The sequence below is a fragment of the Acinonyx jubatus genome, chromosome E3, assembly GCF_027475565.1.
Source record: "Acinonyx jubatus isolate Ajub_Pintada_27869175 chromosome E3, VMU_Ajub_asm_v1.0, whole genome shotgun sequence".
NCBI classification, from domain to species: Eukaryota; Metazoa; Chordata; class Mammalia; order Carnivora; family Felidae; genus Acinonyx; species Acinonyx jubatus.
Genome location: NC_069398.1, coordinates 31,219,246 through 31,730,515, shown reverse-complemented (window position 1 = coordinate 31,730,515; position 511,270 = coordinate 31,219,246). Strand labels below are relative to the sequence as shown.

The 511,270-nt window shown below is 47.5% G+C and overlaps 12 protein-coding genes, 3 long non-coding RNA genes and 1 other non-coding gene across 35 annotated transcripts; 8 read left to right on the top strand and 8 right to left on the bottom strand.

The window, feature by feature from the left end:
- Nucleotides 1-12,775: 12,775 nt before the first annotated feature.
- Nucleotides 12,776-19,743, bottom strand: ZNF853 (zinc finger protein 853). Of its 3 annotated transcripts, XM_053213862.1 has the most exons (4): nt 19,360-19,743; nt 18,506-18,623; nt 15,475-16,040; nt 12,776-15,417 (listed from the first exon to the last, which is right to left on the bottom strand). In XM_053213862.1, the coding sequence occupies exons 1-4, from the start codon at nt 19,369-19,371 to the stop codon at nt 14,194-14,196; spliced, it is 1,920 nt and encodes a 639-aa protein (XP_053069837.1). In that variant the 5' UTR covers nt 19,372-19,743; the 3' UTR covers nt 12,776-14,193. The 3 variants fall into 3 exon arrangements, with proteins under 3 accessions (XP_053069837.1, XP_026898069.2, XP_026898072.2); XM_027042268.2 differs by having other exon boundaries at nt 12,776-16,040; XM_027042271.2 differs by having other exon boundaries at nt 12,776-16,040; nt 18,506-18,628; nt 19,360-19,742.
- A 14,245-nt stretch (nt 19,744-33,988) lies between these two features.
- On the bottom strand, nt 33,989-48,160 carry INTS15 (integrator complex subunit 15). Of its 2 annotated transcripts, none has more exons than XM_027042266.2 (6): nt 47,722-48,160; nt 46,969-47,190; nt 44,705-44,870; nt 39,595-40,119; nt 38,557-38,596; nt 33,989-34,737 (listed from the first exon to the last, which is right to left on the bottom strand). In XM_027042266.2, the coding sequence occupies exons 1-6, from the start codon at nt 47,881-47,883 to the stop codon at nt 34,536-34,538; spliced, it is 1,317 nt and encodes a 438-aa protein (XP_026898067.1). In that variant the 5' UTR covers nt 47,884-48,160; the 3' UTR covers nt 33,989-34,535. The 2 variants fall into 2 exon arrangements, with proteins under 2 accessions (XP_026898067.1, XP_026898066.1); XM_027042265.2 differs by having other exon boundaries at nt 47,692-48,159.
- Nucleotides 48,161-49,599: 1,439 nt separating this feature from the next.
- On the bottom strand, nt 49,600-64,123 carry ZDHHC4 (zinc finger DHHC-type palmitoyltransferase 4). Of its 3 annotated transcripts, none has more exons than XM_015080794.3 (8): nt 63,763-64,123; nt 63,470-63,655; nt 62,772-62,895; nt 61,905-61,978; nt 61,256-61,434; nt 59,082-59,207; nt 57,294-57,511; nt 49,600-49,938 (listed from the first exon to the last, which is right to left on the bottom strand). In XM_015080794.3, exons 3-8 carry the CDS (start codon nt 62,886-62,888, stop codon nt 49,648-49,650), a joined length of 1,005 nt encoding a protein of 334 aa, XP_014936280.1. In that variant the 5' UTR covers nt 62,889-62,895; nt 63,470-63,655; nt 63,763-64,123; the 3' UTR covers nt 49,600-49,647. The 3 variants fall into 3 exon arrangements, with proteins under 3 accessions (XP_014936280.1, XP_014936279.1, XP_014936281.1); XM_015080793.3 differs by having other exon boundaries at nt 57,267-57,511; nt 63,763-64,122; XM_015080795.3 differs by lacking the exons at nt 62,772-62,895; nt 63,470-63,655; nt 63,763-64,123 and adding an exon at nt 62,386-62,540 and having other exon boundaries at nt 57,267-57,511.
- Nucleotides 64,124-86,297: 22,174 nt separating this feature from the next.
- On the top strand, nt 86,298-123,822 carry GRID2IP (Grid2 interacting protein). 2 transcript variants are annotated; one of them, XM_027042264.2, is made up of 22 exons: nt 86,298-88,372; nt 96,203-96,357; nt 104,278-104,526; nt 104,764-104,849; nt 107,444-107,513; nt 108,002-108,096; nt 108,410-108,593; nt 111,010-111,164; nt 112,204-112,353; nt 112,616-112,713; nt 112,889-113,006; nt 113,751-114,106; nt 114,464-114,880; nt 115,400-115,487; nt 116,302-116,379; nt 116,909-117,105; nt 117,447-117,602; nt 117,741-117,827; nt 118,723-118,852; nt 118,934-119,052; nt 119,667-119,831; nt 120,060-123,822. In XM_027042264.2, the coding sequence occupies exons 1-22, from the start codon at nt 87,959-87,961 to the stop codon at nt 120,129-120,131; spliced, it is 3,639 nt and encodes a 1,212-aa protein (XP_026898065.1). In that variant the 5' UTR covers nt 86,298-87,958; the 3' UTR covers nt 120,132-123,822. The 2 variants fall into 2 exon arrangements, with proteins under 2 accessions (XP_026898065.1, XP_053069246.1); XM_053213271.1 differs by lacking the exons at nt 86,298-88,372; nt 96,203-96,357; nt 104,278-104,526; nt 104,764-104,849 and adding an exon at nt 115,973-116,026 and having other exon boundaries at nt 105,593-107,513; nt 108,002-108,593.
- On the bottom strand, nt 117,103-120,478 carry LOC128313634 (uncharacterized). 2 transcript variants are annotated; one of them, XR_008294602.1, is made up of 3 exons: nt 120,236-120,478; nt 118,103-118,239; nt 117,103-117,503 (listed from the first exon to the last, which is right to left on the bottom strand). It is a non-coding gene; the product is annotated as an uncharacterized LOC128313634 (long non-coding RNA). The 2 variants fall into 2 exon arrangements; XR_008294601.1 differs by lacking the exon at nt 120,236-120,478 and adding an exon at nt 119,175-119,643.
- Nucleotides 123,823-138,239: 14,417 nt separating the features above from the next.
- On the top strand, nt 138,240-156,328 carry KDELR2 (KDEL endoplasmic reticulum protein retention receptor 2). Its single transcript, XM_027042261.2, has 5 exons — nt 138,240-138,454; nt 147,737-147,837; nt 151,601-151,759; nt 152,834-153,086; nt 154,262-156,328. The coding sequence occupies exons 1-5, from the start codon at nt 138,364-138,366 to the stop codon at nt 154,294-154,296; spliced, it is 639 nt and encodes a 212-aa protein (XP_026898062.1). The 5' UTR covers nt 138,240-138,363; the 3' UTR covers nt 154,297-156,328.
- A 4,262-nt stretch (nt 156,329-160,590) lies between these two features.
- On the top strand, nt 160,591-197,265 carry DAGLB (diacylglycerol lipase beta). Of its 3 annotated transcripts, none has more exons than XM_027042256.2 (16): nt 160,591-160,790; nt 162,500-162,651; nt 170,155-170,326; nt 171,532-171,790; nt 173,440-173,562; nt 174,141-174,268; nt 175,731-175,857; nt 176,630-176,713; nt 178,170-178,247; nt 180,886-180,966; nt 181,057-181,184; nt 191,240-191,308; nt 191,391-191,463; nt 193,071-193,321; nt 193,411-193,602; nt 196,470-197,265. In XM_027042256.2, exons 1-16 carry the CDS (start codon nt 160,696-160,698, stop codon nt 196,480-196,482), a joined length of 2,025 nt encoding a protein of 674 aa, XP_026898057.2. In that variant the 5' UTR covers nt 160,591-160,695; the 3' UTR covers nt 196,483-197,265. The 3 variants fall into 3 exon arrangements, with proteins under 3 accessions (XP_026898057.2, XP_026898056.2, XP_026898058.2); XM_027042255.2 differs by lacking the exon at nt 196,470-197,265 and adding an exon at nt 193,987-194,232; XM_027042257.2 differs by lacking the exons at nt 160,591-160,790; nt 162,500-162,651; nt 196,470-197,265 and adding an exon at nt 193,987-194,232 and having other exon boundaries at nt 170,161-170,326; nt 171,532-171,758.
- On the bottom strand, nt 196,741-220,375 carry RAC1 (Rac family small GTPase 1). Of its 2 annotated transcripts, XM_027042262.2 has the most exons (7): nt 220,119-220,375; nt 210,116-210,187; nt 207,335-207,452; nt 201,080-201,136; nt 199,540-199,602; nt 198,611-198,770; nt 196,741-198,358 (listed from the first exon to the last, which is right to left on the bottom strand). In XM_027042262.2, exons 1-7 carry the CDS (start codon nt 220,151-220,153, stop codon nt 198,228-198,230), a joined length of 636 nt encoding a protein of 211 aa, XP_026898063.1. In that variant the 5' UTR covers nt 220,154-220,375; the 3' UTR covers nt 196,741-198,227. The 2 variants fall into 2 exon arrangements, with proteins under 2 accessions (XP_026898063.1, XP_026898064.1); XM_027042263.2 differs by lacking the exon at nt 201,080-201,136 and having other exon boundaries at nt 220,119-220,369.
- An 868-nt stretch (nt 220,376-221,243) lies between these two features.
- On the bottom strand, nt 221,244-249,741 carry LOC128313576 (uncharacterized). Of its 2 annotated transcripts, XR_008294476.1 has the most exons (4): nt 249,129-249,741; nt 237,682-237,761; nt 232,952-233,044; nt 225,369-226,999 (listed from the first exon to the last, which is right to left on the bottom strand). It is a non-coding gene; the product is annotated as an uncharacterized LOC128313576 (long non-coding RNA). The 2 variants fall into 2 exon arrangements; XR_008294475.1 differs by lacking the exons at nt 225,369-226,999; nt 232,952-233,044 and adding an exon at nt 221,244-221,745.
- LOC128310989 (uncharacterized) lies at nt 249,272-404,173 on the top strand. Its single transcript, XM_053212911.1, has 6 exons — nt 249,272-249,725; nt 304,878-304,921; nt 305,117-305,205; nt 313,705-313,816; nt 402,087-402,169; nt 404,155-404,173. Exons 1-4 carry the CDS (start codon nt 249,540-249,542, stop codon nt 313,788-313,790), a joined length of 405 nt encoding a protein of 134 aa, XP_053068886.1. The 5' UTR covers nt 249,272-249,539; the 3' UTR covers nt 313,791-313,816; nt 402,087-402,169; nt 404,155-404,173.
- On the top strand, nt 249,587-269,215 carry FAM220A (family with sequence similarity 220 member A). Its single transcript, XM_027041871.2, has 2 exons — nt 249,587-249,725; nt 267,440-269,215. The coding sequence occupies exon 2, from the start codon at nt 267,521-267,523 to the stop codon at nt 268,298-268,300; it is 780 nt and encodes a 259-aa protein (XP_026897672.2). The 5' UTR covers nt 249,587-249,725; nt 267,440-267,520; the 3' UTR covers nt 268,301-269,215.
- On the top strand, nt 309,723-309,807 carry TRNAQ-UUG (transfer RNA glutamine (anticodon UUG)). Its single transcript has one exon. It is a non-coding gene; the product is annotated as a tRNA-Gln (tRNA).
- LOC128313575 (uncharacterized) lies at nt 311,024-312,232 on the bottom strand. The gene is made up of 2 exons (XR_008294474.1): nt 311,881-312,232; nt 311,024-311,764 (listed from the first exon to the last, which is right to left on the bottom strand). It is a non-coding gene; the product is annotated as an uncharacterized LOC128313575 (long non-coding RNA).
- On the top strand, nt 323,586-429,703 carry CYTH3 (cytohesin 3). 5 transcript variants are annotated; one of them, XM_053212907.1, is made up of 14 exons: nt 331,147-331,582; nt 331,766-331,847; nt 402,087-402,169; nt 404,155-404,219; nt 404,848-404,914; nt 413,314-413,432; nt 419,265-419,345; nt 420,188-420,300; nt 420,403-420,551; nt 420,708-420,819; nt 425,033-425,109; nt 425,200-425,271; nt 425,351-425,505; nt 425,785-429,703. In XM_053212907.1, exons 1-14 carry the CDS (start codon nt 331,511-331,513, stop codon nt 425,855-425,857), a joined length of 1,320 nt encoding a protein of 439 aa, XP_053068882.1. In that variant the 5' UTR covers nt 331,147-331,510; the 3' UTR covers nt 425,858-429,703. The 5 variants fall into 5 exon arrangements, with proteins under 5 accessions (XP_026898059.2, XP_053068883.1, XP_053068881.1 ...); XM_027042258.2 differs by lacking the exons at nt 331,147-331,582; nt 331,766-331,847 and adding an exon at nt 323,586-324,120; XM_053212908.1 differs by lacking the exons at nt 331,147-331,582; nt 331,766-331,847 and adding an exon at nt 330,452-331,098.
- On the bottom strand, nt 428,814-503,268 carry USP42 (ubiquitin specific peptidase 42). Of its 5 annotated transcripts, XM_053212905.1 has the most exons (18): nt 477,472-477,625; nt 472,854-473,103; nt 469,914-470,114; nt 448,222-448,332; nt 446,511-446,613; nt 445,302-445,369; nt 444,288-444,358; nt 443,368-443,450; nt 442,241-442,352; nt 441,322-441,462; nt 441,046-441,146; nt 439,553-439,706; nt 437,432-438,145; nt 437,205-437,299; nt 434,195-435,673; nt 432,871-433,172; nt 430,910-430,953; nt 428,814-429,823 (listed from the first exon to the last, which is right to left on the bottom strand). In XM_053212905.1, exons 2-17 carry the CDS (start codon nt 473,092-473,094, stop codon nt 430,946-430,948), a joined length of 3,984 nt encoding a protein of 1,327 aa, XP_053068880.1. In that variant the 5' UTR covers nt 473,095-473,103; nt 477,472-477,625; the 3' UTR covers nt 428,814-429,823; nt 430,910-430,945. The 5 variants fall into 5 exon arrangements, 4 of the variants coding, with proteins under 4 accessions (XP_053068880.1, XP_053068879.1, XP_053068877.1 ...); XR_008294473.1 differs by having other exon boundaries at nt 430,910-433,172; XM_053212904.1 differs by lacking the exon at nt 477,472-477,625 and adding exons at nt 499,607-499,762; nt 503,157-503,268 and having other exon boundaries at nt 428,814-433,172.
- Nucleotides 475,192-483,493, top strand: LOC128313706 (collagen alpha-1(I) chain-like). The gene is made up of 4 exons (XM_053213836.1): nt 475,192-475,213; nt 477,185-478,229; nt 480,144-480,259; nt 480,660-483,493. Exons 1-2 carry the CDS (start codon nt 475,192-475,194, stop codon nt 478,135-478,137), a joined length of 975 nt encoding a protein of 324 aa, XP_053069811.1. The 3' UTR covers nt 478,138-478,229; nt 480,144-480,259; nt 480,660-483,493.
- Nucleotides 503,269-511,270: the final 8,002 nt, after the last annotated feature.

Below are 511,270 nucleotides of genomic sequence, written 5' to 3'. Positions count from 1 at the left end.
GGGTTTTATGAACTCACAGTCCTGGTCAAGTCCTGGTCCCTGCCCTTCTCTGGCCACCTCTTCCTGTGGGTTCTCAGGTCCTCCATGGCACCCCCGCTCTGAGGCCAACGGTTTTTCCACCCCTGCTTTTCTCTTATTCTCAGCGGGGATTCCTGATGGGGTATTCCCTCACACACCCGCACACGGCTGAGTGCAGGGCCCAGTGCTCATGCCTGTTCTCTGAAGCACTCAGGTGGTGGGGAGGGCAAGGAGACGGAGCCTTCACTCGGGCCCCTGGTTCAACAGGCCCCAAGAGTTAGGGCCTCGGATTGAGCCGTGAAAGCTGATGGGAGGTGCCAGGGCTGAGTGGGGAGAGATGAGCAGGGGTGGGGGTCAGCAAGAGCTTAAAGCGTGCCTGGACTCCGCTAAGGGGCTGTCCCCACCCACTCGGAGAAGCCAGTTAGGTCCATTTGCATTTACTGCTGGGGTTCTCAAAACTCGGAATTGCAATCCTGCCTGGGAGCGACAGAGAACCCTCACGAACAAGTATAAATGTAAACAAGGCGTCACTATTCCATACCAGAGGTAATTGGGAACCGAGAGAGACTTGGTGTCATTTTTGACAAGATGGGCTGGGGTCTACACGTGCCCAAGTCCTGCGAGTTGTCTGAGAGGGGCAGCTGACGGGAAATAGAAGGAACCTCCGAGGAAGGAACCCAGTTCCGCTAAAGGCCTCTGCCAGCGTGAGTCAGCCTGCAGAGGTACGGGGATCGGGAGAGCAAGCAGGCCTGCATCAGGGGCCGGTCCACCCTCCACCCAGCTGCTTATAAAGCCGGAAGGAAAGAGGGGAGAGGTGGCTGGCAGTACGTCCCGGGGTAAGGCCTGCCTAGGCCTGTGCACCTACACCCGGGAAGAGTAGGAAGCAGCAAGAACAGAGCAGCAGAGACCCAAATTGGACGTTGCCACTCAGCCCAACCAGCGGCTGACCTACTGTCACTGGGAAGGGGCTGGTGGAGGTGAGCTGGGCACAGGGAAGCAGCAGCCCCTCCCAGACACGTCAGGCTACCCTCCGCTTGAGCTTCTCCGGAACCATGCCACCTGCACTGGTCTCCAGGACAGAGGTAAGGGACACAGAGTCTCCAGGCGCAGAGGAGAGCAAGTCACAACTATGAGATGCAGCCTGCGAGCCACAGGCCAGGTGCTGGGGGAAGCGGAGGTGGGACAGGTGGCATTTCAGCCAAGCTTGGAAGGCGGCCAGAAGCCGGGAGGCAGTGGGGCAGGCGAGACCTGACCCGAGCAAGAGGAGGTGGGGAGTTTGGGGCCAGTGGGGGGATGGGGGCCGTCCTGTGGCTGGAGACTCATACCTCGGTAGGGCCTGCATGGAGGTGAGCAGCCACCAAAGGCAGCAGGCGGAGGTGGGTGATGACTTACCAGGACGGATGCGGGGCCACGGCAGGGGTCCACAAAGTGTCTTAGTCTACTTGAGCTCTTCTAACAAAGATACGACAGGCCAGGGGGCTGAAACAACATTTATTTCTCACAGTTCTGGGAGCTGGAAGTTCAAGATCAAGGCGTTGGCAGAGTCAGTGTCTGGTGAGAACCTGCTTCCTAGTTCATAGCCGGTACCCTGGCTGTGTCCTTCTTCAGTGGAAGGGGCAAGGAAGGTCTCTGAGGACCCTTTTATAAGGGCACTAATCCAGGGGCGCCTGGGTGGCACAGTCAGTTAAGCATCTGACTTTGGCTCAGGTCATGACCTCGAGGTTCGTGGGTTCAAGCCCCGCATCGGGCTCTGTGCTGACAGCTCAGAGCCTGGAGCCTGTTTTGGATTCTGTGTCTCCCTCTCTCTCCGCCCCTCCCCCACTTGTGCTCTGTCCCTCTCTCTCTCAAAATAAATATTTTTTTTAGTTTATTTATTTATTCTGAGAGAGAGGAGGAGAGAGAGAATTCCAAGCAGGCTCCGCACTGTCAGTGCAGAGCTCAGTGCAGGGCTTGAACTCACAAACCGAGTGATCATGACCTGAGCCAAAATCAGAGTCAGATGCTTAACCAACTGAGCCACCCAGGCACCCTTCAAAAATAAATAAACATTAAAAAAATTTTTTTTAAATAAGGGCACTAATCCTGTTAGGGCCCCACCCGTAAGACCTAGTTACCGCCCAAAGGCCCTGCCTCCTAATGTCATCACATTGGGGATTAGGTTTCAACATATGAGTCGAGGCGGGGGTGGGGGGGGTGTTGAGGTGGGGGACACAAATGTTTATTTAGTTCATAGCACAAGGTGATAGAGTCCAGCCGTGGAAATAGGGATTTCTGCTGTGTGGGAGGAAGCCCATCATTCTGGGAACATTCCCTGGTTCTTTGATGATCCTTGACACCAACTATAAAGGACTCTGCCCATCATCCTTCCAGAGGGAGCCCCTCCCCACCCCAGCTCCAACCCCCACCCCAGATGCCACTCCTGCCCAGTCGGTCCTCTGAGTCCCTTCTAGCCTCCCACCTAGAGAGTGCTGAGGCCAGCCGGGAGGGCAGGAAGGGGGAGCAGGCAGAGAAGACAAGAGTGTCCACTTAACAGGGGCAAAGGGTTGAATCCAGGCCCCTGCAACAGAGCAGAAAGGAACAGGCAAGGGTGGGGTCTAGACCGCAGACAGACAGGGCAGAGGGGGGTGACAGATGCTTTCCTTGACCAAACTTTTAGTGGGAGTTCAGCTCAGGCCCTGACTTCCAGCTTCCGTGTCTGTCTGTGTCACCCAGTTTTAGAAAAATCCGGTCACATCAGTTTAGCCAGAATCCTCACCCTTGATGTTTCTTCCGTCTTCGTAAATTTCCGCCCACCAGCTTCCCCCTAGCCCCTCCTTGGCTGTGAAGTCTTCCCTCCTCCTTGCTAAAACCAGATTCTGGTCCAGTGCTGTTCTGAGGTCTCTTTTCCCCTATTGCATTGGGCCCTGAATAAAAGCTGGTTTTACTGCTTTCACTGTCGTCTGGCTCTGGTTCTTTTTAGTGGTGGCACTTGTGCTCTCTCCCCACACTGGGCATGTGGGGGTTGGGTGGGAACTTTGGTCAGCACCCCTCTGTTCCAGGCTCCTTGCCAGGAGGAACCCAGGAGGGCTTCCCGCAGGGGGAGACACTTGGGCATGTCCTGAGAGCCCAGTGGGAGTGAACTCTGCCCAGACAAGTCCCTGAAGGCAGTGGCATGCATATAGATGGGTCTGTTCAGAGGTGGCACTTGCCCCAAGCGCCTGTGGACCTCACAGAATTCCAGATGCACCCGCATGCCTGTGCCCCTGCTGGTGAGCCACAGGAAGGCTGACACGCAGAACAAGTCTCATGACAATCACTGGGGGTGCTGACAGCCTCCTCAAGGCCATCATCCCCTTGGAGGGCCGCTGGTAAACTGGATTTCATGACTACATCTTTCCAGGCACCCAAACTGTCACAGATGCGTAACAGTGACACGGAAGCTGTATTAATGCCAAAGTCTATATGATTTGAGGGACACCACTTGATTTCTTGCATTTTTTATGTGTTTTTAAGGGAATGACTTCTGGGGCGCCTGGGTGGCGTCCAACTTCGGCTCAGGTCATGATCTCACAGTCTGTGAGTTCGAGCCCTGCGTCAGGCTCTGTGCTGACAGCTTGGAGCCTGGAGCCTGCTTCGGATTCTGTCTCCCTCTCTCTGCCCCTCCCCCGCTCATGCGCGCGCGCGCGCGCGCGCGCGCGCGCGCGCGCTCTCTCTCTCTTTTTAAATAAATTAGTTACTTCTCCAGGGGGATTGGGGAAATCTGTCTGAGATTTTGTTCAGCCACGAGTAACAGGAAAGCCCACCAAAGCAACAGTGTATGCAAACCAAGGTGTTACTGTCCTCGGGTCCAGGGCTCCTCCAGCAGCTCCCCAAGGCCGTGGACAGCCCACACCCTCACCACGCCCACACCCACCCGTTCCTCCCCTCCCCTGCCCTGACCGAGCCACCCAGCAGCCTCTGAAGCCACGCTGCTGGGGCAAGAGGCAGAAACCATCAGTGCACAGGTTACACGGCGTTGTTCAAATTTGATTTGTCTTTACATGTTTATTTATTGCACCACTGATCGTTTACGTATTCCTAAAACACGAAGATAAGTTGAGAGTAAACTGGGAAGGTAAGTTAAGTTTTAGGGCCTGGCCGAATGTGGTAGAAAGAAGCCTTAAAGATTTTTTTAAAAGGCCAAAGAGAATGTGAAAAGCCTTTTGTTCTGAGGTAAGGGATTCACATGGCTCCTGTAGGTCACGTGGGACGGAGGTGGTTTAAGGGGGTGCTGGGGAAGGACCTCCTGTAACTGCGCATCCGTTCTGGGCAGTTGTTACCTGGTGGCTCTTCCCATGGCTTCGGCTTCTCCTCCGCGCTCTGATGGCATCGAGAAGTTCTCTCTGCGGGCTGCAGGCCTCCAACACGGATCCCGCACTTGCCGCCCTTTCAACAAGGACAGAGCAGGCCTCGCGTTCAGAGCTTCCGCCGGGCACCGGGGTCTCCCCTGAAGGTGACAACACTGTTTATGTTGACAGCTGCTTTCCACTGGTGTCAAACTGACGAGGCTTTCAGCCTGCAGTGTTCATCTTTTTAAAATACACTACCCGCACTTCCGGGTTCCGGGCCAGCCTGTAAGGGGCTTGCAGGCCGCTGCTCCGTCCTCACAAGAAAAAAAGTGGAAATCAACGATCCGTCTCAGATCCTTCAGAGAATCAAGGTCACAGCTCAAACTGCTGCCCTAAAATCAGAGAGACAGAGGGCAGACACAGAAAATCTCAGCTTCCAGGAGCAGAAACGGCCCTGGAGCCAGCGCCTGGACAGGGAGACTTAAACTCTTCGTGATCAATGGCTAGAAGCTCAAGAGGGCTCAGCTGATGCTTAAAACCTCCCCCCGGGGGACGGGGGTGGAAGGGGGGTGGTGGTGGTCCTCTTAGAAGATAAGCTTTGGGGCGCCTGGGTAGCTCAGTCGGTTAAGCGTCCGACTTCAGCTCAAGTCATGATCTCACGGTCCGGGAGTTCGAGCCCCGCGTCGGGCTCTGTGCTGACGCTCAGAGCCTGGAGCCTGTTTCAGATTCTGTGTCTCCCTATCTCTCTGACTCTCCCCCGTTCATGCTCTGTCTCTCTCTGTCTCAAAAATAAATAAACGTTTAAAAAAAAATAAAAAATAAAATAAAAAAGAAGATAAGCTTTACCTCCTGGAGCCCGAGCAGGTTCTCACAGTGAAGATCAAAGAAACATCTCAGATTCCCAGCAGGGGGAGGGGAGATGGCGCCATGTTTATTTATGTATTTACTTATTCTCACTTTATTTAGTCTTACTTTTTTTCTTTCAGAGAGGGAGAGGGAGTGGGGGAGAGGGGCAGGAGACAGAGAATCTCAAGCAGGCTCCAGGCTCAGCGAGGAACCCGAGGCAGGGCTGGATCCCACGACCCTGGGATCATGACCTGAGCCGAAATCAAGAGTTGGACTCTCAATGAGCTGACCCACCTGGAGCTGTGGAGATGTTTTTAAATACATCCAGAGCACCCTGTTTTGTTGTTGTTGTTGTTTGTTTGTTTTGGTTTTTTTAGGGTTTTTCTGACAGTGAGAGAGCACAGAAGGGACAGAGAGAGAGGGAAGGAGAGAGAATCCCAAGCAGGTTCTGTACTATCAGCGCGGAGCCTAATGTGGGGCTTGAACTCACAAACTGTGAGATCATGACCTGAGCCGAAGTCAGGTGCCTAACTGACAGAGCCATGCATGTGCCTTGCACTGTGTTCTTCTTAACAGAGTCTGCTCTTGAGGGAAACTATTTTACTAGAGCCTAAGCAAACAAGTGGAAGAGGAAAATACCCAACTCCAGCCTCCTCTAGCCTTTGTATTCCAGGAGAGGGAACCTGAGAGAGGTTTGTCAAGTTCACAGCCCACAGGCACAGGTTCACTACAAGCCTGCGACCTAATGGTCAGGATATAGAACACTTCCTCTCCCTGACACCGCACCTTCACATCAGTAGAGATTCTCTATGATAACTTGGGAACACAACGGAGAACCACATGTCTCAGACCTTATTCTAAAAGAAGTCTCTAGGGGGCACTTGGGTGGCTCAGTCGGCTGAGTGTCCAACTTAGGGTCAGGTCATGATCTCACGGTTTGTGAGTTCGAGCCCCGTGTCGGGCTCTGTGCTGACAGCTCAGAGCCTGGAGCCTGTTTCGGATTCTGTGTCTCCCTGTCTCTCTGCCCCTCCCCTGCTCATGCTCTGTCTCTCCCTCTCTCTCAAAAATAAATAAACATTAAAAAAATTAAAAGAAGTTTCTAGGGGGTGCCTGGGTGGCTCAATCAGTTGAGCATCAGGTTCAGATCATGATCTCACAGTTCGGTTCCTTGGGTTCCAGTCCCACATCGGGCTCTGTGCTAACAGCTCAGAGCCTGGAGCCTGCTTCAGATTCTGTGTCTCCCTCTCTTTCTGCCCCTCCCCTGCTCACGATCTATCTCTCTATCTCTCAAAAATGAATAAATGTTCAAAAAAAATTTTTAGTAAGTAAGTAAGTAAGTAAATAAATAAATAAATAAATAAATAAATAAATGAAGTCTCCAGAAAAATCCAAAGACAACAGGGGAGACAAAACAAGGAGACCAGAGGAAATTTTCTCCTCTAATGCCTACAGCAATGGCAACAGTAAAAAAAGCCTGGCTCCTAGCCAGCTAAGCATAAAGCCTCACACCAAAGACCTACTTAGCTCAGTTCCTTTTACCTAGGACATCATGTTCACTTCTTAACAACAACAGCAAAATTACAAGGCGTACTACAAGACAAAAGCACAGTTTGAAGAAGCAGATCCAAATACAGTAGAGAGGTTAGAATAATCAGGATAGAAATTTAAGACAACTATGGTGAATATGTTAAGGACAATAATGGAAAAAGTAGCCAACATTAAAAAACAGATGAGTAATGTCAGCAGACAGATGGAAACTAAGAAAGTATCAAAAGGAGGGGCACCTGAATGGCTCAGTCGGTTAAGCGTCTGATTCCAGCTCAGTTCATGATCTTACCGTTTGTGAGTTCAAGCCCCACATTGGGCTCTGTGCTGACAGCTTAGAGCCTGGCACCTGCTTCGGACTCTGTGTCTTCCTCTCTCTCTGCCCCATCCCATGGCTTGTGCTCTGCCCCTCTCTCACTAAAATAAATAAACATTAAAAAATATGTTAAAAAAAGAAAATAGACCTGGATGGGCCTATATTGTAAAGTCAGGGCACCCATTAAAATTTTTTAAAGTATATTTGATATACCAAAAGAGGAGAAATAATGAAATAACACAAAATGCTTAAGTAACACCAGTGAGTGAAGAAAAAGAGTGGAAAACAAAAAAATTTAAAGAACAAAGGCAAAACATAGAAAACAGTAGTGAATGTAGTAGCTATTAATCCAACGATATCAATAGTCACTTTAAAATAAATTTATTTTGGGGCACGTGGGTGGCTCAGTCAGTTATGCCTTCGACTCTTGGTTTCTGCTCAGGTCATGATCTCACAGTTCGTGAGTTCAAGCCCCACATCAGGCTCTGTGCTGACAGTGTGGAGCCTACTTGGGATTCTCTCTCTCTCCTTCTCTCTGCCTCTCCTAAATAAACAAACAAACAAACAAACAAACAAACTTTAAAATAAAATAAAATAAATTTATTTCAGCTAAAAAGAGACCAGATTTGGGATTCCTAGCTGGCTCAGTTGGTAGAGAATGCAACTCTTGATCTTGGGGTTGTGAGTTCAAGCCCCACATTGGGTGTAGAGATTACTTAAAAATAACATCTTTAAATAAGTAGTGATCAGATTTAAAGAAAATTGCTAAGTAATTGGTAGTACATGTGGTAGGTCCATATGGCAAACATGTGTCACAAAGCACTGGTCCAGGGGCCACAGACCGGGCTTAACCAGAGGGGGAAACATTGGATTAGCATTTTAGGACCATCGTCACAACAATGTTTGAGAAGATGGATTGGAAGGGGCCAGAAGCTGAAGGCAGGTATGTCCGATTGAACACAGGGAACTGACGTCATGCATTTATAACATTTCCCTCCCAGAATGCCCCTGAAGAGGGGGAAAGGATAGACATCCGCAAGGACAAAGACAACCAGGAGGAACCATCAGTGGATGAGCAGTTCCAGCACATGGGTGGCAGACAGAGGTAAGAAGGGTGGCCTGACCCACCGGAGCGGCCGTGGGACAGGGACCCCAGATACCCACAGAGAAGCAGAGGCCTGTGGTTATTGCTTTTAGCACAACCAAAAATGATTCTTGAATACTGAAGAAGCCAGGAAGGAGTTGGGATGAAAATTGGGGCCTTAATTTCAAAGCAAAACTTGGTGCACAATTAAACAAGTGTATGGGAGATAAAAGATGGCTGGAAATTGTTTGCAGCCCTTCCCATGGTGCAGCAGGACCTATTTCCTTCCCCTTGACCTGGGCGGGGATTGAGACTTGGTCTGATGAGTGGTATCTGCAATAAATAACATTGCACAACTTCTAAGCTCCATCATAAGAAGCCTAGTAGATCTCAAGCTCTGGTCTCTTGGGACCCAGACCCTCTGCTGAGAAACACCAGGTCACATGGAGAGGTTATGTGTAGGTGCTCCAGGGGACAGCCCCACTGAGCTCCCAGCTGATCACCAGTATCAACCACCAGCCTCATGATGAACCTGTGCCTCAGCCCCACTGGGCCATCAGATGTCATCATACAGAACAGAAGAGGCACCCAGCTGAGCCCAGGCAACCTGTGAACTGTGAGAAATAACAAAGCATCTTTTGTTTTTAGCCACTGTTTCGGGGTGGAATATTGCACAATAGTTAACTGAAACAAAGGGCATTAGGAAAAGCAAGGGGCATCTAGAAGGGCTCCTGGGTTTGTGTCTCAATGCCTCCAGGTAGTTGGTGCTCCAAATCTCGGAGACCAATGGGTTCTCAGGTCTGAGAGAGATGCCTACATGGGGACTAATGTTATAGGCTGCGATGGAGTTGGCTGGGACCCTACCACATCCCACCTGCAGGGAAGGATCCTAAGGGCATAACTAGGCCCTTCTACCATCTGGGGGCCTCACAATCTTTATTTCTACAATGTCTAAATTTTTTAACATTGAAATATTAGAAAGCCTTATCTCACAGAACGTCCAACCAGAGAAGAGCTTGCATTCAAATCTTCCTTGCTTTATTTTATTTTTTTTAATTAATGTTTATTTATTTTTGAGAGACAGAGACAGAGACAGAGAGCGAGCAGGGGAGGGGAAGAGAGAGAGAGAGAGAACGACACAGAATCCAAAACAGACTCCAGGCTCTGAGCTGTCAGCACAGAGTTCGACACAGGGCTTGAACTCCTGAACCATAAGATCATGACCTGAGCTGAAGCCAGACTGAGCCACCCAGATGCCCCAAATCTTCCTTGCTTTAGATGCAACATATTCCAGGGGCCTAACATGCACTGCGCCTGTTTGCACATATTATCTCGCCTATTGTATTGGACACACAATAGCTCAGAACCATAGACACTCTGGCTCTCATCTTACAGGCAAGGAAAGTTGTCACATAGCAATTGGTGGCCGGAATTCCAATCCCCAAGTCCTCCCTGGAGGAACATCACTATTTCGTAAAAGATGCCTGACTCAAAGGAGGCAAAGACTGAGAATCAGCATCAGGCTCTGTTCTGTTTTATACATTTGATTTTATCATATTCCCTGGAGATTTTCCATTTTAGGGACTTCTGGGCTTAGAATTCTCTTTCCAGCTCTTGATATAGCACAGATATAGCCCAAGGGTCAGTCCAAAGGAGATACTTACCTAATTGCTAAAAACGCAAAATGACACCCTGCTGTACTGTTGTGATTGTGACTAACACATCACAAAGGGACAGGAAGGATTTTACACCAGGGTCCCTCTGTCTAGCAATAGTCCGTAAAATACAGGAGACAAGGAGCCCTCTACTGACTCCCTCACAAAAACAACCTGATCCCTACCTTTTGCAAACCCTTGCAGATAAGGTCATTATATGAAAAATTAAAACTAGTCGTATTCTTGATAATCTTGTGAGGTTTTATTTTATTTATTTATTTATTTTTAAATTCACATTGTGTTTTTTCACTTGATAGGCCAGCCTTGAGTCTGGACCCCTTTACAAGATTCCCATGCATTAAGAAATTTCTTTTTGTTTTTAAGTTTATTTATTTATTTTGAGAGAAAGAGAGAGGGAGACAGCACAATGGGGAGGGGCAAAGAGAGAGAGAGAGAGAGAGGGAGAAAGAGAATCCCAAGCAGGCTCCATGCTGTCAGCGCAGAGCCTAACTCCGGGCTCGATTTCACAAACCGTGAGATCATGACCTGAGCTGAAATCAAGAATCAGAGGCTTAACCGACGGAGCCACCCAGGTGCCCCAAGAAATTTCTTTTCTTAACGGTCATGTCTCTGCATTTTCCTTTCACGTCTCCCAACACAAGTGACTTAGGCCTACCTGGTTGCCAGCACAGAAGGGAAGAAGAGTGATCTCAACACTGAAAAGCAGCCTCCCACAGTGAGTGAGGGCACAGCTAAAGTGAATATGGCGACCACTGACTCAAGTCAAAGAACCAATGGACATGGCAGAAATAACAGGTAGCAGGTGGAGGGGAGCCCTTGCCAGGGCCGAGGAGATGAGCCTCCCTCCCTGCTACATACAGCCCTGGGCCCTGGCGTATCATGTGTCTCTGCAACTGGGACCCCCCCCCCCCCACTCCTGACGCAGGAATCCAACTGTGGGACGCAGCCCTGGGAGCTGTGAATGGGGATGAGCTGAGGGTGGCTTCCTAGCTCCACAGACAGGGGCTCAGGATGTGGGGACGCTGGAGTGGGCGTGGCAGCCAGGGGCCCTAGGAATTCTGGGTAGGGCGGGTGGGTGGACAGCGCCGCTTCCGGACCAGGCCAGCCCATGGCTCCCACCGAGGATCTGCGCATGACATTTGTTTTAGGTAAAAGTACAGGGGTGAGAGACGGCTCAGGCGCCATGGCTCCTGTCCCCCTGGGGCGTTGAGGAGGGTGTCTATTCCTTTCGCTGCTGCTCAGACTGCTGGTAGGGGTGGAGGCGGGCGGTAGCAAGGACTGGGGACCAGGCTGGCTTGTGGTTAGGTGGCAAAAGCAAGGTGGGGGAGAGCCGGGTGATGAGGGCAGGGATTGGGGTGGGCAGGCCTCCCGGGGGACAGGGCCTGACTCATGGGGCTTTCCAGGAGCTATATTTGGCTGGGCTTAGACGCCTGTTGGAATGGACAAGTCAGGTAGAGGTGACAGAGGTGCTGAAAAGCTCTGGGGAGAAGTCAAGGCTGTACATAGGAAGAATCTGGGAGTCTGGGGCCAATGGATTCCACAAAATCCGGTCCCTAAGCTCTCCCTCTCATTCCACCACCTGTCTCCGTAGCACCTACCTCCCAGCGATTCCCAGACTCACTGTTCCTAATCACACCAGGTCCCCTCTGGCTCTGATCTATCGCGCAGTGTGACTTCCATCCTGACCACCTCCCCGTCTAGTGTCTCCAGGCCTCACCTCCAGGCAGATGCCTGCTGACTCAGCAAGACTTCTGGGAGGCCACTTGGCTCCCCATGTTGGAGTCCATTGCTCTGTCCCCTCACCCCCCATGTGTGACCATTTAGGTGTGTGTCCCTCTCCTACTGGGCTGTGAGCTCTTCAGCAATGCCTCTCAACACCTGGGGCCTGCCTGTCCTGCACTCCGACCAGGCCCCTCCCAAGACATGGCCTCCGCCTACCAACAGGCTTGGCCTGTCTTCCCACACGGGCCCCGGTCTTCCGTTCCCCAGAGGCGACTGCAGAAGAGCAGGTATGTGCCAGTGGTCACTCAAGGAGAGGGCCGGGGGAGGCCGGTGGCGGGCGAGCAGCACAGGAGGGGGGTGGAAGGAGAGGTCTCAGGCAAAGCCCCGCAGAGGCGAGGAAGCTTCCACCTCCCCCTGGGGCTCCAGCGTTGTCCAAATGTGAGGAAGGGAGCGGGGCTTCCACAAGTCTTCTGAGTCGGCTTAGGGGACACTTCACCTTCTCTGAGACAGTGGATGATGGGAGAGCCACTGGCGCTTGTGGGGGAAGCCAGCCAGCCAGGATGGCAGGAGCCCACACGTCTGTAGAACCATCTGCCTAAGGACAGGTGGGCAGAGAATCAACATCCGCCCAGGCCTCTCCCTGCCTCACACAGATCCACTCACCCCCCACGTGGATTCTACTCGGCGAAGAACACGGATGACAGAGACCTGGGGGTATCACCTATCACCCCTGATGCTGCGGTTGGGTTTGAGGCCCTAGCTTATGCCTCTTATCCGCAGATCCCTTGCCTTCAGCATCTCTGCTGGTCGAGGGGGCCCATCTGACAGGATGACTCAGACCTTCACCCCAGAGGGGTCAGAGCCCCAGTTGAAAGATCTAATGCCCCATCCCCTCAGCGAATGGTTACTCGGGAAATGGGTCTGTCGGTGTAAAGACAGAGGAAATCACTCACTGTAAACAGAGGCGGAGCGAGGGGAGACGGGCCACTTCTGAATTGATTTAAAGCTTGTCCTTAGGAGATGCCAAAACTGGCCTCCCCGAGCGTCTGTCCTCTGGCCCCCATCCCTCCCAGCAAGGTTATATGGAATCAGCAACTCCGAGGCCAAGGGGTTCAGGTTAGAAAGAAGAGTCTGGGGTGAGGGCGCTGAGCATGGGACTTAATAAGCCGTCCCTTGCTCCAGAGCAACCAGGAAAATGCTTTGTAGAGATGAAACGGGGGGCCAGACGCAAAATCCAGCAGGGAAAACAGAGACGAGACAATGCATTTCTTCATTTTAATTTATTTTTCAATTTTTGTTTCTCACTTACCAACACATTCGTAAAATGTAGCAGGCTGTGTTAGTAAAGGAGAAGCAGGGAGCAAAGAGAGGGGCGGGATCTAAGCAGCTGCACACGGGGGTGGGGGTAGGGGGTGGGGAAGGTGGTGGTCAAGAGCAGGAAGCACTTGGGGGCAGAAGGGGCGGAGCGCCCCCACCGTCCGCCTTCCCGCAGGCGTGGGCATAGCCGATGCTCTTACAGACCCCCAGATGGTTTTGTAAACGTTGTAGAGAGCACTTCTGTTGCTTCCAAACTTCGTCCCCCAACTTCTCCCTCTGACTCCCCCTGCCCCCACCCCCGCAGCCATCCCCACCACTGCAGCCAGGAGGCAGGGGCTTCCCGAGCCAGCCCCCTGCAGAGCCGGGCCCAGGAAAACCCTGCCCCTGGGTCTCAGGGCCCCAACCCCATAGCCTCAGTCCCTGGGCCAGCATCTGAGAAGCCTAAAGCGGCTGGATCCCAGGGAGGTCAGGGTGGGGCTACCTTGGAGCTCCTTCCCCAAGGGGAACACTCCCCTGGACCTTGGAGAGCATTCCCAGAATGCCCTCTGCTTCAGCCGCGGGCTCCTATTCAAGAGGTCACTGACAGGCCACCGTGGGCACGGGGACTTGGCAGCATGGAGGGCTGCCACTTGCTGGAACCCTGGGTTAACCTGGAGGGAGGTTTTACCTTCCGCCCAGAGAAGGGCTTCCTGGCATTTGTGCACTAACCCAGTGGACACTCTGACCCTGTGCTTATGAACACAAACATTTTAATCAGGATTACATCCACCCTGATGAGTTTTCATTCTAGAAAGTACTTTCAAGGCAAACGCCATTGAGGACAATCTAATGCCTTGATGGTTTTCTACAAAGTGCAGATAACTTTCCTTTCTCCCCCATTTCTTTTCCTCGAAGTCATTTTCACCAGGATCAAATCCTATTCGTGTGCGTTTCGCCACAGGTATCCGACTCCCGGGTTAGTGTTCGATGCGTGTCAAATGTCACCAACTGTCACACGTGTCACTGGCAGTTTTTTTCCTGTGGCTGTCACTTCAAGAAAGTCCAGTTTTCTGGGGGAAGGGCTCTAGCGGACTCCTCACGGACCGGTACCCAACAACGAATTTGTGCGGCGTGCTGTCTGTCCTGGTGTGCCACACCTGTGCCTTTTGGCCCCAGCGGCTTTTCTCGAGGAGCCTTTCCGAGGGTCCGTGCGTAACCATGGCCTACCCTCAGCTAACCAGGGACACAGCCGGGAGCCCTACAGCAGCCGGCTTCCAGGAGGTGCGCGCACACCACAGGACAGGGCGGGAGGAACCTGTGCCCTCACCGACCCCGGCTCCCCGCCCCCCCCCCCGTCACCCACCCCCTCCCCGCCGGCCACGGTCACGGCGCCTTGTCCGCGGCCCCCGCCGCCTGCTCGGGGCGCGCGGGGCCGCCGGTGGCCGCGCGCGTGCTGCGGAGCAGGCCCAGGCCCCGCGATCGGCCGGCGCCGTGCAGCTGGCGCTCGTGGCGGCGGATCTGCACCTTGTGCCGGAAGCGCTCGCCGCAGTCCTCGCAGACGTAGGGCCGCTCGCCCGAGTGCGTGCGGCGGTGGCGCAGCAGGTTGGACGAGACGCTGAAGCGCTTGCCGCAGTCGCCGCAGGCGTAGGGCCGCTCGCCCGTGTGCGTGCGCTGGTGCTGCACGAGCGCCGAGCTCTCGCTGAAGCGCTTGGCGCAGTAGGAGCAGGCGTAGGGCTTCTCGCCCGTGTGGATGCGCTGGTGCGTCACCAGGTTGGAGTGCTGCGAGAAGCCCTTCCCGCACTCGCCGCAGCGGTGCGGCCGCTCGCCCGTGTGCGTGGCCTGGTGCCGCACCAGGTCCGTGCTGCGGCTGAAGCCCTTGCCGCACTCCCCGCAGATGGTCGGCCGGTCCCGGGCGCGCCGCCGCCGCCGCTGCCTGGCCGGGGTCAGGGCGGCGCTGCCCGCGGGGCCCGGGATGGCCACCACCGCCGGCGCGGCCACGGCCGGCAGCACCATGAGCTCCTGCAGCACCACGTAGCCCGGGGGGGCCACCACGACGGCGGCTGGAGCCCCCGGGGCCGAAGCCCCGCCGCCCCCTGCGGCGGGCACCAGCTCCAGCTGCAGCTCCGGCTGCACGGGGGTCAGCTCCAGCCGCACCTCCTGCTGCTGGGCTCCCAGCTCCACGGGGGTCAGCTCCAGCCGCACCTCCTGCTGCTGCTCCAGCTGCTGCTGCTGCTGCTCCAGCTGCTGCTCCAGCTGCTGCAGCTGCTCCTGCAGTTTGAGCTGCAGCTGCCGCTGTTCCTGTTGTCTCTCCAGCTCCTGCCGCTGCCTCTCCAGTTCCTGATCCGACCCCAGGTCAACTGGCATGAGCTCCAGCTCTACCTCTTCCTCCTCGTCTGGCTCCAGCAGAGGGGGCTGCTGCTGCTGTTGTAGCTGTTCCTGTTGCTGCAGCTGTTGCGGCTGCTGCTGCAACAGCTGCTGCTGTAACAGTTCCTGCTGCTGCTGCTGTAACTGTTGCTGCTGCAGGTGCTGCTGTTGTAACAGTTCCTGCTGCTGTTGCTGCTGCTGCTGCTGTAACTGTTCCTGCTGCTGTAACTGTTGCTGCTGCAGGTGCTGCTGCTGTAACTGTTCCGCCTTCTGCTGATGCTGTAACTGTTGCTGCTGCAGGTGCTGCTGTTGTAACAGTTCCTGCTGCTGCTGCTGCTGTTGCTGGAATTGTTCCTCCTCCTGCTGCTGCCCTGACTGTCCCTGCTGCTGCTGCTCCTGCTGCCACGGTTCCTGCTGCCTTAACTGCTTCTGTGGCTGCTGCTTCTGTAACTGTTGGTGCTGTGGTAACGGTTTCTGCTGTGGCTGCAACAGGTGTTGCTCTGGCACTTGCTGCTCCTCTGATTGTTCCTGCGGCGGCATCGGCGGCAGCTGTGGTTTCAGCTGCTGAGGTGGCACAGGTGGGGGGTTTTCCTGCAGGTGCTTCTCTTGTCGAGGCAGCCATTCTCGGTCAGCTTGCCGCTGTTGCTGCGGTCCTGGGGATCTGCTTTGTGGTCGCCGCTCCTGCCGTGGCTGTTGTTGCAGCGCTGGTTGCTGTTGTGACTGTTGTGGTTGCAACTCCGGCTGCCCCTGCTGTGCTTCCTCAGCCATTTCACTGGCCCCCGTCGGGGCTGAGCTTGCTGGCCGCGGTGGGCTGCCATTCTCCTGAGCCTCTTCTTCCTCCTGACTCTCACTCCCACCGCTGCCACCTGTAGTGGAAATGGCAGGAAGCCAGGAGAGAAAAATCTACGGGCAGCTCTCAGGTGCAGACCCCCTGGACCTCCCCGCTCACCCGGCCCCATGGACAGCCACGCTAGGACACACTGTGAGCTCCCATCAGGGACCCAAAAGCACCGGCTCGGTTGACAATGGCAGTGTGGCAGGAACTGAATTGCCCAGAGGTGTGGGGTTGGCTTAGAAATGCGCCCGCAGGACTGCTGGTCACGTCACTCTGCACCCTGGCTGTTCCACCTCTCCCCCGCACCTCCCTCCACACAGGCTCCACGCTTAGATCTTGGCAGTGACAAGAGCCTGGGTGCCTGGGGCTCCCCAGCACCGTTCCCTGAGAAGTCTCTCGTGCTTCACCGCCATCCAGTGGGAATCCGCGTACAAGCCGTTCGGACAGCTAAGCCACAAGCCCGTGCTGAACTCTGACCTCAGTTAGGGTCACACCTCACAGAAGGAAAACTTGCCTTCTCCGTAAATAATAACGCCTGGAAGTATCACCACTAGCGGTCCTAAAAGTCACCGAAGTGTCAGAGACAGCACAAAGTTTCCAGCGGGAAGTCCTCCGTTCAGGCCCTAACTCTATCGCTTAGTAGCCGTTGACCTCCCGCACCACGGAGCCCTCCTTGTCAGTGACAGCTTCGGGATACCCACACTTCCAGCTTCACGGGCAAAGCCAGAAGGGCCCCGCCATCGCCTCTAGAACCTGGTGGGTGCTTGAAAAATCCCTCTCCCTGTGAGTTAGAAAATGAGTTTGCAAACTAACAAACACTTTAGCAGTACCAAGGATACAACTAGCTCCGTTTGAAACAGCCTGAAGACTGGAAGTGTCTGAGACTATTACTCAGGAATGGAAAGGACTAATTCCATAGCCCCAAGTCAACATGGTGACTGGCCAGTTACGTCACCTCTGGGAACCTGAATTTCCCTGTCTGGAAAAAGGAGATAAACCCTTCCCAGGGACATAGCGAGAATGCCAGGGGGGAAACGTCTGGCCCAGGGTTGTGCAGGTGTAGAGGAAGCCCCACTACGTAAGAGTCGCTCCACTGTCACATTTCACTTTCCTGCACAATATCCACGTGTCTGTCTCTCATTTTGAGCATTCAGGCTGTGTTCACGGAAAATCCGAAGAGGCTCTCTCCATTTCCGAGTCTGATTTCCACGTCTGTTCTTCCTACAGCTTCGTATTTTCAGTTTTGTAACAGAAAGCAGAGGTTCGATGTTATAAAATTTTGCTTTCCGGCCACTTTGCCAGGATTGTATTGATTTCATAAAACCAAGGGATATCTATATGAAAATAACTTCCTTTCAGAAAACTAGTCCTAATAACCTTTGCTTAGGCTAATGGACAAGTGAATGCATTTCTCATAAACACACACCAGTCGGGAGTATGCGTGTGGTGAGCGAAGACAGCCATGAAAACTTGTTCCCCCAGCAATGTCAAGGTCTGAGACACTCCAGCCTCCTGCCACCCCTCAAGGCAGCAAGGAGCACCGTGCTTCTGTGTGAGTCCTCACGTTTCTAGCACAGCACTTGGCTGTGTGTCCAGTCCTGGCTTCTTACAGCAACACCAGCATTTTAAACAACGATGTTTTTAGTAAACATATTATTAAGTGTCACCTGATGTGCGTGCCCTCGCAAGACTTTTTCCAGTTAAATATTTGAGCCAGGAGAGTCATTTAGCCACACATCCCAACACAGCCCCTCTAATTGCCTTGGTCCTTTTCATGCTGTTCAACCCTGGCCCAGCCCTCAGTCAGTGCCCTCAAAGCACAGAGAAGGAAAGTGGCCCCCAGGAGCATGACCACCATAGAAAGTTTCCCCAGACCGTGTCCCAGAGGGAGAAGGCATCTTGAAAGGTTCTGCAGGGCCATATTTGCCTCTGGGCAAAAGGGGAGGAAGATGGATTGAAGCAGAGGTCAGGAAAAGTGGACAAGGAGAGAGAAGGCTACAGAGAAAAGAGAAGCAAGGGGTCCAATGCCTCAGGTACAAGGGGCAGTGGGAGAGAGCCCCTGAATTCAATCTTGAGAACTTGAGTCTGGAGCCAGGGACAGGTTGGGGAACAGTGGAGGCCTCCTGACCACTGGGGAAATAGCAGCAGCTCCCAGCCAGCACATACCCAGGGTCCAGGCATGGCCTGAGAATATCTGCATCGTCAGGGAGCCCGTCACAGGCACAACCACAGCCAGATACAGCCGCCTCGGAAAACCCTGAGGGGAACCTACCAGTGTCACTCCAGGCAGCTGAACTCGGCCGCTGTGAGCGGCTGCAGCCTGCCCCAGCCCCGCACCCCGAAACCGCAGGTGAGCGCCCTTGCAGACAGCAGGCTGCCCACCACCCTGCAGCCCCCTCTCGCCTGCAGCAGGCCGGGCTCTGTCAGAACGTCCTCCGCGGGGCCTGAGGACTGTCTCCTGCTTTAGGTCAGAGCCACCTCCCTCTAGTCCCTCACCTGAGAGGGTGCCAGGCCCAGGGCCCCCATCTTCGAGACACCGAAGCTCCAGCATGAAGGTCTCAGTCGCTGGCCCCAGCTCCATCCTAGCGCTCAGACCAAGACCCCGGGGAGCCAGCTGTGCTGAGAGGAAGGAAGGAAGCTGTTCAGGTGGGCAGGAGTGCTGTGAGCCCCCAGCCCCGTGGCACTGACTGCCACAGAGCCCTCCACCTCAGCCTCGGGCCTCCAGAGCCAGGGGCCCCACCCTGGCTGGAAAGGAGGACAGTTGGAGCCACAGCTGGGGAAGGGAGGCGCAGGGCAGCCCGGAGCTCTGCTCCCAGGGCCCGTTCAGCCCCCCGCAGGGAGGCAGTTCCTCCATTCCTGAATTCTGGGATTCTGTGGGGCCCACACTCAGCCCCAGCCTTAGGGGGCAGCCGGTGCCACTGCTCCACTAGGATGGGGAGCTGGAGACCCAGCACGGACAGTTGAGGAAGTTTGCAGAGAAAACGGAGAAACCTCACGTTCCACTGCCCCCCCTACAAAGCCCCGCCAAGCCTGTTCACCTCCCTGGTCTCTGGCCTCCTAGGCTGCTCTTGGGGTTCGGCCAGCGTTCCTAGGCCAGAGCACCAGCAACCCACAGAACCAGCCCTGGCCCAGGGGCTCCTGAAGTCGGGAGGGTTCCCCACCTCTCTCCTGCATCCCCCCTCCACTGGCCTTCCCGCCCCACGCCCCACCCCCGGCCCCTGCAGAGGTGTCCCCGCATCCAGCCGGCCTCCCCTCTTAACAGGACAGCTCCAGGTCTCTGTGGGGGTCCAGTCGAAAAGACTGGAAGCGCCCCGAAGGTTCGCCGAGCCGTCCCGCCCAACGGGCCTCACCTGGCGCAGCATTTCCTGCCCCTCACCGCGGCCTCTGCACTAGGGGAGGTGTGTTCATGGTCAGCAGGGGCTGGGCAGCCAAGGCCAAATCGTCAGCCGGCTCCTTCCTGAGGCGCCTCCATCCAGAAAGAGCCGGGGAGGCGCCGGGCCACCCGGGGGCCTTTCTGGGCACTGCGGCGGCGGGCCTGTCGCTGTCAGGGCTGCCGAGGTCGCCCTGGGCCAAGAAAGGGGCAGAACGGAGTTCGCGAGCAGAAGTTGGTGTCGGGCACCCGTCCCGGGGGAAGGGGGCGGGGAGGAGGCTGGGCGCCGGGGGTCCGGTCCGAGGTCGGCAGGGGCCGGGCGACACCGGCCTCGGGTGGGCCGGGGGCAGCCCGGGTCCGGCCGGGTTCGGCCGGCGGCCACAGGTGCCCGGCGCCGGGGGGCGGGGGGCAGGGGGGCGGCCCGCGCGGGGGTCCGGTTCGCTCGCCCGCCACCCCCCCGAGCGTGCGTCCGGCCGGCAGCGGGCGGCGGGCGGCGGGCCGGACCGGGGGCGGGGGCGGCGGGGCCGGCACAGGAAGTCCCCCCGGCATCCGCATCCTGTCCCCCGCCCGCCACCCGCGCGCCCCGCGCCCCGGCCCCCGCGCCGCCGCCGCCGCCGCCGCTCTAGGCCGCGGCGAGCTCGGTGGGCTTAACCCTTCCGGGCCCGGCCGCGCACCCGCGGGGGTGGCGAGACTGTCGCTGCCCCGAGGGGGGCGGGGCGGCTCCAGGCTCCAGCTCACCCCCCCCCTCCCACCCCCCCCCCCCCGCGCCACCGTGGAGACGCGTGCGGTCTCAGGGCGCCCCTGGCCGGGCTGCTAGTTGTGGTTCATTAGCGCTCAATTAGATGACACTCACCTGATGGGGAGGCCCCATTCCGCCCCCAGCGGACCCCAAAGAGGCCTCCCCCTCCGCACCTTGAACCCCTCCTCCTGGAGCCCCGGATGGCAAAGGCAGGCCTGCGGGGGGCGTGGTGTTTGTGCCCGCTTGGACAGTGGGTCGGGACCCCCCAGGACCAGACCTTGTTAACTGAAGGGTAAGCCCGGCTCGCTCCCTCTGTGCACAAGGCAGGTGACCAAGCCCCCTCCGCCGCCCCCAACCTCTGTCCTCCCCAGGCCCCCACCCCAGTAGCGCTGTGCAGAGGCCTCTCTGGACGTGCCAAGCTGACCCCTGCCTGGGGAGGCCTTACCTGACCATCTCCATATCCTATCAGCTTTGCCGCACTGTCCTAACCTGGAGAGTTCATATGAGAATCGGGATACTCCAATCCTCTTGAAAAACCCAAAGACCTGGTCTTGGAGAGCTGTTCCTGGGGTAGAGTCTGGGAATAGCCTCACTGGAGGGGGACACAGATGTCTTCCCTCCCTACCGTCTCCATGCTCACCTGGCCCCCCCTTGTTCCATTTTGGATACTTTCTGGCCCCACAGGCAGTGGAGTTTGGGGCTTCTCCTCCAGGCCTCTGAAAAGCTCCTCTCTCTGGGAGCTTGCCCCCAGACTGGGTGCTCCAGAGGACAGAGGGCCACCTCTGCCTCTTCGGGGGAACAAGTGCAACAGGAGCCCATCTTTGGAGGCAGAAAATTCTGGATTCACCATGGCCTCTTCCAGTTGGGTAACGAGGCAAATTATTACCTAGCATGTGTGGGACAGGGACCGCATGCTGCATGTCAGGAGTTGAAGGGTAAGTAAGCATCCCCCCTCTGGCCCGGCAGGTGTGCACCTTCACCTCCCCTGGGAGGGCTGAGCTGTCTCTGCCTCCTCCTTCCTCCCGGGAGACCTCACACCCAGACCAACCAGATGATCCACTCACTCCTTAAATCTTGAACTTCTCTCTCTCCGCTGGCTTCTTGCCAAGAGCGTTTGTTCATCCTTACGGCTCTCCCGTCTTAAAAACCAGGCAGCCCCTTCTCTCTCCTGCCCCCATGGCAGAACTTCCTGGAAAGATGCCCCATTGCAATCTGTCCATATCTCCGTCTACCTATCCCTCCTTCCCCCTCTCCAGCTTGGCCTGGGCCCCATCACTCTACCTGGATAGCTCCCTCTCATGTCACCAGTGAAGTGACCTCCCTGTCACTAAATCTCTCATGCTATCCCACCTCTGGGAGGCTTTGGACACTTCTCCGGTGGCTGCTGAGAGGGACCACCCTTGGTTCCCACTTCCTCTGGGTCTGCCTCCTCTCTGATTCCTCCACAGACTCTGCTTCCTTTATATAATCAAAACCTGCATAAGTTGTCTTCCCACATCAACAGCTCCATCTGGAAGAGTCTTTCTCCTGTCCATGACTGAACACCTCACAAACAGTGGCCACCCTTTTTCTTCCTCTTTGTCCCTTTAACTTTGATCCAGGTAATACACAAAGCGAATTGAGTCAGTCAAATTGTTCTAGGAGGGTTTAGCAACAACAAAAATCTTTTCATTTCCAAGTCCACTTTCTTCTGATATTTTTTGCCATTGTTTTTTAAGTTTAAAAACGTTTATTTATAGGAGAACCTGGGTGGCTCAGTTGGTTGAGCGTCCAACTTCAGCTCAGGTCATGATCTCATGGCTTATGAGTTCAAGCCCCGCATCCGGCTCTGTGCTGACAGCTCAGAGCCTGGAGCCTGCTTTGGATTCTGTGTCTCCCTCTTTCTCTGCCCCTAACTCACTCACATTCTGTCTCTTTTTCTCTCAAAAATTATTTCTCTGCCCCTAACTCACTCACATTCTGTCTCTTTCTCTCTCAAAAAATTATTTATTTTTGAGAGAGCGAGCGAGAGAGGGGCAGAGAGAGAAGGAGACACAGAATTGGAAGCAGGCTCCAGGCTCTGAGCTGTCGGCACAGAGCCTGACACGGGGCTCGAACTCACGAACTGCGAGATCATGACCTGAGCTGAAGTCAGATGCTTAACCAACTGAGCCACCCAGGCGCCCTTTGCCATATTTCTAAATACCATGCTCATAGTGCTATTACTTGGTTTTTCCATTTTAGGTAGTATCTATGGACAGCCTACTTTGGAGGAGGATGCAGATTTAACTCTTTAAGCCACACATACATATGTCCATGTCCTGCCCACAATAATTTGTCTGGTCTTTATCCAGTTTTCTGGGAGAGAACTTCCACACTCTTGGAGTTTCTCCAGTGACAGGAATGTCTTTGTTATTCGGGGGTTGGGGGCTGGATTAGCTTCAGGTTGGGGTCTGGCCATACCAAAAAGACCAACCATATGATTACAGGGTTGGGGCTCTGAGCTGGTGATGTCAACCCAACCTCTGGGGCTAGAGATTGAGGTCAGTCACATGGCCAATGATTCGATCAACATATGAATGTAATGAAACACCAATAAAAACTATGGACACGAAGACTCAGGTGAGCCTCCTGGTTGGTGACGGGTGCTCTGTTTCCAGAAAGAGGACACAGAAGCTCTACCTTCAGGACTCTCCCAGACTTTGGATCTCTTCAGGAACCAGTGCTGGTCCGTCTTTCTATCCTTTGTAGTAAAACTGCAATTATAAGTATAGCATTTACTGGAATTCTTTGAGTTGATCTAGTTAATTATTGTCCAACCTGAGTAGGTCAAAGGAATCCCTGAATTTGTAGCCAGTTGGTCAGAAGTACTGGGGGCCTGGGGACCCCTGAACTTGCAGCTGACCTCTACAGTGGGGGCAGTCCTGCTGGGAGTGATGCTCTTAACTTGTGGAGTCTGGAGGGACCCTAGTGGTCAGCTGTGGAACTGCAGGGCAAGACTGCACCTGTCCATATGGTTTTATGACAGTTTGGGGGTAAATCCACATTGACTGTTTCCCTAAGTACATCTCTGTAAATATCTTTCACTGCTGAGCCCAGTGATACTATTTCCTTCTTGTACAACCCTTAGTTCTTCCTGGACTTAATCTCTCATCTTTTTTTTTTTCTTTTTAAATTTTGCTTTGATTCACTTTTAGAATCTCCTGAAAAGTCTTTTCACATGCTCTTATGGCTCAGTAAATGCCTGTGAACCCAACTTTACACCTGGTCAAACTATTCAGAAAATCTGTTTGTTTCATTTCATTTGTCTGTTTCCAGACATCCCTCTGGAGCCTCCTTCCATTGGACCCAAATTGGGCGGTTTGCCCCGCAGAGTGCTGGTGTCAGCCTGGAGTCCAGTGTCATCATCTGGGACTTTGCCTCTCTCTCTCTCTCTCCCCCTACATCAATCTCTGTGACCTCTTTCTCCTTCTTGATTAGGTCATAATAGAGACCCTTAGCGCTCACCAAATATCCCAAGTGCTCCCCTACATTTCCAAGTCTCACATGCAGTTCTACCGGGGTTAAATAATTACTCTGGCCAGGGGACTGTGAAAGGAAGTGGCCCGTGCTATGTCTAAGCCAAAGCACTTAAGAGCTGGCGTGACATCTCCATCTCATGCCTCCCCTGCCGTGTGGCCTTGGAAGAGATGTGTTCCCCGTGGTGCAAGCACATGATGGTAGAGCCTTAGTCGGCCTGAGCTGTCAGTCCAGTCGGGAAAACCTCAGAACTCTTAAGTAATTAAGCAGAACATTTAATGCAGGAAAATGGTCACAAACATGTTCAAAAGGGCTGCAGTATTACGCAGGGGACAATGGGACGACCCAGAGATTAGTAGTACCTCCAGGGCTAGAGGAGCAAGAGGGGAAAATGATAGTATAGAGAGACACAACTGCTGTATCGGGGAGGCTATGGTAGCCACTCTCGGACACTGGGGTGTGTAAGCAAGAAACGACCAGCCCAGACTCACCAGCCAGTGAAGGCTCCACCAGAAACGGGAAATGTCTTCTCTTCCATCCTGACTTCGGATCCCTCCTTGGTGCTTCCCATTAGCAGAATCTAGCCAGAGGCCAGCTGGCAAGGGAGCCTGGGAAATGGAGTTTTCCATCTCTGAGCCTCCCGCAATGGAGCATATGGCGGGATGGAGACTGGGTCCAGAGGCAACAGGCAAAGAGCTGGCACATTTGGTGACTCTGTAAAGCAGGGCCCCCTGCCAACCCATGCTGGAAGGGCACACATTTATGAGCTAAGGGAGTGATTGGAATGTTGCAGCTTGAATGGATTATCCTGACCTTCATTCTGGGGGAGCACATTCTTGAGTGGTCTTCCTGAGAATAAGTATATGGCAAGTAAAATTTGGGGAGCCCTCATGTCTAAAAAGCTTCTTCTCTTTCGTGTAACTGGGTATGGATTATAGAAGGGCAATGGCTTCTCCACAGATTTTGTTATATTATTTTTTAAAAAATTTTTTCATTTATTTTTGAGAGATAGAGACAGAGCATGAATGGGGGAGAAGCAGAGAGAGAGACACACACACAGAATCCAAAGCAGGCTTCAGGCTCCCAGCTGTCGGCACTGAGCCTGATGCAGGGCTCCAACCCATGAACCATGAGATCATGACCTGAGCCAAAGTCAGACACTCAACCAACTGAGCCACCCAGGCTCCCCTATTATTATTATTATTATTATTATTATTATTATTATTATTATTATTGTTTTCAAGTAGGCTCCACACCCAGCATGGAACCCGACCCGGGGCTTGAACTCATGACCTTGAGATCAAGACCTGAGATCAGAGACCTGAGACCAAGATCTGAGTGGAGATCAAGAGTCGGACACTTAACCAACTGAGCCACCCAGGCGCCCCTGCTTCTCCCCAGACTCTAAAGACACTTTTTCCTTGTCCAGTGTTGCTGTTGAGGATGTCCTGTGCCATTCTGGTCCCTGATTATCTCATGTTGTCATTTCTCTCCCATTTTTTCATCATTTCACCTCTTGGTTACACTTCCTAGAAGATTTTCTCATCACTATCCTCCACCCTTTCTTCAATTATTTCTGCAACCCTCTCTTTAATTTCACAGCTTTCTTATTCTCGGACTGGGTTTTTTCCTTACGCGTGTTCTTGCTTCACAATTGCAATGTTGGCTCCCACCTCTCTGAAGACAGCTAACTTTGTTCCTGCTTCCTTCATCGTCCTTGTTTGCTCCAATTCATTTCAACAACAACAACAACAACAACAACAACAACGTGTTTGTTTCATTTCTCCTGTTGAAGGATTTCCTAAGCTGCCAGGTGATGCTGGGCTGTGGTGTGGAGTGAATCAATCGGCATGCAAGAGAGGGGGGTGTGGACAGTCGGGGAGCCTGCCATGGGGAGGGGTGTCCTCCAGCATCTCTTAGTGTTTTCTCTCGGGCCGCTCAGTTTGTCTAGAAAGGACTCGTTTGATCACCTGCCTGGGCAAGTAACTTGGCCATGAGTGTTCTAGGAGCCAAATGGGGAAAGAGAAGACTCAGATTTCAGAAAGCAGATTTCGCTAAATCCGCATGGTTTCAAGAACTCTTCCTGCCTTTGGCTCTGCCCAGTGTCCCCAGAGTCAGAGCCTATTTGGTACCAGGCTTTTGCCAGAGCAGATGCGAAGGGGGAGGGGAGGTCTGGAGACCCGCCTGGCAGCAATCTTTCCGTTTCCAGCCCTACTGGGGACCTCAGGTTCTGAAGGCTTTCTGGGCAGTGGGGAGGGGGGCGGGGATCAGGTTGTTCTTTTTGGCTTCCCCCTCTGACAGCTTAGTCTTCTGCTAAGTCAGGTCCTTTCAGGTCCATCTGAGTTCCAGTTTCTAAAATTTTAAGCTTTTGATTTATTTTTTTCCTTACTGAGAGAGACACAGCAGAGACAGCAAAAGGGACAGAGAGAAGAAGAGACAGAGAAGACAAGACCATGGGCCAGGAGCGGGTCCCTCAGTAGGGGGCAGAATGTGACAGACTTGCACCCAGCTGACGGCTTGGGGCTTCAGGAAGTTTTCTCTCCCACTGGGGAGGGTGGAGGAGGTTTGGAATATGATCCTGGGAAGAATGACAGGCTGGGGAGCAGCGCTGATGGCTTGGAATGCATCTAAAGCACTCATGGTGGTGGCCCAGGGAGCAAATGTCGGGCATGGCTTCCTCAGGTCAATCCCCCCTCTCCTCCCCGCAGTGTTCCCTCTCAGAGCACCAGGAACCCATGGCGTTCGCCTGATTCTGCTTTTACAATCTGACTGGGGTCTTGCCAGCTGCAAGGGCAAAGAGTTCGTCTGGGTTGGTCACCCTTGTCTTCCCAATACTTCCTTCAGTTGACACGCAACACGTATTGTCAAATGAATCAATAAAATAACCAAACACTTGCTAGCAGAGGGAAAACCATTCGGTATAATAATCCAAACTTCAGTGGGGGGCATGTGACCCAACACGGGCAGATAATCCTCTGCCTCTGCCGGGGAGGTGGAGCGGAGGCACACGGGAACCAAAGGTGGCTGGGTTGAACGCACCAGTGCAGGAGCTGCAGGGTCCCACCCTGGCTGTGACGAGCGCTTGTGTGCTTCCATGGAACCCCTTTTCCTTGCCTAACTCACTCAGGGTTGGTTTCTAGAAACAGAGAACCCTCACAAATGCAGAAATTGGTACTAGGAGTGGCACTGAGGCCCAGACGCCCCAGGAAAATGTGGGATTCGAAACTGGCTATTGGGCCAAGATGAGGACAAAGCACAGAGATTCCCACACGTGTTCCAGGACGGGGGTGGGGGAGGGGAGGTGTTCTGTTGAAACAACTAATCCCGGGACCAGCTAGGGCCACCTGAGACCGTGAGTCCTCTGATGTTGAGGTGCTCGAGGATCACTGGAAGGGGACAGGGATGCCAGGACCACACTATAGGATGGTTCCATCTGATGGCATTCATTCCCTTCCAGGAAGACCTCAGCATTCTTTTGCTGAGGCCCAGGTGGAACCGGGGCCTTCGTGGGGCTGCTCTCAGAGCATGTCAGAGTACTGGTAGCCACAGGCCAACACCTGGGTCTGAGGTTGATTCCTGGGTCACCGAAAGGGAGCTCCACTTGGACTCTTCTTTGAGTTTCCTGAGGTTGCCATGACGAAACACTACACAACGGGCAGACGCCACAGAGGTGAATGTGGGACAGCTCTGGAGGCCGGAAGTCTGCAATCAAGGTGTTGGGAAGGGAGATTCCTTCTGAGGCTGTGAGGGTGGGTCTGTTCCATGCCCCTCTTCCGGCTTCTGGTGTTGTTGTCGATTTGTGGCGTTCCTTGGCTTGTAGAAGCATCACCCCCTTTATCTTCACATGGTGTTCCCCCTGTGTGTGTGTCTGTGTCCAAATTTCCCCTTTTTATAAGGACACCTGTTACATTGGACAAGGGCCCAGCCTGATGACTTCATTTTAACCATCTGCAATTACCCCATTTCCAGATAAGGTCATAGAGGGGCTGGAACTTCAGTAATATGAATGGGGGGGGGGCAGGGAGTAGGGGTGAAAGAGACCGTGAGAAAAGTTATGCACAGGAAGCACAGTGTGGCTTCTTGGGTCAGGCTGAACGGGAGGCTTCAGTGCGGATGGGAGTCTGTGTTTTTGTGCCAGCTTGCCCACAGGGTGTGGTGTAGCAGTTTCCAGGGGAGCCAATGCCAACCCGAACCAAACATAGCTCTGTGCCTGGGGGCACTGCCCTTGGCCTGGATTGAGGAAGGAATACAGAGACGTTGGGGCTGGAGCCCTGGGCTGCACCGAACAGGGGCATTCTGCCCCTGCCCCAGGTTCCGTTCCCCCTTCTACTGTCTCTCCCAAAGGGGCTCAGAGGACTTCACCCTTGATTTGAGAGATGGGTGAGTGAAGAGACACCAGGATCGTTAGCAAGCTCTTTATCAGCCCGGTGGTGCCACCAGGCCACTGAAGTGAGCCTCCTAGTCTTCAGCAGGGATAGAAGGACAGTCTCCTGGCTGAAGCCAGAAGGCAGCAGTAAGCCTCCAAGAAGCAAAGCGGGGAAGCTTTGCAATTTAGGTATCGTATGGGTGGCGCGGAAATCAGTTTTCAAGCGGTGGGTGGATACTCCAATCAGTGGCTACAGCTAAGGAAACCAGTGGGCAGCCCAGAAAGAAGACACGTGATGCATGTAAGCTGACCTCTCTGGGTCTGTAGAACAGCAGGCTGAGCCACGGCTCCATGCTGGCCGCTATGGCCTGCCACCCAGTGCCTGTACCTGAACCTTGCCTTTAGCACAGAGGACACAGCCTAGGTCTGGCGGCAGAGGGGGCTCCGTGACAGGTTTGGTTTCCTAGGACGCTGACTCTGGGATGGAGACGAACCTGCCCCACTACAGACGGCAGGGAACTGGAATGGAGAAGGGGAAAGGCAGGACCAGGCCGAGGGAGGCTTTGGAGTGTGGCGTGGTCTCAGTGAAGCCCCCAGGCAACCCGATGGGGACCTCTGAAACCAAGAGGGTCTTCAGACTGGTCACGAGCTGGGGCAAGAGGGCCCGGACTTCGTAAACTGGCATCCATCATTACATACAGGGGAGGGGCCGTGACCCCCAAGGGAGGTGTTGCCCTTCAGCGGATGCAAGTCTGAGAATGGCCAGCAGGTAGGCGCTGTCTTGGCAGCCCAGGAGGGTACATCCTTCAACCCTAAGGCGGGAGGAGGATCTGGATTGTGGATCTTGGCATCCACTACGGGCATCTGCAGTCCTACCTCCACCTGGGGCTCCCTATCCAGGCCCTGGGTCAAGGCCACTAGAGGGAGGACTCAGGACTCAGCAGTTAATCCACACCAAGCTGGGTCATCAATGCAACATGCGGTCAAAGTGCTGTTGGGGGCTCAAGAGTGGCCGGGCCGGGGACGCCTGGGTAGCTCAGTCGGTTAAGCATCCGACTTCAGCTCAGGTCATGATCTCGCGGTTCATGGGTTCGAGCCACACGTCAGGCTCTGTGCTGACAGCTCAGAGCCTGGAGCCTGCTTCAGATTCTGTCTCTCTCTCTCTCTCTCTGCCCCTCCCCCACTCATGCTCTGTCTCTCAGAAATAAACATTAAAAAGAAAAAAAAAAGAGTGGCGCAACCTTCGGAAACCACTGGCCATGGCCAATGTATAATTATGTCCCCAGAAATGAAATTAATTGGCAATCAACCTAGGTTTTCTAAGATTGTATTACCAGAAAGCCCCCAAGCCTGGTGCATAAGGGTCTGGAATTAGTTCTCTGCCTCTTGAATAGTAATCCCCAGGCCTAAGGAAAGAGCAAACAACATCTGTGGGAAGGGTTTGTAAGGAGATAAAAGGGGACTCATCTCCCTCATCGGCTGATTACAACTGAAAACTGGAAAACCCCAAAAAGCAATGACCTGAAGGCTGTGAAAAGTAAGTACTAGCAGGCAGGTTGGGAAGGAAAGTCAAAACATGAAGAGAAACCAGTATGGCAGAGGTGGTTTCCTGTTTGTTTTTTTAATCTCCTTTATCTACTGGCCTTGGGCTGAGGGCCAGCCGAAGCGGGGCCTTGGGTAACAGGTGGAGACAGTAAAACCTTCAAGAAAAACTAGTGTTTATGGCCAGAAGACCAGGACAGTGGCCCCTATGAGCAGGAGTGTGGGAGAAGAATCACCACATTTTTCTTCCTTTTCTCCCTAGTCCTACCCTGAGGCCAGAGCCATTGAGGAACCTCATTGCCATGGTGGGGGAGGGGGCGTGGACACCTAACATCCTGAGAGAAGACCCACTTTCTGGATGGAGGAACGTGGACAAAGGGTCCCTGCTGTGTGAAGAATGATTTGTTTCCCTCTGTCTTTTCTCTCTTCACTCCAGAGGAGGCCCAGCCATAAAGAAATGTGCCTGCAGCGGGTTTGGGGGCGGGACAGACATTCTTAGAGAATCTCATCTTGAGAAAGAATCTGGAAAAGGGGACCTGGGGAGTGTGGAGGAAATTCTGGAGAGGAGGGAGCTTGGGAATGGGTTCCCCTAATTCTGCATATCAACGAATACATGTCCCAATGATGCCTCCATGGGCCGCACTCAGATATGTAGCAAAGTCTTTGAAAACTGAACTGTCATTGGAACCGCTGAACACAGGAGGAAGGAATGTGTGATTCAACCTAGCTGACCACCTGCTTTAAGCAAACAAAAAAGCACCATTCCGACGTTCTCCAGAGAAAGTAACAGGACCCAGTGTCTCAAAAACAAAAATAAACAAAAAGCAGTATTGCAAATGTACAGCCTATGATCCAAAATTACTCAACACACCAAGAACCAGGAAAATGGGACCGATTCACAAAGGAAGAGACAATCTCCATTTACCAGCCCTGAGATGACCCAGATGTTGAAATTATCAAAGACCCTAAGGCAGCTATATTGTAACTATCCTCCACGAGGGAAAGGTAAATACGCTTGAAATGAATGGAACATGTTTTCAGCAGATGAACATAAACTGTATAAAAAAGAAGACTTTAGAACTTCAAAATAAAAAAACCCAGTATCTGAAATATAAAAACCAAATCACTGAATGGGTTCAGTAACAGAATAGAAGACAAATGAAAGAGTCAGTAAGATTGAGGACAGGTAAATATAAATTACAGGGTGAAAAGGACTGAGAAAATAAAGAGCATCAGTGACGTACGGAGCAGTATCAGAAACAGAAGGTTGGACATTCGTGTCATGAGACCCTGATGGAGAGGAGAAACAGATGATGCAGAGAAAATACCTGAAGAGATAATGACTGGAGACATCCTAAATTTGGTTAAACACTTCCGGATTCAAGAGGTGCCTGGGTGGCTCTGTTAGTTGAGTGTCCGACTTCAGCTCAGGTCATGATCTTGCGGTTCGTGGGTTCGAGCCCCGTGTTGGGCTCTGTGCTGACAGCTCAGAGCCTGGAACCTGCTTTGGATTCTGTCTCCTCTCTGCCCCTTCCCTGCTTGCGCTTTCTCTCTCAAAAAATAAAATAAAACATTAAAAAAAAAAAAAAAAAGAAATTATGGAGGCCAGAAAACAGTGGGATATTTTCTTAAGATTTTATTTATTTTTTTAATGTTTATTTGTTTTTGAGGAGGAGGGGAAGAGAATGAGCAGGGGAGGGTCAGAGAGAGGGGGACAGAGGATCTGAAGTGGGTTCTACACTGACAGCAGCAAGCCTGATGTGGGGCTCAAACTCACGAACCATAAGATCATGATCTGAGCTGAAATCAGACGCTTAACCAACTGAGCCACCCTAGCGTCCCAAGATTTTTTTTACTTTTTTATTAAAAAAAATTTTTTTTTAATGTTTATTTATTTTCTGAGAGAGAGAGAGTGAGCAGGGGAGGGGCAGAGAGGGAGAGAGGGAGACCCAGAATCTGAAGCAGGCTCCAGGCTCTGAGCTGTCAGGACAGAGCCCGACGTGGGGCTCGGACCCACAAGCTGTGAGATCATGACCTGAGCCAAAGTCAGACGCTTAACCGACTGAGCCACCCAGGCACCTCCCCACAAAATTTTATGTTTAAGTAGTCTCTACACCCAACATGGGCTGGAACCCACAATTATTTTTTTTTTTTTACTTAAAAAAATTTTTTTAATGTTTATTTGAGAGAGACAGAGTGTGAGCAGGGGAGGAGTAGAGGGAGGGAGACACAGAATCTGAAGCAGGCTCCAGCCCCTGAGCCGTCAGCACAGAGCCCGATGCAGGGCCCGAATCCACAAACCATGAGATCATGACCTGAGCCGAAGTTGGATGCCCAACCAACTGAGCCACCCAGGTGCTCCGGGAACCCACAATTCTGAGATCAAGAGTCACATGCTCACTGACTGAGCCAGGTGCCCCATCAGTGGAACAACATTTTTAAAGTGCTTAAATAGAAGAAATAATCAGGCCAGGATTCTATGTGGGGCAAAAATACCTTTCAGGGAGGAAGGTGAAGAAAGACATTCTCAGATCAAAGAAGATTAAGAGAATTAATCACTAGCAGACCTGCTCTCAAAGAAATGCTAAAGGGAGGTGTTCAGGCAGAAGAGAAATGATACCAGAGGGAAGCTTAGAACTCAAGGAACGAAGAAAGAGCAACAAAATGATAAATATACAAATAAATGTAATAGATGAATTTTCTCCTCTTAAGTTCTTTAAAATACGTATAATGTTGCGGTAAAGTTGTAAGGTTTGTACACTTTGCTCTAAGTGTTAAAATACTAACTTAGTAGACCACAGTCTAGTTAGGCACCCGTAATTACAATCCCTAGAGAACCCCCCCCCAAAAAAAAACTAAACTAAAATCCTGAGATATAGCTAAAACATCAACATATAAATTCAAAATGGAATGCTAAGGAATTGAAGTCAATGAAAATCGTGGAGTAAGGGATTCCGAAAGCCAGCCCCTTCATAACAGCAATACAAAATCAACCTTTTTGGATCACCAGCAATGAGCTAAAAGCTTGCAGCATCCCAAGAAGTACCTGTTTAAAAAAATGGCTGATCTTGGTAAGAGCAGTAAACTTTGTGACATCTGACCTTACTCTGCCCTGGGACTAGGCTCTGAAGTAGCCTTGAAAATGGCAGCTGAATTCCTGGGACCAGTGATGAAGTTTTTGGGTTGATGGCGGGGTGGTCCGGAGCCAATGGCCAAGAAAGAATTCTTGAAGACGTCTTTTGTACAAAAAGGTGATTTTATTAAAGCAAGGGGACAGGACTCGTGGGCAGGAAGAGCTGCACTGGGATTGTGACAGGTAACTCATTATATACCCTCAGGTTGGGAGGGGGTCAGGGATAGAGTAAGTCTCTAAGGAATTTTGGAAGTTCGAGCCCCGCATCGGGCTCTGTGCTGACAGCTTGGAGCCTGGAGCCTGCTTCGGATTCTGTGTCTCCCTCTCTCTGCCCCTCTCTCGCTCATGCTCTGTCTCTCTCTGCCTCAAAAATAAAATAAAAACATTTTTTTAAATTATAAAAAAAAACAAAAAAGCAAAAAACAAAGAAAGAAAAACAGATTCCCTGCAGAGGCTTCACTTGCAGGCCGATTCTTACCCACTGGCTGAACATGGCGGGGAACCCCTGAAAGCCACAGGCTCCTGTGGCTGAGAAAGCACTTGCGGTTGGGGTCCTTTCCAACCAAGGATGGCCCTTAACATGCAGCTGCCTCTGGCTCATTGCTCCTTATCTTGAGGGATGCCCCAAACTCCAGACTTGAAAAAACACACACAGGAATTTATTAGGCAATCTGGTTTGGTCTGCTCTCCTGTCATGGCCTCTGGCCAGGAACACAAGGGCAGACAAACCGCAGGGTTACATTTCATCCCACAGGTTAATCTCGGCCCTTTACTGCTCACTGTTCACTGTGACCCTCTCTCATTCCTCACTTTTAGCCCAGGGCAGTGCAACCTCATAGTTACCGGGACCTTTCCTTCCCAAAACTAGTAAATGAGAAATCAAAGCTGATACCTTCCATCGCATGCTAGGAAAAAACCAAGGGAAGCAGACAGCCCTGGGGCGCCCCTGCACGGTGGAGGGGACACTATCTGCTGGGTTTCTGTCAAAAGAAGTGCCTAAAATTGTATCCCGTCTTCTCTCCCTGATGACTGCAGACAGGGCATTGCTGCCGCTCACGTTTACTAAGTTTGTTTTTTTTTTCTTTTTTTAATTTTTTATATGTTTATTTACTTTAGAGAGAAAGAGAGAGAGAGACAGAGTATAAGCAGGGGTGGTGCAGGGAGAGGGAGACACAGAATCCGAGGCAGGCTTCAGGCTCCAGGCTGTCAGCACAGAGCCCACGAACCCTGAGATCATGACCTGAGCTGAAGTCGGACGCTTGATCAACTGAGCCACCCAGGCGCCCCTCACGTTTACTAAGTTTTAAGAATACATTCCATAAACTCTATAAAACAGTTTAGAAAAAATTTATTTGAACATATGAAAGGAAAATTTAGACCCCAATAAAACAGAGAAGCTCCTCGGCGGTGAGGGCGGCCCTGGCCGGGTCCCCCACCCAGCGTCGAGCTCTCAGAGCTACTGGAGACCCTGGGGACAGGGACCTGCCACATTCACAAGCAGAGAAGCCAAACGGACCTGCAAAGGCTGCTCATGACACCCGTGCCCGGCCGCTCGGGCTCCCGGCACATCTGAAACGCCACACAGGCCCTCGGGCTGGAGGAATCAGCACCGGGGACGCCCATCCCATTCGGGGCGCCTTCTTCCTTCCATCCATCTGGTCTGGACTCCTGTGACAGTCACCCGGGCGGGAGGCACCCGGACTTCCCCACGCTGCGCAGCTTCCGCGCCAAGACAGTCCTGCCGCTGAGGGGCGGGGAGGGGGGCCGCCGGCTGCCCCCCAAAGGTCCTCTTCTATGGGGTGGCTCCCCCTTTCTCTGGAAGGCTTCCTCCGGCCCCGGCGGAAGGCACACTGCCACTCGGCGGCATGCGGGGCCGGACTAGCGGATGGGCCTGAACGGGAACGTCATGCCCGAGATGAAGGTGTGGCCCGGGTGCGTGGGCAGCGCGGGGTGGGCGGCGGGGTGGGCCGGCACGGCCCCGTAGCCCAGCGGGGGCGTGTGGATGTGAGGGTAGAAGCCTGGGGGGAGCGCCGCGTGGGGCGCCTGCTGCACCGGGCCCGAGATCACCAGCTGGAGCAGGCTGCAAATACAAGGACAAGGGTTAGGTGTGCGGCGGCTGGGCGGGCCTGTCCACTCGTGGATGTGCTGCGGCCGGGAAGGACAGAAGGCCTGGATCGGCGGTGGCCTCGCGCGAGCGCCAGGAGGGGCACCAGCTGCAGGTCCAGAGCCTGCACGTTTCCAGGCATGGAGGTCTGTGAACACGCGTTGCATGGGGGCGGCTTGTGGCTGGGGAACAGCGGCAGGAGAAGTGACCTGGAGGTGGCAGGATTGAGACGGAGACACCCCCCCCCCCCCCCCCCCAGCAGAGAGGATCCTGCGGCATCGCATCGGAGAAACCACAAGGCGGCGCTGGAGGCAGGGCGGCGAGAAGGCTGCGGAGGAAGGGTCTGCACGAGGCTTACAGTCCCCAGGAGCTCTGGGCACAGCCTCAGTGTCTGTGGCCTGGGGACTTCCACATCTGGCTCAGCCCCAAGTGTACACTTAGGAGGATCGTGACCAAGGCCTGATGGCACGAAGGACAGCGGGCCACAGAGTCATGCGTAGTGACTGAGTCTCAGCTGAATTCCAAGCACAGCCACTAGAAAGCAGGTCTTTCATAGACTCCGCCCTAAATAGGGTAGGCCCCGCCCCCACGATGGCCCCGCCCCTGGGATGGCCCCGGCCGGGACCCAGCCCTTTCCCACCTTCAGGGGCCACCTCCCCCACCCCCACCAGGAGGCTCCAACCCTCCTGCTCATTTGCTCCTTCACTCCAGGGTGACAGCCACACGCCAGCCCTACTCTTCATACCCCATCACTCCTTCCCCAACACCCTCCCGCCCACCACCGCCCCAAGTCCCAGGTGCCCCGCACCTTCTCCGCCCTGTGCTCTCCTCTCTGTGGTTCGGGACATCCATGGCCTGGGTCTCCCTCCTGGAATCCCCTTCAGTTTCCAGTGTTGGTCCCTTCTGGATCTCCCTGAAGAGTTCCCTCTGATCAGTCCTATCTTCGCCAGCCCCACACTCCCTCCCAGAGAGACCAGCAAAGATTGCTAACTTTCCCACATCAGGAGCTTCCAGGCCTTAGCCCGCCCACCCCCTGCAGTTAGCACCAAATACCCAATCACCCACCCAGTTAACGCCGGAATCAGAGAAGCTTCTCTGGCCCTCTCCTCTTCAGGACGGAGGCCTCCTTCCCCAGCCTGGCCTCTCCCCTCTCTCCCCTGGCCTCTGCGTGGGACAGACTGGCTCTGCTCTCGCTTTCCTAGCTACACCCCAAGGCCACGCCTCAATTGGGTTCTGTGTCTGCAGTGTCTACACCGGCCTCTCCACATCATCAACCATTCACACTCAGGACTTCCTTGTCTCTCCCTCACACTGCCCTGCTGGGTCCAGGAGCAACCCCAGGCCACCCTGCCCTGGCTACTGTCAGCCAGCTACCCGGAGCTCTGACAGGTGGGGGCTAAGCTGTGTGCAGACTGACTGTCACTGCCGTTCCCCCTGTCCACCCCCCACCCCCCGGTATAAAGTCTGGTGCCCAGAGCCCACAGGAGGAGCTCAGAAAGTAAGCCGAGGTCAGGAAAAAAGCTGGTGCCTGGCCTGAAGCTCTTCTGAGCCCCTTTTCATTTATGTTACTATTTTTTTATAACTCAGGGTGAGGAATTCAATCAAAATAAGCAAACAAATAAATCTAAGGAGGGTGTTACAGAGGCAAAATTTAGGTCATACATTCGTTTGAACCTGCATACTGTGCCAGAGATAAAATGGGTTTCAAGAAGTTTCCAGTCTATTCAGAAAGACAACAGAAAAAAGACTATCACAAGTCAAAGAAAGTTTCCAAGTGACTACAAGTCCTCTGCGTGCATCGGTGCCAGGCTGTCCGTCCGGTATGTGCCAGGAGGGCAGGGCCTAGCGCCGGCTGTTAAGTTCCACCGGGGTTCCAATGGGGACCTCTAGCGATAATGCTGAGGTGACAAAGGATTTAAACCCTGTCATCATTTTAATGTCCTAAAAACATTAGATATGAAATAAGAGCTGTGCACAAAGAAGAGAAATACTACAACGGGATTATTGGAAGAGGGGCAGAAAGATACCTATTTATACAAACAATGTCTTCAGATGCCAGGGAATTTTCCTACACCCAGGGGTGGGGGTGGGGGCAAGAAAGGAACAGTATGGGCTCTTGAGGGAAAGGTGGCCCTCTGGACAGCTGTCTATGCTGTTGACAGAGTATCTCAAGCAGGACCGTTCTACTTCACCAGGAGCCATCGCACTCCACCAATACGATACTCAGTTATACTCAGTTTTCGGATCTACCCAGGCACCTGACAGAAGCCGCCCCTCGCTGCAGGGTCTGACACGGAGTCCCCAACCACACACGGGGACGCAGACCTCAGGCTGCAACCACTCTCGCCATCAGCCCACGAGCTGGCCTTTGGCCGATCCCGGTTACTGGTCTGCCACATGTGCCCAGGGGCACCGGCCCTGGCGGCGATGGCGGGCCAGGCCCTGGGCAGCCGTGAGCACACGCGGCGGGCTCGCGCACCCTCCATCCACACTGCCTGCCAACGCCAGCCCTGGAGCCCCGGCCCCTGACGGTCTAAAGAAAGAAGAGTGTTAGTAATCCTACCGGCTTCACTGACTGTTTTCTGTCCCTGTGCACACTACCCTGGTGGCCGGAGTTCTGCCTTCAACTGTAACATTTCCTCATCAGGACGCCACAATTACTCTTTTCAGTGGATACATAATTTCTGCCCTTCTGATGTATCACTACTGATTTACTAGGGATTCCCATGCTTTGGGACTGTTAGGTAGCTTCCAACTTTTTGCTACTAGTGATGCTGTATTTGCATGAGACATTTTTGCACCCTTGGCTTCTGCTTCTTAGAGTCAATGAAACTAATCACATCAAGCGACATGCCTAAGTTTTGAGTATAACAGTAAGAGCAACAGCAGCTAATACTTCTTAGATACTTGGTACACACCAAGGCCTGGTCCAAGCACTGAGTTTTTACTCTAATCTTCGCAAAAATCCTACCTCAGGGGCGGGGCAGGAGAGGTGAGGGGAGCAGACAAGAGGCAGGTACTGTTATTTTTTTTGATTTTACATCAAAACAAGGCAGTGGGAGATAAGGAACTTGCCGAAGGTCATTCAGACGGCAAGCAGCGGCCTGGACTCTCCCCCAGAAGCTGTGACCACACAGCTCCCGCTCCTCACCTCTGTCATCACCACTACCCCCAAATCGTGACAATAGCCACCATTTACGGGCAGATTCCCACGAGCCAGGGACTCGGCCTGGAAGTTTACAAGCACCAACACATTTGATCCTTCCTCCAACCCAGGGCACAGGCGAATTACCCGCCCCCTCCCCCGGCCAACTTTACAGAGGAGGAAACGGAGGCTCAGAAACAGGTGAAGGGATTGCCCGAGCAGCACAGAAAACCAGTTAGACCCATGCTCAGAACCCAGTCAGTGCCATCCATCGACAAGGCCTAACTGCCACGCTGTGCCCTAGGCCAGGGCTCTGAAGTGTTTCCCAGAGGGCTGCGCAACCCACGATACCACCAACAACACGCGCATGGACGCCGGGAGTCACCACAAAACACGTGCGCTAATTTAAGCGAGCGGTAAATGGCTCCGAACTGGCTCAGGTTTCTTTCCTGGACTCCCAGGCAAGGTGAGCGCATCTCCTCGAGTTGCTCTCTCACGTGGGTCATGCTATCTCACCCCCCACTTATCATCGGGTCCTTCGGCAGCTCCTTACACATGGAAGCCAGGAAGCTGGCTGTCCTGTCCAGGAAGCCAGGACAAGAGGTCCAGCCCACCCCCGCCCAGGTAGAATTATTCGAGAGGGCACTTACTTATTATGGGGCAGCCTGGAGCACAGGGTTCTCAGGTCATCTGAAATCAAGGAGACGCATGATCAGGAACAGACTGGAGACAACAAGGTGAAATGTTCACTGAGTTCTTTTCAAGGACACCGGTAAGACAGCAATAGTGCCTGTACTGCCTTGTCCCATCACCACTCAGAAACTGCAGTCTCTCGGGGCGCCTGAGCGGCTCAGTTGATTAAGTGGCCAACTCATGGTTTCAGCTCAGGTCAATCTCCCGGCCTCGTGGGCTTGAGCCCTGCATCAGGCTCTGCGCTGGCAGCACAGAACCTACTTGGGATTCTCTCTCTCTCCACTCTCTCTGCCCCTCCCCAACTCATGTGGTCTCTCTCTCTCTCAAAACAAACTTAAAAAAACAAAACAAAACAAAAAAACCCTGCGTTCTCTCTTCCTTCAATTCTTGCTTTAACAATGAGGCCCCCAAAAGAGTACATGCCTCAGGAGAAGGGGCAGGTCTACTGGCCATCCAGCAGGTGGCTAGGAAAGGCTCCAGTGGCAAGGCTCTCACCGAGCAGAGCAGATGGCCCAGGTGTCCCAAGAGTGCCGAGTGGGAAACGTATCACGTGAGCGCCAGCTGGGGCCACAGGCCACTTCTGTAAGCCCACAGTCACTAAGCAAGCACAAGTTCTACGAGCCAATGGGAGAGGCCAGCACCGCAGTGGAGAATCAGGGACCTGGATGCAGGTGAAGGGAATGTTTTGCGCACTTGAACCTGTGCACCGTGGTAGGTAACGTGTGCCTCAATAAAAAAAGGACGCAGGAAAAGAAAGGGTTCTCTGTGAGGAGAGACAGTGAGGGATCCTCCTCACTCCCAAAGGGTCCCTGCTCCTGGGCAAAGTGGCCAGGAGACACTCAGACATCACAGTCAGTGTTCTACCTGGGGAAGCTGTGCAACTTTGCCCTTGTCCCTCACGCTACGAGGAGAGAAGCTGTGAAGGGGCAGAGAGCAGCACTGGTCCAGGAGTCCCTATTTTCCTTCCAGGAGGGCCCGGGCGAGGGAGTCCTCACCTCTCGTGCACAGCAGGGCTCCAGAGGCCATGGCCACCTGCAGGGCCTGCGCCAGCCGGTCCAGAGAGAGCTCGATCTCCTGGGAGGCGTTTAGGGGGTTCAGTTCATCCGCCAACCTGTTGATCTCCTCCACTAGTGGGACCATGTGGTCAAACAGGACGAGCCCCAGGCGCCCATAAAGATTCTTCTCGGTTAAGTGCACCTGCAGCATCATGAGGACCTGGAGGACGTTGAGGTGGAGTTTCGAGTACAGGAGGTGGGGGTCTCTGTCCATCCCTCCCGAGTCCTTTGTAACTTTGGTGGCGACGTGCCCGTTGGACAAGGAGGGCTTCTTCTTCCGTTTATAAGCCAGAGGGGCCTTCACACACCAGCGGATCAATCCAGTGAGCGGCGTGAGCTCTAAAAATCCTATTGGGAGACTGGCGGCAATCGGGGTATTTAAAAAAGTGATGAGAATCAACCTCGGGTCCTCAAAAATCCAGCTGACAATCATCTCGAGCAAGTCCAACGGTGGGATGAGGTCATCTGCCAACAAAGATGCCGTAAGTCAGGTGGGTGTGCGGCCCCAGTGACATAAGTGGATGGCGGGAGACGGACCCCGAAGTGCACACAGCTCAGCAGCACCTGACGTTCACACTACGTGCTCCGCCTACCTATTTTCTGTCCCCTTTCCTAGAACGTCCCCTGCGTGAGGGCTGAGACCCTTGTCCTGGCCAATGTTTAGCCCCGGAGCCAGGACTGTCTGGCCACAGTGGGGTTCAAAAAAATATGTTAAATCAACACTTCCCTAGAACTCCTCCAATGCCCTGAAGTTCATCCCATGGGTCAATGTAAATACATCTGCACACTCTTTATGTCCCAAACTACCGCCAACCCCCCATCCCTTCCCGGAGAGTAGCTTTTGTCTCCTGTGACGGCTACAGTGGCCTTCACAGAACAGTTCAGAGTGTGGTCTGTGGTCAGTCAGCTACCAAGAGCCATCCCAGCCCCAAATCTGGAATCTGTCTACGCAAAGCCTGACCTGCCATGACCCTGGAGACCCTGCACGTTCCATAGCCTAGACAGAGAAGAGCAATAAAAATAAATGTTGACATTCCTTCTGGTTTTGCGATGGGCCAGGCACTGTTCTAAATCCTTTACACAGATCAACTCACTCCTCAAACAAGCCACCTATTTATAGAACGGATGACGAAATTGAGGCACGACGATGTTAAGTCACTTCCCCAGGACTCACTAAAAGTATGAGGTCAGGGGCGCCTGGGTGGCTCAGTTGGTTTAAGTGTCCGACTCTGGCTCAGGACATGATCTTATAGTTCATGAGTTGGAGCACCATGTCAGGCTCTGCGCTGACAGCTCGAAGCCTAGACCCTGCTTCAGATTCTGTGTCTCCCTTTCTCTCTGCCCATCTCACACACTGTCTCTTTCTCTCAAAAATAAATAAACCTTAAAAAGTTAAAAAAAAAAAAATGAGTATGGGGTGCCCGGGTGGTTCAGTCGGTTGAGCATCCGACTTTGGTTCAGGTCATGCTCTCACGGTTCGTGAGTTCGAGCCCCATGTCGGGCTCTGTGCTGACAGCTCAGAGCCTGGAGCCTACTTCGGATTCCGTGTCTCCCTCTCTCTCTGCCCCTAACCTACTTGCATTCTGTCTCTGTCTCTCCCAAAAATAAATAAACATTAAAAAAAAATTAAGTATCACAGACCAAGGATGATGAATAATCAAATTCTGTGTACCTGAGGTCCATTAAAAAAAAAAAAAAAAAAGCTTTGGAGAGCCTGGGTGGCTCAGTCAGTCAAGCGTCTGACTTCAGCTCAGGTCATGATCTCAGTTTGTGAGTTCGAGCCCCGCATCAGGCTCTGTGCTGACAGCTCAGAGCCTGGAGTCTGCTTCAGATTCTGTGTCTCCCTGTCTCTCTGCCCCTCCCCCACTCGTACACTCTGTCTTTCTCTCTCTCTCAAAAATAAATAAATATTTTTAAAAAAGTTTTTAAGTATGAGGCCAGCCCAGATCTGGCCTCAGGTGGCCTGGCTCTTAACCAGCTGGCCGTACTGCCATCCTGGGGCTGGTGCACAAAGCCCTTGGGTCGTCTGCGAGCACGGGAGCGGGTGTCCGGCCTCCTGTCTCTGGGGCTGTTGAGCCCTCAGCTGGAGGAGCGCTAAAGATGACAGAAGCCCGTCCAGGACGCTGAGGCCGGAGCCAAACATGAGACAGGAGAGCGTGGGGCGAGCAAGACACGTGTGCATGGAGGCTCCAGCTGCTCTTTCTCAAGGGACCGGGGCCTTCTTCCCTGAGATCATGCCTTCTGCTCTGCAGTTAAACTGTGCCCTGCCCTTCCGTCATGAAATGTCGTCTGCAGCCTTTACTTGGTAAAATGTGTGTGTGGTCGGGGGGGACCCTGTGTGTGGCCCCTTTATCACCCGAGAGGGAACGCCAATTTCACACCTTCTTGTCGGGCACGCCACCTCTCCTTCCCGACACACACACACACACCTGCTGAGGCACCTCTGAGAGCCTGAGGGAGGTGTGTGTGCCCAGCGTGTGCAGTGTGTGTGTGGACTTGAGCGAACCATCCTACTCAGAGACCCAGCTTGTCTGCACCATCCGGGCAAGACAAGGTTCTGTCTCCTTAGGGGAGTTTCTTCCATCCTGTGGTCTGGAAGGCACAGACTCCCCAGGAAGGCTCTCAAGGGCAACAGCGGTCACCATTCTGACCGTGGACTCCAGGTCCATCCGCCACGGCCACCGCACCACTGCTGTGTGCCTGGCGACCTCCCTATCTCCAGACTCACCAGGCTGTATACATTAGAAATGTACAGCTTTTTGTATGTCAATCGTACCTCCATAAGGCAGTTGTAAAAAAAACAAAAATCACTGACATATCAGACTGGCAAACTGGCTTAAGAGAAAAACACCATGTCTCACGTCCATGCTAGAACACTGGCGGTATTCTCTGAACATTGGCTCCTTTTCCACGCTAATCTGTTCCCAGTGTTAAGGTCAATTTCCATCCTTGATGGCGTGGAATCACTGATCAACCGGGAAGCTACACAAAGGGTTGAATTAAATCTTTCCTATGGGAAAACTAAGGGCCCGACTACTGTTCCCAGCTATCCAACGCTCTGAGGAAGCCTCTGCAGGAGAGCGCCAGGGAGAATCCCACTCCGGCCGCAGGGCACCGCTCACAAGACCTGCCCTAGTCCCAGGGGCACGCTGCCGTGACAGAAAAGGCAGAAGGCGCATGTGACCATGATACGCATGTCAACGTCCACACTACGTCCACGTGAGCTTTCTCAAGAGAACGGAAAAGCTGAACAGCAAGGGAGGTGGAAATAAAGGTCCAAGTATATACTCAGGGTGCTGCTGGGCTGTACAGAAGCAGAAATGTCGTTGAAGGCTCTCCAGCTGCTGGTTTAGGCTTCAGACCAGAATAGGAGACTGCTGGTCGGCCCTCTGAGCAGCAAGAGCGGAGGGCAAAGGAGGAGGAACCTGAAGCAGAAAAGCAGGCTTTTCTGCAGAAAAACTGCTCACCAGGATGAGGTCCAAAACTTTCCCATGTGGAAACCCAGGGCCGCAGCCTGTCCAGGGGCTCACATGAGCCATGGGGGTCACGCAAGGACAGAGCCCTGTTTGCTCCACAAAGCCCTGTCTGTCAACCCGTGTTCCCCGGAAGTCATCCCTGGGGAGGAAAGAAGGCAGCAGAGCCCAGCGAGTGTGGGTCTGAGACTCCCACTCCAGCTCAACCGGAGAGGTTGATACTGGTTTTCTCGATTTGGAGTCTGCAGAAAATGACTGGACCAGAGGGCCCCTGACGCTGGGCAGGGACGGGGCACACAGGCTCCTCCCAGTTGAAGTCAAATGCCATCTACTGGCTGCCCGGAGAACTTCACCCGGCATCTCCCTGAGGAAGCCTCAGAAACCTCACAACAGAAGCCGCACGCGAGCCTCCTCATGCAACAGGCTGAAAACACGTCACCACCTCGATGTGACTGTTGCCAAAAATGTTGAACTCGAATCTTGCACAAGGAAACGACCAGATAAATCTAAATTGAGGGACATTCTGCAGAACAACAGGTCTGAGCTCTTCCAAAACATCAGTGTCGGGGGGCACCTGGGTGGCTGGGTCGGTTAAGCGTCCGACTCTTCTCAGGTAATGATCTCGTGGTTTGTGAGTTCAAGCCCCACGTCGGGCTGCGTGCTGACAGCTCAGAGCCTGGAGCCTGCTTCGGATTCTGTGCCTCCCTCTCTCTCTGCCCCTCCCCTGCTTGTACTCTGTCTCTCAAAAATGAATAAATGTTAAAAAAAAAAAAAAAGTCAACGTCAAAGAGACTTTTTAAAATGCTTCATCTGTTCAAGATTTGAAAGGGCCAAAATGACGTAACAGCCATGTATAATGTATAATCCCTGATGGAATCCTGAATTCTCCGGACCTCTGGGGGGGGACAGGGGAGAGGTTATTATTGAGATAATCAGGGAAATCTGAATATAGGCTATATAAGAGAAAATACTGTTCCCTCAATATTTAGTTTCTTGGGCGTGATAACAGTATCTTGGTTAAGTAAGGGGACGTTCTTGTTCCTGGGAGAAAGATACATATTTAAGGACTTAGTACAAGACGTTAGTAACAAACCCTCAAAAGTTCAGGAAAAACCAGTACTTGTGAGTGAGTATGAGAGAGGGGCAGAGAAAGAGAGGAAGAAAGGAGAGAAACATGGCAAATGTTAACAGGTGGTGAACCCAGGCGGGAGTCTTGCAACTTCCAATAATCTTGTAACTTTCCTGAAATTTTGTTATGTTTCAAAATAACAGTGAGGGATAACGAAGCAAATCCTGCCTGGGGAGAAAGCCATGTCTTCCCCAGATATCTGACCCTAGCGTGTTTTAGGCCGTCTGCCCCTCGGACCACTCCGAACCAGGCAAGAGGGAATGACTAAGGAAAGCTCCCTGCTAGCAAGTTCCAGAAGTCAGGGTGGCCCACTTCCTTCACTTTCAGCCAAAAACAAACAGACAAAAACGCCAAAGCATTCACTAGACGTTTTACCTGGGCGTTTGAGGGGACACAAAAGTGGCCAAGAACTGAACTTGTTGAGAGCAACAAGCTGTTTAAGGCTTACCTGACGACAGGTCATAGAGCGCAGTGACGGACGTGATGAACTGGCAGCAGAAGCGAGGGCTGGCACTGAAAATCTGCTTCAGCGTCTGCACGGATCCGGGCACCAGACAGCAGTAGTCGTCCACCAGGGCCCTGGCTAACCTCACGCAGTAGACCACCGGCGTCCGCTGGAAAGAAGCCACAGTCCACGTGACTACAGGTGTCGTGAGCTGGGAGGCTACAACCACCTACACACGGGGAAGACCCCCCCCAGAACGGGCACATCCACTTCCCAGAGGAGATAAAGATGTTCACAGCTAACTCCGAAGCAGGGTTTGGCAAGCAAAAGCCCACGGACCAAATCCATCCCGGTTTTTGTAAGTCAGAGACGTGTATCTGCTCATCTGCTTGCCTGTTGTGTAAGGCAGCTCCTATGCTACCAGGACAGAGTTGAGTGGTTGCGAAACACTCTGCATGATCCGCAGAGCCTCAACTATTTCCTGTCTTGCCCTTTACACAAAAGGCCTGCTGACCCCTGCTTTGAAGTGCAGTTAGTAAAGATCACCTTGGACTTCAGAGGAGGAAATGACAACTTTTGGGACCTGACAGGTAAGACTCCAAAGGCAGAAATGAACGGTGGCTACCACTTTGAAGAGCCTGAGGAGAGTTTGTGAGCTATCATGTAATTTAGAGCAGTGCTTTCTCACTTTCTCTTACAATCCTATCCTTATGGGTTCCCGTGATTCTTTCAAATCCTGTATCACCAGCCTCTCCTGCCTTTTTCCTTCCCACTCAGAGGCCGATGCGTAGCTAGGGCCACATTCAACAGCTGCTCAGGATGTTCTAGTTCCAAGGGCCAACCGTGGCCTACAGGGGAAACTGCAAGGAGAGAGCGTGCCAGATTGTTCCCTCAGGCTGAAATTTGCCCCCACAACCTCAAACCAGCCAACCCTACCTTCCCTAGCAGGGAGTGGTAGCCACTCACCCCTGGGGGTGGAGGGTTGGTGGCGGTGACAATCCCTGACTCAAGCCACCAAGACCTTGCCATTGACATCTGCTTTTATTTTGCCAAAAAGCCAGCACAATAGCATCAGGAGAGATAAATGGGAAATTATGCAATGAATTACAGGGGGCTAAGCCTGGCTTCACTAAGTTACCAAGGGATAGAGGTAATTGTGAGATTAAATACAGCACACACCATCAGTTCAGATTCCCCAGAAGTCAGACTGGTGAGAATGAACGTATAGATTCCACTGAAGCTTACCTGTGTGCTACAGAGACCAATATATACGTTTCTAACCAAATTCTGAGGATAAACAGATTTCAAGCAAAACAGCTACATAAACTGGGGAGGGGGAAACAACCCCAAATGATTTCAAATACTTGAGAATTAAGCAGGTCTGTGAAACTGAACGTGGTAAATTCTGTTAGCTTAATAGCGAATCATGTTAAGCAAAGTTCTGATTAATAATTACTGTAGGGGCACCTGGGTGGCTTAGTCAGTTAAGTGTCCAGCTTTGGCTCAGGTCATGATCTCACGGTTCATGGGTTCAAGCCCCACATCAGGCTCTGTGCTGACAGCTCAGAGCCTTGGAGCCAGGTTTGGATTCTGTGTCTCCCTCTCTCCCTGCCCCTGCCCAGCTTGTGCTCTGTCTCTGCCTCTCAGAAACAAATAAATGTTAAAAGTTTTTTTAAATAATTACTCTAAGTAGATTACCAGTTTCTGAAAGACTCTTGAGTAACAAAAGGCAAAACAAAATGAATCTTTCAAAGTACCAGCTAACACAAAATCTATTGTAAATATACATCTTTTCCTTTGATATTTAAAAACGGCTCTTCTTTCCATATCCATTGGGAGAGCCATCATGTTTGCAATGTCACCCTGGAACAATGCAAAACAAGTTACGTGCTTACTGACCCAACTGTATAATTTAATTTATAATGATCTTTAAACAAACAAACAAAAAATCCTATCTTGGAGGCTACATGTGTAGCTGTTTTCAGAATATTAACTTACCATATTCAACTAAGGAAAATGATTTTTCACTTGTTCTGAAGATGGAACTTTTTTTTTCTTCTCAAATCCATTTACCACTCCAAACTATTATTTTCTCAAGAAGGGATACTACCTGTCTATAAACATAGGAGGAGGCTATCAGCGTGCAGGGTAGCAACACGGAGGAGATAACATATAGAAAAGGCCTCTCCTGAAATCCAAACAAGGGAAAATTCCTGACACTAAACTCCTCTTCAGAGGCTCTCCGAAGGCTCTTTCTAGAGAAGTACCTGGAGCCAGGAGGCTGCACACTCCAACACTGGGATCCGACAAACAGCCACCGCCATGGACACCAGTTTTCCCAACAAGCTCATCCGGCTGTCATCAGCCTTGTTCCCTTGGGGGCTGAAAAGGGATGAGAAAATAATCTGCCGGACAGAGTCCTTGGTTTGCTCCTGGAAATAATTGCACATGATTTCAAGAAGTTGGAGCTCCTGAAGTGAATTCAACCTCTGTAAAACAAATCCAAGAAAAACGATAAAAAATTTAGCTTCAACAGATGCGTTAATTCGTAGAGTAAGAAAACAGGAAAATACTATCCCCCCCCCCCCCCCCAGGGAACTGTTCACCCCTCTAAAGGCCGGGTCCCAGGGGGCAGAACTCTGTTAATCTCGGGAAACGTCACTATACAGAATCGTACATCATCCTGGGTGGACTCAGGATGACCTACAGCGGTTTAAGACTCTCGGTTACGGGCCTTTAACGTCTCTTCCTGTAGCACTACTGACACCCGGCTGTCGCACGCCCCGCAAAACAGGCACACGGCTGAGCAATGCTCAGGACGCCACAGAAGGTGGATCTGGGCTGCTGTGAAGGAGCACGGCCAAGGGCGAGAACGGAGCCTGAGATAGCAAGCGGGTCTGTGGTTTGGCAAATGCTTGCCACCTCGAGAGGCGGAAAAGGAGCGGGAGTTTCCTCGTCGCGGACGCGGGTATCCCGGCCGCCCGCCGCACCTTGGGCTGCGCGCCGCGCTCCTTGGGCACCTGGAACACGAACTCCTCGAGCAGCTCCACGGGGCCCTTGTCCACGATGGGCAGCGGCGCGCTCTGCAGCTGGCTGCTGAAGTAGATGTCCAGGTGGTACAGCACCTCCTTGGCGGCGCTCAGCGCGTCGCGGCGCAGCAGCGAGTGGCGGATGTCGCTCATGGTGCGGCCGCTGCGGCCCGGGGCGTCCAGAGCGCGTCCGCACTTCCGCCCCGGGCCCCGCGGGCGCGCCCGCCGCCGCCGAGACAAAGAGGCCGCGACACGACCTCTGCCCGCCGACCCCGGCGCCCGCCCGTCCGCCGCTCCCGCTCCGTCCTGCTCAGGGGGCCATCGCCGCCGCCGGCCAGCGGGCGCCCGGCTGTGCGACTGCGGCGCCACCGAGGGCAGCGGGAGCCCGACGCCGCGGGGCCGAACGGCGGCGGAATGCCGAGCGCGGCGACGGCGGCCCGCAGGGGCCAAGCGCGGGCCGCGGCGAGGCCCGGACTCTCGGGAGGGCGCCACCTGGCGGCTCGGCCGGCCCGCGCGGAGGTACGCCCCGCCCCTCAGGCCCCGCCCCCGGGCCCCGCGACCGCCTGTGGGTCCTGCGGGGGCTCGCTGGGCCGCCGCACCCGCCACTGAACGCTCATTGGACTTTGCGCTCCACTCGCCCGCGCGCAAGACGAGAAGTTCCCCTTGCTTCCTCTGCGCGGCGCTCAAAGCCTATTGGATTGGATTTGACCGCGCTTTCCCACCTGTAAGGTAGGCTGGTGTGCTGAGCCGTTGCTCAGGCCTTGGCAGTTCATTGTAAAGATTACGTCTACTCCGGAACTCTTGGCGCTGCAGTGACAAATGATGCCCCCTTACCCCTGGCCTCCAGCTTCTAGTCCCGAGTCCTCTTCCCCAGTCCCCTCTTCCCAATCCCCAATCCTGAGCAGCCTGGCCATGGGAATCTTAGGTATTCTGCTCCTGAAAACCTTCCCCTCCAAAACCCCCTCAGCACTTTCTATGAAACTCTTACGCATTCATCTCTTTGCACTGAATTAACGGGACAGTGGAGGGGTGGGGGGTGATAGTTTGGAATTTTAAAAATAGGGCAGAGGTGGCTCAGTCGGTTAAGCGTGGAACTTCGGCTCAGGTCATGATCTCACCGCTGGTCGCTTCATGCCCCGCCTCTGGCTCTGTGTTGACAGATCAGGGCCTGGAGCCTGCTTAGAATTGTGTCTCCCTCGCTCTCTGCCCCTCCCCCACTTGCACGCACTCTCCTTCTGTCTCTTTCTCAAAAATAAACATTTAAAAAAAAAATTTGTTTTAATAGGTCAGAAAAGACTTGAACGTGGCCACAAGAGGCCAGTGAAGGGCAGGGGACCACCAGCACAGGAATGGGCCTTGTGTAAAAGGCCCATGCTGACCCAAGGGAGGGCCTGGGTGAGGGGTGCTGGATATGGTTAAGATAAAAAGCCAAGGCTTTTCCCTAGGATGGATGGGAAGGGTGCAGCCTGGCACAACCCCAGGTCACTGGAACTCTCCCGCACATGTGGGGACACAGCCAAGGCCCCTCCTGTCAGAAGTCTGAGGTCTGGAGTCTAGAGCGGGAGACCAAGGTTAGCTGGGTCCTCTGAGAAGGCATCTCTGGTCCCCTTGACACCAGGACTTCAGATATACTCTGTTCCAACAGGCTGAGTGAACAGATGATGGGCAAAGGGGTTTCTACCACAGGGTCCAGCACAGAACCTGTAAGGATTAGGCACCGAATAAACACGAGTTTTCTCGTCCCTTCCTTAACTACTTGAAGCCAATTTATAAACATGCAGCAGAAGCCAAAAGAGAAAAAAACAAAAAAACAAAACACCCCAAAATGAAGAAACACCACACCGATACTTAAAAATACAAATAAAGACGTACAAATAAATGTATACTATATTTAAACAGCAGTAACACTTCTCATTCTTAGTTCATCTTCTCGGCACAATGTGCAGCAGCAGGTAGGAAGATCTCTCCAAGGTTGCTCCAAAGCCCATGGGAGTGAATGTTCCGGTAGACCTGGGGCTCTGCTGATGGGGGCCGGGCCACGTGGGGACAATGGTGGCACCAGGCCCGGTCACCTCTGTACCACTCATTAGTGGTCTGGTTGGTGGCAGCCAGGTACAAAGTGAAGCACAGGTAGCCCCCCAGGAGGAAGCTCAGCATCACAACAAAACCCAGCGTGAAGACGATCCTTGGCAAGGTCAGGAACAGGTACTGGGGGCAGAGAAGGAACAGCACGTTAGGCAGCCATGCTGTGACACAAGTAAGGGCCAGCACCCACCAGCCCTGGCCTCGTCTGCAGACACGTGACAGCTGCCGCCCCAGCTCACCCACCTGTACACACACCTGACCCACTGAACACAAAACAGAACCATAAATGGCTCTGACAAACAGCCCCGGAAGCAGTCCTAGCATGCAGGAGTTTACTATGGGATACATGGAATGTGCACACCGAAGGAAAAGGAAAAGGATACTAGGAGATGTGACTATGCCAGTCAGCTACTTGTAAAACAAAGAAATAAATACACATCTTCTTTCATGCATCACAATATAAATCCAGACGGACACAGGAGACCAATCTCTCTCTCAACACAATATGGCCAAAGAAACACACGTACGAGAGTATTCACTGTAGTGATTTTCACAGCCCCTCTTCCGAAAAGAGGAAGTCCAGTCGTGAGAAAGAGTAAAATCTTGGGGTAATGATACTATGGTATAATAAGGAGCCGGTACAAACGAGGCCAATTTTTACATACTGATTCGGAAAAGACATTGGCAAAATATTGCCGGATAAGAAAGACAAGAGGCAAGGATCCACATGGGATCATATTCTCGTAAGAAACAAAAACACACTCCATGAAGGTGGGTAATATCGACAACCACAGGAAAAAAGCCTGAATGTACACACCAAACTACAAAAGAGGTGGCCTCTAGGCAGTGAGCTGTTGGGAAGGGCAGGGTATAACCCCCAGTTTTCATTTTTTTTAAAGATGCTTTAAATTTCATGTGCTACCCCCCAGCTTTATTGAGACAGAATTGACATGACATTGTGAAAGTTTAAGGTGCACAACGTCACGTATAGCAAATGATCACAACAAGGTTAGTTGTTTCAACTACAAGTTTGTGCCTTTGAGCCCTTTCCCCCTCTTCTCCCCCTTTTCATCTTAAGCACTTCTGGACTGCTTGAATTTTTAGAAGTTATTTTTTAGAATAAAGAAAATGAATTCTGACAGTGTTCAGTATCTTTGAAAGGCAAGAGTAAGAGAGGCAGGCGCATCAAAACTCTTCACAGGAGGGACCTTCTAACTGAAGTCACAAAGAAAAGAGATTCGATGACAAAGGATGTCTAGATTTTTTTTATAGGATTTTTTTTATACAGGATACACAACAGAAAACAAATACAAGAATGAACTATCATTATTATATGATCTCAAATCTAAAGTAATTCTAGTATAATAAAGGACATAATTCACAAAAAAAGATATACAAATGACTGCCAAACAAGGAAAGTAATCAAAAGTAATAAAGAAATATAATTTTTTAAAAGGGTACAACATGTATTCCTACTAACATAGAAGCACCTGCCACCACTGGGCATCCTCAATGTCCACCCTGACACAACAAAGTGAATACCTGCCAATCACTCTAAGCACAAGGCTTTATTTTATTAATGTTATTTATTTTGACAGAGAGAGAGAGCGAGAGAGAGAGAGAGAGAGCAGATGGAAGAGGGGCAGAGAGAGACAGGGAGAGACAGAATCCCAGGCAGGCTCTGTGCTAGAAGCACAGAGCCCGACGCGGGGCTCGATCTCACGAACCACGAGATCATGACCTAAGACAAAACCAAGAGTTGGACACTCAACCAATAAGCCACCCAGGCGCCCCTAAGCACAAAGGTTTTTTTTTTTTTTTAATTAAAAACATATATATATATTTTAATATTTATTTTTGAGAGAGAGACAGAGAGAGAGAGAGAGACAGAATGTGAGCAGGGGAGGGGCATTGAGAGAGGGAGACACAGAATCCGAAGCAGGTTCCAGCCTCTGAGCTGCCAGCACAGAGCCCGACGTGGGGCTCAAACCCACAAACCGCGAGGTCATGACCTGAGCCGAAGTCAGATGCTTAACCGACTGAGCCACCCAGGAGCCCCACCTAACCACAGTGTTTTAAAAAACAATTTGACGATATATATTAAAATCAAAAGATTTATTTATAAATGTTAATAATCTTTGACTCAGGGCCACCTGGGTGACTCAGTCAGTTAAGCGTCTGACTTCGGTTCAGGTCATGACCTCGCGGTTTGTGGGTTTGAGCCCCACGTCGGGCTCTGTGCTGACAGCTCAGGGGCTGGAGCCTGTTTCGGATTCTGTGTCTCCCTCTCTCTCTCTCTCCCCTCCTCCCCCGCTCATGCTCTGTCTCTCTCTTTCAAAAATAAGTAAATGTTAAAAAAAAATAATAATAATCTTTGACTCAGTACATATACTTTTTGGAAGCTATCCTACAGAAAGTCCTAAATACAAAAACAAAACCACATACACTGATTACCTACCATAAAGGGGAAAATGTACTTCACCAATGGAGAGAGCTGGTGGGCACCACCTTAAGCAACAGATCAAGCTAAGTGTCACTGACCCTGTGTTCCACCTGATGGGATGCAACACGAAATACATACTTCTACCTAGAAAGCATTTTTGCCAAAAACATTTAACCTGAATCTGATCAGGTCTCTAGAACTAACTTCCAGTTCACATTAATATTAAGGAACAGAGAAAAATTAGTTGACACAAGTAGGAAAAAGACAAATTTAGACCAAGGGACATTCTAAAAGACTACTAAACTACTAAATGTCAACTTCATGAAAAAAAGGAGAGGCATTATTTTAGACTATGAGACTAAAAAGATATGACATTCAAATGCAACGTGTTAACTACAAGGTGGATTCTGCTTCAAGGAGGCAAAAGAGCTTTATAAAAGACATATTTGAAACAATGGGGAAATTTAAATATGGACTAGATTATATATTACATATTTACTATATATTCTATATTTATTACATATATTTATTATTACTTTTCCTTGGTGAGATAACAGAATTGTAGTTACGTTGGAGGTTGACATTCTATAAAAATGCATGTTCCAGGGGCATCTAGGCGGCTCAGTCAGTTGAGTGTCTCTTGATTTCAGCTCAGGTTACGATCCCAGGGTCGTGGGATCAAGTTCTGCACTGAGTGTGCAGCCTGCTTAGAATTCTTTCTCTCTGTCTGTCTCTCTCTCCCTCTGCTCCTCTCCCCTGCTCCTGCTCTCTAAAATTTAAAAAAAAAAAAAAAAGAAAAGAAAAGAAAAATTAAAAAGAATAAAAAAAATTTTTTAAATGCGTGTTCAAGTACTTAGGGGTGAAGCAACACAGTGTCTCCAGTTTATGTCTAATAATACAGAAAAATACAAGGGGCACCCAGGTGGCTCAATCAGTTGGGCGATGACTTTGACCCTGGTCATGATCTTGCAGTTCATGGGTTCGAGCCCTGCATCAGGCTCTGTGCTGACAGCTCAGAGACTGGAGCCTGCTTTGGATTCTCTGTCTCCCTCTCTCTCTGCCTATCCCCCCCTCACACTCTGTCCTCTCTCTCTCTCTCAAAATAAATAAATAAACATTAAAAATTGTTAAAAAGGAAAGAAAGAAAAATACACAAAGAACAGATTAAAATGTTAATTTTTAAATCTAGGTGGAAAGTATACAGGTAACTTTTCAGTATGTTTGGACACTTACATAAATGAAAAAAACTGAAACAAAAACTACTCAAGGATAAAACAACAAATCACTACACACCTATCAGAATGGCTAAAATGAAACACAGTGATAACATGAAATGCTGGAAAGAATGCAGAGAAACCAGTCATTCCTCCATCACTGGTGAGAATGTAAAACGGTATATTTTACTCTGGTATATTACTCTGGAAAAGAGTATGGTGGTCCTTTTCAAAACCTAAAATGGACTTATCAACCCGACAATCACAGTGAAGAGGTATCATGCAGGAACTTGTAAATGGGAATGTTCAACACAACGTTATTAGTTAATAGCTAAAACCCAGAAACTACAGAGATGTCCTTCAAAGGCTAAATGGTTAAGCAAAGCGTGGTCCACCCATACTGTGGAATACTATACAGCAGCAAAAAGGAAGGAACCCTAAATACATGCAACCATTTGCATGGATCTCAAGGAAACTGCACTGAGTGAAGAAACCAATCTCTAAAAGATTGGATGTGATTCCATTTATGTAGCAATCATGAAATAACATACTAGTAGAGATGGAGAACAGAGTAGCAGTGGCAGGTATGCAGGATGAGGCTGTGGCTATAAGGAGTAACACGAGGGAGTCTGTGGTGATGGACACAACATGCGGACTATAGTGGTGGTTATGCAGGCACACACATGCGACAGATTACACAGATCCACACAGACACACACACAACACCAATGAACACATATGTAACTGGTGAAATCTGAATCAGCTCTGTGGATTGTGCCAATGTCAACTGCTTGGTTTTGGCATTGGGCTGTGGTTGCCTAGGGATGCTGGCATGGGGGGAGGGGCTGGCAGTGGGGGGCAGGCTTAAGAGCACATAGGCTTCCTGTAGGTTTCTTTGTAACCTCCTGTAAATCACAGTTATTTCAAAATAAATTTAAAAAAATACTAGCTTTTACTGTGCATTTTATCATATTAAGACAGTCTCCTTCCATTTCTATTTTCTGAGTGCTTTTATTAGAATGGGTGTTGAATTTTGTGAAACACTTTTCAGTATCAAGAGAAATAACCATGTGGGCCATCTAGGTGGCTCAGCTGGTTAAGTGTCTTGACTTCAGCTCAGGTCATGATCTCATGGTTCATGAGTTTGAGCCCTACATCAGGCTCTGTGCTGACAGCTCGGAGCCTGGAGCCTGCTTCGGATTCTATGTCTCCCTCTCTCTCTGCCCCTCCCCAACTCACGCTGTATGTCTCTCCCTCTCAACTATAAATAAACATTTAAAAAAAAGAGAGACAGGGAAATGACCGTGCTATTGTTCTTTATATTTAATAATGCCGAATAAAATACTAATCAATTTCCTAACATTGAACCAACCTTGCATTTATGGAATACATTCCACTTTTTCATTTTCTTTGAACAAAAGGAAAAAAAAACCAAGAAGAATTAACCAGTCACCTAAAACAGTGACTGCTCACAAGCTACTTCCCATAAATGCAGTAGAAATCTTTTGGCCATCAAATGAGTTTTTATAAGAACCCTACATTATTGTAAATTAATTTTTGACAAAGTGCCAAAACAATTCAATGAGCAAAAAACAGTCTTCTCAAAAAAAAGATGCTGGGACAACTGGATACGCGCATACTAAAAGTATGAAGTTGGAACCCTACCCTACGGCATGTGCAAAACTTAACTCAAAATGACCACAGGCCTAACCTGTAAGAGCTAAAACTACAAAAACACTTAGAAGAATATGTAAGTGTAAATAAATCTTCATGACCTTGGATTAGGCGATGGATTCCTACATATGACACCAAAAAGCACAAGCAATAAAAGAAAAAAATCAACTTAAAATCAAAATGTAAAACTTTTGTATTTCAGAGAAAACTATCAAAAACACGAAGACAACCCATAGAATCGGAGAAATCATTGCAAATCGTATATCTGATAAGAGTCAAGTGTACAGAATATAAAAAGGATTCTTACAACACAAGAATGAAAGACAACTCAATTTAAAGATGAGCCTCTCAGGGCGCCTGGGTGGCTCAGTTAATTGGACATCAGACTTCAGCTCAGGTCATGGTCCCACTGCTTGTGAGTTTGGGCCCCGCATCGGGTTCTGTGCTGACGGCTTGCAGCTTGGAGCCTGGAGCCTGCTTTGGATTCTGTCTCCGTCTCTCTGCCCCTCCCCAACTCAAGCTCTGTCTCTCTGTCTCTCTGTCTCTAATATGAAAAAAAAAATAAAAAAAAAAAGATGAGCGTCTCCTCTAAATCTTCTTGTCCAAAGAAGATATACAAATGGCCAATAAGCACACACAAAGTTGCTCAACATCGTGAAGTCATCAGGGAAATGCAAATCAAACTGCAGTAAGGTATCGCTTCATGCCTGTGACGAGGGCTATGATCAAAAAGACAAGTAATAACAAGTGTAGGCGAGGATGTATGAAGGTGGAACCCTCACACGTTGCTGGTGGAAATGTAAAATGGTCAAGATACTTTGAAAACAGGCTGGCAGTTCCTCAAATGATTACAAACAGAGCTACCATATGATCCAGCAATTCTACTCCTGGGTGGATCTCAAGAGACATGAAAACACAAAAACTTGTACACAGATGTTCAAAGCAGCATTATTCAAAAATAACCAAAAAGTGAAAACACTCAAATGTCCATAACTGATACATAAATAAAATGTGGTATGTCCACACAATGGAGTATTATTCAGCCATAAAAAGGAGTGGAATACTGATTCATGCAACAACATGGATGAACCATGGACACACCATGCTAAAGAAGCCAGCCCAAAAGGCAGACTGTGTGTTATGTGAAATGTCCAGAAAAGACAACTCCATAAAGAGAGAAGGCAGATTAGTGGTTGCCAGGGGCCGGGGAAGAGGACAAAAAGGAATGACTTCTAATAGGTAAGAGTTTCTTTTTGGGGTGATGCAACGTTCTGAAATTAGATGGTGGTGGTCGTTACACAACTCTGAACCACTGCACTATATAGTTTAAAAGGATGAATTTTGGGGCACCTGGTGGCTCAGCTGATGGTGCGTCTGGCTCTTGATTTCAGCTCAGGTCACGATCTCACTGTTCATGAGATCAAGCCCCATGTTGGGCTCTGTGCTGACAGCACTGAGCCTGCTTGGGATTCTCTCTCTCCCTCTCTCTTTGCCCCTCCACTGCTTGTGCTCTCTCTCTCTCTTAAAATAAATAAACATGAAAAATAAGATAAAATTAAAATAAAAAAATAAAATAAAATAAAACAAAACAAAATAATGAATTTTAGGGGCACCTGGCTGGCTCCATTGGAAGAGCAAGCAACTCTTGATATCAGGGTTGTGAGTTCAAGCCCCACACTGGGCATAGAGATTACTTAAAAAAACAAACAAACAAAAAAAACCCCTTAAAACAAAAAGGACAAATTTTACAGTATATGTACTATTATCAACTAAAAAAATTATATATTCTTTTTTTTTTTTAATTTTTTAAGTTTATTATTTTGAGAAAGAGACAGAGCAGGGGAGGAAGTGGGGGGCGGGGAGAGGGAGAATTCCAAGCAGGCTCCACGACAGTGCAGAGCCTGATGCTGGACTTGAACTCACAAATTGTGAGATTATGACCTGAGTGGGAACCAAGAGTCAGACGCTTAACCAACTGAGCCACCTGGGCACCCCATGTTCATTTTTTAAAAAGGAATGGCTTCATCTCTTGACTGGGAAAATAAATATCCTTTTTCCAATGTTGAATCCTAAAGTCAGAAACGTACATCCCACAACATAACTCCGTGAATATTAATTACCTGAATAAGAAAGACAATGTCAATAACCTGCAAGTGTCCAAGGTCATCAACGTAAGTCTCCAGATACAAGTCCGACACCACCACCAACTGGACCAGAAACACGGTGCTCACAACGGCCATGGTGGCAGCTGAGGCTGTCAACGTCAAGAGGTAGATGAGGAAGTACCTGGCGTTCCAGGCCCCGATACAGTTGTTCACCCAAACACAGTGATGGTCAAAACGGTGCACACACCTGTTACACACACCTGCACAGAAAAGGGAAAATCACAGCCCTGAGTTAGTCCTTGAAGAAACAGGAGACCATGCACACCTTTGAAATTTTTACAAACTGACTCCTGGCAGATGTTGGAGGAAATGGCGACTGCCATCACCAGGCTATTAGAAGTGCAGGGTCTAGTACAGTAGCTGCGAGCCACAGAGGGGTACTGAGCACTTAAAATGTGGCCATGAGGAAAACCTGAAAGAATACTGTTTATTTTGCTAAATTTAGAGTTGTTTTTCCATTTATGCAATGCTCCTTTAAGTTCAATATCAGCAATGCTGAGGTGACATAAGGGTTAGTGAATTTACTTAACTTGCACAGACTTAACTTTGAAACTGATGTTTTTTTTTTTTAATGTTTACTTTATTTTTGAGACAGAGAGAAGGAATGTGAGTGGAGGAGGGGCAGAGAGAGAGGGAGACACAGAATCTGAAGCAGGCTCCAGGTACTGAGCTGTCAGCACAGAGCCTGACACGGGGCCCAAACTCACGAACTGTGAGATCATGACCTGAGCCAAAGTCAGACACTTAACCGACTGAGCCATCCAGATGCCCCAAACCAATGCCTTGAAGTCAAATTAATTCTTCTTATAGAGATGAATCATTACGTGACTATTAAAGGAAAATGATTATGTTATGGAAAAAACTTGTAAGAATTTCTAGAGTAACTTGGGTACGTGAATCTGCTCTTCCAACTGCAAATTTTATGAAATCTAAATAAAGGTCAAGAATTTCCTATGAAAATTTATTGTCTCAATTGAGATGTGCTGTAAATGGAAAATATATACCAAATTTCAAAGACTTAGTATGAAAAGGAGAATATAAACTAACCATGAATGATTTTTACAACTGACTACATGTTAAAATGGTGTTTTAGGGGCACCTGGGTGGCTCAGTGAGTTGAGCGTCTGACTCCTGATTTCATCTCAGGTCATGATCTCACAGTTCGTGAGCTCAAGCTCCACAGTGGGCTCTGTGCTGCCAATGTGAAGCCTGCTTGGGATTCTCTCTCTCCCTCTCTGCTCCTCCCCCGTTCACTCTCTCGCTCAAAATAAATAAACTTAAAAAAAAAAGCTCTTACATAAACCATGATATTTTAAATAGGTTACGTTAAATAAATACATAATTAAATTTAACGTTGCCTCATCTTACTTTTGTAATGTGGCTACTAGGAAATTTAAATCACACATGTAGCTCACATTATATTTTTTGGGCAGCACTAGTCTAGAATCTTGGCTACTCCCCAGAAGAGTAGGCTCTGCCAGCACTGAAATCTGCAAACACAGCATCCCACAGAAGTCCTGTTGGGCAACACGCCCCGCCGCGTAGCACAGGATGGGCTGTTATGCCTGGGGCTGAGTTGCCCACTATGTAAGAATATCGAGACCTTACCTCCAGTCATCTGAAGGAACCACTATCTGGCCTCTACAAGCAGAGGCTGCCCATGCCTGGGAGACAAATGGCCTTGCTTTAGATTTCTGGAACCTTCCCTTACTGACAAAGCCCACGTCTGTTGTACAAAGGTAGAGAGGGAGCAACCAAAGCCAAACTTACGGCAGTGCTTGGATCGCGCTGGTTTCCTCACATTGCAAGTGAAGCACTTCGTATTCTTTGGGAACATCACTTCATCGAATTCATAAACTTGAAGTAACGAGAACTCGTTTGCTTTTGTTATAGTGCCTGAAAAAAGGACAAATGTCAGTTTTGAGCAATATGGTAGACTGGACATTCACAAAATCTGTCCTGACAAAGTGCAACTAAAACTTATGTATTTAATATTCTAAATAACTCACTTTAAATAAAGCTTTGGGGCACCTGAGTGGCTCAGTCGGTTAAGCACCCGACTTTTGATTTCAGCTCAGGTCATGATCTCACAGTTCGTGGATTGTGGACAGTGGGATCGTGGATCCCACTGTGGAGCTCTGCATTGACAGGGTGGAGCCTGCTTGGGATTCTCTTTCTCCCTCTCTCTCTGCCCATCCTCTGCTCGCTCTCTCTCACGATAAATAAACTTAAATTTTTTTTAAATAAATGGCTTTATTGAGATACAACTCACAAGCCCAATTCGCCAATTTAAAGTGCACAATTCAACATATTTTAGTACATTCACAGAGTTATGCAACCATCACCACAACCAATTTTAGAATGTTTTTATCACTTCAAAAAGAAACCCGTTAGCAGCCACTCCACATTTGTCTCTAATCCCAGCCCCTGGCAATCACTAATCTACTTTCTGTCTCTATGCATTTGCCTTTTTTGGATATTTCATATGAATGGAATCATACAATTGTGGTCTTTTTGTATCTGGCTTCTTTTTTTTTTTTTAAGTTTTATTTTATTTATCTTGCAACAGAGAGTGCATGCGCACACATATGCAGGGGAGGGGAAGAGACAGAGAGAGAGAGAGGGAGAGAGAGAATCCTAGGCAGGCTCCACACTGTCAGCGCAGAGTGCCACGCGGGGCTCGAACTCACGAACTGTGAGATCATGACCTGAGCTGAAATCAAGAGTCAGACCTTAACCGTCTGAGCCACCCTGGCGCCCCTCTGGCTTCTTTCATTTAGCACAGTTTTTCAAGGTTCATCTATGTTCTAACACATGTCACTCCCTCATTCCTTCCTGTTGCTGAATACTGTCCCATCGAATAGGCACACCGCAGTTTACCTGTTCATCAGCTGTCGGACCCTTGGTGCTTCAAGGATAGAAAGGCTTAAAGGGAAAGGCATGGAGGGGCGCCTGGGAGGCTCAGTCAGTTAAACATCCAATTTCAGCTCAGGTCATGATCTCCCAGTCCATGAGTTTGAGCCCCGCCTCGGGCTCTGTGCGGACAGCTCAGAGGCTGGAGCCTGCTTCGGATTCTGTGTCTCCCTCTCTCTCTGCCCCTCCCCCGCTCATGCTCTGTCTCTCTCTGTCTCTCTCAAAAATAAATAAACATTTAAAAAAAAAAAGTAAAGACATGGAAAAAAGATACCAAGCAAATATCAATCCAAAAAAGTGTAATAATGTTAACATCACACAAAAGAGAACTGAAAGCAAAGAGCGTTACTAGTGACAAAGAGGCTAATTATACTTTGAAAAAAGATTCAATGGAAAGAGAATACCAATTCTTAACTTGAATGCATATAATACAAACATACACATAACCATGATATACGTATACACATAACCATGATATACGTATACACACACACTATAAGTAAATAAGTAAAGCAAAAATTGCAAGGAGAAATCTCAAATCTACCATCAGAATGAGATAACATGCCTCTCTCGATAATTGATCACACAAAAATATTAGTATGAATATAAAAGACTTGAACATAATTTAAAAACTTGATCTAATGGACTTATATGCTGTCTGTGCCTAAGAACAAGAAAACATACTCTTCCAAGCACACACAGATCATTTACAAAAACAACACGTGACCGCCATAATGCAAATTATCAATAACATGTTTAAAAGAAACTGTGTCATAGGGATCACAAACTCTCTATATAACACAATTATTAGTGAAGAGATCAAAAAATAAACTAAAAGAGTATATGGAAAATTTTAAGCTGTTCTAAATAACCCACAGGTCAAAGAAGAAATAACTTAGAAAACAATCACAACCGAAAGATCATGAGACCACTATGTATCAACTCTTTTGAAAAGTCCTCAGAGGGATCACTGGTCTGTAGCATGGTAAGACTGAGGCCTGCTGGTCTCTGTAGTGAGAGCCTCAACTTACCAGGGTTGCTTACGCAGCTGAGCGTGAAAAACACCAGGTTTATAACCAGCAGCAGGTAGGGCAGGAGAAGGTAATGCAGGGAGAACCCCAGCTCCTGACAGTAGCCAAATACTTCCCAGGTGTATTCAGCATAAACCATCCCTTGCAAAAGGAGGTGCAGCATAATGAAGGTGTGGTTTCTGAAAGGAAGTAGACACGTGGCTAGTTTTACAGGGCCTTGTCCATGAAGAAACCGTGTAATACTAAAGTTAACCCGGGGCCAACCACTTCCTTTGGGCTTGGGATAACAGCAAGAATTACATAACAATGCGACACAGTTCTCACAGTGCCTAGCAATAGCAAGCATTCAATATTTGTTATCCATTACGATTATCATCTTTGCTGGGAAGTGAGGTATCAGGATAGATTTCTTTTTACAGAAATGCATGTCAACATATCCCCACTGTTTAAATATTTCTGTCAAAACTCCAGAAATAAAAGGCAGGTTATTTATGAGCAGAGGTCCTGAACCAGGACTCTTGATCCTTCCAGCCTCCTTCCCCATACCACAGCTGGAAACCAACAAGAAACTTCCTGAAGCTACAGGACAGCAACAGTTAGCAATCAAAACAGAAGAGAAGATAGTATGTAATCTGTGAAATATAAATACCGTGTGTGGAAGAGGTAATGAAGCACTTTTCGCATAGCTCTCTGAAGGCATTCTGGAATTATACAGGAAATTACCTAAAATAAAAGGATTCAGTTTCATTTCTCACCCCCCCCCCCACTCCCAAACAAATTAGATGCTTCCCGGTCAGCCATCAATACTGGTGATCTTGTGTTTCTGCACATGGGCAGAGAAGAGATTTAAGAGAGAATAAAAAGGAGGGCTTCACTCAGCTGGTCTGCCTTTGATGCCAGCTCCTCCTTTTTCACCCCAGCACCAAAGAAAGCACCATGTCGGGGTCTTCAGGCAAAAGGAGGTGAGCAGAGGGACTGGACTAGGTAATGCCAATGTGAATTCCACTCCCTTCCCTGCCTTGGGTTCAATCTCAGATTCCAGAGTCCACACCTGCAGTCACTGGGCATTAGCCCAGGTCCCTCCCAAGTGAATCCCCTTGCCAAAGGCCACTGACCCCAACTTTGCTCACTTGGATTCCTGAAGGAGTGTGGGCAGCTGATGCTCAGCTCTCTCCTCATACAGCCCCCAGTTCCACTCATCAGACCCCTCCAGGCAGACATTGCTCACATCCATGCCCAATCACGGGCATCAAATCCAGAGAAAAACAGCCAACCTCGAGAATGTGATCTTCTCTCAAAGCAACATCACAAGGTTACTTCAAAAGTAACAAAAAACAAAACCCACAAAAAAAAAAACAAAAAAACCCCACAGACTTTCAGATACACCATAACTGCCATAAATGAAAGAAGTGAACAAATGAATAAAAATGACATCTGTGTTTTGTTCCATCAGGGAACCGGTGAGCCTTTTAGATGTGGTAGTCACAATCCAGTGGTCTCCAAGCATCGTGGTTACCTGGGCTCCTCCTCTGACCAGGCCTCTCAGGTAATGGGTTTTTGAGCAGATGCATATCGTAACCACACCCATCAGCACCAGAGCCAGGTAGAACAAGAAGAGAACCAGGAAGTCCATCCTGGGGCTACAAAGAAACAGAAAAAGTGTGACTACAACTGAGGGATAAAACCTGTGGTGCACATTCTCAGACACCAACTCCCTAAACAGAATTCATCAGCCCTTGAGCACACACTGCCTCGCACTAGGGCCTCCCAGATGGTCCTGAGTTCTTCCGCTTAGGGAGTTTTCTAATCAAACCACTGTGATGTCTTTAGGGCACCTCCCGCCTGCAAATTCCAAAATAAAACGGGGGGGGGGGGGGAGATATGCCAAATGCATACACCTTCCCTCCCACCAGCAACAAATCATCTTTGTACTTCCTTAAACACTCACATAGACATTGATACAGAATGTACCCAAAATAATCTGCTGACAACGTTACTGGAACAAGCAAACCCCAGAGGCAGTCAGGGACCCACTCCCACAGCAATCAGGGATCACCCACAGGGGCCAGAGTCAACACACAGGTCTGTATTAACTGGAAATGGTTATTTTGGGTCTTAGCAAGTATGATTTGGAGCTGGACTTCCAACTGAGATCAGCAAACTACAAACTATTCACGAGGTAAGCCAGAGGAAACAAAGAGCAGCAATTCTCACGTGATTCAGGGTCCCCAGCCTACATATTTCTGGTTTGGATCATTTTCAATCGGCAGCTCGGGCATTCCTCCTCCCAACATTCACGGAGAATCCAAACGGCATCCCGTCCTGTGCAGCGGCGCGCGCCGGGTGCAACAGGTGGCACTCAGAGCTGCCGGGGGCATGGTTCTAGAAGGCTGGATCTGGCTGCAGAGACATCGATAAAACACTCACATAATAAAACAGGGTGGGAGTCAGGAGCGGCAGAAATTGTGGAAAATAATTTGAAAGTCGGGGGATATTGTGTTACCTACCGCAGGGTGAACGGGGTTATACGACTTCAGGAGGAAAAGCTTAATTGGGAAGAATAAGGCAGGAGCCTTGGATCCCCGTTCCTATCCCTAATCCCTGAGGTGCCCACGCTGCCCACCGAACAGAAAGGCTTTCCCAGGCTACGGTCCCGGCGGGCGGACGAGGCCAGAGCTTTCCCCGGGGGCCGGAACCCTGGGTGGGGGGCGGGGTGCAGAAGGCTCGGCGGGCATACGGTGGGTGCCTGAGCACCCGGCGGGGCGGAAAGGCGGGTCAGCCTGGGTGTCAAAAAACCCCTGAGAGGCGGCCTTAGCGCCTGGATCGGCCAACCGCCAGCCGTACCAAGCCGGCGCCGTCAGGGCGCCTCTCTAGACTTCCGTCGGACCTGTGACGTTAGCACGCGACGCTCGCCGCCAGGCCGACTTCCGGCGGAAGTCCGTGCGGACGGCAGCTGGAGGCGGGGCCTGCCGCTCGCGAAAGAGCTGTCCCTGGTGTCCCTAGCTGCGCACCTGGGCTCCTCCAGAAGGTGGTCGTGTCTTGGGGCCGGAAGGTCGAACTTTGGGACGCTGTTGCCAGAAATCTTCCTAAACGACGGTCCTAAGCTAGCGCGGGCGAGAACGCCGGTGCTGTGAAGCGGCCCGAGCCGCCTGGCGGCTTCGGTAGAACCAAGCCAAGCAGGGGCTCCGGCTGGCCCGTGGCAGGCACCCTTAGGGGCTCCTGTACTGAGTCTTCGAGAAGGGCAGGATTTGCTTTTTTGCTTTCTGCCAGCCACGCCGTTGGGCTCTGTCCGAACTGTTCCAGTGTCTTTGCGCCTGCTGTCTCAGAACAGCTCTGAACATGCTGCCCCTGGGAACAATGACAATTGCTTGACTCCAAACCTGGAGGATAAGAACTAAGGCTGTTTAATGACAGTTGAACCTGGGGTGAGAAGAGCTGCTTCCAAACATAGCATGGAGAAGTCTCCCGTGGAGCGTTCCTTTGCCGAACGCCTCTGAATCCGCTGGGACCAGTCTATTCTTGATGCCTCTGAAAAATCAGTCAGGCCTGTCTTCCCTTTGAAGGGAAATGTCTGATCTCCAAACACTGGCTTTAAAGCTCTTCTCTTTTTCTGTCTTTGCTACCTACCCCAGCTTCTTGATTCCTTTTCTTCTTCCTTTTTAAAAAACTTACAAGCTGGGCACCTTCTGGTACATGATGTGCAAGGCCATCATGAACTTGTGGACACAGTATTGAAAAACAAATTCCCCAAATCAGAAGATGTGATGCCTCCCCCCCCACCCCCTCGCCTCGGGGGCGTGGGGACTGTAAGTTATGGATGGAAAGTCATCACTTATCCAGAGTGGGCTGGATTGCATCAGTGTCTCCAGCTGACTCACCTTGCTGCTTAATTCTGAGCTTGTGGTTAAGTATTTTGAGTTAATTTTTCTTTTCTTTTTTTTTTTTTGCTTATAAATGCAAGTTTACTTTTATCCCCATTGATTTTTCTCCAGATGACACTTAACTTTTAATCTTGGTTTGATCACCTTTGTATTTTGAGTTGTCTTTAATTTAAAAAATTTTTTCACAATTAATACTGTGTTCTTGTAAAAGAAACTATACAAAACAAAAACAAAACCCTTCCTTGAACATCACCCCGAAATCCCAATCCCTTGAAAAAATTAACCACTTATTTAGTATATCCTCCCCAAATTCTTTTGTACATTTATTCATAGGGTACCTGGGTACAGCCAATTGACCTGGCTCAGTCAATTAAAAGACTCTTGGTAGCTCAGGTCTTGATCTCAGGGTTGTGAGTTCAAGCCCCATGTTGGGCTCCATGCTGGGCATGAAGCCTACTTAAAAAATAATAATCTTATACATTTATTCATAAGTATTCAACAAATATATATTGAGCACCCAATATATGCCAGGCACTTTTCTAGGCACTGGGAATATAGCAATAAAACAGAAATGTTCCTGTATTTTATAGTTTACATCCTAGTGTATATACACAAATATATAATTTGTTGTTGTTTACAGAAATGGCATCATACATAATGGTACTCTATCTTCCTTTTTGGTTTGGTTTTTTTTTTTTTCAGTCTTGGTGATCTTTCCACATAAATATCTATTATATTGATTTACCTCATTATATGCATTTCATTACAGAGCTGAGCTATAACTCGTTTTCCAGGGTCCCAAATTCCAGTGCCTACAGGGACTATGCAAGTAATAAGTAGAGTGACAAAGTAGAGCAAGTTTATTTTTTTCTAAGCAGAAATATCTGTTTATGCAGACCAAAAGGATTGATAACTTGTTACAGTGTTTCAAGAGTACTTGAAAATCTGGGTTTTTAGAACATAAATATGATTTTTTAAATAAATTAATAATTTATTTTTGAGAGAGAGAGAGCATGATGCACAAGCAGGGTAGGGATAGAGAGAGAGAGAGAGAGAGAGATAAAGGGAAACACCGAATCCAAAGCAGGCTCCAGGCTCTGAGCTGTCAGCACAGAGCCCCATGCGGGGCTTGAACTCTCAGACTGAAATCGTGACCTGAGCTGAAGTCAGACACCTAATCAACTGAGCCACTCAGGTGCCCCCATAAATCTAATTTTTTTAGTGTTGGCAACTAACCTAGGCTTTTAAAACACCATTCAGGCTAAGCAGAACATACCTGCAGGACAAATTTAGCCCAAGGGCCACCAGTTTGCAATATACTGTTCTATTACTAAACATGGAGATTCATGTCAGTTTTTGCTATTACAAACAACGCTACAGTGGAAATACCTGTGTGAGCTTCATTGCACACAACTAGGTGTGTTTTTCTAGGGCAGCTATGTGAAGTAGAATTTCTGGGCCAAAGAATATATAAGCATTTTAATTTTAATAGATGCTGTTAAATTGCTTTTCCACCACAAATGTCTGAATCTCTCTCTCCAAACCCTTGCCAGCATTTAATAGATCAGTTCCTTTAATATTTATCATTCTAATGGATAAAATGAAATTTTATTTATTTGCTCAACAAACATTTATAAAGTGATTCCTGGATTCCAGTTACTGTTGTAAGCACTTAAAAATTTTTTAAATATCATTTAATGTTTATGGAACTCAATGAGATAATAATAATAATAATAATAATTGTTATTATTATTATTATTAACCTATAGATGAAGAAACAGGCACAGAGAAGTTAAATTTCCTAGGGACATAGAGCTAGAAAGCATTAGAGATTCAAACTCAGACCTTTGGACTCAAGAGTCAGTATTCTCAATTACTGTGCTGTGCTATCTTGATCACCACTAGCCAGTTTCTAGTGATGAATGTCTTATGTGCTTATTGGCCAATTACGTTTCCTCTGTTGTGAGTTGTTTACAGTTATCCATTTTTATTTGAGTTGTTTACCATTTTCCTGTTGCTTTGCAGTACTTATTTACATATATTATGTATTTGTTAAGGTACGGACTAGCTGCTTCTCTTGGTTTAGCCCCCTCCGCCCTCAAAAAGCAAACCCCAAAACAAGGATTTGGTAAAGGCAGCTTGTTTGTTTGTTTTTTTTGTTTATTTATTTATTTTGAGAGAGAGAGAGCACAAGCAAGGGAGGGGCAGAAAGAAGGAGAGAGAATCCCAAGCAAGCTCTGCACCATCAGCACACAGCCCAGTGCGGGGCTCGAACTCGTGAACCTGTGAGATCATGACCTGAGATCAAGAGTCAGATGATTAACCGACCACGCCCTCCAGGTGCCCCCAAGTAGCTTGTTTTTGGAGGTAATCCCAGGAAACATGGCGAAGGATTGGGAAAGTGAGAGAAGACTGGAAAGCCAAGAAAGCAGATGTTGATGAGTACAGGTGGGCGCGCGGACCTCAGTCCCACTGGGGACCCTCTGAGAGGCTCCAAAGAATATGCCTCCGAATCGTTCCACTGAGGGACAGCGCAGCAGCGGTATTCACCCAGCCATTGCTGAGGCGGTACCTCCCTAGTCCTTCTGGCCTGCCCACACAGAACCCAGCCCAGCCCCAAGGAGAGAACCCCCTGAAGGAGAGACTCCATCAGCATGTACAGGAACCATTGCAGGTGACCTCTCCAGTGGGCTGCGGGGATATAGGCAGGACACCTACAATGTCTGCTTTGCTGTTAGGACCGAGAGATCCCCAAACACAATGGCTGCAATAGGAAAGAAGTCTATTTCTTTCACACACTATTGTCCTAAGGAAGGTGGCAGTCCACAGCAGTCGGCAGTTCTGTCCCAGGAGATCCACAAGATCACACAAAGACCCGGATTCTTCCTATCTTGTTCTCCACCACCAGGCAAAAATTCCCAAACTTTCTCTGTACAGGGCACCCTTAAGTGCCTTAGAGATTCTTTCACAGAGCTCCTAAGCCCAAAGAAATATCTAACAATGTCCACTCTTAAATAATGAGCTCCAAACAACTTCATAAATATTTATGTCCTAACAACTTAGTGTCCGTTGCACAGTTTATCAAACTTTAAAATCAGATTGGGAACCACTGTTCTCGTTATTTGCTCCACATGGATATTCCAATAGCAATTGCTTCCTAAATCCATCTTCTCAAAGATGCAATATCAGGAACTTGGTGACCTAATGTTGAAAATGTGAACTAGTTCAAGCTGTCATGTCATGCACGACACAGAAATAGCTTTGTTTCCTCAAAATGTTAAGATGCCCCACGGCACCCCTAGAAGCTTGTTCCGGCACCCCACGGCACTTTGTGCACAGTTTGGAGACACAGCACTAGGGTGGTGTCCTTACCCCCAGGTCACCACCTTCGAGCCCCTGAGAAAGGGAAAAGAAGGAAAGGAAAGGCCGTTTACCCTTAAGGATGGAACTTGTAGGGGGCGCCTGGGTGACTTGGTTGAGTGTTACAATGCCATAGTTCGTGAGTTCAATCCCCGTGTTGGGCTCTGCTTGGGATTCTCTCTCTCCCTCTGTCCTGCCCCTCCCCCCTTCTCTCTCAAAAGTAAATAAACAAACTTTAAAAAAATTAAAAGCAAACAAAAAAGAATGGAACTTGTAAACTGCACTTAGCTCTTCCTGCTGAGATCCCATTGGCCAGAAGTTAGTCACATGGCCAAAGGGGAGCTGGGAAATGTATCTCTGGCTGTGCTGCCAGGTGTTCAGCTAGCACTTGATAGGTTATTACTAAAAGGAAGAAGTAGATATTCTCTATCGCATTCTAAATATTAACCCTTTATCTCTGACATAAACTCCAAATATTTTCTTCTATATATCACATATTTGTTCACTTGGTATTAACTTGGTTAATAGTGTTTTCGTCACACAGAGCTTTTAAATTCCAGAATACGTTTATCAGCCTTTCCTTTGTGACTTTTAAAAAAAAAAATCTTATTTAGGGGCGCCTGGGTGACTCAGTCGGTTAAGCATCCAACTTCAGCCCAGGTCATGATCTCACAGTTTGTGGGTTTGAGCCCCACATTAGGCTCTGTGCCGACAGCTAGCTCAGAGCCTGGAGCCAGCTTAGGATTCTGTGTCTCCCTCTCTCTCTGCCCCTCCCCTGCTCGCGCGCTCTCTCTCTCTCTCTCTCAAAAATAAATAAAACATAAAAGAAATTTTAAATCTTATTTAAAAGGTATTTTTGGGGCACCTGGGTGGCTCAGTTGGTTAAGCATCCAACTTCAGCTCAGGTCATAATCTCGAGGTTTGTAGGCTTGAGCCCCGTGCCAGACTCTGCTGACAGCTTGGAGTCTGGAGCCTGCTTCAGATTCTGTGTCTCCCTCTCTCTCTCTGCCCTTCCCCCTCTCGCGATCTGTCTGTCTCTCTCAAAAGTAAATAAACATTAAAAACAATTTTTAAGGTATTCTTTACTCCAAAATTACACACACACATGCACACACACACACACACACACACACACAAATACACACACAAATATATTCTCCAGTATTTTCTTCTAGTTGATTCATACTTTGATCTGTAATTCATCTGGAATTTCTTCCTGTGATGGCTGAGATAATTTCAGAAGGGAAGGAAGACACTTAAAGTGTGTAGCCAAGGAACTAGGTATTTATCAAATTCTCAGCTGCCTTCCAATTCACATCTGTGCTTTTCATGACACTCTTCTGCACAGACATTATACAATAGACATTGAGATTCCCTACTCCCCAGGTAAGCCACACACCTCCCTATGTGCTCTTTGGGTCGGATTGAACTACCTCAGCTCAGGGGGTGGGGGACTTCATTGGTATCAGTCAGTCAAGGCAATCCTATACTCCTTATCACAGTAATTTTTCAAAACAAAAGCCAGCCTCTGGAATACCAGAGACCCAATCAGAATGAAGCTAGGATCCCCGTGCCATGGTGCCTCTTCTCCCCAAGATTGAATAAAGATATTAAAGAAGAAGCCTGTAGCTTCACTTCCTTTACCTTGGGACTATGAAGAAAGTCCAAGAAAGAAGTCTACACACTGGGGAGGGCAGACCTGAGAGAGGCACAGAGGAATGAAGTCTGAGCCCTGAGCAAACCGTGCCTGAAGCTTACACCACCTCTGGACTTCCCTGTTAGATGAGCCAAAAGTCCCCTTTATTTTTTAAAACCATGTGGAATTACCTCTTCTGTAACTTGCAACTTAAAACCTCCAAATCTTGAGAAAAACACATAGTCACTGAGCTCTTTTTTCCCCACCTTGTATTTTTCTTTTTAAACTCATTTTACACTTTATAGAAATACATACATAACAACATAGAAAAAGGCTATATTTTACTGTCTTAACTGCTTGTGTATTTCTTAACTTGTGTATTTCTATAAACATATAAAACATGAAGTTTATATATTCATTTAAATGGTTTACATAGATACAGTCATAGCATGCAGACAATTTTCGAATTTTGCTTCTTTTAGTTTATCATAGGTGTTATTCCTCTATCTAGACAGTTTTAATTATTAATCAGGGATGCAACATAATGACCTCAATATCATCTTATTATTAGATATTTGTATTATTTCCCACTTTTTAATTTTATAGTTTTGCAAGTAACCTATTCAGCACTTTTATTTTATTTTTTTCAGCTGAATTACTTTCCTGGGATAAATCTCTCAGTGGTTTGTCGGTTCCTGAAACTCATGCGTTTCCCACATTTTACTTTTTCCCTCTGTTCTTCAAAACCTCTAAGCATGAACCTTGATGCTTGTGTTCTATAAATAACACAGGAGAAAACACTATTTAAGCCTAAAATCAAAAACCGAATTCAAATGTGATAGGAAGGACTGTAGCACCTGTGAAACATACAGCAAAGAATTTCTCCTGGGAGCATTCCTAATCCCTCCTGTCAGCCCCTGAAACTAGACCTGTGGTATCAGTTTTTTACCTGCTGCAAGATCGGTTGACAGGATCAACCACCGTTTATACCATGATCTCTTGTCCCCCAGGGAATGACTGAGGCAATACTTTGGAAACGGGATACAGGACTTCATAGCTACCCTCACGACAGACAAATACAGCGCACGAGGCTCGTTTACAGTCAGTGATTTATTGGTCAGGAGGAATTTTACAATGGAGGAAAACAGGAAAAATTTTAAAAGGGACATAGCACAGATATTTTTGTTGGAAGGCAAGGATGGGTCTGTATCTGCTTCTTATTGTATCAGGGGCAGCGATTTTAATGCCTAGCTCATAACAGATGTTCAATAAAAATACATTGCATGAATGCAAGAAAAAAGATGACATCCACCCAGAGGAAATCGATATCCTGGATATCACTGAACCACAGAGTCCTCTGGCCGGTCCCTGGGGCCATGTCTTGTACATTAGCCAGCTTGGAACGCAATGTAGCTTATACTTTTGAATTTCCACTTGGCCTTTGCTACCTTGATTATGCCCCTTAGAGCAGCTGTGTTCGGCTACGACGTCCAACGGGACTGTCAGGGCAGAACCTCCATTTCCTGATCGCTTCTGAATCGGTCTTGACCTGGTACACTGCTCAGCTCTCCTGAGCTGTATTACCCAAATATTCTGTTACTCTGGTCACCAACACTGCAGTTCACCATCAGCTGTGGTAGCCCTTGGAGAACGAGAGCGTAAGCACACTTGCATTATCTCTTGTTTATCTGAAATTCAAATTTAACTGGGCATCTTCTATTTTTATTGGCTAAATCTTGGAGATCCTATCTCCAGCCACCATCGGGATGCCTCTCCATAGAGCTTCTAGTTTTCTACCTTGGTTGGGACCAAGAGGTAGTCTCACAGTTGGAATCTGGTTACCCCTTGGCTAGTAGTGCTGAGCAAAAGGAGCGTCCAGCCCTGGACATTGAATTGGGGCTGAGTCGTCTCAGGACAATCACTGGGACATTTTCAGAAAAGAGAAGCTGTCTGACAACCTGGAGAAAAGAGGAGCAAGAAATTACAGGCGGGCTGGTGGAGGATGGTGCCTCCATATAAATTATACAGTTTGTGCTCTGCCTGTTTGATGTGTGTGTCACACAGAAAGAGGGTAGAGAAGGACAAGGGACAGTCTTGTGAATGCTCTCTCAGAGCTGGGAGGAAGAAATGAATGGCACTTCATGGCCATGAGACAGACAACCTGAAGGCATCCCGTGAAAAAACCCTGCTGCTTTGCTCCTTTTCCTGCTCTGTCCTTACTAGGACCTGCACCCCCACCCTCCATATGGCTTGTAACACCGACAATGTATGTCCTCCTTATAAAGGTCAAGGAGATAATGATCTCTTTGGAGTCTCCCAGCACAGTAGAAAACACCTAAGGAGTGACGGGGCGAGGTGGCATCATGTATGTTTTCCAAGACCAGTAAGTCCAGATCCCTTGATATGAAGACCCCTGGCTCCAGGGTGTAAGTGACTTATGGAGGACACCTGAGCACTTGTCTTTGTTTTGACAGGTTCCTGGATGCCTCGGAGGACATGTATGCCAGACCACATCCTCCCTAAAAACCCCAGTCCCCAAATAAAGATGAGACTCACGCCCCTTTTCCTTTCCGAGTGTTCCAGACGCCCTGTCTGTATGTGCTCTCTCTACATCTTCAATAGACACTGCTCTCACTTCCTCCTGGCTCGCGTTTGATTTCTGCCCTGCACAAAGCCAAGGACCATCTTGGCTGGCCCTGCGGAACACCTTCTGGATGCTCGGACCTAGCCTGCCTATATCAGTTAGTTCCTGAGTCATGATTTCCTTATTAACATTCTGGACACCCAAGCACATCGGGGCTGACTCTGGACTCTGTGAAGCACAGACATGAATGTCATCCCAGGAAGAAATTCAGAATGAGTGTGGGGTGGGAAGTCATGTAGGGGTTAAGAATGTGAGCTCAGGAATCAGGCTTCCTGAGTTCCGGTCCAGGATCCATCTCTCGTGGTTGTGTGGTTTTAGGCTGGTTACTTAATCTCTCTGAGTCTCAATTTCCTCCTCTATAAAGTAAGGATAAGAGAATCTACCTCAGAGGGTTGTTGGGAGGTTAAATGAGATAATGCAGGCATGTAAAACACATCCAACGAATTTGGGCCACTAGTCTCATGGTTACCAAACACGACCAATACAGAAGAACAAAAGTGGGAGGTGTTACCAGGGTTCTTTATGTTTCGAGTAATAGCCCAACTCAAACTGGATTAAATAACAAAGGACACTTCATGGCCTCTGCCACCGTAAATGTTCAGAGATGGGGCACGCTTCAGAGTTTGAATCAGCAGCTCAATGGCATCATCAAGGACAGAGGTTGTTTTTGTCCCTCACTCTGTCACCCGACAGCTTCCTTCCCCAACCAGCTTTTCTCCCGGTGGTGGGATGGCTGCCAGCCACCCAGTGGAGCTTCATGCTTCTGCATTCACTTCCAAAGAGAGGCCAATGGGGAGGTTTGCCCTGGGATTCCAAGTAGGGGTGCTGAAATTCACTCTGACTTGAGTCATGGGCTCACCCCTGAACCAGTGACAGGGCCTGGAGAATGGAACGCATCACTTGGTGAGTTAAATGAGGGCCCCTGCCGAAACTTCAGGGGGGATCAATTTCTCCCAAAGGCGAGAGGAAGATTCCAGATGGAGAGCTGGTAATACTAGAAAGGGATGCTGGGTAGGCACTCAGTAAGTGGGTATCTAGTAAGTTCTTTGTGGAATGATAGAAATATGTCAGAAGTGTCCCCCCAAGTTAGGTGAAGCCCAAGATGAATGAAATGTGCAACCATGAAAACATGGGCTGCTCGGGACACGGCAGGAGCGTGTGGTAGATGTCCTTCGTTTCCCAGACGCAAAGGCAAATCTATTAATAAAATTCCTTCCTGGCAGCTGTCTCCTGGTGTAGACTCAAGGAAATGTATATTCAAAGGAAGGGGGAGGAAATTTTAGCCACAAAGCCGCAGTCACTAGTGCTGCAAGGTCACTTGGAACGGATGCAGTTCCTCAGGACGAGCACAAAGGTGTAAAGGGAGATGGGGCAGAGACTCTCCAACGTCACGGCCGGAAGGAAAGGAGGAGCTGGCAAAGAAGGCCAAGAGAGGATGGGCAACCTAACTTGAGAATGAGGAGAGAGGGCCGTCACGGAAGGCAAATCAGGAAGTGCTCGCTAATCTCTCCAGGGAGGCCGGAACAGGGGAGGCGCATCGAGAGACCTGGAATGAGCATCCCATAGGCTCCATGAAATGTCCCTGGAGAACCCCTTATCCTGCCTTCAGCACTGACCGTGAACTAGCCCACCAGGTTCTGATGGCCCCCCTGGACCAGTGAGCCACCGGGGCAACTCCTCTTCAGAGCCTGATACAGCTGGTGCCTCACTGACTAGGAGCTCCAGAATCAGCAGGATGGACCGCTTACAAAGCCTGCAGCCTGGGGCAGAGGGACCCCTGAGCCTGCAGTGTCAGAGCGGTTCGGAACACTAGTCCGAAGCAAGAGAACCAGAGGGAGAGGCGTCTGGGACACACCGTTCGTTGTCACACATACAGATAGGTGGTTTGTTACAGCAGCTGGTACTCATCACCCTGATTATCTCACTCCGATGATGCTCCCAAGAGTGGGGTGGGGCCCCAAGAGGGGAGCTTGTGCAGCTGATAGGAGTTCACACAGCTGCAAAGTCAACCGTCCTGAATGCCACCTTCTTTGTTTTCCCATAGCTGGACCTAGCTTGGCTCCCATGACCCAGGTTCCAACGGAGCAGCGAGTCTGCTCCTCCGAGCCTCCCTCTTGAGTCTCCCCTCCTTGCCCTCCTCTCAAGCTCTTATTTCTTTTGGGTGTGAAAGTGGCTCTTAGTTCCCCCTGAAAGCAGCCCCACTCTGTGGTTTATAGGGTAAACTGTAAGTTTTGCAATAATCTTTTTTCCTTTCCGTAATCCCCAACCTGACACCAAAAAAATTAGTTTGACTTTGAGACATCTGTCTTTTCAAAAGACATCTGTCTGCAGTCTACTTAGGGGGTTGAAAAACAGAAAGGTGGCTCTTTCAGGGTTCAGTCTCCCTCTGCCCACCCTCACCTGCCCTTTCACAAGCCCCTTCCCCCACCAAATACCCTGATGACTGGGGGAAGAGCTATGGACACAAGGAATGAGAAGGCAACTTCTCAGTGCCCCAGACTCTCTTCTCCACCACATTTGTGTATATCCCCCTGTTTCATTCCAGGCAGGACTGGAGATGGTTTACATAGACACACAAAACAAGCTGCGATAACTTTAATGTGAGCAGAGGGGAGAGAAGACAAAAGGGAAATGGGCATAAGACAGATGAGGTGCTCCCGTGGGCTGATCTCATTTCTGTTATGGAAGCAGGTGCTGGCAGAGGCTCCCGCTGGCCCTTGGCTCACAGACCAGTTCCACATGCAACTTCAGGCCTATGACCTGTGACAAGGGCTGCACAGAGTCAGGCCTGCCTGGCCCCAGACACAGCAGCTACTTTGTTCATCACTATTGTCTCGCTAACACTTCCAACAGAACGCCAGTGGGATTTACTATCCCAAACGCTGCTCATCACAACACCTTCTTCTTCCAGGAGCACTCCCGACAAGCTCCCTCCTTAATTCACACCAGACCCGTGGTCAAGAAAGCCCCCAACTCTTGGCCTGTTTATCGCTAAGCCAACTCTCCTCCTGTCTTGCTAGATGGAAATGCCTGTCACAACCATCATCGCTGACTGTGGAGACTGAGTCCCCACCCACCATCTTCTCCAGCATCCCAACAGTTGCAGGCTGGGTAGGAAAATCTGTGTCTTTAGCCGTGGTAGAGACAACACCAAGTGTTTGCCACACTGCTTCCTCTCCCCGGGCACAGGGGAAGACTACATCTTTCAGGCTCCTTGGAAGTTTGTTCTGGGTATTGAAAAAGTGGACAGAAGAAATGTAGGTCGCTTCTAGACTGGGCCTCTAAAACATTCTCGTGCAATCCTCTGGCTATCTCTTCCCCTTCTACAGTGACCTCTGGAGAAGCAAACACACATTTATATGTCTGTACAAGATGGGAGGCTCAAGAACCCAGAGGACATTCTGCCCCTAACCCAGGAGAGCCATCCAACCCATGCTGGACTGTGATGTAGGTGATACATGAAATTTCATCATGTTAAGCCACGGAGATTGGAGATTGTTTTTTATAGCAGCTATAATTACTCATCTTGACCAGTACACTATCCAAGTTGCCGATGAAAGCCATAGCATGGCCCCATGGCAACCATCAAAATGTCCTCAAAATTCCATTATGCCATTGGTCAACTTCAGCCCTCATGTCATGGGTATGGACAATCATGTGAACCAACCCCTCGATCCCCCCAGCAGGCAGTCACCTACTCCCCTGCCTTTGTCACCTGAGGTCTCAAGGACACCGTGAAGATATACTCAGAGGCTTTGGGTAGCAGTACATGACAAGACTGTAAGATATCAATTTCCAGTTTGGACTCGGTCTGCTCTGTCCAGAGTCGCTGGACGTGTCAGGTAGACTTGGCACGGAGAAAGGACACCAGCCAATTTTAATCTTAGGTCTGGGTTTTCCCAATCAATCCCTTTCTGCCCACCCTTGCTCTCCTTGGCCAAGGCCACATACCCAGCTCTCGACCCATAGAGAGTCTTTGTGCCATAGTCTGATAAAACTTCATTGTGACAGTGCATTCGTTTGCTAGCGCTGCCATAGTAAAATACCACGGACTGGGAGGCTTAAACGATAGAGATTTATTTTCTCTCAGTTCTGGAGGCTAGAAGTCTGAGATCAAGGTGTCGGCCGAGTTGGTTTCTCCTGAAGCTGGTAGATGGCCACCTTCTCACGTAGTCTTTCCTGAGTCAGTGCACATCCCTGGTGTCTCTGTGGCCACATTCCCTCTTCCCATAGGGAGAGCAGTCATGTTGGATTAAGCCCCACCCTAACAGTCTTATCTTAACTCCATCACCTCTTGAAAGGCCTTATCTGCAGAAACAGTCACATTCTGAGGTTCTGGAAGTTAGGAATTCAACATATGGACTTGAAGGGACAAATTCAGCCCATACCGATCAGTATCCATATTTCTGTGGATTATTTCTGTGGATTATTTAAGGGGGGGGGGAGCCTGTTCTCATGGAGAAGTCAGATCAGCTACAACATAGACTTAACAGGGCACCAGGGTTGGGCTGCATGTTTTCTAGAATTTTCTAGAAGAAAAAAAATTAGGAGAAAATACATACCGCCTTGGGTTTGGTGATGAGTTTCTAGATACAACACCAAAAGCATAATCCCCCCACTCAAATTTAATAAACTGGACTTTATCAAATTTAAAAACTTTGCTCTGTGAATAGCACTGCTAAGAGAATGAAGATACAGGTTACCTACTGGGAGAAAATATTTGTCAATCACACATCAGGTAAAGGGCTTGGACCCAAAACACATACATAAAAAAAAACTCTTGGGACACCTAGGTGGCTCAGTCAGTTAAGCATCAGCTTCGGCTCAGGTCATGATCTCACAGTCTGTGAGTTCGAGCCCCACATCAGGCTCTGTGCTGACAGCTCAAAGCCTGGAGCCTGCTTTGGATTCTGTGTCCCCCTCTCTCTCTGCCCCTCCCTCACTCACGCTCTGTCTCTCTTTCTCAAAAACAAACATTAAAAAAATTTTTTTTAATTCTTAAAACTCAATAATTACTGTGTGGCTCAGTCAGTTAAGCCTCTGACTCTTGATTTTGGTTCAGGTCATGCTCTCATGGTTCATGGGTTCGGAGCCCGCCATTAGACTCTGCACTGACAGCACAGAACCTGCTTGGGATTTTCTCTCTCCTCTCTCTCTCCCCTTCCTCCTGTTTGTGCCTTCTCTCTCTCTCTCTCTCTCTCTCAAAATAAATAAATAAACAAAAAGAAAAACACAACAATTACGAACAAAAATTTTAATGGACAAGATATCTGAACAGATACCTCACCAAAGAAGATCGACAAATGGCAAATAAGCATATGAAAAGATGCTCATTTAACATTTAGGGAAAAACCAAACATTTAGGGAAAAAACCAAAACATCAGTGAGATACCACTACATACCCATTAGGACTAAAACCCAAAATAATCTTTACAACACCAATTGCCTGCAAGGATGTGAAGCAACAGAAGTCTCATTCTTTGCTGGCAGGATGCAAATGGTGCAACCACTTTGGAGACAGTTTGAGAATTCTAACTTTTGTCTTAGCGTAATGATGCAACACTCGTGCCATGCATTCACCCAACTGATTGGAAGGTAGTTATGTCTGCCCTAAAACATATGTTTTATCTCTTTCAAATCCGTGATTTATTCATAATTACCAAAAACAAGATGTCCTTTTTTTAAAAATATAATTTATTGTCAAGCTAGCTAACATACAGAGTATACAGTGTGCTCTTGGCTTTGGGAGTAGATTCCCATGATTCATCGCTTACATACAACACCCAGTGCTCATCCCAACAAGCGCCCTCCTCAATGCCCATCACCCATTTCTGCCCCCCCCAACCCTCCACCCCCATCAACCCTCAGTTTGTTCTCTGTATTTAAGAGTCTCTTGTGGTTTGACTCCCTCTCAGTTTGTAACTATTCTTTTTTCTTCCCCTCAAGACGTCCTTTATTTTTTATTTTTATTTTTTTACGTTTATTTATTTTTTGAGAGACATAGAGGGACAGAGCACAAGTTGGGGAGGGGCAGAGAGAGAAGGGGACATAGAATCCGAAGCAGGCTCCAGGCTCCGAGCCGTCAGCACAGAGCCCGACGCGGGGCTTGAACTCACAAACCGTGAGATCACGACCTGAGCCGAAGTCGGACGCCCAACCGACTGAGCCACCCAGGTGCCCCTAAGATGTCCTTTAATAGGTAAATAGATAAAGAAATTGTGGTATATCCATACAATGGGATGACACACACACAAAAAAGGAATGGGCCATCAAGACACAAAAACATGGATGAATATTGCTACGTGAAAAAAGGCCAGTCTGCAAGTCTAAATGTGTTATAATTCCATTTATGTGACAATCTGGAAAAGGCAAAACTATAGAGATAGTAACTGGGGGACTGGGGAAGCAGAGAGGTTCAGTAGATGAGGCACAGGAGATATTCTAGGGCAGTGATACTGTAACGATGGACACATGCCACCACGCACTTGTCAAAATCCATGAGTAGTTATAGCACAAAGATGGACCCTCCATGTATGCGATTTTTAAAAATGTCTTAGGAGGGGAGCCTGGGTGGCTCAGTCCGTTAAGCATCCGACTTCGGCTCAGGTCATGATCTCACGATTCATGAATTCAAGCCCCGTGTTGAGCTCTGTACTAACAGTACGGAGCCCGCGTGTGATTTTCTCTGTCTCTGTCTCTGTCTCTGTCTCTGTCTCTCTCTGCCCCTACCCTGCTCATGCTCCTTCTCTCAAAATAAATAAATAAACTTTGTTTTATGTTTATTTATTTTTGAGAGAGAGAGAGAGACAGAGCGTGAGTGGGGGAGGAGCAGAGAGAGAGGGAGACACAGAATTCCAAAGCTGGCTTCAGGCTCTGAGCTGTCAGTACAGGGCCTGACCCAGAGCTCAGACTCACGAACTGTGAGATCATGACCTGAGCTGAAGTTGACGCTTAACTGACTGAGCCACCCAGGCACCCCAATAAATAAACTTCTAAAAAATTAAAAAACAAACAAACAAATCATAGTACTAGATTATAACCCAAAGTGTAAACCATCCATGAGTCTGTACTGATATAAATGATTGAATAAATAGCAGAGAAGAGACATATCTCCCATGCAGAAGGATCCCAAATAACATATGTAGAGCATAACTCTCCCTCCTTAAGTGTGGACTTCACACAGTGACTTCCTTCCAATGAGGACAGTATGAGGGGTGGGGGGCAGAGTACTTTACAGTGGGGAAACTGACAGGACTTCAGGCAGGTGATGAAGTTTGAAAGCATGTAAATCAGGGTGATAGCATGTACGACTCATATGATGTGACAAGAATGTCACTTTGCCTCTGTGGTCTTCCTCCCCCAAACTATAACCAGTCTAACTATGAGAAAAATATCAGGCACGCCCAATGGAAAACATTCTATGAAATGCTAACCAATACTCCTCAATTGAGGGGCGCCTGGGTGGCTCAGTCGGTTAAGCGTCCGACTCTTGGTTTTGGCTCAGGTCATGGTCTCACGGTTTCGTGGGTTTGGGCCCCACATCTGGCTCCGTGCTGACAGTGTGGAGCCTACCTGGGATTCTCTCTTTCCCTCTCTCTCTGCCCCTCCTCTGCTCGCACTGTCTCTCTCTCAAAAATAAATAAACTTTAAAAAAACCCTGTCAATTGAAAATATGAGAAGGGTGGGACGCTTGGGTGGCTCAGTCGGTTAAGCATCCGACTTCAACTCAGGTCATAATCCCGTGGTTCATGAGTTCGAGCCCCACGTTGGGCTCTGTGCCGACAGCACAGAGTCTGCTCGGGATTCTCTCTCTCCCTCTCTTTCTCTGCCCCTCCCCTGCACTCTTTCTCTCAAAAATAAATAAATAAGCATTTAAAAAAAAAGAAAAAAAAGAGAGAAAAAGAGAAGGGGAGGAGAGAGGGAAGAATAAGAGTGGACAGAGAAAGGACATTAGGTAAAAACTACGAAACTCTGAGTTAAGTAATAATAATGGATCAGTATTAGTTCACTAATGGTAAGGAGGTGCCATAGTAATGTAAGATGTCAGCAATCAGGGACATTGGATGTAGAGTATATGAAAACTCTGTACCGTCTTTGAAATCTTTCTGTGCACCTACAACTACTCTAAAAGAAAAGTTTACTTTGAAGCTCCTGGGGGGCTCAGTCAGTTGAGTGTCTGACTCCTGATTTCGGCTTATCATCTCACAGTTTCATCAGTTCAAAGCCCGCGATATCGATGCAGAAACTGCTTGAGGTTCTCCCCCCTCTCTGCCCCTCCCCCGCTCGCACTCTCTATGTCCCTCTCAAAATAAATAATTAAACTTTTTAAAAAATTATAAAATAAAGGGCGCCTGGGTGGCTCAGTCAGTTAAATGTCTGACTTCGGCTCATTTTGGGGAACGCAACTGAATGGTCAGAAGGACATAATAATTGTGACTATAATAATAATCACAGAGTAATGCTTACCATGTGCCACACTGGGGGCCTTCCTTGAGATTCCCTTAAGATCACTTAGGGCGGCCATGGGAGGTAAATGCACTTCCTTCTGTTAAAGGGATGAGACCTCAGGGTAGGGTTTATTAATGTACTCACTCCTTTTACAAATACTGAGCACCCACTATGTGCCAAGCACTGTTCTAGGTGCCACAGGTACAGCAATGATCAAAACGGAAATCTCTGCTTTCCTGGGGCTTGCATTATAATGGGTGGGGACAGACATTAAACAACACAAACCAGGGGGTGCCTAGATGGCTCACTCGGTTGAGAGTCCAACTCTTGATTTCAGCTCAGGTCATGATCCCGGGATGGTGGACTCTAACCCCACACCAGGCTCTGTGCTGAGCAGCTTGGAGCCTGGAGCCTGCTTCAGATTCCGTGTCTTCCTCTCTCTCTGCCCCTTCCCTGGTCATGTTCTGTCTCTCTGTCTCTCAATAATAAATAAACGTTAAAAAATTTTTTTTAATAAAAAGAAAAAAACAGATAAATCAGCGAGGTCCATGGCACAGCGCATGGTGAGAAGTGCTCTGGAGAAGCAGAAAGCAGGGAAGGGGAGAGAAGGGAAGGGCTCATGGAACAGGAGACAAATGAAGAGATTTGGGGGTGGGTACGTGCCGGCACGTGGAAGAAACAGTCTAGGCAGAGGGAAGAGCTAGTGCGAAGGCCCAGGGGTGGGAACATGCCTGGTCTGTGCAAGAAGTCAGAGAGGTGCAGGGGGCCTGGCTGGGCAGGGTCCTGCTGGCCATGGAGAAGTCGTAAGCGATGGGCTGGGTTTGGAGCAGAGCAGTGGCAGGATCTGACTTTGGCTTTAACAGATCGTTCTGGCTTCTATGTTGACTGCAGGGGGCCTCCAATGAGGAGGCTGAGGAACCAGTCTGGGAGAGGGATGACGGCAGCTTGGACCAGGATGGTGGCAGTGAGGTGGAGACAGCAGGTGGGTTCTGGTTCTAATTTGAAAGTAGGAGGTAGAGTCCATAGCCTGTGCTGGTGTTTGAGTTTGGCACGTAAAATAGAGGAATCAAGGACGCCAGTCCTCCTCAGCTGCACCCGCCCAAGTGTCTCCTGGAGTCCCTTTTTCCAAACCCGCGGACACCCCTCCCACCGCCGGGAAACCCACAACTTGGCTTAACCTCCTGAGACTGGAGTGGGAAATGCCAGAGCACATCCTGAGCCTTTTGGTTCATCCTGGGCAAAGCCTTAAAGAAGGTAGAACGTGGAGCACGGAGCCAGGCTTGGGCAGCATCTTCCTTCCGCGGTTGATTCCAGAGTCCTGGACCTCCAAGTCTTCCCCAGGGCTGGCAGGGAGTGGAGGCTGGGGAGGGTCAAACCCTCCCTCAGCCGCTGGAAGCTGGTGTGACCTGGGACAAGTCCCTTCGTCTCTCTGAAGCTCCATTCTCTCCTCTCTACACTGGAGGCAGCCATTCTGACTTTGTTGGGGAGCCGTGACAAGCAAACGAGATTTTTAAAAAATATATGAAAATTGCTGGCCTGTGATTGGGTCTGGCTCGGTATATGTGCCACTTTCCCCATCCCCTTTAAATGACAGGATTTAGGAGTATACCCCTCAAGTAATTCAAGTTTTAAAAGTCAACTTTGTTGAGGGGCATACAGCACACTGTGTACATATGAAGTGGACAAGTTTTCTTGAGGTCCTTTGCAATTCATCCTTGCCTGTACCTCGGCCCCAGAAATCCCTGATCTGCTTTCCGATGTAACAGATCAGTTTGCACCTTACAGAATTTAACAACAACGGAATCATAGAGCCTTTTGTTACCAGCTTCTTTCACTTAGCATGATGTTTTCGAGTTTCACCCGTGGTATATGCATCAGTCATTCATTTCATATTATTACCAAGTCGCATTCCATTGCATGGATGGACCACAGTCTGTTTATCCATTTTCCAATAGATAGATGCGTAAATTGTCTCCAATTCTGAGTTATTGTGCATAGTGCTGCTATAAACAGTCACATCCAGGTCTTTACATGGACGTATGCTGTCATTTCTCTTGCACATAATATACCCAGGAGTGGGATGGAGGGGTTGTAAGATTAAGTGTATGTTTAGCTTTTAAGAAACCATCAGGGCGCCTGGGTGGCTCAGTCGGTTAAGCCCCCAAGTCTTGATTTCAGCTCAGATCATGATCTCACAGTTTGTGAGATTGAGCCCTGGGTCAGGCTCTGTGCGGACAGCGCAAAGGATTCTCTCTCCCACTCTCTCTCTGCCCCTCCCCTGTTCTCTCTAGCACGCTCTCTCTCTCTCTCTTTCTCTCAAAAATAAATAAATATTTTTTTAAAAAAGAAAAAAGAAAGAAGCCATCAAGCAGTGTTCCATAATGGTTGTACCCTTTTACATTTCCATCAGACTCCATTTTTTTACCATCTAGAGAAACATCACTTGGTTGATCAAGAAGACAAAAGAGCATGCCGAGGAAAGTCGCCCATGTGACTGTCACGGTTTGTGTGTAATTACCGTGCAACCCAACAATTAGGCAGCCTGTTAAGCATTTGGAGCTGTGCTCAAAGATGTATTCTGTTACATCATCAGTCATTCTTCTACCCTGCTCTGGGGACAGTGCTTCACCCAGAGCTTTTGGTTTTTGGTTTTTCCAGTGAGGATATACTGCAATCTCCTTAGCACAGTTTGTAATGTAAATGAGACCAGAAGACACATAACACATACGGACACATCTATCTCTCCCCCCATCCCACCAACACACACGCATGCTCACATGCACACACACGGTAACTTAGAACACCTTTGGGTAAACAAACTCGGGAAAACATCCAGCTCCAACATGATGACCTATTAAGAGTATCGTCTGCTCTGTCTGATCCCCATCCCCCACATCCTGAGAAAAGGTTTTGATTATAAGAATTTAATTTTAGAATACTGTTAGATGTGCAGAAGAGCGTGAAGGTAGTACAAATCTCCCTGCTGCCCCACACCCAATGTCTCCTATTGCTGGCATCTTACGTTACTATGGTACCTTTGTCACAACTACTGTACTAATACTGATCCATTGTCATTAGTTAGTTCTGATTCCTTAGTTTTTGCCTAAAGTCCTTCTCTGTCCCAGGATCCCGCATTACATCCAGTCATCAGCTCTCCTTAGACCCCTCCAGTTTTTAAAAAAAATTTTAATGTTTATTTATTTTTGAGAGAGAGAGAGAGACAGAGTGTGAGTGGGGGAGGGAGGGGAGAGAGAGAGAGACAGAGACAGAATCCAAAGCAGGTTCCAAGCTCTGGGCTGCCAGGACAGAGCCCGATGCGGGGCTTGAACCCACAAACCATGAGATCATGACCCGAGCCGAAATCGGATGCTTAATCAACTGAGCCACCCAGGTGCCCCGACCGCTCCAGTTTTTGACAGTTTCTCCGACTTTCCAGGCCTAGAATCAGTCATTTCTCCAAAGATCCTGCCTCCTTTTATTGGAGAATGATATTAGAAACCAAGATCTGGCGCTAGATGTGCTCAATGCTGCCAGGATGCCTGGCTTCTCAGCCCTCTTGCTGACAGAGCAGGCAGACATATGTTCCTATACTAATCTATGTATATGAACATATCTGTAATGATTTCTTTTTAAAAAAGTTTTTTAATGTTTATTTATTTTTGAGAGAGAGACAGAGACAGAGCATGAGCCGGGGAGGAGCAGGGAGAAAGGGAGACACAGAATCCAAAGCAGGCTCCAGGCTCTGAGCTGTCAGCACAGAGCCCAACGCGGGGCTCGAACCCACGGACCATGAGATTGTGACCTGAGCAAAAGTCAGACGCTTAACCGACTAAGCCCCCCAGGAGCCCCAGTAAATATTTCTGTACGTGCCCATCTGCAGCTATAGTAAGCCAAACGAGTTCACGCTGATGTCCCCAACTCTAACCCAGTGCCACGTGGATCATTCTAGCTCTCCCTTTTGCTTATCTGTGACCTCCCACTCTGCCAGAGAGTAACCTGGCCCCCACAGTCCACTTACTTAATTGTTCAAGTCCAGCATGCATGTGTGGTGATTTCACAGTTGTTAACCTGTACCCCAGTGGCGACTGACTTCACCAGCTACAGTATAGCGCTGTGTGCTTAGTTTTATGGACTCCACTCATTTCCAAAATTACTTAGGTGAGCATCCTTTCCCATCCAAACCTTATTTCATGGCCTGGACCTCCTCTTCTGATGATGGTAAATCTGACCTCCTCTTCTGATGATGGTAAATCTGGCCGTTGGGTTGATATTCCCTGTGGATACTGGATCCCCCTGCCTTACTGAGTCTCATCATTCTCCTCTGCCATCACTGGACTGAGTGATACCTCCTACCTCAAACCAGCCTGAAGAAACCCTCTTGGCCCACCCACCAAGCTCCCTGACCTCATGGGGGACCCAGCCATGGCCCAGCTCCAGCCAGCCTTCACTCCCGTCTGAACATCACTGCTTGCCTTCCAGGACCACGCAGCAGGGGCCGACCACTCTGGGCCCTGGCCAAGCTGTCCAGCCATCCTGCTGGCCTGCCTTGTAACTGGGGCCTTCTCAGGTTACTCGGAGGATCACTTTGCCTTAGAAACTCCAGCTGTCACCTCGGGCGCATCAGTAACCGATGCCAAGGCCCTGAGCGGTGGAGGGCTGGCCACAAGCAAGTGTCCCCAGGCATCCCACAAGCCCCGTGCTCTGTCCCCGCAACCACTGAAAGCACCAGTGAGGAAGGTGAGCGATCTGGGGGTGCGGGGGGTCATCAGCCAACATTCTGGGACGGGTGGCCCTGGGACACCTCCCTCTGATGCCCCAAGATAGCCCATCAGCCCTGCCAGGAGCCTGGATTCCTGTTTCTAGGGGAAGGTGAGAGAGCAGAGAGTGGCCGGGACCAGGAGCTCGGGGTGGGCGGGGGAGGGCTTGGGTCGCTCTGCAGGGCTGGGGACAAATAGGAGGGCTTGACATGGTGCAAAAGCCCAGTGGGGTCTGAGTGGCTTTCAGTCCCCGTGACTCTGTGGGCTCCCCAAGTTGTGTGTAGAGGTGTGAGGTATTGCCTGCTCTGGCCTCTGGTAGGCAGCTTGCCATTGGTGCGCTGGCCAGACAGGTGTGCACGTGGAGGGGAAGCACGGCTCCCAGCCCCAGCTTCAGAGTTTCCAGCCAGCCCCTCTTTGACTGTGGGGGAGCTGGCTGCCTCCCTCGCGGTACAAGAACTGACCTCAGGCTCCTTTAAGACACGGTGATGCCCCACCCCATCTGGGCCCGGTGGACCCAAGAGTCCAGCACTGCCTCCAAGCGACGGAAAACGCGTCCCTCAGACCCCATGGCAGGATGGCCACTGGCAGAGGAGGACCAGGTCCCCTGGGATGGGTTCAGGAGTAAGCCAGCCGGTCTTGGGGTGTGACAGCCTCCACCACACCCAGGGTGCTCACACTGTGTCCTCTGGTGGCCAGGTGAGACAGATTCTCACCCGGTTGTCGCTTAAAACCGTTTCTTCCTGGCCCACGATGCTGTCAGAACCCTGGGTCTCCTCCCCGCCCCAACCTCAAAGACATTTTCAGGTGCCTGGGAGTGGGAGCCATGGGAGGCTGACTCCGTGCAGGGGATCCAGGCATCTGTGGAGGGCCTTCAAAACCAGCCGTCCACGGTTCTTCGAAGCCAGGGTCAGGAAGTCCTCAGAACTAAGGACTCTTCCCCGGAAAACTAAGCCTTCACACCACATACTGCCTGCAACTTCAGAGGCTGTCCCTGGGCTGCTGTTCTAAATAGACACAGGGAAACACAGGTTGTTCCATCCAGGACAGTCCCCCCCTCCCCCCTCCTCTCCAGGTTGTGTTCGTTAACCTTAAAAATAAAAATTATTTTTCCGGCAAAAATGGGTTAACGCAAGAATGGTAGAGAATGGTAATTCAGGACAAGCCTATGGCAAAAATCATAGGCTAGTCCGCCAAACCAAGGAGGGGAACTTTCTTTCACAGAGGAGGAGGAGGAAGTCAGGAAGGGTTGTTTTGAAGGAAAGTCCACTGGGGAAAGTGAGGGATGGGGGTAAAGACAGCTCCTCATTGGCTCAGCTGAGTTGCAGGGCGCTCCCTTTCTTGGAAGGGAGGCTATGCACATTTTCCCTGTTGGACCTGAACTGGATGATTCTCTTCTGTTTGATGATTCCTCTGTGGGGGTTGGTAATAGATCATTCTTCCTATGGTTGAGGTAGACTGTTATGGCTCCCCCTTCTGGCCTCCTGGCTCCCTTTTAGTGAGGTTTCCCATTATTAATTTTCCCATTAAGGTTTGTGGCCCCAGCCCACCTCACCGGTGCCCACATCTGGCCTCTTTTGGAAGACAGAGGCACCCCCCACCCCCCGCTCCCGCCCCCGGCCAGGCTCTCCTACAGCCGGGAGCCTAGAGACCTCCAGGTCAGCCATACCATGCTTCCTTCCCCAAGGAAGTCAAAAAGGAGAGTCCTACAATTCAAAGGGCAAATCCCCGCCAAAGTCAGTAGGAATTTGTGAGTTCATGTCACTGGGAAGTCCCTTTGTCACATGGAAGTTGGTGAATTTCAGGCACAGCTGGATCCAGGAGTTCAGGCACTGTTTTAAGAACTAATTCTCCACGTGGAGGCAGAGAGAATTCGAGGCTCAGACTGGCGCATCTCCTGGGCATCTAAGCGGCCTGCAGGGCCACAAGGAATCCCCTGGGCAGTGTCTCTCCCTCTCCAGCCGCACCGCCAGCGCTGCCATGCCGGCCACCAACCAGGGCTGGCCTGAAGACTTTGGCTTCCGGCTAGGCGGCTCGGGCCCCTGCTTCGTCCTGGAGGTGACAGAAGGGAGCAGTGCTCACGCCGGGGGTCTGCGGCCCGGGGACCAGATCCTGGAGGTGGAGGGGCTGGCCGTGGGCGGCCTGAGTCGCGAGCACCTCGTGCGCCTGGCCCGGCGCTGCCCGCGCGTGCCGCCCAGCCTCGGTGTGCTCCCGGGCCCCGACGGGGGTCCAGCCGAGGGATCCGGCCGCGCGTCCCCGACCGCAGCCCTGCGGCCGCTGCGCCCCAGCAGAGGCCTCTCCCTGGGCCGCGAGCTGCTGCGTCTGACGGGCCGCAAGCGCCCCGAGGCCGTGCACCGGGAGCGCAGGCGCAAGGCCCAGGAGTTCAGCCGCAAGGTAGGAGCCGCAAGGGGTGAGGGGTGAGGAGTCGGGGTGGTGGGCAGGGGACCCTGGGCACGGGCCTGTTGTGGGCCTGGAGCTTGAGGCTCCCATAACCTGGAGCTGAGGAATCTTCTGGAGACATATTTACCAGAAATATAATGACATTCAAGCTTCAAAGCCCTGTACCTAATTGTGTAATTCTTCATCTTTTTTTTTTTTTTAAGTTTATTTACTTATTTTGAGAGACACAGAAGGAGCCAGCGGGGGAGGGACAGAGAGAGCTAGAGAGAGAATCCCAAGCACGCCCCACACTGTCAGCACAGAACCTGATGCAGGGCTCTAACTCATGAGCCACGCACGAGATCATGACCTGAGCCGAAACCAGGAGTCGGACGCTTAAGCCACTGAGCCACCCAGGCGCCCCGTAATTTTGTTAACTCTTGTTCGGTTGTTTTGTAGAAGTTGCTTTTCTTTTTTATTGACATACACAGGTGTATAAAGTACATCAAGTGTACAGATCAACACATTTAACATATGCACACACCCTTGTAATCAACCACCCTCCTCAAAATGTAGAGCAACAGAATATAGATAATGACAAATGTAGAAAACAGAACGATTCCTTCTCCCCGGAAAGTTCCCACGTGCCCTTTTTTCTGTCCTATTCACCCCATCAAGAGGTAGCTGGTATTTCGAACTCCATCATTAGAGATGACTTTTGCCTGTTTGTGAGGTTGGTGTTAATGGATGTACTTGATGTTATGGACGTACAGCACGTTCTCTTTGGTGCTGAGCTTCTTGTTATGTCCGTAACTCTCACCCACATCCTGTGGTAGTGGATGTTCCCTTCCATTGCCCGTATTACTAGCATAGTGTCTTAGTCTGTTGCGGCTGCTGTAACAAAACACCAGGGACCAGGGGGCTCAGAAACAAAAGGAATTAATTTCTCACCATTCTGGAGGCTGGAAGTAGAGGTTCTCAGCACACCAGCAGATTTGGTGTCTGGTGAGAGCCACTTGCGGGTTCATAGCTGGTGCCTTCTCCCTGTGGTGACAGGGGCAGGGGGACTTGCTGGGGTTTCTTGTCTAAAGGCACTAATCCCATTCGGAAGGGCTCTACCCAGAGCCCTCCCAGAGGCCCCACCTCCTAATACCATCATCTTTGGGGCTTAGGATTTTAATATATGAATTTAGGAGGAACACAAACATTCAGAGAATAGCACACAGTGTTCCTTTTTTTAAAGAGTCACAGTTGTTTCAAGCCCCCACAAAACTGGGATCTGGCCCTGCCTTACACAGCAGTGTGGCTGGCTAGCTGGCCATAGGAGGCCCTGGTTCATGTCCCCCAACCTTCCAAAAGCATTTCCTCTCAGACTTTGGCGTGAACGGGCCCTGAGTGGTGGCAGGTGGGAAGTTAGGGCTTCCCTGAGGACTGAGAGTGACAGCCTGGAATGACCACAAGAAGAGCCCAAGGTCTGAGTCACCTACAGGAAGCAAGGGGTGGCCACCAGGAGAGGTGGAGACCCAGGGCTGGAAAGGAAGGTCTGAGGATGGTGTTGGCCTCGGGCCAGAATCCCAAGCAATCCCTGATTTGCAGAAACCTGACCCTTTTCTGGACAAATCCAGGCAAACCCAAGAAACTGGGGTGTGACACAGTCATGGGGGAAGAGGCTGACCAGTATGGTCATGTCTGTTTGGGACCATGGGCAAGGTCTCCATGCAGCAACCATCTCAGTCCATCCCCCTCGTATAGCTGTCCTCCAGGGCCTTCGGATGTGGATGCCGAGCCCAACACCTTGGGAACTCAGTTTGATGATTGGGACACCTCTTCCTTGTCCTCCATGGAAAGGTCACTACTCATTCCTCCTCTTGGCAGAGCTTGACCATGAAATTTGGGGGAGCAGAGGGCTAGGAAGCCCTGTTTGCATTTGGCTGTTGCAGAAATGGCTCCCAGCCCACTGCCCAGTGTCAGACCTCCATTCACCTAGCCTTCTCCAGTGCCCAAGCTTGGTCCAGTCCTCCCTTCTTCTAAACCTACCCCCCCCCCGCCCCCTGCCAGGAACATCAGCTCCACCATGTACCCTGGTATGACCCTTTGTCTGGGCAGGACCCTAACTTGAGCCTTTCAGCCCATGCCCCTGAGCAGGCCAGCCTCTGTAGCCAAGTATATGCAGTCACTCTCTCATACACACAACACTTAGCTCTGGCCTCCCTAGGTCACCAGTGTCCAGCTCCTCAAAAGATATGACTTCCTTTCTATCCCCAGAATAGGCTCTGCTGTCGTAGCAAACAACATCAAACATCTTGATGTCTTTGCACACCCCACGGGTTTATTTTTCATCCATACAAAGTCCTCTAAAAGTCCAGGCGACACTCCGGGGTGGCTGACCTCTACATGAGGCCCTCAACATCCCAAGACGCCCCCATCTCAATGCGAGGCTTCAGGATTTTCTCTAGAAGAGAGCATGGAAAATTGTGCATCAGCTTTTAGGGACTTCAAAAAGCAAACTACTGCACCTGCAGTCAATGTTCATTGGCCAGAACTAGTCACGCTGCTGCTCCCAAAGGGTGCTGGGAAATGTAGTCTTCTGTGCATCCAGGGAGGAGAGCTCAAAATATTGGTGAGCACTTGTGCCCCAATCCGTCCTGGCTGCTGTAACAGAATGCCACAGACTGGGTGGCTTAGAAACAATGAGAATTTATTTCTCACAGTTCTTGAGGCCAGAAGTCCAAGATGAGCGTGCCAGCCAGCATGATGGAGTGAGGGCTCTCTTCCAGGTTGCAGACTTCTCTTGTCCTCACAAGGGGGCAGGAGCTGGGAGCTCTCTGGGGCATCTTTCATAAGGGCACTAATCCCACCCACAAGCATCCCACTCTCATGACCTAATCACCTCCCAAAGGCCCCACCTTGTAATACCATCACACTGGACATTAGGTTATTAACATATGAGGGGGGATGGGGCGGGGGGTGCACCACCATTCAGACCACAGCAACTAGTAATGCCTGCTAGAATTCCAGATGACCTGGCAGGCCTGCCCCAGGCTCCATCCAGCCTCAGGCGAGTTGGAAGGGGACATGGTCAGAACCCCCAGAAGGTCAAGGTGGATATGAAGACCTGGCCACAAAGCAGGGCCAGGGTGGTCACCAGCGCGGGGAGGAATGTGACTGGCTGCCCAGGCCAGCCATGATGTGTTTACTGGCAAGGGGGAGTGCTGGGTTCTGGTTAGAGCTCACCAAGCATCTCCAAAAACTGAGAGCAAATCCCCAGGAAAGACTGCCTCAGGACAATCAAGGGCTTTCTGACAATTAGCTTCCAGCGCTCTCCCTGCCCCAGTTTTTCCTCCTTGAAGATTCTGATATTTAATAGAAATCCATTAGTGTCCCGTGATGGTGCCTCACGCTTAGATATAGGTTGGGAGCATCTGGGTAATAGCTGACACCAAAACCGCACTGTGGCACAGGCCCCAGGGGGGAGGAACTATTTTTTCCTCTTTCTTACATAAAACGTCTTTCCAGCTAGCCATATTCTCCTTTGAATTGAGGCTGCCTCTGACTTTGATTTCAAAACCACTAACCTTCCTCGGCACAGTGGGTGTAAGAGAAGGGGGTGCTGGTGCTGCAGCCCACCCTGCTCACCACCAGGGAAACTGAGGTCGGCAGGGGAGCTGCAGGAAACGCCGTGAGAGGACAGCCAGCCACCACTGTGGCTCTTCAGTTCAGTTCCAGAAACATCCAGTGAGTGCCTACTATGTGCCAGGCCCTGTGCTCAGGTCTGGGTCTCAGGCCGTCGCATCAGGTCATACCAGGCGGAGGAGACAGACGTGTGGGGTGCGTGTGCTAGGACTCAGGCCTGACGCCCTTGAACCACTGTTTCTATGGCATCGTCACCTCTGGAAAGCCTTCCTGAATCGCCTTGTGCGTCTATCTGGGAGGGAGTTAGACATGCAGTTCTGAAGTTCAGGAGCAGGCTCTGGGCTGAAGATCAAGGTCCAGGAGTCACCATTTGGGGTCCTTGCCCAGAGAATTGCCACAGGATGCTGCAAGAAGGGGGCGCACCGTAGTGGGTCAGGGCAGTTGGATAGAAATAGCAAGTGTAGACAGCTCTGGGCCAGAAAAGTTAAGAGCATGATGGGGTTGCAGGACAAGAAGGACTTGATGTACTCATGTATTTACAGGTGGGGAGGGACTTGAACATTTATAAAAGCTCAAGGGAAGGAGGCAGTAGAGACGCTGACATCCATGTGTTTCGCCATCATCGATTACGGGCGTGATGCGCCAGGGCTGGGGAGACAGCCGTGATGAGGGCAGGCAGGGAAACTGCTCCCCTGTAGCTCACGTTCCTGTGGGGAAGAGCCAGAGAGGAAGTGGACAAATCTATAAACAAGCTATCTGGGCATAACGATCAAGGAGGTGAAGAAATAAACAGGGAGATGAGAGAGAGATGGGGGCCATTTGGCCAGGATGGTCAAGAAGCGTCCTCAAGGAGGTGACTTTTGAGCGGAGAGCCACGTGACAAGTAGGTGGCAGGAAGAGAAGGTGGGGACAGGTGGGGCAGAGGGGTGTCTGTGGACTGGAGGGTTGACCTTGGCCAGGAAGTGGGGAGCTCTTGGTTCTCGGGCGGCAGAGGGTTGTGGGGAAGGATGCTGTCTGTGGATGTCTGGAGGTGGCTGGAAGGTGGGAAAGGTGGTAGCGGACAGCCCCAGCTCTGGCTGAGGCTGCGCCCGCACTCCCCTAACAGAGATGCGTGGCAAACTCACAGGCTCGCTCTGCCGCCCAGCCTCCCACCTCTGCTTCGGGGTCAGCTCAGGTTGTCAGTGTCCAGACACACCTCAGACCCCTGACCATGAAGGGAGGGTTCTCGTGGAGTATGGACAGACCATGGCTAACTGCTACATTAAAAAAGAAGTGTTTGGGGGCACCTGGGTGACCCAGTTAAGCGTCTGACTTTGGCTCAGCTCATGATCTCATGGTTCTTGGGTTCGAGCCCTGCGACTGGCTCTGTGCTGATGGCTCAGAGCCTGGAGTCTGCTTCAGATTCTGTGTTTCCCTCTCTCTCTGCCCCTGCCCCACTCACACTCTGTTTGTCTCTCTCTCTCAAGAACAAATAAACATTTTTAAAAATTAAAAAAAAAAAGCCACCTCACTCTTGTGATTCCATTCACAAGAAGTATCCAGTGTAAACAAATCCGTGGACACAGAAAACAGATTAGTGGCTGCCACCTGGCTGGGGGAAAGCGGCCGAGGGAGTGAGTACTTCATGGGCATAGAGTTTCCATTTGGGGGGATATGAAAATGTTCTGGAACTGGATGGTGGTGATGATTAAACCATGCTGTGAATGTACTTAATGCCACTGAATCGTACACATTAAAATGGTCACAGTGGTAAATTGTATGTTACGTGCATTTTTACTACAGTAAAAAATAAAGGGAGAAATGATAACATGCACTCTTTTTCCTGACTGTATAAACCATATAAACTGTAGAGAAAATTGAAACCACTGACTTATTTAAAAAATCCAGATCACTCTAAAACTTAGTGCATATTTCCAATTCATAGGTATATGCGTAATTGTATATGTATAAAAATGTAACACTGCATATCCCATTTGTAACCTGTTTTTTTCACTTGCCTGTTTATCACATTTTCCTGTATATTTTATAACAGCTTCATTGAGCTATATCCACATGTCATACAATCTACTCATTTAAAGTGTGCAATTCAGTGGTTTTGGATATAGTCACAGATTTATGCAACCATCACCAGGATCAATTTTATTTGTTTATGTTTGTTTAGTTTGGAGAGAGAGAGAGACAAAATGTAAGCAGGGGAGGGGCAGAGAGAGAGGGAGACACAGAATCCAAAACAGGCTCCAGGCTTCCAGCTGTCAGCACAGGGCTCGAACCCAGGAACCGTGAGATCATGACCTGAGCCGAAGTTGGATGCTTAACCGACTAAGCCACCCAGGCACCACCACGATCAATTTTAGGACACTCTAGTTACCCCACCAAAAGAACCTCCACAGACTTAGCCATCACTCTCCATTTCATGGTTTTTTTTTTAAATGTTTATTTACTTTTGAGAGAGACAGAGACAGAATGAGAGTGGGTTAGGGGCAGAGAGAGAGGGAGACACAGAATCTGAAGTAGGCTCCAGTCCCTAAGCTGTCAGCACAGAGCCTGACACGGGGCTCGAACTCACAAGCTGTGAGATCATGACCTGAGCCGAAGTCGGACGCTCAACTAACTGAGTCCCCCAGGCGCCCCTCCATTTCATGGTTTTAAATAAAGATCTTCAGCACCATTTTTTCTGACCAAATAGTTCCACCTTACATCAAATGCAAGATGCCCGTTTTATTGACCATCAACAGAGAAAAACCTGTGCCAGTTAACCCATGACCCATATTTCCTTATTACTTACTCATCATTTAGTTTAGTAGTCATTGAAGGAGAATTTCTAGACTCATTTGGAACATATTTAGTACCCGCGATGCACGTAAGTCAGTTCAAGTAACGCGGTGAACATCTATGACCACATCCATATACATGCGCAGGAACAGCAATTAGCCATAAGATACATCCTGATTTCAGAGATGCTCGCCCCCAGAATCAACGATGTCCAGTACCACAGGGTATCAGGTGAACTTGGCTCTCCAACAACAGAAGTTGACTGTGCTAACTTGGGCAGGAGAAAGGGATCGGGGGGAGGAACGGTTCACAGAGTCGGCACTGGAGATCCAGCCTTAGAACCGGGACAGGACCAGTAACCTGAGGTCCAGCTGTCCTAAACCACCCAGTTAGGACAAGTCCGCTCAGGGTGCACTGCGGGGCCTTGTCACCACCGTGAGCAAGCTTTGCTGTCCCCCTGTCTCTGCATCATCTTTTCAAGAGGCAAAACCCTGGACAAGAGCCTCCAACTGCCCAAAGCTACCCTTGGCTGCCCCATAACTGCCAGAGTCTTGCCTCCCACATGGTTTGGGGTTTCCCCCTTTCTTGTCCGAATAGCCAGGACTACAACTACCCCCCCCCACCAAATGGATGTGCTACAGTTATTTATCCAGTATTATCAGGATTTCTGTATTGCTTCCAATGTCTCCATGAACAATGCAGAGTGAACCTCTTCACTCATAAATCTTTGTGCATAGTCTTGTCTTTCAGGACAGATCTAGGATACGTTTCTAGATCATTGGGTAAAGTCCTGGTGCATTTTTAGGCTCTGAACACACTTACCAAGCTTCCCTCCAGAAACATGGTGCCCGTTTGCATGCCCCTTTCCAACGGCTGCATGGACTCCTCTGAGTAGATGTACCTTGATTGGTACCAGCTGGTTTGGACACAAAGCAGAAGAAAACAGAAGTCCAGAGAGAGCACTGGAGGAGTCCAAATTCAGGGCTAGGCACACACCCCGGGGCTTTTTTGTGGTGCCAGAATGTTCCCTGTGGGATCTCTCAGCGAACCGTGTGGTGGCAGGGAGTATAGTGTTATAATAATAGTAACTAGCAATTATTGAGTGCCTGGCACATATTAAAGCTCTTGTATCGATTCCTTTGATCCTTACAATACTCAGCGGAAGGGCGGTCTCTGGGTTCGAGCCCTGACCCCGTGGCCTTGGGCAAATCAACCCCACCTCTACCAGCTTCCGTTTGCTTAGATGTCAATGAGGATATCAGCCCTGCCACCTTGTATGGCTGCCGTGAGGCTGGAAATGACGTGACTTGGGTAAAGAGCTCACGACGGAGCTCAGGCAGTGCTCCAACTGTCCTGCGGAGGGAAATTGAGGGAGGCGCCGGAGGCGAGCAGTGTTCTGTTCTGGGTCCCTGTGGTCGTTCACCAGACCCTTCCTTGCAGGTGGATGAGATCCTGGGGGACCAGCCAACCGCCAAGGAACGGGTGTTCGCTGCCCTGAAGCAGTTTGCGGCACAGCAGCGAGTTGATGACCTGGTGTGGGCGCTCACCCTGGTGCTGCCCAGAGAGGCCCGTGCACCACTCATGGACAACCTCAGGTACCTTTGTTGGGGGAGGACTGGGCAGGCAGAGTGTGTCTTGCTTAGAGATGTCCGCTGTTCTGCCACTGCCCCAGGCGCTATGCTGTGCGTCCTGCCATGGAACTGAACCCCAACACTGACCCACTCGCAGGGTGGGCCGGTGGCCTGAAGGCCGACCCTGGGAAGGGCGGCTGTTGGCTCTGCTGGGTGCCAGGGCATCACTGTGTACGAGTCGGGATGGCTGCTGGATGCTGGGCTGGGACAGGCTGCAGAGAGGACCCATCTCCTGCAGGAAGGACGCCCCGTGCTACAAACAGTGTGTGCTCTGTGCCCTCTGATGATGCCAGCTGTGCGCCAGGGGCCTCACCAGGGCCCTAGAGAAACACTCTCTGGCTGAATCACCCCAGCACTATTATTATGCCCATTTCTCAGAGTCAGACTGAGGCTCAGAGAGGTTAAGAGGCTGGCCCAAAAGTCACACAGCAAATGAGTGCTGTCACAGGACCATGAACCCATCAGCTGTGCACTATGTGTTATGCTCAGCTTTGGACCCTGTCAGTTTATCCTTTAGAAAAAAAATTCCTGGTGGGTTTACACCTGGCGTGGCCCCTGAGTCTTCTGAGCCCCCCACACCCACCCCCTTTCCCACCAGGGCATCACAGCCCTGCACGGCACAGCTTTGATCAGGCCCCCTCCGAGTGATGCCTGATGCCTTCCCTGCCGGGATCCCGCAGGGTCTTTCTCTCCTCACCCTGCCTCCAGGGCCTGCGATGGCTCCCCCCTCCCCCTTCCTGGGCTCAGCCCGCCCCCTCCCCTTGCTGCCATTCACCCCACAGCCTGCCCCTCCCTCTGGGCCTGGCCAATGTCAGGGACAGGGCTGGCCACCCCCCCACCAAGCCCGGGCGCAGCGTCTCGGCTCTGCAGCGGAGCACAGAAGGCCACCAAAAGAGGCCACCATGAGCTGCCTGGGGTGAGTTAGGGGCCTGCCCCTTGCTAGGAAAATCCAAAGAGAGGGGAAAAAAAAGTTATTTCTACAGCCTAATTTTCAGCGGATGATGCGCTGGCGCTGAGGGCTCCCTGGGGAGGTGATGGATGGGCAGCCCCCCACCCCGCCCATCTCCACCAGGGCTGGGTTAGGGGCGAGGGCGGCTCGCCGTCCCCTGGGAAGTTGGCACACTTGTGTCGAGGCTGCTAGCAGCTGGACTCAGCTGGCCCTCTCGGTCCCCCTCGTCTCCCTTCGGAGCTGCCCCGGCTTCCGTCTCTGTCGCCTCTGTCTCCCGGGACAGCCTGTCTGCCTCCCTGAGCCTGCTTTCCCGTTCGTTAGTCCCCAGGCGACCGGCAGTGGGTCAGGAAGAGCCGGGGTGGGGGAGGCGCCCCCTTGGGCATGCTTGGTTTAGAGCCCGGGGAAGTGGGAACCCTGGACAGCCGGGGGTGCCCGGTCCCCGCAGCATCCCCGGGGCGCTGCTGGGGAGGATGAAACGGCAGCTCTGTTGTCAGCGATTGTCAAGTTCGACAGGAAAATTGGGGAGGATGCTGGCAGAGGGGGCGGCGCCCAGCTGGGCTCTGCAGGGAGAGGGGTACCTTGGCAGCGTGTGGCCTCAGCCGCCCCCACCCCCATCTCCTTACCGTCCACCTCCCCACCCCCACTCCCAGGCTCTGTTGGCCCACACGCTGGGTTCCAGGGTTGCGGCAGTGATTCCCGTGCAGCACCTTCTATGGGAGAGCTCACAGGGGGTATGGAGGAGCCACAGATACAGTTACCTGTGATTCTGAGGGCTGAGTGCCAGCAGCCCAGGGCTAACTCAGCAGGGCGCAATCAGGACAGGCTCCCTGGAGGAGGCAGCAGGTGCCCCTGCTGTGGCTCAGTGACCCTCCGAGTCTGGCAGTATGTCCTATGGGGGTGAGAAGACAGCCCCCTAGAAGATTTCATCAGGGCCAGGCATGTAGCCACAGAAGTGGACCCTGCCAAGGCGAGGGTGGTGCCGCTCAGTACCCAACACTGGGCACCCAACAGTACCCGGCCGTGAACCACCTTGCTGGGGTGGGTGGCCACAAAGAGCCACCGCTGCAGCCTTGGGATGTCCCATTGGGGAGAGACAAGGTTTAAATGAGAGATTGAGCAGCAAGCGGTAGGTGAACCTGTGTGTGTGTGTGTGTGTGAGAGAGAGAGAGAGAGAGAGAGAGAGAGAAAGGGGGAGCTTGGCAGAGGCTGGAACCCACCCCAATCACCGTGTGACCTCTGAGGGGTGGTCCCAGGGGCCAGATCAGAAGGCTTGGGGAGAAAGCAGAGGGAGCAGTGAGATCATGGAGCACAGCAGCCACATGTGCTTTTTTAAAAGTTAAATTTAATGATTATTAAATAAAATTTAAAATTCAGCCTCTCCGGCTAGCTGGGCCCATTTCGAGTGCCCAGTAGCCACGTATGACTAGTGGCTCCCGTGCGGGACAGTGCACATTTAGAACGTGTCCATCGCCGCAGAAAGTTCTCCTGGTCGGTGCTGCCATGAGGGTAAGATCTGGGTCAGCGGTGGTAACGTAGGCCAAGGGGTTCGTTCTGCAGCTCAGAGCCTAATGTGGATCTATCCCCAAAGGGATCCCAGTTTGATGAAGTGATAAAATGACTTTCTAATTAGGACGGGTCAGGCAGTTTGGGAAGTGTGACGTAGTCAGGAGGGAGCAGGGGAGCGAAGGTGGCTTTGTAGTCTGCTGTGTTCCAGGGGATCTAGAGGAGCCGGAGGGGCAGCTGGGTGGGAGGAGAGGGAAGCAGAAGCCGTGATGGAGGAAGCTGGGATCTGGAACCCCAACAGACCTAGCTTGAACCCCCGGGTCCACTCACTGGCCATGCAGCCTTGGGCAGGCTGACTGGCCTCTACAGTTTGTCTGAAGAATGGGGCTGCCAACCCTTACGTGTTCCCAGCAGGGCTCTTGGTAGGAAATCACATAAATGAAGTGTGCCAGCTACAAGCAAGGAGGAGATCGGTTGAGAATCTGGGGTGAGGGGACACCTGCACCCCACTTCATCCTCTTCTGCTTTAATGACAAATGTCCGAGGCACCATAATGCCAAGCGATTGGGAGAATTCTTATGAAACTGAGCAAAAGTACAAGGGACGTAGTATGTGCTCAGTTAGTGTGGGCTTCCCCTGGGGAAGATCTCTTTCTTCCTGGCACTGTTGGCATTTGGGGCCCAATAATTCTCTGTGGCGGGGGGTGGGGGTGCTGTATGTTGTCAGATGCCCACAGCATCTCTGGCCTCCACCCACTAGATGCCAATAGCACACTTTCCTCCCAATTGTCACTTTGTGACAGCCCAGATTGTCTCCAGACAGTGCCAAATGTCCCCTGGGGGGCAAAATCACTCCCCAGTTGACAACTGCTGTCCTAGAGTGATGTGCCTTTAGTAGCATCCTCTCGTGGGGCAGGCTCTGCAGCAAAGGCCAGCTGTCGGCTGACCCCTGCCCTCACCCCCCACCATGTCGTCTTGGGCTATCTGGCCAGGTGCAGATATGATCCCCCTCTGATGCCTTCACTGTGCGCTGGGCTGCTGGGGCAGAGGGGCGGCATGTGCCATGGACAGACAGGGACGGGGACAGGGGACGACAGTGACGCCTGGCCCCAAGGCGGTGTGTGCACTTGCGCCTGTGTCTGGCATTTGCCCTGTGTTCACACCTCCTCTGCCCACAGCAAGGTGGACCGACCGTCTTCATGGCCTTCGGGCAGGCCTGGTTCTGGATACTGGGCCATTGCACCTGGAGCCAAACAGAAACAGCTCATGATGGACAGCGGTGGCCCTGCAGATGTCAGGGAGCTGTATTGACTCTGGAGGTTTTCAGGCTTTTCTGTCCCTGGCAGGGCTGAGGACAAGGCCTGGGAGGATGCCGCATGAGTGCTGGCTCCGGCTTCCCGCTGCTGCTGCTGCTGCTGCTGCTGCTGCTGCTGTGGGGAGAAAAGCAGGCCTGGTTGATAACAGGAGGGCAGCGGCCTCACTGGGGCCAGGAACGTGGGGCTGCGGGTGGACTGGGCAGCATGGTCTGAACCAAGTACCAGGTCTGACCATGCAGTCCTGCAGGGGCCTCCCTGTGACCGGCTGCAGGAGCCCCTAGGCAGGACCACATAAGATGTTCCTTCCTCCCAGTGACTGACACAGAGCTATAAGCCAGGGGGTTTCTGCCTCTGCAGTGCCAGTCTCTCTGGGTAGTGGCCACCTCATGGTGAGGAGACGGCTTTCTGTTGATGTCCCCTAAGGAGCCCTCAAGATGTCCTGTGTCTATTTCCTGAGGGCGAGCAGGACTTGATCAGCCAGAAATGACCATGCAGTGGATTCTCTGGGGTCAGTTCCTGCTCTGACTCCCAGGGAGTAGCAGGCCCAGAGCCAGAGAAGGGTCCAGACCCCCTTTCTTGTTAACTCCCACTTCTCCCCTTAGCTGTTCCTCAGATTCTCTCCCAACAGGAGGCCGGCTGGCCTCCTGAGCCTCACTTGGGAGTTGCCCCAGCCTGGCCGCCCCTCCTCACTTCCCCTCACTCAGGAGATCTCACGTACTCTCCTTCCTCTGTGTTTTTAGAACCTAGCCACTTACCCCACCCCACACCCTTCCCTGTTCCCCTCCCAGCCTCACCCACTCCCCTGGTGCACCAAAACCTCTGGGGTCCCTCCGCCTCTCCTTAAATCCTGAGACAGACCCTCCCCTGGCTCCTCGCGGTTCTCAGTGTTCAGTCTCAGACGCTGACAATGGCGTTCAAGGCCTCCCTCTCTAGCCTCTTGATTAGCGCTTCTCTCCGGGGTAGGTGAGAAGGGCTTCCCCGCGCTGACCCACTCCTTGAAGCCTAACGCTAAGACCACCCTCTCCGGAAAGACTTCCCGTGCTCTACAAAAGAAAGTCGGAGCTTCTCCCGAACTGTGGGGTTCAGTCTCGCCGCAGCCAGGTGCAGGGGGCCTGGGCGCCAGGGCCCGAGGGGCTGGAGGCGAGGCACCTGGGGAGGGACTGAAGAAGCCCGCCGAGAGGAAGCAGCGTTGACAGCCCCGAACCTCCCCCCAGATCCCCCGGAGCTAGCGGAAGGGTCCCCCGTGGGGGCGGGGCGGGGCGGGGCCACCCGAGAAGGGGCGGGAGCGGGGCCGCGGGCCCGGGCGGCTCGGGAGGGGCCGAGTGCGCTCGCCCGGCAGAGGCTCGTGGAGTCGCGGCGCCCTCGCTCCGCTCGCGGGCTCGGCCACCCCTACCTGTCGGCACCTGCCGCGCCGCCGCCGCCGCCGCCGCCGGCTCCAGATGGGGAAGGACCAGGGCTTCTCTCGGCACTTTCGGTAGTTTCCCCCCCGCGCCCCGCGCCCCCGGGAACTGTGCGCCCTGGGCGCGGCGCACCCCCTCGGGCGGCCTGAGAAGGGGTGGGGCTGGGGCACTGAGGTGGACACCCACCCGGCACACGGGGGCGAGTTCCCCGCGTTGGGTGCCTGGAACCTGCCTGCGCCTCTAGGGGTCGGGATGGGGGTGGGGGGAAACCAAGGGCTGAGACTGAAAAGCTCTCTCTCCTTCCTACGATTGGGCAGATGGAGAGAACTGGCCAGAGAGCCATGTCAGGGAATGTGGTGGAGAGAGAGGACCCTAGGGCAACCCCTAGGAGGAACCTGGAGATGGATTTACACCTGACCCCCCAGGCAGAGAGAACAGAACTGACTGACTGAAGTTGTGTGGCCAGGGAAGAGTCCTGTGGTCTCAGAGAAGCCCGTTGGCATAGCAGGGATCTGAGAGTCCTGGGGCAGCCATACCCGCAGAGTCAGAGGAGCGGTGGTCCATGAGGCTTCAATGCACCTGGCTGTCCTGGGTTAGTGGATTCAGAACAGACCCAGGGCTGGGGTACCTGGCCAGACTGAGCCTCATGGAGGCCGACACAGCCAGGAAGGGCATCTGGTTCACAAGGCAGCCTTGGCCTCTGGCTTAGCCCTGAGGACACCAAGCAGGGAAAAGGCCACCAATCTTTTCCCACCTGTGCAGTTGGTGACTCACTGTGGTTACCATCCCGGGGGGGGGGGGGGCGCAAGGCCTTTTCTAATTGCTGCTGGAGGGTGGAGCTGGGTGGTCATCTGGCCCATGCCCAGGTTCGACCTAGGGGCTGGGGGAGCGGGGCCGATGCCTTCTGGAGCCTGGGGCTGGAGCCCCAAGTGGGAGGTGGACAACTTCCCACTTGTCATCCCTCTGCTTGAGCTTGAGACATGTGGTGGGTCTGGGAGGGTGTGGGGAATGTGCAGTCCAGGCAGATGGAAGTGTCAGGCTCCGGAGACCTTGAGTGACCATCTGGGGAATGAGGCTGAGGCTCTATATTTTCGGGAATCGCTGTGGATGAGCAAGGACAGCATCAGGCCAGGATGCTCCTGGAAGAGTTGAGTAGGCCTTTCATCTTGGCCTCCTGGTCGCCTGAAACATTCAGAGGGGGGGGGGGGCGGGCAGCCCTGATGCCCCCTCCTCCTGGAGGATCCACATCCCTTCCTTCCTATCGGCCAGCTTATTCTGCTTGCCTGGTCTTCTTAATCCTACCCATAGAGGTTGGGGGAAACAGGGTGGGGGCCACTGGACAACCTCAGAGGGATTATATTTCAGCTGGCTGCAAAACCACTGTTCCCTTCTTCCTCCCTCCTCCCCACCATGCCCTTGGCACTGGCTCCTGGTACAAAGAACATGGAAGGGAACCTTGGGATGCAGCCAGGGAGTCCTCACTAGCAACCAGAACTTTGGAGTCCCTCGGCAGAGTCCTGCCACAGAGCTGAGGCTCAGAGGCCAGCCTTCGGTCCAAGCTGTGCCGGGGGCCAGCTGTGTAAGCCTGGAAAGTTACAGATCTTCTCTGAGCCTCCAGATCCTGTGCTATGGACAGGGGAGTCCACCAGGGTGCTAACTGCTGCCATTACTCGGAGGTGTGGTTAGGCTGCTGGTGGACCCCTGTTTACTGAATCACTGGGTCCCTCCCCTGTGCCAAACCCTAACTGGTCACTGTGGCCCTCAGCCAAGCCACAGACCTAGCCCTCAGAGAGCTTCCAGCTTTGCAGAAGACATCCACAGCTACCAAGGAAATCAGCCCAGGGTGTGGATCCCACACGGGGAGGCCATCCAAGCCTCCCCACTGCCTCTCACCACTTCCAGGTGGCTTCTCTGGGGGCAGGGACCACGGTGCCGTCAGCTCTGAACCTGAGTGCCTGGCTGGCACAGGTAGCACGGTCTTACTGTATGTCACATGTTGGATTAAACTGAAGGAAGGCCAGCGTTGGGTGCTGAGGGTCGAGCCCATTGTAGCTAGGAAACAGAGGGTACCAGGCAGGGGCAACAGCCTGGGCAAAAGTGTAAAAGGTAGGACTGGATGTGGGAATCCTGGCAAGTTCTGAGGAGGCAGGTGTAGAAAGGACTGGCCTGAGAAGCGAGCAGGAGGACGGGGAGTGTAAGGAGGGTCTGGGGAGAGTCTGACCCCGGGGCAGATTGTGGCTTCAGTTTTCTCCTGCGGAGTTGCCTGGAATCAGGTAAGAAGAAGATGAGTGGTGGGGGGATCCCCGGCTGGGGTTTGGCCTGGCAGGTGCAAGGGCATGAAACGAGGGAGTTAGGGAAGAGGTCAGAAACGGGAAGACAGAGGCAGGAAGGGGAACAGGACCATGAACGCGCTCTGGGAGCGCTGAGGTCCCTCAAGGCCAGAGTAGCGGGGACAGTCCGAATGTGACTTTCCGGCGGTGGAGCGAGCCAGGCGAGAGCCGGGCGCGGTGGCTCTTGTGTGGCGCAGGCCGGTTGGGGCGCCAGTCCCGGCAGCGAGGGGGAGAGTGGGGCGCGGGCTACTGATTCCCCGGTTACCCCCGGGGTAGGGGCGGGAGAGCCCGTGGCGGCGCCCGCGAGAAGGAGCCTTTAGGCCGCGCCTTGCCGCGACCGGGGCGCTGTCTGGGGACGCGCCCCGACTCTGCGGCCCTCGCCCGCAGGATCTTCATCCCCAAGAAGCACCGGGCGCGCTTCGACGAGGTGGTGTCGCAGGGTCTGCTGGGCAAGCTGTGCCGCGCCCGGCGGGCGCAGGGAGCGCAGCGGCTGCGCCGGAGCCGCAGCGAGGAGCGGCCCGAGCGCCTCCTGGTGTCCACTCGCGCCAGCGCCGCCCCGCGCCGCCCGGACGAGCCGCCCCCGCGCAAGGCTTCCTCGCTGCTGGGCGGTCGCGCGGGCCCGGGGGGCACGCGCAGGTACCCGGGGCGCGCGCGCACGGGCTGCGGGTGCTTCCTAGTCGGTGGGCCGGGGTGGAGATCTGGGCAGAGCGCGCGGGGTCGGGGCGTGGACACCTGGGGGGTGCGGGTGCGAGGCAGGAGAGGTTAAGGGCAGCGGGACACGGGACATCTCTATCCCCTATGCCCCCTAGCCTCTCTCTCCCCAGGGCGGGGCACGCGGCCAGCCCCCCCACTCCACCCCTTCTTTCTCCCCAGGACAGTCCGAGTCTACAAGGGCAACAAGAGCTTCGGCTTCACGCTGCGCGGCCATGGGCCTGTCTGGATCGAGTCTGTCCTGCCTGGTGAGGGGTAGGCGGGTTGTCCTGGATGGAGTGAAGGACCCTGTTAGGCCGATACTCAGTAACCCGCCCACTCGCTTCCACCCCCCAGGTTCAAATCTCAGGTAGCCTGTGCCCTCTAAGTATCCTAGATACATCCGTCTGAGTTGGGGCAAACGCCCTCCAAGTTCAGGGTCACCTTTGAGCCAAGTGACCCGAGTTCTCCATCCAGACCTTCCCTGCGTCCACGTGGGGGGCTGAGGGCACGGTCCCAGACACTGGGAGAGCCAGGACACACACCTGATGCCTGCCCAGGCCACACCCTAACACCATGCGTGCTCTGTGCTGGGTGCCCACTGTGAACTTGGCACTTGCTGGGCGGGTCAGACTCAGAGAGGCATCAGGCCCTCAGGGCCTCTGCCCACTATCCAGTCCCTTCCTCCCAATCTGGACTCTCCTCCCACCCCCACCCTGCCTCCCTTTTTTTTTTTGGTGGTGGTGGTGGGGTGCTCCTGGAATGGTGGCATCTTGAAAAAGGCAGAGCCTTAGTGCAGGAATTTTCCCTTTTCCCCCTCTGGAGGTGGGGTGTGTGTGTGGGGGGGGGGTGTCTTCCATTGTGAAAGGTCTCTGTGGGGCAGAAATGTCTCCTGACCCTAAACTGAACTTTCCCTCCCGGTAACCACCTCCCAGGGCTGGGTCACCTGCATTCATAACCTCCCAGCACCTGAGCATGCTGCTCCTGGTGACACATCCCCACTGGTGGACCCGCTGATGCTGAGTCCTGTCTACCCTTCCTCATCTCACACCTCCAATGCATGGATTTGTGGGATGGACATCTTCTGATCCCCAGGAAAGTGCCTTAGTGCCTTAGCATCTCCCGCCACGGGGATCTCAGATGACTGACGCGTTCCAGTTCTTCTCGGATCTGTGCACTACTAAGTTGTTGGCACAGTGTTGTAGGGAAGAGGCCCAAGGGCTGGTGCTCTAGAAAAGAGTAATCTCTCCTCTTTGTCTCTTCCAACTGAGCCACCACCTTCCTGCTCCACCCACGTGGTCCAGCCGGAGATCCTTTGCCTAGGGCCATGTTAAAATCTAGATATGCTGTTCTCTCCAACCCAGTGTCCAGGCTTCCCCCTTGTCTTCCTTGTCATAGGAAGCGAAACCAATGCTTCAGTAAGAGCTTTTACAGAAGGGGAAACTGAGGCCTTTAGAGGCTCTGGCAAAGCAAGGACCAGAACCTGAGATCTCCTGACTCCCGTTCCAGTGATCTTGAATTCCCCGGCTACAACCCCACTGGCCCTCCTACCCCAGGCTGGCCCAAGCTTCCAGATGGGCCAGATTGGATTCATCACCACCATCGCCCTCTCCTCTCCCCCTTTTCAGCCCCAGGGAAAGGACTCTGCTTCCCTAGCAAGTCTTTCCTGAGCAGCCTTCCCCCCTGCCCCCTCTGCCCCGACAGTCCCCACAGCCTCATGAGGGTACGTTTTCTTTAGGCATCTGTCCCTTCCCCCACTTGCTTCCAAATCAAATTTAGAGCAGCACCTGATAAAAGAGGCAGAAAGGAAAAAAACCTGCATCCACAGGAGCAAAGTTACCAGCCCCTCCCCAGGTGGTGGGTACTGGGTTTGGTCTGACCTTCAGGGCCATCAAAGCCGAGTGAGAGTCCACTGCTATCTTGGGTTTAAAATGCAGGTTTTATTATTATCCTGGTGCAGTGAGGCCAACAGATCAGGAGATAATCACCATTGGAAAAAAGAGCGTGTCCTTCACAGTTCCCAAGAGGAAGGGACATGCCACATCATGCAGGGCCACACCACCACACAGGGCCACATGGGAAAGGGAAGGATCGAGCCAAGCAGGTTAAGCAAGCTAAGCAGGTGTAGGATGAGTTTGAATGCTTTCAGCAGGCTCTGGGACATAGGAGCTGTCCCCTTTTGGGAGGTGCCTGGCCCTGGGTGATTAGGGCAGGGCAACAGTGGCCTGGGGTGTGAGAGCCCCGTAGACAAGGAGGTTGGTTGGTTGTAGGCTCTGGATCCGTTGTGTACAAGAGACACTTTTCCGAGCCAGTCATTTACCACATAGGAGTTGGCTAGCCCTGGGAGGGCAGTGCTTCCCAGGTCACCATTACCCCCAAGATACCAAAGCATCAGGAAGCACAGAAACAAACAAGCATGATTAATACACCATGTTTCACAGCCTGAGGGAGACGCATGCGTCCCTCTAGGCAGACGCACTTTCTCCTGATGACAAAGGCACAGAGGAATCTGCCACGTGAACTGTTACGTGAGGGGCAGAGACCGGTGTATGGACTGGGGCTCTCAGCAGGTGCACAGATGCTGCAGAAATACTGCTCCCAAGACCTTCCTTGTTTCTGCACTGCTTCAACAGCTCAGGGCTGACAGGTGGTCCACACTGTGCCCCAAACCCTCCCATGCCCACCCAGGGGCTCACTCCCTGCTCAGAGCAGCTGAGAGCAGAGGAGTACTGGGTCTAATGTGGGATCTGCTAGCCTGAATTTGGCTGTCCTTTGCCGCTTTTCCCGTTTTGCGCCTGTGAAATGGGCTCGCAGAGCGTGGCCCTGCCCAGCTGACCGGCCCGCGCTCTCTTCTCACTTCCAGGGAGCCCGGCTGACAATGCTTCCCTCAAGTCAGGCGACCGGATCCTCTTCCTCAATGGACTGGACATGAGGTCAGGGGCTATTGGGGACATCAGAGCTTGGTGACACATCATCCTCCAAGACTCCTGACTCTTGGGACACCCAGGCCGTGGTCCCAATCTCCTATGACCACTTGGTCCCCACAGTCTGCCCCTCTTCCTGTGGGAACCCTTGAATCTGTCCCCCTACACTAGCCAGGATGTCATTGATCCTTCCAACCAGAAAACACCCCAGCTCCATGCAAGGGACACAGTTAAATGGACCATGAGTGTCTTGCCCTTGAGGATAGCCCAGCCTAGGGGTGACGTGGGCTCAATCCCTCTGCGCCCAGAAGTGTCCAGCTGGTTCTGGGCCTGGAGCATCTCTTGCAGAGGATATGAATGAGCAGGACCCGACTTCTGGTCCTGGACTAGCTGTGGGCATGCTGAGTGGCCTCTACCAGCAGGACAAGGAGGTCTGGTGGGAGGTCTGGACAGGGCTCATCCTGATCAGGCCCTCCTGGGCCATCTCTTCTCGGCAGGAACTGCTCCCATGACAAGGTGGTGTCCATGCTTCAAGGCAGTGGCGCGGTGCCCACGCTGGTGGTGGAGGAGGGGCTTGTCCCGTTTGCCAGCGGTGAGACACCCACTACCACTAGGCTTTACGGCTCACAGACACCCTGCCAGGGCTCCGTGTGTGGGATTTACGAGTCTGCACAGGACTCTGCCTTTCCCCCTAAGCCTACAGCTTCCCTCCCCACGTGGTGCCGTAGATTCCAGTGGGGCAGCCTCAGGGACCCTGCCAGGGGCTGTCCCTGCATCCCTGTCCCCAGCTTCTGGCAGCAGGTGTGGCTCCCAGTGCCCGGCACTCCCCCCAGCTGCCAGGGACACGACATCCAACCTGGGGATGCTGGGTCACCTGTGCCTCTCCTGCCCGTGGTCCCCGACAGACTCCGATTCTTTGGATTCCCCCAACCCGTCCTCGGCGCTCACCTCCCTGCAGTGGGTGGCAGAGATCCTACCCTCCAGCATCCGGGTTCAGGGGAGGACTTTCAGCCAGCAGCTGGAGCACCTGCTCACGCCTCCCGAGCGCTATGGGGTCTGCCGGGCACTTGAGAGCTTCTTCCAGCACAGGTGGCTGAACCAGACAGGTGGCGGGACCAGCCCTGGGTGGGCCCCAAATCCTGCCCAGACTCACCATCGGGGTCTCCCTGCCTGGGTCTCCTCCACCCCCTTCTCCTGGGTGGGTGGGGGGGAGGCTGGGGGGGGAACTCAAGGAAAGCAGCAGCTGGTACCAGGGGCCCCAGGGGGGTGGGCAGTCCAGGTGCCCCACAGCAAACCCTCACTCTTAAACCTCCCAGCCACGTGACCTAGCCTCTGCAAGGTGAAGCAACAACCACCAGCTGCACTGGTCATGGACCGCTCACAAGACTTTGGCCTGTGGGCGCTCGCCACCAGCCGGCCGGCCGTCATGGGGCAGGGGGGAGCGGGTGCTTAGGTCGGTGTCTTCCTTTTTGTAACTTCAGTCCATAGGGTCATTGTCACGGCTCGTGCAAACCCCTCACCTGTCCGTGCCCTTTTCTTTTTTTTTTGTTTTAAACAGCGTTGTTGAGATATAACTCACACACCATCACAATGTACTCACTGAAGGGTACGAGGCACTGATTTTTAATGCACACATCGGTGCATCCGTGACCACACTCAGTTTGAGAACGTTTTCATCACCTCAGAAAGAAACCCCACACCTCTTCACTGTCACCCCCTCCTCCTCTGCCCTCCCCCCACCCCTTAAACAACCACAAATCTGCTTCAGTGTCTCTGTGGCTTTCCCTGTTCTGGACTCCCACATGAATAGGAGCCCACAGTATGTGGGCTTTCACGTCTGGCTTCTTTCGCCCAGCATCGTGTTTTCCAAGTCCATCCAAGCTACGGTATCTATTTCCTTCCTTCTTCGTAGCCAAATAACATTCCATTTTGTGGACAGGCCACATGTTGTCTATCTGGATGCTGGGCTTGTCTCCACCTTTCATTGCCTTTTAGCTCCACTCCCTCTCCCACATCCCTCCCCTGCCAAGGCACCAGTCTGATGAATTTAACGGGCATCCTTTTGTCTGATGTGTTCCTCAAGTGTAGGCATTGCTGTTTCATATGATTTTTTTTTTAAGTTTTATTTAAGTAATCTCTACACCCAACGTGGGGCTCGAACTCATGACCCCAAGATCAAGAGTCACATGCTCTTCTGACTGAGCCAGCCAGGCACCCCACATATGATGTATCTGTTTGTTCCGCATCATGATTGTGCTATTCTTTGCACATTCCGTGTGTGACTTTCTTCCACCAAGTGCTGTGTGTTTAGATCTGTCCATGTTGTTCCGCGAACATGGAATACATTGTTTATAACTGCAGCCAGAGGTATTTACCTGCCAGTGACAGGCCCCGCCTTGCCACCACTGTGTTCCATCACAGGAGCATTGGTGAACACCGTCCTGCACATTTCCCCACGAAGCTGTGCACAGTTCGTTTGAAATTTACGTCTCAGAGCAGAATTGCTGGCTCTTAAGGTATTTGCGTACCTTTTTAAAAATTATTTATTTATTTTGAGAGGGAGAGTGGGAGAGGGACAGAGAGAGAGGGAGAGAGAGAGAATCTTAAGCAGGCTCCACTCCCAGTGCAAAGCCCAATGTGGGGCTCGATCCCACAATCCTGGGATCATGACCTGAGCTGAAATCAAGAGTCAGATGCTGAATTGACTGAGCCATCCAGGCGCCCCTTGTGTACCTAGTTTGACTAAGTAATACCAAATATTTTCCCAGAGCACCGCTGTCACTCATACCTGCAGTCTTTCAGCCAGAAAGTGACATTTTATTTTGAGTTTTTAAATTACTATTTTAGGGGCGCCTGGGTGGCTCTGTCAGCTCAGCGTCCGACTCTTGATTTCAGCTCAGGTCATGATCTCATGAGTTTGAGCCCCGTGTCGGCCCCTGTGCTGACAGCTCAGAGCCTGGAGCCTGTTTCTGATTCTGTGTCTCCCTCTCTGCTTCTCCTCTGCTCGCACTCTGTCTCTTAAAAATGAATAAACATTTTTTAAAAATAAAAAAAAAAAACAGCCGTAGACCGTAGACAATATATAAACAAAGAGTCATGGCTGTGTTCCAATAAAACTTCCTTTACAGACACAGAAGGGGGTCCAGAATTTGGCCTGCGGGCCATCATTTGCCAATCCCTGAGGTAGTGAGTCAGCCTCCCCAGTACACTCTATGTGTTTTCCCCTTCACCGTGACTCTATGAGATAGATGCTATCTTTATCCCCATTTTACAGATAAGGAAACTGAGGCACCGAGAAATTAAGTAACTTGAGAAAGGTCACTTGGCTGGTAAGTGGCAGAGCCAGGATTTGAATCAGGGTGGCCGAGCGCCAGGCCTGCCTTCCTCCCTTCCCTGTCTCCGCAGGGTTCTGTGGCCTGGAAGTGCCCCCCACCTTGTCCATCTCTCGCTCCCCCTGTGGTGAGCCCCTGAGTAATGAAGCCCTTGCTCCCGTACCCTCCCCCAGGAACATTGACACCCTCATCGTGGACGTCTACCCTGTGCTGGACACACCTGCCAAGCAAGTCCTTTGGCAATTCATCCACCAGCTGCTGACTTACGAGGAGCAGGAGCTGTGCCGGGAGAAAATCGCGTGTTTCCTGGGCTACACGGCCGTGACAGGTAAGCAGCCTCTCCCGCTGCCCCGCCCACGAAGAGCCAGACACCTGTTCTCAGATCGCAGCCTACCTGGGCCTCTTCCACACACGGATGCACCCCTGTGTCATGCAGGCACGTGCCCGACACACCCGGGCTGGTCGCACACTTGGCCCCGCGGATGCGCCTTGCCAGCTTGACCTTTTTTATTATTATTATTTCTTTTTTAATGTTTATTTGCTTTTGAGAGAGAGAGAGCGCTTGAGCAGGGGAGGCAGAGAGAGAGAGGGAGACACAGAATCCGAAACAGGCTCCAGGCTCTGAACGTCAGCACAGAGCCCGACGTGGGGCTCGAACTCACAAATCCCAAGACCGTGACCTGAGCCAAAGTCGGACGCTTTACCGACTGAGCGACCCAGGTGCCCCTCAGCTTCACCCTTAAGTAACATCTGCAGTCTTATCTCAGACTTTAGACACCCTGCCTGTCCGCCCGGAAGCCCAGGCTTCTCACCCACAACATGGGAGTGACCTCAGTGGCCGTGCATTGCACCTGAAGAAATGTGGCACAGACCAGGAAATTCGTGTGGTTGCTGTTTACAGAGCTGGAGAGTGAGCACACAGTCAGGTCACACCTGGCTGGTGCGCCTCGATGCACACGGACACACACCAGGGCCTGCCGGATGATGTGTGGCCTCAGCTTCCCACAGCTGCCCATCTCTTACAGTGTCCCCCATGTGGCCATAAAGCCGCACCCATCATTTAGGCCAAACCCTGTGCCCATGCTCTACATACTCTGCACCTGCTAGGTCACAGCCTGCAGACCTGTGTGCCGGCCCTTGTGTGCCCACCATCCGTAGTCCTGGGGACCCACAATTTGCTGGGAGAGGCTCGAGGGTTTTAGCAAGAGGCTCGGAGCATAGGCCGAGCAGTAGGTGTACAATCTCTCTCCACTTGCTAAGCAGAGCCTGGGGTCACAGATCGGTGCACACAGCTGCTGCCTTCACCCCTCCTGGGAGGCCCCTGAGCTGAGAGGACAGGGGGCCCGTCTCCTGTTCATGTCCCACAGCAGAGCCAGAGCCCGAGCTGGACCTGGAGCCTGAGCCCGAGCCTGAGCCCGAGCCGGTGCTGGAGCCCCAGCGACGCAGCTCCCTGAGGGCCTCCTCCATGTGCCGCCGCAGTCTCCGGTCCCAGGGCCTGGAGGCCAGCCTCAGTTGCGGTGAGGCTCTGGACGGGAAGGCGGGACTGGGTGTGAGGAACAGGGCTCCGTTTTCCCACCTGCAAAATGGGGTTGGTGAGACGAGAGATCCCGGAGAACGGGTTGAGCGGGGCTGAGCCATGGCTCTCGGGGGTCTGCAGGGCTTGCTAGTTCTTTCTCCATGGCTGCCCACTGGGCCTGGGCTGGAACCTGAGCCTTAGAGCTCAGAAGGGTCACTGGATGTCTCCACGGTGGACTCCACCCTCCCCGATTCCCCCAGCAGGTCCCGGTGACTGTCCTGAGATGCCTCTTCCTCTAATCCCAGGCGAGCGCCAGGCAGGCGACGGCACGTCCCTCCCTGAGACCCCCAATCCGAAGATGGTGAGACCTCACCACCCTCCTGGTGGTTCACTTGGCTGCTGGGAATAGGTAGCTCCTGGGGCTGGGGCAGATCCCTGCCTCCCAGACCACCCAGGCCTGGCCTCTGAGGCCATGTGAGGGCCTCACATGGGAGGGGAGGGTGGGTTGGACTCACCCTGGCCTCCTCTCCCCAAAGATGTCAGCCGTCTATGCGGAGCTCGAGTCCCGACTGAGCAGCAGTTTCAAAGGGAAGGTGGGGACCACGTCCAGATCCCGTGCCTCCCCGCCAGTGCCCAGCCCGGCAGGTGCAGCAGGTAGGGGCTCAGCCGGCTGGGGTTCCTGAAGGCAGCACTAGCTTCTGTCCACTGGGCTGTCTGTCTGGGTGTTTTCCCCATCTGAGGCACATCTTTCGAGCCTCCCCTTTGTTGCATGGCTCCATGACTGAGTTGTGGGGAACCTCAGTGGCCTCCATGGCAAAGGTCCATCAAGGTTAGGGTTGTCGCAGGTCTTCCCAGGTCCCCTCCAACCCTTACCCCTCCTATAGATTTAGAAGAGCCCAGGTCTTTCCCCTAAGGAGCCCTGAGTTAGCATGTGGCTGTTGGATAAACTATTAAGTGCATGCATTGCTCTGTGAATGGCCCAACTGAGAAGCTAGTTTCTCTGCAGTTCAGAAGGCAGGACACCAGGGCAGTGTTCCTGTCAGCCAAGGGCCTGTCGGGTGCGGGAGGTGCCTCATGATCCTTGGTCTCGGGCCCGGAGAAGGCCCATCTCCCCTTTGAATTGTGTTCGGTCAGTCCTAGGTGGGACCAAGATGAGCTGGGGTCTGGCCTGTCCTGGGGCTAAGTACTGTTCCCCCTCACCTACTCTGACCTTTGATTTCCCTTAGGGAAGGGCCTGGGGAGGCAGGGGCATCCAGGGTCTTCTTGTGCTGTGTCCAGAGAGGGAAAGGAAGGTACCCAGGGACACAGAGCCACCCTGCCCCGGGCCCCTCCCCTCCAGCCTGCACCTGGGACCCAGGTGCTGACTGAAGAGACCTCACACCTTATCCCCCACCCCAGGGCCCAGGACCCTGTCCAGCGTCTCGTGGCCCAGCGAGCGGCTCCTGCCCTCCCCCTGCTACTACCCACTGTGCTCAGGGGGCCTGGCCTCCCCCAGCAGCTCTGAGTCTCACCCCTACGCCAGCCTGGACAGCAGCAGGGCGCCCTCCCCACAGCCAGACCCCGGGCCCATCCGCTCCGACAGCCCCCCAAGTCCGGACCCTGCCCGCCCACCCAGCCGCAGGAAGCTCTTCACCTTCTCCCGCCCCATGCGCAGCCGGGATACTGACCGCTTCCTGGATGTGCTCAGTGAGCAGCTGGGCCCCCGGGTCACTGTCGTGGATGATTTCCTGAGCCCTGAGAATGACTATGAGGAGGTGAGCGTGCAAGCAGGTGTGGAGGGCGAGGGGCCCAGGTGTGCCATGGGGGTCTGGAAGGGGAAACAATATCCCTGGGCTCCCGCAAGAAGCCTGTTGCCCTTGGGAATCTGCCCCAGGCTACTCCCCTTCCTGCCCCGGTCCATCCCAGAATCTGTCCCAGGCTACCCCAGCCCCTGGCTTGAGCTATCCCACCCTTTGACTCAAGCTATGACACCCCCCACTCAAGGCCACCCCATATACCTTATCTCGGGTTACCCTGTTCCTTTTCCCAGACTGTCCTATCCTTGTCCCCAGGCTATCCCACCCCCTGCCCCAGGCTATCCCACTCTCCCTCACCTTGCTCCGCCCTGGCAGATGAGCTTCCACGATGACCAGGGCAGCTTTGTGACCAACGAACGGAGCAGCGCTAGCGAGTGCATCAGCAGCAGTGAGGAAGGCAGCTCCCTGACCTACTCCTCCGTCTCCGACCACATCCCCCCACCCCCGCTCAGCCCCCCGCCTCCGCCACCTCTGCCCTTCCATGACCCTAAGCCCAGCTCCCGCATCCCCGATGGTCCTCGGGGCCCTGCTCAGACACTGGTCAAGCCCCTCACCCAACTCAGCCACCCAGTCCCTCCACCGCCCCCACCACCCCTGCCCCCACCGGTGCCCTGTGCACCCCCCATGCTGTCCCGGGGCCTGGGCCACCGCCGAAGTGAGACCAGCCACATGAGCGTCAAGCGCCTACGGTGGGAGCAGGTGGAGAACTCGGAAGGCACCATCTGGGGTCAGGTAGGTGACCTGAGGCCTGGGGGTGCCCTGCACCAGGGGTAGGTGGCCTGGGCAGCACTATTGAAGACAAGCCCCTGTCCAGTTTGTAGCCCCTGGCATTTCCCGCTTCCGTTTACCTAGCATCGTGAACCCAGGACAGCTCTGGTGAGCGCACCCCCTGCAAAGAACACCCCCAAGCAAGGCCAGAGCTCTTGGCCACCTCCTTAAGCCCCCTCGGTTGGCTGCGGCCCCTTTGCAGTCCCTTCATCCGCCTGCCCCAGTGCAGCTTGCTGGCTTCTGCAGGGGGAGTATTGCAGGTGTACGTATGCAATGGACTTGAGGAGGCAGCGGCTCACCGCCTGATAACCTGGACGAGTTTGTGTCTCCCGCAGTCTCCTCTGGCCCCCACGTGTACCCCAGGGCCTGACGAGGGCTCTCCCTTCAGTAGCTCCCAGGGCAGCCCTTAGAGGGTGGGTGGGGTGGGCGGTGGCAGTGCGTTTGCCAGGGTAGGGCCTCACTGTGACGCCCTCTGCCTTGCAGCTCGGGGAAGATTCTGATTATGATAAGCTGAGTGATATGGTAAAATACCTCGATCTGGAGCTCCACTTCGGCACCCAGAAACCTGCTAGTGAGTGGCCCGAGGGCCCTGGGGGAACCCTCCACAAGCCCTCTCTGGAAGTCCACCTGCTGCCTTTTGTGGCATCCCGGGGCTTAGAGTCCCAGAGGCCTGCACCGACTGCCATTTGCTTACCGTGTCCCTGAGTTATTTAACTTCGCAGAGCCTCAGTTTTCCTGTCTCAAAGTGGAGATGACCGTAATAGCTGGCATTTATTGCATGCTTCCCAAATGCCAGACACCCTTGTTTCTAAATCAATCCCGTGATGACCCTATGAGACAGGGACTGTGACCACCCTGGCTTCTTGATAAAGAAGCACAGAGAGGCTAGATAATATGCTTAAAGTCACAGAGCCAGAATCAGGTGACCAGGAGGCATCCATATCTAGGAGACTAGATGTCCCTTCTAGTCTCTCTGTCCCCTCTCCCCTCTCTGGGTATCTCCCTATAGGATTGTTGGGTGGGGTTCCAGGCAGCCAGGGGTATCATGTGTGACAGGTGGTTGCAGGATGGAAGACAAAGGCCTTTGTCCATCCAGGAAGCATCTGCAAGGTGAAGAGGTGGTTGGTTCACCTTACTTGGGCAGCTCAGTCCCAAGGGCCCCGGCGGGGGGGGACGGGGAGGGGCGGGGAGGGGAGGGGCACCCACCACGCATGCTGAGTATGTTACACCTGAGTGGGAGACTGAGGAATGAAGGAACTGTGGACACCTGGAGCTGATTCAGTCACGGCCCTGTCAAGGGGTGTCTCGCCATTGGGTGCGGCCACACCCCTCCTGGGCCGTCCCACCAGCCTAGTGTCCTCCCGTTAAACCATTTTCCCTTCCAGAGCCGTTGCCCGGGCCCGAACCCTTCAGGAAGAAAGAAGTGGTGGAGATCCTGTCTCACAAGAAGGCCTACAACACCTGTGAGGGGTTCGGGGAGTCCCAGGGCTTATGGGGGACAGGAGGCGGCCCCGTCTCTGGGCCGCAGAGCTTTGGATCCGCGGGGGTGGATGACACATTATTCCGTGGGGGTCCGACACCGGCTGGGTGAAGGCCCCCTCCTAGGTCAAGGAACCCACCCCGGCGCAGGTGCCGCGCTGGGCTCCACCCTCATTGGTCCCGCCCCCTCGTTGGCCCCACCTCTACAGGCCTCGGCTTCCGGGTTATGGCCCCGCCTCCAGCCGCATCCTCTACTCTCCCTCACGGGGTCTCCTCCCTCATTTTGGCACCACGCCCACAGACCCCACCCGAATCTAGGTCTAAGTCTTCGAGAACCATGTCCTCGCCTTTATTCGGCCTTGGGAAGAACCCTCTGCCTCTCCGGGCCGGCTCCTGCCCCGCCCAGTTCCTTGCCCCGCCCAGGCTCCACCCGGTAGCCCCGGGGAACTTAGGCGCCCCGCCCACCCTCCGCCCGGCCCCGCCCCCGGCTCACGCTGGCGGCCCGGCCCGCAGCCATCCTGCTGGCGCACCTGAAGCTGAGCCCCGCGGAGCTGCGGCAGGTGCTCATGAGCATGGAGCCCCGGCGCCTGGAGCCCGCGCACCTGGCGCAGCTGCTGCTCTTCGCGCCCGACGCCGACGAGGAGCAGCGCTACCAGGCCTTCCGCGAGGCGCCCGGCCGCCTCAGCGAGCCCGATCAGTTCGTCCTGCAGGTGCTGCGGCCGTGACCGCCGCCCGGGGTCGGGGGGTGCTGCCCGGCGGCCTTGGCCGCCTCCATCGGGGCTCACGCTGTGACCGGGGCTGCGTGGGTCCCGCTCCCCTACCGCCACTGCGCTCGCGCCTCTGAGTCCCAGTTTTACACCTTTAATGGCCAGTTCCCACCCGGGGTTCAAGGTAGATGGGATTGTGCTTATTTTTGTGTGCTCATTTTGGGATTGTGCTTATTTTTCTTGAGGGGAATGCCGGGCAGCCAGCTGACCCCCACCCCAGGCTGCGGTGGGGAGGTGGGGCCCCTGGTGGGATGGGTGCAATCCTGGCGTTGACTTCGTGACAGATGCTGTCGGTTCCGGAATACAAAACCCGCTTGCGCAGTCTCCACTTCCAGGCCACCCTACAGGAGAAGACAGAAGAGATCCGGGGCAGCCTGGAGTGCTTGCGCCAAGCCTCCCTTGAGCTCAAGAACAGCCGGAAGCTCGCCAAGATCCTGGAGGTCAGGGCGCACCCACTCTCCGATCACTCCACCTGCTTGTCTGCCCCTTGGGGCTTCCAGTCTGGAGGCCCATCCTGATAGTGGTCTGGGGTGCGGGGTGAGCACCTGGGCAGGACCTGCCCACCTTTCTTTCCACAGTTTGTGTTGGCCATGGGCAACTATCTCAACGATGGACAGCCCAAAACCAACAAGACCACAGGCTTCAAGATCAACTTCCTGACGGAGGTGAGGGGACCAGTTCGCAGTAATGTATGAGCTTGCCCTACCGTATGGAGGCTGGGGAGGCCAGGCCCAACCCAAGTTGTGGCAGAGGGGAGGAGAGAATGTCATGGCCAAGGAGCGCCCTTCTCCCAGGAGGAAAAGCTGGCTGCCAGCAGGCCAGAATGTAATTGCAGTAAAGGATGGATGGGGGACCTTTTCCAAGCCAAGCCTCGGGATCTGGAAAAATGGAGGGTGGGGGACAGGGAGGGAAGACTCCAAGAGGAAGGAGAGAATCTCACCTGGTTGCTTCTGTGTCCTTAATACCACCACCACTGTCAGGCCGTCCTACGCCTATAAGATCTAGGATCTGAGAAAGGACAGCTTGAATACCTGGTCTTCCCACTGTTTCTGGGACCTTTCCCCATGGTACCTTTGACTGTTTTAAAAGAGAAGAAGAAAAACTCCATTTGTAGATATGAATGTTTTAGAATGTCTGAAGCCCAGGAGGGCCACATATGGTTCCAGAAAATCACAAAGAAGGAAGACATGTGAATGGTGTCCCACCACCGTCACCCAGGGGTCAGAAAATCTGGGGTTATATTTGCTGACAAGGCCTCACTGCCAAGGACAGAAAACCTGGTGGCCTTCTCTAGCCGATGGCTGTGGGCCTGGTTCCTGGGGGGCTGGAAGGATGTCTCAAAGATCTGGGCCAGGGAACCTCCAGACTCCTGAGGAGGCCTGTGGGCATCCCAGCAGAGCTTCAGAGGAAGAAATACTGGCAACTTTGGAGTAGCTGGGTGTCAAGGGCCAGGAATTGCTGTCACAGTCCAGGAGACGTGGGGCCAAGGGTACCCAGCCCTGTGTGATCAGGTATCTGATGGGGTCCTTGAAGAGTATGTCTGCTGGGCATCACTTGCAGCTGAACTCCACGAAGACTGTGGATGGGAAATCTACCTTCCTGCACATTCTTGCCAAATCGCTGAGCCAGCACTTCCCAGAACTCCTCGGCTTTGCTCAGGACCTGCCCACTGTGCCCCTGGCTGCCAAAGGTAGGCTGAGTGCATGGGTGGGGTGCCACTGTCCTGGACTGGGAGGCTGGTGCTCGTGAGGCTCTGTTCCCTTCCCTACAGTGAATCAACGGGCCCTGACCAGTGACCTAGCTGACCTCCATGGCACCATCAGTGAGATACAGGCTGCTTGCCAGAGCACGCCCCCCTCCAGTGAGGACAAGTTTGCTGTGGTCATGACAGTATCCTCTGAGCAGCCGGTCCCAGCACCGGGATAGGGAGCCGTCTGTAGCCCCAGTGGCCACTGGGATCCGGGGGCCCTGGCAGAGGGTCCATCCTGGTGATTTAGAATCCAAGCACGTACACCAAGTCTGCATAACTGAAGAGGAGTTCTTTTGACTGTCCAAAAGCCACTGCCTCGCCCCATCTGTCCTTCTGGGCCATAGAGCCCAGATTTAAGTCACAGGCAGTCAGGAGAGGGGGACATTGCCACAGAGTACAGATAGCGGCAAATGCTACAGAAAAAAAAAAGAGAGAGAGAGAGAGAGATCAAAGCCTAGAGAGTGACAGGGAGATACTATCAGCGGGTGTTTGGGGAGGAAGGGGTCACGGCATCTGAGAAGAGCCCACCGGGGAGACAGGGCTACCCTACAGAGAAGACAAGTGGAAGGCCACGAGGCTGACTGGCTGTGGTGGGCTTCATGGCCAGCTGAGAGGGCAGTGTGCGAAGGGACTGGAGCCCCCCGAACAAGCATGGCTCCTGGCTGAGCACAGGGCATGTGGCAGCTAGGCTCAGCCTGGGGTCACTGCCCGAGAACCTGAGGATGCCTGGCAGTTTCCTTAACGGGGCAATCAGTCCTTCCTAGAGACGGCCCAGCCGGTGCTGCGGGCCCTGGACGCGCTCCAGCGGGAGGCCACCGAGGAGCTGGGCAGGGCGCTGGCCTTCTTCGGCGAGGATTCCAAAGCCACCACCTCTGAGGCCTTCTTCGGCATCTTTGCAGAGTTCATGAGCAAGTTTGAGGTGAGCTGTGATGAGAGGCCGAAGAGGCCTCTTAGAAGTCCCTCTGGAGGTCAAATGAGGCCTCCATGAAGCCCAGATTGGGAAAGGGCCCCCGCAAATGTGACAGGACCCCCATGGGGCCAATAGGTCCCTTCCCTGGCTCCCTGGGTGGGGAGATGAGGCAGGGCGGGGAGTCAAGGGTCCCTGGACCACTGACCAGCCCCTCCCCATGTGCCCCTTCCTCCCCAGCGAGCACTCAGTGACTTGGAAGCTGGGGACGGCCCACGCAGCTCAGGGATGGTTTCGCCCCTGGCCTGGTGACCTCCGGAGCTCATCTTGCCCAAGGCCCAGCCCAGTGGCCTGGAGCAGCCCCGAGTGGCCTGGGTGCGGGAGGTGGGGCCCGGCCTCCCCGCATCTCCAGCTACCTCAGCTGTCGGGCTCTGGGTGCCGGGAAGGTTCAGGGTCATCTAGGCTTCCCTCTGTGGGCCTCGGCCCCCGCTCCAAACAAGCACTGGGACATGGGGCAGCGCGGAGGCGCCAACTCCCCGAGGAGCGTGAAACATGGCTGCCCGCAGGCGTGCTCATAATGGGGGGCCTGGCTTTGCCCCTCCTGGCTCCGAGGGGCCTTCAAAGCAGCCGCCGGCTGTACGCACCCTCAGGACTCTGGTCTGGTCCCGGGGAAGGGTTTATGGGTGGGGGTGGGGGCCGTGACCAGCAAGTGGATTGTGAGGTGGCCCCCAGTCTGGGGCAGTGTCTGCCATCTGCCCCTCAGAGCTCGGCCAGAGCACACTCTGCCCCAAGCGAGGACGTCGGAACCTTCTTTCCAAGTCTGCTCCCAGTGGGCTGAAGGGATACCCTTGCAAAACACACACCCTGGACCCCAGAGAAGGTGACAGATGCCCTTGAACATGCCATGCCAATGGGCACGATAGGCCTGTGGTCCCTCACCCAGCCCCGGCCTCCTGGGACCGCTTGGAAGAAGGCAGGGAGGAAAGACACCCCCAGGTGCAGGGACCTGGGAGCCTGGGTCTCGGAAGCTGAAAAAACTGCAGTTGACTGCAGCCCAGCAGGGCAGGCAGGAGAGATGCTGGGCAGGGATAAGGGGGAGAACAGGGTTAGGAAGGCATGCCTCGTCAGATGGTAGAATGGGGGGTTTTTATCCGGCGGACAAATTTAAGTCCAGTTTGGAAGTGGCGACTTTGAAGTGGGGCATCTGAGAAGGGGACGGCGTGGCCGAGGTGGGGGCGGGGAGGACAGAGAGATGTTTCGGTTCTGGGTGAGCAGGATTTGGTGGCCGATTGCCTGGCTGGGTGGCAGTGACGTTCCCTGGAAGAGGCCACATGAGCAGAGCAGGTGTAGCGGTGGACGACACAGTGGGACATGCTGGGGCCCCCAGAGGCTGTTTCCCGTGTGTGCCTGGAGGCCCTCGTGAGGATGGGAGGAGAGGAGACAGTTTCCTGGATCCTAGGGACAGGGATGCTGTGGGTGGGAAGATGTGTTAACTTCTTTCATCCTTTCCTTGCTACAGTGGGCAGTTTCCGGCATCAGGCAGATTCCTCTTTCCTTAACTTTCTTCCAGAGAAGTCCTAAATGCACTTTAAACCTGTCTCTTGGATTCTTTCTCTCTCCCTACAACCAAATGGCTAATGTTGCTCTCGGATGGGATTTGGGACCCATTCCATTCCTCCCAGTCTCCCACAGACTGCTCTTTGAAGCCACGTATGTTCTGTGCTTGTTCTCCACGCACAGCCACCGTGTAAAAATGGCTAAATCGAAGCGTGCAATTCAGCGGGGGTAGGGAGCGAGGTTCGGATGTGCCTAGTGGTGCACATTGGTCCCCAGCAGCTCAAGCTAGATAATTCCAGGCATTACCAAGGCCCATGTCTCTGAGAAACATGTCAGACACTTAAAATCCCTGTGTGAGATCCACAGACACGATAGACTCCACCAGGCTGTAAGCAGACGTGATCCCCAAAGTAAATCCAGCCCCGTGCCAGGGGGCACGGGTTGGCAAGCCAAGCACTAGCTCTGTTTTCTCTCTAAATGCCTTGTATCGGGAACCTACTTTGCCACACAATGCCGTGTAACAGACAGTCCCAAATCTCAGTGGCTTAAAACAGCAGCCAACTACTGCTCATGAGTCTGCGGGTCACCTGGGCAGTTCTGACCTGAGCTGGGCTCAGTGGACTCACTCATGTGTGGACAGTCATCTGTGAGTCAGCTAGACAGCTTTACTAGCCATGCAGGGCTCCCTCCTGTGTCTGGGGCTGTGGCTGGGACAGCTGGGACGGCTTCGCATGGCCTCTCATCCCCCAGCTAAATAGCCAGGACCGTTCACGTGGTGGAGGCAGGGGTCCAAGGGAACCAGAGTCACAGAAGGCCCCTTGAGGCCTAAGCTCAGAACTGCCACCCCACCACCCCGCAGTCTATGTCAAGTGACAAAGGCCAGCCCACGTTCTAGGGAGGGAAAATAGGCTCCACTCTTGACGAGAGATGATGCTAAGTCACATTGCAGAGGGTGTGGATTCAGGACAGGTGGAGAAGCAGGGCCATTTTCTGAATCAGTCTACCACCTGGCCACTTGGCCTGACATCTTGGTACAGATCCCAGCCTCCTTAAATCCTCAGTGGCCTCGGTCCTGCCTGGACCCAGCACAGCTCTGGGTAGCCACCTCCTTATGTCCTCCAGGTGGCATTCGTCCTTCTCTCTCTCACCCAGTCACCTGACTCCACTCGGTCCAGGGGGCAGCAATGGTCTGTGCCTGCCTAGCAACCAGTCTCCCTTCTGCTGGGAACAGCACCCTGTTTTTCCTTTGGGAAATTATCTCTCCCCTACTCACAGGCCCTGAGCAGTGCTGACTGAACAAGGATGATCCCGTGACTCTGGCTGGCTGACTTAGAGTCCAGTTAAGACTCGTGTTAGCACTGTTTGGAAAGGGAGCTCCCTCTTTTGTGGGTGAATTGTTGGATACATAGAGGGTAGAAGCCCGGAGGGGGCTCTCAGGACCACCACAGAGAGAACACCTGCCTGGGTATGGAGCTAATACAGGGAAGAAGAGGAGAGCAGACTACTCAATACATCTCTTTTGTCCCTGGATCCAACCATGCCTGAAGCAGACTTCTGGACTTGTCAGTTTCTGAGCCAACAAATTCTCCCCCTCCATTTGTAAACGTTTAAAATTTATTTTAAGTTTTTGGCTTAGGCTGGTTTGAATGCGTTTCTGTCACTTGCAACACTAAGAGGGTTGAATAATACACCCATCCACAGATGGTTATAGATGTTCAGTCTTTTACCATTCTCAGCAAGAGCTCTTCATTCATAAATGCATTCGCCAATACTTTTTGACTGCCTACTATGTGCCAGACACCATGCTGAGTGCAAACATCTTTATGGGTCAGCCTTTCTGAGTTTGGTTTTCTGGGATTATACTTCATGGTGATTCTACACCCAAGTCAGTACAAAGGCCTATATGTGAGCCAATATGTGCGCCATACCCACCCCACACCCCCCCACACCCCCCGCCAACTCCTTACCAAGTGTCAAGATGTGAATGCAAGCATTTATACCCCAGGAATTTATTTATTTCTCAATAATACTAACAAAATAACATAGCCTAATTACATGCCACCTTTCCTAATAACAAATGTTTGTAGGTAGTGTGCCCAACGTTTTACATATTTCAGCTCATTTTAAGTTCACAATGACCCTCCTAGGTGGGTTTTGTGATCTCCTTTTTACAAATAAAAAGTGAAACTCAGGTTTGTGACTTGCTGGATCAAACACTCAGCTCTGTCTACGTGAAAGGCCATCCTCTGCGTCTTTGTCTTGCTCAACACAATTTTTTTAAATGTTATTTATTGGGGCACATGGGTGGCTCAGTCAGTTAGGCATCCGACTTCAGCTCAGGTCATGATCCCACGGTTTGTGAGTTCGAGTCCTGCATTGGCCTCTGCTTCAGATTCTGTGTCTCCCTCGCTCTCTGCCCTTCCCCTGCTCGTGCTCTGTCTCTCTCTCTCAAAAATAAATACACAAAACATTTTTAATAATAAAAAATAAAATGTTTACTTATTTAAAAAAAATTGTTAAGTGTCTTTATTTATTTTTGAAGGAGAGAGACAGACAGAGAGGGCATGAGCGGGGGAGGAGCAGAGAGAGAGGGAGACACAGAATTCGAAGCAGGCTCCAAACTCTAAGCTGTCAGCACAGAGCCCGAGGCGGGGCTCGAACTCACAAACTGTAAGATCATGACCTGAGCCAAAGTCAGACGCTTAACCGACTGAGCCACCCAGGCACCCCTACTTATTTATTTTTGAGAGAGAGAGAGAGCATGGCGGAAGTGGGGGGGAGGCAGTGAGAGGGGGAGAGAATCCCAAGCAGGCTCCACGCTGTCAGTGCAGAGCCGGATGAGGGGTTCGATCCCATGACCCTGGGTCATGACCAGAGCTGAAATCAAGTGCCAGATGCATGGGTATACATATATATGTGTGTATATATATGTGTATACATATATATGTGTATATATATACATTAGTCTTTCCAGGGCCACAGATGCTGGTGACTTCAACATAAAGCCCATAGCTCTTTTCTTGCTTCTCCTGTTTTTCCTGCTTTAGTCTGCCACAACAAATCCCACAAAGTTGCTTAGACCACAGGAGTTTTCTGCCTCACAGTCTGGAGGCTGAGAGTCCAAGATCAAGATGTCAGCAGGTCTGGTTTCTCCTGAGCTGCTCTCTTCAGCTTACAGATGGCCCCTTCTGTGTGCGTGTGCACATTCCTAATGTCTTTTCCTCTTCTTGTAAGGACCCCGGTCCTCTGGGTTTATAGAGTCCCACCCTTATGACCTCATTTAACCTGAGGTATCTCTTTAAAGACCCCATCTCCAGGGGCACCTGGGTGGCTCAGTCTGTTAAGTGTTTGGCTCAGGTCATGATCTCACAGTTCGTGAGTTTGAGCCCCGCGTCGGGCTCTGTGCTGACAGCTCAGAGCCTGGATCCTGCTTCAGATTCTGTGTCTCCCTCTCTCTCTGCCCCTCCCCTGCTTGCACTCTGTCTCTCTGTCTCTCTCTCAAAAATAACAATAAACATTAAAAAAATTTAGAAAGTAAAACAGGTCTTGTCTCTGCTCAGACATGACGAACAAATGCCATTAAAAACAAAAAAAAATTTTTTTTAAATAAAAATAAAGACCCCATGTCCAAATGCATTCACGTTCTGAGGTCCCTTATCGGATCCCAAGGAGGCCTCAAAAATCTCTGGACTGATCTGATGCTCCAAAGAGAAAGTCTTCTGGGGAGCCCGGGTGGCTCAGTCCGTTAAGCATCTGACTTCAGCTCAGGTCATAATCTCACAGTTCGTGGGTTGGAGCCCCACTTCGGGCTCTGTCTTGACAGCTCAGAGCCTGGAGTTGCTTCAGGTTCTGTGTCTCCCTCTCTCTGCCCCTCCCCCGCTCATGCTCTGTCTCTCTTTCTCTCAAAAATAAATAAACATTAAAAAAAAAAAGAGGCTTCTGAGAGGGATGTTCCCACCTTCCCTCTCTTCATCCCATGTTCAGGCCTTGCTCTCAGTTCCAACTCGGAGTGAATTCTCCGTCTGTGCTACATTCCTGTGTCCCCGGGCTCCCAGGGCGCTCTGTGAACACAAATCACTCTCCACAGGCTCCTTCCCAGTCTCCTGTAGATACCCCTCCCCCTCCCCTTGCAGCCCTCCCAGAACAGTCTAGACCCCAGTGCTTGATGTCTGGTCAGTGCCCCTTCAGAGCCCATCTTTTTGAACTGTTGTCCACTGTCCCTGCCTCTGTGCCCACCATCCACTCACCTCTCAGCACTTGGCCACCTGGCTTTCTCTCCCATCGTCCCCCTCAACCTGCTATCTCCCCGACAGGAAGACACAGGGCACGCTTGTCACTTGCCGTTCTTATCTTAACTGGCCTTTATTGAAGCAACACTGGGCGCTGTTTACCCTCCCTTGGCAAATTCTCGCACACCCAGGCTTGGGCTACCAGGTGTCTATGCACCGATAACCCCGTCATCAGCTTGATTTCCCACTGGCCCAGCTGCTTCTAGCCTTTGCACACAGCGAGGGCTCAATAACTACCCATTCAATCAAACTGAAGTAACATCCAGACACGGACACGGGGCCACCAAGCTGCTCAAGGGACTAACCCACTTCTCTCTGTAAGGTACTCTGGCCACGTGTATCTGAAAGGCTAAAACAAGTGTTGCAAAGTAACAGTCCACAGAGGCCAAGCGTGCAGTGCAAACATACGAAGTGGGCAGGTGCAGGAAATCCACAGGAGGTCAGGGGAGAAGGGTGGTTGACAGAGAAGGACAGTAGAGACCGTGGGGGGGGAGGGTTTGCTGGAGAGCAGATGCCCTGTCTGCAGGGGGACCCTCCGCTCCGCTCCAGCCTGTGGAACTTCCAGGTGGGGAGGCAAGCCTCGTGATGCCTGACCGACAGGCTTTCTCAAAGGACGCTAGAAATCCAGATTTTTTTTTTTTAATTTGAAAATGCCCTGGTGAAATGTTCGCAGCCAATTCAAAACTGTAATGATCAATTATGAGCCGGAGGAAACATTTCTGTGAGCCAGATGGAGCCCAGCTGTGAATCTGCAACCCCCGAAATAAAGCATCTGTTACCAGCTGACACATTCATGCCACCCTGGGGTACAGTGGGGTACCCCATACAGAAGGACTTGATACGTTTTTAAATTTTAACAAGGGAACTGCGTTTGGGGCTCGTTGGTGGTTCCAGTTTCCGGATGGAAAGATACTGATTGCCTTATTTTAAAGATGCCCTTTGTTTGAGGAAATTCACTCCATGGACTGTTCAGTCACAGGAAGGTGGGCCCCACACAGTGTTGGGAGGGGAGAGGCGGGAAACTGTGAGTTACCATGAAACCAAATGCCGTTCCACAGACCAAAAGGTACAGGGTCTGTTGAGCTGTGCAAATTAGCTAGATCTTTGCCTTGACAGCATCCTGAAAGGGAGGGAAAATATTTTCTCTAAAAAGAGTTTGATGGATTCCCGATTGTGTGTTCTTGGACCATGTGGGGATAATGTCGTTTCTACGGAAGGAACCCACATGGAGTCACCGCATGCCCCGGTCTGGTGAAATGGGTCGCATCAGTTACTAGGAAATTGACCCCATGGAAACAGTCAGAAATGCAAATAGACATGGAAGCACACGGTTGTTTGTTTGTTTGTGGAGCTGATCTGAAGCAACAAGGATGTCCAGAAACAAAAAAGATTTGTGGAATAAAATATATAACAGTCCCATGTTGGAATAGAACATAGCAATTAAATTGTTGAAGAGTTAAATCATGGGAGAATGCTTATGATATAATAAGCAAAAAATACACAAAATTGGATGTAACAAGATGACCTTGGCTGAAATGAGGCGTTTTGTTTTTTTTTTTAAGTTTATTTACTTTGAGAGAGAGAGCAAGCAGGGTCAGGCAGCGTGAGAGAGGGGGGAGAGAGAGAATCCCAAGCAGGCTCTGCACTGTCAGAGCAGTGCCCGATGTGGGGCTTGAACCCACGAACTGCAAGATCATGACCTGAGCCGAAATCAAGAGTAGGACGCTTAAACCATCTGAGTCACCCAGGCACCCCTGAAATGAGTTTTTTGAAGTTTCGATGAGGGGAGGAGAAGGAGAAGTGTGGGCGGGTATCAGGTTGGACTGGGTCGTCCATGCCTGTGGCACCGCTGCTCAGAACTGAACAACGTGGACACTGGGGGACGCCTAAATGCTAACTTCCATGGGATCGCCTTTCTGGGAGATGAGTCTTCTCCTGATGGAAAGGTAAATCGTACTATTGGTCATCCTTGAAAAGGTGAGTCTTGGGGCCTGGAATGAATCAGAGCAAATCTGACGCTGGGCTGAAGATGACCATTGTTTCTGCTTGAATTCTGAAGCCAGAAGATGCCTGGAATATTTTCAGAGGAGGCAGGGAGCCTGCCCTCAACCCACGGCAGGTGGTGGGCAGCTCCGTTGGTTGTCTGTGCGGACCCCACCCAGTGCCCCTGGGTGTCCCAATAAACCCAATAAACCCCACGGACCCTTGGCAGCCATTTTCCACAATGCGTCTTTGCCCACTTGGCTGGCTTGTTGGACTTTGAGGGATGCCTGGCCTAAGCTGAGCCAATCAGAACCCCGCCCAAGGAGATTTAAAATAAATACAGAGATTTCGGGCTCATTACGGCTGCTCTCCAGAACAGGAGAGATGTCAACTTGCCAGGTGGGGCAGAGATGCAGAGACCGGTCTGCAGAGGAAGAGAGAAGAGCAAGGTGCATGCAATTTAATGTTTTGCCATTTCTTTTTAAAAAGATTTTTAACGTTTATTCATTATTGAGAGACAGAGCGTGAGTATGGGAGGGGCAGAGAGAGGAGGAGACGCAGAATCCGAAGCAGGCTCCAGGCTCTGAGCTGTCAGCACAGAGCCCGACGCGGGGCTCGAACTCACAAACCGCGAGATCAAGACCTTCGCAGAAGTCAGACGCTCAACCGACTGAGCCACCCAGGTGCCCCTCCGTTTTGCCATTTCTAAGTGTTCTCAGCCATTAAATCTAATCCATGAGAAATTATCCTTGATTGCCAAGGGCCTTTAAACAATCACTGATTTCATCCTCACTGGTCAAGGAATCTGCCGAGAGTTGTCCTCAAATAATTTCATATTATTCAAAAGCATGTACATGCATGTGTGTGTTGAGGCATATCTATGTATGTGTATGTGTATCCACACGTAGAAAGCAATTCATCGTTCTTTTGAAGTCAGCATGGACTCAGATATACAATAGGCAGAAATAAATCTCAGGTATAACCTCATTCACGTTCAGAGATGTGCATCTCCGCAGCAAATTACACACAAAAGAGAAATGAGAAGAGAAAATGAGGTACGATGTTATATCGCTGCATTCAGTAACAAACTGAAATGTGTGCGCAAAGTTTTGATGATGCTTACTTAAAGCTGAAGCTTTATCTCATAAGCTCTACAAAAGAGTAAAAAAAAATGATAAATCTCTTAGGAGCTACTGTCAATATGAGCTTAGGTGCTAGAATTTTATACACAAAAAAAGGGTGTAGCGCCTAGGTGGCTCAGTTGGTGGAGTAACAAACTCCTGATTTCGGCTCAGGTCACCATCTCACAGTTCGATTTGCGGGTTCGAGCCCTGCGTTGGGCTCCGCGCTGACAGCACAGAGCCTGCTTGGGATTCTCTCTCTCCCTCCCTCTTTCTCTGCCTCCCTCTCTCTCTCTCAAAATAAATAAAAAATTTTTAGAAAGGGTGCCAAAGCTTACTCTATACCAAGAAAGGCATACACACTGTACCTCAAATAGAGGGAGAGATTAGCAGAGGACAGCTTTTTCAAAGTATTTAAATACTTTCCGTGTTTAACTTTGTATTGCTCTGATGGGAAGCTGTTGAATCTGCCCATGCCTGTGAATGAAAAGTGGAATAGGTGATAGGACCCTGTGCCACTGCTGAAATATACAGGCGTAGGCTGCGTGTAAATATTATATAATTGGCAGCAGCTTGCCACACAAGTCTATCTGTTTTGTGACGCTTTCCAAGGAGTAGGTCAAATCAGAAGCAGCCAGGATGTCCGAAAATAGAGGGTCAGTGAAAAAATTATGTTTGCCAACGAGTGACCCAAAGTATTAAGAGTGATCTCAGATTTGTACTTACCAGTTGGTAAAAGTACTCGAAATACATAATATGTGCAGAAGACACATTACATGGTTACCAAAAACTATCTAAAGTTCCCGAAATAGATGAGAGTCTTTGCACCTGTATCAAGAGGGTAGAGCCAATTCTCATGTGCTCAAGAAATTCATCCCCAAACCTTGATCAGCCTTTCCTCACACTAAGTACCAACCAGTATTTCTGAAAGAGGCTGTGGAAACGGACACTAGTTACTACAACGCTGATTCAGGAGCTGAACTGCTGAGTCACAGGGGTTCACCGGTCTCCGAGATATTTCTTAGTTTGTCAGGTTTTGTTTTGGTTTTTTTTGGCTAAGTGGAAAACTCCATCCTGGGAAACAATCGGGCCCATTGTCTCCCAGATGCAGAGTTTTCGCCTAATGAAATCCTGGCCGCTGAGCTCTCGTGGTGTTCTCCGGCTCCCAGTTTCCACCGCTCAAGAATTCTCACCTTCCCATCCTTCTCAATTGTCATCCCTTCTTGCTTCTTGAATCTTTTGGGATCATGTTCACTCTTCTAAAGTACATATTTTACTTTATGACTTTTTAAAACTATTTATTTATTTATAAAAGTATGCTTGTATTTAATCTTTACACACAACATAGGGCTTGAAACTCACAATGCCAAGATCAAGAGTTGTATGCCCCTCTGATGGAGCCAGCCAGGCATCCCTACTTTAGAACTTTTTTTTTTAATGTTTCTTTATTTTTGAGAGGAGGGGGGAGGGACAGAGAGAGACAGACAGACAGACAGAGGATCCAAAGCAGGCTCTGTGCTGACAGCAGAGAGCCCAATGTGGGGCTTGAACCCATGAATGAACTAGATCATGACCTAAGCCGAAGTTGGATGCCCAACCTACAGAGCCACCCAGGTGCCCCTAGGACTTTTTGTAATGACAGCCTATTGGTAGTAAATTCTGTCAGTTTTTGTATCTGAAAATGTCTTTTTATCACCCATATTCTTGAAAGATGGTTTTAGTAGGTATATGGTTCTAGGCTGACAGTTATATTTTCTCATCAGTTTGAAGATAGACCATTCTACTGCTTACTGACTTCCATTTTCGGTCTTGAGAAGTTAGCTGTCCGTCTAATAATTATTTTGTTGTAAAAGGTAGGTGTATTTGTTTCCTAGGGCTGCTGTAAACAAATTACCACGAACTGGGTGACTTAATATAAGAGAAATGGATTTTCTCACAGTTTGGAAGGCCAGAAACCTAAAATCAAGGGTGTTGGCCAGGGTCGTTCCTGTCGGAGGCTCTGAGGAACAATCTGTTTCATGGGTCTCCCCTACCTTCTAGTGGTTACCAACAACCTTTGGCGCCATTTTGGCGTATAGATGTGCCCCACCATCACATGGTGTTTTCCGTGTGTGTCTGTGTCTTCATAAGAGGTGTGTGTGTGTGTGTGTGTGTGTGTGTGTGCGTCTGCATCTCAGTTTTCTCCTAAAAGGACCCCAGTCATTGGATTAGGACCCATCCTAATCCTATATGATCTCATCTTAACTAACTACATTTGCAAAGATCCTATTTTCAAATAAGGTCACATTCTGAGTTTCCCGGTGGACATGAATTTGTGAGGGGCGAGGGAACACTATTCAACCCCGCACAGTAGGTTGTATGTATTTCCTATGTGATTAATTTCAAAGTTTTCTCTTTCCTCTTGGCCTTCTTCTGTGTCTAGAAAGATATTTTCTTTTCTTTTTTTTAAGGATTTTATTTTTAGGTAATCTCCACACCCAATGTGGGGCTCAAACTCACAACCTGGAGATCAAGAGTCATGTGCTCCACAGACTGAGCCAGCCAGGTGCCCCAAGATTTTAATTTCTTTAGGGGCGCCTGGGTGATTCAGTTGGTTGAGTGTCTGACTTCGGCTCAGATCATGATCTCATGGTTTGTGAGTTCGAGCCCCGGGTCGGACTCTGTGCTAACAGCTCAAAGCCTGGAGCCTGTTTTAGATTCTGTGTCTCCTTCTCTCTCTGCCCCTCCTCCTCTCTCGCTTTGTCTGTCTCTCTCTCTCTCAAAAATAAACATTTAAAAAAAATTTTTTTTTAAATTTTTTACTTTATCTCACTTGGGCTTCATTGGGATTCCTAAATCCAAGAATTGGGATATTTCCTCTGTTTTGGAAAGTTCTCAGTAATTATCTTTCTGAATATTGCTTCTCTCTCCTTCTTTCCATTTTTTTCTTCCTTCTGAAACGCCAGATAGATACTTTGTTTCTTTCTTCCTCTATCCTCTATGTCTCTTTCAAACCCTCTTTTTCGCGTTTTCCATCTATTTGCCCCATAAATTCTCTTTAATTTCTTCATAGCTAACTTCTAGTTTATTAATTCTCTATTTAGGTGTGTTTAATCTCTGTTTGATTCACCTGGTGAGTTTCTAATATCAATTATTATGTCTTTTACGTGTAAATGTTCTGTTTGGGGGGTGCCTGGCTGGCTCTGTCAGTGGAGTGTGTGACTCCTGATCTCAAGGTTGGGAGTTTCGAGCTCCATGTTGAGTGTATACTGCTTTCAAATAAAACCTTTTTTAAAAACGTATTTTATTTTTAAAGGTGTATTCATTTATTTTGAGGGGGGAGGGGCAGAGAGAGAGAAAGAGAGAATCTTTAAAAAAAATTTTTTTAACGTTTATTTATTTTTGAGACAGAGAGAGACAGAGCATAAGCGGGGGAGGAGGGGAGAGACAGACAGAGGGAGACACAGAATCCGAGACAGGCTCCAGGTTCTGAGCTGTCAGCACAGAGCCAGACATGGGGCTCGAACTCACAGACCCTGAGACCTGAGCCCAAGTCAGCCGTCTAACCAACTGAGCCACCCAGGCGCCCCACAGAGGAAAAGAGAATCTTAAGTAGGCTCCTTGCTGTCAGCGCTTGATTTCATGAACTCTGTGAGATCATGACCTGGGCTGAAATCAAGAGTAACCAACTGAGCCATCCAGGCGTCCCTCCCCCCAAAAGTTCTATTTGGTTATTTTTCAAGGGTGTCTGATCATTTTTGATAGTCTCTTGCTTCCCATTCATATTTTTTCTTTTATCTATAGAAATGTGTTAAACACATTTAATGTGTTTAACACATTAAAACCTGCTAATTCTAATAACTGAAATGTCTTCAAGTCTGGTATTGCAGCTTCTTGATTCTGCTATTTCTATCTCACGGTGGCTTTCCCCTTGTGTGTGTTTTTTTGCTGTTTGTTTGCTTTTGAAACATTTTATTGAGAACTCTTATCCTTGGAAACTTGTGGAACTCTTTAAGGTGTTTAGGGGTGCCTGGGTGGCTCAGTCAGTTAAGTGTCTGACTTGGGGGCTCAGGTCACGATCCCACGGTTGGTGGGTTTGAGCCCCGCATCAGGTTCTGTGCTGACAGCTCAGAGCCTGGAGCCTGCTTCCGATTCTGTGTCTCCCTCTCTCTCGGCCCCTCCACTTGTGCTCTGTCTCTCTGTCTCTCTCAAAAATAAAATAAACATTAAAAAAATTCTTTTTTAATCCTTCCAAGCAGTAAGAATGTAAAATGGTAAGCAGAGGGCTGAGTGTTCTGTATCTCTGCACCGTGGAAGTTCTCTCCTGGGTGAATAGACTCAAAGATCCAGCTTATGCAATTACGGACACATGATTCGTGCTGGTTTTTATGGGAGTCCAGGGAAATAGAATGATCACAATTCCTCTGTACTTCTGTGTGAGACATCACATGTGTCTTTATTATTTTTTTAATTTTTTGTTTATTTATTTTGGAGAGACAGAGCATGAGTTGGGGAGGAGCAGAGAGACAGGGAGACACAGAATCCCAAGCAGGATCCAGGCTCTGAGCCGTCAGCACAGCACCCCGTGGGGGGCTTGAAATCCAGAACCGTGAGATCATGACCTGAGCTTAACCGACTGAGCCACCCAGGTGCCCCCATCACTTGCGTCTTGAGATGCATGTTTTATGCATCGCTGCTGTCTTGGTTATCTGTGGCCGGGCAACAAATTACCCCCAAACTCAGCATCCCAAAACAGCAAATATACATTATCTCACCGTTTTGGACAGCCAGGAATTTGGGGTTGACTTAGCTGGCTGCCTCTGGCTCAGGAAATATCATGAGTTTGGGTAAATAAAAATCTAAAAAAATTAAAATTTCCCTGGTGTCAAAAGGGAAAAGACCCTCCCGCACCCTGTCCCCCCCATACATTTTCTTTCCGCATTTCCTTTAGAAAACCTGTAATCTCAAACCTTTTCTGACTCTTTCAAATGTATATAAATCATCTTAAAAGTGAAACCAGCCCTTTGCCAGTTGTGCATCCCAGGACAGTCTTTTCTTGGGGGCTGTGGAACCATGTCTTTGGAATGTGAACACCAAGGAGGATGGCACCTTGTCTCCCTGTCTCTGTGGGAGTCGAGCTTCTGTGCCTGGCTTCATGTTCTAACTTTCCGCTTGTTGAAAAGATATGACAACTTTTCTTTTTTTTCATTTGGACAAAGACAACCTACATGTGTAAATGGGTTGTATCTACCCGGCTGTACAAAAGGGTGAGGTTTTTCTGTCTTTGAAATTTCCTAAGCAGATTACCTGTGAGCCACATCACAGTCTGCTTTGATGCTTATTCAATAATAAAACTGCTTCGGGGAGCCCAGGGTCTCAGTTGGTTAAAAGCGTCCGACTCTTGATCTTGGCTGAGGTTATTATCTCACGGTTTGTAGGATATAGCCTCGCATTGGACTCTGCACTGACCGTGCTGAGCCTGCTTGGGATTCTCTCTCTCTCTCTCTTTCTCAAGAAAAAAAAGAACATAAAATAAAAACCATAAAAACTGAGTGTAAGAAGAGAACTGCCTCACTCTCCCCTACGTTTTGAGCAGAGGTTTTACTGGGTTGGCAGGAGATTTTATTTTGAATTCCATCTCCCCGGCAGTTGCAGTTAAGATACATCAGCTGAGGTTGCATTCATCCGAAGGCTGGGCAGGGGCTGGGATGCTGCTTCCCTGATAGTCTGCTCATAAGGCTATTGGCAGAAGGCCCCATGTCCTTGCTGGCTGTTTGTAGGAAGACTCAGTTTCTTACCAGGTGACCCTCTCCATAACAGCAACTTTGATGTCCTTGTTGTCAACAGCTGGGTTCTCCCAGAGTGAGTGATCTGAGAGAATAAGGAGGATAAAAGAATACCTTTAGGACCTAGTCTTGGAAGGGAAATGACAGCATTGCTGTCATATTTTTTTTTAAGCTTTAATGTTTTATTTATTTTGGGGGAGGGAGGGGCAGAGAGAGAGAGAGGGAGACACAGACTCCGAAGCAGGCTCCAGGCTCTGAGAGTTCAGCACATAGCCTGACGCGGGGCTTGAACCCACAAACCATGAGATTATGACCTGAGTGGAAATCAAACGCTCACCCAGCTGAGCCACCCAGGTGCCCTACTTCTGCCATATTCTATTTATTGGTGGAAACAAGTCACTAAATCCAGTCCACATTCAAGGGAAGAGGGATTAAGCCCCTCTTTAAAAAAAAAAAAAAAAAAAAAAAAGTTTGTTTTGAGAGAGAGAAAGTGCATGTGGGGAGGGACAAAGAGAGAGAGATATCTTAAACCAAAGTCAGATGCTTAACCGACTGAGCCACCCAAGTGCCTCTTAAGTCCCCCTCTTAAGGGAAGGATCAAGTAATTTATGGACATATTTCAAAATCATGAAATATAACAAGACATGCCAACAAGCTGGTGAATTAGTGTCACCAATTCAAAAAGTCTCATGTAAATCTCTGCACAAGAAAACTAGAATTATCCTGAAATCTTGCAGCTTTTATATGAAGTAACTTGAGGTTTTCCCAAATGTGACAACAGTCCTACAAATTTCCATGGTGTAACTGATGACAACTTGGGAAGATGAAAGAAACATTTCCAAGCTAGCATTTGAACTATTTCTGATGGATTGAACTATTTTTCAATCAATCATGCTGGAGAAAAGGTCATTTGTCTGTTCTCTCTATAGAGAATATTTTGAAATTATTGTAGGACTTGGTGTGGGAGAAATGGGCATAAGTGGTCAAAGGTACAAATTGCTAATGATAAAATAAATAACTTCCGGGAATGATATTTAAAGCATGTTGACTATAGTTAACAATACTGTATTATATTTTTTCAAGTTGCTTATAGTAGATCTTAAAAGTTCTCATCATAAGGGGTACCTGGGTGGCTCAGTCAGTTTAGCCTCCAACTCCTATTTTCAGCTCAGGTAATGATCTCAGGGTTCATCAGTTTGAGTCCCAAGTCGGGTTCTGCACGGATGGTGTGGAGCTTGCCTGGGATTCTCTGTTTCCCTCTCTCTCTCTTCCCCTCCCCCACTTTCTCTCTCTCCCTCTCTCAAAAATAATAAATACACTAAAAAAAAAAAGTCCTCACCACGAGAAGAAAATTGTAACTCTGTGTGGTTATGGATGTTAACTAGATTTATTGTGGTGATCATTTCATAATGTATATGAATATTGAATCATTGTTATACACCTAAAACTAATATAATGTTATGTCAATTGTATCTTATACAAAAATAGAAAAAAAATCAGTGTTCTGCACTATTAAAGTTTTTTAATTTAAAAAAAATTTTTATGTTTATTTATTTTTGACAGAGAGAGAGAGAGAGAGAGACAGAGCATGAGCGGGGGAGGGGCAGAGAGAGAGGGAGACACAGAATCTGAAACAGGCTCCAGGCTCTGAGCTGTCAGCACAGAGCCCTACGCGGGCTTGAACTCAAAGACTGCGAGATCATGACCTGAGCCAAAGTCGGACGCTCAACTCACTGAGCCACCCAGGCGCCCCTTTTTAAAATTTTTTTAATGTTTATTTATTTTTGAGACAGAGAGAGAGAGCACGAGCAGGCGAGGGGCAGAGAGAGAGAGGGAGAGAGAGAATTCCAAGCAGGCTCTACATAGAGCCTGACTCGGGGCTCGATCCAGGAACTGTGAGATCATGACCTGTGCCAAAATCAAGAGTTGGATGCTTAATAGACTGAGCCGCCCAGGCGCCCCTGCACTGTTCAAGTTTTATTCCCAACACCTGGACACACACAAAATCATAGTCATAGAGGTGACCGAAGAGTATACAGTGAAAAAAAGAGGTAGGAGTATTACAGAAGTGTGCAAGGTTGTTAATTAATAAAAATATTGTAGTATTTTCAGGATTCTGTGCTGAGATCATGGGTGAGCAACCAGTGCAGTTTCAGGGGACAGAAGGGCCCTTCAGCCAAGGCCTGGTGCTCTGCAGTCACCATCTTCAAATTCTTAATAATTTTATCTTTGAATTGGTGTTTTGCAGGTGAGGTCCCGTGGCACAAGGGGATACACAGCAGAGACTTGGAACCTCAATTCCTGCCTTGTTCTACTCTTGCTGCCTTTTACCTCCCCAGGATGGGTTCTAAACTGCCTGCTCCCCTGTGCCCTGGCACCCTCCACTTAGGAAGTGGTGCAGGTACAGGGTGGGTCTGGCTGGGTCAGAGTGGGTCTGGTTGAACTGATGTGCCCTGTAGCCTCTCTGAGCAGAGTATGGCAGGTGGCCATCCAACCATTTGGTGGCCAACCCATAAGGGGCAAGCCTGTCACCTTGCCCTGATCCAGGCACTTTGTGTGTCCTAGTACTGAGGTTGCGATACCCTGGAGGGTTGCCCTCTGCCTGTGGGTTGAGCATGGAAAGGGGAGCTGCCTGGCTTGCCCTCCCTGCCCCAGGAATGTCAGCTGGCTGAGGAGGGAACCAGCAGCCAGTCATCAGGCCCAGGTGCACACGCCACTGGAGTCCAGGACGGGCCCTGCCTCACGTGAGTGGTGGCTCTGGCCCCTCCAGTAATCCCATGCCCAAAGATGCCCTCCCTGGCCTGCTCTGTGCCTTGGGGACCCCCCTTCATCCTTCCAACCTTCCTGGGTCTGGCCTGTGTTCATCTCTCTGGCCGGCTCTGGGACAAGTCGTGAAACAGCAATTGTGTTCTTTTGGCCACTGAGCATTGGAATTAAGTCTTATGGTATTTCCATTCAAAACTGACATGGTCTGATGTAAAGACAATCTGTAAAACTCATGATCACGATTGAAGGCTTTTTCTTCTTCAGAACATTAAATAGCAAACAGGAAACACCCCAAGAGAGACTGCAAAAGAAAGGGAAAAGCTTTATATTTTGGTTCCTTGAAACAGCATTTTCTTTTCCTCACTTTGAACCGGGGACCCCACGTTTTCAGTTTGCACTGGGTTCCGCAAATTATGCAGCGGATCCAGCTTGTCAGTTTTGTTCTGTTTGTAATTTCCTGTGGTTCATTTTCTCACCCTACAGAAATGTTCACTTTTCCACCTAATTTTGCACTGTTCCTCAAAGAGACTCCCCAGAATGGTAAAAGCTTCAATCACCTCCCGCATAAGCCGCATCCCCCGCAGCACCCCCAATATCGACTTTATCTTGAGCGAATCCACCGCGGATTAATGTGTATTTTCCTTTTACACTTTTTCGTCCAGTAATCCTGCAGAGCTCTTAAGATCAATGGGGGGGGGGGGGAGAGGGTGGAATCCCTTGCAAGGGAGTGTCATTTCAAAAATTAAAGGAAATCGCTGGCACCGGAGGGGGAGCCGGAAACCGACAGGGGGAAGTCGGCGAGGGGTCCGGGTCCTGGGGAGGGAGCCCCTGAGCAGGCGCTTCGGGCCCGGCCTGAGCTTGGACGCGTCTCCTTTAAGGGGCGGGTCCGGGGCGGGGCCTGGCTGCGGCCCGCCCTCCCAGACTGCCCCGCGCGCGCCGGCAGTTTGGCCACGTCCCTGGCCACGTCGCGCCCGCTCTCGCCATCTTCGCCGCTTCCTCTCAGGGGCCGCCGCTGCCGCCTGAGCCGCCGAGCCCCGGGGCCGCCGCGCCGACCGCCGCCGCCATGAACATCTTCCGGCTGACCGGGGACCTGTCCCACCTGGCGGCCATTGTCATCCTGCTGCTGAAGATCTGGAAGACGCGCTCCTGCGCCGGTGAGCGGCGGGCGACGTCCCGGAGAGGCTCTCGGGCGCCAGGCCGGGTCGCTCTGAGGACCCGCCGACCTCGGCCGCCCCGCGGCTCGCGGGCCTGCGGCGCCCGACACACCCCCCTCGACCGGCCCGGCGGGCGCCCGGACCCGGGGCGGGAGGGAACATTGCGTGGCGTTCAGGCCGGGCGGGGTGTCGCCGTGCTGGGCCCCGCTCGGCGCGGGGTCGACTCCCGAACTTGAGCCGTCGGGACGGAGGAGGAGCCAGCCGGACTGCGCTGGGCCCCATTCTGTCGGAAAAGTTTGGATGGGGCGGGGGCCGGGGGAGTCCGCCTGGCGCGCCCCCGCCCCCCGCCCGCGACTTTAATGGGTGCAGCACCGCGCCGGGGGGGAGGGGGCGGGAGGGGCCGGAGGTGCGGGGAGCCCGCGAATCAATGGGACGGGAGGGAGGAGGATGGGCAGGACCGCGGCCCGCTCGGCCTGACGTGGCAGCCAGGCCAGCCCGGGAGGTGGAGCGGGCGCGGGGAGGTCACCCCGCTCCCCACCCTGCCCCTTCGACGACTGGCCTTTAGGTTAGGGTGTCGGGTCAGGCCTGTCCCTAGAGTGCCGTGGGCTTCACCCCAGCTCTGGGGTCCAGGATCACGCCCGCCACAGGAGGGGGGTGTGAGGAGGTCTCTTAAGTGAATTTCTTGGGGACCGTCAGTGCTGCTTTGAGAAACGAACTAGTTTGTCGAACTCCGAGTGCCTCCATCTAATAACGGGTTCTCTTAAGCCTGCGGCGCCGGGTACCGCCGAGGTCTCATGTGGTCTCCTGTAATCCTCACTCCACGTCACCAGTGAGTTGGCGACTCCCTCCTCTGGAGTACACATTTCATGCATGCATTGCCGGGAGGCAGTGAGACAAATCTTCCCCAGATCATAGCTGTGAAGTTTTACATCGCGTTAACCCTAGAAGCGTAAGAGCGGCGACGTTTTCAATGATGTCTTAAAATGCAGTGTGGTCTTTAAACGTGTTTTTGATGCCATGGCCTCAGTGAAATAAGTTGAGTGCAAGAGCTAAATGTTTGCAGAGGCCATAACAGACGGGGAGTCCTAAAGGACCTGGGTGGCAGAGATCCCATTTACCTGATTGATTTCTGAAATTGCCCCTTCTAGAGTAACACCCCACATCTTTGCTGTCTTCAGGAGTCCCCTATCTCCCCAGAACATACCCAAGATGGAGGAAGTAAGCAAAAGCAAAAGAGACCTTTGAGCGATCAAAATGGGTATTACAAAGTCCACGGACCGAAACCGGTGTTGTCTGGCTTGGAGGTGATCTCGCAGTTCGTACCTGTTTTGAGAGGTTCAGTTGTGTGATTGCCAGTTAAAGCAGAGTAATTGCAGCAGTTGTGGTAGCTGACACCGAAGCACTTGCTGTGCGCTAGGTGGGACGCTAACTGCTCGATCTAGCTTATCCCACCTAGTCTTTAATCTTAGAGCTGAGTGCTGTTGTCCCCGTTCTGTGGAGGAGGGAACTGAGTCTTAAGGGAGATGAGGAAATTCGTGGTAGAGCCCGGACTGAAACACAAGCAGCGTAGCTCACAGCGAAGCCTTTTGAATCAATGTCCGTTTTGGCCTAAGTAATGTTAGTTCAAACGTTTGATGCAGACCGGTAGTTTAGGTCATGTTTTTGTTGCGTTCAGGAAATTTTTTTCTCCTGCTTTATTGAAATATGATTGACACAGAACATTGTACTAGTTTTGGGTGTGCAACATAGCGATTTGATGTACGTATATATTGTGAAATGGTCACAACAAGCTTAGTTAATTAACATCCGTCACCACACATAGTTAACCATTTTTTTTCTCGTGATCAGAACTTTTAAGGTCTACTCTCCTGTGAACTTTCAAATGTACAGTACAGTGTTGTTAACTATAGTCATTGTGCTATACCTTCATCCCCAGGTCTCATTTTATAACTGGAAGTTTCTACCTTTCAATCACCTGTACCCATTTCACCCACCCCTCAGTCTGAAGATATTACTTTTAATCTTGATTTTTGCTCCAAAATTTTTGTGTGAGTCCCTTCATCTTTCACGTATTTCTCAGAAACCCGTTCTCTGTCAAGTCCTTAAGTGCGGAAGCATGTTGTCTCTTAAATATGTATCTAAACTAAGATGTTGGGGAGAAGCTACTGCACCTCCAGGTGTAGAATTTTTTTTTTTTTTATGTTTATTTTTTGAGAGGGAGAGTGTGAACAGGGGAGGGGCAGAGAGAGAAAGGGAGAGAATCCCAAGCAGGCTCCATACGGTCAGCACAGAGCCAGCGGTGGGGCTCGAACTCATGAACCGTGAGATCATGACCTGAGCTGAAATCGAGAGTCAGACACTTAACCGAATGAGCCACCCAGGCCCCCAGGTATAGAATTCTTAAGGAAACCTTGAGTTATATAGAGAAAGTGAGAGGGTTTGCTATTTTGTTCATTTTTTAATATTCACTATTTTCATTTGGGAAATTTAGGAGCATTTAGGAAAACTGAAAATATTTCTGCCAAAATAATAAAGAAGATAAATAGTTAAGTTCACGGGTGTTTGTCAAGTATTCCTACAATTTAATGCTCTAGTTATAGGGCATTATTAAGCTTCTCTTTGTCGGACTTAGGATCATTTTAGTTCTTATACATGAGATTCCTGGCCTTTTAAAAATCAGAATCACCAAGATGATTTATTCAGAGTTAAATGCTAAATTTGACTAGCTGCTTTGTTTTTCCATTCTAAATTATGAAAGTTGTTTAGAGGCTTTTGAAGGAGTAAGAATTTGATAGGAGTTTCTCAAATAACTGGAATAAGAGACATGTACATTCAGGTTGTGTTTCTCGCTTTGAAAATACTGGTATTGGGGTTCATTTTTAGGATTTTGGCACCTGTTCTGAACATGCCTGCAGCCAGAACCATGGGGCTTTTTCCCTTAGAGTAAGGGCTGAGATGGGTTAGTGAGGAAGCTGGAGATTCTGCTTTCCTGAGCATCTAGTTTGAGAATGAGCACCTTAAAGGGCCTGTTTTAAAGTAGGGACAGGAGAGCTGATCTCAGCATAGCTGTGTTGAATTGGCAGTCTCCTGTGCCTTTGTCTGCCATTGTCATTATAGAGGGGTGCCCGAGTGAAATGTGACTTTTCTCATATGCTTGAACCTTCGTTGCAACCGGATCCACGGTATGCTGAAGTTATCACTATCCGTGTCCTAAACGCTGACCTGGATAGCCTTGGGAGAACAAGCCCTGGATTGTAGATGAAGAACTTCCTAGCAACATTTTCCTGTAGGCTGGCTGATAGTTATTAATAGCGCTCTATCTGTTGTGCTTAAATTACTAGTGGGGTCCTTCTCAGATCCATGACTCCCAGCAACCCTCTCCTAGTCTCTCCCCTCCCCCGCATCTACTGCTTTGATTGTTGTTAGCTGTGGTTATGTAGGTTGTGTTATAGACTTTTATCATACTAAACATGACAGGAACATACAGTGTCCCTGCATTTCTCATGATTGGATAGCTTATAATTTTGAAGTACAGAATCTCATCTTTTATTGTGGTCATGGTGTACTTCACGAAGCTTTTGTATTACATTCCTAGCTCCCTCTTTGTAGCAGCTGTCACCTCTCTTCTTTTGAGTGCCAGTCTGTTGGCTAATCATTGCTCTCAAACATCTGTTGACCACCCACTGATTGCAAGGTACTGGGGACACAATTCAGAGCAGCTATCAAGGTCTCTGCTGTCGAGAAAGTTGCAATGGAGTTGAAATAAGACACATATAAAAAGATAAAAATAAAGGGTATTAAATATTAAACTGTGTAGACATTAAGGGTGCGTGGGTGGTTCAGTCGGTTAAGAATCTGACTCTTGATCTTGGCTCAGGTCATGATCTCATCATTCATGAGATCAAGCCCTGAGTCGGGCTCTGCACTGATGGCATGATCCCACTGCTTGGGATTCTCTGTCTCCTCCTCTCTCTGCCCCTTCCCTGCTCTCTCTCTTGCACGCTCTCTTGCTCTCTCTGTGTCTCTCTAAATAAATAAATAAACATTAAAAATAAAAATAAACCATGTAGACAGTAAATCCAATAGGTGTGAAATGGCTAGAAGGATCCCAGAGAAAGGACCCTTGACTTCCTGGCAAGGAGTATGTAAGACCTATGTGAAGAAAAATATGAAACTTTCCTGGTGGACACAGAAGATGACCTGAGTGTATGTTCATACTGTGGTCCTGGATAGGACCAGGCAGGCTGGTAACGAAGCAAGATGATTCATCTTCCCAAATTAATTTACTGATTCAGAATATCATCAAAGTTAAAAGACAGTAAACTGAGAGAAATAATCTGCAATATATCTAAGTGACAAAAAGTTAATATACATAATGAAACATTCCTACAGAAAAAAAAAAAACGGATAGAAAAATAGGCAAAGTTGGCAGTTCACAGAAGAATAACAGAAAGCCTGTTAATCATGAAAGAATGCCCAGCCTCACTAATAGAAACTTGGACAGTAAAACAGCAATGCATACCATCAGTTGCCTGCTGGGTGGGAAAAGACGTTCAAAACATCTAATATATGCAGAGGTGCAGAAGGGCATTCTCATCTGGTGTTCTTGAGTATGAAAATTGGCGTAGCCTTCCTAGGGGAAATCAGCAAAACTTAAAGTTGACGTTTGTATATTTTATCCCAGCAATTCTTAAGAAGCTGAACTACAGAAACCTATGTGCACAAACTATCTATATGTGTGAAGATGTTCCTTGTACCTAAGTATGTACAAAACACTTTATAGATAAAAAAGATGTTTATGCAGTACTCATAAGAACAAAAATCATCAACAACCCAAATGTCCGTTAATGGAGTGATTGCTCAAATGTTGGTACATTCACACTATGAAACATTATGCAGCCATTAACAAGAATGAGCTAGAAGTATTAACAGGGGAAGATAAGAGCTTAATTTAAAAAAAAAAAAAAAAAAGGAAAGTATACAAAAAAACCCAGAAGGTAAATCTGAGATGTTAAGTTAAAAAAGCAAATTGTAGGAACCCCTGGCTGGCTTAGTTGGAGGAGCATGTGACTCTTTATCTCAGGATTGTAAATTGAAGCCCCACGTTGTATGTAGAGATTACATAAAAATAAAATCTTAAAAAAACAAACAAAACCTTTAAAAAAAGTTGCAGAGCAAAAGATTGTATGGACCCATATTAAGGGGCAAACATATATGCAGGTACGTGTACAAGCACATGTATAGAAAGGGGCTTTTAAAAAGCCTGGAAAGTTGCATTTAAAGTGGAGGTGGGAGGGATGTTAAAAGGTCCTTTTGCTTTTTATTACATATATTTTAACCCAGTTGAAATTTTTAATTAGATAGCATGTATTTCTTTGAAAACAAGAGAAAACGACAAAACAGTACGTAGTAAGAGCTGTCATTTATCAAGCATTTGCAGTGTGGCAGGTATAATGTAAAACACTTTTTCTCCAACAGTCCCATCGAGTTGTTAAGATTTGTCCCCATTTGACAGATGCAGAAAGTGAGGTGGGGTGGGGGGGGCGATGTAGGTAATGCGCCCAGGCTTATCCTGTGTGTTCAAGGGTTGAGTTTGAACAGAGTCCATTTGGCTCCAGAGCCTCTTTTTCCCTAAGTCACAAGAGTTGTGTTATGCATCATTTCCTGACTATTAGCCTGCTGTTCCAGGGAAGGTTCATGGCCTTTAGGAGATCGGAGAGGATCGACTTCTTTAGAGACAGTGGGTCCAGAGTGGGGTGCCAGGGGCCCTTGTTGAATGCTGCCCTGCAAACTGTCCTGGTGCTTTGACCTGTGGGGCTTGGTCGCAGCTCAGCTGTTACCAGGACAAAAATAATTCTTGGGAAGCTTTTCTTTTTGGCTGAGGGTTCTGTTCTATAAACCAGTGGGAATATAAGAGAGTCAACTTTTAACCTGCAGCCCAATTTAAAGTAATGTACACTGTAGTATATAGTCGTAGGATTTTATGAAACTTAACTTGGCCCAATGGGAAAAGACAGAAATGGTGTTAGGTTTAATGACTGATTTCCACATAACAAGTTCTACTCCTTAATACGTATATTTGGTGCATTTGGTATTGGGATGGCTGTTTCAGAAACATTTAGAGTGAGTATGGAGAGCTTGACCTGCTAGTATTCACATGCTTTGGTCTCAAAACAGGGAGAAAGTGACTGAGGGAGCCCCTCAGGCTTTGCCAGAGGTCCCCGCCCACAAGGAGATTCCTGCCGCTGCCCCCTCTGTCTTCAGCTGGGATCCCTGCCATCTTGTGAAGACAGGACTGTTTTTCTGTTTTAAAGGGAAAGCTGCAGCTTGTTAATGAGGATCCCAGACCAGGACGAATGGGATAGAGGTGCACAAGCACATTCAGGTTTCCAGCACAGCAGTTCCTGCATGGATTCTGCACCACGAGACAAGCTGCAGGCCACACGCCGCCTGTCTCTCTTCTCTCCTGCGCAGGGGGCTCTCCTACCCTCTGGTTGGCAGTAAATTAGGGCAAAGCCCAAAGAACATTGCCTATTTACAGTCGTAGAGATGGTATGACTTGGAAACTCGTTGCAAGTGTTATTCCAAAATGAATATTTACCCCATGACATGAAAATAAAACGAGTGGGTTTTGTTTCTTTTTGACCATTTGTTCATTCATTCAGCAGGTATTTTCTTAGCCCTGCTGTGTGTCAAGCCCATTGCTGAGCACAGAGAATACAAAACAGAAAAGACATGATCCCAACCTTTGGAGATCCCCGTGTCTGTGGGGAAAGAGGGAAGACAGGCAACCAGATAATCACGGTGTATTTTATAAGACCGTTAATAGGAGCTAGGGCAGCAGCTGCTGGGAAGGGGTTCCCATTATGTACTTGCTGAATGAGTAAACAGCACCCAGGGAGGTGTCTTCAGAGACAGCTTGCCAGGGGAAGTGATGCGTGAATTGGGTCTCAAAAGGGAGTGGTAGAAATGATGTGAGAGTCCTGGATTTTTGCCATAGGAATGCTGAAAATGGGGACAAAATCCCAAATGTATCTGGCTTCCAAAATTCCATTGGAATAAATCCTTTATAACAAACTCGCCTGTATGTACCCGATAATTTTTTATTTAAAATGTTGGAGAGAACCATATAGGAAGTGAACTGGGAATTTCTCTCTCAAAGCCTCAACGGATCTCAAATGTGAACTGCATCTTCCCTTTCCTTTCCCCTCCCTTCTCTTCTCTCTGTCCCAGGTCTCTTTGTGAATGACAGCTTCATTCTTCTCCTTTGGAACATTGATCTTTGGTAAGAAAAAGAAGCTCCCCATTACTGGGGAAGACTAAAAGGAGCAGAATGTCTGTATCTCCATCTTTGACCCTTGAAATTGGTTACTATTGATCTAGAAGGAAGAGAGTCAACTTTTTCTTCAGTTTCTGTTTGGGTGTTTTTGTGAATAGACTCAAACTACAAATGTTCATAGGTAGGAAGTAACATTCTTGTATCCAGGCTTTGAATTTCAACAATGGGCAAAAGTGTTTCGTAAAATGTCATTTAAAAACAATGTGATTTGGGGTCACCTGGGTGGCTCAGTCGGTTAAACATCCAACTTCTGCTCAGGCATGATCTCATGGTTCATAAGTTTGAGCCCCGTGTTGGGCTCTGCACTGACAGTGGGGAGACTACTTTGGGTTCTCTGTCTCCCTCTTTCTCTCTCTCAAAAATAAATTTAAAAATATTAAAAAAAATAAAAACGATGTGATTTTCACATCCATAGGAGTATTGCCGATAATTACGTGCAGCGACATTTCCACTAAATACATGCTTACTTAAATGTCTAATGGGGTGGGGCGCCTGGGTGGCTCAGTCACTTGGGCGTTCGACTTCGGCTCAAGTCATGATCTCTCTGTCCATGAGTTTGGGCCCCACGTTGGGCTCTATGCTGACAGCTCAGAGCCTGGAGCCTGCTTCGGATTCTGTGTGTGTCTCTCTCTCTGCCCCTCCCCCACTCATGCTCTGTCTCTCTGTCTCTGAAAAATGAATAAACCTTAAAAAAATTTTTTTAAAACGAAGTCTAATGGGGTGAAGTTTGCAATGTAGAGGAGGGTGGGTGGGTTCTGACCTGGAAAGATTCAGTTTTCTTCATGAATTCGCTAAATCTTCATCTGAAACCCATAGTTCACATCCTTTGTCACATAAATACCTGGCCACATACAGATGTCAGAAAAGCTTAGTGCACACGCTATGTGACCTTCGGTACTTCCCCCAGCTGAGTCACATGCCGCAAGAACACTCTGGAGGTGGCCTGGTTGTTGGAGGTGGAAACAGATTCAAAGATTTTATTTATTTATTTATTTATTTATTTATTTATTTATTTATTTATTTATTTATTTATTTATGAGAGAGACAGAATGTGAGCAGGGGAGGGGCAGAGAGAGAGAGAGGGAGACACAGAATCTGAACCAGGCCCCAGGCTCCGAGCTGTCAGGACAGAGCCTGATGCGGGGCTCAAATTCACAAACTGCGAGACCATGACCTGAGCCAAAGTCAGGTGCCCCCCAAACGGTTTTTTTAAAGTGCTGCTTTTGAGGACTGGCTGTAGTGGCAGGTTCCCACCCTTCTGTCGTTGCATCCAGCATCCACAGCAACATTTTTATGGTTGTATGACGAATCTAAGAGGTGGAATTTTTTTAAATGTTAACATGTCCAAGAAATGCTGCCCTCGCAAAGTAAGCCACCTTGGGAGGCCCTTCCACTGCTCCCGGGGGTTACTGCTCAGACTGTTACCTGAAGCAGTGCACCTAACTGGGTTCCTCATCTGCTTAATCGGGTTAGATTCCAACACCATCCCCTGAAGGATTTGTCACCATGAGATACGTTGTTTTAAAGTGAAAGAAAGATGCTAAAGGTAGCAGACCAGTTATAACACTAACAGCGGAGTTAGTGAAATTATTCCTATCTAAAGTCTTTGAGAAATAGAACGTTCATTTGAACAGTACACATCCTGGTATATTGGTGCTGGCATAATTAAGGCACTTTTCGTAGTTACCTGACATGATAAGACTGCAAAGTGGTTAGAACCTCCCCGGAAGAGCGTGTTCAAAAATGTTAACTGGAAAAGAAAACAAAAAGAATGCTAAGTGAAAGGAAAAGTACAGCAGCTCTCGTTGACGGAGTCCTCCCAGACGTGAGCCACTGACCCTGGTGCCCAGTCCCCATGTGTGCACTTTCTGCAGTGTTCTCCGCAGGAAACAGCCAGCTCCTCTCACAGACACTTTGCTAACACTCTCCTTTTGTTTCTTTAGGTATTTCTGGAAAAAGCCAGCTTCTCTTTGCACTGGTCTTCACAACTCGTTACCTGGATCTTTTTACTTCATTTATTTCATTATATAATACATCTATGAAGGTATGGTATGACAGCCAACACAATACATTTTATCCATGGTTCACAGGCTGATGGAAGCTATGAAGTTTGGGCCAGTGGCGTGCTTAAACGTCTTCTAGAGGGATGTCTAAACATGCTGTTCTCAACGTAAGCACTTTCAGACCACCTTGTATGTAGAAGTGGGAATAGTGTTATCATCAAGCATATTTTCTGTTTCAAAGCAGAATCTATTTAATTGAAGTGCTTCGCACTTAGAGATTTTTTAATCTTAAATTCCTTGAGTATGATAAACTTCTAAAGCTCTTGATAACCCTGTGAGAAAGAGGGGTGACTATTATGTTTTCAAGCAGTGGGAAATTACAGACTCCCTGGGAAACCCAGCAGGTTGGTTCAGAACTAGAAATGAAAGCCACCAGCGCTCCTTGCTGCGGTGCCTGTTTTGCTGTTGTGCGAGGGATTGTGTGCAGGCTTCTACTTTTTTTTTCCTGTTAAATCCATGTTTTATAAACTTCTTTATGGGCCATCTTTATTGCTTTTGCCATGCCTAAATAACATCCGTACCATCATTTACTTAGTGTGTTCTTAAAACCTTTTACCTTGTCCTAAGCATTAGTATCCATGGCGTTAGTGTCGTTATCCACATGAAAAAAAATGTGTAGTTATTAAAATGCAGAATGTTGGGGCGCCTGGGTGGCTCAGTCGGTTAAACGTCCGACTTCGGCTTAGGTCATGATCTCACGGTCCATGAGTTTGAGCCCCGCGTCGGGCTCTGTGCTGACAGCTCAGAGCCTGGAGCCTGTTTCAGATTCTGTGTCTCCCTCTCTCTGACCCTCCCCCGTTCATGCTCTGTCTCTCTCTGTCTCAAAAATAAATATTAAAAAAAAAAAAATTAAAATGCAGAATGTTTGTGGACCTTTGGGGGTGCACGTGTTTCACTTGCAGAGGCCTCGGTTCCACTCAGCCGTGGAACTTACACTTCCTGAACACCCACAGCACTGGCCCTCCCCTAGCGCTGAGGACAGGGCAGAAGCTAAGAAGGAAGGCCTACTGTCTAGTTGGGAAGGGTAGACTGATCATCCCAGCACCAAATGAATGACCGCAGTTTGGGATGGGTACTGGGAAGGAGAAGTATGGGGCTCTCACCTTGTGCAGGAGGAGTCTCATTTCTTCCCTCATTCATTCTGCGTAGCTTACTGAGCACCTGTGTGCGGGGCCCTGTTGTCAGCGCTTGTCAGCACACCCGAGGAAGTAGCATTTAAGCTGAAGCTTGTTGTGGCACTTGAAAAACATTTTTTGTAAACACACGTAGGGGAGACAAAGAAGTATTTGGACCTGAGGTCTTTACTAAAAAGCAAATTTGAGTTACCTGTAATCATTCCATTCTTCATTACTAGGTGATGGGAGCCTCGTCATCAGGAAATAGTTTGCTTACTTAAAATGGCTAGGTCCCTGCCTGTTGTCCAGGCAAGTTAAAGCTGCAGGTATTAGAAGCGTGTGAGCAAGAATTTTCCTCCATTCCCCTCAGGATACCTAGCTTTGGAGGGCTCCTTCTTGTTTGATTCTAGTTTCCAGGCATGTCCTGAAAATCAGAGATGTGAGGGCCAAGTTTTATGTTCTCATGGCTTTGGCTTTATTTATATTTATTTTGCGAGAGAGCACAGGAGTGGGGCAGAGAGAGAGAGGCGGGGGGAGAGAGAATCCTAAGCAGGCTTTGAGCTGTCAGCATGGAGCCTGATGCAGGGCTCGATCCCATGAGCGTGAGATCATGACCTGAGGCGAAATCAGGAGTCCGACGCTTAACCGACTGAGCTGCCCGGGCGCCCCTCATTGCTTTCACTTTAAAAGCCAAGCATTGGTGAGAGGAGACAACAGCTGCTTTCCCTGGTGGCCACCGAAGCCTTTGCGGACATGATCTTGGCTGGCAGAAGGCCGGGTGCTGAGGAGGGACCTTGACATGACTTGGTTGGATGTTCTGCTGGAGGGGACTCTGTGTATAAATGTATATATATTTTGTTGATACATGTAGATGATATTTTATTCATATACGCACACATACACAAATTTTATGTGGAGAGAACTCCACAATATAAGTAAGATATTAATCTTCCTTGATTTTTTTTTTTTTTTTTGGTAGTTTGGTATATGGGTATGACCAATTTTAATACCTTGTTGGCTATTTGCAAATATAATTTCATGATGAGGTGCTGGGGACAGTTTAGTGTCTTTGTTTCGTTGTTAAGCATATGACGGGGTTTGATGATTGCTCTCCTTTTCCTGTTAAGTCCTTTGCCCAGATGTTTCCTCATTAGGTTTCACCAGGTGGTTTTCCCAGGGATAAGGAGTCCCAGGCAGTGTAGCTGATACCCCAGTCGTTCCTATTCATAAGCTAAACCTGCCCTGGTTCTTGGGCCTAAAATTACGCATCCCGAAAATTGCTATAATTTCAAAATACCAGACTTTTCCTTTGGGTTGGATGAATATATGGTGTTTGGCCTTTTGAACGTGGAAGAACATAACTGGGTTGTAAGCCTTTGAACAGCTGTACCTCTGTGGGAGCTCCCTTACCGCAGGCAGCTTTTGGTTTTGCTTTTGTTATGTTACCAGACAAAATTTCATAGAAATGATCTGACTTTTCTGTGTTAAAGTAACACACTGTCAGCACAAATGGTCATTGTAAAGTCAAATGTGAGTTACATGGTATCTTATCTTTACACAAGCACTAGCGGAGGGGGTGTGTGCTAGTTTTGAACTGCATTGAGTGAACTTTGTGTTCGTTTTTTTTCTTAAGCTGCTATCTAATAGTTTGAAGTGAGATTAAAAATACACGCTTTGGCAGTTTCTTACAAAGTTAAACGTACACTTTTAACATAAGATCAGCAATCCCATGCCTAGGTATTTACCCAAGAGTAATGAAAACTTAGTTTCATACAGATGCCTGTACGTGCATGTCCCTAGCAACTGTATCTCCCGTCCATCAAGGTGGACACGACCCACCTGTCCTGTAACTCGTGCATGGACGGACAGACTGTGGTAACACTCACGCAGTGAGCCGCTCCTGGGCAGCAGAAGACAGCCGTGGTTACTACACGTGGCGGCATGGTTGGATCAAGAGTGCATTAGCTGCGTGAAAGAAGCGGAGACATACCATATGATTCCATTTATGTGGCATTCTGGAAAAGGCAAAAACTATGGAAACCAAGAATAGATCAGTTATAAAAAAAAAAAAAAAAAAAGAAAGGGGCGCCTGGGTGGTGCAGTCGGTTAAGCGTCCGACTTCAGCCAGGTCACGATCTCGCGGTCCGTGAGTTCGAGCCCCGCGTCAGGCTCTGGGCTGATGGCTCGGAGCCTGGAGCCTGTTTCCGATTCTGTGTCTCCCTCTCTGTCTGCCCCTCCCCCGTTCATGCTCTGTCTCTCTCTGTCCCAAAAATAAATAAACGTTGAAAAAAAAAATTAAAAAAAAAAAAAGAAAGAAAGAAAGAAAGAACAGATCAGTTATTGCCAGAGGTTGGGCCTGAGGGGGGAGGGCTTGACTCCAAAGGTGCGGCATGAGGGGGTTTTGGGGGTCACAAGATAGAACTACTCTGTGTCTTGATCATGGTGGTGATTATATGACTTATAGAAGTATACACCCCCAAAAAATGAAGTTTATTGTCTTTAAGCATCAAAATAAAAAAGCTAAAGAAATAAATCTTGCCTTTCTGAGCATACGAATGATGTAGAAGGAAGCCAAGGGAGTTGGAACCGCTGTGAAGTATCTGTGACCTGGTGCTTTTCTCGTTCTTAGCTCATCTATATTGCCTGCTCCTACGCCACGGTGTACCTGATCTACATGAAATTCAAGGCGACCTACGACGGAAACCATGATACCTTCCGAGTGGAGTTCCTGGTGGTCCCCGTGGGAGGTCTCTCCTTTCTAGTCAATCACGATTTCTCTCCTCTTGAGGTGAGTCAGGGGGCTAGTTAGTGGGCATGTCTCCTTCCCCAGGGAAATAGCCGTGTTTGCAGATAACGTGGGACGGTTCTGTTTTGCTTGTGTCTTCTGTTTGGCAAGCTTCTGGGGCAGCATATACTATTTGGTGTAAATAAGTCACAGACGGGAATAAAGCCCCCAGGTATTTGGGTGTCTGCTGATGGATTATTGCCAGATTCTCCCCTAGAACATAAAGTAGGTGTCTGCAGTAGTGAGCACAGTGCCTTGCCTATCCGAGTGCTGGAAGAACGTGATCTTCTCTCCACTCTGACCCAGCTTTTGTTTCCTCTTCACGTAAGGGTGTCGTGCATGGATACCACGTGCGAATCCCCTCAGCAGCCTTGCTGCGCTCTGGCGTTTAGGGGGAGTGGTTGCCATGGCGCCCTGCGCTGCACAGAGCCGTGCCTGCTGCTAGGTGCCTCGCCCTTCCCTTCGTGTCTTGGGGAAACTGCCGCTCATGGATTCAGACACGCAGGGCTCCCCGCGAGGCCTTCTGTCGTCGGCATGAATAAAGTGCCGTGTGGGGCAGAGAGTTTGCATAATTACAATTCCCATTACTTGCCCCTTTGATTTAGCCACACCGAAAAAGCCTAAAGAATAAGAAAGATGATGAGAATCTTGAGATCCTCTGGGAAGGAGACCAGCCGGTGAGGCAGACCAGCAGTGGGAAAGGGGTGGCCCCGGCTGTCAGCGTCGTGCGCCCCGGCAGAGAGCAGCGTTCACTCGGGAGCCTAGATTCGCAGTGGGTCAGGCTTATCGGGGAGAAACATGTCTGTAGATTCACAGAAAATTGTACAGGGAAGGAGATGTTGGAGAGACGAGGTCATGAAAATTCACACCGGCCGAGGCGTCCAGTTACCCAGCCTGTCATTGGGAGTGTCGTGCCTCTTAAATGTAGCTAAAGTTTCTGTGATTTATCAAACCACTAAGCTACTCTGTTTGTGCTCAGATGCCCAGACTGCTGTTTGAGCTGCTCCATGATAAAGCAAGAGTATTGCCCGTGAGCTCACGGTGGGTACTGACCGAAGCTTGTGGTTTCTCTTACAGATTTTGTGGACCTTCTCCATCTACCTGGAATCCGTGGCTATCCTTCCCCAGCTCTTCATGATCAGCAAGACAGGGGAGGCAGAGACCATCACCACCCACTACCTGTTCTTCCTGGGCCTCTACCGCGCTCTCTATCTTGTCAACTGGATCTGGCGCTTCTACTTCGAGGGCTTCTTTGACCTCATCGCTGTGGTGGCCGGCGTCGTCCAGACCATTCTGTACTGCGACTTCTTCTACTTGTACATCACAAAAGGTACCTTGGGCTACGTGCTCCCCGCCCTGTTCCTCCCGCCGCGTGTTTTCAGGAGCGACCTGGCCCAGCACGCTCCTAATCTGGCACTCGCTCCAAAAGCACAGCTCGTTTCAGAAAAACATTTTAACGACCATCAAATAAAATTCCGGATCAAGGTTTTCAGCCTTTTTTCTTTTCCGAGCTTTATTGTTTTTCTGTGACAGCATGTTTTTATTGTAAAAAATCGAATTAGCTTTCATCATTCTGAAAACAGTCACCTGAAACCCTAGCACTCAGAGATAGTTGCCGTTAATGTTTCAGGAAATGTAATTCCTGATGTGTCTATGTGTATACACAGATGGCGGACTTTTAAAATATACGTGCTATTCTGTAATCTGGGTTTTCTTCCCCACTTACATTTTTTCAAGTCAGTAGATAGAAATCTACGTAGTTTTCAGTAGCCATAGACTATTTCATTATGTGTATTACCATAATTTACTTACTCAGCCCCCTGTTCGTGGGTATTCAGGCTGTTACTCATTAGCTGCTATTAAAATCCAGTGCTTAATCGGTATCCTTGTATATATACATTGCCCCATTTATGTGAATATAGGACATGCAAACGTCACAATAATCTGATGGGGGGAAAAAAAGACATATTTATGCATGTGCACACAGATGTAAGCATATAGTTTTAGGGGATTCAGGAACCCCTGAAACACAGCCACTGACCCAGGCTAAGAACCCTTGCTAAACAGCTATACGGTATGATTCCTAATGGCTAGATATAAGAGCACATAGATCTTCTCTCTTTTTTAACCTCCAATATTTCATAGACTTTTATACATAGTAACAGTTACATTTTAATATATGTTGAATCAGGGGAGAAAGTCATAAAACGATGCTGTGAATTTGGTGACAATTTCAATCGAATGTGTGTTTCTTAAATTCACTTGCTGTGGCATTGAGGTACATGAAGAAATTTCAAGTGTATGTGTGTATGACATATTCATAGCTCAGAGGGTTCTGTTTATTGACACCAAAATCAAATGGTTGTTGGTGCCAAAAGCTTGTCTCCTTGGACCTTATTCTGTAGTGTCTTGAGTGTGACAGGCCTCTGGGAATGGGAAAGAGGAAACTGTAAGCTTGTCATAGCAGTAACCTTTTGTTTTCTCTTCTTCTCTTTAAAATCCTAGTACTCAAGGGAAAGAAGCTCAGTCTGCCAGCGTAAGTGCCAAAGACCACCACCAGCATCTGTCCCTCAGGGTGCTCGGACAGAGTTCTTACCACAGCAAAGGCACAAGATGCTTGATACGGAAAATCAGAAACGTAACTCTTTTGTTCAGATAGTCATCAGTGGCTCTGTAGGAACCCCGAAGAAAAGAGCCAGAAGGTTTCTGTTTAATGCATCTTGCCTTATCTTTTTTTATTACTATGTACAAAGATTTTTTTACACAAAGGAACTTAATGCTGTATTAATAAATTCAGTGTGTAGCTTCAATTGGGGTAGTTCCAAAAGTGAAGATTTTGTGAGGAATAAGTGCAACCTTTTTTTTTTTAATTCTTTGAAATTGTTGATTCTTTGTGTCTGCAATGAAATTGTACTCCCTTGACAGTTGGTAGATTATATATTCTTCCATCTATCAAACTTGCATTCCACTATATTTATTTTTTGCCAAAAGATGAGTTATATTTGTTTGAAATCTGAGACACTATGTTGAATTTGGTATATCTGTTCAAATTTCTTCCCACCTAACGTGGACATCGTTCCTCGGACATGACAACACTACACGTAAGGCCGGTAAGGATGGCTTGCAAGTCTTCTGGTGTTCATTACCAAAATTTTAAGATTCTGAACGTAGAAGGAGTCAGGTTTAAGAGTCCCCAGTGGTGTCCGCCCTCTTCTCCTGCTAAGAAGAGTCAGTGTGAGACTGTCCCGAGGATGTCGAAGAACTTGGTGGACAGGGGTTCTAGGCTGCTTGCCACCCAGGTGTGGGATGTGAGGGACGTTGATTATGTCCTCTGAGGAACGGAACCCAAGCAGTCACCTGTCACCTTTATTTTCACTTTCAAAAGATTACTACAACCATGTCCATGCTCAGATTCACACGGTTTTTCATATCACTTTCGGGTAGTAAATTGATTTACGTTTTTTTCTTAACTGGCAGCACCAATTGCCGTTCCTTATACTCTTTAGATTTTTTTTGTTTTTGTTTTGTTTTTACTGAGCTCTTGCATGATTTATCTTGTTACCATCCTAAATAAACATGTTATTAAACATAGAACAAATTGTCTTTTTTTTTTTTTTTTTTGTGAATTAGGCTTTTGGACTATTCTATGTCAGGATGACTTTTTTCATTTTTTTGATTGGCTACAAAAGCTCAATATAGGGCCATAAACATTTACTGTCCACTAATTAATCTAAAACTATCTGTATTTTGAGGAAAAATTGGAGTTTTTCCTCCTGATTTTGCTGTTTTATTGATCTGCTACATTTTTTTGATTTTATGCAAAAGCATATGACTTTGTTTTTATGTGATGCACCATAAAATGTTGAAGTGTTGAAGACTAACAGTGCTTACTACACGATGTAGTATTTTTGCTTGCTGCATTAAAATAGTTTGTGGAAGAAGGGAGCTAGATGGGTTTTATTTTTATCTAGTGTGTCTCTTACCCTCTTTCTGAACTGGCAGTGTAACTGCGTAGTTTAACCTCTTGTCTTTCTCTCTCATCTTGCTCCCTGCACTCCATGCCTCATGGTTTTGCTTTGGTGTATCCGTATGTTTCTAGCGTTCTAGTCTTGGTTTAGTTTGTTTTCATCCTCCCTGGAAGATTCTGAGAGCACGGAGGAAGGGTGGGAAATTGCCACAGAAGTGGAGCAGACTGCTTGCTGCCCACACTGGGGGTGGGTGGGAGGCTCACACTGTTTTTGTGCATGTAAATCAAACACGAGCTGGGACCACTTGGGGGAGAGCATAGTGCAGACGACAAGATCTGGGACCTCAGCAGGCCACCTGGCTTGGGAAGTATCAACGCCTTCTCTAGTCACTGTGCCCACGTAAAAATAAAGCCGGCCAAGATGGGACCACCATTTTGTGGCCAACCAGGATGACATCTTAATAAATAGGGTGGCTGAGTGGGAGTACGGGACTGGGGCCGCGTCTCCGCACACATAGGAAACGAAGGCCTTGTATGATGCGCTTTATAAAGCACTGTTTCAGAGTCCCTTTCATATCTCCAATAAAGGTTATCAGGTAATTATATTTTTTATCCAGGTGTTTTATTTGTGTGAATTTGTTTTAAAAGTGAAAGCATGAGAAATCCAGCAAAGTTAACCAGTTTGCCCACTGAGTGATCATTCTGTGAAAAGCTGCTGGCTGGGCTGTTTACAGGTGCTAATCCGTTCCCTGGTCCAGTTCAGCCGCTGTCAGAGTAACGTGTCCTGCTTCCTTGCAGTCTGGTCACGAGGGAAGTAAGTAGGTAGAGAAAAGGTTGGGGGGGGGGGGAGGGGAAGGTTGCAGGTGGAAACCCTTGGGAGAAGATCCAGTCCAGTTTTTCCCAAGATGCCACTAGGTTGGATGACTCCCTGGAAAGGTCAAGCAAAGATTTCCTTTCAATAGAAATCACAAGTGAGGGGCGCCTGGGCGGCTCAATCGGTTAAGCTTCCGACTTTGGCTCAGGTCATGATCTCGAGGCTAATGGGTTCGAGCTCTAGCTCGGGCTCCATGCTGGCGATGCAGAGTCTGCTTGGGATTCTCTCTCCCTCTCTCTGCCCCTACTGTGCTCTCTTGCTTTCTCTCAAAATAAATAAATAAACTTTAAAAAAGTGGTTAAGGGCGCTTAGGTGGCTCAGTCAGTTAAACGTCCAACTCGATTTTGGCTCAGGTCATATCTTACGGTTTGTGAGATTGAGCCTCTAGTTGGGCTCTGTGCTGATCGCACGAAGCCTGCTTGGGATTTGGCATTCTCTCCCACTCCCCCCCCCCCCCCGCCCCAAATAAATAAACTTAAAAAAAAAATCCTAAGTGGTTAGTGGGAACCCTGAGTAAGAAAATCACAAGCTTTGGGATCAGCCTTGTTTTAGGAGTCTCAGCTCCTCACACTAGCTCTGCGACCCTGGATTAACGAGTCTCTTCCCTCTGTTACCTGCAGACTCTTGCTGTAGGATTTTTGTGAGGTGTGAATGAGTCCATGTCTGTGAAGCTCAAAATAGAACTTGAGGCACACACATTAAGTGCTCAGCACCTCTGTGACCCCCTGCTCCCCTCCCATTGTGCTTAGTTTGGGGACAGCTGCCTTGCAAGCTGGCTGGAAACCACTTCTGGCAGGAGTTCCTGGGGCCTATTTGAGAACATTGGTCAATTTTGCCCTTGTTGGGAGAGCAATGCATCTGCAGACCTTGACTCTTAAGTACCTTCCCCAAACCACCTGAGTGCCATCTAACCAGGGCTGATTGAATTGGGGCTCCACGTGGGCTTTTTTTTTTTTTCTCCTGTGTACTTCGCCCTCTAGTGACTGAATGTGGAATTAGCAAGAAACGCGCCCTGCTCAGTACAGGGGACACTCCCTTCACCCCTCTGAGTTAGCCTTTGTAGCGTGGCGGCGTCTTGTGTAGGTGCTGTGGGTATTTCTCCTACTGATTCTGAAACAATTCCCTCTTAGCATTGGATTTTAAAGAAAGTTGCAGCATAATATAGCACTAATCTTTTAAAAAGACAGGGACACTTTTTTTACAACATTAGAATATTCCAGGTCTCCACTCCTAGTTTCACCTCGAGCACTTAATTTAAAAATATTTTTTTTTCTTAATATCTATTTTTGAGAGAGACACAGAGCATGAGTGGAGAAGGCACAGAGAGAGCGGGAGACACAGAATCCAAAGCAGGCTCCAGGCTGCCAGTGCGGAGACCGACACGGGGCTTGAACTCATGACCCGTGAGATCATGACCTGAGTCAATTGGATGCTCAACCAACTGACTCACCCAGGCACTCTGATCGCCTTGAGCACTTTAAAGGTGAAAGTCTCAGGCAAATGTTACACTACACTTGACTCTATTACCAAAACAGAATGGAAATACGCAACGTATTTATTCCTCTAATAAGGGTTCTAAGACAATTAATGGTTGTGTAATAGGGAAACTGGTGTGCCCCGAAACTAAAAAAGTCACTTAAGTTTACTTGGAATTCTGAGAATTGAAGATCTCAGGGCTGTCAAGAAGGCCTTAGAAAAACAACTGTCCAAATTCCTGAAAGATCACCTAGCTAACATTGCCCGACACCCATCTGACAGAGTCTAAATGCAAGGGTATTCATTTTACTCAGGACAGGGATTTACTCATATGAAAGAAAATTAAGTCCTAAAGGAATAGTGGAAGAAATGAATCAGTTGATTTGGAAAAGTGAAAGTAAAGATCACTGTTTCTCCAAGTTAATGTTTTTAAATAGCTCTAATTTGGGGCACCTGGGTGGCTCAGTAAGTTAAGTGTCTGACTTTGGCTCAGGTCATGATCTCAGTTTGTGAATTCCAGCCCCGCATCAGACTCTGTGCACTGACCACATGGAACCTACTTGGGATTCTCTCTCTCCCCCTCTCTGCCCCTCTTCTGTTCGTGCTTTCTGTCTCTCTCAAAATAAACTTTAAAAAATAAAATAGCTCTAATTCAACCAATGGAATGTTATATGGAAATAGCAGGACATACTTGCTACTTTTATTTTTATTTTTTAATTTTTTAAATTTATTTTTGGGAGAGAGAGAGAGAGAGAGAGAGAGAATGAGCGGGGGAGGGGCAGAGAGAGAGGGAGACACAGAATCCGAAGCAGGCTCCAGGCTCCGAGCTGTCAGCACAGAGCCTGATGCGGGGCTCAAACTCACGGACTGTGAGATCATGACCTGAGCCGAAGTCGGATGCTCAACCGAGTGAGCCACCCAGGCGCCCCAAAATACGTTTTTTAATATGCACACTACCTCTTTGAAATGATAGTTTTGTGGGTTGTTATTGTTCTTAACATTAAGTTGACAGCTTATCTTTACTAACAAAAGTTTATACAGAAGAATTTTCTTACTCCTAAGCCTTACAAATCCTGCTTTCAAAAGGGAAGTATTACATTTGAGAATATTCGGATCATAGACACAGGCCTCTCTAACTTCAGAATCATCCTCTTTTCCTACTCTTCCTCCAATCTCGTTTTAGTATCTTTTTCAGGGAAGTCCTCCCTGACCTCTCTGATTAAGTCACTGGCCACACCAAGTACTCGTTTTATAATGAATAGTTCTCTTTTCTATGGAAACCTTGTAACATCCCCATTTACAATCTCTGTATGATTTCCACAATCATCAATACAATTTCAATTTTATATTTAACCCTGAAAATTTGCCCTTTAGAAGGAACTTCAGACTTCGAAAATCTTGACATTTAATGAATTTATTTATTCATTCATCAACTATTTAGTAAGTGCCTGTAATGTGCTCTATCACGTGCACAGCAGTCAACAAGATGAACAGGGTAAATTGCTCATGCAATTTACACCCTAAGGTGGGAGGAGAGAGGTATAACAAACATGGTGCAGTGTCACGGAGTAATTATTATGAGATAAAACTAAAGCAGGGTAAGGGAATGGAAGCAGGTGGGTGTACAACTGTTTAGATAAGGTGGCCAGAGAAGGCGTCTTTGAGACCCGGACACTGGAGCTGAGGCCTGAATGAACTGAGAGAGAGACATGGAACTACCTGGGGGGGAGCAGCCCTGGCAGAGGACACAGAAAATGTAAAAGCCCTGGGGCGACAATGAACTTGCTGTATTTGGGGGTTGGGGAAGGCGGCAGGCAGCAGGGTGACGGAGAGAGAGAATGGTAACCCAAACCCAGCGAGACATACAATCACGCACTGACAGACTTGATGTGTGACTACCAGGGAAAAACCTTTCCGGAGTGGGGGTGGGGGGTTGGAGTCAATGTTACGTACAAAGTGTATTCAGGGGAAATACCTTGTCGGGGGCGAGGGGAGTAACAGCAGAATGAGGGGGCACAATGAGATCGGACCAGGCATAAGGCAAAGGAGGCTGGGACGAGGGTGGAGGAGAGTGGAGGTGCTAAGTGCTCAGAAACCACGCCACTAGGCGACCGCCTGCTCGCGGGGAAGGGGCGCGGATCAGGCTATCACCCCCACGCCCCAGCCCCGAGCCGCCAGGTGGTTTCAGACCCGGAACTCAGAGGCGTCCTAACGCGGCACTCCTGACCGCAGGGAGCATCGATGGTCACACGCCTGGAAGCCCACAGACCTGGGATGAGCCTCAGATCCGCCACTAACAGCCGTGGATCTCGGTGGGGAGGGCAATTTCTCCGGGCCTGAAGAGTCCTTACCTACAAAATGGGAATATTGTCAGAATGGACTTCCCGCCCGTGCAAAAACAGCTGTCAAGCCAACCAGAGTCCTCCCGGTCAGTGTATCTGCGCAGGCGCGGAGCGTCCCGCTGCTGCGAGGGGGCTCAGTGCGCGTGCGCCGGGCCGGGCCCTAGCGTGCGCCTGCGCGGAGTCGCAGTCAGTTTGGCGTTGGTTCCGAGAGAGCGCGGGGCTTCGAGTGGCCGCCGGCCTGCGGCAGGGTGGCCCGAGGCCGGGCAGCGGGGCCTCCGCCATGCCCGGGATGGTGCTCTTCGGTCGGCGCTGGGCCATCGCCAGTGACGACCTGGTCTTCCCGGGGTTCTTCGAGCTGTCCCTGCGAGTGGTGTGGTAAGGGCGGCGGGCTGTGTGGGCTGGCGGCCGGCCGGCCGGCCGGGGTGCGCAGGGAGCGGGTCCGGGAGTAGCGTCCGTGTCGCCGGGTTTGTGCGCGCCGACTCGGGCCCCACGTTCCCGCATCGGGGCCTCCCCACCGCCGAGGACCTGGGTTCTGCCGTTCTACCCATTTCACGGAGGGCTCCCTGAGGCCGGAGCGGGTCGGCCAGGCCCGGGGGCACCCAGGTGGGTCCCGTGGCACCGGCGCCCGTCGCGTGCGGCGCCTAGGCCTGGCCCTGGGAGCCTCCGGAACGTCGTTCCCGACCAAAGGCCGTGACCTCCGGTTCCGCTTCCTGGAGCCGGGGAGCAGCCCTTGCATGATCACGGCGCTCGGCCTGGAAACGCAGGGCATCTTTTGTCCGCCAGAGGAAAGATGGAACATAATAGCGTGGCTGCCGTTCCCGAGCCGGTTGTGGCCGAGGTCCATGCATGAGGAGCAGTCAGGCTCAGGCTCGGGAAATATGTACCCTCTCGTCTTTCCAAGTGTGGAACCCATGGGAACTGGAATTGGGCTCCTGAGGTCTGTTCCCAACCTGTCTGAGCAGGGAATAAAACAGCACCACTGTAATTTTTTAAAAACACATTCTTGAGGGGAAAGGAATACAAAAACACGAAATATTGGAAGTCGCTTCTCAGTAGTTTCGTAATTTCCAGAGCCGAGCCTCTGAAATCATTTCCCAATATTATTTCCAGACCCAAAGTCTTATACAGAAGCATAAGATGTTATCTAGTTCAGTTCCACCTCTGGGCTTGAATCCTTAATACAGCGTTCTTGCCAGGGGTGCTCTGCCCTTTGCTGAAATACCTCTGGGGACCGGTCGCTATTACTTTGCCTTTTATTGTTATTCTGCACTGAAGTGCTGCACTGAAATCTGGAAGTCGTAATACTTGGCCTTTCACGCTTATCAGCGTTCACTATCGATGGTCTTTGGATAACTTCTTGCCTGCTGCTTTTGTATCACACAGCAGATTACAATGCGTCAATTTCTCGTTAATACACAGGAGTAAACGCTGTCTTGTTAATAATTTAGCAGGCATGTACTTTGTTGATTTACAGTTGCATTTTCTTTTTTTCATTAATTTATTTGGGGGGGGGGGGGAGGAACCTGAGTGGGAGAGGGGCAGAGGTCGAGAGAGAGAATATGAATGAATGAATCCCAAGCGGGCTCTGTGCACTGCCAGCTCGGGGCTTGAACTCATGAACCACGAGATCATGATGTCAGCTGAAACCAAGAGACAGATGTTCAACCGACTGAGCCACCCAGGTGCTCCTACGGTTGCATCTTTCTGAGTCATTATGGGGTTGCTGTTTTTCAAAAGTTCATAGTATGTTTGCGTATGGCGTTAAATACCTCTTATGAATTACAGCAGGCATAGAATAAGGGCAGTCATGTAGGCACAGAAAGCATAAAGCTAATTTTTTTAAAGTCATACTTTTTAATTGACTTAGTAGATTTTTTATTATTTTTTTTAGATCTTTTATCGAAGAAAATTTTAGTCCAAAGTAAATTTCACCTTGTTTGGGGAAATGTTAACTCCTTTAAAATTTTTATTTTTAAATATTAAAAAAATTTTTTTAGAAATGTTAACTCCTTTTATTTCTTTCTGTTATGTTTTGCAGAGTAGTTCCTTGGATTCCATTTCTGACTCTCCCTATCTCTTGGCAGGTGGATTGGCATTTTGACTTTGTACCTCCTGCACAGAGGCAAGCTGGACTGTGCTGGCGGTGTCCTCCTCAGCAGTTACTTGATTGTTCTTATTGTCCTCCTAGCAGTTATAATATGTACCCTGACAGCCATCGTATGTGTCAGCATGAAAGGTAAAGCCTTTTGTATTTGCTGTCTGTTCTTTAACAGCTTGATTGAGATATAATTCACATACTGTACAATTCTCCCATTTAAAGTGTGCAGGTCAAAGATTTTTAGTCTGTTCACAGAGCTGTCCAGCCATCACCACAGTTTTAGAACATTTTCATCATCCCTGAAAGAAATCCTATACCCATTAGCAATCATTCCTCTTTTTTCCGGATTTCCTCAGCTCTAGCCATCCATGTATCTGCTTTCTGTCTGTAGGTTTGGCCATTCTGGATCATATAGGTAGAATCATCCACCATGTGGCCATTGGGTCTGGCTCCAAACTTAGCATGTTTTCAAGGTTGATTCATGTTTTAGTGTGTCAGTACTTCATTCTTCTTATGGTTGAGTAATGTTAATTACATTGAATGTATATGCCACATTTTACTTATCCGTTTGCCAGTTGGTGGGCATTTGGAGTTATTTTACACTTTTGGGCTATTATAAATAATGCCGCTATGAACATCCAGATCCATGTTTTTGTGTACATAGAAGTTTTCGTGTCTCTCGGACATACCTAGGGTGGAATTGTTAGATCATGTGGTCACCCTGTGTTTAACCTTCTGAGGAGCTGCCAGACTGTTTTCCAAGCAGCTGTACCATTTTTCTTTCAGTTTATGAAGCGTTTCCATTTCTCTACATCCTCACCAACACTTCTCATTGTCTGCCTTTTCAAGCATAGCCATCCTAGTGCACTTCATTGTGGTTTTGATTTGCAGTTCCTTTTTTTTTTTTTTTTAAGGTTTATTTATTTTGGGGGGGGGGGGGACACACGAACAGGAGCAGGGGAGGGGCAGAGAGTGAGGGAGACACAGAATCCGAAGCAGGCTCCAGGCTCTGAGCTGTCAGCACAGAGCCCGATGCGGGGCTTGAACTCAGAGACCGTGAGATCATGACCTGAGCTGAAGTCAGCTGCTTAACCGACTGAACCACCCAGGCACTCCAAGAGTCCTGTCTGTTCTTTTTTTTTTTTAATTTTTTTTTTCAACGTTTATTTATTTTTGGAACAGAGAGAGACAGAGCATGAACGGGGGAGGGGCAGAGAGAGAGGGAGACACAGAATCGGAAACAGGCTCCAGGCCCTGAGCCATCAGCCCAGAGCCTGATGCGGGGCTCGAACTCCCGGACCGCGAGATCGTGACCTGGCTGAAGTCGGACGCTTAACCGACTGCGCCACCCAGGCGCCCCAAGAGTCCTGTCTATTCTTAATGATAATTCTTTCTGGGGCACCTGGGTGGCTCAGTCGGTTAAGTGTCTGACTTTGGCTCAGGTCATGACCTCACAATCTGTGGGTTCAAGCCCCGCGTCGGGCTCTATGCTGACAGCTCAGAGCCTGGAGCCTGCTTCAGATTCTCTCTCTCTCTCTCTCTCTCTCTCTCTCTCTCTCTCTTTCTCTCTCTCTCTCAAAAATAAATAAAGATTAACAAAAATTTTGTTTAAGTGATAATTCTTTTCTGTGTGTTAGGGTTTTTACTAGTCACTTCACCCAAAATGTTGGGAACCTTCCGTATATGATTGCTTAGGCTCACAGGATGAGCCAAGCAGTGTGGCGCATTAGGAAGTATCAAAGGCAAGGATGTATGGTGTGCCTCTCTCCAGTGCATTTCATCGTTGCTTGAATGGGGCTGCAGGAGGCATGCTTACACACTCAAAATGAAGATGGTAAAACTGGGTGGCAGGATCACGATCTTGATGGTTTGGAATGACCAACTGAAACTTAAAAGGTGGTGGTCGCTCAGTGGCCAAGTGTTTCATGAGAAGGACCATAGGGTTTTGGACGACCAAGGAGTGTGGCTTGTGCCCACTTCCTAGAGAAATGTATAGGAAAGAGAGCTCTGGGTATTTCAGCATGGCCCTGGAAACATGAATGCATGAAGAATGTCCCAGTTTTGTGATCTGTGTAATTCCCCATTGGGAGAGGTACCTTTGTGTTTTTGTTTTTGTTTGAAATAAACTCTACCCCCAACGTAGATCTTGAATCGACCCTTAGCTCAGCAGTCAGCAGTTGCATGCTCTACTGACTGAGCCAGCCAGGTGCCCCAGCACTAAAGAGTTTTTTAATGAAGTCTGAATTTCTGAAAGATGAAGTAGTTAGATTGGTGTCATTTCAGCTATGGCATCGTCTCATTTATTTTATTATTTATTATTCATTTATTTTTATTTTTTTTAGTTTTTTAAATTATTAAAAATTTTTTTAAATGTTTGTTTTTGAGAGAGAGAGAGAGAAAGACCAAGCATGAGTCGGGGAGGGGCAGAGAGAGAGAGAGAGAGAGAGAGAGGGAGACACAGAATCCAAAGCAGGCTCCAAGCTCTGAGCTGTCAGCACAGAGCCCGATGTGGAGCTCAAACCCATGAACTGTGAGATCATGACCTGAGCCTAAGTTGGAAACTCAACCAACTGAGCCACCCAGGTGCCCATAGCATCATCTCATTTATTTGCCCTTTCTGTTCATGTCATATTCTGGTTAGGAGACCAAGTGTACAGCTATATCAGGAGGTTCAGATTTAAAGCAGTAATGTAGCTTTTTTTCCCCCTTAAATATTTTTTTCCTGATATTTTTGGTGGTGTCAGGGCACTTTCACACCCTGTGATGGATGGCCATGTTCACTGAGGCTCTTCCTCCTGAGCCTTTGCTTAATGCCTGCACCATCTCACATTCATGGTCAGGGCTCAGAAAACATATAACGGGTTGAGGCGCCTGGGTGGCTCAGTTGTTTGAGCGTCTGACTTCAGCTCAGGTCATGCATGACCTCACAGTTTGTGGGTTCGAGCCCCGTGTTGGGCTCTGTGCTGACAGCTCAGAACCTGGAGCCTACTTCTGATCTGAGTCTCCCTGCCTCTCTCTGCCCCTCCCCCACTCCTATTCTCTCCCTCTCTCTCTCTCTCTCTCATAAAAATAAATATTAAAAAAAAATTTTTTTTTAACATGTCGGTGTACATGTTAAGCATTATGTGCTGGTTGTATGTGTCTTATAGGGAGGTTGCCCGTCCAGCAGCCTCTTCCAGTTTTACTCAGGACACCCCCTCCTCCCCACCTCGCTCACATAGGAAGTGTGTGTGTCAGAGAAGCTGACCCTCCACCCAGCTCAGGAATGATTCTCATGGATGAGCCAGTGGACATGTGACCCAATTCCTTGCTCCTGTAGGAAAGATCCAGAAGGAACACAGTTTTTGCCCTGGGTGATTCTGTGTATGGATAAGCTGCTGAATTCCTGCTGTATCTCTACTCACAGCCTAGGATGAGCTGACACACAAAGGAGGGCAGAGCCGTGAGAAGCAAGAATGCCGGTGACACCTGTCTTGGCTCTGCACTTCTAGTCCCTGAAGTCAGGACAGGTCCTTCCTGTTCTTAAACCTTTTGTTACTTGTGGCTGGAGATACCACAACCGAACTAAAAACAGTACTTTATAAAGCATGTTAGTTTAATTGCCAGTGTGTTACAAATAATATTGTATGCCTTATTAAGGGCACCTCGGTGGCTCTGGATCTTGGCTTAGGTCATGATCTCACGGTTCGTAGGATTGAGCCCCACATAGGGCTCTGTGCTGATAGTGCAGAGCCTGCTTGGGATTCTCTTTCTCCCTATGCCCCTCTTGTACCTGCGTGCGTGTGTGCACGTACCTTCTCTCTCTTTCTCAAAATATATAAATATCAAAATATATATATCTTAAGTAAATTTCAGAAAAATATCATAAGGTTAAAAAAAGCAAAATGAAAACAATATTGTAACATATGAGACTATGAGACTTAAAGCCAATCTTCTTCATGTATTAGGGGTCCTACTATAATAAATAAGAAAAAAGACTGATCGTCAGTAGAAAAACAGGCAAATGTCATAAACAGTAAAATAAATATAAGTGACTTTTACATGTACTAAAAACGTTCAGCCTCAGTCGCCATAACAAAAAGTCACCCACATAATACATGGAGTTGGCAAGGCTGTGCAGAAATAAGCAGCTCGTTTTGTTTGTAAGTATACTTCAGAAGCCAGATTTGGGAAGTACACTGTGTATTAGGCGGTATATATTTGCACGTGTGAAGACAAGTCCTTGTAGGTGAAGAAACAAAACAGATGAATATATAGGAAGGGAAAAAAAATGTTAAGAGACTCTTAACAATAGAGGACAGACAGCGTTGATGGAGGGAGGCAAGAGGTTGCTACTAAGGAGGGCCCTTGTGATGAGCAGTGGGTGTTACGTGTGGGTGGCGAATCACTAAATTCTACTCCTGAACCGATATTGCACTGTATGTTAACTGGCTAGAATGTAAGTAAAAATGGGGGGGGGGGATGTCCTCGTAGGGATGTTCATTGCAGTGCTATTTGTAGGTATGAAAGATCAGAACAAACCCCATTCCTGTCACTAGGCCATGGGTTGGGTCTTTGCACATGTTACAAAGAATGGGGACTGCTTTGTGGACAGGTAAGGAGTGATTTCCAATACACTGAGGTATAGGACCTTGTATGTAGTTTGCTACCTTTTCCTGAAGAGAAGACAACCGAAAGACTGGGGTACAGAGGCTTAATACTATGTACCTACTTGAACTGTTTGAACTTTTTACCATTTACATGCATTACCTGCACAAAATTGATGAGTTTTCTGTAAATTGTAAGTTTTGTATATGTATGTAAATTGTTATTTTTTAATTTTTAAAAAACGTTTATTCATTTTTTGAGAGAGAGCGCGCAAGCAGGGGAGGGGCAGAGAGAGGGAGACATTGAATCTGAAACAGGCTCCAGGCTTTGAGCTGTCAGCACAGAGCCCGATGCAGGGTTCGAACCCACAAACCATGGAATCATGACCTGAGCCGAAGTCGGACGCTTAATTGAGCCATCCAGGCGCCCCTATTTTTATTTTCTTAAGCAGGTGTCACACCCAGCATAGAGCCCAGTGCGGGGCCTGAACTCATGACCCTTAGACCAAGACCTGTGCTGAGATCAAGAGTCAGGCGCCTGAACTGACTTAGTCACCCAGGCACACCTTAGTTATATTTTGTAATAGCACATTGGTTAATTTTATTCTTGATACACGGATAATTTCTTTTGCCCCTTCTGTTCCGGGAGGCATCTCGGTGATTAACCTGTCACTTGTACTGAAAGACAGTGTTTATATAGCTTTTGGCTGACATTACTCTGTAAAGGAAACGCCCCCAGTCGCAGAGGATGCATTTGGAACCAGTGGAGCTCATCTTTGCCCAGAAGACTGATGCCTGTGTATCTACCTGTCCTCTTTTTCCTGGTCATCTGTGTAGCATAGTTGGGAAGAATCTTGATATTGTGGTAGTTTCCAGTTTTGATTTGAGAACCTCTCTGATGAAATCCTGCTGTTGGTCCCATGTAGGAGGTTTGATTAGGGAAGGTCCAGCCTCATGACAGCCACATTTTGGAAGAACACCCTCACCCTCCAGGGTCTGCCGTTCACTGTGTTTGACTCTGATTGTGAGACATTTCCTTGCATCTCCTCTGCATTTATATGCGAGCTTGCAGCTCGTTTTGTGCTGGAGAAGATTACGGCAGTGTCTGGAGGTGTTAAGCCAAAGATTCTGTGACACGGGCCTGCCTTTTGTGGTTTTTACATAAATGGCTATGCCTGATGAAGACCAAGGCTGTGCCGAGGACATTCCATTCAAGGATGAAGTTCTGCTCGCTCGTTATGAGGCAGCAGCAGCAGCAGCCTCACGAGGCACTGCAGCAGCTGAGTCCGCCCTGGCAACCCCTTGCCTTGAGAGGAAGATCTATATGTAAATAAAAACATTTTCATAGGAATGACTATATAAAGGAGATTTTTTTCAGCATCTTTATTTCTCTTTGGAATCCTAATCAGAACTCCATTTTCTGCTTCCCTATTTATGTATTTATTTCATTCGCATAGTATCAGGACGTTGGGAGTTTCAGGCCCAGGTGCTGTTGGGGAATTCATTCCCTTATTCGGAGCTACTGCCTTCCGGTGCGCCCCGTGAGTGAGCCCAGATACTGTTTCCTGTTTTGCGGGTGATCGCCTATGTTAGTAGCGGGCTCCAAATAGAGCACTGATTTTTCATATGCCTGCACTTTGTCCCTCAGAGAGAGACAGTGTTGTTTTGGTTACCTTCTATTTTGTCTTTGTGCCAAAAATGGGGCCCAATAGTGTCTAACATTTTAAAATGTGACTCTGAGGTCATTTTTGGAACCTAAAAGCTATTTCCTCACCAAATCATTCTTTAGATCTTGTTTTCAATCATTGCTCTGGGGGCTTTTTTCCTTCACTGTTTTTGTTTTAATCATGGCATTTTTATGTTGCCTAAATCAGTATTTTATCACGACTTTTTCCCAAAGGGAGAGAGTTGATGTTTAACATCAGGAATTGAAGCACCCAGGCCTCTCTCTTGATACTTGGATTTGTTTTGTATGCAGAGTAAAAAGGCCATGTCTGAGGGCGCCTTGGTGACTCACTCGGTTAAGCATCCGACTTTGGCTCAGGTAGTGATCTCCCAATTCATGGGTTCGAGCCCCGTATACGGGTCTGTGCTGACAGCTCAGACCCTGGAGCCTGCTTCAGATTCTTTGACTCCCTCTCTCCGTGCTCCTCCCCCGTTCACGTTCTGTCTCTCTGTCTCTCAAAAAATAAATAAACGTTTAAAAAAAATAAAGTCCGTGTCTGAATAGGCCTCTTCACGTGATCTTAGGCATCAGAATTGTTCACTTCCCAAAAGTGAGTTCGTTGGTGAGACAGAGCCGGGACCACACAGACCTGGATTATGTTGTAGAAAGTAGTTACCAAGCTCTCCCAGCCTTAGTTTCTTCATTTGTAAAATGGGATGGTGGGGGTGCCTGGGTGGCTCAGTCGGTTGAGCATCTGACTTTGGCTCAGGTCATGATCTCACGGTTCGTGAGTTCAACCACCGCGTCGGGCTCTGTGCTGACAGCTTGGAGCCTGGAGCCTGCTTGGGATTCTGCGTCTCCCTCTCTCTGTCTGGCCCTCCCCGACTCATGCTCCGTGTCTCTCTCTCTCTCTCTCTCTCTCTCAAAAGATAAATATTAAAAAAAATGGGATGGTAACTGTTTTCAGAGTCGTGAGGATTACAGAATAATAGACGTGAAGTGTTTCAGATGGTGCCTGAACGCCATAGGTCTCCATTAGGTGGTGGAGTCATTCTTGTGGCTGCTTGAACTTGGTGACTGTGTAGGTCTGTTGGCCTGGGACGGCTCTGTTTGGTGCCAGCCGTTCCAGCATAATTATGAACAGCTCCTCCTTCCTCTCTCAGAGGTATCCCAGTTTGGCGATTATATGGTCGCCCCAGGTAGAACCCGGAGGCTTTCTGTCATGTTCCCACCCCTCATCGGTCACTGACGGTCAGTCTTAGGCCTTGAGTACCAGTTACAAGTAGACGGAGCCAGGTGGGTACCGTGCTAATAGGTGCTCTGCTGTTTCTGTGGGAAGGAAGTGTCTGAGGAAGCAGGTGACCAGTTTGAATATCTTCTGTGTTTCAGGAACCATTTGTAACCCTGGACCACGGAAATCCATGGCTAAGCTGCTTTACATCCGCCTGGCGCTCTTTCTGCCAGAGATGGGCTGGGCTTCTCTGGGGGCCGCCTGGATAGCAGACGACATTCAGTGTGACAAGACGGTTGTGAATGGCATCATTGCCACTGTTGTTGTCAGGTGAGGCCTTCCGTCTTCTCTCTCAGCTTCTTGTCTCAGGTGAGATGGAAGTCAACAGACCTTTCTGGGTAACTGCGGATAGCCCAATGGCACAGGGGCTTCCTGAAATCGTTAGGAATTGGACCTCTTTGAGTAGGTCATAAACATTGGGAGACGCTTGTTCATATATGAGAATTCATCTTTCGTTATGCGTGTATTGATGTCATTTTCTTTCTCACTGGTTCTCATTTTTCTGCATTTCGTCCCTTGTGTTATGAGAAGGAAGAAAACCCAGATACCAAACCAAGGGCAAAAACTAAAGGCAAGAGGAGTAGAAACGCAGTGCCAGGAATTGTGACGGGGGCTGCTGCCTGGGAGTCAGGCTTTCACGTTTTCCAGGCTAACGGTCTTAGAACTGATCAAGTTAATTCCCGTCCTGTTACAGAGAAGGAAAGGGGGGCTTCCCGAGCCGCCCGGGCAGCGGTGGCAGAATCCCCTCACGGGGGCGCGTCTTCCGCTGGCACGCGTTTCCCTGAGCCACAGCACCTGGCACGTTGTGCGCTGTCTGGACACACTCACACATATGAATGGAAGACCTCTTGGACTCTTCCACAGTGTGGCAAAGTTCTCCTGGTTTTGCCGGGAAGAACCCTGAAGCATGGAGGAGTCTGGGTCGTGCTGGTGGCCCGTGGAGAGCAGGTTCCAGCTGCTTCCACGCCCAGGCTGCAACTGTACCTACTAGACGTCTTTTTTGTGGCCTTAACTTTTTTTTTTTTTTTTTTGAGAGAGAGAGAGAGAGAGGGAGGGACGGCGGGCACGCATGCGTGCATGAGCTACAAGCCAGGGAGGGCCAGAAGGAGAGAGAATCTCAGGTAGGCTCCACGCCCAACACAGCGTTGGATGTCATGAACCGTGAGATCATTACCTGAGCCCAAATCAGGAGTCGGACACTCAACCGACTGAGCCACCCAGGCGCCCCTTTTGTGGTCTTTACTTTTAAGGTTCTGATTTTTGTGAGGCCTGGGTCAGCCGTCGATGCATAAAGAACTTTCTAGAAAAAACAAGTCGCTCACCTCAGCCTGGTTCTGGGATATCCGCATCTTCCTCGGTAACTAGAGCCACGGCTGTACAGATGTAAAAACTGAACCCTGAGGAGGGAGCCCTGGCTCACGCATGTGGACGTGGGACCCACGGTCATCGCGCCTTCTCCTCTCTCTGTTTTGCAGCTGGATTATCATCGTCTCCACTGTGGTTACCATTATCGTCGTCTTTGACCCACTGGGGGGGAAGATGGCTCCGTATTCCTCTGCTGGCCCCAACCACCTGGACAGTCATGAGTCGAGCCAGCTACTTAACGGCCTCAAGACAGCAGCTACCAGCGTGTGGGAGACCAGGATCAAGTTACTGTGCTGCTGTGTCGGGAAAGATGACCATACTCGAGTTGCTTTTTCGAGTACGGCAGAGCTTTTCTCAACCTACTTTTCAGTAAGCCGAAGGGGTCTGCTTTCGTCTCTTCTCCTGAGTAAATGTCTCCTCCGTGAAGATGAGCCCTCTGTGTTTTGAGCCGCGCCCCCGTTGACATAAAACAGCTCTTGCGGATGTGTGGTCTCTGCATGGCAGAGCAGGGGAGATGCTCACAGGACGTGGGCTCCGGAGCCTTAAGCCGGGGCCCTGCGCTTCGGACGCCGTGTCTCCGGTCAGTGTGTCCTGCGTTGCTGCTGGTTCTTTGCACCGTGAAGGGTGTTAGTTAGTGTTTAAGGAGGCGAATAATGGAACCTGTATGTTTCGCGGGTAATTTGCCAGTCACCTGAATCCTCTGTCCTCCGGCCGGTGTGCTGCAGGTGCAGGCAGGTGTAAGCAGTGTCCTGTATCCGGGGTGGTGTCAGACCTCGTGTGCCACATTACGGCACGACGGGATGTGTCCTTGCAGCGCAGGAAGGTGTCCTCACTCTAGAGCAGTTTCTTCAGTGATTTAGAAAAACTTGGTTTTCTTTCACATCGAGTGCTTTCGTGTAACATCCTTTAGTAAACTGTCGTGTTCAGTATTGAGACCAAGTAAGGGACAGGAGTTCTCTTGCCATCCTGAGTGACTGCTGGTCCCTTTCCTGCGGCGTCCGAGTCAGCAGTGTCCAGGGCTAGCCCCGTAGGCTGACACCAGGCGGGTATAGCAGCAGCCTCTGAGTAGACAGTGGACAAGGGTCTCCCTAAACTAATCCCCAGGAGTGCTTCTGCCTAGTCTTAAGATATTTGGAAGAAGCAGGGGTGCCTGGGTGGCTCAGTCGGTTGAGCATCCGACTGGCTCAGGTCATGATCCATGAGTTCGAGCCCCGCGTGGGGCTCTACTGTCAGTGCAGAGCCTGGTTTGGATCCTCTGTCTCCCTCTCTCTGCCTTTCTCCCATGCGTGCATGCACTCACTCTCTCAATCTCTCTCTCTTGAAGATATTAAAAAAAAAAAATTTTTTTTAAACTTTGGAAGAAGGAAGAAGAGAATCTGAGTGTTCTCAGCAGGTGTCTTCACCTGCATCACAGGTAGAGCTGATGACTCAGGGGCTGAGTGGCCAGTACCTGCTCCTTCTGGACTGGAAGTGCCTGGAGGCAGCTGAGGATTCCTGCCTGCTCCATACCCCACCCGGAGGAGGAGGGGAAAGTCAGGGGCAGGCGGCTTGCTCTGTTGCTGTCCTGGAGTGGGCTTCTCCCGGAGGCTTGCAGTAGCTGGTGTATTTAAGTTCAGTGTCGAATCTCTGCCCCAGGGACTCTTGCCACAAAACCACAGCATCTTGAGCAAGCATCTAAGTTTGGGCTAAAATCGGCTATTACTGGCAAAGATGGTGAATTTACTTATCCATTTGCTCCCCAGCTTTACAAAAGATGTGAAGTCCATTAAGTGGTTCAGTTACTTAAAGTGAAATTTGAAATAAGAGCTCAGCCACATTTTTTTGTTGTCCAGTGGATTTGTCTGAGGGCAGGATAGGAAAAAACATTAAGCTCACATGCAGAAGTCTTGAAAGGAAAATACTTTTTAAGATACCCATTTACACATAACTGTGTGTGCATGTGAACTGTATAAAACTGGGTTTTGAGGAACTCGGGCTGTCCCTGCTAAGTTTTATGACAAGCTGCTGTTTTCACCCAGGACACAGATCTGGTGCCCAGCGACATTGCGGCGGGCCTCACCCTTCTCCATCAGCAACAGGACAACATCAGGAACAGCCAGGAGCCTGATGAGGTCATCAGCCATTCCCCAGGCCCCCCCCAGGTAAGCCCGTTCTGTTGGGTTGTAGAGTTTTGATATTTACACCTATTTATGTATCTTCAAAAAACAAAGAACAGAAAAACCTGGCCAGCACCAATTTCAGGAGCAGCTGGCTTGGAACGTGAGTTGTGGCTTCTGCTGGTTGTGGTTTTTCACCCGTCAGGTAAGGCGTTTGCTTACCCGGAGTTCAGGGAGCGGAGCCCGTTCCTGGCTGCTTCACATCCATGTATCTTGAAAGCATTCTCTTTTAGGAACTTGGCTGTTGCAGTCTACATGGCAGAAACTCAGGGACCGGGCTGGGATCTCCTTGGGTGTGTTTGCGCTCTGCGCCTGGGGAGCGGAAACGGGTCAGCTTTGCTTGATGGGTTTTCCTGCCACGGGTGTTTATGTTTCTGAAAGAGAAGGTGGCATGTAGGAATATACGTTTCTCTGCACCCCATCCAGCTGTCCAGGTCTTCACGGCTCACTTGTTGCAGGAAGGGGAGACTCCGGAGTTTGAGTTCAGGTTTATGACCTTGGTGAGTTGGTCTTGTCCGTAAGGGGTTCCCTGATACAAAAAGCTTTTTTTCCTTCTCTTACAGGAAGCTGATTTAGATGCAGAGTTAGAAAATTGCCATCATTACATGCAGTTTGCAGCAGCCGCCTACGGGTGGCCCCTGTACATTTATCGGAACCCCTTCACAGGGCTGTGCAAGATCGGTGGGGACTGGTAGGTGGATGGGTTTGAGGCCTCCGTCTTCCTTCTGCTTGTCACTTGCTACGCAGTCTGTCCGTTATTTCCTAAAAATAATCCGGTTTCCCCTCTCAAAACACTTTCTGTTTTGAAATATTTCAAAACTGCAAGATCAGTACTGAGAACTCCCATATATCCTTTATATGGGGCCACCAGTTGTGACTCAGTTTGGTCACATGTGCTGTGTGACTATAAATACATAGCTTCTTCCTGAACCACTGGAAGTGTAATGCAATCAGCATGCCCCTTCTCTGCGGTTACTTCAGCCTGTATTTCTGTTCCCTCCCTCCCTCCCTCCCTCCCCTTTCTTTATTTTTAATTTGAGAGAGCCAAAGTACAAGTGGGGTGAGGGGCAGAGAGAGAGAGAAAGTTACCATTAAGCAATAACTCATTTATATTCTGTCTTCACGGTTTTCCAGTTGCCACGATAGTATCCTTTGTAACAGTTTTTCCTCCAGGTCAAGATTACGCATTGCACTTAGTTGACATGCATCCCTAGTTTTTTTCTATTTTGGAACTATTCCTCAGTCATTTTTCATCTTTCATGATCTTGACATTTTGGAAAGGACAGTGTAGGTATTTTGTGGAATGGCCCTCAATTTGCATTTGTCAGATGGTTTCTTCCTGATGAGAGTCCAGATACACATTTTTGGTAGGAATGTCCCGTGAGGGGTATTGCACCCTTCTTAGAATTACATCATATCAGCAAACGCAAGAGGTCAGTTTGTCCCGTTACTGGAGTTTTAGAGTCTCTCCCATTCTTTTTTTTTAATGCTTTATTTATTTTTGAGAGAGACAGAGACAGAATGCGAGTGGGTTAGGGGCAGAGCAAGAGGGAGACACAGAATCCGAAGCAGGCTCCAGGCTCTGAGCTGTCGGCGCAGAGCCCGACTCGAGGCTCAAACTCACAAACTGCGAGATCATGTCCTGAGCTGAAGTTGGACGCTCAACTGACTGAGCCACCCAGGCGCTCCTTTTTTAAATTTTTTTAATGTTTATTTATTTTTGAGACAGACAGAGCATGAGTGGGGGAGGGACAGAGAGAGAGGGAGACACAGGATGTGAAACAGACTCCAGGCTCTGAGCTGTCAGCACAGAGCCCGACGTGGGGCTCGAACTCACAAGGTGTGAGATCATGACCTGTGCCGAAGTCGGACACTTAACTGAGTGAGCCACCCAGGCGCCCCAAGTATCTCCCATTCTTAATATTGATTTTTTTGTATATGTAAAACATCGACACGACTCCAGAGATGAAAGCTGTAGTAAGAAGTATGCACAGGAATGTAATCTCTTAAAGGCCATTATATGTTCGCCAGAGTAAGGCCTGAAAATTGTAAACTTGGGACCTCGTGATTTGGGGAAGACAGAACAGTGGGGATCGATGTTCCTTGGTAAGTGGCTCAGGTTGGCAGAGTACCAGCCTTGCCTGTGTTTTTAGTTGTAGAACCAGGACAGCAGAATATGACTTGGTTGGAGGTGATCAGCTCAGCTGCCATTTTGGCTCCATCCTGCAGACGACAGGGCTACAGTACAGGGACTTCATTCACATAAGCTTTCATGACAAGGTAGGTGTCACGGCGCTTCTGAACTTCTTTGGGGTCCTGGAGTCCTTTGAGATTCTGACAAGTTACAGATTTTTTTTTTTTTATGTTTATTTACTTTTGAGAGAGAGAGACAGAGACAGAGTGGGAACGGGTGAGGGGCAGAGAGAGAGGGAGACACAGAGTCCAAAGCAGGCTCCAGGCTCCGAGCTGTCAGCACAGAGCCCGACGCGGGGCTGGAACCCACGAACCGCGAAATCATGACCTGAGCCGAAGTGGGACGCTTCACCGACTGAGCCCCTCAGGCGCCCCTACAGATTATTTTCCCCAGAAAAACGTACACGGGGAGACACACACACACACACACACACACACACACACACACTTTGCATACTGTTTCGGCTTAACGTAGATGGAGCCAGAAGTCTTCATAGAGATGCTGTACTGTGTTTTTGGTTTGGTTTTGTTTTAAGTTTATTTATTTATTTTGAGAGACAGCTTGCTAGTAAGCAGGGAGGGGACAGAGAGAGAGGGAGAGTCCCAAGCAGGGGCTTAAACTCCCGAACTGTGAGATCATGACCTGAGCCGAAACTAAGAGTCAGTCACTTAACCGACTGAGTCCCCCCGGATGTCCCTGCACCGTGTCTGCACATAGCCCGCCTCCTGTTGAAGGACAGGGAGCTGCACTTGGCAGTTGTGGCTGCGGAACCGTTAGCAACGGGGGCCGGCCTAACTCTGTATCCGCAGCCACACGTTCTTACCCTCGGGACCTCCTGCCTCTTTCCCTCGCCCTCAGGTCTACGAGCTTCCCTTTTTAGTGGCTCTGGACCACAGGAAGGAGTCCGTCGTGGTGGCAGTGAGAGGAACCATGTCTCTCCAGGTAGGGAGCCCAGGGACGAGGGGTGGGGCAAACGGCCAGCCGCGGGCACCAGGAGCTGAGGATCAAGGCGGCGTCAGACAGGGCAGCAGGCGTTGGGGGGGAACACTGGGACAGAAGCTGCCGAAGCAGACCCCGGTTGTGAGACACTCCCTTTGGAAAAACCCAGGAAGTCGTTTTCCTTTTCACTGAGAAGCATCAGAAACAGACTGGCGGGGTTGGGGAGATGGGGGGCTTCCCTTCAAGAAGTTGCTACAGAGGCGCCTGCCAGTCCCCTCCTGGTGCTCACATGCGGACGCCTGGAGGACTGCCACTTACCTGTCCCCAGCCCAGCGAGACCTCTCCCGTCCTGTCCCGGGGAGATCCTGGGTGGCTTTTTTCTCCCTGTTTCCGTGACGTGCTTTTTGGTCTGTTCTTGGCCGTTCCTGAATCTCATTTCCTGATTCCCACTTTGCTGCCGCCCCAGAAAGTGTAGAGAGACCTTGACCCTCTGCAGGGCGGGGGTGCACCTGGGGGTTCTGGCCGGACACCGCAGGCACCTCACCTCCTCCAGACCCGCTGTCTGGGCCCCGATTGCTGGTAATTCTGCAGCAGCCCCCAGCTGTCCCCTATAGAAAGGGTGAAGCCATCCTCGGTTTCTGTCCTGCCCTCCTGCCCGGCTCTCTCCGGCCATCTCTCTGTGCACAGTGCCGTAGCCCTGATTGTGCCCCTGTCCCCTTTTCCAGGCCAGGGAAGCAGTTTTCTATCCGGGTCCCCGTCCCTGGTCTTCCATTTTCCCAGTCAGTCCTCATACCGTCCACAGAGACTCTTTCCAGAATGTGGGTCCGATCTTCCCACTCCTCAGGACCTCCCTCACCGCACCCCCTTCCCCGTTGCTTTTTAATACAGAATTCATGTCTCTTATCATGGCTCTATCGGAGCTTTGTGACCCGAGCCCCCCTGCCTTTCCACTTCCCACCAGGCACTCCACATGCTCCGGAGTCCCATCCCTGGTGGGTTAGCCAAGCTGGGGCCTGCTGCCCCTTCACCTGGGGTTGCCCACCTCCCTGTTTCCTGAAAGTAAGTTTTTCCTTTAGTCTCTGGCGTCACCTCCTCCAGGAATCACCCCCACCCCAATGCATTTCTTACCCTCCCTTAGGTTTCTGTGAGCCGTTGATAGCCCCTTGAGGATAGGAACCATGCTTTGTTCAAAACCCAGGTACAGGGCTCTGCTCTGTGGTAGTTAGAAGAGGGGTATACAGAGTACTTAGGCAGAAGGTGTGTCTTAGACGTGTCCCACAGCCCCCTCCCTGCCATGGGTCCCTCAGGCTTCCTGGCCACCTGGGTTTCCCTCCTGAGTTTGGGTGTGAGGTTCAGTCCTCAGTCTGACCCAGGAGACTGTCCTTCAGAGGGACCTGCCCCGCAGCGTCTGCTCTCAGCTCATCCCGGCGGCCTCTCTCTTCCAATGCGCTCTTTGCAGGACATCCTCACGGACCTGTCAGCGGAGAGCGAGGACCTGAACTTGGAGTGTGGGGTGCAAGACTGTTCGGCGCACAAGGTACGAGCCCTGGGCTTTGTGTTCGGGAGTGTTCCGTCCAAGAGAAGCTCAGAGGGGCCAGGGTTTTTCCAAGTCTGACTGTCCCGTGAATGCTAACCTGCTAACCGTACAGCAGATAGCCAGTGCCGAGTGAGTGCGCTCTTCCCCTTTAGTACAAATTCCCACGACAGTCCCACCAGGTTGCTTTTTGTTTCTTTAAGAGGAAGCAGCAGGTCCTGAGCCATCGAGGGACTTACCAGAGGCCACACAGTTGTTAGGATAAGTGTCACTCGGCATTTGACCCCCCAGTCGAATGCTCTTCCCTTGATGAAAGTCACACATTGTCGTGGGGAAGTCGAGGTCCGAGGAGCGTCCAGCGCACGTGAGTCTCCCGCCCAGGAGCCCCGAGGGGCCCCGCAGCCCCGTCCTGTCGCTCGCGGGTTTCCTGTGCAGAGGACACAACACACGAGTTCTCGTCTTGTTGGTTCTGTGCCGGTGGCGTGGGGCTGCGGGCTCCTCCTCCAGGAACACAAAGGGCCTAGAGCAGAGGTGGTTTTTTTAAACGGTTTCGATGACGTGACATGATATCTGTCACATTAACCACTTGTAAGCGTACGGGTTGCTGGCGGTAGATAGATTCCAAATGCCCGTCCCCATGACCGCCATCTGTGCCCAGACTTTCTCATCATCCCGAACAAACTGTCCCTTCAGCAGTCCCCTCTCGGCAGCCGCTGAGAGACGTTCTGCTGTGTGCACAGACCACTTTGGTTTGTCCGTTTGTCCACTGGAGGGCCCGCCGGCCACTGCTGCAGCCCTTCCTTTGCGCTCTGTAGAGACTCCACCCGGAAGCGGGGCCGCCGCGTCTTGGGGTGTTAGCTGGGTTTCACTCAGGGAGGAGCCGCCGAACCGTCTTCCGGCCCAGCTGCACCAGTTGGCGCTCCGCTTGCAGCGTGTGAGGGCTCCCGTTGTCCACGTTCTCGTTCACACGTATCTTCTGTGGCTTCGATGACAGCCATCCCAGGGGTGCGAAGCAGTGTCTCGCTGCGGTCTGGGTTCACGTTTCCCTGATGACTGATGCGGTGGCGAGCAGGGTGTTTTAACGTTTGGGGGAATGTCCGGTCCCAGAGATCATGGCGGCTGCTTCCGGGGCCAGGGCTGTCGGGGTGGATGGCGGTGGGCCTGTGCTGTTTTTATGCACTTGGGGGTTTTTCAACCAAAACCCGTATCATTTCTCTAGTAATCGTTTTTTAAGCAAAATGCTTAGTTTTTATATAAACGTGTCAGAGCCGGAGTGGAGCTGATTGAGCCAGTGTCCTGCCTGGATAGTTCGCAAGGCGGGGCCAGACTGGAGGCTTCGTTCTGCCCGCCCCCCCCCGTTAGAAGCTTGACAGTCCTCGGAAGTGAATGTTCCCCCGCAACCCCTAGCTGTCTCTTTGTGCCTCGAGTCACACAGGAATCCAGTTTAACTGTCGGACACGTGGGAAGAAGAACCAGAATGTTCGACTTTCTTACCGAGACACAGCCACTAGCCAACCACAGGATGCGGTTCAGTGGGCTGGGTAGTGGCTCTGGTCTTAGAATCTAGCCGCAGGCTTTGTGCGACCACAAGATGCGCTCTGAGCCTGGTCCCGGTCCCTCCAGAAGCAGCTCCTCCCTCGGGCCAGGAAGGTGGCTGCTGGAGCTGCAGGCCTAAGGGCCTGTACTGCTGCTCTCCGCCTCTGGCTTCACTCCTACACGTTTTGGCCCCGATACTGGCCGAAATCGTTGGAGTTCACGACCATGCAAGCGAGCACAGTCTTGGCCTGCGTGTGTGACACGGGCCAGGGACTCCGGCCAGCTGCAGTGGTGTCCAGGTCACTTTTGGCTCTGTCTGTCCGGAACCGGGCCTCTCTCGTGTGAGGCCAGGTCCCGCCTCCTCCCCCAGAATTCAGTTGTTACCCACTCAGGGATTTGCAGTAGCTCGGGAGGCTCTCCCGCGTCTCGCATCTGAACACAGGATTTCTCCCCTTCGGTCTTGTTAGAAGAGCAGCCGCACAAGGACAGGGGCCACGATGGCCTTGTCTTGTCCTCCATTGAAACTGCTTCATTTTTCAAGAAGCCTGTCTCTTAGGACAGCTGTATTTGTTAGGAGGTTTTACATTTCATTTCTTCTTTGAAATGGAACTAAAATCTGACCCCCCTAGAACTCATTTCCGATGGTCTTAGTTTTGCCTTTGCCGAAACTGAATGCTTGACGAATATCACTTACTCGGAACTTTATGTTTTAATGTCATGTTAGAAGATCAGCCACTTATAATCTAAATCTGACAATCCGTCAGGACTTGGCTGAAGTAAACCGTGGTATGCGTATACAGCAAAATATCGTATAGCTTCAGAATAAGCCATAGAAAGACCCCTTGCCATGCACGTGTGTTCCCGATGTTACCCGTTCACTGGTTCATGAAAACAGCCATGGAGCCCCCTCTCCAGGCCGAACTCTGCATCAGGAACCAGGAACACAAGGGCGAGTGGTAGCTGTGGCCGCTGATCCCCAGGTGCTGGTCTCCGCCTTGGGGAGACCGTCACAAATGAGTGTGCACAGTGTAAGCCTGTCACCTGTCATAACGGAACTCATTTCGTCTGATGATCAAAAGCCACCTTCTCTCGTCTGCATTTTTAGGGGATTTCTCAAGCCGCCAGATATGTGTACCAGCGCCTCATCAATGATGGGATCTTGAGCCAAGCGTTCAGCATTGCTCCCGTGAGGTTTTCATTTTTCTTTTCCTTCCCGTCGTTGTCATCAGCCGTCTGCTTCGTTTTAACCACGACACGTTCTGCTTTTGTCCCGCAGGAATACCGGCTAGTGGTCGTGGGACACAGCCTGGGGGCCGGCGCCGCGGCCCTGCTGGCCATCATGCTCAGGAGCTCGTACCCTCAACTCCGGTGCTACGCCTTCTCCCCGCCCCGGGGGTTGCTGAGGTACTTGTTTCTGGCAGGCGTGTGACGGGGTGCCGCGTGCTCCAGACCGGTCTTGGAGTTGTGATCTCGTGATCTCTCGTGCTCAGCCCGTTTGCTTCAAGCACTGCACAGTTGCAGGGACACCAAACAGCCTTTCACAGGCCTGCGTGAGCACAGCTCTGCTCTCCAAAAGGGCACAGAGCGGAGACTCTTTTTACACAGAGGGACGGCTCACATCAGATGTCCCACAGAATACGTTGTGAAATGGTCACAAGACGTCTAGGCAACCTCTGTCTCCTTACATGACAGAATTTCTTTCCTTGGGATAAGAACTTTTAAGATTCATTTAGCAACTTTCAGTGTTTGTTTATTTTTGAGAGACAGAGAGACAAAGAGAGACAGAGCACAAGTGGGGGAAGGGCAGAGAGAGAGGGAGACACAGAATCCGAAGCAGGCTCCAGGCTCCGAGCTGTCAGCGCAGAGCCCGACGCAGGGCTCAAACCTGCAAGCCATGAGATCATGACCTGAGCTGAAGTCGGACGCTCACCCGACTGAGCCCCCCAGGCGCCCCTCTCTTAGGAGCTTGCAGATGTGCCATCTGGTGTTAGTAACTCGTCACCATGCTGTACTTCCATCCCCATCGGTCCCCGTGACTTATTTATAATTCGGGCTTTGCACCCTTGGGCTCCGTTCACCCAGTCCACCCGCCCTGCAGCCCTCGCCTCTGGCAGCCACCAGCCTGTATTCTCCGTGTCTGTGAGCTTGGCTTTGGGGGATTTTTTTTTTTTTTTTTTATATTCCACATATAAGTGAGATCATACAGTATTTATAAAAATAAATAAGTCTATCTGACTGATTTCAGTTAGCATAATGCCCTCAGTGTCCATCCGTGTTGTTGCAAATCGCAGAATTTCATTCTATTTTATGGTCATTGTACATGCACGTGCACACACACCACCTTTTTTCCATTCATGTGCTGATGCATGCTTACGTAGTTCCCACGTCTTGGCCGTTGCAAATCATGCTGCAGTAAACGTGGGGGTACAGCTCTCTTTTCAAGTTAGCGTCTTCATTTTCTTTGGACACGTACCCAGAAGTGTAATTGCCGGATGACATGATAGTTCCACGTTTAGGTTTTTGAGGAGACTTCACCCTGGTTTCCGCAGTGGCTGCACCAGTTTGCTTTCCCACCAGCAGGACACCGGGGTTGCCTTTTCTCCACATCCTCGCCAGCACTCATTATTTCTTGTTTGGGGACCTTTGTTGTTTTACTAGCCATTCGGACAAGTGTCAGGTGATATCTCATCGTGGTTTGGATTTGCATTTCCCTGAGAAGTAGTGATGTTGAGCATTTTCATGTACCTGTGGGTCACGTGCATGTCTCTTTTTGGAAAAAAGTCCATTCGGGGTGCCTGGGTGGCTGTCAGGCATCCGACTCTTGATCTTGGCTCGAGTCTCGATCTCAGGGTTGTGAGTTTGGGCCCCGTGTTGGGCTCCACACTGGGTGTGGAGTCTACTTAAAAAGAAAATGTTTAGGGCCACCTGGGTGACTAGGTCGGTTAAGCGTCTGACTCTTGATTTAAGCTGAGGTCATGATTTCATGGTTCACAAGATCAGGCCCCATGTGGGGCTCTGCGCTGATAGCATGGAGCCTGCTTGGGATTCTCTCTCTCCCTCCCTCCCTCCTTCTCTCTCTCTCTGCCTCTCCCCTGCTTGTACGCGTGTGCACGATCTCTCAAAAATAAACATTTTAAAAAAAAAAGGTATTGGACACCTGAATGGCTCAGTCAGTGAAGCATCTAACTTCAGCTCAGGTCGTGATCTAACAGTTCGTGAGTTCGAGTCCCACTTTGGGTGAGCCCCGCTTCTGTCTCTGTCTCTCCCTCCCTCTCCCCCTCCCCCTCCCTCTCTGTGCCCCTCACTCACTAGTGTCCTCTCTCTCAACAACAAAAACAAAAAAACCACAAAGTGTTGCTTAAAAAAAAAGAATGTTCTGCTCCTCTGCCCATTTTTAAATCTTACTGTTTTTCTGCTAGTGGGCTGTGTGAATTCTTTATATATTTTGGGCATCAACCCCTTGTCAGAGGTATGATTTGCAAATGTTTTCTCCCATTCCGCAGATCGCCTTTTCGTTTTGTCGGTCGTTCCCTTTCTCTGTGCAGAAGCTTTTCGGTTGGATGTGGTCCCTCCCTGTTTAGTTTTGCTTTTGTTGCCTTTGCTTTTGGGGTCAAATCCAAAAAGTCATCATTGAGACCAATGTCTGGGAGCTCACTGCCTGTTTTCTTCTGGGAGTTTTATGGTTTCAGGTCTTATATTTTAGTCTTTCATCATTTTGAGTTGGGTCGTGTTGTGGTGTAAGATAGGGTCCAGGTTCATTCTTCTGCACGTGGCTTTGGTTCTCCCAGCACCATTGCTTGAAGAGACTGTTCTGGCCGCCTCGTATATTCTTGCTGCTGTGTTGTGAATTAGTTGGCTTTATTTCTGGGGTGTGTGTCTGTTTTTATGCCAATACCATACTATTTTGATTACTGTAGCTTTATGATATCGTTTGGAATCCGGGAGCATGATGCCTCCAGCTTTGCTCTTCGTTCTCAAGATTGCTTTGGCGATTTGGGGTCTTTTGTGGTTCCGCCTAAATTTTAGGATTATTTCGTCTATTTCTGTGAAAAATGCCCCTGGAATTGTGATAGGGATTGAGCTGACTCTAGATTGCTTTGGGTAGTGTGGATATTTTGACAGTATTAATTCTCCCAGTCTGCGAGCATGGAAACCTTCCCATTTATTCTTGTCTTCAGTTCTTTCATCAGGTCTTAGGGTTTCCAGTGCACACGTCTTGCCCCTCCTTGGTTAAATTGATTCCTTCGTGGTTTTGGGGTGCAACTGTGAGTCAGATTGCTTTCTTATTTTTCTTTCTGATAGCTCATTAGCTTATGCCGACAACAGATTCCTATATACAGGTACATACCTTGTGTTATTGTGCTTCGCAGGTACTGCTTCATTTTTTAAATTTTTTTTAAATAAGTAAAGGTGTGTGGCAGCCCTGCCTTAAGCAAATTTGTTGGGACCACTTTTCAAACAGCATCAGCTCACTTTATGTCTTTGTCACATTTTAAAGGTTCTTGCAGTATTTCAATTTTTTTCATTATTTTGTTATGTTGACGTGTGATGGGTGGTTATGACTCACTGAAAGCTCCGATGGTGGTTAGCATTTTTTAGCAATAAAGTATTTAAAAAAAATTTTTTTTAACTTTTATTTATTTTTGAGAGACAGAGACAGAGCACAAGCAGGGTAGGGGCAGAGAGAGAATGAGACACAGAATCCGAAGCAGGCTCCAGGCTCGGAGCTGTCAGCACAGAGCCTGAGGCAGGGCTCGAACTCACAAACTGTGAGATCATGACCTGAGTCGAAGTCGAACGCCTAAACGACTGAGCCACCCAGGCGCCCCACAATAAAGTATTTTTTAATTACAGTGTGTACATTGTTTTTGTAGACACATCATTGCACACTTTAAATAGACACTGCACACTTGGGGCCCCTGGGTGGCTCAGTGGGTTAAGCGTCTGACTTTGGCTCAGGTCATGATCTCGCAGCTCATGAGTTTGAGCCCCGCCTCAGACTCTGCTGACAGCTCAGAGCCTGGAGCCTGCTTCAGATTCTGTGTCTCATTCTCTCTCTGCCCCTCCCCCGCTTGAGCTCTGTCTCTCTCTCTCTCGAATATAAAGAAACATTAAAGAAAGTTAAATAGACGTTGCACACTTAATAGACTGCAACGCGTGTAAACAGAACTTCTCTGCGCTGGGAAACCAAACGATTCACGTTAGTCGCTGTACCGCAGTATTTGCTTTACTGCAACCGAACCTGCGTAACACTGTGCCCCATGTTATGTCCGGAGTCGTCCTGTAGCCTACAACTCTCCTGAATTTGTTTCCTGATTATTTTTTTAAGTTCGAAAGTATATTTTTCTTTTCTTAACATACTTAATCCTACATCATTTTCTGTCCTAATGATAAAAGAAGTTTGTGCTATAATTTAAAAAGAAGGAAAAAGGGGAGGAAAAAAGAAATTTGTATCCATCATGGAAGTTTTGGAAAATGTAAAAAAGTGGAAAGATCAGAGATTTTCTACCCAGAAATCACATTGGAACTATTTAGGTTTGTTTACTTCTAGCTGCTTGTATGTGGCTATGTTTTACAAATTGACAGTTTTTACTTACTTGAGAGAGAGAGAGCAGAAGCTGGAGAGGGGCAGAAAGAGAGAAAGACACAATCTTAAGCTGGTTCCATGCTCAGCGTCAAGTCTGACAACACAGGGCTGGATCCCACAGCCCTGGGATCATGACCTGAGCTAAAAATCAAGAGTTGGCCCAATCAACTGAGCCAGCCAGTCACCCAGACATAATATTTTGTATACGTTACATCCTTAAATATTGTTTGAGAGCATGTTTTTTATGTAGCTGCTGAGTATTCTATTATCTGGTTATGCCATTTTTAGTCTATGGATGGAAATTTACATTTTGTGTTACTATTGGTAATTATATATAATAATTATAATTCCGTCCATTATATTTATATATAAATATTTGTATACCTTTCCAATTTTTAAAGCTTTTTTTTTTTTTTTTTTTTAATGTTTATTACTTTTGAGAGAGAGACAGAGCGTGAGCCAGAGAGGGGCAGAGAGAGAGGGAGACACAGAATCTGAAGCAGACTCCAGGCTCTGAGCTCTCAGCACAGAGCCAGATGCGGGACACGAACTCCCCAACTGTGAGATTATGACCTGAGCTTAACCCACTAAGCCACCCAGGTGCCCCTTAAAGCTCTTTTTATGTTAAAATATACATTTATACATATCAAAAGACATGAATGACTTCTAAAAAAATGTTTTTAATATTTATTTTTGAGAGAGAGACAAAGAGGAAGCCGGCAAGGGCAGGGAGAGAGGGAGACACAGAATCCGAAGCAGGCTCCAGTCTCTGAGCTGACAGCACAGAGCCTGATGTTGGGCTCAAACCCACAAACTGCGAGATCATGACCTGAACCAAAGTTGGACATTTAACTGACTGAGCCACCCAGGCGCCCCAACAGGAATGACTTTTTATTTTTATTTTTTTATGTTTTTATTTTATTTTGAGAGAGTGTGATCAGGGAAGGGGCAGAGAGAGAGGGAGATACAGAATCCAAAGCAGGCTTCAGGCTCCAAGCTGTCGGCACAGAACCCGACGCGGGGCTCGAACTCATTGACTATGAGATCGTGACCTAAGCGGAAGCCAGACGCCCAACCGACTGAGCCACCCCAGGTGCCCCAGGAATGACTTTTTAACTGAATTCTTAGATTGTGAAACATTTAATACAAAATTTACATTTTCTGAGAAGGATAAGCAAACATCTTTACAACGTGGATGCATTTTGCCATGTGAAGAAAAGTCTACACACAAGACCTATTGTAGGATTCCAGTTATCTCACCTACTGGGGTGGGGGTGGGATTGATGGCCAGAGGACACAGGGGGCTCTTGGGGGTGCTGGAAACGTTCTTTATTGTGATGGTGGTGGCAGTTAAAGCATTTGTCAGGACTTGTCCACTCACATTGGGTGATTTTGCTGTGTCCACCTCAATAAAGTGGATTTAAAAATACACACAGCTCTCTGTACCCACATTGAGAAACCAAGCGTTCAGTGACTTAGAATTCCCTGTGCGTCCTCTCCTTCCCTGCACATACTCCCCATCCTGACCTTTGTGAAAATTCTTCCTTTGCTTTAAAAAGTAGTTTTCCCGCTTATATTCAGGTCTCCACATAGCAGTTTGGATTTGTGTGGTTTCAGAATTTATAGAACTGGATTCCTTGTCTGTTGAGTTTCTACTTTGGTGGTGTTCCTTTTGCCCATTTTACTGTCAGGTCTTTTGCTTCCTCGATCTGCAAACACGTATGTTATGTAGTCCGTTCTTTTGCAGCTGCAAGTAAGTGTCGTGAATATGCTCTCCTGGTCCTCAATGTACTTTGTACTTGCATTGCGTCCTGTCTTCACTTCCTTCCGTTCTTGATTTTAACCTTCATTTGTCAACCTTTTCGTTTATGATTTTTGTTTCTTATTTAAGAAATCTTTTTCAGGGCACCTGGGTGGCTCCGTCAGTTGAGCGTCCGACTTTGGCTCAGGTCATGATCTCATAGTTTGTGGGTTTGAGCCCCGCATCAGGCTCTGTGCTGACCGTCTGCTCAGAGCCTGGAGCCTGTTTCACATTCTGTGTCTCCTTCTCTCTCTGCCCTTCCCCCGCTCACGCTTTGTCTCACTCTGTTTCTCAAAAATTAATAAATGTAAAAAAAAAATTTTTTTTTAAAGAAATCTTTTTCTATCCTAAGGATTCGAAGCTCATCTTCTTTATTCCAACAGCTCTTAGTCTGGCCTTTCACCTTTAGGTAGATCTTTAGTCTGTGTTTAATTGCGTTTTTGTGTGCGGTGTGAGTCTGGGATCCAGTCATTTCCCCCACACAGCGCAACATCGTAGCCCTTCCCCTGCTGCCAACACGAAGTGTTGGCCTCTAGTGGTGCAAATCTAGTGTGCCTTTTGCTTTTGCAAGAGCTTCGTGGCTGTTCTTAGCCCTTTGCACCTCATAATCAATTTTGGGATCAACTTTGCAAGTTCCGTAAACAAAAAGCTTAGTTCTTATTTCAGCTGCCTTTACTTTCTAGTTCACTCTGGAGGTAACTAACACATTACTGAGCCTTCCAGCCTTTAAACATAAAGTCGCTTTTCAAGTATTCTGGGACCCTTTAATGTCTTCCAATTAAATTTTATCATTTTCTCCTTTGGCTGACGTAGATCAAGCTCATAGAACTTTGTCTTTCGTCTTGTATCCAACAGCCTTGTTAAATTTCCCTATTAATTAGAATTCCTCTGCAGATGCTTTCTTTTTTTTTTTTTTTAATTGTATATAATAACTTCACAAATGACAGTTTTCTTTTTTTTTTTCCCTTTCGGGGCTGATCACCATTAAAATGTCCTGTGTCCTTTTGCAGTCAGTCCCTTCCACCCACCCCCAGGTATCCAAGGATCTTTTTGTCACTGTAGTTTTCTCTTCTCTAGCATGTCATAAATGGAATCCTACAATATGCTGTCTTTTGTGTTGCGTTTCTTTTACTCAGTAAGGTGCATCCAGGTTACATGGGTGTTTGCTTTTTTCCTAAGTGCTTGTAGAATCTCCTTTTAATGTATCTTGCTTGAAAGGTTTAGATCCCCCAATCTGTGAAGGCCTAGTCACATGTGGCAGATGGCTGCCTCTGCGGTCTCCCACTCCTTGGGGGCCTCCCATCAGACAGGCATTACTGCCTTGCTCTTACTGCACGTTGTGAACTTGTCTCTCGTACCTTGTCTCTTTGTTTCTAGTGCTACCTTCTGGATAGTTCTTCGGATTCCTGTACGAGATCACTAATGCTCTCTTCAGTGCTTATGATCATCTTAAAATGGAATTTTCATACAGAAATTACAAATTCAAACCAAGGTCAAAAGAGCAGAAGCCACCATTTAATCAGCTTCAGTAGTTTATTAACACGCTGAATCTTCAGGTACCCCCTGCTTCCCACAGATCCCATGGCGCGATTACTTTGATGCAAATCTGAGACCTATCATTTTATCCGGAAATATGCGGATTTCTATAGCATAGAGCACTTTTTAAAAAAGTTAATAATTTCTTCGTACCAATAACTAACTGATCACGTTCTCCCAATGATCTCATAAATGTTATAAATTCCAAACAAGATTCTCACATTGGATATAGTGGATTTGTCTTGCAACTGTATTTTTTTTGTTAGTTTTTAATCACATTTAGTAGTGTACATGCAGGCAATCCAGACAACAGAAATTCTGTAAACTCTCTTAATGTATAGATTTCTCATTTCCCTCTATTTCCGAAACAAGTTACTTGTTGTGGAGAATCCACATTCTGGATTTCCTTTCTTGTATATTCACCATGTCACGTAACATGTTCCTGCGTACCGCTGGCTGTGTGTCCTAGAAGATGGTAATTGTGTCTAGAAACTTGACAGACTCAGGGTTGATTTTTTTTGACAGTAATGCGTGGTGGGAATGGTACGTGATTCCTATTGGATCACCTCAGGAGACACCGGTCTGCTGGGCTCTGTGACGTTGGCAGCTGGTAACTGATATGTACATATTTTATTAGAGATTGCAAGATGTTGATATTCTGGCATTCCTTCTACAGTTATTAGCCAAAAATTCAAAAAAAAAAAAACACTTTTCTTCCAAGTACTTGGTTATCTGAGGTATAAGCTTCTCACAGTTTAAGCAGAACAGATGCATGAATGCTTGAATCTTTCCCTCTCCTTAGCTGTGTGCCGAGTGCTGAATCGGTATTCTAGCATTCTCCAGAGGTGGACCTTCATTCTTTGAAACTATCTCAGCCCACTGCAGCAGAGTTGCTGATGTTCCCACGGTCCCCTTTTGGCCAGCGGAGTCCCTTCAAACCAGGCTTCTCACCCTGCCACGGCCCCGGGTGTCGGACAGGTGTCTCCTTTCTGGCACCACAAAACGGTTCTCAGGTTTCTTGCCCGGTCCTGCCATGTGGAAGCGGCAACCATCTCCCCATGGAGTACTGTGTTGTTTTTGAGTAGGAAATGGTATTAGAGACTGTCACCTGGGCACCGGGTGCCCCATTCCTGCCAGGCGGGGTCACGGTTTCTAGGCCTTTTCGGTGCTAAGAGGTAGGAAATGCTGTTGTTACCCCAAAGAGGAAATGTATCCTTACTTCATATTGACACTTTCAACTTAAAGATCGGGATTTTTACCGCAACTGTATCTTTTTTTCTCTTATGCTAAAAATCTTGGTTTCCTTGAGCCCCGGTTTTTAGTAGGTCCACAGAGCCGTGTGCGCACCGATGTATGTGTGCAGAGGGCCCACAGACTGACCACTTCCGGAATGCTCATAGTGGGAGGACTGCTGCAGGCGGTTTGGGTTTTTTTACACTTGGTTTTGTTCTTATGTAACATCCCCCCCAGGGATGGACAGCCAACTTCTGTTGTTGGAAGCTCACCTGAAATAATCCTCCCGTTTGGCTAACACACCGCTAGGTTCATTTCTTTCACCCTCGATGTTAGGAATTGCTTTCCTTCTTTTAATTTTTATGATTATGTAAGACAATGACGTGGTTCCAAAGACAACTCTACAGAGCAAGAGACACTCAGAGACATCTCCTTTCCATCCTTCTTCCCTGAGGTCACCGTTAGTTTTTAACTTGGCTTTTCCATAATTCTCACCTATTTACATATAAAAGCAAATACGGATACAACTTTGCATTCCTCCTCCTTTTCGTAAGTCTTCATGCTGCCGTGGGTGTTGTTGTAACTTGTAACTTGACCGTGTGTCCTGAGACCACCCCACAGCAGCACAGGCCACCCTCACTCTCCTGCTGCTAAGGACTCGGTACTCCCTGGACGTGCTGTGGTGTATGAATTGAACAGCTCTCCAGGGGTGGACACTGGGGTTTCCAGCCTCTGCTATTGTAAGCAGTGATAGCCTTTTGTATCTGTCCTTCTCCGTTTTTGCCAGTTGGTGTTTTTTCTTTCAAGTGTATTTATTTTGAGAGAGCGCGCACACCACTGCACGAGCCGGGGAGGGGCAGAGGAGGAGAGATTGATTCCCAAGCAGGCTCCCGCTGTCTTTGCAGAGCCCGACTTGGGGCTCGATCCCACGAACTGTGAGATCATGACCTGAGCCGAAATGGAGTCGGACGCTGAAGCAACTGAGCCCCCCCGGGAGCCCGGCCAGAGTGTCTGTTAGGTCCCTCCAAGGGGGGCTGCGGGGGCGAAGGGTACAAGCATGTGCGTGGTCTGCCGTCTCGATCCGGCTGACGGCTGTTGTGGCTTTACTAGAATCCGGGAAAGGAGTCGCTCCGATTGGATGCTCTCCACTTTCTCTTCCCCTTTTTTAAAGGGTAGAGAACAGCCCAAGTCTCTGAAAACTGACCTCGGTCACCTGGCAAAGTTGCTCGATTTCTCTTTGGAGCTCTTTGTGGGCAATATAATCCTGAAACTTGACGAATGTTTATCTTTCTGAAATTTCAGCAAATCCCTTTATGAACACTCCAAGAACTTCACTGTGTCGCTTGTGCTAGGCAAGGATATCATCCCCAGGTGAGTCTGCCGGCGCTTCCTCGGGGCTCGGGGCAGCTGAAAGACCGGATTTTGAGCTTCAATCTGGTCTTCTGCTAAACAGGTTAAGTGTGACCAACTTGGAAGATTTGAAGAAGAGAATCTTGCGAGTGATCGCGCACTGTAACAAGCCCAAGGTAACCTGGGGGTGCCCGGAAGAGGGTCTGCAGGAGTTGGAGGCTGTGTGTGCCCCGAGAGGAAGTTTCTCAATTCAGAGGCTCTTAGCCCAGCGCATTCGATGCCGTTGCCTGAGGCTCTCTCTCCCCGGGGTACAGCTTCCATCTGGGGCTCGGGGCCGATGCCAAGGAAAGCACACGGCTCAGTCCTGAAATGCCACGGTTAGAGACTGTGGTAGAACCTTCCCTGTTCCACTTCAGTGATGCGCTTTCTTTGCCCTGTCTTGTGACCAACAGTATTCTGATGCTTTTGGTCCCAAAGCTTAGAAAATAAGGCTGCCAAATAGAGTTTAAGAATTATTAGTATACCATGGAATGTTGTAGTCATTAGAAATGGTGACATAAATTTACATTTATCAATAGAGAAAGATATCCATGATGTACTGAGAAAAAAAACACTTTTTTTTTTTTTTCTTTAAGGGCAGATTTAAAAATGATCCACTTCAGCTCAGGTCATGATCTCTCAGTTCGTGGGTTCAAGCCCCGCATCAGGCTCTCTGACAGCTCAGAGCCTGCTTCCAATCCTCTGTTCGCCTCTCTCTGCCCCTCCCCCAATTGAGCTCACTCTCTCAAAAGAAACATACACACACACACACATATATATATATATATATATATTTTTTTTTTTTTTAAAGGATTCTCAGGGGCACCTGGGTGGCTCAGTCGACTAAGCATCTGGCTCTTGATTTTGGCTCAGGTCATGATCTCACGGTGCAGGAGATCGAACCCCGTGTCAGAGGTGTCGACATCATAGAGCCTGCTTGGGATTCTCTCTTGCCCTTCGCCCTGGCTCACAGTCTCTCTCTCTCTCTCAAAATAAATGAACATTTAAAAAAGTAATATAAAAATGATTCTTAGAGGTATGTTTGAAGGCAGCGGACGATAGATGGTAACAAGGATGTAGAGTTTTTGATCTTTTTTTTTTTAAATTTTTTTTTTCAACGTTTTTTATTTATTTTGGGGACAGAGCGAGATAGAGCATGAACGGGGGAGGGGCAGAGAGAGAGGGAGACACAGAATCGGAAACAGGCTCCAGGCTCTGAGCTGTCAGCACACAGAGCCCGACGCGGGGCTCGAACCCACGGACCGTGAGATCGTGACCTGGCTGAAGTCGGACGCTTAACCGACGGCGCCACCCAGGTGCCCCGAGTCTTTGATGATTTAATTTACTATGAAAACAAAGTTTTCTGACTTTCAAAAAAATTATTTTAATAAGCTTTCTCCTTACCAACTACTCCCCACTCCTCAAATTTTTAAACAGTAATGTGCTTAAGGGAAAGAATGAAGCTGGTTGGCAGAACTGCCTAAAAAGAATTAAGGGTCACTTTTTCTCAAAATCTGCATGATGTGGTTTTTACTGTTGCTTCAAGTTTGATGTGGCTTCGTTGTGCAAGAGATACAGGAGTTCGGGCCACTGAGGTCCACGCTCCTAAGACCCGTGGTTTAAACAAACCAGGGAGGCATTTGAGCTCTGAGGTCACCGTCCCGCAGCAAGTGCTGTGGTCCGAGGTCTGTGTGGCCCGGGAAGGACTGGGTAACAGGCACCTGCCTTCTTGCTCTGCCCTCAGTACAAGATCCTGCTGCGCGGGTGCTGGTATGAGCTGTTCGGAGGCGACCCTGACAACCTTCCCACAGAGCTGGACGGGGGCGCCCAGGGACACCTGACGCAGCCGCTTCTGGGGGAGCAGAGCCTGCTGACGCACGGGTCCCCGACATACAGCTTCTCCAGCGACTCCCCCCTGGAGTCCCCCGCCAAGTACCCCCATCTCTACCCTCCCGGCAGGATCATCCACCTGGAGGAAGAAGGCACCTCAGGGAGGTGAGTGCGGGCGGCGTGGCTCGGTCCCCCTTGACGTGCGCTTCCAGCCAAGGGGGGCGCTCCGCTAGTTCAGCTTCTGTCTGTCTCAGGTTTTGCCGCGCCGCCGCTCGGTACAGTGCGAGGTGGGCACACGAATCACAGTTCAGCAAAATACTCATCGGCCCGAAGATGTTAACGGACCACATGCCCGACGTCCTGATGAAAGCCTTGGACAGCGTGGTGTCCGACAGGGCCGCCTACGTTTTCTGTCCCCCCGGAGGTGGCTCCAACGTGGACATGGTGTAAGTAGAGCTACTCTAAACCGCTCGAGGACAGCAGACTCACACTTTTGTTCTTACGTGGACAGTAGCAGAGTGACGTGCGTGATGCCGGTGGATGTCCGTCGATAGGAATCCGACAGGTACTAGATTTGGTGGTCTTCTGAATCACGGAACGATTTGGGAAGTCATCTCGATCACAGTGTTAGCAAGATCGGGTGTCAGGAGAGAACACGGAGATGACGGGACTCGTGTGGGAAGCTCCAGGGCAATTCCCTGATGATCTCAGAACCGTCCCGGCAAAAGTTGGGATCCACGGCCAGGTTTAAGGACCTGACAGATCTGTGGACTCTCACCCCCCCCCGTCCCACCTTTTCACTGACAGGGTCTCGTCTTACCACTGTTTAGGAGTCTGAACCCGGCAGACTGGATTTTCCTGGCTACACAATCTTAGTGCGTCACTGTAAGGGTACGGATGGGTCTTCTCCTGGGTGGCGTTAAGGGTCAGCCCCGAGGTCAGGCTGGGAACTGGGGCCACTGCTCCTCGGCGCTCCAGCCTCAACATCAAGCTGCTTTATTTTCACCTATTACTTTGGCTTTTGGACGTCAGCCAGTGGATTCCGAGGGAGTTTATAATAAAGCACTTACACGTGTCGTTCGTGTCTGTACCGTGACGTACTCTTCCACTGGATGTTTGCGGGAAGGCCTGTTTTACTGGCTAGTTTTACAGCAATCGCGTTTGAAAAGCTTTCTGTCTGAACAAAAATGAAGTCTTCTTGGATAGTTTTTTTCTTGGAGCTCTGGGCTAAAGACTGAGATTGCAAAGACATCTGATTTAATCCCACCGAAGCGCTAGGAAATGACGGTAAATTGGTCTCTTTAAAAAGCATAAATACACCAGGATGGGGAGAGAAGAGAAGGAACAAATGGTTGACTGGAGGAAAACAGGATCTTACGTGGAGGAGGAAAGACCAGCACTGCCCTGGTTTACAGCTCAGATTCCCCAGGCACCTGGGACAGAGCGCGGCACAGGACTAGTCAGGTGAGATGGTCTGCCAGAAAGCTGGAAGAAATCTGGCCCTTGGTTCGCTCTGGGGTGGAGGGGGCCCCGGACAGCAGCGCACTTGAAGGCAAGGGGATGAGGTCTCTCAGCTTCTCACCCTTGGCTGCCAGAACCTTCATGAAGATTCTCCAAGTTATCTGACCTCTAGAGACCCTTCCCTCAGGGCCTCTGAGCTGTCACAGCCATTAACGCCTTAGGTTCCACAAACCTGCAAAGGCCCATTTAGAAAACTCCAGTTGAGATGCCACGGTAATGTCCAGTTGCTGTGAGTTTGGGTTCTAGACAGTTCCTGTAGTTCCTGTACACTCGGGGCAGAAAGCTGACAGATCTGAGACGCCCGTGGATGCCACCTGTGGGCTTGTTTCCAATCTGCTTTGTAAAGGCTGTCGACCTTTAAGCCCGAGGCCAAGGACCACCAGGCACGTGAGCGACAAGCAACCAGGAGAAACTTCCAGCTATCCCCACCACAACTTGCGGACAGAGAAGACAGATCCCGAGACTGAAAAAGTGGCAGAGAATGAGAAAGAACACCTGAAATTTCAAGGAAAAAAGATGAACTCCAAAGCAGCCAGGCAGCGGCCACCTGCAGAAGGGCAGGCAGGACAGAGGGGGAAGTACAAGGGACAGCAGCCGCACAGGGTGTGCAAGGCGGGAAGACATCCCACACAACTGCAGTGGCCAAGACGTGAGAGCACGGTTCCCCACGTGCTTCTTTCTCAGGAAACACCCGGAGAATGTGTTCAGCAAGAGGAAGCAAGTTAAGAGAAGGAGCCGGGGGCACCGGCTGGCTCGGTAGGTAGAGCAGTGCCTCCTGATCTTGGGGTCAGAGTCTGAGCCCCACGTTGGAGGTAGAGATTACTAAAAAATAAACTAAAAAAAAAAAACAAAAAACCAAAAACATCGACACATAAGAAAAGTGGTGGCCAGAGGATTCTGAGACTTTAGGAAAATGCAAATTGCTGAAACTCAGCAAACATCCTGAGCAATTTTGGTATCGGCTGGAAGTCTGCAGTTAAATCGTGAAGCACACAGAAGAGCAAATAGTCTTAATTATCCTCAAAGAAACGAGTAGTTGTGCAGCACAGTCCTGTTCCTCAGTGGCTCAGCCAGGCGCATCTGCACAGTAACACGGATGCTAAATAGCAAACACCAACCAGGATCGGGAAGGAAAGGTATGCCGGGGGCGGGGTGCCACTGGGAAAGAGCCGGGGCTCCCGGGAGGACCAGTGGTAACGGCTGAAACTGAAAACTGCAACCAGCACCAAAGTCCTGTGACTTCGCCAGACCCCCACGGAGGGGAGAGGGGCTGGAGGGTGAAGCAGAGAGCCGGCGGTCGCATCAGGCACGCACGCCTCTGTGACGAAGCCTCACCCAGCGGGACGGGTCCAGAGAGCTGGCGGTTTGGATCGGTGAACACGGGGAGATTTGGGGTGGGGAGGGAGCTGGGAACCGCGTGGGGGCTCTGTGTTCTCCCCCACACCCGGCCCTACGCATCCCTCTTTGCTAAGCAACTGGTGATAAAAACTGGTAGGTAAAAAGCTACATCACTTAGCCCTATGGAGATAAAACGAAGGTTAAAAGAACTCAAACTGGTTGCCCTGGGGGAGGGTGTGATGGGAGACAGCGGTTTTTGTAGCAAACCTTCAGAACTACATGGTCTTGAAACTGCCTTTTAAAAACATCTTTAAAAAATACTCAAAAATAAAGCAATCTTCAGAATGATATAAAGGATTTAGAAAATGGATTCTGACATGACCTGTTCATTGAAGTACAGTTTCAGGCTTAAAGTCATAATCGGCCTCCTTCCCCCTTTTCGGGCTCCCAACAGCCGCCAGCTTTAGCCCAGAGCTCTGGCCCCAGTTGCACGAGCACCCATGTGGACGCCCCACCCGCATCCGAAGGTCCCAAACCCAGCCTGACTCCCCACCGGTCCCTGCTGACTCTTCAGCTTCTCCCCTGGAGGGGCCTCTCCCTGTCCCCCAGCATGAAAACCTGCACTGGAAATAAGTGTTTCCAAGCGCCTAGGATTTCAGGTGAGGCAAACGTACACATACCCCAGGAGGTCGTTCGAGCTCTCAAGAATTCAAGTATTACAGTCATATGATTCAAGGATTTATTAAGTCACACATGCAAAACATAACTGCTAATTGCATTAGCAAAAGATCAATGTAAAAACACTCCACAAGTCTGCAACGGTCAATTTAAAAAACTTTGTTCTAGTGGTTGAAAGGTCCAACCTTGGATTCTTGCCAGTGGGTAAGTTGTACAGAACTTGGTTAGCACGAGCACGGGCTTACAGAACCTCACAGACCCAAAGGAACGTGGTTGATTAGGCAGAGCGACAGGAAGCGTGTGTCCGGGGGAAGGCGGCGAGGAGGAGGGTCAGCATTAGTCAAGGTACAGTACTGGTGATCTGGCAAGACAGTGATGTTACGAAAGTTCATAGTTTAGGAATATCTAAAATATTTCAAAAACTGTAAAGCTGCAACACATGATTTTTACACCTAGTTACTAGAAAACTAAGGAAAGCGATTAGCTCTGAATAAAGTAACAAGGAAACAGGAATGCACTTTCACTAACCTACAAAAAAAAAAGTCTAATGCATTATCAGAAAGATTTTATAATACAAGGAGGCATATTGCTCATTAAGAAGGGGTTCTATAAGAAAAGCACTAAGTCAGCAACTATGGGAACGACCAGTTCAAAGATGAATTAAATGCCCGATCTCAGGAGGGATGGAGTCTAAGAAAAAAAGCTTAAAACACTTAGTGATGATACCGACCTTTCATCATTTACTGCATCTGACAGAAATTAACCTTTTTAAGATTTTACCCGTGACACTTTCAGTTTAGTAATGACGTGCACAGCGTAGTGTTTTGTCAGAATACTGTCTTCGTCCTCTGATCGCGTCCCGTGGCCCGCACACCCTCCCCAGGTGCCCACGGCCACAGCGGACCCTTTCATCACAGGGGCGGGAGCCAGAGGGCGGTTCCAAATCTCAGCAAAAGCGAATACACTACTTTTAAAAAAAAAAAAAAATCTCACTACAAAATCAAAAAGATTGATCAGAGAGCTGAGTCATCACGCTCGTTCCAGGAGGACACACAGCTCGGTGCTGGGGGTGGCCGGGCTGCGCCAGGCGGCCAGTCTCCGGAAGGAGGCTGGGGGCTCTCCCGGCAGAGACCAGCCAGCAGGGGTCTGTGCGTCCGAACTTGAGAGGCTGGCTGCGGTCTCTTCTCAAGACAAAGGTCTTAAACGGTTTAGTGCTTAGTGTTCTCAGCACAACAATGCAATTTAGTTCACAAGGTATTTTGGCAACTCTTAATCTGAGCAAGAATAGGGGCTTCTGAAAAATAAGGCTTTAAAAAAGCTTGCCATTTTAGGGCTAAATTTTAATATAATGTGAAAGTTTGAAGTCTTATACTTTAAACAAACAAAACCTAAAAATTACTGATTGGTTCAAAATGGTTTTATGGAAAAACTAATCTGTAACAAAAACTTGGCATTGAGTGCGAAGGCTCCACCATTTTTGAGCAAAGCGTACAAAGGTTCTGAGGGGGGCAGGGCAGGAGAGGGGCCCGGACATTTACAACAGCAGGCATTTTCTCTTCCTCTTCTTGACCGGAGGGGGGCAGAGAACCGCTCGAATAGCTTCATCAAACACTGTCTTGAGGCCTCGCTGCGTGAGCGCCGAGCACTCCAGGTATTTTACAGCACCTGCCGGGAGACAGCCTCTATCAGCCCCGCTCTTCTCACCCGGACAAGGACGAAGAAGCAGCTCCCCGGGCCCCGCCACCTGCCGGCACATGTGGCCCAGCGAAGCAGCCCTGACCCTGCACCCACCTGGTGAGCGTCACCACGACCCTGAGTCAGAAAACACGCTCTCTACTTCCCCAGACTGGAGCCAGTCTGTCACGAAAATAAAACCCGTGCAAAGAAAGCAGACGTGAAAATGCAAGGATTTCCTACCGATCTCCTTCGCCATGGCCAAACCCTGCGGGTAGGTGATGGGAGTCAGCTTTTTCTCCTTCAGTTTCTCAATCGTGTCTTTGTCGTCCCTGAGGTCAAGTTTAGTTCCCACCAAGATGATGGGGGTGTTGGGACAGTGGTGTCGCACTTCAGGGTACCACTAGATGCAAGAGAGAAGAAAGTCATGACACATTCCCCTCCCTCATGAACTTTCTTTGCCTAAACGATACCCATCCGGGTGCCCAACTGACCCCACCACCCCACCTTAGTCCCTCAGCGCTTTTGGCAGGAACCGCCCCCCTGCCGTGCTCACACCACCCCCCCCCTTCAATACTTTCAAGAACCACAGGCCTGCCTACCTGTGGGTGTTTGATCAGCAAACCAGGATTCCAAGACTAAGACCCAACAGAACAGGCTCTACTTGTCAGTGTTGGGGGGGGGGGGGGGTAGGAAGGGAAGGTCTTCCTTCCCCAAAAAACTATCTTTTGGTAAAATGGGTCAAGCTCTTACATGAACTCTGAGAATCCTACCTACATAATATTCAACAGTGAGCATGAATTATGTGGACTGAGGTCTTAGCCCTGCCACCACTACTCTCACTGGACACATCCCTGATCACAACGAACATCCCGCGCATGGCACTTTTCACTGGAAGTGTGTGAAAGACGCAGGAGAGGAAAGTCATGGCCGCTGTTTTAGCAGATGACTCCATCAGATGGACTCGAAAGTGTTATTTTAACAAGGGATGCAGCGTTTCTGAATCAGACCCTGAACTTTAGAATTCTACATAATAAAGTCAATGATTTCAAAAATTGATCTACCTAAAGCAGAATTACAAAATCATTAAAATTTCTATCACTAAATAGTAGTTTCACCTCCCAAAGATGACACTATGTAACAAAACATTGGTCTAAAACATCCCGGCTTACCTTTGCTCGAACATTTTCAAATGACGCAGGACTCACAAGAGAAAAGCAAATTAAGAATACATCCTATAAAGAGGAAAGAGAGGCATTTAGAAATGATCTCACGGTGACGAGCGCGCTTTGCTTCGTAAACACTGTGGGGACGATTCACGAGACGAAGTGCATGTTATGCACCAGCAGTCCGTGTCTAAAGCTCACTCCCTGGTTACAACCCTTCAGTTCTGTCAGAAGCTCCCAGACCAGAACCAGCACATGAAGCAGCCAGCTACTTACGAGAAGAGGGGAGAGGATTTACTAGAATGTGCTAGCATTTCCTAGAGACTGGAGAGGCCTCCAATCAGACCCCCAGGAGGCCTCTTCCTTCACACTCCCAACTCCCACTGGCAACTTTAATGCTCTTATTTATATACAGGGACCAAACCAGGGTCAAGGTACCACTCATTTCTGTAGAACGTGGTCTGTTTTTCAAAAGCAGAGTCGATTTTAAAAAACATGTACAAATGGTACGCTTTTCATTAAGCTCCCCGGGTGCACGTTAAGTACACTTTCAGTTGACCGCTGGTTTGCAATTAAACTGCTTTAAGAACTGCCACCGGGGTCCCCAGCACAGAGGGGGGTCCGACCCGGCTGTTCGCTGAGCACCTTCCGCCATGACGGAGGTTCCCGGGTGTAAGCGTCATCTTCCCGGCTGTCGGTTCTCAGCCCCGAGCAGGGCTCTGGAGGACTCGATGCGGGGCAGTCGTAGCCGAAATAAAGATTCAGAGGAAAAGTCCGTGCAGAATAAATACCTGGAAGAATTTCCGACTAAACGTAAAACCTCTGCCCCACTCTATTGTGTCGAGTCAAATTTAAATATTTAGCTGTATTAAAAATGCCTAAGAGTTTCTAAAATGCTAGGTTTATAAATCCCTTTCCTAGAAAAAGGCAATTCTGCTACTTTGTGAAATGTATCTTCTCCCAAGCTAACACAATTCCCAAGCTAGCACTTTCAATCATCCAGCTGATCCCTTGTACCTGGAAAGGGAAAGAAACATCCCACACAACAGCTGTTTATAATTGACATTTAACAAACGCTAGCGCATGCACAGGCTCGTCGGAGAATCACCGCGGCAGGTCGGCACCGGGTTACATCATTTGGAAGCAGGGGGAGGTTAGCTCAGCCGCAGAGCCGCGCCCCGGACACCAGAGACACCAGGGGACACCAAAGCGGAGGAGGAGGAGGTGCCCGCAGCCATGCTCAGTCCCGCTCCACGGTGGGTGGGCGTCACGTGGAGCCTCGACGGCCTGGGAGGCCCCTCACGAAGGTCCCTCCTTCCACGCGGGAGGAGGGAAGCAAGCAGTTCACAAACCGCTTTAATTCGAGCTAGTAGGTAAACGGTCTCGCTCCACTGAAAGCACATTTCATCAAGCAAAACCCAACCTCGAGTGAAGTGAACACAAAGCACTCAAGGAACGTGGGGCTCGAGAGGAAATCCTGGGGAACTAAGTGAAACGAGAGAACAGATAAAGCTTGAAACTGAGGTCGACTGAAAGTTTTACATACGGCAATCGGCTTGTCTTTGCCCCTGGAGGTTATATCCTTACCATACGTTTCTCCAACCTAGTAATGCATGAGAACTGTGTTTGAGTTTAGTAAAAACTGAGGAAAGTAAAAGTCAACACAATCCATTATTTCTTCTTCATCAGAATTCTGTCTCAACCCTCCCAAAGGATCCAAAAGCAGAGGACTATCTAGCATCTGTGACGCCAAACCCCACCGAAACTCCATCACACCTGTGAAGGCCATGATGAAGACAGAGGTCAGGCACACTCTGGCGGGGGGGGGGGGGGGGCGCCACCCACAGGAGCACACAGAAGGTTCCTGTTCTGGCAGCAGCGCCACCATGCCTGATGACACAAATGCCCGCCCGAGGAAGCGCACGGGCTCTGTCCACTCAGGAAACGTGCAGAAAGCGTGCGTTCCTCCTTAGCAAAGGCGTGTCCGTGCGTCCATTAGCAAGAGACACACAGGTCAAAGATCTCTGTCCATGTTCCGAGACACAGGCCCAGTGGCAGCAGCCACCAACGGGAGGCGCACCTGTCCGTAGGACCGGGCCTCTGGGAGGAAAGGGCCCCAAGAAGCGCTGCTGGGTCTGCGCTGTGACGGTGACAAGGCTGGCGCTCACTCTCCCCCCAAATTCCGCAAGTGCGGATCGAATTCAGGGAGCTAGAGGACCTGAGTGAACGGTGTCAATGCACTGAGACCTTGAACTGCGCCCCCCCCCCCCCCCCAAGCCCCTGCAGCTCTGGACGGGACGGCCACCCAGAGGGGACGGCACCTCCAGCGGCCACCACAGGGCTTTCAATTCGCCCCTGTTGCAACAAAAATCAAAAGAAAGACTTGCTCTTCAAGCAACACAGAACCCCACACGTCTTTTAACAGATGAACAAGAGAATGATTTTAATTTCCTCTCTCTCCAGCTTCTCTGACCCACGACTCTGAGAATATTAAAGTTGCCACTTTCACCGATGGGCTACTTTTAAAGATTTGTGCTCCCGACTCTTTATGGTGACACAGGGACCCCTGGGGATTGGCCACAAAAACGCAGCTCCAAAATATCCTCCAACCACATCTGTTCTACCTTTTTCAATTTTTAAAACATATTTTTTGATCAAGAAACATGCTTTTCCATCCTACGTTAACATTCCACCATCTGCCCGTTCCCTTCTCCTTCTTCCCTCAGCCTAAATAAGGCTTTAAAAAGGTGTAAAGAATAATGTGGTAATTCTTCTAAAACAATAACATGGAAATCATAAAATGTCTAGTCCTTCTGACACTTCGCTCTTCCAGGAGGGATTCATTGCAGCCTTGGCCTCCCAACCAGACACCCCGCACAGACTCCTGCTGCTCGACCTTGGCAGGTGTCTCGATGTCCACGGGGGTCCCCGGAGGCCGGAGCTCCATGGCAGGGCTGCCTGCAGCAGGACTGGCCCAGCCTTCCTCCCAGTGTGTCCTGGAGCCTCTTTATTCTGCCCGGGCCTCCCCAGGCCACGGGCTCCCCTTCCCTCTGGCCCGGACGCTGCTCTCCTCACACCGGCAGCCGACTCCCGACCACACAGGCTCCCGCCAGGCCTTCAGTGACTGCTCCGGGTCGCAAACACCGCTCCCTCACTGGCCAGGTCCACCGCCTCCACCAGGCATGCGGAGGGCACCACGGAGAGGTTCCTGGCGGAACGGGAGGGGACTCGGGGGTGGCTGGGATCTCCCAACTCCAAACACCCTAGCGCTGCTCGTGCACGTGCGCGCTCTCTCTCTCCCTCTCATTTCCTTCTCTTCTTAAGGCCTTCCGCCCGGCTTTTACTTTCAGGCCTGGAATAGTTCTTCCTACAGACACTCTAGGAACCAGGCAAAGGACCAGGGCGCAAACAGGACAGAGCAAAGATGCTGTGTGTGTGGCACCCATGGGGAGCTGCTCAGGAGAAAGAGCAGGACAGCCCCGAACCCCAGGAGCCAGGCTACGGTGGGTTCCCACTGAGTGTGACAATCTCCCAGAGCGCCGTCAGACCACGCAACCATGCTGACACGAGACCAGAAGCAAAGAAACGAATAGAAGACCACTTAATCTTGTCTAGCCACAAACACAAGGTCACCGTGCAAACTATAGAAACCCCAAACGCCCCCCTCTCGCAGCCAACGAGACTGTGTGACGGTGTCTGCACCAGTCACAGATTTGGCCCCAGAACTACCCTACTTCCTGCCAGCACCCAATCCAGAGCAAGCCCTCACCCAAATCACACACCCCGCAGTCCCCGACGTGCAGGTCTCCTTTGGGGCACAGGAACAAACCCGACTTTGTTCAAGCCACAGGTGTGTTCCTAGTGACCTGTGGCCAGAGGACACAGGTAGAGGCGGCCACCCGAACAAAGCAGAAAAAGCCAGGTGAAAATCCGAACGGCCAAGCCAAACACAGCCATTCTCCTTGCCTCCGCGCCACCACCCGGCACTCCCGAGCTGAGCACACACACACCCCAGGTCCCCGCAGGCCCGGACACAAGAGGCCCAGCGCCTTGGGCAGCACGGGCCTCTCCGGACCCGCACGGAGCTCAGGCCTCGTGACCCCGGCGAGGCACACAGGTTCCCACTCACACCACGTCCTGGACAAAAAGGCAAATGCAGCTGACTCGACACGACGCACGATGCTGGGCCCGAGCACTACACGGGTCACGCTGCCACGGTGACAAATCAACTCAAGACACACACAAAGAACGTGCAGGAGAGCAGGCTCCACGTCGGGCCTACTTCAAATGCAGGGCTCAAACTCCCAACCGTGAGATCAAGGCCTGAGCTGAGATCAAGAGCCCAACATTTATCCCACCAAACCATCATGAGCCCCTATTACGGCACATTTTTAAAAACAAAATATAAAGATAACTTATTCAAGGATAGGAAAGCCCTAAAGATTACTTAATTTAGAAAAATAAAACTTTCGAGGGCAATCTCTACTGAACAGGACTACTTGCTTGCCATCTTCTGGAGAACGCAGAAACGAATGCCTTAAACAGACCTAACTTCACCACCCAAGCTGCCCAACAGAGGACAGCAGCATTAAACGCCCACAGGAAACATGACATCTATTTTGGGGGGTCGCCAAGCCCTAAGGGTGACATGTGGATACAAAATCGTCTACCAGCCCTTCAGGGGAGGTCTGAGCACAGTCACGGACAAGCCACATAAACAGGCCTTGTAGAGCCAACAACCAGAGACCACGTTCCAGTCAGTACAAAGTTCAGAGGCACCCCCGCTGCCAAGGTGCCAGCCGGCAGCCACCGGGCCTGCTCCCCCTGCAGGGACAGTGTGGCCCAAAGGAAGGAGACCTTCCAGGCACCAATCTCCGCATTTGGGGCCGCCCCCCCGGGAGCCAATGAAACGTCCTCATCTGCAGGAGGCCAGCGGGCGCATCTTTAACTGCTACACAGCCGCTCTCCTCTCTGCTCAAAGTGCCCAGGACACCCGTCTGCTGGCGCGTGATGTGTCACACAGCACGTGTGAGCTATCTGAGGGCTAGAGTCGTGCCTCACCCCCTTATCCGTTCAAGTGTCTGGCAGGAAAAGAGCACCTTACACAGAAGGGACACAGAAAGTTTAAGTCCTGCCCCAGAAGGACAACACCCTGCGGCTTGATTCAATCTGTCACTTTACCTGCGTGTGTTCTGGCATACAGAGCAGGGACCTTGCCAAGTCACCTTTGACTTACTGTGAGCCACTCCCTCAGAGAGAAAGGCCACACCCTGCCCGGACCCATGAGTCACAGGAGGTGGCTCTCACTTCTCAGAAGTGACACCCCACCCTTCCAGATGGATCCAGTGGGTTAAAGACTCCTACTCTGTCAATAGGTTAGCAAATCCATTTAAAATCTGGAATTATCAAGCACCCATTGGGGACAGAAGAGTTTCCTAAACATGTTGAAGAACTCAAACCATTTGGTGATTATGAACTGATTTTCAAACCTTAATCAGTTAATTTTTAGCTGGAGATTAACTGAGCACTCACTCATTCAAACCTCCCATTTTATAGTTCTGGTTACAATTCAATTGAAGGACAATCAGCAAAAATCTACAGCTCAAAGCAACTGGATTTGGCAATTCCTCCAGGAGAAAATAAATACAGGAGACAATGACTGTTGCATTCTAAAACTGTACTCAAAAGTATAAAAAACTATCATTACTAAAAACGGGAAGTTAAATTTAAAAACAAAAGATTTGGGAAGACTAGAACTATGGTTATGTTCACCCACACTACGCCCCCAAGACGGTGACGGTCAGGTCCATCCAAGGGTTGACACCTGCCTTCTCCAGGGTGTCTCCTTGACCCTGACCCCTCTGGTCATCCAGAGTTGCTGAGAGCACGCACAGCAACTTCTAGTCATTCGGGCCCAGCCAGCTGGGACGTGAAGAGCTCTCCAGATGTGCGTCTTCACCGCAACACTGGAGCGACTGTGACGTACCTGGACCCTTCTGTTAGCTTTATACATACTGCTCGTCTAATCCTATGTCGAGACAGGTGACAACTAGAGCCCTGAGGAAATCTGCCAGGGTCACAGAGCTGGGAAGCAAGGGCGCAGGGTGGAAACCTAAGGAGTCTGTGCTAGTGCGTATTCCTTTGGCTGGTTAGCCACTTGAGTCTCCAGAGTTATTTTCAAATACTTTTAAGACAAAGAACAAATGTGTAATGAGAGAAGCACACGATGCAAATAAGATAATTCCTAATTTAAAGAAAAGAGGCCTCTAAGCATATTTCCACCAACTCTTATTAGCTTTTGGTACACGGATCATTTAATCGTCTGAAATGGAAGCAAAACAATCTAGAAGTTTTTCTGACTGGACACTGTGGACATAATTTTACAAAACTGAAACCTGACTCTACACTGAGAAGATGTAAGTGCTAAAGCCAAAGGGTGGCTCAGATGGTTAAGCGTCTGACTTCGGCTCAGATTGTGATCTCATGGTTCGTGAGTTCAAGCCCTGCATGTGGCTGTCAGCACAGAACCTGCTTCAAATCCTTGGTCTCCCTTCTCTCTCTGCCCTTGCATCTGCCGCCCCCCACCCATGCTCGCAAAAATAAACATTAAAATAATGATAATAATAAACCCATAGAAAAAGGAGCATGAGTAACATAGAAAAATATTATTAAAGAGCATCTGGCTGGCTCAGTCGGTGGAACGTATGGCTCTTGATCTCAGATTCGTGAGCATGGAGCCCAATTAAAATTAAAAAAATAAAAAGAAAGAAAAATAATATTAAACCCAAAAGACAAGTCACTAACTTGATTTTCAAAAACCTTAATCCTAACAGGGCACCTGGGTGGTTCAGTCAGTTAAGCATCCGACTCTTGATTTTGGCTCAGGTCATGATCTCCCAGTTCAGGAGGTCGAGCCCCTCACTGGGCTCTGCGCTGAGGGAGCAGACCCTGCTGGGAATTCTCTCTGCCCCTCCCCTGTACACACTCTAACTCTCAAAATAAATAAATATTTAAAGGGTGTGGGGGGGGGGGCGCCTGGGTGGCTCAGTTGGTTAAGAGTCTGACTTTGGCTCAGGTCATGATCTCATGGTTCATGAGTTCAAGCCCCCCATCAGGCTCTGTTGCTGACAGCTCAGAGCCTGGAGCCTGCTTTGGATTCTGTGTCTCCCTCTCTCTCTGCCCCTCCCCTGCTCACACTCTAGCTCTCAAAAAATAAACATTAAAAAAAAATTCTAATAAATATATATATAAATAAACAAATTGCAACAATGGAAGCATGTAAACTGCACAGCACCATATTCTATACCAGGTTAAGACCAGAGAAATGAGAACAAGCCAACTCTGGGTTGGCATGTAGGGGACACATGCTACTGAACTAACATGAGCTTGCTACTACTCAGGATGCCCCAAAGATGGCGATACAGCAGACCCCTGAACAACACGGGGGGTGGGGGGGGGGGAAGCGTAAGGGGTGCTGACCCCCCCCATGCAATCAAAAGTTCCCCAAAATTTAATGGCCTGCTACTGACTGGAAGCCTTACCAGTAACATCAACAGTCATATGTTAAGTGCATTAGGTACTGCGTTCTTACACTAAAGTAAGCCAGAGAAAAAATTTCCCTCAGATCTGGAGGAAGAAACATACTGAAATGTACCGACAGGCCTAGTCTAAGCGGACATGTGAAGTTCAAATGTGTTGTTCACGGGCCAACTGTGCAAGCAAACCCACAGGTGATGTGCAATTTCATATTCAGAAATCATATATTCTAAAGGACACATTAAAAATCAGTCACGATCCTTACTGTTTGCGGATAGGATAAGGGACGTAATCTGTCATAATCTTCTTGTCCAGCTGTATCCCATAAGCCCAGATTCACCGGTTTTCCATCCACCATAACATTGGCAGAGTAGTTGTCAAAGCTGCAGAATGGAGTAAAAATGGTTAGTCTTTAGCCATGGAGCACTGGGCACAGATCAGGGACTCGAGTGACTGTCCCAGCAAGGGCCCCAGAGGAGATGCACCAAGGCCAGGTGCAGTCTGGGGGTTGCCGGGCCAGGGGGCAGAGCTAATGTTGGAGGGAAACTGGGAGGAGTGTAAGGGAAACAAACCAACACCTGGAGAAACTCGCCCAAGAAACAAAGGACAAGCTCCTCAATGTACCCGAAACAAAGCAGTGGCAGCAACAGGAACCTCTGCCTCTTCAACAGGACATTAAGATTCTTCTGCCCCAGAGTATAAAATTAGTCCCTCTCTTTCAAATCCCACTTGCTGAGATTTTTCACATCCACATGTGGCTCATCTTCAGCAAGGTGGTGCGGCACGGAGCCACCGCACTGAGTCAGGGCGACAATTAGTCAAGTCGTGGTCATCCAGCCAGGCCTGCGACCCAAGCGCGAAGGGAACACGAAATGAACCTGATGTGAGAGGCTGTGGTGGACCGTTTCAGAGTGAGTGTACTGGGTTACATGCATACCAAGTCACCCCAGTGATTACTTAACGATAAGCAGAGGCCCAGGAAAGCCTGACTGACAGGCATAAAGTAAGGTGGACTTCCACAAAACCAAAGCAAACCACAAGTACCACCAAGTACTTCATTAAAAAGAAAACCTGACATTGCCATTCAAACCAGGGCAAGTACCAAACAGGACCCAATACAGCAGCCTGTAAGATACAATTTTGGAAGCCACCTTCACACACTCTCGACACTGAAACTCAGGGACTTCCTAAACTGCGACGGCAAAGCCAAAGTCTGAGTAAGGCTCCGATGTGGCTTAACGAACGTTAACGACCACACTAGCTCCCATGAAGACAAGGTCTGGGGTATCGTAATTCTGCTTCTGTGAGAAAAGGACAGATTATTCAAATGAACAAGATCATGACTTTTTTATCTGGGAAAAAGAATCACGTGCCCGCCTCCTATTGTACCAAAAAATAAATTCTAAATGAATTAAAGATTAAAGCGTTAGCCACAAAAATCTAGAAAACATACTTTTGCATCACTGAAGTAGGAATGGTCTTCCTAAGCAGGACATAAAACTCCATGCAGGTAGAGTGGCATATTTACATAAACACCTCAAACTTCTTAGGGCGCCTGGGGGGCTTAGTCTGTTGACCGTCTGACTTTGGTTCAGGTCATGATCTCACGGTTCACGGGTTCAAGTCCTGCATCGGGCTCTGTGCTACCAGTGCAGAGCCTGCTTCGGATCCTCTGTCCCTCCCGCTCTCTCTGCCCCTCCCCTGCTCATGCTTGTTCTAGAAAATAAATACTAAAACAAAATTTTTAAACAAAAAAAAGTCAAACTTCTTTATGGCAGAAGACCTCATAATGAAGTTCAAAGAGACAGAGGGCAAAGGAGAGACAGAGGAATTGATATTTCTTGTACACAGAAGTTCCATCAGTAAGAAAAAAATCTCAAGAAAAAAATAAGCAAAGGATTTCAACAGTCCATCCACACAAGACTACAAATGGACAGTGAACATTTGAGGGATTTCAACCCCACCGGGGATCAGAAATGCAAATGAGAAAGTAACTTTTTCAACTCCTGTCACCCACAGTCCAACCAGAGGAGCCGACTTCAGTCACAGCTGGTCCAAGTACAGCCTTTGGGCAGCACATGGGTAGTTAACCTACCAGAAATCGAAATATCCATTCCCTCTGGATTTCGCACACCTCCACTTGTCATCATCTATCACATGTGCACAAAGACGTGTGCAATGATGTTCAACACGGCAAAAAAAACCCAAACAAACCCCATGACCAGTGTACTGTATCAGCTATAGTAGTTCAAAGTCACCTACAGTGATCATGATTTAGTTCTACCTACATGTGTAGATTAGGAAAGTCCCCACCATAAAACCAGAACAACACGGACAGTATGATCCCACTTCTGCAAAACTTTGGGCAACACTGCAGCGCACATGTTGTGCTCGACAAGGTCAGCATGGGTGGGACTTGAGGTGTTTCCTCTACTAGGATGGCAGCTGTGAGGACAGAGCAGGGTGACGTGCTACACGGGGCTCCCTAGTAATCCTATCATCGGAAAAACACTTCCATCTCCACCCAATTCTGCTGCGGAGAGGGAATAAACAGCTCAGTGGCCAATTCCGTCCTCCCGTAACTGCCCCCAGCACCACCCTGTTTCAGTTCCACAGCCTGATAACTCAACAGTGACATGGAACCATTGGGATCACTTGCCAGAAAAGGCCAATCACAACAGAACAGACTATTTCATGTTCTGGCTCCTTGATCCTTCACACACAGATGCTCGAGTGACAAATTTATATGAAACTCTTACTGTATCCAGTCTTCACACTTCGGTTTAACTTTGTTTCCTGAATGTCTAAAAACCAATTAGGAAAGCTGTGTGTTTCATCACAATGCAGAAACTTTACATCAGATTAAGTATTTTTTAAAAGCCCGATTCTCTTATTAATCAGACTTTGGTCAATGTTCACGTTTAAGTGGAAAACTAATCAGATCTGTTCATGTAAGAATTAAGAATGCCTTCACAGCAAAACAAAGGTCAAAAGAACTAAAAAAACACATCACAAGTAAATTCCTTATTTAACTCCAGATACTTACACAGTGGGGATATATTCTCCAGGAAACGCATTGGTTGTGTAACTGATCAGTAGGCACGTTTTACCTACAGCTCTAAGGAAAGAGAAAAACAATGATATAAGTTGCTTAGTCAACATGAATGTAATTCTTTCATTATTCTGTTAAACTTACAGGAAAAAAATCAAGAAGTATACACCAAGTACTTAGCATTAAACAGTTTCTGTAACCTTCTACTGAAGCCTACACATTTTCTATCCTGAAATTTAAAGTAAACAAACTTGAATTTCTCAAAAAGGAGCCTTCCTGCACTGCTTAGGAATTAGCATTCACAGAACCAGCTGTTAATTAAGCACAGGTTGAAGAGGAACGATAGTTTAAAATGGAAAGTCTCTTCTGCGACTATGTGTAGGAGTCTCTCATCTGAGCATCTTCAATTCTATCCTCAAATCACTTTGATGCGTCCTAATATGCAAACACAGCCTTCCTCTGCAACTTCCACTTGGCTGCTAAGTAATACATTTTGCAGCCTCAGAGTGGTAGCTCAAACCCACCACCTTTTAAAGCCTTCCCTCTGGCACCAGTAGTGACTGTTCTCTTAACAGAGTGCTTAGTCACTAACCATCGCACACAGAACTGTGAGCCACAAAGAGCCATACAGAACTCACTTTAACTCATCTGTATTCATTTGCCACTCCGCAACCCCCATCCTCACACATCACCATAAGCCTTTAGAGCGGCTAACACAATATATTCCAGACATATTAACTAACGGCTCAGGGACGCTGGCATAAACTTCGCAAAGCTGCGAAGAGGAGAAAGTAAAAAAGAATCGTGTAGAAATTCTCCAGAGACAGAAGGCCCTCCCGCACCACTAGTGGGGGATACAGTGTACCACGGGGCAGAGGTCAGACTGGTGGCTTGGAGTCTTCCAACCACTTGAAATTTTCATAAGAATATATCACCTACAAATTAAGATCACTGTGCCCTTAGCCAAAAAATGAGTTCCAAATTTGATATTTCTCAGAGTGACTTCAGGGGCTTCTGAGAGCCTGTGTCCCGGCCTAAGTTTTCACTAAATGCTCTCCTTACTATAGTTGATCTTAGCCAGAAGGCTGAGAAGTGATATAAATCCTCTCCTCACACAATGAAGCTCTTGAGCTGTAAGAATTTGTTGTCCAATCGCAACTACTATGAATTAGGATTCACCATAAAGAAGTTAAGTGCTTTTCTATTTTCTTAGCACTCTTAGCTTAAGGCAAAAACCTCTCTGCGAAGACAGATTACAGGCCCATCCGGTTTGCCAATACTTGTTTTACTCATAACATTATTAAGGGCTTAAAAATTAGAACTCCCCCACCCTGAAGACCTCACAGACTCAAACATGACATTACATCATCAGGAAGTAGCTCCCAACTCCTAAAGGCTTTCTCAACAAAAATGACTCATTGACCATACATTTTGTTAAAAGCTTACAATGTCAAACCTATATAAGCAGGAGGCGGAGATCCATAGTCATTAGCCTAGATTTGAGACCTGGGACCAACTCTGTATCACTTACTAGGCTGGACTTTTTTGTAAGTTTCAACTCCCTTATGCCTCAGTTTTTTCAACTGTAAAATGGATGCAAAACTACCAACTCCATCACAAAACTACTGAAAGCATGAATTCTATTTCAATCTATACCAACAAAGTGTGTGCTATGCAAGGAAGTATACCAGGTACTGAAGATATTCCAAGGAACAAAACTTCATGGAATTTGTGCAGTTATTTTTTTTTAATGTTTGTTCATTTTTTGAGAGAGAGTGAGACGGAGTGTGAGCGGAGGAGGGACAGAGAGAGACGGAGACCCAGAAACTGAAGCAGGCTCCCCAGACTCTGAGCTGACAAGCACAGAGCCTGACACAGGGCTAGAACTCACGGATGCAAGATCATGACCTGAGTCGAGGTCAGATGCCCAACAAACTGAGCCACCCAGGTGCCCCATTTGTGCAGTTATTAAAGTAAAAAAATGAAGAGTGCATGGGGCACCTGGGTGGCTCGGTCTGTTAAGCATGAGACTACTGATCTTGGCTCAGGTCAAGATCTCACGGTTCGAGGGACCAAGCCCTACACTGACAGCACAGAGCCTGATTGGGATTCTCCCTCTCCCTCTCTCTGCCCCACTCACACTCTCTCTCAAAATAAATAAATAAAACTTAAAAAAAAAAAAATAGGGGCGCCTGGGTGGCTCAGTCGGTTGAGCATCCAACTTCAGCTCAGGTCATGATCTCACAGTTTGTGAGTTCAAGCCCCGTGTCAGGCTCTGTGTTGACGGCTCAGAGCCTGGAGCCTGCTTCAGATTCTATGTCTCCCTCTTTCTTTGCTCCCCCACCCCCACGCTCTGTCTCTCTCAAAAATAAGTAAACATTTAAAAAAAAACTCGAAGAAAAAATGAAGAGTGCAGTCATTAGTGTTACTAAAGATGGTCTGGGGGATGCCTGGCTGGCTCAGTCCCTAAAGCATCTAGCTCTTGATCTCAGGGTCCTAAGTTTGAGCCCCACGTTGGGTGTAGAGCCTACTTTAAAAAAAAAAAAAGGTATCTTTAGGGGCATCTGGGTGGCTCAGTGGGTTAAGCAACAGACTTTTAATTTCAGCTCAGGTCTTGATCTCGGCGTCGGGAGTTCAAGCCTTGCATTTGGTTCCACACTGGCTGTGAAGCCTACTTTAAAAAAGGCGAGGGGGCAGTGGCGGGGGGTGGGGGGCGCCTGGGTGGCTCAGTTGGTTCAGCATCCGACTTCAGCTCAGATCATGATCTCACAGCTTGTGAGCTCAAACCCCACGTAAGGTTTTGTGCTAACAGCTCAGAGCCTGGAGCTTGCTTTGGATTCTGTGTCGCCCTCTTTCTCTGCCCCTCCCCTGCTTGTACTCTGTCTCTCTCTCTCTCTCAAACATAAACATTAAATGAAAAATTTTTTAAGATGCAAAGGGATCTAACCTAGTCTTGGAGCTGATAGAGGTCGCAATGTACGCTGAAACCTAGGAGGAATGGGGACATGACAGGAGGAACATTCTAGGCAAAAACAGCAGCATTGATGGGGAGGCCCAGAAGCCCAGCACAACTGAAGAACCAAGAACTAAGGGGGAAGCAGCAAAGGAAACTCTGAGGAGGCTGTCATCTCTTCTTGTTAAGGACATGGGACTTGATCCTACTCGGGAAGTCCCAGAAAGTTTTTAGTTGCCAAGAAACCATTAAATTTGCATTTTTAGAAGCAGCCTCCAACTGCAGTGTGGAAAAGAGGACTGAGGAAGGAAGCTGGGACTGGAGACAGAAAAACAAGAGTGGTTTGAACCAACGAGGGAGATTCAGGGTAAAAAGAAGTGGGCCATTTCTAGAGCTTCCTAGGCATGAGGCAGAACAAGATGGCCCAGCCATGGGCTGGATGTGGTAGCTGAGGAAGAGAACAGAGTCTAAGGCCATCATTGCTGAGCCTCTTTTCAAAATTACAAATGTGTGAAAATGTAATAGTTACTGCCTCTTAACATCAAGGATAAGAGGCTATAAAGGTTTTAATGGTTATGATAAAACATCATAGTAGTACTTCCTTTAAGAGTACTGTCCCAAATCTCTTCCATATGTATAGGAACAAAGCCATTACTATAAATATGACCCACTCTGTTTCAAAAGCTCTAAGATCTTGGGGCGCCTGGGTGGCTCAGTCGGTTAAGTGTCCAACTTCGGCTCAGGTCATGATCTCACAGTCCGTGAGTTCGAGCCCTGCGTTGGGCTCTGTGCTGACAGCTCAGAGCCTGGAGCCTGTTTTGGATTCTGTGTCTCCCTCTCTGACCCTCCCCTGTTCATGCTCTGTGTCTGTCTCAAAAATAAACGTTAAAAAAATTTTTTTCTTTAAAAAGAGGTGGACGCCTAACGGACAGTGCCATCGGGTGCCCCAAAACTCAACCAGTTTTTAATAATAATAATAATAATAATAATAACAATAATAATAAAAAAACACAAAAGCTCTAAGATCTCTTTTCCTGAAACTTCACCTTTAGCTGAGGCATCATCTTTTGAAAGGTTTAACTGCAAAGGAATTCAAGGTATTGGCATACCCTGATAGGCTGAAATTTTATTACCAACCATTACAGCTATAAACTAATCTGTAAGAAATTATTAAATTCTAAAATTCCGACTTAATTAAGTACATGTCCAAACGCTGATTTAAATATTTACTTAGTTTTAAAAAAACAGATAAAAAGAAAAAAATAATGGTGATTTACCTCCCATTAGTGTTATTTATCCACTCCTTTTAAAAACACTCCACAAATAAACTCTAGAGGCCAAAGTCAACACAGCTCCCACACGACGAATGGAAGCTGCATTTGGTCACAACCTTGACTGATGCGGCCAAGAACCTCTGAAAGTTACTATCTGGTTTGGAATTTCCACTTTTATATATGCTACCACTGAGTTCAACCTCTTTTTAATCCTTGAAAGCTGCCACAACTGTAGAAAATGAACACGAATCTACTGAAAGAAAGTTCATGTAACATTTTTTTAAGCCTATCTGTGCCTTTCCTGCTCTAGTAGAAATTACAAAGATTAAAGCCAGTAACTCATGTTCCTATTATGTTCTCCATTTTCCCATTAGGAGAACTTCAAGGAAACGCTTAAAATTTGGAGGGTAGGGGCGCCTACCTATTGGGTGGCTCAATAGGCTGAGTGTCTCTGAGTTTGACTCAGCTCATGATTTCATGGTTCATGAGTTCTCCCACATCAGGCTTGCTGCTGTCAGTGCAGAGCCCTGCTTCGGATCCTATCCCCCTCTCTCCCTGCTCCTCCCCCACTCGCGCTCTCTCAAAAATCAACAAACGTTTAAAAAAAAAAAAAAAGATACACTGATCTTAGGACTCAAAGACCAGATTTCTCCAATGAGAAAATAAGGAGCCTGTATTGCTGTCTAAAAGTACCTAGATCCTGGGGCACCTGGGTGGCTCAGTTAAGCGGCGGAATTCAGCTCAGGTCATGATCTCATGCTCATGAGTGCAAGCCCCGCATCAGGCTCTGCGCCCACAGCATGGGGCCTGATGGTTGGGATGGTCTCCCCCACAACCCCTCCCGCAACTCCCACCACTTGCACGCACTTTCTAATAAACTTTAAAAAACAATAAAAATTTAAAAAGGTACCTAGTTCTTAATGATATATTAATAGAACATAGTGGAATGTGAAAGTATTAAATATATATTCATATTTATTGCATCAACGAAAAACCCTGAATGAAAGTCCTCAATTTACCCTGTGAAATGGGGTTTGGGAACTCTCCAATTGTAGGCCTTCAGTAAATGCATAACCATGCAAAGAATAAATTCAGGAAATACATGAATAGAGTAGTTTAGCGCACAAAAACACAAAACCTAATGTGAAATTTTGATATTGTCACTAACAGGGACATCATAACCAACTTAGGAAAACCAGCCATTATCACCATTGGAGGCTTCAAAAAATTCAAAAACTGGGTAGCTTCTAGAACCCTCAAGGCTGAAGATGTTACCCCTAAGAGAGTCCAATTCTGAAGTAGCCTTTAAGCTACAGAGGAAACCCTCCCCCTTCTAGAAACACCAAACCCAATCCTAGAATAGTTATTATCTGGATCTGCGGAAGATACAAAAAAGTTCAAAAAAGACTTTTTATCTAACTGCATATCAGCCTCATTCTTCTTCAAAATCAAATCCTCTTAAAATATGCCCTGATAATGGGAAGATATGTCAATATCAATATAGCAAAATATTGATTGCAAAATCTAAGTGGCAGGTGTTCACTACACAATTCTTTCAACTTTTCTGTATCTCTGAAGCTTTTCATATTTAGATGTGGAAGGAAAAATATTCCTCTGATGACATGCGGTAATTGCCCTGGTAGCAGGATTCCTGATAAAACATCTCCTTTTTAGGAAGACTAAAAATTACAAGAACTACCTGGTGAGGCAGAGGTGAAAAAGTAGGAGGCACTAATACATTAGATGATTAATGCAAAAGAAAGAACATCATAAAAAGTGGCTTTAAGTTCTCTAAAAATGGATTCCTGATACTCCTCTAATGAATCCAACCCCAAACTTTTACTGGGATTATCATTTGAAAGTTTAAAAAAAAAAAAAAAAGCATACATATAATTTTAACCACCAAGATCAGAGTCAAACAACAAATCTAAACTTAGGGGCGCCTGGGTGGCTCAGGTCATGATCTCACAGTTCATGAGTTCTAGCCCCACATCAGGCTCTGTGCGGACAGCTCAGAGCCTGGAACCTGCTTTGGATTCTGTATAGCCCTCCCTCTCTGCCCCTCCCCTGCTCACACTCTCTCTCTTAAAAATAAATAAATATTTAAAAAAAAATTTTTTTTTAAACAAATCTAAACTTAGAAGCCAGTGCAGAATTCAAACACCTTTACAACAGGTCAAACACAAACATATGGAACCCCATGCTCAAGGCAAAACACACAGACAATTCACGAAGCACTTAAATTCATGGATCGGACCATCAGTTATTGTTCAATGGAAACAAGTAGAGAGGAACTGGTGCATTCCTAAAAAGATGACATCATCATGGAAGGTATTTTTTATGCTCAACTAAAAACATTCCTGGACAGCAATGCCTAAATTAGACACTGGGCTGGAGAGACTACTAGCCCAATCTGGAGTGAACTAAGAGGGGCTTCATTCACTCCCAGCCTTCTGGTCAACCAAAGCCAAAACAACACTATTAAAAATGGTTTAGGGGTGCCTGGGTGGCATCCAAATCTTGATTTTGGCTCAGGTGGTGATCTCTCGGTTCATGAGTTTGAGCCCCATGTCAGGCTCTGGATACTGTAGAGCCTACTTAGGATCTTCTCTCCCTCTTTCTCTCTGTCCCTCCCCTGCTCACTCATGCCTTCTCTCTCAAAATAAATAAACATTTAAAAAAATGGTTTAGGGAGAGACACCTGGGTGACTCAGTCAGTTAAGCCTCCCAACTCTTGATTTCAACTCAGGTCATGATCTCATGGTTTGTGGGTTCAAGCCCCATATCAGCCTCTGTGCTAACGGTGCAGAGCCTGCTTGGGATTCTCTCTCTCAAAATAAAATTTAAAAACATTAAAAACTTCTTTTTTGAATGGCTTAGCAATATCTGAATGTGAGATGCTGTCTTACCTAAGTAAAACTGAGAGAATCTTGGGGGCAGATGTCCATCAAATAAGAATGACAGACCCCGTGTTCAAGAAGGACTAACAGAATTAGGACCAAGAGAAGGATTAATAGCATAAAAAGTATCAAAATTTCAACTCACATTTTGTACTCAATGCCAAGTGAATTGCTATATAGAAAATAATCCATAAGAATATAGGCTAACTGATCCTAGTTATAATATGATTATGACATGGCTTCTAACTGTAGTTCCCAAGAATATTTTTTTAAATAAGGAAGCTTGCAATTTGTGCAATTTCAATTTGCCTTTACTGCTTAAACTGCCCTTAATTGCCTCAGATTCCCCACCATGGAGTTCTCTGCCCCACAAAATGTAGACCTACATTTACAGCTTTAACAACTTTTGAATAAAAGAACATTCCAACCATATCATCAGGCTGATGTTTTGTTTGGGTAAAAGCAGAAAAATATTTTTGGTATGGAAAATTATGTGTCTAAATTTTTCACTGAAGTAACGTTTGCTATATGCCGTCCCTTAAAGTAATAGAGGGAGCACATGGCTGGCTCAGTTGGCAGAGCATGCGACTCTTGATCATGGGGTCGTGAGTTCGAGCTCCACACTGGGTGTAGAGATTACTTGAATAAATGAATAAATCTTTAAAAATAAATAAATACCTTACATTTTTTTAATCCACTTTTAACAGGATTCTTAGCCCCCCAGTCTACATCAATGTCAAATACGAAAAAAACTCACTGAAAACTTAAAGCCAAGCCAAGAACTGTCTTATGCCTACCACTCGACTCCCCTCACAGAGTCCCTCAGTGCCTCGGAGTAAGAGAAACAGCACGTACTCCGCACAGGGCAGACACCTGGGAGGCACTTCATATCCAGCATCTGGTTTAATCCTCACAAATTCAACTTGAGGCACCTGTCTTGTGGAGGATGCGTGATATGCCCAGGGTTTCCCCCTAAGCAGCGGGTAAGAGACTTGAAGGAAGGATCCAGATCCCACAGTAGGCGTTCAACAAGTATGCGACTAGATAAACAAGCCAATACAAACAGCAGAGGTCCATAATCTGTAAGCGTTAAATATATCTGCTGTGCTTATGTTTTAGTTCCAGAAATTTTCAATTAAGGATATTACATAGGACATTACTAGGGTTATTGAATTATCAGCAATTTGGCGTTTTTAAAAACTAGTATTATTTCATATTCTAAGCATTACTGATTGAACATTTTTAATTTTTAATATTTTCTGGTATTTTTTTAACGTTTATTCATTTTTGAGAGACAGAACATGAGCAGGGGGAGGGGCAGAGAGAGAGACAGAATCTGAAGCAAGATCCAGGCTCCGAGCTGTCAGCACAGAGCCTGACAAGGGGCTTGAACTCCTGAACCACGAGATCATGACGCGAGCTGAAGTTGGACGCTCAACCAACTGAGCCACCCAGACGTCCCAACATTTGTAATTTTTAAGAGAAATTCACTTAAAGCGTTAAGACAACTTGATAAACGTTTAAACTTAAACTTCACTTAAACAGTTTACTGACTTCCCTATTAAGTAACTGAACATTCCCCCCCACCCTGATGAAAATAAAACTTTCTTCTGAAGGGTTAAAAAAAAAAAAAAAGGGTACCATACATATTCCCAAATAGGTGGGAGGTGTAATTGTTGGCTATATACATAGAACCATGAAGTGTTAATGTTTCGCATGTTGACTCTGACAAATCCCAGATGGGCATCTTTTAAAAATCAGTTCAACTGTACCCACATCTGAATTAGCTGTGGAAACAATTTCGAATGTCTAATTTGCAACTATCTAAACAAAGCCAATTCACAACTGGAGAGGCATAAAAGCCACATCAGTCCTAATGACAAGTTTGGGGAATATTAATCAAAAGATAGAGCGATGCCAGAACGCTTCCTTCGACTTTACAAAACTTGAAAAATGCACCCACTGCCTTCTGAATTTCATGAAACTGGTAGTAATTCTTGGAGCTTCCTTGTTAACACTCAACTACTCTAGCCCTGCTGAGACACACAATTTTGCTCGGATTACACTGAGATTCTTGTTTCTATGGGAGGAGGAAAAAAAAACTGCATAAGCCAAGTCTTGTCTTCCTCTAGGGCCTGTAACCACCACAGACAGTAATGAAAAGAAATGCCTTGAGTCACAGGGCAGCTCCGCTCAGGGAGCCTGTTCTGCTACATCCCATACCTAACGCAAGAAGCGAAAGCCAATTTTTTTTTTTTTTATGACCACACCACGTTCAGAGAAAAGAACAGTCTTAATCACACCCGACTCCTCGCAGCTACAATCTCAGAAGTTTCTCCACGTTAAGAGCAAAAATAATCACCTAAAAAAAAAAAAAAAACTTAACAAGTGGCCAAGTGCAAGCGGAAGATAGCCCGTGGTAAATCAGTTTAGGGCCACCAAACCCGCCCAGGCAAACATTCGTCCGGTATTATCGACCTGACCGCCGGGACACACGGAAGCTCTCAACCGGGCTCGAGAGGTTCATGTAAAAGCCCAGAAAGGGTCGTTTTCTGAGAAAGGCAACTCCAAGCCCACCGGTGTCCAGGCGGACGAGGGAGGGTGGCGGCGCGGCTGGGGGGTCCCACCCGGCGATCAGCGGGCCCGACAGAAGGCGGGAGGGTGGAGTTCACTTTTCCCTCCGGCCGCGGGTCGGCGACCCCCTCCCCCACCAAAAAAAAAAAAAAAAAAGGTGGGGGGGTAGCCGGAACCAGGCCCGTGCCGCCCGGTCCCGGGGGTAGTGAGGGGCGGCCCGCGCCCCACGCCACGCGCGGCAGAGAGGCCGGCTCCGACCCCGGGCGAGCCCGCCCGGCCCCGACCCGCGCACTCACCCGTCTCCCACCACCACACACTTGATGGCCTGCATCTGGGCCGCTCGCTGGGCCGCGGCGGCGGCCGGGCGCTGAGGCGAGAAGCGGCGCACTCGGGGCGCGGCGGGCGGGCGGGCGCGCGGCTGCGGGCGGCGGGGCGCGGAGTGCCGGGGCCGCTGTCCACGCCGCCTCGCCCTCCGCCAACGGGAAGCCGGAGCCGAGCAGCGGCCACCACCCAAAGCTGGGGAAAACTGCGGAGAAACAGGAAATGGCCGCTCCACTCACATCCGGTCTCCCCTCCCCCGCGCGGGCGCGCCGCTCCCAGGCTCCGGGGCGGGGTCGCTCCTGCCCGCGCGCCTCCCGAGCTTCCTGCCGGCTTCGGGGATGCTCGGGAAACGCTCGAGAGCGCTCGGCTCAATTCGAGGGCGCTCGGCTCGGGGGCGGGGCGCGGGGCCGGCCGGCCGCCATCTTCGTGCCGCCTGATGATTGGCCTAAGTCTAGCCTTCTTCTGTGATATCCTTAACTTAGGAGAGGAGGAGGTTCCTCCTGAAAATTCGGAACCTGAAACTCTAAAGAAGGAAATACCACACTACCATTTTTCAAAGAAAACTCCTGTTCATTAGGTCAAAAATATGTTGAAATTTGTTCGCTCACGTATGCATTTTGTTTCCAGCATGCTGAGCGTTTACTATGCCCTATGCTTTGTACGAGTTCTGGAGATAATGTTCTGTAGGCCGACCATTAAGGTGCCAATATTTGGGATATTTGCTTTCAGTTCTCCCTTCCTTCCTTCCTTTTGCAGGCTCCATGTCCACCGTGGGGCTTGAACTCATGACCCTGAGATCAAGAGTCGCCTGCTCTACCAACTGAGCCAGGCAGGAGTCCCTCTTAGTTACTTATGTATGCAACAGCATGTTGTATGTATGTATGTATGTATGTATGCATGCACGTATGTAATCTACACCTAAGGTGGAGCTCGAACTCAAAATTCCATGATCAAGAGTTGTAAGCTCCTCCAGCTGAGAGAGCCGGGCGCACCTGAAACAACATGTTTTATTTATTTAAAAAAAATTTTTTTTTTAACGTTTATTTATTTTTGAGACAGAGAGAGACAGCATGAATGGGGGAGGGTCAGAGAGAGGGAGACACAGAATCCGAAACAGGCTCCAGGCTCTGAGCTGTCAGCACAGAGCCCGACGCGGGGCTCATACCCACCGACTGCGAGATCATGACCTGAGCTGAAGTCGGCCGCTTAACCGACCAGCCACCCAGACGCTCCTGTAACATGTTTTAAACAGAATGTAGAAACACTGAACCGTTGGGACATTTGCAATGGCCCGTTGCTATTCAGTCCCATTCTGCACATGTCCCTTAACCAATTCATGTATTACTGGACAGTGGAATTGTCCTTATTTGAGAAATAGTGCTGAGCTGGGCATGTTTGTGCCAGAATCTTCACAGTTTGATTTCTTTAGACTACACGCCCCAAAATGGAGTTTTTAAAACTTCCATACCTGTTGTTGCATTGCCCTCCTGCAAAGTGGTAGCTGGTTCACCACCCATCAGCTCTGTTTGAGAACAGACCCTCCAGGGGAGTTGATTTCCAATGACATTTTTACCTGGAGATCTTCTTTTTCTAGAATTCACTCTGTTGAAGTAACAATGTTCTGAAATCAGACCTTCTCTACATGGGTTTTTTCTTTTCTTTTTTTTAAAGCATCTTTGTCTTGCAGTTATTTCAAAACAACATGGTCCTGGGCCAAAGGACAGCTCCTTTTCGCTGTTCCTAAAGCTCTCCCTTAAAGAGGAGTCAAAATTTTAAGGGTACTAGAGCAACAGTGTCCCCTTTGCTGGTAAAAATATCTAGGGAATCTTTAAAAAAAAATTTTTTTTTAATGTTTGTTTTTGACAGAGAGAGCGTGAGCAGGGGAGGGGCAGGGAGAGAGGGAGACACAGACTCCGAAGCAGCCTCCAGGCTCTGAGCTGTCAGCACAGAGCCTGACACAGGGCTGGAGCTCACAGACTGCAAGATCATGACCTGAACTGAAGTTGGTTGCTCAGCCGACTGAACCACCCAGGTGCCCCCAAAATATCCAGGGAATCTATGACCAACATAAACTACGCAGTCTAAATACAGGAGCAAATAAAAGGGTGGGGCCTCAGGTCAATAATTTACTTCAATTGAACAAATAGTGGAGGGCTGCACTTGCCTAATGGACTGATAGTAAATGAAACAGATAGAGACATAGTTGCCAGGATACCGGGCCCACTGTTCTCCCTGTTAAGTGGGGTATAAACATAGTGCTGACATCAGGGACCAAAAACTGTATTCACACTAATAAAAAGGGCTTTCATCAAAAAGATAAGAGTGGAAAGGAGGCACTGGGTAGGATTTCTGGTGGGTCTTGATGGAATAAGAAGAATTTTCCATAGTGAGAACAAAGGCCTGGGCATTAGAAGCCATCCTCACATGTGACTCCAAGGGAGCCATGCCTTTGAGCTGCTCTGGGTCTGGAATCCAGAGAGGTCATCAAAGGCTGCCTTGAGGACGGACTTGATTCTGATACATGTGTTTTTGAGCCAACAGGCAACACAGCCCACATTCAGATCATGATTTCTCTAGATTGGTAAAGTGAGAGTCCACTGCCCAAGAGGTTTGACTGTGTCTATACAATAACAAAATCAGCGTACAACTCACATACGAAAATACACTGATTCAAAACTGAGTTTATTTAAAAGTTTAAGGGGCGCCTGGGTGGCTTAGTCGGTTAAGCGTCTGACTTCAGCTCAGATCATGATCTCACAGTTGATGAGTTCAAGCCCTGCATCAGGCTCTCTTCTGTCTGTTGGCTCAGAGCTGCTTTGGATCCTCTGTCCCTGTCTCTCTCTGCCCCTCCTCTGCTTATTCTCTCTCTCTCTCTCTCTCTCTCTCAATAAATAAATAAATAAATAAATAAATAAATAAAACTGAATTTAATAAACTTTAAAAAAAATAATAAAACTTAATTTAAAACTTCTCCACGTTTGACCTTGAGTAATGTTCTCCATGGCAACAAATGGGCCAAAAAAAATTAAAATTGAAACTAGTGACACCTGGGTGGCTCAATCAGTTGAACGTCTGACTTTGGCTCAGGGCATGATCTTCCAGTTTGTGAGTTGGAGCCCTACATCAGGCTCTCTGTTGTCAGTGCAGAGCCTGCTTCAGATTCTCTGTCTCCCTCTCTCTCTGCCCCTCCCCCGTTCCCCCTTTTTTTCTCAAAAATAAATAAACATTTTAAAGAGTTAAAAAAAAAAGATGCTGGAAGGGGAGGCTGGTAGAGGGAACCCCAGCACTGAATGGCAATTACAGGAAAAATTGTCAATTAGAGACACCTAACAGAAGAGTCTCAACAGAAAAGAACCACTCATTACAGGGCCCAATGGGGAGACACATACATTGCATCTCCTATAAGAAGTCAATCACCCCTGCCACTCAGCCAATGGGAAATCGTCATCACTGGCAACTCTTGCTTCTCTCCAGTGGGCTTTTATTCAAAACAACCTCTCCCTGGAGAACCTGGGTGGCTCAGTTGGTTGAGCATCGACTTTAGCTCAGGTCACGATCTCACGGTTCCTGAGTTCCAGGCTCACTGTTGTCAGCCCAGAGCCTGCTTTGGATACTCGATCCTCTGTACCCTTCCTTCTCTTTGCCTCACCCCCAAGTGCAGGTGTGTGCTCTCTCTCTCTCTCTCAAAAACAAAACAAAACAAAAACCTCCCAACTTCCTCCTTCACCATAAAATAATGTTCCTCTCCTTTGTTTATCTGACTGTCCTGTGGTTTTGCTGTAGCCTCCTTGTCCTCAATTGCAATTCTCTGCTATTCCCAAATAAACTCATTTTTACAGGTAAAATGGCAGTTTTATTGTGTGTGTGTTTTAAAGATATGGTTTTTAGGGGCACCTGGGTGGTTCAGTCGGTTGGGCGACTGACTTGGGCTCAGGTCACGATCTCTCAGTTAGTGGGTTGGAGCCCTGGATCAAACCCTGTGCTGACAGCTCAGAGCCTGGAGCCTGCTTCAGATTTTATGTCTCCCTCTATCTCTCTGCCTGTCCCCTGCTCATGCTCTGTCTCTCTCAAAAGTAAATGTTTAAAAAAAATTTTTTTAAAGATTTTGTTTTTAAGTAACTTCTACACCCACCATGGGGCTTAAACTCACAAGCCTGAGCTCATGAGTCACATGCTCCACTGACTGAGCCAGCCAGGTGCCCCCCTGGCAGTTTTATGTTTAAGGTTAACACAATCATATCTCCTACTGAGGTCCTTCATTCAAGGTCAATCAGTTATCCTGTTCCAGTTACTGTCAAGGTGTTGGAAGTGTGAAATGAGCAAAACAGATTCCTGGCATCAGGAAACCTACATCCTAGTAGGAGAGATGCTTAGTAAGCAAGTGAACATATAGTATTCATTTCCAGATTAACATGATGGGTTAATACAAGTATCTAATTTAATTTCTACCCAAAACCCCACTAGAACTTCAGAAAAGGGATTTAAAAAAAAGACATAATCTTAGAACAGATTGGGATGAGGAGACAGACTGCTTGTAATTGATTTAGTCTCCTAGACTAGCAGTGGGAAAAGCTAAGGGACACCAGATCAACACCAGAGGATCACCAAAGAGCTGGGAACTGACAGCAGCAGGCACCTACAGAACTGGGGTAGAGGGAGAGCAGGGCACGGAAATGGCACAAAAGCTGATAAGCAGCAACAGGCCGTCTACATCCCTTCCCATCTTCCACTGGGCAAGGTGGCTGCCCTCTTCCTCCCCTACAAAAGACTGGAGGTTCCCCTCCAGAGAGCGTAAACTGAGAGTATTTGGATTGGGGGGTGGTTTGGGGCGGGGTGGGGGGGATAGGCAGGGAGTCCAGGCACAGTGCCTGGGAAAACAAAACAAAAACAAAGGGATCTAGTAGCCTAGGCTGAATCTTTTTTATTTTTTTTAAGGTTTTTTTTTGTTAATGTTTATTTATTTTTGACAGAGAGACAGAGTACAAGCAGGGGAGGGGCAGAGAGAGAGGGAGACACAGAATGTGAAGCAGGCTCCAGGCTCTGAGCTCTCAGCACAGAGCCCGACATGGGGCTCAAACCCACCAGCTGCAAGATCGTGACCTGAGCCGAAGTCGGATGCTCAACCGACTAAGCCATCCAGGCGCCCCGGAAGTGGTATTTAAAAAAAAAAAAAAAAGAAGCATTCAGATAATTAACCCCCCCCAAAAAAAAACTAGCAGGAAAAACAACAGAAAGATGAGAAAATCTCTCAGAGGACCCAGAAGACATGGAAAGATAGAAAATAGGAAATGGTGAGAACATTAGGGAACTAGCTGATGAAGTCCAACTGTCATCCTAATAATATCCTGTAATAGAAAACAAAGAACAAAGAAAAAGCAAAGGAGGAAAATATCCACGAAAATATTCAGGGAAATTTCCCAGACTTGAGTTCAGAGACAGAAAATGCCAGCCCCGTGAATAAAAAAATAGACCCGCCCTTGAGTTCATCATTGTGAAAACTTGAGAACAATGGGAACAGATAAGATTCTACAAGTTTCCAAAGAGAAAACACAAGGAAACAGGAAATAGAATGGCTTCAGATTTCCCAACAGTTGCCCTGATGGAGCAGTATGCCTTCCAGATGCTGAAGAAAGATGATTTTTTTTACTGAGAATTCTATTCACGGCCAAACTATCGATCAAGTGGGTGGGTGAAATGAGAACATTTTCAGACAAGTCAGTTCTTAAAAAAGTTTTATCTCCCACACACCATATCCCAGGAAGCTTCTGGAACATGTGTTCCTCCACGAGGAGGAAATAAACCAAAAGAAGCTGGAGCGCAGAAGCCAGAGATGCAACACAGCAGAGGGGAGAAGGGCCCCCACCCCCACACTGGGGATGGTGACTGTTTTATGACCAGCCCACTTGGGAGCGGGGAAATTTTGTGGCCATAAACCACATGCTGTCTGTATTCCTGGCCACTTCCTCCTACTTCCCCCAGCGTGGACAGCCAGGGATAGTGAAAGACAAACCAGCACTGTTGTGGACCAGCTGGGCTCTGGTGACAGAACGAGGATGTGACAACACTGAAAAAGTAACGAGGAGACAATAGAGAAGTAGTTCTTGATGTGAATGGTCACACTACCCCTGTACTTCTCTTTTTCTCTTTGCTTCCCCCCTACATTTTATTATACAAATTTTGACACAGAAAAGTTGAAAGGAATGTACAGTGAACGTCCACATATCCATCTAAATTCTCCAATTAGCATTTTCCTATTTATGCTTTATCACATATCTATTTATCCGTTTAACAATTCATCAAGAGGCGCCTGGGTGGCTCAGTTGGTTAAGTGTTCTACTCTTGACTTCAGCTCAGCTCATGTTGTCACAGTTGGCAAGTTCGAGCCCAGCATTGTGCTCTGCACTGACAGTGCGGGGCCTGCTTGGGATTCTCTCTGTCTTCCTCTCTCTCTCTGCCCCCCACCCTACTTTCTCTCTATCTCTCAAAAAAAAATGGATAAACTTTAAAACAATCAATTCATCAATTTTTGGCCGCATTTCAAAAGAAGTTAGAGAAATCAATACTTTTCACCTTTAAACACTTTAGCACACATGTAATTATCTTTTTTTAAGGTAAAACTATATACAATAAAATGCACAAACCTTAGGTTTACCATTCACTGACTTTTGACAAATCTACGCAGCTGTAATGCAAAACTCCATCAAGACCTAAAACCTTGCGGCAGCTGGGTGGCTGAGTTGGTTAAGCATCCCACTTCACTCAGGTCATGATCTCACAGTTCGTAAGTTCGAGCCCCGCATCAGGCTCATTGCTGTCAGTGTGGAGCCTGCTTCAGCTCCTCCGTCCCCCTCACTCTCTCCGAAGAACATTTAAAATAAAGCTGAGAAGAACATTCTTGTACAGATCTTTTTAGACATGCATTTTCACTTATTTGAGTGTAAGTACCCAAAAGTGGAATTGCCAGGTCAATAGAGTAGATGTGTTTCATTTTATTAGAAACTGAGACTTTATTCCAAACTCATGGTTCCATTTCACATTCCCATCACGCTGTATCCCCATGAACACATAGTGTTATCAGTCTTTACATCTAATCAGTCTTTTATTTATTTTTTTAACCTTTATTTATTTTTGAGAGAGAGAGAGAGAGAGAGAGAGCGCAAGCGGGGGAGGGGCAGAGAGAGAGGGAGACACAGAATCCGAAGCAGGCTCCAGGCTCTGAGCTGTCAGCACAGGGCCCAACACACAGGGCTCAAACTCACAAACTGTGAGATTATGAGTTGAAGTCAGAAGCTTAACGGACCGAGCCACCCACGCACCCCTATCTAATCAGTCTTTTAGAGGTTAGTCATTCTGGTGGATTTCTAGTGATCTCTCTAATTTGCACTTCCCCGGTAGCTGTTGGTATAGCCCACTTTTATGTGTGGGCTTTCCACCAGGCCCTCTTTGAACTAACAATGTGCAAGAGTCTTCTAATAGCCCTGGGCTACACTGCAGACAAAAACACAGATCCTTCCAAATAATAAAAAGTATTATATATACATGCTTATCGATGCATTGACATTCTCTGCAAGAGGACACAGCAACTGGGAACAGTGCTGACTTTGGGGAGGGGCCTGGGTACCTGGGAAAGGAGTATGAGGGACATGTTCTGTTCCCCTGCTCAGTAGGGAAGGAAAAAATTCTCCCTCTACCCCTCAGGGTCTTCCAGCTGACTCAGAATTAAATTTACATTGGGGCACCTGGGTGGCTCAGTCGGTTAAGCGGCCGACTTCGGCTCAGGTCATGATCTCGCACTCCGTGAGTTCGAGCCCCGTGTCGGGCTCTGTGCTGACAGCTCAGAGCTTGGAGCCTGTTTCGGATTCTGTGTCTCCCTCTCTCTGACCCTCCCCTGTTCATGCTCTGTCTCTCCCTGTCTCAAAAATAAATAAAAAACGTTTAAAAAAATTAAAAAAAAAAGAATTAAATTGTTAATGAATTAATAATTATAATTAATAATTCCCTAGTAAGTAGGGAATTCTAAGCTAAGGTAGTAGATAGAAAAAAACTAACAAGGGTTGTTTCTACAGCTCTGTCTGGTTTAAAACCCATATCTCTTGGAGAGCCTGGCTCAGTGATTAAGCATTCCACACTTGATCTCAGGGCAGGTCTTGATCTCAGGGTCCTGAGTTCAAGCCCTGTGTTGGGCTCCATGCTGGGTGTAGTGCCTACTTAAAAAAAAAAAAAAAAAAAAAAAAACTAAAATAAAGATAAATTCCATATCTCTGCTAATAAGGGTGTCTTTTATTTATTTTAGAGAGAAAGAGAGAGTGGGGAGGGGCAGAGAGAAGGGGGGAAGACAGAGAATCTGAAGCAGGCTCTGTGCTGTCAGTGCAAAGTCCAACATGGGGCTTGAACCCACAAACCGTGAGATCATGACCTGAGCCAAAGGCCGGACACTCAACCGACTGAGTCACCCAGGCGCTCCAACAGACAACTTGTCTTAATCATGTTAGCCTCGCTGCCGTCTTATGCCGAAAGTGTGGCAGGGGAAGGAACTCTAGCGTAGGAGCCCAGGAATGCCCCTGCTTTGTCACCAATGGACTATGGATTTGCTAAGTCACCAAACTTCTCTGCTCATCTGCACAATGACATGAAGCTTGTGCTCTCAGTTTTGTGTTCCACAAGTCCAGCAAAGACTGTAAACACGAGGAGAAATAAGCTGTACCAACGCATTACTATGTTATTGGAATTTTTTGTAAATATAGACATGCATGCATATTGTTAAAATGAAAATTGGTACAGCCCAGCTTATACTAAAGATCATGGTCCCCAGCCCAGCCTCTCCTTGGGTCTCCTCAGTCCCAAGTCGGCCCCCAAGGGGCCACCCCTTTCTTTAAAAAAAATTGTAGGGGCGCCTGGGTGGTTCCATTGGTTAAGTGTTCGACTCTTGATTTCAGCTCACATCATGATCTCATGGTTGTGAGATGTAGCCCCACGTCAGGTCCTCGCTGAGAATGGAGCCTGCTTCAGATTCTCTCCCTCTTTCTCTGCCTCTCTCCTGCTCTCTCTCTCTCTCTCTCTCTCTCTCAAAATAAATAAGTAAACATTTTTTTAAAAAATTTGTGAAATCGGGGTACCTGTCTGGTTCAGTTGGTAGAGCATGCAACTCTTGATTTCAGGGTTGTAAGTTCAAACCCCACATTGATTACTTAAAAAGCTTTGCCCCAAAATTGTGAAATACAACAAATTAAAGAAGAAGGCATAGGAGCACCTGGGTGGGTCAGTCGTTAAGCATCCGACTGAGGCTCAGGTCATGATCTCACGGTTTGTGAGTTTGAGCCCTGTGTCCGACTCTGTGCTGACAGCTCGGAGCCTGGTGCCTGCTTCGGATTCTGTGTCTCCCTCTCTCTTTGCCCCTCCCCCACTCGTGCTCTGTCTCTCTGCCTGTCAAAAATAAATAAACATAAAAAAACAAAACAAGAAGGCATGAAACTAAATGTACAGTTAGGGGCAACCATGTTTAATTCTATTTGTCTTCTTGCAGTGATTTCCTCCGAATCTCCAAAGAACAAACTGATACCACTATTTCTCGCTTGATCAACTGTCAACATTACATTTCTGCTGTGATAAATGCAGATTTGGCTCACTGATGCTACCATTCCCCCCTTAATGTATATTTCGCTATTTTAGTTCTTTTCGTGGGTACTGTTGAAACTTTCAAGAAGATACTGTCCCTCTCTTCTTTGCTCTTCTTGCTGTCTCTGGATCCTCCCAGGTAAAATGAGGAAGCTCCAGAGACTCACCTGGACCAGGAAGGCCTGGGCAGTTCGAGAGTGACCACGCAGCCTATGGCAACAGGCTTGTGCCTCTGACCCAAGGGCACGTACTCATACTTATTGTAGATTCATCCATTTTGTCCTTGAAGTCAGGACAGGTAGAGGCCTGAAGGGCACAGTCCTGTCCAGAATTTGCATGGGAAAGATGTTAAAATTAATGTGAGATTGAGCCCTGCATCAGGCTCTGCGCTGTCAGCCTTAGGATTCTCTCTCTCCTCTCTCTCTGCCCCTCCTGCACTTTCTCTCTGTTTCTCAAAATCAATAAATAAACATTTTTTAAAAACTATCTCACACCCCTTCAGACTCCAAGCTGGTCGCTGCTTGCTCCTGTGTTTGCTAAGATTCCTAGGTGTGATGTGTCACCCCAGCTTATCTCCCTAGAAATGGCCGACAAAAATATAACACAAATTACATAAGAATGTTCTAGTGGCCACGTTAAAAAGAGCAAAAGGAGGCCTTTCTGTTTATGCCACCTTGGAGCCTGTGAAGGCCTGCTGGAACAGGACTCCTGAAAAGACAACTATGTCTGGAAGGCTGTGGTCCAAGGCCATTTTTGCCAGCTATGAGCGGGGTTTCCAGAACCAGAGGGAGCACGCAGCTCTTCTTAAAACTGAAGGTGTTTAGGCTCTAGCGGGGAGGGGAGGGCAAAAGCACTAATTTTTTTAGTTTGATTTTTTTTAAGTAGGCTCCCTGACCAACATGGGGCTCTAACTCATAACTCTGAGACTAAGAGTTGCACACTCCACTGAGTCAGCCATGTGCCCTGCAACTTTTTTCCTTTTTTATTTATTTATTTATTTATTTTTATTACTATTATTTTTTTATTTTATTTTTGAGACAGAGAGAGACAGAGCATGAACGGGGGAGGGTCAGAGAGAGGGAGACACAGAATCCGAAACAGGCTCCAGGCTCTGAGCTGTCAGCACACAGCCCGACGTGGGGCTCGAACTCACGGACCACGAGATCATGCCCTGAGCCGAAGTCGGACGCTCAACCGACTGAGCCACCCAGGCGCCCCTTTTTTTCCTTTTTTAAAAAATATTTTTTTAATTTTTTTTTTTTTTTTTTTTTGAGACAGAGAGACAGAGCATGAGCAGGGGAGGGGCAGAGAGAGGGGGAGACAGAATCTGAAGCAGGCTCCAGGCTCTGAGCTGTCAGCACAGAGCCCAACATGGGGCTCGAACTCAGAAACCAATGATTGATCTCTGGAACTGTGAGATCATGACCTCAGCTGAAGTCAGACGCTTAACTGACTGAGCCACCCAGGCGCCCCACACTGGAACTAATTTTTAAGCCACTTTATGGAGGTGCGATTGACAGACGAAAGCTGTACATATTTAATGTACACAACTTGATGAGTTTGGAATAATGCAATTAATTTTAATCACATGCTTTATTTGACTCAGGACTAAAATATTATTTCAATATGTAATCAATATTAAAATTGTGGCGATTTAAAAATTTTTAAGTTTATTTTGAGAGAGACAGAGAGAGTGAGTGGGGGAGGGGCAGAGAGAGAGGGAGAGAGAAGATTCCAAGCAGGCTCCTCCGCATTGTCAGTGCAGAGCCCAATGTGGGACTTGAACTCATAAACAGTGAGATCATGACTTAAGCTGAAATCAAGAGTCGGATGCTTAACCGACTGAACCAACCAGGTGCCCCCAAAATTGTGAAGATATTTGACAGTCTTTTTTTGGTACTAGTTTTTGAAATCTGGTGTATTTTACACTTGTATCATATTTAGATTCAGATGCTTTAGTGTTCATTAGAAATATTTGATCTGTATTTAGATTTTGTAAAATTTACTGTTCAAAAGGTAGAATCCCGATACTCAGGTTAAAGTAGACATACTTAAAACTTTTCCAATAACTGAATCAGTTTTTAAATTTATTTACTAGTTTTTAATTTTTTTAAGGAACCTCTACCTGCCATATGGGGCTCGAACTCACGACCCTGAGATCAAGAGTAGTACGCTCTACCGACTGAGCCAACCAAGTGCCCCAGTTTTCCCATTTAAATTGAAGTAAATTTCAGGGGTGCCTGGGTGGCTCAGTCAGTTAAGTGTTCGACTTTGGGTCATGATCTCACAGTTCGTGAGTTCAAGTCCCACGTCGGGCTCTGTGCTAACAGCCCGGAGCCTGGAGCCCGGAGCCTGGAGCCCGGAGCCTGGAGCCTGGAGCCTGCTTCTGATTCTGTGTCTCCTCTCTCTACCTCTTGCCTGCTCACACTGTCTGTATCTCAAAAATAAACATTTAAAAAAAAAATCTTTAAATTGAAGTAAATTTCAAAAGCTGAAAAGTCACGTGTCTACTGCATAGGACAACTCAGGTTTAATGGATGATGATGCTACTGCTACGGAGGCCCCTGCTTGGGAGAAACTATCACAAATGTCTAAAGGTCCTTCTGTTTGGCGTTTTTCACGAGGATGTTATTGATCATCTTTCCCACTACATCACCTTTATGAGGACCACCTTTCAGTTCTTCGTACAGTTGAAAGCTTTTCTTAAGGGGCACCTGGGTGGCTCAGTCGGTCAAGCGTCCAACTCTTGGTTTCTGCTCAGGTCACGATTTCACGGTTCATGGGTTTGAGCACCGCATTAGGCTCTGCGCTCGCTGACAACATGGAGCCTGTCTAGGATTCTCTCTCTCCCTCTCTCTGCCCCTCCTCCACTCTGTCTCCCAAAATAAATAAACTTAAAAAAAATAATTAAAAAAAAAAAAAGTCACATGCCACACTGACTGAGCCAGCCAGGGGCCCCTGTGTTTGTTATTAAATATATAATTTCAGATACACTGATAAATGGTACAAATAAAAATGCAGTAATACTTACTGTATTAGTTGGCATTTTTTCAGAGAAACAGAACCAGCAGGAGAAATATGTATGTTTCTCTTGTTGAGAGAGAAAGAGAAAGACAGAAAGGGAGGAAAGGTGGGAGGGAGATTTATTATGAGCAATTGGCCTATGTGATTGTGGAGGCTGACAATGACCTACCATCTGCTACAAGCTGGGGACCTGGGAGAGCCGTAGTTCTAGGCCAAGGCTAAAGGCCTGAGGACCAAGAGAGTTGATGGTGTAAGTTCCAATCTGAAAGCAGAAGACCAATTTCCCAGTTTAAAAACAGGAAATTCTGCCTAACCCCACCTCTTGTTCTATTTAAGCCTTCCACATTGAGGAGGGCCATCTGCCCTACTCAATCTACTGCTTCAAATGTTAATCTCATCCGGAAACACCTTCACAGACACACCCAGGATAATGTTTAACCAGCTATCTGGGCACTCTATGGCCTGGTCAAGTTCACACATAAAATTAACCATCACACTTATTATTATGGGTATTGAGGAGGATGCGTTATGGTCATAATTAACAATAATAATGAATAATTAATAACAGGAACAAAACCCAACTAACTACCAAGCACTGTATATGCCTTTCTTGTATTATTTTTATGTTTTTCTTGTATTATATTTAATTCTCAAAACAACTCTAAGGGTAAGATAGTACTAATATACCCATTTTGCAAATGAGGAAATTAAGGCATATTGACATTTATTAACTTGCTCAAGATCAGGTTTCTGGGAAATGGTATTTTGAAACTTTTTTTTTAAGATTCTATTTTTAAATAATCTCTACTCCCAATCTGGGGCTCAAACTCACAACCCCAAGGTCAAAAGTCACACACTCTACTGACTGAGCCAGCCACGCGCCCCACAAATGGCACTTCGAACTAATGTCAGGATCTGCTCTCTCAGTCACTACACTAAGCTACTTCATGTATTTATTCTTTGGTTACAAATTTTGAAGAGCTGGTCCCTGTCCTCAAGGATCTTCCCATATAATAAGGCCATGAGCCCTGCCACAGAAAGAAACCATTTTTCGTTTGGAAGATAGAAGTGAGGGCAAGGAGATGATGCAGACAAGACTGTAGGATGAAGATATGGATCTGAAAGGCCAAGTATTGGTTGGGTTTCCATATTTGTAGCACGTTGTATTTTCCAAGTTGACCACAAAAGATCTCCTATCCTCTATGCCCTCCTACACCGTGACACTGACACTCCTCCCGCTGAGAAATGAGATCTATGTTCCTTTCCGTCACAGCCTAAGGAGAAGTGGAAACAGGGGTCTGTCTGGGATGGCCAGCAAGCTTGCTCTTGGAACCCCATCATCATAGTGTAGGGAAGCTCAGGCCATGTGAAAAGGCCACATACAGGTGTTCCAACTGCCAGCCTCTTCTGAGGACCTAGCCACGGCCAGCACCAGATTCTTGAGCAAGTGCAATATGATAATAAATATACTTAGAGGCACCTGGGTGGCTCAGCTGGCTAAGCATTGGACTCTTGGTTTTGACTCAGGTCACGATCTCACAGTTTGTGAGTTCAAACCCTGCGTCAGGCTCTGCACTGACAAGTGTGGAGCCTGCTTGGGATTCTCCCTCTCCCTCTGTCCCTCCTGCACTTTCTCTCTCTCACACACGAAATAAATAAATAAACTTAAGAAATTATAAAAAATACATATATACTTGGTCTCTGTCCCCAGTTTTTGGTGTAGAGTTCTTAAAACTATTGGAATTCCCTGAGCAATAGCATTGCCCTTTGTTACCCATAAGGAGACCTTTTCAACCACATCTGAGTTTATGCTAATGAGGTGACTCATGGCTGGGCCTTTAGATAGCCTCAGGGTGGGGACTGAGGGCCAGAAACACCAATCATGTGATGAGAAGGTTGGCCCCTTCAGCACTGCCCCCAACCCCCCCTCCACCCCCCCCCCCCCCCCCCCCCCCCCCCCCCCCCGCTTCCCTCAACCCCCGGAGAAAGGACTGGAGATTTAGTTCAATCTTGTGGCCAGTAACTTAATTAATCGTGCCTGCGTAATGAGATCCCATAAGAAAACGCTGAAATAATGAGACTGGAGGAGCTTCAGGTCAGTGAACAGGTCAAAGTGCTGGGTGGTGTGCCTGGCTTCCATGAGGAGAAGGCAGGGAAACCCTGCCTCACTCAACTTGGACTTTGTCCTCATCAACTCTTTTTTTTTTTTTTTTTTTTAAGTAATCTGTACATCCAACATGGGGCTCAAACTCACAACCCTAAGATCAAGAGTTGCATGCTCAAAAAAAAAAAAAAAAAATTGCATGCTCTACAGAGCCAACCAGGCACCCCTACAACTCTTTAAAAAAGCTATATATATTTAACTATTAATAATTACCACAATCTATGCCATAAACATGTATCACCTCCAAAACTTACCTCCCGCCTCCTTTACTTGCTATTATCGTTATTTGTTATAAGAAAACATAAGACTTGAGCTCTTGGCAAATGTTTAATTATACAGTCAATATTGTTAATATAGAGGCTATGCTGTGCATAAATCTCTAGGATTACTCAACTTGTGCAACTGACATTTTGTACTCTAACACCTCCCCTTTTCCCCATCTCTTGGCAGCCACCATTCTGCTCTCTTAGGAGTTTGGCTATATTTTTTTAATTAATGTATTTATTTTAGAGAGAAAGAGAGAGAGAGAGAGAGAGCTCAAGTGGGTGAGGGGCAGAGATGAAGAGACAGAGTCCCAAGCAGGCTCTGTGCTGTCAGCACGGAGCCTGAAGCAGGGCTCCATCCCATGAACTGCAAGATCGTGACCTGAGCTGAAATCAAAAGTTGGACACTTAACTGACGGAGTCCCCCAGGCTCCCCGGTTTGGCTATTTTAGATTCCTCATCTATAGGGTATCACACAGCATTTGTCCTTCTGTGTCTGGCTTATTTCACTTAGCATAGTGTCCTCCAGGTTCACCCACGTTGTCACAAATGACAGGATTTCATTGTTTTCTTTTTTTAATGTTTATTTTTGAGAGCGAGAGAGAGAGAGAGAGAGAGAGAGAGTGCGAATGGGAGAGAGGCAGAAAGGGAGACACAGAATTGGAAGCAGGCTCCAGGCTCTGAGCTGTCAACACAGAGCCCAACGCGGGGCTTGAACCCATGAACCGCGAGCTCATGACCTGAGGTGAAGTTGGACGCTCAACCAACAGAGCCACCCAGGCGCCCCTTCCTTGGTATTCCATTGTATCCTGGTGGGCTCTTCATCTGGTTGTTCATTTGTACCCTTCATAGTAAACCAGTAACTGCAAGTTCATAGTGGCTTCCTGAGTTCTGTGAGTCATTTTTGTGAAGTATCAGACCTGAACAGGGGTCTGGGAACCCTTGAATTTATAGGCTGCTTGTCAGAATCATGAGTAGCTCCCAGGACTTGTGATTGGTGTCCAAAGAAGGGGTTGTGTTATGGGACTGAGACCTTGAAACCTGTGGAGTCTGATGCTAACTCCAGGAAGGTAGTGCCAGAACTAAGTTGATTGTTGGACACCCAGTTAGCATCAAGGAATTGTCATGTTGGAAAATGCAGGAAGCCTTTAAGAGGACAGCAGCTCTTGCTGCCATTTGACTGCAAACATGAGAGCCCCCAAATGAGACCTGTTTAGTGCAGCTGACTCCACCCCCACGGCAGTGAGAGAGGATAGTAAAATGATGGTTGTTGCTTTAAGGAACGAAGTTATGGGATGATATTTTATGGAACAAGTGACTAAGGGGCATCAGGGTGGGGATACCGGCACAACCAGAGGCGAAAAAATGGGAAGGCAAAGGAAAGATGAGAGGACATCATGGGCTGTGGTTCTTGGGGTGCAGGCAGCAGAAAGCTACTCTGGATTGAGAAAAAACAAAGATATGAATGGGAAGAACACTGGTGAGCTCATGGAATCTAGGGACAAGTTGAGTGACTGGGGCTCAGAAAAGACAGGACCCAGGGCCGCTCTGGGGACCTCAAGGATCTTCTTTCCAGGGCACTGACATCACAATATCAGACTCACCTGCCTGCAGATGCGGCTCTGATGGGGTTTTGGAGGGATGGGGGTCCAGAGCCGATGGCCAAGAAAGAATTCTTGAAGATGTCTTCGGTGCAAAACAGTGATTTTATTTTTATTTATTTATTTAATGTTTTCATTTATTTGAGACAGAGAGACAGACAGAGTACAAGCTGAGGGAGGAGCAGAAAGAGAGGGAGACACATAATCAGAAGCAGGCTGCAGGCTCTGAGCTGTCAGCACGGAGCTGGATGTGGGACTGGAACTGGTGAACCACGAGCTCATGACCTGGGACGCTCACCCAACTGAGCCACCCAGGCGCCCCCCAAAATGGTGATTTTATTAAAGCACAGGGACCGTGGGCAGAAAGAGCTGCACTGGGGTTGTGAAGAGTGACTGGTTGTGCACTATGGAGTTGGGGGACTGAAGAGGAAGTTTCTTCATGGGATTTCCATATGCTAAGGAACGCTCCCACGGAGTGAAAGAGTGAAGGAGAAAGTTGCTGGAGGCCTAGCTATTGTCAAGGTTAGGTTGTCTTTCCGTCTAGCAAATCGAGATCATTAATAGCAGGGAGTTTCTGGAGATTAGGCTATTGATAAGATTGCCCTTTTCTTGTAATTTACCAAGAGATTTGCAAACCAATGGAGACTCCTGTCCTGCAGGACTCTGATCGCTAGTCAGTTACCCATTTGCTTTCCCCTTTCCTTTGTTCTTGGGCAGCCAGGAGTACGGGAGGAATGTCAGACACAGACCACCTGGGGGGTGGTGATTTTTGGGGGTGTCGGTTTGCCTTATGGTCCCTCATCAGCTCCACTCAGGCTTCAGTTCCTGGCAAGCGGGCTGGTATTCTCATCAGTAAGGTTTGGTCACCTACCTGCCTGTTGGGGAAAAGGGAGCCCCTCCTGTGACTCACAGCCCACCGGAAGCACAAGGAATGGGTTAGAGGAAGTCCTCCTGAAAGAGGGAAGCTGTGGCTGGTCAGGGAAAATGAAAAGATACCATTGTATTCATTAGGATTAGTTTCAGTGAGAATGACAGAGACCTGAAGTGACAGCAGTTTAGACAAGATCAAGGTTTATGCCACTGGTATGTAAAAATCCAGGGGTGCCTGGGTGGCTTAGTCAGCTAAGCGTCCAACTTCGGCTCAGGTTATGATCTCTCGAGGTCCGCGAGTTCGAGCCCTGTGTTGGGCTTTGTGCTGACAGCTCAGATTCTGGGTCTCCCTCTCTTTCTGACCCTCCCCCACTCACGTTCTCAGTCTCTCTCAAAAATAAACATTAAAAAAAAATTTTGTTTTTAAATCCAGAGGTGAGTAATTCAGGCCGGTATGTTCCTCTTATCTATGAAGCCTGAAGGTCCAGCTCCTTCCTCACGTACCAAGGTGGAGCTCAAGCCAGCACACGAGTTCCAAGAAGATGGGGAAACAGGGAGACAAGGGTGGGGTGGAGTGTGAATGAAGGGTCTCTTCAGGGTGATCCCGGGAAACTCCCTCACTTCTTACACCCCATCTGCCAGAACTCAGTCACATGACCACACAAAGCCACTGTGCGGGCTGGGAGATACAGGCCTTGCTAAAAAAAAAAAAAAAATCTATTCCCCCTCAGGAAGAGAAGAATGGGTCCTACAGGACAATTGTCAGGTCCTGCCCCCATGCACCGTGTGCCATCTGGCTGTCCGGCACTCACACACATATATCTTTCCACACATGAAATATTTTTAGATGCTCTCACCCACCATAATGTAACCATCACAATCTCATACTCAACCAAGAACACCCTCACCCATCTTGGGGAGAGAAACACAGAATCCAGTCCAGGTATGGCGAAGGCCCCAATTCCAGGACCTCTGGGATGTGCCCTCTGCCTTCAGTCCTATCTCAAGTTCTGCAATCTGTGGGCCAAACGGAAGTACAACCACCACCAACTCATCTTATATAGAATAACAAGAAGCAGGAGGAGGAAAGAGATGTCACAGATTCTAAACAATGATACAGCAAGCGAGGAAACGCAGCCAGACACTATCCACAGCCTCCATTTCCACAAGGAACAAGCCTGTAGCTGACATCTTTCACTTCCCCTTTCACTACCCTTGCTGACATCCCCTTGCCTTTGGCCAGCATCAAAGTCAATCAGTCCATTAGAGTCTTTGTTCAAAGCTTCTGTTCCTGAAAAATCTTAGCCCTTGGTAATCCAGCCTGTGAAGGGATTCTGCCATGTTTTTAAACCTTTGTCCTTGATGTATGAGTTATCTCTTGCTAGGTAGCAAATCACTCCCAAACTTGGGGTGTCTGGGTGGCTCAGCTGGTGGGGTGTCCAACTGTTGGCTTTGGTTCAGGTCATGATCTCATGGTTCATGAGTTCGAGCCCTACATTGGGCTCTGTACTGCTGGTGCCAAACCTGCTCGGGATTCTCCCTCTCCCTCTGCCCCTCCCCTGCATTCTCTCTCTTTCTCTCTCTCTCTCTCTCTCTCTCTCTCTCAAAATAAATAAACTTGAAAAAAATCACTCTTAAGCTTAAAATACTTCAAACAATAGACAGCAAGCAGGGTCCTGTGGAATGATGATGGCCACTCCTACATTCATTATCCTGTGGAGCTGGGGGAGCCCCACAGACACACACTGTAAGTGGTACAGTGGGAGAGTATTCAATTAGCATGCAGGTAGAAACATCAATAGCCTATTCAATGTTGACTTCTTTGTCTTCAAGCAGTACTCATAAAAAAGGCATCACAGGGACACTTACCTTGGTCAAAACTAAAAATTTGAAATGAGACTATGGAGAACCACTATATTGATACCTAAAAAATAATTTGCAATTTGCGTTATGCTTAGCTTTTTGTTAAGCTGTATAAAACTTTAAGCATTCCACAGACACTAAATAAATTTTGCAGTTTATTTCATGAGAGTTAACATCAAGGAGAATAATCTGGATTTACCTAGATGTCCCATGACTTTTGAAAGTTTATTTATTTGAGAGAGAGAGAGAGAGCACAAGAATGCATGGGGGTGAGACAGAGAGAGGGAGACAATGAGAATCCCAAGCAGTCTCCATACTGTCAGCACGGAGCCCAATGCAGGGCTTAAACCCATGAACCCACCTGTGAGATCATGACCTGAGCCAAAATGAAAAGTCAGATGCTTAACTGACTGAGCCACCCAGCCGCCCTGTTCCATGATTTTTGAATGTCATGCTTTTGATTCTGACACATCCTTGGAGTGATCATTCACTTAAAAAATATTTATTGTCTGTCCGCTATTTGTCATGAACATTAGTTTTGTTAACTGATGCTGATAACAATGAAAGACACTTGAAAACTTTTGACACTTTGTAGTTTAACAGAAACGTTATATTTATTGTCTTTGGGTTTTATTTTTATTTTAACTCCTTAGTAAAGATACTTTCAAATATACAGAAAAATAGAGGAACGTGACAAACTCTTAGGCACCTATAGCCCAACACCGATCATAATAAATATGAGGCTAGTTTTATGTCACCCTTCTCCTCATTCTCCACACTGGCATACTTTTCTTCTTTTCTTTTCCTCCTCCTCCTCCTCCTTCTTCTTCTTTTTTTTTAGAGAGAGAGTGAGTGGGTTGAGGGGCAGAGGGAGAGAGAGACAGACAGACAGAGAGAGAGAGAGAGACAATCTTAAGCAGACTCCTTGCCCAGCATGGAGCCGGACAAGGGGCTAAATCCCATGATCCTGGGACCACGACCTGAGCCGAAATCAAGAGTTGGGCGCTCGACTGACTGAGCCACCCAGGTGCCCCTACACCGAAGTAGTTTAAAGCAAATTCCCTTCATCATAAGATTTTATTCATAATTACTTTAGGTTGAATCTCTAAGAGAAAGACTTAATAAAATAGCTATAAAGATATTAGCACACTAAACACAATAATTCTTTAATATCAGATATGCCTAACTCATGGCCAATTTTCTCGGATCATCTCAAAAATAATTTTTAAATATGGAAAATGTTAAATGTATGCAAAAGCAGACAGAGTAGCAGAGTACATGTCCATATATACAGCACCTGATTTAGCAATGATCAATTTTATGGGTCATTTTGGGTCATCCATACCCACTCTCATTATTTGGAATCAAGTTACATGACATTTGTGAATATTTTAGTATGTATTTTTAAAGTACAAACTTTTGGGGCACCTGGGTGTCTCAGTCAGTTAAGCAACTGACTCTTGGTTTCAGCTCAGGTCATGATCTCACAGTTCGTGGGATTGAGCCCCATGTTGGGCCCTGCACTGACAGTGCGGAGCCTGCTTGGGATTCTCCCTCTCCCTGTCTTTGCCCCTCCCCACTTGCTCTTTCTTTCAAAATAAACAAACCTTAAAAAATATAAATTTTTAATAAATTTAACCATAACTCCATTATTAACCTTAAAAAATAATTCCTTAACATTATCAAAATTTCCCAATGTCCCCTCTTAATTTTTTTTTTTACAGTTGACTTTTTGAAAATAAAATCCATATGTTGGATTTGTAGATAGAAGTCTCTCAAGTGTGTTTTCCGATTTCAAAGTTTCCCTTTAATTCTTTTTTAAGTATCTTTTTTGTAAATGTTACAATCTTGATTTTCCTGGCTGCATCATTGCAGACATTTAATATGTTCCTCTGGTAATTAGGTCTAGAGGCTTAATGGATTCAGATTCCATTCTTTTTTCCAATGTATTTCTTCAGGAGTCACATGTCTGGTGGTTTCTTTTTGTGATGTTAACACTCATCAATGGTTAGTTGTTAGGTTCATTAATTATTAAGGGCTATAAAATGGTGATACTCTGATTCTAACATTCCTGTTTTACTTATTAGCAGGGGCCCCTCAATAAAGAGAAATATACCCTTAAGTATTTACCCTGAAGTTCAGTTTATACAGAGGGAAGTAGGATAAATGCTCTACTCTTTCACTTTATTTACTAGTTCACAAAAAATGAATTTGTCTCCAAGCATTTTCCAAAGGTAACCAGTGAGATTGGTTTTGGTTTTGTTATTGTTATTAGGTACTGAATTGGGTTGAATAGTGTTCCAAAAAGATTCCTGTCCACCTGGAACCTCAGAATGAGAACTCGTTTGGAAATAGGGTCTTTGTACATGGAATTAGTTGAGATGAAGTATACAGTGGCCCCAAATCCAATGATTGGTGTCCTTACAAGAGGACACACAGATAGAGGCAGCCCAGTGAAGAAAGAGGCAGAGATTGGAGTGATGCAGCTTCAAGTTGAGGGGCGCCAAGGATTGCTACAAACGCCAGAAGCTGGAAAAGCAAGGAAGAATTCTTCCCAGGCACCTTCAGAGGGGGTGTGGTCAGGACAACAGTTTGATTTTGTTTTTTAACTATTACCATTTTTAGGGGGCACCTGGGTGGCTCAGTTGGCTAAGTGTCTGACTTGGTTTTGGCTCCAGTCCTGATCTCACAGTCTATGAATTCAAGCCCCACGTTGCCTGCCTGGGATCCTGTCTCGCACTCTTTCTCTGCCCCCTCCCCTGCTCTCTTGTACTTTCTCTATCAAAGTAAATATTAATTACTATCATTTTTAATGTTATTTATTTTACTTTTTAATTTTTTATTAAAAGTGGTTTTTTTGCTTTTTTTTTTTTTTTTACAGTTTATTTATTTTGAGAGAGAGTATGCAAGCAGGGGAGGGGCAGAAAAAGAGGGAGCAAGAGAGAATCCCAAGCAGCTTCCACACTGTCAGCGCAGAGCCCCACACAGGGCTCAGTCCCAAAAACTGTGAGATTATGACCTGAGCCAAAATCAAGAGTTGGACGATCAACCAACTGAGCCACCCAGGTGCCTCTATTATTTTATTTTTTAAAAGACTGTGTTTTTAAGTAATCTTTAAACCAAATGTGGGGCTCAAACTCACAACTCTGAGATCAAGAGTCCCATGCGCCACTGACTGAGCCAGTCAGGTGCCCCTATTTTTTATTTATTTATTTATTTTTAGTTTTCTCTTTGAGAGACTGAGAGAGAGTGTGCACGTGAGCTGGAGAGAGGGGCGGGGGGGGGAGAGAGAGAGAGAGAGAGAGAGAGAGAGAGAGAGAGAGAGAGAATCCCAAGCAGACTCTATGCTTAGCATGGAGCCCCACACAGGACTCAATCCCACCACACTAGGATTGTGACCTGAGCTGAAATCAAGAGAAGGACACTCAACTGAGTCACTCAAGCGCCTCTTTATTTTTTAAGTAAACTCTATGCCACGCATGGGGCTCAAACTCACAACCCTGAGATCAAGAGTCACATGTTCTACCAGCTGAGCCACCCAGGGACCCTAGCACCTTGATTTTGGGCTTGTAGCCTCCAGAACTGTGAGAAAATAAACTTCTGTTGTTTTAAGCTTGTTTGTGTTCATTCATTAGGGCAGCCCAAGGAAATTAATAAATACCATAATGAACTCAGAGATTGCCCGTATTTGGTATGTTTCATACTATGGTAGTTATTACCTTTATTGGTGCTTAGATTATCCCATTGAACCTTTTTAAATTGGCTTGTAACTCTTTCTGACAGAACCCTAGTGGTCTGTGAAAGCTTCCTTGATGTCTGGTGTGACAGGAAGTTCTTGGCTCATCTCGTCTGTACACTGTCTGCCCCAAACTGGGAATCTAGCTTTTAATGCGAAAACATATTCAGAGACTCCAAGCTGGGGACTAGAGACACTCATTGCTACTAGGTTGGTCACTCACTATTCCTTGGCCTTTTCAGGAAGTGAACCTAGGAAACACACACACACTCACATTTTTACAATAAAGACACCTGAGTTCGTGCCACACCTCCGATTCAAAATCAGGACTACAGTGTTTTTATTGAAACTCATCAAGCTTATGAGGGCAATTCCTTTCTCCCATACAAAAATTCCTTGTTCTCAATAACACCAGTATAAGTACTCATTACAGAACAAACACACAGCAGTTTCAGAATAACAATACAAACGGCACCATCAACAGTATGATTACTGAAAATGATTTAGGAGCTTATTAGCAGTTTGTTACTTTTTTGGTACAAATTGTAGCTATGACATTTCTTGGAATGGTTCCTCTCTGTGTTGTGCCACCAACTGGATATACAGGCTCATTGATTTCATTTTGCTTTCGAGTATTAGGGATTTTTAAAGAATTTTAACTTTGTTTTATAATTGTATAAAATATGTACCTGGTTCCAAACTCAAATTCTACAAAATGAGGTATGTTCAGGGAAGTACAGCTTTAATCTTCACCCTTTACCCTATCCTTTCCCTCTTGGTAAAGGTAAGCACTTTAAAACAAATGTATGGTTTATCCTCTTATTAAAAGAATAAACAAAAGAAAAAATAAAAGATCCCCCAAACCCCACATACATGTATATATGTATAAATATGTATAGGGGCACCTGGGTGGCTCAGTTGTTTAAGCATCTGACTTTCAATCTCAGCTCAGGTCACGATCTCCCGGTTTGTGAGTTCGAGACCCACGTCAGGCTCTGTGCTGATGGCAAAGAGTCTGCTTGGGATTCTGTTTCTCCCTCTCTCTCAAAGTAAGTAAACTTAAATAAATATGTATATACATCCATCCATATATACATACATGAATATGGGTATAAATGCACATATAATGTGTATATTTTTATACACACATAGGTTTGTGTGCATGCATGTACACACACACACATCTATATACACTTTTTTTTTTTTTTTTTACCTAAGAATGAGTGTAGGGGATGGGGCACCTGGGTGGCTCAGTTGATTAAGTGTCCAATTCTTGATTTTGGCTCAGGTCATGATCTCACAGTTGGTGAGATCGAACCCCATGTAGGGTTCCATGCTGACAGCCCAGAGCCTGCTGGGGATTCTCTCTCTCCCCCTCTCTCTAGATGAATAAACTCTTAAAAAAAATTTTTTTAACGTTTATTTATTATTGAGATACAGAGAGAGACAGAGCATGAGCATGGGAGAGGCAGAGAGATGGGGAGACACAGAATCCGAAGCAGGCTGTCAGCCTGAGCTGTCAGCACAGAGCCCAATGCGGGGCTCGAACTCACAAACCATGGTATCATGACCTGAGCGAAGTCGGACGCTTAACCGACTGAGCCACCCAGGTGCCCCAATGAATAAACGCTTAAAAAAAAAAAAGTAAAATGAAAAAAAAGAAAAAATAAAAAGAAATAAAAAAGGAAATAAATAGAATGACTCCATACCAGCACCTTGTCATTGATTCACATTGACCTTAATCTGTTGAAATAATGTTGCGTACCTGGAAAGGGCCCTTCAGTAAGAGATAGGAAACTTGACATTTCTCACAGTGGCAACTGAGCTCTCATACTTAAATCCATCCCACCCTTTCAAGTCTCCATGGGAGTCAGCAAAGAAATATAAATTATTTCTGACCAACATTCTGGATCATCGTGTCCATCCTCTTTTCCAGCAATGTAATCTAGGTGTTTCATTTTTGGCTTGCTTGTGATCCATAGTTAAACATTATCATTGTAATGATTTTTTTGGTAACTATGTATATATATTTGTATTTTGTATTTTTTCATTTCTTTACTTTTTATTGCATTGAAACCTCAAAATTGGAACTTTTTTATTTAAAAGAAAATTTTTTTTTAATGTTTATTTTTGAGACAGAGAGAGACAGAGCGTGAACAGGGGAGGGGCAGAGAGAGAGGGAGACACAGAATCTGAAACAGGCTCCAGGCTCTGGGCTGTCAGCTCAGAGCCCGACGTGGGGCTCGAACTCACAGACCGTGAGATCATGACCTGAGCCGAAGTCGGACGCTTAACCGACTGAGCCACCCAGTCGCCCCAGGAACTTTTTTATTTTTAAAATTTGTTCATTTATTTTGAGAAAAAGAGAGCACAAGCAGGGGTAGGGCAGAGTAAGAGGGAGAGAGAATCCTTTCTCTGATTATGGGGCTCGAACTCATGAACTGTGAGATCATGATCTGAGCTGAAATCAAGAGTTGGACACTTAACCAACTGAGCCACCAGGTGTCCCTCTTTTTGCAAATAACCTCTGTCCCCAACGTGGGCTCAAACTCAGGACTCCCAAGGTCAAGAGTGGCATGGTCTGCCAACTGAACCAGCCAGGTGCCACTAATTATGATTATTAATGGATCCACTAGGCTTGTACTGTAAGGACTCCAGGGACCTAAGCATGAAAATAACTACGACTTTCTGGGTGCCCTCTATCTGCCTAGGACTGTGCTGGATGCTATGCACACTTGCTCTCATTTATTTCTCACAAATACCCTGTAGGATGGGTGCCCTTCTCCTCATTGTACAGAACCAGGTCACAGAGCTCCAAGAAGCTGCTGAATGTGGAACTCTGCCTCCCTGTGCTTTTCCTATCAGGTGAAGCTGGAAAGAAGAAAGCCTACTATTTCCCTCACCTGAGCCTGCGCACTCACAGCAGGAGAGAAGGTTGTAGGTGAATCACTTGGATCCTGTTGATCAAGTGTGAATAAAATTATTTTCCTATTTGTGTCAGTGTCTTTTCTCCTACCTTCTTTCATAACCTTTATGAACCTCTGTGGAAATACTTTTCACACTGACTTATAATTAATTCTGCCTGTTTCTCAACTTATAATTAGCAGAATGTCTTCCCAGAGATGCCAGAAAATGGGGGCTGAGTTAAATGCTAAAGCAGGAGGCTAGGCTAATTTACCAGCCTGCTCTATAGCTTAGAACTAGTTAACCCTGATATACATTAAACCTCAAATCTTGTTAGTGTTCCTTCGTGTTCTCTTTGACCTCCCATTTTGTTTAATCACAGAAGGCTTTTTACCTTGCTCAGGGTGGTTTTGTGTTAATTCTGTTTGCCATTGCTTATGGCAACTGGATGCCTTGTTAAAAATGCCTTCTTGCCTCAAAGGCATTTAAAGAAATGAATAACCAAGGAGGATATACATATATATATATATCTCACATCCCTGCAGCCCATCTGGTCTTTCAACATACTTCTAATAAACAGGACTGCCAAATCTCCACCCAGTGAAAATCTTTACAGGCCTAAGAATAAATTCAGCTGATCTCCAAACCTGTTCACACATTGTCAGACTGATTTTGTAATTTCGGCAAATTTTCCACTGAAGACTCTAGCCTTTAAAATCTTTAAATTGTTTTCTAAATACTGTGCAAAGAAGTGTTCATTTTGCTTTTTGGGGAAGGGTAGCTTGAATGTTTTCTGCATCCTCAGAGATAGCATCCACTGAGCGCTGAAAGAAAAAAATAGCTTACCAAAAAAAAAAAAATAAATAAAAAAAAAGGAAGTGAGCTTTTTATGGCAGCAATAAATGTGGCAAAATGTAATGTTGCAAAAATAAGGGAAACTAAAGATTTGTGCAAAGACTTTAAAAAATATTATTTTAATAATAATAAAACTAGCCCAAACCCCAAAACCCTGAAATACTTACTTAAAATGGTCTTGGCCTGAAACACAGTGGATAGTAAATATAGGATTATGAGCATCAAAAAGTACAATTAAAAAATATTTTTACTTTTAAATAATCTCTGCACCCAACCTGGGGCTCAAATTCATGACCTTGAGATCAAGAATTGCATGCTCCACTGAGCCAGCCAGTCACCCCCCCAAAAAAGTACTATCTTTACACAGTAGACATTTAAAGAAAAATGATAGTGCTAAATAATAGTCATAAAGACAATACTAGAAATGATTTATAACTATTTTTAACCTTCTTTGTATTATAGATGAGTAAAATGAAAAATTTTTTAAAAATTATTTTGAACGTGAATTTATTTCAGGGTAGAGAATTTTTAAAAAAAATTTTTCATGTTTATTTATTTTTGAGAGAGAGAGAGAGAGCATGAACAGGGGAAAGGGCAGAGAGGGCAACATAGATTCTGAAGCAGGCTTCAGGCTCTGAGCTGTCAGCACAGAGCCCAACATAGGGCTCCAACTCACAAATTGTGAGATCATGACATGAGCTGAAGTTGGACACTTAACCAACTGAGCCACCCAGGTGCCCCTCAGGGTAGAAAATTTTTAAATGACTTCTATAAATGATTACTATTGCAAACCCATTTTGGGGCAAAGCAATTTTGCATTTAAATCTATTTTCAAAAAAAAATCTATTTTCACACTGTTGCTTTCTAATTTTCTTAGAGGGCTAAAGGCTTGCTTTTAGTTTTTTTCAATGTTTTATTATTTATTTTTGAGAGAGAGACGGAGCATGGGTGGTGGGGGGGCAGATGGAGAGGGAAACACACAATCTGAAGCAACTCCAGGCTCTGAGCTGTCAGCACAGAGCCCGACGCCTGGGCCGGACGCCAGAGCTCGAACTCACCACGAGATCATAACCTGAGCCAAGGTCAGACGCTTAACCGACTGAGCCACCCAGGCACCCCAAGGCTTGCTTTTAATTTCATCAGTGCAACTCGTTTTTTCCTCACCTGTACCAAATTCCCAGACTTTCATTGGTAGCAAGAAGTAATGACATGAAATACTTTGTCTGAAACTAGAAATAAAGCATCTACCTTCACACCATGAAAATCTTTGATAGAAGCCTATATGCTGAAATATGAATGTAAAAACTCACTGTCAAGAAAACAAAACACCCTGAACAGAACACTAGAAGTTTTGTAAGTTTCAATATTATTACTTTTTTATATTAGGGGCTTAATTCATATCATAATTATTAAAGATCAAAATTAAAAAAAAATAATGTTTATTTATTTTCCAGAGAGAGAGAGAGAGGCAGAGTGCAAGCAAGGGAGGAGCCGAGAGAGAGGAAGACACAGAATCCGAAGCTGACTCCGAGCTATCAGCACACACCCAGATGCAGGGCGCGAACCCACAAACCCTGAGATCATGACCTGAGCCGAAGTGAGACGCTCATCCGACCGAGCGACCGAGGCGCCCCTAAAGATTAAATTTTAAGGGCTCCTGGGTGGCTCAGGGCATCCGACTCTTAATTTTGGTTCAGATCATGATCTCACGGTTGGCGAGATGGAGCTCCACGATGGGCTCTGTGCTGGCAGCGTGGAGTCTGCTTGGGATTCTCGGTCTCCCTCTCTCTCTGCCCCTCCCCCCCCACTCTCTCAAAATAAATAAATAAACATTTAAAACAAGAAAAAAAATTAAATTTTACATCAGTTAACGTTGAACAACAATGGCTGGAGTCCTGAAACAATCTAAGCGGGGAGCATGTTCTGCCCCTCAGGCCCTTTTTACAATTGCGGTTAGACATGCATTACATAAAACTTACTATTTTAACAATTTTTAAGTGTACAGTTCCGCAGGACTCAGAACACTGACACTGTACAACCCTTTAAAATTCACTGTTCACCTTCTCGTGTATTTTAATTTTCCTACTTACCTTTAGGGGGCAGACGGAGACAACGCATCAGCCTCTCTGGGGGAGCATCCAGCCGCTCCTGGCCCACGCATGCGCGTCTCACCTGCGGAAGGTGACAAGGGGCGGGGTAGGGGGCGGGGCAGAGGTGCGCAGGCGCGGCGCGGGCATTGTGACGTCAGGCCGCGCGGCCCGGCTGGGACCAGGCAGCGGCTCGCGAAGGAGCTTCCCCGAGTGTGACGCGTGGACTCCGCTCCCCGCCGCCCGCCCGCCCCTGGCGTCGCCGCCGCCTCCCTCGCTCCCTCAGCGCGCCGAGCGCGGCCCAGCGGCCCGGGGCGACGCGGCGCCGAGAGGGCGGGCGGGCTTCGGAGCGCCGGGCGGCCCGAGTCCGCGGCCGGTCGGTGCGCGGCGGGCGGGCGGCGGGCGCCGGTCTATATGGCGGCGGCTCTGTCGGGCCTGGCTGTCCGCCTCTCGCGCTCGGCCGCCGCCCGCTCCTATGGGGTCTTTTGCAAGGGGCTGACCCGCACGCTGCTCATCTTCTTCGACCTGGCCTGGCGGCTGCGCATCAACTTCCCCTACCTCTACATCGTGGCTTCCATGATGCTCAACGTCCGCCTGCAGGTGAGTGAGCCGCGCTCGCCTGGTTCTCTCCCGTGACCCCCCCCGAGCGCGGGACCGCCCGCGCCGCCCTCCCCTCCCCTCCCCGGACGGCGAGGATGCTGACAGGAACTGCCAAGCTGGATGCTGAGTGTACGCCAACCACCGTGCATTTCTCCTGCACCCCACGGAAGAAAAATCCTCGGAGGTTATTGTTGTCCCCTCTGCAAAGGAGGCTGCGGGCGGGGTGGAGCGGCTTGCCCTGGCTGAGGGCCCACAGCTGGGGCGTGGGGTCCGCGGGGATGGTGGATTCTGGCACCGGTGGAAAGGCCCGGGAGAGGAAATTGTGCCCAGAAGGTTGCAAAAGGTTAGGTTTGCGAGATGGGGTTGTGGTTGAGTCTGCTAGTTACCAAACTTGACAAAGCTTTTCAGAAGATTATTTGTGAAACTTAAAAGGATTAGTTGATGTTTGATACGTGTATTTTCTCTCTCCTGGTCGGAGTGGAGGTGGGGTGAGGGTGAAGAGGGAACATTATTAAGTGGAAGAGGCAGAGACGCAAAACGTTTCAGAGTCCCAAAACTATTCAGATGTGAAATGGTAGACACATACACACTCGGAATCCTGGAGATCACTTTTGCTATAAATGACAGTTTTACATCCCTTGAATTAGCGATGTTTTTTGCTAGTAGGATGGAAAGTTGTCAGATTGAGAAGTATTCCTTTACAGGTGTGTCATAGATGGCTAAATACCAAACTCCTGTTGGATTCTGTTTACACAGCTTGGGGTGCCTGCCTCAGGCTTTGATGGAGGAGGCATAGGTTCCTGCCCTCCTGGAGTTTACAGTCTGACAGTACTTGTGTTGCTTCCTGGTGTGCAAAATGAGGAAGCCTGAGTGGTAGGACCAGGCACGTTGAGACCGTGTGGGTGTTGTTCCTCACCCTGGTTTGGTTCTATCAGAACGGAATTATCTCTGTGCCTGGACCTTTAGGTTCTGGGTGCCTATCACTGGTGATGGTAGGCTACTTAAAACCAGTTCTTGATCAAAATTGTGTTAAGGTGAGATGAGATGAACCTGCATATCTACTTCAAGATCCAAATCGGGATATTTTTATGTGAATGAGGGCTTGTGGTATCCGTAAACTAAGGTACCAGACCAGAAGATCTTTCCAGCAGGTGGTATGAACGAGTCAAGTGTGCTGGGTGTGGGGACTGGGGTAAACCAGAAAGCCTGTGCTCTAGCCAGTTGCCACCAGCCAACTGTTGTTTGCCAGATCTAGTGATTTCCAAGAGAAATTGGAAATAGTGATTTTTTGATACCAGATTAGCTCAAGTTTGAAAAAAGTAAACTTTGGCCAAAACAAAACATGGCTTCAGGCTATATTTGACCCCCAAGTTCCTGCTTTGGAACCTTTAGTCTAGAACTGCATTAATGCTTTGCAGTTACATATACAATTACAAGAACTTAAAAAAATAAAAAAAATAGTAAATATTAAAAAGGGGCGCCTGAGTGGCTCAGTCGGTTGAGCATCCAACTCTTGATTTTGGCTCAGGTCATGATCCCAGGGTCGTGGGATTGAGCCCCATGCTTAAGATTCTCTCTCTCCTCTTCTTCCCCACTCACACTCTGATTCTCTCTAAAATAATAAAAATCACCTTTGTCATATGTCCGGTTATCTATTTATGACCAGCCCCTAGTCCAAAGTACCATAATCACTCACCTGGACCATCTATTTTTCACCAGGCAGTAGATGAGTCTTTTTTTTTTTTTTTTTTTTTAAACATAGATGCCATTTCCCACAAAACAACAGAACAAAACTTCTCATGGTGCACAATGTAGTTCATGCATTTTTATCCTGCAGATCTGGCTTTTGCCTACCTCTCTTAACTTCTCACTTGAATTTCTCCTTGTTTACTATTCTCTCTCACACTCTTCCGTACTCTTTGTACTCTTCTGCTCCTGGCCATTTGCACAGGCTGTTCTTCCTTTGGTTCTTTGAATGCTGATACAGTTTCACACTTCAGCTCTGATTTCAGAGAGGACTTGTGTGATCACCCTATCTGTATGATTTTGCACTTGCTCTCTTCATTGCAAGGGTATTGAAGGCTTGCCTGTTTAAGTAGTAAGAAATAAAGAATTCCATTTCTAAATAGCATTTCTTTTTTTCTTTTTTAAAAAAAAAAAAATTTTTTTTAACGTTTATTACTTTTGAGACAGAGACAGAGCATGAACGGGGGAGGGTCAGAGAGAGAGGGGGAGACACAGAATCTGAAACAGGCTCCAGGCTCTGAGCTGTCAGCACAGAGCCCGACGCGGGGCTCGAACTCATGATCTGTGAGATCATGACCTGAGCCGAAGTCGGACGTTTAACCGACTTGAGCCACCCAGGCGCCCTAGCATTTCTTTTTTTCTTAAAGAATTCCATTTCTAACATCATGCTTAGGGTTTCCAAATCTCACTGGTTGGTAGTTGTTTGAGAATCTCTGGAACTGTTACTCAAGTACAAATTTCATAACAAGGAATCTGCACTGTTAGGATTGAGGGTAGATGCATATAAGAGGAGGGAAGGGAGCTTTATTTGGAGTGGTTTGGGCACTCACAAGAGCTCAACATGCACCAGTCCCCAAAGCCCAGAATGGGTGATTTGGTGCCAGTTAATAGTCCAGGTGCAGCGTGGCGGTAGAGAATTCTGGGAGCTGAGCTGTGGGAGTAGAGTGCGGGCTTGTTCAATTCAGGGGTGAGTGGGGGCGAGGGAGGCACAAAGTGGTCACCGGGTCCACTAAGAACTAACTGCGTGAGGATTTTAGGTTTGCTCCTGGGCTTGATCAAGTGCTGCAGCAGCCAGCACATGCTGAGGGGGAGACGGAGACGGTGGAGGTGGGGGAACTTTTTCTTTCCTGTGATAGTCACATCTGCTGCTTTATTTTATTTATTTTTTTAACATTTATTTTTGAGAGAGAGACCGACCAGCCATGAGTGGGGGAGGGGGAAGGGAGAGAGGGAGACACATTATCCGAAGCAGGTTCCAGGCACTGACTGTCAACACAGAGCCCAATGTAGGTCTCGAACCCCCAACCATGAGACCATGAGCTGAGTTGAAGTTGGGCCCCCGACTGAGCCAGGAGCCCTACAGCTGCTGCTTTAAATGCCCCTGTAGGTTTAGAGTTTCTGTTCATTTGTGGACAATTACTAACTTACCTGATTTAAGGGTTTAATGATTCCAGCCTCTTGTAAAGGGAAGTGCCGTGGGAAATAGAATCTGAGCAAGAGGACAGCCGCAGGTCATTGACGCCTTTTTACTCAGAACACCCTGTACCCATCCTCTCCGTTACAGGGGTGCTGGAGTAAAGGACGCTAATTCCCACTTGGTTACTTAGGACCCCCACATCATTTGTTTGTGGGGCAGCGACACATTCTCAGGAGGTTGACCTCTGTTTAACGTGAAAGATGATTAAATAGATGCAAAAGGGTTTTGTAAACTGAGAAGGGTTATGATTTTAAAATATTGTTTGCAAGCAAGCCTTAATCTGCTAGAGTCCTTAGCATCCTGCTTATTTATACAGAATCTGAAATACAAGGCTGTGGAAAATTAAGAATCCATCCGGAACACTAAATGTAGTAAAAGCAAGATGATAGATTGTGCTGAGAACCTTCGTAACAAGTTATGCTTCCAACTTTGCAGTTCTGCCGCCCATGGGAAGAATTGAGTATCTTAGGCCCTGGTCACCAGATTCTTAGAACCATTAAAAAGGCCTCAAAAGGGTGAGAGAAAAGACCCGGTGAAGGTGGATGACAGCTGTCACACTGAGCAATGTCATGGTCTTCCTTCACGTCAGCCACGTTGCCCTGTGCTGAGCAAGCCCAGGGAAGCTTCCTCTGGCTCCTCTCTGTGCGGCCCCTCTCCTGGGCTGCTCCTAATTGCTGTGTCGTAGTCTCCCTTCTGATGAACTTTCTAAATCCACAGCTCCGTGTTTTCCTGTTTGCCTATCAGTTGAAAATCTGTACTCATTTATTCCCAATCAGGTAAAAGAATTCTGGAGTGTGGAGTGTAGGTGGGGTGGGGGAGCTGGTTCCTGTTCTAAATAGAGGGGTGGGTTTCATTGATTAGGTGGCATTTGAGCAAAACCTTGAAGGCAGTGAGGGCTTTAGCTGTGGAGACAGGGAGATGTGTAGGTTAGAAGAGTATCTCATATACTCTTGTAGGGCAGAGAAGGCCCTACAGCTGGTGCAAGCCCCGTGTGTTCTAGAACAGCAGGAGGCTGGTGCGTGAAGCAGGTGCCAGGAGACTCGGACAGAGAGGTTTAGGGGCTTTGAAAGGACTTCGGCTTTGATTCAGACTAGATGATTTTGTGTCTGAACAATTTAAAAAAGTAAAGATCCCAGGTCTTCCTTGCAGGGTCAAGTGCAGCTTGAAAGGAGCCTTAGTTTGTTGCTTGATTGGTAGGAAATGATAGAATATTAAGAAAACATTGTATAAACTTAAAAGCTTTGTGAAATCTTAAGAGGCCAAGTCAAAATCATCAACTCAGTTAGGAATTTGTTCCAGCTCCTGAAATAAGGAAGAACTATATACTTTGAGATGAGAAATACCAAACATGCGGGAAACAAAAATACTATGCAATTCAAATGAATGCTTGAATCATGGTTTGTTTCTTATAAACTTTTGAAAAATTTGTAACCTATGTAAATAGGTTGAAATAGGTTTAAAAAACTTTGAAACCTATATAAAATAGGTTGTACATTGAATACATTGAAAAAACAGTATAGTGAAAACCTGTATCCTTGAATCAAGTTATTTTTAAGTCTCGCACAAAGTCCTATAACGGTTCAAGCAGATATTAAAATGTATGTGTTAGATCTATATGTACTAATGTTAAAAGATACCAACCACATATAAAGTGAAGAAAAGTAAGGTAAAAACCATTTTTTCGGGACGCCTAGGTGGCTCAGTCAGTTGAACATCTGACTCTTGATTTCGGCTCAGGTCATAATCTCATGGTTTGTGAGTTCAAGCCCCACATCGGGCTCTAGACTGACAGTGTGGAGCCTGCTTGGGACTCTCTCTCTTTGTCCTTCCCCTGCTCACATGGTTTATCTCTCTTTCTCTCAAAATAAATAAATAAACTTAAAAAAAAAAAAAGTTAAAGCATTGTTTTCAGGATGCCTGGTGGCCCAGTTGGTTGAGACTCTCTCTCTCTTTTGTTTTTTTAATTTTATTTAAATTCAAGTTAACATATAGTGTAATAAGGGTTTCAGGAGTAGAATTCAGTGATTCATCACTTACATGTAACACCCAGTTGAGCCTCTACTCTTGGTTTCATCTCAGGTTATGATCCCAGGGTCATGAGATTGAGCCCCCTGTCGGTTTCCACACCGGGCATGGAGCCTGCTTGAGATTCTTTCCCTCTCTCTCTTTCTCTGCCCCTCCCCTCTTTGGGCTCTGGCTCTCCCTCGTGTGTGCGCATGCACGCGCGCTCTCGCTCTCTCTCTCTCTCTCAAAAACAAATAAGACCCCATTTTTTCATAAATGTGTTGGTCAGTGGCAAACTGGGAGGAGTGGCCCCAAGTCAGGAGGGAGCCTGAGCATTGCTTCTCAAATGACCTGTGGAGAAGGACCAGTGTTTCTTTGCCTCTACAGACAGTGTGGCTTACAAACAACAACCATTTATTTCTCCCAGTTTTGGACACCCAGAAGTCCGAGACCAAGGCACCAGCATGGCCATGCCCTTGTGAGACCCCTCCTGGCTCATAAGCCTGTGTCTTCTCGCTTGTCCTCTCCTGGTCAGGCCTGGGGTTCTCTCTGGGGCCACTTTGTAAGAACACTGATCCCATTCATGAAGGCTCTCCTTTCATGACCTACACACTTTCCAGAGGCTTCGCCTCCTGATACCATCATCTTTGGGGGTTGGGGTTTCAGCATATGAATCTTGGGGGGGGATACAAACATTCAGACCATAGTACCTTCTGATAGCTTTGTAAAGACCAATAAAAATGAATCGCTTTCACATGGAAAAGAATGAAGTTGAACTCTTACCTTAGTCTGTATATAAAAATTCACTGAAAATGGATCAAAAACCTAAACACACAAGCTAAAACTGAAAAGCTCTTTTTTTTAAAAAAAAATTTTTTTTTTTAACGTTTATTTATTTTTGGGACAGAGAGAGACAGAGCACGAATGGGGGACGGGCAGAGAGAGAGGGAGACACAGAATCGGAAGCAGGCTCCAGGCTCTGAGCCATCAGCGCAGAGCCCGACACGGGGCTCAAACTCACGGACCGCGAGATCGTGACCTGAGCTGAAGTCGGACGCTTAACCGACTGAGCCACCCAGGTGCCCCAAAAACTGAAAAGCTCTTAATGTTTATTTTTGAGAGAGAGACACACACAGAATCCGGAGTAGGCTCCAGGCTCCACACTGTCAGCGCAGAGCCAGATGCAGGGCTCTAACTCATGAACTTCGAGATCATGACCTGAGCCGAAGTTGGATGCTTGATGCACTAAGCCACCCAGGCACCCCCTGAAGAGCTCTTAGAAGAAAACATAGGGGAAAGTCTTCCTCAAAGCACAGGCAACAAAAGAAAAAGTAGATAAATTGGACTCCTTTAAGACTAAACTTAAAATTTTGTTTGTGAAAGGACACTATCAAGTGTGAAAAGGACAACTTACAGAATGGGAGAAGATGCAAATCATATTTATCTGATAAGAAAAGTGATGGCCCTGTTGGCCATGCCCTGTTCCTTGCCCTGGCCCTGCAGGTGGCCGGGGTGGGGGGGGTCAGCTTCTCTCTCTGAGACACCTGCAGCCCCTTTGAACCATCCCTACCCCAGAGGCATCACAGACCTGATGAGTGAGGGACCGCTCATTTCTTACTGGCAGAGTTTCCCAACGCAGACTTGGGAACCCCCACGCCAAGCTTCCAAGAGCCTCCACTCACAGCCCCAGGTACACATATGAGTCACAGTCCTCACAGACTGAGAAATACTTCCCTGTCCGAGCCGCGCCCCGCCCCCCTCACCCCCTCAGGATGCCTCCTCTCTGCCAGGGAGGCAGTGAAAGCCAGTGCTGGGGGGAAAATTAGTCTTTAGGGGAATGCACATCAAAACCACAATGAGAGTACCACTTAACATCCATTAGGATGGCTATAATAAAATTTTAAAAAGGAAAAAAAATACCGGCTAAGATGTGGAGAAATTAGAACCCTAGTGCACTATTGGTAGGAATGTAAAGTGGTGTAGTTGCTGTGGGAAAGCTTGGTGGCTCCTCAAAAAGTTCAACATAGAATCACTATGTGATGCAGAAGTTCCACTTTTATGGATGTATCCAGAAGATTTGAAAGCAAGGACTTAGACACCTGTACTCCATGGTTCACAGCAGCACTACTCACAGGAGCCAAAATGTAGATGTAACCCAAGTGTCCATCACAGATGAGTGGATAAACCAGATTGTGTCTGTACAATGGAATATTATTCAGCTTTCAAAGGGAATAAAGTTCTGATACCTGCTATAAGTCGGATGAACCTTGAGCCATTATGCTAAATGAAATGTCAGACACAAAAGGACACTTACATGAGGTCCCTAGCGAAGTCAAATTCCTAGGGACAGAAAGTAGAATGGCATTTGCCAGGGGTTGGTGGAAGGGAGGAATGGGGAATTGTCTAATGGAGACAGATTTTCAGTTTGGGAAGATGAAAAAGTTCAGGAAGCGGATGGTTGTCATGGTTTCACAGCAGTGCAGATGTCCTCCATGCCACTGAACTACTCTCGGAAGTGGTTAAAATGATAAATTTAATGTATATTTTACAATTTTTAAAGTGATTGCTAGAAAAATGATCACATCCTTGGATATCGTGTGAATGTTGTCATAAAGGTTTGTTTTTTTCTTTTTAAGTTTGTTATTTAAGTGATCTTGGCACCCCACATGGGGCTTGAACTCATGACCCAGAGATCAAGAGTAACATGCTCTTCTGACTGAACCAGCCAGACGCCCCTCTGAGTGTCTCTTAATTCTGTTGTTCTGTGATCATGGTAACAAACTGGGGAAAGGGGATTATAGGGCGGTGGCTCCTGCCTTTACAAGAACTTTGGCTTGTACTCTGCATGAAATGGGAGATGGTTCACTGAGATGTGACTTAATGTGATTTACTTTTTTAAAGGACCATTTTTTTTTAAAAGCTTTATTGGAACATTCAGATATACACAGAAATAGAGTAGCTATATATGCATGTCTCCATCACCCGTCTTCAGTAAAGCTCCGCTCTTTGCTCATCTTGTTTTACGTTTTTCCTCAGGCCTACACCATCTTCGTCTCCTCACCTCACCCTGGGGCGTTTTTAAAAAAAATCTCAGACTGGATCACTGTTTTGCTTTTTAACTTTTACTCTGAAATGCTTGGACTTGGAGAAAAGTTGTGAAAAGAGTGCCAAGGGCTCCCATAGACCCTTTGCCCACCTTCTAATGTTGGGGGGATGACTGTATCGTGGCACAGTTCTCAAAACTGAGAAATGAACATCAGTCCGATACTACTTGGATATCACCAGTTTTTCCTGCTACGTCCTTTTTCTTTTCCAGAACCCCATGCTGCATTTAGTTGCTGCGTCTCCTCCAATCAGTGACACTTCCTTAGCCTCGTCTGGTCTTTTCTGTCCATCAGTTGGACATCCAGGCTGTTTTCACTTTTGGGCTGTTACGAGTCATGCTCCTTGGGAACATTCACGTACAGGGTTTGTGTGGACGTTTTCATTTCTCTTGGATATTAGCTAGGAGTTATTGTATAACAATAATCCTGTTTTGAACCATTTCACATGGGTCACTCCTGCACACCACAGTTGAGGGCGGAAGCAGGGAGACTCTTGGGAACGCTGGAGGGAAACGGGCCGAGGCACCTCATCAGCAGGGGAGATACTGGGAGGCCCTTGCCGTGTGGTGTATTTTGGTGTTTGAGCCAACACACCTTCCTTAAAAGACATGGTGTGTGAGAGAGACTCAATCACGTTTCTTGTGAACTACCCATGTTCTTGGCCCATTTTTCTGTTGTGTTTTGGTGGTGGTCTCAATTTCTTAGAGTCTTGTTGAAAAGGTTTTTTGTTTTAGCTACTTGCCTTTATGGTGTGTGTTTGACATACTGAAATTTATTTTTTAATCTTGTTTCTTCCTTCCTTCCTCCCTTCCTCCCTACTTTCCTCCCTACCTAAGTCCAGTGTGGAGCTTGAACTCACAACCCTTAGATCAAGAGTTACATGTTCTCAACGACTGAGCCAGCCATGCACCCCCGAAATTTATTTTTATGTAGTTAAATTTAATAATCTTTTCTGACCTTTGGGTTTGTCCCAGTCAGAAGGCCTTCCCAACTCTTAGGTTATGAGGAATTCAGCCCTATTTTATTCTGGTAAATATATTGTGATACGGATCCAAACTGCACTGCCGTCAAAACTTGGTGTGAATGACATTTTTTGTCCTTGCGTGTATGTTAACTTGTGTGTGTGTAAGCTTCGAGAAGAGCCCTGTTTGTCCTAACACCAGCACCTAGAACAGTGTTCTAGAGCAGAACCTGCTCAGTGTCGGGGCTCAGTGAACACTTACACGTTGAATCTGTAGCAGCAAATCGTAGGAGTAGAATCCCGGAGGAAAGGTTATATGCCCTTGTGAATAATTTTTCAAGTTAAACACCCAACTTGCCCTCCCCTGGGGTTTCTCGTACTCTGCTTCCTCCGGCGATGCAGGGGGTACCTCCGGGTGCTCCCCGTTCGCTGGTCGGCCACCGCAGCTGGGTCTGGGCTTCTACCCCTCCACGGAAACGCACTGGTGTGTGTTGAGGCCGCTTAACACGGTGCCATCAGTGGGCAGTGCTGTGTGTCCTGCTCTACAGAACCCCTCAGCCGCGTTGTTATTGTTCATCCCCTAAAACAGTGTCGACGATGGTGCTGACCGCAGCTGTGTATGTGAGGCCGGTCAGAGGGGACGCCAGGCGCTTTCACACATTGAGTCCTCACAGCACCGTGAGGACGGAGGACTGTCTGAGGCCCCCGGGCCGGGACACAGCCTGGCCCTCAGACGTGTGAGTGTGCCTTTGGTCCGGGTGAGAGGAGGACGACACAGGGCGGTGGCTAGTGAGAGCTGCACAGTTGGCTCTTAAGGGCAGGTATGGTCGGGATGTGCTGAGTGATTAGTGACAGGAACTCTGCACTCGCAGTGCTTCCTGTGGTTATGATTCAGCTTAATGTGGACATGACTGAGTTGTTCTGTTTCTCATCCTCTAAGCAGGGTAACAATTTTTAAGTTTTACTTTTTTAAACTTAAAAGTTTATTTATTGTGTGTGTGAGAGAGAGAGTGTGTGTGCGAAAAGGGGAGGGGCAGAGAGAGAGGAAGGGAGAGAATCCCAAGCAGGATTTGCCCTGTCAGCGCAGAGCCCCGTGTGGGGCTCGAACTCACGAACCCTGAGATCATGACTTGAGCTGAAATCGAGAGTCGGACGCTTAACCAACTGAGCCACTCAGGTGCCCCTAGATTTTAGTTTTTATTTCCTTAAGTAATCAGCATGTCCACCATGGGGCTTGAAGTCACGACCCCAAGATCAGGAGTTGCACGCGCTTCCGACTGAGCCAGCCTGGTGCCCGTAAGCTGGGTAGCAATTTGAGGAATGTGTGTTGGCCACTTGCTCAGTCTGATGGTTTTAGTCACGAGCACAGCGATGTTAAGGTCTGCGAATGTTCACGTCTGGAAGCCGGGCGAGGCCAGGATGGGCCTGGAAGCGTGTTTGCGAGCCATTGTAAGGCAGGACGCCAATCCAAGCCCATTGTCCCAACCCTGCTGTTGAGCTGTCTTCTCGCCAGCCCCCTTTGGGAATAGCCTTGCCAGCTGGCTTTCAGCAGCATAGAGGCCAGGATATTTTTAGTTTACGGAGCAGTGTATCCAGACTGTCAGGTCCCTGAGGCCATTAATAGCTCAGGTTAGAGAAGGTAAGGTGACAGCAGTCAGAGACGGCAGCAGCTGCCTAATTGGGTCAGGCCTATTGTCATGCAGCGGGTCAGCTGCGTCCAGCAGGCAAGGATTTTGGTGGAAGATGATTTCTCGTGTCTGGACTGGAGATCATGGGCATACCCAGATAATCCTGTTGCCCTGTGCACATGACCCCTCTGGTCTTGTGGTTCCATTTTCAACCTGTGTCATCTTTTTGTGGGGGGATGTGGGGTGAGGGAGTATATTCAAGAATTTACTTCCAGTATTGCGCTTGATTTTTCCTGAATCATACTGTCTTGAACTTCAAAATAGACTCCTTCCTTCATTCTGATGGTCAACATTTTGGGGGATAAGTTTGTTTGCCACAGTTTATGTTGCTTATTATTGGGGAGTGGAAATGAGATTTCTAGGGACAAGGACAGTTAACTATAATCGTGTATAACTGTACAACTATAATTGTGTACTTTATTGGGTACAACATAATGTACCTATATATATATATATATATATATATATATACATGTATACATGTATACATATATATATATATATATATATGTAACGGAGTGAGAATAAGTTACAAAAAATATTTCACAAAGACAAATACCATGTGATTTCACTTATATGTGGAATCTAAAAAACAAAACAAATGAATACACGAAAGCAGAAACAGACCCATAAATACAGAGAACAGACTGATGGTTGCCAGAGGGGAGGGGGTTGGAGAGATGGGAAAAATGGGTGAAGGGGGACGGAAGTACAGGCCTCTAGTTATGGAGTGATTAAGTCACGGGCACGGAAGGTACAGCATAGAGGATATAGTCAGTGGTGCTGTGATAGTGTTGTTTGGTGACAGATGGTGGCCACCCTTGCAGGGCAGAGCATGATGCATAGAATTGTCAGGTCACTTTGTTGGACACTTGAAACTCATCTAACTACTTCAATAAAACAATATTTCATAAATGACTACATGCTTAGAAGTTATTTGAAAGTTATTTCTGGCTCTCAAAATATAAGTAATGTGTGTGTCTAATATCAGAAGAGTTAGCTAGTTGAGGAATCAGAGCCAAAATGTTTTCCTGGACCTGAAGTACTTTTGTCAAGAGATTAAATACATAATTACTGAATTTACTAAAGAAGTAGATCTTCAGTGAACAGTTTATTCTATTGGGGCATCTGGCTGGCTCAGTCAGAAGAGCATGCGACTCTTGATCCTTGGGGTTGGGAGTTCGAGCCACATGCTGGGTGTAGAGATTACTAAAAAAAACAAAGAAACTTAAAAAAAAAAACAAGAATTCTAGGGGTGCCTGAGTGGCTCAGTTGGTTGAGTGTTTGACTCTTGATTTTGGCTGAGGTCATGATCTCAAGGTTCATGGGATCAGGCTTGTGCTGACAGTGCAGAGCCTGCTTGGGATTCTCTATCCTTTGTTCTCTGCTCTCCCCACCCCTCTTGTGTGCATGCTCTCTCAAAATAAATAAATAAACTAAAAAAACCTGTTGTAGCATTAATAAATATGTGATTATTTTAGTGGTACCTCAGCTAAGTATTTTAACACAATTCTGGAAAACCTCCATCTTTCTGAACGGCACTAAGTTCTAGTACAAGGACATACTGAAAATGGTTAGAACTAATTTTCCTGAGAGTTGGCCCCTGTTAAATGACGTGTTTTTTTCTTAAGAATTTTTTTAAAACCTATTTTAATATGTATTAAAAATATATTTGAGAATGCTTCAATTTCAGAAAAAATGTTCGTTTAGTACATTTCAAATCAGTAAAGTAAATGGAAGGTTTGAAAGAATGTGCTTTGCAAAGTTACTTTGAAAGAACTGGCCAGGGAAGCTGATGAGATTTTGAGGTGGTGAACTTTGAAAGTACATTTCACCCTTGAACAATGTGGGGGGTTAGGAATGCTGACTGCTGTGCAGGTGAAGATCCACATATACATTTGACTCCCCCCCCCCCCCCAAACCTAACCTTCCAATAACATAGTTGATTAACATGTATTTTGTATCATATACTGTATTCTTACAAAAAATAAGCTAGAGGAAAGAAAATGTTATCTTCAGGAAGAGAAAATACATTTTATAGAACTGCACTATATTTATTGAAAAAGACCTGTGCATTTCAAACCGGTGTTGTTCAAGGGTCAGCTGTATTGGTTTTGAATTGTCCCCAGAATCCATACTTACAAGATTGCACCTCTTAAAAGTTCTCATCACAGGAAAAGAATTGTGATTATGTGTGGTGATGGATGTTGACTTGTGGTGATCATTTTGTAATATTTGCAAATATTGAATCATGTCATACACCTGAAACTAATATAATGTTAGGTCAGTTAAAAAAAGTGTATTTTACATTTGTGTATTACTTTATACTGTTCAAATACATTTTTATCAGGTCTGTACAGAAATGGTCACATTTCTATTGGTAAAAAGTTGGGTTTTTTTGTTTTTTGTTTTTTTTTTAGTTTATTTATTTATTTTTAACTTTTTTTTTTAACGTTTATTTTTGAGACAGAGAGAGACAGAGCATGAATGGGGGAGGGCCAGAGACAGGGAGACACAGAATCTGAAACAGGCTCCAGGCTCTGAGCTGTCAGCACAGAGCCTGACGTGGGACTCGAGCTCACGGACCGTGAGATCATGACCTGAGCCGAAGTTGGACACTTAACCGACTGAGCCACCCAGGCGCCCCTAGTTTATCTATTTTTGACAGAGACAGAGTGAGAGCATGAGCTGGGGAGGGGCAGAGAGAGAGGAAGACATAGAATCCTTGAAGGAGGCTCCAGGCTCCAAGCTGTCAGTACGGAGCCCGATGCGGGGCTCAAACTCACAAACTGTGAGATTATGACCTGGGCCGAAGTCGGACGCCCAACCGACTGAGCCACCCAGGCGCCCCTATTGGTAAAAAGTTTTGAGCATGCCCTACAAATAGAGATGTATGTACTTATTTATGAACTATACATTTTGCTCTACCAAAATATGGTATATATTGTAAAACATGGAAAAAGTTAAAAGGGCAATGAGATAAAATGAACTAGACACAGATCATCTGGTATTTTCTCCTCTGTTCGTTGAGGTGGGATCACTCCATTTAGCAACTGCTAGACTAGAAGACTGTATGAAGTTTAGCGTTTACTTGGAGCTAAGTTGTTTGTGTAAGAAACACGACTAACCACCCTCTTTTTGAAGCGCTCAGTGCCATTGGTGTCTATGACCATGAGTTTCTCAAGGTGCTTTGTGCCTTCCTCCTTGGTGGCTCTGGTGGGCCCCGTGCTAGATCTTGGTCGGACCCGGCCTTCTGTATCGTACCATCTTTCTGTCTTCTATTTGGACGTGTTTTACCAGGGCCATCATTTTATCTACCTCCCCAGAGCTGGAGACTTCAGAATTAGGTCCTCAGTTCTGACATCACTCTTGAGCTCACGACTTGATTAATAATCCAGTTGCTTGTCCAGTTCCCATAGTCAGCCTCTTTGTGTCCCCATCTGAGCTGTTTGGTGCTCCTCCCGACCTGCTGCTCCTTTATGTTCTCTGTTAATGACACCTTCGTTACCCAGAATCGAAAGTCAGAGAAACCTGTGGTTGTCTTTCTGCCATCTGTCAGCCACCAACTGGGAAAATGCTCCATCTCTCCCCTTCCCTCACAGCTTCACTTCTTTCCCTGCACTATTGGAATAACCTCCTAATTGGTCTAAGGTGATTCTTGTCCAGTCTAGCCACCACACTGCAGCCAACTAATTAATCTGAAATGCACATCCAGCCCAAGAAGATCCCTCAGTGACTTTCCATCACCTGCTGATGGAGGCCACGCTCCCTGAACTGTGGCCACTGCCTCTCGTGAGCTCCTGTTGGCTCCACGGCCCCATCCCTTAGCTCTCTGCTCCTGCTTCAGCCTCCAGTAATACCTGTTTATTTCCTTCCCAGTGTACCCTCTTTAACTTTTCAAACAATGTAACACACACACTCCTCTAGCTTAGAGGAGTCTCCTAGTTCCCCTAGTTCAAGAAACTGCAGCTTTCTGCCTCCCATTTCTCTGTCCCCGGTGCCAAGCCTTTCAGGTACAGCTGGTTCTCCTGGTGCGTGTTTCTCTGTCTTGGAATTACATTGTGTTTTTGCTTCTGGACTCTTCACTCTTAGGCTTTGTCTTTGTGTTACTGGGGGAGATGAGTGTCAGCTCTTTCACCGGCTTCTGCCTCACGCCTCACTTTTGCATCCCTCCTTTTCCCAACAGAGTTGTGCGTTTTTGTTAGATCTATGCTCCTTAGGCTAGTCTCTTAGAAAAATTATTAAATACAATTTATGTATTTCTTTATTTTACATGTATTGATGCTCTGGGGTTATGGTTGTTTTTTTTTTTTTTTTTTATTTTTGGGACAGAGAGAGACAGAGCATGAACGGGGGAGGGGCAGAGAGAGAGGGAGACACAGAATCGGAAACAGGCTCCGGGCTCCGAGCCATCAGCCCAGAGCCCGACGCGGGGCTCGAATTCACGGACCGCGAGATGGTGACCTGGCTGAAGTCGGACGCTTAACCGACTGCGCCACCCAGGCACCCCTATGGTTGTTTTTTAAAGGAGCCCAGGTCAACATTTTTTTTAACTCGTTAATGAGGGAACTATTGAGATGTTATGATCAGTTTAAAGAAAAATTTAGGGGTGCCTGGGTGGCTCAGTTGGTTGAACGTCTGACTCTTGATATCAGCTCGGGTCATGATCTCATGGTTTGTGGGTTCGAACCCCTCATCGGGCTCTCTGCTGTCAGCACAGAGTCTGCTTCAGATCCTCTGTCCCCCTTTCTCTTTGCCCCTCCCCCACTTGTGTATGCAGTCTTGCCCCCAAAATAGATAAACGTTAAAAAAAATTTTAAAGGAGAATTTAGACAAAACATACGTTATCAGGAATGCCACAGTGAAGTTACAAGTGGATGTAAAATTTGTATCAACAGGGGAATAATCATTTGCATTCCTCTGGACAAAACGTTTATTTCTTTGGATAAGAAATAATTTGCCAGGGTGCCTGGGTGGCCCAGTCGATTGAAGGTCCAACTTTTGGTTTCAGTTCAGGTCATGATCGTAGGGTTGTGGGATTGAGCCCCATGTCAGGCTCTGCACTGAGCATGGGGCCTGCTTAGGATTCTCTCTCTCTCCCCCTCTGCCCCCTCTGCTGCTTGCATGCTGTCTCTCTCTAAAATTTAAAAAAAAAAAAATTGCCTTCTCATATTTCTATAACTTACAGAGTTTGTGAAGCAGCTCAGAGAAAGGAGTAGGGCCCCGTAAACTTAGATAACCCTAAGGATGCACTGGACAGGGCACCCTGTCATCGGGTCTATTTCATGGCCTTTCACAGTCTTTCCTGACCTCTTTCCTGTTTGGAGCATAATGAATATTTCTACCAAGAGAAATATTGCTCTTGGTAACAGAAAAAGGCTGCTCCTATTAGGGTTGCAGGTGCAGCAAGAGTGTTAGCCATATGGGCCACCTTGAGTTTGCTCTTGAACAACACTGAGGTCACAAATCAACTTCTGTCCTGAAGTTTTCATGCAGAATCTAAGATTGGGTGTTTGTTTGTTTGTTTGTTATTTGAAAGGGTTCAAGTGAGCGAGGGGCAGAGAGAGAGAGAATTCCACAAGGGGCAGAGAGAGAGAGATAGAAGCAGGGCTCACTTGAAGTGGGACTCGTGTTTTTACCCCAATGGGGCTAGTGTTCACCTGAAGCAGGGCTCAAGCTCACCTCATGTGGGGCTCGTGGTTTGTTTTCTTGTTTTTGTGTTTTGTTTTGTTTTGTTTTGTTTTTACCTGAAGCAGGACTTGAGTTCACCCTATGGGGGACTTGAACTTACAAACCATGAGATCATCACTTGAGCCACAGTCAGATGCCTAAGCCCAAGAAACTTTCTCCTCATTTTTACTTGTAGTACCTATAAAGTCGGATAAATTATTCTCTTACCAAAGCTCCAAAATTTGCTGCGGTTCCTGACCTGCCAGCTGTTCCTTACCACCTTGAGGCCTTGATGTTGTATGCCAGGACCCCTCCACGCTGGCTTTTCCTGAGAGGGCTTTGTAGACATGAGATCCATAAATAAAGTTGACCTTGATTCCTTAAAACTGGCTTGTCATGCCTGAGTCACTGAGAATCATTCTCAAATAGGACACACATCAGGTAAGGCCTTGGTTTGCGTAATTGAATCACTTCATTATATTCTGATTAGAGAGAGGACAAATTTTTATTGAACCTACAGAAATAACTAAATAGCTCTGAAAAGTACAAAGCCTAAGAGTGTATCTTTTTCTTATTTTTAAGTAAGTATTTTTAGGAAACACTGCATTAATAAAGTACTGGTTTTTTTGGTTTGTTTTTTAATATTGTTCTTTTTGTTATGATCTCTAATTGGTAGGTTGTCATCCTGTTTTTTTTTCTTTTTAATATTTTACTTATTTTTGAGAGAGAGAGAGAGAGAGAGACAGAGTGTGAGCAGCAGAGGGACAGAGAGAGAAAGGGAGACAGAATTCGATGCAGGCTCCAGGCTCTGAGCTGTCAGCACAGAGCCTGACGTGGGTCTCGAATCCACCGACCGTGGGATCATGACCTGAGCTGAAAGTCAGACGCTCAACTCACTGAGCTGCCCAGGCGCCCCCATCCTGTTTTCTGTCAAAACGTAGGAATCCTTGGTACCAGAGACAGCTCAAGAGATCTTCATATTTGTCAGGAAACCACCTGATGTGTGTAGGCTCTTTTAAGACTCTGTCTTCCTAATAATACGTTAATTTGGTTATCTTTTCCAGGTTCATATTGAGATCCATTGAAGGCCTTCTGCTGACTGACAAAGGCAGGTCATCAGGCTACCACACCAGAAAACACGCAGCATGAGGGACAGAGTGGGGGCTCTGGGCACCTGCCCCGGGAAGGTGAAGGGGGCAGGAGGGGACTCAGACAAGTTGCCGTGTGGACTTGAAGGAGCACAGGGGGAGAGCCCTTGCCCGTCCTCCCAGATGCACATGCCTGTGGATGACGTAGATGGAACTTCACAAAATGAGGAGTTGTCAACAGAAGTGAAAAATGCTCTGAGTGAGGTCAGCCTCTCGCTTCACAGTGGCAACAAAGCTCTTCCGTGTTTGAAAGAATCATTAAGAAGAAGTTCAGCTCCCGCGGCGGCCCAGAGCAAGACTGTGGATCTGTCCTGTGCTCCTGCGGGAGAGCATTGTGCTGGGGTGTCGTGTTGGGGTGGGGGAGCTCTGGCGAGGGGCTGGCCGGGAGGAGGGCCCAGGGCCAGCGACAGCCACAGAGGATGGTGCCACAAAGGAGAGCCTTGGGGGCCAGGACTACCGTGCCTTCAGAAACGGTCAGAAGTGGGGATTTCTGAGGAGGACCTGCCAAGTGCTCTTCTAGAGGGGCGAGGCTCCGAGTCGGAACTGTCTTGCCTGCATCTCGTCCGGTCGACACTGCTGAGCGCACGCCCCGAAGTACTCCTGACTGATGAGACAGAATGTGTTTTCCTTGGCTGTTCAAAGCCCGCGTTTTCAGAGCAAACAGAATACAAGAAGACGCTCTCACGTGTACGAAGTCCCTCAGCCGATCTGCAGACAACACGAGGGTTGCTGGCTCTACCAGCTTTGGAGGTAGCGAATCCGTTTGGCCGTAGTTAAGGTGCGAGCACAACAATAAAAGTAGTGAGATTAATTTTAAAAGCTGTCTTAGAATGATTTCTTCGACACTGGTCTGGATGCCTGTTACGGGGCAGTGAGGTTCCTGCCTCAGTTGGTGTGAGCAAAGGAAGTGGAATTGAAAGTCCTGGGAAGTTGTTGATGCGGGAGGAGATTTTTGATCCTGCTTTAAATTGTGCTCAAAACACATTGAGTATTGGGCTGCCACTTCAAGGAGAACATTAATACATCCCGTATCAATATCAGGTTAGAACGTGAAGACTTAACAGAATTCTTTATGGATCTTCAGCACTCATTGCCAAGGGCTACTGCCCCAGGTACTGTGTCCCCAGGCCGTCTGCTCGGCTGCTGTTTGTACAAGCCAGCCCCTCCGTAGTTGACAGCTGTCCCCGTTTCCGCATTCTGTAGAATAATTTTGGGCTGCAGCACAATTTGACTTCTATCCTCACGTCTCCTCTCCTTCCACTGGAAACGCCATTTAAATGGAGGCCCTACAGTGAACGTTGCAATATTAAATGTACTTTTAGTATAGTCCTTTCTCAAACTGGGAGCCCTACCAGTGTCGCCTAAAATAAAAGCAAGCTTGGGACTTGTCTGCTGCAGTTCAGCTGGGGAGAGAAGGACCTAGTGTTTTCCTTACAAGAAGGTTCCAGTTCCTAGGAGTGGAGGTATCTCTTATACTAACGTTTTTTCTGAGGTAACGCCTCTGGTTGTTGATAACTTCGATAAAGGTCACTTCAGAGCGTGGAGTTTTTAAGGAGTCCCAAAGTGAGACTTCACCGTTTTCGGGGCTATCAATTGCCTGTATCCGTTTGTGTGCTGTTTCAGTGTTTTGGGAAAGTGAAAAATGAAAACTTGTTACTTAGCATAATAAATGTCTTATTTTAAGTGTGTATAGCCTTGGCTCCCCTTGTCTTTTATCAACGTTGCCTTCCTCGTACTGAGAAGTCTCGGCGCCAGTCCAGGTATGCTGCTGGTTTAGAAGACCAGAAGCAAAGCCTGAAAAACCGAGAAGCCAGGTCGGAACTCAGCTCTCACTTTCCTCCCAGGATATAGCGAGAGGTGCTGTGATTCTCTGGGGCGGTGCTCACCACGATCACGGCCAGGGTGAAGGATGGTTGGGGCAGTGAAAACCCTGGTTAGAGGACCCCCTGTTTGGGGTCAGTGATGGACGGTGAGGCGACACAGGGAAATGTTTCACAACGGGAACTGTTTTCTTGTCAAGCCCTCCCCTGCACCCTACCTTTGTTTTAAACTAAGTCTCCTCCTTTAGGACAGAACTTTCCGTGACCCATCGACTGTTTTATTTCTTTTGTTTTATAAGTTACAAGTGTATACATTTTCAACCAATTGCAAAGAACAAATCTGGAATTCTCTATTTAGTACCAGATGCTAGGTTAATAAATTTGGAATATCTGGGGCAGCTGGGTGGTTCAGTCAGTTGAGCATCTGCCTGGCTCAGGTTATGATCTCGTGGTTTGTGAGTTCGAACCCTGCATCGGACTCCCTGCTATCAGCGTGGAATCCGCTTCAGATCCTCTGCCCTGCTTTTTCTTTGTTTGCCCCTCCTCCGCTGTGTTCTCACTCAGTCGCTCACTCTCAAAAATAAATGTTAAAAAAAAAAAAAAAAAAAAGGCCTCAAGATATTGAGGTTGGTTGTGAGATCGAGCCCCTGTGTTGGGGCTCTGTCAGTGCTGTCAGCGTTGAGCCTGCTTGGGATTCTCTTTCCCTCTCTGCCACTCCTCCGCTTGTGCCCTCTCTCAAATCAACTGGAAAAAAAAAAACAAAAAAACTGGGATGTCTTCATGTGGTTATATACTAAGGTATGTGGTTTTTAAAACTTTTTTTTAATGTTTGTTTATTTTTGAGAGAGCCTGAGCAGGGCAGGGGCAGAGCTAGGGAGACAGAAACTGAAGCAGGCTCCACGCTTTGAGCTGTCAACACAGAGCCTGACGTGGGACTCGAACCCACAAACTGTGAGGTCATGACCTGAGCTGAAGTTGGACCCTTAACTGACTGAGCCACCCAGGTGCCCTAGGTATGTTTTTTTTCTGAATTCTGGTTTGAGGAAACTTCACAATAACTTTTTTTCTTTAAAAAAAAAAAATTTTTTTTTTAAACGTTTTATTTATTTTTGAGACATGGAGAGACAGAGCATGAACAGGGGAGGGTCAGAGAGAGGGAGACACAGAATCTGAAGCAGGCTCCAGGCTCTGAGCTGTCAGCACAGAGTCCGACGCCGGCTCGAACTCACGGACCGCGAGATCATGACCTGAGCTGAAGTCGGCCGCTTAACCGACTGAGCCACACAGACGCCCCCACAATAACTTTTTTCTTTAATATTTTTTAAATGTTTGTTTTGAGAGAGGAGAGAGTGAGTGGGGCTGTGGGGCAGAGAGAGAAAGAGAGAGAGAGAGAGAGAGAGAATGAATCCCAAGCGGGCTCCTCACTGACAGCATGGAGCCAGACCTGGGGCTCATTCTCACTAACTGTGAGATCATGACCTGAGCTGATATCAAGAATCAGACACTGAACGGACTGAGCTACCCAGGCGCCCCAAACATTTTAAATTTAGAAACACTCCCCATGGTACAAAATCTTGGATTTGGTTATTCACTTTTGGAAATCATAATTTTTTTCTTTATATTTTATTTTTTTAATGTTTATTTTTGAGAGAGACAGCATTAGCAGGGGAGGGGCAGAGAGACAGGGTGACACAGAATCCAAAGCAGGCTCCAGGCTCCCAAGCTGACAGCAGAAAGCCCGATGCCGGGCTTGAACCCACGAACTGTGAGATCATGACCTGAGCCGACGTTGGATACTTAACCGAGTGAGCCACTCAGGTGCCCCTGGAAATCATACTTTTTAACGTTGGAATGAAAGAACCAATTTAACATTGGTCTTGAGGTGATTATGGAGTTAGTTGCAAGCCTATAAAGAATAAGAAATTAAACTTGCATTGAAATAGATCCTTGTATGATGACTGGTTTTGTAAATAACAAAGCATGTGTTATTTGGAGCTTGCTGTAAATCACTGTATTCAAAACTTCACACAGACCATTTACTGTATACAGTTTCACATAGAAAAATGTACTGTAGAATTCTCCCTATATTCTCCCAAAGATAATTAAAAAATTCGCCTTTTTAAACCTTTCAAATAACTTAAAATTCTCCTTTTTAAACCTTCCAAGGAGATAGAATTAAGGGTCTTCTAAACTAGAAGATCTCAGAGATAGAAACTGTGCTCTTCAGCACTGGCTAGTGGTGGAAGTTTTGAAACACACCCCAAGTGATACCATATTCAGTGTAGACATTTGAAGTTAGAGACCTAGGATTTAATTAATTTATTTATTTGTTTATTTATTTGAGAGAGCATGTGGCAATCACATGAGTGGGGAAGGAGCAGAGGGAGTGGGAGGGAGAAATATTTTTTAATATTTATTTTTGAGAGCGAGAGAGCCTGAGTGGGAGAGGGGTGGAGAGAGAGGGAGACGCAGAACCCCGAGCAGGCTCCAGGCCAGCTCAAACCCTGACGTGGAGCTTGAACTCACGAACCGTGAGGTCATGACCCAATCCGAAGTCAGATGCTTAGCCGACTGACCCACCCAGGCACCCCTAAGGGAGAGAGAGAGACTCTTAAGCAGGATGCAGGGCTCGATCTCCCAACCATGAGATCATGAACTGAGCCAAAATCAAGAGTTGGATGCTTACCTGACTGAGCCACTCAGGCGCCCAGAGACCTTGAAATTAAAAAAAAAATTTTTAACATTTATTCATTTTTGAGAGTGAGAGAGCATGAGTGGGGGAAGGGCAGAGAGAGAGGGAGACACAGACTCCCAGGCAGGCTCCAGGCTCTGAGCTGTCAGCACAGAGCCCGACATGGGGCTCAAACCCATGAACTGCAAGATCATGACCTGAGCTGAAGTCGGTTGCTTCACTGACTGAACCACCCAGGTGCCCCCTGAGACCTTGGATTTAATAGGATGGTTTGCTTCTACTTGGCTCCCTTTCCTTCTAAAATGTTAACCTCTTCTTTTCCAATTTTATTTTTACCAAAACGTGATCAGATCAGTTTAAAAGGCATTTGTGTGTTTCCATTTGTGCTTCAAGCCCTGCAGGCTTTGTTGAGCTGTATGTTGGCATGACTGAAATTTGACTAGAAAAGACTGCAGAGGAGCTTGCTGTGTAGGATAGGCCATCTTCACAGGATATGTTTTTTTCCTGGGACAGGTGATCTTGCTTTGCGGCGGCATATGGTGGAACGGAAGTGTTTAGGGTGAATTGGGATGGCGTGTGGCAGCCCCACTGGATCCGACCTGCGCATTGTCATAGTTTTTCAAAAATATTTTTGAATATTTGACAGAGCATGAGCCGGGGAGGGGCAGAGAGAGGGAGGGACACAGGATCCGAAGCAGGCTCCAGGCTCTGAGCTTTCAGCACAGAGCCTGACGCGGGGCTCGAACTCACAGACTGTGACATCATGACCTGAGCTGAAGTCGGACGCTCAACCGACTGAGCCACCCAGGCGCCCCATTCATCTTTGTGGCACGTCCCCATTGGGTCTGAGGAGTCCATCAGTGCTGTTTCCTTCTGGTAAACAGATGAGTTATTTCCTGGAGCAAGAGCGGGCTTTGCTGCGGTTTTACTCTGGTGGTATCTTGAGTAGCTCTTTACGGTTTTCAAATTGTTTAGGTACATAACAATGTAAGGAGTTGTTCTAGGGTGTCGCTGCCTCACCACAGTGTTGGCAGAGGGGAATTCTGCAGTTAACTGTTTAATGCTTTCAGTGTTTTATCCTGTTTGCTGGTCTCCTGCCTACTGAGGCTTCTGTGTCTGCTCCTGGAAAATGAGTAATTTGTTTGAGAATTTGGAAATAGGCTCCATGTTCTAACTCTGGAAACTTCTCTCCTATTACACGGAAGTCTGCCAGCACTGCACCGCTGCTTGTTTAGATGACATGGAAGGGGGGGGGGGCGCCTGGGTGGCTCAGTCGGTTAAGCGTATGACTTTGGCTCAGGGCGTGATCTCGCAGTTCGTGAGTTCGAGCCCCGCCTCGGGCTCTGTGCTGACTGCTGGGAGCCTGAGCCTACTTCTGATTCTATGTCTCCCTCTCTCTGCCCCTCCCCTGCTTGCACTCTCTCTGTCTTTCTCTCTCTCAAAAATAAATTCACATTAAAAGTTTTTTTTAATAAAAAATAAAAACATTTCAACATTTTGGGGTGCCTGGGTGGCTCAGTTGGTTAAGCATCTGACTTTGGCTCGGGCCATGATCTCACGGCCCGTGAGTTCTAGCTCACAGCTGTCAGCCTGTCGTCACAGAGCCTGCTTTGGATCCTCTGTCCTCCTCTCTCTGCCCCTCCCCTGCTTGCGCTCTCCCAAAAATAAATATTAAAAATAAATGAAAACATTGCAACATTTGGAATTTCTGTTGAAATCAGTCTCCTTTTTTTTCCTCTGTGTTAGGGATTCTCTAACAAGAATATCTTAATCAAACACCACACTTTGGTTGCACGTAAGTACTAAGTATTGGGTTGAACATAACATACAGTCTGGGATTCCTTATTCCCTGTATTTGTCACACGGTCTCTAAAAAGGGTCCTGGAAGATTGGAACCAGCCATTTTAACATTTACATCATTTAATATGGTGAATATCACACCAAAAAGAAAAAAAAAAGACTGTTTCTCTTGTCAGCTTCCTGTAGGTTAGCCATAAGTTTGTCTTTTGCCCACAAAAGCAATAAAATGCCAGGACTTCACTCTCAGACTTGACCTTGATCACTTCACTACTCAGATTCATAACAGATGGTGCCTCGGGCTTTAGTGTGTTGGGAGGAGGCAGGGCGATCCAGAAAAAGGGACAAAAATGCCCAGTTCATTCTAGATGAGAATCTTTCAGGCCGAGGGACCTGGCCCAGTCAGGAAGACACCTCAGGGCTTAAATCCTGTGGAGGGGGAGGCCTCTTTTCTCGGAAAAATGTGATGGCTTTTTCATAATTTAAGTATTTTGATATGGCTATTAGCATGACCGAAGAAACCTGTTTTTATGTTTTTTTTAAACCTGCTTATTGACTTCTACAGGGCGGTTTTTGTTTTGTTTTGTTTTTTTAATGTTTGTTTATTTTTGAGAGAGAGAAAGTAAGAGCGCGCACTAGCAGGGGAGGGGCACAGAGAGAGGGAGACACAGAATCTGAAGCAGGCTCCAGGCTCTGAGCTGTCAGCACAGAGCCTGAAGTGAGGCTTGAACCCGCAGACTGTGAGATCATAACCTAAGCTCAAGTCAGACACTTAGCCCACCGAGCCACCCAGGCCCCCTAGTATAGGACTTTTTTGAAGGTAGTTCTTATTTTTGTAGCTATGGGGGGGGGGGCATTGCCCATTGCGCATCAGATTGGCAGATGAGGTCAAATACAGTATGAAGAGGTCATCCGTTACAAAATGGTCTTTATTAATCTGGACACATTCAAATTTTTTTATTAAAAATTTTTTTAAATATTTATTATTGAGAGTACAAGGGGCGGGGAAGGCAGAGAGAGAGGGAGACACAGAATCCGAAGCAGGCTCCAGGCTCCGAGCTGTCAGCACAGAGCCTGACGTGGGGCTTGAACCCACAAACCATGAGATCATGACCTGAGCCGAAGTTGGACGCTCAACCGACTGATCCACCCAGGTGCCCCATGTTCCTGATGTTTTAAATTACAGGATACTATATAAATAACAGCTTCACTATTTTCTCCATTTCCCTATGCATTTGTAACTGACAGAAGCTTTAAAAATTTTTTTTAATGTTTTTTAACGTTTATTCAATTTTGAGAGACAGAGCGTGAGTGGGGGAGGGGCAGAAAGAAGAGAGACACAGAGTCAGAGTAGGCTCTGGGCTCCGAGCTGTCAGCACAGAGCTCAATGCGGGGTTCAAACCCACAAACCATGAGGTCATGACCTGAACTGGAGTCGGCCGCTTAACCCACTGAGCCACCCAGGCGCCCCTGGGCACATTTTAAATGAATGGGTGCACATTTCAGTGGAACATTCTCCCCTCCCTCTGAAGGTGAGCGAGTGAAGCAGCCCCAGGGGATGGGGTGCTACTGCCCTGACGGTGTGTATTCATTGGGCCCCAGGAGTGTTTTCAGTAGCTGCCTAACGGGACAAATGACTGGTGTGAATCAAGCCCCCTGCCTGCCGGTCATGTGAGGCTCACTTTTGCCACAAGGGGGAGCCACATGTTCACTTAGTGTCGCCTCAGGGCAGGCCTTGGTTATTTTCTGTGTATTTTGTTTATCCAAAGTTGAACTCTAAAAATGCTGGACTTAATTCAGCTCGGTATGGTTTGTGAAGCTCAGTGAGTGTGACTTATCAAACCTTACAACAAGATTTAATTCTTTAACCCAGTAGCCACAGATGGTGCTTCAAAACTAAGATCAATGTGTTGGAAAAATTGATTTAGTGAGTTTATTTTTTTATTATTTTTTAAAATTTGAGAGAGAGAGAGAGAGAGAGAATGAATGCAAGCGGGGGAGGGGCAAAGAGAGAAGGAGAGAGAATCCCAAACAGGCTCCGTGCTGTCAGCTCAGAGCGTGACGTGGGGCTCGAACTCATGAACCATGAGATCATGAGCTGAGCTGAAGCCAAAAGTCGGACTCTTAATTGACTGAGCCACCCAAGCGACACTTGGTGGGTTTTTTATTTCAGAGAGTGACTTTCAGTATGAAACCACATTTTTGTACCATAGCAACAAAAACAGTGGTTTTGTTGTGAGTGGGCTTGTCACCTGTCCCACGTGATGCATACAGCCCCCCAGAGCAGCCGAGCCCCAGCGGGTCCCTTCACAGTGGTCGTGGATCGGTCCTGACTCAACTTGGGCCACGGTGGACTCGTCCTGAGCCCAACCCACGCGTGAGAGCCTCTTGGAATCCCTGACGGGGAAGTGTTGCCACATGAACGCGTCGGTTTTCTGCTACAGAAATCACGACTCTAGATTTCTTTTGTGGTTCATAGTGAAATGCTTTTAAAACGTTGGAATCTGTTAAAATATTGGGAAGTGCTATTGTTCTGTAACATCGGTGAATTATTGCTACTGCCTTTTTGAAAAAGATCTGTCAGGGAATTTTCTTAAATGATAAATTGTGATAATAGAGTACATATAAATAGCTTATAAGTTATTTAATTTCTTGGAAATGTTCTGAGTACCACTTAGGACTTATTAAAGCAGTTTGTTTGAATAAACTCTAGGCTTCCTCTTTGTTAGCTGTTTCCGTTTTACTCTCTGGGTGGAAAATTGCTAAGATGTCGCTCCCTCTCTCCTGCTTGATTCAGATATGTAGTTATTCAAAGCTACTCTCATGGGTTTTGCAAAGCCACAAGACCTGGCATGAGTTTCTTATAAAACTCCTCTTCATGTTACAAAGCTTCGTGTCTTTATGCACATGGTTCTCGCCCATAGTTACTGTTCTTTGTCTCTCATATTTACTTTCTTTTATGATGCTTTAGAATGAGAGTTTTTTAATAGAAGAATTTTAATTTTGTTTAATGTTTATTTAGAGAGAAAGCACGAACAGGGGAGGGATAGAGAGAGAGAGGGAGGGAAAGAACCCCAAGCAGGCTCCATGCTGTCGGCACAGAGCCCAACACGGGGCTTAATCTCACAAACCAAGAGATCATGACCTGAGCCGAAATCAAGAGTTGGGACGCTTAACCGACTAAGCCACCCAGGCGCCCCTGAGGATGTTTTGTTAAAAGAGAGATTAATAGGGGCACCTGGCTGGCTCAGTCGGTTAAGCGTCCCGACTTTGGCTCAGGTTATGATTTCATGGTTCGTGGGTTTGAGCCTCATACTGGGCTATTTGCTGTCAGCACAGAGTCTGCTTCAGATCCTCTGTCCCCCTCTGTCTCTGCCTCTCCCCTTCTCGTTCTCTCTCTGTTTTTCAAAGTAAATAAACTTAAAAAAAAAAAAAAGAAATTAATAGTAATACCTTATTCCAAAGAACTTTTCAAAATTGCCATCAGGGAGTCGGCCATGGAGCCCCCACCCCTGCCCAGTGAAAAGGCAGTGACTGCAGAACTCTCTTAATCTTCAGAATGATCCTGAAACACATTAGTTCTCACTGCAGTGCTAAGGGCGTGGAGGAGAGATAGCATAGCTAGTAACTGACAGAATTATGATTTTTTTTTACATTTATTTATTTTGAGAGACAAGGAGAGACAGAGCACAAGTGGGGGAGGGGCAGAGAGAGAAGGAGACACAGAATCCGAAGCAGGCCAGGCTCTGAGCAGTCAGTACAGAGCCCGACGTGGGGCTTGAACTCACGAACCGTGAGATCATGACCTGAGCCAAAGTCGGATGCTCAACCGACTGTCAGGCGCCCCTGACAGAATTATGATTTAAACAATTTGTTGGACATAGTTTGTTTTTCATGGTTTTTTCTTGCTCACTTCCTTTCAAGATAGTCGTTCAACATCTAGGAAGTATTCACTGGGCACCTCCTGTGTACCAGGCATCCTCATAGGTGCTGGAGACAGAGCAGTAAATAAAACCAAGCCTGGGGGTGCCTGGCCAGCTCAGTCAGTAGAGTGTATGACTCTTTTTCCTTTTCTTTTTTTTAATGTTTATTTATTTTTGAGAGAGAGAAAGAGCATGAGTGGGGGAGAGGCAGAGAGAGAGAGGTCGACAGAATCCGAAGCAGGCTCCAGGCTCTGAGCAAGCTGTCAGCACAGAGCCTGACATGAGGCTTGAACTCACAGACTGCAAGATCATGACCTGAGCCGAAGTCGGACGCTCAACCGACTGAGCCACCTGGGCACCCCCATGTGACTCTTGATCTCAGAGCTGTGAGTTTGAGGCCCACGTTGGGCATAGAGATTACTTAAAAATAAATTAAAATAAAATGGAGCTCCCTGCCCTCTCAAAGCCCAGCAGTGCAGATCGGTTCCTCATTAAGCGATGAGTGAAAGAAGCAAGTTACGAACATGTGTGAGTTGGGAATTTGAAAGGTCCTTACTGTTATAAAAGTGCTGGTATTTGCTCTTTGACTTTCTGATTGTGGAAGTGAGAAAGTTCTGTCTAGAGAGGGTAACATTGAATTGTTTGGTATTGATAAGGTCTCCAGGGATGAAAGCTGTATTTCCCCCACTGCTTTATATTGAATCTTCCGTAACCTCAGGCTGTATTGGCCGTCAGCCTCAGGCTTTTCAGCCTCAGGCTTTTCTACGGATTGTCCAAGATTAAAAATAAAAAAACCAGGGGCACTTGGGTGGCTCAGTCGGTTAAGCGTCCGACTTCAACTCAGGTCACGATCTCGCGGTCCGTGAGTTCGAGCCCCGTGTCGGGCTCTGGGCTGATGGCTCAGAGCCGGGGGCCTGCTTCCGGTTCTGTGTCTCCCTCTCTGCCCCTCCCCTGTTCATGCTCTGTCTCCCTCTGTCTCAAAAATAAATAAACATTAAAAAAAAAATTAAAAAAAAAACAAAACCAAAAAACCAGGGTGCCTGGGTGGCTCAGTCAGTTAAGCGTCCCAACTCTTGACTTCGGCTCAGGTCATGATCTCAAAGTTCATGAGATTGAGCCCCGTGTTGGGCTCTGCACCGACAGTGCGGAGCCTGCTTGGGATTCTCTCTCCCTCTCTCTCTGCTCTTCCTCTGCTTGCACCCTCTCTCTTTCTCTCTCTCTCAAAATAAATAAATAACAACAACGATGACAACAACTTGAATGAATCTGAAGTTAGGAGAAGTATACCTGTACTACCCAATACAGTAGCTACTACTACATGGGACTATTTTATTTTATTTTATTTTTATTTTTATTTTTTAAATTTTTAAATTTTTTATTTATTTTTGAGACAGAGAGAGACAGAGCATGAGCAGGGGAGGGGCAGAGAGAGAGGGAGACACAGAATTCGAAGCAGGCTCCCAGCTCCGAGCTGTCAGCACAGAGCCCGACGTGGGGCTCGAGCCCACAAACCATGAGATCATGACCTGAGGCAAAGTCGGACGCTCAACCGACTGAGCCACCCAGGCACCCCCACGTGTGACCATTTTAATTAAATGACACGAAAAATCCTGTTCCTCACACTAGCCACCTTTCTCTCGAAAGCATCTACATGCAGTTAGTAGCTATGACACTGGCAGTGCAGACAAAGAACATTTCTATCATGGGAAGTTCTACTGGACAGAAGATACGTCACAGACGTACTTGTGATGAATTTGCTTTTTCAGGATGTGAAGATCTTTAATATATATTAGAGTGTGTGATTTCACTTTTAACCCCCCACCTAAACAAGACAAAAACACCATTCTCTTGAAGTGGGGGGGAAAAGGGATCATAAGTTTGCACATGATTTTCCAGAGGCTTTTGCTCTACAAGAGGGGATTGTCTTAGTCTCTCGCTTTTGATTGTATTCATGAGTGTCTTTGGGTTCTGTAGAGAAACAGAATCAACAGGATGGGTATACATAGGCGTGAAAGAGACTAGGGATGGGAACTGGCCTATGCAATCATGGAGGCTGAGACATGCCGGGATATGCTCTCTGCAAGCTGGAGAACCTGGAGAGCCAGTGATAGAACATTCCGGGACCAGAAGCAGGAGCTCCAGGGTCTGAGGACAAGAGAAGATGCATGTCCCAGATCCAGAAGAGAGAGGATTTGCCCTTTCTCTCTGCCTTTTTGTTCCACTCAGGCCCACGAAGCCTGCCCACGTTGGTTTGGGCAGATCTTTATTACTCAGTCTACTGATTCAAACGCTAATCTCTTATGGAAACACCCGCACCAGACACACCAGAAATAACACCTTACCAGCTCTCTGGGCATCCTTAGCCCAGTCAAGTTGACACGTAGAGTTAATCATCACAGTGAACCACTTCATGACCTTGAGATCGAGTTACGTGCTCCGGGCACCTGGGTGGCTCAGTCAGTTAAGCGTCCAACTCTTGGTTTCAGTCAGGTTATGATCTCACAGTTTGTGTGTTTGAGCCTCACACAGGGCTCTGTGCTGTCAGTGTGGAGCCTGCTTGGGATTCTCTCTCTCTCCCTTTGTCTCTGGCCCTCCCTCACTTACACACACTCTCTCTCAGAATATTTAAATAAACTTAAAAAAATTTTTTTAAATTAAAAATAAGAGTCACATGCTCTGCTGACTGAGCTGGCCAGGTGCCCCTCTCTTTGAAAGGAAGATGTGAAAATTTAGCACAGTCCCAGGGTGGAAGGTCTATCAGAGAGAATGGCATCCTCTCTTTGTCTTTTTTTTATATGATTCTGTATATTTTAAAATGTAATTTAGGGGTGCCTGGGTGGCTCAGTCGGTTAAGCATCCAACTTTGGCTCAGGTCATGATCTTGCGGCTTGTGGGTTCCAGCCCCACGTCAGGCTCTGTGCTGACAGCTCAGAGCCTGGAGCCAGCTTAGGATTCTGTGTCTCCCTCTCTCTCTGCCCCTCCCCTGCTCGTACTCTGTCTCTCAAAAATGAATAAACATTAAAAAAATTAAGTAAAGTCTCTTTCAACCTTACACATTTTGAAAAATGTCACTTGCATGAGGCTATCACCCCGGGTGGTGATTTTAAGAGAGGGGGGTGCACCGTGGTTTAGCAACTCCAGAGGAAATACAGGCACAGGTTGAAAGCATGACCTTGGCTCTGGTAATGGGACTGGAGATGATTCATGAGAACATCCTGTACGGCCCCCCTCTAGAGTCACTTGGGGACTCGGTCCGTGAGAGAGGATGGCCTGAAAAATCGAGGCAGGACTTAGAAGCTATTGTCCCCCTAGACCTGTGGGTTTTACCAAGGAATCCTTGAGCTGCTTCCCCCCACCCCCAACCCCCCCCCCCCCGCCTCTAAAAATAGGATTTGGAACTTATCCCCCATGTGACCTAATGCGTGTCCCACTCGTGGGCAGGAAGTGAATGCTTTCCTGCCAGGCCTGTACCTCCCTGGGAGTCTGGGAAGGAATGCCTTCTCTGCCCCATTTCACAAGAGAATGTCGGCGGGCTTAGTGTAAGACCACTTTCTTCAGTCTGAAAACATGGCATGCTCTTCAAAACCACAGCCAAGGAGGTTCGATTGGCTAGGGTGATGATCCTGGGTGTTGACGCTTCATAAACAAAGTATGGTCAACTGTTAGTAATCGTGTCCTCCCTCCCCTCCACCTCCGTTCTGGGCTCTGTGGGGCTCATAAAAGCAGTGAGGTCGCCTCATTAGGGAGACACTCACATCCTTTCAATGGTTAGAGCAGACAACAGAATTTGGCTGGTCGGCCCAATGTGTGGTTGAGAATCACACATCAGACCCAAGCCGGCAGGCCATGGCTTGCAATGTTTGGCAATAGTAACTTTGGGTCTCCAGGATTCGCGGTAAGAATCGAGTATCTGCCTTACATGTTGGGATCTCTCCCGGGGCTGGGACACATCCCAGTAGGTGTTGGCATAGGCTCTCAGATTCTCGTGAACCACACTTCCAGGTCCCTGCCTGGACGCTTCTATTGCAGAGTCCCCGTCTTGGCCCCAGGGAACTGGTTCCCAAAGATTTGCCGAGGAGCCCCTTTGGTGTGCCTGCCAGCTCGGTGGGGGGGGGGGGGGGGGGACATGGGGACCTGCGATTTGCAAGATAAATGTTTGAGGTGCAGGTGCTGGGCTGGAGGAGCAGGGTTTCGCCTGCCCGCCCTGGGCAGAGACCTGAAGACTCCTTAGACTTTGTCCTCCCAACTCACCCAGTCCAAGCCCCCCACCCCGCCCCGTCTCAGATGAATCCAACTATTCAGAGTCTTTGCTCCATCAAAGCAGACGGTCTGGGAGTCTGGTCCTGCCGTGAGCCCTGACCAGCACCCGCCCTCCTCTCCCAGTGACCCCCGCAGCCCTCGCTGTATCGTCGAAGACCAAGTCCTCCCCTTTGGGGCCAACGGTGGCAGCTCCCACTGCAGTCCCGAGCAGTAGCGGCCCGTCTTTTCCTCCCGGTTCTTTGCCCAAGAAAGACTCTTATCACTATGACTCAGTTGTTGAAAACAAACAACTTGTGAAAAACGGGTGCCTGAGTGGCTCAGTCAGTTAAGTGGCCGACTTCAGCTGAGGTCATGGCCTCACAGTTTGTGAGTTTGAGCCCTGCGCCTGGAGCCTGCTTCAGATTCTATGTCTCTCACTCTCTCTGCCCCTCCCCCGCTTGCACTCTGTCTCTCAAAAATAAATAAATGTTAACAAAAATTCAAAATGTGAAAAACTGAGGACAAGAAATTAGAGTTGAGTTTCACTTTGCTGCTTGGAAGTATTTCGCTAATAAGTTCGAATGTAAGCCAAACCCCAGTTCCTTAAGATGACAAATGGGGAAAAGCCACATGAATTGGACTTACTATTAAGGGAGCGTATCGCTAGCAAATTGGACAGCAAGTTACTGGGAATGCTGGCGGTGACAATGAGAGTGTCCCAGTCCGTGGTGGTGACGGATGGCCCACCCTGTACCTCTTGTCACCCTGGGAGCTGCAGCCCTGATGCTTTCCCTGAAGGCTCCAGTCTTTGTAGCCCTCTGGCCTCCAGACCTCTGCTCCTCTCAGCCTGGCCTTTTTCCTCCCTCCCTCCCTCCCTCCCTCCCTTCATCCCTCCTTCCCCCCTCCTTCACTCCCATCCTCCCTTCTTTCCTTTCTCCCTTCCCCATTCTCCCCTCCCCTTCCTTCCTTCCTCCCTTCCTTCCTTCCTTCCTTCCTTCCTTCCTTCCTTCCTTCCCTCCCTCCTTCTTTCCTTCCCTCCCTCCCTCTTTGCCTTTTGTCACCAGCCTGCTTTCCTTTCCCTTCCAAACTGCCAGCACTGACTGATTTCCTGAGTTTCCCTGTCTTTAGGTCAGGCACAGTTTCTCTGGTTCCTTATAACCACCCCCCCCCCCCAAATATGAGTGTTCATCCTATTCAAGATTTCCCTGTAATTCCCAGGAAGAGAAAGATAGAATATGAGGCAGTCAGAAAGAAGAAATGGGGGGGGGGAGTGGCGAGTGGGTGTTTAAGGGGTACAGAGTTTCAGTTTGGGGTGATGAACATGTCCTGTGGATGGATGTGTGATTGTGTGATGGTCGCACTGTGATGTGATGTACTCAGTGTCCCTGAACCGGATGCCCACACATGGTTAATTTTATGTGAGGTATATTTTACCCCAATAAAAACTTTTTTAAAAAATTTTAAGGAGGAATGATCAAGGCCGTGGAGTCTGGTGAGACCCAGCTGGATGCGTGCCCTGTGGCCCCAGGCTTCCTTTCTTACTTGGTTATGGGCAGACCTTTGAGCCCTCTCTGTCTCTGTCTCTGTCTCTGTCTCTGTCTCTGTCTCCCTTATTCCTGAGCATGGAGTGCCTGCTCTGTTGCCCTGGCTACAGACTTTAACCTTCTATATGGACTGAATTCTGTGCCCCTCCCTTCATATGTTGAAGCCCTAACCTCCAAGGTGATGATATTTGGAAATAGGGCCTTTGGGAGGAGGTTATTTTTAGATGAAGTCATGAGGGTGGCACCCCCATGATGGGAATAGCATCTTCATAAGAGGAGGAGACCCGAGCACACTCTGTTTCTTCACCATGTGAGGACACAGCAAGGAGGTGGCCATGTACAAGCCAGGAAGATGGCCCTCACCCAGAATGGAACCTCCTGGTACCTCGATCTTGGACTTGGAGCCTCCAGAGCTGTGGGAAATAAATGTCAATTGTTTAAGCTGCCTGGTCTGTGGTGTTTGTGATAATGGCCAAGGATGATGAAGGCACCCTCAGAGCCAATGCGCTTCACCTGCAGGGATGTCTGCAGACCTGGGGCCCCCATTTCTGAACCCCCTGCTTCTCAGAGGGAAGGGTGCCTGAAAGGCTGGCTGGTACTTCTTAGAGAGTATGCCCCCCAAAGTGCCAAGAAAATCACCTCCTTTTTTTTTAATTAAAATTTTTTTAAATTTTTTTTTTAAGGTTTATTCATTTTTGAGAGACAGAAAGAGCGTGAGTGGGGAAGGGGCAGAGAGAGAGGGAGACACAGAACCTAAGGCAGGCTCCAGGCTGTCAGCACAGAGCCCGACATGGGGCTCGAACCCACAAAACGAGATGATGGCCTCAGCCGAAGTCGGATGCTTAACTGACTGAGCCATCCAGGTGCCCCGATAGTCACCTCCTATCTTACTGCTATGGAGGCCCACGGGGGGAATCACAGATAAAACACACACACACACACAGACATGAGTGCCTTTCTTCTCATAGGAACTTTCCAATGTTGCCTTGGCCCTCAAGCTTAGAGAAGAGAAGGAAGCTAACATGGCCTGGCATCCATATGTGGATGTCACTCTTTTTGGGGTAATGAAAATGTTCTACATTTGACTGTGGTGATGGTTCTACAACCTTAATTATATATAAATAATATCATATAATATATAAACACATATAAATGTATAAGATATATTATATAAATATATGTAATATATATTATATATTATTATATAACATATTAATATATAAATTGATTATATAACATTTTATATATATATTTTTTAAGTTTTATTTATTCTATTTAGTAATCTCTATACCAATGTGAGGCTAGAACTCAATTCTGATATCAAGAGTTATGTGCTCCACTGACTGAGCCAGTCAGGTGCCCTAAAGAATTGTACCCTGTAATGGATGAACTGTAAATGGACAGATTGTGTTGTATGGTGTGTAAGTTGTATCTCAATAAATCTGTGTAAATGTAACCAGTAATTCTATGCTAGAGTCAATTAAACTTTTTTTTAATGTTAATTTGTTTTTGAGAGTGAGAGGGAGACGCAGAATCCGAAGCAGGCTCTAGGCTCTGAGCTGTCAGCACAGAGCCCAACACGGGGCTCGAACTCACAAACTGTGAGACCACGACCTGAGCTAAAGTCAGCCACTTTACCGACTGAGCCATCCAGGCTCCCCTATGCTAGAGTCAGTTAAAGGGGAGAGATGAAGGGGGTAATAGGATGGGATCGAGGGAAGCCTGAGTTACAGACATGCTGTACGCAGTGGTTCTTGGTGAGGGGTGGAGAGTAGCTGTACTGAGCCCTAGGGGGCATTTGGAAATGTGGATGTTGGTTGCTTGACTCCTCGACTTGGGAAGTGCAGTTGGCATTGAGGGGGTGAGAGCCAGAGAAGCTAAGCATTCTGCAATGTCTACATTAGTCATGCACACTAAAAATGGTCTCACCTCCTAGCACCCCATTTCCTAACCTCTCCCTCTAACCAAAAATCTCTGCTCAGGGGAGATTTCTTTTCTTTCTTTCTTTTTTTAAATTTTTTTTCCAGTGTTTGTTTATTTTTTAAGAGACAGAGCATGAGCAGGAGAGGGGCAGAGAGGGAGACACAGAATCCAACAGGCTCCAGACTCTGAGCTGTCAGTACAGAGCCCGATGTAGGGCTCAAACTCACCAGCTGTGAGATCATGACCTGAGCGGAAGTTGGATGCTTAACTGACTGAGCCACCCAGGTGCCCCAGCAAATTTCAGTTATACAATACAGTGTTATCAAATATAGTCACCATGTTTACATTAGATTCTCAGACCTTATTTATCTTGTAGCCAAGAGTTTGTACCCTTTTACTAGCCTTCGCTATTTTCCCCGCTCTGTAACCCCTGGCAACAAGTTTTCTACTTTCTGTTTATATGAGTTTGACTTTTTCTTTTTAATGTTTATTTATTTATTTTGAGAGAGGGAGAGAGAGAGAGAGAGAGAGAGAGAGAGAATCCCAAGCAGGCTCTGTGCTGTCAGTGCAGAGCCCGACGCAGGGCTTGAACTCAAGAACTGTAAGATCATGACCTGAGCCGAAATCAAGAGTAGGACACTTAACCGACTGCGCCACCAGGCTCCCCAACCTTTTTTTTTTTTTTTTTTGGTAGATTCCACATAAAAATGATACCACGCAGTATTTGTCTTTCTCTATCTGGCTTATTTCACTCAGCATAATGCCCTCAAGCACCATGCATGTTATTACAAAAGACAGACTTTCCTTCTTTCTCATGGCTGAATAATCTTGTCATAGATATACACACCACATCTTCTTTATCCATTCATCCATTGATGGACGCTTAGGTTGCTTTCAGATCTTGGCTATTGTAAATAATGCTGCTTTGAGCACAGGAGTGTAGGTATCTCTTCAATATCCTGTTTATATTTCCTTTGGATGTACACCCAGCAGTGGGAGTGCCGGATCATATGGTGGTTCTATTTTAGTCTTTTGAGGAATCTCCATACTGTTTTTCTTAGTAGCTGCACCGATTTACATTCCCGCAAACAGTGCAGGAAGGTTCCCTTTTATCCTCATTCTTGCTAATGCTTATTCTTGTTGTCTCTTGTTTTTTTAAAAACATTTTTTTATTAAAAATTTTTTAACATTTATTTTTGAGAGACAGAGAGAGACAGAGCATGGGTGGGGGAGAGGCAGAGAGAGAGAGGGAGAGACAGAATCTGAAGCAGGCTCCAGGCTGTCAGCACAGAGCTGGACGCGGGTCTTAAACCCACAAACTGTGAGATCATGACCTGAGCCGAAGTCAGACGCATAACTGACTGAGCCACCCAGCCACCCCGTCTCTTGTCCTTTCGATGGCAGCCAATGTGGTAGGTGTGAAGTGATGTCTCACTCTGGTCCTGGTTTGCATTCCCCTGATGATGAGTGATGTCGAGTGCCTTTTCACGTACCTGTTGGCCACTGGTATGTCTTCTTGGCAAAAAATGGCTGTTCAGTTTCTTCTGCCCAGGTTTAAATTGGATTTATTTGTTTTCCCATTGAGTTGTGTGAATTCTTTGTAGCTTTTGGATACTGACGCGTTATCACATGGATGGTTTGCAAAGACCCTTTCCCATTCCATAGGTTGACTTTTCATGTTGTTGATGGTTTCCTTTACTTTGCAGAACACTTTTAGTGTGATGTAGTGTATTTTTGCTTTCCTCGCCTTTGCTTTTGGTATCTTACATCCGCTTTCGATTCTTGCACCAGGTCAAACTAAGCCAAGAGCTGGTCTGTCCTTCGGCACAGAGGTTCTTGCGTCTCTAAGACCTATTGGCTCTGGTTTCTTCCGTGGGGTGTTGTCCAGGTTTCATTAGTATTTGTTTAGAGGTTATTTTTAGCTGGCTGGACCAGTTTTGAGGTAAATCTTTTGGGTACTTGCCTGGCATTATTTTTTTAAAACCGATCATGACTATTTTAAACTGAGTATAAGTTCTAAGGCAGAAACATTTCCTTTTTAAGGCGCTGTTTCTCTGGCAGTTATAAAGACTAATCCAAAAGATTAGCAAAAATAGCCGCTTGTTAAATAGCTTGAATCTGGGAAATGCAGGCGCTTCTGTTCAATGAACCTTTCTGGGGTAAGAGAAGGAAAGAAGAAAAATCAAGGATTGCTCTGGACATCCATGGATAGTGGTCTTTACTGTAACCAAGATTTCTTTAAACAAACAAACAAACAAACAAACAAACAAACAAAAAGCTTACCTTTATCAACGATAAACAGCATATACCTGATCCCAAAATACATCACCAAAAATTTAAGTTAAAGCAGTAGTCTGCTGGAGAGAAAAGCTCTTTCCTTTCCATCCGGTGCTAGTCATGAGCTCAAAGGTAAGCCAGGATGGGTGCCTACAGGTACATCCAGGACTATGGAGGAAGCAGCAGTCTGATGTAATGCGTGCTTTTTTTTTTTTAATTTTTAATGTTTTATTTATTTTTGAGAGAGAAAGCACAAGCGGGGGAGGGACAGAGAGAGAAGGCGCAGAAGGTCTGAAGCGGGCTCTGCACTGAGAGCAGCATGCCCGATGTGGGGCTCGAACTCATGAACTTCAAGATCAGGACCTGAGCTGAAGTCGGATGCTCACCCAACTGAGCCACCCCAGCACCCCGTGATACAAGGTTGGCAGCTCTCTGTGCTCCACAGGACCACCCCCTCCACCCAACCCAGCATGCAGACTGGGGTACAAGGCCAACCAAGCTTATGTCACGTGTCGGGTTTGTGTGCGACGTGGTGGCCGCAAATGCCCAGTGCTGAAGGGCGTCGCCTACGGCAAGCCCGCCCATCATGTCCACCGTGGTGTCAACCAGCTAGAGTCGCAGAGGAGAGAGCTGGACGCCACTGTGGGGGCTCTGGCAGTCTTGAATTCCTGCTGGGTTGGCTAAGATTCCACGTACAAATTCTCCTGAGGTTATTCCTGTTGATCCATTCCATAAAGCTACCGGAAGAAACCCTGACGCCCAGTAGATCACCAAACCAGTGCACAAGCGCAGGGAGACCAAGGGCTGACATCCACAGGGCGGAACACGGTCAGAAGTCCCAACACACCTTGATGCTTCTCACCAGGGACATATAATTACCGTTACCCATAATGTAAGTACTGTTTGTAAAATTCTCACCTAATAAACAACTTTGGACAGTCATGTCTGCTGAAAACTGTTCTTTAATTTGTCTGTTAAAATGAGTTGTCTGCTGGGGCGCCCAGGTGGCTCAGTCGGTTAAGCGTCCAACTTCGGCTCAGGTCATGATGTCATGGTTTGTGAGTTTGAGCCCCGTGTGGGGCCCTCTGCTGTCAGTACAGAGCCCGCTTCGGATCCCCTGTCTCCCTCTGTCTTTACCACTCCCCAGCTAACGCCATCTCTCTCTCTCTCAAAATGCTGTTTGGCACAACAGGTGTAAAATAAATTCTGTAAAAGTGGGGTGCAGAAGCCATCCATGCAGATTTGTTGGTGCGTGCATTGAGACCTACAGCTTCCCTGCAGTGATGTAACTCTCTGCCCATTTACTCTCAGATGGCTGTTTTTAGGGGCGTGGTAAGAACAAGCATGTTACACTGGATCTTGCTTGGACATGTGAAGAATATCCCCGTCTTTCATCGCAATCATGTGCAGAATAATAAAGCCACCTAGGTAGGGCCCACAGTTTTAGGCCGAATCCTATATTCCGTGTATGTAACGGCTGCTTCTGAGAAAATGCCACCATTTTTAGGAGAATTGAATAAACCTGTTGCAAGAGGGTTCTCTTACAAATGAAAATAAATCCTGCTTAACCTAAGCGCAAAAAAAAAAAAAAAAAAAAAGGGAGGGAGGAAGGAAGGAAGGAGGGAGTCTGCTAAACTCTTTTGGGTCAATCCCGTACATCCCTGGTTTATCTCAGTGGGTTTCATTGGTTTCTGCATCTTTGGGAATCAATTGATCCGCAGGTCCTCCTTACAGTTTTAGGGGTCCAGGTCTTAGCCTCCCTCAACCCCAGCAGCCACAGGCCCAGAAGCAGACTTTATCTTCAAAGGGTTGTAGGTGGGGCGCCTGGGTGGCTCAGTAAGTTGAGCCTCCGACTCTTGATTTCAGCCCAGGTCATGATCCCAGGGTTGTCAGACTGAGTCCCACGTCGGGCTCTGCACTGAGCCTGGAGCCTGCCTGGGATTCTCTCTCTCTCTCTCTCTCTCTCTCTCTCTCTCTGCTCCCCTCCCCCACCTGTGCTCTGTCTCTCTTTCTCTCTGTCTCTCAAAAAAACAAACAACAGAAAAACCCACAACAACTAATTTTCAGCCTCATACTTGCTAATTCTAAGCGCACATGTGCCCACTTGGGGTGCTGGGAAGGATCATTCTTTAGGGGTAAAGTTCAGATCTGGTTATTGGCATGATCACCAGCATTGGTGGTTAAAAAGAAAATATCATGAGGGGAAGATCCATGGCAAATAGTCAAGGATGAGAATCAGAAGATGTGCAATGAGTACATTCTGTACAGAAATATTTAAAAGATGAAAATAGTAAGCTTATGTAGTTGGTCAACCAATGACATCTGAGTGCTTACCGGTATAAGTGTGTGGGTTCTCACATGAGGCTGCCTGGGCAGGTGGCCCAGCCCCGTCCCTTCGAAGCTATGGCCACCAGTGGTATTGAAGATCGCGGACAACTCGCAAATGGGCTGAAAGAAGGTCTACTGAGTTTATTTGGACAGTAAGTTTGAGGCATGCTGGGAGACCTGAAAACTATCTAAAATGGCACTTGTGTTCTTTAAAAAAAATTTTTTTTAACGCTTTATTTTTGAGAGAGGGAGAGACAGAGTGCGAGTGGGGGAGGGCAGAGAGAGAGGGAGACACAGAATCTGAAGCAGGCTCCAGGCTCTGAGCTGTCAGCACAGAGCCCGATGTGGGGCTTGAACCCACAAACCATGAGATCATGACCTAAGCCGAAGTCAGAGGCTTAACCAACTGAGCCACCCTGGCGCCCCTAAAAAATGAACCATTGTACAGTAAACAATTCAATGGTAATTTAGAACATCCATGATGTCGTGCAAACACCACCTCTCTCTAGTTCTAAAACGTTTTCATCACCCAAAAGGAAACTCGTACGCACTAAGCAGTTGTTCCCCGTTCCTTCCTCCCTGCTGGCAGCTGCCACTCTGCATTCTTTTTAATGGATTTACTTATCCTGGATATTTCATGTAAATGGAATCATATAATATGTGACCTTTTGTGACTGGCCTCTTTCATCTAGTGTGTTTTCGAGGTTCATCCACACTGTAGCATGTATCACTACTTTTCTCTTTATTACTGAATGGTATTCCTTTGTATGGACATACCGCGATCTGTTTGTCCATTCAGGTGATGTACATTTGGGCTCTTTCCGGACATGAAATTCAATGAATGCACGTGAATTTCACTGAAGTTCCTAGATCTGGAGTTTGTAAATGAATAGCCTTTGGGGACTTTTATTCTCCTAGGATTCATTTTTATACTTGACATTTGGAAAATGTTGTTCTCTTCTTCAACATCAGAAAATAAGGTCAGTGTTTCTTTAGTCGACTCCCTAGTATTTTATTCCAAGCCATGCAAAATGTTTGTTTTGTTTGCAACTTTCTCCGACTTCAGTTGCATACACTGTATGTATCAGTGCTTCTCAAGCTAGAATGACCATAAGAGTCACTGGAAATATTTAATAGCCATGCAGATGGCCAGGTCCTATCCCCAGATAGCCCAATTTAGAAAGGCTGGGTGGAATCTGCATCTTTTCATGCCCCAAGGTGGTTTATGGACAAGACTTTGTGAAACAGTAATATGTACAACTGTCCTGAGTTAGCCAATAAAAATATAGCAGATTGGATGATGGAACTTTTTTGACATATCATGTTGAAAAATATGTTTGAAATAATTCATTAAAGTCCCAAAGAAGCCATCACCATAAAATATATGTTAAGGGGCGCCTGAATGGCTCAGTTGGTTGAGCCTCTGACTCTTGATTTCGGCTCAGGTCATGATTCCAGGGTCGTGGGATTGAGCCCCACGCTCAGCACGGAACCTGCTGAAGATTCTTTTTCTCCCCCTGCCCCTCTCTCTGGTTCATGTGCTCCCCCTCTCTCTCTAAAATAAAAAAAAATACATATATATGTGTTAAATGAAAATGAAAGAAATATTTTAAAAGTTTTGGTGAAAGTAGGATTTGTTAATATAATGGAATCATTATAGAGGGATGCCTACGTGACTTAGTTGGTTGAACGTCCAACTCTTGATTCAGCTCAGGTCATGATCTCACGGTACATGGGATCGAGCCCGTGGTGGGCTCTCTCAAAATAAATAAGTAAACCTAAAAAAATAATTATAGATTCACAGGGAGTTATAAAAAATTGTATAGGGAGGTCCCCTATACCTTTCATCCTGTTGGGCCCAATGGAAACATCTCATATAACTACAGTACCACATATAGTATTGTATGTAACATATATATTACACATTTACATATTAAGTATTACATTAAATATTTTCGTATTTATATGTAATATATATGTCACATATATGTTACATATATACCTGTACTAATATGTTATCAAGAAATTGGCATTGATATAATGTATAGAGTCAATTCAGATTTCACCAGTTTTACTCATTTGTGTGTGTGTGTGTGTGTGTGTGTGTGTGTGTGTAGCTCAGTGCAACTTTATCGCATATGTAGACTCATGCATACCCTGTAACAATTAACACAGAATTGCTTCATCACTGCAAGGGTCTCTTGTGTTATTATTTTTCTAGGCACACCTACCTTTCTCTCTGCCCACAGTCCCTGGCAACCACTAGCCCTAATCTGTTTTCCTAATATAGCATGTAACTTTTTGAGAGTGACTTTTTTCATTTGGCATAATTTCCTGGAGATTTATCTGAGTTGTTGCATTGTACTAATAGTTGATTCTTTTTATTGATGTATAGGGTTCCATGGTATAGATAAACCAAAGATCGTTTAACCATACACCTGTTCAAGGACATTGTGTGGTTTCCAGTTTGAGCTATTACAGATAGAGCTGCTATGAACACCCATGCACAGGTTTTTAAATTAAAAAAAAATTTTTTTTCTTTTTTTTAGAGAGAGAGTGCACGAGCTGGGGAAACGGGCAGAGGGAGAGAGACAGAGAATCTTAAGCAGGCTCCACACTCAGCTCGGAGCCCAATATGGGGCTTGATTCCACGACCCTGGGATCATGACCTGAGCCAAAATCAAGAGTCAGACGCTCAACTGACTGAACCCCCCAGGTGCCCCAGCCATGTACGGGTTGTTATAGGGACACAGATTTCCATTTCTCCGGGATAAATGCCTAGAAGTGCAATTGTTGGGTCACATGGTAAGTGCGTATTTAGTTTTTTAAGAAACTACCAGACTGCTTTTCCAGAATGGCCGTGCCATTTTACATTCCCACCAGCAACGCGTGAGTGATCCAGTTTTTCCACATTATTGACAGTATGTGGTATTGTCACTATTTTTAATTTTAGCCAGTGACATATTTCTCATTATGGTTTTCATTTATATTTCCTTATTGGTTAATGATAGCAAAACACCTTTTCATGTGCTCATTTGCCATCTGTATATCCTTTTGGGTGAAATATCTGTGCATGGCTTTTATCCATTTTTAAATTAGATACTTTTTGATTTGTTTTTATTGTGTTGATTGTTCTTTTACTGTTGAATTTGGAGAGATATTTATGTATTCTAGATATTCCATTAAAAATATCGTGGGGGTGTCTGAGTGGCTCAGGTTAAGCGTCTGACTTCGGCTCAGGTTATGATCTCGTGATTCTTGAGTTCAAACCCCAGGTTGGGCTCTGTGCTGACAGCTCAGAGCCTGGAGCCTGCTTCGGATTCTGTGTCTCCCTCTCTCTCTGCCCCTCCCCCAGCTCTCTCTCTGTCTCTCTCTCACTCTCAAAAATAAATAAACATTAAAAATTAAAAAAAAAATCCAGGGATGCCTGGGTGGCTCAGTCGGTTAAGTCCCACTTTGGCTCATGTCATGATCTTGCAGTTTGTGAGTTCAAGCCCCAGGTCAGGCTCTGCGCTGACAGCTCAGAGCCTGGAGCCTGTTTCAGATTCTGTGTCTCCCTGTCTCTCTGCCTCTCCCTCGCTCACACTCTGTCTCCCTCTGTCAAAAATAAAATAAACATTAAAAAAATTTTTTTTTAAATCTTTATCGTTTTTTCTGATTAGAGAGGTAATACATGTTCATTATTTCAAAATTCTGGCACCTCAGACATACAGAATACAGAATATGAAAGTTCTCTGTCACCCGAGCATAGATCTCACTGTATTAACTGATCATCAGAGCGTTTTTTCTTATGCATACGCTATAAAATACTCACGTAAATATTTTCTGTTTTAACCAAACGGGAGGACATGCAAACTGCTTAAAACTTGCTTGTGCTTCATTTCATGATGGAGGGTGGACACCTTTGCACATCAATTGGTTGAGACCTACTTCACGATTTCAAGCATCTGCGGAATCGTCTGGTTTTATGCGCAAGGCTCCAGAACTGCCATGAAAGTGTGCCCTTGAGAGGCAGGAAAGTTCCCATTGTATTTTATGTTTCATTTATGTTTGGCATTTATCATCCTGAAGCATATGGGCTTTCCGAATCTAGAAACCAAGGCAGCTGGGATTTTAATGGAGCTCATGCTTCTGACTGAGAAATTAGCAATGTGGACCAAAGGCCCAGTAAGTCTTTACGTATAAAGTTTTCTTAGCCTCTCCCCCAGATTTTTCCTTAGGAGCCTCCTACCCTGGTGTAAATTAAACTGCAGGGGAAAAAAGACAGGTCCAGGTGTCTCGCTACAACCAGCCCTGGGAACAGAGCTTTTGGGACCTTTGCTTTGCTGTTTTGTGGAAATGCATCTGATGTTTTGCGCAAAAGTTCCTGCCTCTCCTTGCGACCAAATTAAAAGTCAAAGTCTCTATGGGGCGCCTGGGTGGCTCAGTCGGTTGACCTCCGACTTCAGCTCAGGTCATGATCTCACAGCTTGTGAGTTTGAACCCTGCGTCGGGCTCTGTGCTGATGGCTCAGAGCCTGGAGCCTGCTTTGGATTCTGTGTCTCCCTTTCTCGCTCTACCCCTCCCCTGCTCATGCTCTCTCTCTCGCTCTCTCTCTCTCTGTCTCTCTCTCTCTCAGGAATAAATAAAACATTTAAAATTTTTTTAAAAAATTTAAAAATAATAAAAGTCAAAGTCTCAACAGTGTCTCCCAGACCCTTAGGTCAATTGTGCCCTGTTCTTTGCGGACCTCCTTTCCTGCCCCCCGCTCACTGACTGCAGTCCCACTGGCCTCCAGACCCTTCTGGCAGCAGAACTGTAGGCAGAACTGTTGCCCTGGGCTCCTTCTCAGAGCTCCTCTCCCACACCCCAGCCCAGCCCACCACCCATTCCTTCCTCTTTGCTCCTAGTCACCCTCTTAAAAAAAAATTAGGTACTTTATTTATTTATAGCATATTTATCAAGGTAAGTCATACAGTGGTATGACTTCCCAGTTTACACGGGTTTCTTTTCTTTTTTTTTCAACGTTTATTTATTTTTGAGACAGAGAGAGACAGAGCATGAACGGGGGAGGGTCAGAGAGAGAGGGAGACACAGAATCCGAAACAGGCTCCAGGCTCCGAGCTGTTAGCACAGAGCCTGACGAGGGGCTCGAACTCACCGACTGATCATGACCTGAGCTGAAGTCAGACGCTTAACTGATTAAGCCACCCAGGCGCCCCATCTTTTCTTTTCTTTCTTTTTTTTTTTTAATGTTTATTTATTTATTTTGAGAGGCAGGGGAGGAGTAGAGAGAGAGGAGAGAGAGAGTCACAAGCAGGCTCCGTGCTGTCAGCACTAAGCCCTATCCCACGAACCATGAGATCATGACCTGAGCCGAAACCAAGAGTTGGACATACAACCAACTGAGCCCCCACACGTTTCTAAGAGAAAAATTTGGAGAAGTGTTTCAGCAGTGTGAGACATAGGTCCTGAATATCCAGAATACTCATCTTCCTATGTTCTGGGTAACAGAAGGATCTACACTTAAAAACTTAACTTAATAAAAAAAATCACCTGCAACTATTTTTCTTTGCACAGATGTTGTCCCTTCCCCCAGTTGAAACACAAGCTGTTGAAAATCCTCTTATCAATGGAGAATGAGAGAAGTATGGACAGGGCCCCTGGCTGCTCTCATTAAATAGTCATCTTGCCCACAAGATTCCTTTTTCCATAGCCCTTGTTTTTGTTTTTGCTTTTTCTAAACTGTGGTAAAATATTCCTCACATAAAATTTGCCATTTACAAAATTTTTTTAATGTTTATTTATTTTTGAGAGAGAGAGAGAGAGAGAGAAACAGAGCATGAGCAGGGAGGGGCAGAGAGAGGGGGAGACACAGAATCTGAAGCAGCCTCCAGGCTCTGAGCTGTCAGCACAGAGAGTGATGTGGGGCTCGAACTCATGAACTGTGAGATCATGACCTGAGCCAAAGTCAGATGCTTAATCGACTGAGCCACCCAGCACCCCCCTCCATTTTAGCCATTAAAAAACTTTTATTATTAACATTTATTTATTTTGAGAGAGAGAGAGAGAGAGAGAGAGAGAGAGAGAGACAGAATCTGAAGCAGGCTCCAGGCTCTGAGCTGTCAGCACAGAGCCCGATGTGGGGCTCGAATCCACAAACCGTGAGATCATGACCTGAGCTGAAGTAGGATGCTTAACTGACTGAGCCACCCAGGTGCCCCCATTTTAGCCATTTTTAAGTGCACGGTTCAGTAGTGTTATGCATATCTACATATCTACATAGTTGTGCAACCATCCCCACCATCCATCTCCAGAACTTTTCGTCCTGTGAACAACACTGAGACTCTGTCCCCATTAAACGCTCACTCCCTACCCCACTCTTCCAGCTCCGTCACCCACCACCTACTTACTGGCTCTGCGAGTTTGACGACTTCAGGGACCATGTAGAAGTGGAATCACACAGTCTTTGTCTTTCTATGACTGGCTTATTTCTCTCAGCATAGTGTCCTCAAGGTTCATCCATGTTTGTTGCAGGTGCCGGAATTTCCTTAGCTTTTAAGGATGAGTGATATTCTGTTGTGTGGACGGACCACCTTTTGTTTATTCGTTGCCTTGTGATGGCCGTGGGTATTACTTCTGCTGTTTGGCTCTTGTGAATAATGCCTTACTGTCTTTCCACATCGTGTAAGATTGTGTTCCATGAAGGCAGGGATGGTTGTCTGTTTTGCTCATTGATGTAGTTCATAGGCTTAAGACAGAGCCTGGTGCATAGTAAGTGCTCAATAAATATTCACTGAATGAATGGATGGCGTCCTCTTTGCCTGTTGCTGTTGTCACAGGCAAAGCCACTGGGGGCCTGTGTTCAACAGGGTCTCCAGCCTTCCTGCTGTAGGGGATCTGGGCTAAGTTTGGCCAGCACTCCCGGGTGCCTGCCCTCTGCTGGCATTTGGGCCAGGCCTGTTCACACAAAGTCATTTATTCATTGATTGAATAAATATTGCCTCTGTTCCTACTATGTGCTAGGCCCTGGGCTAGACACCGGTCACAGTGGTGAGCAAAATTAGGCCCAGTCTCTGCTTTTCTGGGCTCTACTCTGGGACACACAGAAACATCAGACGATCACGCAGACTTCTCACTAAGGAGATCCACGGACAGGCGTTTCTCCTCCACTGTCTGCCACCAGAAAGAAGTGGCCCATTTATGTTTCACTGTTGTGTTTTTAAAGTTGTTTGTATGTTCTAGATACAAGTCCTTTGTTGGCTGGGTGATTTGCACATGATTTCTGTGTCTGTGATTTGTCTTTTCAGCCTGTCATTAAAGTCTTTTGCAGAGCAAATATTTTTAATTAGGTCCAATTTATCAATTTTCCTCTTATGGATATGCGACGATAGGGGTTTTTCAGTAGTAAAATACACATAATATAAAATTTACCATTGGGGCGCCTGGGTGGCTCAGTCGGTTAAGCGTCCAACTCTTGATTTTGGCTCAGGCTGTGAGTTCAAGCCCCATGTCAGGCTCTGTGCTGACAGCTCAGAGCCTCAAGCCTGCTTTGGATTCTGTGTCTCCCTCTCTCTCTCTACCCGTCCCCCTGCTTGCCCTCTGTCTCTCTGTCTCTCTCTCAAAAATAGACAAACATTAAAATTAAAAAAAAAAAATTTACCATTCGTGGCATTTCGTACATTCACAGTGCTGTGCGCCCATCACTATGCCTAGTTCCAGAACATTTTTATCACCTGGAAAGGAATCCCTGTACCCATTGCCTCCTCCCCCCGGACCCTGCTTTTTATCTCCATGGGTTTGCCAACTCTGGACATGTCAAAGATAAGTGGAATCATACACTATGTGGCCTTTTGTGTCTGGCTTCTTTCGCCTAGCATGAGGTTTTCAGATGACAGACGTTTTGGTCAGCCTCGTGGCTCTGCAGTGAAGGTCTGCATTCCTGTTGGGTCGTCAGGCAGCAGCCTCGTGTTGTCTGCCCCTCATAGTTCAGGCTGCTTCCTCCTCCCCCCACCCCTCCCCGCGCACCCTCTTCCAAGCCGCCAGCTCCCATTCTGGCTCTCAGGGCACGTCTGGTCCAGACATGTGGCTCTGTCCTGGCAGCTCCCCAGGGTTCCGACACTAACTTCACCTCAGGCCTCCCGCCACCACCAAAGCCTGCTTCTCCCCTGTCCCCTCCTTATCCTCCAATGCGCTGCCCTCCATGTCTCCTTTCTCTAATCACCCCCCAGCAATCACTTACAAGCAGAGAATGGTAGAGAAAAATGGGTTTCAGAGACCCCCCCGGGTCGGGTCTTTCATTCACCGGCCCAAGGCACCTGGGCGAGAACCTCAACCTCTCCAAGGCCTGGTTTCCTCCTCTGTGCGGTGGAGATGATAACACCTATCCCAAGGTCATCGTGAGGAGGAAATGAGGGAGGGGGAGGTGCTTAGCCCAATGCCAGGCACTGGGCACAGAGGGAAATGGCTGATGATTGTGGCAGATTGTATTTGGCACAGATGGCCACAAGGGTATCTCCTGTCCCACATGCTCTTCTAGACCTTTGTCAGCCCATCAAGAGATGGAGTGTAAGGGCGCCTGGGTGGCTTAGTCGTTTGAGTGTCAGACGCGGTTCATGAGTTCAAGCCCCGCGTTAGGTTCGCTGCTGTCAGCACAGAGCCCGCTACGGGTCCTCCGTCCCCCTCTCTCTGCTCCTCCCCCACTCACATTCTCTCAACAATAAATAGACATTAAAACAAAAAAAGGGAGACACGGACTGTAAACCCATCCCCTTGACCTTGGATGTGGGCCAAGAGGACACTCCATGACTTCCAAGGCTGGGTCATAAAAGGCTAGGCAGCCCTTGCCTTGTTTGCTGGAACACCAGCGCTTGGAGCCCTGTGTGGTCATGCCAGACCTTACACGAGGCCGACACGCTGTGGGGAAGCCCAGACCACACGGGGAGGCTGCACGCAGGTGCTCTGGATCACTGTCCGGCTGTGGCCCCAGCGTCAGTTCCAGTATGTGAGCAAAGGTACCTCCACGTGATCCTAGCCCCAACCATCAAGTTCCCTGGCCCTTCCCGGTCTTTGACCCCAGACCTCCTGGCACAGGGACGAGCGATCCTTGCTGTGCCCTCCGTTAATTCTTCACCTACAGGATCCACCCACGTAATCAAATGGTTTGGGGCTGGTATGTTACACAACCATAGTAACTGGAGCAATGGTGATGATGTCTTGCCAGTTCCGTTTCTTTGGTCTGCCCGAATCTGGCCGCTTCTCCCTGTGTATCTCCACCTCTACTGTCTTAGCTTGGGCTCGTATCTTCTACCTGCATCAGATTCCAAACGTGTATTTCTACCTCCTATCTCTACCCTCCACACCTTCCTTCCCCCACACTAATCTGTCTCAAACACAACCACGGCCCAATCACCTCCCCCAGTCCTTCCCCAAGTCATGGCTCCCAGTCATGTATGATGAAAGTCTCCAGAGATTAATCACAACATTCAGAGACCCATAATTTAGGGAAACGCAAGTCTCTAAGAAGGAGGTATTTTACCTTACTTTATTCCAGCCTGCTCCAACCCTGCCTGGGGAAAAAAAAAAAAAAAAAAAAAAAAAAGATAAAGAACTTGATAATGCTCAGAGCATTTGATATTTTTGGAAACAGAAAGTAGGTTTTTTTTGTTTGTTTGTTTTGTTTTTTAACTTAGGAAACATGTAAGGACTCTGAGTCTACCCAACCATGAAAAATTACCTCAAAACTCTTTCAGGCCCTGAGAATTCCAGGTATAAAGGTAAAAAATGATAGATTCTTGAGCTAGTAATTTAGTTGCCTATAGGAAAATTGAATATAATTTAGTCCTACATGCTTTTCAATCATGCAACTGTTCTTGGGTGGGTCAACACCCCAGGACAATGCCTTGGCCTGGGATGCTTGGTGAGTAAAGCCCGGGGGAGCAGACCCAGGAATTCAGGGTCCTTATTGATCAACTTCTCCCCCATGGGACTTGCCAACCCAGCCTTTCTTCAAAATTCACCCTTTAACTGTCGGCAACAGGGTGCTTGCTTTTTGGTAAATACATCTTTTTTTTTTTTTGTAGTGATCTCTGCACCCAGCGTGGGGCTCGAACTCACGACCCTGAGATCAGGAGTTACATGTTCTTTCTACTGAGTCAGCCAGGCATCCCTGTCTTATTTTTTATTTTATTTAGTTATTTATTTAATGTTTATTTATTTTTCAGAGAGAGACAGAGGTGAGTGGGAGACGGGCAGAAAGAGAGGGAGACAGAGAATCTGAAGCAGGCTCCAGGCTCTGAGCTGTCAGCACTGAGCCCGACGTGGGGCTCGAACCCACGAACTGTGAGATCATGACCTGAGCTGAAGTCGGATGCTAAACCAGCTGAGCCACCCAGGTGCCCCACTTACTTATTTATTTAAAGTAGGTGCCACACACTCAACCTGGGGCTCGAACTCACAACCCTGAGATCAAGAGTTGCACGCTCTACCGCCTGAGCCAGCCAAGTGTCCCTTGGTGAATCTGTTTTAAAGGCTGTTGCTTTTTGACTGTTTTAATGGATCCTTGGGAAGATGAGTCTCCACTAGTTACTCCCTCGGTTGTAGCTGTTTTTAGACCTTCAGATCGGGAGGACCTTGTTCTTTGTTCCTTACACAGTATGTGGCCAGGATTACTTTGGAAAACGTAGTACCCTTTCACAGGAAGCTGCAGTGAAAAGGCCTTTTCAAAGTGGTAAAATGGAAATAACGTTTAAAAATGTCTTTTGTCTTTGAACCATGAGGTTTTGCTTTGAGTATGGCTCTTTGCCACTGTCGTTTTTTTCTCTTGCTGAAAGCCTAAAATTCTTACGTTGAAAGGCCCTTCCTTCTGTTGTTTTATCACCTTCCTGGTTTTGTCTAATCTCACTCAGATTACAGTCGTATTTCTTGGTCTTTTTAATGTGCGTATTCAAATTTCAAACACAGGGCCTTTGTTTTGTAGTCTTGACTTTTCATGCACTCTGAGACATATTTTGGGACACTTACAAAGAAGAATGTTTTGCTTTAAATACTCTCGTGTTTTGAAACCTACTTTGTCATGTTCAACTTCCAAAATTGTCATGAGTTCTGGTGAGGTATTCTATTTAGAGAGTATTTTGTTTTAATTAAGCCCATCTTAAGAGACATTTGGTTTTTGCCAAGAATGTGCTTTCTCCCTTAAAAAAATCAGTTATATTTATAACATTCATAAACTAAGTTATTAACAAAGGCAAAATTTTAGCTGCACTGTGCCCGTGTCTTCTCAGTTCATGGGAATTAAAGAGAACAGGAATGAGCTGAGCCAAAACATAATGACAAGTCAAGACACTATGAACACACATGGACTTTATTTTCAATAATTTTTTAGTAAATGCTGGGTTTTAAAAATTGTTTTATGGAACGATTCCTCATCTCTGAAAAGAATACAGAGGGTTGGCTGCTATCTTCAGCACTGGGTATGTTTTATTCGTTAATGTGCTCCTGCTCTAACTATGGAGGAAAAAGCTATAGGGGAGACTTCAATTCTGTCTTAATTCAATTAGGCTGCATTTAAAAATTAAAGTTTACTTTTTCCTAGATATTATAACATATGCCCATATAATAGAAAATATAGAAAATACAGAAAAATAGAGACAGGAAAATTAGTTATCTACAGACCTCTTACCAAAGGGCAACCAATATGAGTATTTTGTTGTGTTTTGTTGGTAATATTTTATATACGACTTTTTTCTTCTTACATGGTTAGGATTGTATCATATTTTTTTTTTAAGTTTATTTATTTATTTTGAGATAGGAGAGAGAGAACCAGCACGGAAGGGGCAGAGAGAGAGGGGAACAGAGGATCCAAAGCAGGCTCTGTGCTGACAACAGAGAGCCCGATGCGGGGCTCGAACTCACGAACTATGAGATCTCACAGTTGAACACTCAACTGACTGAGCCACCCAGGTGCCCCTAAACATTTTTAAGTGTACAGTTTAGTGGCATTAAATATATTCACATTGTTGTGAATGTCACCACCATCCATCTCCAGAACTTCCTCATCTTCCCAAACTGAAACCCTGTCCCCAATGAATAACCACCCCCTGGTCCCTGGCAACCACCCTTCTGACTTTCTGTCTCTATGAATTTGTTTTCCTGCTTTTCATTATTTTGGGAAGTATCATTGATGTATAACATTATATCAGTTTCAAGTATACATTGTGAAGTGATTGTCACAAATCTGGTTAATATCCCTCACCCTACGTAGTTACAAAATTATTTTTTCTGGTGGCAAGAACTTCTAAGACTCACTCTCTTAGTAACTTTGAAAGTTTATGTATTTATTTTGAGAGAGAGAGAATCCCAAGCAGACTCCACACCGTCAGCACAGCCAGATGTGGGGTTCGATCTCATGAACCATGAGATCGTGACCTGGGCTGAAACCAGAAGTCGGATGCTTAACCGACTGAGCCACCCAGGCACCCCTCTCTTAGTAAGTTTTAAATATGCAATGCAGTAAGTATATTATCTATAGTTGCCATGCCATACTTTATATCCCTATGACTTCCTTCATTCTTAGCTGAAAGTCTGTACCTTTTGACCCCTGCCTCCCTTTGCCACTCCCCCACGTCACCTCTACCAACCACCAGTCCTCTCTCTGTGTCTGTGAGCTCATTTTGTTTTGTTTTGTTTATTTTTGGATTCCACATGTGAGATCATACTGTATTTGTCTTTGTCTGACTTATTTCACTTAGCATAATGCCCTCAAGCTCCATCCATTTTGTGGCAAATGGAAAGAGTTCATTCTTTTTTTACGGCTGAGTAATAGTACTCCATTGTGTGTGTGTATGTATTATACATATATTATTTTCTTTATCCATTTATTCATTGAACAGGGGGGTGCAGATATCTTTCCAAATTAGTGTTTTGGTGGGGGTCCTGGGTGACTCAGTGGATTGAGCATCCAACTCTTGATTTTGGCTCAGGTCATGATCCTAGGGTCATGGGATCAAGCCCCACATCAGGCTCTGTGCTGACTGTGGAGCCTGCTTGAAATTCTCTCTCTCTCTCTCTCTCCCCCTCCCTCCCTCCCTCCCTCCCTCTCTTGCTGTCTCTAAAATAAAATTTAAAAATTAGTGTTTTTGTTTTCTTTGGATAAGTTACTCAGAAGCAGGATTGTTGGATCATATGGTGATTCTATTTTTAATATTTTGAGGAAACTATGTACTGCTTTCCATAGCGGCTGTACCAATTTATGTTCCCACCAACAGTGCATGAGGGTTTCCTCTTCTCCATGTCCTCGCCAACATTTGTTATGGCTTTTTTAAAAAAAAAAAATTGTTTTAAAGATTAAAAAATTTGTTTTGAAATTATTTTACTATTTATTTATTTTTGAGAGAGAGACAGAATGTGAGTGGGAGAGGGTCAGAGAGAGAGAGAGAGAGAGAGAGAGGGAGATGCAGAATCTGAAGCAGGCTCCAGGCTCTGAGCTATTAGCACAGAGCCCCATGTGGGGCTTGAACTCACGAACAGTGAGATCAGACCTGAGCCAAAGTCGGATACTTAACCGACTGAGCCAGCCAGGCACCCCCCCCAAAAAAATTTTTTTTAAGTTTATTTATTTTTGAGAGAGAGAGAGAGAAAGCACAAGGGAGGGGCAGAGAGAGATGGAGAGAGAGAGAATCCCAAGCAGGCTCTGCACCATCAACACTGAGTCCAACATGGCCCTTGAACTCACGAACCTCGAGTTGATGACCTGAGCCTAAATCAAGAGTCGGACGCTTAACCGACTAAGCCACCCAGGTGCCTCTGCTTGCTTGCTTGCTTGCTTGCTTTCTTTCTTTCTTTCTTTCTTTCTTTCTTTCTTTCTTTCTTTCTAATATCTCAAAATGTAAAGGTCTAGTTCCCAAACAGTTTTATGCCCCCAGAAGGAAACCCTGTACCCATTAGCGGTCACTCCCTATCCCTCTGGCCCTTCAGCATCTGTAAACCACCAATTTGTGCCTATGTGTGTGGATTTCATACAAATGGAATCCTACAACATGTGACCTTTTGTGTCTGGCTTCTTTCACTCAGTGTCATATCTTCAAGGCTTATCCATGTGGCATTCATCAGTACTCTATTCCTCTGTATGGCTGAGAAATGTTCCATTATATATATTATCATATATCAATACATATAATATATAATAACATTATATATTAAATATGTTAACATATATATTATATACGTACCACAGTTTGTGTATTCATTAATCCATTGGTAGGCGTTTGGGCGGTTTCCATCTTTTTGCAGTTATGACTAACGCTGTTACGAACATGTGTATACAAGCATTTGTTTCAATACCTGTTTTCAATTATTTTGAGCACACCATATACCTAGGCACAGAACTGCTGGATCATATGGTAATTCGATTTACCTTTTTAAAAAAAAATTTATTTGAGAGAGAATGTGCACAGGAAGAGCAGAGAGAGAGAGAGAGAGAGAGAGAGAATCCCAAGCAGGTCTGTACTGTCAGTTCAAGGAGCCCGATGTGGGGTTTGAACCCACAAACCCATGAGATCATGACCTGAGCCAAAATTAAGAGGTGGGTGCCTAACTGCCTGAGCCACCCAGGCACCCCTCTGTGTTTAGCTTTTTGGGGAACCGTCAAACTGTCTTCCATGATGGTTGCGCCCTCTTACATTCCCACCAGCAGGACGTGAGGGTGCCATTTCCTCCACATCTTTACACGGAGACCATATCTTAAAGTTGGGGGGCAGGGGCCGTCTGATCTTTGGTCACGGTGGTTTGTCCATGATTGGTTTTGATAACCTCTAGCACTATTTCCCTCCACAGTTCACAGAATGGAATGTTGGCCAAAGAGCAGCCATTGTGATCTGGTAAGGACCTTCAATTCTGTTAACCTGGAAATTCACACAAGAGCTGGAAGGGGCTTTGGGAGAAATATAGTTCAGACGTAACTTCTCTGGTCTCTGCTTGAATGCTGCCTATGATGGGTGCTCACAGCACCAGGGGGCAGACAATCCCACTGTTGGACAATTGTCTCCTTTTCCTGAAAATCCATTTCTTTAGAGGTGGAGGTTCAGAGAAGGCTCCCTGGAGGAGAGGACGTCAGAACTGTGCTTTGGGGGTGTTGAGTTGACCAGGGAAGGAAATGAGGGAGGTATGTTCCTGGCAGAAAAAAAGCGAAAACAATGTTTTCCAAACTGATTGTGTATACCACAGTGGTAGCCTCACCAGGGGCCTTGTTGGACAGGCCTTTTTTTTTTGAAGCTTATTTATTTACTTTTGAGAGAGAAAGAACACAAACAGGGGAGGGGCAGGGAGAGAAAGGGAGACACAGAATCTGAAGCAGGCTCCAGGCTCCGAGCTGTCGGCACGGAGCCCACACTCAGGAACCGTGAGATCATGACCTGAGCCAGAGTCTGGCTCTCAACCGACTGAGCCACCCAGTTGGGTGGTCCTTTGATGAATAACCCTGAGAGAGTTTCAGTTGCCCCACACAGCCCTTCCCTGCTTCAACACCTCTCCACCTGTTTCTGTCTCTTGTCTTTTAGATTGGAACGTGCCAAAGTATTTATTTCAAACAGGCTTTTTAAAAAAAATATTTTGTTTAAGTTTATTTATTTATTTTGAGAGAGAACATGAGCAGAGGAAGGGCAGAGAGAGAGAGAGAATCCCAAGTATGCTCTGTGCTGTCAGTGCAGAGCCTGACATGGGGCTCCATCCCACAGACTGTGAGATCATGACCTGAACTGAAATCAAGAGTCGGCTGCTTAACTGACTGAGCCACCCAGGCGCCCCGACATCTGTCCATCTCTTAAACATCTGGTGGCGTTCCTTGGCTCGCCAGTCTGAGCCCCTTCATTATTCTTTGTCTTGGGTTTTCTAGGAGACACTTTGTTTTTAATCCTGCGGGACAGGCAAATGCAACATCTATAATTAGATGTGTCTATTATTAAATTCCACATCTTACTGACGAATTCTTGCTGAGGTGCCTGGAGTACCAGTGAGGAAGTAAAATGCCCCAGCATTCACAGAAGCTCCAAGCTGCCAGGTGGGGTGGAAACGAGCAAATCTTTCAGTGACTGAGCTACAACATGAGTCCTCACCAAGGAGCTTCTCATTGTGTCCCAGTAAGCCACTTGTTGCTTCCAAGGAAGAGCACCTGGGACTTAAATTGATGAATAAGTCAGCTTGTAGTTGTCATGGATGGCTGGGGACAAGGGTGATATGTAAATAAAATGGGTAAAATTTAAACTGCGTTTTAGCGAATAGCATTGTAATTTCTTCCCCTATGAAATCTTCAGTAAGTAGCAAAACAGGCCTCTCTCTTTTTTTAATGTTTATTTATTTCGTTTTACTTTTTTTAATTGAAAAAGTTTTTTAACGTGGATTCATTTTTGAGAGACAGAGAGAGAGCACGAGCAGGGGAGGGGCAGAGAGAGAGGGAGACACAGGCTCCAGCTGTCGGCACAGCGCACGTCGCGGGGCTTGAACCCACGAACCGGGAGATCATGCCCTGAGCCGAAGTCAGAGGCTTAACCAACTCTGCCACCCAGGAGCCCCAAAATGTTTATTTAGTTTTGAGAGAGAGACAGATCGCACGTGAGGGAGAGGCAGAGAGAGGGGGGCAGAGGATCCGAAGCAGGCTTTGTGAGGACAGCAGCAAGTCCGACTGAGGCTCAAACTCACAAACCATGAGATCATGACCTGAGCCCTGTGAGATCATGACCAGAGCCCCGTGAGATCATGACCCGAGCCAAAGTTGGATGCTCAACCGACTGAGCCACCCAGGCGTGCCTCAAAACAGGACTCTTTGAAAGCTGGGTCCTTTTTTCCTTCCTATTTATTTTTTCCTCCATCTTTATCTTGTGGGGTGCGAATGACCCAAGGGCTGGGTATTTGTTGTCCAAGTAAGAACCAATTGTGAAAACATCAGAAGATGTGCTCATAGGAGAGAGTGGCCAGAAGGTAAATAGAAAGCCAGAACTCAGGAAAGCCAGAGTTGGATTTGATTTCATCACCAAGGCTCCTCTGCCTTACGCTTCCCTGGCCCTAGGATTGCCCACCAGTAGGCAAGTTCATGCTGTTTCGTCTTCAGAACCAACAAGCAACCGTCAGCATCTGGCGGTTCCCCTTGGCTTCTCCTTGTGGGAGATTCAAGGAAGGGCCGGGCATCAGAAGGACTTTCAGGGAAATCATCTTTCCTCTGTCTTCCTTCCCCTTCCATATTCTGCTGATTAATAATTCACTTTTCCTTTTAATTCTCAGTACTCTGGCTGTTCTTTTGGGCCAGGCCGATGCACACATCACTTTCTTCTACTTCCTTTTATTCCAATCACAAAATCCCTCCAGGCTGAGGCTCCCTTCTCAGAAACCTAGCAATTAGAAGAGGAAGCCGGTCTCTTACTAACACTTTGTTTGGAGCCCCGTCATAAATAATTAACCTGACGTTACACTCAGAAAACAAATGGATGGGGTTCAGTTGGCGATGTTGTGTGGGAGCTTTCTCTCCTGGGGTTTTACCCCACTCACAAAATCCAGGAAGCGGATACAGGCCTTTCCATTAGCAGGGATGAGCTGTCCGATTTCCAACACTTAGGGAGGAAACCACATGGAGCCATTTTTCTCAGGCACTTAAACTTGAGATTTGTTCATGAATCCGGTGTCTGAGACTCAGGACAGCATTTTCTCCCACCAGCATCTCACGGCCCCAAAGGCTGCAGCCTCCCCCGCACTTGTTTGATTTGACCTCCGGTCAACTCAGTTTCATTCCTGGGGATGACAGTGGAGGGGCCAGGGTGGATTCAGAAGGGGCCATGGTCATCTCCACTCAGATTCAGTCCTTGGCTAAAATGGTCAGGGTGAAGAGGTGGCTGGTATGGGTTCTTTCTTTCCTTTTCTTTCTTTCTTCCTTTCTTTCTTTCTTTCTCTCTCTTTCTTTCATGGATCCTTCCTGCCTTCCTTTCCTCCCTCCTTTCCTTCTTCTTTCCTTCCTTCCTTCCTTCCTTCCTTCCTTCCTTCCTTCCTTCCTTCCTTCCCTCCTTCCTTCCCTCCCTCCCTCCCTCCCTTTTTCTTCCCTTCCTTCCTTCCCTCCCTCCTTCTTCCCTTCCTTCCTACCTTCCTTCCTTCCCTCCCTCCCTCCTTCTTCCCTTCCTTCCTTCCCTCCCTCCTTCTTCCCTTCCTTCCTTCCCTCCCTCCTTCTTCCCTTCCTTCCTTCCTTCCCTCCCTCTCTCCTTCTTCCCTTCCTTCCTTCCTTCCTTCCCTCCCTCCCTCCTTCTTCCCTTCCTTCCTACCTTCCTTCCCTCCCTCCCTCCTTCTTCCTTCCTTCCTTTGCTTCCTTCCTTCCCTCCCTCCCTCCTTTTTTCCTTCCTTCCTTCCTTCCTTCCTTCCTTCCTTCCTTCCTTCCCTCCCTCCCTCCCTTCTTCCCTTCCTTCCTTCCTTCCCTCCCTCCCTCCTTCTTCCCTTCCTTCCTTCCTTCCTTCCCTCCCTCCCTCCTTCTTCCCTTCCTTCTTTCCTTCCTTCCCTCCCTCCCTCCTTTTTCCCTTCCTTCCTTCCTTCCTTCCCTCCCTCCCTCCTTCTTCCCTTCCTTCTTTCCTTCCTTCCCTCCCTCCCTCCTTTTTCCCTTCCTTCCTTCCTTCCTTCCCTCCCTCCCTCCTTCTTCCCTTCCTTCCTTCCCTCCCTCCCTCCTTCTTCCCTTCCTTTCTTCCTTCCTTCCTTCCTTCCTCTCCTTCATGGATCCTCCCTCCCTCCCTCCCTCCCTTTCTTTCAACGGATGTGAAATTCACATAACATAAAATTGACCACTTCGTCACAAAAGGGCAAATACTATGTGCTTCTTCTTATATGAGGTGCCTAGAGTCATCAGATTCACAAAAGACAGAAAGTAGGATGGTGGGAGCCAGGGGCGGGGGGTGGGGGAAGGGATGGAGAGTGAGTGTTCAATGGGGACAGAATTTCCATTTGGGAAGATGAAAGGGATCTGAAGACGGAGCATAGTGATGGCTGTACAGCAGTGTGAATGTTTAAGATAGTCATTATCATGTTATGTATATTTTACACACACATATACATATATATATATAAATAATTTTTAATTGACCATTTTAAAGTGTATAGTGGCATTTAGTCAATTTGCGATGTTGTACAACCATCACTTCTAACTAGTTCCATAACATTTTCATCATGGGAACCTCATACCCACTAAGCAATCAAGCCCCGTTCCCCTACACCCCTCTCCGTAATGCTCGAAACCACCAATGTGCTTCCTGTCTCTATGAATTTACTCTTCTAGATAGTTCATCTAATTGGAATCATGCAATATTGGGTCCTTTGTGTCTGGCTTCTTTCACAGAGTATAATGTTTAAGGGGGGGTTGTTGTTAACATCATACAGGTGTCAGTGCTTTAGTCCTTTTTACGCCTGAGTAATATTCCATGGTAGGGATCTGCCACAATTTGTTTATCTACTCATCCACTGATGGCCACTGGAGATGCTTCTGCCTCTGGTTATTGTCATGCTGCTGTGAATGTGTGTGTTCAGGGATTTGTCTGGACACCTCTGTTGGGAAAGTTCAGCTGCTTTTTGCTCTTGGTATCTTTCTCTTGTCAAGAAGGCTCACAGCTGGGTCAACCAAGAAATTAAAGACGAAATCAGAAAATACATAGAGGCAGGGGCGCCTGGGTGGCTCAGTCGGTTAAGCATCCGACTTTGGCTCAGGTCATGATATCATGGTTCGTGGGTTCGAGTCCCATCTCAGGCTCTGTGCTGACAGCTTGGAGTCTGGAGCCTGCTTCAGATTCTGTGCCCCTCTTTGCCCCTCTCCCACTCATGCTCTGTCTCCCTGTCTCTCAAAAATAGATAAATGTTAAAAAAGTTTTTTAAAGAAAATACATAGAGGCAAATGAAAATCAAAAGACAATGGTCCAAAATCTTTGGGATGCGGCAAAAGCTGTTCTAAGAGAGAAAATTAGAGCAATGCAGGCTTACCTCAAGAAGCAAGAAAAGTCTCAAATAAACAACCTAACCTTATATCAAAAGGAGTTAGAAAAAGAAGAACAAACAAAGCCCAAAGCCAGTAAAAGAAAGGAACCGATAAAGATTACAGCAGAAATAAATGAAATAGATTAAAAAAAAATAGAACAGATCGATGAAATCCGGGACTGGTTATTTGAAGGCCTTGCAACTGCCTGTCCTCACCTGTGGCCAGGCTGGTCCTGCTCCTTCTGTGGCCTCTTGTAGCCTGTGGGACAGGCAGCACCTCTTGGAGAACCTGCCAGGTGACATGTCTCAGAGGGTCACAGCATTCAGAGGCCACCCAGCAATTAGGAAGCTGCCTCATCATGCTCCCTGGGGAGGGTGTTCCAGGACGTAGGCGGGCAGTTCTGTCTGTCATTGGTTTTCTAGAAGTGCCACAATGAGCAGTCATAGTCTCTGAGGGATAGGTGCACTGAGAATCCATTTCACTGAGTCACTTTTTGGTAAGCCTGACCTCCAAGTCTCTGGATATCCTGTCTTGCCTCAACTTTAGTGTGAACAGGATGTGTAGGCATGGGAGATGCTGAGATGGGAGAGAGGGCAGGGCATCCGAAACTCTGTCCCATTGTGACTCACCTAACAACCTGCCCACACCACAGGGGTCTCAGGGAACTGTTCCCTGCTGCCTGGACACATCTGATGAGAGCGTGCTTCCAGCAAAGAAGGAGGCATGATGCGCTGTTAGGCTGGGACAGTATTAAAAACAATCAGCCATGGGGCGCCTGGGTGGCTCAGTCGGTTGAGGGTCCGACTTTGGCTCAGGTCATGATCTCACGGTTCGTGAGTTTGAGCCCCGCATCAGGCCCTGTGCTGACAGCTCGGAGCCTGGAGTCTGCTTCGTATTCTGTGTCTCCCTCTGTCTGTGCCTCCCCCACTCGCACTCTGTCTCTCAAAAATAAATAAACATTAAAATATTTTTAAACAATCAGCCATGGAGTTCCTTTGTTGGACATTTCCCAAACCTTTTTAATTTACTCAGGTGAAATTCCCATCACCTAAAATTAATCATTTTAAAGTGAACAATCCGGTGGCATTTCGCACATTCCCAATGTTGTGCCCCCACCGTCTGTCTCTAGCTCCAGAGCGAATGCATTCCCCCCAAAAGGAATTCTGTACCCATTTAAGCAGCCACTCCCCACCCAGACCCTTGGACCAGCGTCAACTGGAAAATTCAATCCTTAGTGTGCAGTCAGGTGCCTCAGTCAACACTGGTGCCACGTGGTAGGGGTGAAGAAAGATGTGACAGAAGGTGGAAAAAGAAGAGGTAGGGGAGACAGGTGAGGACATCGGGTCGTGTGTGGGGAACAGGCTGGGGACTCCCTGCGTGTGTGTGCTTCCAGGAGTAACTGGAATACGTTCCCTTTTCTTTTGTATTCCTGAGGCTGGATGGTGTCTTGAAAGAACGGGGGCAGCAGGGGTGGGGCCCCTTCCAGCTCCTCCATTCTCTCCTCGTGTGCTCTCTGGCAAGTTAATCTTTGTCTCTGAGACTCAGCTCTCTTGTCTCTAAGGAGGGCTAACAGTATCCACGTGGTCAGGCGGCCGGGAGGGCTCCAGGGCAGGTACGAGGGCACTTGGCACGGAGGTTGCACACAGCAGGTGCTTCAAAGTAGTCTCCATCCTATTGTTGTACTTCTGCAATGATGAAGAGGGTAATGGTGGGGCTGCTTGGGAGATGGTTGGTGCTGCCAGAGAGAAAAGGATGCAGAAAGGTAAAGCGGAGGAATTTGCCCCCATCAGGGAGAAGCCAAGGGAATTTGAAAGCCTTTTAAGAAATGAGGACGCCCTTGCCCTGACTCACCTGCTCCAGCAGGGTGTCTCCCTGTGAAGGTCTGGGAGGCCTCGTTTCTCGTTTCTTCTCTCCTTTGAACTTGGAAGCAGTGGAGGAGGGTTCGAAAGGCCGTGACTAAGCTCTCCGCCAGCTTCCCTGCAGCTTTCTGCTGAGCAAGCCGGCGCCGAGGAGAGAGCGCCCCAGGCAGTGCATTCTGCAGCGGGACAAGAATGTGATTTTTGTGCACTGCCTTTCCAGCCCCTCTTTCACACACAGAAAAATGCTGCGTGCATAAGGGCGTGTCCTTCTTTCCTTGGGGAAGAAGACAATTCTTCGATTCCCAAACAGAGTCTGGAATCCATTCTCCTTGGGAGGAAGCCACGGGCACTGCCCGAGGATGGGGGGGTGGGGGGGTGGGGGTGGGCGGGGGGGGGGAGGAGACAGCCCTTCTCCAGGCATGGAGATAATACTCCACCTCCTCAAGACCACAGAAAAGAGAATCAGAGGGTACGAGTTTCCTGGGGCTGCAAATTGCCTTGAACTGGGTGGCTTCAAAACAACAGAAATTTATTCTCTTGCAGTTCTGGAACCAGAAGTCTGAGACCAAGGTGTCAGCGGGCCAAACGGTGCCTCTCTCCTAGCTTTTGGTGGCTCTCAGAGATCTTTCCTTTCCCTAGCTGGTGGCTGCCTCATCCCAATCTCTGTCTCTGTGGCCCATGGTCATCTTCCCTGTGTGTGTGTGTGTGTGTGTGTGTGTGTGTGTGTGTGTGTGTGTGCGCCCTCTCTGTCTTATAAGGACGCCAGTCCCTGGATTTAGAGCCCACCTACTCCAGTATGACCTCATCTTAACGAATTACACCTGCAAAGACTCTACTTCCAAATTTGGTCACATTCTGAGATTCTAGATGGACGTGAATTTGGGGGTGGGGGTGGGGCACTATTCATCTCAGCACACAAACCAAAACTCCAAATGGCAGCAGGGATCCAAAATCCCAAACACACAAACCTGATACATCGAAACACAGATTCTAAGTCAGACCGACTATGTTCCCCTCCCTTTCTTTTAAGCACCACTGCCTTGTGTAGGGATTTTTAAGTTGAAAACTTCCATAGTTCCCTTGTGCCCCTTCCCAGGCAACACTACCCTGCCCTCAGGTAACCATTGTGCAGTTGGGGTCCTCCGGGGAGCATTGTAAGGTGCAGGGGTTCATTGGTGGCAATGTAGCGAGGGACTGTCCATGCTCTCCTTGCTAGTTGATAGAAACACAGTTGATTTTTTTTTTTAATTTACATCCAAATTAGTTAACATCTAGTGCAACAATGATTTCAGGGGTAGATTCCTTAGTGCCCCTTACCCATTTAGCCCATCCCCCCTCCCACAACCCCTCCAGTAACCCTCTGTTTGTTCACCATATTTATGAGTCTCTTCTTGCTTGTTTCCTCCCTGGTTTTATATTATTTTTGTTTCCCTTCCCTTATGTTCATCTGTTCTTTGTCTTAAAGTCCTCATATGAGTGAAGTCATATGATATTTGTCTTTGACTAATTTTGCTTAGCATAACACCCTCTGGTTCCATCCACGTAGTTGTAAATGGCAAGATTTCATTCTTTTTGATTGCCGAGTCATACTCCATTGTATATATAGACATCTTCTTTATCCATTCCTCAGTCAGTGCACATTTGGGCTCTTTCCATACTTTGGCTATTGTCGATAGTGCTGCCATAAACATCAGGGTGCATATGCCTTCGAAACAGCACACCTGTATCCCGTGGATAAATGCCTAGTAGTGCAATTGCTGGGTCGTAGGGTACTTCTATTTTTAGTTTTTTGAGGAACCTCTATACTGTTTTCCAGATTGGCTGCACCAGCTTGCATTCCCACCAACAATGCAAAAGAGATTCTCTTTCTCCACATCTTCACCAACATCTGTTGTTGCCTGAGTTGTTCATGTTAGCCATTCTGACAGGTATGAGGTGGTATCTCATTGTGGTTTTGATTTGTGTTTCCCTGATGATGAGTGATGTGGAGCATTTTTTCATGTGTCGGTTGGCCATCTGGGTGTCTTCTTTGGAGAAGTGTCTATTCATGTTGTTTGCCCATTTCTTCAATGGGTTATTTTTTTGGGTGTTGAGTTTGAGAAATTCTTTATAGATTTTGGATACTAACCCTTTATCTGATATGTCATTTGCTAATATCTTCTCCCATTCTGTTGGTTGCCTTTTAGTTTTGCTGATACAAACACAGTTGATTTTTATGTCAATTCTGCAACTTTGCTGGATTTACTTATAAGTTGTTGGAGATTTTTGGAATTTTCTATGTAGACGATCCTGTCATCTGTAAACAGAAACACTTTCATTTTGTTCCTTTTTTCATCTGTAGGCCTTTTATTTCTTTTCTTGCTTTATTGTGTGGGCTAGAATTTCCAGTGCTATGTTGAGTGGCAGCAGTGAGAATGAAATCCTGGCTTTGTTCCCAGTCTTAGGGGAAAAGCATCAGTCTTTCAAAATTAAGTGTGCTGGGAGCTATAGGTTTTTGTAGATTAAAAAAAAAATCACGTTGAAGAAGTCCCTGTTTATGCCTAGTGCCTGAGTATTTCAAATCATGAGTGGGTATTTAATTTTATCAAATGCTTTTTCTGCATCCATCGAAGTGATCATGGGATTTTTCTTCTTAGCCTGTAGATTACATTGATTGATTTGTGACTGTTTGAACTAGCCTTGCATCCCGGGAATAGACCTCACTTGATCCTGGTGTACAATTCGTTTTATTTTTATTTTTAAAGTTTATTTATTTATTTTGAGAGAGAGAGAGAAAGAGGGAGAGAGTGTGTTTGACCGGGGGGTATGGGCAGAGAGAGAAGGAGAAAGAATCCTGAGCAGGCTCTGCATTGTCACCGCAGAGCCCAATGCAGAGCTCAAGCCCACAAACTGTGAGATCATGACCTGAGCCGAAACTAAGAGTCAGACACTTAACCCACTGAGCCACCCAGGCGCCCCTTTATTTTCATTTTTATTACAGTTCTTTTTATATATTACCGAATTATATTTTCAGTGTTTTGGTAAGAATTTTCGTATCTATGTTTGGGAAGGATAGTGTCTGTAATTGTCTCTTTTTTATACGGTCTCTGTCTAGTTTTGGGAACAGGGTGATACTGGCATTATATATTAAATTGGGAAGTGTTCTTCTTGTCTTTTCTGGAAGAAAAGGATTGAAGCTCATCCTTTATTTATTTCTTATTTTTTAAATATTCTATTTTTAAGTAATCTCTACACCCAACATGGACTGTAGAACTCACAACCCCGAGATCAAGAGTTGCATGCTCTACTGACTGAGCCAGCCAGGCGCCCCTGATATTTATCCTTTAAACGTTTGGTAGACTTCTCCACTGATACTATCTGGGCCTGGGGATTTCTTTTTTTAGGAGTTTTAAAATTATATATTCAGTTTCCTTAATTGTTATAGCCTCTTTATAATTTTATTTTAGTGGGGCGCCTGAGTGGTTAAGTTGGGTAAGCCTCTGACTTCAGCTCAGGTCACAATCTCCCGGTTCGTGGGTTCGAGCCTCACATCGTGCTCTGTGCTGAAGCTTAGAGCCTGGAGTTTGCTTCGGATTCTGTGTCTCCCTCTCTCTTTGCCTCTCCTCTGTTCGTGCCCTGTGTCTCTCTCTCCTTCCATAATAAATAAACATTAAAAAAATTTTTTTAAATGCTTTTCTAGTTTTATTTTATTTTGGAGAGAGAGAATGAACATGAGTAGGGGAGAGGAGAGGAGGGAGGGAAGGAGGGAAGGAGGGAGGGAGGGAGAGAGAGAGAAAGGGAGAGAGAGAGAAAGAGAGAGAGAGAGAGAGAGAGAGAGAGAAAGAGAGAATCTCAAGCAGTCTCCCTGCTCAGCACTGAACCTATCTTGGGCCCCAGTCTCACCACCCGGGATCACGAACTGAGCCGAAATCAAGAGCCCGATGCTCAACCAACTGAGCCACCCAGGCGCCCCTGTGATAGGCTCTTTAAATTATCCATTTCATTTTGGATGAGTGGTGACATATTTCACTTTTTGAGGAATGGATCCATTTCACCTAAGTTTTCAAATATAAGAGTGGGTAATGTCCATAGTGTACCTTTATCACCTCATTAATTACCCCTTCTTTGGTCAGTCTTGCTAGAAAGGTGTCAATTTTATGTATCTTTTCAAAGAACCAGCTTTAAACTTAATTAATTAATTAATTTTATTGGGTTAGAAATGTAGACCATAAGGTGTTGTTTTCTCTCACTGCTTTCAAGCTTTCTTCTATTTTCTTTACATTCAAAGTTCTCCTATGATGTGTCTTGGCACTGACTTCGGCCCAGGTCATGATCTCGAGGTTCGTGAGTTTGAGCCCTGCACTGGGCTCCCTGCTGTCAGGGCAGAGCCTCCTTTGGATCCTCTGTCCTCCTCTCTCTCTGTCTGTCCCCCACTCATTCTCTCTTTCTCTGTCTCTCAAAAATAAATAAAGCATTAAAAATTATTTTTAATTTTTTTCTTATTTGTTTTTAATTTTTTAATTTTTAACTTTTTTAACATTAAAAAAATATTTTGGAGGTGGGGGATGGGCAGAGAGAGAAAGAGACAGAGGAGCCAGAAGTGGGCTCTGTGCTGACAGCAGAGAGCCTGACGTGGGGCTCAGACTCATGAACTGTGAGATTATGACCTGAGCCCAAGTAAGATGCTTAACCGATGAGCCACCCAGGTGCCCATAAAAAAACACTTTTTTTAGATTCATCCTGTTTGAGATTTGCTCAGCTTCTTGACTCTGTAGGTTCACTTCATTCGCCAAACTTGTGAAGTTTTCAGCCATTATTTTTCAAATACTTTTTTTTTTTAAACATTTATTTATTTTTGAGAGACAGAGAGAGACAGCACAAGCAGGGGAGGAGCAGAGAGAGAGGGAGACACAGAATCCAAAGCAGGCTCCAGGCTCTGAGCTACCAGCACAGAGCCTGATGCAGGGCTCGAACTCACAGACCGCAAGATCATGACCTGAGCCGAAGTCGGCCACGCAACCAACTGAGCCACCCAGGCACCCCTATTTTTTTTCTTTTTTCTTTTAATCTCGAATACTTTTCCTACTGTGCCCTCTTTCTCCTCTTTTTCCAGAGCTCTGATGATGCGAATGTCACTTCAGATCCTTGGGGCTCTGTTCATTTTTTTATAGCCCAATTTCTCTCTGTTCAGACTGGATAATTTCTGTTGCTCTGTCTTCAAGTTCACTGATTGTTAGCTCTGTCACTTCCATTCTATTGCCGCCCCATCCATTGATTCAAAAACTTTGTTTTTTTTTTTTTCCATTCTAAAATTTCCGTTTGGTTCTTCTTTGTACCTTCTCTTCCTTTGTATGTTTTGCTCCCTTTTTGCATCTGTTTCAAGCGTGTTCATAATTGCTCATTGAATATTTTTCTACTGACTGCTTCAAAAATCTTAGTCAAGTGACTCTAACATCTCTGTCATCTTGGGATTGGTGTCATATACCAATTGTCTTTTTTCATCCCATTTGGTGTGATGCGGGATTTCCAATTGTATCCTGGACTTTTCGGTATTTTATGCAGTCTTAGATAAATATTCTGTTTACGCCTTCTTCCTCTGGCACCTCCAGCAAAGGAAGCGTGGGATTCCTCCTCTTTACTAGTGGGTGGGGGCAGGAATCCAGGTTCCCCCCTTGGTGTCTGTGGACATCCTGGGTTGGGGGAAAGAATACCTGGTTACGGAGGAGTGGAGATGGAGTTTCTGGCTCCCCCAGGCCTCTGCTGACACCACTCTGGCTGGGAAGCCCTGGGCACCTGATGACTGCTCCCCACATGGCCTCCACTGATACTCAGGGGCCAGGTGGCCTTGTCACTGCCGCTGGTCAAAGTCCTGACTCTCTCCGAGGCTTTCTCCGACATCACCCCAGTGGGGGGAAACGGGGCCTTCATTACTGCCTGGCTGGGATGAAGTCCATGTTTCCTGCTTGGCCTTCTCTGATCCCATTCTGGGAGCAGGCATTGGCTTGGGACACCACCTTTCAGCTGAGGAGGGTGGAGGTCTGGGCTCCCCACTCAGCCTTTTGCTGACATTGGTCGGGGTGCGGCTGGCTGGAGTACAACCTTATTGTCTAAAAGTTTTCCGCTTTGCTAGGCTGCACTTTTCCTGATCCTTTGGCTAGAGAGGGCAGGCTTTTGTTGGGGCTTTTCTTTCCTTTTTTTTTTTTTTTTTTTTTGTCTGTACCGGTTGGTGTTTCCGGGTTTCTGGCTTCTCCAGTTCAAGTCTGGGATCTCTGAGGCAAAAAGAAAACCCAAAGTGCCTTGGTGGCTCAGTTGGTTAAGCATCTGGCTTGGGCTCAGGTCATGAACTTACAGTTTGTGAGTTCGAGCCCTGCATCAGGCTCTGTGCTGAGAGCTCAGAGGCTGGAGCCTGCTTCAGATTCTGTGTCTCCCTCTCTGCCCCTCCCCTGCTCTTGCTCTGTCTCTCAAAAATGAATAAACATTGGGGGGAAAAAAGAAAGAAAGAAAACCCAAGGAACTCACCATCATGTCACTCCTTGGGTCCCAAGGTGCCTAGTCCCTCTCTCCTTGTTTCCTTTCAGGGTCTTCTTGTGTTTGGTTCATATACAATGTCCATGGACTTGTACTGAGTGGGAGGAATAGAGAAAAACACTTCTATCTTTCTGGAATCAGAAGTCTGTCTAAATTACATTATTTTATTTTTTATAAAATTTTTAAAGTTCATTTATTTTTGAGATAGAGAGAGACAATGTGAGCAGGGGAGGGGCAGAGAGACAGAGGGAGAGAGAAAGACTCCCAAACAGGCTTCATATTGTCAGCAGTCAGCATGACGCCTGACCCAGGGCTCGAACTCATGAACCATGAGATCATGACCTGAGTGGGAATCAAGAGTTGGACGCTTGAGTTGGACCGATTGAGCCACCCAGGTGCCCCTGAAGAACATTATTTTGTAATTTTTAATGTTTTTATTATTTATTTATTTTTGAGCTGTCAGCACAGAGCCCTGTGTGAGGCTTGAACCCATGAACCATGAGATCATGACCTGAGCCGAAGTCAGTTGCTTGACTGACTGAGCCACCCAGGCGCCCCTAAACTACATTATTTAAAAAAAAGAATTTTTTAATGTATTTATTTATTTTTAGAGAGAGAGAGAGAGAGAGAGAGAGAGAGACAAAACACTAGCAATTCACCCAAGGGCACCGCAGTGATAAACTTTAACAGCATGTATTCAATGCTAAAACTGCATTGATCAAGCAGCAGATCTGTAACGATTAAATTTATATGACTAATCTGTTACTGAGGGAGATGTATTTGAGTGGTGTGTGTGCACACAAGATCCTAACCCTCCCTTCCCTCCCCCCCCCCCCGAGAAAAAGAGCCTTTGCCCCCTGCCAGGGGGTGGAGTAAAGGTTTCCAAGGCTATTACAGTCACCCTGGGTGCTGAGGTCTGACATGTCCATCGTCAAAAGTCATTGGCTGCTGGCTCCTGTCGAAACCCTGGGGCCTGCTTGGTGGGGGTGCTAAGAAAGGGGTTGTTGAACGAATGAAGTGACATCACAGGAAGAGCACGGAGTCCCCAGATTCCTTTACACCACTGCACATACGGGACTGTGGCTGTGAGAACCCAGTTCTTTAGAGGTCCGTTCAGCTATGAGGTGTGGGACAAGTCACAAGCGGAGGGCATGGAATGTATGGCAAGGAACATTCCAGAAGGCAGATGTGAAGGACAAGACAGCAGCTAGAAGGTGGCAGTGACAGTGGGAGCCCTTACTGAGATTCAGCTTTGCCTCCCCATCTCGTTACGCGGATTCGGCCGGTCTTGTGAATGAGTGAGCGAGGAAACTTTATACTTCTTCTTCTTTTTTAATGTCGATTTATTTATTGCTGAGTGAGAGAGAGTGCACGCAAGCATGAGTGGGGGAGGGGCAGAGATAGAGGGAGAGAGAGAATCCCAAGCAGGCTCCGCGCTGCCAGCACAGAGCCCGAAGCGGGGCTCGATCTCACCACTGCAAGATCACAACCTGAGCTGAAATCAAGAGTCGGACGCTTAACTGACTGAGCCACCCAGGCGCCCACTATACTTCTGTTCTTGGTGATGATGAGGATCGACTGACACCTGTTGTGCACCATGCCCTGTATACGGTAGCAGGTAGTTCTAGCTCCCAGAACGTACAGGGCAGAGTTTGTGGTGGTCCCATTTCAGATGCAGAAGGTAGGGCACAGAGATGTGAAGCAACCTGTTCAAGGCCACACAGACAAGACATGGAAGCCCCTGGGCCATCTGACTTTAGAGCCTACATTATCCCGTTAGAAGACATGATGTGCTGTGATGCATCACGGCCGAGACCTAATGACCTTACTGGGTTTTTGTGGGGCTTTTTCACAAAGGCAACAAATGACCAGAACTCAAGGCCTTATATGTCAAAGTGCAGAATTCCATTTGCGTGCACACAGGTAGGCCCTGGGGGTCACATGGCACTCAGTGATGTGTGTTCTGTCACTTAGCTGCTGGCTAGGAGCTCACTTTCTATTTGGAGGACTGTGATCACAGACAGATGTTCTATGTACTTATGTTTGTCATTTTCACCCTTTTTCTTGTCCGTTAGTACACTCTGAACCCCAGGGTGGAGTTTCCTGGTGACTTCAAGCTGCACACTGCAGACTCTGACCAACTTCCAAAGGGGACCTTTTTAAATTAAAAAAAAAAAGTTATTTTTGTTTTTTGGTAGGTCAGGGACGTACTATAAAAATGAAGAGCTAGATAAAAACAACCCAGTTCTTTATTACTATAGAAGACACCTTGCATGTAATAATTCTTCATACCGATGTCACCTTGAGTGGGTATAAAGCCTTTCTACCCAAAGACAAATAGCTTGAAGCGGTAGCCAAATTATTTTTTTCAGAGTTTACCGTTAACACAACATTCGAGTGCCTTTTCCAGCAGAGATGAAGTTACTAATCAGTCTAAAAGGAATTGAGCTGCCCTTGGGAAGTTGAGGCCAGGGAACCTTTGTCAGTTGTGTGGATTCTAGGGGAGAGGACAAGACCAAGGTGGACTGTTTTGAAAATTGGAAAGAGAGGCGGAAGCCATCAAGGACATGATGTCTGGGCTTTTGAAAATTTAATGAGGATGTGTCTTGACACTTAGACCCCGTTGGTTGCCTGGGCAGAGTGGGGAATGCTAATGTGCACAAGGTCATCTCTATTCCAACGAGATGTTTTCTTTCCGAGATGAAATTAGATTTCGGAAAGCATTATTTTCCTTCCGTGACCGTGAGCTGACAGTGAGCTGGCTGCTTGTGTGTGCGGTGCTTTCCCTGGACTGGACCAGACCCCTGAGCAGATGTAACGGATTAGCTGAGGTTCCCATCTGCTGACAGTCACTGCCGTCTCTGCTTTTCTGTGCAGGGTCTGAATGCATCGGTAATGCAGGCGGCCTAGGCAGCCTCTTTCTGGCTGAGCAGGAAGACACAGGCCTTGGCAGGGTTTTGGCTCTTGTGACTTGAATGCTAGGAGAGGACATTTTCTGTCCAGTTTCACAGACTTCCACTTGGAGGACGGAGATTGATGTACAAAGGAGAAGTTCTCTGACCTTTCCGGAATGTGCACATTCTTGATTTCTTAAACTATTTCTGCAATGGTCAGAGGGCTGATAAATGGGTTTCAACATGTTTTCAAGAGGTGTCCTCCTTTGGATGGCCCTGTTCATTCAGCAGCAGTAACTAAAGCTGTTGCTTTCTCCCTTTCTCTGACGTGGCCAGGCCCTGCGGTGGATCGTGGAGTCAGAATAAATACAGACTATAGTCTCCGTCTGAAGGAGTTTCAAGGCTGCAAAGCTGATACACAGGAAACAGCGAACACTGTGAGAAAGTCTGGAAATAGGCTAGGACATCAAAATTCAATTTCAGAGTTATTTGTGTAATTATTTGCCTAATGGCTGTAATCCTTCCAGGTCTTAAGTCCCCTGAGGACAGGGACCAAATTGATCTTTTTCATCATCATCTTCCCAGCACCTGGGACAGTGCTTGGACTACAGCAGGTTCCTAAATACTTATTGTCTAACTGAGGGATTGCAACGGGGTTTCAGGTTTAACACTTGTTATCTTGGAGCCCTGTCTGCCGCACAAATTGTTTTTCTTACAAATTCATTTATAAAGCTTTCAACTTCTGATGAAACCACACACATGCTGGACATAAAGCAAATGCCTATCTTAGTGGGTAACTGGGATACTTAATGTTCCTCTATGTGGGGCAACCTGAATGTGTGCAGATTAGATAAATGCTATCTTGGTGGGATTTAAGAGATACTGAAAAACAGCTTTTTTTTTTTTAACCTAATTTCCCCTTTAGTTAGTAATTTCTTTGAGTAGTGAAGGTTTTGAAGTCTTCTAATTTCTCCCTTCAAGAACAGGAATGAGGGGCTTCTGGGTGGCTCAGTCATTTAAGCATCCAGCTGTTGGTTTCAGTTCAGATCATGATCTCACGGTTTGTGAGTTCGAGCCCCGCGTCGGGCTCTTTGCTGATAGTGCGGAGCCTGCTTGGATTCATTCTCTCTGCCCCTCCCCTGTTCTCTCTCTCTCTCTCTCTCTCTCTCAAAAATAAATAAATAAACTAAAAAAAAACAACAACGGAAATGACATCCTAAGCCTTTATTACCCTAACATTTTTGCAGGCTTTGTCAAAATGGAGGCGCTGGCTGAACTGTGGGGATAATGTAACATTCTACTTACAGATAACTGGGCCACGCTTTATTCTGATGGAAGTTGTCTTAGATGGACATCAGAGAGCAATTTTCAGATTCAAACTTTGAGAGAAGCACCTTGGATCACATGTTAAGAACCCTAAAGAATGAGGAATTTGACATTTAAAAGCTGTTATAATTGATAGTATCTTTGAGTAAGCTCCACATATTACATTATCAAGTTCAAAGTGTGCTGTCATTTTTCTCAGTAACCATACTGTTATCTTCAAGATAACCGAGCTGACAGGGACATGATTGGGAAGCCGCGTCTGTAGGCTGGGACTTAAACGTCCATCTCGGGACACCCAGAACTGTGCGCCGTCACTGAAGAAGCACAGGAACGCTGGGTGTCTAATTCCCGAGGTTATTGGGAGATTGCACTCTGGAATCATCGCACAACCTTGAACAAAAAGGTGAAAACTTTCCATTTTGATAAATGACAGCGGAAGGAAACAGGCCATTTGTAAATATAAAATCGTTGCTGGAAAATGATATTAGAGATGAATTATCTCCTCCATTACAGTGTTTCCTTTTCTTTAATGCAATTTGGTTCAAGCGAAATGAACAGAAAGGCTAGGGAGGGCGCACGTTCAATGCTTCAGGGGAGTTACTGGAAGCAAGACGTGGACGGAGAAAGGAGATCCACAGATCTGGGGCAGGCCGAGCTGAAGCCTTCTGCCCAGGAGGCCTGCGCCTAGGACCCTGGCTGTGCCCACGGGAAATTGAATTCAGAGCTCCTTCTGCATCATAAATCCAGGGCAGCTGGCAGCTCTCCAAGGGAGACTGGAGAGACAGTGCGAGAGCATCTGAGGCCAGCCAGCCGGGCCAGCCCCCAGCTGAGGGTGGGACCCAGGTGTGCGGGTTTGGGGTCCAGCCTTACACTCTGCTAATTTTAAAGTGCGCTCGTCGCCAGCAAAGAAACGTCTTCATTATGCATCAGAAAGCCGGTTACTCGGAAATGCCGCGGGGCCCAAGGGGCGAGGCCAGACTTTTGAATGTGTGCGTTTCTAGAGCTTTTTTTTTCTGGAGCGCACGTGCGAGGAGGACCCTCGGCGCCGGGGTCTGTAGAAGTGGCATCCCGCGCCCGGGACCCCACGCGCGTCCCCAGGCCGCGCGAAGGCGGGGGAGGGCGCAGCAGGGGTCGCCGCGCCCCGGGCCCCCTCCCCCGCCGCCCAGAGTCGCGTCTCAGCCCAGCCGGGCCCGCGCCGCGCAGTCCGGGAGGGGCCGGGCGCGTTCCCGCGGGCGGAGCCGCGCGGTCCCGGGCCCCGCCCACCGCGCCCGGGGGCGGGGCCTGCGCGTCACGTGACGGCGCGCCGAGCGGAGAGCGCCCCGCCCGGCCGGAGGAGGCCCGGGCCGCGACCCGGCGCGCGCGCTGCTGGAGCCGCCCGGCCGCACGCGCGCTCCGCACCCGCGGCGCCCACCGCCCGCGGCCCCTCGCCCGCGGCTCCGGGCTCGCCGGCAGCGGGAGCGGCCTCAACATGGACGAAGACGGCGGCGGCGGTGAGGGCGGCGGCGGTGAGTGTCGGAGGTGTGGCCGGCCCGGGCTGGCGGCCTGGGGCGGGGGTCGCGGGCGCGCCGGACGGGAGCGGGGCGGCGGGTCCGGGGTCGGGGGTCCGGGCAGCGCCCGTGCCGGCTGGCGACAGGCGAGGCCCGCGGCGCGTCGGCCCGGGGCCCAGCGGAGGGGGGCCGGCGGGGTCGCCTCCGAGCCCGAGCGGGGGTCCGGGGCGAGGCCGGGGTCGCTGGCGGCCGGGGTGGCCCGGGGGCTCGGGCAGGGCGCGGGGGTCGCTCTCCCGGGGCGGGGGACCTTGGGGGCGACCTTCCCCGCCTCTCGTCGCCAAGGGCGTTCACGCCCTCCGGAGCCCGACCGCAGGAGGCTGACCACCCCCCCCCCCTTCGGTGTCTCTTCCCAGGTGGTGGGAAGCGGGGTATCCCCGAGAAATGGGGAGGGGAAAGTTCCGAATTGGGGATCCTCGGGGTCCAAGAGGGGCGGGTGGAGGGACAAGGTTGAAAGCCGTGTGGCCCGTGTGCCGGGCTTTAGGTCACAAGTGGTGCGTGGGGAGGCTTCAACGAGGAGTGGGCAGCCGGGGCACAGGCATTTTATGAACTGGGGGACGTTCCGGGTTAAGCCCCCCAAATAAGCCCGGGGCATCCCGCGCTCAGGTGAGAGCAGCAAGAGCCGGGTTGTGTGCCTGACGCCCAGTTAATTTGCAATTGTTGTGGATGACTTAGTGGCGTGCAAATTACTGTCGTGTCATGCTGCGAATCATGCCCGTGAAGCTGCATTTACGCGCGTGTGTGGAGTGGGGTCGTTGGTTTGGAAAGCGGAGGGGTTACCACCCCTGTCTTGCAGGCACACCCGAAGTTGAGGTTCTCAATACTTTGGCTGAAGATCTCCTTGATGCCGACAGACGGGATCTTCAGAACCCCTTGTAATAAGGGAGGGTTTTGAGAAAAAAAAAAAATCTTAATTACAGGCTGCAGCCGCCTGTGAGAATCAGCAGTCTCGAGCGCTTTCAGGTTGAAGTGGTTGGTTAATCAAGGTGCCTTCTAAGACTGTAAGGGCTGCCCGAGAGGTTTGTGCCCCAAGAAGCGATGCGACTGTGATCGTGGGAAGCTGGCAGGCTTGGTGGCATTTGTCGAATTCAGTTCTCATAGTTAAAGCTAGGGATAGTACTGTGGCATCGAGTGGGTGTGTTGTTTTTCGAAAGAAAGTGCTGTGGAAAGAAGGAGCCGAGTTGCAGAGCCTCCTACAAGCCAGGCTCTCTGCCTGAAGAGTCTAAGCGATGGATTCTCCCCAGATCCCCTGCCTCCTGCCTGTCACAAGTTGGGTAACACAACAGGCATACAGCGGTTTTTCCCTTTTACAGAGTAAACAGGCATCACGTTTAAGCATTTGACATCAGAGTCAAGGTAGGCAGCCGGCTTGGCGATTTTTGTTTTGAAGGCGTTTCCGACTCCTGTGACTAAAGACATGGAGACGGTTTCAAGGTAAAAGCAGACATAAAGATTAGAAAAGGAAGTCAGCGTGGCCCAGCAGTTTACAGATCTTGAGTACTGTAGCAAAGGATGTTATTAAGTATCAAAAGTCTTAAAACTTTCTCTGGGTACTGATTTCCAGATTGTATTCCTGGGAGAGAGGTTTTCAAAAATGTCATGCTCAAAGATGTGCGTGATACCATTTGTAGTAGTAGAAAATCGGAAATGGCAACGCCCGATAGGAGGAAGGTGAGGTAAATTATGGGAAGTTTATTGATGAAATGTTAGAACCATTAGAAACAAGCAGTTGCTTTATATGTCCTGGTGGAAGCAACGTAATGTAATGTGAATGTAACGTTTTTCTGTTTTCCAAGTTTCTGGAATGATATGCGTTACTTTCAAATTCGAATTAAAGAAAAACCTTATAAAAAAAAAAAAAACCCTGTGCATTGGGAAAAGGGTGTGATTGCTTTTAACGTACCATTTAATCCACTAGAACAATTGTCAATGACTAGTTGTTTATTTGTCTACTAAAATGCCCAGCAGCATGGTAGGTGCCGGAAAATAACTTTTAACCTTTACTGATAAGGTTTATTATCTTCTTTGAATTATAGGAGACACTTAAAAATAAATTTGGCAATCTTAGAATATGTTTTTGGGTAAATGAAAGCCTTAGAGTTTTGATATAAGAATCATTGTATAGCAATTATGATACACATTTGATGTGCTTGTATTTGACTATTTGGGGAGGTTTTGAAGTTAATATACCTCTTTAAAGTTCTTTACAGTTATTACTGCCATTTAGATAAAAAAAAATTCTTTGCTTTAAAGCTCATGTTTAAAAAAAAAAAAAAAGATGTTTAATCGCTACACCCAACGTGGGGCTCGAACTCACCACTCCGAGATCAAGAGTCGCATGCTCTTCCTCCTGAGCCAGCCAGGTGCCCCTAAAATTCACGTTTTTAAAAATAAAGTTCAGCCCTTTGAAAGAGAATAATTTCAGTTGCCAGTCGTTTGCCAGCCAGTCATAAAACATAACTTTTGTGTACATATTTTTAGAGTAGAGAACTTTGAACCCTACATGGGGAAGTCAGCTACAACTTGTTTACAAGATAGGGTAAATAGTTACACAGGCAGGAGAGATCATTTAAGAGCTTTTTTTTTTTTTTTTTTTTTTTGCTAATGTGTTTGTAGGGCTAAGAGACTTTAAAAATGATTCTTACTTGCTATTTTTATAACTTGAATTTTTGTCCAGGGTAGTAGTATTTGTTCTTTCTGTGGAAGATAAGGGGAGAGGGTGGTGATCTGAATGGTTGGAGGGCAGTTCTAAGGAGGAACACGTTGGGGGGTTGGTTACAAGATTACAAGAACACATTGTTACTTACAGTGTGCCCAGAGTGCAGTTAAGGTATTTTTAATTCCTTCGGGGCTTTATTGCCTTTCGGTTTTTCTAGAACAGTTCTTGAGATTTGCCTCTATTTGGCAGGTGACTGGCTAGTTTGGCTCCTTGCCACCATCTTAACTCAGTTTGGGAATGTGCCTGATTGATGTTCCCGAATGGACCATCTGTGGCAGATGACGTGAAGGACTTTGCTGGTTTTCCCCTCCCCACCCCCAGTCAGTGTAGATGAGGATTATAAACGTGTGTTTCACGTGAGAAGGTGCTCCGCCTCACTCATAATGAAATAAATACAGATTAAGACCAGGCTGAGAACCCACCTTTCACCTGTCAGCCAAGCAAGGACCCCCCCCACCTTTGAAACCATCTGTTGGCGGTGGGAGGGTAAATTAGTTACAGAGACAGCCTGGGTCCTGTTGGCTCAGGTCCATTGCTTGCCCTTCCCCTGCGGAGAGAGTCACCCCTGCAGGCAACATTTCCCAGACCTTTGGGTCAGCTGGCTTGCAGCTAGGTTTGGGTGGTGGGAGCCTCTGGTGGGTGGTGGGAGAGATGGATGGCTACAGGAAGGGGGAAACCAGGTTCTCTCCTCCTTACGTTTGGCCTCAGACCGTCTCTGTGGCCGTTGCACGGTCTCCTTTTGCCTCCAGCGCCTGCCCATTTCCCTGAGCTTTGGAAATCCCTCCTCCGTTTGTCCTCCAACTTAGAGGTGGCATCAGCTTCTTGCTCTTGCGGTCTCTGGTTGTCTTACCATCTTCCGTGTGACTTCTCAGCTTTTGCATCGCGCATGTAACCAACTCCTTGTATGAAACGTCCTCCACTTGAGATCCCTAGAGGGCCTTCTTTTTCTCTGGATGGATCCCAATAGATGCAGCAATGTTGGGCAGCAGCAGCTTTTTAAACAATTGCAAGTGTGCAAATCCTTTGAACAAACAGTAACAGTTTGAGGAATTTAATCTGCAGGTATATTTGTGCATGTTGGAGATGCTGTAGGTACACGATTATTTGCTGTGTTGTCTGTGGTAGTAAAAGATGAGAAATAACCCAGGTTATCCACAGGAGACTCATCGGGTAAATCTCATACCCAGATGGTGAATGAAGTTGTAAGCAGGAACGAGGAACCACTTTATGAACTGATCTGGAAAGATCTCCAACATGCTAAGTTACAAAAACAAAGTGCAGGAAAGTGTGCTTTGTAGGCTACCATCTTTTCTTTTTTCTTTTCTTTTCTTCTCTTTTCTTTTTTTCGGAAGTGTTTGTGTATGTGCGAAAATTCTCGGAAAGGTTAAATAAGGAACCAAGAATTAGGTTTCCCTGTTGGGGGAGGGCAATGGGAACTGAGCAGGTGGAGAATGAAGGTGCAGTGGAGCCGTCGCTCTGTGCCTTTTTATTTTTTTGAAATTCAAAAAAGTTTATTTCTGCTTCTTCCAAAATTGGAAAGCCATTTCACACAGAAAAATAGTATGCTGGTAAGAAAACATCCTTTTTGAGAGGGTTTTGTTTTGTTTTGTTTTGTTTTGAGAGAGCTAGAATGAAGGCAGGGGAGAGGAAGAGGGAGAGACTCTTAAGCAGAGCTTGATGGAGGGATCAAACCATGACCGTGAGGTCATGACCTGAGCTGAAATCAAAAGTTGGCTGCTTCACCAACTGAGTCACTGAGGTGTCCTGAAGTATTTTTATATACTAAAAAAAAAAAAAAAAAGAAGAAAGAAAGAAAAAAAATGATTTAAATGTAGAAAGTTATAAAATATGCTATCTGTATTTCCAGTCAAGGCACAGGAAATTACTGGTCTTTTAATGTTTAAGAGGTGACATGATGGGTGTTTTCAGAGGATGCTTAGAGCGTGTTCTTGAACGCTTGTTCAACGGATAGTGATAGCGCCTCTACCAAAATGCCAGGCACTGCTCCTGGCACAAGGTTGAGTAGCGGTGAATAAGGCAGATGAATTTCCTGCGTTCCCAGAGCTTTTGTTTAGATGGGAGACAGACAGGAAAGGTAAACAGACACATAAAATAATCACAAGTTATGCTGAGTGTGTTGAAGGAAATCATCAGGGGTGGAGGGACTTGGGGGGAGAGGCAGGGGAAGCCTTTGGGAGGAAGAGTGCCAGGGGGCGGGGCTGGAAGGAGTGGCTTCAGGGGGTAAGGGATTCACGAAGCCAATGCAAGATTTTAAACAGGGCAGTGATATTTGACTTCTGTTTCAATAATTTTAGCCGATGTTTACATAATGCTCTCGGCTGTTGGGGTTCCGTCCTGTGTGCTTTATTGTATCTTAATGTTCGCGGTAACCCTGTTAGACGCTTAACATTACCCACCATTTACAGATGGAAATGGAAACCAGAGGTGTGGGGAAGCTAACCGACTTGCATTGGATGTCACAGCTATAGTAAGGGGTGGAGCAGAGATTCGAGTCCACGTGTTCGGCCTCAGAAGCCACATGCCTCACCATTGCACCCCCTGCCCTTTTAAGGAGAGTTTTCCTGGCCACCAAGTGGAGAATGGGTTGGAGGAGGGGAGGGTGTCCGGGAGTAGGAGCTGGGCAGGTTCTCCGGGGAGAGTCGCACAGGCGTGGGGGTTGGGCAGCCGAGGCAGAGGTGAAGGGAAAGAGATAAGATGGATGTCTATAAAGACACAGAGAAGTAGGGGAAACAGTGAAACACTCATGTTCCCGTTACTCAGAGTTAACAGAGTAGCTGTTAATGTTCTGTGACATTGTTCTAGGTCTTTTGTAAGAAAGTAATAGTAATTCCAGCATTGCGGGTAAATCTCCATCCCTGCATGTGGCAACACTGTTCTTTTTGCTTGTTGGTTGGTGCCCTCCTTGGCTTCTCTTGCCTTAGCCTCAGATGTTCTCCCTCTTGTCATCCATGTCCAACAGCGATCCCTTAAGACAGGTCATGTCACCCCCTCTCTGAGTCTGTACTGTCGTCAAGCTAGAACCCTGTCTTGAAAGGCCTTCCTGTGGCCCACAGGGCCTGTCGGTGCAGGGGGCTGCGAGCTTTTTCTGTAAGAGGGCCAGGTAGTAAATATTTTTGGCTTTGTATGCCACATACAGTCACAAATTTTTTGCTTTTTTGTTTTTAATGTTTATTTTTGAGAGAGAGAGAGAGAGGCCGTGCAAGCAGGGGAGGGGCAGAGAGAGGGGAGACACAGAACCCGAAGCAGGATCCAGGCTCTGAGCTGTTAGCACAGGGCTCAAACCCACTAACCGTGAGATCATGACCTGAGCCAAAGTTGGATGTTCAACCCACTGAGCCACCCAGGTGCCCGTCTGTCTTTTTCTTTTCGTTTCGTTTCTTTTTTCTTTTCTTTTCTTTTCTTTTCTTTTCTTTTCTTTTCTTTTCTTTTCTTTTCTTTTCCCCTCCCCTCCCCTCCCCTCCCCTCCCCTCTCCTCCCCTCCCTTCCCTTCCCCTTTAAAAACATAAAAAAACATTGTTTTCTTGAGGGCTGTCCTTGGCCCCAGCTCTCATCCCTTGCTGTGTCTTTGACATTTCCTACCACGCTTGTTACCACGCTGGTCTCCTTGATCTTCCAGGAACGTACCAGGCACACCCTGCCTCGGTGCCTTTGCACTTGCTGTTTCCATAGTGGTTTTCACTGAGGTATCTGCTTCCTGCTTACTGGCTTCATCCAGGTTTCTTTTTCTTTCTTTGTAAGTTTATTTATTTTGAGAGAGAGAATCCCAAGCAAGTTCCATGCCATCAGCGCAGAGCCAGATGCAGGGCTCGAGCTCAAGAACCGTGAGATCATGACCTGAGCCAAAATGAGGAGTCAGACGCTCCACCGACTGATCCACCCAGGGCCCCTTCATCCAGGTTTCTGTCCACATGTCTCCCTGCCACAGAGGCCTTCGTTCACCAGCCTGTCTGAAATAACCCCCTGTTGTTACCCTTTCCCGGCTTCTTAACACTTACCACCCTGTACCTATTCCATATTTGTACACTGTTTGCCTCTTCTCTCCTAGGCTCTAAATTCCATGAGAGCAGGAATATTGTCTGCCTTCACCTGCGACCATACTCCAAGACCTGGAACACAGTACACAGACCTTCAGGGAATATCACCTTTTAAATTATTCTTGGTCCTCCACCCCTCCTCCCTTGTGGATTTTCTAAGGGCAGGTGTGGATTAGCTGTGGGTCCTGTGGTGTGGTTTTCCTACTTTAGCATATAGGTGTATGTCCATAAACAAGGTAAAGATCTCTTCTTGGCTTGTTTAAGAAAATTATAAAAATGGTATCCTGTCGTCCGGATAGGATTTTACGTTGTCGTTGTAAACCACACACAGGTGAACTCCTGGGCTTGTCTCCTTCTCCAGGCTTGGGAGAGTTTTTCCAGAGCGTAGCTCCGGATTGTGCACACGGGGCATAGGCTTCCTTTTGGTTTCCTTACTTGCTGACAGATTGCTTTCTCACAGGGGGCATTCTCCTCCACTCTGGGCATTTATCAGACTTTTAAACGTTGGCCTGCCTCCTGAGGAAGAAACAGTGCATCGCGTTGCCAGTGATGAGATGTTCTTTGGAGAATCGGATGGATGTGCCGACCGTTGGGAGGTCAGAGGTGCAGGAGGCAGAGAGGACTTGCAGATTCTGGCCTGTGTGACAAGGTGGTGCTGCTGCCACCGGAGAAGGGGAGGTCCGGGGAGGCGGGGCTAGGAGAAAGCCATTTGGAGGGTTTTTGTGGGTTTTTTTTTGCTTTTTTTGTCAAAAATGACATTACTTTGTCCTGGCTTCGGGAGGCTATTTTCACCGGGTGTACAGTTGTAGTTTATCAAGTTAATTTCTTGCAGTGTTTCGACGTGCCACTTCATTGCCTCTGGCTTCCATGGATTCTGCTGAGAAATCAGCTGTATCTGTCTTGTTCTTTTGAAGGTAATCCCTCCCCCATCCCCACTTTGGCTGCTTTTCAGATTCTTCTCTTTGCCTTTCATTTTCAGCTGTTACTGTGATGTGTCCAGATGTGGTTTTCCTTACAACTATCCTTGTCGGGGCTGGTGGTGGTTCTGCTTTTTGGTGGTGCCGTGACCAGACTTAATTTTACCTTAGATTCGGAGAACTGGTGCTCATTATCTCTCCATTCATTCCTTTGGCTGCATTCCCCATCTCTCCTTCTGGGACTCCACCTTTTCATCATGACCTGTGTGACTGACTCTTTTCTGTGTTCCTGTCCGCATTATGGGTCTGTGGTTCACTCCGTGTATATTCTTCTGACCTGTATCCCAAAATAGGAATAATCCTTCCCTCATCTCCAACCCGCACTGAAACCATGTCTTGAGTTCTCAATTTCTTTCGGTGACTGACTGCCTTCTTCAGTTTTCTTGATTCTTTTTTTCAGATTCCCAATTTCCTGCTGAAAATTTTCATCTTGTAAACTAATTTCTTTGTTGTGTTAATCACGGTTATTATAAGGTCCCCGTCTGATAATGTCAATATTTGGATAGCTTGTGAGTGTATTCTGTTGTCTGTTCTTCTCTTGGTTTTCAGTCATGTGGTCGTGACTCTAGACATACCTGGTAATTGTAGACCACGTGTGCGAAAGCTTGTAGACTCTGGCAATTTTCCTCAAGGGAGGCTTCTGGCAGGCAGTTAAGGCAGGGAAATACCACTTTAGAATTGTGAGGATTGCTCTGCTTCTGGTTTGCTCCCCTCCTGGGGTAGCTCTTTGGCAGTCCCCACCCGCCCGAAGGCCTGGGCTGTTTACTGGGCTTCTCTTATCTGGCAGCCCCTGAGCTCTCCCCCCCACCCCTAAGACTGCCGGAGGCTATGCCGGCCCACTCACATTCTCCACCACTTGTTTCTGCTTAGCGTTTTGGCCTCTCTGCTTCTACAGTGAATTGGCAAACCTCTCCAGGAGAAAAGTGGCCCGGATTTTGGGCTCCCCTCTCTGCACTTACCTCTGGGATCCTGGCCTCCTGAGTCCTCACTGCATTTGGTAGCTGTCCGATACCTTCACACAGTTGTTTCTTATAATTTGTTCAGCTCTTTCGGTTGTTCTTGGCAGATGGGTTTGTCAGTTACAAACTAGTCAGCCTTTACTGGAAGTGGCGTCTCAGGAGTTCAGTTTTGGTGTTTAGAATTGGACTCGGTAGTGAGAAGTCCCAGTGGAGGTGGCTGTGAGAGTCTGCTGCTTGGAGGACCTGACTGGGTGGGAGATGAACCTTGGGAAGACTTCAGCGCCCTTTAGTTAGTGGGACCAGATGAACGAGATCATTCGTGGGAGAGAGCTGAGAGAAAGGAGAAAGTCCCAGGACTGGGGACAGCCCAGGAAAGGACACCTGGAAAGGGTAGCCAGTGGCATGGGGGAGGGGGGGTCCTTGGGGTCCTTGGGGGTCGTGCGGTGTTGCAAAAGTAGAGGGGGGAGTGGTGTTGTCGGAAGCGAGAGTGGTCAGCCGCATTGAATGCCCCTGAGAGGTACACTTAAATGAGGATGGACAAGTGTCCCCTGGACTGGGGGACAGGCAGGGGGCAGGCAGAGGAGGGACCGGGAAAGATGTTTGCTTGCTTTAGGAAGAGCCGGTGCCACGCCTGCGAGTGGAGGTTTGCCCCGGGGATGAGAGTGGCCGGATGGCTGGGGCTTGGCGAGGGAGAGGGCTGCCCGTGTGTTTTGCCATGAAACTTCTCTTGAGTAAATCATTTTGATGGAGGACCCACAGCAACTCATACCAGGTGAGTTAACATAGCAGGTGGCATGGTCACACTCTTAGAGTAACTTTGGGAGAGACGTATTAGCTCTGAAAGGGATTATTGGCACATCCTTTAGGAAGCAGGTTGATCGACCTGTGAGATGGGACTATTGAAACTTGGGAAGATAGGTTTTATCAAACACTGCGCATGATAGAACTACTCTGCAGTTGTGGGAGAAGAATAAGTCCCTTTGATGAGAGTAGAAGATACGTGACTCTCCTTCCTGATTTTTGAAGTTAATCAAGCTTCTCAGCACTGTGTAGTCAGCTCCCCATTTGACTTGGTACGACAGACATCAGGTTCTGTAGGGTGTTACAGCTTGGTTGCAGACAATTCAGCACGTGTTTATTTGGGATAAATCTATCTTTCAGTGTTTGGTAAATACTAGACCCACCTGGGTCACGTTAGTTGTCCACGAAGATTGGGTGATTTGCTTTCACAGAGCAAATTCACTCTTCCGGCTGACTTCGTTTTTGCCGGTCACGAGGAGCTCTGTTCAAGTCGTGGAAAATAAGTTCCGGTCCTAAACTCTCAGCAGGGTTATTTTTAATTACTGTACTCTTCTTTTTGAAAAACTGATTCCTCTAATTAATAAATAAAAGCAGTTTGCTATAAAACTGGACATTTTAATGATGATTGAAAAATATTTCCCAATATCTAGGTAATTAGTGATTTTTTCCCCCAGTTTCATCCAGATGTTTGGCTGTGTGTAGACCCAGCCTTACTGCAGTTTTCTAATTCACTTTCATGGGAACGTATAATATTCTCCGTTTATTTTGGACAGCAGAGTTTCCTTTTTCTGTGGACAGATACATATGAAACACATGGTCTTTGAGTGGAGTTTGTGGTCCTCTGAGAATTCTCTGAAGGAGGAAATGGGTTGACCTACTGGTTGCTATGAAGTAAAAACAATCTTGTTTTCATTTTTTCAGTGAACATCTGGGTTGCATTTATTATTTTACATTCTCGAGGTTCTTTAAAACCACAATTTGATAATAGGAGGGTTCATTAAAGCCGTGACTATTTAGCTATTTCTGTAATTGATTTAAGTGTTAGGGTGGATGATGTATTTAGAAAAGAAACAAAAATTGGATATTTCTTTCCTTTCTATAAAATGTAACTTGCAAGTAACTACCTTTGATTTTAAACCATAAAATAGGGTGTAGGTACCTTGAGGGGCAGGGGAAGGAATGATCACCTGGCTCATTTCTCTGTGGCCCTTTGCTGCTCAGTTGGTGGCTGTGGGTGTCTGATGTGTTACGATATCAACTCCTAGGGAAGGGACCTTATGGCCACTAGAGAGTGGAACTTAAAAGCCATAAACCAGGAAAGGAAATCCCTTTTTCCTTCTCATCGACTGGAGGAAGGGAGCGTAAGCAGGTCTGGCCAGTAAGCTGTGAAGGGCAGTTTGCGGGGGGACTTCTTGGAAAGGTTTCTTCTTTCTTGGAAAAATACGGAAGACGGTTCCTTGTCTTTGAATGGACTTTGTTGGCCTGTTGGGTAGTCAGCTTCCATTCATGATGTTCCTGATGTCCATCCACACGCTGAGGGTGACCAGCTGGCTCCTTGAGGATGTGGTTGAGCTGCCGAATGTCCCCCACCCGGAGCCTCCCTGTGTCCACACTTCCTGTCACACGGGACGATAAATGCCCTTCTTGTTTACATGGCTGAGAAGCGTTCTGTAAGGAGTACAGGCATCTTGCCAGACACTGGCTGTGGCAGCAGGCAGGTCAGTTGTCTTATCCACACAGCAAGGACCTCATCCCCATGGAGTGCGAGAGGAAACCTCTTCTCTTCCATAGGTATTCATCAAGCATATGTACTTACCACTTGAAGAACCGAGCTGGGTTACGTTTTCTTTTCGAGATTGATACGTTCTCCTACTTTTAATAAAACAAAATGTATTTTCACATGCTCATGAATCCGTTAATAGTTGCATGTGGCACTTCCTTCTAACATTTATTTTAACGCAAACATTTTTAACCGTGCAGCAATCCAAAGTGGCAGACGTTGTCCATTTAATATTCCGTTAGAAGACAGGACTTCCTTTTAGTTCTTAGCAGAGAGGAAATAAAATGATCAGGAATGTCCTTTTCCAAGTTTCAGTAATTGAATTAAAATTTTTTTGAATTGAGACAGACAAACGAATTCATTTTTGTTTGTGTTAGAGTATGGGAAAATTGGAGGGTTTCAGTGACTTGGAAGCATTTGGCCTGTTCACACGGTGAGGCTGCACTTCCCAAGTGTGGGCAGGACGAGCGGTTGTAGACGTTGCTCAGCCTGTGACCGCGCTTCTGAGAGCACGGCGCATCCTGAGAAGAAAACGGTGCCTTTCACGGCCGGTGCGGAAGGGATCTTCATACTGGATAAGCGTTCTTCTCAAGTGTGGCCTGCTCTTGGGGGTCGCAGAGCGTCTCGTGGGTCCCCAAAGTAACATGTCTCCAAATTCGCTTTTTCATTTGAAACAGTGGCTAAGCTGTATGCTAGTCAGATGGTTACTGTGGCATTTTTTATTTTTACGGAAGAAAGTCAGATGCCTTCTTCCCTCCTTCCTGTGGTCGCCTTGGTCTCCGAGGGCTTTAGCGCTTCCTCTCTGTGGGCCTTCTCGTGGCGAGGACCGCGGTCCAGTGCGTGTCCCACGCTCGTGCGGCACCCCCGCGCTTCTTCTGCCTCACAGATGCCCAGTCATTTGGCTGGACATGAAGAACATGACTAATTTTTTTTTTTTTTTTTTTTAGTAATCTGGAAAGACCATAAGCTGAGCTATTTCCCCTGGGTTCTGCTGCTTAGACATTTGGCTTCAGGATTGAAGTCTCCTCTGCCTCCCGTGCTGCCTCCACCCTTTTTCCTCTACTGAGGAGGAGCCTGGGGCCTTCTCACTTTGTCTTCCCATCAGGTATTAAGATCCTGGCCAAGAGCAGACTGTCCTGCATGTCAAGATGATAGCGACTGTCTCTTTCAGGGGTGTTCAAGGCTGCTTTCGCGTTAGCAACTTTATCTCCCTCTTGCGTTTTATCTGTGAAGGTTTGGGGCTGGGTGAGACCCAGTCTCACTCTTGAGGGAGAGGCCAAAGCCGACCGCCCCGGTCCCTCCAGCCACCTGCAGGCATGGTGCAGGCCTGCCCGTAGCCGAGCCCGTGGCTGGCATGTCCTCTTGGGGAGACCATCATCGGAGTTCTCTAATCACATGAGCTTGGCTTCCACGGTTTTATCTGGGAATTTGAGGAACAGATTTGACAGGGGAGTCATTTCCTTAAAAAGTTGTTAATGACAGTCAAGGCTGTTTCAACTTTCACTGGTTCAAGAGATTAATGGCCAAGCCTGGGTGGTAATACTAACCTGAACATCTTCCCCCAATGCTGGAGAAGGGAGTCTGGCTTTTACTATAAACGTTTAATTTTAGAAGGCTGTTGCTGCATGTTTCACTGAAGCTTTTTCTGCTAATGTCCATCCCTCCCTCCCTCCACCCAGAGTACGTTATTCTCCACTTAGTGGAATCTGGAAGCCTGGGACCTTTCTGTGCTGGGCAGCCTCCCTTGTTCTCAGCCTCGCTTCTTTGCGGCTTTGTTGGGGTGAGTCATGCAGTCATTGCTCCCCAGATAATCTCCGTCCTGTGGGACTGGAGGGCCCCCTCCCCCTTGTGGTCTAATTAATTAAGGGAATTAACATTGCAGAATTTCTGCCCGTTTGCTATGTCAGCTCAGCCGCTGGAGGATATTTCAGGGCAGAAAATAGCCAGCTGTGTGTGATGTTAATGGTTGGTTCTGAGAATTTGTGTCTCTGCTTTGTGTACACATACAGAAGTTTGTTTAACCAGTAGAACTGATTGTTGTTGACATATTTTTTAAGTAAATACATGCAGCTCCAATACTTCTAGCCTCGAGTCTGTGTGTATAATCTCCTTAAGCTTCAGTCTTCCTTCTTGTATGTGAAACGGACATGAAAAAAACCCAAGTGAAATTCTTTAGTGAAGAATCTGTCAAAAATCCCAAACAGTCAGGCATTTGAAACGTGGTCATCGACATAGGAGGCCCCCTGCCCGCAATTATGTACTCAGCAGGGGAAAGAGCTGCTGTATTCCGGTTTAGGAATAGCAGATAACCGGCAATGCGGCAATGCGATGATTGTGTCTTCCCTCCCCCAGCTTTGCATTTTGAAAAATTTCAAGTCTACAGAAAAGTTGAATGAATACCCATATAGCTGTCACCTTAATTCACCAGTTGCTAAAATTTTGCTGCATTTGCTTTATCTCTAATACAAATTACAGGGTTTTTTGGGGAGGGGGGCCAGGGAGGGGTGGATCACTTGAAAGTAAGTTACATACATCATAACGATTAATCCCTAAATACTTCGGCATTGATCTCCTGAGGACACTCTCCACACCCCTGCCACACTGCAGAGAATCAACAGTAATTCTGTGATATCCTTACACATACAGTCCAAATTCTGCTTTCCCAAAGTGTTTCATATCTATTTTTCTTACCTATCTAGGCTCTGATCAGGGTTCATACCTTGCATTTACTTATGTCTTCTCAATGTTTTTTTTGGAGAGAGAAAGAGAGTGAGTGACTCTCAACAGGGGAGAGGGGCAGAGGAAAGGGCAAGAGAGAGAATGAATGCCAAGCAGGCTCCAGGCTCAGCATGGTGCCCATTCTGGGGCTCGATCCCACAGTCCTGAGATCAAGATGTGAGCCGAAATCAAGGGTCTGATGCTCAACAGACTGAACCATCCAGGCGCCTCACGTTTTCTCAGTCTTTAAAACAATTTTTTTGGGGGTTGATGGTGACTTCTGGAGTGCCTGCAACGGTTTCCTAGTATCATTTGCATCCTATAATCCAGGTTACATGTATAAACAGGAGAGAGAAGTGTTTTGGTTTCTTTAATGTCATTTTTCTCAATACGTTAAAGTCATCTATTTGATTCAAGGTCAAAGTCACATTCATTTTTCTTGTTCTTTGGTAAATGTGGATTAGATTGGTAACCGAAAGGAGTTACTAAGCGGCTCAGATGTCAATGGAATATGTGCGTGGGTGAACTTGGACAAACATACACAGTGGTTTGTTAGACCTGCCCTCATATGGAGGTGATTAAGAATTTTATTTTAATATGTGGCCATGGCTTTATAAAGAAACGAGCTTCAGAATTGGAAAATTCAGTAAGACAAACTTGATTTACATATTACAAAAGAGAAGCTTTTGCTGCCAGGTTCTCGGATGAAGAACAAACCTGAAATCTCTTAGGAATGAGTCCCCCCTCCTCCCCACCCTTCTTCTCCCCCCTTCTCCTGCCCCCTTTTTCTCTTCCCCCTTCTCCCCCTTTCCTATAGGCTTTAAACTTTTTTTTTTTTTTTTTTTTTAGGCTTTAAACATTTTTAACTTTGGCCGCAGCTGAGACTAATACAGGATCCAGCTGTAACTTTGTTGTTGTTGTTAGTATATCCGGTGATGGTCATAGCGAACTCATTGTATGAAAATTCAGTAAAGGAAAAGGGCAGGGTGGGAAAGAAAGTGACACTCCATAAAAGTATTCAAGAAACAGCGCCAGGATCTAGGAGTCTCCCTTTCAGACGGCTGGTTCAGATTCCACCCTGAAGTACTCACTTTGTTTGTGGCTAGTTGAGTAGGTGTTTTAGGTTTTCCTTCTTAATCATATTACATGTACAGCCGTGTAACCAGAGAGTATCTGCGAGGCTGAGTCTTGTTTTCAGGGGGAGGCAGAAAGAGTAGCCTCGTGAACCCAGACACCCGACCCCCCTGGTGTGACACAGGGCAGGGGCTCGGCGGGCAGGACACGGTTCCAGCTGGCGCAGGGGTGGCAGCGGTCTGCAGAAGGGAGCGGAGCTCGCTCTCCTTAGGTCTGTTGGGCAGCACCTTGACCAGAGAGCAAGTAAGTGTGGAATCAGCAGTTCAGTCAAATTAAATCTCAAATTGGCAGGTCTGCCTCGATGTAATTACTCTAAAAGTTTTGTGTCTTTGATCAGCTCTGCCTTACGAGGACCAAGTACATATCATCACCCTGTCGCTGAAGGTGGATTATATGTTTCAAAATAGCTTTTGTGATAAGTGTAATTATCATAAGACCAGTGATTTTCACATACTTGTGTGTCTCAAGCATTTTGTTTTTCTTTTTTTCTTTTTCCTTTTTTTTTTTTTTTTTTATGTTAAGGAGGTCAGATTTCTCCGATTTCTTCTAATTGTAGCCAGACATCCTGTTTGGGGGCTATTTGAGACCAGGGCTGCCTGTGAAGAAATTATGCAGTCCTGTGGTAGTTTTCTGAGTTGCTCTTTTTAGATTTGATTTTGTGAACAGGTTTCCTTGAAATGCCATACTCTATTTTTAGATGGTCTCTTTACATCTCTGTGGTTCTGGGCATTTGCAATAAACAGATATATTATTCAGCATAAAAATGCTGTTCAGTGCCCTAAGGCTGTTGAAACTTTATAGGAAAAAGCAAACCAGTGACAAGTTAGTGGATGTAATAAATGAGGACCACTGAACACATTTAAAAAAACCCTTGTTCTCTTTCTCAGATCACTGCTGTATCTGGGCCGGCGTGAACGATATTTTGAAGAATCCTTTACACTAGGTGGGCTCAGTCTTCTGGGTTCTCACAAATTACTCCTCTCTGCCTCCCACTGAAAGGAACATTTTTGTAACCATTCAACAAACTTCCCACACTGCTCCTGTACCTCTGTCCTGCCTCATTTTTACTCAAACCGTCTTTTCCTTTTTTTTTTTTTTTTTAACTTAAGAATAGTCTGGTAGCTTCTTAGATTTATAAATGATTTGGCTTGCTGCTGTGCATGGTATCAGAGGCCCTTATATTCTTGAAGTAATGTTTGATCTAACCAAGGTATTATGGGAGTCAGGGATTGCGAACCTTGGGACCTATTTGGTGATAAAGTACTTATTCTTTTGTTAAAAATTGAGCTGTAGTTCACATAACGTAGTAGTCAACCCTTTTAAAGCATGCATTTCAGTGGGATTTCGTATATTCACAAGGTTGTGCAGCCACCACCCCCTGATTTTAGAACATTTTTTAAAAAAGATCTTATTTACTTATTTGGGGGAGGGAGGGAGTGGGGCAGAGGGGCAGAAGAAGGAGAATCTTTTTTTTTTTTTTTTGAGAGAGAGAATCTTAAGCAAGCTTCATGACCCTGGGCTCATGACCTGAGCCGAAATCGAGGGGGACACTCAACCAACTGAGCCACCCAACATGGTGCCCCTTTAAAGATTTTATTTTTAAGTAATCTCTACATCCAGCACAGGGCTCGAACTCCCAACTCAATGATCAAGAGTTGCAAGCTCTACCGACAGAACCAGCCAGGCGCCCTTAGAACATTTTTATCACCTCGGAAGGAAATCCTGTCCCCATTAGCAGGTGTTCTCCCTGCACTGGCCACCAGGAATCCATGTGTCTATGGATGTGCCTGTTCTGAACAACCCAGGTAAATGGAGTCGTATGGTATGTGTCTTTGTGTGTCTGGCTTCTTTCGCTTGGTTGGTTCATCCATGTTGTAGCATGATTCAGGATAAAGAGCCTATACTTTTCTTGTGGCGCTGACACTGGGATCCGTTTTCATGTTGGGAGTGGCTGGAGAGAGTGCTCACCTGTCACGTGGTTGAATCTGAGGCTTGAGTGTTGTGTTCAAGGTTTTTAATGTGCATGTGTTTTCTTCCCACTGGGAAAGTTGAAGTTGATTTTTAGCCTTATTATTTGTAGAAGGTCTGAATTGAATCCTTGTGTCGCAAGCCCCGACTTTATAGTCCTGCACGGTTGCATCGAAAGCAGAACCATGTTGTCTGCAGACAATTTTTACTCTCTAAAGACTGGTCTACGGGTTCAAGAAATCAGATTTCCCAGGCAGCCATCCTGAAATCTGTTAAGAGAAGCCTGAAGGATCTGTTTCTTGGGTTTGGTGAGGCTTTGCCAGGAGGGAGCCCAGTAGTGGATGTAGGAGAACAAGGTCTCCCCAGTCCCCCAGTTCCCCTCCCAGCACACGACAGGACAGGAAGCCATGAGAAATGCCAGCGGACTCTAGGAAGCCACCGTCAATAGAAGAGAGTCAGATGGACTTAGGGCAGAAATGGAAATTAGAAGCCTGTCAGCAAATAAAGCAGAATCGGGGTGTGGAGTCAGCGGGGTGGGCTCTGCTTGGGGGTGCAGCTCAGAGGGTGGGCGAGTGTGGACGTGTGCTATATAGACTTGGAGAGTTCCAAGTCATTGCTGCCGGCCTGAGTGTTCTCTCCCCCAGTCCTCCTTTCCCTTCTTGTTTGTTTGTTTGTTTGTTTTTTAGAGAGAGCGCACACGAGTGAGTGGGGAGGGGCTGGGGGGGGGGGGAAGAAAATCTCAAGCAGGCTCCATGGCCAGCATGGGACCTGATGCGGGGCTCGATGTCACGACCCTGGGATCGTGACCTGAGCCAAAATCAAGAGTTGGATGCTCAACTGACTGAGCCACCCAGACGCCCCATCCCTTGTTTTCAGGCAGGCAGTTGATAGCATTTTAGGTGAATATTTCTTTACGGAGATTGTGTTCTCTGCCTGGGGAGGATTGGGGCTCCCTGGGTGTGTGTCTGCACCCCAAGGAAAGCTTTCTTATGTCCTCTGTCTTACGGAGGTGATTTCCTCAGCCTTTCCTCCTGGAGTGAAGCCTGTCAGTGGACAGGCTTGCTCGTGGGAACCAGCACAAAAGGGCCCTTCCCATTCAGGAAGGGATCTAGTGAGAAAAGGAACCTTCTGCAACACTAGAGGAAGCCACACAACCAGCCACAGCTCCTCTTTAAATATGCGCAGACCACAAGAACCTCCAGGCAAATGGAAAAAAAAAACCCCAAACTCCACAGCATGAGGGAGGAGACTTAGTGCCACATTTTTATAGGAAGAATGGCTGACCACAGAAGAACCAGAATTCTGAAATAGAACCTGAAACGTGATCCCGGGAGACCTGTAGGGGCGATGCGGCCGCCCCAGCCCTCCCCCCTTCCAGTCACAGTCCCAACTGCAGGGGACTGAGCAGAAGGAATCTGGGAACACTGAACAGGGTGAATGGGACTGGGGCTGACTCATCACTGACTCCTGAGGGCAGGGTCGAGGGCAGGGTCTCAAGCAGTGTGCGAGGCTGTGCTGTGGGCTCTGCCGACTTGGGGGAGCGGTGGGGGTGGGGAGGGGGGCGGCAGGGAGGCCTGGTGACGTGCAGCGGGCAGAGGAAGTGGGGGGCTGGGTTTGCCCCTCCGCAGCACCAGTGTCTGGGACCAGGGCCCCGGGGCAGCCGAGGACACGTGCGGCCTCCATGTGCCCAGATCCCGCAGCGCTCCTCTTGGGCTCCTCCCTGGCTCTGCAGCCATCCTCCCTGGTGCAGTGGGCAGCACTCCATCTGTCTGGAGCAGAAGCCACGCCAGACGGAGAATCTTACACAGAAATGAGATCCCAGAACCAAACCCGGTTGCTTCACAGAGAAGCAGACTTGCAGGCTTGAAGTTCCCAGTGTGAATGGTCAGCCCTCCCCCGACAAGCTTACTTAGAGCTGAACAAACACACCAAACTCAACAGCGTCCTACGGAGAGCCAGTCATTCTGTTCTGGGGGGAAATTGGGCCTAGATATCATTGTTTAATAATAAATTAAAAAAACACACACAGAGCAAACCCCATACAACAATCTGTTGCCAGAATAAAATGGGGTGGGGGTGGGGGCGAGGAATATACTTTTTGAGGCAGAGGAAAGTATGATTTTGAGGAAGGTTAATTGTATAAACTAGGAGTAAATTTCAAGTTGAATCTGCTTTGTGCTGTTTCTAATAAAACTCGGGAAAGACTGACCTAAGTGACTGACAGGTGAGATAAGGCAGCCACCGGAACTGAGAGCTAGCTGGTTGGGAGGCAGGTAAAGCCAAATGCACAAGCTAAGAGAAGAAACTTGTAATGGTACCAAATGCATTCGCAGAACTTTAAAACTCCCGTTAGGATCCACCGAGAGCAGCATTTACAACGTAGAAAGTTAATCGGTGCTGTGATGTAGGTAAGTGTTGTTCCTGAAGAAGCTGCTGAAAACAGATCATGGAAACAGTAGTCAGACCATGGGAAAAAGTCCCTTTGAGCCGGAAAAGAATACCAGCTGCATTTGTGTTGAAAAGGCTCATCATTCTGCATTAGATAAAAGGGGGGAAAGGGCAAGTGGTTTGCTGGTGGAATTTTTAAATATCAAGACTGGAGTAACCTACAAACAGAAGGGGCAGAGGGAAGGACCCTTACAAAGAAGGAAAACGCAGGATGGTTTCAGGCTCTCCTGTGACATTGCCAGAAGACCGCGGGCGGATACAAGGTGTAGACTTTGGAGGTTGTGAGCAGGGCTGTAACCAAGGATGAAATAATCACGCTGAGTGTTGTTAATTTGTGAGGGCAACAGAAAGAGGTTCTCTGAAGGCAGAGAGGCCGGATCCAGCAGTTTGCCTTCGGTGGGAGTTTGCCCTGCCTTTGGACTTCAGTGAGCCGTGACGTGTCACCGATAGAACATCGGTGGATTTTTTTTGTAAATAAAACTTGTTCAGAGGTGTATTCCAATCCGCTAAAAGATTAATGGGAATAACTCTGGAAGGGAAAAGTTGTGATACAAAATAACTGATGTTGAATTGAAGTCATTTAAATGTAAATGTAAGTCTAAATGATAAATTCGGTCACAGATAAAAATTCAAATGTAAGTAATTCTTGCAAGGGAAAATACGTAGTGGAAAAAAAACCCAGTTATTCAGTAACAATACTATCAATCATAAGTCTGGACCGAATCTGAGAAGTGGGTGGGGGGGGTAGTAAAGATTCTACCTTTTCTTCTCACAAAGGGCGGGGTATCTTTTTATTTCTGACATTGACAATAAGAGAAATACAGGTAGCAGTGTGGTTTTAAAAATTTAGAGTAGGGTGTTGACATTTCACATCACAAGAGGGAGAAAAACATGTAAATTTTGATCATGGGATAAGGTTATGTCGGGTAAAAGTACCATGGTCTGGTTATGCTGTCTTCATTGGCTTTTAAAATTTATTTAGAGGACAGTTACCTCCTTAACCTTAGGCCCACATTTTGGAAAATCTTTAAGAAGCAAATGCCCTTTTTGGGAGGGGTTGGTGGGAGATGGTCCATTTTGCAGAGTTTATTTGTTGAGAAATTTGGGTCCTCTGTGACTCATCCCTGTACTGTTTTTTGGAGTATTTGTACACAGATTCAGGAAGGTCTGTAAGGTGGAAAGGCTTGGGAAGGGTGGTGGTGTGGCAGGAGATAAGGTAAGGGGGGGTGGTCTGGAGTGGAGGCCACCCCCTCCCTCCCTTTTCTCAAAGGCAAACCTTCCAAGGCCCAGGAAGACTGAAGACGGGAAGAGGAGAAAGCCCTGGACTTCCCTGGTGGGGGCATCTTGGTGAGCTGGAGAGGCTGGTGTCCTTGGGGCCTGAAACCCTTACAATTTAGAATGCCCTCTTTAAGGAAAAGATGCAAAATTGGGTGTCAAAATGAAAATTTACTTAGAATGAAAAAGACGTCACAACAGCTTGTAAGTTAAAAAAAACCCACAAACAAGTCAAAACACAGAAAAGTCATACAATCCTTTCTATTCTTGCAAAGACTTTATAGTATCCCCCCCCCCCCCCTTGTTTTGGGTTGCCTCCTCTAGCTGATTGAAGATCTCTTCACATGACAGGACAGTAATCTTGGAACATGCTTTACTGTAAAAGCATGGAAAGATACTTCAGTCTTTCTTCTAGGATGGTTGAATGAAAACATTTGTTTCATGATTGGTAATTTCGGGAAGTTTAAGATGTCAGTCATCAAGGGTGCCTGGGTAGCTCATTCAGTTAAGTGTCCAACTCTCCATCTCAGGTCAGGTCTTGATCTCAGGGTCATGAGTTCAAGCCCTGCTTTGGGCTCCACACGGGGCATGAAGCCTACTTTAAAAAAAAACAATTCAGTCATCAGTTTTAAGTTTCCATTGTAATACAAGTTTTTTTGTTTTTTGTTTTTTAAATTTTGAAGCTTTCCCCAGTCTTGTTTTTCTGGTTTTGGATTTTACCAGTTTTTCAGGTTCCTGGTCCCACATACCAGGCAATTTTCGGACACCAGCAGGGGTGTCTGGGAATTCAGCTCAGTTCTGACATTGTCCACCAGGAGACAGCATCACATCTCACAGGTTAAGGGCTTGGTCCTACAAGACTGCTCCTTCCACATCAGAGGCCATTGGAAAGCCCTAGGCTGTCACCTGAGCTTCTCATCCACCCATTACAGCCTGGGGGTTCCAAACGTCCCCTTTGTAGGTTGTAGGTTCTCGGTTAATTTGCTAGAGCGGCTCAGAGCTCAGGGGAACAGTTCCCTAGGTTCACTAGCTTATTAAGGGACATGATAAAGGATAGGCATCAACAGCCAGATGAAGAGGTGTGTAGGGCGAGGTCCCAGCGAAGGGGGAGCCTGGGGTATGGAACTTGGGGTGTGGCGCGGCCCTGATGCCCCGAGTGTGGAAGCTCCCTGAAAAGGACCAAGAAATTGTCCTCTGGGGTTTTTATGGAAGCTCCATTACATGGTCATGATTGATGAATCATTGGCCATTGGCTGATTCAACCTTCACCCATCTCCCTGCAGGTGACAAAGAATGGGGACCCTAAAGTCCCAGCCCTCTGGTCACACAGTCGGTCCTGCTGGCAACCAGCCTGTGCCCTCGGGTGAGGTCTAAGAGTCACCTTTGTTAACAACAAGACACTCATTTCCCCTTATGGCTCTGAAGCGTTTTCAGGAACCATGGATGAAGTGTATCTGAGAAGTCTATTTTAGTCATCAGGGTGGCCATCATGTTTGATTTTTTTGAATGATAAAACAGAATTATTCCGAAATTATACACAACAGTGATTGGAATGCATTTAAAAATTGCCTTGAGGTTGTGTTTGTGCTCCATTGGTTAATCATGACTTGTAGATGAGTATGTTCACCCGAAAATGTGTTTCCTGGGGCTGTTTTGTTGCTTAGCTGGCAGTTTTGTGTGTCATTTCATCTGTAAAGTCTGGAACGGCCAGACCTCATCCGGATGAGATGCATCTGATTTATTGGGCTGACCGAGTATGCAGGTTCAGCACAGGCTTGCTAGTTGAGGACTGTAGGTTTAAAACCTGTAAGTGTGGGAATTCTCCTAAATGTCTCACAATTAACACGGAAGGGGAACAGAGACAGTCTATTTATTACGTGTTGTATCACCAAGTAGTTTCCTAACAGAGAGTTTCCATTTTGATAAGACTGGGGAGAATCAGATCTTCTCTTTGAAAATTTACCCGTCCGACGAATGGAAAAATTTTCCACAGACAGCCTTCTGACTCTGTCATCCATCACCCTCGTTTCTGGTGCTGGGCCCTGGGAGACATACTCGTATGAAACCACCAGCCTTAACCATGCATTGGTTCATCTTTTTGCCGCATAAGTAGGTACAGGGGGCCAGAGGGGGGAGTCTTCCCGGAAGTCATTGGTCCATCTGGGCCGGCCGGCTAACCCAGAGGCGGCTGAAGGCCTTGTGCGTCTCTATCCTACGGGAACCCAGGCTGAATGTATCTGCACGGCAGCGTCTTCCTGGATCTGCAGAATGCCCACCCCTGCCAGGGGGAGAGGAGCAGGTGGAGTCAAAAAAGTGGTCTTCACGCAGTCCAGCGTGCTGGAGGTTCAAGTGCACCGAGTGGTGACAAGCAGGCATGCTGCTGGGGCCTGGCCAGGGTGCCAGAAGGCCCTCAAGTGCTGGATCCTGAAGCCTGTGCTTCCTTAGCTTGGCCGTCACTGATGGCTAGTAGTGGTCAGACCTCAGAGCCAGACCCGGTTAGGCCAGGTGCTGCCCTCTGGAAGCGGGCTCCTCACCAACAGTAAGGCCCCCCCCCCCCCCCCCCCCCCCGCCCGGCTCCCCTTCACCTCAGCAGCAGCTAGCTTGCTTTCTCCCGTCGGTAGCTGCAAACTCTCCTCTCTAGTTAATTCCTCAGGCCCGGCTTGTGGCTCTTTTGGGGGGAGGAGGAGCATTTTTGGAGCACCTGGAGTCAGCAGTGGGCTAGGCTTGTATCTTTTTACGCCAGCTACCTCGGGAGGGACCTGCCTGCAGGCCCAGGGATGGGAAGAGTGGAGCCTGCATGGACTCTGGTCTCACTCACAGGAACCCAGTCGTCTGGTTGGAGGCTGGACTGGTGCCCACGGTTCTGTCTGGAATCCCAGGGCGGGAGGCAGCAGCCTCCAGGAGTTGTAGGGTCGGGAAGGAGTTTGGGAGGAAGCGGGCATGGTGGTGATGTAGCACGACTGAGAATTACTGTCGATGGAAGCCTCTTGCTCAGTTCTTGAGCTCACCCCCTTTGGGCCTCCTTTATTGGAAATGGGAACACGCCTGGGCTGTGGGTGCTTTTGTTCGTGTAGGGAAGTGTCCCTGCTGCATTCCCTCCCTTCCTTTGCAGAAAGGTTGTTTATTGCACTCGTATGACCAGACAGGAGCCTATTCTCTTGTCCATCCTGCTTCTTGGAAGTGAGCTTCTTGTCTGTCCCTACAGTGTTTGTTTATGCAATTATAATAAGAAACGCAGGGGCGCCTGGCTGCCTCAGTCGGTAGTGTGCGTGAGACTGTCTTGGGGTTGAGTTTGAGTCCCACATTGGAGGTAGAGGTTACTAGAAAAAAAAGTATGTATGTAAATTCTTACTGATGCTTTCTCTTACACTTTGTCTTTTTCATTTAATTTCCTGGTAATCCTTACCTATTGGTACCTAAAGCTCTTCCTTTTTTTTTTTTTTTTTTTTTTTTTACCCCCCCCCCCCACCTGTCCCTGCTAATCATGGCCTCAGTTGCGATTTTTTTTTCCTTTTTCTTTCTTTCTCTTTCTTTCTTTCTTTCTTTCTTTCTTTCTTTCTTTCTTTCTTTCTTTCTTTCTTTCTTTCTTTGTGTTTAGTATAATTTATTGTCAAATTGGCTAACATACAGTGTGTAAAGTGTGCTCTTGGGTTTCGGGGTAGATTCCTGTGGTTCTTTGCTTACATACAACACTCAGTGCTCATCCCAACAAGTCCCCTCCTCAATGCCCATCACCCACTTTCCCCTCTCCCCCACTCCCCCATCAACCCTCAGTTCTCTGTATTTAAGAGTCTCTTATAGTTTGCCTCCCTCTCTCTCTGTTTGTAACTACTTTCCCCTCCCCCTCCCCCATGTTCTTCCATTAAGTTTCTCAAGTTCTGCATATGAGTGAACACATAAGGTATCTGTCCTTCTCTGACTTATTTCGCTCAGCATGATACCTTCCAGTTCCATCCAGGTTGCTGCAAATGGCAGGATTTCGTTTTCTCGTTGCCAAGTAGTATTCCATTGTATCTATAAATCACATCTTCTTTACCCATTCATCAGTTGATGGACATTTAGGCTCTTCCCATAATTTGGCTATTGTTGAAAGTGCTGCCATAAACACTAGGGTACGTGTGTCCCTGTGTATCAGCACTCCTGTATCCTTTGGGTAAATTCCTAGTAGTGCTATTGCTGGGTTGTGGGGTAATTCTGTTTTTAATTTTTTGAGGAACCTCCACGCTGTTTTTCAGAGAGGCTGCACCAGTTTGCATTCCCACCAATGGTGCAAGAGGGTTCCCGTTTCTCCACAGCCACGCTAGTATCTGTTGTTTCCTGACTTGTTCCCTTTTAGCCGCTCTGACCCGTGTCTTCTCACTTTCTTTAAGCAGCTGCCTGATACTCTGTTGTGTGGATGCGCCTCTTTGTTCCGCAGACACCTTGCTGGTGGGCGCTTGTGTTGTTCTGATCCTCTGATACTATGTTGCAGTGAGTAGCCTTGGGAATATGCCACTTATTTGCAAATGTATCTGAGAGAGGGGTTTTCAGAAGAGGTATTCCTGGGCCACATGAATTTGAATGTTGAAAATGAATTTGAAATGTTGGTAGATGTTTTTTTATTTTTGCCTCCCACCAGCCACGCTGGAGACTGCTGGACCCCACGCCTCGTTGAGAGCGGATGCTGGCCTTCTTCAGCCCAATGGGTCAGAAGGAGCTTCTCAGGTTCTCATTAGCTTTTCTCATTATCTGGTGGTTTATCTAGTGGGCCCTTGGTCTTTTCAGCTTCTAGAAGGTCAGTTAGAGGAACTAGTTCCCACAGATTGCAAATGTTATCTCCTGATTTGCCGTTTCTCTTGTGACTTTGCTTCTGACTTTTTGGTTTGCTTGATGTTTTTGTTTCGTCTTGCTGTAAGGAAGAGGTTTTTATGCAAAGGTGTTCATTTCTGTTCTTTGGTGGCGTCTGAACTTGGAGTCCTGCTTAAGAAGGACGTCCCCATTCCAAGATGATAAAGGAGTTTGCCCATGTTATCTGTTTTGTGTTAGAGTTAATCTCCGGAGATTTGGAGTTGATCCTCATGTATGGTTAAGGTATAAATGCAGTTGTATCTTTTTCCCCTAAAGGCTGTATCGTCTCAACACCATTTATTAAAAAGGTGATCTTTATCTTGCTGCCTTTATCATATACTGAATTTCCATCTGATTTCAGCCTTTACTGGTCTTACTTTCCTGTTCCCTTGGTCTGTCTCTTTTTAGGCCAGTACCTCTCCCGGTTTTCCTTATGCAGCAGATGATATTTTAGTATCAGGATTAGTCTTATCCCCCACATTTTTCTTCCTTTTCAGAATTTTCCTGGCTGTCCTTTTTTTTTTTTTTTTTAAGGTTTTATTTTTAAGGAATCTCTACCCCCAGTGTCGTGGGGGCTCAAACTCACAACCCTGAGATCAAGATCCCCACACTCTGACTGAGCCAGCCAGGTACCGCTGTTATTTGCTCGTTTTAACTTAGGATCTTTAGAATCTGCGAGTCTACCAACAGAAAATAAAACAGCTGGTGTGTTGAGATTGCATTAAATTTATAGATTACCTTGGGGAGAATGACGTCTGTCATGTTGCATCTTTTTATCCAAGAACATGGTATGCCTTTGGATCAAACCTGTTAATGTTCAAGGGCATGTTCAAGCTTTCCTTCCACTTCCTTAAGTTTTTATGCACTTACTATTAAATTTATTTATGTATATCTAATGTCTTTCTGCTGTTGCCATTGAAGTACTCTTTTTCGTTTATTATGTAACTAATTATTTGGGGCGCCTGGACTAGCTTATAAAATTGTTTTATTGTTTTAATTTAAAAATTTTTTAAATGTTTATTTATTTTTGAGGGGGAGAGTGTGAGCAGGGGAGGGGCAGAGAGAGAGAGAGAGAGGGAGACATAGAATCTGAAGCAGGCTCCCAGCTATCAGCACAGAGCCCGACACGGGGCTTGAACTCATAAACTGTGAGATCATGACCTGAGCCGAAGTCCGACACCAAACTGACTGAGCCACCCAGGCGCCCCTAATTTATTTTTTTAAACTTCATTATTTGGGGGGGTGCAGAGAGAGGGGGGAGAGAGAATCTCAAACATGCTCTGCTCAGTGCAGAGCCCAATGTGGGGCTCGAACTCATGATCTCAGGACAGCAGGATCACTACCTGAGCCACTATCAAGAGTCGGACACTTAACTGACTGAGCCACCTAGGTGCCCTGATTTATTGTTTTTAGGAACAGATTTTTCTTTTTTTCTTTTTTTAATGTTTATTTTTGAGAGAGAGAGCATGCGAGTGTGTGCGCACATGTGGGAGAGGGGAAGAGAGAGAGGGAGACAGAATCCACAGCAGGCTCCAGGCTCTGAGCTGTCAGCACAGAGCCCGATGCAGGGCTTGAACTCACAGACCTGGAGATCATGACCTGAGCCGAAGTTGGACACTTAACTGACTGAGCCATCCAGGCGCCCCAGAAACATAGATATTTCAACTGGTTCTCTTGAGTTTTCCACTGATATGGTCATTTCCTTGGCATGTGATAATTTTATCTCCTTTCCAGGCTGTATTCTCATGATTTTAGTCTCTCAATGGCATTAGCCTGTGACTTCTGTTTTTTGTTTTTTTAAGTTTATTTATTTTGAGGGGCCGAGAGGAGCAGAGAGAGAGAAGGGAGAGAGCCATGAGTTCTGTTCTGGAAGTGATCGTTTTGGAATTCTAGTGAGCCCTCCATATGGAGATGTAGGCTTGGAGCTTAGGAGAGAGATAACAGGGAAAAATCGGGATTTGGAAGCCATTGAGTAAAGATGGTGGTTAAACTGGGAGCATATGTGTTTATCAAAGAAGAAAGGGCAGTGGGGAGAGGGGAGCGAGCTTCACATGTTGCCATGGTTGATGGTGGTTGATGACAGAGACCACAGAGGAGAGTAGGGAGGAAGGGCTGGTTCCCCTGCCCTCACTTTTAAATAGACCTTACTTTTTAGAGCACTTTTAAGTTCATGCCAAGAGTGGGCCCAAAGTGCAGAGGTTTCCAGTCTACTTGCTGTCCCCACCTGTCCCCTAGTGTGGACACCCCTCACGGCAGTGGTCCCCTTGCTATAAACCGTGAGCCTGCAGTGACGTGTCAGTATCATCCAAAGCCCATCGTCTACATCCAGGGTTCGGTCTTGGTGTCGTACGTTCAGTGGGTTTGACCAGATGGATGATGACACGTGTCCATCATTAGAGTGTCCCACAGAATTGTGTCACTAAAGCACTTTCTTCTTAACTGATCTTTTGCTTACTCAGTGTGCTCTTCCCCATGCTTTAGTTCGAATTTCCTTGCTGAGCATGCTATTTTCATTAGTCTTTACGGAACTTTGTCGCGTTGTTAGTAGTCATTTCAGCCCTTCAATTTTCCCCCCTCAGTCCTTTTCTTCTTTTTGAAAGAGAAGAATTTCTTCAGTGGAAATTGTTTGAACAGCCACCTGAAAGGTGGAATGAGGTTTGAACGGGAGCCTGAGGGTTGTTCTTTGGGTTACAGATGAAGCAATTAAGTAGATTTGAAGATTCACAGCGCGGTTTTCATGGACATGAACGTAAAAAGCAATTCATTTAAAAAGGAAGCAACGGAGTCTTCATGGATGAGCGGCCTCTTGTTATTCTGGTGGGAACAGGTTCAGCAGACGCGTTCCTAGGTTTGAATGAGGGGATTTGACAAAGTATAAAGTCTGTATCGGATGTTTCAGATGTATTTTCTTCTGTTAGCATGAGAACCCTGGTGTGTCGGCCCCCAGCCGACTCGGTCCTCACTGCTAACATCTCAGCCAGACTGACGGGCAGGCCCGTGTTCTAGCAACAGAGGACCAACATCAGGAGGGGAGCTAAATCCTCCCTTCTCTCTCAGGTTGGCCACTCTTGCTGTCCCTGGAGGTTGCCTGAGTCTGGAGACTTTGTATAGGAAGAAAGTGAGTTACGTTTGTAAGTGGTCAGGCTCCTGCGTAGAACACAGAAGTGGAACTTCCTAAGTGGCAGGAACTCCTGTGGGAATAAAAACCGTGTTTCCAGTGGAAACCAGAGAACAAGGTCGCCGAGAGGTGGGTGCTGCTTCTGGCTACCGGCCTCGACCAAGGCTGCTTCCGGAGCCTCATTCGTGGGGACGTGGCGTGGGCTGTCCTTGGAAGAAGCCCCTTTGGAGTTCACACTGCGCTTGCAGCCCTGCTTGCGGGATCTGGCCCCACCTGTGCCTCCAGCCCCCAGGCAGGCCACCCAGCTCCAGCCTCTGCCCTTGGGGGGGGGGGGGCGGTTGTGGAGGCCGCACTCCCTGAAGGGAACCGGAGGGTGCTGGCCCTGCAGCTCCTGTGCCACCCGTGGCTCCTCGGATCAGTTTTCTGAGCCGCTTCTCACCCAGTGTTCCTCCGCTTGCACACAAGCCTGCTCTGCGCTGTTGAGCAAAGAAACGTGTCGTCATGTGTCCCCTCCCCCCTCCTCAGAGTAGTCAGAAGCTGGTCCTGGTTTTTCGACTACTGCCCTTGAGGCAACTGTTTTGATTAACCTGTCTTTTATATGAAGCTTTGTTTGTGTTAAAGAGAATCTTCTTATTTATTTATTCAAAATTTTTTATTAAAAAGTTTCTTTTAAATGTTAGAGGGAGAGGGGGCAGCCAGTGGGGGAAGGGCGGAGAGAGGGAGAGAGAGAATCCTAAGCTAGCGCAGAGCCTGACGTGGGGCTTGAACTCATGAACCGTGAGATCATGACCTGAGCCGACATCAGGAGTCGGATGCTTAACCAACCGAGCCACCCAGGCGCCCCTAGAGAGTCATCTTTTTTGAACAGTAGTGGGGGAGTTCGGTTTCAGTGTCCTCTTTGGTGCCATGCCCAGTAGACAGTGGTGGTCGTACCACTGTCAGAAGAACGGAGGCTGCAAGTTAATCCGAAGAAATGGTTATGTGCCATTAATGTAATCTCCAGAATTTCTCAACCCCTGTCTGTGTCGGCGTGGCATAGTTTAAGATTCCAAAGCTTAGGATTCATGCTTAGGAGGTAATCCTAAGAGTATTTAGTTGAAAAAAGAAAGTTAAACTGGCCCGCTGGCCTGAAACCGTCCTCCCCACTCCCCCCACCAAAAAGTACCAGGAAGTCAGGTTTGCTGAGGCTGTTAGTCTTGGAGGCATTTTCCCCTGTGGAGGGATACCCTCAGCTGGTGGGCAGGTCTGGTTTTTAAGCGACAGCAAATCTTGTCTATACAGACATCTCAAAATTGCTTTAAACAGTGGTAGATTTGTACATCCCGACCTTTACTTGTTTTCCTTAATGCGAGGCTTTATTTTTGGTGGTACAGAGGGGTGGAGGGAAAAAAGCAGGAAGCTTCACACCCCATTGGGGCTGGTCTGCCTGATGGCCGTACTGGATTTCCTGAGATGAAGACGCTATGTAAATTAGCCACCAGCTCTTGTGTTACTGTGTTCCTGACACGTGGCGTTTTATTTTTTGTTTCAACGTAGTGCCTGTGAAGTGACTACCACGTGTAAGAAAGAGCCCGTGGTGGGTTTCTGAGACCTAGGGAATGACCCACGGTGGCTCTCCAGCAGCGTAGTGGGGAAGATGGAAATAGCTCGTGAAACGAGGGGCACAGGGGCAAGTGCAAGGCCATTGTCAAGCAGAGAGCAGGTGACGCTGAAGTCCATAAGAAGACACCGTTCTGACCCGTATCAGGGCACACGTCGTGGGACAAGCGGTGATGGAGCCGTAAAGCGTGAGAGGTTGTCCGCAGGTGGGGAGGGGACACATACGTGGTGGAGAAGCGTGATGTACTCAGGGAGCGAGCATTCGGCGTGGCTGCTGGTTTGGTGGGAGAGCCAGTTGGAAAGCTCACCAGGGATGTGATGAGAGATGCTTGAATGATGCGTCCGAGGCTCTCGGTCTTTTCTGAGTAAGTGGTGAAGAACCATGGATAATGGGGCGACCTTCCTCACTGGCTTGGGCCACGTCCCTCGTTTTTCAACAAATCCTGCCAGCCCTCTCATTCCTGATTATTAAGAAATCCGCTGTCTGTTTCAGGATGACTCTTTGTGAGCTAGGAATTGCCCCGGAGAACTCCAAGGATTCCTGAAATCCCAAGGGTTAGTGGGATTCGGCCACGTGCTGTGAGAACAGAGAGTTACAGCTCCGTTGGTCAGCACTCTCGTTCTCCGTTGTTCTTCCCTAAGCACACCTGCCTGGCAGGCTCCCTGGGTCCCCAGGGGCTTCCAGTCTTCCGTACAAGCTGTGCGGAAAACCAGCCCTTGCCTCGAGCATCCGGGCCTCCATGTGGAGCCTGAGTCACCTGTGGTGACATCCTCTTGGGGGCTTTTGGCATCCTTGCTTGCCAGCAGACCTGGGTTGGGGACCAAGGTTCCCTTGAACTTCCACCAGGAAAGAATGAGGGTCTGTCTCCCCCTCCTTCCTAGAGACTTCTCGGCCCAGATGCACGTTTGACAAGTGGGTTTTGAGTTATTAGGAAGGCAACCCTCAGCCAGAACCTGGAACATACTTGAGTTTTTGTTTTTTTTTTTTTTTTTCTTCTTCCCCAGGGCCCTGGGTTCCTACAGGCCTGATAGTTGCCTAGCTACCAGAGGGCTGGCTCCCAGAACCCTCCCTGTTACCAGATCTCGGTGGCCTCTAGAACACGTGCGTGCTGCCTCACCAGGTTCCCGCTACACCTGACAAAGGTTGCTGCCTGGGGCTCTGTGCTCAGGGAGGTGACTTTGTCGGCCCTGTGATGGAGAAAGATAACTCTGTAGTATAAAGGCTGGATTACTGATAAGGTTTTGACCTAGGGTAGAAGCCCGGGCTACAGATGTATAGATGGGCACACTGTATTAGAACAAACTCGTTACTGAGGCAGAATTGGTAGGATTTGGTGACCTCTTGGAGATAAGTCAAAGCAAATCTGCAGTGTGTCTAATGTGGTTTATTAGCAAGGCTTGAATCGAGGCATGCAGTTGAACAATGTGTAGGGGATAAGATGATGGGTTAATTTTTGGACCTGTTGATGTATCCATGCATCATCTGGTGAAGGCGTCCGGTGGGCAGTTGGATATACCAGAGGAGTCGACAGCTAGGAGACGAACGAGATGGTCACAGCGTGGGGATAACCAAGAGCAGTGGAGGGTGAGGAAAGTGGATTTCAGGGAGCAGTAATATTTAAGGGAGTTGGGAAGGAGGAGGATTCCTGGGTGAGGTACCAGGAGACTGAGACAGAATGGACTAGGGAAGGGAGAGACCCTGGGACATGGGCCTCGAGTGGCTGGAGATGTAGTGTGGCAGGGAGGTACGCAGGGGGTCGGGAGGGCCGGACCCCGCAGCTGATGGTTGACATCCGGAAGCAGACCCACCGCTTGGGGGTTTTGGTTGCAAATCACTGCAAGTGAGTAGCTCGTTTAAGTGCATAAGGACATCATTGGAAAGATACAGGGGACGTCACAGACGTCTGGACCTCTGGAGAGCCAGAGAACTGGCCGCAGCCGAAGGAAGCTGGGCAGTTGGAGCCACAGGCCCGGCCAGGCCATGTGCTCAGCGTGGTTTAGGTTGTCCCTCAGCCGCCATCCATATGGCGAGATGGAGGCCTCAGGCCAGGATCCCTATGCCCTTAAACTGTCCTGTGAGCTCCTCCCTCTTGGTTTGATCACGTGGCAGTTTTCCAGTTAGAAGTGGGCTCCACGCTTGGGAGAAAGTGAGACCGTCCTGTTAATTTCTGGTGTTCTTGTACCTGTGACCGGTTCTTTGAGAGTGCAGTAGTGTGCACTCGAGGACCACCTGTATTTGGCGGCTGTATTTCTTACTGAAATTGATAAAGGGGCGTGCCGATTCGAAACACGGGTGTCGAGAGCATGGTTAACGTGAATGAGTGGACTACCTGAGGGATGGGTCTGCTCCAGGTATCTGAGCAAGCTTTGCTTTGGGGCTTGCAGAGGCCGTCTGCGTGAAGCTCCTTGGGAGACCACGCTGGGCTCCTCTCCCTGACAGACGCTGTCGGGAAGTCGCGTGAGCTGTGAGCAGGTGTCTGACTTCCTGCAGAGCTCTGGGTCTTGGGGTTCATCCTGTTCCCGGCGCCTGGATGCCCCATCTCCCTGACCCCTCCTCCTCAGCCTCAGGGTGTCCACGTGAGTGTTGCCTCCTTATTAGCCTTCCGAAACCCTCAGTCTGAGTTCTCTGTTACTCTCTCTTTCCCCTCGTAGAACTTCTGGGGTGTTTTGTACTAACAACCGTGTGTATATGGAAATGCGGTCTTTCCATTTTACTGGACGGAAGGCTTAAGCTGGGCAGAGCTTTCTGGTTTATTCGTTCACCACGCATCGCCCCTGCTGCGGGGCACCGAGCCTGCGACCGAGCAGGTCTTCAGCGTATTTGGTAAATGAAAACACGTCCAGGGTGTGGTTGGTACGGTTGGCAGGGGGGCAGGCGTACAGGACCCCAAGGAGGCGTGGGGCCCCTGCAGGGGAGCGTGGAGACCCTGCCAGGAGGGCTGTGAGGGAAGCAGGTGATGGAGCTGTGACATGGTGGGCGATAACTGTGTAGCCAGAGTCATCGTTTAGTTCTAGATGGGAGTAGACGTGTGGGTTGTTTTTGTTTTTGTTTTTTTTTATTTTTTTTACCTGATTGAAAAAATAAAGGCTTTAACATTTTTTAGAAAATGACAAAGAGGAGAGTTAAAATCACCTATAATTCCACCGGTGTCCCATTTTGGTTTGTGAAACTTGGCTTTTCTGTGAGTGAATATGTACATTTTTCAAAACAAACAGGATTCTGTATGTTCGCGCCCTTTCCGTTTCCACACGTGGGCGCTGAGTGGCCGTGCGGTGCCGCGTGGCACGAGTGTGCACGCCTTGTGGCCACCACACTTCTGCCGTGGAAATTGCACTGTGCGTGAGGAGCCGTCTTTCTGTCGTGACTTCTGTCCTCCCAGACACGCAGCTTTCCTTCACTCGGGTGGCTAATGGAGTAGAGGGGGAATTGGGGTTCCAAGTTCTTATTTTTGACTAGTTCTGTCTCTTTGTGTGTGTGTGGGGGGGGGGGTCTGTTTGCCTAAGTCATTGGGTTCTCTCCATGGATCCAAGGAGACCCCCCAAAAGGTCATTCCTAACCCCCTGGGTACAATGGGCATTTTTAGCTTTCGGTGCCTGAGGCTCCCCTTTAAGAAGGAAAAACTGCTCCTTGTGAGTTTCTAGGTGAAGGATGTTAAATAGTAATTACTTGTAATAGCAATAACAGCGGCAACAGCGCTCCCAGTTCCCAGTTGCTAATCCTCTCCTATGTGCCAAATGTTGCACTAGGCGCTTTGCATTTGGAACATCAGCTCATTTGTAACTCTTAAAAGAATCCTTGAGGTACACACCATGAGCCCCTGTGGTTCAGGTGAGAAACTGAGGCTTAACTAGATTAAATAGTTTGTACAAGGCTTACAAGGGTGGAGTTGGGCCGTGGACCCACAGTTGGCTGTTCTGGGGGTCTTCCTTGGCGACACTGTGTTTTATCTTTATTTTGTTTTTTTTAAGTTTGTTTATTTAGAGAGAGTGCGTGCGCACAGAGAAAGAGGGAGAGAGAATCCCAAGCCGGGTCTGCGCTGTCAGGAAGGAGCCCCATGAGGAGCTTGAACTCACCAACAGTGAGTGTAACCTGAGCCGTTAGCCGACTGAGCCACCCAGCGCCCTCCACCCCCACGGCGACACTGCATTTTAAAAGTAGAAATGTTGTATCATTGTTTGGACCACATAGAAAATTCAGGTGTAACTGCTTTTATGTATTTGGCTGTGGATCCTGGCGCACGGGAGAAGCAAGGCAGGGTAGTTGGGTGCTCTTCCTGACTTTAATGACTGTATTTCCTTCTTGGGTTTCCCTACACTTTCCTTGGCTAATTCAGGTTTTACCTTCTGTTCCTCTGTTTTACTCTGTTGCTGGACAGCTGTTAAACATCTGTTACTCTGCTCTGACAACGTGTGGTCGATGTGTGCGTAGACAGTGGCCCTCTTTGTCCTGTGTGTGCGCGCTCCAGGAGCCTTCAGAGTGCAGGGGCTCGCTCGGCACCGTTTTCCTGTCACTGTGTCCTCAGGGCCTCACCAGTTACCAGTGAAGATGTCTCACAAAATTAGGTACTTCTCCCATCGAAGGAATAAAGGGCAAGAAGAAGATACGAGAGAGTGGAAGGAGGAAGTCTCCTGTAAAGGAAAGGGTGCATTTTACATTTTCAAAAATAGAGTGTTCTCGGGGGTGAGGGAATCCTTTTGTGGATCTGGATGGTGGTGGGAGGGCACTTCTCAGAGGGAAACAGCCCGGATTTCCAAAAGCTAAATGTTAAAGTTGAGCATGGTTTGGTTGCAGACAAGAAGTTCTCCCGCCTCCTCCACTTGCTTTAAAACCGTTCATTTTTTATTTTTAAGGTCATCGGGTGGGGGTGGGGGTGGGGGGAACTCTTTGCTACCAGCCTAGCTCTTTGAGTGTGGCCTGACCCCTGAATCTTACCCTCCCACATGAACTTGAGAACTTGATTCTTTTCTTACAAAGACTTCTTTCCAACCCCTTCCCTCCCTCCAAAATACCCCATATTGGGAGCCAAGTGTTTTGAACAGAGCCTGGCTAGAGGGCACGTTGAGTATGTTCTTCTGGCCCATGGATATGGAAAAATAGAAGCTTTAAAGCAAATGTATAATAAAAAGGGAAGTGTCCCCCCAAGCCAGGGACACACTCTTTTCCCTCGTGAATGTGCTGTGTGGCCTGCGGTCCTCCACGTGCCTCTTTGCAACTGGAGAGAAGGTGGTCGGCTGTGGTTGAGATCACAGGCAGACGTGGGGGATCCAGAAGACAGTTTCTTGGACCGCGCTTTCGGGGACCTCGTGTCAGCAGAGTTGAACGTTTGAGGAGGGACCCCATGTGAGGGAAAGCTTCATTATTTCACATTCACATTTTCACATTCATTACTAACAAAGTTTGTACACAGGAGAACCTCAGTCAGGATGGACCCAAGCAGGTATCTGTTGGTTGCAGGAATCTCCCTCCCGCCTTCCACGCGTTCGTGATTAGAGAAACGTGCTCAGAGCACAGAGCGGTGCTCTTGAAGCATTCTCTAGAAAGTTAGGTAGAACTTGTGTGCTTGGCGTCACCTGAGGTCCGGCAAGGTTACTAGTTTGCATTCACTCTGGGATTTTCTGCTTGAGAAATTGTATTGAAATTCCGCGGGGTATTTTCAGCGAAGTTCACAGGCTCTTGTTGACTTAGAAGATCTGCGAAGAATTTGACGGCCCATTTTGGTGGAGGAATACAGGTCTGCTAATTATTACAAGCCTGGCTGATGTAAATGCTTCCCTTCGGTTTCCTAAACCAGAGCCCCAACCGAGATTCTCCCCGGGCTTGGAAAACGTGCCAAGCTTCTTGCATCGAACGGGACCCGTGATGGGGGGCATCCTCACTGGTCCCGTCTTGAGTGGGAGTGCTTCCAGGTCTGATGGTTGTCGGCCCTTTCTGCCAGAGATCCTTCAGTGAGGTTCAGAAAGCTTCTTTGCTTAGTTTACTGGATTTTTTTTTTTTTTTAAATAAGAAGAGGCTGCTGAATTTTATCAAATGCTATTTTCCCATCTACTCAGATGGTCATGTGTTTTTCATTAGGAGCCTTTCTGTCCTGTTCGACTTTTTATTTTTAAACCATTTGCACATAGTATATCCACTGACTCCAGGTTTGGGACTCCTTTAAGACGCTAACTTTACAGCAGTGTTTCCTCACATGTTTCTCCTTTGCTCTGTTCCTATCTGCTTTGTGTTTTGTAACAATTTCTACTTTTCCAGGCAGTTAGTGATTGGTTTTGTTTTAAAGCCTGTCCTGTCATTCCCTGGGTTTAGGGGAGAGTGAGGGCACACCCATGGGCTAACCAGGCTCAGGGACCCTCCAGTGTCCGCTTGCCGTGTGTGGGCAGCTCGTGCTGCGTGGGAACTGACATGTTCTCGTAACGTTCGAGACGACCCATTGCCTTTACTTGGAGATCCCGACTGCGAATCAGAGTTTGGAATTGTGTTATAAAGCCTGACAACTCAGCCTGAAATGTCAAGAGAAGACTAGAAGGTTCCTAGAACCTCAGCCATGGAGGAGCTGAAGGAATCTCCGGTGGGCTTTCCAGGCCAGACTGCTGACCCTACCGTCCTTCCTGGACTGCGAGATAAAAACCACATGGATTCCACCCTGCTTTGCCCCAAAATAGCGCTCCCCTGCTTCCCCACCCCCAGTGAATGCACATTCCTCGAGCATCCACCTCTCGGATGTTTGTGAACGGGAAGGAGAAGGCCAGATGTTGTACAGCTGTATCCAGTCTGCTTCAGACGGGGCCTGGTTCACACTTGGAGGCAGGAATGAGGACAGGCCCACGGCGCCCTCTAGGCGAGGTTGTTGGGGAGTGTTGCTTGCCGGTGTGGGCGGAAGGCAGGTGCGGGAAGAGCTCTGGGTCTTGAGCGGGAGACCTGTCCCATTCTTCCAGCTTACACAGAAGCCAGGCACAGGTACGTCGCCTTTTTTAGATGTAGCCTCTTTGCCTGAGGTTTTCCAGGCTAGTGACACGGCTTGATGTTCTGGGCCACCAGGGATGAACATTTCAAATCTGGTTTTCTTGGTTTAGAGACAAAATTACCGTTTCCTCCCTTTTTTCAAAAAATGCTTATTTATTTTGAGAGAACATGTGTGAGCTGAGGAGGGGCAGACAGAGCCCCACTCAGCCGGAGTCAAGATCAAGGGTCTGGCGCTTAACCGATTGAGCCCCCGAGGTGCCCCTCCTCCCTTTTTGAAGAATTAATAATTTCAGCATAAACTGTCTCCACCTTTAATTTTTTGGCAAGCTTCAGGGTAGCCTTATATGGACAATATTTATCCCATAGCTTGAGCTTTGTACCCAGAGCAATTCCTGTGAACGCTTCGTTGGGTATGTGATAGTACATATGTACACATCTGATTGGACAATATCACATAAATAATCTTGTAATTGAGACTTTATTAACATTAGACCTTTAATTCAATATACGATAGGCTGACCATTGGTTTGGAATTTGGTTTGGGGCCCTCATTGTGTGCTGCATGTGCTAGGTTTTCTACTTCTGTTGGACTGCACAGAAAGTGCCAATGAAAAACAGGCATCTGATGGCAGAGTGGGGAAGCAAGGATCCCAGATGCTAGGGTTCCAAAACAGAAAGACTAACGGAAAACCTTATTTTTCTCTAACAGCTCTATCGAGACACAATTTATATCCCATTAGATTTACCCACTTTTTATTTCTATTAAAAAAAATTTTTTTTAACGTTTATTTTTGAGACAGATGGAGACAGAGCATGAACGGGGGAGGGTCAGGGAGAGAGGAAGACACAGAATCTGAAACAGGCTCCAGGCTCTGAGCCATCAGCACAGAGCCTGATGCGGGGCTTGAACTCACAAACTGCGAGATCATGACCTGAGCCGAAGTCGGACGCTTAACCGACTGAGCCACCCAGGCGCCCCACTTTTTATTTCTATTTTAAAAAATTTTTAATGTTTATTTTTGAGAAAGAGAGAGAACACAAGTCAGGGAGAGGGGCAGAGAGAGGGGGAGACACAGAATCCAAAGCAGGCTCCAGGCTCTGAGCTGTCAGCACAGAGCCTGACATGGGACTCAAACCCATAAACTGTGAGATTATGACCTGAGCTGAAGTCGGTCACTTAACCGACTGAGCCACCCACGCGTCCCTAAAATTCACCCATTTAAGGTGTACAGTTCAGTGACTTCTAATAAATTTACCGAGTTGTACAGTCCTCACCTAGTCAATTTTGGGACCTTTCCATCACCCTGAGAAGATCCCTTATAAGTGGTGGCAGTCAGTCTTTGCACTGAGCCCCAACCAACACTACTCTGCTTTCTGCCCCTAGAGATTTGCCTTTTCTGGACATTTAGCTTGTGTGGAATCCTACAGTATGTGGTCTTTTGCATCTGACTTCTTTTACTTATCATGTTTTCAAGGTTCGTATATGTGGTAGTAGGTATTAGTAGTTCCCCCCGCCCCCCCAAATAATTTCCACTGTGTGTGTATACCACAACCTGCAAATCCATTCATCCATCGATGGGTATTTGGGTTGTCTCCACCTTTTGTCTATTGCAAATAGTGCTCCTGTGAATGTATTGAATTCCTGTTTTCAGCTCTTCTGGGTACATACCTAGTAGAACTCCTGGGTCCTTTGGTAATTTTTTGTTTGACTTTTTGAGAAATTGGTAAACCATTTTCCAGGGTAGCTGAACCATTTTATATTCCTCCTGGCAGTGTATGAAGGTTCCAGTTTCTCCACATCTTTGCCAACACTTATTAGTATCTTTAATTAAAAAAATAGTATAGCCCCCCACCCCACCCCCAATTATTACAGCCAAATCCTGCTTGGTATGAAGCATGGTCTCATTGTGGTTTTGATTTACATTTCCTAATGACTAATGATGCTGAGCATCTTTTCATGTGCTTATTGGGTATTTGCGTATCTTCTTTGGAAAAATGTTTAGGTGCTTTGAATTTTTAAATTGGGTTGTTGGCTGTTGAGTTGTAAGAGTTCTTTATGTGTTTCGGATACTAGACCCTTATCAGATGCATGATTTGCATTTTCTCTCCTTCTGTAGATTGTCTTTTCACTTTCTTGGTAATGTTAATTGCACAAGTTTTTAATTCTGGGGACACCTGGGTGGCTTAGTTAAGCGTCTGACACTTGATTTCGGTTCAGCTCATGATTACATGGTGCGTGAATTTGAGCCCCACGTTGGACTCCATGCTGACAGCACAGAGCCTGCTTGGGATTCTCTCTCCTTTCTCTGCCTCTCCCTCGCTCACTCTCAAAAAAATAAGAAATAAACTTAAAAAAAAGCTTTTAATTTTGATGAAGTCCAATTTACATATTTATTTCTTTTGTTGCTTGTGCTTTGGGCATGATATCTAGGAGTGCATTGCCAAATTCAGGGTCATGGAGATGAACCCCTATGTTTTTTTCTAAGAGTTTTATGGTTTTAGCACTTACATTTAGCTCATTAATCCACTTGGAGTTAATTTTTATGGTAGAGGTAGGGGTTCAACTTCATTCTCTTGTATGTAGATGCCCAATTGTCCCAGCACCCTTGGTTGAAGAGGCTATTCTTTTAAATATTTTTTATACATGGTTCTGTTTTTAGGCTCTGTCTTCTGTTCCCCTGACCTTTTAATCTATTTTTGTACCAGTACCACACTCTTGTTGTTATCACTGCTTCAATACGTTTTAGTCTATGCCTCCCGACTCAAGCCTGTTCTTGTATTCACATCATCTCTATATTTAAGAAGCAGAGTGCAAGTGCAGACTACTCTCTTTTTTTCAAGTTTCAAAGAAATTTTATTTTTATGTAATTAATGTTTTATTTTTAAAATTTACATCCCAATTAGTTAGCATATGGTGCAACAATGATTTCAGGAGTAGATTCCTTAGCGCCCCTTTCCCATTTAGCCCACACCCCCTCCAGCAACCCTCTGTTTGTTCTCCATATTTAAGAGTCTCTTCTCTTTTTGTCTCCCTCACTGTTTTTATATTATTTTTGCTTCCCTTCCCTTATGTTCATCTGTTTTGTATCTTAAAGTCCTCATATGAGTGAAGTCGTAGGATATTTTCTTTCTCTGACTGATTTCACTTAACATAATACCCTCTGGTTCCATCCACGTGGTTGCATATGGCAGGATTTCATTCTTTTTGATTGCCGAGTAATACTCCATTGTGTGTATGTATGTATGTGTGTGTGTGTGTGTATATATATATATATATATATATATATATATATATATGCGCATGCCACATCTTCTTTATCCATTCATCCATCGATGGACATTGGGGCTCTTTCCATACTTTGGCTGTTGTTGATAGTGCTGCTATAACCATTGGGGTGCATGTGTCTCTTTGAAACAGCATATATGTGTCCCTTGAATAAATACCTAGTAGTGCAATTGCTAAATAGTAAAGTAGTTCTATTTTTAATTTTTTGAGGAACCACCATACTGTTCTCCAGAGTGGTTGCACCAGTTTGCATTCCCACCAGCAATGCAAAAGAGATCCTCTCTCTCCGCATCCTCGCCAACGTCTGTTGTTGCCTGAGTTGTTCATGTGAGCCATTCTGACAGATGTGAGGTGGTATCTCATTGTGGTTTTGATTTGTATTTCCCTGATCATGAGTGATGATGAGCATTTTTTCGTATGTCAGTTGGCCATCTGGATGTCTTCTTTGGAGAAGTGTCTTTTCATGTCTTTTGCCCATTTCTTCACTGGATTATTTGTTTTTTGGGTGTTGAGTTTGATAAGTTCTTTATAGATTTTGGATACTAACCCTTTATTGGTTATGTTGTTTGCCAGTATCTTCTCCCATTCCGTCGGTTGCCTTTTAATTTTGCTGATTAGACTACTCTTTCTAATAGTTTATATGAAGAAAAAAGAGATTGAATGGGTTCCTTCAGAGCTGTCACACAGTGCGGATGGGGTGGGAGAGATTTGAATGTGTTTATAGATTGATGGAATAGGAAAAGTTGAAGATCAAAGAGAGAAGGGGGTGTGGCTTGGGGCAGGGATTTGGAGGACGAAAGGAATGAAAAACAAGAGCACAGGCTTGTAAGTGGTGAAAGTTGCCCACCTTTACCTGACTCCCTGGAAACTAGGGCTGCAGCGTAGTAAAACTACGTTAAAACGCTTTGGTTTTTGTAAACTAAGTATGGAGGGCTTGGAAATCAGGTTAAAATTTAGGCATTTGAAATTAAGTGAATGTGTGAAAGCTAGTCATTCTTTGTTTGATCTTGCTAAATAGATTAATGTTTGCATTAATTAGCACTGTCTTTTCCCTTTGGGAGTGTGAGTTTTGATTTAAAGTAAATTAAGAAGGATTGAGATTAAATTTTGACCTACCAAACTTAGTTTTGAAATAAAAGCCATGTCTTGGTTCTGTGATAGTTGAGAGTTTTACTGATGACCTTATCTCTACAGAGTTTTTTCTTTGTTTTTTGGTGGGGGGTAGAATGGTGTTTTATAAAGTGCTGGTTTGTGTGGTCAAGATGAGAAGTGATAGAGTGAGCTGCTAATTATACGAAAAGAAGTGGCACTGAACTGGACCCCCCTCCCTCCAACCATTTGAGTCCCCCCTCTCCCCAACTGCCTGGGTCCCCCCCTCCCTCCAACCACCTGGGTCCCCCACTTCCCCTCCAACCACCTGGGTCCCCCTCTCCCCCAACCACCTGGGTCCCCCCCCAACCACCTGAGTCCCCCTCCCCTCCCAACCACCTGGGTCCCCCTCTTCCCCCAACCACCTGGGTCCCTCTCTTCCCCCAACCACCTGGCTCCCCCTCCCCCCAACCACCTGAGTCCCCCCTCCCCTCCCAGCCACCTGGGTTCCCCCCTCCCCCCCAACCATCGAAGACTATCACTAGGCTCATCCCACTCACCAAGTGTTTTTGTTCACCTTCTTCTGCTTGTCTGAGTTTGCACGTGTTTGGACTGCAGAAGGATGAGTCTGAAGTGTTAACTGTGGTCATCTCCATGTGCTGGGGTTGTAGCTGCTTTTTCTTTTGCTGCTTCTGGAGGGGCATGTATTTTTGCTTTTTGTGCGATAGAAAAATTCTTTTTTTTTTTTAATTTTCTTTATTTATTTTTGAGACAGAGACAGAGCATGAGCAGGGAAGGGGCACAGAGAGAGGGAGACACAGAATCGGAAGCAGGCTCCAGGCTCTGAGACATCAGCACAGAGCCCGATGCGGGGCTTGAACTCACAGACTGTGAGATCATGACCTGAGCCGAAGTCAGACGCTCAACAGACTGAGCCACCCAGGCGCCCCTAGAAAAATTCTTTAAAAAATAAACAGGGTAGAGTTGTGAATCAGTGAGAAACGTGTGTGGAAACTGAAAAGACTATATTTGCATCAAAACTCGCAGGTTTTGATGATGTGACTGCTGTGATCACACACATTAGCTGCTGTTGCAGTTTTGGAGAATAACTTGTGTCTAAGTGTCTATAGCTAACCTCCATATCAGCGAGGAAGTGGAATATCCTTACTTTGGCTTACTTCCAATAGTGAAGGAGAAAATGACTTGCCTATCAGTAAAGCCTGCCAGCAGGTGTTTAGTTTGTGTTAAATTTATTATTTACTGATTCATTGACTGCTAAGAGCAAGCCAGCCAGACTGTTCTGTGGAACTACTTTTTAAAATGTTCTTTTGTCATATCTGTTGTGTTGTCAAATAAAAACCGTTACTGGAGGGGCGCCTGGGTGGCTCAGTCAGTTACGCGTCTGACTCTTGGTTTCTGCTCAGGTCGTGATCTCACGGTTCTTGAATTCGAGCCCTACGTCGGGCTCTGTGCCCGATGGTTAAAAAAATTAACCATTACTGGACATGTGGAACCTTTCTTTTTTTTTTTTTATTTTTTTTTTAACGTTTATTTATTTTTGAGACAGAGAGAGACAGAGCATGAATGGGGGAGGGTCAGAGAGAGGGAGACACAGAATCTGAAACAGGCTCCAGGCTTTGAGCGGTCAGCACAGAGCCCGACACGGGGCTCGAACTCCCGGACGGCGAGATCGTGACCTGAGCCGAGGTCAGACGCTTAACCGACTGAGCCACCCAGGCGGTCCTGGAACCTTTCTTTATCATGGTGAAATATATCTGATGAACTGGTTGAGGTTAAGAGTCAGCAGCACGTCATAGAACTACTTGCCTGGGCTGCTGCTCGTCGACAGGCTGAAATGAAATGGTCTGTGAATCCTCTGGGTCAGTGGATGCCATCATGACGGGTGTAGCTGAAGAAAGCAGGGCGCTTGCCGTGTGCAGCACGGAGACCGTGGTTGGGCGCTCTCGCCCTTGTTCCATCTGATGTTCCGTTTTTAGGATGAGGAAGTCCTGATACTCAGTGTAGATGGACCTTGATATTTCTGTCTTCGAAAGTCTGGCTGGTGTTTCATTAGCACCCTGACCGATCCCATCAGAGGCTCTGATGAGCCCCCTGGCAGAAAGGACCACGTTCTCTGTTCTTGAGCCAGTGGCTCTTCTCCTCCCCTTGTCGCTTTTCTCTGGATGGCTCACAGGGCCTGTGTGACTGGAGACAGAGTGTGCCAGTTCTTTCTGGTCATCAAGGTGGAGAGGACACCTAGTATTTTTCCTTAGGTGGTATAAATGCTGTTGAAAAACTTTAAATTTGAATTACAGATGCACTGAAGTTTGCAAAGATAGTACAGAAAGGTCTCACTTGCTCTCACCCACTTCTTTTCGTTGGTTATGTCTCATGTAACTGTAATCTGGTATCGAAATCAGGACATTGACATTGGGGCAGTGTGGGTGTATAGTTGTGTATCAGCTTATCACTCCTGTAGATTCACGTGACCAGTACTGCGATCAAGATACAAAACTCCTCTGTCACCACAAAGATCTCCATCTGTCTCCTGGTACCCCATTTACAGTCACACCTGCTGTCCCTGCTCCCAAACCATCCTTAAGGCGGGGCAATGACTAATCTGTGTCCCATCTCCATAATTTTGTCATTTCAAGAGTCTTACGTAAGTGGAATCATACAGTTCCCCGCCCCCGCCCCCCCACCTCAATAGAATGCCCTTGAGACCCATCAAGTTGTTGCATGTATCAGTAGTTCATTCATTTTTATTGCAAAGTAATATTTCAAGGTCTGGATGTGCGACAGTTGATTCACTTACCTGTCTGATGCTTGGGTTGTTTCTGGTTTGGGGATGGAAGTAAAACTGTTGCGAACATTTGCATATAGGTTTTTGCATGGACATAATTTTTAAACTTCTCTGGGATAAATGTCCAGGAGTGATATTCCTGGGTCCTTTAGTAAGTGTATGTGTAGTTTTGTAAGAAACCACCAAACTGTCTCCCGCAGAGCTTTACCATTTTACATCGCCTTTAACAATGTTTGAGAGATCCAGGTTCCCCTCAGATTCTCTGTTGCTTTTTTTTTTTTTTAATGTTTGTGTATTTAAGAGGGGCAGGGATCCGAAGCAGTCTCCACGCTCACATCATGAGAGCCCGATGTGGGAGCCTGAACTCAAGAACCGCAAGATCATGACCTGAGCCGAAACCAAGAGCCGGATGCTTAACTGAGCCACCCATCCGCCCCTGTGTTGCTCTTTTTTATGTTGGCTGTGGTCTTCACCTGCATTTTCGAATGACTCGTGCTGCGGAACGCCTTGTCCTGTACTCATTTGCCATCTGTAGACCCTCTTCGATGAGCTGTTTCTTCATAGGCGCTGTCTGTTTTCTAATTGGCTTGTTTGCTCTTTACCGTTGAATTTTCGGAGTCCTTAATACATTCTAGATGGGAGCCCTTTATCAGATGTGTGGCTCATAAATATTTCTCCCAGTTGGTAGCCTGCTTTGTCATTCTCTTAGCAGGGTCTTCTGCAGAGCAAAGGTTTTTTAGTTTCAGTGAGGTTTTTTAATTTCATTCTTCTATGGTTAATGCTTCTGGTGTCATGTTTAAGAACTCTTTACTAAGATCTAACTCCTCAAAGGTTTTCTCTTACTTTGTCTTTGAAAAGTTGTATGGTTTTACATTTGACATTTAAATCTATGATCCATTTTGAGTTAATTTATTTTTGTTTATTTTGAGAGAGAGAGAATGAATGAATGAATGAATGAATGAGATCAGGAGAAGGGGGAGAGGAAATCCCAGGCAGGCTCTGCTCTGTGAGTGTGGAGCCTGACTCGGGGCTTGATCCTGTGAACCTGTGAGATCATGACCTGAGCTGAAATCAAGAGTCAGACAGTTAACTGGTTGAGCCACCTAGGTGCCCCTAAGTTAATTAAAAAAACATTTTTTTTAAATTGTTTATTCCTTTTATGAGAGAGAGAGAGAGAGGGAGGAAGTGAAGGAGGCAGAGAGAGCATGAGCAGGGGAGGGGCAGAGAGAGAGAAGACGACACAGAATCTGAAACAGGCTCCAGGCTCTGAACTGTCAGTATAGACCCTGACGTGAGGCTCAAACCCATGAACCATGAGATCATGACCTGAGCCGAAGTCAGATGCTTGACAGACCGAGGCACCCAGGTGCCCCTAAGTTAATTTTTATATAAAGCGTGAAGGTTAGGTCAAGGCTCATTATTTTGCCCATGAATATCCATATGTAGTTATTTGAGCCTCATTTGTTGCAAAGCCTGTCATCCTCTGCAGAACTGCTCTTGTACCTTTGTCAAAAAGGAGAGGGCTGTGTGAGAGGCTCTTTGGAGGTCTGAGTGTTTGTCCCATTTAGTCTTTTCCAAAATTGTTCTTAGTTATTCTGATTTGACTTGTCATATAAGTTGTAGAATAGCCTTCACTATATGCATATATATTTACTATACATACATATATATATATATATATATATATATATATATATATATATAATCTCAATAAAAAAATCTTGCTAGGATTGTGATAGGAACTACACTAAACATATGTGTCAATTGGGGAGGAATTGACATCTTTACTGTGGTGAATCTTCCATTACCTGAACACAGTATGTCTCTCCATTTACTTAGATTTTTAATTTCATTCATCAGTGTTTTGTGGCTTTCAGCATACGAGTCCTGTACATGTTTTATTAGATTTACACCCAACTTTGGTTTTTGAGCGATGGGGTAACGTTAAAATTTTGTCTATCACATGTTCATTGCTAGTACAGAGAAGCACAGTGTTGATCTTATATCTTGCATTTCTGTTGAACTTTCAAGTTTTAGAAGATTTTTTAAAATTTATTTTGAGAGAGAGAGAGAGAGAGAGAGAGCAAAAGCACAAGTTGAGGAGGGGGAGAGAGAGAATCCCAAGCAGCCTCAGCACTGTCAGGGCAGAGCTGGATGTAGGACTCGAACCCAACGAATCCGTGAGATCATGATCTGAGCTTAAGTCAGATATGTAACTGACTTAGCTGCCCAGGCGCCCTAAGTTTTGGAAGATTTTTTGTTAGGTTCCTTGGAGTATTATATAACCTGCAAATAGGGATACTTTTATTTCTTCCTTGAGATTTCTGTATAGTGATTTTTACAACCGTATTCATGAGAAACAGTTTGCTGATAATTTACTTTTTTGTATTATCTTAGTTTCGTTTTGGTGTTAGGGTTAATACTAGCTTCATACAATGAACTGGGAAGTAAGTGTTCCTTCCTGTTCTCTTTTTTTGAAGAGATTATATAGAATTGGTGTTAATTCTTTAAACCTTTGGAAGAACTCTCCAGTGAAACCATGGGAACTTAGAGATCTGGTTTGTTTTGTTTTGTTTTGTTTTAAATTACAGATTGAATTTCCTTGATTGTTATTGGCGCTTCAAATTACCTACTTAATTTGTGATGAGTGGTAATAGTTTCTGGTCTTTGAGAAATTGATGCATTTCATCTTAGTGTAGTTTATAGCGTTTCTTTATCCTGTTGATGTCTGGAGGCACAGTCGTGATGGCCCTGTCTCACTCCTCACGGTGTTAGTTTATATCTTTTCTTTAGGGTTGTCAGCTTTATGTATTTACTCATGGAACCAATTTTGTGTTTCCTTGATATTTCTCCATTGTTTTCTCATTTCAATTTCATTGACTCCTGTTCCTTATTACCTCCTTCCTTCTGCTTGCCTTCAGTTTATTTTGTTCTCTTTTAGTTTTTGAGATGGGAACTTAGATTATTCATTTGGTACTTTTCCTCTTTCCTAATGTCAGTATTTTAGTGCTATACATTTTCCTCTCAGCACTCATTGATGTGAGTGCTTCATTGATGCCCCACAAATGTTCATGTGTTGTATTTTCATTTTCACTCAGTTCAGTGTATTTTTTTTAAATACTATTTTGGGGGGGAGCGCAAGCAGGGAAGGGGCAGAAAGATGGGGACAGAGGATCCGAAGCGGGCTCTGCATTGATAGGCTGACAGCAGTGAGCCCGACGTGGGGCTCGAACTCACAGACCTGAGCCGAAGTTAGACACTCAACCAACTGAGCCACCCAGGTTCCGCATTCAGTGTATTTATTTTTTAATTTCCCCTGGGATTTCCCATTTATTCCATGGATTAACTAAAAGTGTGTTTAGCTTCCTGGGATTGGGAGACTTTCCCGTTATCTGTTACTGATTTCCAATTTGATTCCATTGTCATTAGAGAACCCGCTCTGATTTCCATTCTTTTAAATTTATTGAGGTTTGTTTTGTGCACCAGCATATGATTTGTCTTAGCCCTTGTGTTTAATTTATATTGGATTAGGTCCTGGATATGGAGGAGGGGACGGTATACATCCTACCAAAGATTCACATCTATCCCACATGCAAAATACATTTGTCCTATGCTGACATGCCCTGAAGTCTCCACCCATCACAGCATCAAGTCAGAGTCGAAAATCTCACCTGTCATCAGCTCAACCAGACATGGGTAAGAGTCTGGGTGTGATCCATTTGAGGCAAAATTCCTCTCCATCTGTGGATCTGTAAAGTTAAAACCAGATTATCTGTTCCCCAAATACAATGGCGGGCAGGCACAGGATCGCAGGTATAGATATTCCCATTCCAAAAAGGAGAAAGAGGGAGCAAAGAACAGAAGGAGAGGAGAAAGAGATAAGAGAGAGAAGAAAGGAAGAAGGAAAGTTACTGGTTCCAAGCGATTTCAAGATTCACCTCGGCAAACTCACTAGATCTCAAGGCCCAGAAGTAACCTGTGGGCCTGCGGCTTCCCTCCGTGTCGTGTTGTTTCTCTCGAGGGTAGCGCACGTGAGCACCGAGTAGTTGAATCAGCCTGTTTTCCGTCTGTAGAACTGGGCAAATCTGACCGCTTTCTCTCATTCTCTCTCTTTTTCATTCCAAGGTGGCAGTTTTTCTGGGGGTGTTAACTTTCTCGAAGACCTGTGGGTCTCCTGGGTATTTCACGCGGCTTTACTCCAGCAGACGCAACGGTCCTCGGTGGGTCTTTCCTGTGTCATCTCGTCTGTGTTCCGGCTTCTGCCAAGGTAGTTGAAAGGATCTACGAGGGACAGGCTCACTCTCGCCACAGAGCCTTCTGTGTGAACGAGTAGAGTATTCCGTCCTTTGAGAGCCTCTGAGATATGTTAGCTGGCCACACCCTTGGCTTTGTCTTCAGAGCGCGTTCCCCACATCACCAGGCCCTGGTTCCTTTTTGCCTCACAGTGTTGTCCTCAACGTGTCTCTTCCCCCTTGCGTTTCTCCACAAGCAGCAGGAAGAACCAGGCTGCACCTTCAGCCATTTGCTGGGAAATCACCTCAGTTAAATATCCAAGTTCATTGTGACGAGTTCTGCTTTCCACCGACTCACAGGGTGTCGTTCAGCTTGGTGCCTCCTTTGTCCCTGAGCCCTCGCTGCCGGTGTGGTCACTCCCTCTCTCTACCAGTGGCCTTTGATGGTTGAGGTGCTCCCAAACCACACAGCCCTTGTCTGCTGTGCTCCTCGCTTCCTGAGTCCTCAGTGGCGAGGTCTGCAGCACCCACATTTCTACTCGCCCTTGTTTAAGGCAGTCCAGGCCTTTGCTGTCCTTCAGCTCGAGAGTCCCTTCCACATTTTGGGGTATTTGTCACAGCACTGCCCAACTTCCAGGTACTGGAATCTGCACTTATAACGAACTTGCTGGCTGAACACAACAAATCTTTGCCGTGGTGCACTCCTGGAGGTCAGAAGTCTACAGTCAGGGGCGCCTGGGTGGCTCAGTCGGTTGAGTGTCCGACTGCGGCTCAGGTCATGATCTTGCGGTTCATGGGTTCGAGCCCCGCAATGGGCTCTGTGCTGGCAGCTCGGAGCCTGGAGCCTGCTTCGGATTCTGTGTCTCCCTCTCTCTCTGCCCCTCCCCTGCTCATGCTCTGTCTCTGTTTCTCTCTCTCAAAAATGAATGAACGTTAAAAAAAAAAAAAAAGTCTGCAGTCACTTTACCGGGCCAGATATAGGTGGCAGCTGGGCTGGGCCCCCTTCGGAAGCTCTAAGGGAGAACCAGTTTTCTTTTCTTTCTTTTTCCCAACGCGGCTCATGCTCTTTTCCTATCTTCCAAGTCAACGTCCTTGAATCTTGCTTCCATGATCCCAATGCCTTCCCTGCATCAAATGTCCCCTGCCTGCCTTAAGGAAGGGCACTTGTGATGGCAGTTGAGTGCCCCTTCTGCACCGATCCAAGCCAGCCTTCTACCTCAGGATCTTAAATTGTATATACAAAGTCCCTTGTGTCATATGAGGTAATATTCACAAGGTTTAGGGATTAGGACCTGGATTTGGGGAGTGGAGGGCATTATTCAGCCCACTAGAATGTTCTGTGGGTTCTTGAAAGAATGAGTTTTGTACTGTCACCTGGTAGAGCGTTGTGCAGAGTCAGTTAGGCCTTGTTGGTTGATGATGTTGAATGTTTCTGTATCCTTGCCCATTTTCTGTCTGGTTGTTGAGGGAAGGGGATTGACATCTGCCACTAAAATTGTTGATTGGTGTATGTCTCCTGTTTAGTTTTGAGAGAGAGGGAGTGGGACACGGGTAGAGGGAGAGAGAGAATCCCAAGCAGGCTCCGCACTGCCAGCGCAGAGCCTGATGCAGGGCTTGAACTCAAGAACTCTGAGATGATGATCTGAGCCGAAATCAAGTGTCAGTCGCTTAACCGACTGAGCCACCCAGGTGCCCCTCTCTAGTTCTGATGTTGTTGGAGCCATACATTGTGCAACTGTGCTGTTTGTTGCCTACGCATTTAGGATGGCTTTGTCCTGATGTATTGACCCTTCCATCATGATAGAATGTCCCTGTCTCTGGTGATTTTCTTTGTTGTGAAGTCTCCGATGTCTGAGAGCGATACAGACAATCCCTAACTTTCTACGGTTGGACGTGCTTGTTTGTTACCTTGCCATGGAGTGAAAGTGATATGCATTCAGGAGAAAGCATACTTCAGAATTTTGGATTTTGATCTTTCCCAGGCTAGTGCTTTATAGCATGACGTTCTTTTGTGGTGCTGGACAGTGGCAGCCATGCGATACCGTAGGTAGAGGACCGAAACACTGACGGCCATTCTGTAGCCATATAACCATCCTGTTTTCCTCTCTCGGTACAGTGTTCAATTATGTTAACGTGAGATATTCAGCACTTTGTTAGAAAACAGGCTTGGTGTTAGATGACTTGACCCATCTGCAGGCCGATGTAAGTGTTCTGAGCACATTTAAGGTGGGCTGGGCTCAGTGATGATCAGAAGGCATGGTAGGTTGGGTGTATTAAATGTATTTTCGACATACGATTTTTTCAACTTACCATGGGTTTATTGGGACCAAAAATCATCCCAAGTCAAGGGAGATCTGTATAGCCACTCCTGTTTTCTTTTGCTTAATAAGCATGATTTGTCTTTTTCCATTCTTTTTTTTATTTTATTTTTTATGTTTTACTTTATATTTGAGAGAGAGAGCGCGCATGAACATGAGCAGGGGAAGGGCAGAGGGACGGAGACAAAATTTAAAGCAGGCTCCGGGCTCTGAGGTGTCAGCACAGAGCTCAACCTGGGACTTGCACTCCCAGTGAGATCATGACCTGAGCCGAATTCAGACGTTAAACCGACTGAGCCACCCAGGCGCTCCCCCGCCCCCCGCCCCGCCTCCAATTCTTTGACTTTTAACCTACATTTATCATCGTGTTTGAAATGTCTTGTAGCCCCCATGTAGTTTGGTCATTAAAAAAAAAAAGCTGCCAATCTGTGTCTTTTAATTGGTCTTTTATGTTGAAGGTGATTATTAATGTATCAGGACATAAGTTGTCATTTCACTTTTTTTTCCCTGGTCCTCTCTTTCTTATTTCTCTGAATTTCTTCCTGTTAGTTACTTGAACATTTTTTTAAGAATTCCAGTTTGACATAGGCATATTGTCTTTGAGGGTATCTGTTTGTGTAGTCGTTGTGTGTGTGGTTGCTCAAGGGTGTTTGCATGTATATATGTTACGTATATAAAATACGTGAATATTTAAGTCTCTTTATATAATTAGAGTTTGCTGGGGTCATCATTTCATCAGTTCAAATGAAACGGAAACTTTTTTTTTTAAGTTTATTTTCGAGAGAGAGTGGGCACACAAGCAAGGGAGGAACAGAGAGAAGGAGAGATGGAATCCCAAGCAGGCTCTGCACCATCAGCCCAGAGCCCGATGTGGGGCTTGAACTTACAAACCGACATGAAACCAAAAGTGGGAAGCTCAACGGACTGTGCCCCCCGGCTCCCTGAAATAGGGAAACTGGACCTCTCTTTATATCTTTTACCTGTTTCTTGTACGTACTCCATCCGACAGTGTTGTAAGTTTTGTCCCAACCATACTCTAGAGAATTTGAGAAGGAAAGTTTATTGTACTTACCCACGTTTTTACTCTTTCTGTAGCTGTGCCTTCTTTTGCCGTCTCCTTTCTGTCTAGGGCCCGGGAGCCATTCTTTGAGGGCAGGACTGCTGGTGACAGATTCTCTCAGCGTTCGTTCACCTTCGATCGTTTTAAGTTCTCCTTCATTCCTGAAGGAGGCCTTCAGCATGTATGGAATCGAGAGCTGATGGTTCCTTTCTTCCTTTACTTGAAAACCCGTTGCGGGACTTCCACCGGCCGTGTGGGCTTTTGATAAGCAATCCGGCCATCCGGCCCTTCATCTGCTCCTGTGGGGAGGTGTCCTTGTCTCCGGCCGATTTCAGACTTCTTTCCTCTTTCAGAAGCATTTGTGTAATGTGACTTGGCGTAGATCTCTGGGCCATGCTATTTGGAGTTTGCTCACCTTCTTGAATTTGTAGGTTTGGGGCTTTTTTGTTTTAGGTGTGTTTCTTGGGGGGCAAATTTGGGAAGTTTTCAGTCATTTTGAGAAAGACTTTTTTAGCCTCTTTGTCCTCCTTTGTTTCGGGGAAGTACTTTGTTCTCTTCTCGACTGTCGGAAGCCCCTTTCAAGTGTGAAGCATCTGGTCTTGGCTTGTAAGAGTTCGCCAAGAACTTTCTGGTCATGCACACCTCTGTGGGATTTTCTTTGTTGACTCAGGTGCCCCATATTGGAAGTGGGGTTCTGAAATCCTGTCATGACTCTTTCAAATCTAGAGAAGTAACAGATGTAATTCTCCTCGGAGGAAGAGAGGGTGTCCTATCCCACTTTATTCACACGCAAAATGACTCTAGTTCTGTGTGGGGTGGGTTTTTGTTACAAAATTTTTGTCTGTTTTCTATTTAACTAAAGGAAATTCACTGTTTTGTCCAAAGCTGATCAAAATCGAGATGGGGTGTCCGGGTGGCTCAGTCGGTTAAGCATCCAAGTTCGGCTCAGGTCTCAGGTCATGATCTCACGGTTTGTGAGTTTGAGTCCTGCGTTGGGCTCTGTGCTGACAGCTCGGAGCCTGGACCCTGCTTCGGATTCTGTGTCTCCCTCTCTCTCTGCCCCTCCCCTTTCTCTCTCTCAAAAATAAATGAATAAACAGTTAAAAAAATTTTTTTAATCAAAATAAAGGGGCACCTGGCTGGCTCACTCGGAAGAGCATGCAACTCTTGATCTCAGGGTTGTGAGTTCGAGCCCCAGGTTGACAGTACAGATTACTAAAAAAAAAAAAAAAAAAAAAAATTAAATCAAGATAAAATACCGTTTTCTCTATAGTAATTGTATGAGTGGGCAGCTCTTGCCTGTAAGGGTGAGGAAGCACAGAGCTTCACAGAGCAAAGGTTAGCAGCAGCCTACAGTTTTTATTGTAAGTGGTAATCTGATACGACTGTGGGAAATCTTGTCAACCTTATGCACACTTGGGGTTACATAATAAGGAAACAATACATCAGGTGTTGCCAGTTCCCATAAGCTCCCTTCCATATAAGGTTTCCCTATCTTCAACATCTTACGTCAGTGTGATACATTTGTTACAATTGATGGATTAATATTGATACATTGTTATTACCTAAAGGCCATGGTTTACAATAGGGCTCTTTGTGCTGTATGGTTCTATGGGTTTTGCCAAATGCGTAATGTGACCTGTATCCACCAGTACATTATCGTACACAATAGATTCACTGCTCTGAAAATCCTCTGTGCTCACCTATTCAGCCCTCCCCTTGTCTCCCTGGACCCCTAGCAACCACTCACCAATCTTTTTACTGCCTCCATAGTTTTGCCTTTTCCAGAACCTCGTATGGTTGGAATCATACAGCCTGTAGCCATTTCAGACTGGCTTCTTTCACTCAGTAATACGCATCCAGTTTCCTGTATGTCTTTTCATGGCTTGATGGTTCCTGTTAGTGCTGAATAATATTCTGTTGTCTGTTTTATTTACCACAATTGATCTCTTCACCTGCTGAAGGACATCTTGTTTGCTTCCGGGTTTTGGCAATTATGAATAAAGCTGCTGCAAGCATTCATGTGCAGGTTTTCATGTGGGTGTAGGTTTTCAACCCATTTGGGTCAATACCTGAGAGTATGATTGTTGGATTGTATTATAAGCGTATGATTAGCTCTGTGCAGAACTGCCAAATGTCTTTGCACGATTTTTATTTATGTATATTTGGGAAGCTCTTCCCCCTTCACTGCAACTTTTGGCTGTTAAAAAACATTGATTATACAGGGGTGTGATGCCAGAATGTTTATTTTGCTCTATCATTTAATTATCCAGGATAGAAAGTCTCATTGGTCATTATTTTTTCATGATTGAGGTAAAAAAAAAAAATGTGTGTTTCTTTAAATTTTTCATTTTATTTTTTTAATTTCCATCCAAGTTAGTTAGCATATAGCGCAACAATGATTTCAGGAGTAGATTCCTTAGTGACCCTTACCCATTTAGCCCATCCCTCCTCCCACAACCCCTCCAGTAACCCTCAGTTTGTCCTCCATATTTATGAGTCTCTTCTGTTTTGTCCCCCTCCCTGTTTTTATATTATTTTTGTTTCCCTTCCCTTATGTTCTTCTGTTTTGTCTCTTAAAGTCCTCATATGAGTGAAGTCATATGGTATTTGTCTTTCTCTGACTAATTTCACGTAGCATAATACCCTCTGGTTCCATCCACGTAGTTGCAGATGGCAAGATTTCATTCTTTTTGATTGCCCAGTAATACTCCATTGGGGACATTTGGGCTCTTTGCAGACTTTGGCTATTGTCGATAGTGCTGCTATAACCATTGGGGTGTATGTGCCCTTTTGAAACAGCATACCTGTGTCCCTTGGATACATATCTAGTAGTGCAGTTGCTGCATAGTAAGGTAGTTCTATTTTTAATTTTTTGAGGAACCTCCATACTGTTCTCCAGAGTGGCTGCACCAGCTTGCATTCCTACCAACAGTGCAAAAGAGATCCCCTTTCCCCGCATCCTCATCAACATCTGTTGTTGCCTGAGTTGTTAATGTTAGCCATTCTGACACGTGTGAGGTGGTATCTCATTGTGGTTTTGATTTGTATTTCCCTAATGAGTGATGTTGAGCATTTTTTCACGTGTCAGTTGGCCATCTGGATGTCGTCTTTGGAGAAGTGTCTATTCTTGTCTTTTGCCCATTTCTTCATTGGATTCTTTGTTTTTTGGGTGTTGAGTTTGAGAAGTTCTTTATAGATTTTGGATACTAACCCTTTATCTGCTATGTCATTTGCAAATATCTTCTCCCATTCTGTCGGTTGTCTTTTAGTTTTGCTGATTGTTTCCTTCAGTGTGCAGAAGCTTTTTATTTTGTTGAGGTCCCAATAGTTCATTTTTGCTTTTGTTTCTCTTGTGTCTGGAGACGTGTTGAGTAAGAAGTTGCTGCGGCCAAGATCAAAGAGGTTTTTGCCTGCTTTCTCCTCGAGGATTTTGATGGCTTCCTGTCTTACATTGAGGTCTTTCACCCATTTTGAGTTTATTTTTGTGTGTGGTGTAAGAAAGTGGCCCAGGTTCATTCTTCTGCATGTCACTGTCCAGTTTCCCCAGCACCACTTGCTGAAGAGACTGTCTTTATTCCATTGGATATTCTTTCCTGCTCTGTCAAAGATTAGTTGGCCGTACATTTGTGGGTCATTTCTGGGTTCTCTATTCTGAGAAATCAATTCCATTGATCCGAGTGTCTGTTCTTGTGCCAGTACCATACTGTCTTGATGATTACAGCTTTTGTAGAATAGCTTGAAGTCTGGGATTGTGATGCCTCCTGCTTTGGTTTTCTTTTTCAAGATTGCTTTGGCTATTCGGGGTCTTTTCTGGTTCCATACAAATTTTAGGATTGTTTGTTCTAGCTCTGTGAAGAATGCTGGTGTTACTTTGATAGGGATTGCATTGAAATGTAGATTGCTTTGGGCAGTATTGACATTTTAACAATATTTGTTCTTCCTATCCAGGAGCATGGAATATTTCTCCTTTTTTTTTTTTTTTGGTCTTCAGTTTCTTTCATTAGCTTCCTATAATTTTCAGCATATAGATTTTTCACCTTTTTGGTTAGATTTATTCCTCGATATTTTACGGCTTTTGGTGCAATTGTAAATGGGATCAATTCCTTGATTTCTCTTTCTGTTGCTTCATTGTTGGTGAACAGGAATACAGCTGATTTCTGTGCATTGATTTTATACCCTGCAACTTTGCTGAATTCATGGATCAGTTCTAGCAGTTTTTTGGTGGAATCTTTTGGGTTTTCCATATAGAGTATCATGTCATCTGCGAAGAGTGAAAGTTTGACCTCCTTCTGGCTGATTTGGATGCCTTTTATTTCTTTGTGTTGTCTGATTGCTGAGGCTAAGTACTAATGTTGGATGGCGGTGGTGAGAGTGGACTTCCCTGTCTTGTTCCTGACCTTAGGGTGAAAGCTCTCAGTATTCCCCCATTGAGGATGATATTAGTGTTGGGTCTTTCATATATGACTTTTATGATCTCAAGGTATGATCTTCTATCCGTAAAAAAGGTGTATCTTTTAAGATCTTTAAATGCTTGGTGGTTTGATTTAAAGTTCAATATTTATTTAGAAATGTCAAGTAATATTCAGGAAGAGAATTCAATTTTGATTAGCTTTTTGACATAGTAATATATATTACCCTATTCATAGGCAAGGAAACTGAAGCACAGAGAGGTTAGGTAAGTTGCCCATGGTGACACAGCTAGTAAGAGGCAGAGACAAGCTTTGAGACACAGGTTGGCTGCAAAATTCAGGCTCTTAATTACTCAATCATGTTGCCTCTGTACTTAATGTATTGCATTCAGGATCTGAGTTGAGGACTTAACATGTCTATAGCCACCTTTTAGCAGTGGTTCTCAAATTCCAGTGTTAAACAGAATCATTTGGGATGCTTGTTAAAATTCAAAGCCCTAGGGGTGCCTGGGTGGCTCAGTCGGTTAAGTGTCTGACTTTGGCTCAGATCATGATTTCGTAGTTCTGGAGTTTTAGCACCTCATCGGACTCTGTGCTGACAGCACAGGGCCTGCTTCAGATCCTTTCCTCCCCTCCACCCTGCCCCTCCCCAACTTGCGTGTACGTGTGTGCACACACACACTCTCAAAAATAAACGTGAAAAAAAATTCAGAGCCCTAGGCTTCATACCCAGAGGTTCTGATTTGATAGGCATGTGATAGGAACCCTGTTTCAGACAAGTACCTCCAAGTGATGTTGATGGAGAGGGTGGCAGACCACGTGTGTAAGACATTGCTCTAGGAAATGAGCTGGAGTCCATTACTCAACCATAACCCCTCAGATAAGAATTCCAGAGAGCTGGCCGAGTGGCTCTTCTGTGTAGTTTTGCTGGATGGAGTCAGGGAATAGTCCTTTACCACTGTCTGTAAGCTGCATGCTGCTGCAGAAGCTCTCCCGTGGTTCCTTGGTGGTCACCGAACAGTGACAATCGTGGGTTGACACGTTGGTCATCAGAGAGGGTTTATATATGAAGGCAGAGGCGGATCTGGGGAGGAGGACAGTACCATGCGAGTGTAAAAACAAAGCAGTTAGCTTAAAAACTTCCCATGACTGCTCTAATGCTGACTCTTGCTGATTTTATCTGTTATCTTTGTATTTTGCAAAAATTCTTCCCTTTCTCATCGGGTGAAAGATGTGTGTGCCTAAGGTGGGAGGGGGTTTGGGGGCAGAGTAACAGCCACAGCACGTAAGGAAGAAGGGGCAGTGTGTGTACCTCAGGCCAGATTGTCCTCAGGTTGCCCTGGGTGGACCAGCATTGGCTCTGTGAGGGTGTGGCAGGTTCTTAGAAGGCCATTTTAGTGCCTTTTGCAGGACATTCTTCCTTCTCTTTCTTGAGGATGACAGGAGATCACTTACTCGTAAGTAGACTTTCAGGGCAGGTAAATACAGCGCTCACATGTTAGGTGTGCATAGAAGTCAAGCTGTTGCGCGTATCTGCGTGTGCACTCACTCGTGTAACTACCACCCCGATCAAAATCCGCACGAGGCACCCTTCTCCTTCGGCACCCTCCCCTGCTTCCCAGATGAACCGCTCTTCTGATTTCCGTCCCACAGACTCGTGCCCGTTCTTGGCCTGTCCGGCCGTACCTGGTAAGTGCAGTCCTACCCTCCGCAGCCTTTTGTGCCCGGCGTCTTTCACTCAAGCTTGCGTTGGGCGCTGCATTACTTCCTGTGGCCGAATAACATTCTGTCGTGTGGATGGGCCACACGGTGGTTATCCGTTCATCTCGCGACGGGCACCTGTGTTGTTCCTGGGCTTTGGCCGTTGTGACTGATGCTGCTGTGAGCGTGGGCCTTCCGTCAGCGTGGACCCGTGTCCCGGCTCTCTCGGGAAGTCCCTGGGGAGGGACCGTAGGGCTGGGTGCGGACTTCGGACGAGCTGCCGAAGCGGCCTCGTTGCCCTTCTTAAATGACTTTCTTCTCTGCGTTATTTTCCCCTTTGGGTTTAAACTGTTGTTGTTTTCCTTACCTCTGAAGGTGAATGCTTAGCGTATTTTCAACTTAACTTATTTCTGAAATACGTGTTTTCAGTTACAACTGCTTGTTTACTAGCATGCAGGGCTTCGGTATTTTCATTATTTTCACCTCAGAATTTTCTCATTTACTTTAAATCTTCTTGGACCAGTGTGTTTGTTTTCTTTTTTTAACATCTATTTATTTTTGAGAGAGCGTGCGCAAGTGGGGGAGGGACACACACACACACACACACACACACACACACACACACACACAGAATCGGAAGCAGGCTTCAGGCTCCGAGCTGTCAGCACAGAACCGGATGCAGGGCTCAAACCCACAAACTGTGAGATCATGACCTGAGCTGACGTCAGACGCTCGACCGACTGAGCCTCCCGGGCGCCCCCCAGTGCGCTCTTTAGAATGGTGCTTCTCAGTTTCCAAACACATGTTTGTTTTGTTTTGTTTCTAACTTAACGATTTTGTGGTCAGAGAATGTGCTCTTCATGGGACCGATTTTCTTTTCGGTAAGAGGTCCGTGCGGGAAGCCCTAAAGCATGCCGAGGATTTGGAGCACGAAGGGGTAGTGTGTAAGCCAGACAACTGGGCGCTTGCCATAGCCCTGGGCCCCGGCTACAGCCTGGGGCTCTAGAATGCAGTCACCAAAGGAACGCCTTCCTGGTGAGCCCTGGAACCGCTGGGTCCCTGGTACGTCCCGGGGACTGATTCAGGAGGCCGTTGCTCCCGCAGCATCCCCCGTCCCCAGGAAGCTGGAGCCTGAGCGGGAGCCCAGAACCCTCAGCGGCGAGAACCCTCCGCGTTCCTGTCCTTGCTGGCCAGCCGGGTGAGGCGGGAGGAGGAGCTCTTGGGAGATCAGTACAGCCTAATTCATCCTTAGCAACCCACGTGTAAGGGTCCGGGAATGGCATTTTGGGCTTGCTCACCTCTGCTTCATAGCGAGGCCCCCGCAGAGGCCGAGCAAGCCAATTTGTTGTGTTTATCACACCAGTCCTCTGAGATTGATTGACTTTCTTTAAGTGGAGCAGTTTGCAGTCACTTTGCGTGAATGTGTATCATACAGCTGTCGAGTGTGGGGATCTGAGTGAATCTCAGTTTCCATCAGTTGTAAGATGTGGCATTATTTTGTGTGCCACTAAAAAGAAAAGAGCTGCTCATTAAACCAGACTTCATGATTTCTTCTCACTTAGAATTTTTCATTTATACCGATTGAGTTTTTAAATTTTGTTTGTTTGTTTATTTATTTTGAGAACAAGAGAGTATGAGTGAGCAGGGGAGGGGCAGAGACAGAGGGAGAGAGAAGAAGCCCCAGCAGGCTCCATACTGTTAGCACGGAGCCCGACCTGGGGCTCGATCCCACAAACCTTGAGATCATGACCTGAGCCGAAATCAAGAGTCAGATGCTTAACTGACTGAGCCACCAGATGCCCCTAAACTTACTTAAACATTGATTTTTATAACTTTTTTTCTGTTGTGCATACATGTAAAAAGTAAAATATGAGCAAAATAAGTTGGTCAGGGTATTCCCAAAACTTCTTCACAGGGTCCCACTCTAAAGAATCACTCTAGGGAGAGAGTATTTGTGTTTTTCTACACAGCCTGTCCTCTGTGCCACCAAAGGCATGGGTCACACAGCATTTCTCCAAAGGGTACTGCTTTATCACCTTTGGAACTTTTCAAAAGCTAAGTTTTTATGCTGTGCATTGGTGATTCTACCACAAGGTATCAGTGAAAAGTTTGAAGCAATAACCAAGCAATAACCTGTTATGCCCAGAATTCGTGATTCCCAAAGACCACTAGGGAGCCGAGTCCGATGCAAAAGCAAAGAGCCTTTATTCGAGTTAGCTCGAGCTCAATCCCCTACCTGCACCGACGCAGCGGTGAGATACCAGGGAGAGAGAGCGAGTTTCAAAAGGACAAAGGTTTTATTGGGGCCTAGGGGCAGTTGGTGAGGTAATGGCTGTGGCCTCAGCCAATTGGCTGGGGAAGGGTCCGAGTCCTGTTAGGCAGGTGAGGGGGGGTTACTCAAGGGGAGGAGGTGTGGCCAAGGTGAAGGACACGGAACAGGATGGAGTCGGCCGGCGTAGGCCTGCCCTTTCATTCCCCCCTTGTCATGTAGCTTAGGGACCCAATCATGGGACCGGCTGCATTTATGGTGACAAGGGGAACAGAGTTTGGAGGTTTACACAAAGTTCTGGGAAGCAAGTGTCCCTGGGGTGGCTCTGGGACGTCTGATTAAGTATTGTCCCCGAGCTGGTGTCTATGATCTGCCAGGTGATGTTTGGGGGGGGCGTGGGGACTCCCGGCAGCATGAGCAATGACAAGCAGAGTTAACAGAGTTACCAATATTACGTAGGTCGAATGCGCTGTAGCTTGAGCTTGAGCGGGTTGTGTTGGTCCCGACTGATGGCCCATCACGTGACAACGTCCTTCTGGATCGAGGAGGGGTCCGCTGGCTGAGCGTGGGTGTGATGGACCCAGGTCGCGATGCCGTCTACCTTGAGAGCGGTGGGGGTTGTCAACACCACGATGTAGGGTCCCTTCCAGCGCGGCTCGAGAGTCTCTCGGTGGTGCCATTTGACGTAGACCCAGTCTCCCGGCCTGTACTGATGAGGTGTCGGGATCGGGCCAGTCTCGTAGATGGCACGGAGGCCTGGCCAAATGTCCTCGTGCGCCCTCTGGAGCCCGCTCAAGGAAAGAAAAAGTTCTTGATCTTTAAACTCAGCAATAAGTTCAGCTCGAAGGCTGGGAATAACAGGGGGTGGCCTGCCAAACATGATCTCGTAGGGAGTAAAACCCAGAGTGTAAGGAGTGTTTCTAACCCGGTAAAGGGCGTACGGTAGGAGAGTCACCCAGTCCCCGCCAGTCTCCATGGTTAATTTGGTAAGGGTCTCTTTTAGGGTTCTATTCATTCTTTCTACCTGTCCTGAGCTCTGGGGCCTATAAGCACAATGTAATTTCCAGTTTGCCCCCACCGCCTTGGCTACTGCCTGTGTTACCTGCGAGATAAAAGCTGGTCCATTGTCTGATCCTACCATGGCAGGAAAACCATACCTGGGTAAGATGTCTTCTAGTAGCTTCTTAGCCACCGTCTGAGCCGTTTCATGCTTGGTTGGGTATGCCTCCACCCAGCCAGAGAAGGTGTCTGTAAATACTAAAAGATATTTAAAACCATACTTTCCTGGTTTGACTTCAGTGAAGTCGACTTCCCATTGGGCTCCCGGTCTGGTGCCTCTGAGCCTGGTTCCTTTTTTATTTGATGTGGCCCTCGCGTTGGTGAGTTGGCAGGTCTTGCAGGCAGATACAACTTGCTCTATTTTGGTGTCCTGTTGGTGAATCTTAATTCCGGCATGTCGGATTAAGTCTTTTAATTTTCGGGCCCCCATGTGAGTAGACCGATGCATGTGCTCTAATATTGAGACTCCGAGCTGGTCTGGCAACACGAGCTCCTTGTTAGGTGTATACCACCATCCCTTTATCTCCTGGGCCATAGGGAGTTTCTTGATCCGCTGTAACTCCTCCTGGGAGTATTTGGGCTGGTCTGGTAAAACTGGGTCTCCCGGGTCTGGTAGTTGTATGGTCATGGTGGGGACTGGAGTAAGGGCTATTGCCTTGGCTGCCTGGTCAGCCTTTCGATTACCTCTAGCTACTGGGTTATCAGCTTTTTGGTGCCCTTGGCAGTGGATAATGGCTAGCTTGGCAGGAAGCCATAAGGCTGTAAGCAGGTTAAGTATCTCCTGCTTATTTTTTATAGTCCGTCCTTCTGCCGTCAGTAACCCCCTCTCCTGATAAATTGCCCCATGAATATGAGCTGTGGCAAATGCATAACGGCTGCCTGTGTAGATGTTAAGCCGTTTTCCAGCTCCCAGCATCAGCGCCTTGGTGAGGGCTATGAGCTCTGCTCGCTGGGCTGACGTTCCGGAGGGTAGAGCCTCCGCCCATACGGTGTCCGTTTCAGTGACCACCGCTGCACCCGCATACCTGTGTCCGCCCCGCACAGAGCTGCTGCCATCAGTGAACCAAGTAGCCTCGGCATCGGGGAGGGGCCGGTCGGTCAGGTCCGTCCGGAATCCATGTACTTGTTCCAGGATTCCCGCACAGTCATGTAGGGGAGCACCTAGGTCAGGGTCGGGCAGCAGGGTGGCAGGATTGAGGGCTGCACTGGGGTGGAACCGCCCTCGTGGAGGGTTGAGTAGGAGGCTCTGGTAATGAGTCGCACGTGTGTTGCTCAGCCATCTAGCCGGAGGCTGTTTCAGGACGCCTTCAATGGCGTGTGGGGTCGTGATCCAGATCTCCTGTCCTAGGGTCAGTTTGTCTGGGTCCTTGACTAGGAGTGCTGTGGCCGCAATAATTCGTAGGCATGGTGGCCAGCCGGCAGCCACTGGGTCTAGCTTCTTGGACAGGTAAGCCACCGGGCGGTTCCAGGGGCCTAAGGCTTGAGTTAGAACCCCTTTTGCTATTCCCTTATGTTCGTCTACAAAGAGGTGGAAGGGCTTCGTAATGTCTGGTAGGCCCAGGGCTGGGGCACTTAGGAGGGCCTTTTTTAACTGATTAAAGGCAGTCTCTTCTTTTTCAGTCCATTTAAATGTTTTCCCCTCTTTGGTAGCTTCATATAGGGGCCTGGCGATCTCAGCAAAACCTGGAACCCAGAGGCGGCAGTAGCCGGCTGATCCTAGGAATTCCCTCACTTCTCTTCGGGAGGTGGGAGTAGGGATCTTTAGGACAGTTTCTTTTCTGGCTTCTGATAACCGCCGCTGTCCGCCCTCCAGGATATATCCCAGGTAACTTACCCTCTCCCTGCATATCTGAGCCTTCTTCACGGATGCCCGGTATCCTAAGGCCCCCAGGGTAGCCAGCAGGTCCTGGGTCCCTCGCTCACAGTCTTTGGCTGTGTCGGCAGCAATCAGGATGTCATCTACATACTGTAGAAGGGTGAGGCCAGGGTGCTCCCTTCTGTACTCACCCAGGTCCTCGTGTAGTGCCTTGTCGAAGATGGTGGGTGAATTTTTGAATCCCTGAGGTAGCCGTGTCCAGGTGAGTTGCCCACTGTAGCCCTCCTCCGGATCATGCCACTCGAAGGCGAACAAGGGTTGGCTCTGGGGTGCCAGCGGCAGACTGAAGAAGGTGTCCTTTAAATCTAGTACAGTATACCAGACCCTGGAGGGCGCTAAGGAGCTCAAGAGAGTATATGGGTTGGGAACAGTTGGGTGTGTGTCCGCGACCCTCTTATTTACTTCCCGGAGGTCTTGTACCGGTTGGTAGCCATTTGTGTGAGGCTTTTTGACCGGCAGTAAGGGGGTGTTCCAGGCAGACTGGCAAGGAACTAGTACCCCTAGGCTTCGTAGTCTCCGGATGTGTGGCTGGATCCCCTTCCAGGCCTCCTGAGACATGGGGTATTGTTTGATCCTTACCGGACTCTCTCCTGGCTTGAGCTCTACCAGGACTGGGGTCCTGTGAGCGGCTAGTCCCATCCCCCCCCCCCCCCCCCCCCCCCCCGGTCTCTGCCCAAACCGAGGGGAATTCTTGTAGCCATCTGTCTATATTATCCTCTCTCGGGAGCGCCTCCTGGTGGAGGAGGTATTCATCCTCCAGTTTCATGGTCAGGACCTGGATGGGATGGCCCTTGCCATCGGTGACCTGAGGCCTCCCTTGTCTGAAAGTTATCTGAGCTCCAATCTTGGTCAGTAAGTCCTGTCCTAACAGCGGGTAGGGGCATTCTGGTATTACCATAAAGGAGTGGGATACCCGGCCTGTTCCCAAATCTACTGTTCTTCGGGTAGTCCATGAATACTGGCTCATACCAGTTGCCCCTTGTACCCAGGACTTCTTGCTAGCTAGTTTTCCTTGTGGGGTGCGGAGGACCGAATGTTGTGCTCCAGTGTCGACAAGGAAGTCAATAGGGGTCCCCTCCACTTTAAGAGTTACCCTGGGTTCGGGGAGAGGGTCCGAAGCCTGACTCCCCTAATCACTTAGTTCATCCAGCTCTAGGACTTTTACTCGATCAGTCTTGCTTCCCTTCCCGCCAGCTCTTTTTGGACAATCTCGGGCCCAATGCCCTATCTCCTTGCCGTATGCGCACTGATCCTTCTGCAGCGTCTGCTTCCCCCCCTTGGTGGTGCTTTTACCTTTTCTTGTGTCGTCTGCCAGCTGCCGGAGATGGTGGTCTCGTTCCTCAGGGAAGTCAGCAGTAGTAGCTAGTAGTATTCTGGCCAGGTCTCGAGTCTGCTTACTGCTGGCAGCCGCCATGGCGCGAGCCTGCTTGTCCTCAGGAGGCTCCCGGTTATTATATACCTTTTCGGCTACCACCAGTAAGTCCTGCAGACTTTTTTCTCCTAGTCTATCTATTTTCTGTAATTTTCTCCTAATGTCTATGGCCGATTGGTTTACAAGGGCCATGATAACAGCTGCCTTGCTTTCCGGAGCCTCTGGATCCATGGGGGTATAGGTACGGAATGCCTCCATGATCCGTTCTAAAAAGGCAGCCGGAGATTCATCTTTTCCCTGTTGTACATTTCCTACCTTGGCCAAATTGGTTGGCTTTCTAGCAGCCATTTGGAGACCCCCCATTAGAGTCTGGCGGTAGACCCGGAGCCTCTCCTTACCTTCTGCCGTGTTGAAATCCCACTGGGGCCGAGTTAAGGGGAAGGAGGCATCTATCTGAGCCTGGTTGGTGGTGGGATTCCCGTCTGCGCCCGGAACTAGTTTTCAGGCCCCACTGAGGATTCTTTCTCTTTCTTCAGTCGTGAACAGGACCTGCAAAAGCTGCTGGCAATCATCCCACGTGGGCTGATGGGTAAAAAGAACAGAGTCTAATAAATCAATAAGCCCTGCTGGTTTCTCGGAAAACTTAGGATTCTGAGCTTTCCAATTGTAGAGGTCACTAGTGGCGAAAGGCCAATAGTGATGGGGCTGATTCCCCTCTGCGTCTGGGGGTCCGGTGGCGGAGGCGGATTGCCCCCTCTGAGCCCTTTGTCTGGTAAAGGGCGGGCTTCCCCCTGGAGCGTTTCCGCCTCCCGCTCTTGGAACAGCGTCTGCCTCCCCCGGAGGGGGAGGATGGTGTTCTTCCGGCATCCTAGAGGGGTTATACGGGGGAGGAAAAATTAATTCTTCTTCAGTACCCCCCTGTAGGACAGGGTAGAGGGGTGCTGAAGGCTGGGTAAGACTTTTCCTCTTCTCTGTCTCCTGCAAAGCAAGAATGGGTTTTGGCTCCGGAGGGAGCAGGGTTAGGAAGGGCTTAAGCCAAGAGGGTGGGTCTTCTACAAGGTCCTGCCAAGTGATAATGTAAGGGAGCTGATCAAGATGGCCCGTCTTAGGCTGAGAGATGATACTCCTGACTCGGTGGATGGTAGGGAGGTCGAAGGTCCCCTCTGGTGGCCATCCGACATTGAAAGTTGGCCGCTCGCTAGAACAAAAAAACTGCCACCGACCCTTTCGGACTTCCACACTGAGGTTGTTAGCTCTTCCCCTCACATCCTTAAAGTGATCAATCATAATACTTAGAGGAGTAGTCTGAGTCTGTCCCATAACGTCCGTCCAGTACGTCCACAGAGCAAAACAGAGAAACACAAAAACAGACAAACAGAGGGCCCCTAGAAAGTCTTCCAACTCCATGGAAGCAAAACTGCAAGCTAGCTTAGACCTTTGAGGGGATTCCATGTCCCTCCAAAACCGATGAGGGGATTCCACATCCCTCCAAAGACGACGGCCTCACGCCGACCAGCGGGAGCGACCCGCCTCGTCTCAGACCTTTGAGGGGATTCCACGTCCGTCCAGAAGGGAGAATCAGAACGTCTTCCGAAACTCCCGGCCCATGGTCCTCCAGTGCGTCCACTTAGACTGCGTCGGGCACTACCAGAATTCCAGAAATGAGCTCACACAGAAAAGACAGAACAAACAGACACTAACCGTGGCCAGTCAGACTCTCCGGGTCGGGGGTCCCTCGGGGGTCTTGGGGATCCCAGACGAGCCCCCAAATGTTATGCCCAGAATTTGTGATTCCCAAAGACCACTAGGGAGCCAAGTCCGATGCAAAAGCAAAGAGCCTTTATTCGAGCTAGCTCGAGCTCAGTCCCCTACCTGCACCGACGCAGCGGTGAGATACCAGGGAGAGAGAGCGAGTTTCAAAAGGACAAAGGTTTTATTGGGGCCTAGGGGCAGTTGGTGAGGTAATGGCTGTGGCCTCAGCCGATTGGCTGGGGAAGGGTCCTGGGGAAGGGTCCGAGTCCTGTTAGGCAGGTGAGGGGGGGTTACTCAAGGGGAGGAGGTGTGGCCAAGGTGAAGGACACGGAACAGGATGGAGTCGGCCGGCGTAGGCCCGCCCTTTCAAACCCTTCATCAGATGGTTCTTAAATTGTGTGTCTGTGACAGAAACATCAAGTTCAGTCATGCCTCTAGCAATAATAAGCACATTCACAGATAAGGCGGTGACCTGTATATGTCACAGTTAATTTCAAAGATGTTAAAATGTGGGGAAAAAATGTGCGTCTTAAAATTGTTGAAGTACAATATGTCCATTAGTGCAAGCTTGTGAATTACGTTAGTCGAATCTGTATCTTTGCTTTTTTTACTTTTGGGAAAAGTGCCATTTTTATATATATGTCAATTTTTGCTTTGTATATTCTGAGCCTGTGTTGTTAGTGGCATACAAATTCAGTCTTGTTAGTTGTGTAATTAGTTGAACAATATGTCATTGTGTAGTGACTTTATCTTTGATTTCCTGTGTTACTTTAGTAGTAGCAACTTACCTTTGGTTTCTCTGGCACGGCATTGTCCCCTTTCACCTTAAGTCATTAGGCATTCTTCTATTTTGTGGGTGCCTCTTGTAGAGAACATTTAGTAGGATTATTTTATTTTATTGAGAGCATGAGCAGGGGAGAAGGGCAGAGGGAGGGAGAGAGAAAGTCTTAAACAGGCTGCATGCTCAGTGCAGAACCCAGTGCTGGGCTTGATCCCATGACTGTGAGATCATGACCTGAGCTGAAATTAAGAGTTGGGTGCCCAACCGACTGAGCTACCTAGGTGCCCCTAGTTGGATTTTCTTTTTTTAAGTCCAGGTTTTTAAACTTGGTCCTTTTTCCATTTATGTTCATTGTAAACCTATCAGTTATTTGTTGCTGCATAACGTAACAAAATATCCCTAAGTAAATATCTTTAAGTGACAGTGGTTTATTTTGTGCCACCATTCTGTAAGTTGGCCGACATGTCTCTAGTCTGGGCCCACACACATGGTGGCATTTCAGCTGGCAGGTCAGTGGGGCTGAGCTCCTCTCAGAAGGCCTCACTCCGTGGCAGGGGCCTCGTTGAGGCCTCAGTGGAGCTGGGTGCACCTGCTGGGACGCCTGGGACTCTCCCCGTGTGCCACTTTCCACAGATTGCATTCTCGAGGGTGCCGACCTTGGCTTCTCCAGCACAGTGGTCTCAGGGTTCCAAGATAGCAGAGGTACCTGACCTCCTGGGACCTGGGCTCCGGGCCCTACACAGCATTACCTCTTGGTCAGAGGAAGTCCCCCAGTCAGGCCGGATTTGTCCAGGAGGAACTGCCACGTATCATTGATTTGTTCTTCATTCTACCACAGTAACCCCGAATCTATTTGGATTTCTTTTCTACTCCCATGTTTTATGTTTTGTATTCCTTTCTTTTTATTTTATTTTATTTTAATTCCAGTATAGTTAACATACAATGTTATATTAAGTTCTCATATACAATATAGTAATTCAAGTGTTTTGTATTTCTAATGGATTTTATGTGCTTTTCTGGTCTTTTTTGGGTTTTTCTCTTTTTCTCCTGTTGGAGTTTTTCTTCCCCTGTCCCAATTTGGGCGTATTAACTCTATTCCGATCCCTTTCTTGCTTGGCCTAGAAATGTTAAAGTGCATTTTTAACTTGCCACATCTAAAGTCGATCATGTGTACCCTCATTCTTAGAATGCTGAGAACTTTAGAGTGAATTCTTTTCCCTTTTACGTGCTATTGTTGTGAAGTGTTTTGCTTCTGTCTTGTATTTGCTGAGACATTACGGAGTCCATTTGTCTTTAGGTTTTCTCTGTAGGCTTCCCTCTTGCATTGCCCTTCTCCTGTCTTGAGTCTTTTTTTTTGTTTTGTTTTTGTTTTTTTACATTTGTTTATTTTTGAGAAACAGAGTGAGACAGAGCATGAGTGGGGGAGAGGCAGAGAGAGAAGGAGACACAGAATCTGAAGCAGGCTCCAGGCTCTGAGCAAGCGGTCAGTACAGAGACAGAGCTTGATGTGGGGCTTGAACCCACGAACCACGAGTTCATGACCTGAGCCGAAGTCAGACGCTCAACCGACTGTGAGACACCCAGGCGCCCCTGTCTTGGGTCTTTTGATTGAGGCTCGTTCTTTGACAACTTCCCTTCGTGATGGTGCACTGGTGCAAACTCCTTGAGTTTTTGTCTGTCTAAAAGTGGTATTTCACCAAATCCAAAGAAGGCTGGGCAGGGAATGGGTGTCGTGGGGCAAACAGAGGTGAGCGTGATGGAGGGCAAAGGGAGGTGACCGGGACAGGAGGGTCTGCATAGGTTTGAGCGGTGGACCCAGAGCACTCCCTGTGCAGAAGCTTGGGCTGCTTCGAGCTTCTCGCTTTCTTCCCACAGGGTGGGTTCTCTACGGCCCTGGCAGGAGGGCCACCGCTACCCCCGACCCGACCAGCACCCAGCATGGCTAACGCGTGCCCCACCCTGTTAGCCATGTGAACCCTGCTGTATCAGCTCACTGAGAGCAGTTCTTCGTGGTGATGAGACACTGGAGCTTATCTAAGAGCTCACAGCCTTCGTTTTTGTTCTTTGTGTAATCTCCTCACATCGGTAGTAGCGAGGAACTTGTGCTAATTTAACCTGTTCCTTTAGTGTTACAGGGCAGGTATTTGTCTATGTGGGCTAAACCACAACCTGTACAGATTTCCCATTTAATGAATCAGCAGGACCAGATGCCAAGCCCATGCTTTGCCCATGTTGTACGTGTCCCGTGGAATTGGTCTACCTCTGAGCTGACCAAAACGCTAAAAAACAACAAAGAAACCCAATCCTAACAAAAATGTTGGTGTGGATTAGTAATCAAGGTAAAATTTAAGGGTAAGTGACATTACTTTTGATTAGGACTAGGCAGCCAAAAACGTGCATTTGTGAGTTAGCTGCATGTGATTATTTGAACTCTCCCTGTTATCACAGTTTTGTGCACTGGATAATTTGTTAGCTATCTCACATTTGACATATTGTGACTAAAATGTAGTGACAGTTTCTGGGCACAATTTGTATTTGGGGAACATTATTTTCCCCTGGAAGAAGTTAGAGAGCCACTGATTAACTAAATTGAAGGTGTGTGTGTGTGTGTGTGTGTGTGTGTGTGTGTGTGTGTAAAGTTGGTAAGGGAGTCATTAGACATAATTTATAAGTTGCATCTAAGTAGATTGGGATCTGTTCGATAACCAGATTGTTAATATCATTTGAAAATTAGAAAATACTTAATTCTGAGATACCATTTGCTTATATTTTATTTTTTAACCTTTTTTTTGGATGTTTATTTTTGAGAGAAAGAGACAGCATGAGTGGGGGAGGGGCAGAGAGAGAAGGAGACACAGAATCCAAAGCAGGTGCAGGCTCCGAGCTGTTAGCACAGAGCCTGATGTGGGGCTCGAACTCAGGAACCGTGAGATTGTGACCTGAGCTGAAGTCAGACGCTTAACTGACTGAGCCACGCAGGCACCCCGATTCTAAAGTTCTTGATACAGTACTGTGTACTCTATTTTGGTGGGTTATTTTAGTAGTATTGATTGATTGAGAGAGTGAGTGTGTGTGGGGGGTGCACTTGAGTGGGGGGTAGGGCAGAGAGAGTGGGGGAAACCATCTCAAGCAGGGTTCACACCCAGCTCCAGGCCTGACCTGGGGCTCGATCCCACGACTGTGAGATTGTGAACTGAGCCAGGATCAAGAATCAGATGCTTAACCGACTGAGCCACCCAAGTGCCCCAATAGTTTAAAAAAAATTTTTTTTGAAATGTTTATTTACTTTTGAGAGAAAGAGTTGGAGGACACGCAGACGGGGAGAGAGAGAGACAGACACAGACACAGAATCTGAAGCAGGCTCCAGGCTCTGTGCTGTCAGCACAGAGTCCTGATGTGGGGCTTGAACTCACAAACCGCAAGATCATGACCTGAGCTGAAGGTGGATGCTCAACTCACTGAGCCCCCCAGTAGTTTTTAAATAGTTGTGGTTTTAAGATATTCAGTGCCTTCATCACTCTGCCATCAAATGATATTAAACCACTTTACATCTAAGATGAGAGCCTTCAATCTCTGTACACTGATTTCTCCTCTCCCAGGCTTTGTGCTGTTTTACGTTTTTGTATGTTATTAACCTGACCCATTTTGTTATTTTCGCTTTAAGCAGTCCCAGTAAATCTCTTAAAGAGACTCCCATCTCAAGGGAACAGAGTTTATACACATAGTCACTGTTTTACGGTACTCTGTATTCTTTTGTGGAGATACAGATTTTCATCTGGGATCGTTTTTTTCCCCCTGCCTGAAGGACTTTGACATTTCTTACAGCACAGACCGCATCGTGATGAATTCTTTCAAGTTTCTATGTTTGGAAATGTCTGTCTCTCCTTCTTTTTTGAAAGACACTTTGTACAAAGGGTATAGAATTGTGTCTGGCGTTTTTAGTAGCCATTTTGGGCAGGAGGCAAGTGTAGCCCCTCTTATCCACCGTGGCTGGAGGCAGAGACCTCGCTTACACTCTGGAATTGGATCCATACAGTCCTTCCTGCAGCACACAGACCTCACCACCCGTGAGCTGCCGTGCTTCTGCTGATCTCCATCCGTGTAGGTTCGAGCCTGAGAAAGGACCGAACTGAGGCTGCGTCCCCCGAATCTGCTCTTCGTGCTCCCTGGAAAATGTCACCAGGAGCACTTGGCCACCGAAACGGGAATTCCTTGACTTCTTTCCACAGTGCTTTTCCCTCATGAAAACACTTCCATTTGCTGAAACCGCACCTGCTGCTTTGTGGCTGACTTAGACTCGTTCTCCTGTGGAGCTTGAGGTGATCATAAAATAAGGAGTGCCTCCAGCCTCCGCCGTCATTCTGCAGGTGAAGAACTGAGTCCCGGCTGACGAAGGGCTTTACTCAAGCCTGTCTCCGGAAAATCGGGATTCCATTTGGAAGCTCGTGATAGGAGCATTCAGTCGAAGTGATCTCGCTGACTTTTACCAGTAATTTCCAGTGAGTTTGCTTTTGTGTTTTTTTAAAAAAGGCTTTTTTTTTTTTTAAGTTTATTTTGAAAGGGGGGGAGAGAGACTCCCAAGTGGGCTCTGCACGGTCAGCAGAGAGCCCAATGCGGGGCTCGAACTCACGAACCATGAGGTGATGACCCGAGCGAAACCAAGAGTCAGATGCTTAACCTACTGAGCCACCGGGTGCCCCCCAAATTTGCTTTTTTTAATGTTTATTTATTTGTGAGAGAGGCAGAGTGTGGGGAGGGGAGGGGCAGAGAGAGAGGGAGACACAGAATCCGAAGCAGGCTCCAGGCTCCGAGCTGTCAGCACAGAGCCCGATGCGGGGCTCGAACTCAAAAGCCATGAGATCATGACCTGAGCCAAAGTTGGACGCTCAACAGACTGAGCCACCCGGACGCCCCTAAATGTGCTTTTTTTAAAGACAGGTTTTATTGAGTCTGGAAACAACAATTTTTGCCATATGTCCTTTTATGTGTGCAGGGAGTGTGTGTAACCATGTATTACTTTTCCAATTAAGTACCGGCTTTCTTAGGAGAGAAAAAAAAAAAAAAGAAAAACCAACTGCGGGACTTTTCTCTGTCCTCTTACCTGATAGTGTCAACGTGACAGAGTGTAGGTCATGTCAGGCAGTGGATCCAAACTGTGGAGTGCCTTCCCTGGCTGTGTTGGCTGTGGGAAGAGGGCTTGCCTTCTCTGAATGCCCTTCTCCCATTCTTAGTATGGTGTCTGCACGTGTGAGGGCAGCTGCATGTCAGAGTATGGGACTGCAGAGGTGTTCCAGACGCAGAGAGATGCTGAGAAAACTTCCCCTAAACAGCTGGCGCCACAGCTAAATGTTGGTTTTCTCTGTACATTCCGGATGTCGAGGGAAATAATAGGGACAGTGAGATATATGAATGACAGAACCTGGGCAGAGATCGGTCTAGGGTATTTCATCACCTATTTCCGTTCCTTTTATTTATTCTTTTTAATGCACCGGGGAGCATCTCCTTGTTTCCTGTTCATACTCCAGCCGGATACCCCAATAGATACTTCCATAAGAGATGGTCCTGGCTGTCGAATTCCAGAGACTTTTCTTTTTTACTCTCTATTATCACAGATTTCATACCTTAGAATATGAAATGGATAATGGATACCCATATGAAATAGGCTTAACAGTTGTGATCATATTGCTCAATTTTTTTTTTTTTTTTTTTGGCAGAAGTATTTCAAAGGCAAGCACAGACATCATAGCATTGCAGCCCCTAAATGGGACCGTGTGAAGCTCTAAAGAATGAGAACATTATTCTCCACTTTATCCCATCTTATCAATTGTTTCTTTCTCTCAGACCGGCAAATTCTGGTCGGACTACTGGTAAAGTAAGCGGTCGGTACTTTATTTAACTCCTTGAAGACTTAAAGGGACATGAAAAGATGGGCTCCAGGGAAGGATTGTTAAAGATGTGATGAGAAGCTTTGGGTCCAGCATCAGGTCATTCTGTTTGTATTTGTTACCAAGCTGTCACTCGGCTGTCAGCCTGCCCTGTTCGTCCTCTGGGTCGGAGGGAGGGGCTGGAGGTGGACTTTTCTCAAAGGAAACTGTCAGGGCGCCTGGGCGGCTCAGTCGGTTAAGTGCCTGACTCTTGATTTCAGCTCAGGTCATGATCTCACGGTTTGTGGGTTTGATCCCCGCATCCAGCTCAGTGCTGACAGTGTGGAGCCTGCTTGGGATTCTCTCTCTCTTTCTCTCCCTCTGCCCCTCTCCTTCCCTCACTTTCTCTCTCAAACATAAAAAAAAAAAAAAAAAGAAAAGAAAAAAGAAAATGTCTGTTGATGATTAAATGAGCGCTGTAACCCTTTCAGAGTCTTGTTTTTTTAAAAAACATTTTACTTTTTTTTTTTGGAGAGAGAGAGAGCACCAGAGTGTGATGGGGGTCAGGGGGAGAGACAGAGTGTGAGTCAGAGAGCATCTCCACACTCTGCGTGGTGCCCGACATGGGGCTTGATCGCACAACCCTGGGATGATGACCCGAGCCAAAATCGGGAGTCATACGCTCAACCACCTGAGCCACCCACACACCCTCAGATTCTCGTTTTCCTCTCTGTCCAGTGGAAAACTCAGCAGAAGAAAACTGAGAATAAGAAATCTGTTTGTCTTACTTAGGGGATCTGGCCAGTGTTTTTCCTTCTTTGCCTTTGACTGTTTTAATTATTAAGCAGCCTTGAATTTTCTGAGCTGAAGTACACTTGATGTAGTCCTATATAAAAAAGGCCTTTCTCTGCCTCATCTAAATTCCCAGAGTCGTCGTAACTAATTTATGGAAATCATGGGGACACTCAAGGGCCAAGAGTTCTGCCTAGCTTTTAAAAAAATGTTTTCATTAAAGGTTTAATAATTAGATTTTTATTTGATACCAAGAAGAATATCTTTTGGCAAAAGAACATTACTGTGGAGCATGACACCTGCTTTCAAGGTATCCCGTGTGTCCCTGTCTTTCCTCCTAAGAAGAATCTGAATTCTGTGTTTATTATTCCAATGATTGTCTCCATCATTTCGCTGCGTATATACTCGTACACGTAAACCACGGGCGTAATTTTTTTTTTGTTTTTGAAATTTGCAGAAAGCATTCATGTTCATATTATTTTCCTGAGATGGTCTGTTTGTGCCTGTTTTTAATTTATTATTATTATTTTTTTACTGTGGTTGGGATTCTCTGACCTGCACACACAGTGTATGTACCCAGCCCGACCCTGGATGGACATTTAGGCTGGTTTTCCTTCTCTTTTTTTCTTGTACAAAGTGTGTTTCTTTGACCTCACGATACGTACCTGCAGTTGCAGTGTCTGAGAATTTATCTAGGACGCATACCTAGGAGCGCAGTTGTGGCCCATCGCTGGGGCACATCTTTGATACGAACCCACAGCACTAGGTGGTTTTCCAAAGTGGCCATGCAGGCTTCTTTTGCTTTCTTTGCTTCTCTCCTTTTCTTTCCCTCTCTCCCTCTTCCCTCCTCCGCCACGCTGCCTGTTGGGTGGGTCTGACAAGCACGCATGTTTTCCGGGTTTTCTGTTTATCAGTTATACGGTTCTCCAGGCAGGCAGCGGGGGTGGGGGGAGAGCATCACCCTGCCTCCCCACAGCACCTCTTGCCCCGCAAAGGTATAACCACTCTTTTTGTCTTTCTTGGTATATGTTTTGCGTGTTAGAGGCTTACCTCCAGTTGGAGAGCACAGGGCTGAAGGTTATTGAAATACCCAAGGGTGTCAGGAGGCCTTGTTGACTGACCTCTCTGTGGGGTGCCGTAGGTGTGCTGGTTGCTGGGTGGACACATACCCAGGAGTCCCCCGACATCAGTATCTTTACATCTAAAGCCAGTCGATGCCGTAGAGAAGACTCTTCCCTCTAGTCTGGGCTGGCGCAGGTGGGTAAAGGGTGGCTGCCAGCAGCCCGGGAGCCCCACGGGGAGAAGACTTGGTGGGGGAGGGGGTGTCAGCGCCACTGGCATCCCTTGTCTCTGGTGTGGTGCCCTCGTGTGTGTGGTGCCCTGGGTCCCTCGTCCACCTCTGTCTAGAGATGACAGCTCCGTGGAGCTGGAGGACATCAAGGGATCCCATGGCTTTCACACAGCCGCATCCAGTGTTCCTGATGAGCTCACTCTTCTCAGCCCGCCCCCAGACTTACTTGCTGCAGCCAGTTCCCAAGCCCCTGGGGACCTGGCGTCAGTCAGGTGACGCCTTGCTCTCCCTCCCTGTTGGCTGAAGATTCTTCTTCCTCACGTTTGTTAAGCCAGTCGCTGCTGGTCTGGTCTGTCTCCTGGCTTTGAAAACGTGGTCTTTTCCCCATTATCTTTGTCCTCCTGGGTTGTTGAGTTTTAAGAAATTGCCTCACTTTAGTTTCAGTGAGGTTTACTACCCTGTTAGTAGAGGTCCCGCCCTGAGATTTGAATTTGCATTTCCCCAACAGTTAAAAGAGTTGACATCTTTTCGCACAGCCATTGATCTGTTCCTTTTCAGTTTTGTGCCTGTTAAAGTCTTTTGTCCATTTTCTCAGCATTGGTTTAAAATTTATCCCCGTCTTTGTACAAGTACTGTATTCTGGATACCAACTCTTTGACAGTCTGTGGCCTAGCTCTTTATGGTATGGAATTTGGGGGAACAAAGCTCCTTAATTTTAATGGTGAATTTATTAATATCTGTGTTTGCATAATTTATGTTTTTCCCTGTCTTGTTTAAGAAATCCTTTCCTACTCTTAGGGTGCCTGGGTGGCTCAGTGGCTAAGCATCTGACTTCTGCTCAGGGTTTGAGGGTTTGAGCCCCGCGTCAGGCTCTGTACTCACAGCTCAGAGCCTGGAGCCTGCTTTGGATTCTGTGTCTCCGTCCCTCTGTGCCCCTCCCACTGGTTCTCTGTCTCTGTCTCTCTCTGAAAAATAAACATTAAAAAAATATTACAAAAAAAATCTTCCGGGGCATCTGGGTGACTCATTCGGTTAAGCGGTCGACTTCAGCTCAGGTCATGATCTCACAGTTTGTGGGTTCGAGCCCCGCATCAGGCTCTCTGCTGACAGCTCAGGGCCGGGAGCCTGCTTCAGATTCTGTGTGTCTGTCTCTCTCTCTCTCTGCTCCTCCCCTGCTCACTCTCTCTTGTCTCTCAAAAAAATAAATAAACGTTAAAAACAAAATTAAAATAGAATCCTTTCCTACTCTGAAACTGTAAATATGCTCTCCCCTGTTGTAAAAACTGTGGTGTTGCCTTTCACAGTTAAGCCTTTTTTCTCCTTGCAGCTGGTTGAGGATCTGTATGATGATAAGTAGGGATTCAGCTTCATCTTGTATACGGGGTAACTGATGGATCGCATATAGCACCTGTCACTTATCAATGTGTCCGCCCTGTCTTTTGAAGCCACAGTGTTAGGTTTCTGTCTGTCTGGGGGCACTTTTTTTTTTTTTAAGTTTATTTATTTATTTTGAGAGGGAGCACGCACAAGAGAGCGGAGGAGGGGGAGAGAGAGAGAGAGAGAATGTGAATGAATGAATGAATGAATGAATGAATGAATGAATATCTCAGGCAGGCTCCTTGAAGTCAGGCCAGAGCCCTGACTCTGGGCTTGAACTCACAAACTGTGAGGTCATGACCTGAGCGCAAGTCAAGAGTGGACGCTTAACAAACTGAGCCACCAGGTGCCCCTGTCTGGGGGTACTTTTCTGGCTATAGTCTTCGGGTGCATTGGTCAGCATGTCTACCTCTGCACCATGACTGTATTCTCTTAATCTGTTTGTAGAAGCTCTATGTGCTCTCTTGCTATTTAATCAGATTCTTAACCTTTTGTTTCTTTAAACAAATTAATGAAATAGGAATTAAATGTACAATAGAGGAGTATTAAAAATCAAAAGCTCTTTGAAAAGCTTAATGAGACACCAGTTGCCACACAATTAAAGAAAAGAGACGTAGCAGGAATGGGGGAGGTTAATCATTAAGAAGAAGATATTATGAACAACTCTCTGCCAATAATAATAATTTAAAAACTCCAATTACCCATGTACTGGCCGCCTTCCACCCACTTCTCTCTGCCGTTCTGGAATGTATTTCCTGCCACCCAGCCTTCTCAGAAGGAACCGTTATCAGGAACTTGGTGTCTATCATTCCTGTGTGTGCCTGTTCTGCTGGACATACACGGCATGTCTGCAGGACGTTTATGAAGCACGTGCTCGATTTTCAGCCTCTACAAACAGGCCCATGTACGCTTTGCAGCTTGCTTTCTCAGCACCATCTTCTGAAGCGCACCTGTGTTGGTAGACTGAGTTCAGCCATTTTTTATTGTTGCATGGGATTCTTCTTTCTAAATATACCACCATTTATTCATTATTAGTGGATATTTGGGTGGGTTTTCTATTACAAGCAATGCTGCTGTGAGTATCTTACATGGGGTGTATATGGTGGGGTTCTCTTGGGGATAGATGCCCACCTACCTGCTTACAGGCCTTGCTGGCTTGTTCACATGCCCGTCTTCAACCTGACGAGGTATTGTCAACTTGTGCTCCAGAGTGGTGGTAGTTTAATTGTTGAATTTGATTTTTTTGTCTTCCAGTGCCTGAAGACCTCTCACTGGAAGAGAGAGAAGAACTTTTAGACATTCGTCGAAGAAAAAAGGAACTTATTGATGACATTGAGGTAAAAAAAAAAAAAAAAAGAAAGAAAAAAGGCCACAACCAAAAATTCCCCTTAGTTTTTGCTTTTAGGTAAAATGATCACGTAGCTTCATGAAAGTGTAAAACGTGGGTATGTTGTGTGTCTGTATCCTAATATGTGAAGAGACAGGGAAAGAGTTACCTAAGTCAGTCAGGCAGAGGTGGTGATTTCTGGGCAGCGTGGACTCGGGGGTGCAAATGCAGACACCACGGAACTGGAGTCAGCAGCAAGCGACACGTGACTCCAGAGTCATAAAAGGGCACTTCTGAACAATGGCAGCAGTCGACAGATTCACCGCTCTTTCAAATTGAATAAGCCCCTATTTCATTTGCCAACATCCCCAGCATCTAGAACATTCGGTCACATTTTTGGCATGCAGATGTCCTTTGACTGAATGAGTCAATGTGCCGCCACTGAGCTGGTGGCAGCAGGGCGACAAGACGTGGGCAGACACAATACTTGCCACGTGTGTGTGCTCGGAGCACAGGGAGAGCGGGCCCTGCAGGAGGAGCAGAGGGGCCAGACCGTAGCCTCAGCCTCAGAGCGTCTGGGGCCGTGGCAGAAATGATCCGGGAGGCCAGGGCTGCTTCCACTTGGGGCTTCCTCGAGGAAGGTACTCAGACACAGGGCCCTTCTCGGAGAAGCTTCTTAATCTTGGTGATGCCAAAATAAATGTGGCCTCACAGGCCACTTGCTGCAAGAGTAAGCCGGGTCCACATAGCAGCTCCTTCCTAGGAGCCCGTGTCTGAAGTCTGAACTTCCTTGGTGAAGAAAAGAGTGGTATTCCAAATAAAAATTTCTCTGTATTTGGAAGATAATCTGTGGAACTGTATCTTGCAAGGTTACCCTTCCTTCTTGTAAAAATCACCATATCCCAGAATGGGTGCTTGGTTGAGGAATAAGAATGTACCTTAAGGTTCCCCTTCTTTCTTGTAAAAATCACCGTATCCCAGAATGGGTGCTTTGGTTGAGGAATAAGAATGTATCTTCAGGTTCATGGTCCTATTTGGACATGAATAATGGTAGTGCCTGTGGAACCTTATGTAGCTCTAATGACCTAATTAAAAAAATGTTTTTAAGTTTATTTTTAAGAGACAGCGAGTGGAGGAGGGGCAGAGAAAGAGAGAGGGGAAAAGGGAATCCCAAGCAGGCTCTGTGCTGTTAGTGTGAATCCTGATGTGGGGCTCACACTCACAAACTGTGAGATCACGAGATCGTGACCTGAGCCAAAATCAAGAGTCGGACACTTAATCGGCTGAACCACCTGAGCACCCCTAATGACCTCATTTTTGAGTTGAGAACATTGAGGCCCAGAGAGGTTAAGAGGGCTGCCAGCGGCCTCTCAGCCAGTAAGTGGCAGAGCCACATGGAGGGACAGGGGAGCCTGTCCCCTCTGCTGTTCTTGACGTATCCAAGTGCCACAGGTGATTTCTGCTGTCACCTCCTGGGCTCTGTCCATGGTGCTCTGTGTCGGGCAGAGTGGTGGACACCACCCTGCGACTGGCAGTTAGGGACCTGATACTGGTCTCTGCACGTTTAAGCTGCACCTTCTCCCTCCCCTTCGCAAGAGCTGAGGCGGCCCCGGGGCCGGGGGAGGAGTTGAAGAGCTGTAGGGAGTGAGCTGAGGACTCACCACTTCCCTTTGCTCTTGTGTCTTGCCACACCTGTGATGTCCTCCCCAGTGTCGCTTCTGGATTTTGCACACAGATACTCTAGAATCTGCCTGGGTGACCCCTCCCTGCTTGTCCTTGATGAGCGGATGGACGATAGTGTGTTTTCTCCAGAGCTGGGGCTGTACCCGCCCAGAGGCTCTCTCTCTGCATGGATAGAAAGTACTGATGTTTCCAGACCTGGGATGTCTGGATGGGGCCTCGGGGCAGCTTGTGTCCGAAGGCTAAGATTTCTCTGAGTCTAAGAGGGGAAGGTAAAGACCCCTGCCCTCCAATTTCTTTCTTCTGTTTTCGCAGAGGCTGAAATACGAAATTGCTGAAGTTATGACGGAGATTGACAATCTAACTTCAGTGGAAGAGAGGTAAACAGTTGGTGTCACACTGCCCAGTAGCCAACCTCTTTTCTTGGTTTCCAGCTGCGGTGACCACCCCAGGGGCAGGGCCACATATACAGCAGGGGCAGAGATTACAGCCTCCAGGGCGGGGCCACAGCCTCCAGGGCAGGGCCACAGCAGGGGCTGTAAAGTTGGGATCCTGAAGTGGGGCAGCCCTTGTGAGGTGGTTGATTGCTCTGCTCTCTTCCCCTCACCCCTTCCTCCTTTCCGCAGAGGAGTTGGGGTCCTTCTCTCCTTTCCCTTCCCGGGGAAGCACAGGCCCTTCCACATTAACCTCCAAAGAAGCAGCCTTTCTGTACAGAAGGGAACTATGCTTTCCTTAAGTTGCTGTTTCTTAGTCATTATTAGCTTTTTCTGAAAAAGTAATCAAATGTAGAAAAGAGCCCAGCAGCCTTGTGTGCCGCTTCTGCGATGGGCGGGGTGGGGGGGGGTGGGGGGGGGAGATACGGAGGTGGGGGGTGGGCGGAGTGGGCAGATGGAGGGCTGGGGGCGTCTGGGTGGTTTTCTGCAGCGGAAGTACCAGAGGAGATTGTGTTCCCTTTTGCACTTGGTGCAAACGTCAGCTGATGATTTCTCAACTGTCTCAAATGTGTAGCAAAACTACCCAGAGGAACAAGCAGATAGCTATGGGGAGGAAGAAATTCAACATGGATCCCAAAAAGGTAAGCAGACATTCTGGTTTTCTGGCCTGCAAGAGATTGAGCGATTTATCCATTTTAATGGTTCTCTCTTTCTGGACAAAGGTGGTCATACCCTCATAAAAATACTGAGTGATGTTAAATTTTTATCACGAAGGGGCTGCTAGTGAGTTGGGGGGAAGCAAAAGTGCCCATTGACCTGGTGTCTGGGCCCAAAGACCTTTCTTTGCGCGTGAGGCTCAGGGTGAGGACAGGCCTCCTGGGAGTGGCCAGCGTGTGTGGGCCTCACTGGGGCCAGGCTGAGAGGTGGGGGTCTTCCTGCTGACGTACAGCCTGAAGCCCGGGGTGGGGGTGGGGGGGTGCTTGGTCAGCCAGTGGGCAGGACTGCAGCTGGTGTGTTGGGTCTGGAGAGGGGGGTGGGTGTTCAATCGTTCACCTCAGAGGACTTGATTCCTTCCATTCACCTTCGAGAGAGAAGATGTCTGCCTGAGACTGAGGAACTCTCCTGGTTTAAGCCACTACCTGGTGTTTCCTCAAGTTGGATTTTCTAGGAAAACGCCTGAAGAAGATGAAACCTTCAACACAAAGCTGCTTGTCTCTGAGGGTGAAATGAAATTGTCAGTGGGAATGATTTTGTGAATTTGATAATGACTTGAGGTTTGGAGTTAGAAGCAGTTTTGTTTTTTCCCTTAGGAGTTAGTTGGGTTTACAGAGTTGACTTAATCAGATTTGGTAAGCAGTGGAAACATCTTGAGAGATACATCACTTGTTCTAAGTTATAGCACATGATAGCATGCCAATACGTTCATGGATGAATTCAGGTCCTCTGCACAAAGGACACACAAATACACTTATTATTATTTTTTTAAGTTTGTTTATTTTGAGAAAGCAAGAATCCCAAGCAGCCTCTGCACTGTCAGCGTGGAGCCTGATGAGGCGCTCGAACTCAGGAACCATGAGATCATGACCTGAGCTGAAATCAAGAGTTGGACCCTTAACTGACAGGCCACCCAGGCGCTCGCAAATACGCTTGTTTATTTAATTAATTAATTTATTTAATGTTTATTTATTTTTGAGACAGAGACAGAGCACGAGTGGGGGAGGGTAGAGAAGGGGGGGTGGGTAGACACAGAATCCGAAGGAGCCTCCAGGCTCCAAGCTGTCAGCACAGAGCCTGACGCGGGGCTCAAACTCACGGACTGCGAGACCATGACCTGAGCTGAAGTCCGACGCTTAACCAACTGAGCCACCCAGGCGCCCCAAATATGCTTATTTTTTTAGTGCTGCTGCCACTCTGGAGTTCTGTCAGGTTCTTGCCTGTGTCCTTGTTCTACGTGTACCGGGAATCAGAGTTACAGTAATAAGGGCAGACGTAGATTGAACTTGCCACGTGTCAGGAACTGTCTAGCACAGCACTGAATTAGTATACTTAACCTTATGGGGTAGGTTCCATTTTTAATTCCTGTTTCACAGTTGGGGAAAGTGAGGCACAGAGCCACTGAGACTTGCCTAGTGTCTTGAGCAAGGAATCCACTTGAGACTCAGGCCCATAACCACTGCTCTTAGCTCCTGCAGGACTCTGGGGTTGGTTTGTAGGTAGCCCTGAGCCCAGCTGGGAGGTCCCAGAGCCCTGGTCAGCCGTGTGGATCTGTCCACGTCCACGGAGGGGTGCTCACCTGCTTTGCTTTGGCTGTGGCGAGTTGCTCTACAGGCTTCATTTTGTGTACATACCTCTTCACCTGAAGGATTTTTAAAATATTCATCATGGGTTCTGTCCAACAACTTATTATGTTGCTCAGTAAAGGCAGATGGCAAATTTAGTCTATATGTGGTCTTTTGCGGGGAAAAATTATCAAAGTTCCCTGGTTTGGTAGATGATTATAGCACTTCCCTGAGTCCACTGAGTCGGCTTAGGCCGCCATAACCAAATACCGTAGACTGGTGGCTTACGCGATAGACATTTTCACAGTCTGGATGTTGGAAATCGGATCAGGATGCCAGCGCGGCCAGGTTCTGGTGAGAGCTCTTCTCCTGACTTCAGACGGCCGCCTCCTCACTGTGTCCTCACATGGTGGAGAAAACGCGGGAGAGAGCTCCCTGGTGTCTCTTCTTACAAGGGCACCAGTTCCATCAGGTCGGAGCCCTGCTCAGATGACGTCATCTAACTCTAATTGCCTCCCAGAGGCCCCACTTCATGACACCATCACTGGGGGGGGGGGGGGGGGTTAAAGCTTCAAGATTGGAATTTTTGGGACACACACACATTCGGTAAGAGGAGAAGTTGATTCAGTCAAGGAAGCTGGAGACATTCGCCAGCCTCTCTCTTTTATTCGCAGTTTCCTAGAGATGCCTTTAAAAATATAACGTATAAATCTATAACAAGCACGAGTTCACCCAGTGGACTAGAAGTTGAGGGAACCCAGAAAGACAAAAGATGAACAGTAGTCCAAAGTATACTCAGGAAAAATTGCTCTGGGAAAGGAGAGCCGTGTCGGGTTCGGCTCCCTTGGGCGGCAGGGGTGGGTCCTGGGACCATAGAGGGGACGTCCAGACTGTTTGCCCTGGCTGCATTTGCGCCAGGCGGTGACATGTGCCCCCAGGTGGGAGAGCAGGCGTCTCTTCTCATCTGGCCTCACCGAGGAGGAGAAACCCCCACTCCCAGAGACCAGTTTCTGAGCAGCCCCCTGGGCCCGTCACCCACTCCGGAAACCAATGGCGTTTGGTTTGGCCACCGGAGAACCTTCGGTACAAAGGTGAACGCGCAACCAGGAATCACCAAATGTACAAGCTGCTTGACCTCGTGAGAGAGATGTGAAACTCCAGGAACAGAACCAACATGGAATGTTAAAAGTAGGGCAGTTTTGTGTATTATACATCGCATCAGAGATGATAGCGTGTTGCTTGTCCTCAGTGCAAAAACGGAGTTGTGGAAAAGATCTCCGCCATCTCCACAAAGCCTGACATGGGGCTCAAACCCCCGAACCATGAGATCGTGACCTGAGCCAAAGTCGGACACTCAGCTGACTGTTGAGTGAAGAATGACACCCTTAGAAACCTGTGGCACGGAGCAGGGATGGGGCCACGGGCAGGCTGGGCTGTGGCGCTACGTGGTTCTCTCCGGAGCTCTGGGCAGGTCCGCAAGATTGGGGAGCATGTCGGGCAGCCCCGCTTTCATCGAGCGGAAGTCCCAGGAGGAGAGAACAGAAGCCAGAGTGGAGGATGTATTTCAAAGAAATACTGGAATATTTCTGAACTAGATTAAGATAAAACCCTCAAATTTAAAGGGCTCACTGTAGGCCAAGCAGGATAAAGGTTTAAAAAACTTGTACATAGAAATGTCAAGTAAAATGCCAGGAAACTTGTGGATAAAGAGAAAATCACTGGCTTTCCAGGGACGAAAGACCAGATTAAGAAGAAAGGAATCACAACAGCAACACTGGATAAAAGACAGCAGGGAGGAGGCGGGACTTAAAACCTAGAATTCCGTGTATCAAGACTGTTGCCCATGAGGAGACCAGTGAGGACACTTCAGATACGCAAGGACTCATGAAAGTAACCGCAAGGACCTTCTGGGAGCAGTGCACCTGGAAAAAAACACGAATCCAAGAGCAGCTGCAGGACCAAGCGGAACAGACGCAGAGAAGCCAGCAAACGTTCAGTTAAGTCTAAGTGAGAGATTGGTGAAGGAGTATTTTCAAACCAAAGGCCTAGATTATCTCCATACGGTTCACCCTTGAACAGCACGGGTTTGAGTGCAAGGGTCCAGTTAACACCTGGATTTTTGTTTTCAGTACGTACAGTTCAGCCCTGTGAATGTATTTTCTCCCCATGAATTTCTCAGTGACATTTTCTTTTCTCCAGCTAACTATGCTAAGACTGTTACGATGTCGTAACCTTGTGATACTATTGTAGGAATATAGTACATAATGTATATAAGGTATAAAATGGGTTAATTGACTGCTTATGTTATCGGTAAGGTTTCTGGTCAACAGTAGGCTTTTAGTAGTTGGGTTTTCGGGGAGTCCAAAGTTACGGGCCTCCTGGTTCGTTCAGTCAGTTGAGTATCCGACTTCAGCTCAGGTCATGATCTCACGGTTCATGGGTTTGAGCCCCGTGTTGGGCTTTGCATGGACAGTGTGGAGCCTACTTCGGGTTCTCTGTCTCCCTCTCTCTTTGCCCCTCCCCCATGCACATTTTTTCTCTCTCTCAAAAAATAAGCAGTACAATTTTTTTTTAATTTAAAAGTTACTTGCAGGGGCGCCTGGGCGGCTCAGTTAAGCATCCACCTTCGGTTCAGGTCATGATCTCACGGCTCGTGAGTTTGAGCTGTGCGTCGGGCTCTGTGCTGACAGCTCAGAGCCTGGAGCCTGCTTCCGATTCTGTGTCTCCCTCTCTCTCTCTGCCCTTCCCCAGCTCACTCTCTGTCTCTCTCTCTCAAAAATAAATGTTTAAAAAAATCTTTTTAATTTTTTTAAATGTTTATTTAATTTTTTGAGAGAGAGGGAGAGAGACAGATCATGAGCAGGGGAAGGGCAGAGAGAGAGACACACACACACAGAATCGGAAGCAGGCTCCAGGCTCCGAGCTGTCAGCACAGAGTCCGACACAGGGCTCGAACCCATGAACTGTGAGATCATGACCTGAGCCGAAGTCAGCAGCTTAACCGACTGAGCCACCCAGGTGCCCCTAAAAATCTTTTTTAAAAAAGATTTATGCAGACTTTTGACTCTGTGGAGTGTTGGAGCTCCTAACCCCTGCATTGTTCGAGGGTCAACTGTATATACGTAGCAAGGGAGAAGGGAAGGAGGGAAGTAAACGCTGGCCAAGGTGTTCTAGATGTTCACAGCTGAATATGAGTTTAAAGTAAAATTTTAAGAGGAACTGCCAAAAACAGGGATAAGGTAGGATTTCTGAATTATTCGGAAAATTTGAATACAGAAAACTTGAATTCAACAGAAGGCTGAAAAGACATCACAAATACACAGCATAAGTGAAGGCTCAGGAACGAGTGTATCAAATCCATAAGCCCCAGAAGTTTGATTTGGCCTCGTGACCTCTTACAAGCACCTTCACATTAGGTTAAAAGGAAAACAACAATAAAGTCCAGGCATGTTCTGATTGAGACACACATTGAGAGCAGAAAGTGCCCAGGTTGAAAATAAGGAAATAGGGAGAGATGGGGTAGGTGTAATGGGTTGAATGGTCCCCCCCCCCCCCCGCCTTCAGTAGATTCTACTGTTTGATTTTCTAAATAGTATTTTGAAACATTCATATTATCTAATAATACTGGGACATTTATTAGTATTGGTCTACTGTATTCGGGTCCTGGCTGCTAGAATAAATGGCCACAGACTTGGTGGCTTAAAACAATAGAAATGCGGTGTCTCACAGTCCCAGAGGCCAGAAGTGTGAGATCCGGGTGTGGGCAGGTTGGTTCCTTTCAGAAGCTCTGATGGAGGGTCTGCTCTGTGCCTCCCTCCCAGCCTGTGGTGGCTGCCAGTGGTCCTTGGTGGTCCCCCGGCTTGTGGACCCATCGTTGTAGTCTCAGCGTCCACGTCACATGGATGGTGATGCCTCCCCTGCCTTGTACGAGGACGGCTTCTGTGTCTTCCTCCTCTGCCTCTGGGTCTGGTTTCTCCTGAATAAATGCTCTCTTTGACTCAAGCTTTTGCTCCATTTTCTCTTACTAGTCGCTGGCCTGGGTTTGCCCCCATTGTCTCCGTGTTTTCCGGTGCCTCTTGCAGAGGGAGCTGGAGCTTGACTTGGGGCTCCTCTGGCGCCTTCTGTACCCTTGAAGTGCAGACAGGATTACCTTGTTCCGAACCTACTTGCTCTTCTCAGATCCCAGTTTTTGAGGCTCCTCCCTGAGGACCTTCCTAGTGCTGGAATTGTAGGGCAGGTCATGAGCAGCTCTGGAGAGCTTATCACCAGGCCCACCAGCATAGACTGATGGAGTGCCCGGGACCTTGCGACTGCAGAAATTGCTGGGCCTACGGACTCTGGGGGCTGCTGGGAGGCTGAAGAGAGTGCGGGGCTGGACGGATACAGGACCCTCTCAGAGCCATGGCCCCACCAAGGTTGTGAGGCACAGTAGCACGGGCAGAAGGGAGGTGGCCATGGGGAACTGGCTGCAAAACAGCCTGCAGCTTGTGGTTTCAGAACCACGGGCCACCACCCTGGCCACCGTCACAGCCACAGTGGTCATGAAACACTAGGCCAGGGATGTCGCTCCAGACATCTGTTTGTGCCGGTCCCTTGGTCCCAGGATCTTGGGCTCCTTTGGATGCTCTCTGCCCCTGTTCTTGCAGTTTGGGGGGGTGTGGGATCTACCAGTTGCACCCACAGCCAGTCTGTGAGTCCTTGGGACATGGAGTCCAGAGAGGCAGACCAGGGCAGCTGTGGCCTCTGACCTCTTTGCCAAGGACGTTAGGTCAGACAGTAGACCTCTACCCTGCCTCCCAGAGCTCCCCTCCCATCTACCACGCTGCCGTACCTGCCTCACCTTGGGTGCTGGGTTCAGATGGCACTTGGGGCAATGAGATACCAGCGTCATCACTTTCGTCCCATAGCTTGTTTTCTGGGGACCTGGTAGGACAGGTGCACACTTGGGACTGGAATGCTTTGTTACGGTATGTGCATGTCTTCTTGCTCAGGAGACGGTACCCAGGGGGTCTGTGCTCGCTTCAGCTCCCACCAGAAATAGATGAGAGTTAATTTAGGATAGTCAGACACACTGAGTTTTTGGTAAACTTTTTTATTTTCTGAAGAACAGCATATGGTGCGCAAAGTTTGAGTGCACAGCTTGACGAATTCTTACAAATTAAAATTCTCGTGTGACCCAGAGCAAGATGTGGTTGGGGGGCATTAGGAGTGTCTGTCTGTGTCTCCTCTTGGTGAGTGAATTCCACTCTGTCCCCACAGAGCAGTGTTGCTTGTCTTGAACTTGATGTAAATGGCATTAAGGTCCTCTCTTTGTCGTCCTTCTACTCCGTATCACGCCTGTCAGATTATTCCATGTAGTGCGTTTGTTCTGTCTCACTGCTGTGTAGTGTTCCATCATATGGAATCTACCAGAATAGGTTTCTCTCTCCTCACTGATTGGATGTTGGGTTGTTGCCAGTTTTGGGTAATTCTAAATAAGGCTGCTGTGGACATTCACGTGTTTGAAAAACTAAGACTTCAGATGGACCATGTGGTGGGGCGTCTAGGTGGCCCAGTTGGTTAAGCACCAGACTTCGACTCAGGTCATGATCTTGGCATTTGTGGTTTCGAGCCCCGTGTCTGACACCGTGCTGACAGCTCAGCATGGACCATGTGGTGTGAGGGAGCCCAGGTCCCAGGCACTGAGAGTTTCATCTGGAAAATCACCTCCGAATCTGTAGCAAAGAGATGAGAGAATTCCCTTAAGAGCTTTGCCGGCATGGATCTCGAAATCAGCTCAGAAGCTGTGTCCGAGGTAAAATTTCAGTATTATTAGAACTTTTCCAGGATGAGCACAACTAATTCAGTTTTATCAGGACTTCTCCGGGATGAGCAAGGCTAATTTGGGCAGAGCAGCCCCTCTGCAGTCTTTCACTTAGACGTCGTCACCTGTGCCCTTTAAGGCCTTCAAGCGGGCATGAATTTTCAGTGGCTTAGACTCGGTGGCCCAGGGATCAGTGAACACATTCAGCCACAGCCGACAGAAAGTCTTGTAAACACAGCTTGCACAGCGCACTGTTTGCTCACACAGCAGAGGTGGCTGCAGTGTGACAAGTGGCTCCCAAGTGTCAGGACCCAGGCCCTGTGTTGGTCCGGGCCTTTCCCTTCGTCCGGTGGCCGTGACGGTTCCGGCCATCACATCTGCATTCGTGGCAGGAAGGAGGAAGAAGGAGCGGTGTCTGCTTGTGAGCCCCTTTTTATCAAGAAGGCACCACCATCCCCAGGTCCTCCCTGCAGACTGCTTTCTGACCAGATCTGTCAGTTCTAGTTACAAGGTCACAAGGTCACTTCTAGTTACAAGGGAGGCTGGGAAAGTGATTATTTAGTGAGGAAAGGCAAGGAAAAAGGGGAGCCTTGGAGGGCCTGGCTTGGCTGACCACGTACAACGCGTTCCTCTTGTGCACACACGGCAGATTTGTTCTTCTGAGCTTGGGAAATTCAGTGCTGTTATTACCTCTGCCTTTAAAATCTCTAAGAACTTCCTTGTAACGGTTTGTCCAGCAACCTGTTTATTTGCCTTTTAGCCTGTTAAGTTTCCAGGAGGAATGAACTTGCTTTTCTCTGGTGGACACAATGTCCTATGGGGTGTGAGTGAGAATCCGAGCGTGCTGTTATTTTTGCCTGGCCCAGCCGGTGAGATCATCACTCTAGATATCTTTCTGTCTTTGCAAAGGAGTCTGGGCGACCCTCCTAACGAGAGCTTCCTTCCTTATGTTCTTCAGGGAATTCAGTTTCTAATAGAGAATGACCTGCTGCAGAGCTCCCCAGAGGACGTGGCCCAGTTCCTGTATAAAGGAGAAGGCCTAAATAAGACCGTGATCGGGGACTATCTGGGTGAGAGGTAAGTTGAAGGAGAAGGAGCAGCCTGACCTGGGTCCACCCTCCACATCAGGGTCTGTCTCAGTTGCCTGTGAGCCTGGGGGCACACGTGCTGCTCCCCAGGAATGGTTTGCTCAGTCCCATCCGGTCCTCTCCTCTGCCCTGAGAGGGGAGAGGGGTGCCTGTTCGGGAGCCAGGTGGGGGTCTGTGCTCTCTGGAACTTCGCTCAGGGAGCCACAGCAGAACTGAAGACGGCGCTGCCTCTTCTCTGAACCTCAGAAGGCATCTTCGTCTTCTTTTCGTGTTTGGTCCAGAAATGCACCAGATTTCCTGGTGGTTTTCCTACCCCTGTTCCTTGCGGGTATGAATGAAGGTAGGAAGTTAATTTTTTAAATGGTGAGCAGCTGGTCAGATCTACGTTCCCAGCCTTCTCCACTTAAAGGTCTCTTTGATCTGCTTAGCAGAGCCGAGGGCAGAAGTCTCAGGCAGCACAGCCCCCAAATATGCAAAAGCAGGTTCTGGTCAAGGACCAAATGAGCATTTTTAAACAAAAGCCCACTGGTTGCTCAACCAGGGTGGTTTCTGTTTCTAGCTTTTTGAAACGATCAAAGGCGGAAAGCAGAACACTTCCCAACTCATTCTGTGAGGCCACAGTTTAAAAAAACCTACGGGGGCATCTGGCTGGCTCCATTGGTTAAGCATCCGACTTTGGCTCAGGTCATGATCTCACGGTTTGTGGGTTCGAGCCCTGTGTCAGGCTCTGTGCTGACAGCTCAGAGCCTGGAGCCTGCTTTGGATTCTGTGTCTCCCTCTCTCTCTGCCCCTACCTTGCTTGTGCTCTGTTTCTCTCTGTCTCTCCTACAGAGGAGTATCTACAACCTAGATAGCAGTGTCTCCTATGACTGTTAGGGCAAAAACCCTCAAGTAAATATTAGTTAATCAAATCCAGCAATATATAAAAATGACCATATAGCTGTACTTTCATCCCCATGAATGCAAGGTTAGTGCAGCATACAAAAGTCAAAGTAATATACTGTATCAGTACAATAAAGCACAAAACCCACATGATCATCCCAATAGATGCTGGAGAGGCATATGACCGCATTCACTGACTCGTGACAAAAGCATTCAACAAACCAGGAGAAGAAAGGAACTTCCTCGACATGATGTTGGGCACCTGTGACACCCCCAAGTTCACGTCATGCTTTCTCCTTAGAGCAAGAACAAGATAAGGTTGACTGCTCTCACCACTTCTCTTCAACATGGTACTGTCAGTTCTAGTTAGGCAGGAAAAAGAAATTAAAAAGCATCTAGTTTGGAAAGTAAGAAATAAAACTTTGCTTGCAGAGGACATAATCACTGTGTAGAAAATCCTGAGGAATCACTAAAAACACTAGAACTAACAAGTTCAGTACGGCTGCAGGTTACAAGACCAGTATGTCAAATTCAATTGTAGTTGTAAATGGTAGCAATGAACAAATTTGGAAGAGACATTAAGAAAACAGCTTCATTTTGTAATAATATTAAACAGAATAAAACACTTAGGAATAAATTTAACATAGTACAAAATTTTTACTGTGAACTACGAAACATTGAAAAAAAATGAAAAGGCCTGCATAGATGGAAAGAAAGATAACCCATGTTCATGGATAGGAAGACTTAGTATTGTAAAGAGGACAATACTACCTACATTGATCTATAGATTTAACTCATTCCCTATAAAAACCCAGCTAATTTCTTTGTAGAAGTTGACAGACTCATCCCAAAATTAACGTAGACATTCATGGGAACGAAAGTAGCCACAATCATGAAAAAGAAGAACAAAGTTGCAGAACTCACATTTTTTGACAGACTGAAGCTACAGTAATCAAGATGGGGTGGTACTGGCATAAAGAGAGACTTAATAGGTCATGGAATAGAATTGAGAACCTAGAAATAAACCCTCACATTTACTGTCTAAAGGATTTTCAATAAAGATGTCAAGATGGTTCAGCGGGGGAAAGAATGGCTTTTTTTTTTTTAATGTTTGTTTTTAGAGAGGGAGGGAGGGAGGGTGGGAGGGATGGAGAGAGGGGGAGACACAGAATCCAAAGCAGTTTCCAGGCTCTGAGCTGTCAGCACAGAGCCCTACGCGGGGCTCGAACCCACAAACTGCGAGATTATGACCTGAGCCGAAGTTGGGCGCTTAAATGACTGAGCTACCTAGGCATCCTAACAATAGTCTTTTCAACCAATGGTCTGATACAGCTGGATGTCCACGTGCGGAAGAATATTACTGGACCACTCACCGTACACAAAAATTAAAATGGATCAAAGACCTACACATAAGAAGGAAAACTATAGAACGCTTAGAGGAAAACATAGGGGTAAATTTTTGTGACTTTGGATTAGGCAAGAGTTTCTTAGATGTGACTCCAAAAACATAAACAGCAAAAGAAAAATATAGATAAAATGGATATCATTAAACTTGAAAACTCTTGTGCTTCATAGGACCTCATCAAGAATGTGAAGAGGCAGCCCACAGAATGGGAGAAATTTTTTTATAAATCATGTATAAATCCGATTAAGACTTCTATCCAGAATATATGAAGAAGTCTTAACCACTCAATAATAAAAAGACAATTATAAAATGAGCAAAGTCTCTGAATAGATGTTTCTCCCAAGAGGATCCATAAATCAGTTTATGATAAGGTCATAAGGAGAATGGCTAATAAGCACACGATGGGATGGTCACATCATTAGCTGTCAGGGAGCTGCAGATCAAAACCACAGTGGGATACTACTTGACATCTACTGGGGTGTCTATAATAATAATTTTAAAAGACCGTTAAGATTCTGTGTCTCCCTCTTTCTCTCTGCCACTCCCCTGTTTGCGCTGTGCCCCTCTCTCAAAAATGAACATACGTTAAAAAAAAAAAATGTTGCCAAGGATGTGGAGAAATCAGTCATACGCTGCCAGTTGGATAAAAAGTGGCTGTGGCACTTCCTGAAAATACTAAAGTCGCCGTGTGACCCGGGTTTATACCCAAGAGAAATAAAAACCTATGTGTGCACAAATGCTTGTGCACAAATGTTCATAGCCACCTAATTCTTGATAGCCAAAGAGTGGAAACCGTTCAGATCCATCAACTCAGATATCCCTCAGCTGACGGACGAACACGATGTGGTATGTCCATACAGTGGGGTATTACGTGGCAGCGAGGAGAAGCAGAGACCTGATACGTGCCGCAATCTGGACGAACACACTAAGATCGTAAAAGAAGCCAGTCACGAAGACCACGTATTGTGTTCCTCCGTTTATATGGAGCGCTCAGAAGAGGTGAATTCACGCAGACAAAGAGCAGACCAGTGGTTGCCTGGGGCTGGCAGAGGGCGAGGAGAAGGGGCTGGGGTTTCTTTTTGGGGTGTTAAAAGTATTCAGGAATGGATTGTGGTGATGGTTGCACAGATACACTTGAAACCATCGAATGGTACCCTTGAAATTGGACAGTTGTATGGAGTGGGAATTAGGTTTGAATGGAGCTGCTAAAAAGGACAAAAACAAAGCCAAACCACAAAACCTGATGAGTGACCCAGGGATTGTGGCACCTCCTTGAATCTCAGCTTCCATGAGGGCCTGAGTCTGAGCTCTCCGCCGCTCTCTGGCAGGCATGTGAGATTAACTGCGGAACTTGTGCGAAGTGCAGTCTGGCAATTTCCTGTAGTCTACAAATACTGAGTGCCTGCAGGATTTGAGTTCCAAAAAACGCGAAGTTCTGAGTCCGTGCCAGGCTCTGTTTTAGGCCCATGGGTTGTGTTTAAAAAAAAAAAAAAAAAAAAGGATTCGCCCACTCGGGGAGCTGTAATCTGCCAGAACGACACAGGCATTACGTGATAAGCATAATAAATAGGAAAACAGTTTCTGTCCTTTGTTGGAAGGTGATGGGGCGGAGTAGAGGCGCATAAGGGCTTTGGGTGAGCTGAGGTAGGGGTGTTAGTAGCCGGTTGTGATAGGCTGGTCAGGGTCCTGTCATTGACAACATGATGTTTGTGCAAGGGCAGAGAGGGGACGAGGGTGTTCTGCAGGCAAGTGTTGTGTTGGAGGCCAGCAGGACAGGCAGAGGGTCATGGGTGGGAGCGTGCCTTGCCTAGTGTGTTTGGGGCCGTGTGGCTGGAACAGAGGGAGGGGGAGGGTGACAGAGGTTCTCAGGGTGATGATGGCGCCCTCTGTCCGTTCCTGGGGGGACAGGGAAGGACATGGTCTGAGTCACAACTCGAGCCGACCACTCTGGAATAGACTGTTGAGTGGTGGGTGAGCAACAGCAGAAGCAGTGGGGCCAGCAGGGAGTGGCTCCCACCAGGCTGGGGGGAGCGGGGTCGGTGGTGGGGTCGGGGTGAGAAGTGCTCAGGTTCCGGGTTTGAGGTCGAGCTGGGTTTGAGATGGAGCTGGCGGGAAGTTCTGGCGGTGGAGCCACCATCAACAGAGACCAGCAGCAGCTGTGGGCGTGGTCATTGGGGCCGGTTGACCCCTTGGGGGCCTGGGGGGGGGGCATCCAGGTGGAAGGTTCAGAGAAGGGGCCCGCAGGAGACAAGCCCCAGCGTGGCTGGCTCAGAGGTGGTGTTTAAATCCATGGGGAGTGTGGCTGGAGCTGAAGAGTAGACCCAGGACTGAGCCTCGGGAGCGCCCCTCGAGGGAGGACAAATAGGCAGCTGGAGTAGGGCTTGATTGCCCTCTCTGGTCCGCCCTCGGGTCTGGAGGCCCCCAGCTCCTTCCCTGGGGGCGTGTGATAACCCGGCTGTCCTCTTGCCAGGAGGCAGGTGTTGGGACAGTGGGTGGGGGTTTGCCTTTAACGCAGACCCTTGTGGCTCTAACCTGGCTGCCTGCTGCCATTCCTGGGGTGCTCCCACCGGGACCGTGTCCTTTCTGGCGCCCTGGTGCCATCTCATCAGGCCATTGGCCAACCCCTGTGGTGTTGGGCCTGCTCCCCGGGCTTTGTCACTGGTGCTCATGGGCCGTGAGCCCGCTGCTTCCTGGGGCACTCCATCAGTGCCCCGTGTGCGCAGGACCCCAGGGCCTCAGCAGCTTCCCCCCGGCCGGCCGCTGAGGTCAGGGAAAGGAGGGTAAAGTGCTCTGAGCCTGTGCCCCGCGCAGCCCTGCGGGTGGCTGCCGGGGTTCCCTTTGCTGGTGGCGCTGAGCCACAGCCATTCCTTGTGGTTGACTGATGGCGCGCTGGCCTGGCATCCCCGAGGGGAAGGCGGACCCCTGACTTGTGGCTGCGGCCTTGCCGAGGCCACACCGCCCTGTGGCAGCTACAGCGTTTCTCTGCCTGAGGTGTCCTTACTGTCCCTTGTGACCATAACCTGGGGAAGCAGTGTGGAGTGAAATCCCAGTCCCAGCGAAGCACGTTGTTGGCCTCTTTCACGTTTATGTAAAAGTTCAGGCCCTTTATTCTCACGCTTAGGTTGGTTTTAAAAGCTCTTCCAAACTGACCCAGCTTCGGACCCGGTACTGGGCCCCCTCAGCCCACCTGTGAAGCATGGACACTGTCGGAGGCCACTGCTCAGGAAACTCAGGAGACCACGTGCATCTTGCCCTTTGGGCCCTGTGCTGCCGCAGGGCCTGGGCATGGCTGTGGCAGCCGCCTGGGGTGTCCCGACGGCCTCCCTACCCTGGCCGCACTGACTGTGATGTAAACTAATGTCCTGTCGAGTCCCCTCTGCCCGAAGCCTGAGACCAGACGTGCGGTCACGCCAATCCTAACTTTGAGTTACGCGGCATGAAAAACCACAAACATTTGCTGTAGGAAATGTCTTCCTTTTGAAAGGATTGAAATCCTGTGCAGTGGCCTCGGACCGCATTTGCTTTCTTTCCCAGGGACGATTTCAACATTAAAGTTCTTCAAGCGTTTGTCGAGCTCCATGAGTTTGCTGATCTGAACCTCGTCCAAGCCTTAAGGTAAGTGTTGGAGCATCGGCTGTTCTCGAGAAGGTGGGGGGCAGCTGCAGCCAGAGGCCGGGTGCTCACAGCACAGAGGCCCGCGACAGGCACTCTCGGACCCAGCTGGTGCCTGCCCTGGTGGGACCGCCGGTGTGCACTCTGGCCCCAGCCCCTTTGCTCTTCGGTGCTCTCCCCTGGTATTTGACAGTCAGGTGTGCACTTTCTTCCCAGAAAGCTCTGCGGCTCAGTCTCTGTGCCACCTGGGTACAGGCCCGCTTCTTGCTGCATTTGGTCTAAATCAGCAGCCTCGTGGGTGCCTTCCCTGTGCGTGCCCCCCACCCCCCAGGTGTGACAGCAAACCTGTGGATGCTCAGCCATCAGAGGCGGCCCCCTGGTCCCTGTCTTGTCCCGGTAAAGCCAGGTGTCACTGCGTATCAGGCTGAGTGGGGGAGGATGGCCCTCAGACACTCCTGCGTGGCCCTGAGCCACGCTGGCCACTGCCGTGGAAGTGCCCGGCCATCCCTCTGGTTGTGCCCTTGAGGCACCATCCCGTACACTCCGCTCTTCTGCAGCACCGACAGCATCTGTTTCCTTCTCCGGTGCCCCCCACTGGGGCTCCGATGGCTGTGCACTGAGCCAGGGCCACACAGGCTCCGTCGGGTCTGGCTCCAGCTGGTCAGTCGCAGGCCTAGAGCCGGGGCTTCCGGGTGGGGTCGCCAGCCGGCCCTGTAGTGAGTGGTGCCGGGCTGCCCCCAGCTCCCCAGGTCCCTCTGCCGGCCGCCCTGCTGTCCTGTGTCCCCGCACCCAGCAGCCTTTACCGTGGAAACGCCATCGTCCCCTCCTGTCCATTTCTCCTGCAGGCAGTTCCTGTGGAGCTTCCGACTTCCGGGTGAGGCTCAGAAAATCGACCGCATGATGGAGGCGTTCGCGTCCCGCTACTGCCTGTGCAACCCGGGCGTCTTCCAGTCCACAGGTCGGTGAGGCCCGGGTCCCAGCGCCCCACCAGAGCCCTCTGCCCAGGCCCCGCTGGCCTGGCGGACGGCTGAGCGCCCCTGCGCCCTCTGCCCTCTTTCAGACACCTGCTACGTGCTGTCCTTCGCCATCATCATGCTCAACACCAGCCTCCACAACCACAACGTGCGGGACAAGCCCACAGCCGAGCGCTTCGTCACCATGAACCGCGGCATCAACGAGGGAGGAGACCTCCCAGAGGAGCTGCTGCGGGTGAGCCCCCCCCCCCCCCCCCCCCCCGCTTCTGGGCCCCGCACTGGCCCTCACTCCACCGAGCCCGGTGCCTGCCACCCTTGGGGACATGGTGCAGATGGGCCCTTTCTCCCCCGCCCGCATCCCTGAGCTCCCCGTGGCCTGTGTTCCTCACAGAACCTGTACGAGAGCATCAAGAACGAGCCGTTTAAGATCCCGGAGGACGACGGCAACGACCTGACGCACACGTTCTTCAACCCCGACCGCGAGGGCTGGCTCCTGAAGCTGGGTGAGTGGCGGCCGGCGGGCGGGACCCGCGCTCGGAGCCCCCAGCCCTCGGCAGCCAAGGCCCCCGACCAAAGGCAGAAACGTTAAAGGCGAAGGCCGATGGGCCAAGTCCGCCCGCGGCGGCCGGCCGCTCGCCCCAGACTCGATGGCTGCCGCTTTGAGCCCCGCCCTGTCCGCACGAGGCCATCCTGTCCGTGTCCACGGCGGAGAATAACGCCCGGGCTGCACGAGCGTCCCAGAAAACTGCTCAGTTAGCATCCAGATACACCCAAGGCAGTTTTCTGCACCAGATGCAGGTGCATTTCCTGCGAGAACCTGCGTGCCTCTCTCTTGGTTTGGTGTGGCTGATTTTTGATGCGTGGTTTAAATGTGCCTTCTTGTTTTCCTTCTGCCTGTGGCTCCCACCTTTCTGTTCTGTGACGGGCTGTCCCTGCTTGTTCTGCGTTAGGAGGTACGTACCCAGTGGCTTCCTGCCCTCCCCTAGCTGCTCACTCCTCTCTCGTTCTCTCTCCCCCGTTGGTCTGTGTGAAGCTTTGATTTGTGGCTGCCATTCATCTGACCCATGTGGCTTTGGACTTGCTGGGGTTAGCGTCATGCAGGGTGCAGTGAATGTGACACCCACAGCCCTGGGGTGGCCGGAATGCCAGCCTTTCTGCGCCCGGGAGCGCATGGGGAATGCCACGTGGGAACGAGCTTGCCCCTCTGTGTCTTTAGGGCCCGAGCGGCCACGAGCCTGCTGGTCATCTCCAATTTCGTGCCTCACCGGGTGCCTCTCATACTAACCAAACAGCGCATGTCTGCACCACCCCTGGACAGGGCCTGGGGATGGTCAAAAGGATTCCTAACCATTGACACAGAAATAGAATAGCGTTGATATTTTCTGGGCAATTTTAGAAATTGGCAGGAGGGTTTTTTTGTTTTATTTTTACACTGGGCGGGGTGGGGTGGGATCTTGGCCTTTCTGTGACACGTCACAACTGTACGTCATCCGGGCACTCTGAGAGCACATTGTAGGATACCAGGCTTGAGAGAAGTCCGGCGATTTTGTGGTTTTAATCAAGGGGAGGGTAAAGAGGCGTGAAGGCCTGTGAAGGCCATGGCTCCGCCGTTCGGATTTGGGGTCTTGCTCTGACTTTTCTCTGGCTGCGCTGAGGTTTGGGAGAGTTCTGGACCTTGGCCTAGAAACCCAGAGCCATAGCCGTGGACCTGAAGGCTTGAGCCCCCTTTGAGATGCATCTGACTCTCTGGTCATATCAGTTCTGGGGCCCCCAGGGGAGGCCAGAGCAGGGACGTGTCCAAAACCCCCGCAGCAGCACCCGGGCCCCTCCCGGCCCTGCGTTGCCAGGGAACGCCCCTCGAAGGGCAGTGACGGCACAAGCCCGCCCGGCAGCTGGTGTGGCCTCAGCACCCGTGGGAGACGGACCTGCTTCTAAAGACAGAACAAAACGACGGGCATAAAGGCACACCAGGGCTTGCACCCCAGCCTGTGTCCTGGCTACTCATCTAATCGGGCCACAGAACCCGTGTCCAGAGCACCCTTAGGGGACAGAGCCAGCTGGGTGGTGAGTGGGTGCCGAGGAGCCCCGGGCAGTGGGCTCCTTCCGCGTTCCACCGCCGTGTGCGCATGCGTGAGAGGGGGTGGTCCCGCAGTCACTAAGCTAGTGGTGATTGGTCACCCGCCGGCCAGCCGAGAGACTGCCCGGGAGCCCCCTCCCCAGACGCACAGCAAGCCCGCTGCTGCCTCCCCGTCCCGGATGGTCCCTCTGTTGGCAGAGCTGCAGCCAGACAGTGGACTTCGCAGGGGACTGGTGTCCCCGGAGCCGCTGGGGCCTACACACAGTCCCACCCGTGGGCTGCCTCCCAGCAGTTCTGACGCTGGCCTGGCCACCAGGGACAGTGGCTGGTGTTGGGCTCTGAGGGCCAAGAAAGCAGTCAATCTGGAAGCCGATGCTGAAGATGCGTTGGTTTGGCCAGGGTGCTCTTGCTGCGCTGGGCTCTGAGCCCCCACCCAGCACAGGGCAGCCCTAGGCCCGGACCTGGAGGCGCTTGGCCACAGGCCTACAGCACGGGCGTAGGAAATGTGTGCTCCGTGCACCCACGCAAATCGGGACGGAGGTCACCGCCTGACCTTACTTCATTGTTTCCCGTCATAAGCTTAGTCTTAGGGCAGGTGGCACTTTTGAAAGGCCTGGATGTTTTGCGGGAGCATAGGAACATTGTAGTGTTGCTTACGGATCAGCGAAGTGCCTCATAGTCACCGAGTTCTGAGAACGAGGCGGTTGTGTTGAAAACACAGGAACGCAGATCAGAGCTGAACTGTCACGTGGAGTGTGTGTTGCAGGGTGTGCGTGTGTGTGTGCCTGGGAATGGCCATGGAACTAGGAGGAGGTTCACAGGGTGGGGAAGCCAGGCTCCTTTCTGCAGGCGTGCGTGGTGTGGTATGTGTCCCTGTCTCCCGAAGCTCAGCCAGAAACACAGAAGCAGAGCCTGTCTGTTCCCTGCAGCCAAATCTCTGAGCCCAGGGGTGTGACGCCAGCCTGCTCTCTGTGCTGCACGGGTACCTGGGATGGGGCTGGGAGGCCCCTTGGCCAGGAGAACTGGACTAAGGATCGGGCTCCCCAAGACGTGCCACTGAACCCCAGGAGCAGCAGGGTAGGAGCCCAGGGGCAAAATGCTGAGAAGCCTTCCTGGCAAAGCCGCTTCTCCTGGGGAGGGGGGGTGGGTCACGGGGTCGCCGATAGGGCCTCAGGGTGAGCAGAACACATAGGCCGCCACCTAGCGACCCAGTGGCGGGAGCGCAGGGAAGAGGGGGCACTGGACAGATGGACAGCACGGGGAGCCCCTGGGAGGATTCTCCCACCAATGTGTTCGTTGAGGCTCAGTGGACGGCAGGTGCTGGCGAGAGCGTCGGGGCTCAGGCCAGCACGGTGTGACCTGAAGGAAGGGCCCGGGTGCGGCACACGGTCAGATCCTCCTGACAGGGACCCAAGGGGGGGGCGTGGAGCCGGGGGGGTGTGTCTGCCGGGGGTTGGGGGGAGCAGCAGCTGGCCCTTCCTTCCCCGCTTGGCTGCGGCTTCCTCCACTGTGCCCGGCGTGCCCCATGCAGCCAGCCTGCCTGAGGCCGTCGGGAGGAGGTCAGGTGTCTGACTGGTGAGGCAGGGGGTGAGGGACCCCAGAGGGGTCTCCCGAGGGCCTGGCCAGTGGCCCTGACTCTCCCCGCACAGCGGGTGGTGTCTTGCCTGCCGGGGTTTCTGCCCACACCAGGGCCAGGACGCTCTCTTGCCTCAGCCCCAGGAGGACCTGGGAGCTGGCAAGTGTCCTTTCCTGTCCTTCCACGCCCCGCGCCCCCCATCCCGTGATCCCCTTGTCCTGTCTCCATGCCTGTGTCCCTCAGCCCTCTTGGCACTCACCCAGATAGAGGTGGTGAGCTAGACCTTGGCTGTCACCTTGGGGAGTGACCAGGCAGGGAGGGTCACTTCTTGTGCCCCTGGATTGCTTGAGTCTGTTACCACGTGCGTCGTCTTCTCTCAGGTGTTGTTTTTTAAACTTCATGTCAAAAGTAAGGGCTAGAAATTGAAGCCAGTTCATGCCAAATATTTAAGGGTAAAAAATGACTTCCTTTTCCATAGTGAAAGGAGAGTAGGTGCAGATAGATGATGTGTGTGTGTGTGTGTGTGTGTGTGTGCGCGCGCGCTTCACATGCGTCCCGTATCTTGTTAAGAGATTAATTCAATCTAATAATTCCCTGGACCGAGGAGTAATTGATGTTGATGGATCCCAGGGCCACCCAGAGCCCTGAGGTAATGGGATTACGTCCTGGACAGGCCCCGGGGAGCCGCACTGACTTCATCTTGTCATTTCCATGGGGGGAAATTAAGCCCATTCATCATGACTAACTTTTCCCGAAAGCAGGTTTGGAATGCACTTGAGTTACCTAGGCGGCCCAGGGGGCCACGGTGGGGGTGCATGCGGGGCCCCCAGCAGCACGCCGCGCCCTCCTGTCGCCAGCCGGCCGAGAGGGGCCTGCAGGGCCCCCGGCCGCACGGCTTGGCCAGGACGTGGCCGAGCGTTGGGCGGAGTGTCGAACAGGTTCACCAGGAAGGAAACTAAAGGCCAGGCCTGGCTCCTGATGGCATTTGTGAAAATGGGTATTTGTAGGCCTCGGGTCGTGTGCCCGCCCCGGGACCTGGCTCACGAGCTCCTTCCGCTTTTAGGAGGGCGGGTGAAGACCTGGAAGCGGCGCTGGTTCATCCTGACCGACAACTGCCTCTACTACTTCGAGTACACGACGGTGAGTACCGGGCGGGCCGCCCGCCCTCCGTGCCCCCGGCCCCTGCGCCGCCGCCCCGAGCGAGGCTGGCTGTGCGCTCTTCTCTCGTAGGACAAGGAGCCCAGGGGAATCATCCCCCTGGAAAACCTCAGCATCAGGGAGGTGGAAGACCCGCGCAAACCGGTAAGCGGCCCTGCCCTTGGTGCCTCGGCCCGGCGGCGGCCCCCCTCGCGCGCTGACGGCCCTCTGTCTGTCTCGCCAGAACTGTTTCGAGCTTTACAACCCGAGCCACAAAGGCCAGGTCATCAAGGCCTGCAAAACGGAGGCGGACGGCCGAGTGGTGGAGGGCAACCACGTGGTGTACCGGATCTCCGCCCCGAGCCCCGAGGAGAAGGAGGAGTGGATGAAGTCCATCAGGTGCGCGCCGGCCCCGCTCGAGCCCGAAGGCTCCGTGTTCTCGCGGTGCGCGAGCGCGCAGTCCGTACGCCTGCGCGTGCGTGTGTGGGCGTGCGTGCACGTGCGCGCACGCATCTGTGGGAGGGCACGCACGTGTGTACGCGTGCTCGCGCGCTTACGAGGGCAGGGCCCGCCCTGTGCCCGCAGAGACGCGGAGGCTCGAGCCTGCTCTGCCTGGGGGGCTGCGGGTGCCTTCTTCCCACCTGAGGGTTTCCTCCCCCGCCCCCCCTTCCCCCCCAGAGCGAGCATCAGCAGGGATCCTTTCTATGACATGTTGGCCACGAGGAAGAGGAGGATTGCCAATAAGAAATAGATCTTTCCTGGCCCGAACCGGTGAAAACAGAAGCCAAGACTCCACGACGGAAAGTGACTGGGAGCCTCCCCCGACCCCACCCCCCCCCCCCCCCCAGCGCCGCCGGCCCCGCCTTGGTCTCCCGCCTCCTCTCTGGAGACGGCGCGTGCGCAGTGGGAGCGCCACCCCGAGCCCCCGAGGAGCATTCTGTGCGTGGCGGCCGATGTCCAGATGCCCTCCTCCCGGTCCCAGCCCGTGGTGGCACCTGCCGGCTCCTTCGAGGGAACCTCGTGCCAGTCGTGCCGCCCTTGGCTCACCCGTGGAAGCATTCGCCGTTCCAGAAGCCGCTGTTTTATATCTGAACAAGAAAGGAAACGCTACCACTTTTTTATTCAGAGTTTTTTCTCAGATATATAGGATTATAGCTTTTATATGCCTTTTTATACTCTGAAATTATAACGAAGGATACTTACTAACACTAGTATTTTTAGAATGGCAGCTATAAATGTAACTCGTGGACGCAAGTATATACTGTGCACTGAAGAAGTCGTCTATACATGCACCTGCCGCCCTGCGTGGGGGGCCGTGGGCGGCTATGTGGGGTGCTTTGGTGGTGGTCCTCGGGGTGGAGGGACGTTTCTGGGCAGGGGCCGGGCTCCAGGGGGCCAGATCCCGGGGGACTCGTCATCAGCTCAGACTCTGTGGCCCCACAGATACTTTCTAAAAAGGCCAATTGTTACAATGTAAGTGCTGGTTCTGGGTGTGAATCCTGTGGCTGCGGTCACACACACGGGGTGTGTTGAGCCCCGTGGGACCGCCGCTGTGGGACTTTGGCCCCCCAACCAGCAGTTGCGTGTGGTTCAGTGGAACCGTGCGTGGTTCAGACTGACGGACCGGTCTTCGCTATTTAAAACCTTTCGGCAAAACAGATACTTCTTTTACTGACCTACTAGTTTGACCAGATCTCTTAGCATAATGAATAGACGAGTAACCAGAGCAGATCTTACTCCTCGTTTTTAGAGACTTTAATCTCTTGCCATGAGGACGGAAGGGGCGCGCTGTGGGATGAAGGTGCGTGGCACTTAGGGTCTCCTGTAAATAGCGTGAAAGCCCAGATGCACGCTGGTGGTGGAACTTAAGAAGATCCACCATCAGACGGTTGTCAGGCTGCCGATGATCTAACAGGTGCTCAGGACGTCTGCCCGAGGGAGGACGGGGCTCAGAGCCGGCCGGGGGCGCCGCTGGGCGAGGCTGGGGTGCTGGGCGCTGGGGCGGTGCCTCTGCCTCTTCCGGACGGGGCCGGTGACGGATGCTGCCGGGACCCTCTTGGCCACATTCCGGCGGTGGGTCCCCGTGTCTGTGCCCTTTAGAGGTCACGAGCTGTCATGTGCAAAATGAAAGTCCCAGAAAGCAGACCTCGTACCGGACCGTCGGCACCTATGTGAAGATTTTAAGTAGAAGTAACTGCTCTGCGAGTTGCCTTGGTGCTGACACTGACTGGCCGTGGGCCCCTGGCCTCGGCACCACTGACCTTGACGTAGCTTTAAGTCACGCTGGATGCAAAGGGGTCTGGGTCTGGGCCCGGGCCTCTCTGACATGCCTCAAACTGATTTTTTGTTTCCTTCCCAAGCTTTTAGGCTTTGTTACCGTCCTGATACCTCAAATTCGAAACTTTACTTTTGGAGAAAGGCGAGTCCGCATTCTTGAAATGCCTGGCTGGTATATATGCAACTCTGGCCTCCAGTCTTCCACGAAAGCCGATGGCGCCCGGAGCACGCGCCCGCCGCCCCCACCGTCGCCGACCAGTGGGGCCGCCCGCCCCTCTCCCGGGCTGCCCAGGGCGCCGAGGGATCAGTGGTTGGCGCGGGGGCGCGCTCCCTCTCTCGGCCCCGGGTAGGCCCCTGGGGATACAGGCTTTCTGTCTTCGGGGTTTGGCCTCTGTAGGGTTGGGAGAAGCGAGCTTTGGGAAACCCCTGTAGGAATTCTCTGGTCGCCGGTGAAGGAGCCTCGCGTGATGGCTCTTTTCCCGGGAACCGTGCAGAGGCCGTGGTGCTTAGAATCTGTCACTTGCGGTCAGTGTTCCGTGAGATCTCTAACTCCGGGTTTTGCGTGGCAGTATTAACGCGGGGCAAGCCGGCGGTCACCCCGCTACGCCGTCAGGCGGGCCGGTGGCCGCGTCTCTCCTCCCTGCCCCCACGTCCTCCCAGTGTTAGCATTTTAGTCCCAACTCTGGCCAAAGACAAACTTCCCTCCGGAGACCAGGGGCAGGAGGCGGAGAAGGGGGTGCTCTGGGCCGAAGACCGCGGCTGCCACGGCCCCGTCGGCCTCCGTTTACCCTCACCCAGGCGAGCGTCAGTGTCTTCGGGATCGCGGCACATCCTGGAACAGCCTAACGTGGTACCAAACGGAGTCAAAATAGGAGCTATTTATAGATGAAGCAGCATTCAATGCTTCATATAAAGCAATGCATATTTTTAAAAGTTAAAATGCATAGATCTATAGAGATGTGCTTTGCTGAGAAGTTAGGTCTGTTGTAGACCGGAAACCACATGTTGTGATTTCGCATTATTTTTTCTTAGGCATTTCTATTTACGGTAAATATAGTTAATATGTAAATAATGTACATAGAGATTTCCGGAGTGTTTGTTATTCAGTGTATATACCCCCACAACCTGCATGAAGAAATACCCCGTCATCGATATTTTGTTGTATCATCATTGGAGGGTGTATGGCCGTCAAATTGCAAATACCGTGTTCACAAAATAAAAAAAGGCATTCAGACAAGACCGTCTGGGACTTGGTTCTTGAAAATAGATTGTGGGGTCCCGCGGCCTGCTCCCTGCCCCTCGCCCCTCCTCCAGGCCCAGGAAGGCGGGGAGGGGAGGGGGCAGCTTGGGCTCCAGACAGTTCTGGAACAGGTGAGAAGGGTCTGCTGAGCAAACGGGGAAAACAGCGGTAAAGAAGAAGACACAAGACGTTGAATTTGCTGCCATTTATATACTATATAAACTTTACATGCTGTGTATTTACAGTGGGGCGAGTGCTTTTTTTAATCTTTAAAAAAACAAAGATCAAACTTTAGACATCTCTGAACAACACAAACTGTATAAACCATACAGATTATTCAGATACAAACTGTATTAAATACAGTTTTCCCCACTCCGTCTCCTGATGCAGGACCAGTGAATTATAAGTGTATCACAGTTTGATAGCATATCCATATTAAAAATAAAATCACAGTATGATTTTGTCTGTAACTAGAAACTTTAAGGGACCAAGCTGACAACTCAGACTCCAATATCATAGTCAAGACAAGAGACACTGTATAAAAAAGTGTTAAGTAATAAAAACATACTGTAGGCTTTACAAATAATGTTTGGATTATACATTCATAATGTAAATACTCATCATAACTGGTAAATCGATTGGAATAGTTCCACAAAGTTCAAAAACAGAACTTGTCTATAAAATACATCTTCAAATCTTGAATACAACTAAAATATGAAGCGAATTAGTTTCTAGTATCAGACATTACAGAAAACAGACTGCTCCCAAGTCTAGTCGAGAGCTCGTGAATCTTTAAATAAGTCTTTAAATTAAATATACACACTGTCAGTTTGTTTGTACTTTTACTAATTCCATGGTTTCCCGGCTGCTCTCGCACCGGAGGTCTGGCTTGAAGGAGCTTTTCCATGGAATGCGAGCAGTCCACCTGAGTCTGATTAAGCAGCATTGAGATGTTCCAGTCCAGGGCGTCACTGTCCGTGGGATTTATGTACACGCTGTTTACAACGGTCAGCAGTTGTAGAAAGGGTTCGTCCGTTTGGAATAAGGGGAATTAAGAAAAGGTAAAAACTAAAAAAAAGTCCTCCATGGTAAAATCTGTACAGTATTTACTAAAGAAGCACCACGCAGATTTGAACAGAGTTATTTCTACATTTATAATTTAAGCTGGGTTGGGGATGGCTTCTGTTGAACACGCTGAATCTGAAAGACAAGAGGCGGCAAGCAGCGGGCGTTAGTACCTCCCGGGGCGGGCGGCGGGCGGCGGGGCGGCTCCCCCGCCACCACCCCAGTCGGGGCCTTCCTTCCCGCACAGTCCGGGCTCCCTGGGGGAGCGCTTCTTCCCGACCACGGGCCCTCTGCCTTCCGGAAGGGCGGAGAAGGAAGCGGGCTGTTCCGGACGGACGTGCGGAGGGAGCCACCTGCTGGGCCCGAGCCCGGCTGCCGCTAATCCTCTCCGGGCTTAAATCCCCTCTCGCTAGAGAAGAGCCTGATTCCTTAATCAGGCTTCGCTCTTTTCCTTAAGACACACGGACTAAGCAGGTTAGTTAACTGCACGTTAATCCTCCGCAGACACTTCAGTGAGATCCGTTTCAAATTCCCCCTGCGGCCTGGGAGCCACACGGGACGACGTCCCCTCTCCGGAGAGAAGGGCACGCTCTCCCGCCTCCCTCGGCGGACGCGGGCCGCCGACCTGCACTACTCTCTCCCCGGGCCGCCGCGTCACGGTCCGGGAGCGACCCGCCGGACGCCGTCCGAGTCCCGATCGGTCACGAGGCGCCCCGACCTCGTTCAAATAACGCCGAGTCCTTCCGAAATCAGTGTGATTTCTGGGTGCGCGCGCGGACTCGGCGCTCCCGGCCGGGCGCCAGCAGGCGAGCGTGTCCGGCGTGGGGTCCGCCAAGCCCTCGCTCCCGAAGCACGGGGACCGGTGGCCGCGGGTAGGACGGCGATTCCAGGGGGCCGCTCTCCTAGGCCGGCGGGGCAGGCCGGGCGGCGGAAAGGGGCTTCTCCGTCAGTGTGGATTCTGGCGCTTTCCGCTCTCCCTCGTTTTCTTACGACGAGGGGAGGAGGAGGGAACCGGGTGGCGCCGCCCGGCGAAACGGGGCCGGACCCGAGGAGGCGGGCCGAGGTCTGAGCGCGGCTCCGCGCGGCGCCGCCGGCCTGGGGGAGCCTCCCGCACCTGCTCCCCGCGGCACTGCCTGGTCCCCGAGGCCCCCAACTCCTCATCTGCGTCCCCGCGGCGCCTCCACGAGCAATTATGAAACGTACAGATAGAAAACCGCTTACCATAACTAGTGAGTTTTTTGTTTTGAGGCCAAGTTTTCAATCACCTAGAAAGCAAAGATCAGGAAAGAGATTTTAATGACGGTTTTGCAGAATGTTTCGTGCCTGCTGCTGTGTGGGCGTAAGTGATTACAATCAGAACCCCTTCCTGGCGGCTGGGTGCTCGCTGCCCGAAATCCGTCCCCGCACGGGAGGAGGACGAGACGAGCCGGCGCGCGCTGTCGCCAAGCCTTCTACTGGAAACAAGACCTTCCGTGACGGCTGAGATGCACCGAAAGCCGTGCCTGTGGGGACGGGGCCCTCTCCGCCCACACCCATCAGCACTGTCCCCGCAGGAGAGAGCAGATCTCAGGCCAAAGAAACCAGGCAGCGTGTCGTGGGGCCGGAAGACGGGAGTCTGGCAGGTCAAGTTACCAGGAACAGGGGACACGTGGCAGGTGGGCCACAGGGTCTGTCATCCTCAGCCAGAAGACAGGGATGTTTGGCATGGAAGGCCAAGCAGGTGGTCCCTGTCCTTGAAGAGGACAGGATGGGACAGGCACGCGGATTCCTCCGTCTGCTCTCCCCGGAAGCGCTGGCCGCACACCAGCCTTCGAGTGCCATCGCCCAGGACACAAAGGGCCGCCGCTCAACACAGAGGCGTATCGCAGCCCCTAGGGACACACGTGTGGCCCCCAAATGCCAACGGCTCAGGCTTACACTCAACCCGTTTTCCCTCCGGAGCCACCAATGTGTGCTGGCGGCCACCGACCGTGGTCCTCACCAGGCACCTGCAGCCCCGGGGGGAGGGGGGGGGGTGTCTGGCAACAGGCAGAACGGCTGGGACACCGCCCACCACTTCCTCCCAAGTACTAGGGGGTGGTCAGAAGGGACTTGACCCTCACCAGGCCAAGCCCCTTTCCCAAATCACCAAAAGGGTCAGGGGACACCGATCTGAAACTCCGTATCATCAACACCTTAAAAAAAGCCCAGGGCAGACAACGGCCCCGCGTCACCGTCTGGCCGGCCACGGCCGCGCTTCTCTGCCCCGAGCCTCCCATGTCCCTCCCGCTGGGACACTGCCTCCCTCACGCTCGGGGCCCATCTGTCCCTCCTTGGTCAACAACCACACCGACCGGGGGCCACTGGAGGGACCGGTCTGCCCTCAAAACACACAACCAAAGGGCCTCTGGGTCACCAAGACGACGCATCAAAGTCCCAAGAGCACACCTCAGGCGTCTGGGGCCGTTTGTACAAAAGGCCAGAGGACAACCGTCTTCCCCTTCGGGTGCCTCCAGCCATTTAAAACCCGGAAAGCCTTTCTTAGCTGGCAGGCCACACGGGGACGAGCGGGGACACCTCGCCCGGCCCGTGGGTCACCCGCACAAACCGGATCGAGGGACGGGGGCGGCTTTAAGTGCGGTGTGAGGACAGAGGGCGGAGACAGCGGTGCAAGGCTGTAAGAATCCAGCCCCCACGGCACCCCGGCCTGGGGGGAGCCGCGCAGCAGGAGCCAGCGCCCCGCAGTCCAGGTGCCCCGAGAGGCCAGGCGGGCCGACAGCGACAGCGGATGTTCCTAATGACCCGAGCCCTCGAACTGAGTTTAAGCTCGCACTCCGAGGTCTAGAGGTTTAAGAAAGAAAATACCGTGAAAACGTTTCTATCAGAAATGGCTTAGCAACAGAAGTTCTGGTCCTTCAGGAGCCACACACACACCCCCAGAGCCACAACCTCCAGCGGCCTCGTCACAGAGGCTCTGCTGAGCCTGGCTCCACGTCACCGAGGTTCTCCATCAGCACTAAGGGACCGGTTCCGGGTCCCCACACCGCGCCACCAAAGCCCGCGCTCTGCCTGGGAGCCGGGGCTGGACCGGGGCGGCGGGGCTCCTACCGAAGGGTCCACCCTTTCGTGCCACGTGAGGGTCTCTTCCCGCATGTCAGCAAGAAATCGTTTCTATATTCTTAATTCCAAGTATCGCCTCTTACCCTGGCCACACTCAGACAGAGGACACCTGTCATCCCTGCTTCCCATCCTTAAATGTTTTCTCTTCTCACAGAAAGGCCCAACGCCTTCCAGAGGCAGCCCATCAGTGGGGGGGAAAGCGCCGTCTGTTCTCCGGAAACGGTCAACAGTCTCATGGCTGGCGGCCTTGGGGAGGTGTGGCTCTGAGTCTTTAACAAAGTCCTCGGATTTCCTTGAGTGCCTCTTCTTTTTCTTCTTCTTTTTTTTGTGTCTGTGGAGGTCGGCATCAGAGCACGCAACCGAAAGATCGGAATCCTGCTGATGCCTGCAGAGGAATAAGCCACAACTCAAACCACCACAAAACCAAAACCGCCTCAGACAGGCCTGGTCCTTGGCCTTGCACCCGCCACCGCAGACCCTCGCCACACACACACACACACACACACACACCCCCCGGTGAATCCTACCCGACGCTGTGCTGCGCTGCCCGCAGGGGATTTTCAAGTCCCGGGTGTAAAGTCACCAACCCGGACCCCACCTGCCCTGCCTTCCACTCTGCCCCGGGGCTGAGGTGGTCGGCCACAGGTCCAGAGGAAGGGTTTCGCTAACTTCTCTGAAACCAGTGGCTGAGGGGAAAGAATGCTTTTGCCCGGAGCCTCAGGCACCGAGGAGGGAGGGAGGTCCCCCTCGGGTAAGGGCGGCTGTCTACCTACGGCTCCCGGTGATCCTGCCCCGGGGTCTCTGTCTCGAGAGGCGTCACATCTCTAGTCAAGAGGCGTAGCAACACCGCTCGTGCTCAGTCATCTCGTCACGGGGAAGTCACCTTCCAGACAATCTCTGACCCATTTAGCTTCTTAAAAATACAAAACCAAGCTTCCCAACTAGACTGCAAACTGAGACACGGAGCCAGAGGAACGGACCAGACCGAGGCGACAGGTGCTCGTCCCAGACCCGCGCTGTCGGCGGGCCGGCAAACGCCGAGGGACGGTGGCCTCCTCTGCCTGCCCGCCTGGCGGTCCCTGAGTTGGAAGGAAACGTTAACGGGTAGGAAGACGGGAACTACGTCTGCCGAGTAAGATTACGAACCCCGGTTACGAGGTCAGAGACTCCCAAGTTCTCACGTACAGACCACCGCACACTTATGCCCGCGGATTATCGAGCGCGGACCAAAACCGGCATCGTTTTGGAAAAAGAGGTTTTTAGGCACTTTCCGATCCCGTGAAGTAAGATACGGCTTACAAGCGGGGCAACAGCCCGCGGACATCTACGGCAGGGGACTCCGAGGCCCGCGGAGGTGGGGACGCGGCGCAGGAAGCGGACACGGGGCGCCGGCGGCCTCTCCCTCACCTGGAATCTCGGTCTCGGTGTTTGTCTTTGGATTTCTTTTTCTTCTTTGATTTTTTGTGCTTCTTCGCTTTCGGCTCTTCTAAAGGCTCCTTCTGTGCGCCTCTCCAGGCTCTCTTTTCTCCGCGACCGGCGCCGTTTTCCAGGCTGTCGTACCTCCGTTTCCGCGACTTGACGTTCTCGTGGTCGTGAAACCGGCCGGCGAGGTCACAGGTGTCGTCTTCGGCTCCAGGCGCGAGCTTCTCGTGGGGGTGCTTCTCGGGGTAGGGGAGGGGCGCGGGGGGCGGGCCTGCGCGGGGGCTGAAGCGGTGCCGACCCTTCCCCTTAGCGGCCGCCTCGCAGCCCTTCCTGCTCCTGTAGCAGTCCCGGTAGGGCCGGCCGGCAGCGGCTGCCTTGTCGTACGGGCGCTCGTGGAAGGGCCTCCACTCCCGCGCCGCGTACAGGGCGTACCTGTCGTGGTAATACCGGCACTTGTCCCAGCGCAGCTTCTCGGGGTAGTGCTTCTCCCGGGCCCAGGGGTGCTCGCCCTCCGAGTGGTGGTACCGGCCCCACTCCTGCTCCGAGCCGCCCCGGCTCCGAGGGTGGCGGTGGCCGTACCTGGCCAGGGAGCGCGGCTCGCCGACGCTGGCCCGCTCGCCGTGGCAGGGGTGGTGCTGGCTCCCGCCGCAGTGCTCCGTCCTGTAGCGGTCCTGCCTGGGCCGCTCCCTCGTGTACGAGCGCCGCTTTCGGTGGTAGCGGTCCTCGGTCTTGCTCCGGCTCTCCCTCGCGCGTTCTCCGCTGGAGGAACGATCTCTTCGGTTGCGATAATGTCCTCGGTCAACTCTTCTGAGGATACTGATTTTTTCCTTAACCGGAGAGCGATCTGGAACTTTCTGTCCCACCTTATTTTCTTCACGTTTTTCACCGTGACTCTGCCCGGGGCCCCCTTCCGAGCGATGCTCTGTACCCGTGTCTACTTGGGGAGAGGGGAGGTCGGCGGCGGCCGCGCCCGCGCCCTTCCAAGGGCCCTCCGTGTCCGTGTCCGCGCGCTTGTCTCCGCTGACGCAGAAGGGCTCGTGCTCGCAGGCGCCCTCGGAACGAGCCGGGGGACTTGGGCTCGAACCCTGCGCCGCCTCCACAGCGGCCGAGGCCCGCGGGCTGTCTGTGCGCGTCCCTGATGCAGCCTGGGCTGGTCTGCTCTGGTCGTCTGTTAAATCCCCGGGGCCGCACGGCTTAGGGAGCAGATCGTCCCCCGCGCCGTTCCCGGTGCTGCCGCAGAGATCGTCGGCACCGGGCGAAAACTCCTCGGGTTTTGCTGCAGTGTTTTCAGAGACTTCTTCTTTGGTAGATTGGATGCTGGGGTCCGAGGGTGGCAAGGCCTTCTTTAATTTGCTGCTAAGACTCGTGAGCGTCTCCGGTTTCTCCCGGGAATCAGGAGAGGGGCTGCCAGGCTCGAGCTCTGCGCCGGGACCCTCTGCAGGACCTTCCTCGGTTCCAGGTGAACTGCAGCCCCGGCAAAACAGAGAAATCGACACATCAGTCATTGGCTCCATTGTTCTAGAGCCCACGGGGACAAAAACTTCCAAGACCTTCATTGACTAAATGATCTATGCCTTTAACATACCTGGCTCTACTCGATATGGGGCTTCTCCATTTTGGAAATTTCGGCATTTTCCCTTTCCCTCGTTAAATAAAAATAAAAATCTTCCTACCAGGCTCATCTACTATCCCGCTTCTCAGCTACGGTAACTCTGCAGTTCTAGGCTCCTTCTGTCTTCAGATACACTTCTAATCCCTAGTACCTATGAGGCATCGGGAAAGCAGGACGATGGCTGGAGGCTCGGACTTTCCTCCTGCATCTCTCCTGAGCCTCAGAGCTAGAGTTGCTGCCTCCCAACAGAGCCAACAGCTCCTTGAACTACTTATGAACTGGGAGCCATCAGGGAGGCTTCAGAAAACCTTCCTGTGGTAAACGAACTCTGCCCTAGACCGCTACAGAGCTCCCGAGGCATTGTCAAGGTTAATGCAAGTTGGCAGCAAACAAAAACCCTACAGTGGCCCCACTTTTTCGTGGGAAGATACCTGGGAGAGAGAACACAGATGAGATCAGTACAGGACAAGTTACCTCCAGCGTGTCAGTGAGATTCTTGAGCCCGCGTGTACACACCCACTGGGTTACGATACACGCGTGGCTGTGTTTATACAACCATCTACGGCCATCCTCACACACATTACATTTGGGGGCAAACTAAGCTAGACTAGGAGAGAAACAACAGGAGAGTCATTACAAAGTCACTGAGGGTTCAGGCTGTCTCCTCCTTAAGGTAAACTGGAGGGACGCCTGGGTGGCTCAGTCGGCTGGGCATCCGACTCGTGTTCGGCTCATGTCTTGATCTCGCGGTCTATGGGTCTGGGCCCCGCGTCGGGCTCTGTGCTGACAGCTCAGAGCCCGAAGCCTGCTTGGGATTCTGTGTCTCCCTCTCTCTCTGCCCCTCCCCTGCTGTGCTCCGTCTCTCTCTCTCTCAAAAATAAACATTAAGAAAATAAATTTAAAAATTAAAAAAATATACATACCAATTAAAAAAACAAAACATTAAATGGGGAGATACACTCTCATCTATGAATCCAATTTCAGAATTGTACAAGGAGCATAACAAAATATTTGCAACTTGGTAGAGTCGAGAAGCCCTGCCCTATACCCTCAACGAGTCTTCAGTGTGTTTGTCATTAGAAGGATTAAGTGAGACAGTCAGTGCTAGCTGTCCGATTCAGAAGCGGGCTGTGACATCCCCAAGCCAGAGACACGAGGCTGAGCAGGAGGAAATGTTACCACGAGGACATCGTTTTCATGGAAAAATTATCAGCCCGATAGATTTTTTTCTTTCCTAAGAGGCACTTAACACATTCTACAGGTTATTCACATCATTCACGGTAAGGTCCGCGCAGGTTCCCCAAGGCTCACGGGAAGGCTCACGCAGAATTCACAGAGCGCACCCGCCGCGGGGTTTCGTTGCCTCGCTGTTGATCGTCTTACCTTGTCTCTTCGGTGGCGCCTTTCACTTTGCTGCTGAGTTTGAAGGTCTCTAAGATGTTGTCTTCCGGGAGAGGGGGCAGGGGAGCGGGCATCGACTACAACAAAAAACAAAGCTCTCTCAGCTCTAGCAGCCGCCGGGGGCCTCCTGAAATCCAGCCAAGCGAGCGGCTGTACGTGAGAGTCGAGGCAAAGCTCCCCGCCCCCCGCCCCACCCCCAAAATGCTCACCTTTCCGGGAAGACCGTTCGCCTTAGAAAAGGGATTTTCTGAGTGTAGGGCAGGCTGGACTGGGCAGCGGGCACCATCGCAGGGCAGACCGTTCTCTTTCAGGTCGCTGTCTGGACTGTCAGCACCATTTAGAGCAACAGGCTCTCGAAGCTCGAGCGGAGAGGCCTCGTCGTCTTCAGCATCCTGCACGGAAGAGTTCGAGCTCTCGATCGTACCGAGACCGTTCTCCTTGCCCAGGCCCTTTGCCTCCTCGTCAGACTCCTCGGACGACTCGGCACCGTAGGGCACCAGGACACTGGAGCGCAGCTTGGACTTGCCGTTCATCACAGGCTTAGAACAGGACTCACTCGGGGTCATCTGCTTCGTGACTTTGCTAGAAACTGCCGTCATAGATGCGCTCGAGGTAGACTGCATTGCAGAACTGGTGACGGTGGAGGAGGGAACCGGCTTGCTCGGGGTGTCCAGAGAAGGGCCGTGAAGGCTGGGCTGAGACTGGCCTTGGCGAACAGGTAACTTGTTGTGAATACTGATCGTGATTTTTTGTTTCTTGGGATGTTCTGGAATCACAGAGGGCCTGTTAACGGACCAGTTCTGAACAGAAGTCGAAGCATTAACAGACCCGGCCCGGCTGACACTGGAATTTCCACTAGGACTTGACATGGAGCTGCTCGGTGCTTCTTTCAATGGTCCGGTCCCATTTAAGTGAGGTGGGTTCTGGAAGAAAGAAGACCTCAGCTGCTGAGAGCCTCAGGGATGGTCACAGACATAGCACCCACTCTGGTGGGGGGCCCTTCCCATCTTGCTCATCTTTTTCTTTTTTGGAATACCAAGTTCCCCACACCGAGAAACACCCCCTCCTCTTGTCCACTCCCGACCACCATGAACTTTCCATGGGTTAATCAACACACTGGGACAACTATTGCTGTCAGAGAGCAACCCCAGACCGGATCCTTTCTGCTCCAATCTGACAGAAACGAACAGGCCCCCTGAAGCACGGAGACGCGTACGTTCACCTCGGTTGTGTTTCTCGGGAGCCCAATGCTGTACAGAGTGCCAGCCCATGGAGGATTACCGCTGGCCGAGGGAGCCGGGGAGACGGGTCACACGGGCAGACACGCCAGAGCTGCTTCAGGCACCATGCCCCCCGCCTGCCCTGTCACCTCTGAATCCTACTCACAGGTGTCTTGCTCCAGACCCCACCCGCGCTGCCCTAACCTCGAGGGGCAAACTGGCAGTCACGGGTGAGACCTCGTTCACAGAGCAGTTCTGTTTGGCCTTCGCGAAGTTTTCTTAAAGAAACACTGGAAGGCTTCACGGGAAGGAAAACCAAACACCTTGAACCATCAGTATTAGCCACCTGCCACACGGGGCACGTGCTCTCCAGCTGGCCAGTGTCCTGATGTCACTGTTAAGCAGAGCCCAGTGCGGGAGCCCGTGATCTTCCCCAGCTCCCAGAGGCATCTGATTTGTGACTCTGGCTCCATCCCAAACCCTGTCCGACGTCCATAAAACACAGCGTACAGCTCGACAGTCTGTCGATTCAAAACAAACTACACTCGAACTGAAAGGCCAGTAAAGCCGCAGTCTGGGTGGCGGGGGCCGTTCCCCATGCGGGCCGGCTGTCCGCCGTCACCACAGAAGGTGAGCACAAGTCAGGCCTTCCCTCCTGTAGACTCGGGCGGCTTGTCACCCAAGCAGATCACGGATTCTCCAAGAGGCCACTGGGGAGTGTGCCCGACCCAGCTGGATGGCGGACAGAGCCACACTACTGAGGGGCTAGATGGACATACGGAAAGTATTCTTTTTGGGAAAGGGTCACTCTCCTGGAGTCTGGCACTCACCTGCCAAAGATTTAGTCCCCGAAGTGAACGCAAGTCCAAAGTGAGAGCTAAAAGCTCTAGCATTTAAACCTACTTATACCCGGACTTTTTTCCTCATCATTACTTCCACACACTGAAATCTGTATGTTTGAAGTATTTTATAAAACGTGGCTGGAAGAATCTTTTCGGACAAGAAATCCAGTCGTACCAGGACACGGCAACTGCTGCAACGTTAGCAAGAGGCTCTGAATGACGCGAAAGCAAACACAACACAGAGATGATGCTACCTGTGCAACCTTACCTTTATCACATGAGAGGGAAGCTGTGGTCCCATAAACCCTGACGCGGCCTGTTTGTTGCTGACAACCCGCTGGCTGATTACGGGTCGGGGCGAGGACTGGCCGGGGCTGTGAGTGGAATGCGTGAGTTCACCTCCATTTTTCACATCGTGGGACCTGGGGACAGATAGTGACAGCGCTTAGGGTTTCGCAGCGCATCTTCCCAGAAAAGGTTCATCTCTAGCCCCTCATAGGTAGCTGCAATGCAGAGCTTTGCACAGGGTCCCCTCTGGGTCAAGGTGGGCGGCAGGTGCTCACAACAAAGGTAAGTGTGCAAAGGTTTTGTTCTTTTAATTTCAGTTTTAAGCAATCTCCACACCCAACGTGGGACTCGAACTCCCATCAAATGGTATTTTAAATTGTGTATTCTGAAGATGACGCTACCTGAAGGATATTTTTCTTTTCTGTTTACATTTTTTCTAATTATAAATACATGCCATTACAGAAAATCTGCATCCAGAAGTTAGAAAAAAAAAAAAAAATACTGTGCCTCGCCTCACCCATCAGAGACATCTACTATTCAGATTTACTGGAATATTCTCCAAGCTTTAGCCTATAATGATGTTTTCAATACCAGTGTGAAAAATTTCAAATTGCTTTTTTCTCCGTATATATTGAGCTTTCTTGTATCATTAAAAAAAAAAAAAAAAAGGCACTGGGGCATCTGGGTGGCCCAGATTAAGCCTCCGGCTTCGGCTCAGGTCATCATCTCGTGGCTCGTGAGTTCGATCCCCACATCGGGCTCTGAGCTTGACAGCTCAGAGCCTGGAGCCTGCTTGGGTTTCTGTGTCTCCCTCTCTCTCTGCTCCTCCCCTGCCCGTGCTCTCTCAAAAATAAACAAACGTTAAAATTTTTTAAAAAGGCATCATAAAAATCATTTTTAACAGCTGCATAGCAGTCCGACACATGGATACGCTATAATTTATGAGCTCATCCTGCTGACGTCTGAGATTTTAGGATGTTCCCAGCTATCGGCTACTATGAATGAATGCCACAGAGCAAACGTCAGTCGTTTTCCAAGGCCGTGCATTACCAGACATGGAATTAGTGAGTCAGAGTACGCAGCAGCCACGAAGAGTGAGTGGCGCCCACCCAAGCCCGGCCCAGGAGGGTCACCGGCTGCCTGTGCTCGGTGGTAGAGAGGCGCCCACACCCAGGTCCTCAGAGTCTCCCTTTTGGAGGCCTCCAGGCCCAGGCCCGAGCCGTTCGCCGCCAGCAGCAGCAGCCCCCCCTCCGCCATCACCTGCCCTTCCTCTGCGTGTTTCACCGTCCACCTGCCAAGGAGCTGGGAGCTAAATCAAACTCCTAATCCGTACTCAAAACACGACCCTCCTTACTCTGTTGGCACCTCTGAGCTGCTGTTTTAAAAACAACCAAATTCTGAATTTAAATATGCTGATGAGATGAAGAGGAATGGCGTAACAGAAAATGCAAAAACGTGTTTTCCTGAGGATACCTGATATAAAAGAGTACGTAAGCTTGTTGACTGAGTACCGATCTAATATCACTGGTGGATACGATGGAGTCGTTCATTTGATACCAGAGGCCATTGCTAGCCTGCAAAAGAGAGCCAATAAAAGAGAGATTAGACAGCATTACAGAGGCAACACCAACCAAGAGAAATGTAAGAAGAATGGGCTTTCATATTCTAACTGTGAAAGTCCCACCTTGCCCCCTAAGAATGCCAGTGCTGCCTTGAGAAACAGTTATTAGCAAAAACTGCACAGCTTACTTTGATGTAGCAGAAGTAGTGGCCAGCATGGCAGTTAAAGCCAGTGTGGACCAGTACTGCATACAGGACATAAATAATCGGTTCCCCGTTTGGTTGAGACATGTACGGTCGGATGTCAAGGTACTCAGGGTATTTCACATCCTAAACAGAAACGGAGAAGGGAAAAAGGAACATCATTTCCGAGGGCACAGATCACTCTGCACAAGCACGTGGAGACCCGCGGAGACCTAACACGCTGAGCTGCGTGTCAGAAGACATGACTGGCCCGGAGCCCGCCTGCGCCCGCACCTATTCAACGTGCTCCCACTGTATTCTTGATTTCCTCTAAACACACAAGGATCTCATCTTAAGTGAATCGTCTGAACCCGTCCGAGAGAGAGAGCAGTGGTACGCTACCTCTGGACTTTAGTCTCACTTACTTCTACCATTTCAGGAAGAGACTGTGGTGTCTCTTGCGTGCTACTCATTTCTGATACTTTCACTCTTCGGAAAGTAGAAAGAAAACAGGCAAATTCAGCGTGCTACCATCAAAAACCACGAACAAACAGGAAAACACACTTTGGCGAAAAGAGTGCGAGATCCAGCAGGGATATCCTCTTTGGATTTCAAATGACACCAGCTCTCCCTGTCTGTCCCCACCTTCACTGACGCTGAAGCCCAAACGCACAGCACAGGCACCAGTTTTATCATCAGAGTCTAGCCAGCTAAAGCAGACAGAAAGTACATACGCTCATAAACATACAGACCATCACTAGCACAACGCTTTGACAGTTTTTCGCCCACGACCGAATACTCGAAGAACTTAGAAGATCCGGTCACAGAACTGTTCAGCTAGGTCATTTATAACCCTTAATAGTCACTGACACTTAAGTCGTGAAAGACTCAACATAAGAAGTTATTAATAATATTATCAACATACCTTAGCGATTTTTCCACCAGTAAAATTTGCAAACCGTTTCAAAGAAAGTGTAAGAACATTAGAGGATCTGTGTATAGTAAACCTCTTGGAAGCCGGAACCATCTTTTTACACCTTGAAATGAACAGAAACAAAGGATCAGGAAGACATGTATATACATGTATACACACATATATATACACACACACACATATATATACACACGTGTATATATATGTGTGTGTGTGTATATATATGTGTGTCGTGTACACACACACACACATTTTTGGTATTTTAGTCTTTCCCTGGTTATGTCTTTCAAACATTTCCCACCAAACCCAAGAGAAAGATACTAGCTAAGAAACAGCAGCCTTCTCAACCACCAGCGAAGAAAATACTAAAACTTACAATACAGGGGAGATTGCTCAATTAGCATGAAAGAAAAAAGGAAGCTAGAACAATTTCCGAGAAGCCACATAGAAACTGGTCATTTTAAAATGAGGTTAATACAAACTTCTCTCCGTTCACAACAAACTGAAATTTTCAGGCTGATACAATTCTTTGCAGACAAAGCCCTATCCACAGACAAAAGGAATAAAAGTGAAGATTAGAGTGTCCGTGGAGTTTAAACGAAGGAGAAATGCCTACGGTAGTAGGCAACTTCTTTCCTCGCAAAATGAGTACCTCATAATGGTTACCTACACCACCTGACGCTAAAGTGAAAATCTATTAAAACCTATGAAATAGGACTTTCTTAAAATACAGGCTCTCTTGACTTCACGGGCAAACATATTAATGAGTAATCAAAACTAGAGGTTTCTAGCAGATACTACCCCAAATCCTGGGTAAGAACCAGAAAGAGCCTTAACTACCCCGGGTGAGGCGGACTGCCACTCCATCACCGCCTCCCCCACCCGCCACGGACGGTTGCCCAGGCCGTGCCTTCCCACGCGGCGGCTGCTGTGTGCTTCCCGCTCAGGGCGAACCTGCCCCAGGAAGGCGGCACCCGCCGTGTCTCCCAAGGGCAACCCTCTCGAGAGAGTGAGCACTGAGACACCAGGCGTTGTGGCCCTCGAGGAAGAGGGGCCCGGCACCTTCCGGGCGACAGAAAAGCTAACGAGAGTCCGGCCCCGCCGCGCAGACCACGTACTTGCTGCACTTGTACGAGTTTTCCCCGTCGAGCTGCTCGGGCTTCACGAACTGCTCCAGCGCCTTGTTCACACTCTGAGCAGCCTGGGGAGAGAGGAGAAGCGTCAGCGCCACAGCACCCTCACTGACACTTGGTAGCAACAAGGGAAGGGGGCTCAAAGGTACGAAAGCAGATGGGGGTGTGTTGGGAAAAAGAACATTTCCTGTCATCACGATGTTCACTTTCACACACGTACACAACCAGCGATCTCCGCTGGCTAAGAAACAAGCAGATGAAAGCGAACCGTCCGTGAGGAGTTGCTCGCTGCAGCATCGTTTAAGTTAGCATGGAACCGGACGCACCAAACACGCACCGGCCAGGAGCCAGGCGGCCGCTCACGGCACGGGCGTCCCCGCGCACATGCAGTGAGGCGGTCACGCGCCCAACTGAGATGTCACGCCGGTCTGGAAGCATGAGTAACATGCTTGCAACAGTTTCTATCACACCGTTAAGGGCTCATTCTGAGGGACGGGACCGCCTACGAGTCCGCAATGTTTCTCGCTTCTATCGTTAAGCAGGGAGTACATTTGTAATCAGAAAAATAAAAAGCTTAACAAAAAATAGGAGCTGAGACAATGCGAGGAGCCAAAGAGTTTCTAAAAAATTACCATCATCTAAATTGGCCTAAACCAGGCATCAGATTCTGGTTTTGTCATGATGCCAAGTGAAAAGTCAAAGGCGAGAAAAAGATTGTGTTCTACGTCTGTAAGATACCTACTCCAAATCTGACATAATCTCCTCTGAATCAAGTCTCAGAGTAGTAAGATTTTCAATTTGTATTTCCTAGCACGTGTAGTCTGAGTTATAAATGAACTACAGACAAAGTTACATCAAGTCTGACTGCCTTCTCCTAATCTCACCACCACAATTAGCAAACTTACCTTTATCTCCAACGTTATATCGAGATACGGATCGAACGTATCTGAGACACCTTTGCAATTTAAACACTTAACTGAAACAAAAATAAAATGCAAAGAATAAGCAAAGCGTCATCATTATGGCACGACCAACTACTGAAACGAAAGAACACAAAAATACCACTTCAAAATAAAAAATTAAAGTACTTTTTTTTTTTTTTTCAGATTGGGCAAACAACTGTAATACCACACACAGTGTGAGTCAGTGTCGAGAATGCAGCCCACACACACTGCTGGTTGGAAAGGGAACGGGTAGAACCTCCTAGAAGGACGACATGGCAGTACCACGATGTAGAACACATACCCTTTCATGCAGAAATTCTAATCCTAAGAATTCATCCTACTTATACACTTTCACATGAACATAAAGGCATTGCACAGGGATATTCACTGACAGTAAGAACAATAACAAAAAGTTTGAAACAACCTCAATGTCCATTGTTACAAGGGGGCTCCAGTGGAATTCTACTTCGGCTGTGAAACACTGTTACCCACATGTACTGAAATGGACCAAGATTTCTAATGTTAAGAGAAAAATGAGAGAGGTCCATCTAATATACTCCCAGTGTGCTCATGCACAGGAGAGTGCTGGAAGGATGGACTACAAACTGAGACATGGGTTGCCTTTGAGGAAGGGGTTTGGGAGCCTGGGCTGGATTGGGAGGCACACTTTCCATTGTTAACCCTGTCCGCCTGCACTTTTTTAACCACATGCATGTATCACTTTACCAACTTTTTTTTTTTTTTTAATGTTTATTTATTTTTGAGACAGAGACAGAGTGTGAGCAGGGGAGGGGTAGAGAGAGAGGGAGACAAGGGATCTGAAACAGGCTCCAGGCTCTGAGCTGTCGGCACAGAGCCCGACGCGGGGCTCGAACTCAAGACCCCACGAGACCATGACTTGAGCCGAAGTCAGACGCTTAACCAACTGAGCCACCCAGGCGCCCCCACTTTACCAACTTTTAAACAAGACTTTACCTCTAGATCTTAGGTATCCTCCAAATATCTGACAAACGAGTGTGGTAGCCTGGGTGTGTCTGTCTAATCTGAAAAACAAAGTGATAGGAGACAAGAGTTCAACAAAAATTACAGATGCTATGACAAACCTTTAAAAGCATGGACTTCTATAAAAGAACGAGACTTCAAATAAGAAGCCACAAAATAAAAAGACACCAGAATGCGAGGCCACCAGAGAATAGTCTTGTCTGGACCAGAACGCAGGGAGGGTCTGGGGAGGCAACCCGAAAGAGGCAGGACAGTACTGAGAAGGGACCTGACACTGAGGCAGGCACCTGTGCTGGAAGCAAGCGGCAAGACTGTGCCGCTGGGCGTGTGGCCCCGCTGGTGAAGGCAGGGGACACGGAGCGTTCTCCTCTGCTCTGGGGTCAGTCATCCGGGCAAGCGGAGCCCAGCCGAGGCAGGGCCAGCAGAACAGGAGATCTACCAGGTGTGCTCAGGCAACAGCAAGTGGGTTGGGATTTGGTATCTAGTTGTATTTGCAATCTTCCTCTTGAGTCTGCATTTAGATTTTAAGGAAGAAACTGCAGAAATTGGTAACTGACCAGACTAAGATGCAGGGAACACACACAAATTTCATAGGCTGGAGATGAGCAGAAAAAATGCTGGGCACAACTAGAAAGGAGAAGTGGTTAGTTTTAGATCTGCAAAGGGATGCTGGTGCTCAGAAATTAAGTAACGGCAAAACCAATATCCAATCCCTGACACCGGTTATTAAATCCAAATTGTTACAGTAAGCACACCTTTAAAATATTTTCACCATTTTATTTTTTTACATGGTACTTTATTTTTTCTTTCAAGTTTATTTTATCTACTTTGAGAGCATGTGTGCACATACGTGGGAGGAGGGGCAGGGGGAGGAGCAGAGTGGAAGAGAGAGAATTCCAAGCAGGCTTAGCACTGTCAGCACAGAGCCCGACGTGGGGCTTGAACTCACGAACCGTGAGAGCATGACCTGAGCTGAAAATCAAGAGTCGGACGCTTCACTGACTGAGCCACCCAAGCGCCCCTAACCACTTAAAAATAATGGCAATCATGTGAGGAAGAGGCAGCGCAAGGTCAAAAGTGAAGCAAACACAGAGCTCTGCGCATTCATCATAAAAGGCGAGGCTGAACTCGGTAAGCCAGCGATGTCGAGGGAAGACGTGAGCGATGCTTTGCTGTACTCACTTATTGCTGCCATTCAAGCATGCTTTTTGCATAGCATCAACAGTGTACTGAAGGAATTCATGGGCATCTTCTTGGTTTCCAAAGCGGAAGTGCCTAGCTATACCTGTGAAGTTTAAGTGAAGACAGAGCTTTATCATCACATACAATCCACCTCGGCTGTGCCCCCATCCCCCCAGACGTTCCATCCCGTGACCATCTGTCGGTTAGAAAACGCCTGTAATTACTTTATGAGTTGACTAACACAAACTGCCTGAGAATGGCTAGAACCATGCCCCTGAAGACCATTACGAGTGCATGTGGGCTAGAGCTCCTGAGAGCCCAGAGACTCTAGGTCATCAGCAAGTTAATAAAATTATAGCTGACTAAATTCAACTTTGGCTGTATGGTCTCAAAAATTTGTGCACAATGTTACGTTAGTGCCCACAATCCTACTGAATTTGGTGCTAGGGCTCCCTAAGAGAATTCACGGCAAACATAAATGTCTACACTTCTGTCCCAATAACCCACAGAACACCCCGCATCTCAGTTCCACGGCAGCCCTGCAGCCCTATTTCTAACTGAGCAGCTGCAAGACAGAATGACATAATGAAACGCAAGAATATAAACAATGTCACAATAAAGCATCAACCGAGCAAGTTCTATAGATGAATATATAGAAATACAAATTCGCTGGAGTCACAGGAAACTGCCAGTGTTCCGCCAGTTCTGCCTACAAAAATGGCAATCTCATGATCCAACCACATGTCAGGGGGTTATGTGAGATCGTGAATATGGGTGCAAACAGCAATGACCTTTTCTTAAAGTCTAGGTTTAAAAATATTAATCGTTCTTTATATACACAAAATTAAACAAACAAAATTACCCCTGGCTAAAATTCTGCCGGGATCCGACACTGTTTAAAAAATGTTTGCACTGTCTCCTCTGGCCTGTTAATAAAGCCAAGGGCCAATAGAACACCTCTTAATCTTGAGCAGCTTTTTAGGCAAAAGGATTATAGATTGTCACTGTATAATTATCCACCCCTGTAATTACGCAGCTAGATTCCAGATTAACAGTTAGGGTTTCCTTTTTATTTGCATGCATTTTTTTCTCCTAACTCAGTTAATTAAGATGATGTAAAAGTTTACTGCAAAAACACACAGAAAGTGTGTTAAAAAATTTCACGCACCCTATCAGGATCATTATAATGCAAAAGAAAATTTTAAAGTCATTTAAAAATTAAATAGAAAAAGCAAAATTTATCTACAAATTTGCTCAGTTATGAGTTTAAATGTTGCTTTAAGAGCAGAGTTAACTCAAGTTTGATAATTCCTGACGCTACAGGTTAATATTCACTGAAATGAAATGAATCCAAAAATATTTAAAGAAACCTATGGGACAATATTATAACTCAGCATAGAAATCCAAATAGCTAGGGGAAAAAAAAATCACTGCAAAACTTACCAATGATTTTATTAAAAAAGTGAGTTTTAAAAATTTAAATTTGCTTATACTAAACTGAATACTTTATTACACTGTCATCTTTTAGGGTTTCAAAATGTGTTTCTATACTAAACATTTTACTGAAAATTTGTTATGAATTAAAGATATATCCACGTATGATAAGACGTTTGTTTTCTGCAATACACCAGGGGCTCATCTTTTACCAGTTGGGCCATTAAGACCAATTACCTAATAAATACTGAAATAAATTACTAGCGATGATACTTACGCCGCATCTCATTAATGACAAACATCGGCTTAATAACATCCCCAGGATTACTGAGTGCCTGGGTGATATGTGCTTGCATGGTACACATCATACAAAATCCTTCTGCGTGACCTGAAAGATAACAGATGATAATCCTCCAAATTAGCAAAATATGGCTATACAGACACCACGGACTACTTTAAATAAGGGGCACACTCCTGAAATGAATTAATGACAATGGCTACTGTGTGTCACACCTTGAGCTAGCTTCATTCATTCTCACCTAATTCGCCAACAAGCCTAAGTGATCAATATATACTGGCTCAATTTCATAAGAGAAAAACGGAGACTCAGAGAGTTAAAACTTTGCCCAATGTCAAATTAAATGGATGACACATGCTGAACTCAAATATTTTCTTCATTTTCAAAGCTTGTGCCCTTACCTTCTCTTTATACTGGGAAAAATAGGTTTTCTCTTATACTACCATTTGTCTCAAACAGTTAAAAAAAAAAAAAAGTGTCCATACAACAAGTTCAAAGCCTTTCTGTAAATATTCTGGTCTTGTTGGACATGTACAGGGGTCTCTGTTACACATTTCTTCCTTTTTACAACTTCTAAAAAACGTGAAAACCATTCTTAGCTCATGACTAACTGGTTCTACTGGTATCCCGTGAGTAGAGCCACAAATGCTGCTAACCATCCTACAAAAAGCCCAGGCCACCCCCCACAACAAAGCATTATCTGGTTCCAAACATCAGTAGTGCTGAGATTGAGAAACTCACCTTAAACTAAATCCTGCTCAGTACCTGCCTCACAAAGAGCCTTGAAAGGTTCAAACTCTTTCCAACTGATACAACTGTGTCCCAGAATAAAGCTCAAAAATATTTATAGGAATCAAAAAGAAAAAAAAAAAACCTTCCACACCCAAAAACATAACATTCTAATTAAAGACTACAAGGCATGAAAAATGCAGGAATGACCAATAACATGGAGAAAATAAACAGAAACAGACCCAGAAATGGCACAGATAATAAAATCAAGAGACAAAGACATTAAAAAATAAATTATATACACATTCATGTGTTCAAGGAGGTAGAAAAAAGCAAAAGCATGTTAGGGGGAGCCATGGAAACAGATCCAAATGTACTTTACAGGTGAAAGGTAGAATCTCTGAGATGAAAAACACAGATGAGATTAATAACAGATTAGACAGAAGAGAAGAAAACATTAGTGAACTTGAAGACTTAGCAACAGAAATAATCCATAACGAAACACATACACACACAAACTCAGAACAACAAAAACATTAGCATATCAGTGAGCAGTGGGATTCCAAGTTAGTCCCTAAAAATACATATAATTGGAGTATGAAGGAACAGAGTATTTCAGGAAATAATGACTGTCTATAGAGAGCACAAAGGAGATTTTTAGAATGATGCTACAGTTTTGTTTCCTGAAAAGGTGGTGGTTTGCATAAATCTATACCTGTGTTAAAATTCATTGAACTGTGCACCAAAAAGTTTAACATTACTCTAATGACAAAAATAAAAATTTTTTAAATGACTAGAAGTCATGCAAATTTCAAACAGTACGTCTACAGATTTAAGAGTCTCAGTAAGTCCCAAACAGTAAAAGACACGAGAAAACTACACAAAAACTACTCAGTCTGCTTAGGACAGTGATAAAGACAGCATCATAAAACAGTGAGTAAAACACACAAACAAAACAAAACAAAACATGTATACAGAAACAAAGCTAAAACTGACAACAGACTTCTTGTCAGAAACAACACGGAACAGAAAACAGCACAGTAACATCTTTCAGGTATTAGAAGAATAATGTTCTTCTCACACTGTATAGAGCACAGAATTCTAGGCCCCATGAAAACATCTTTCTAACACAAAGATGAAACTTTCACTTCTGGGAAGACAGAGGAGAGGTTCTTCCTCCCATTCCTCTGCGAAATAGAAAATCCCTGGACGTTGTCTGTAAAACAAATATAAGAAGGCAGTGAAAGACAGAGGAAAAGACAAGCTAGCAACTGTGGAACCCAAAGAATGACATTGTGGCAAGTTCCCTGGGTTTTCTTTGTGCCTCAGATAGTCCAGAGCTAAAGAAGCTAGCAACCTGGAAACACCAACAAATAGAATAAAGCCCCAATGAAAGCCTGCTTTCTGCAGCCAAAAGACCAGCGTGGCAAGACAGAAAACTTTTAGACAGTAATTCTCTACTCTAGCCACACACCACAGAAAAACAATGACTCCCAGACCCCTAGGCCAGCAAAGGCCAAGTAGGCAGCCTAAACTTCCACTTGCCAGGCTGCAATAGGGCACCCACCCCACCCACTCGGAGTAGTGTTAGAGAAGGTGGATTAGGAGCTAGAACTTTCATCCATGTGGGGTGATAACAATCACACCTCATCCCACAGCAAAGATCAGGTGAGGAACCTGGACTTGTATGCCAGCCCCTGGTAGTGAAGATGACTCCCTCCAATTCGCCATTGGGATAGTATCAGAATCAGGACTTTCAACATCACCCAGTGGTACAAAGCTGCTGTGGTGTCAATGGAGACCAGGTGGAGAGCAGGAACGAGGAGCCCCAACCTCCCCCTGCCCCCATGCTTCACGGGCAGAAGGCCTGGCCTTCTACCTCAACCTAATACTACTTCTTTTGCCAGAGTGCTATCACAGAAAGCCCACCGAAGCAATCATTAGATAAGATCCACATAAAACTTGTAACACAAAAGCGTCCAGGTTTCAACTGAAAATCACTCATCATTTCTCAAATGAGTGAAAAAAGACAATAAAGAGATGATGCCCACACTAAGATGATACAGATGTCAGAATTATCTAGCAAAGGTTTTAAAGAAACCAAGATAAAAATGGCTCAGCTGATAATCACAAACACACTAGGAACAACTGAAAAATACAGAAAGACTCAACAAAGAAATAGGAGATATAAAGAACCAAGTGGAAACTTTAGAAACAAAAAATACAATAATCAAAATAAACTCAGTGAATAAGTTAGAAGAATAGAGATTGCAGAAGAAAAAAATCAGTCAACATGAAGACAGAACAGCAGAAATTACCCACTCCGAAGAATGGAGAGAAAAGAGACTGGTGGGGGGGGGGGGGTGGGGCAATGAACAGAGCCTCAGGGACCTGTGGGACTCTAACAAAACATGTAGCACACATGTCATCAGACTCCCAGAGGAGCCTCAGAGGGCTGAAAAAGTTATTACACGGAAGGCTCAAAATTTCCCGAATGTGGTAAAAAATAGAAGTCTATAGATTCAAGAAGCTGAGCAAACCCCAAACAGGAAAAAAAAAAATCTATCCCAAAACATATCATAACTAAACTTCTGAAAACTAAAGACAGAATCTTGAAAGCAGTGAAAGAAAACAGTACACTACCTATGAAAGTGTGTGTGTATGTGTGTGTGTGTATGAAATAAACAAGAAAAATGACAGACTTCAGATCAAAAATGGTGGAGGCCAGAGGAAGTGGCACAATTTTCAAGGTCTGAATGAAAAGGAGTATCCGCCCAGAACCCTACACACAGTGGAAATACCCTTCAGGAATGAAGGCAAAATCAAGACGTTCTCAGATGAAGCAAAAACTAAGAAAATCTGGGGGCGCCTGGGTGGCTCAGTCGGTTGAGCATCCGACTTTGGCTCGGGTCATGATCTCGCAGTCCATGAGTTCAAGCCCCGCGTCGGGCTCTGTGCTGACCGCTAAGAGCCTGGAGCCTGCTTCAGATTCTGTGCCTGCCTCTCTCTCTCTGCCCCTCCCCTGCTCACGCTCTGTCTCTCAAAAATAATGTTAAAAAAAAAATTAAAAAAACAAACTAAGAGAATCTGTCACCAGTACACATACCTTAAAAGAATGACTAAAAGAATTCTCTCAACAAAAAGGGAATGATTTTTTAAAAACAGAAACCCTGGAACATCAAAAAGGAGGAAAGAAATAGTAACAAAAAATAAAGGCAAATATAATAGGCTTTCTTTTTCTCAAGTTTCTAACTTATGTGACGATCAAAAAAATTATAACACTGTCACTGATATGGTTCTAAATGTAAGTGGATGAAATATTTAATTACCTGACAATTAGGGGAGACTAAAGAGAGGTAGAAGTTAAGGTTTCTACACTTACCTTTATTTGGTAAAATGACACCAGTAGACTCTGATAAGTTATGTATATATAATGCAAACCTAGAGTAACCACTAAAAAGACTACATATACTCAAAAATGTTAAAAATAAATCAAAACAAAATTATAAAAAAATATTCACGTAACCCACAGGAAGGCAGGGAGAAGGAAACAAAAACAAAAAACAGAGAGAAAACAAAATGACAGACTTAAGTCCTGATTTGTCAATAAGCTTAAAAATGTAAATGTTCTAAATATACCAATTAAAAAAACCCAGATTAACAAAGTAGATGGGATAACGTGACTCAATCATATGATACCTCCATTTTATATATATATATATATATATATATATATATGTGTGTGTGTGTGTGTATATATACACACATATATACACACGTATATATACACATACGTGTATATATACATACATATATACACACACACATATACATATATATGTGTATATATGTATGTGTATATACATACATATATATATATACATACGCACCAAAACTTACAGCAATCCTCAATGTGTTTGTACCAAACAACAAAGCTGCAATACACATGAAGGAAACTCTGATAGAACTGAAAACAGACATAGAGAAATCCACAACTAGAGCTGCAAACCTCAACATCCTCTGTCAATAAATGAACAATGAGAAAATCAGCAAGGATACAAAACTCAGCAAAATCATCAGCCAATGGGATATGGACAACTTATAGAACACTCCAGACAACAGCACTATACAAATTCATTTCAAGGGTTCATGGAACATATACCAAGATAGACCATATCCTGGGCCACAAAACAAACCTCAAAAAAATTGAAGAGAGTGGAACCTGGGTGGCCCAGTCAGTTGAGTGCTGAACTTAGGTTCAGGTCATGATCTCACGGTTTGTGAGTTTGAGCCCCCCACTGGGATCACTGCTCTCAGTGCAGAGCCTGCTTTGGATGCTGTGTCCCCCTTTCTCTGTCCCTCCCCTGCTTGTGCACACGTGATCGCTTGAGCTCTCCCTCGCTCTCAAAAAAATAAATAAATAAAATAAATAACACATTTAAAAATTTTAAGGGAATTGAAATAATAAAGGATAGGTTTTCTACCACACTGGAATCATAATAGAAATTAGAGAAAGATAACAGGAAAATCAATGAACACCTGGAAACTAAGTAACATGCTTCTATATAATCCATGGATCAAAAAATAAATATCAAGGGAAACTTAAAAATGCACTGAACTAATGAAAAAACAACATATCAAAAATGCAGAGACACAGCTAAAGCATTGCTGAAAGGGCAACGTATGGGTATTGCCAATATCAGAAACAAAACCCTGCAGATACAAAAAATTGAATTTGTAATTTAAAAACTCTCAAAAAGTATAGCTCCAGACCAAGATAGCTTCACTGATAAAGGCCACCAAATGTTTAAATACGAACCTACATCAAGTCCACACAATCTCTTCAAAAATCCAGAGGAGTTAATGCATCCCAAATTCATTTTTTATAAAACTAGTATTACCCTGATAATGAACCAAACAAATATGGTACAAAGTTAGAAAACAGACCACCATCTCTCATGAATAGATATGTAAAATTCCTTAATAAAATATTACAAGTAAAATTCAGCAAAACTCAAAAACGATTACGCATCAGAGGAGAGAGGGGAAGATGCCACGGACTAGGAGGACCCGAGGCTCAACTCGTCCCACGAATACAAGATAACTATCAAGTCATCCCAAATACCCTAGAAATTGATCTGAGAACTGGCAGAACAAACTCCACAACTAGAGGCAGAGGAGAGGCCACATGAAGGAGGAGGAAGAGCAGAGCCACAGACTGGGAGAGAAAATGTGGCTCCTGCAGTGGGGAGGGAGCTGCAGTCACTGAAGAGGGCAGGGCAAGAGACATACTGGCACACAGGGCAGTGCAAGGGGAGAAGAATCCCCAGAGCAACTGGCTCGCAAAGCAAAAGGTTCCAAATTTCCTGAGTTCTTACCACCCAAAGGGTTTAAAGCCTGGAGTTTTAAAGGTCAGAGTAAGTGGCTCTGGTAGAGATCAGAAGACACTGCTGCTACTCTTGGAGAAAACAGACCTACAGGGTGGAAACAAGATCTGACGAGTGCCTGAGGCACACAGTAGGGAGGTTAGCTGCTCATCACAGAGCATGTCCAAGAAAGAGAGTGTTCACAGAGAGACCCCCTTGGGAACAAAGACACTGGCCACCAGCATTTCCTTCCCTCTGCCCTGCAGGGTAAACAAGGAGCCACCTGTGGGAACCAGGACAGCACCAACACTCACTACCTAACATGCTGACGCTAAGCCCTCCCCGCCCCCCCACCATGCTCTGGAAGAACCTCCCTTCCCAGTCACACTTGCCACAGTCCCAGTGCAGCAGGTCCCTCCCCCAGAAGACCAAACTAAACCCCTGCTAACCTCCATCCCCCCAGCCAGGAGTTTTTCAAGGCCTCAGTTCTGGGTGGCAGCAGCAACAGGTCTCATTTTACAAGCAGATCAGGGCACACCCAGTTAAAACTCATCACATTCAGGCCAGGGACCAAACACTGCCCACAACAGGCAAAGAGAGCCTCTGCAGACAATCAGCCTGAAAGGTAAAGTGGCCAGAATACAACAGCAGAGCACACGCAGCTCACGGTGGAGACATTCCTGGCAGCGCCAGGCCTTGGGGAACAGGAGATACTACACTGCGGGGCACTATGTGACCTCTCCATAAAGTCATTACCCTCAAAAACCAGGAACCATAGGTCACTTTCCTAACACACAGAAACAAGCACAGGGACTTAGACAAAATGAGAAGACAGAGGAATTTGCCCCAAATGAAAGAACAGGAGGGCCATGGCCAGAGATCTGAGTGGAACGGTTTTAAGAAACACAGCTGACGGAGAATTTAAAGCAATGATCATAAGGATACTAGCTGGACTTGAGAAAAGAGTGGAGGACATCAGTGAGACCATTAACAGAGATAAGGAATAACATAGCAGAGATAAAGGGCTCAATAAATGAAATGAGAAACATGCTTGATGGAATAAACAGCAGGTTGGAAGAAGCAGAAGAACAAATTAATGGCCTAAAAGAGTAATGGAAAGTTATCAAGCTGGACAAAAGAGAGAAAAAAGAATTATGCAAAACAAGAATAGGCTTAGGGAATTCAGTGACTCCATCAAACATAACATTCATATTGGGATCCCAGAAGAAGAGAAAAAAAGAGGCTGAGAATTTATTTGAAGAAATAATAGCTGACAACTTCCTTAATCTGGGGAAGGAAATAGATATCTTGATCCAGGAGGCACAGAGAACCCCCGACAAAATCAACAAAAGTAGATCCACACCAAGACGTATTGTAATGGCAAAATATAGTGATAAAAAAAATATTAAAAGCAGCAAGACAAATGAAGGCTGTTACATACAAAGGAAACCCTGTAAGGCTACCAGCGGATTTTTCAGTAGAAACTTTCCAAGCCGGAAAGCAGTGGCATAATATATTTAAAGTGCTGAATGGGAAAAACCTGCAGCCAAAAATACTCTATCTAGCAAGGCTACCATTCAGCATAGGAGAGAGAAAGAGTTTCCCAGACAAACAAAAACTAAAGAAGTTAGTGGCCACTAAAACAGCCCTGCACGAAGTATTAAAGGTGACTCTTTGAGTGGAAAGGAAAGACCAAAAATGACAATATGAAGGTAGGAAGCACAAAAACAGTAAAAATGAATATTTCTGTAAAATATCAGTCAAGAAACTAACAACAGGATGTAAAATATGACACCATATACCTAAAATGTGAGGAAGAAAGGAGTAAAGAACAGGTTCCAACTTAAACAACCATCAAGTTAATATAGACTGCTATATGCAAAAGATGTTATACACAAACCTAATGGTAACCACGAATCAAAAACCAGTAATAAATACACAAAGAAGAAAAAGAAATCCAAATATATCACCAAAGAAAACCAGCAAACCATGAAAGAAAGAAAGACAAGAATGAATCAGAGAAAATCTTCAGAAACAACCACAAAACAAGTAGTAAAATGACAATAAATACATAGTTACCAATAATTACTTTGAATATAAGTGAACTAAACACTTCAATCAAAAGACACAGGATGACAGGTTGCCTGGGTGGCTCAGTCAGTTAAGTGTCCGACTTCAGCTCAGGTCATGATCTTACAGTTCATGGTTTGAGCTCTGCATCAGGCTCTGTGCTGATAGCTCCGAGCCAGGAGCCTGCTTCGGATTCTGTGTGTGTGTGTGTGTGTGTGTTTCTCTCTCTCTCTGCCCTTCCCACACTTGTGCGCACACCTGCTCACACTAGCTCTCTCTCAAAAATAAACATTACAATAAATAAAAATAAAAACAAACAATAATAATAAAGGGGACAACCCAACAAGAAAACACTACAATTATAAATATTTATGCACCCAACATGAAAGCACCCAAATATATAAAACAGTAAATAATAAACATGAAGGAACTAATTGATAATAATACAATAACAGTAGGGGACTTTAACACCCCACTGACATCAATGGACAGATCATCTAAACAGAACATCCACAAGGAAGCAAAGGCTTCGAACAACACTGGACCAGATGGACTTAACAGGCATATTCAGAACATTCCATCCCAAAACAGCAGAATACACACTCATGTGCACATGGATCATTCTCCAGAATAGATCACACATTAGCCCACAAAACAACCCTCAACAAATTCAAGAAGATTGTAATCATACTATGAATCTTTTCTTACCAAACACTATGAAATTACAAGTCAACCACAAGAAAAAATCTGGAAAGACCACAAATACATGGATTAAAAAACATCATACTAAACAATGAATGGGTCAACCAGGAAATCAAAGACGAAATTTAAAAAGTAGAGGCACATGGGTGGCTCAGTTAAGTGTCTGACTCTTGATTTTGGTTCAGGTCATGATCCCATGTTTTGTGAAATGGGGCCTTGTGTCAGGCTCTGGGATGACAGCATGGAGCCTGTTTGGGATTCCCTTTCCACCTCTCTCTCTCTGTTCCCCTCCTACTTGTGCATGTACACACATGCTCTCTCAAAATAAATAAACATTCAAAAAAGGTGTTTTTTTTTAATAAATTAAGAAGTAATGGAAACAAATGAAAATGAAAACATAGTGGTCCAAAACCTTTCAGATGTAGCAAAAGCACTTCTAAGAGGGAAGATTACAACAATACAGGCTTACCTCAAGAAGCAAAAAAAAATCCCAAATAAACAACCTAACCTTGCACCTAAAGGAGCTAGAAAAAGAACAACAAACAAAACAAAAAACCAGCAAAAGGAAGGAAATAATATAGATTAGAACAGAAATAAATGACACACAAACTAAAAAAATAATAGAATGGGTCAGTGAAGCCAAGAGCTGGTTCTTAAAAAAAAAAAAAAAAAAAAAATCAATAAAATTGATAAACCTCTAGCCAGACTTTACCAAGAAAAAAAGAGAAAGGACTCAAACAAATAAAATCACAAATGAGAGTGGAGAAACAACCAGAACCACAGAAATACAGTTAAGAGAATATTACGAAAAACTATGTGCCAACAAATTGGACAACCTGGAAGAAATGGATAAATTCCTAGAAACATACAAACTATCAAAACTGAAAGAGGAAGAAACAGAAAACTTAGACCAATAACCAGCAAAGAAATTGAATCAGTAATCAAAAAGCTCCCAACAAACCAAAGTTCAGGGCCAAATGGCTTCACAGGCAAATTCTACCAAACATTTAAAGAAGAATACCTATTCTTCTCAAGCTATGCTAAAAAACAAAAAAGGAAGGAAAACTTCCAAACTTATTCCATGAGGCCAACATTACCCTGATACCAAAACCAGATAAAGACTCCACTAAAAAGAGAACCACAGGCCAAAAGCCCTCATGAACATGGGTGCAAAAATCCTCAATAAAATACTAACAAACTGAATCCAACAATACATTAAAAAAATCATTCACCATGATCAAGTGGGATTTATTTCCGGGTTGCAAAGGAGGTTCAGTATTTGCAAATTAATGTAATGCATCACATCGATTTAAAAAAACAAAACCATACGATCATTTCAACAGATGCAGGTTAAAGTACAACATCCAATTCATGATAAAACTGTCAACAAAGTAAGTTTGACATAATAAAGGCCATGTATGAAAAACTCACAGCTAGTATCATCCTCAATGGGAAAAAACTGAGAGCTTTCCCTCTATATTCAGCAACAAGACAGGGATGTCAGTCTCACCATTGTTATCCAACACAGTACTGGAAATCCTAGCCATAGCAATCAGACATGAAACAAAATAAAAGGCATCCAAACTGGTAAGAAGTAAAACCTTCAGTACTTGCAGACGACACGATACTCAATATAGAAAACCTGAAAAGACTCCACCAAAAAACTACTAGAACTGACCAATGAATTCAGGGAAGTCATAGATACAAAATCAATGTACAGAAATCTGTAGCATTACTATACACCAATAACGAACCAGCAGAAAGAAAAATTAAGAAGTCTATCCCATTTACAATTGCACCAAAAACAATGATACCTAGGAATGAACCTAACCAAAGAAGAGAAAGAGCTGCACTTTGAAAACTATAAAACACAATGAAAGAAACAGAAGAGGACACAAAGACATGGAAAGACACTCCATGCACATGGACTGGAAAAATATTGTTAAAATGTCTATGCTACCCATAGCAATCTACACATTTAATGCAATCCCTATCAAAATACCAACAGCAATTTTCAAAGAATTAGGACAAACAATCTTAAAATTTGTATGGAACCACAAAAGACCCCAAACAGCCAAAGCAATCTTGAAAAAGAAAAGCAAAGCTGGAGGCATTACGATTCCAGACTTCAAGTTATATTACAAAGCTGTAGTGGTCAAAACAGTACGGTACCAGCACAAAAACAGATATATGGATCAATAGAACACAATAGAAAATCCAGAAATGGGGGCGCCTGGGTGGCTCGGTGGGTTAAGCGTCCGACTTCGGCTCAGGTCATGATCTCGCGGTCTGTGAGTTCGAGCCCCGCGTCGGGCTCTGTGCTGACAGCTCAGAGCCTGGAGCCTGTTTCAGATTCTGTGTCTCCCTCTCTCTCTCTGCCCCTCCCCCCATTCATGCTCTGTCTCTCTCTGTCTCAAAAATAAATAAAACATTAAAAAACATTTTTTTAAATAAAAATAAAAAATTTAAAAAATTAAAAAAAAAAAAAAGAAAATCCAGAAATGAACCCACAATTACACTGTCAATTAATCTCAGACAAAGCAGAAAAGAATATCCAATTGGAAAAAGTGTCTTCAACAAGTGGTACTGGGAAAACTGTCAGTAACATGCAAAAGAATGAAACTGGGCCACTTTCTTACACCAACACAAAACCAAATTCAAAATGGACTAAAGACCTAAATATGAGACCTGAAACCATAAAAATCCTAGAAGAGAGCACAGTAAGTAACCTCTTTGACATCAGTCATAGCAACAGCTTTCTAGACATGTCTCCTGAGGCAAGGGAAACAAAAGCAAAAAGAAACTATTGGGACTTCATCAAAATAAAAAGCTTCTGCCCAGCGAAGGAAACAATCAACAAAATTAAAAGGCAGCCCACAGAATAGAAGATATTTGCAAATGACATATCCGATTAAGGGATAGAATCCAAAATATATAAAGAACTTGTAAAACTCAACACCCAAAAAACAACTAATCTAATTAAAAGATGGGCAGAAGGTATGAACAGACATTTCTCCAATACAACATCCAGATGGCCAACAGACACGTGAAAAGATGCTCGTGACCACTCATCGTCAGGGAAATGCAAATCAAAACCATAATGAGTTACCACCTCACACCTGTCAGAATGGCTAAAATCAACAACACAAGAAACAACAGTGTTGGCAAGGATGCAGAGAAAAAGGAACCCTTGTGTACTGTCGATGGAATGCAAACTGGCGCAACCACTCTAGGAAAGAGTATGGAGCATCCTCAAAAAGTTAAAAATAGAACTACCCTACAATCCAGCAATTGCACTACTGGGTATTTACCCAAAGAATACAGAAGCACTAATTCATGCGTAATGCATCCCTATGTTCACAACAGCATTATTTACAATAACCAAGATATGGAAGCAGCCCAAGTGTCCACTGATTGATGAGCGGATAAAGAAGATGGAATATATACCCACAATGGAATATTAAGTCAGAAAAGGAATGAATTTTTGTCATTTGACATGACATGAACGTACTTAGAGAACGTAATGCGAAGCATAAAAAGTCAGTCAGGGGTGCCTGGGTGGCTCAGTTGGTTAAGCGTCCGGACTCCTGATTTCAACTCAGGTCACAATCTTGTAGTTTGTGGGATCAATCCCCGCATCAGGCCCTACTTAGAGCACAGAGCCTGAGTGAGATTCTCTCTCTCTCTCTGCCCCTCCCCTGCTTGTGCACATGTGCAATCTCACTCTCTCAAGATAAACACTAAAAGTCAGAGAAAAACAAATACATGATTTCACTCACGTGTAATTTCAGAAACCAAACAAGCAAAGGGAAAAAAAGAAGGGAGAGAGATAAACCAAGAAACACTCTTAACTACAGAGAACAAACTGATGGTTACCAGAGGGGAGGTGAGTAGGGGGATGGGTGAAATAGTTATGATGAGGACTGGGAGATTAAATAAAAACTTTTAAAAATAATAATACTAACTCCAATGACCAAATGGAGTTTATTCCAGGGATATAAAGACAACTGAATACTGGAATTGGAACATCTACCAGTATAATCTACCATATTAACAGGCTAAAGAAGAAATATCACATGATCACATCAATCTGATATAGAAAAAGCATTTGACAAAAATCAACACTTACTCATGATAGAAAGCAGAAAGCAGAAAAACAGAAATAGAACTTCTTTAACTTAATAAAGAGCATATACCATAAAACCTACCGCTAATATCAAACTAACTGCTCTTCTTCCTAATAACAAACAAGGCAAGGATGTCCACTCTCATTCTTACTCAACATAGTGCTGGAATTGTAGCCAGTGAAATAAGACAAGAAAAGGAAATAAAACGCATACCAATCAGTAAGGAATGACTAAAACTGTCCACACTTGCCTATAACAGGACTAATAGAAAAATCCAAGGAGTCTAAAAAAAAAAAAATGCCTAGAACTAATAAGTGAGTTTGGCAAGATCACAGAATATAAGATTAACATACAAAAATAAAATGTATCTTTATATACCAGCAATTAACATGTGGACACCAAAACTAAAAATATAATGCCACTTACAATCCCTCAAAAAATATTCAGGTGTAGATCTAACAAAATAAGACAAAACATGCTGAAACTACACAACAGGGATGAAAGTAAAGAAGATTTAAATAAATGGAGAAACATACCATATTCACAGATGGAAAATGTCAACCTAAGTAAAGATGTCAACTCTCCCCAAACTGAGATTCAGCTTTAACACAGCTCCTATCAAAATCTCAGCAAGATTTTTTTGTAGGTATAGACACTATTATTCTATAATTTACATGGAAAGACAAAACACCAAGAATAGCTAAAACAGTTTTGAAAGAGAATAAGTGAGTGGAATCATCCTATCTGATATCAAGACTTATGACATAGCTACTGTATGGAGGGACTGACATATACTTCAAGAGAACAGAATAGGAAACCCAGAAACAGACCCACACAAATACGCCCAAGTGATTTTTTACAAAGATGTGAAAGCAATTCAACAGAGAGAAGACAGCCTTTTCAACAAATGGTGCTGGACTAACAGACATTTATAGACAAACAACTAACTTCACCCAAACCTCACATTATACAAAAATTAACTTAAATGGATTACACACCTAAAGTGTAAAAGTATAAAATTTTTAGAAAAAAAAACAAAAAAACAAAAAACAAAAACAAACCAGGAGACAATCTTTAGGATCAAGAACTAGGCAAATATACTTTTAACTAAACTTAAACTAGGGGCGCCTGGATGGCTAGGTTGGTTAAGCATCCGACTCTTGATTTTGGCTCAGGTCACAGTCTCACCATTCAGGGGTTTGAGCCCTGCATCAGGCTCTCTCTGCCCCTCCTGTGCTCACTCAGTCTCTCTCTCTCTCTCTCTCTGCCCCTCCTGTGTGCGCTCTCTCAAAAATAAACTAAAAAACAAACAAAAAACCATAAACTAAACCGAAAGCATAATCCATGAAAGGTAAGATCAGATTTCACTAAAATTAAAAACTTTTGTTCTGTGAAAAACCTTGTTAAGGGGATGAAAAGACAGGCCTCAGACTAGAAGAAACTATTCGGAACCTGTATATCCAAAGGCCTGGTTACCTAAACTATAGAAAGAACTCTCAAAACTCAACAGAATAAAAACAAAGACTGCAATAGAGAATAAGCAAATGATAGCAAAGAGATACTTCACCAAAGAGGACATACAGATGGCATATAAACGCATGGAAACAAGTTCAAGACCTTTAGGCATTAGGGAAATACAAATTAAAACCACAAGATACCATTATGTACTTATCAGTACGGCTAAAATGAAAAACAGTGACAACACCAAATGCTGGCAAAAACGCAGAGAAACCACTGGAGCGTCTGGGCGGCCCAGTCGGTTTAAGGGTCAGAGTCTTGATTTTGGCTCAGGTCATGATCTCACGGTTCAGGAGATCAAGCTTTGTGCCAGGCTCTGTGCTGACAGCACGAAAACTGCTTGGGATTCTCTCTCTCCCGTTCTCTCTCAAAATAAATAAATTTAGGGGCGCCTGGGTGGCTCAGTCGGTGAAGTGGCCGACTTCGGCTCAGGTCATGATCTCGCTGTCCGTGAGTTCGAGCCCCGCATCGGGCTCTGGGCTGACAGCTCGGAGCCTGGAGCCTGCTTCCGATTCTGTGTCTCCCTCTCTCTGACCCTCCCCCGTTCATGCTCTGTCTCTCTCTGTCTCAAAAATAAATAAACGTGAAAAAAAAATTTAAATAAATAAATAAATTTAAATAAACAAACTTGTTTTTTCTTTTAAATGCAGAGAAACTGGAAGTCTCACCCATTGCTGGTAGGACTGTAAAAATGGTCAGCCACTCTGAAAAACTGGCAGTTTCTTATAAAATCAAACACGCGCCTACCATATGAGCGAGTGAGTGCAGTCCTGGGCATTTACTCCAGAGAAACAGACATGTTCACACGCATGTTGTATGCTCTAATGCTTACAGCAGCTCTATTCACAATATCCCCAAACCGGACATAAGCCAGATGTCCTTTTATGGATGAGTGGTTAAAACAAGCCATGCTATGTCCACACCATAGACTACTACTCAACAATAAAATAAATACAATTTTAAAAACCCACACACAAATTATTAATACAACCTGAATGAATCTTCAGAGAATTATGCTGACTGAAAAGCCAATCCCAAAATGTTATATACTGCATAACTCAATATGTATATATATGACATTCTTGAAATGACAAAATTATAGAAATGAAAAATAGTTTAGTGGCTTCCAGGGGTTAAAGGAGGAGGTCGGGGCACAAGGAAAGTGGGCTTGGCTACAAAAGGGGAATATGACAGATTCTGTAATGATGGAAATGTTCTGTATCCTGACTGTATCGACGTCAATACCCTGGTTGAGATCCTGAAATAATAGTGTTACTACTGGGTAAACTGGGAAAGGTACATGAGATGTCTTTGTGTTATTTCTCACAACTGCATGCGAATCTACACTAAGGTTAGCTTTAAAAAGGCAAAATAATGACATTTCAGACTGAGAATGAAACCAATTACAGCAAAAACCATAGCTCATCACTAGCAAGCAAAGTTAGGGAAGTCCTTTGGTCCTAAGGAAAAATACCAGATGGGAATCTACATCTACGTAAGGGAACAAAAGCAGTGGATATGGTAACTGAACAGGTAAGCATAGAAGATTTCTAAACAACCCTTAACTATTTAAAGCAAAACCTTTATAATTTATTTAAGGCAAAAATAACACAATATGTTGTCTGATTACAAGGCAGGTAGAACTAAAATGAACGACAACAAGAGCACAAATGCCAGGAGTGGGAAGATGAAAAGTGCATCGTCACAAAGCCCTTACCACACACAAGCGAAACATCAGTTGAAGGTAAACTGTGATCGTTTAAAGATGCACGCCAAACCCTAAAGCAACCACTAAAAGTAGAAAACAAAGTTACAGAAAACATGCCAATAAAAGAGATTAAATATCATATCATAAATAAATATCATAAAATTACTTATTCCGGGGCACCTGGGTGGCTTAGTCAGTTAAGCGTCCGACTTCGGCTCAGGGCATGATCTCGTGGCTCATGAGTTCAAGCCCCGCATCAGGCTCTGTGCTGACAGCTCAGAGCCTGGAGCCTGCTTCAGATGCTGTGTTGCCCTCTCCCTCGGCCCCTCCTCTGTTCCCTCTCTCTCTCTCTCTCTCAAAAATAAGTAAAACATTAAAAAGAATTTTTTAAAAATCATAAAATTACTCATTCCAAAAGAAGGCAGAAAAAGATGAAAAAGAGGACAAGGAATAAATGGAACTAATAGAAAACAAATGACAAGATGGTAAAATAAACCCACCCGTATTAATAATCTCATTAAATACCAATGGCTTATACCCCAAAACAAAACATGGAGACTGTAAGAAAAAAATTACCTGATAGGTTATTTATACAAGAAATCCACTTTAAGTATTAACACAAGTAGGTTAAATGTAAAAACATGGAAAAAGATATACCATGCAAACATCAATCATAAAAAAACTGGAGAGGCTCTATTTACATCAAAGTAGATTTCAGAACAAAGCATATTATTTGGGATAAAGAGGGTAATTTCATAAATTATAAATAAGTCACTTCACCAAGAGGTCATAATAATCTTAGGTGAGTGACAGAGCTCCAAAGAGCTCCATAAGGCAAAATTAATAAAACAGGGAAAAAAAACCAAATTCACAAATGTATTTCATTTCAATAGACCTCTCTCAAAATGTGATAGCATGAGTAGAAAAGCAGTAAGGACATAGAAGACAGCTTCAACAACATTATCAAATAACTGATCATAATCAGCATTTATAGAAACAAGACAACACAGACACTACACATCCTTATTAAGTAAATAATAATTATTAAGTGATGTGGGACAGTCACCAAGCTAGACCACGCTCTGGCACATAAAACAAACCTCAAGTTTAAAAGGATTCAAACAATAAAAAGTATACTCTGACCACAACAGAATTAAATTAGCTATCAGTAACAGGACAATTTCTGGAAAATCCTCAAACATTTGGCAACTCAACAACACACCTCTAAATAACCGCAAGGGCAATTAGAAAGTATGTTGACTGGAATAAATGTGAATACGTGAAATACTGAAATGTCTGGGATACAACTAAAGCAGTACTTAAAGGGAAATTTATAGCACTCAAAAGACTGGAAAAGATCTCAAATTAAATGACCTAAGCTTCCCCTTTAAGAAACTAGAATTGAGCACATTAAATCCAGAGTGGGCAAGAGAAAAGGAATAATAAAAATAGTAATGAACATCAATGATACAGAAAACAAAATAACAATGAAACCAAGATCTGGTTTTCTGAGAAGATCAGTAATAAGATGACTAAAACTCTAGTCAGATTGATCAGGAAAAAAGGAGGGGAGTCATGCACATCAGGAATAAGAGAAAGAAAATCACTATAGATCCTAAAAAAATTAAAAAAGGATAACAGAACATTATGAACAAGTTTATGCCGACACATTCAACAAGACAAATTCCTTGAGAGACACAAACTAATCAAAGCTCCCTGATGAAAAAAAAAAGATAACCTTGAAGAGGCCTCTATCTATTAAAGACCTTAAATATGTAGTTAAAAACCTACCCGTGAGAAAACTCCAAGGCCCAAACATGTAAGAAATAACCCGAATTCTACACAAATTCTTCTAGGAAACAGAAGAAAATAATCCCAACATATTTCGTAATGCCACCGTTACCCTGATGCCAAAGTCAGACAAAAGCATAAGAAACTATAGATTAATATTCACCATGAACACAAAAGTTAAAAAATGTGTAGCAAATCCAATGATACACGGAAATCATAAGACATCATGACCATGCTGGGCTCATCTCGGGAATGCAAATTTGGCTTAACATTCAAGTACAACACTCAGCCTCAGCATGATAAGACTCTACAGCTAACAGCATACGTAAAAGCCAGAGACTAAAATAAAACGCCTTCCCCCTAAAGTGAAGCAGGAGACATCTACGTCCACCACATCCATTCAACACTGTAAAGGAGGTGCTGGCCAGGGCACCACAGCAAGAAACAGCAAGCAGACCGGACATGCAGAAATAAAACTGTCCTCATTCATAGATCACACGATCGTCTCTACATAAAATCTCAAGAAACCTTTAAAACACACACACACACACACACACACACACACACACACACTTACTAGAATTAATAAATTTACCACAGTCGCAAGACCTAAGATCAATATCCAAAAGTCACTGGCATTTTTATATTCTAGGAACAAACAATCAGAAATCGAAATTCAAAAAATATTACCATTTATAACAGCTTCCAAAAATACGCAATACTTAGGGACAAATCTGACAAGGGATGTGCACATTGTACTTGTACACTGAGAACTAAGTGCCACTGCTAAAAACATTAAAGCTAAGTAAACGGAGGCATATACCTTGTTCGGGGGCAGAAAACAACGCTGTGTAGATGTCAGTTGACCCCAAGTTAATTCACAGATTCAACACAATACCAATCAAAATCCCAGGAAGCTCTTTTGTAGAAATTGACCAACTGAGTCCAAAATACATTTGGAAATGCCAGAGACCAAAAAATGGCTAAAACAACTTTGAAAAAGGAGAACAAAGTTGGAAGACTTACCTGATTTCAAAACTATTAAACATCTAGCAATCCAGACACTGTGGTGGTGTTGAGATAGAACAGTGGATCAGTGTAACAGAACAGAGTCCAGAAATAGATCCATATGAATATGGTCAATTGATTTTTCACAAAGAAGCAAAGACAATTCAGTGAAGACAGAACTATCTCTTGAACAAAGAACACAGGAACAACTGGATATCCATACTGAAAACCAGGACCTTCAATCCATTCTCCACACCACAAACAGAAATTAACTCAAAATGGATCACTGACCAGTATAAAAGCTCAAACTATCAAATTTGTAAAAGAATACAGAGAAAACCTTTGTGACCACTGGTGAGGCAAAGACTTAACACAACACTTAAAACACGACTGATGAAAAGAAAAAGTAGAGATGTGGAATTCTTCAAAGGGCAATGTGAAGAGAACATTCTCCCCACCACTGCAAGACAGTCTGCAAACTACATATCTCATAAAGGACTTGTACACAGAACATATAAAAAGCTGTCAAAACCCAACAACAAGAAAATCACCCAATTTTAAATCAAGCAAAAGCTTCAGCCAAAAAAGTATACAGATGGCAATTAGCTGTATGGAAAGGTGTTCAACATCATTAGTCATTAGGGAAGTGCAAATTAAGATCACGGTAAGGTAGTATTTGCTATGCCTATTAGAGCGGCTGATGTTGGAAAGAATGACCGTGCCAAATATTAGGCGACATAGGGACAAACTTTCATTCACTGCTAGTGGAAATGTAAGATGCCATGATCCCTGTGTGAAACAGACTGGAAGTTTATGTCCAGGTTAAGTACATACATATACCATAGGACCAAGCCATTCCACTCCTACATATTTACCTAAGAGAAATGAAAACATCTCTTTCCAAAGACCTGTTTATACATGTTCACCACAGCTTAATTTGTGACAGTCCCAAATAAGAAACAACCCAAACGCCCGTCAACAGGTGGAGAGACAAAATGCGGCACATCCATACGATGAAATACTACTCAACAGTAAATACTGTTGATACATGTGACAACATGGAATAATGTTGAAATAACTGTACTAACTGAAGGAAGCCAGGCAATGTGTGAATACATGCCTCCATAATTCCACTACATGACACTCTAAAAAATACAAACCAATCTATAGTAGACAGAGAGCATATCAGTGGCTGCCTGGGCTGGAGGGGATGTGGGGCAGGAAGGGGTGGAAGGGAGTGATTTCAAAGGAGGGCTGGGAAACTTTAGGGGGTGATGAATACATTCATTATCTTAATTGTGGTGATAGTTTCATGGGAGTATGCAAACGTCAGAATGCATCAAACATATATTTTAAATATGTGCAATTTATATCAATGACACCTCAATAAAGCTAAATAAAGGTAAATGTACCTAAATACATATATAATTACGTATAATAAACAAATGTACCTGAATTACATACATAATTATGCCTTGATATACCTAAACAAAGGAAAAACAGAAAGAAAGAGAAAACTACCAATAGCATAAAAGACAGGCACCCAATTCTGGACACCCGGAGCTTCTGAATTTTTGTGTTGGTCCTGTCTCTCACTGTCCAGGTGCCAGTGCTGGGTTTTCATCCACACCCTACTTTCATTAAGCGCAAAAGTGATGGGAAAGCTGTCTGTGGGGAACGAATTATGAACTCAGAAGGGAGAAAATGAGGGCAAACAAAACGTTCGTTCTGTAACTTAAAACCCCTTGGCATACCAAATACCTCTGGGCAGTGAGATTCTAGGTGATTTTCCTTTGGTTTATTTAAAATTTTCTGTACTTTCCAAATTCTTTACAAGCGTTATTTTGCTCTTTGGGGGGGAAACAGTTTTAAAAGAACCAGTTTAAATTCTCTATTAATTAAAGAACCATTCGAAAAGAAACCAAAGGCGTTCTCACCCTGATAATTAATGAACAGCACCTGAACACACACAAATCTCAGTATTAATGTAGATCAAAGAACAGGGAGGTTTCCCTTAAAAGGGATGAAGGATGTTTATGATATATTTACAAGGTCAAACCTCAAAAACTGGCTATGTCCTAACTTCTGAATTCCACTAGTCAACCACTGAGCTGGTTGTCACCTATTCAAGACAGATTTTAACTGATTTCCTGCCCTTCAGGTTGAAAGCTGAGCTCACATACCAAAGGGAAAGTCCTGTATGGATTTCCAGGAGGCTGGGGGCCGTAACAGGAGGTTCCTCTCCACGAAGGCTTATAAGCCTGTAACTGAATCAAGCCTTACAGTACAGGATGGAAACCGGGAGAGGCAGCATTTCTGAACTCTGCTTGTCCCGAGCTGGAGCTGTCGGTGGCAGACATTTATGTCACATTTTTTATCAAGTGTAGAAAGCCAGCAGGGGGTTCAGAAATGCCAAATGCTGATAAAATATGTTTCTTTTTAAACAACTTCACAGGTCAAATTAGGTGCAAAACGCTTTTGAAGCAACCTGAGTACAGTTCTTAAGAGTCCTCCTCAATGGTTTCTAAGAGAACCAATTTCCTAGTGATCGTAGAATTCTTGGCTTAAGTCTTCACTTTCCCTGCACAGGAAAAATGGAAGTAGGCTAGCACGCCACAACACCACACAAGTAACATGACCCAGAACACTTACATGTCTTGGAGTGCTCATGTGATAGCATGTAATTGGCAAGAGGCGGCGTGTAAGTCAAACACTGCAATGCTGCATTGGCAAAACAGGTGTTGCCCAAATTCTGGAGCCCGGCTCCAACTCTGTGAGTTTGTTGCCACTTAAGACAAATTTTCTCAGATGGGAAAAGAACTTTTTGTGGAGGAGCAATGCCATCACCTAGGGCTAGAAAAACAAACAAGAAATATTTAAAAACAAAGCTTTACATGCTTCTCAAGCTAAATAAACAGCAACACATCAAACGGAATCTGATCAGGATTAGGTCACTACGAGCTAACCAGAAATACAGGGAAGAAAGGGACGTTTTAAAAGACAGATCTTAGAGGGGCGCCTGGGTGGCTCAATCCGGTAAGCATTCGACTCTTGATGTTGACTCAGGTCATGATTTCTCGGTTCGTGAGATCGAGCCCCATGTGGTGCTTGTGCTGACAGCACAGAGCCTGCCTGGGACTCACTCTCACTCTCTCTCTCTCTCTCTCTCTCTCTCTCCCCCCCTCCCTCCGCCCCTCCTGCACACACACGTGTGCTTTCTCTTTAAGAAATAAACATTTGGGGCGCCTGGGTGGCGCAGTCGGTTAAGCGTCCGACTTCAGCCAGGTCACGATCTCGCGGTCCGTGAGTTCGAGCCCTGCGTCGGGCTCTGGGCTGATGGCTCAAAGCCTGGAGCCTGTTTCCGATTCTGTGTCTCCCTCTCTCTCTGCCCCTCCCCCGTTCATGCTCTGTCTCTCTCTGTCCCAAAAATAAATAAACGTTGAAAAAAAAAAAGAAATAAACATTTAAAAAATAAATAAGTGAAAGATCCTTGAATGTGGGAAATCTAAATAATTTGCTTTCTTCAATAAGTAAATTGCAAGGACAAAATGGGATGTTAAAAAAAAAAGACACTTGCCAAATGCAAAGTATAGACCTTGTCCGTTGATTTCAACAAGCCAGCTGTTACAAAAAAAGTATATGGCAATCAGAGAAATTTTAATGTTGACGGGATTTTTAATATAAAGATGGTTTATTTTTTTTTTAATTTAATGTTTATTTATTTTTGAGAGAGAGAGTGCAGAAGGGTAGAAACGGAGGGAGAGAGAGAGACACACACACACAGAATCCGAAGGAGCTCCAGGCTCTGAGCTGTCAGCACAGAGCCCCAGGCGGGGCTCGAACCACACGAACCATGAGATCATGACCTGAGCCAAAGTCAGACACTTAACCCACTGAGCCACCCAGGCGCCCTGATGTTTTAATTTTTAGGAAATGATTATTTATGTATAACACTAAAATATGAATAGATAAAATATGAAGTCTTGGGCTTGCTTTATAATGCTGGTGAGGGGAGTAAATGGGGGAGGGTATAACTGGCTATGAATTGATAAATGTCAAAACTGACTGATCACTACATGAGAGCCCACTATAATTACTTTTACATCTACTTAAAAGTTTGCCACCACTATACATACAAAATGCAAAGTCCACTCTCTGTAACATTTGCTGCGGATGCTTCTACTCAGTACCACCACCACCATCACTGCGCTCTTCACCAGCAATGCGCTTACAGAGTCCTTAGTAGCTGTCAAACAGTCTCGATTCTAAGACCTGGTAGTGACGTCATCCCCATCTGACCAGGAAGGAAACCGGGTCTGAACTTAGGCTGCTGGGCATCACTACTGACATTCACAAGTACGCTGTACGTGGTGTAAAAGGTTTTTGTTTTTCTATTTTCAAGGCTTATAATAAACAGATTACTAATGATAACCACGTTAAAGGAACTTAGGTGAAGCTCAAAAAACAACTTATTTAGGAAAGTTCCCCATCATCCATGAGAAGACTACTTTTTCTGAAGTTGGCCATGTTCTTGGTGCCGCCAGATGCTGAAATGCCTTCATGGAGGATTCTCCATTTTAAAAGAGAAATTAATGAGTGTGAGTGCACACAGGCAGGCTTCAGCTCAGTGGGAATGGAAAGCAAAACCAGGAAAAAAGAAAGGAGTCCCCAGAGAGTGGGGGAAGAGCTCCCAAAAGGGCATGGCAGGGTGATGGGAGGTAAGGCCTGAGGAGGAGAAAGGAGCCCCAGCAAGTAAGGGGAAGCTGGAGTCAGCGAAAAGAGGTTCTGTGGCAAAGTCTTGCTGGTGAAGGTCTCTAAACTCTATGTGTAACATTCAATGACACTGTTTATTTTGTGATATAAATTTTCCTCCCACCCAAACACCTTCAGCAACTCACCTCACAATAGCACATTTACGATGAGGGTGCAAAACGGCATTAAGAGCCACATTATTCTAAGCCAAACGACTATCTGAGCAGGACCGAATCTACTTTCTTTGCATTTCAAAGCTCCAAATTCACAAGTCTCAGAAGGACCCACTAAAGCGTCAATGTCTCATTTAACCCGGTGAGTTTTAACAAATGTAACATTTACATTATCTCCTCTCTTTCAAAGAACTTTACCACCACAGATGATTTTAACTGGCAAAAAAACCCCACAAACCAAAAAACCAAAACCAAACAAACAAACACCCCATGGTTGGGTAGAGCCATTTGACAAAATGCAACCATTTTAAAAAACATCTTTGAAATTTTAAAACACAGACATCTACTTAGGGAACTATGGTTAATTGACAAGTTAACCAAAGGCTTGCCCACCCCAAATCTCACCAAGATAAAGTTTATCCTTCAAAAAATAAGTAACAAAAGAAACTACAAACATTTTAATAATTAAACATAATCTGCGCTGTTACGATACCTAGCGAATCAGGAGCAAGCAGCACAGGAAAAGGACGCCTGTCAAATTACGTAACTGCTGGCACTCGGGTGGCAGTCTATCTTGGCAAAAGGAACCCCTCTCTGAAACTACCGACCAACGGACAGCATTTATCCAAGAGCTTCTTGGAGTGTTCCTGTCTCCAAAAAGTAGTACCTTGATCCTTCTGTGGTGACGGCTTTGATTTATCAGGTACTGATGAACTGGAATAAACTACAGCACCAGGTACTGGTCCTAGAGAAAGCGTGTGGTTTGAGACATCATTTAACGAAGACACGGCCCCCCAGCTGGCAGAACCTGCATCCATGTCTCCAGGTGAGGCCGCCTCCGAGCTGCCAGGCTGATTCTGATAGGCTGGTGGGTCTGAGGATTCAGAAGCTTTGTCAACTATGGTCATTGTTCAACTCTGCAAAAGACGAAACGCATACAGTTGTTTCATAAAGTGAGAAAAGGAATCTACTTTATTATGAGATCTTAGAAAATTATCCTAGCCACACTTAATTACTGTCAAACAAGTCACCGTAATATAAAGGCAGAGGTATTTTTTAGGTCTGAAATCACTTCCTTGGGACAGTTAGCACTGTGCTCATCTAAACATGTCAGCATTTTTTTAAGTATAAGCCCTTCAATGAAATATTTGATTAGATCTTGTCATTCTATTCCAAGACCTCTAAAAGTCTCACGTTTCTGTTTATAATCAGGCACCTCAATTTCCAATTCTGTATATTTACCAAGAACCTACATAGTTTTTCCTTATTGCTTAAAACTAGCATGTGAAATGTGCCAATCCATTTGACTCAATTTTAATTTCATATAGAATTCATCAGGGAAAAATCTCAACTCCATGAAGAGAAAAATCTAGCTTTAATTTTGAGCTTAAAGTCCAAAATGACTTGTTTGAAACACATTAAAAAAAAAAAAAAAAAGCAAGTCTCACGGCATCTGGGTGGCTCAGTGAGTTAAGCATCTGACTCTAGATTTTGGCTCAGCTCATGATCTCTCGGTTCGTGAGACTGAGCCCCGCATGGGGTTCTGGGCTGACCGCACAGAGCGTGCTTGGGATTCGGTCTTCCTCTCTCTCTGCCCCTCCCTTGCTTGCTCATTCTCTCTCTCAAAATAAATAAACTTAAAAGAAAAAAAGGAAGTCTCACATTTGAAAATTTTTTCTGAGTAGGCTCATTTATTTGGTGTATGTACACTTTTTTTTTTAAGTGAAGCCCATAGCATAAAACATTACTGACATCAAACTTGAACACAAATACTTATTATAAAAGTAATTATGTTTTCTCTCTGGATCTTATTTCTCAATCCTGGGGCTACTACTAATTAAGCATTTTCTATGTGCTGGACACTGTGTTAATCACGAACACACATAACTTAAATTTCATAATGGACCTGACCTGTGAGAGACTGCACAGACTCCACGGGGTCTATAAAACGGAGCGACTCTGACCCAAACTAGTCAGTCCCTGGGACAAGGCACCCGGCCCAACATCCCCGGCTAGGGCTCCCTCCAGCTCTACGGACCTAGTCAACGGAGTACAGGAATGTAAACTGCCCAGGGAAACCCAATCTCGTGTGCCACTCCTCCGTAAGTACCCTTTCTCCCTGGCCTGGCCTGGCGCCCCCCACCCAGCATCTTAACACCCAGACTTGTCGCTGCCTGACCCGGGAACCTCTCCACATGCTCCCCACCTTCCATTCTCACCTGCTCTCTCTGGGCTCTCCCTCGCAGTTCTTCCTCGCCTAACTCCCCTCCATCCTTCCACCTCCGGCCGGTTAACACTTCCACTTTTCAGTTTAGAATCCATCTCCTCTGGGACGCCTTCCTTGACATCCGTCCCCCAAGGCCGGGTCAGAAGCCCTCCCGCAGGCCCCCACGGCAGCCTGGTGCGGATTCTGCGGTAGCGCTTCTGCCCCGACTTACTCCACGGCGGCTCCACCCGTTGCTCCCCATCATGCTTGCATTTCTATCCCCTGACCTGGCACCCAGAACGTTTTCCCCACATGTGCCCAACAAACGAATGAATCCTGAGGATAGGAAGGAACCAGCGTTTGCATTTAGCACTGGTTTGTGCTCAGTGACTTGCATACACTGTCTCATTCCCATACTGTATCTCGTTTCTACTCTGAAGCAGGAATAGCCTTTAAAACGTGTTTTTAAAAATATTCAATACAGTCAAGTTGAAGGATGATAAACATCCACATGTGTGCCACCTCAACAAATGCTGTGGTGCACAGTCTGCTCACAAGAAGGTTTAAAGAAAAGCCTCAATTCTATTGTAATTTAAAATTACGGCATAATTATAGCCCCCCCCCCCCCCGCCCCGAAAGCACAACCTTGAGAAATTCTGGGGATCTTATGTAGAAATAAAAAAGTAGACGTTAGATTAGATCTTAATAAAATCAGAAATGAATTGTAAGTCAATCTGAGATACAGGATCTTCATTCAGGAGGAAAGCTTGAGCTGTGTTATCCAAATAAAGTCTACTCCATGGAACACAGTGAAGGCAAGAGTAAGAAAACAAAAGAAGAGGAAGAGGAGGAGCAAAAAGAAGAAAGCCAAAACAGAGTACTGAGGAAAGGTTAATTCAGCCTTATTTACAATAACATTTAATAGCAAAAACCTCGGTTTTCCCAAGATAAACATCCCTTCAGGACAATCATTAACAAATGACCAAATAAAGCCATTTTACTTGCTCTGATTGCCATGGGGGAGGGGGGGTGTCTTAAATGAAAATAATTAAGGAAAGCCTACTACTCAATCATCAATAACCATTTACCATTATAATTTGGGGAAAACAAACCCAAACTATCCATTTGTCTTCATCTGTATATTCAGCCAATGATTACTTATTTAAAACCATCAAGTATCAAACTCAATCATGTCTGCTACAGAGATAACCCTTCCAGAAGCCAAGCAATACTGTATACAACCTAAGACTCATAAGATTCATACGGTTACGTGTTCTTTACTCTCAGTACAGCTTCTAAGAGTCACTGTTATATCAGGACTTTTAAGCAACTACTTCAAAGAAAAGTTAAAATTTCTCTCAGCATCTTGTGATGATATACAAAAAGTTACAAAACCATGTGTGAAATAAACAAGTACACGAATCAAGGTTGGATGTGCCGGGAGGAATGAGACAACAAATCGGCTTTACAAATGTTTCCTTTGCTTTAACTACAATCCTTTATTCAAAAGTTTTTAAATGCTCAGTCCCTTAAATTATATTTCTAGCAAATACCAGAATGCATTATTCTTTCTCGTTTTAAAAATAAGCATATGGCTGTTTTAAACCTTGTAGCACTCCACATAAAGGTAACAATATCAATATATGTAAAAAAGAAAAAAAGAAGAAACTGATACACTCTGCTTCTTCATAAACAATGTAATCCACGTTCTTGTAACATTTCTACTTAAGAGGAAAACACACAAGCTTTAAAAAAGATAACAGCCTTGATTTCAATTACTTTTCAGTAAATGAAACGACTAGCTTTAAACCCTTACAAACCACTGTGGACTTGATTCAGTGATAAGAAAAGAAAGCGAAACTGACCTTAAATAAAAAACAAATCAGTAAAACTGATTATTCCTATCTCCTATGCACTTCGAATGAGTGATAGTCAAAAGAGTAAAATTATAGGTTCAAAATTTACAACTCAAAAATCCGGAGACTCCACGAAAATGCATGAGAACCTGTAATACTGCTGTTACCTTGAAAAAGAGGTGTTAACGAAACAGTTTCTCGACCAGTTTTACTGTTACCTGAGTGTATCCACTTTAAATAACCAACATGTTTCCCCATTAAACAAGTAAACCCTGAGGCCTCCCTGAACAGAAAAGAGCTATTCAACAAAAGTGATGTCTACTGCATTCATTATAACAAGGTGAAAGTCCTAGATTGTAAAACTTCGGTCCCGTCAAATTTTCATCTCAAACATCTGAAACTGATCACCCTCTCCCGCGACCCCCTCCAGGTAACCTGGCTCTTCTTGCCCCGAAAATAAAGAACAGGACCGAGGCGCACACGCTTTTGGGGACGCGCCGCCGGGGCCGGCCGGCCCCTCCTCTCCGCCCCCCCCCCCGCCTCCCCCGAGGGTGCCCGCTCCGCCCCGGCGGCCGGCGTGGGGAACTCGGACACTCGGTGGCGGAGCCAGGTGGACGGCCCCGCGAGGGGCGACCGGCGTGCCGCGAAGGGGCGCCGGGGTGGGAAAGTTTGTCTGTCTCTGGGGGGGTGGAGTGGGGGTGGGGAGGCGAGCCCGGGGCTCCGAGGGCCGCTCGGGGGCGGGAGGTGGCAGCCACGCGGGGGGCGGCGGGCGGGCCGGGGACGCCGGGCTCCGCGGCCGGCGGCCGGCACACGCCCACCGCGGGCGGACTCGTGCGGGCCAGGCCGCCCCGGAGCCGCCCGCCCGGCCCGGCCCACGGGCCGAGGGGGCGGGCTGGGGCCGGGTGGGGGCGGGAGGGCAGTGTCCATAGCAACCAGGGGGGTCTGGCCTCCCCGCGCAGCTCGGCTCTCCCGGCGCCCGACCGCCCCGGCCGCCGCCCCCTCCCCAGCGGCCTGGCCCGGCCGGCACAAGCGGCGCTGCCACCGGCGCCGCGGGGTCCCGGGCGGCCCGCGGCTGCGGAGGGGGCGGCGGGCGAGGGGCCGCGCCAGTCCCCGGCGGGCCGCGCCGGCTCAGGGGCGGCCGGGCCAGCTGCGGCCGAGGCGAGCGGGGCGCTCGGCGGGCCCCACGCCGGCCAGCGGCGGGCGGGAAGGAGGCGGGAGCTTACCTGACCCGGCTCGGCGCTCGCTCCATCCCCCTCGGCCGCCGCCGCCGCCGCCGCCGCACACAGCCCAGCCGCCCGGCGGGGGACAATGACGTGCCTCCATCCGGGCACCGCCGCCGCCGCCTCCGGGTCAGCGCCGCGCCCGCAGCGCCCCGCCGGGCCGCCAGGGGGCGCGCCAGGGCCGCGCCCGCACGCGCCGCCGCCCAGGGGCCGTCGCACAAGAGGCGCGGCGCGCAGCTAACGGGCCGGGCAAGCGCGGGAGGGGCCGTCGTCAAAGCGCCGCGGGCGCAGGCTGGCGCGCGCGTCACTGGAGCGCCGGGGCGCTGCGGAAGGGGCGCGCTGATTGGCCGAGCCAAGCCGCGCGGCGCGGGCCGGGGCGGTCCTTCCCCCCGAGCCGTCGGCGGGAGAGGATCGAGCGGCGCGCGGCGGCCGCGGGGCCCGAGCCGGGCTCTGGCTGCTCCTGGGCCCGTCCGGCCTAAGCGGGGATGCGGCGGACCTGGGCGCCCCCCAAACGGACGTGGCTCGGGGAGAGCCTCTCGCGCGCACCGCGCCGCTACCCCTGCGGCACTGGTCCCTCGGCCTAGCGACCCAGCATTTAAGGACGCCGGAGCCAGCCGGGCGCCAGCTCGCAGACTTCATAAACTGCGTGACCGGGAGGGGAGAGTTTGAAACCTGGCTCCGGAAAAGGCCAGGCCCCTGCCCAGCCCGTCTGGACTGCGTCTCATCCAAGTACTGCACACTCCTTGGGGCAACTAGACCAGGTCTTGCTCCCCAGTGCCGGATCCATACTCCCCACCACTTACTGGATGTCTCCACGGCGAGAACTAATTAATTCAGCGCTGCAGCGCGCCTCTCCTTCGCGTCCCCGCTCCTCCCTGATGGTCCTGGGAGGACCTTCTCTGCTTTAAGGACCAGGCACTCCTACACTAACCTGAGTCCTTCCCATGGCCTAACTAACCCCTTACACCAAGCCCCACCCGCCCCACCTACCCTGGGACTGTGACCCGGACCCTCCCGGAGGCTACCTCCTCGCCACGCCCATTCCCTCAGTCTCCTTTCTGCTCCCCTCCTAGTCTTTACTCTCTTTCCAACCGTTATTTTTCTGTGACTTCCGTGATCATCCTTGATCTTGCAAAAACACAGGTCAGACGTTGCTTCTGCCTCTTCTCGACCCACAGAACAGTCCAAACTCCTTCACCTGACACTGAAGCCCTGGTGGCCTTTCCTCTTGTGTGTGTCCCAGCCCGAAGAGACATCTTCCTACACCCTATTCCTACATCTGCTTCTAGAAGCCCTGCTTGAACCCCCATCAGAATCTTACTGCTCCCCCTACAGACCACACATATTTTTATGGTGGCACTTAATTCACTATTGTTATGGAAAGAAATCACTTGTGTGATTACATTATCACCTGTGTGCTTGGAGCAGAACACTGAAGTCGTTTGAGGACACAAAAAGGGGAAAGGTGAATTCCAAACCTCCAAAATTCAGTGCCCACTTTTGGGATTAACACCGCAACTTCCTGATGAAGAATGGTTATGGAATTTCACCTTCGTGGCCCTTTCAACACTAATAAGAGGTCTGCAAGAGCAGGAGGGCCATAGGCATGGACGCAGTAATTTACTTGCCTTCCCCAAATGACTTTCAGATGATTAAATACAGAAGGAGAAGGAATTAAAGAGCCAGATCCTTAATATTCACCTAAGTCTTGTGGTAGTTCAAACTGCTACCCTTGGAAGTCACAGGAGACGTTTGCCTTCTAATTTCATTTTCCGTTTTGCATTCCGTTGACCAGCTGCCCCACAGCCCTCCTCTTAATACAGTACCTGAGCAACTTAGATAGGAAAGGGGGCTTTTTACAACACCACCGCTTAGCGTTCTCTACCAGACAGGCTCTTGTGGGCGGGGTTACTGACCCCTCTCCACCCTCCTCTGTGCCTTGAAAGCAGAGGGCTTTTTCCTCCAAAGAGTTTGAGTCCCGATTATTATAACAGACTGACAACATAAGTGGAGAGGTTGCAAGGGATATTAGGAAGTCCATGAGCTGGTCTGTAACTGAGATAGTAAGCCAAACTGCCCCAGAAACTTGTTTTCTTCCACAAAGTGAGCACTATTTGGAGATTTCACTTTGCCTCAGTGCTGACAAACTGTGTGACCTACAGAGATTACTTAGCCTGTTGCCTTTATCAAAACTGCCTTTATGCTGGAGGCAAACTCACCCCAAATGCCCCACCTCCCAATTCAGATAAAGAACAGAAAGTGTCCCAGTGATACATTAGATTTTGCGAGAACCTCCAGACGCTTAGGGAGCCTATAGCGGGTGCTGTAAATGCCCCACCAGATCCCCTTTATCCCGCTGATGCACCCCTTACCCTCCCAGCTGCTGAGTGTTAGCTGCTAATAAGTCACAGCTGCCCCTTCTCTCACCAGCTGTTCCTGGCTGAAGGGGGAGCTGCCTCATGGGGAAGTTGACTCTGCCTCCCACCACCTCCCGCCCTTGCAGCCTACACTGGTGGCCTACTGACAAAGAGGTCCTGAAAGGCCTTGCCTCAAGTTGTGACCCAACTAGCAGTGCAGCGCAGGCTCCAGAGGTCCAGTCGGATCAGAAAGAAGTTCGTCTTCCACTACATCCTGCTTGACTCCTTCCCTGCCCTCTTCCTTCCCTTTCCCTCCAGAGCACACCCTTCATATAGTACGTGCATCTGAATTCTGTTTCAAGCCTGGCTTAAGATGGCAGGTACCAGGAAAGGTCCCAGGAAGCAGAGTCTAAGGATAAGATTCCAGGTGACAGGTGAGACACTGGTCGCCATGAAGCTGTATAAAAATCCCACCCAGGGGAAGATGGGATGGGAGGTGGATAGAAGGGCATAGCCTGGCCTATTCAATCTCCCTGGTGTTTGGGAATGTGGGGAAAATAGTCATTGAAAGAACTGTGAAATTCGATGACTGGTCCTTTAAAGAAGGAGCCTGGCAGGTCCTGGGCAGTTAGTCATCAATATAAAGCAAAGCATAAAAGCCAGAGAGATGTTTTAATGCCTTGTCGCAACCATCATCTGCAGTCAGAGGACAGGCAGTCCTGAGGACCAGGCCCAGGTGTCCACTTAGAAGAAGCAGAACTTTAAAGTGATGGGCTCGAAGGGGTGCCTGGGTGGCTCAGTTGGTTAAGCGTCCGAATCTTGATTTTGGCTCAGGTCGTGATTTCTCGGTTTCGTAAGTTTGAGCCCTGCTTCCGGCTCTGCACGAGCATAATGGAGCCTGCTTGGGTTCTCTCTCTCTGCCCCTTCCCCACTCACACTGTCTCTGTCTCTCTCAAAATAAAAAACTGAAACTTTAAAATTAAAAAAAAGAAAGAAGTGATTGACTTCTCAGCCATGGTCGGTCTCCAACACCAAAGTCAGGGCTCAGATAAAGAAGAGGTAGAACACCAAGACTAGGGACGATAAGTTAACCACAATGAACTTCAGATTGCTCTGAACCCTTTGGGCTTTCAGAAGCGGCCCAGCCCAGCCCCCCAACCTAAAGACGAGGCAGAAGCCTCAAATGAGACAAGTACTCTACAATACAGTGCTTTCTTTAGGATCTGCCCACAGGCCCCATGGCCACCAGACCGTCACTGAGGTTAGGTCTCAGCATGGCCCGATTGGATAAATGTTAGGCCTACTTAGGGAGGAGAGGAATGATACATTGAAGTAGCCAGGGCCTGGCTGATATATACCAGCAGGACCGTAAGTAATCCTGTAAATGGATCTCAAGGGGCTCGATCAAGAGGAGGGGAGCAGTAATAAGGGATATAGAGGCACCCTCCCACAATACTGATCTAACACTTTGTCAAGGGCCTCCAGTGGCCAGTACTGATACACTGTATGCATAGTACTTGGCAAAAAGAAGTGAGCCACACTACGTCATGACACACCAAGAATTCCATGGAAGATAGTGGAAGAAGGGCTCAATAGGCTGAGGGAAGTGCACATCAGAGAATGGATACTACTAACTGACTATCCTACGAGCTGAAAAGGCCTGGGGGGCACTTTGCTTAACAAGGCCAAGGGGGTGGGGGCACCGTCAGCTTGAAGAAACTCAGTGGTGGCTATCATTTGTAGGCCAGAGGAGGGATAGGATCCTAGAATGACAGAGGCTGAATGGCAGCACTTACCCCTCAGAAACGAGGTGGGCATGAGTGGGCAGCAGGATCAGAGTGGCAGATACGAGCATCTGACTCGCAGGGATCCACGGAGGAGGCTAACAGATCATGGGGCAAGGTAGATGGGCAGTCAACAAAGACATACTACCTACAATCAAAGGATATATACATGTAAAATCTGGATGTGCAGAAGGCTGAGGTCACCTGACTTTCCCAGTGGAAAGTGAAAATCACCATTTGATAAAAGAGAAGCCAGATCCATAGAAGTGTATACAATAGTGATTCTCCAAATCCTTCACCAAAGAAGGATTTAATTGGGTTTAAAGGATTAATTGGCCATTTAATTGGGTAACCATACACTAGGAGAGAGGAATACCTGGATATTTCTAAGCTGTTGGTTTAGAGAGACAATGAGGACAGATGGGAACCCAAAGCACCCCCAAAGCTCCTTTTTTGCTAAGAGAGTAGTAACATGTGGGGACAAGACACACATTGGATCTGTGGGCCCCAGAGGTCATTTCCCAAGTTTCCAAACTTAACATCCAAATGGTCATACTTCCAGGTTGACAGAACCCTCACATTGGTTCCTTGACCTGTAGAGTATGAGCCAGTCTAGCAGAAAAAGCAAGGTGGAAGCCTTCACCCTCTCTTTGCCCTCTCTGGCCAAAAGAATAACTCTTCAGGGAATGGCTGAGAATATTAGTGCTGTACCTTATGGATATAAAGGCTGCAGGGCTATTGGTCTTTGTCACATGCCCATTTAACTCACCAGTCTGGTCCCTGAAAAAAACTGGATGAGTCAGGGAGGATGACAATCGACCATTGCGAGTGTAACTATCAAGGACTCATCTAGCACCAACTTAATTCCACCACCCAGGCCGCCCTGTCCCTGGGAACTCCACACCCACAATAGAATGGAGTACTTAGAATCTCTCAATCTTTGCCCTACGCCCCTCGGAACAAACAAAACCAGGCCCTTTACCTCTTATGGCTTTTACTCACCATCACTATGAACAAAGAGGAAATAAGATAAACGTGAAAAAAATGGAGTAGTCATAAAGCACATTCAAAAGAAGTACCTACAGTATTTTGACACAAAAAGAAGAAAAGAAAGAGTGCTCAGATGACACCATCAATAGACTTGTCCCTGCAGCCTGGGCTGAGATACAGTCATCACAGAGTGCTGTTTGGGGACAGACAGGCTAGATATAAATTCCGGCTCCAGCTTTTATTTATTAGTTGAGTTCTTTGGTCTTGCTTTGGACTCTCGTGAAATGAAAGGCTTGTTTAACTTATCAAAGCCGACTTTATCCTAATGGATAATTAACACCCCCTCCCCCCAACCCAACATAAGATATTAAAGCCCAAAAGTTTTCAAGAAAAGATACATTTGATTTTCTGAGGACCACAGTCTCCTATGAAGGAAATCTGAGACTATGACTCAACAAATCTTAGACCAGGTTTATTTTGAGGTTAATAGATCCCAAGTCACTCCTTTATGTATTGCCAAAATATTAATTTAGAACCCAGAATAAACCATGCACTGGAGATACTGTATCTACTTTCCAGAGGCCGTTCTGTTTAGAATACAGAGTTATACATAATTAGTTACTCCACATTGTGACAATGCTCTAAATTAAGAAGGTAAAGTTTAGAGGCGTTGGGAATAACCCTCCCAGTAGATGACATTCAGGAAAAATTTTATGAAGGTGGTGACACTGAAAATGGGTCCTTGAGGGTTGAATAGAACTTTTTACAGGCAAAAAAGGGATAGGAAAAGGATGCCAGGATTTGAGGAGCAAATACTATTTGGGAGTAAAGTCTGTCCCCCCTTAGATCTGTTGCCTTTAGGGGCGCCTGGGTGGCTCAGTCAGTTGAGCGTCCCACTTCGGATCAGGTCATGATCTCACAGTTCAAGGGTTTGAGCCCTGCATCGGGCTCTGTGCTGACAGCTCAGAGCCTGGAGCCTGCTTTGGATTCTGTGTCACCCCCTCTCTGTCCCTCTCCCCCACTCTCTCTATCTCTAAATAAATGTAAAAAAAAAAATTTAAGAACTCTGTTGACCTTGGAAATGTGCACAAATGAACACTGATAATACAGTTGATAGCAAGGAGAAGGTTCAATGTGTAACTTGATTCAGCAGACTAGGGGTTTCAAAGGAGAAACTGAGTGGTCTAATCAGGTCTAACTGGCTGGTTGAGGCTATAAGGAAAAATCTCACTTCCTAGATTTACAATGGAAATAAACACCTGTCCAATTCATGAACATGAATGCATGTTATCCTAAACAATGATTAAACACAGTCCTGGAAGTTTGCCCCCCACCCAAAAAAACCCACAAGATATTTCAATCAGAATGGAGAAAACGTATCTTCATCTGTATACCGTAACTTGAAAAAAAGAGAAAATATGTGAGCCCCCTGAAGAGTTTTCAGAAAAGTGGCTGATTAAAACATGAATATAAAAAAATCAATTGAATGTGAATTTACTTAATGCCATGGAATTGTACACTTGAAAATGGTTACAATGATGAATATTTTTTGTTTATTTATTATTTATTGGGGGGGGGAGGAGGGGCAGAGAGAGAGTGAGAATGAGAATCCCAGGCAGGCTCCACACGCGGCTCCGCGGGCTTAGTGTGACTCATTTCCACAAGCCTGGCTGAAATCAAGAGTCGGATGCTTAACCAACTGAGCCACCCAGGCACCCTGATAAATTTTGTGTACCGTTTTACCACGGTAAAAAAGCCAACCGGAATCTATATACTAGCAATATCTAATTAGAAAAATAACAAACATAATCATGGGGTTAGGGTTAGGCTAAGGCTTTAAAATGCTAAGGAATAAATAATAAACTTGAAAAATGTGCAGGGCCTAAAACTTATGATCAAGGGTCCTAAAGAAAGATTTTCTGAATGAAAAGATTTTCTGAGTGTACTTCAGTTTTTAAAGATTGTAAGTACAACATGACTGATCCCAAAGAATTCTTTCCAGAACTCAATAAGATACCTATAGTATGAAGATCAAAATAAATTTATTTTTAAAATTTTTTAATGTTTATTTATTTTTGAGAGAGAGTGTGACTGGGGGACAGGCGTAGTGAGAGGGAGACACAGAATCCAAAGCAGGCTCCAAGCTGTCAGCACAGAGCCCAAAAAGGGGCTCAAACCCACAAACCGTGAGATCATGACCTGAGCTGAAGTCGGATGCTTAACCGACTGAGCCACCCAGGCGCCCCAAGATTAAGACCAATTTACAAACACAATGCAGTTAGTCCTAAAAGGACTCCCGTGGCACCTACTAAGATGTTTCAATATGCATCTGGGCAATCAAGCCATTCGTTAATAAACCCCAAACTTAACTGTATATAGCTCCTATCTCTTGAAACAGTTCACACTTGCATTCATGCAGCAAATACCCACCTAGCATCTACTCTGGAAGTCAGGGAGAGAAATGATGTGTTAGTCCCTGCCCTCAGTGAACTTGAGGGTGTTATATAAAGCAGCTGTCAGCAACAAGTCCCAAAACTGCAGGAAGGAAATGTGGGGGGGGGGGGGGAATAATAGGATTGGGTGGGGGGCAGATCAGTAGGAAAGGAAGTTCAGAGTGGGCTTTCCTGCAGCCCACTGAGACCGAGCCCTGCAGATTGCGTGGCAACGTGCAAGGTGAAATTAGTGGGGGCAATTCAGAGCAGAGAGACTCAGAGACAGAGATGGGAAGAGCAAGTCGAGAGAGGAAAGGCAAGGAAAGGGCGTGGAGCCCGACGCAGGGCTCAATCTCATGACAGTGAGATCATGACCTGAGTCGAAATCAAAAGTCGGACGCTTAACCTACTGAGTCACCCAGGTGCCCCGTGTTTCTTATTTTTCTAATCCTAATTCTAACTCACCCTGGTGAGTATTTGAAGGAAACTTTGTCAGAACTCTCAGAAAAATTTCTCACCATACGGCTGAACTTGGCAAAAGATGCCCCAGGAAGAAGGCCAAAAGTTTCTCTGTTCGGAAGAATGACAATCAATGTCTGACGACAGACTCAAGTCTCCACAGAGTTTACAAAAGACAATACTACTAGTTGTTAACCATTAACCAGAGGTTATTATGTGCCAGACATTACTTCTAAAGATTTACACATGTTGATTTATTCAATCCTTGCAACTACCCCATGAGGTAGGTATTATAAGCATTTCCATTTTATGGGTGAGTTAAGTGAGGCAAAGAGAGGTTAACTGACTGGTTCAAGGTCATACAAGCTAATAAATGGAAGAATCCACATTCTTTTTTTTTTTTTAACGTTTATTTATTTTTGAGACAGGGAGAGACAGAGCACGAACAGGGGAGGGTCAGAGAGAGGGAGACACAGAATATGAAGCAGGCTGTGGGCTCTGAGCTGTCAGCACAGAGCCCGACGCGGGGCTAGAACTCACGGACCATGAGATCATGACCTGAGCCCAAGTGGCCGCTTAACCGACTGAGCCACCCAGGCGCCACAGAATCCACATTCTTAAAGCTCCAAGCCGACTCTGTCCTGGAGAACTCTCTGTAATGATGATAAAATCCTGTGCTAACAGAGTGGCCACTGGTCACCTGCAGTCGTGGACTACTTGAAATGTGGCATGGTATGCCTGAGGAGGAACTAGATTCAAATTTTATTTAATTTTAACTAATTTAAAATTTTAACATGTATTCATTTTTGAGAGACAGAGAGAGACAGAGTGTAAGCGGGGGAGGGGCAGAGAGAGAGGGAGACACAGAATCCCAAGCAGGCTCCAGGCTCCGAGCCGTCAGCACAGAGCCTGACATGGGGCTCGAACCTGATCCGGAGTCAGAGGCTCAACGGACTGAGCCACCCAGGTACCTCTAAGCATTCACCTCTTGAACTTGGCTCAGGTCATGATCTCACGGTTTGTGAGATCGAGCCCCGCGTCAGCTTGGGATTCTCTCCCTCTGTCTCTGCCCCTCCCTGACTCATGTGCACGTGCGCTCTCTCTCTCTCTCTCTCTCTCTCAAAATCAATAAATAAACATTAAAAAAAAACATACTGCAAGAAACAACTTAAGTGAGAGAACGTCTAAGACAATGAAATACATACAGCTCAGATGAAGGGAAGGGAGAAATCTGGTAAGAATTACAAAATGTGGACATCAGGGAGGGGAGGCCCGGCAAATACATGAAATACAACACAGACCGACCCTGCCTGGGATCACAGATTTTTTTTCTGGTCTTCAACCTACTCTTGTGGGCTCTGAATAAGCAGTCGGGACTAATGCTATCCAATAAAATATAAAGTGAGCCACATATGTATTTCTAAATTTTCTAGTAGTCACATTTAAAAAGGGTGTTTTTTAAGTGAGATTAATTTTAATAATATATTTGATTTAATCCAAAACACTCCAAATATTATTATCTTAACATGTGGTATGAGCCACATTTCAGGTTGGCAGTGACTGGCCTAGTGGATAGTAAAGGTCTGTAGAATACTAATCATCAGTTTAAAAAAGAAACTATTCTACATCACCTAGTGGGCAGAAGTTCCATAAGGCACATTATCCAGTGATAAAAGAAAGCCGCAGAACTCTCCATATATAAGAAACCCCAAAACTCTTTAAGCACTATATCTCGAGTTTCCGTGATATTCAATAACTTAACAGAAACTCCTTAGAGATGGCTCCATTGGAGACTATCATCGTATTTATAGAGAGTACCCAGGAATTTTTACTTCATTGCTTTTTTTTAAAGTGTGGTAAAATACAACGTGAAACCTCTTATTTGGACCATTTTAAAGATTTTTTATTTTGAAGCAATCTCTCTCTACCCAACATGGACCTCAAACTCACAACCCCAAGGTCAAGAGTGGCACACTCCACCGATCGAGCCAGCCACGCGCCCCTCATTTTGACCACTTTAAAGTGTGCAATTTAGTGACATTAGGTACATTCACAATGTTATGCAACCATCAACACTTACCAGTTCCAGGATTTTTTTTCACTACCCTAAAGTGGAAACCTCCTGCACATTAAGCAGTCACTCCCTGTTTTCTCCATACACCAGCCCCTGGCAACCATTATATCTGGCTTCTCTTATATCTTCATCTCTTATATCTGGCTTCTTTCACGTAGCATGTTTTCCAGGTCTGTGCACACTGTGGAATATATCAGTATTTCATTCCCTTTTATGACTGCATCATATTCCATTATATGGACACAACACATTTTATTCATCCGTTCTTCTGTTGATAGACATTTGGGTTCTTTCTGCCTCTTGGGCGTCATGAACAGAGCAGCTATGACCCTTGTGTACAAGTTTTAGTTTGAACACCTTTTTTCAATTCTTTTGGGTGTGTGTGTACCTAGGAGTGGAATCTCTGGGTCATGTGGTCAGATCTGTGTTTAACTTATTGAGGAACCATTACGCCATTTTCCACAGTGACTGCACCAGTTTATATTCCCACCTGCAGCGTTTGAGGGCTCTGATTTCTTTGCATCCTTGCCAACACGTTGTTATTTTCTTTATGCTTTTCCTAGTGGGCGTGAAGTGGCATCTCGTTGTGGTTTTGTATTTCCCTAATGATGTCGAGCATCTTTTCACAGGCTCATGAGCCATTGCATATCACCTTTGAAGAAATGTCAATTCAAGCCACTTGTCAATTTTTAAATTGGGTGATTTATTTTTATCGTTGACTTGTAAGAGTCCTTTAAGCTGGCTACTAGACTCTTTTCAGACATGATTTGGAAATATTTTCTCTCACTCTGGGGTGATTGCTTTACTTTCTTGATAGTGTCCTTTAATGCACAAAAGTTATAAAATTTGAATGAAATCCAGTTTATTTTTTCTTTTTTGTTTGTGCTTTTGGTGTGGATTTTTTTTTATACTCCCTTTATAATATTAAGGGTGTTCCCTTCTATTGTTTGTCTGATGGGTGTTTTTATCATGACACGGTGTTAGATTTTGTCAAATGTTTTTTCTATATGATTTAAGAGGATCAGGAGATTGGGATCTTTTCACCTTCCTTTTCTTAATGTGGTATATTGCACTGATTGATTTTTCCGCTTGCTGACCCACCCTTGCATTCCTGAGATAAATCCTACTCAGTCACAAGTTTAATCATTGTAACATACTGCTGGATTCGGTTTGCGAGTTTTCTGTTGAGAATTTTCCCATTTATATTCATAATGGATATTGGTTTGCAGGGTTTTTGTTTTTTGTTTTTTTAAATGTTTATTTAGTTTTGAGAGACAGAGAGAGACAGAACCCAAGCTGGGGAGGGGCAGAGAGAGAGGGAGACACAGAATCCGAAGCAGGCTCCAGGCTCCGAGCTGTCAGCACAGAGCCCAACGCGGGGCTCAAACCCACAAACCAAGAGATCATGACCCGAGCCGAAGTCAGATGCTTAACCAACTGAGCCACCCAGGCACCCCTGCAGGGTTGTTTTTTTTTTAAGTCTGTTTATTTATTTTAGAGAGACAGAGTGTGAGCAGGGGAGGGGCAGAGAGAGAGAGAGGAGAGAGAGAATCCCAAGCAGACTATGCATGGGGTCAGCACAGAGCCTGATACAGGGCTTGAACTCATGAAACTGTGAGATTATGACCTGAGCTGAAATCAAAAGTTGGATGCTTAACTGACTGAGTCACCCAGGTGCCCCCAGTCTGTGGTTTTCTTGTGATGTTTTTGTCTGGCTTAAGTATCAGGATAATGTTGGCCTTGTAAAATGACACAGAAAGTGTTTTCTCCTTTTCTATTTTTTCGAAGAGTTTGAGAAGTATTGGTGTTAATTCTTCTATAAATATTTTGTAGAATTCAGTGGTGAGGCCATCTTGTCCTGGACTTTCTTTGTTAGAAGGTTTTGTTTTGTTTTAAAATTTTTCAAAGTTTATTTATTTATCTTGAGAAAGAGAGAGCATGAGCTAGGGAGGGGAAGAGAGAGGGAGAGAGAGAATTCCAAGCAGGCTCCACACTGTCAGTGCAGAGCCTGACACAGGGCTCAATCTTACAAACCATGAAATCATGACCTGAGTCGAAACCAAGAGGCAGATGCTTAACCAACTGAGCCACCCAGGTGCCCCATGTTGGAAGGTTTTGGATTATTGATTCAACTTCCTAAATTGTTATATACCACATTAATAGAACCACATGATCTTGTCAATTAATATAGGAAAAGCCTTTGACAAATCCAATAGTCTTTCATTATAAAAACACTCAACTCAGATTTTCTATTTCTTTTTGAGGCAGTTTTGGGAGGTTGTATGTTTCTAATAATTTGTCCATTTCATCCATTTATGTATTTCATTGGTGTATAATTATTCATAGTATTCTCTTAAAACACTTTTCTTTTGTAGGGTCAGTAGTAAGATCCCCATTTTCAATTCTGATTTTATTAATGAATTCTCTTTTTTTCCTTAATCTAACTAAAGGTTTGCCAGTTTTATGAATCTTTTCAAATAACCAAATTTGATTTTATTGATTTTCTCTATCGTTCTAGTCACAATTTCATTTATTTTCACTTCTACCATTATATGTTTCCTTCCTCTCCTAACTTTGGACTTAGTTTGTGCTTCTTTTTCTAGTTCCTTAAAGTATAAGCTATTAATTTGAGATCTATATATATATATATATATAGTATATATATATATGTATATATATATACTATATATATATATACACATATATATTATAGTATATATATGTATATATACTATATATATATATACACATATATATATAGTATATATACATATATACTATATATATATATATATATATATATGTATATATATATATATAGTTTGGTTTGTTTTGGTTTTGTTTGTTTTTTTTTTTAGGGGTGCCTGGGTGGCTCAGTCGATCGAGTGTCTGACTTTGACTTTGGCTCAGATCATGATCTCCCTCATTCTCTCTCTCTCTCTCTCTCTCTCTCTCTCTCCCCCCTCCCCTGCCCTCTCTCTCAAAAATAAAAAACAAAATAAAATATATATTTTTTAATTGTTAACATATAAATTTTAAAGTTAATTTATTTTGAGAGAAGGGGGGGGAGGAGGGGCAGAGAGGGAGGGAGGGAGAGAATCCCAAGCAGGCTCCACACTGTCAGCACAGAGCCCAATGCAGGGCTCAAACTCATGAACCATGAGATCATGACCTGAGCCGAAATCAAGAGTTGGACGCTTAACCCACTGAACCACTCAGATGCCCCAAGACCTTTCTTTTAAATATAGACATTATAGCACTGTTTCTTTTTCCATTGCATGTCATAAGTTCTGATTGTTTTTGTTCATCTCCCAGTATTTTCTTATTTATTTTGTGATTCCTTCTATGACCAAATTGTTGTTTAAAAATGTATTGTTTAGGGGTGCCTGGGTGGCTCAGTCAACTGAGCGTCCAACTCTTGAGTTTGGCCCAGGTCATGACTCCAGGGTCAGGGGATGGTGCCCCATGTGAAGCTCCACACTGAGTGTGGAGTCTGCATGGGATTCTCTCTCTTTCTGCCTCAGCCCCCCCCCCCCCCCGGTCACGCACTCTCTTTCTCTCAAAAGAAACAAGAATGTATTGGGGTGCCTGGGTGGCTCAGTTGGTTAAGCGTGCAACTTCGGCTCAGGTCATGATCTCATGGTTTGTGGGTTCGAGCACTGCATCGGGCTCTGTGCTGACAGCTTGGAGCCTGGAGCCCGCTTCAGATTCTGTGTCTCCCTCTCTCTCTGCTCCTCCCCCTCTCATGCTCTGTCTCTTTCTGTCTCAAAAATAAATGTAAACATTAAAAAAAGAAGAAACAAGAATGTGTTGTTTATAAATAAAATTTTAAAAATATATTTTTTTTAAAAAGGGCACCTGGCTGGCTCAGTAGGAAGAGCATGCAACTCTTTATCTTGCAGTCATAAGTTCTAGCCCCATGTTGGGTGTAGAGATTAGTTTAAAAAAATGATAATAAATGAACTTAAAAATATATTTAAAAGAAATGTATTGTTTAACTTACATATTTTGTGAATGCTCTAGTTTTCCTTCCAGATTTCTTGTTTCATTCTATTGTGGCCAGAGAAGATATTTTGTGTGATTCCAGTTCTGTTAAATTTATTGTGATTTAACATATAGTCTGCCCTGGGGTGCCTGGGTGGCTCAGTTGGTTGAGTGTCCAACTTTTAATTTTAGTTCAGGTTGTAGCCTCACAGTTGTGAGATTGAGCCCCTTGTGTAGGGTTCCGCTCGGTGTGGAGCCTGCTTGAGATTCTCTCTCCCTTTCCCTCTGCCCCTCACTTGCTCATACTTTCTGAAAACAAAAACAAAAACAAAAACAAAAAACAAAAAACAAAAAACATACAGTCTGTCCTGGAGAATGCTGACTTATAGTGTTGTTCACTTCCTTTATTTTTCTGCTGATCTTGTTTAGTTACTTTATTCATTATTAAAAGTGAGGTATTTAAGTCTCCAAACTATTATTGTTGAACTATTTCTCCATTCAATTCTGTCAACTTTTTCTTCATATATTTGGGGGCTCTATGAGGTATGTATATAATTCTTATATCTTCTCAATGAATTCATCCTTTTATCAATATTTAATACCCCTCTTTGTCTCTTGTAACAATTTTGACTTAAAGTCTACTTTACGCGATATTAATATAACCACTCCAGCTCTCTTTTGGCTATTATTAGCATAAAATATCTTTTTCATTTTTTGAAAATTTAAAAGGTAGAGGGTGGAGTTTTGTTGTTTGTTGTTGTTTTGTTTAAAAAATTTTTTTAATGATTTATTATTTATTTTTGAGAGAGAGAGAGACAGAGCATGAGCAGGGGAGGGGCAGATAGAGAGAGGGAGACACAGGATCTGAAGGAAGCTCCAGGCTCTGACCTGTTAGCACCAAGCCTGACACAGGGCTTGAACCCCAAACTGTAGGATCATGACCTGAGCCAAAGTTGGACGCTTAATTGACTGACCCACCCAGGCTCCCCTGTTGTTGTTTTTTAAATACCTTCTGCCAATCTCTGCCTTTTAATCGGAGAGCTTAACCCATTACATACATACATACATTTATTTATTTATTTATTTATTTATTTATTTATTTATTTATTTATTTGAAAGAGAGAGAGAGCAAGGGAGGTATGGAGGGAGATAAAGAGAGAATCTCAAGCAAGCTCCACACTGAGGGCATTGACCTGGGATTATGACTTAAGCTGAAATCAAGAGTCGGATCTTCAACTGACTGAGTCACTCATGCACCCCAAACCCATTACATTTAGAGTAAGGAAGAACTTATTTCTGCCATTTTTTATGTGTTTTCTGAATCCCGCATCTTTGTTGTTCTTCAATTTCTCCATTCCTGCCTTCTTTTGTGTTTAACTGATTGTAGTGTTCTGCTTTGATTCCTTTCTCATTTCTTTTTCTCTCTATATATTTGTTTACTTGTGCTCTTAGTGGTTACTTGGAGGACTACAATGAAAATCTTAAACTTATAACACCTTAGTTTGAATTAATACCAGCTTAGTTTTAAAGTACACAACACATTTGTTCTTATATATTGCCATCCCTGACCCTTTACAGGCCTACTGTCACTGATTCCTCTTTATACATAGTTTTCATGTTAACATAGATTTATAAATATTGTTTTATGCATCTGTCTTTTAAATAACATAGGAAAATGGAGGAGTCACAAACCAAAATAATAATAATGGTGGCTTTTATATTTACCTATGTAGTCATCTTTACTAGTGTTGTTTATTTCTTTGTATAGGCTTCAGGTTACTATCTAGTATCCTTTCATTTTGGTCTGTAGCACTCCCTTTAGCATTTATTTTTTTTTTAATGTTTATTTATTTTTGAGAGACAGAGAGACAAAGTGTGAGCAGAGGAGGAGCAGAGTGAGAGGGAGACACAGAATCTGAAGCAGGCTCCATGCTCTGAGCTGTCAGCACAAGGCCCAATGTGAGGCTCGAACTCACGAACCATGAGATCTTGACCTGAGTTGAAGTTGGATTGCTTAACCAACTGAGCCACCCAGGTGACTCAGCATTTCTTTTTTTTAAAGATTTTTAAATTATTTTTAAGTAACCTCTATACCCAACATGGGACTCAAACTTACAACACTGAGATCAAGAGTCACATGCTTCACCAACTGAGTAAGCCAGGCTCCCCTCCTTTAGTATTTCTTGTAGAGAAGGTCTACTAGTAACAAACTCCTTCAGCTTCTGTTTCTTTGGGAATGTCTTAATTTCTCCTTCATTCTTGAAGGATAGTTTTCCTAGGTATAGAATTCTTCATTGACAGTTTTCTTTTTTCAGTACTTTAAATATGTCACTCCACTGCCTGCCGGCCTCCACGGCTTCTGATGAAAAATCTATTGTTAATATTGCTAAAGATCCTTTGTAGGTTACAAGTTGCTTCTCTCCCTGTTTTCAAAATTCTTTTCATCCTTGTTTGATTATCCTGTGTCTTGGTGCATACCAATCTGTGTTTATTCTACTTGAGTTCACTGAGTTTCTTAAATATGTAGATTACTGTCATTTTTTCAGATTTGGTAAGTTTTCAATAATTTTTTCTTCAAATATTCTTCCTGCACCTTTGCTCTCTCTTTTCTCCTTCTGGGACTCCCATGATATATATGTTAGCCTGCTTCACAGTGTTCCACAGGGTGTTTCTCTGTTCCTTTTTTGTTCATTGTTGTCTCTTTCTGTTTCTCAGATAGGAACACTTTGCCAGACCAGTTTTCACACTTGCTGATTCTTCCATCTGCTCAAATCTGCTGACCCCTTCTGCAAATTTTTCATTTCAGCTATTGTACTTTTAATCTCTAAAATCCCTATTTTCTTCCACTTTATAATGTCTATCTCTTTATTGATATTCCATATTTATTAAGACATTATCCTCTTGGTTTTCTTCAGCTTTGTGTGTGTGTGTGTGTGTGTGTGTGTGTGTGTGTGTGTGTGGTAGTTTCCTTTAGCTCTTGGAGCATATTTAAGACAGCTGCTTTAAAGTCTATGTTTTCTCAGGGACAGTTTCTGTTTGTGGTATTTTGATTGTATAATTAAAAAAAATTTAGTTTCCATACCCATTCCTGGCACAGGGTTCCTAAAACTCTTGTAATTTTCTAATTGATAAGAGCAGTAGGAGCATCTTTTGTTATAATGAGGTGACTCTGGATAGGGTCCTGGATAGCTCCTGAAAGGGAGCTGGTCACCTGAAAAACCAGGCCATGATTAGAACCTCGGGACAGGGCTGCAAGTGGAGTTAATGATAGATCATGCCCATATGAGGAAGCCTCCCTAAAATCCCAACAGTATGGGGCTCGGAGAGCTTCCAGGCTGGTGAACACATGTAAGTACCAGGATGGAGATGCACCCTAACTCCATGGGGACAGAAGATCCTCTAGAGTTCACTCTATGCATTTCTTCATCTGGCTGTTCATCTGTGTCCCTTATTATATCATTCAATAAACTGGTAAGTACAAGTGTTTCCCTGAGTTCTATGATCTGCTCTAACAAATAATTGAATCCAAGGTAGGGGGGTCACAAGAACATCTGATTTGTAGCCAAGCTGGACAGAAGTTGTGAATAACCTGGGGACCTGCTATCTCCAGATAGACAGTGTCAGAATGGAGTTAAATTGTGGAACACCCAGGTAGTGTCACGGAATTGCTTGGTGTGAGAATAAACTCAGTACATCTGGTGTCAGAAGTGTTGTCAGTGTGGCCATTGTATGAGAGTAAAGGAGAAACACAGTAAAGGAGTGATATGGATTTCCCCTATTCACTGTTCATTTTTTTGGTCCTGGGAATGGCCCATACTTTCTTGTATGTTTGCATGCTTCTACTTTTTCATTAAAAATTGGATATGTTGGGTGCCTGAGTGGCTCAGTCGGTTAAGCATCTGACTTTGGCTCAGGTCATGATCTCATGGTTTGTGAGCTCAAGCCCCATGTTGGGCTCTGGGCTGACAGCTCAGAGCCTGGAGCCCGCTTCAGATTCTGTGTCTCCCTCTGTCTGCCCCTCCGCTGCTTGCACTCTGTCTCTCACATTGTCTCAAAAATAAATAAACGTTAAATTTTTTTTAAAAAATTGGATATGTTGAGTATTGTTTTAAAAAAAAGAAAGAAAGAAAAGAAAGAACAAAAGGCTCCCTAGTTCCTTGCAGTTTGGCTCTGTGTTGGGGCATTCCTTCAACAATTAGCCAGGCTGTTTACAACTCTGCCTCAGCCTTCACATCCTGATTATGCAGAGTCTAATGACCAGCCAGCAGTGAAAGCTTATGATCTTCCCAGGTCTTTGCTGAGCATGCATCCTGCCCTGGCCATGCACATGGATTTCTAGGTTGCCCAGTATATGACAGAGTTTTTCAAAGCCCTTTTCCCCAAAGTTTCTCACTTTACAGCTTTTTCTCCCCAGCGTTGTCTATTGTTTATCTCAACAGTTATTTTTTGCCCCTTTGGTGGCTTGTCCATTTGGTTTTCATTCTTTTCCAGTAACATCCTCCATGTAGCCATGGCCATCTTTCCACCCTGAGAGAGTTTTAGTTTTAGATTGGGAAGAACAAAGGCATGTCCCTTGTGTCAGTCCTTCAGGCGACCCACAGGCAAGTCAAAAAAGACCAACAGAATTCCTTCAGATCAAGGTCTCCTGAAATCCTGGACTAGATGCGCACATTGGGAATGCTGGCTGCCTTCAAGACTGTTGCTGTGGTCTTGGATGGGGTAAGGCTAAGTTAGAAGGCCAGAACTGAATCCAAGACTGCTTCAGTGGTCTTTCTCATGGTTAAGCATTTGCTTGGTGACTGTAAACCAGTGACTATCTTCCAGAGTTTTTATAAAGTTGATTCTGACAGTTTTTGCCAGGATTTTCAGTGTTATAGGGAGAGACAGCCCCTGGAGGTCCCTACTTTACCATTTTTGCTGACATCACTCTTAATAGGTTTTTTTAATGTCAATTTTTTGTTTGGGCATAATATATAAGTGGTGTTACATATGGAAAATATGAGAAACGTGGTCACTGGGGGGTCTTCAGAGAGTTTGAGAAGCACTAATCCCCAGTCTCTTGGTTATTCTAATACTCCATTTCCCCCCACTTTCTTGGGAAAATGGTGAAAAATATATATCAAGGTGACTTTGCATTGTTCTGTCATCCACACAGATGCTGGAATTGAGAGCAATCAATTGAGGAGGAGGATGGACAAAACACAGTTGGAGACTGTGTCCTTCCCATGAACATAAGGAGATGACAAGGGAGTCAGAAGACAAAAGTAGACAAAAGAGCAGTGATGTATAATGGAATGAGCTTTCAAATGAAGGAGGCAAAACACAAAGAACCATATAACATCTCAAATTTAAAATAGTTTATATCTACCAGGAACAAAGCCATAATGTGTGTTATTGCCATAATGATTAAATGTGGTTCTTGTGTTTTGGACCAATGAAGAAACACAAGAATAAAATAAGATATGAGAGAGAGAGAGAGAGAGAGAGAGAGAGAATCAATATAATCAATAGAAGCCTGGTCAGAGTATAAAAGATTGGCTGATTAAAAAAGATACATATGTAAGCCAACTGTTCTCCATGAATTAATAAGAACAACTTAGAGCATGTTATGAGCAGTGACTCTCATCACAGTAGCTGAAAACAAAATAGCAAATAATAAATAACAAATTGAAATAACTTACAGGATGTAAATGAAGAACATGATCAAACATAACCAAGGGAGACTTGCTAAATGATGGGGTTCTAACTCAATATTGAACTGGTACCATGTGGTTGGATTATAACTGTGATGAGACTGATTGCAAACGGATTCTTCCTCGAACATAATACATTGCTTATAAACTAAATATTTAAGACCTGTTTAAGAAAATGTTTATTTATTTTGAGATACAGCAAGAGCAGGAGAGGGACAGAGAGAAGGGGAGAGAGAGAATCCCAAGCAGGCTCCACACTGTCAGTGCAGAGCCTGATGTGGGGCTCGCACTCACGAACTGTGAGATCGTGACCTGAGCTGAAACCAAGTCAGATACTTAACTGACCGAGCCACTGATGTGCCCCAATATATAATACCCTTTAATTGGGTTACAGGTGTAGTGTAATGAATTACAAGAGGATTCCTTCTGGAAGTTAGTGAGACTGTTGTAAATGCTGTCTAGGCAAGTAACACATTAAATTATGAGTACAGCTATGTACTCTGGCCTTCTCTTCCCTTTCCCTCAACAGCTCATTCTTCCATTCATTCATCAATTTTCCACTTGGGCGTGTCCCTTGAGCATGCAAGAGTGTGTATGATACAGAGAAAAATGAGGAGCCCAGAGATGTATTTGGGGAGGAAGGAAGTGGAATTTGCTTCAAAAAAGTAATATCTACAATAAAGTGTACTAAGGGCTCTTGGGGGTGGGTACAAGCACTAGGGAAGTACAGAGTGGGGGGCACTAACATAGGGAGATGACAGGAAAGCTGTGAGGGTGGTGCTCTGGGCTGAATTGTGTCCTCCCAAAATGTTGGTGCCCTGACTCCCACTGCCTAAGAATGGGATCTTGTTTGGAGACAGGGTCTTTATAGAAGTAATCGAGTTAAAAAAAAAAATGATGTCCTTGGGGTGCCTGGGTGGCTCAGTCAGTTGAAGGCCCGACTCCATGCTGGGCATAGAGCCTGCTTGAGATTCTCTCTCTATCCCTATCCCTGTGCCCTTCCCCTCCTCTTTCTCTCTCTCAAAAAAAAAAAAAAATCTAAAAAAAAAAAAAAAATGAGGTCCTTAAAGAGGGCCTTAATCCAATGACAGTGTCCTTATTAGAAAGGGAAATTTGGACCCAGATGCACACATGCAGGGAGAACACCATGTGAAAGTGAAGGCAGGGATTGGGGTGATGCTTTTACAGGCCAAGGGAATGCCAGTGATGGCCAGCAGGCCACCAGAAGCCAGGAGAGGGGCATGGACTCAGACCCTCCCTCACAGTCACGGAGGAACCAACCCTGTTCACACTCTAATCTTGGACTTCCAGCATCCAGAACTGGGAGAAGATTCATTTCTGCTGTTTAAGTGTCCCAGGCTGTGGTGATATGTTATGGCAGCCCTAGCAAACTAATAAAGGGAAGGAGGTAGTATGTTATGTACAAATGCAACAGGTCACATTTCATTACAGACCTAAGGAATAAGTAATAGAAAATCAGGAAGCGTCTGGGTGGCTCAGTCAGCTGAGCATCTGACTTTGGCTCAGGTCATGATCTCACTGCTAGTGAGTTTGAGCCCTGCGTCGGGCTCTGTGCTGACAGCTCACAGCTCGGAGCCTGGAGCCTGCTTCAGATTCTGTCTCTGTCTCTCTGCCCCTCCCCTGCTCACATTCTGTGTGTGTCTCTCTCTCAAATATAAATAAATATTAAAAGAAAAAGAAAAAGAAAATCAGATGAAGCAGGGGCTGGGGCAGGGGAGTGTTCTGGGCAGAAGGAACCAGATTTGCACTTATTAATCTGTTTTTAAATTTTCTGTATCTTATGATGTCTTGACATTTTAACAAGCTTGCTGGCCAGCAGAGACTGTCCCTCCCAGGCCTTGGCTAGCCAGTTCTTAGAGATAGCAAAGGGCTCCATCAATCAGTATAAACCAACCAATCCCAAGTATGCAGACCCAGCCACCTCCATATCGAATGATCACACAGAAGCCAATATTTCCTTGCACCTAAAATCATCCCAGGGCCAGGTGCCAAGCCAACCCTATAGCCCAAAGCCTGCTGGAATGATTCCAACTAGCCAATCCTAAACCACTTACTCTAAATAGAATGGAAACCCCAGTAAAAGTTCTGACTCAGGCTCTCCCCCTCACCCCTGTCTTCTGCAACCTGACCACAACCTGGTGTTTCCCCTGTGGCCCTGCATGGTATGTGGTGACCTCCTCTCTGGAACCTGTGAGTAGAAGAGATTTCTTCCTTCCAAGTCTCAGGTTTTGTTTCCTCCTGTGGCTGCATGACTTACACCCAACATTCGTGTTCTTTGGTTTCAAGGACAGGTGCAAGGGTGGGGAGAGAACCGGGGAGAAGGAAAACATAAGGTCTAACTCACCTTGATGAATGAGGAAGATACAAAATTAAACACTTGGAGAAGAAATCTTTCTGCCTAGATTCTAATGGTGAAAGGCCAATGAGGAGATGCTACCATCAGGATCAGAATATCTGGCTTGAGGGACATCAGCCAGTGGTGGCAAGAAGGATCAGCCTCCTAGGAGCAAAGACAAAGACATTGTTAGGAACAGTTATTAATACTAGCAAACAGTTGAGAGTTTCCTGTGCCCCAGGCACCTCTTCTATATGATTTGTTAACTCATTTACAACACGACTATGAAGTAGGTATAATTAGCATTTCCATTTTACAGATTAGAAGTTAATTACTTTGCTCATGATCTCACAATTAGTGTCAGGACATATATTCCTCAGCGTTGAACTGTGTGTGCACAAATTTACTGTAAGACTGAAAACGGGGGCTTGCGATGGGGATTTTCTTAGGTGGGCAGGACAGCATATGCAAAGGCTGAAATGAAAGACAGTGAGGGAAGAGAGAGCTCAGAGTGTAGATGATCTTAAAGAGTTGTTGCAGCAAATCCACATCTCTCTCTGGAAAATATCTCAGCTTAGTACAAATAAGGAGGACTACAGAGGTTTTGCTGTTACCAGAGTGGTTTCTCTGATCTCAACGTTGGCCATCAGTGTCTGTGGTGAGATGAAGTCTCCTGGACATAACTGCTTATGGGGTAATAAGGTAATAAATACATTAGAGCTAATAAAAGAATATATTAATAGTATCGCTATTGTGATATTATTGTATACCAGGTATATCTTCTATATAATCTATATGAACTACACATGCTAACTCATTAATTATATTCAAAAACACTTTGAGGAAGGGAGAATTAGATGTCCCTTTTATAGGTACCAAAAAACTAAAAGGAAATGGCTTAAAAACAAATAAAACCATGAAAGCTCCACCAGGCAAATAAATGGGGTGGAGAGTAGTCAGAAAGGGAGTATCATGGGCAATACATCTCCCATCACTGCTGGGAGATCTGAAAATATTCTTCATCTGTGTCCTAACTCTGTTATAGAAGCTCTGTATGTTAGTATTTAAAATGCAAGAATAAACAGGTTCTTGAAGTCAAATCATTTACTGAAAAAAGCAAGTTTTAGAACAATACATACAACATGTGGTAAGAATCCCAAAACTAAAGTCCAAACTATTATATGCTTTCTATGGGAACATGTCTGTGCATGTAAATGAATAGAAAAAGATTTGGGCAAACAGGAAGTAAAAAGCACTTAATTCTCCAAAGGGGGAAGATGGGACAGAATCTAGTCAAATGGAACGTGACTCACATGGAATGTTTTATATATATTTTCCTAGAAGGGTTTACCTATTCCTTGCATAATGATATTAATAAACATTTTGTTTTGAGAAGGCATGTGTTTGACTCTAGAAAAGCACACCCTTAAGGCATTAGTGAGCATAACAGAGAAAATGCTTTGAGGTAGTTATAAAAGATGATATACAAAAGGGGCGCCTTGGTGGCTGAGTGGGCTGGGCATCCAACTCTTGAGTTTGGCTCAGGTCATGATCTCACGGTTTGTGGGCATCCAACTCTTGAGTTTGGCTCAGGTCATGATCTCACGGTTTGTGGGCAAGTCGAGCTCTGTGCTAACAGCACAGAGCCTGCTTCTGTCTCCCCCTCTCTCTGCCCCTCCCCCACTCGGGCACTTGCGTGCACACTCTCTCAGAATAAACATTAAAAAAAAAAAAGGTGATGTACAATAAAAAATTTATTTCTGCACTGTAAAATTTGAGAGGTTCGTTCTAGGATTTCTGGCCAGCAAGTTTGATATGTTTGCTCCGGGAGGAGCTACTTTATACAGCTAGCAGTTATGAGTAGGTACTGAGTAATCTGAAGTTCCTTTTTATAAATATGTCCTTACACTTTCATGTTAAGAACTTATTGGAAGGAGTCATTCCAGACACTAAAATGTTTTAAGTGTTTATCTGAGCAATAAAATCGTTCATTTACGCGTTTAATTGCAGGGTCCTCTTTATGAGTTTGCACACAAGTGAGAAAAAATGATGGGTCAGTTAGACAGCAGAATTCTTGCACTATTAGGTGAGGAGAGGAGAGAAGAGGGATGTTAAGAAGACCTGAGAAAGGTGAGTAGGAAAGAACCAGGTGAAATGGGGGCTGGGCAGGCAGTGTGGAACACAGGGGGAACAGCACAGGTCCGGCTGAGGGTTTGGAGGCCCAGTGGCTAACTCAGCTCAGAAAAATATCCCAGAGTAAGCCCGGATAAAAAAAGACCAACGGAGAGACTACTCCTTGGACTCAGAGTTTCCCTGGTGGGGAGTTTGGTACTGTTAATAACCCTGTTTTACACTCAGGAAAATGAGGTAGGAGGTTAAGTAACTAGGTTAATACATCAGTACAAATCTAGCCTTGCCAGGGATCCCCAAATATTTCCTACTGTAGCCTAATGACTCCCCCAACAGCTCTGAATAAGCTGACTGAGAGACACCATGAAACAAATTGAAAACAATGAAGAATAGACCTACTTCAAGGCAGAGGGTTCTCAAAGAACCAGAGAAAAAAGTGAGTCGCAGAACAATATGTAGAGTTGCACCTTGTGAGGCAATTAAAACACAAACCCTAAATAATATGTATTTTCTGTGGGGTTATGTGTATGTACAAATAAGCATAAAAATATAGAGGCATCTGGGTGGCTCAGTGGGTTAAGCCTTGGATTCTTGGTTTCTGTTCAGGTTGTGATCTCACAGTTCCTTGGATTGACCCTCGAGTTGGGCTCTGTGTTAACTGCACAGAGCTTACTTGGGATTCTCTCTCCCTCTCCCTCTGCCCCTCCCCTGCTGGCGTGCACTCTCTCTCAAAATAAATAAATAAACTTAAAAAATATATGTGTATATATACATATAAATATATTTGTACAGCCTGGGGCGCCTGGCTTGCTCAAATGTGGAGTATGCGGCTCTGGGTTAGGGGTTGTGAGTTAGTGCCCCGTGTTGGGTGTAGAGATTACTTAAACATAAAAAAATCTTGGAATATCTACATACCGGAGTTACATAGACAGTATGTAAGCAAATATATTTATTGGGATTTGTGTGTATATAAATACAATCATATACACGTTTTATATGTATAAAATTATCTATATTTTATGCATTTACATACATGCATATGTATATATGTGTACACACATACACCCACGCATATATGCTTACATTATTACCTGGCGTTTATGTTTTACTGTCTTACAATATGGCATTTTACATACTGATCCCCAACTTGTTTATATATGTGCGTTTGATAATGAAATAAAAATCAGGACGCTCAATTTATAAATTGCTTACTTCAGGGGAGGGGAGAAAAACCGAGACTGGGTGTAATGGCCAGCCGGAACTCTAGACCTTCTCGAGGACCGCCGAGAGGGGCGGCCGGGAGCTCAGGTTGGGGACCCCCGGCCGTGGCAGGAACCCAGAGTCCATGCCCCTTGGGCCTCAACGCGAGACCAGCCCACCAGAGCGCCTGCGCGTGGGTTGCGCCTCTGCAGAACGAGCCCATCCTTACCTCCCAGGAGAGGCGAAGGGCGGAGCCTGCTGAAGGGCCCGCCCCCGCCAGCGGCGCTCGGGAGGCCGGGCGGGTCTTCCGCCTTGCGTGGGGCTACTTCCGGATCCGGTGGCGAAAGGCGCGAGGGCCGAGTGTGGCGGCGCTGGGCTGGCGGGCTGGCGGGCTGGCGGGCTGGCTCTGGGCGGGCGGTGGTAGGAAGTAGCTCCCGGCCCCGGGGGGAAGGGCTGGGACCCCAGGCGTGTTGGCTAGGGGTCAAGTTGGCTCTTCTTGTAGAGGGAACGGCTTGTGGACCAAGAGCAGGGTGTTGGAAGTTGTGTGTGCAGCACACCTCAGTTAACCGTTGAAAAGAAGCTGTAACCGTCAGAAAATCTTCTCACCTTAAAGCGGGAGAGTAAAGGATGTCAGAGGCAGACACTCCCAACAGGCTCAGAGTTACTCTGATTTGGAAGATGATACTTAGCGCACGGCAGCTAGAATCCAGTCTCCCAGGAGCCAAGACTAATGGAGCAGACCTAATCAGAGAAAATAACGCTACTGGGTGATAAAGAGTTGGCCGAAAATATGTCAGTGGGTTTAGTTCTCACCGCGATCCCAGAAAGTTAGGTGGTAGCAGAATCTTCTTGACAAAGGAACTGGGGCACAGGTTAAATACTGTGTTTAAAATCACAGCTGGTAGCGGCAGAAGTCCCTGTAAACGTTGAAATGGATACAGATGTTGTTTTTCAAGTTGTCTGTATTATGGACATATTGGAGAGGCCTAATTCCCCTTCAGCTTGGGGGATGGCTCAATTAACCACGGACTATCCAGTTATGGAATACTGTTGTCCTAACGTGGGAAGTTCCCCCAGGACATATTTTGGAATGGAGAACAAAATGCACTTTGCAGAACAATATGTATTTCATCATTGTTTTAGGCAAAACCAGTCCCTCAAAACAGTGCTGCTTTAGTGTGGTAGACATCAATGGTAAGTGAATAGAAGAAAAACTGAATAAGCTATACTAAACTGATACAGTGACCAGGGGAGGGAAGGGGGCAAGGATTTATGGGAGTTATGGTAAAATAGAAGTTTATTCTCTCTCCTGGTTTTTGGACAGGGATGTAGTCAGAAAAACATGTATATGTTCCTTATATAATAATTTTAAAGTGACTAAAAATTACTGTTTTTTTAATTTATTTATTTAGAAAGAGAGAGTGAGGGGAGAGGGGCAGAGGGAGAAAGAGACTCCCAAGCAGGCCCCACGCTCAGCACAGAGCCAGACATGGGGCTCGACCCCATGACCCTAGGACCATGACCTGAGCTGATATCAAGAGTTGGGCGCTCAACCACCACTAAAACTTACGTTTTTTATCCTTTGAGCGCCCAGTCCATTATACATGGCGTTGAATAATTTGGGAGATAAAATGCACCATTAAAGGGTGAAGAATTGGGGGTTATGAGAATATGAATATAAAAATATTCTTGGGGAATCCTCAAAAAGGACATTAAAAGACATTTGAAACAGTGCAGTATTTCATTGTTTAGTCTCAAGGAGCTTACAAAACTTTACACCTGTTCTAGGTCGACATTACATAGCTTATTGGATGGAAACCAAAAGCTGTTAATATCTGCTTTTTCAAATATGCATCCTGATATTTTTAGTTGAAATATATTTTAAAAGTTTATTTATTTGTTTTGAGAGAGAGAGGGTGCCATGAGGCTCTGCACTTTCATCCTGGAGGCCAATGTGGGGCTCGAACTCATGAACTGCAAGATCATGACCTGAGCTAAGTCATTGCTTAACAAGCTAAGCCACCTAGGCACCCTTCAGTTGAAATATTTTATAGCAGAACTTTATAAAATGGGGATTTTTTACTTACAGAGTTATTCATTTTAATACTATGAATGATGTGCTAAAATCTTATACATAACAGTGTCAGAAACCTTTTTTAAAAATTGTTAAAAAGAAAAAACCCATCTCTTGCACATTGCCCTGGGGCTGAGGCCCCCAAACCAAAAGACATAAGTCCCAGGATTGAAATGGGATTTTCATATGGGAAATGGGATCCACTCTAATTGGCAATAACCACTTGAAGTTGCCATTGAAAATATATCAGTTGACGTGAGGAATGTAAGAACCAATTTTGATTTGAAGATCCCTAGGTTACTCACTTTATTTGGGAAAGTAAAGAAGAAAGTAGAAATAGATGTAGTCACCTGAAAAGTCCCCTTTTCTTTGGGACTTCTGTCAAGTGGTTGGAAAGATCCCAGTAAGTTAGAGTTCTAATCCTGATGACGTCACAACCGTTGCTTGGTAGCAAACCAGCTCAACAATTTTTTTAAGATTTTATTTTTAATCTCTATACCCAACATGGGACTCAAACTCACAACCCTAAGATCAAGAGTCACATGTTCTATGACTGAGCCAGTCAGGCACCCCAGATAAACAGAATTTTCAAGAGGTGTTAGTTTAGGGCATTCCTCACCCTGATAAGATGCTAGAAGTCTAGTTTAGCATATGTATTCGTTGTTGCTGTGTAACAAATTATCCCCATGAAAACATACATTTTTCCCCACCATTTCTGAGGGTCAGGAATCTGAGAGCAGTGTAGTTTGGTAGTTCTGGCTCAGTCCTTTTTTGGGTTGCAGACAAGCAGTTGTCCTGGGCAGTAGTTACCTGCCATCTCAAGATGGCAGCATCCCAAGGCATCTGGCTTGCTCAGGTGGTGGAGCGTGCAACTCTTGATCTCGGGGTTGCGAGTTCGAATTCCATGTTGGGTATGGAGATTACTTAAAAATAAAGTCTTTAAGCATCTGACTCTTGATTTCAGCTTAGGTCATGATCTCACGTTTCGTGGGTTCGAGCCTTGCATCAGGATCCTGTGGAGCCTGCTTGGGATCCTCTCCCTCTCTCTGTGAGCCTCCCCCTCTTTGGGCCCTCTACCCTCTCAAAATAAATAAGCAAACTTTTTTTAAAAGTCTGGAAAAGGGGCGCCTGGGTGGCTCAGTCGGTTAAGCGGCCGACTTCGGCTCAGGTCACAATCTCGCGATCCGTGAGTTCGAGCCCCGCGTCGGGCTCTGTGCTGACCGCTCAGAGCCTGGAGCCTGTTTCAGATTCTGTGTCGCCCTCTCTCTCTGCCCCTCCCCTGTTCATGCTCTGTCTCTCTCTGTCTCAAAAATAAATAAACGTTAAAAAAAAATTAAAAAAAAAAGTCTGGAAAAAAAAATGGCAGGGGCGCCTGGGTGGCGCAGTCGGTTAGGCGTCCAACTTTGGCTCAGGTCATGATCTCAAGTTTGTGGGTTCGAGCTCCGCGTTGGGCTCTGTGCTGTCAGTTCAGAGCCTGGAGCCTGCTTCAGATTCTGTGTCTCCCTCTCTGTCCCTCCCCCACTCACACTGTCTCTGTCTCAAAAAATGAATAAACGTTAAAAAAAAAAACAAAAAAAAAACGATGGCAGTATCCCATCTACTGGGGATGAAGAATCTGCTCCAAGTGTACTTCTGTATTGCTGGAAGGCCTCAGTTCCTCATCAGTTGGGCCTCAGTATTATGGCTGGTCACAACATGCCAGCTTGTTTCCCCCTAGTGAGAGATGAAGGAGAGAGAGCAAGATGGAAGCCACAGTGTCTTTTAAACTAATGAAGTTTCATATCATCTATTCTCTGTGTGCTAGTGATCCTACAGACCGACCTTAGTACAATGTGAGAGGGAACTTGAAAAGAGTATGAAGACCAGGCAGCAGAGATCATTGGACGCCATCTTGAAGGGCAACTTCTATGGTGTGGGGCCATTTTCCAAACTCTCACTCCCATTGATAATTACCAGATACCTACAGGGTGCCTAAAGCTATAATAGAAATAAAGGGATTAGAAACAATGTAGAAATTGGGAGAATACAACACTGGTACAATTTCCTTACCATCCGATGAATGAGTCCTCAGGGAAGAAGATAAAACATATACGGCCACAGTTTTACACAGCATATTAAACTCAGTATTAGTTACCTTGTATAATATTCTGAAATCTCTCTTTGTTGATCCATCCAGCTGGTTTTAATTACCCACTATATAAATGAGATATTTCTACGTTTTCCATCTTATTACTCCCAAACATGTATGGAAATGCCATTAAATTTTTACTATTGAGGTTTATAGTACCTGTGTTGGGTAACCATAATATATAACATGATGATTAATAAAGGTAGTAGTGGAGGCTTCCTCTGATGATCCTGATCCTCCTCCAATTGAGAGAACTGACTTTGAAGTTCATATGGATATTGATGGGAAAGCTTCATTCACATTAGGGAGCTTGATACTGGGATTGGTAGAGGAGAGACTGGGTTGGCAATTTGTGCACACACCTACATACACAAGTGGACAAATACAGACGGACACACACCTACACTACCCAAAAGAGGAAGCTCTACTCTGGAATGTGAACTGTTTTGTTTCATGGTTTCTGGAATTGTTTTTCTAGTTTGGATTAAATTGAAAGATGCACGTGACTCTAGTAGCAAAAAGCACTGATAGTCCATGGCATGATGTGGCAACAGAGATACACACAATATTGCCTTGCATTCTTGTAATCAACTTTGAGAAAACCCATCCTTGCCATGAAGAAGTTTCCATCTCTTTAGAGAGTTTGTCTTTGCTTCACTGTGAGGGAAAAGCCATAATGCACCTGCAGTATAGGTGGAGAAGGTGGATGAAGGGGCCAACTATGCAGCCAATGGCCAACAATTGTTAAGTCACTGAGATTTCTGTCCTCCTTCTTGTGTGACTCCATCACTGCTCTAGAGGCTGTAACCTCAAGAACAATTTCCACCTATGCTCTGGCACTCTCTCATGAATGCTTAAGTCATGGGTCTTACATTTCTGTTCATTCACCAGTGTCATCCCATAGTCTACTGTGAGAGTGGTCCAAGCAGAGACTGGCAAGGAAGGCTGGAGTAACTTGAAAGGCCTTGTAAGCCATGCAGAGGAGTCTGAATTTTGTTCTAAATGCATTGGAAGGGCTGACCCATCATAAGACCCAACTGGCCCTCCTGCTTTCATCTTCAGTTAACTACTTTCATTTTGAGAAATATCTTTTGGCCTGGTACTGGGCCTTAGTAGAGACTGAATGCTTAGGTATGGGCCATCACATTACCATGTAACCTAAGCTGCTTTTCATGAAATGGGTGTTACCTGACCCACTAAGCCACAAAGTTGGGTGTGTGCAGAAGCACTCCATCATCAAATGGAAGATTATGCCCAAGTAGGCCCTGAATGTACAGATTCCATGAAGAAATGGCTCGAATGCCCATGGCTTCCACTTTTGCTATAATACCTTCTCTCTGCAAGCCTGCATGTATGGCTTCATGGGGGGAGTTCTCTATGGCCAGAGCTTACACAGAGAGAGGGAAGACTTGGCCTTTGTTTATAGATGGTTCTGCACAATAGGCAAAGTGGACAGCTGCAGCACCTTGAATCTAGTTGAATCATAGTAACAGTTTTATAATATTCATTTGCATATGTAATATGTTTATTTCCCTATTGATGTAATAAACAAGGGAGTCCAAAAGGAATCCAGCCCCAGAGGAATCTCTTTTTGGGGTGACCAAAAGTGTTCTAAAATCAGATAGCGTTGGGGCATGTGGGTGGCTCAGTCCATTGAGAGTCTTACTCTTGATTTCGGCTCAGGCCATGATTTCACGGTTTGTGAGATTGAGCCCCGTGTCTGGCTGTGTGCTGACAGCACAGAGCATTCTTGGGATTCTCCCTCTCCCTCTCTCCCTCTGCCCCTCCCCTGCTGGTGCTCTCTCTCTCTCTCTCTCAAAATAAATAAATGAACATTAAAAAAATATCAGATAATGGTGATGGTGGCCCAACTCTGTGTATCTAAAAACCAGTAATTTGTACATTTGAAAATAATTTTAGAATGAGTTTTATGGTATATAAATTATCTCAATAAAGCTGTCATAAAAACATAGATAGCAATGAAAGATGACGTGGGAAAAAATCCTGGCCCCAGATACAGCAGGTTGTGTGGCCTTAGGTGAGGTATTTATTTGAAAAGCTCTTTTTGCGTCTATGTTTGCAACTATAAAATAGGATAATTACAGCACTTAGCTTGTAATTTTGTAATGAGGATTGAGTGAGTTAATATTTGTGAAAGCACAGAACAGGGTGAAGGAGTGGAATTCACACAGTGCTCAGTAAACATTGCAATTATTATTATTATTTTAATGTTCATTTATTTTTGAGAGGGAGAGAGACAGAGGATGAGTGGGCAAGGAGTAGAGAGAGAGAGGGAGACACAGAATCTGAAGCAGGCTCCAGGGTCTGAGCTGTCAGCGCAGAGCCCTACGCGGGGCTCGAACTCATGAACCGTAAGATCATGACCTGAGCCGAAGTTGAATGCTTAACTGACTGAACCACCTAAGCACCCCTGCAATTATTATTTTGTTACTACCATCAAAAAACCTCTGCGACCTATGCTGTATTGTTTTCAATGTTCATGAGAAGACATGTAGACATACACATATATACGTATCGTTGGGCACATCTGGAAGTGTCTAAAGAAAACCTCATTGGAGATTAAATTACTGGATCTTGGGTATGCGTCATTTGACTTTACTCAATATCACTAAATAGCTCTTTAGTGATGTATGATAGCTCCTTTTCCTCCACATCCCCAACCACACTTGGTATGAAAGACTAATTTTGCAAAAATGACACTTTGAAATGATATTTCATTATTTAATTTGCCTTTACCTGCCTCTGGTGAAAGTTGTGTGTCTTTTTCTATGTTTATTGGCAATTTGGGTTCCTGTCCAGTTAATTTCATATTTAATATTGCATGTTCATATGCTATATCATGTTTCTATTTTTTAATTTATAGGCAGCCCAGATATATTCTGGACACGGAATAAAGGTTGACCCTCATGTTTTAGATATGGACAAATGGGTGGATTGTGTGCTACCTAAATGAATGAAGAGAGGTAGTGGGAAACAAATTTTAGGAGAAATATCAAGAGTTTGCTTTCAGAAATTTGAGATGCTTTCGAGTCGTCCAAGAGAAAAAGTCTGTGCTGCAGAGATACATTTGGGAGTTGTCAGCTCACAGATAGTATGCAAAGTGATAGCAATGCATGTGGTTATCTCCTGAGAGAATGTGGGGTGACATGACAAGAGCAGAATTATGCTTTTGGAGGGGGAGAGTCCAGAAACTGATACTGAGATCGAGGGCTAGTAAGATAGAGAAAAACTCGAATTTTTCTAGAAAAACTAGATATCATGGAAGATAAGAGAGGAATGTGCTCCTGCCTAACCCCCCATTTTTGTAATGGCTGCATCAGGTTTCATTGCAAGGGTGTACCATAACTGCTCTTCTTCTTGGAATTTGGATTTATTCCAGTGCTTTTCTATTATAAACTACACTTTGATGAACACTTTTATAGATTTATCTTTTTTCACCACTCTGATTATTTCCTTTGTATATACTCCTGCACGTAGGTTTAAGAGTATGCCTATTTAAAACTTTTCACTTTAAGTTGAACATGGTCTTCTAGAAATGTTGCTTTCATTTATATTCCTACCTGAATGGGTTTGCTGTTTTCTCCATTCTGGTGGTGGTGGAAAGTTGCAAGAACTCAATATTGCATACCAACTTTTTGATTGGTTGTAAAGTGTGCCATTGTAAGTGACTCAGTCAATTACACTGTCTTCTAGTCTATAACTAGTGTTGTGATTATTAAAGTTTAGCTGGATCATTTTGCTCATTTTTAACCTGTTCCTTAGAATAAATTTCTGAAAGCAGAATTGATGAGTCTAAAGTATTTGTATTTTTAAATTTGTGGATACATGTAGATAAATCAACAGGGCATGGAAAGAGGCATCCCTAATCTTTGGTGGGAGTTATTTGGAGAACCATATCCAAATTGCTTCTATCAGGTTGAATGCATCCTGTATGACTTTGTAGGAAAACTGTGCTCAAATAAAATTCTTAAGCAATACCCCTTTTACACATTGCACTGGGGTTGAGACTCAAAATCTGAAAGGCGTTTTATTCCAACTGCATAATCTGATCTGAGAGCCAAAAACAAAAATTATTTCCAGCAGCATTGTGTTGGCAACCAAGTCATCAGAGACATCTCCA

Excerpts from the sequence above, each read along its gene's own strand:
- ZNF853 (XM_027042268.2), bottom strand. Across the intron at positions 16,041-18,505 it reads TGGGCCTGGCACCCTCTCAG|GTGGCAGCGGTGGGAGTGAG; the intron begins GTGAGGGACTAG and ends TTTCCACTACAG.
- INTS15 (XM_027042265.2), bottom strand. The coding sequence starts at position 47,883 with ATGAGCGACATCCGCCACTCGCTGCTGCGCCGCGACGCGCTGAGCGCC. Across the intron at positions 40,120-44,704 it reads GCTCTATGACCTGTCGTCAG|ATGACCTCATCCCACCGTTG; the intron begins GTAAGCCTTAAA and ends CTTTGTTGGCAG. Across the intron at positions 38,597-39,594 it reads AGCCCTGCTGTGCACGAGAG|ATGACCTGAGAACCCTGTGC; the intron begins GTGAGGACTCCC and ends CCTTGATTTCAG.
- ZDHHC4 (XM_015080793.3), bottom strand. The coding sequence starts at position 62,888 with ATGGACTTCCTGGTTCTCTTCTTGTTCTACCTGGCTCTGGTGCTGATG. Across the intron at positions 61,979-62,771 it reads TGGTCAGAGGAGGAGCCCAG|GTAATTTCCTGTATAATTCC; the intron begins GTAACCACGATG and ends CTTTTATTTTAG. Across the intron at positions 49,939-57,266 it reads ACATTGTCTTTCTTATTCAG|TACCTGTTCCTGACCTTGCC; the intron begins GTAATTAATATT and ends CTCTGCCCCCAG.
- GRID2IP (XM_027042264.2), top strand. The coding sequence starts at position 87,959 with ATGCCGGCCACCAACCAGGGCTGGCCTGAAGACTTTGGCTTCCGGCTA. Across the intron at positions 112,354-112,615 it reads GGAGGCCAGCCTCAGTTGCG|GTCCCGGTGACTGTCCTGAG; the intron begins GTGAGGCTCTGG and ends TTCCCCCAGCAG. Across the intron at positions 116,380-116,908 it reads CAAGAAGGCCTACAACACCT|CCATCCTGCTGGCGCACCTG; the intron begins GTGAGGGGTTCG and ends CCCGGCCCGCAG.
- KDELR2 (XM_027042261.2), top strand. The coding sequence starts at position 138,364 with ATGAACATCTTCCGGCTGACCGGGGACCTGTCCCACCTGGCGGCCATT. Across the intron at positions 147,838-151,600 it reads TATATAATACATCTATGAAG|CTCATCTATATTGCCTGCTC; the intron begins GTATGGTATGAC and ends TCTCGTTCTTAG. Across the intron at positions 151,760-152,833 it reads ACGATTTCTCTCCTCTTGAG|ATTTTGTGGACCTTCTCCAT; the intron begins GTGAGTCAGGGG and ends TTTCTCTTACAG.
- DAGLB (XM_027042255.2), top strand. The coding sequence starts at position 160,696 with ATGCCCGGGATGGTGCTCTTCGGTCGGCGCTGGGCCATCGCCAGTGAC. Across the intron at positions 160,791-162,499 it reads CTGTCCCTGCGAGTGGTGTG|GTGGATTGGCATTTTGACTT; the intron begins GTAAGGGCGGCG and ends ATCTCTTGGCAG. Across the intron at positions 173,563-174,140 it reads ATTCCCCAGGCCCCCCCCAG|GAAGCTGATTTAGATGCAGA; the intron begins GTAAGCCCGTTC and ends CTTCTCTTACAG.
- RAC1 (XM_027042262.2), bottom strand. The coding sequence starts at position 220,153 with ATGCAGGCCATCAAGTGTGTGGTGGTGGGAGACGG. Across the intron at positions 201,137-207,334 it reads CCTTATCCTATCCGCAAACA|GTTGGAGAAACGTATGGTAA; the intron begins GTAAGGATCGTG and ends ATGCATTACTAG. Across the intron at positions 199,603-201,079 it reads GCAAAGACAAGCCGATTGCC|GATGTATTCTTAATTTGCTT; the intron begins GTATGTAAAACT and ends TCCTCTTTATAG.
- LOC128310989 (XM_053212911.1), top strand. The coding sequence starts at position 249,540 with ATGGCGGCGGCTCTGTCGGGCCTGGCTGTCCGCCTCTCGCGCTCGGCC. Across the intron at positions 304,922-305,116 it reads AGAGCAGCCATTGTGATCTG|GTGGAGGTTCAGAGAAGGCT; the intron begins GTAAGGACCTTC and ends ATTTCTTTAGAG. Across the intron at positions 305,206-313,704 it reads CAGGGAAGGAAATGAGGGAG|ATTGGCTGCACCAGCTTGCA; the intron begins GTATGTTCCTGG and ends ACTGTTTTCCAG.
- FAM220A (XM_027041871.2), top strand. The coding sequence starts at position 267,521 with ATGAGGGACAGAGTGGGGGCTCTGGGCACCTGCCCCGGGAAGGTGAAG.
- CYTH3 (XM_027042258.2), top strand. The coding sequence starts at position 323,601 with ATGTGTGCGTTTCTAGAGCTTTTTTTTTCTGGAGCGCACGTGCGAGGA. Across the intron at positions 420,301-420,402 it reads GGGCGTCTTCCAGTCCACAG|ACACCTGCTACGTGCTGTCC; the intron begins GTCGGTGAGGCC and ends GCCCTCTTTCAG. Across the intron at positions 420,552-420,707 it reads TCCCAGAGGAGCTGCTGCGG|AACCTGTACGAGAGCATCAA; the intron begins GTGAGCCCCCCC and ends TGTTCCTCACAG.
- USP42 (XM_053212904.1), bottom strand. The coding sequence starts at position 473,094 with ATGACCATAGTTGACAAAGCTTCTGAATCCTCAGACCCACCAGCCTAT. Across the intron at positions 448,333-469,913 it reads ACATGAGCACTCCAAGACAT|GTCACGCAGAAGGATTTTGT; the intron begins GTAAGTGTTCTG and ends GTTATCTTTCAG. Across the intron at positions 446,614-448,221 it reads TGTCATTAATGAGATGCGGC|GTATAGCTAGGCACTTCCGC; the intron begins GTAAGTATCATC and ends TAAACTTCACAG.
- LOC128313706 (XM_053213836.1), top strand. The coding sequence starts at position 475,192 with ATGGAACACAGTGAAGGCAAGA. Across the intron at positions 475,214-477,184 it reads GGAACACAGTGAAGGCAAGA|GGGGGTCTGGCCTCCCCGCG; the intron begins GTAAGAAAACAA and ends CATAGCAACCAG.